Source organism: Heterocephalus glaber, unplaced genomic scaffold (genome assembly GCF_053883595.1).
Source record: "Heterocephalus glaber isolate CG9 unplaced genomic scaffold, H.glaber_assembly_v1.0 deba00001481, whole genome shotgun sequence".
Classification (NCBI taxonomy): Eukaryota; Metazoa; Chordata; class Mammalia; order Rodentia; family Bathyergidae; genus Heterocephalus; species Heterocephalus glaber.
The window spans coordinates 26515744-27092459 of NW_028258317.1; the positions used below are offsets into that span (position 1 = coordinate 26515744).

Genomic DNA, 576716 nt, shown 5'->3' on the forward strand with positions numbered 1-576716 from the left:
CAAACTTCTTTCCTTATCCTACTTAATATGTTGCCATTTTTGGCTAAATCAATATTTAGGGCTTACTTTACTATAACTACAGAAATCTTATGTACAGCAGAGCTACACTGTGTACTATGGTTATATGGTTTTCTTATACACCATTTTGTTTTGGCTGAAGTTATTTATTTTCTGCTCACACACATATAAATTTAGTGTTCTATATACTAGCCTCTGATAATTATGACTCTTCCCTATCTTTAAACACCCATCCTAAAGATTAAATATTAAGTAACTTGTTTCTGGACGGGTGATGTAGCTCAGTAGTAGAGACTTATCCAAAATGGGTCAAAGACTAACATTAATCCTCAGTACTGCAAAGAACAAAAACAAAATCAAAACTCTTTTCTTGATATAGTACCATGCAGGTACAAATGTTTTTAAAAAGTAATGTTGGAAGTTTAAAGACTATCTGGAAATATATCTTTGTATTTAATCGTGTTTCACTGTGTTGGCCTCAAATTCAGTCTTTGGGTGATGTGAGAGCTTTTGCTAAGTCGGACCAAATATTTTCTTTTTTTATTTGTACCAGGGATTGAACTCGGGAGCTTCCGCTTGCGAGGCAGGCAGTGGAACTACTGAGCTAAATCCCCCACCCTTTTTCTTATTGTTTGATATGGAAACTGATGAGATTTTTTTAAGTATTAATATAGGAGTCTATAGAAAATTATGCTCAATACTGTTTTCCAGTGATTCACTTTCTTAAACAATATGACTATATTTAAGTTCATACTATGCAGAAATTCTAGAACTCCCACTGATGATTTACTGTTTGAATGTTGCCAATTTCTTTTTACTGTCTTTGTCATTACTTACACTTGAGTATGAGATAGTAAGTTGAGTTCTGTGACAGTTTGAAGACAGGGAAAAGGCAAAGGACCCAGAACATTTTTCGAAGGAAGCCAAGGACCTTAGCCACAGTTGATATGGAAGGAATCAGAGGTCACAACAAGAAATGCTGTTTTTATCATCCAGATACATGGTCTTTTACCTGTGTCCTTATTGCTTCCATTCCTCATGATTTGGAAGCTTCAGCCTACTGGCCGGTTAAGATTTGCTGAACTTTGAGAAGCACTGTGCTGGATGGATGGTCATTCATGATAAACTTCGTAGAGAACTAAGTACTCTGTCAAGATTAGCTAAAGAAAGTGGTGAGGCTTGAATTGAGGAGAAAAAAAAAATAAAGGAAAGATAGTGGAGCAAAGTGGGAAATCTCCAGGCAAGGGGAAAGTAGATGTGTTTAACCTTGGATAATTTTGGAAAGGTAAGCAGTTCATTACCAGTTTAGAATGTAGGTTTAGGATAAACCTGCTCTGGAAGACATAACTTTCTTAGTATAAACCCTCTACCACCTCTGTAGTACTGGCGATTGGACACAGGGGCTCTACCACTGAGCCATACATCCTCAGGCCACCTTACTTTCTAGTTTTTATTTTTAGACGGGGTCTCACTAAATTCTATAGGCTGGCCTTGAACTTGGGATTCTCTTGCCTCAGCTTGCAGAGCAGCTGGCATTACAGGTGTGAGCCATTATGTCCTATGCCGAGCTAAGATAAATTTTGAAAGTATAAGCAGGGGAGAAATGATGGGTTTGTAGAGGACAACCTTCCTGCTGTGACCTCTGATGACCTTTCCTCTTCATAAGCATCCTTAGCTGCTTCCCCTTACTGGAATAGAGCTTTACCTCTGACCTCAATTAACTTTAATTATCTCTTTAAAGAGCTTATCTCCAAATACTGTTACAGTATGAAGTAATGGATGTTAGAACTTCAGCATATGGGACTGCACAGGGCAGGATCAATTCAATCATTTCCATTTTATAAATCCTTCCATGAAGAAGTTAAATGCCAATGCCAAGATAACAATCCTGAAAGCTAGCAGTCATAAAGTGTCAGGAACTCTCCCAAAGGCTTCACATACATTTCCTCATTTCATCCTCACATAAACCTTTAAAGTCTGGTTTTTGGTTTTTGCTTTGTTTTTTAGTCGCAATTTTATAATTGCTAAAATAGAGGGTTTATTACCTGCCTAACATCAAGGAGCTAGAAGGTGAGTTTTCAAACCCAAGCAGCCTGGCTGGGCCCTGTACTTCCTGATTTTGGTGTACTTCCTTATCTAAGCAGTGAAAGCTGATGGGCTTTGTATACTTCACAAGCAGTTTTGCTATGAATGTTCTCAGCACATGCTGAGCCGCTACTTCAAAGAGTGCTGTCTACAGATTTTCCCTTCATTTAAGTAGAAGTTTGTTTCTGAATGACCTTCAAGATAAACTTGGCTGAGAAGCCCAACTCACTGTGCAGGATATTTTATACCATGCAAAATAAGCGCACTTTGAAAAAAAAAAAAAACCAACTCACTTTGGAGTGGCAATGGGAGAAGATTTGGAGCCTTTTTTCTTCTTTTTTCATCATTAAAGAAAATGAAATATGTGCACGGGAAGATAAGCTCAGAAGCAGATCAAGGATGAATGCCTTTAGAAGGGAGATAACTAGCTACTTCCTCATTCTTGCAGCTCCTTTTGGTCTATGAGTTCGATAATACTCAGAAAAACCACACAGAGTTCATTGAGGTGTGATGTTCAGGTATGTGTCTTGGGAGAAAAGATCTTATAGAATTAATTTGTTGTTTAGAAGTAAAAAAAAAAAATCACTTCCTGTAGGTTAGCTGTTCTATTTCCAGCTTGAAGGGAGAAGCGATTAACATTTCTTTCTGTGCTAGCAAGCTGTGGAATAAGACTCAGGAAATAAACAGAAGAAAATATCAGGCTTCTTGCAGAGAGAAATCAAAATGAAATGGGAGCTAATCACAGTCCAGTAAAGACAATGTAGGCAGTGTTTTGGCCTGAATAAGCAGAAGGTAACTTCACTGAGTTATCCGTCACATTGCTAAAGAAAGCTTTCCATGAAATGCTAAGCTGTGTGAACTTTTTAAATGTATATTTTACATAGAAGCTTATGAATATAGTTTTTGCAACAGTTAATAAAAAAAAGTTTATAATGAAACTTATGAAAATTCCCTTGAACTGCCTTCCACTCTAACCCCAATTTTCTCCACAGAGGACTCTTCCATTACTAAGTTCGTGTACGTTTTTTCAATTATTTTTCCTACGCTTTTACATAAATATACAAATACACTTTTTAAATACTAATATGGCCATAGCTTGCATGTTGCTCCACTACTACTTTTATACTTGATAATTTCTTGTAAGATTTCTGAGAATCATTTTTCTAGCATCTCTTAATTTGGATCAGCTACCCTTTATTCAACATTACCCTATTGCTGAATATTGTGCCATTTCTTATTCAAAACTTATGTTTCTTATTCAAAACTGTACTTTCATGAATACCTAAGTAAAAAAAGTTCTAGAAATGGAATTATAGTGTCAACAATATAGGGCAATCTAAAGTTGGAAATAAGCTGTTTTTTCAAAAGGCTTTTTCTGTTGCCCTTCCTTCTACCATCCCAGCTAACACAGTAGGTAAGAGAATGTGGATATTAAGAACATTGTGGAATATTAGTTAATACAAGGAAAGTATGATCAAAACATACAATATAGTGGATGTATAAATTAAAACAAATTATTACAGTAAAAGACACATTGCCATTAATCACCCTCAAAATATCCCCCTTCATTTTGGACATACTTATCCCATCATTCTTGCTATTTTCTGAAGCAGACTGGAAGTACTCTTTTGTGAAAGTCTTTACAGGGTATAATAAAAAATACAGTAAATGCTGCTGCTGAGTGCCATCCAACAAAAAGCAGGCTTGTAAAAACATTATAGTGTGTCCTCATCTATGTAATTTACTGGATCTGGCACCATAAGACTTTGGCTCTTCCCCAAAGTCAAAATAACCATGAACAGTAAACATTTTAATCCATTCAGAACACTGATGCACCCAGGACAGCACAGCTAGGCACTGAGAAGTATTAATGGCAATGTGTCTTTTACTGTAATTTTTTTAAAGTTTAAATATTCATCATTTTTATCATATCTCCTACTATTGTTGATGTGAGGCAGCCACAACAGTGTTATAAGCACATTTCTATTGAAACTGAATAGATTACAATCCCAATTCACTCTTTGATAGTAATATGATCTTAAATGAGTTATTTAGTCTCTCAGTGACTTCATTTTATCATTTTCAAAATAGAACTAAAATAAACACCCATATTGTAAGGTTAAGAACGTATATGTTTTTAATTGCCTGGTACACCATTTTAATGTATTGTAATTCATGATACTACTATTAACCTATCATATCTTCCTACACACTGATTCACATTGGATATTTTGTCACTTAAAATGTTTTTTACATCTTTATATATAAAAAAAATTTTGTATTTTTTGGTTCGTAAGGTGATAACTTTTTATATATAGTAGTCATTTATAATTTCTTAAGCTGTTTATTGATATTCTTATGTTGTCATCATTATTATGTAAGAGTTTTAAATTATAAACATCAAACCTTTGCATATCTTATATATTGCAAAAAATGTGTTCCTTTTTTTCCATCTTATTTTTCAATTTTATTTGTAATTATTTTAGTTATTCAAAAGTCTATTGTTAGGGGATTTTTGTTTGTTGAGACAAGGTATGTTTATATAGTCCCAGATGCCCTTGAACTTGCTATGTAGGCCAAGGTGGTCTTGATCTTGTGTTTCTACTGCCTTGACCTCCCAAATGCTAAGATTACAGGCATGCATCACTATGTCCTGCTCAAAAGTCTTCAATTTTTTACAAACAAATCTATCATATCATCATTTTTTTATTGCTCTGGAAGATGTAACTTTCTTAGGTCTTTCACAGTTATTTGAGAATATATTTTGTTTTCTTCTAATGATTTTTTTCTTTCATTATTAAAATAACTTCTTAATCCATATAAAATGCAGTTTTACTTACATAATGAGACTTGCAATACAACTTTATTTTTTTCTAAATGTTTAGTTGCCAGAAATTCAATTATTGAATATTCAGCTTTCCTTATTAAATTTCATATGTACGGACTCAAATATACACATATTTCTGGACTTGCTTCTGTTATATTAAATCATTTTCTGTTCATATTGCAGTGCTGCACTGTTTTAATGTCAGTAATTTTGAGATTTTTTTGTAAGACAAAATTTCTGTCCCTAGTTTTTATTTAAAATTTGACATTGAAAACAGATTAATTTCCTAAATCCAAATACAAAGACTTTTGTAACAACCACAGGGTTCTAGTTTGAATAATTTCTGTTATTTTGTTACTATTGTTGAGGACTGTATAAAGTTAGAAGCTAACAGAGCTGTGAAGCACTAGCTATGTCCTACGTCTTTAATACCACAGGAGAGAAAATGAAGGCCCTCTAAAGGTTTAATTGGTTAGTGTTATGAAACAACAAAACATATTTGCTGAATATTTATTACCAACCAAGCGTTGTGGTTGTTATTTACCCCTCATAACAATATTATGAAATGAACATTTGTACCTATTATCTAGAAGAGAAACTTTTGTATAATTATTTACAAGCCAGTCATTTGCCTCAAATCTCATAGTCACAAACCCTGGAGCTCAGAATTCAAATTCAGAACTATATGAGTCTAATCTTTTAAAAGATGATTACTGTGTGTTTATTTTTTCCACTCATATCTAGCACCATGATCCCAGCTATGCCAATTTTCTAAGGACGCATGAGATCTATGATACAAACGAGGCTGCAATTGACAATGCTGGGACTGAGATGGTTTCCTAGTTGTCAGATCATGGCTGCTCTCCTCATCTCACAGTACAAATGATTGCCTATTTAGGCAGGAGTCAGTCTCATGAAAGACTGGAGAGTGAACAATTTATATTTTCTGAAGCACACCCAGTGTGATCAAAATATATTCTGAGTGTCTAAATTTTTTTTAAAAATACAATAAATGACACATTCCCATTAATCTCCCTCAAAATACTCATCCCTCACTTTGAACACACTTATCCCATCATTACTGCGACTTTTTGAAGTAGCTCTGTTACTCTTCCTTTATGAGATGTGATTAAAAATAAAGAGAATGCTTCTGCTGAGTGCCATCCAACAGAAAGGCAGGCTTGTAAAAACATGACAGTGTGCCCTCCTCCACCTTATTCACCAGATCTGGCATCCTGCAACTTGTGGCTCTTCCCTTGAAGTCCAAATATCCATAATAAGTAAACATTTTGAATTGCTTCAGTACATCAAGGAGCAGCACAATTCACAAAAGAAGATTTCCAGTACTGCTTCAGAAAGTGGCCAAAAAGATAGGATAAATGTATTACAAGCAAAGGGGATATATGTCGAAGAAGATTATTGGTAATGTTTCTCTCTCTGTAATAAATTTTTAAAAATTTAAATATTTTCCCTATTGTTCGATCACACCTTGCATATTCTTTGTGCAACTCTGTCCTTCTAATGTGAAAGTACTTAATTGAGTGCATGTATGTGTGCATTTGGGAGACAGAGGGAGAGAGAGGAGAGAGATGTAGCAAGCTAGACTGACTTATTCACTCTTATTTGTGGATTTCCATTAGAGGAGACTTACAACTGTTATTGTAGTGCCTACTTTCTTTTTCTATGATTTCCAGTTTAGTCCATCAGAGTTAAATCCTATCAAAATTTATTGAAGATATACTTTGTACTTTGTTTAACTAAAAGCATATATGAAAAATATAACCTTTTCTCTCAGAGAGTTCAAATTCATTTTTCTATTTTGTATTATTTTCATAGTAAATGTGATTTTTTTATTTTGCAGTTTAGATGTAAGACTTTATTTAGTTGCATTGTCTTGGTCTTTTATTATTGTTGATGTTTTAAATTTTTTTATTACTATGTGTTTGCAATACATGCAGTTTACAATCATCTTGGGAGTAGGTACATGTAGATAATACAATTTGTTTCTTTTTTTGATTCACTTCCCCATAGTTGTAGCTTTCATTCTTTGCATTTGGAATTTTTGTACACCCTTCATGTACACTAAATTATCAGTAAATGAAAATGTGTATCGAATGAATAAAATAACACACTATAATGTGGACACAGGAATTAACTTCTGAGATCACTTACCTTTGCTGTAGTTTTATTCAGGCCTTGTGAATGATGATAAAAAGACTGAATTCTTCTGGTTTCATCCACAATTGAACCTTGTGGTTTGCTTTGATCAAAGTCTTCTTAAAAGTCTTAGTTAATACATATGTATGATCTCTCCAAGGACAATTTTATTTGATTCATGCTGTGACCAGCTCCTATTGCATATGTAACTTCAATAAGTTTCAGAGGATGGCGGGATGGGATGATCTAATGGCTAGAGCAATTATTATGGGCTTCAAGAACTTGCTTACCCTTTCTGACATTCCAGAGAAGCTTTTCTGAGGTCTGTGGGCATAGGCGACAGTCTGTGCCATCCTCAAAGTAGTCAAGATTGGATTCCATGGTGATTCTTTCTGCATCCTGCCTCAAAATCTTAGTAGAGTCTGAAGACAGTTTACCCACAATGCCTTTTACAGATCTTTGCTTTTAATATATCTCTCAAACTAATTCCAAAAACAAATAAAAATAAAAATATATCCATTTCCATTTAGTACCTTAGCCCCTTTGCTTTTCTGATTCATACAAATAAATTAAAAATCACTAAGTTTTTTATTTTTCTTGAAAGTTTGTCTTTTGCAGGATTCACAACAAAATACATACATTACTGAAAGACTTCTATAGTCTTATAACTTGACAGGGACTCAGTCATGCAAGAAGGGGTTTCCACCACTAATCAATGGCAAATTAAATAATCGAGGACATTCTTTCTTTGAATATTGATAGATGGTTATTCAAACATGTGATTTTTTTAAATGGCTCAGAATAGATTAACATTAAAGAAAAGGGAAGAAGAAAGACAATTGATAGGTAACGGGGTATGTTGAAAGACATCCCATACCTGGTTCACAATAAGTGTTCAATTGTCACATCTAACTTGAGTACAAAAGTTGGATAGAAAGTAACTGGGTGATGGGATAAAGGAAGAAGTATCTTTTAGGGAAAATAATTATATATGCTGAGAGAATTTTGCTCATTCTAAAGAGGCATATATTTCACCTTGACCAAATAATGTCAAAAGAGTACTGACCCTAGCTGTCTCCTGAAGGGAGAGAAAGACATTGAGTTTCCTGATGTTAGGTCACAGAATTTAGCATTTGCCTTGAGAGAAAAGAATATTTCAACCAGAAGGACTCTCTACTATAAGATGGCCATTTTACCCATTTTACAATTGATAAAACTGAGTTTCAGAGATAATGCATAATATTAAAAATACTAAGAGAGGATTCTATTCTGCTACTTGCATCATGATTATGCCTGAACCAAAATGTATAATAGATATTGTGAAATAGGAAGAAAATGTTCAAAAGGGAAGGAGTACTGGCGGAGGGGATGAGGGAAAGGAAAGAAGGGAAAGAAAAAAATGAGAAAAGAAGGAAAAATGAAAACAAAGCTTTTTCAAATAGGGAGGAGTAGAGAGGTAGAAGGGAGGGACGCAGAATGGGAAAAAATAAGAACCAAGATATATCATGTATAGGTACAAATTTCCAATAATGAATGTAATCATAATAATAATCTAGACCAGAAATGGTGCATGTAAAATGAAGAAGTCAAAAACCTTTGCATGCAACCCTTTCACCACAGCCCATGAGATTCCAATTCTTCTGCTGTGAAGACAGTATAAAAAATTTTTGCTTACTATGTTTTCCAAATTGTTAGGATGTATTTTGGGTGTGTTTTGTTTTTCTTTTTTCTCTAGAGGAAGTTAAAGTGTCTAAAAATTCATAAATTTTTCTGGGAGTGTAAAACTTGGACCAAGCATATTCTACACTGAATACTGATTCTTCCTGACTATATATACAGAAAGAAGACAATCAAGTACCTACAGTGTTTACGAGTATTTGGTGTTTTATATTCATTTTTTATTTAAATGACTACTAACTTTGCCTTTTGAGAACTAGTCGTGAAAAAGGCATGATAAATCATGTTCTTTCAGGAGCATGTTTTGTGCCTCTTAATGATAAGAGGAAAATAGAGAAAACAAAGTTTTGGAGATTTGCTACTTTGATGATTTAGCTTGACTGTGTCAACTTGATTGGCTTGAGAGACACCAAGGGCATTGGTGGAACACACTTCTGGGTATATATGGGTGGATCATGGAGGCATGACCTTGGGGTCTATGTCTGATCACTTGTCTCTTTTTTTCTGGCACTATCCCCCTGCTGTGCTTCTAAGCTGCCATGAACTAAGCAGTTTTGCTCTGCCATGGCGTTCCATTACAGTTTTTCTGAATTAGAACTATCCTGGCATGGATTGAAAGATAGAACAACTGGATGTCTCCAAAGTACGTGGCTCTCTTGGGAAATACATGAAGGACAATTCCAGAAAGAATGGCTCTGGTGTGTAGGCAGGTGTATAGACATGAGTGTGTTCTACAAATAGAACATATTGCCACTTTACTATATGGAAGATCAAATAAATACTGTTAGGGCTTGTGAGCCTCAGAGATATACTCATGAGTATTCCACAAGAGTGTGTTTTAAACACAAAATTATCACTTATGGTAATTTGAAGAATTTTATTTTCCATTGATAGAGACTCCTCATAGAAGGAAAACAAAAGTGACTTTTCTTAAACTCATCTCAAAAGAGCATGCTTTGACCTATACTTATATAGATTACAGAAACCTCTATTACTTTCTGTTACTGTGAAAGTTTCGTTTTAGAAGTAATCAATCACCCTCTTTGGTGACTTTAAAAATCTCCTTGTATTTGGTCCTCTAAAGTTTCAGTAAGATATGTCATAATGTATCCATTGTATTCATTCCTTTTGGAATTTGCTATGCTAGTTGAGACTGAAGATTCATATGCTGTTAACTAGTTATTAAAAATCATCACTAGTCTCTTGCTTAATGTAGTCTTTCCTATGTTTCCCATTCTGCTTCAACTCCAGTTAGGTATATGCTAGTCTTCCTTATGCCATCTTCATGTTTCTTGTATTTTCCATCTCTTTGTCTTTTTCAGATGTATTTTGTAAATTTCTTCTAATCTATATTCCAGTTCAGTCTTTATGTCTTTTATTCAATCTCATATATCCATTCAGTTTTTATTGTATTTATCTTATATTATCTCTATAATTCCCATTTTTTTCATATTGGCCTGGTTTTCACTTCAATATTTTATTTCTCCAAATTTTGATAACTTACTATATTTACTTAAGGATTTTAAATATTTGAAGCTTTATGTGCTATATCTGGTGATTTTGTGAGATTTATTATATTCTGTTTTTCTGCTAATCTTACTTGTGTTGGTGTGGCTCCTTATGTGTCTGTTCTCTTGATTTATGTGAGTTCATACATGCTAGAGATGTATCTGTAGAAATCCAGCAAGATCTAAGAGAGTGGACCCACCAAAGATAATTCTCATTTAGTTTTGTCCATAATTTTCATTTATTTTTAGTTATCTGAGTACCAACTCAGAACTATCCTGGGTTACTTTTTAAATTTAGGAGTTTCTAAGCATATTTAAACCAAACCCATGTCAGGAAAGTTCTTACATTCAGTTCATATTGAGTTCTCAGATTTTTATTAGCAGATTTCAGGCTAAGATAAGCAAATTTTTACCTTTCAGTGAGTGCACGGTACTTCTCAGTTCCAGCCCTTTTGGAGCAATTACTATTCCCACATATCTTCCAGTTTAAGTTCAAGGTCATTTATATTGTTCTGGGAACAGCCACTAAAACCTAAAGTTCTTGTCAGGCTTGTGTGGTGTGCTGGGTGTGATGGCACACACCCGTAACCCCAGCACTCAGTAGGCTGAGGTAGGAGGATCACTGTAAGTTGTGAGTTCAAGACCAGACTGGCTACTTAGTGAGTTCAAGGTAACACATAGTGGGGCCCTGTGACAACACAAAAAGAAAAACAAAAACAAAAAAGCCTAAACTTCTGAATACTGAGATTGACAAGTTCCCCTAAGGCATTCATCACAATAGTCAGCCTACTGTTCTGATTCCTGTCACTCTTTTGAATTCTGGCCTCTGGAGATTATCCTTACTTTCTTGTGAGTTCTTTAGAATGATATTTGTTATATTTTGACAAACATTTCTAAGTGTTTTTCATTAAGAGATTTTTGGGAATCTAGTTTAAAACACTGCCAGAAACAAATTCAGAAAGCAAGGACTAGGGACTTTTAATGAACTTCCGTTCTAGAATCTTCATAACATCCATTATAAACAGTAGTTCTAGATATGTTCCAACCAACTCAGATATTGCAAAGTAGAACTTGCATCTGTCTATATAATGTTTCAGTTTATATGAATTTTACAGATCAGAGGGGCCACAGAAAGAATATCCAGCACTGGCAAGATGTGTTTGTTCTCAATTACCTAGTTAAACAAGGTTAACCAAACCTAGTAAAATAAAGTCTAGAAGCAGAAAGTCAAGAATTTAAATTTTTTAGCCTTAAGGTAATTATTTCCTTAGAGAATATAGGGAAGAAATTTAACATTTCTACTTGTCTCATATTTTATGACATTTAATTTTAATTTTATAATTTCATATTTATTAGTAGTGGGCATATTGATAAGAAATTTTTCATATAGACAGAGAAGGGAAAGAGGAAGAGGAATGGATGGCAAGGGTTACATGCAGTGAGAGTTTTGGTATTCATTGTCCTGTCAGGAATTTCAGTCAGGAATCACAGGCGGCAGTGGCAAGAATACGGAAGAATTAGCATGATTTCCCTCATCAGTCAGTATTGTTTTTTTTAGTAAGATAATAAGAACAAATGAAAATATTTAAATGCATATAAAAGAATAGATAGAAGCCTTATATAAGTGTGTATATATAATAAATATTATACATATTATATGTGTATGTAAGTATGAATTAGTTTGTAAAATAATAGTATATTCCCAGAGATCTTACTGGCCAGGTGGATGGGGACCTAACACACCAAGAACAATGCCAGCACAAGAATCTGAGTGGAACTGAATTTGGTCTGCATGATGGTAGTGAAGTGTAGTTACCAAGTCTCCACTCTATTTCAACATGATAAGTTGCCAGGCTCAAATTCAGGGCCCCCTCTTTTCTTAGTTATACTATGACAGAATATCAGATAGGCAAATAATTAAGCTGAGCTAAAATACATTCAGCCCCATTCATGCAATTATAGAACATTCACTGTTTTTTTTTCCTCTGTCTTCAGAAAAATGACTAGCTTCACCAGTGAGGGTTAGGCTAATACACTGCACGAATCAATGGGCACAGTTCACATTTGTAAAACCTGCGCAACCAGGTATGTGGTCTTGTCTGGGGAAAAAGATAAGGTTAGGTTTCTTATTCACAGTTTTGCAGGTTTAGTAAACTCAAAATTCTCTCTCCCATTATTATTCCAAAGCTGCTTCTTTCCTCTCTTCTGTCCCTCCTTCCCTTCCTTTTACAGAATCAGCCTGGACTGATTATTTCAACTACTGTCAAACTCAAGCCTGCACATTAGAGTCTTGGACACCCAACCATTGCTATCTGAGAGCTGATTACATAATGTTGGGCACCTACAGCCTGGAGCATCAGGAGGGATGCCTGCCCCACTAAAATTGTTGAGGCCCCTGCCCACTCATCCATGACTGCTGGCTCTCCCCTGCCTGTTCACACTCAGAAATGAATCCTCACTGTTCTATGTGGTTTGTTCTGAGTTACAGATGCATCTTCAGAGAACTTCAGCTTCCTCTGAGCTGAAGCTATGGCATTAACTGCTTAACACACACAAAGGGCAATCCTTTTGCTATTGCCTTATACACAGACACTGGTGTTTCTGCCCCTGCTGTTAATTTAACATTTCATTCCATGCCATGATTTTCTGAAGAAATTATCAGGGCACAGCAGTATTTTCAATCTATATCCAGAGCAACAGCGAGAGAAGCCTCTCAGTGTTATGTTAGTTATTGTTGTCTCTTACCTCATTTTAGTGGCATTCCATGTGTACAATTTCCTTTAACTTTCCAGCATATAGCCCACTTCTAGAGAACTCTCATGGTTCTACACCACTTGGTTGGGAAGAAAAGTCTCTTTTCTGCCACGTATTAAATTAGGAATATGTGTTCTTATGAGTATCATTCCGATGATATCAGCTGCTCTTAGTATCTTATTTCATTGGAATTATTCTCACTATGAAAGAAAACATTGACCTTTTCTCTCTTTTTCCCAAGATAATGAGGGCAAACTGATGCACTAACCCGAAATGCTCTGGTTCCTTATGTCTTTTACTCAGAGAACATTATTTTATACGGAGATCATTCAGACTAATTCCCACAAAAGTAGAGAAAATTTCCTCCAATGTGACTAGTAGACAGGACTGCTTGATATAGGTATAGCCTTTGAACAGGACTTTCTGTGAAAAAGAAAAAACAGTGAAAACAGGAAAAGAAAAGATGAAAGAATTGTACCTTACTAAATAATCTGTGGGAGGAAAATGTTACAGAAGCTAGCCTGCTGTCTGTTCATTCTCTTTCCCAGATAAATCCTTTCAGGAGAAAGAAGAGCAGGTGATCATGCCTTCACCTATGTGCTGCAAGGATGGGTTCTTTACAGAATAGCTTCAACAGGGTGCCCATAGTTAGATAATTACTTCTAGTAAATAAATCCACATTGTTGTGACATTGTTTCCCTTGAGGATGTCACTTAAACTGAGTAATTCTCTGAGTACTAAGTAAAAATTTTTCATAATGTAAATGCTCCCCATTATAGGAGAAATCTCACAAATCTCACTAGAAAAATTCAGCTTTTGTTCTGTGCCAGAGGATCCTATGTCTAATATCAAAAAGGAGGGCCTGAGGAACTACTCTTTATAACCTTAGAGCTCAGCCTGCTTTGTCTGTTCGTGGTGATTGCCAGTATCCTTGAATACATTACTGGAGTTTACATTTGGTAACTTAGCTGGTTTATGTGAGCCTGATTCGACAATTTGGATATTCATGTATATTAAATTCATTCCTTGGAAAAATGAAGAATAAATGAGAAAAAGAAATTTCATACTTATAGATAATATATAGTATATATGTTATACATCATACTATGAAAGACTGAGAGAGAACTATAATGGTCAAAGCAGAGTGATAATTTTTCTTTTATATATTCCTATATTCTGCCTTATTTTTTCATCATTCTAAATCTATACATATACTAAATGATGTAGAATTCCAGGATAATTTCGTAATGATAAAATTTTATTTTGATTAAAATCAAACACATCAGAGCATTAACTCCATTTTTTCTTTCTAGCACTGGAGATTAAACATATTGCTTCACAGGGTCGAAGCCAGTGCTGTACACATGAGCTACAACCCTACCTATTTTCAATTTTTTTTTGAGACAGGGTCTCACTGTTTCCCAGAATGGGCTTGAATTTCTGATCCTTCTGCCTCAGCTTCCCAGATTATTGGGATTACAGGTGTATGCCACCATGCTTTGGTTTGATTTTTTAAAAAGAATGTGATTTAAATATTCAGGCAAAGATATTTTGACTTTATTTAAAATGGTGTTCCATAGAACCTAGGCTTTTCAAAAAGTCAGTAATGATGCATGGTATAAAGTAATTCTAAAAATTATGTTGTCATTTTCATTTGATTAAGGTTTATGGGATGATTTTGGAAAAATTAGTTAAAGTGACAAAGCTAGAGAAGTTAAAATACCTTTTGTCCCTCATAACCTTCACTAAGTGACTTAATAAAGTTCTCTCTGAATTCCATTTCAGGACTGGGTTCAATATTTGTGTAAATTCAGAGGTAGGATGGAAATGTAGAGTAATTAAAAGCAATGACTTTGGGATTGAGAATTCTTGAATTCAAATCCAATTCTAGAGCTTATTGGCTGGGTACAATTTGAATAAAAATATTAACCTCTCTTCATATATATTTCTCTGTAAATTAGAGAGGATAAAACTATCTTTAAAAAAAGAAATGAGTGAGATAATACATGCAGATATTCAACCTATCATTAAATTAGTAAGAGAGTAAAAGATAGTAGAAAATGTTTGGCCTTAATCTCCTGAAAACTCTTCATGGCACTAATGGGCACTTTCAAAAATGAAACAACAAAAGCTTTAGTGTTGTATATAACCATCTGTCTCCCACAATAACCACCTTTAGGTATCAGCATTGTCTTAGTTACTTTTCTTGTTGTTGAGACAAAATACCCAACACCCAAAGTTAAAAAAGGAAAGGTTTATTTGACTCATAGTTTATAGAAGTTTCAGTTCAGAGTTGGTTGGCTCCAAGGCAGAGTGACTTGGCAAAGAGGCATTTCAGAGGAGAAATAATTCATGGCTGGAAGAAGACAGAAGGCAGCAAGCAGCAAGCTACAAGTGACAAGCTGCAACACATTTTCTGTCTCTTATATGTTATCCAACCTACCCACCCTTAGGGTGAATAGCACTCATACCCAGGGTGGAGCAGCCTTAATCCTAGCATGGCACCATGAATCAATCCCAGCATCACATCCTTGATCCTGGCATCACACACTCTAGATCCACTTACCTCTGAAAAGCCCCACCTATGACCACATGAGGCTTTGGGGGGACATCTAGATACAAACCGTAACAAGCATAGTATCTTTTTTGGTCAGAGTGACTTTTCAAGTAATATTCTTGGCCTCCTTGTGTTGTTAGTGCTGGCAGTGTTTCTGAGTACCATGTATAGGTTAGGTATATACCTAGTTTACAATATGAATGGTGTCTTCTAGAGTTAAGTACTGCTTTTTCTGCAGAACCTTGCCTGTAGCTCTTGTTGCTGGTTCCTAAACAAACCTATTTGTTTCAGAAAAATCCAGCACAAAGTTGTGTCTCATCATTTCCTGAACAAGCAAGATTCCAATGCTACACTGTCATCCTGTGATGAAGACTGTGTTCTAGCACTTTTCACTCTGTTCCTGCCACTCTAGACAAATAGACCTATTCCTTGCTGCTCTCATTCCATGGGTACACCAGAAGCTGGGCTCTCATGTAATTGACTCATTGTTGTTCCCTGAGATTTATTCAATAGATATAGGAACCTATTTTTATTGAATTTAAGAATTGTAAGTGTGAAGTTTGGTCATACTAGAACTAAAATAGTCATTCTTTAGTTCAATGTCTATTTATCAGGATTAGTTTGGTATTAAGGTTTGCTTATCGTAATTCTTAGGGCAGTGAATGAACATTATATTTGTTCTTACTCACTATATATTAATATGAAATAATCCCCAAACTTTTAGACATCCTATAGTGCCTGACATTTAGCATATAGTAGCATCATATTATTAATATTATGAATAGTCAGTGGTATATAACAGAGTAGGCACACTAGGACAAAGCTAAAGATGTAAGAAAGGGACAAAAGATATTCCTGAGGAAATTAAATGGTTTTTTTGGGGGGAGGGTGACTAGGAGTCTGTGGATGATAGGGATAGTGAGTATTAAATACCCTGAGCCAGTTTTGAGTATCTATACTCTGAAAATTTTCCTCATTCTGAACCCAAAGGAAATCCTATAGCACATGTTGGAAACAATCTCATAGGACAAAGTTAAATGGAATAAATATATTTGGACTCCTCTTTCTACATCAATTCTTCTAATAGCTTGCAAGTTATATGTGTAGTGGGACATGAAAAATTTTTTATGCAGTAAATTAATTATGAAAGTATATGATTGATGCAAATGGAAACTTTCCTAATTAGATGATGATGAGAACTGCATGAAGGATAATGTGTGACAAGTGTACTGTTATAAGATTGTATTTCTGTTGAGGGATTTAAGTAATTCATGCTTGTTATTTATAAGATATTAAAAAGCCCCAAGGTAGAAATATAACTGTACATTCATGAATTTCCCTTGAATTATCATGTATAGTGCTTTTGTGGAAATTTTAAGGTGGATAATATGTGTTAGGTTGAGTAGTAATGTTTGCCTGCATGAGATAATCACATTACCTAGTTAGCTGTCATAAATACATTTTTGTCAAAATGAGATAAGGTTAGGTTGTATAGATAACCAGAGATAAATGACCCATTTGTACCGAGCATGTTCATCTTACAAAAGTCATGGAATAAAATAACTTTACATTTCAGAAAACAGAGGAAGGTTCTGAATTTAAATCTTGTTAGGTATTACACATTTTAGCTTATGGAATACCTCAGACTTACTAAAATCTTCATTTTATATTTATAATGCTAACATGAGATGCCTATGACAGAGTAATATCTCATAGGCAAGATCAACTTGTCTCAAAATGAGAATATATTTTACTTCAGAAAATAGGTCTGTTTTTTCTAGTGAAAAATGGCATCTCAAACAAGAGCTGCATACACTGTTTCATGAAGTAAAGAAGTGAATTACTGCAAGATTTCAGGATTATCCCAAAGATGATATGTGAGTAATACACATGACCAGAGATTAGAGGACCTGTATACTAATCCTCCTTGTGCTTTGCTGAAGAATGATCGTTTTGTGCTGTGAAAGAAAGGATCGATATAAAAGTGAACAGTCTAACTCTAAACCTAACCCTAGAAAACAAGATTATTGCAAAACTATGAAGGGAAAATTTCTAAACACTTCAGAAAGGGAAAGAATAGTCAGATTTGCTCATATTTTGTTTTCTGATCATAAAAGGGAAAAAGGAATGCATCCTTGATAAATAAAAACCACTCAGTTCACAAATTATATTATTAATCATTGAGATAGGGCTAGTAATTTTTTAATTCCAGGGTCAAGGATAGAACAGGACAGTAGAGCAACAATCTATGAGTCAAAGCATATTGCAGAAGTGGCTATCCTAGAATATTTGTCTATCTGGAAGTCATCTTTGTATACTGTGACCTCTCAACGTCTCCTGCAGATCTATTATTTTAAGAATTTAATCTTCCTTTCCACTTTAATGCTATTCCTAGTACACTTTCTCTTCCGGTTTATTTCTTTCTGCTTTCTTAATTTTCTTAGATGAATTTTGAATTTTATCTCCACTTTCTTTGGGAACTCGATAACTTGTTAAAGAACATAGTGGGACCTGAAAGGGCAGGATGAATAGTTCTATCCAGAAAATTGTTGTGCTAACTAGGTTCATAAACTATATGTAGGCTCTCCTCTCCTTTCCTGTTCAGGAAGAGTTAAGGATCCAAAAGAATGATACAAAGAGAAATATTTTGGCTGATGGGGAAGAAAAAGTAAGGAATGGAGAAAATACAGCAGTTTTAAAAATTAAATTAATTAAAATTTAATTGTTACTGTTTTTATATTTTGAGATTACACAGTGAAATATCTTAAAGTGTTATTTAATGAAGAAATACAGTTAGTTAAAATGAACTTTGTCTAGATGGAATTTCTAGAAAAGAAAAGAAAGTTGCTAGAATGTTCGAGAAGTTGCTGAAATGCTTTCTTCCGAGCCCACTATATTTTTGAATGAATATCACTTTTAGAAACAAGGATATAAAGTTAAATGAGTTGAAAATAACAGTATTACAATTTTGTCTTATTATTAGTAAAATTGCAATAAAAAATTAAAGGAAGTAGTCAGATGGACAGAAGTATTTTTCTTCTCAGAGATGACTACTAGAGTATCATCTCAAATATTTCCTCCACATTAATTATAAACTAGATAAATTGATAAATGATGGTTATTTTGATTAACTAATCTATGTTTTTATTTTTCACCTAATATAAATGCATGTTCTTTTGTATTTTAAATATGACTTTATGATTGCTAATTGCTACAACCTTACCTGAGCTGCACCAACATTTACGTGCCTATTCCTACATGACTGCAAAAAGATGGAGAAGAACGTGGGGAGGAAATGAGAAATCAATGACAGAGAAAACAAGAGAGACTCAGGACAGGAAGAAGGCAGAGTGCAGAAGCAGAGAGAATAATGAGCAAGAAAACCCTACAGACTTGGAAGTTGGGTCTTGGCTCCTAGCTCTCTTGATGCAAGCCAACTCCAGTTTCTTATACGGGTTTAGAATATTCATTATCCACTTGTACCTCTCAATCTACAGATTAAGAAGCTGGCATATTTAAAATTTCTCTGGCTTTGGAACCAGAGAAGTTGTTGTTCAGTTCCTTAGCAGCTTTCTGTCTCTGGATGTGTCACCTGACCACTTTGGTTTCCTCTCTGCAGATTGGACACAGCTGAATTTATCTTGCAGAGAACTTGCAGGTTTTAATTTGCTTAAGTGATATATGTAAAGACCTTAGGAGATGATAGATCCTGGGAAAACCCTCAGCAAATATTCAGTTAAGCTGTAAAAAATTGTCATTTTCATAGATCAGAAAAGGTCAGACATTGGCAGTTTATGTGGTGCAATCTAACTTTATTTTTCTCATTTCCTTTTAGCCATCTGGAAAACCCTGGTCAAGTGCTGTCAATGTCACCACAGCAGTCCTGCCCACTGCTCAGTCCTGTTCCTATTCCATTGTCCGTGGGTAAGACCTCCCTTTGCCCTCCGTATCCACTATGTGAATCATTGCCTGCTAATCACTCTGGGGCCCACAAGGCACTACCTAGGTATATTTCCTTCCATTGCCAGGTAATTAGATTTGTTACTGGGCTCTGGGAAATCTATTGATCCCCTGTACCACAACTGGGGTTAGGTTAGGGCTATTTTTTTTTCAAGTTATGGCTTAGTAGATTTCATTTCATTTAGGCTCAGCTTAATTATTATGGGTTAGCAACACTGTCCTCTCAGGAAACAAATTGGCTAATCCCCCCACCATTATTTCCTTCTGATGATAAGCAGAAACTGACCACTGTCTAAATGGAGTTTGCACTTAAGTCCCAGCACACATCTTGCAGTTTCTTTAACTCAGCGGGCTGTTTGTATCCTTATGCCTGAGCATGGCCCTCTGCTGACAACACCTTTTATTTGAATCTACTTGACAAACTCCTGCTCCATCTGCCAGAGACAGCACATGTGTCCTGTATTCTTAAGCTTTTTGAATTCCCTGGGCTGCCACACCTGCACTGTCCCCAGGCTTCTGCTGTGCCCTCTCTGCATAGCCATCTTAGCAATTACCACATCGTCCTCGGGTTTGTCTTTCCTTTGAATTGTGAGCTGCTTGGGAACAAGAACACTATCTTTACATTGAAGTTATTACCAATTCTTGCCACAGTAGCAAATACAGCAGACATCCCCAAAATATTTCCTGAACAAATTAACAATTAAATGAACCAGCCCTTTTAAGGGTCCAAGAAAACTATCTGTATTTTCTCCCCTTTGGGTATATTAGCCATTTATTTCTTCTCCCCCTTATTTTCTCTTTCTCTCACTCCTACTATTCCTTATTCTCAATTCAGGGTTAAAAGAATTCCAATTTACCTGCTTGTTTGGAAGCTTATGGGAATTCTGAAGATCCTGATTTGCGTAGGTATATAGAATGGAAAAATAATCACACACATAAATGAATAGACTCCTTGGCATCTTTCAACTGACTGCTGTATTATCTCCCTTAATAAGATGCCTTAGAGTCTGCACATTTCCCTGATAAGAATAACTGCTGTCATATTTTTTCTTTCAATTTGAACATTTTAAAGGCATTTGCTATTAGCGCTAATTAGATGTATAAGAGTCTTCCTGAGCAGAGTAGATAGTCACAGCTAATTCATAAAGAATTAATGATAGCAGCTAAATTGCCTTATAGATTTGCCCTTTGGGTAGGGTTAAATTACCAAATGAAGTAAAAATGTTTAAAAATAAATTTAATATTTAATACGAATCATGGTTTTATTAAATTCAAAATAATTTAAAAATTTCCTCAGTGTTGTTTCAAATGAGCGTTTGTATAAAATCACTTTAAAGTAAATAAGCTAATGATATGATAACAGGAGTAGAGGGAATAATAACATTATCCATTTATAGAACACTTTTTATTACAGTCATCATTATGCTTTGTTTTCTTTTCTCATAAACACAGTCAAGCCAGTTTCCTCTAGTGCAGATTTTAGACAGTTGAGTCAATGTAACCTTTTAGTCATTAAAGTATTGATGTGACTGAAGCAATAATTTGTTAAATGCTTTCCTAGTAGCCTTGAAGTGTTTGCGTATGTTTATTTGTAATTATGTATGTTTCTCAAAAGTTATCCAGTAATTATTTGATTTTAACTTACTAGTTGGAAGATGTAATCTAATTTATTTAACAGCATATCCAATGAGTTGTTTTACAATGAGAGTGACACCTCAAGTTAAGCTGCCGAATGAAGCCAAATTAAAAAAGAAATGGATTCCTTTTGGTCAGAATTTATAGATTCCACTATAAATTTTGAATCTTCCCTGCAGATGATTTCTTGATTTGGAGAATACAAATATTTCAGTAAAGAAGTTTCAAAGTCACTTTTGCATTTGGATCTTATTCTTTGTTGTTGTATAAAAGCAGAAAGTGAAATGAAATGGACATGAATTCAAGTGTTTTACCTGCTGTTTAAGCCCAATTTTGTGCTAGTACTAACACAAAGTTATACATTTCTCAAAAATGAGTACCTGCTGGGGAAAAAGAGATATACATAAGAGTATTTGTATTACCTTCTTTTATTTTGACAGTTTTAGTAGAGAAACATCATATTCAAGCTGGTTGAAACTTTTCTTAAGATATGACTTTGGGTTCATAACATCCCTTAGACAGAAGAAAATTTTTAAAAATTCTAGAGGACAATTCAGCCGGCCCAAGGATCAGACTATCTCTTGTATTTTCTGTGTTCAGGCACAGAGTAGTTCCTGGATCATGATGAATGCTTAATAATTGTTAAATGAGAGAGTAATGAATAAATCACTTTGCAGATATTAACTTTTCATAGTTAAAATCTAAGGTCTGTTTCTTTTTGGTTTGCTATGTTCAGTTCTTGGTACATTGCCCTGGTTTGGCACATCTTCTCATAGATTTGGCCTTCTCCTGACACTCAGGAAAGCAACTTTCCAGACTCATGTCCTGCACATTTGGCTTTCTTCTAGAAAACTGATTTCTCAGTCCATCTGGCTGTTGTCTTGATTTCCTGGTTTTCAGATCACTAAATTTCATTCTCAGGACTATAATATCTCAGAGATATTTAAATCCCAAGAATCTCAAACTAAGATACTGTTCTCTCCTATCCTCTCCTCGTCTTCCAAAACACTCACTGGAAAATGTGGATGGGAATGGTCAATATCTTGTGTTCCAGTAATTTAATTTGTTTTGTTCTAGCTTACAGCATTCCCAGAGTATATGCCAACAGGATCAAGGAATTTAGGCATCTTTGGCTTCAATATGCACTAATGGTAAGTGTTAGGGAAAAGGATGAGGGCAGATATTTATATATGGCTTAAGGAATATTTAAGTAGTCCAAGGAAAGTCTGTCCCTGCTGCTTATCTATAATCTCAGGTCACACTTTCATGTCACTACCTGTATCCATTATTCTTTGAATAATATCTTTATGCTCTTTTTTTCCAAAAACTCAGTAAATCTCAGCTCACTTTAATTATGGGGGCACTTTTGAAAGGAAATATAATTTTCTATTTGTTTTAAAATTTAAATAATACTTTTCAAATCTATCTCAGTCGTGGAGAAACTACCTCAATTTATTAGGCAACATTGTCATGGAGAAAGAAAACTGCCTGATTACCCATGCACAAAATAGACAAGCAAAGAATTAAATGGAAAAGAAATGGATGCATTATTCATTTTTATGCTGTATATCATCTTCAGACACTCACTCTTCTTTTTAACATAGACTTTGGAAGCTATAACAGAAAAAAGAAGAGTTGAGACTGGCTTATAGTAAAATTTAGCACTATATTTAGCATAAGTGGTTTTATGCATTTTTACAGCTATCAGTTAACACATATTGATGACCTGTTGATCATCTTTTCTATAGAATTAGTGCTTTATCTGCCGTATACATGTGTAATCTATAATTTCAGGAATTTAAACCATATTTCCAATAAGAAACAATTGGTGGGAACAAAGTAGTAAGTCTTCCAGGTTGCCAAAATTTGTATCATTCCCTAGGACATTCCTAACATTGGAATAAAAAGACAGTTAACAGTTATCACTTAGAATAATATTAGAGAAAACTAATATATCTTATATACTCAAGTATTCATCAAAAGTGAGTGCGTGGGGCCAGAGATTTAGTTCAGTGGTTCTCCTGTCTGCCCTGCAAGTGCAAGGAATCAAGTTTGATCCTCAGTACCAAAAAAAAAAAAAAAGAAAAAAAAAAGTGAGTGCGTGTATAAGTTATCAGGTGTCTACTAGAGATCACCAGTATGACCCTCTGTGATCCCCCCTGCTACCATTCTGAGGCTTTGATTGTTGACAATGGTGTCCATGATCTCTGTTCCCCTCGGCCTTCCAATCATTTTGTAAGACTCTGATTCTCCTCTTTAAAAAACGTAATTATCCATACAATATATTCCAAGAATTTTGAGTAACGTATATATATATATATATATACTTGGAGAAATTATAGGTAATTGAAACATCAAGTATGAAAATTTGGGACTAGTTCAATGTTTTGAAGATAATAATTGTCATCGTTGCATTGCTAGTGAAAAATGAGATTCTGGTAGTCAATGACATGCAGTTGCAAAAACACTCATGCTTTCAAATGAAATCTTAAATTTGATACTGGCTGAATTACAACACAAGTTAAATTCATAGCCTTGCCCACTCTCATAAATATTTTTATAGCATTTAATAGGAAAAAGTGGAACTCTGAGAACTAGATGATATACGAGTAGATTTTAAAGAATAGGAGTATCTCAGAATCCCAAATACCACTTGATGTTCTTTGACAGCAAATAAAGATCATCATTACAGCAATGAGGAGGTGAAACAACTTTTGCCTATAAACATTGTGATGATCCCAATCCCACTTATCACTGCTAGAAGATGGTGATTTTGCGGAAGATCCACCATCACCTTCCAATTACTCCATGCACCTTGTAGCAGGGAAGTGGATAAAGAGACTGATCTAGAAGAGAAGTAGGGAAGTAGAAATGTTACATATATTACATATTGCATACACTATTCATGATATATAATATATATGTATGTATATGTGGAGATAGAGAGAGAAAGAGAGAAAGAGGGAGGGGGAGAGAGAGAGAGAGAAATCTATTCCAAAGGTATTAATCGTGGTTTGGGTTACTGCTAGTGCATTCAATACAGATTCTTGTCCTAGTGCTTTATCTTGTCTGCAAAGAATGCCTCTAATATCTTGACTGGCTGGTTGTGTAAAAGATGAACCTAATGGCATTTCATAAAATGCACTTGATATTGCATTTTGAGTGGCAATGCATCTTTTACGATAACTTTATAAAAATTTTAAAATTCATTGTATTTTTGATCATACCATATATACCTTATGGGCTCAGTAGAGATTCCTTATAACTTAATTTTAAAGAAAAAAAATGGCTGACTTACAGAATGCTATGAATGATGTGTTGACATATTAAAGTGAATGATTGCAGTATTAAAGTTTCATTCAAGGGCAGCCCTGAGGGCAGTGGAGAAGGGAATTATATCAAATGGGCAAAATTTGTGCTATGCATCTGATAATTCACTTTAGATAAAAGAGAATATGGTAAAAGATACAGATTGACATTAATTTGTGGTAAAATAAATTGCGGATGACACAAATAAATGAAAGATACTCTGTATTCATAGGTTGGAATAATTAATATATTGTTAAAATGTGCAAACTACCCAAAGTGATCTACATATTCAATGTAGTTTCTAACACAACGACAATGGCATATTTCACATAAATAGAAAAATCACAAAACTCACATAGAACAACAAAAGGCCCTGAATAGGTAAAGCAATCTTGAGCAAATACAGTATAACAAAGACTAGAAACATCACACTATTTGACTTCAGAGTATATTACAAATTTATAGTAATAAAGACAATATTATACTGGCATAAAAATAAATCCATGAACTAATAGGTGTGCATGGACAATGGAGTAGAATAAAAAGCCCAGAAATAAACCAACACATTTATAATAAGTTGATCTTTGACAAAAATATCAGGGGATATTTTTGGGAATATTTAAGGGAATGGGGAAAAAATAAGAACCAAGATACATCATGTAAAGGTACAAGATCGCAATGATGAATGTAACTGTGTTGTATACCTAAAATGTACCAATAAAATTAATATAAAAATATCAGGAACATACAATGAGGAAAGGACAGTCTCCTCAATAACTGGATTTAGTAAACTAGATATACTCATGAAAAATAATGAAATTATACCCTTTTCTTTATCGTATACAAAATCAGTTCAAAATGGATTAAGAACTTAAACAAAAATACCTTAAATACAATATGACTAGAAGAGAATATTTTTAAGAAGCTTATTTGCATGAGTCAGGTAAAACTTTTCTGAATATGACTTCAATAAATAAGCAATAAAATGAGCAATAAGCAATAAAAACAAAATTAGGCAAAGGGGATTTCATTAAACTAGAAAGCTTCTGCACAGAAGAGGATGCAATCAACAGAATGAAGAGAAAACATACAGAAAAGAGAAAATATTTTAAAATCATATATCTCATAAGTGGTGAATATCCAAAATATTTAAGGAAATATAAAAAAGCTCAATAACAAAAACAACACAAAAATAGGCAAAGATCTGAATAAACATTTTTGAAAAGAAGCTATGCAAATGCCCAAACCATGTATTTTTAAAATGCTCAATATCACTGATCAAGCAAATGCAAATCAAAACCACAAGAAAACTATTAGAATGGCTATTATAAAATGAGTGATGACAATTGTTGGAAAAAATGTGAAGAAAAGGGGAGCCTTTGCACACTATGGGTGGGAATGTAAAATAGTATATTTATTATGGAAAATAGTATGGGAATTACTAAAAAATAAAAAAATGAAACTAACATATGATCCAGAAATATTACTTCTGGAAATATAATCCCCCCAAAACAGTAACAAATGTACTGAAGAGATATTTTCACTCCCATTTTCCTTGCTAAATTAACAATGGCTATGCTGGAATCACTCTAAGTGTCTATGGCCAGACAAATGGATAAAGAAAATTTTAACCTGATGGATATTACTTTAAGTGAAATAAGCCAGACATAGAAAGACAAACACAACATAATTTCACTTATATGCAGAATGTAAAAATATTGAACTTATAGGAACAGAGATCCGAATTGTAGTTCCAAGGGGTTGGAAACAGTGGAGGAAATGGGGAAGATACTGATAAAAGGATAAAAGTTTCAGTTGGGATGAGTAGGTTCTGAAAGTCTGCTACATTGTGGTGACCATACTCATAAAAATGTATCATATACTTAAAAATTGCTAAGAGAGTAGATTATTTTTCTTTTGGCTATGCCTTGCTAGGCTTCCAGGGCTCAGCACCCATATCCATGGGGCTGAAATGCTGCCAAAGTCATTCCTTTTATTTGTAGGCTATACATCTTCTTGCTTCCCTAAAACTGAGGCAGTGCAACCAAACTCTTGGCTATCATATGGGATCAGGCACGACGGAATGAAAAGAAACTCCTGTAAAAATAATGACTGACATTTGTCATTTGGAGTTTTCATACACTGGCCCAGTTGGTCCTCATGCTAAAATGGAAGAGGAAAGGTTTATTATTATCACCCTGCTGTCATCAGTGGGGAAGCTCAAGCTCAGAAAGGCTGTGATGTGTTCAGATCACACAGCTCTGTAGTGGCAGAGTAAAGGGCTGTGACCCACTAAACTCAATGTAAATAGTCTCTTTGTCCTGGGGTAGCTTTTCTTCTCAACCCCATTTTATAATATAGGGAACTGTGGCACTTAAAGAGACATTAACTTGCCCAAGTTCACATGGCTCGGATTCAGCACAGATCGCTGACTCTAGAATATATGCTCTTAATTAACATGTGGGCTTGAAAATAAAGCAATCCTATTGAACAAGGCATTACGACGTGTGCTGACATCTTAAAAAACAGCAGAGAAATGAAGACTTCCATACCCCTAAGAAAGTAGATCTTAAGTGGTCTCACCACAGAGAAATGCTAAGTGTATCAGACATGTTAATGAACTACAACAAAACATCACATTGTACACTGTAAACATACAGTTTTCATTTTTCAATTATACCTTGATAAAGCTGGGCAATGTGATTAATTTTTGAAACAGAAAGAAAGGAAAAAAGGAAGGAAGGAATGAAGGAACGAAGGAAGGAAAAGAAAGAAAGAAGAAAGAAAGAGAAAGAAAAAGAAAGAAAGAAGAAAGAAAGAAAGAAAAGAAAGAGAGAAAGAAAGAAAAGAGGGGAGAGAGGGAGGGAGAGAAGGAGGAAAGGAAGTTTGCCTATTGAATGTTTGAATAAATAAGTTAATAAAATAAACAATAAAATAGGCAATAGTCCAAGTTCAGAAAAAAATATAATTAGAAAATCAGTAAAGACTTACAAAAACAGGTTTCGCAGACCAGAATAAAGATATCTATATCCTTTTTCAATTTGCATACCAAGCCATCCTCTCTGACTTTTGGAAAATGAACAGCTCTGTACAAAAAACCTCACAAACAAAGTACCATGGCAGTGGAGATAGAGGTTTATTCATAGAGTCCACAAATGTAACTTGATAAGGATTTCCCACCTACTCACTGCAGTTTATTGCTAACCTGCTAATAGCAGATGCCAATGCTGAAACCTGATTATTACTATTCCCCAAAAGAGGGGAGATCCAGCCACCTGGGGACAAGTTAGTTGCACTGGACCTCCTTCATCATGGAAATAGCTGCAATTTCTCCCAACTAGAATAGATTCCTACTCTATTTATAGATTTACCTTTACTGCTCCCCATGCCACCACCTGCTGAATACATTATTTTTTTTATTTTTTTTGTATTAAATTCTTTTATTAGTACATTGTAGGTATACAACACAATTACATTTCTCATTGGGAACTGTACCTTCACATAATGCATCTTGGTTATTATTTTTTCCCCATTCCTAGCCCTCCCTTCACCCCCTCCACCCTTCCCTATTTACAAAGACTTTATTTCCATTTTTTCCATTTCTCATCATTTTTCCTTTCCCTTCTTTCCTTTCCCCTGCCCCTCCCACTAACCCTACCCCTTTGGACCTTTTCTTCCTATTTTACATTATTGATTATTCATTCTAATCATTGGTACATTTTAGGTATACAATATAATGACATTCATCATTGGAAATTTGCACCTTTCCATATCCTCTCTTTGTTCTTATTTTTCACCCTTGCCCAGCCCTCCCTTCAACCCCTCCAGTCCTATTTACAAAGATTTTGTTCCTATTTTTCCATTTTCTCATATTAATCCCATTCCCTTCTATCCTTTCCCCTAGCCCTCCCACTTCCTTCCCCTTTGCCCCTTTTCTTCCTATTTCACATTACCTATTATACATTGAGTCCTTATTTACACTTTCAGTTTCTCACACCAGAGAAAATATTGGTATTTACACATGTGTGTCCTATTTATTTCACTTAAGAGTATCACCTCAATGTGCATCCACTTAGCTATAAATGTCTCTAATTTCTCATTTTTTATGGCTGAGTAGTACTCCATTTTATAAAAACTCCACATTATCTTTATCCCATCTCCAGTTGATGGGCATTTGGGCTGTTTCCAAGTTTTAGCTATTACAAACTGCGCTGCTATGGACATGGGTGCACATATATGACTGTGGTATGATTCTTTTAATTCTTTGGGGAAGATCCCCAGCAGTGGAATAGTGGGGTCAAATGGGAATTCCAGTCCTAGTTCTTTGAGGTATCTCCATACTGATTTCCACAGTGCTTGCACCAGTCTACACTCCTACCAGCAGTGGAGCAGGGTTCATCTTTCCCCACAGTCCTGCCAGCATTTGTTATTGGTGGATGTCATGATAGCAGCCATTCTTTCTGGAGTGAAGTGGAATCTCAGCATTGTTTTCATTTGCATCTCTCAAATGACCAGTGATGTTGAACATTTTTTCATGTATTTATTTGCTATTCCTACTTCTTTATCTGAGAAATGTCTGTTCATTTCAGATGCCAATTTTTTGATTGGGTCTTTAAATTTGGGAGGTCTGATCTTTATAAGTTCTTTACAGATTTGAGACAGTAGACCTTTGTCTGAGGAAGAGCAGGTGAAGATTTTTTTCCCACATTGTGGGTTGTCTCTTCACACTGCTGGTGGTTTCTCTTGCTGTGCAGAAGCCTTTTAATAAGAAGAGATCCCACTTGTTGATTGTTTGTGCTAGTTCACTGGCAACTGAGGTTTTGTTCATAAAATCTTTTCCTACACCGATGTCTTCAAGGGTTCTACCTAAGCTCTGTTCCAACTGGTTCAGAGTTTCTGTTTTAATATTGAGATCTTTAATCCATTTTGATTTTAGTTTAGTGCATGGTGAGAGATACAGGTCTAGTTTTAATCTTTGGCAAGTTGAAGCCCAATTTTTCCAGCACCATTTATTAAAGAGGCTATCTTTCCTCCAGTGAGGGTGTTTAGCTCCTTTGTCGAAGATGATATGGCTGAGTGTGTCTGGTGTTGTTTCTGCATCTTCTAATCTGTTCCACTGGTCCTCAACTCTGTTTCTTTGCCAGTACCATGCTGTTTTTATCACAGTAGCTTTGTAGTAGAGTTGCAGGTTGGGGCTTGTGATACCCCCTGCCATGTCTCTGTTACCTAGAATTGCTTTTGCTATTCTGGGTCTCTTCTTGTTCCAAATGAATTTTTGGATTGTTTTCTCAAGGTCCATCAAGTATGCTGCTGGGATCTCAACTGGAATTGCATTAAATGTATATAGCAGTTTTGGAAGTATGGCCATTTTCACTATATTAATCCTTCCTACCCAGGAGCAGGGGATTTCTGTTCATTTCTGATATCATCTTCAATCTCTCTTTTCAGAGTGCCATAGTTTTCAGAGAAGAGGTCTTTGATTTCTTTCATTAGGTTGATCCCTAGGTATTTCAGTTTTTTGGATGCTATTGTGAAAGGAATTATTTGCTCTATTTCTCTCTCAGTGAGTCTGTCATTGGTGTAGAGGAAAGCTATTGATTTTTGTGTGTTGACCTTATAACCAGCTACATTACTGAATTTGGTTATTAAGTCTAGAAGACTTTCGGTGGAGTTCTTGGGGTCTTCCATAGAGAGTATCATGTCATCTGCAAATAATGACAATTTGACTTCTTCATTACCTATCTTTATTCCTTTTATTTCTTTCTCTTGTCTAATTGCTGTGGCTAATGTTTCCAGAACTATATTGAACAAGAGTGGTGATAGTAGACATCCTTCTCTTGTTCCTGATTTCAGTGTGAAGGATTTCAGTTTTTGATCATTTAGTATGATATTGGCTGTTGGTTTTTCATAGTTGGCTTCTATCAGTTTGAGGTAGAGACCATCTATTCCAATTTTTTGTAGGGTTTTTATCATAAATGCATGTTGGATTTTCTCAAATGCTTCTCCTGCATCTATGGAGATATTCATATGGTTTTTGTCCTTGGCTCTATTGATATAGTGTATTACATTGATTGATTTGCCTATATTGAACCATCCCTGCATCCCTCAGATGAATCTCACTTGATCAGGGTGTATGATCTTCTTGATGATCTTCTGCATTGTGTTTGCCATTATCTTATTAACGATTTTTGCATCTATGTTCATTAGTGAGATTGGCCTATAGTTCTCTTTTTTGGTTGGGTCTTTCTCTGCTTTGGGGATCAAGGTGATGCTTGCTTCCAGGAATGAATTTGGGAGTATTGCTTCCCTTTCAATTTCATTGAAGAGTTTAAACAGTAGTGGCAGCAGTTCCTCTCTAAATGTCTTGTAGAATTCAGCAGTGAAGCCATCAGGGCCCAGGCTTTTCTTAGCTGATAAGTTTTTAATGACATTTTCAATTTCATTGGTTGATATTGGGTTGTTTAGAATTTTTAGGTCTTCTTTGTTCAACTTTGGTAATTCATATGTATCTAGGAATCTGTCCATTTCTTCTGTGTTGTCCGTCTTATTGGCATATAGGTTCTGGAAGTAGATATTGATGATCCTCTGGATTTCTGCTGGGTCTGTTGTAATTTCACCCTTTTCATTCCTAATTGCATGGATTTGGGCCTTTTCTTTCCTTTTTCTGACAAGGTTGGCTAAAGGTTTGTCAATTTTGTTGATTCTTTCAAAGTACTAACTCTTTGCTTCATTGATTTTTTTGTATCATTCTCTTAGTCTCCATTGCATTGATTTCTCCTCTGATCTTTATAATTTCCTCCCTTGTATGAGCTTTGGGGTTGTCCTGCTCTTCTTTTTCTAGAAGGTGAGGTTCAGCATCAGGTTGTTTAATTGGGCTTGTTCTGTTTTCCTAATATGTGTATTCACTGCTATGAATTTCCTTCGTAAGACAGCTTTCATTGTGTTCCATAGATTCTGATATGTTGTGTTGTCATTGTCATTTAATTGAAGGAGCTGTCTGATTTCTTCTTTAATTTCATCTGTGACCCATTGGTTATTCAGAAGTGTGTTGTTCAATTTCCACGTGTTTATGAAATTTTTTGAGTTTCTTTTGCTATGGATCTCCAATTTCATTGGTCTGATAATCTACAGGGGATAACTTCAATTCCTTTGCACTTACTTAAACATGTTCTATGTGTGAGTATGTGGTCTATTTTGGAGAATGACCCATGTGCAGCTGAGGAGAATGTGTATTCTGATTTTGTGGGGTGGAAGACTCTGTAAACATCTGTTAAGTTCATTTGTTCAAGAGTTCGATTGAGTTTTAGTATTTCAGTACTTATTTTTAGTCTAGTTGATCTATCTATTTGTGACAGTGGGGTGTTGAGGTCCCCCACTACAATTGTATTAGTGCATATATGACTTTTCATGTCTGTTAGTATTTGTTTTATATAGTTGGGTGCACTAGTGTTTGGTGCATAGATATTTATGATTGTCATCTCTTTATCTTGGATTCTTCCCTTTACAAGGATGTAGTGTCCTTCTTCATCTCTCTTCATCAGTGTTGGTTTGAAATCTACTCGATCTGCAAAGAGGTTAGCTACTCCTGCTTTTTTTGGGGTTTCTCTTGCCAGGAGTATTGTTTTCCACCCTTTAACTTTCAGTCTATGAGTTTCCTTTTGAATCAAATGTGTTCCTTGTATGTAGCATATTGTTGGATTTTGTTTCTTGACCCATTCTGCCAGTCTATTTCTTTTGATTGGTGAATTGAGACCATTAACATTGATGGTTTAAGTGAAACATATTGACTTGTCATTGCCATGACTTTTTCTTTTAGTTGGGTTCTCCCCTTTTACATTTAATTTCTTGTCATGCCAGATGGGTTCATTCTGCTTTGCTTCCTGGGGTTGTGATCCTCAATGTCTGTTCCTAGGATATTGTGTAAAATTCTTTGAAGTGCTTGTTTGGTATTCACAAAGTTCCTAAGGTGATCTTTGTCATGAAAGTATCTTATTTCTCCAACCACTTTGAAAGATAATTTTGCAGGGTACATCAATCTGGGTTGGAGGCTGTTTTCTTTTGGGGCTTGGAATATGTCACTCCAAGCTCTTCTTGCCTTGATGGTTTGTGTTGAGAAGTCTGCTCTCATTCTGATGGGCTTTCCTTTGTATGTGATTTGTTTCTTTTCTTTGACTGCTTGGAGAACTTTGTTCTTCTGTTGAGTTTCTGGAATCTTAACAATTATATGCCTATGTGTAGATTTTTTTTTAATCAAGGCTATTTGGGGTCCTATATGACTCACTTATTTGTATGTCAAGCTCTTTTTCCATGCTTGGGAAGTTTTCTGCCATTATTTCTGTGAAGAGATTTTGTATGTCATCTGCACTCTCTCCTGTTTCTTCATTGAGTCCAATCAGTCTTATGTTATTCTTCTTTGCATCATCTAGCAGCTGCTGGATTGATTTCTCATGTTCCCTTAGAATTTTGAAGCAATTTTTCTTTTCCTGGTCACTAATTGCAATCTTATCTTCTATATCTGAAATTCTGTCCTCACATTGGCTCATTCTGCTGTGTAGACTTTCAATGGAGTTTTTCATGTCCTGGAAATCTATTTGCATCTGTTTTATGGTTTCCATTTTTTTCCTATGTTGGGATTCCATCATGTTCCTTAGCTCCTCTCTAGATTTATTAATCATGTCTTGCACTAAGGGCATAATTTCTCCTGTTATCTGAAAAATTATTTCTGATTTCATTTTTTCCAGATCCCCTTTTGTTTCCAGTTCAGTGGGTCCAGGTGGTTGAGTATCAGAGTGTTCCATCTCATTTCCCTTTGGGGTTACTGTAGGTGATCTAGAAGTCTGGTTTTGAGACTCATTTATGTGTTTTCTCATTTCAACTGGGCCAGGGGGTTGTTAGCACCTGCAGGGATTACCTCCTCTGAGCTGGGTGAGGTGGGACAGGGGCCGGGAGCAGCGGTAGGGATCATGACCCAAAAGCCCTTTCCTATGGGCTGGGAGCAGCTGGAGGGATGGTGGCCGGGAAGCCCCTTTCTCTGGACCAGGAGCAGTTGGATGGTGGCTCAGAAGCCCCTCCCTCTGGGCTGGGAGTGTTGGGAGGGGTGGTGGCCTGGAAGCCCCTTCCTCTGGGCCAGGAGCAGTGGGACAGAAGTTGGCCCAAAAGCCCTTTCCTCTGGACTCGGAGCAGTGGGCGGGATGGTGACTGGGAAGCCCCGTCCTCTGGACCAGGAACTGTGGGATAGCGGCTCAGAAGCCCCTCCCTCTGGGCTGGGAGTGTTGGGAGGGATGGTGGCCTGGAAGCCCCTACTTCTGGGCCGGGAATAGCGGGACTCAGTACCTTGGTCTGATGTTCTGGTGTCCTCTGTGTCTTTGTAGTGTGGAACCAGGTGGCTCCTGAATACATTATTTACAATCAAAGAATCCCACACAACCCTGCTTTTGACCAATGTACTCATTTAACAACACAAGAAAGATAATGAGTCTAGACTTCTGAAATTAATTCAAGGATCCTGCAAGATCTCAAACAGTAGCCTACTGGAAGCAGATGAAATGGTGTCCTGAGTGCTCAGTTCTGGTGATACTTAAGGAACAACCCAACATGAAATATTGTTCTACAAGATGAGGTATACTCTCTGAACCTCTGACTAACATGGTGTGCCATTTCTCCCATAGTCAGAATATATAAGATCTGAGAACAAAGGTATAGAAGTGGGAGGGGCTTCTCTATTTCCCTATAAATATTGAGTTGAAAATGTCTGTGTTGCAGAAGAGAAGTTGGGACCAATGTTTCCCAAAATCCACTTTCCTATATAAACAGATTCTGGTCAGTTCATGAGATACATCAGCATCATATTTAGAAAGTCAAAGTGGAAATGCCCCAATTAAGAAGAGCATATAGATATTTATGCAGATTTTGATCAGGTGTGAGAGTCAAGGCAGCTTTATTATACTTGGGATGGATAGAATGACTCCTGTTTTCTTATCTGAAGTTTGACTAAATCAATAAGGAAACAAAAATTCCCCTTTCTCAGATAAGAATAAAGTGTTCTTCACTAAATGTCAAAACTCTGAAGGCATTTGAGTTTATAATACTGGAGTGCAAGATAGTTTTATGATTGGTGATAATAAATGGCTCTAAACCAGTCCCTTGCCCTCAGGAGCTTTGAAAATAGAACATAGATATTAATATAACATAAAATATAAAGTACCATGACCTGAGAGTCAAATGAAGTTATGGAGAAACTCTCCTCAAAAACTCAAAGACGCAGCACTTTTCTGTCTCTCACTTCAGACTCTTGCATGTGCCTTCCCCACTGCCTGGAAAATTTTCCAGCTGGCCAATACTTTTGCATTGTTCAAATCTAAGCTTAAATATAAATTCTTCCCAGATGACCATTCAGTTTAAATTTATTTCTTTTTTTTTCTTGTGCTGAGAATCAAACCCAGAGAGACTCATACATCCTAGCCATGTTAGGCAAGTGCACTGTCCCTACCTGCCACTGTCTTAACTTTAAAGTTTGCTCTTATTCTTTTCCAGGTCACCTAGTCTGTGTCTTCACTAAAATAACTGCTATCTTAAAGTATTCACATATTTCCATCTATCTCCCTTATCAAACTGCAAAATCCAAGATAGCTAGGTGAATCTCTTTTTCTAAACTAGCCAGTCTCTACTAAACAGTGCATATTTGATAATTATATGGTAAATGAATGATTTGCAAGCAGAGGCAGTAAGAGATAAATGAAAACAATCTGTAAAAGCATAAAAGAAAGACATTCTTAATTTTTCAATATACCAGTCAATCATGTGAGGCAACAAATGTTTGGTTCTTTTGTTCCTTAGGTGCTGAAAACGCAGAATGGTGGCATCCTAACATTCACTAGAAACAGTCTTGGCAGGAAGTGAGGAGATACAGAAGGAAAATGCCTACTTTTCCATGCACCACTCAGTTTCTGTTATGTTTAGTTTCCAATTGATTATAGTCATTTCCTTCATTTTTATACAATAACCATAAAATTAGAGAATTTGATATGGTATTTATAAATGAAAAGTTCTTAGGTACCATTAAAATAAGTATATCTGATAATGCAACATGTAGAATTATTTAATAATTACTGTTTTGTGGAAGATTTTTTAATTAGAAATTTTTGCTTAATGATTAGACTGAAGTAAAATTAACAATGTTTTGAAAATTTTGATGCACATTTTAAACATCATGAAAAAGATCTGCCTTCTTGTTTGAAGCTACACTGCTCAATGCATTGACCTCTCTCTGGAACTGTATTAACCTTTTCCTACAGTGAAGAAATTTGTGCACTCTATTATTTTTCTTCTTTACAAATCTACACTGATGTGCAAAGAAAGCGGTTTTTATGCAGGTTGCATTTCATTTCCAGCCTTACTAAGGAAAGAGAGCAATGTCTAAATTTGCATGTAACATAAAAAGCTAAATTTTGTGTAATCCCAGATATAATATTAGAGAATGACCATTTAAAATATTTAGAGCCAACACAAATTTGCATAGTCCTCACAAACAGGGCTTGTGAGTGAATGGATGTGCATCATTGCATTATTGTAATAAGTTGAATGAGTTCAATATTTAGAGAGGGAAACTTCTACTCTCTACTAATGCACACTCCCAAGAAAATGCATTTGCATTTCGATTGCATCAAAGTGAAGAATATGAATATGTAAGCTTTGAAGCTCTGCAATTACTGGATTCTGCTTTGCTTAAATCTGGACATTTCTCTTTAATGTATTGCTATAGTGTTTCTTTTACTTCCTGTTGAAGTCAGACATTCTTCAGTTCATATCAAGGCTTTCCACTTGGTGTGAGAATTGTAAGAATTCAACCACACATTCATCCTCAATTTCCTCATCTTTAAAAAGAGCATGACAATCTCCATGTTGTAGAGCGTAACTTTTGAAGTAGGAGATAATGCTTCAAACTGCTGTCTTCTTTGTAAGCAATTAAGAAATGATCCCATCTATAATTATCACTATGTTCAAAATAAAAGAGCAAGTAGAATTTGCATCCCATATTTCTGTCTTTCTTTCTAAGTCACTGTCCTGAATTCAGCTGCTATTAGATGCTCCTATGGCAGAGGGAGCTCCCATTTGAGGCTGAGACACTTTGCATCTGAAGTGAATGGAACACAAAGATTATCCTATTTATTTTTCCTAACTTGCTAAGGATTTTGGGACTGGTTGCGTATGGGTAAACTTAGTATCTTGATTAGCTCTCCTGAGGATGCCTCTGGAAACTGTTCTATGAAGTGGGAAGTAGGAGGCTGGCTAATACCTATGGTGGCTTCAAAATAGTCAACAGAGGTCTGTTTGCTTTGGAATTGTAAAATGTTTGTTACCTTGACAACCACAGGCAGAACAAGGCTGAGTTTTGAGTGACTTTAGATTCCTTTGCAATTCCTTATGGGGATGAATGATTTGTATGTCTAATCAATGAATGGCAAAGACACGTTATTTAATAACATTAATGAAGCTCCCATAAAGCATTTTGCATGCTAGGGCCAATGGTATGGTTTCCTTAGAAACGTAGTTAACATTACTTAAAATGTGGTTAACATTTCTGGAATGCAGGCCCCAGGGAAAACCAAAGCCTTTTTAATATTAGGTGAAATTCCAGGCTGGGGCATAACTATACCTTCACTTGCCTCTGATACATAGTCACAGAATTTGTCATAAGTGCCAAGAGAAAGAAAAATGTTTTTTTCTTTTTATTTCCTTTTAATTCTTGATGATCTAATAACACTAGGAGGCTTTCTAGACCTACCTCCCCATAATAAACCAACACTGATCCTGCAGTTTTACAACAGTCTAAGCAGTATGAAAACAAGTGCTTTGGTATCTTTTCTATGTTTAAAGAAATTCTGGAGTCACATTTTGCTTTACTTAAGGTTCTTCATTTTCTAATACCATGATCTGGTTTTATCTCCTATCCTCAGATCACATTTCTTCCTTTCAATCAAACTGTTCAGGCACAGATACTGGTTTGTAAGCTTAGAAATATATCTATTCATTTATGTACAATTCTCTAAAATGTTAGCCACTCAAAACTGCAAAAGTAATTATCTAAAACAATTTCCAAGGGTCAGGAATCTGGGTGTGTCTTAGTTGGGTGGTTTCATCTCAGGGCCTGTAAAGGTTGCAGTTAAGCCATGAGCGGGAGCTGCAGTGGAAGACTGCACCAGGACTGGAAGAGCCACTTCTGGGCTCACACATTGAAGCTGTTGGCAGGAGTCAGTTGTTCATTACATTCCCCATTCTACAGGATTTCTCTCTCAGCATGGCAGACAGCTTCCTCTGGAATGGGCAACTAGGAATACAAGGTTACTTTGCTTGTTTGTTTGAATAGTCTTTTATGTTTTTCTTTTATCTTTTATCTTTTAATGTAATACTAGTAGACATTAATAAAGAAAATATAAAAACAATATAAAATAAAAAATATACAAAATAAAGAATAACAATGATAAGTACACTGTGTATCATGATCTTAAAAGAACATGTTTTCAATTGCTGATCTATCTCTCAATTCATTTACTAGTAATAGTATAACTTTTGCATAAAACATTTTAATTATTAACACAGTATCTCATACTTGGTATAATTTAAAACAATTTCTTCCTATTTCACAATATCTATTATATATTTTGGTCCTCATTTAAACTTTCAATTTCTCACCCCAGAGAGACAATGCAATATTTACACATGTGTGTCCAATTTATTTCACTTCAGAGTGTGACCTCTAGGTGAATCCATTTACCTAGAAATGTCTCAAGTTTATCCAAGAATATCACATTTATGGCTGAATAGTACTCCATTATATACATATTAAAAAGCACATCTTTTTTATCCATTCATCAGTTGATGGGCATTTGAATTGTTTCCAAGATTAAGCTATTACAAACTGTGCAACTATAAACATAGCTGCACATATTTCACTGTGGTATGATGCTTTTAATTCTTTCAGGTAGATTCTCAGCAGGGGAATAGCTGAGTCAAATGGGACCTCTAATCCTTGCTTTTTGAGGAATCTCCATACTGATTTCCACAGCAGTTGCACCAGTCTGCACTCTCACCAACCTTGAAGGGTTCCTCTTTCCCCACAGCCCTGAGAGCATTTGTTTTTGGTTGATTTCTTGATAATAGTCATTCTTTCTGGAGTGAAATGGAATCTCAACGTTGTTTAAATTTGCATCTTTCAAATGATCAGAATGAACAGTAGGAAGAAACAACATAGCGAAAATGACCATACTCTAAAAATTATTATACAGATTTAATGCAATCCTAATCAAAATACCATTAGCATACCTCACAGAACTAGAGAAATCATTACTAAAATTCATAGCAAAATTCTGGGTAACAAAGGCAAGGTGGAGGCATCACAATCCCTGACTTGAAATTATACTACAGAGCTACAGGGATAAAAAGAGCATGGTACTGGCAAAAAAAAATAAAAATAAATTAAAAAAACAACTGAGGATCAGTGGAACAGATTAGAAGATGCAGAAACAACTCCAAACACACTCAGCCACCTTATCTTTGACAAAGGGGCCAAACACATTCACTGGAAGAAAGATAGCTTCTTTAATAAGTGGTGCTGGAAAAACTGGCTTTCTACATGCTGAAGACTGAAACTAGACCCAACCCTCACCATGCATTAAACTAAAATCAAAATGAATCAAACAGCTAAATATTAAAATAGAAATACTAAATCTGCTGAAAGAGAGAATAGGCAGAATGCTTGAAATCATAGGTATAGGCAAAAACTTCATGAACAAAACCCAGATTGCATGAGAAATACTACAAAGAATCAACAACTGGCATCTCATCTTGTTAAAAAACTTTTGCACAGCAAAAGAAATCACTAACAGAGTGAAGAGACAACCCACAGAATGGGAAAAATTTTAGCCCATGGTTTCTCAAACAAAGGACTAATATCTAGAACATATAAAGAATTGAAAAAATTCAGACCACCCAAATTTAAAGATGCAATCCAAAAATGGGCATCTGAGATGAATACATACTTCTCAGATGAAGTAGAAACAGCAAATAAATACATGAAAAAATGTTCAACAAGTTCACTTTTACAAGTTGATCTCAGAACTGATTTATGATTGCTTATCATTTATTGTCTATCAGCTACATAGGCCAAACCAAGTTCAATGTGGAAAAAGACTACACAATAGTATAAATCCCAAGAGACAGGTCATGAAGGGACACATATAATTATACTCTTCACTTAGAGTATGGAAATTTAGTTACAGTAAATGGAAGGCTCCCTCTAAGCCTCCTTCCTGAAGCTACGTGTGAATCCTTGCAGAGGAATAACTTTAGGTTTGAGAGGGCATGAGAGAGTGGATTTACGGGACTATGTACATCTGAATTTAGGCATTATTACATATCTACTTTGGAAACTGATGACAATATATCCATTAATGCTAGTACATCTATCCTTTAACATCCAAGAGGAATACTTTTTCATGACCCCAAAGTATTAGGACAAATTTTTTAGTTACTTTTTTTGCTCATAACTTAGTTACTTTTTTTAAACATTAATTTTATTGGTACATTTTAAGTACGCAATATAATGACATTCATCATTGGAAATTTGTACCTTTACATAATCTATTTTGGTTCTTATTTTTTCCCTTCTCCCGTCCTTCCTTCAACTCCTCCACCCCTTCCTATTTACAAAGACTTTGTTTCCATTTTATTCATATTAATTCCATTCCCTTCTTTCCTTTCCCCAATCCTTCCTCTTCCCCTTTGGATCCTTTCTTCCTATTTCACAATAAATATTAGGACACTTATATGTACCCTTCAGTCCACACAGAAGGATGGGAAGCCTTAGATCTTCTCTGTCCAATATGGTAGTTACTAGACACATAAGGCTGTTGAGTACTAGAAAAGCAATAATCTGAATAGTAATGTGCTGTAAATTAAAACACATATCTATTTCAGACTATATAAAATATAAAATATGTTATTAATATTTTATGTTGATTATATGTTGAAATACTATTTTATGTATATTAGATTAAATAAACTATGTTAACTTATTAATTTCACGTGTTTTGTAATAATTTTTAAAAAATAATAGCTACAGGAAAATATATCATTGCCTATGTGACTTGCATTTGCAGCTCACTTTATGTTCCTGTTGGGTGGTGCTACTTACTCTAAATGCTTGTATAGAAATGGCAATATGGAAGAAAAGCCTCCCTGTCCTGTATCAGAACCCAAAGTGTCTTTCCACAGGGAATACGGAGTCTCTGCCAGAATAATGGCACCCTTGTTGCCTGTAGCGGTAAGAAGCTCACTAACACAGCTTGTTCAAGCTTTCCTCTTTTCCTCTACTACTAGTAATTCCTAGGATCCCTTTCCAGATGAACTTCACTTCCTTGATCTTATTTTCAGAGCCTGGCGTTAGAGAAATTCAGTTGAGTGTGAGTGTGATAGCATGTGTTTACATACAAGATATACAGGCACAAGAGCCGGGAGGAGCCTTATATATTTCTGGTTAGAGTAAGTAATTGCGGGTCAGTTTAATATAATATTGCCTTGATGACTAGTGTTTTCCTAGTGTTTTTGCTCTTGGATCCTCTTTTTTTGTATTTGTGTCACCACATTCTGTCTCTGGTCATGCCCCATGTCTTCCCTCCAAAAAAGCATCCTCTGGATGGCTCTTCACAAAAACATGCACTTGCCAAATGGGACCAAGTTCTAGAAATAAGGGTCACACATGATGACCTAAAAGTTTTCCTTTCGACATTTGTTGAAAGGAAAATCAGTTTTCTTCCTTGGAGGATAGTACAAAAATGACACTTCACCTTCCAGCATCTTCATTTTGTGAAAGTTGATAAGCACTCTATTTTTTCCTTCCTATTTTCTGTATCATATACAGATCTCAGTTTCTAACCCACATATATGGTTTCACCCTGAAGAAGGTCAGGATGCACACTGCCCTATTTTAGCTTAGCAGGGCAAGAATATTGGAGATGACAAAGGGTCAGAGTTACATAGCACAGACAAGTCTGGATAGTGGTAACAACAAAATCAAAATGTGCTTTCCTGGACACCATGCCTCTGGGAGATAAACCCACACTGTTTCATGTCCAGGATGCATTAAAACAGTAATGACAACAAAAGCACTGCTTCTAATACATAAAATTCTTTCTAGTTTGTGAATGATATTTCACAAGTATCTTCTTCTTTGATTCTGTCAACAACACTGAGAGAAGCAACAGTTACCACGGAAGTGATATTGAATCCTTTGCCCCACAATTCTAGCCATCTGTACCCTTACAATACGTAATCTGTATAACACGGTTTTATGACTTTAGTGACACACCTAAACTTACTGGAGTGAATAAAATTATGTATAAAAAACATTCTGATGCAAGAATACTCAATATCTGTAGCGTTAATTTCAAATAGGTATGAACCAACTTATGTCTATTTATTATCTCATGTTACTTCACCCCAATCCCTAGTTTCTTTATCTTATTTCCATCTATAAATTACTCAAATATGAACAACTTAGTTAATCTTTACCCCTGGCCTGGAGTTTGATTTTGAAAGCATTCTAGATAATGGATCTCTTTGGTGTGGTTCAAGGACTGTCCCTGAGGTATTGTTAACAGTTGATATTCTTTATGGATGTGTCATAGATTTCCAGTACAAGCAGAAAACTGATATAAAATTATTTCATCACCATGTCATTGTTTTGCCTCTTTCTTAGGGAAAATCTATTGATGAGAAAAGAAGAGATGGATTGGGAAAGGAGCATTGTCAGTAGACTATGTCTTATGATAGCAAGTGCTCAATAAAAGGTTAATCAAAAGATTGAGTAATGAAATGTCAAATAAGACAAAAGTGCATCCTAAAATGATGGCATAATGATGACTAGCAAATAATGTAAATTTATAATATTTATCAGAGGATCAAGCCATTTATTGGTCAGCATTCTGACTAGAAGCTAACTGGTTTATACTTATACAATAGATACAGCATCATACTAGAATGGAATCTTCATAAGGACAAGATTTTGTTTATTGTTTCTCACTGTATCAACAGCTCCCACTACAATGTCTGGCACATAGAGAATATCATACTCTTTCTGAATAAATAAATATTTAAATAATTGCATCATTTGGTACCTATTCTATAAAAGTCTTATTCCTATTCTAAAACTGCTGGTATTCTACGATATCCTAGAAAGAAAAATATAGAAATTTTAAAAGGAAAGAATTTAAACAGTCTCTTCAAATTTTCTCAAGCTTCCAGTAATTAAGCAAAAAGAAAATTCAGTTACATTTTGTGTTTCTCAGTTAAGAATGGTCCGGCCACAGGGCAGAGTGATATTTTTCAAACATAAAGAAAATAATCCACCAGTTTAATCTGCACCATGTTTAACCCAAATATCTTCTCTATTAACAATATGGTGCAAGAGAGAGGCTGGGAGTCATTTGAGGACCTGAAAACACCCTGCAATGTGTTTGTACAAGATTACCCCTTCATCGAAAAGATGTATTCATTCTCAATATGGCCTTATGTCAGGGTTGCTGGCCTTAATATGTGGAACTTTTCCAGCTTATCAAGACAAACGTGCCCAGAGCTATTTTCAGGGTTTGAAATAAAAGAGCAAGCTGTGGTAAGCTTCAAAATCTTTGTTACTATTTCTATTCTTCACTTCTCTCTCCATTTCCTGTTCTCCCTTTTCACCCACCTGTTTGTGCCGTGCTTAGTAAACAGAACAAACCATATGGCAAGTAGTGATAATATTCCTCCCACATGAATCTGGCTTTAGCTTTAATACCAGGAAGTTTCAAATATCCTCAAAGAAGAAGCCATTCTTCTCTACTTATTATAGGCTAAACTCAGAGCCCTTTCCTCAAAGATTTGAGTGAACTCAGCCTCCACCTACTTCTCTGTGACTTATATACTGTTCTTCTCTTGCCCCATCTCCAGTGTTGGGGCTCAGAAAATAATACCCCAAAGAGGGATGTAGGTTAAACTGCAAATCTCTGGAAAGGCCTCAGACATCCTCTCTGATGCTCTGCCCTCCTCTCCCTGTGCTTCATTCTCCTCATGAAGTTATTCATAGAAATCAAACTTCCTCTTTTCCAAAGTGGGCCATAAACAATAGCTTGGGGTCAAGAATTGCTATTGATATGAACAGGATTAAGGCAACGTAAGCTAAATTTTCTGGACTGCCCCAAAATAGAAACTTGGATAAAGGCAGTGCAGTGATAAAGATTAAAGCAATAAAGGCACATAGGCTGTCATAATAAACACTACTTCATTTATTTAACATAGTGGTTAAGAAAACAGGCTCTTGAATCTCAAAGAAAGAGAACTGCCACTTCCTAGCTGGGTGGCTGAGGTTAAAGCATTACATTTTTTAAGTAGTATTTCTTCTTCCATAGAGTGGGTAGGATTTATTATCTACCAAAACAATATTACACTATTGTTCTCCCTAATACTGACTGAGGAAAAATGGAAAGCCCACAGGCTTTTGTATCATACAGGTTTTGAGGTAGCTAGTGACCAGCACGGCTGTATTTTTTTTTCCCCCATTAAGTTTATTGGTACAGTTTAGGTATACAATACAGTTACATTCCTCATTGGGATCTTGTACATTTACATGATGTATCTTGGTTCTTATTTTTTTCACCTTTCCCTGCCCTCCCTTCACCCCCTCCATCCTTTCCTATTTGCAAAGACTTTGTTTCCATTTTTTTCCTTTTCTCATATTTTTTCTTTTCCCTTCTTTCCTTTACTCTATCCCTCCCACTTCCCCTACTCCTTTAGACCTTTTCTTCCTATTACACAATATCAATTGTACATTTTTATAATTATAATATCAAAATTTAGAGGACATTACCACAGATTTTACAGAATTTAAAAGGATATAGAAAGCATATTACAAAAGTCTTTTTTGTAGTAAATTTGACAATTTCTAAGAAGTACCTTGGAAGACAAATTAATGAAACTGACTCTGGAGGAAATATAAAGTTTGAACAACGCTTATTAAAGAAAGTATATTCCTAGCTTGAAAACAGACCTATATGACAACAACAGGCTCATATACATTTTAACTGATGAATTATATCAAACATTTAAAGCAAAAAAAAGAAGGAACACTTCTCCCCTCATTTTAGGAAATCAACATTGTACTAATACTAAAACTTGATAAAGATAATAGAAGAAAAATGTATGAACATAGATAAAAATTTGTTTAACAAAAAAAACTATTAGAAGTCATATCTGGCAGGATATAGAAAGTGGTTTTGTTATAGGGATGGCAGTGTTGGTTCAGCATTGGAAGATCCACCCCCAAAAGTCATCATTTTAACAGGGGAAAGGAAAAAGCCATACAATCTTGTCACTAGTTGGAGAAGAAGGACTGGACTAAATTCTACAGCCGTTCATGGTAAAAGCTATCAGGAGACTAGAAGTAGAACAGAGCCTTCTCAACAGATAAGCCATGTAGTCCATACTTCCAGCAAAAACACCTTATATGAATGGAAAATATACAATGCTTTCTCCCTAAGGTGGGGAACAAGGGCAGATATGCCTACTCTTCAACTGTGCATTAAACTTTGAAACATAGGCCTAAACCAAAATAGTCTGACAATAAAAAGAAACAATTAGCATAGGATTGGCAAGGTAGAAGTAAAATCTTTATATGTAGATGAAATCATATATAGATCATTGGAATGAAACCGAGAATCTAGAAATAGAACCACACATATATAGTCCACTGAGTTTTGAAAGTTTATTTAACATTAACATTTTATAGAACATAAACTCAACTCAAAAGTAGTGGAAAAGATAGCAAATGGTACTAGAACACCTGGTATCCATATGTAAAAAATTAACCTCAACCCTTTATTTCCATACATAAAAATAACTTGAAAGGATCTATGAATCTAAATATGAAAGACTAAAACTACAAAACTTTAAGAAGAAATCATAAGGGAAAATGTTCATGAATTTATGGTAGGCAAGAATTTCCTAGGATACAAAAAAACATGATGTATAAAAGAAAAAAATTGATAAATGAGATTACATCAGAATTTAGAACTTTAAAAGACATTGTTAAGAAAATGAAAAGTAGTCCTTAAACCGGCCATATTTATAATACACATAACCTATGACCAGAATGTATAAAGTACTCTTACAGCTCATTAATAGACAACCCAATTAAAAAGTAGACACAAGAAGATGATAAATAGCCAGTACAGCACAAGAAAAGGTGTTCAACACTAGAATCAGAAAAATACCAATCAGTACAATTGCAAGATCATATTATACACTCATTAAGGAGATTAAGTTAAAAGTTTTAAAGAACAAATATCAGCTTAGGTGTGAACCAGATAGAACTTTCTAATACTGTTAATCTGAATGTAAAGTGATAAAATCATTTTGGAAACCAATATAGAAATTTCTTGTATTACCATTAAGAACTAACAGTTCTGTTCTTAAGTTTTTACTTAAGAGGAATAAAAACACATGTTCACAATAGATTCATACATACAAGTTGACTATCCCTTATATCAAATTCTTGGGACCAGAAGTGTTTCAGATTTTGGTTTGAAATCCACTTGATCTGCAAAGAGGATAGCTAATCCTGATTTTTTTCGGGTTCCTGTTGCATGGAGTATTGTTTCCCACCTTTTAACTTTCAGTCTATGTGTTTCTTTTCGAATTAAGTGTGTTTCTTGTATGCAGCATTTTGTTGGATCTTGCTTCTTGACCCATTCTGCCAGTCTATTTCTTTTGACTGGTGAACTGAGACCATTAACATTGATGGTTTATACCTGATACCTATTGACTTATCATAGTCATGACTTTTTCTTTTTGTTGGGTTCTCCCCCTTTGCATTTAATTTCTTGTCACATCCAATGGATTCATTCTGCTGGGCTTCCTGGGGTTGTGATCCTCATTGTCCTTTCCTAGGATATTGTCTAAAATTTTTTGGAGTGCTGGTTTGGTATTCACGAAGTTCCTAAGGTGCTCTTTGTCACGAAAGTATCTTATTTCTCCAACAATTTTGAAAGATAGTTTTGCAGGGTACATCAATCTGGGTTGGAGGCTGTTTTCCTTTGGGGCTTCAGATATGTCACTCCAAGCTCTTCTTGCATTTAGGGTTTGTGTTGAGAAGTCTGCTGTGATTCTGATGGGCTTTCCTTTGTATGTGATTTATGTCTTTTCTCTAACTCACAGCCGTAATTCTTGTCTCAGCTTGACTAAACTTCAGACAGGATTCTTCCTGACTTTTGGCTTCTGACCTTTCTTAAAGGCACCTCCTTGCCTTTGAAGACTTTGAATTGTAATTTTTTTTTCTGCTTTTTTTGAGATTTAAATCTTCTCCCAGGATAGTGCCAGTTTTACAACCCAGAAATATCTTACTCCAGGACCTGTGAGCCATCCCTCTGAAGTAAAGACAGTACTTCTGTCTCAGAGTCTTTGTGGAGAGGAGAAGCTAAGCTTCCTTAAACACCAATCAGCAATCACAGACAGACTAATCTCATTGATTTCCTCCCTTGTAGTCCGGTGGCTATCTTTTACTTGTTGACTCCAGAAGATTAAGAACTCTCTCACCTTTTATTTGATTGGGAGTTGAATTCAATCTCTTCCCATCTATTACATTAGTCTTGACCTCTATTTCTATAGTCTTGAACAAAGTCTCCTTTGTTTGACTCAGGTGCAATTTTTCATTACAATTATACTCTCCATAAGTCAGAGGCCATAGCCACATTCCCATAATTATCCTTGATTCTTTAGTCCCAATTGTAAATTAAAGTAATGAAAAACATGTTTAGAAGTTGAACATTTCTCATGGCCTACATAAGCATCAGGAAAATCACAATAACCACATTAGCTGGAGGTATTTTCTTTTTTACACCTTCTGTCTATAAATGTTAAACTGTTAGATTTGCCAGATTTGAATCAGAGAAACACTAGAACATCAGGTTATATTCCCTATGGATTACCTGTTTTCTCATTTATTATAAAAAAATCCCAAATTCTTAACTTATTTTTTAATAAGAATTAAATTTAATATTAGAAATATAAGGTAAAAATGAAATATAGATGTTAGTACATAAGCTCTTTATTTATTTTATACTATTATTTCTAAAACCAGGCAAGCATTAGTTGGTATTTATTACAATAACTCCAATATTAAGAAGAGTAACTTTAAACCAAAATTCATCTGTTCTCCTTTTTCATAAAAGTAAAATGTTTGTCAGAGGTTTAAAGCTTTTTTTATTATGCTTTAACATTCATTCAACCAAGACTCACAATTTAATGGACCCCTCTATGAACAAATGGATGGGAAAAGAAAATGTGAAATGTAAGAGTGACTTCCTTATATGCTTTGATAGTTAAACTTGACTGTCACCTTGATGGGATTGGGAGCACCAGGGCCTGGGGAGCACACCGGGTATGTCTGAGTGGGCCATGGAGGTGTGACCTTGGGTATGATATCTGCTCCCTGGCCCTCTCCTCCTGGCACTGTTCCCCTCTCTGTTTCCAGATACAGGAACTTAACAGCTTTGCTTTCCACATCCTTCTTGCATGAGGTTCTCGCCTTGGAGCCGGCCAACCATGTCCAGAATCCCTCAAACTGTGATTAAAATTAAAACTCTCCTCCTTTGAGTTGTGAATGTTAGGTCTGTGTCTCAATGATGGGAAAGCTGACTGACATAGATATTCTGTCCCCCTGGCTCTTCTACTTGTTTCTTTCTGCTACAGCCCCCACCCTGCCACCCAGAGAAGGTACGATTTTAAAAATAGTTTAAAAATCATCTTGAGTTTCAGCCAAGTTTAGTATTAGAATTAGTATTTTCATCAAAATCTTTTTACTAATTAGAAAATTTGTGAAACTGACATAATGGTTAATTTATTTTTCTTCTTTTATTTATTCACTAAATATTTATCAAAATATTATTATGTATTAGACATTAAATAATATATCAAGAAGCATACTTTCAATTCTAGCTATGATGGAGCAGCTCAGAAAAGCTATAGTTCAGTCAATACTTTCAGAACAGCTGGGTAAAAATTGTAAAAATCTGATTGAAAAGGTGAAGTTGATATGGAGGAAAATGTGAGTGGAGACTCAAGGAGAAAGGAACAAAGGTCATTTTCCCCTCCAAGACATTTGCCAGCTTTTGATTCTAAGAAAGCTAGAATCTGAGAAACAAGACATATGACCAGAACCAAAGCAGATAAGCCGAGGAGGTTTTGACACCACATGAGGCTCAACAATCAAGTAAGACTTGGGCACAAGGAATGCAAAGAGTTCAGAGTTGGGAAAAAAGGAAAGCTACACTCTCAATATTTACCTTTCAGAGGTATACTGGATCTTTTAGGTGAACAGAGCAATAGCTTAAGCAAAACAAAGCTGCTTTCAGAGAGAGCAGAGCTGTCAGCATACTCCAGTAGCTGAGGACACAGTAATTGTAGTTCAGATCTTACCAAAAATGGCATCCTAATAGACATTCTGGACTCATTTGGAAGTCCTTCAGAGCCACATCTTAGGCAAAGGGAAAACTAAAAGCATATAATCCTTATGTACACCATAGGTCAACCATATATCAGATTAGTCTTGATTGTATTAATGTGATCTTTCCCCTATTGAAGCTGCTTTCCAAAGGGCAGTTAATCATTGGTGGAAGAGTAGAATATGGCCAAGAGAGTCATTTTAAAATTATTATTTCTAATATTCAGGTGAAATCTTCTATGCACACTAAGGTACAAGAAAGGGAGTGGGTAGACAGACAATAGAAATTGCTATGATTGAATTGTACCCAAATTTGTATGCTGAAGCTCTGACTCCCCGGTGTAACTATTTTTTGGAGATAAACCCTGTAAGAAGGTAATTAAAGTTAAATTAGGTGAAAAAAAAAGTAGAGCCCTGCCCTTATTAAGAGGAGACATTAAAATTCTCCTACCCTGTGAGACACCTTCATGCACAAAGAAAAGATCATGTGCACACACTACATGAAAGTAGCTGTCTATAGAGTAGAAAGGAAGTGATCACACTGACCTTCCAGAACTGTGAGTAATAAGATTCTGTTGTTTAAGTGACTCAATCTGAGATATTTTGTTACTATGGTTTGAGAAGACTAATACATAAGCATATCCCCAAATTACTCTGTTGCACTTTTGATGGACAGCTTAGTATTCTACAACAGATTACAGGAGACAGCTCTTTGTGTGGTGTCTTCCTTTCTATTAGACATCCCACAAATTCCAGCTGATTCAGTCTAGACAGACCCTGATATTACATTCCAAATGTGAATGTGGTGGCTTTATTTTCTTTGAGTTTCTCCTCTTTGCGTTGCATTTTGAAAATTATCACCAGAAAAAAAGGTGGAAATTCCATAGAGACCAACTAATTTGTCTCCCTTTTCTTAGGAATCATAGCCAAGCACCACTTACTTGTCTTAATGTCTAAAAACAGTTGTTCTATATATTCTGGCCAGATTTTAAATTGTTTTACTGTGGGAGTGCAACTTCTCTAGTAGTAATTTATGGACAGAAGGTGAATTCTTCCTATTTATTCACGTTAGTGTTAAGGTGAATTCTCCCTATTCATGTTAAGAACTTCAGTTAAACCATAAATAGTAATTTTAAAAAATCTAATAAAATGTATATATGAAAATTTCCTCAAGCAAGAATCATGTTAACAGTAAAACATTGAATATCAGAGAATGAGAAAGAAAAAAGGACAAAGATTACTGCCATAATTGCTTCAATTCAATATCATTTAGCAGTTCAAGAAGGTAAAAAAAAATAAAGTCAAATGCCCAGGAATAATTCTAAGTAAAGAAATATAAAACACTAATATAAAAAATAAAAATAATTATGTCTAAAATTAAACAATTTAAGAGATGCATATTCTATTTTCATACATACGACAAAAGTTTTAAAATGCTAATACCTCCTAAATTAATCTGTAATAGGTGTGAAGTAATTCTAACAATTACATTTTTATCAATTTATTTACAAAAATGTTAGAAAAAATCTTAAAGGAAAAGATGCAATATTTACTATTCTTGATATTCAGATTTGTTATAAAGCTATAATCAAAAAGACAGTATAATATAAAAATAGTAAAAAAAAAAACCCAAATAAACAGAATGGAAATGTTGCAAAAAGATCCACATTATATGATTTGCCTTGTTATGTAGATGGAGAAAAAATAATTTTACACATTGTGAATCTGAGTACCTGTACATATGTATACAGAACTTCTCATAAATTCCTATATACTCAACAGACATGTATCTGATATGCCCCAATACAATGTAAAAGAATATTTATAACAATGTTATTCATAATAGCAAAATCCGGAAGTAAAACATGTTTATCAGCAAGCATTAAAATCATGTGTGTATAAATACATATAATAAAAACAAGTATGGTACATTCAGATAAAAAAAATACTATGCTCTTGAGGGGGAACAAACTACTGACATATGAGCAATGTAACTATATCTCAGAAAAACATCTTTAGCCAAAGATTGTAGACATGAATTAATACTTAATGAATGATAACATTTATATATCGTTCAAACACAGACTATTCTAGTGTGAGGAAAACAGAGTAGTGATTATCTTTGGCATGATGCAGAAAGTGGGAAAGGACATGAGTAGTGATTCTAGGTGCTGGTCAGGTTCTATTTCATCATTTAAGCAGCGATTATCTAAAAGTGTTCATTGTCCTAAAATATCCATCAAGTCCTATATTTGTGATTTTTTTATAATATACATATATTTTATATGTAGGTATATATAGAAATCTGTCTGTGCATATTACATTACAACAAAATTCATAAAAGCACAGATATTACCAGAAATGTATTATTGTAGCATAAAAAGGGCTTGCAATAGAACTTTAAAATATTCAGCAGCATATAAAGCTATTATAAAATTATAGATAAATTACTATGTCATTGTTTAAGATAGAAGAAGATTGGTTTCACCTTAGTGGAAGTAGATGAAATTGGGGAATGCAAAAAAAATAAATTCCAAAAAGCTAAAAATTAAGATGGAACTTGAAAGAAAAACAGGTGATTGATCACAAAAGGAATGAATGATTGGTCTTTCTAGCAAGGGAAACAGCACTCACTCTCCTAGAATTGGTTAAACGTACAAGAAAATTCACAGCAGTCCATTTTTTATTATAATCAAGAATGTAAAATTAGATTGGAAAGAAGTCCAATTATCCTTTGATATCCATGGAAGATTGGTTTCAGAAATCTCCAGTACACTAAAACCTGCATATGCTAAAGTCTCTTGGAGACAATATGGCAGGATTCACATATAACAGATGCAGATCCTCCTGTAAGCTTTAAACCAAATTGTTTAAGAAATAATGACAAGAAGAAAGTCTGTGTATGTTCAGTCAGCTGGATTTTTTTGTCATATTTTTGATCCATTCCTGGTTGAGTCCACGGATATGGCACCCATGAATAAGGAGGGCTGATTGCGTTAAGGCTACATTTTCCATAACTTCAAATAACAAATCAAAAAATTTGGATTTCTATAAATGCTGGGGAGCCATTTAGCATTTATGAACAGGAAAAAGTTGTGATCAAAATTATGCTCCAGAAAAATAAATCCATTGACCTCAAGGTTATTGGAAGGAGAAGAGAATTGATGTAGCAAGGAAACATAAATGGATATTATGAAAATCAAATTTACTGTCATTTCCCGAACAGTCATTAAAGGTCTACTGACTGCTTAGGCTAAAATTAGTGAACACCTACATTAGATCATTTGTATGAGATGGAGATAAGTAGCGTACATGCTATCATTATTAATGATCAATTTGAAAAAGTTATTCATTGAATACTACTATTAAAAATTTATGGTAATGTCTGAATTAACGATATATACACTGTCATGCGACAACGTCTCCACAAAGAGTAGCCTGACTGTACAAGAGTTTACTTTTCTTATGTAGTAAGACAGCCACACATAGATATTGCCAATGCTAGTTCAGCTTCTCAACATTGCCTTCCCACTCAGAATTATTTTTCAGGTTGACAAAAATTGTATATTCAAGGCATATTATATGATGTTTTGATATGTGTATATGTTTTGAAATGATTTCTACAGTCAAACTAATTAACGTATTCATCCCCTCACATACTTACCTTTTCTTTGTTTGTGGTGAGAATACTTAAAATTTAATTTATGAGCAAATTTTAAGTATGCAATTCATTATTACTAACTGGCTCATTATGATGTTCATTAGATCTTCAAAACTTACACATGTTATAACTGAAAGTTTGCACTCTTGAATTAACATCTCTCAATTTCTTCTATTCACCAATATTCAAGATTTTCAAATTTCCTCCAACACTCTGAATCTATAGGGTTTCATGCTGTTGTAAAATGCTTTATGGTCCCCAAAAGATCTGCTATATTTTCAACAAAACTCCTTGAAGGGAAGTAGAAGGGATGGCAGGGTCAGAAAATTTCATGAACTTATTATAAGAAATAAAAGGCTTTATTTAAAATTCTCTGTTATGGATTGGATCTAAAACATCCTCCAAAACTGTCCTATATAAGCAGGTGGGTTTTTTGGAAGGTAATTGTATCATGGGGATGCTATATTCATCAGAGGATTAATTCAATGATGAGTTCATGGCTGACTGTATTGTTAGGGGTTGGGACTTGAATATACTGTTGGAATTGGCTCACTGAGGGTGTGACCTGAAAGAGTGTATTCCTGTCCCTGACCAATCTCTTTTCTCTCTGCTTCTTGGCTGCCATGAGGTGAGCAGCTTTTCTCCTCCATGCCTTCCACCATGATGTTTCTGCCTTGAAGCCAGCCAACCATTGACTAAGTCTTCTGAAAATCATGAGCTAAATTAAACTTCTCCTCCTTTAAGTTGTGGGGATTGGGTTTGTTTGTCCCAGTCATGGGGAAGCTGACTCATACACCATTCCATCAGCTTTCCTCACTGGCAGTGACTGGACCACAAGTTTAACCCTAGGTGAAATAAAGGCAGAAAAAGTGGAGAATCAGAATTGAATGTGCATGATATACTCATAAGTGGCCTCAATACACTGTCACTCATAATCAATATCACAAAATCATGATCTTACGAAATGGAAAATGAAGATTGGTCATCCAGAACAATTTTTTTCCACAGATCACAACACATTGGATATATAGTTGATATGAAATGAGATTTTCTCTTAAAGGGGATGTACAATAGCTGTGGAAATGTTGTAGGTGCCTATAAGAAATAACTACACTTAACATGGAATTGAAAATTGACAGGTAATATGTGGGACATATTTTTCACTTCTTTGCATATTATAAATTAGGTTAGCCATTATTTTATTCTTCCAAAAGCTGTCTTCAACCATATACAATAAAATATTAAAATAAAAATAATCAGTGGAATCATTACAATAGAAAAGACAGTATAGAAATAGATGTTACCTGAAATTACATGGAATGAGTCCTGTATTTTATGACAACCTAGCCAAAAATAAGATTAGTAAAGTATTTTTCAACACTTGATGTTTTTAAGTAAATGTTTTATTTTGAGAAATAAAGTTCATAGTACTAAAAATGGGGATAAATGAATTTTTCAATTCTATATAAGAAGCATTAATAGCAGGAAGATAAAATAGGCTTAAATAGAATAGTTTCCTACAGGCTAAATTTTCAAGTGTAATTAATTTCAAATTCTTCCCTCAGGATTTCTTACCTGAACCTGATAGCTTTTAGTAGACTTAAAAATTTTGAAATGGTCATTTCTTCATTTGCAATCTTTTAAAAGTCTTTTTAATGAATTTTTCTTTGAAGTAAACTATGCCTGGTTTTGTACTATATTTCTATTATATATTGAGGTCAATGAATAAATATTTATGGAATCAATCAGTATTTGGTTGAAAAAAAAGCGATACTATGCTTTTTCTTCAACAGTTTCCTCTACATACAGGAATTTTTGTTACTACTCTTCCTTAAGAATTGCAGTCAGAACATTCAACCTGCAATGGCTTTTATCCTTTTTCCTTCTGATATTTCCAGCCACCCAGGATAGGAACATTCAGCAAATACTGTATATTCTTGTGAGCAAGAGGATTCCTAAGGACAGGTGAAATGATATTATATAGGTACATTACTCCTGATTATCTAAATAAGAAATAAGAGTTTATAATGCCTGTTAGGCTGTTCTTCTTAAGCATTAGATACTGTAAGAAGCCTTTGGGAAATGCTGGGTCAGAGCTAACTCATGATTCTATTCTGAAATTAGTCCCTGAGTGTTATGTTGTTGATATGAAAAGGAGTCACAGGCTTTAGAACCAAGCTGAAGAAGTTGCATTGAATATTCCATCGTCAAAGTTGAGGGGGCTGACTTTCATTCCTGCCAAACAGATGGCAGTCACCCTTCTTCACAGAGGCAGCTGACAAGGATATAATCAGGCCAAGGGTTTCTTCCAAACAGAGCTTTGAATCTGTTGATGTATTTGGAAAATAAATAAATTGAAATCCCAGATTTCTATACAGTTCTTTTAGGAAAAAAAGATCATTTTGGCTTGAAAAACTTTAATGGCAAGCTGTCATCACCAACTGTTTTTAATACCAGATGTGGGCATCTTTAGGGCCAGACATGGTAGAAACAAGACTGATACAAATACTGCAAGCACCAACAAACATCCTTGCACAGGAAAAACTTTACTGGGAAGGAGAAAGGGGGCTTCAGCTGAATTGGGATTTCAGCTGAAAGGAGGCAGCAGTTGGTTAGGGGAGTGACCAAGTTGCTACTTCCAGAACAAATAAAGCAGCAGGTTTTTATTAATTTTCTGTGATATAGTGAAGTCCAGTAATTTCCATTGGCCAGAGGCACAGTTTCAAAAGATGTTCTCCTTGTGTATAAATAACCTGTTTTGTACTTGGTACCCTAACATGCAGTCAATTTCTTTCAGGAACTGTTGAGTTAGTCCTACAGCTAGTGTCAATATGTTGCATAAATGTGCTGGTCTTATGACAGGGACTGAAAATTTTCTGAGCTTGTGTTTCTGGAAAAGCACAAGGGTGTGGTTAGAAGAAATGCACACTTGTTCCAACAGGCAATAGGCCAAATTAATCTTGTATTATAGTCTTGGACAAAACGCTTTTTAAATGATTAACCTGCTTATGTTCAGAGCTGAGCAGAATTTGGCCAAAGGGGTAAGAGAGCAAAGAATATCTACACAAATAAAAAGAGAAATGTGAAGCCTTTTATCCCATTTTAATTGCCTATCCGTATTTCCAAGGAAAGTGGCCTTCAAGTCACTGAGAAGTAACCTAGGCCATCATAACCTGCAGGTCAGAGGTTTTATTCTACACCAAACCTGGTAGAAGGCTAACAATGTAATGCCAAGATGTGTGACTTCCAAAAATGGGTGATTTTAAGTTGACTAAGAGCAAATGAAGCTACAGAGCTTATTTAGGGTGTTTTTTGGTTTTTGGTAACTATTTTTTATTTTATGCAAACATTCTGCTTCTGTGATTTTATCAAGGTCTCATCGTGAATCTACTAAGATATGTGTCATTTTCCAAAGTGTAATAATAGTTTAGAGCATCCAGCCTTCTGTCCCATCACTGTCCCTCCATGATGTCTCACTTTGATGATGGAAGAGTTTAAGTATGATCCCTGGACAATATAACTGTGCATCCATAAATTTGATGTGCTCTTCAGGTTATAGTAATACACTCTAAAGTGTAATTTATAACCAATTTTTAAAATGGGATGGGAAAAGGAAATATATCCAATGGAAAGAAAATTGATAAGTATTCTTCTGAAAGTTTAAACTGAAGTGTAAGTCGAACACCAATGCTTTTGACATAAATGGAAAAATAGGAAAGTTTAGTCCAAGATTGTCTGCAAACAGGAGGCTGTTTAAGCAGTGGAACAGAGTGTTCATCAGATCCTAAGTAAGTCATTTAGTGGAAAGCAATCATCAAGATGGAGTTCTGGGAAAGAAAGGGGAGAGGTCTAGGTCAGTTCACTTCATCCTGGGCTGCTCAGCATGGTCCTGCTTTACTTTTCACCTCCTACTCATTTCTTGCCTATATTTGCCTTCAGGTCTCTGGCTTCATACTCCATTTCCGATCCTGAACTTATACCCTTGTACCTGACAACCAATTTAACATTTCTGGCCTCCTAGACCTTGTCTCTGCATATGTTACCCTTATGAGTACCTGCTCTAGTTTGTCTATGGGGCATTTGGACAGGTAATAATCTATCTTTATAGGAAGTCCATATTTCTTCCAAAATAACATTTTATTGGGACTATAAACAATGCAATTAATCACGGTCTACTTTTTATGGTATACAAATGCATATATCTAAAAGGAAGAGATTACTTATAACACTAGCTATGAATCACACTGCTCCTGTGACACACTTCAAACCACACCAAGGAAGTGGAAAGAGCTTCAACAGTAATAAAAATTACATACGTCTACATGTACTGAATGCATACTGTGTTCCAGTCACTGTTCTAAACTCTTGCAGAAAATATTATACTTGTACCTGTAAAATTGCATTTCTGATTAGTTCCTGGTCTCAAAATTGTAACTATAGGATTACTAACTGGAAACTTACATAGTTCAACATTATAAAATATTTACCAAATTTGTGTTTTTTAAACATTGCTTTGGCTTTTAAAAGTACACCTCAGTTGAAACCTATGAGAGGAAAAGAAATTTTCACTGAATCTTCTGCTTAGAAAGTGGCACTCAAATGTGCTCAGAGTGTCTCTGTCAAGTATTAAAGAACATACAATAACGCTGAACACAGCAACTAGTAAAGGGATCATTTGAATGTCATTTAGACTCAATGCCTTTTCAAGTATTGGTTTTTTCAGAAGAAATGTGTTTTCAATATTCTCTGTCCGGAAATTTCTACCCACGGATCGCAATCTGGCAGCTAAGAATACAGTGGAGTGATCCTTAAGGTACTCTGCAGCATTTATTGACAAGGCAGGTTGTTCTGGAACTTGAACTGATCAGGTGGTTAGGACAGGTGGTTGGGCCCTCCCGAAGCACCCGATGGAGTGGGTCTGAGGCCACAAAGCCACAGACTTGTGTGATGAATAATTCTCAGGTCATGCTAATGCTGATCCAGAGCCACACTTTGAGAGTTACTGAACATGACAGAATGAAGAAATAAAAAAGGAAGAATGTCTTTTTTCAGCTAGGTCTATTGATTAGACTTTCAGTTAAATGGCACACTGTTAGATATGAATTAAATGGCTTATTTGCATCATTAAAATAAATAATTTATATTCTCATCATTAATCTCTTCCCTGAAACTAGGCTTACATATCCATCTACCTATTCTTCATCCCCATTCCTGTGTTTACTAATACCTTAAACTTAACAAGTCTGAAATTGAGCTTTGATTTCTGTCATTCTTCTGGCTCAAGACTAAATACTGGTCTGGTACTGTCTAATCAATCTAAAAAGCAAAGTCTGAAATGATCAGACAGTTTTAAAGTAACTTATCCAAAGTTCAGGTATTTCACATGTAGCTAACTAGAAAAACCAAAGCAAAAGACACAGTAAATATCAAAAAACAAAAATAGCCCACCCTGACAAAGTAAAATTTACAATGCTTAGCATCCAAACAAAATTAACAAGCATACAAATAAGCAAGGAAAAAAGTCATGATGGCAATAATCAAACCCAACTCCATTATATGACACAGGTATTAGAGTCAGTCGACAAAGTTTTAAAACTATAATGATAATTATATTCCATATGTTTAAAAATTTAAGTAGAGGCATAGAAAGTATTTTAAAACTCATTCATACTTTCAGAAGTAAAACTACATTGTGTGAGAAATACACAGTTTGGTAATAACAGAAGATTATACATGGCAGAAGAGTTGTTAACTTGAAGACATAGCATTGTAAATAATTGAAAATGAAATGCAAGGAGAAATAAGTGAAAATAAATTAGCAGGTAATCAGTGAGCTATAGAACAACTTCACCATTTTAGTTTAGGAATTCCCCTATGAACAAAGAAAAAGAAGACAGAAAATGCATTGCAATAATGGGGTTGATAGAATTCTAACAGGGCCCAAAGATTTCTCAGCCCCTGATACATTCCCTCTGCATAATCGCTAAGGCATGGATATGGTGGACTTTACTGTCTTGATTAGCTTATGTTATATAGAAAAGCTACCCTTAAAATAGAGGGGTTATTTAGGTGGTCTATTTACAGAAGATCTTTGAAAGAAGAAAATATTCTCCATTTCTTTGCAGAAGAGAAAGTCAATGCTCTGATGAACAGGATTTGGTGTGAAAATAGAAGGGGCTGTGTGGTATGAAATGCAGGCAACACAGAGAAGCTGAAAGTACCTCCTGCCTTATTTCCAGAAAGGAAATGGGAAGTAATTTCTAAAACCAAGAGGAATTTTGCTACCACAACAAAGCTTTTAGAAGGGGAAGATTTTGTCCCCAAAGCCTTAGAAAGGGGGGAGAGACAGAGAAAGACAAACAGTTAGACAAATAGTATAAGCAGACATGCTTTTCGGATTTCTGACCTATGGAAGTATGAATTAATAAATGGATACTGTTTTACATAATTATTAAAATATGTGATAATTTATGAATGTGGTACAAAAAATACAAAGTATAATGTCCAAAATAGAACTATATATCAAAACAATCAAAAAGCTAAACAAATCCTAAATACCAGGATTAAAATCAAAGCTGATCACAGCCTGTGATAATGCAAAAATAAAAATTTTAAAAGTCTACAAACAACTGTATAGGAAAGATATCCACCTCTATTGAGGAGGCAAATACAGCTCTCCCAAATAAAAACCATGAATTTATCAAATAAATATGAGATGTCAAATAAATACCAGGATCTGATTAGACTATTTTTTATTCACTAGACTTCACCTTTTCTCTGTGTGCAGGGGATAGTTTTACAAAGATTTTCATAATTTCTACATTTGAACATCTTATAAATGTATTGAAAGGAAGTGAAATTTTCCTCCCATACAAAATATATATTCTGAGATTTATTTGAACATACACACTAAAAAGAGTACTACCATGAGGGGAAATTATACTATATTGTATTTAAGATGAAATGCTTCCTCATCTTTCTTTTCCTCCTTCTTTCTTTTCCTAAATCTAAAGAAAATGTAATACTTAACCAAATAGAGTAAGAAACAAAGGAAGGAAGATTAAGAAACAAAGGGAAAAAACAAAGGAAACATAGTTATCAAAGCACTGACATATTAAGCAGACCAGGAACTTGCTGGGTCTTAACTGGCCTAGATCACTGGGTTAAGGGAAAGCATAAGAATGAGGCTACCCCAGGGATGTCCACCAATGTCAGGCTACCAGTGGTACCTTATGGACTTGAGGTCATAATGCCAATAGGTTCAAATTGCAGTAATGTTCCCTGTGTACTGACTTCATGTTTTGGTTGAATATTACAACAATCTCTAGCCTTTGAAGGGATGGAACATTGGTAAGAGGACCATCTAATCTTGTTGAAGTAGAGCTCTCACTGTGCAAAAAGAAGTATGGTACTGGCACAAGAATAGAAATGTAGATCATTAGAGACACAGAAACAAACCCAAGCACCTACAGACATCTGATTTTTGACAAAGGGGCCAAAAACATAATGGAGAAAGAGCAGTTGAACAAATAGTGTTAGGAAAAGTGGACATCAATATGCAGAAAAATTGAAAATTGATCCTTGTCTCTCAGCTTGTACTAAAATCAAAATAAAAGTAGACCAAAGACCTACATATAAAACCAGAAGCACTGACACTCCTGGAAGACAATATAGGGAAAACACGTGAAGCTATAGGCACAGGCAAAGATTTTTCTGAACAGAACTCCAAAAGCTTAGGAAATAACATCACGATTCAACAGAAGGGACTGCATCAAATTGAAAAGTTTCTGCCCAGCAAAGGAAATAACAGAGTGAAGAGACCGCTCATGGAATAGGCAAAAATCTTTGCTAAGTACACTTTTGACTGATAGAAGTATCGTATCTAGAATATAAACAGAAATTTAAAAAATTAATCCCTGTATAATACAGAACTCAATAAAAAAGTGGGCAAATGAAATGAATAGATGTTTCTCATGAGTTCAAATGCCCCCCCAAAAATGAAAAAAAGTACATCACTAATCATCAGAAACATACAAATTAAAACAACACTGTGATTCCATCTTACCCAAATCAGAATAACTGTCACCAAGAATACAAAAATCAATGAGTCCTGGTTAGAATATGGGGAAAAAGTAATTCTCTGACATTGTTAGCAAGAAGGTAAACTACCACTATCGCTATAGAAATTAGTATGGAGTTTCTCCAAAGAGTAAACATAGAACTATGATATGACCCAGCTTGGGCATATTCTTAAAAGATTTAAGGACTTCATACTGTGGTGATACATACATACCTATGCTTATAGCAGTGCAATTCACAATAGCTAAGCTTTAGGAACAGCCTAGAAGCCTGTTATCAGGTGAATGGATAAAGAAACTGTGGTATACATACACATAATGGAATACTATTCAGCCATAAAGAAGAATGAAATCATGTCGTTTACAGAAAAATTACTGGAACTAGAAACTATCATGTTGAGTGACATTAGCCACACTCAGAAAGTTAAACATTACATGATTGCTTTTGTATGAGAAACCTAAAAATATATATTAACTAATAAAGAATATGAACTAAAGGAAAAGAGGAAGTAGAAGAAAAAGAAGAAAGAGAAGGAGAGGAAGAAACTGACATTTGAGTCAATATAGGTAAACATTATGTTTTAGCACCCTCTGAATTTGCATGCTCCTATTCATACTGTAGGTACATTACAACAAAACAAATTGTTAACTCCACTTATTTGGGGGCTGAAGGTTTCTACATAGATGTGCATTTGCTAAGGAATTTAGTAATGAGAAAGGCTGATCCTGGCTCTGTGAATAAAATCACCATGATAAAGAATGTAATGCCCGTCATCAACAGGGAATTTGAAAAATAATAATACAGGCTATAATGGGTGCTTCTTGCTTAATCAATGTTTTTGTTTTGTGGTTTTTTTGTTGTTGTTTTCTCCAAATATCCTTTTCTTAGCTAAAAAGGGGTGAGCATATAGGGGAGGAAAGCATTGAAAAAGGCCATGGAGCACATATTTCTAGAATATCCATTTTTGTCTACTTTTATCACAATTCAAGTGAATTATGTGAATTATTTATCACATTTGTGAGAAAGAGAGGGCAAGAGGCTGTTAATAAAATTGAGAAGTAACGCTAAAGACTTTGTCGTGAATTAGCCACTAGATAGCCGCATGTTTAAATTGCAAATTATTTTTAAAGTCATTAACCACACCAAACTTAATAAAATGATATCTTCACACTGGTAAAGAGAGTAACAGATGTTGTTTTTAATGAAAAATATTTATCTGTTGCTATAAGTCAATTCTGTTTTCCTGACCTCCTTTTCCCCTTTAGTTAGTTAGGTTTATTAGGTTTCATTTTAAAGCTCTTTTACAAGACCATTTGTGCATTATTTTTTCCATTACTAAGGGTTAACCTTTAATAAAGATTATTTTTTGTGGAATTCTACATGAGGTATACTTGAAGAGTAAGAGTAAATCTACAGAAACCAGAGAGAACAAAATGAACAAAAGGCATTATTTTTGTCTCCAGCCAATATGGCAGATGAAAATTTGTAACCATGAAGAAGTATGTCTATTTAGAGTAGTTTCAAGCTATAAAGGGACTGAGTGACAACTATGTTTTTTCTTGGTTGATTTTTTCTATCTCTTGGATTACTTAAAAGGGGCTATTTTTTAAAAAATACAGGAAACGGTCACAAGCAGTAATCAAAACTTGTATCAAAAAAATAATATTATTTCAATCTTGGGTGAAATACCATCACAACCAGGAGGGAACAATAAGCACTTAAACTGTGCAGTGTGGAAGCTTCTCCTCAGGACCTGCTCACAACTGGTTCACTATTCTCTAAAGCAGCTAATGTGCCTGCCATGCAAGTAGTGGGTATAAGGTTATGTTATATTGTCTACAGGATTTAAATACCTCTAGAAGTGCAAGGGGCAAGCACAGAAGGAATTAACCCCCGCTAAAAAACCCTGAAAATATGGCAATCCCCTCAACCAGGGCTCTAGAGACTTTATCAACTGGGTTCTATACATATAAACCTGGAGTGGATAGTGGTGGCCAGTTCAGGTTGAGCTGCTTCTGTTGAAAATATATCACAACTTCCTGGATTTTATGTAATAAATACAAGGAATATATCCTTGATTTTACCTTCTGGTCTTATAATTAACTCCTAATCCTTTGTTATCCAGGTCCAAAAGAGAAAAATAACAATCATGGAAAAAAAGACAGAGAGACCAAGTTATCAAAGTCAACTTATCCCCATTGGAACATCCATTCTCATAATAAGGAACCCCTTTTCCTTCTTTTAAATACATCTTACAGAATGAAATATTAAACAATCAAAGTTTGCTCTTAGTTAAATGGTACTAAAGTAATTTTATCTTGACTATATAAGAAAAGATAACTACATTTCAAGGAACTACACATTAAACCTAAAATTAATGTAAATAACAATTTAATTCTACAAATATTTATCAAATATGGTTCCCATTAAAGGCCAGGCACTATGCTGAGTACTTCAGGATGCAAATGCAATAAAGGTATTGAAGAATAGTCCCCAATTCAAAGAAGTTTAAAGTTAAAAAAAAGTTTAAAACAAGCAAATTTTAATGGGCAGAAAAAAATTCTTTAGAGATTATCTTGGTTACTTTCTAAGTAACTGGAACAAAATACCTGACTCTCACAACTTAAAGGAGGAAAGGTTTATTTTCACTCATAGATTGTAAAGGTTTCAGTCCATAGTTGGGTGGCTCCAAGGCAGGGTAACATTGCAGGGTGGCAGGGCAGAGGGACATGGCAGAGGGGCATGGCAGAAGAGGCTTGCTCATGGAATGACTGCAGAAGCAATGAACATTCAAGGCAAGGCAGGAGGAGGGATACATATCCAGGCCTTGCCCACTGCAACCCATCTTCTCCCACTAGGCTTCACCTCCCAGCATCATGTCTAGATATAAACCCATCAGTGGACTAATTCAGTGTCACACACCGATGATCCAGTCACCTCTGGGGGAAAACTACATGTGAGCCAGAACAGTGATGATAAAAGATATTGATATCAGGAATGCCAACATTCATAGAGAAACCAAGGTGAGCTTTGTGATCTCAAAAGGGTTTCTCCTAGGAATAGTCAAGTTAGAGGATGCAAATGGAGAGAACAAAATTAACCAAATCAATAAGCACAAAATATTAGGATACTTGGAGATGGGAGATTATTCATAGAAGTGTGGAGCATGCAAGTGTGGAGTAAGTGTGGAGCAGGATCTTAAATGTAAGACTTATTGATGAGAAAATTGTCCTGCAACGTATTATTTAATGTAGTATGTTCATGAATAGTGTGTTTGTTTGTTCTGAGTTTGATCAAATTAAGGATGACATGTATAACAAAAGTGAATAAGTCATATTGTGTAGGTGGATGAAATTTCTGAGAGTGATTATATCTTTGTAAATGCACCTAGATCAAAACCTAATATTGCTATCATGAGGAACCTCTTGCCTCCACCTTCATAGCCTCTTATACCCACCCCCATAAAAATTGTCACCTTTATCTCTATCATTATATCACCGCATTTAATTTTTTCGTCTTTATAACAATATAAATGAAATAGTAGATACACTTGTGTTTGAATACTTTTACTAAAATTACTCTCTAACTATAGTTTCTGTTCATTGTTGGATAACATTCAATTTACAGAATTGTAAGGATGATCCATTGATAATGTACATTTGAGCTTTTTGTTTGTTTTTGTTGTAACTTTCCAATGAAATAAGTGAATTAGAACCAACTCAACTTCAAGTTAAGTAAAATAATGCAATCATTTATAAAATTAAATATATACATAATAACACATGCAAGTCTAAACACTGATAAGCCATTTTTTTCTATTAGAGATGATTACCAACTCCAGAATGAGTACTTCACAGGGTTTGAGCATACCTCAATGACAGTGCTTGCCTAGAGTGCATGAGGTCCTGACTTTTATCTCCAGAACCTCCCTCCACCCAAGAAAAAGATAAAATGAGAACTTATCTAGAATAGGTCCCTTGAATATTCTCTTTAATGTCTTCTAGTTTGTTTCAAAGATATTATGGCTTGTGTTTAGATGTCCCTCCTAAAGCCTCATGCAGTCATAAGTGGTTCTTTTGCAGAGGTGGCTGGATCTAGTGTGTGATGCTAGAATTGATTCATGGTGCAGTGCTAGGCTCAAGGGCACTAGGATTAAGGATGTGAGTGCTACCCACCCGAAAGTGTCTGGATAAGTTGAAGGGGGCAGAAAGATTCTGTTAAGGTCACTTGTTGCTTTTGCTACCTTGTGGGTACCATCAACTGTTTCTCTCCTGTGATGCCTCTCTGCCATGTGCCACTCTGCCTTGGAGCCAGCCAACTATGAACTGAAACCTCTATGAACTATAAGCCAAATAAACCTTTCCACCTTTAATTTGAGAGTGTCAGGTATTTTGACTCAGAAACAAGAAAAGTAACTGAGACAGAATTTGGTACCAAAGAAGTGGGGTTGCTGCTGTGAGTATAACTGACCTGTGGTTCAGATGCCTTTCGGAGTGGCATGTGGGAAGAGTTTGGAAAGTTTCAAAGATACTGGCTGAAAAAGTAGAGCCTGAATGCCTTAGACTGTACACAGTGGGAGATTCTGGTCAGATATCAGAAGACCAGAATGCTGATAGAAATTCTGCCACTAAAGACCAGACTCAGGAGTTTTCTGCTGGGAAGGACTACATTGGTTGTTGGACTCCAGAGGATGTGTATTATGGCTTGGCATAAAGTTTGTCTGCATTTTGCTCATGTCCAGTGACTCTACCTGAGTCTGAAATTAAGGGCAGCAGACTAATTAATCTGGCAGAAGAAATTTCAAGGCAGTCTAATGTTGAGGTGCTGGCATGGCTACCATTGGGGGATTTTAGCCAGATTTATGTTGAGAATCAAGAGCAAAGAGCCAAGCAGGACGATTTTTAAACAGTTTGAGTTTGGCCAGAAAGGAAGGTCCAGGAAAGCTGTGGACTGAAAAGATAGAGCAGAGGAGTTCTTGATTGCTGAGAAGGAATAGGAGAAGAGAAAAGATGGCCTGAGGGCCTCACAAGAAGCAAGACTCCATCCTTTGCAGTCTCAAAATTTCAAATATGAAAGACTTCACTTTGAGAAGAAAGCCCCAGACCATCATGTCTTAGAATGGTGGCAGCCTAGGGAAATTGTTCATTGGGATTTGGTTATAGACATGGGACCTTTAGAACAAAGAGAGAAGGAAGTCTGGCTATTGCTCCAGCTGGCAGTAGACTTGGCATTATCCATGTGGTACTGGTTTTAGGTGCATGCAGAATACAAGAGCTGTGGAGTCAAGAAAGCTTCCACCTAGATTTCAAGAGAAGGCCTTGGAGGCCAGGCAGTGTGCACCCGAGAGGGCAGTGTGTGAAGTTGTGACTGTGAAGGCAAAGGTGCAGTGGAGGCCCCAGATGGTTGGAGAAGCACGGACGTGGATTATCCAAGGAATGCTGCAAAGAGGGAGCAAATTTAGCCAAAGAAAGAAGTCATGGGAGCTACAACCACCAACAGTACCATAGGAGTGGAGGCACTCAAGCCCTTTGGAGTTCATGTTGCTACAGATTGCTGGGGATGCTTAAAGTAGAACTACAGGATCTAATATTTTCTCTACTGGACTTGCTTTGGTTCCATTTCTTTGTATCCCCTGTTTATAACTTTTGGAATGGAAATGTCTATCTTGTGCCATTGAATATTGGAAGTGTTTAACTTTATTTTCACTTGTACAAGGGCTTGCAGCTAAGAACTTAACTTGAATCTCAGAGGAGACTTTGGATCTAGACAATATTGAAACTGTTAGGACCTTGGCAACTCTTGGAGATGGTCTAAATGCCTTTGCATAAAAAGATGTTCAGGAGTCTTTGGGAAGCCAGGGGCAGAATGTTATGGCTAGTGTTTAGATGTCCCCCCAAATACTCGTGCAGTCATAGGTGGAGCTTTTGCAGAGGTGGCTGGATCTAGAGTGTGAGATGCAGGAATTGATTCATGGAGCAGTGCTATGCTCAAGAGCACTAGGATTAAGGCTGTGAGTGCTACCTACACTAAGTAGTCTGGATAAGTTGAAGAGGACAGAAAGATGCTGTCAAGGTCCCTTGTTGCTTTTGCTACCTTGTGAGTGCCAGGAACTGTTTCTCTGCTGTGACACCCCTTTGCCATGTGCCACTCTGCCTTGGAGCCAGCTGAGTATGGAAACCTCTATAAACTGTAAGCCAAATAAACCTTTCCCCCCTTGACTTGTGAGTGTCAGGTATTTTCTCTAAGCAACAAGAAAAGTAACTAAGAGAACTGATCTGTCTTGAGCTCTGTGCCTTGTCTGTGACTGGAATCTTCAGATATACTGTACATATCCTATGCTACTATAAGGAATTTTTCCCCAACTACAAAATATTGATCATCTCTACTATTATGTGTGACTGTGTATATAATATATATGAGTATATGTATATATACTTATAGTCACATATAAATTCCTTGGACATGTATTTTTAGTTGCAGTATAACTTTGTTGAAAACTCCTCTCATTTTCTCTCATGAAAGAAGTGTTATCTTCCTTTGGAGGAAGTTCTGCGTTGTGAACAGGAACAACTAACTAACTTTGAGGTCTTCCATCTGGAAGATTTCTTGCTCAGGAAACTTAAACAAATTCTCTCTCTCTATTGTCCTCAAAAGGATCATCCATCCATGGATCTGTGACTCTCACCATATCTTGTGCTATTAATGTTTGCCTGGAGGAAAGAGCATTTCTAAGGATCATAGACAGAGCTTCCCCCCTCAGTTTCCAATCCTGTTCATTACCTCCTTCAGTCCCTGAGATATACTTCTATATACTTTTGAGGGGACTAGAAAGAAAGGACCAAGAAAACAGAGAAAATGGAAGTTGGTGATTTCATAATGCATTGCATGTACATTCATAGCTTCAAAAAGAGGATTAAAGGTTCCTGGGCAAGCTGCTTCAGAGGAACTCCAAATACTATGCACTTGAATACTGAGGTCACTTAAGGTGTTTTTCAATTCCAGAGAGCAAAAAAGGTAACAATTATCAGAATGAGAAATCTTCTTACTAAGTCTTACAATGTGCATCTATGAAATTCTGGGAGTCTGTAAAGTTCATTTCATATCATCTATCTCAGCTACAATTACAGTATAGCTAAATATACTCAATGGATTCCCTGGCTACAATATTAGGAGACAGCATTAATCACTTGGGTGGGACTTGCTGTTGGTTTGCAACTTAAGTAGGACTAACAATATCTCTATAAGTATATAAGTATAGGACACATATATTAAGGAGAATAATGGTGTGAATTTCAGGATACAGCAGGGTTGTTCATTGACTTTTACTGCAACATTCAGTTTATTACTCAGAAAAACACTTTCTCTGAATAAAGTATCTCTCATTTTAATATTGAAGGTAATACCAAATGTTACAGGGAGTGCTTTTATCATTTCCATACAATAGAAGAAAGTAAAGTCTTAATATTATAGATAAAAATTAGAAAAATTTTATATATTTAGCATCAATTACTGAACTAGTTAGTTTAATTCCACAAATGTTTATTGAGTGCTAACTAACCAACATTTGTCAGATCTTGGAAATATAAAGCAAATAAGTCAATTGTACTGTGTTTATGATATAACCTAAGAGACAACAAAAAATCATGGTAAAATACATTTCATAATAGAGCTACACAGTTTCTATGGAAAACCAGAAGAGAAGGCTTTTTAAAAAAATGTTTAAATAAATTTCTTTATATGTAAAGCTACCAAAAGCTTGAGAAGGATGGATTTGGGATGCAGGATGAGCATTAAGAAGTGTAAGCTGAGAGAGAGAGGCGGTCCAGAGATAAACTTTATCTCATTGATCTTTAGAACAATCTGAAGAATTAGCCATTGTAAACTATATGTCATATTTGAAGCTCTGTACTTATTTCTGGCCCAGCACTGTGTACAAAAGCCTGTTCACTTTCCCATTCTACTGAGTTAGATCCCACTGAGATATTGGATTGTAGGTTACTTATTTTAATGCCACACTTTTTTATATAGTGCTACACAGTTTCAAAATATCTTCACATAATTACTTTATTTTAAATCCACAACAATCTCTGAAACAGAGGGTTCACATCTTTATCCCTATTTTATGTGGGGAAACAGGCATAAACAGGGTAATCAAAAGTTATGGTGGATGTTTAAATTAAAAAAAAATTTATTACAGCAAAAGAATAGTAGGATACAGCCAACAGATTTCCACATAGAATTTCATTCTTCTGAATAGGAAAGCAACCTTTTTCAAGCAGCTTTGTGAAGTATTCCCTATAAAACAAGATGAACAGAATACACTTACATGTCTTCGGGTGGCATCATGCTTGTTTGAGTCATTTTACAACACTGATACTATTTGATGTGTCTACCAGGTTAGGTAGGATTTGACTGGTTATTTCACACTGAATAAAAAAAAATCAATGACTATGAGCATCAAATGTAAAGGAGAAATTGCTTCAGAGAACATGCAGGTGACTAGACAAATTTAATATGCAGGACCACGTTAGACACATAAGAAATAATCCCACACATTTTTCTGTCCTGTCAGCTATAGCTGAGGAGTTATGCAGAATACTATAATGTCAACTCAGCCACCTATGTATTGAGATGAATAGTTATCAGAGAGGGCTAATGAGTTGATCCAAGTGATATTTAAAAACCATAGTTAAATTAGTTTAGATGAGGTTGTAATTCTCATTTTCATCATGGATTTTATTTTCTCCTGTCAAAGATGTAATAATACTGAATAGACTCTCAATGATTTAAAGGTCCATAATAGTTTCACTCTTCATATCTCATTAATTACTTAACATTATAATGATGACCAACCCCATAAATGAAAATAAGAAAATAGGTTGAAATGATGAACTATAAACCTTACTTTTTGCAGAGATAAATTTGAAGTGAGCACAAAGTTTAAAATTCTTCAATACTTCAGATCAAAGGAAAAGAAAATTTTGTAAAAATTATATTCAGTGGTTCTTATATGGATAATATAAAGATAATTTTGCAAAGCATCATAGAAGTTTTTTCTCTCAGGTCAACATTTTTTCTACTATATCTTCCAGTCATGTAAAAGAAAATACACTACATTCTATATTTTGTCATGTAGAATGTATTGTCCATTTCTTGTCATTGCTGTAAATATATAACAAAGGGGAAAGCTAAAGAAGAAAATGAGATAAATGCTTCTTTTCAACACCAAGGTTAATATAAGCTTAGTACTGGAACTGCTATAGAACTTTATTGCCAGTGTGGATTGTATATAAGAACAATCTTAGATGTGGCCAAAGTGGGGATTTGATGGCCCACTTTGTTCTACTAAATCAGATCGTCAGTGTTGCAGTGCCTATAAGTCCATATTTATAAAGCTAACCATTGTGATGCTGGTGGATAGCTAGATTTGAGAACCATTGTGATGAGATTTTCATACTGGACGTTAATTTGTGTATATATATACACTACTGTTTATATATTGTGCATATATGTACATAAATGTGTACATATATGTGCATATATGCGATGTCCTTTTGAAATTGTGAAGTACTTTTATAAGAATAGTTTAAAATAAGTAAAATAAGTCCTGTATCACTATGTTAAAAGCTAGAAAGAATTAAACATGCAGAACTGTGCCTTTCAAGCAGTATTTGGGCTAATTTGATTCACACTTGTAGTCAGCAAGACTACTGCTAAGGATGAACCTGATGAGATCTTCCACACTGAAAAGAAATACTGTGACATCCAAAGACCAAGGTCATGTAGCAACAGCTTAGAGCTTGCCCAAAGAACCCCTTCAGAGTCTTCCACATGCCTACCTATAATGACAGCAGCCACTAGCGATTACAAAGTGTTTTTCTAGGTAATTTTAAATATTTGCATAAATTATGTGATAGATTCCTCATAAAAACCATGAGGTACATTTTATGACATCCACCATACAGTCTAAGACACTGTGGTTACAATGTGCATGTCTTCATGTGTTGCCTATATTTTTAAATTACCAAGAAAATAAAAATTATACACAAATACAGTGACTCCACAGGTAACAATGATAGCAAGTGTTGTCTTCCTAAACAGAGATAACAAGACTAACAAGTAAGTATAGCAGACCCACTTTCCCCACTGCCAGAACAAGAATCCTAGCCCCATACTTATCCCTGGGCACCTGAAGGGCTTGATTCAGTGTAGGTAGTCTACTTAAGTTTGGGTCTACATCAATCAGGTACTATAGGGCCAGTGGGCACTAGAGACCTTCTATTAAGTTTCCTTATGAGTCTAGTGAAGTATAGTAGTTTTCTGCCTCTGGCACTCTAAAGAAATAAAAAAAAAGACAGGAACAAAAGAAAGCAGGCAATTTGCCCCTGTCATATAGATTAATCAAGAAAGGCATAACCTTTTTATCTTTGGCTGGTCTTGGATAAGGGGAAACAGGCACTATAATAGATACAGACAGGAATCACTTCAATCATCTCTAACAGTCCTGCAACATAAGGCAAAGGGCTTAAAGCTTTCATTTAAAACCTGTAGTTTTTTCTATTGAAGTTTCTGTAATTATTACCTGTTTTCCTTCTGTTGTGCCATATTGCAAACAGCTTCAGAGAAAAGAAGCAAGTTCTTTAGATCAAAGAAAAACATTGCCTGGAAAAAAAGGATTGTCTCTTTACTACCCATACACATATTCTATTGTTATGGAAACATAAGATCTAAGAATGACACACCAAATAATACAGTACCAAGACATTTTACCATCATCAAATACCACAATAAAGGTGGTTCAGCACCTGAAGACGACATACAATGTTACTTCCTGCTCTTCTCAGTATTTTTATTTGTAGCCAAAGTAACTCTAATGGTAACCAAATATCATTCTTTGTTCTTGGTGGGACTTCTTTGCATTAAGAGTTTCTACTGATTTCACTAAAATTACATGCAGTGGCATAAAAATTGAGGAATTATTTGCTGTGTTTCCTAAGATACAACTGTTTATGCCTCAAAACTTATTACACCATATCTATATAGCCACAGGAACAACCTAGGAAATTGACTAAAGGGGGGTAAAAAATGTGTAAAGTAAATCACATTGATTTAGGTAAAACAGACAGCGGTATTATATCCTCCCATATTCTTTTAATCCATAGAAATTCACAAAAATGGGTAACTGAGTTAAGATATGAGTAATAAGTTCTGATGTTCTACAGTGAAATAAGGTGACTATGCTTTTCAACAATTTATTACATATTTTATAAATAACTAAAAGACAGTTTCCTCAAACAAGGAAATGTTAATGTTTAGGAAATGCAAGTGTTAATTATCCAGATTTGACCAGTACTCATTATATGCATGTAACAAATTATCACACTGCATCCCATATGTATAGTTATTATGTGCAATTTGAAAATAAAAGATATATAAAAGAGAGTAGTAGAGGAAATTTTATCTTTTAAGGAGCTGCATATTTATGTTTGGCCTATTCATATTTTTCACAACATTTTGATATGCATATATATGCAGCTTAATATTTTTATCATTGATACTGATTATAACTGTATTATGTGAGTTTACCAATAGAGTAACAAAAATTGAATGAATAAATAAATAAATAAATAAATAAATAAATAGAGAAGGAGGGATGGTTTACAAGTCAAGAGCAATTTTTTTGTAGAAGAATATAGAGAGATCAAAACTGTGAAAATGTCAGGCACCTAGGAGATCTTAGAGATGATGAAAAAAGGTTACACATTATAAGAAACATTAAGTACTGAGCACTAACCTGGGAGACTGAAATTGGCTTCAGGGACTGTTTTCCCTTTCATATGGGATCAGAATAGAAATAAAAAGGGAAGGCTGAAGTGGAGCCTGAGGCTTCAAAGACCTGTCTTTGAGTGTATGTTATTCTCATGATCTATTACACTTCTACCTCTGATTTTCTACCTTGATTGTGTACCTAGGTAATTTCTTCCAAATCCAAAATTTGAGCACAAAGTGTGTCAAAAATAGATTTCTGAATCATGCCAGTATGTTCCTAGAGACTTTTACATTAATCCTTAAGAGCTCATTTAACCAGAAAAAAAATCCATAATATTACTATTCAGTTAGCATCAGCTAATTCCATTGCTCTGGTCTCTATTTATTTGAAAAATATGCCATGCTACAAAACAGTACATTTGTGATAGGATTGAATTAAGGGTGATAATACTGAACATACCCATATAAAATAATTCTAGGCTTTCTAGCTTAGTCAGACACATTTGTTTCTCTTCTCAATATTATTCTCACCAACAAATCATTTCAAGAAATAATTTAACAGTGAGTGTTAAGCTGTACACTGATAAAAGAGAGCTATCGTCCCCAAAGCATTTACTATCAGTTTACTTAGAGTACCTTAAAATGCCAAAGAAAATGAAATTCCAACTCAGTAATTTAGTCATTGTGCTAAATGTATTTTCTGATGAGATTGCTACGTATTACTAGAAGACCTAATTAAAAAGCCAGTGAAAATGGTTTGGAAAATAGAAGAATTGCATAAGACAGACAGCAGCATTAGCAGAATGACCACAGATCTCCGTGCATGTTGAAACAATACTCAGAATTTAAAGTTTATTTAGAAGTCCAGGCTGCTATGTAGCACTGAGAGTGTGTGGCCTGCTTAACATCTGAGGGGCATAAAACCATTTGAAAACAACTGCAAACGTTCCTAAAACATCCTTGATAATTCACCTATCTCTGATAAAAAACAAGTATGCAGGAAGGTTCCTAGCCAGGTGCCAGCTGGATAACTGGAATGAATGTTAAATTTGGAAACGTGTGTGTTTCTTGTGGATTTACTGTTCAGAAATCGTGAAGAACCCTAGATTTTAAAACCCTCTCCCTCATTAATCATCACAGTGAGGGAGGAACTAAAGTGAGTTCCCTCTAATGGAGCTGAGAGAGAGGGGAGGAGAGACACACAGAACAGAATACATTTTACCATTCCTTTTGCTCATTATTGGTCTATCCTCTGTGTTAAATAAATGATTATCATAAGAATTAATAATAAATATGTAATTATTTTGAAAAGTAATTGATGTGGCGATATCCTTGGTTTATTTTAACACATAAAAAACTGTAACTTCCAGTTAGAATAAGAATCCTAAAGATATTTATTTGCTTCCATAACAATTACTTGGAATTATCAGTCATATATATATGTATATATGTATATATCCAAATACCTCCTACTGTCTTTTTTTTACTCATCCACTTTCTTTCCATCTCCTTTCTTTCCTAAAAGATATGTAGATTCCTATCTATCTTTCTTCTAATCATCCTCTCTATTTCTATGGCATTCAAGTGTTTTTTTACCACTTGATTATCATTTCTCTATCACAATGATATCTATCCTATTCTCATTCAATTTTGTTATTCACATATTTTTCTTTATTCTAGGGAAAATCTATGTCTTTTATAATAGATATATTCCCTTTTCTCATATTCTGACATTTTCTTTTTGCCTTCTTCCCTTGATTAATCTTTGCATCTCCCATATTTTCCTCAGCTGTCATTTTTGTTTTTACTTTCTTTTTCTCTTCTTCCTTTTGCCTTTCTATTTTTTGTCTTCTATTTTCATGAGAGAAAATCTTTTTATTGTTTTTTTTGTCTTTCCCCATGTTTTGTAAGAATTATTTCCATTCATCAGTTACATACTTGAGATTTTTCAAGTGATGCTACTAATCACTCAGTCTTTAAAATGGGCACTTTCTTTAATAAAATGTCCTAGTCATGAATTTTTCTAGATATTTTTGCAAAAGTCATGTTACTGGTTTGCTCTCTATATGTTGATTAAATCATCAAATATGGCTCAACTGACACTATATGTAACTATATGTAAAAGCAGTTATAAAGCGATGATAATCATTTAAGCAGTAATATTCTTGGTTTATTTGAGTATATAACTACATGTTGCCTCCAGTAGGACAACAATCATTAGTATTGATTAAAAAGTAATCAAATGTATTATCTGCCTTGTGATACTTTAGGATAGATTTATATGATTGAATTCTTATATAGTTTCTTATCTTTGTTTAGAGGTTAATCAAATTGTATTATAATTTCTTCTTTATTATGCTGCCTTTATTTAGTCATTGATTAAATAATATGTGATAATTCAGAAATAAACTTGACAACACAATAAACAAAAAAGCATACTCAGGAACATTCATGTTTTAATAATCTATCTTTGTCTTTCTTTAATTATTTTTTCACTGCTGAACAAAACATCTCTGTAGAATGTTACCTGGGGTATTCATTGACTAATGCATTATTGTACTTATAAACTAATCTGGGGATGATTAATATCTATATGCTATTTCATCTCATCATTTATAAGTATTCATCACATATGCTGCAGACTAAACTCTGCAGAGGACTTGAAAAGAATTGAACAAAATGCGATGTTCTCATGTCATCTATTAGAGAAAGTAGAAACTAATGAAAAAACAAATTACTGTACATAAAGATATATTAACAATAAATAATAAAGGGAGGGATGTATGAAGCACCAATAACATATAAAGACCGAGTTCAATTTAGTGACATTTAAGAAAGTCTTTGATTAATGCTAAAGAGGTTGTTGTAAGAGTAGATAATTCTGAAATACAAAATGACACACACATTTTTAAAATCTGAAAGCAGTATTTTAAAAATTACCTTAAGTTTTTAGAATTATTTTATTGCTACCAAGAATTTGGCCTTTATGTAGCTTACTATTTTTCACATATATAAATATATATTTTCACATATATAGTTACTATAACTCACATTAGTTCAAATAATTTTCATCTGTTACCTTAGTTCACTTTGCGTTGCTATAGAAATATCTGAATCTAAGTACTTTGTAAGGAGAAAAGATTTCCAAGAGTCTGACACTGGTATCATTTGGTCTTGGTTAAGGTCTTTTGGCTACATTACCACATGGTAGTTGACATCATGGTAAAAGCATATGTGAGAGGGTGAAGTCACATAGCAAGACAAGAAGAAAGATTCAAGCCCAAGGCTTGCTCTATTTAAACAACTTACTCTCATAGGAACTAATCAGGATCCCAAGAGAACAACAGTAATTATTTCCAATAGTGATGTCACCAATGATCTCTCTTACTAGATCCTCCCTCTTCTTGTTTCTGGCACCTCAAACTGCCACCCTGGAAACCAAGCTTCCAGAATAAGCTTTGAGTCCCTTTGGGGCACACCTGAGCTGCATCTAATCAGAGCCATTGCTTATCACAGAATTTTTCTTACATAATATACAACCTTTCAATCTACTGCAATGCTGATATTGTGTAGTCTATTTTACTTTTCTATTTTTGAATAATAATTTACCACAAAATAGCAGCTTAAAGCAACAGATATTATCTTACAGTTATAGAAGGTCATAAATTCAATTGATCATTCTCACCAGCATAGTCCATCTTTTTATTAATCCAAGGTCAACTGATTAGTATCCTAATCACGAAAGTAATACCCCATCATATATTCACAAGTTAGCCTTATACAAGGTATATACACCAGAGAAATAAAATTTGGAGACTGTCTCAGAATTCCACTTAATGTAAATACTCAACTCATTCTAATTTAAATGGCAAGGCCAAATAAGTATGATATAAGGTTCTGGTTTAGGCTTAATAGCCTTCATTATATTATTAATAATCATATTCACTTTCACCTTTTTCATAAAGGTTTCGTTAAACCAAAACATATTTGCATTTTATAAGTGCATTTTGGGATACTGGAGATGGTGGCCTGCTTTTTCCTCATCTGATCTTTTCATTTTCATGTTAGATTGATTTTAAAAGTAAGTGAAATGACTATGTGTGGTCTCACCCAGTGATACAGTGGGAATCACCATCAGTTTACAATACAAAGGTTTTGGATTGGGCAAGCTTGAACCCTTGGTTACCTTTAATGCAATTAATCTTCCTCAGTATATAGAATTAATAAAAATAAAAGAAGTTCAACCTCAAACATGCAGTGGAACAGCCATGATAGACACCGTCTTTCATTTACTCAACTGCCTAATTCTTATTAGAACTTGAAGTGAATTTAGATAAAAGAATTCTTGAGATTTTACTCCTAGATACAAATTCTCATCTCACTTGTAGTAAAAGCAAAATCTTATTAAATGCCCCACATTTTTTATACTACCCTTTCCCTGCTGTGCATCTCACTTGCCTTTTACTTGTCTTCTTTACCCACATTCTGTTCTTATCAAAGTAATACTCTGTTTATTTTTAAAAATACAAAATGTAGTACCTTATTACTTTTGCATTGTCTACTAACTCTGTGGAACAGCCTTCTCTCACCATCATGTTCAATTTTTAATAAAATGCCAACTTCTTAGGAATATTTTCCAACATTACCTTTCATGTTTTTTTCTGCATAAATTTTATGATAATACAATGAGCCATGTATTTTCCTGGGGGGTGGTGGTCATATCTCTGCATTGCTACTATATAAACTTCACTAGAGAAAAGATTTCTCCCTTTTTTGTTCTCTGCTATGCAACTAAGATACACTTGACTACTGGTATATAGGTAACTTCAATATATTTTGAAATGAACAAATATGTCAAAAATAATGTAAATAAATCTGAGTTTTTTAAGACTTTGATACAAATTTTATAAAATTTCATATGTTCTTAGGCAGATAAGTAACCTCACCTCAAATACTGGCTTTTATTATCAAACAAAGCATAATTTTGAGCAATTTCAGAAGTAATACAAATGTTTTGCAAATTAACAATTCATATAAGGATCTCTAAGCATAGGGTATTTTACTAAATATAGTCTGTACTATGTCTTAATAGTATGCCTAAATAACTACAGATGCCAGATTTCTATTTCACAAATTTCCTCTTTTAAAATTATTGAATTGGCACTGTGAACCTCAATTATATGAAGTTATGAAGGTATTAAAACCTTCAAGAAATGGCAATTGAATTATATTCCAGGTGCTCTGCTAGGCAGCAGAAATTTTAAAGTGAACAAAGCATGTTTTCTACCCTTGGGTCTATATCATATTACAGATTTTTAAAGTAGTCTTATCTTGTATAAAAAACAAATGTATAAGAGCTCATTAAGATTATTATTCAGATATTATTTTACTCATTTAATCATATTTTCCATCTTCTATATTAATTATAGCTTGTTGGTTATTTTTATCTTTTATGTTCATTTCACTATCTTAATGAATTTTGCTTCTTTCTTTTCCAATTTACAACCATTCTTTTCCTTCTGTGTTGCTCATCTGTGGTTCATTGTCATCATACTCGGGTTTCATTTAAGTTGCAGGGTTGATTTAAACATTATTCTAGTGATTTATTACATTTTCTTCCACAGTGTTTCAAAATTATTCACCATTACTCTCTTTTATACTTTTTAAACCTTTACAAGTTGATTTCCAGTCACATGTGCTCATTTCTGCTTGCTCCCTCCCAAATGATCACTAAAAAGACTCTAAAGAATATAAAAAAGGTATAAACCCACAAGGACAAAGAATATGAGAGAGGAGACAATGGCGGATTGGCTGAAAAGTAAATGGAAAAGTGGTAACATATTCAGCTAGTTGAAAAGAACCAAAACCTTAAGTGCATGGTGAGAGAAATGCTGATAGAGAAGAAAACCATTTCATGGTCAGTAACTTCTAAATTGTTCAGGGTTTGGAAATACTCATTCCTGGTAAGCAAGAGGAGGGAATACAGTACAAAAAACAGGGTAATTACTTGTAAGTCTATATATGGAAGATCCAAACCCAGATCACTCCGTAAGCCCACATAGCAGATGAATGCTTCCAGGCAGAGCAAACTTTTACACTCTGGTGAAACTTAATAAGAAAAAAGTGGAAATCAAAAATACTGGAAAATGGACAATAATTAACTGAAATTAGAAGTCCTGAACATTTAGTTCCCTTTGCTCCTGGAATGGCTACATCTAGGTTAAATTCTGCAGCAGAACTCTAAAGATGCTTCTCTAAAGAAACTGATGAAGCACTACAGAAAAACCCTCTGGGTGCGAACCTGGGGTTGTCCTAGTGTTAAGTATGTGGCCCCCCCATCACTAGACCATGAAGTTGACTTATCAGCACTCTGATTGTACCTGCAGAACTAACAATCTTTCTTAAATATGAATAGGCACCAAGTGTAATAGATTGAATTATTGACAAAATATTCACTGGTCTTTCCCACCAAGCCCACTCCCAATGGGAGAATTATATATTTTATCTGAGTGACACAAAAATTTATTTAGGAGATTTGCTTTTGTAAATAAAATGTGAACATAGCAGAGCCGCTCCCCCCATGAACAAAGACTTGAATTCTTATTGGTTTCATCAATTTTATTTATCATCTTTAATTACACCAGTGATGTCTTACATAGGTAACTGAGAACATAAAGAGAGAAATTTGATAAAGGAATTTTGAGTAATTGGAGAATGTGAGATACTATATTAAAAATGCCTTTTCAACTCCCAGGTCAGTGGATAAAAGTGGAATCACACAAGAACACATCGTCTTGACATTTCAGAACATCACAACTTGAGAAATAACCCTATAAGATTCTACATAAAAACAAACCATTATCACTGGTACCACCACCACAGGTCACTTGTTTGATTAGGAATCAGGACAGAGTTTGATTTTACCATAGCAATATTCAAAGTTGGAAGATCATGACAAATCTAGTCTACTGTTCTGTATGCAGTCAAAATATAAATAAATTAACTGTGAAGGTAGAATAAACATTTCTCAGACCCATAGGTGTTCAATCTACTGGCATGTAATTGCTCTTTTATAATTGTCTTTTGTAATTGTCTTTTATAGTTTTTCTTTTTTGCTTTTCTTCAATATAAGTAGTATTTTCTCGTCATTCATTTAAACTTTCATTTATTTGAGACAATCGCTTTTTGCTACCTAGAAATTTGTCAGTTTCGTTTACCATTTTAAAAACCAACACTTAAGTAAATATTTTCCATTGTCTTTATCCTCTCTTTTGCTTATTTCTACTTTTACCTTTTCTGTTTTCTTTCCTATACTAACTTGGAGCTTAGTTTGTTCTTTTTCTAGTTTCACAAGGTTGCACTGGGGCCATCACGGCGACTCTTTTTACTGGGAGAATATTGTAGCGTGGATTTTGGGTAGTTCCATCAGCAGTTTTTAGCATGGTCAAGACTTCAAGGGGTCATTAGTGGCTGAAGCTTTAGGTGACCTCAGAAGTGAAGAGGATTTCTGAGATACCATGCTGTATTTTTCTTTTAGGGAGAAATCCCTTTTGAGGATATCTTCTTGGTCCCAAACTGCTCTGGACCAAGGCATGGGGTGATGTAATATATGCTTCCTAATCTTTCCTATGTGGCCATCCTTAGTTTTGCTTCTCTGTAGTCCAGAACTTCCCCAGGACTATTTTTTGCTATATTTTGCCAGAATGTAATTGTTTTTTTACTATCTTTGTTTCTTGTTTGTTTTAGTTTTTTCAGACCAATTTTTACATGTACCTTAGACTAGAGTCAAGCTCATAATTGTCTGCCTCAGTTTCCCTAGTGCCAGGATCAGCAGCATGTACTAGCATCTTTGGCTTTAGTCATTGTTTTTTGAACGTTGTTGAATAATGACAATGCCTAGTCTGCCCTCTTGCTGATATTGCTGCTGCTGAGATTGCACTGACTTAATACAATTTTTCTTTAAACGTTTGGTGTAATTCTCTGATGAAACCATCTGGGCCTATTTCTTTTTTTGGCAGGTTTTAAATTATGAATTTGATCTCTTTAATAGTTGTTAAGACTTCAAATTATTTTAGGTTGAATGAATTGTGGTAGTTTGTATGTATGCATGCTTCAGAAATTGGTCAATATTATCTACATTTAAAATTATCTACATTTAAAATTTATTTATGGGAAGTTGCTCATAGTATTTTCTTGTCATTTTGATTTTTGCAAGGTCTATAGATATAATTCTTATTTATATTGATATTTGTCACTTATGTCTTTTTTTTTTGTCTATTTCTCAGTCTTGTTATATACCATTAAATATTTTACTGATCTTTTCAAAGAAACAACATTGTTTCATAGTTTTTATGTTTTGTCTTTTTAATTTCATGGAACTGTATTGATATTTATTCTGTTCTTTTTTCCACAAGATTTGTATTTATTTTGCTCTTCTTTCAGCTTAAAGAAAGACATTAATTTTTAAAAAATCATTAATTTTGTCGGTACATTTTAGGTATATATAATGACATTCATTATTAGGAATTTGTACTTTTACATAGTATATCTTGGTTCTTATTTTTTCCCCATTCCCCTGCCCTCCCTTCAACCCCTCCAATGCCTCCCCATTTACAAAGACTTTGTTTCCATTTTTTCCTTTTCTCATATTTATTCCTTTCCCTTCTTTCCTTTCCTCTATGCCTCCCACTTCCCCTTGGTCTTTGCACCTTTTCTTCCTATTTCACATTATCTATTACACATTTTGATCCATATTTACACTTTCAGTTTCTCACACCAGTGAAACTATTTGATATTTACATGTCTGCCCTATTTATTTCACTTAAGAGTATGGCCTCAATGTTCATCCATTTAGCTATAAATGTCTCTAGTTTCTCATTCTTTATGGCTGAGTAGTACTCTATTTTATATTTTTTAAAAATCTTCTATATCCAGTCTCCAATTGATGGGCACTTGGGCTTTTTCCAAATTTTAGCTATTACAAACTGTGCCACTATAAACATGGGTGCACACATATTGCTGTGGTATGATTCTTTTAATTCTTTGGGGAAGATACCCAGCAGGGGAATAGCTTGGTCAAATGGGACCTCTAATCATAGTTTTTTGAGGTATCTCCATGCTGATTTCCACAGTGGCTGCACCAGTCTATACTCCCACCAAGAGTGGAGAAATGTTCCTTTTTCCCCACAGCCCCACCAGCATTTGTTGTTGGTTGATTTCTTGATAGCAGCCATTCTTTCTGGGGTGAGGTGGAATCTCAGCATTGTATTCATTTGCATCTCTTGAATGACCACAGATGTTGAACATTTTTTCATATGTTTATTTGGTGCTTTTACTTCTTTGTCTGAGAAATGTCTGTTCATTTTGGATACCACATTAAATGGTTGACCTGAGACTTCCTCTTTTCCATTGTAATCATCTAGGGCTATAAATTTTCTTTTCAATAGTGCTATAGCTGGGTCATATATTTTTGATATGTTATAGTATAGTGTATATTCAGCTCAATGTCTATTTATTTGTTCTTACTTGCCTATGGGTTCTTTTGGAGGCTCTTGTTTAATTTCCAAGGGTTTGGAAAATTTTCTTTTAGTTATTAATTTTTAGTTTGATTCTATTGTTATCAGAAAGCATACTCTGTATCATACCTAGCTAGGCCTTTAAATTTCTTGAAGCTAGTCTTATAACCATTATATGACCCATCTTAGGCTATATTAATGTTAGGTAAACTATATTAAGCAGGATTTCTTTACCTGGTGTATTTTATTAATGCTTGTGTGACATGTATTTTTCCAGTCATTTACTTTTAATTTATCAATACCAATATACTTTAGATAAGATGTTTATATTTGGATTATGTTTTTTAATTCACATCTGCTTTTTAAGTGGCATATTTGTACCATTTAAATTTAATGCAATTATTAATTATTAGGGATTACGTCTTCCACTGTATGTTAGTGTTTCTTGTTTGTTCTCTTTTTTTTTGTTTGTCTGTTTTGTTTTTCCTGTCTTAACTTGGATAAGAGGAGTATTTTCAGAACTGTGTTGTGACATATCCATAGCATTTTCAGTGTGTCATTGTATAAATTATTTTAAGTATTATATATAAATAAAATGGCAACATTTTAGAAGTTCAAGTAAAATATAGAAATTTGCTTCTTATTAAATGTCTTTATTTCCCCTGTATAATGATTATTTACGATACACTTTTACCATACTTCTAAAATCACATGTTTGTTTCAACTCTTATATAAACATGAGACAACTCAAGGAGAAGTAACATTTATTTGCCCAATTTTTTCTTTCTTTAATTTTTGCTGATTTTCTAAGAATTTTTTTTATTATTTTCTTTACGAATTTGAAATTCTTTTAATTTTTCTTTGAGACAATATTAATTTCTTCAAAATTTAAGGAAATTTTTACTGTATATGGTAATCTAGGTTGTCAATTCTTTTCTTTCAGTGCTTGAAACCTACTCTATATTTCCTTGATCCACTATGATTTCATATCACATATGCATTAAAGTTCAGATTGATTGCCTCAAAGTGTAATCACAAAATATAGTGAATGTTTAAATCAAAAATTAGTGTAACAGGGGCCGGGGATTTAGCTTAGTGGTTCTGTCGCCTGCCTTGCAAATGCAAGGACCAGAATTTGATCCCTGGTACCAAAAAAAAAAAAAAAAAAAAAAATAGTGTAGTAAAAGACACATTGCAGTTCAACTCCCTTGAAACTCTTTTCCTTGCTTGAAGCACACATATCCCATCATTCTAATCACTTTTTGAAGTTCTAGGGATATACTTTCTTTCTTTTTTAATTAATTCTATTGGTACATTTTAGGTATACAATATTATAACATTCATCATTGGAAATTTGCACCTTTACATAATCTCTCTTGATTCTTATTTTTTCCCCCTTCCCCTGCCCTAACTTCAACCCCACCATCCCTCCATGTTTACAAAGACTTTGTTTTCATTTTTTTATTTTCTCATATTAATTCCATTCCCTTCTTTCCTTTCCCCTACCACTCACATATCCCCTTCCTCTTTGTCCTTATTCTTCCTATTTCACATTATCTATTATAACTTTTACTCCTTATTTACACATTCAGTTTCACACGTTTGTCCTATTTATTTCACTTGAGTATCACCTCAATGTGCATCCATTGAGCTATAAATGTCTCTAATTTCTCATTTTTATGGCTGAGTAGTACTCCATTTTATAAAAAAAAAACACATCTTCTTTATAAAGTCTCCAGTAGATGGACAATAGGGCTGCTTCCACGTTTTATATACTACAAATTGTGCTGCTATGAGCATGAGTGCACATATATCACTGTGGTATGATTCTTTTAATTCTTTGAGGAAGATTCCCAGCAGGGGAATAGCTGGGCCCTAGTTCTCTGAGGTAGGTCCATACTGATTTCCACAGTGGTTGCACCAGTCTACACTCCTACCAGCAGTGGATCAATGTTCCTCTTTCCCAGCAGCCCCACCAGCATTTGTTATTGGCTGATTTCATGATAGCAGCCATTCTTTCTGGAGTGAAGTGGAATCTTAGCCTTGTTTTCATCTGCATCTCTTGAATGGCCAGTGATTTTGAACAGTTTTTCATATGTTTATTTGCTATTTCTACTTCATCTGAGAAATGTCCATTTCAGATGCCCATTTTTGGATTGGGTCTTTAAATTTGGGAGCTCTGATTTTTTTAAGTTCTTTATATATTCTAGATAGTAGACCTTTGTCTGAGGGACAGCAGGTGAAGATTTTTTCCCACATTATGGGTTGTCTCTTCACACTGTTGGTGGTCTCTCTTGCTGTGTAGAAGCTTTTATGTAAGAAGAGATCCCACTTGTTGATTGTTTGTGCTAGTTCACTGGCAACTGAGGTTTTGTTCATAAAATCTTTTCCTACACTAATGTCTTCAATAGTTCTACCTAACCTCTGTTCCAGCTGGTTCAGCGTTTCTGTTTTGATATTTAGATATTTAATCCATTTCAATTTTAGTTTAGTGCATGGCGAGAGATACAGATCTAGTTTTAATCTTTGGCAAGTTGAAACCCAATTTTTCCAGCACCATTTATTAAAGAGGCTATCTTTACTCAAGTGAGGGTGTTTAGCTCCTTTGTCAAAGATGAGGTGGCTGAGTGTGTCTGGAGTTGTTTCTGCATCTTCTCATCTGTTCCACTGGTCCTCAGGTCTGTTTCTTTGCCAATACCATGCTGTTTTTATCACAGTAGCTTTGCAGTATAGTTTCAAGTTGGGGATTATGATACCCCCTGCCATGTCTCTTTTGCCTAGGATTGCTTTTGCTGTGCTAGGTCTCTTCTTGTTCCAAATGAATTTTTGGATTGTTTTCTCAAGGTCCATGAAGTATGCTGCTGGGATTTCAATTGGGATTGCATTAACTCTATATAGCAGTTTTAGAAGTATAGCCATTTTCACTATGTTGATTCTTCCTACCCAGAAGCAAGGGATGACTTTTCATTTTCTTATATCTTCAATCTCTCTTTTCAGAGTGCTATGGTTTTAAGAGAAGAGGTCTTTGATTTCTTTTGTTAGGTTGATTCCTAGGTATTTCTGTTTTTCTGGATGGTTTGTGAAAAGAATTATTTGCTCTATTTTTCTCTCACTGGTCTGTTGTTCGTGTAGAGGAAATCTATTGATTTTTGTGTGTTGACCTTGTATCCAGCTACTCTACTGAATTTGGTTATTAAGTCTAGAAGACTTTTGGTGGCCTTCTTGGGGTCTTCTATATACAGTATCATGTCTTCTGCAAATAATGATAATTTGAACTCTTCATTTCCTATCTTTATTCCTTTTATTTCTTTCTCTTGTCTAATTGTTGTGGCTAATATCTCCAAAACTATTGGTGATAGTGGACACCCTTGTCTTGTTCCTGATTTTAGTATGAAGGATTTCAGTTTTTGGCCATTTAGTATGATATTGGCTGTTGGTTTTTCATAGATGGATTTTGTCAGATTGAGGTAGGGACCATCTACTCCAAATTTTTTCTAGGGTTTTTATCATAAATGTGTGTTGGATTTTGTCAAATGCCTTTTCTGCATCTATTGAGATGATCATATGGTTTTTGTCCTTGGCTCTATTGATATAGTGTATTGCATGTATTGATTTGCATGTGTTGAAACATCCCTGCATCCCTAGGATGAATCCCACTTGGTCAGGGTGTATGATATTCTTGATGATCTTCTATATTCTGTTTGCCAGTATCTTAAGGATTTTTGCATCTATATTCATTAGTGAGATTAGCCTATAGATCTCTTTTTCAGTTGAGTCTTTCTATGCTTTGGGAATCAAGGTGATGCTTACTTCCAGTAATGAATTTGGAAGTGTTGTTTCCCTCTCAATTTCATTGAAGAGTTTAAATAGTAGTGGCAATAGTTCCTCTCTAAATGTCTTGTAAAATTCAGGAGTGAAGCTCCTGAATCAGGACCCAGGCTTTTTTTAGTTGGTAAGTTTTAATTAAGTTTTCAATTTCATTGATTGATATTGGGTTATTTAGAATTTTTGGGTCTTAGTTCAACTTTGGTAATTCATACTTGTCTAGGAATCTGTCCATTTCTTCTGTGCTTTCCATCTTATTGGAATATAGATTCCCGAAGTAGATATTAATGATCTGCTGGATTTCTGCTGGGTCCTTTGTAATTTCATCCTTTTCATTTCTAATTGCATGGATTTGAGCCTTTTTTTCCTTTTTCTGATAAGGTTGGCTAAGGGTTTGTCAATTTTGTTTATTCTTTCAAAGAACCAACTCTTGGCCTCATTGGTTTTTTTAGTTGTTCTCTTAATCTCTATTGCATTGATTTCTTCCATGATCTTTATAATTTCCTCCCTTGTATGAGCTTTGGGGTTGTCCTGCTCTTCTTTTTCTAGAAGCTTGAGGTTCAGCATCAGGTTGTTTAATTGGTCTCATTCTGTTTTCCTAATATGCGTATTCACTGCTATGAATTTCCCTCATAAGACAGCTTTCATTACATCCCCTAGATTCTGATATGCTGTATTGTCATTGTCATTTAATTGTAGGAACTGTCTGATTTTTTCTTTAATTTCCTCTGTGACCCATTGGTTATTTAGAAGTGTATTGTTCAGTTTCCATGTTTTTATTAAATTCTTGGGGTTTCTTTTACTATTGATCTCCAATTTCATCACACTATGGTCTGATAATATATAGGGGATAACTTCAAGTCTTTGCACTTTGTTTGACATGTTCTATGGGAAAGTATGTGACCTATTTTGGAGAATGAACCAGCTGAAAAGAATATGTATTTTGATTGTTTGGTAGAACACTGTAAACATCCGTTAAGTTCATTTGTTCAAGAGTTTGTGTTCTAGAATTTCATTGCTTATTTTTTGTCTAGTTGATCTATTTGTGACAGTGGGGTATTGACATCCCCTACTACTATTGTATTAGAGCTTATATGATTTTTCATGTCCATTAGATTTGTTTTATATAGTTGGGCATACTAGTGTTTGGTGCATATATATTAATGATTGTCATCTCTTTCTCTTGGATTCTTCCCTTTACAAGGATGTAGTATCCTTCTTTATCTGTCTTAATCAGTGTGGGTTTGAAATCCATTTGGTCTGCAAAGAGGATAGCTACTCCTGCTTTTTTTCAGGTTCCTGTCACATGGAGTATTATTTTCTACCCTTTAACTTTCAGTCTATGAGTTTCTTTTTGAATTAAGTATGTTTCTTGAATTCAGCATATTGTTGGATCTTGCTTCTTGATCCCATTCTGCCAGTCTATTTCTTTTGATTGGTGAATTTTGACCATTAACATTGATGTTTATAACTGATATATATTGACGTATCATTGTTATGACTTTTTCTTTTTGTTGGATTCTCCTCTTTGTGTTTACTTTCTTGTCATGCCCAGTGAATTAATTCTGCTGGGCTTCCTAGAGTTTGTCAAAACCATTGTCGTTTCCTAGGAAATTGTTTAAAATTTTTTGGAGTGCTGGTTTGGTATTCATGAAGTTCCTAAGGTGCTCTTTGTCATGAAAGTATCTTGTTTCTCCATCAATTTTGAAAGATAGTTTTTCAGGGTACATCAATTTGTGTTGGAGGCTGTTTTCTTTTTGGGCTTGAAATACATTACTCCAAGCTTTTTCTGGCTTGAGGGTTTGTGTTGAGAAGTGTGCTGTGATTCTGATGGGCTTTCCTTTGTATGTGATTTGTTTCTTTTCTCTAACTGCTTGTAGAATTTTGTTCTTCTGTTGGGTTTCTGGAATCTTAACTATTATATGCCTATGTGTAGATTTTTTTTGATCAAGGCTAGTTGGAGTCCTATATGCCTCATTTATCTGTATGTCAAGTTCTTTCCCCCTGCTTGGGAAGTTTTCTGCCATCACTGCTGTGAACAGTTGTTGTTTTTTTTTATGTCATCTGCACACTCTCATTTCTTCATTGACTCTGATCAGTCTGATGTTATTCTTCTTTGCATCACCTAGCAACTGCTGGATTTATTTCTTGTGGTCCCTTACTATTTTAAGGAAATTTTTCTTTTCCTAGTCACTAGTTGCAATCTTATTTCCTATATCTGAAATTCTGTTCTCACATTGGCTCATTCTGCTGTGTAAACTTACAATGGAGTTTTTAGTCTCCTGGAAATCTGTTTGTATCTGTTTTATGGATTCCATTTGTTTCCTATGTTGGGATTCCATCATGTTCCTCAGCTCCTCTATTTTTTTTATCTGTGTCCTCTCTAGATTTATTAATCATGTCTTACACAATGGGCATAATCTCTGCTGTTATCTGAGAAATTATTTCTGATTTCATTTTTTCTAGATCCTCTTTTATTGCCAGTTCAGGGAGTCCAGGTGGTTGAGTATCAGATTGTTCCATCACATTTCCCTTTGGGGTTGCTTTAGGTGATCTGAAAGTCTGATTTTGAGACTTGTTTACGTGTCTTCTCATTTCAAGGGAGGCAGGTGGCATTGTGCTGCTGGTACCTGGCACTGCTCCTCAGAGTTGAGGGCGGTGGTATGGTGTTCCATAAGGCTCTTCCTCTAGAAGTGTTCTTTCTAGAGTTTCTTTAGTTGCATTGTCATGGTTGTTTTCATGTCCTGAATCAATTCAAAATGTTTTGCATGGTCATTTTGACTTTAAGAAGAGCCAGAATTCATAAGGTGCCAGTTCTGGTAAATAAAGGGCACTAATTTTCTTTAAACATTTGCAATATTTGTTTGCTTAAATTGGAAAATACTAATATTTTTTAATTGAATTAAATCTTGAGCTACCTTTAATTTTTTTATTTTATTTAATTGCTTTCATTAAGTTTATTGGTACATTTTAGGTATTCAATAAGATGACATGCATCATTGGGAATTTGTACCTTTATATGATATATCCTGGTTCTTATTTTTTCCCTATTCCCCTGCCCTGCCTTCAACTCCTCTGCCCCTCCCTATTTACAAAGTCTTTGTTTCCGTTTTTTCCTTTTCTCATATATTTTTCCTTTCCTTTCTTTTCTTTCCCCTACTCCTACCCCCATGGATGCACATTGAGGCAATACTCTTAAATGAAATACATAAGTCCCACATGTGTAAATACCAAATAGTTTCTCTGGTATGAGAAACTGAAAGTGTAAATGAGGACCAAAATGTATAATAGATCATGTGAAATAGGTCAAAAATGTTAATTTTAAAATTTTGAGACAGACTCTTTCTACATTGCCAAGGCTTGGCTTGAAATTGTGATTCTCCTTCCTCAGCCTCATGGAGCCCTAGGATTATGGGCATGTGTCATCAGGCCAGGATTAGATGGGTAAATTCTTAAGTTTATCTCATCTGGAGTTCACTTAGCTTCTTGAATTTGTAAATGCATCTCTCCCCAAATTTGGAAAGTTCTCTGCCATTTTTTTGTCTTTAAGCAATATTTTAAGCCTGCTCTTTTGCTTCTTCTAATGCTCTGTTGACATGAATGTTGAATATTTTTTATGATAGTTATTGTGGTCACTGAGGGACTGTTTTTGTCTGTATTTGTTTTTCTGTTTAACTTCACTCTGTTATTTAGATTAAATATTGGGTCATTCTCCTTTCAAATTCCCCAGTTGTTTCCTTTGTACCTGCTATTCTGCTTTTAGGCTTTTACATTGAGTTTATTTCTATTATATTTTCAATTCTAAAATATACATTTAATTTCTTCATATTTTCTACTTTTTTGCTGATACTTTTTATTAACTATATAATTGATCTTTGAATCACTCTTAAAATATCTATCACATAGCTCTAACCATCTCTAATTTTTAGAGTTGGTATCCATTTGTTGTCCTTTCATGTATATTGATATATTCCTTGTTCTTTTTTTTTTTTTTTTTTTGGTACTGGGGATTGAACTCGGGTCCTTGCACTTGCGCAGCAGGTTGCGAGACTACTGAGCTAAATCCCCGGCCCTTTTCTTGTTCTTTGTATGACTTTTTTGCTTAAAAATTAGCATTTTCATTCCATTTTAAAATATTTCAGACACTCCTCCAGCAAAGGAAAGAAAGATACTGCCTCATTCATATCAGGTAGAAGTAGAGGCTAATGTTCACATTTAGCCATTGTTGGTGCTGTACTTGATGAGAAAAGGGGCTTCTCCTTACTGCTGGGCAAGGATAGGAAAAACCCTGTGTTAGAATCACCTTGTTTAGAAAGGGTAGTACTTTGTTATTACTGCTGCCCATGTGACATTTACTGATAGCATAGTGGTGTGCCTTCCTGCTACTCACCGGTGGCAAGTAGCCTGTATCTCCACTCGCCTTCCTCCAACATGACCCTAACAGGGAAGGCTGTATATGTTCCGACATTGCTGGAAATGAATTCCCTGTCTCCCAACTCTGGCCTGTTATGTCCTGATGAAGATGGATGTCTTTGTTCCCACTCTGACTTTGTTGATGGGAGTGGGAGAGGAGCCACAGAATTTTTCTGTAATATTTGGCTGCATTAGAGAAGTTATCTAAAATTTTATGATTTTAGAAAGGACCCTGTCCCTTTCCTGATCTTTCAGTTAAATATAGATTTTTTGTTTGCTACAATTTATTTGTCTGTACCAATTGGCATTCTCAATTTGCCAACATCACCATATTGTTCCTTAGGTCCCAAGATCCATAGTCATTCTACCTTCTTCTCTTACCTGTCAAAATGCATTTTTATGCTAAGGATGTCATAACAAAATAACAAAGACCAGCTGACTTAAACAATGTGCATTTATGTCTTATAGTTTGGGAGACTAGAGTCCTAGATCAGGTTTCAGCAGGTTTGGTTTCTCCTGAAGTCTCTCTCTTTGGCTTTCAGAAGACCTTTTTTTAAAAACTAAAAGTGTAAATAAGGATCAAAATGTATAATTGATATTGTGCAATAGGAAGAAAAGGCCTAAAAGAGTAGGGGAAGTATGAGGGGTAGGGGAAAGGAAAGAAGGGAAAATAAAAAATATGAGAAAAGGAAAAAATGGAAACAAAGTCTTTGTAAATAGGAAAGGGTAGAAGGGGTGAAGGAAGGGCAGGGGAATGGGGAAAAAATAAGAACCAAGATACATAATGTAAAGGTACAGGATCCCAATGATGAATGTAACTGTATTGTATACCTAAAATGTACCAATAAATTTAATGGAAAAAAAAGTATCCTCACACAATGGCCTTTTCTCTGAAGGTATACATTTCTGATCTCTCTTCCTCTTCTTTAAATGACATCAATCATAGGTGCTCACTATAGCAATTTCATTACCTTAATTATATCTTTAAAAGCCCTATTACCAAGTGCTATCACATTGGGAGATAAGGTCTCAATATATGAATTAGAAGGACATAATTCAGTTCATTAAATTCTGCTCCCTGAAATCCCAAAATTTGTATCTTTCTCACATTCAAAATGCATTCATTACCATTTTAACATCCCAGTTCTACCTATCCCAGCATCAGCTTCAACTCCATCGTCTCATCTAAATATCATCTAAATCACATATGGTTTAGACTTGAAGATGATGCATCCTGAAAGAAAATTCCTCTCTATTTGTGAGCCAGGGAAATCAGGAAGGAAATGGGGAAGCTATTGTACTGTCTTCTCTTTTATGGAATAATGTACCATGTGTGTAAACTAAGCTATAACCTTGGTTCATATTCCAGCCTCAGAAAAGTTTTATTAATTCTACATGTCAACAAGATCTTTTCTGAATTCCTGGTGAAAAGTTGATAGCATTCAAAGAGTAAGGAAAGAGATTTGTGGTTTAAATTTTCATTTTTTTTTTCCAGCGCAGCTAGTGCTAGAACATGCTTGGAAAATACGTTGTTTTCTTTTGTGAGAGACAGTTTTGAAAGCTCAAATTTTCAATATGTTGACATATTTCTAAATCCTAGTTCTTAAGTGTAAGAAATTAAATACTCCTGGGTTGTAGATTTTCACAGTGCATTTGGATGAAGGATTTTCCCTCTAAAGTGAGCTCCAGCTATATAACTCCATTCAGCTTCCTGAAAATTATGTTTGCCTGATACCTCGTGACTCTCCACTTTTTATACAACTTATTTCTGTGGCTCTAGTGGCACATTTCCTCTTCACTACAAATAGTAAGTTTTCTTTCACAACTTTGAATCTGATATCTTATAAAAGACATAGGTTAAACCTTCTGCTGTGATATGAAAAATTTCCTTGTACAAAATAGGACATCTTATCTATTATGTCAGACATGACCGTATTTTCATTTGTTTCAAAACTGATGAGTATTGATTCCAAGGCACTATGACCTCAGAACCCTGGTATCATGTTCTCTTATTAAATTTTCATACCTTTTCTCTTAGACCATGTTACTTCTGGCTGTTATTGTAGAGATATCTGACTTCTTAAATGGTCTTAGAGCAATTGGCATGATGGAGCTCTCTAATTAACTGGGTCAGTCATTTCTATTATATCCCAAACCACCAATATACAGTGTTGACCTTTATCTTTGATTGAAGAGTAGGATGGGGAGACTAAAATTCTGCTGATTTTTGTACTTGGTAAGTAGCTATCACTTATATAACAATACACCTAGGAATTTATTTCTTGAGTTGTTATTTTGGTAAAATATCCCACTTTCAATTCAGTATTATAATCTCTTGGAGTCCAGAAACTCACTTTCATCATTGTCATTGTTTTGTTTATATTTTTTAGAGAATCATAATTCCTGGTGGCTATTTCAATACCCAGTATTTCTATTTTACTCATTTTTCTAGATGCTTGAAATAGATAAAATGCGTTGCATTTTGAAAGTATTATGCATGATTTATATGAGAATAGCACTCCCTCAGTTCTGACTCCCCTACAAGTAGTCCAATCTAGCTTTCAGCAAGGCAAGCAGAGACAATGCTATATGTTAAGAGCTGGGGTTCATCAGCATAAATTGCTTTTGGGATGCTCCTCAGTATGCTTGATACTGTATTTGATGTTATGATTTGTAGCAAACAACAGAGACACTCAACAATTTAGCTGTCTGTGCTTGCTTATTGCCACAAGGGAGCTGAGGGGTTTTTAGATAAACTATGTATGATTTCCTTACATCAGATGTTATTTAAGCACTACACATGACAGGCAAGAACATTGAAGGGAAACCAAACGTATCAGTTGATATTTGCAAACTCAAACTGAGTCAGATCCAGGTTGTGGCCTGCTAAGGCAGAACTGCAGTATATGCCACAGAATGAACCAGGGGGTGGAAGAGGGAAGAGAGACAAAAACAAATGTGTGGTGGGTTCACTTTCATAGTGATTTTGCTACTGGCAAAGGATGAGGCAAGAAAATCATTAAGATCTTATAGAAGAGAATGCAAACGTTGATGTTACAAAATGAGGTATAGATTCCAAACCACACTCAGGTATAGCCTAGAATTTAAGCATATGAAAATTAAAACAAAATTATGATTCATCACTGAAAAAAATTTGGTCGTGAAGATATTGATTCTATCAAGAAAAAAAACAGCACTAGTATTTGCATATGTATCTGAGTCATATATGTGGTAATTATCAAAAAGTGCATATAAATATAATATCTCATTAAAGGTCCTTAAAATGTAAATGCCTAAATGAAAATGGAAATATCAGTTGATTACCTTGGGTATTTCCATCTAAGTTAAAACTTTGCATTTCCATGATAAAACTGTCATACAATTACATATTTTTTTCACAATCTTTGTTGGGAGCAATGCTACATAATTCTAGGGAAAAATCATTTGGTTAGCCTAGTTCTCTTGCCTACAGCCCAGCGACAGAATAACTCCAGTTTGGCCTCCAGTCACAACTGAGACTTCAGTGATCCAGTGATGCTGTGATTCTCCAGGACAAGAAACATCCTGGGAGAACAAACATCTGCTCAGTTTCTTGTTCTTGGACTGTTAACATCTTGTTTACCCGAGATGTACTGAACTCTCTGCAAGCCTTTTGTTACACCTTGTTTATCCCAATGTGAACTATTGAACTCTCTGCAAGTCATTTGTTACATTTGTTTCTCCTGATGTACTGAATTCTCTGCAAGTCATTTGCTACAATGTACTGAATAAAAGGTGTGGTAAACTGGGGGCTTTTGTCTTTGCCGCCCAGAGCAACACTGATCAGACCCAAAGCTCAGCTTCTTCTCAGTCTCATTTTTCTACCTTTCCTGTAATTCGCCGTGTGCTGCCGTGGCTCGCAGGAGACCACGACTCACTGCAGAGGTTCTGGTAACGTCCCCTTCCCCTGTCCCCTACAAATCTTAATATATATTTAAGTTTTTGTTGGCTATAGGGTCCTTGTACTCTATGATTTTTTTCATGCTTCTTGACATAATGTTTTCACGTAAGAGACAAGGATGGGTAGAAATTCAGGGTTATTCGCTCAATCCACTTATTATGAAGTACTGCATCACTTTCTGTTCCCTATAAAATGTCTTCTTTTACTTTGTTTTGTAGTCATATAGCTCTTTCAATAAATAGATTTTTTCTTTCTTTTCAGATTTTTGAGACAGGCCCTCACTATGTAGTTCAAGCTGGCCTTGAACTCATGGAAATCCTCCTGCCTCAGCCTCCTGAGTACTGGGATTACAGGCATGTACCACCACACCCAACCTGCATATATCCTTTTGAGCATCCAATAAAGGGGTAGGGTTTCAAATTATAAAGCCATTTAATTTACACGTCTGCATTTTAGTACTTGATACTCTGCTTTGTAGATTTGTATCTTTCTCTTATCCCAGCAGAAAGTAAGTCCACTGAGTAACAGACCTTACCTTTGCACCCCTGGAATACTGCATATTGCCTGATGTATAACAGTTACTTAATATATACAGTACTTTGAAATTGTGGCTTTGTAAATGTCTTCATATTTATAATTAGTACTTTATTTTTTCACATTTAATTATTGAAACTTAGTTTTCAGATTTTGACTTTTTTAATCTTAAAAATGTTATTTACATTTTAATGAATAATCTCTAATATATATTAATAAATTCAAATTTTATTACACAAGATCTTTTTCATAAAATTAAGCAGAATATTATTACCTATAAGAAACTGGACCACAGTCTGCATCCCTGAGTCTCTCTTTGTCTGTATGGCAGAGCAGACTTTTTCCTTCCCTGTTTACTCTTCTCTTCCTGAGGCCTAGCATGTACCACTGGCAATGGGAAGAGCATGTGGCAATGTGACTGAACGCTAAAGCAGAGACTGAGATCCTTTACGACACTAACACATGAAAAAAACAGAATTTCAGTGTGAAAAGTGTGCTTGTACATATTCCACTGGTAGGAGCTGGTGCAGCCCCGATCTCATCTGGAGTAGGACACAGCCGAATAGCTCAGAACCTGTGCCACAGGTGCAGAAGTAGAGAAATGATCCCGAGGAAAGGGCACAGGTGTCTGTCATGGAGGGAAAAGAAAAGACAAAAGGGTCTGAAGGAGAAAGTATGTTTATTGGCAGAAAGAAGGTGATTCGCCTTTTATTGAAAGGGTGGCCATGTACTGCAACTTGGTGTGCCAGATGGAATCTTTTACCCCATTAAGGGATTGGAGGCACTTTAAAATCAGCGCTTCCATTCGACGTCTGCTATGTCAGGTGCTGCACTCCTTTGAACCTGAGCTATGGATACATACCATATATAAATTTAAATTTTGGATGGTGAAAGTGAAAGAAAGAAGAGTAACAATGCTTTGTGATACATATACATTATTTCTGGCCAGTGTGAATAACTCATAGGCAGCCTGGACATCATGAAAATAACTTCTATGAAAAAGAGTTTTCAACCCCTCCAGTAAAATTAATTGTAAAAAAAGTTTTCAATTTCTTTTACTCCTCCATAGCTTATTAGATGACACAAAATATTTAGAGATTATAGAATACACAGAAAGTAATAAGGTAGCAAAGCTCAGAATAGTAAAATATAAATAATTACATACAATAAATGCTATTGAGTAATAAGCAAAGCAGATATCAGTATATTTTTGAGACTACTGAAAAGAAAAATAATTCTATATCAATTTGTTAAGTAATGTTTTAAATGAACTTTGAGCAATTGCATTAACAATACAAAAATTAAGGTTTTCACTTAAAAGTGAAAAGTCACAAACCAATGAATTATTTAAACTTCATAGACACTCAAAATTGGATAAAGCAGTTAAATGATGCTAGAAAATAATGCTTAGATTGAATTGTAGAAGGTACTTCCTATTGTTAAGTAGAAATTACTTCCTTAAAAGAATGTAATTTTATACTAAATATAAATTTTTAAATATGTTTACCAAAATATATTTGCCTGATTCAAGAAATTCCTTGGTAATTAGTGGTTATCTTTATTTCAAAAAGTTTATTGGATATTCACTACGTGAACTATTTTGTCACTGTTATAAGAACCCTCCAGACCACAGAGTGAAGAAACAAGATAAGCATATGCTGAGTTTGAATGTGGTTTGTCCCTTCTGAAACTTACGTTTTAATTTAATTCTCATGATATATTAAAGGTGGAGCCAGATGGTAGTCACATGTAAGATGTGACTTGAGCTCTGCTCTCAAAAATAGATTAATCCATTCCTGTGACTAAGGGGTTGCTGGATCAATGGGTTAATGGGCTATTTCAAGAGTGGTTCTCCCAGAAAAGTCAGTTTGACTGGGTCCCTCTCAGACACTGTCTCTTGTCATGTGGTTATTTGTGGCACTTCAAAACTCCAACAGCAAGAAGGCCATAAGTGTGCCCTAGAACTTGGACCAAAACTATGAACTAAAACCGACCTTTTTTTCTTTACAGTTTACCCAATCTGTGGTATGGTGTTGTTATTAGCAACAGAAATTGAATCAAGAAAGCATCCTCATCCATGAAGAAAGTTGTTTTAACCCGACAAAATAAATGGGTGTTTAATGTGCTTCACATACATAACTGATCTCCCAGAGACGCTGCAAAACTCTACAGTCACACTTCCTTTCTTTCATGCTTAGCAGAGAAGTATCCTGCCCCCCACACACTTTATTGGCCAGTGAACTGCAGGATTAAAACAAAATACAACTCCTGCCAAGCTGCTGCGAACACAAGGCACTGTAGTTTAAGAGATCTCTTGAGGAAATACAAATCATTACACTTAATGGCCTGACTATACAAACACTCACAGAATGGTGTTTATTTCTGGATCCAAGGCCATAAAATTTGCTAGTGGTCCTCTATGCAGGAATAGCCTGCAAGGACATTTCATTTTGTGATCTAATGCCCTCAATTTCCATGGCTTCACATGAAAATGAGCCTAGTATTTTATAAATGTTTGAAAACAGCCTAAGTCTGACAGACAAAAGATTTTCTTTTCTGCATTTACATTTTTAAGAAGTAGCAAAAGCTCTGTGATATGCTCATTTTATGATAATCAGACACAAAACAGAGAAGGACAAAGTGGCAGAGGAAAAGAGAAGTGGAGGAGGAAAAAACACGTGGATTTAAGTTAGCAAATATGTTAAGATTTAGCAAATTGGCAAAGCAACTGGTATCACTCAACTGAGCATAAAACCAGGCCGCTTATCTGATTTGGCTCCCAATGAATATTTTTTTCTTTCTGAGATTTCAAAGGCAGTTTTATAGCCCAATATGTTTTCTAAATTCTAGAAATCAGGCAGCTTTGAATTTTTTTCTTTCTGAAATATTGTGATTAGATTTGGATTCACATGGATCAATTTATACTTGGCTTCTAAAGAGTATTGTGAAGCTACCACTATGGCATATTAAAAAACATTCAGTGGTGAATTGGTCAGCTATTTATACTGTTATGAAAAATCTAATCCATTCATTCTTCTGAGTCCAGCTAGACTTAAAATCTATGGCCATAGAATCATATAACTTGTCTACTAAAAATTCTAACTTGCTGTCCCTACATGAACAACTGTTGCCTTTTAAAATCCAATCAATATCACATATACTTCTTTTGCAATTAGTCTCACATTATTTGCCTCCTTTCCAACTGGTTTGTTTCTAAGTATATTGCTGTTGACTACCTATAATCACAGTTCCTCATGTATAAATAGTTATAACACCTACTTCAGAAACGGATTATGAAAACAAATTAGTACATAGCTCTGTATACAATAGAAACTCAATGAGCATTAGTTTCCTTTCCTTCTTGTTATACCATAAAAAGTCTCTTTTATTTTTAATGTATTTTCATAGCTCTTATGAATCCTTTTGTTTGAATGGAGAGACAGATGTATTGGTCTGGGCTAGAGTGAATTGATTGTGAAGTCCTGAGCAGACTGGAATCTACTTATGATTTGTTAATGAACTTTCACACCTTTTTGCATATATAAACACACAAATATTTGCTCTAGGGCATAGTTTAAAATCTTAATTATGAAATCAATTTTGTTTATATAATTTGTTCTGATTTATTAATAAACTAATCATGATATTTATATTAACATGCAGTCATCGATTTGTTGAAGAATTAGTTCACAATCATATATGAAGATTTGGTTTTGTAAAACAGTGAGAGCACAAAACTATGGTTCTTCTGCAGACAGGCAGGTCTGCGGATGCCCTATCGAGGTTGCGAGTCATGTGGAACACGTCGGGTTGGCCCGCTGCAGACAGGCAGGCCTGCAGACTTCCTACCCAGGTCGTGAGTTGCGCGGAACACACCAGGTCGGCCCACTGCAGACAGGCAGGTCTGTCTGCCCGCATCCTGGCAGCAATCCACTTGACAACCCCCCTGCTCCTATGTACAGCCACCTGGTTCCAAATGCAAAGATGCAGAGGACACCAGACCACCAGATTACGGTACTGGGTCCCACCGCTACCAGCCCAGAGGTAGGGGCTTCTGAGCCACCGTCCTACTGCTCCTGATCCAGAGGAAGGGGCTCCTCAGCCACCATCCCTCCCGCTTCTCCCAGCCCAGAGGAAGGGGCTTCTGGGCCACGATCCCTACTGCCGCTCCCGGCCCCTGTCTCACCTCTCCCAGCTCAGAGAAGGTGATCCTCACAGGCACCAACAGCACCCCCATCCCGAACCACAATCAAAATGAGAAAACATGTAAATAAGTCTAAACACCAGACTTCCAGATCACCTACAGCAACCCCAAAGGGAAATGAGATGGAACACTCTGATACTCAACCACCTGGACCCACTGAACTGGCAACAAAAGAGGATCTAGAAAAAATGAAATCAGAAATAATTTCTCAGATAAAAGGAGAGATTGTGCTACTAGTGCAAGACATGATTAATAAATCTAAAGAGGAGCTCAGGAACATGATGGAATCCCAACATAGGAAAAAAATGGAAACCATAAAACAGATGCAAATAGATTTCCAGGACATGAAAAACTCCATTGAAAGTCTACACAGCAGAATGAGCCAATGTGAGGACAGAATTTCAGATATAGAAGATAAGATTTCAATTAATTACCAGGAAAAGAAAAATTGCTTCAAAATTCTAAGGGAACATGAGAAATCAATCTAGCAGCTGCTAGGTGATGCAAAGAAGAATAACATAAGACTGATTGGAGTCAATGAAGAAACAGGAGAGAGTGCAGATGACATAAAAAAAACTGATCACAGAAGTGATGGCAGAAAACTTCCCAAGCAGGGGAAAAGAGCTTGACATACAGATAAGTGAGGCATATAGGACTCCAGCTAGCCTTAATCAAAAAAAATCTACACATAGGCATATAATAGTTAGGATTCCAGAAATCCAACAGAAGAATAAAATTCTACAAGCAGTTAGAGAAAAGAAACAAATCACATACAAAGGAAAGCCCATCAGAATCACAGCAGACTTCTTAACACAAACCATCAAGGCAAGAAGAGCTTGGAGTGACATATTCCAAGCCCTAAAAGAAAACAGCCTCCAACTCAGATTGATATACCCTGCAAAACTATCTTTCAAAATTGATAGAGAAATAAGATACTTTCATGACAAAGAGCACCTTAGGAACTTCATGAACACCAAACCAGCACTCAAAAAAATTTTACACAATATCCTAGGAACAGACATTGAGGATCACAACCCCAGGAAGCAATGCAGACTGAACCCATCTGGCATGACAAGAAATTAAATGTAGAGGGGGAGAACCCAACAAAAAGAAAAAGTCATGGCAATGACAAGTCAATAGGTTTCAGTTATAACCATCAATGTTAATGGTCTCAATTCACCAATCAAAAGAAATAGACTGGCAGAATGGGTCAAGAAGCAAAGTCCATCAATATGCTGCATACAAGAAACACACTTAATTCAAAAGGAAACTCATAGACTGAAAGTTAAAGGGTGGAAAATCATACTCCATGTGACAGGAACTTGAAAAAAAGCAGAAGTAGCTATCCTCTTTGCAGATCAAGTAGATTTCAAACCAACACTGATGAAGAGAGATGAAGAAGGACACTACATCCTTGTAAAGGGAAGAATCCAAGATAAAGAGATGACAATCATAAATATCTATGCACCAAACACTAGTGCACCCAACTATATAAAACAAATACTAACGGACATGAAAAGTCATATATGCACTAAGACAATTGTAGTGGGGGACCTCAACACCCCAGTGTCACAAATAGATAGATCAACTAGACAATGAATAAGTAATGAAATACTAGAACTCAATCGAACTCTTGAACAAATGAACTGAACAGATGCTTAGAGAGTCTTCCACCACAGAAAATCAGAATACCCATTCTTCTCAGCTGCACATGGGTCATTCTCCAAAATAAACCACATACTCACACATAGAACATGTTTAAGTAAGTGCAAAGGAATTGAAGTTATCCCCTGTATATTATCAGACCATAGTGTGATGAAATTGGAGATCCATAGCAAAAGAAACTCAAAAAATTCCATAAACATGTGGAACTTGAACAACACACTTCTGAATAACCAATAGGTCAAAGAAGAAATCAAAGAAGAAATCAGACAGTTCCTCCAATTAAATAACAATGACAATAAAACATATTGGAATCTATGAGACAAAATGAAAGCAGTTTCACGGGGGAAATTCATAGCAGTGAATACGCATATTAGGAAAACAGAATGAGCCCAATTAAACAACCTGATGCTGCACCTCAAGCTTGTAGAAAAAGAAAAACAGGACAACTTCAGAGCTCATACAAGGGAGGAAATTATAAAGATCAGAGGAGAAATCAATGCAATGGAGACTAAGAGAACGATACAAAAAAATCAATGAAGCCAAGAGTTGGTTCTTTGAAAGAATCAACAAAATTGACAAACCCTTAGCCAACCTTATCAGAAAAAGGAAAGAAAAGGCCCAAATCCATGCAATTAGGAATGAAAAGGGTGAAATTACAACAGACCCAGCAGAAATACAGAGGATCATCATTACCTACTTCAAGAACCTATACGCCAATAAGATGGACAACAGAGAAGAAATGGACAGATTCCTAGATACATATGAATTACCAAAGTTGAACGAAGAAGACCTAAAAATGCTGAACAACCCAATATCAACCAATGAAATTGAAAATGTCATTAAAAACTTATCAACTAAGAAAAGCCCGGGCCCTGATGGCTTCACTGCTGAATTCTACAAGACATTTAGAGAGGAACTGCTGCCACTACTGTTTAAACACTTCAATGAAATTGAAAGGGAAGCAACACTTCCAAATTCATTCCTGGAAGCAAGCATCACGTTGATCACCAAAGCAGAGAAAGACCCAACTGAAAAGGAGAAACATAGGCCAATCTCACTAATGAACATAGATGCAAAAATCCTTAATAAGATACTGGCAAATAGAATGCAGAAGATCATCAAGAAGATCATACACCCTGATCAAGTGGGATTCATCTGAGGGATGCAGGGATGGTTCAATATAGGCAAATCAATCAATGTAATACACTATATCAATAGAGCCAAGGACAAAAACCATATGATTATCTCCATAGACTCAGAAAAAGCATTTGAGAAAATCCAACATGCATTTATGATAAAAACCCTACAAAAATTTGGAATAGATGGTCTCTACCTCAAACTGATAGAAGTCATCTATGAAAAACCAACAGCCAATATCATATTAAATGGTCAAAAACTGAAATCCTTCCCACTAAAATCAGGAACAAGACAAGGATGTCCACTATTACCACTCTTGTTCAAGATAGTTCTAGAAACATTAGCCACGGCAATTAGACAAGAGAAAGAAATAAAAGGAATAAAGACAGGAAATGAAGAAGTGAAATTGTCATTATTTGCAGATGACATGACACTGTATATAGAAGACCCCAAGAACTACATCAAAAGTCTTCTAGACTTCATAATCAAATTCTGTCAAGTAGCTGGTTACAAGGTCAACACACAAAAATCAATAGTTTTCCTCTACACAAATGACAGACTCACTGAGAGAGAAATAGGGCAAATAATTCCTTTCACAATATCCAAAAAACTGAAATACCTAGGAATCAACCTAATGAAATAAATCAAAGACCTCTTCTCTGAAAACTATAGCACTCTGAAAAGAGAGATTGAAGATGATATCAGGAAATGGAAAGACATCCCCTGCTCCTTGGGAGGAAGGATTAATATAGTGAAAATCGTCATACTTCCAAAACTGCTATATAGATTTAACGCAATTCCATTTGAGATCCCAGCAGCATACTTCATGGACCTTGAGAAAACAATCCAAAAATTCATTTGGAACAAGAAGAGACCCAGAATAGCAAAAGCAATTCTAGGTAACAGAGACATGGCAGGGGGTATCACAATCCCCAACCTGCAACTATACTACAAAGCTACTGTAATAAAAACAGCATGGTACTGGCAAAGAAACAGACCTGAGGACCAGTGGAACAGATCAGAAGAAGCAGAAACAATGCCAGACACACTCAGCCATCTCATCTTTGATAAAGGAGCCAAACACCCTCACTGGAGGAAAGCCTCTTTAATAAATGGTGATGGAAAAATTGGGTTTCAACTTTCCAAAGATTAAAACTAGGCCTATATCTCTCGCCATGACCTAAACTAAAATCGAAATGAATTAAAGATCTAAATATTAAAATAGAAACTTTGAACCAGTTGGAACAGAGGTTAGGTAGAACTCTTGAAGACATCAGTGTAGGAAAAGATTTTATGAACAAAACCTCAGCTGCCTGTGAACTAGCACAAACAATCAACAAATGGGATCTCTTCTTATTAAAAAGCTTCTGCACAGCAAGAGAAACCACCAGCAGAGTGAAGAGACAACCCACAATGTAGGAAAAAATCTTCACCTGCTTTTCCTCAGACAAAGGTCTACTATCTCGAATTTATAAAGAACTTATAAAGATCAGACCTCCCAAATTTAAAGACCCAATCCGAAAATGGGCATCTGAAATGAACAGACATTTCTCAGACAAAGAAGTAGAAATAGCAAATAAATACATGAAAAGATGTTCAACGTCACTGGTCATTCGAGAGATGCAAATGAAAACAATGCTGAGATTCCACCTCACTCCAGAATGAATAGCTGCTACCATGAAATCAACCAATAACAAATGCTGGCAGCACTGTGGGGAAAGAGGAACCCTGCTCCACTGCTGGTAGGAGTGTAGACTGGTGCAAGCACTGTGGAAATCCGTATGGAGATACCTCAAAGAACTAGGACTGGAAGTCCCATTTGATCCCGCTATACCACTGCTGGGCATCTTCCCCAAAGAATTAAAAGAATCATACCACAGTGATATATGTGCACCCATGTTCATAGCAGCACAGTTTTTGATAGCTAAAACTTGGAAACAGCCCAAATGCCCATCAACTGGATATGGGATAAAGATAATGTGGATTTTTTATTAAATGGAGTACTACTCAGCCATAAAAAATGAGAAATTAGAGACATTTATAGCTAAGTGGATGCACATTGAGGTGATACTCTTAAGTGAAATAAATAGGACACACATGTATAAATACTGAATAATTTTTCTGGTGTGAGAAACTGAAAGTGTAAATAAGGACTAAATATATAATAGGTAATGTGAAATAGGAAGAAAAGGGGCAAAGGGGAAGGAAGTGGGAGGGCTAGGGGAAAGGATAGAAGGGAATGGGATTAATATGAGAAAATGGAAAAATAGGAACAAAATCTTTGTAAATAGGGAGGAATGGAGGGGTTGAAGGGAGGGCTGGGCAGGAGTGAAAAATAAGAACCAAGAGAGATTATGTAAAGGTGCAAATTTCCAATGATGAATGTCATTATATTGTATACCTAAAATGTACCAATGATTAGAATGAATAATCGATAATGTAAAATAGGAAGAAAAGGTCCAAAGGGGTAGGAGTAGTGAGAGGGACAGGGGAAAGGAAAGAAAGGAAAAGAAAAATGATGAGAAATGGAAAAAATGGAAATAAAGTTTTTGTAAATAGGGAAGGGTGGAGGGGGTGAAGGAAGGGCTAGGAATGGGGAAAAAATAAGAACCAAGATGCATTATGTAAAGGTACAATTCCCAATGAGAGATGTAATTGTGTTGTATACCTAAAATGTACCAATAAAAGAAATTAACAACAACAAAAAAACCTATGCTTCTTGAGAAAGATAGTAATGAAATTATTTATCCACAGAATTTTTTGTGCTGAGTATCTTTATATGTACCTAAAATCACACTTATCTTTTATTTTCCATATATGTGTGTGTGTGTATATATATATATATATACACACTTATATACAATATTTGAAAGCACTTCCATAAGCAATCTACAAACTTGCCCTCAATTTTCTTGCTTCATATAGTCATTTCTTCTACAGCAATCAATTACTACCTGGTTACCATGAACCCTACTTTCTATTATTTACATCAAGCATCCCAAGGTCCACTTCAGAGGTCTTTGAATCGGTTGAGATTCCAAAATTTTGCATAAAGTCCATATGTATAAAGAAATATTCTGTTTCCATTAAGTAGAGGTTTTATAACTTTCAATAGCTTGTTTAAGGAGTTCTATAACGAAGTAGGGCTAAGCACCATCCTATACCTATCACTTGGAAAAGTTGTTCAACTCAATTTAATACTTAATAGATGGCAAAAGATGGCTAAAGGCTTTCATGTTATTTTATTTTATTAATTAATTAATTTATTTTTTGGTACTGGGAATCAAACTTGCGACCTTGCGCTCATAAGGCAGGCGCTGGAGCCACTGATCTAAATCCCCGGCCCCTCATGTTATTTTATATTTAAATCTTTTAACGGTCATGTGATTCAGTGGTTATTAATATTTTAATTTGCATAGGTTGTGAATGGTCACTCTGAACTCAAGATTTTTTCTTGCCAAACTTGATCTGAACTCCTTACCTAGATTATTGATTATAATTATGTTTGCCATTGCTATGTCACCCAAAACGATAAATACAACCACAAAGTGAAAATGAGCATGATTCTGCTGATACTTATGAGACTGCAATTACAACAATGACAACATTTTAATATCAATAATCGAAGGGCCCAAACTCAAATCTCCGTGACACCAGGCCTTAGTGAGAATGAGTAGAATAAGATGAATAGAAACACAAAGGATATTTCAGGACACGGGAGAATTAGTAGGTGGGAAGTTTCTTTCAATCACTGTCTGAAAGGACTATAAAGCCACTACTTCCAAACTTTCAGGTTTTGTTTCTTTTCAAAAACACTATGTTGATGAAATAAAATGAATCCGCTCACTAGATCTTGCCCTTGTGCCTCCACTTGTTGGTTCTGTGCAAGAAGATTCCATCTCACATTTGTTATGTTCTATAATCACTGCCATTCTATTTTTTAAATGTATAATTAAATAGCTTAGTTAATCATTAAAGGAGTAAGTTGTTAGTTCTCTGTTCTGATACTTAACATACAGGCTAGTCTAATATCTTGTTTTTCATTTATAAAGTAAGAATGACTGATTATAAATTAATCATTAGAAGGGTTGAGAAAGAGGGTGATAGGATTTAATTTACCTTTCAAGAAAGAATCCGTGTGGTGTGAAGGTGGCATGGGTGGGTTGGTATTTTAAGATCCATTTGCATTCATGGTACGAGAAGATATAGTAATGCTATCAGGAAGGTATTACAATAGACCAGTCAGCAATCAAAGTTTGGCAAACTGTTGAGCTTGAACATGAAGAGAAAGTGAAAGAGAAGTGAAGATTTATAGGATGTGGGTTCTATTATCAGAATGTTTAAATTATAGGTCTGTTACTAAATAACTGTACAAAATTGGAAAGATATTTAACACCTCCATATTTTGGTTTTACATTAAATAAAATTGATACCTGACTTACTAGGTTGATAGGAGGATTAAATGAGCTATTGTAAAAAAAAAAATATGCTGAGCCCATAAGGTGAGAAGTTGCAATTATGACTCCCAACTTCTTACTTCAGAGGCACAATTCATGACAGTTCTTATAAGTGAAGTGGGTAATAGATAAAGAAGAAAGGTTTTTAGAGAAGGTTTTCAAGTGATTATAATTACTTCAGTTTGGAATGTATGATGTTTAAAGTACCTATGGAGATTCAGTTGTATGTACTTTGCTAATAACATACATTTAATATAGTTTTGTAAATTTAACACATTTGGACTATTTAATGATAGCTTTAAAGCTGAAAATATATTAGATGGAAAGAATAGCAAACCAGACCATAATGATTTTAAAAAATAGATTGTTTTTGTTTTGTTTTACAACAAACTATTTGGGAGCACTTAGATCCTATTTAAGGATTCACAGGTGTGATGTTCAATGGTTATGATAGCTGTTTTGACCTTTCTCTTAAGACAACAAAGATGGCTGCAGTAACTTCCTCCATCCATTACATGAATACTATATTAGAGTGAAGGGACAGTTCTTAATCCTTTTTTCAGGAAAGAAAATGTTTTCCCAAAATCTAGAAGATTTTTGCTCTTATAATTTTGCTGGGATGTTAAAGACTTATTTTGGCATAGTTGTAGCCTTGATGAGGGTCAAGATTTTGATAGTGAAGAAGAAGGAGTTTGAATAGTGGGCAGACAGCCATCAACTGAATAAAGAGCCATCTTAATAATGATTTAAAAGTAATTTTGCTTCCGAGAGACTTGGGAGTGACTAGCTGATCTCTCAAGTAATTCTTCAGTCATCGGATTCTGTGATTTAATCTAGTTAATTTTCAGAAGCATCATTAAATAGTTAATTCAACTTTATCATTGGGCAATAACATGTTATAAGAAAACAAATCAGCAAAATAATAAATAGAAAGTAATTGCATTTCAGACCTCTGCTGGTTAAATGATATGATGGCTTAGCACACACATAAGCACTTATTAGCTTGGGCCTTTTCTATTGTCTTGGCTCTTTCCCTCTCCCTCACTCCCACCTTCAAATAACATAAGTATCTATGGATGGTCATTTATGAAAATTTTTTGGGTTTATTTGCTTGCAAATTATTCAAACATCAATGGATTATTATTCATTTTCTAAGCAAATTGTAAGCGTAGCTGCTTCACAATACTATTTTACTCCACTATAATAACCATGCGTTAGGATTTTTTGTTAAGATGTCAGCCCATTTTGTAATGTGTACTATTGTTACTTGTACTATACCATATAATTTATGTGTTATGGAAATAATTATTATAAATTAAATTTGTATTACTGGATAGATTGCTGTGCAAAATAGGAATTAAGAGTCTTTACTTTTTATTGCATTTTAAATAATAATTAACATTTATCATTTAGTTAAAATTATAAACACTGCTCAAAATTCAGTATAATCTATTCCTTCCCCCACTCAGCATACTTGGGGGTGAATTTTTTTAAAAAAAGATAAAAACCTTTCTGTATAAATCCTTTTAGAAATGAATAGAAATCAATAGTTGAAGTCCAGCTGAGATCTTCCAGCAGGAGAATAATTTCTTCAAATTTTTGTTTGACAAAGAGTCAACATGTAAAATAAATTGATATTAACATGAATTGAAGCAAAGTATTTGGTCTGTATTTTACATAGGCTATGTAGGTAGCAAATACATTTCTGGTCATTGTTATAACTTTATATAAAACAAATCTGTTCATGGAATAAAGAGACTACATTTTTAATGTGGTGTAACAATTTATCCCTTTCTCTGTTTTTGAGTGAATTATCATCCTCAAGCACATGTGGAGACCATAATTTCTTTCTCCAACCTGCTTTATTCCAATGGAGACTTTCAAAATAGAAAAAGAAATTAGCTATGGTTTAGAGCTAAACTGTCACCTTGAAAGCTCACGTGTTCAGAGATGGATCCTTTGGAAGGTGATTGGATCAAGTGGGCTCTAAATTCACCAGAGGAAAAACCCACTGATGGATTCACAATTTGAGAGCATTATGGGAGGTGATAAAAAGTTAGAAAGCAGAACGTAATTGAAGGAGTGGATCATAGCGGAGGGTGAAGGTAGAGACTGTATCTTGTCCATAGTTCCCTCTCTTTTGACTCCCCACCATGAAATGAGCTGCTTCCTTCCACCATGCGCTGCTTGTGAAATTCTGCCTCAGTCCGAGCTCAGAAGCAAAGGAGCTAAATAACCATGGATGAAAATCTCTGAATCCATGAGCCAAAATAGCCCTCCTATTTCGCGTTGCTTTTTTTCTTTCAGTATTTTCTCACAGTGATGGAGAGCTGACTGTCACAAAAATTAAGCCTGAGTGGGAGTACAACAAGTAGCCTTGAAACAGAGGAACTAGAGTATGAATTTCTGTTTTCCTCAGCCAGAGAAGTGAAGGAGAAACCTGGTATCCTTTTGAGGCAAACATGGAGCTTTTACTTGATGAACTGGTGAAGGATCTTCTGAGGTACATGTAAGTTGGTAAAGCTATAGATACATAACCTGTAAATAATGCAGGCCAAAATAATGTCAGATTAATCTAAATGGCTGGAATGTGGAGGGTTTTCATTTATTATAAATTTTTAATAAAATGTGATGAATATTATCTGATAAGATGTATGAGGATATTTTAAGGAGAAGTGAGACAAAAGTCTTACACACAAAAAACCAAGAGAAATCAGAAGTATTATTAGAGTTTACAAGGTATTTCAACAGTATCATTGTATTTAACATGTAGAAAATAATTATATTCTCATGCCAGGAAGAATATATATTTATAAAAAAATAATCCTTAGTGGTAAACAAAAAAAAGCAACATACCTAAGAATAAATCAATGAAAAGCTACCCTAGATTTTTACAGAGGAAATGAGAAAACTTTATTAAATATTAAAGAATATCAAAATAAACTGAGGGGTATAAAGTATCATCAATATTGTAAAGATTTTATTCTCCTCAACCACAAGTTAAAATGCACTTTCATTTCATTTTTTGATCAATGCATTCAAATTTGATATGCATAAACAATGTGAAAAAGTAGCTCCAGAAGTATAATAGTAGGGGGAAAGATGTCACAATATAAGATGATGCAATGTTATAAAGATTAAAATACAATAAATTAGCACAATGTTTGGTAGATATATATTTCAGAAGTATATGGGTCAGGTGGATACATATATGTGAAAATGTATTATTTTACAGAAATAAAGTAACTCAATTGAGCAAAGAAAACCTTCATTACTTAATAAATGATTCAGGAGCAATCAACCACTTTTGGAAAATAAATATGGTAAATATATAAACAGATAAATTCCCCCTCTACTCTTTTGCTAGGATTTCTACAACAAAGCCTTACAAACTGAGGGACTTAAGGAAGAGCAAGTTGTTAGCTCACAGTTCTAGAAAGGGGACGTTCCAAGATAAAGGTGTGTGCACCATTGCTTCCTTCCAAGCCTGTGAAAGATGATTGTTCTGTGCCCTTGATTAAATTCCGGAGCTTTGCTGGCAATCTTTAGTAGTCCGGTCTATGGAACCACCACCTGGACCTCTGACTTCATCTTCACATGGGATTCTCCCTGTGTGCTGTACCTAGCCTCACATTTTCCTTTTTATAAGGAAATCATTCATGTTGTATTAAATCCCATTTTAATGGCCTTTTTAAAAACCTGACTACTTCTGTAGACTCTACCTCCAAATAAAGTCATATTCCGTGCTATTGAAAGTTAAAATTCATAGAAAAACTTGGAAGATACATACCTTAACCTATAAGATTCCCTCATTGCATTCATGATAATCATTTCATGATAAGTCAGAGAACTAAATTTGGAAAATAGTACCTTAAAACACTTAGAAGACAATACATTGTGAAATCTAAGGCTGTAGTTTAATATTTGAATATTTGTCTAGCATGTATAATGCCTTGGGTTCAATATTTAACACTGCCAATCAGAATATATATATATATATATATATATATATATATATATAACTTTGTTTAACAATTTTTCAAAGAACAGATCATAAAGAGAAATGCTTATAAATTTAATTACATTATAAAGTTTACACTTCAACCAACTGATAAGATGGACCACAGGGAATATATTTACAAACCATTTAACAACAAAAGATCTATATACCATATAAAGAATCCTTACAGATGAATAAGTAAATGACAAACAGTCCAGAAAATAAATGGACACAGTATCTATACAATTCATGTAAGAGGAAAACTAAATAGTCAACAGATACAAGTAAAGCTGCTCATCCTCATTGATACTTACAGAAATCCATATAGATACCACAAAAATGTAAGTTTTTTCACATATAAGTTGACAAAACTCTGGAAAATTGAGTCTAAAGTATTAGAAAGCATATGCAGTAATAGAGTCTCTCATTTCATGCTGGAAGGTATAACATTTGTTATATCCACTAGTGTTTACATGTCATAAGGTGTCCAGTGCATATCCCATATTACCAATCAACTCCTAAATATGCTCTTTAAAAAGATTTTCATATGTGCCCATGGAAATAACTCTCAATCTTTCTCCTCCCTCTCTCTCTCTCTCTCTGATGATGAGTATGAAAAGATTTCATTTATATAAGTGATACAAATATGTCCTTTGCTTGGGAAGGGGATGCAATTAAAGAAATGTGGCTTTAGCATCATTTAAATATTCTTAAATTGCAGTGCATACAAGGATGCCTTTTAAATTGTATTTTATATTTTTTTGTCTGCAATATTTCATATTGAAGACAGACATCCATATTGGAAAACTAAACCAAAAACAAGGATAAAATAGAAAATGAATCTACATGTGAAAAATAGGCACTGTATAAAATGAAAGAACAACAATATGAATAAAACTAGACAAAGATAAATGAGGGAAGACTATAAAATATATTAGAACCTATTTCAAAGTCTGTTCACAAAAAACAACTCAGTCATTATTAGAAATGAAGGCAACAAAGAAAAAACAGGGACAGAATGAAAAGGGCACTTTACCAAAGGGGAAAAGGTGGGGAATGTGGACAAAAAATATCCAAAATATCATGAATTTACTGCACTGTAAATCAAAGCCATCAGTCAAGCTGGTCATTTATCTTGAGTTATTGCTTTGATGGGAGGATATGAATGTATTTGAACTTTAGGATGACATTTGGCAATTTCCCTCTCTCCTTTCATAGAGTTTTGAACAACCATGAATTTTCCATTTTTTTTGCACTAAAAGTCTCGGTTCTTAGAAATCCCAAACATATTGGGATGATTGGCTATTTCATTAGGTAGACTTGGACAGCATAGTGATTTTTTCAGATATTAAAGTCCTATTCCTAGAATAATTTCACATTATTTGCAGATATATACATTTCAGTATCTTTCACTAATTTCCAATTTTAATGAATTTAATCAATTATTAATTTATTTCAGATAACTTTTGTGCTGAGTATAGGAACTCTCAGTCCAATAATTGCATTTGTACAGTGATGTTTAACATACTTCTTAACATTCTTTCATCCTTTCTTTCTTATAACCATTTTGCCTTTAAATTAGCTTACACCAAGTGTCTTTCAAATATGAGCATTGATGATGCTTTCTCCTAACTACAGAAATAACTTCCTACCAAAAAGGAAAGAAGTTGGGTTCCAGGCATTGGTATTATTTAAAAGAAGTTCTGGTAATTTTAATGTGGCAGGCTTTACAACTACAGGCTTAGTGGATAAAAGAACAATTTTAATGAATGATCATATCTTGAAGGATTCATATTTATCAGGTGAAAATAGCTTTTCATACCAGGTATGTCTTTGTATATTGGTTTTAGAATAACAATTACTGTTGTATGTGTATGTGTGTGTGTATGTATATATGTAGATTGCCATCAGAATTAGAATATCCATAAATTATTTAAATATTTAATATAGGAACTTTATATTTGATTTCTAGAATTAGAATTTTGTAATGTTGAATAACATTAATGATTAATTGGCAATGTTATTTGATTATAGGCCATTCTAAAGCAAAAGCAAGTTTTGATTAATGTATATTTATTACCTTTACTAGAATTATATCAAAGAGGGAAAATATATAAGAATTTATTATTTTCATTTCACAAAATCAATGATGTACAGAAAGCTCATCCTCATTCTATCTTGTATATTCTATAGTACCCAATAAAACTAGCTCTGCTAAATGATTAATTCCTAAATTTAAAATGAAATGTCTGCTACAAAACTAAATCATGGCCAGTAGACTGCATGGCATAAATCCTTCACGGGATGCTATAACCTTTATCGTTTTTTTGAAATGTGCCCCATCAAGGAGCCCTCAGGCAAATGTACAAGGGACCCATACGACATTTACATAGCCATTGTGTCAGATTAAACTTCGTGATCCTCCCAGATCATTAGGCAAAGCCTGAACAGAGCAGATGCATGACAGATTGCCCAATGCCTGATGCATAGCAAATAAATACAGAAACAATGGGGCTTTATTCACACTTGGGCCCTATGTCCAGCAGTTCCTTTGACAGGAGACAATCCTCAAGTTCAAGTCCTTCAAATCAGAGGCTCAGGACATACATTCAGTACCAATTCTTTTTAACAGCACATAATTACCCATTAACAGCATGATCTTCTACTACCCCGGATTAAATTGCAGGCAACAAATATTTTGTAGCTGGCATCTTACTGGGCAACTAAAAGAGGCTAGTGAGGTTTGTTAGTTTACTGATTGATTTCCTTCTGGTAAAAAAAAAATTATGTTGTTCCCGGTCTCCAGCAGCTGAGTTTTATTCAATCTTATTTAAAAAAGAAGGAAGATAGTTGTTAATGTAAAAGGAATAAGACACTAATACAGAAGTAAGTAAACTGAAAATGTTTTGGTTTCTGTCAAGTAGGAAATGAAGAGGTGATCAATATTATAAGAAAATTTTTCTGCTTTTTAAACTTTTTTGTGAGATATGACTTTTTCATCTATGTTTAAAATTATTTATGAATTGCAGTGACTAAGAAAGAAAGCAGCAAAAACCTGAAGCGCAGTAACTTGAAACCCAGGAAAAGTAAATGGGTTTGAATTTTGACACTAAAGGCAAAGCCTTGGTGTCTGTACAGTTGCCCTTCGACGCTCCATTTTTCCTTTAAGGTATCCCACATTCAAACCATGATCTTCATAACAGTTGCTACCTTCACACACACACACACACACACACACACACACACACACACACACACATACACACACACATCCCAGGATCAAGGAGTGGATAAAATAAGCAGAAAAAGTTTATCTTAATTTTAGATAGCAGTTCTAAGAGAAAGAAAAAAGTTCAGGAAACAACAGGAAGACATTCACACATTCAACGTTTAAGTCAAATGAATAAGAAGGAAGCTAATTTAAACACCTAAAGTATACATGTCCTAACTCTAGGTTTTCTCAATTTCCTAATAAAGAAGTTGTTGCCATTGGAATGAGCTTTGAAAAGCTGTACTTTAAGCCTCTGAAGGAATCAACTTTAGATAGAAAAATCTTGCTCTACAAAACTTACTGGCAAAATATGTAACCTTAAAGAAAACAGCTTTGCAGTTGGTAAATAAATCACATTAATTTTTATACTTCAGTTGTACTTTACAATTTATAAGGAAACATGCATACACATTATTTTACTATTAGCCTCAACAACTCTTTTAATATAATACTTATTATCCTCTTTATGTGTGAGGAAACTAAGACTGGGGAGGTTAAGTAATTTGACCAGCACATATGATGAATAAATGAAAACTCTATGTTTTGATATCAAATCACTTTACTCTGTACCAAAAATGGAATTCCTAGAGACCTTGAAAAAAATATAAGATATTGCTTAAGATAAGGACAATATTGTGTAAATTGAGGGCAACAGATGATTCAACAAAGTTACTAAAGAAGCTTAAAGTATTACATTTTTTATGATCATAATTTTCTGCTAGGCCAAATAATTTAATTCTGGATAGCAAGAGCTGAAATTTTACCAATAGGAAATAAAAAATGCCTAACTTTTAATTTAAGAGTGGAGAAATTAGTCTTTTCTAAATAGTAATTACTATAGCAAAAGATTGAAAGTACTCTACTCAGGTCTAAGAATATAGTTCCTTCCCTCTCTTTCAGTGCAACTAAGCCTTCCTGACCTTCTTAATTTGTATAATTGACTCAGCACAGTCTTTAATGAGGGGTTGATTTGCTGAGAGGACTCACAAATCTACACACCGTGAAATAGACCTACTATAGGAAGTGGAGACATCTGAAAAAAAATGCAAGTAATATAAAGTAGAACTAGAAACTAATTCAACTTCTACATTTAAAAGATCCACACTAGATTTATTATTTTTCTTTTAAAATATTATGATAAAACACTACTTAAAATGTTCATTATTCAGCTATATGCCTGAATCCTTTTTTTTTTTTTTTTGATACTGGGGATTGAACTCAGGACCTTCCACTTGCCAGGCAAGCACTGTGCCACTGAGCTAAATCCCCAGCCTAGTACCTTAATTCTTATAGAGATGTAGTTCTAAAATGTAATTCATCTAATTTTCTGCAAAAGAAAGTAGAGTAACTGAAAAATAATTGAATTTTTTCTTGATGATTACAGATGTTATAGTGTCTCAGGATCATCTTTCAGAACTGTTTATATTGTATGACTCTAAATTGTCCTCAGGACATATTCTGGAATTTTTCTTTTAGAATAGCAAGTCCACATGTTAAATTTTCAACTGTTTAGATTTCCTTTGTTTCTAAGCAATACTATAATTTGAATAACTCCAATTTCCTATTACTGGGATTTCATTGAGTCTTACTATTAGGATTTCTGAGACCACTTTTCTTGAAGAGATTTCCTGGGAGCAGGCATGGTGTCACACTCCTGTAATCCCAGCACTCGGGAGGCTGAGGCAGAAGGATCACTGTGAGTTTGAGGCCAGCCTGTGCTACATAGTGAGTTCATGAATACCCTGAAATACATAGTGAGACTCTGCCTAAAAAAAATCAGAAATAAATAAAGGAGAGAGAGAGAGAGAGAGAGAGAGAGAGAGAGAGAGAGAGAGAGAGAGAGAGAGAGAGAGATATTCCTTAAAGAAATCAGAGATCTGCTTGTGGGTTTTGTCACCCATTTCCTCAGTGTTTACTTTTTTAAAAGATCGTATCCCAACAATTTCTTACAGCACAAACTTATGAGAATTGTTGTAGGCTGACCACATGGCTTTAATATTTCTTTCCACTTGATGAATTTGAGAGAGCAAAGCTTCTTCCCGACTCACGGCCCTGATTTTCTTTTTCTCATTTACTTTAGAAAAATTGTAATTATAAATTATTTCTTTGTCTCTTTTGATGTTATTACAAAGCCTTTTGACAATTTTACAACTGAGCAATGTCTTTCTCAAGGACATGAGAGGCATCTCTTTGAAAGGAAAACATGCTATCCTCCAGTTTTTGTCAGCCTTAGATTCCTAACTTGACCAGGCGCCTTGCCCCAATGTAAGTGCCATATGTGAAAAAACTGTCATGAGAGTCCTGTTTATCTTGTGAACTACTTTTAATTTTTCCTACAATTTTTTTTAACAGACGTAGTTCAAGGCTATCCTGAAAAAGAATTTATAACTTATCTTAAATACAGTAACTAACAAAACTCAAAGATCTCTGAAAGGTTCTTAGGGAAATCAGTGCTTTTTAAAACTGACCTGTGAGGGTGAAAGATAACCAATGCATACATGTCATTATTTTAGTTTAAAACAACATCTCAGTACCAGGAGCTTCATTTCTATCCTCTAGTTGTACAATAAATGAATAGCTAAGTGGGTCTTTCTGTTTTATTTCATTGCTTTCTAAATGGTACAATGTAAGAGTTAAAAGGACAGATAGGAGAATGGAAGATTAAATTAAATGCTTTTAGCAGTATAGCTAGCCACTGTCATTACTTATTTCCTTAAGTTAAAGAGAACTAGAAAAATAATTTAAAAACAGGTGACATAGTAGTGTAAAGGGAACACAAAGGAATGAAGTTGCCTCTTCCTAAGGGAGGTCAGGCTAACCCATTCTTAACCCCACATCTGGCTCTACATAGCCTGAGAGAGTAATAAAAATACAAAAATATCTCCAAGTAGGCAAAAACAAGTACCAAAATTCATCATCCTCATGGAACATGCAGGTTATTAGAAGAAATTTAACTTGTACAATTTGAACCAAAAGTAGGTAATGGCTATTACCTGCTATTTTCAGGGGCATTTAATAAATTATATAGGAAACCATATGTATTTCTAAGCAGGAACTGGCTTACTCTGGTTTAGAATTGTTAAACACTTCTTCTTCACTACTATGAGCAAGAGAATGTTAATCCCCCAGGACGTACATGTCCCCTGGAGAAAATATAAGCACAGAAGACTCAGATTTACATAAATAGATGATTAGGTATTATCATCCTGCTACTACTTCTTAATAAAAATGTATTTTGAAAAGGGGTAATTAGAAAAAGCTAAACCTAACTATAATTAGAAATGTTAACTGTAAAAAGGACACTGATAGTGGTGGATAAGAAGCTAATAAAAAATTCAAATGGAACCTGAACTTCCTCTTTCCCTCCCTGGACAAATAGAAAGGTAGTATTTTCTAAAGCCAGGCTGTTTGTAGAAAATTCAGAAGGATTTTTTAAAATTTCTGCTCCACTCCAAACCTATGGAATATAATCTCTGGGCACTGCACTAATAAGTATTATACTGAAATGTAGATATACTAGGAATTTTGTCTCCCAGGTGCATAGTTCACATATATAGTTCTATCATAATTTTTATCTAACTTTCTTAGTAGACAGATGGAAAAAATATATTCTTTTTCCTTTCCTTCTTAATTTCTTTTCTTTCATTTTCCATCCTCTGCCTCTTTCTTTTCCTTCCTCCTTTCTCTGACTCCTGCATTTTCCTTTCTTACTTTTATCTTGTTTTAATAATTTATAAAAATTATCAACGTGTGTATGAATTTGCTTTGTACCTTATTCTATTTTTATTCTAACTTCCTTTAAATATTCAGCCAACTAACTGCATAAGGTATGGCAAGGAAGTCAGGGAAACAGGAGTTGTTTCCAATCCTAATATTTTAATTTCTAGCTACATATTTGGGGAAGGGGTATTTATTGTCAATTTATAATTGTGTTCAGTGGATAAAGCACTTTTAATATCATAATTCATAATTCATTTTCGTGATTTTAGTATGTGGTTAAATCTTGTGAGTGTTTCATATGTATTTTGGTTTTGGTTTGGGAGTTTTAGAAAAACTTTAGTAGTTATACTAAACATATAAACTACTGAAAATATATATTCACACACATGTATCCACACATGATGCATCTTGTTAACTTGTGGTTGAGATTTTCCAAAAAGAGTCTTTATCAGGTCCTTTCCTTCTAGAATGTACATTCCTTTACTTCCTTCAAAAGCCTGCCTGATATCCCTTTCTTTTAAATCTGAAATGGCTTGATGACTTGCTTTGACCAATAGAATGAAGCAGAAGGAGTATTATGACAAACCTAGGGCTAACCTTTGGCAGGTTTTTGTTTTCATTGTAAGATATATTTTTCATTATACCAAAATTAAATTCTAAGGAAAATTTCAACAATTGACCCAGAAATCTCCTCTATTCGGATTAATGTTTATTTTTCCTTCTCAATTTTTGCAGGTAAATATCACTTTCACCCTGTCAATCTATCTGATAGTTCATAAGGCAGTATTTTACTGATAACACCCAACATGTAGACTTTAGGTACTTACCAAGAAGTAAAATTTTGATGTTATTAACTCTTAATAACTTTCAAAAATTGGCTTACATAAGTAATGCTTCTGCAAAATTTTGTGGTATATATAGCATACCCATGCTGCTTAGTTCACCAAAACAGAATTTGCAAACTGCTAGCCAAATCTAGTTTTCATTTGTAAATCTTCTTTGTTGCATCTGTATAGTTTATTTTTAAAATTGTATCTTTTTGGTGTGGACATGGTTGCACAGATATTTTATTCCCGCTTGTCTTGCCCTAATTTTCCTTATTTTCCTGAGATGTGTGTAAAATTTATTTTATGGTCTTTATTTTAAAATCTATCACTTTGTGAAGTGAGTCATAGAAAGCTATCACATAGAGAGAGCACATTAATTTGATGCCTCTACTGAAGTGATTTTACTGATTTTAACTATGGAACGAGGCTATCAAACTATATTGAATAACATATTAAAACCAGTTCCATAATATGCAACACTGTATTTACTCAAGTATGTAGTTGATTATATAATGTGTTATTTATTCTCTCTAGAAAACCTTAAAGGAAAAATGGATTTCACTGTTTAATGAAGGAATTGTCTTTCCTTGTAAACTTTTGTCTGTACTAAGGATGCTGTAACTTGTGTTACAGGTTTCATTTTTTCTACCTGTCCTAAGAGAACTTAGAAACAATTTTTGTTTTCCTTGAGCAAGGACACAGGGTCTCATTGCCTAGAATTTGTATGTACAATACTTTCCTTCTTCTCTCTTGCTTTTCTATAGTTATTTACTCTTAGTCTCATTTTCCTTATTATAAATGTGTTTCCTTACTATAAATGCATTTTACTCATGCAGCTATGTAAGTCTTCATAAATCCTGTTTGCGTATAGTAAAATGCCTTCATAAATCAATAAGTATATATTATATTGCTCCCATAATATATTTTAGATTCAATCTTCCTATGGTTTTGAGTTAATGTCCTATTTTCACATATTCATACCTGGAAATATTGGACATCATTTTTCAATTAGGATTAAGAATCTTCTACCCAGTTTAGGAAAAACTGTAAACAGATTGCCTATCAAATTTAATATTTAAAAACTTCTTCATATTTGAATGAACTACATATAACAATAACAAAGGGACTTATGTAAAAACAAATAATTTCAGTTATTAATGTAGCCTGAAGTTTTTTAATGTCTTTTTCTGATCCCAGGTATCTAATTGTGACAGCCTAAAAGGAAATCTATGTGATTGTTTATATCTGTATATTCTTCATTCAAAAGTAAATTTTGTGTCATTCAAGGTTGCCAATAACTTTATAAAATATATATAATCTCATGAGGTCTGTGGACATAGATGATTTTTATTAAACTGATGAAATAAACGAGTTTATGGTCAATGAGTTAATTCAGTAAAAGTACAAACTCCAAGTGCTCTATGTTATTCTTTCCATGATTCACAGACTCACTTAATTGGCCAGACCCATCAGTTGATTTTCCAACTGACAACTTAGTATATGCACCAATAAGGTGAAGTTCTCTTTTGTATGTATTAAACCTTTGCTTTCTTTTCCTGTTATGAACATACATCACAGTAAAATTAATCAATACTTTTATATCCTAAAAAAATAAAATCTAAACTCAGGGCAACAAATTTCAGGGCCTAGAATAGTAGCATACTCCAAAAATATGTACAGCACTTTACAAAAGTACATCAAAATTGTAGACATAGTGTCACAGAATGCACCTGAGTGATTATGTGGGCCCAAGTTCTCATTTCCCGAAAAAGAAAAATCAATGTTTTTTTCTGAATTGCAGTGATATTACAATTACTCACTACATAAATCCAGATCTTAAGCACCAAGAAATTCTAGACATTGTGTCCAATGCATGAGATACAGAGGTTAGGCACATGCAATATTTAGGGAGTTACAGTTTAGCATCAGAGAAAATAAGTAAAGGATCACAGTAAAAGTAGGATAAACGCTAAAGTCATGAGAAATTTAAATGCTATTGACATAAAAAGCACCAGCACAAAGAAGGTGCACCTGTGTCATCATTGTGACATTAGAGGATGTTTTAGAAAAGAGTAGCCCTGGAGATGCATCCAGAAGGCGGTGAAGTGGATGTGAACTTGTGAATTGAATGTCCCAGCAGGAAAAAGGCCTTGCTCAACTTGCAGAAGTACAAGAGAAGAAAACATGGTGAAGACTTGCCAGCAGATCTGTATGGCTGCAAAGGTTACAGGTATCCTCTAAGGAGAACAAAAGGAGGAGCTCCTGATTGATTGTGTGATGCTGGGTAAGTTACCCAGTGACTCTGGGTCTTTGTTTCCTTATCATAAATTTGTAATAATACTTAATCTCTACCTTGCAGTATTATTTCCATAGCAAGAGAAGAAAATTAAAGAGAGGTAACATACAGAAAGAACCTATTCCAACCTGATGAAAAGATCAAAACTGAAATGAAGAAGCAATGGTGGATCTGTAAGCATAGTAAAATGTTTGTGTGTTTAAAATCATTCCTATGGTAGCGTGGAGAGAGGTATAGGGGAGAAAGTGAATAAAGGGAAATTCCATTGCAGTTATCAATTCCTACAGTAATAAACACCTCACTTAGGTAATAGAAGTGGGGAGTAAAGGGAATAAGCTTATTTGAGAGTCACCTGCATAATAAAAAACATTAGACATTGAAAACAGAATAGATGTGAGAGATGAAAAAATAAACTAAGGAAAACATGTCCACATCAATGACTTATAGGATAGGGCAGGCAGAAGTACAGTTAAGAAAGACAAGAAAAACCAAAGAAGGAACATCTTTGTGAGAATGAAATTAAGACTGAAAACCTGACTCACTCTCTCTCTCTCTCTCTCTCTCTCTCTCTCTCTCTCTCTCTCTCTATATATATATATATATATATATTTAAATTTTTATTCCAGTACTGGGGATCAAACTCAGGACCTTGAGCTTGCAAGTCAGGCACAGCACCACTGAGCTAAATCCCCAGCCTAACAAAACCTGGTTATATTATAGGAGGTATTTCATGAGTACAAAGTTTAGAAGAGAGGTCCTATGTTAGACAAAGAAACAATGAGGCTAAAATCATTTAGAAGTTTACATAAAGTGAGAATAGGAAAAGCCAAGGGCAACAAAATCTAAACAAGTTGACAGAAGTGGCAATTTAAAAAGGAGAAAAACAGGAAATGCATCATAGAAACAAAGGAAAAGGAGACTTTCATGAAAAAAGGTCATTGCCAGTATCCAATGATGGAGAGATGTCCAGAAAGACAGGGTTTGAAGTACACACTATGTAGTTTTTTAGAGATTCCTGACAGTATTCCTAGAGTCATTTCAGTGGGAGAGTAGATACAGAACCTGGTTTCAGAGCAAATTTAATCTGACTACACTGTGTCTACACCAGGTCACTAATATAACAAAATATGGTAGAGTATAATAATTTTAATTATCCCAGAATCTTGGCTGAGGAGGAAAAGAGACAAAAGTTAGAAGAAATCTCATAAGGCAATGAACAATTTTATATAATAAAGACTTGAGCTAATGTACATTATGATGACCAAGATAGAGATGTAGAAAAGTGGAAGGAAAATTAATGCACCATGAACCAATAGGAAATGTGATGATAAGATCCAGGGCACTGGCCAACAGATTAACTGTAGACAACAGTAATGACATCCTGCCAAACAGAAATGGAAACAGTAAGGATGGGATGTGTGCATATAAGCTTATAGGTGGGGTACCACAAGTTAAGGAAGTATATATTGTTAGATAATAAAGCTATATGATAATTATAGGAAAAAATAATGATGTTCATATGTCTTATTTTGCATTAAAACAGTCTTCATAAAATATTAAGCAGTTTCTCTCCTTTATAGCTACAACAGTTTTAAAAAACAGTGAGAAACTTATCATTTATCCATACTCTTCAAGACTTACTAACATAAAAACCTACTCTTTTAATTGGCTTTTGAGACATTTATTGAAAAATTCAAATGCAGTTCCTTACCTCCACATTTACTATGGTAATTAAAAAGATGCAATCTGTTATATTTCAAAATTAAAAGTAAATTTTATATTTCACACAAAATTGGAAGGCAATTTCATATGGCAAAATTATAGTGAGTTATATTCTTTGATTTTCCTGTTTTCGGGATATATTACATTCTGAGATATATTACAATTGTAACTTAGATAATTTGTAAAAAGTAGGGGCCAGGGACTTAGCTCAGTGGCACCATGCCTGCCTCACAAATGCAAGGTCCTGAGTTCGATCCCTGGTACCGGAAAAAAAAAAGTTGGTTATCAATTACAGAAAGATGAAAAGTTGTCTTAAAATAAACACACACACACAAACAAAGTTACTGCGATGGAAAGCCTTTGCATTTGTATAAATACTGTACCCAATGAGCTGATTTCTGTAGAGGGTCTATGGTATAAAAGCTCTAAAAAGTTTTAATCTTTCTTTATATTCAGTAGAATTGAAAGAGAAAAAGAAGAGGGATTGAATCACATTTGCACAATAGTGCTTACTGGTCAGTAGAGAGTATCTGGGAAAAACAAACTGCATCTCACATCTTCATGTCATATAGGGGTAGATGTTAAACATGCTTCTGGATTCAGGGAGGAAAAGTAGTTTTAAAACTACCTTTCTGATAGGATCTATTACTTATCTCCGTGTATTTCTCCGAAGGCTTTTCTAACCTTGGAAGAAGGGTATTCTCTTCAGAGAAGAGAACTCAGATTTGTACGCCAGGGACATGAATATGTAACCTTAACAAGTTACCTAATGATTCTAAGCTTTTATTTCATTATCTGTAATTGCAGATATTGCTTGCCTTGAACCATTATTGTTGAGATTGAAAATATAGAGGGTATAGTGGTGAACACAGATATGTCACATGATAAAAGCTCAATGAAAGATTCTTAATGATTACTAAGAGAAAGATTTCAAATCCATAAGAGTAGAGACAATTGTGGGAATATTAAAAAGAAGAAAAAATTTTGCTGATTAATTTCTATCGTATAAAGTGATTGCAGAGTTCCAGGGACTTCTGAGTAGGTCACAAAACTGCCACAATAACAACCCCTGACTGCAGTTACTAAGGAAGTTACATGTGATAAATATTTCTATTAACTGACTTCAACAAATCATTTTTGTCAATATATGAATTTTCAAATACGTATTTTTTGTGTGATATAGATTCTTTGATGATCACAAAATGCAAATGATATAAACTTTTTCAAATCATATGTATTTTGAATATCCAAATTCAGGTAGTTCTCACTTTCCTCAGTTTGACAAACATGCATTCAGTTATGATAGTTTAGTTAAATGATTTAAATCTCCAAAGAAAATCAATGAAGCAAAGAGTTGGTTCTTCAAAAGAATAAGCAAAATTGACAAACCCTTAGCCAACTTTATCAAAAAAAGGGGGAAAAAGGTCCAAATCCATGCAATTAGGAATGAAAAGGGTGAAATTGCAATGAACCCAGCAGAAATCCAGAGGATCATCAGCATCTACTTTGAGAAACTATACACCAATAAGATGGAAAACAAAGAAGAAATGGACAGATTTCTAGGTGCGTATGAATTACCAAAGTTGAATGAAGAAGACCTAAAAATTCTAAACAACCCAATCAATCAATAAAATTGAAAATGTAGTTAAAAACTTACCAACGAAGTACCGATGGCTTCACTGCTGAATTCTACAAGACATTTAGAGAAGAACTATTGCCACTACTGTTTAAACTCTTCAGTGAAATTGAAAGGGAAGCAATACCCAAATTCATTCTGGGAAGCAAGCAACACCTTGATCCCAAAAGCAGAAAATGACCCTGATTTTAATTACCATGACATCTAAACTATGATTAATTGCATAAAATGTTTTGTTGCTACCTATTCTGGTTACAAATGATTCCATAAATGATCAATGTTCCTCATGATTACTGACAAATTACATCATTTCCTTAAAAGTCTGTCAGTGATTGGTCCTGGCACATTTACTCAGCTCATGCTCAAGCACCAAAGAGTTTGTGTTGCCTCCTTATTGTTTAGTTATAAGCCTATATGATTGTTTATACTCGTCAATTTGTCCAAATATGTATTTTTTATTGGATTTTTAATTTGGGGGTCTAGTTATTTTGAGTTCGTTATATATTTTAGATATTAGTCCTCTGTTTGAGGAATATCTCACAAATGAATGAAAATATCATTGTTGTTGACATACTTGCTAAGAAAGAAGAGATGAGTAAAACTTATTTTCAGAGTTGGTTAAAGACCTGTAGCTCTTTTTCAGATAATTAAAACTATAAGTGAGACAGTTCTGTGTCAATTTTTTCTTCCAGATGTTTTAATTAAGTAAATGCCAAAATATTTGAGTAAGCTGTTCCTCACTTGTCTACCTTCTTTATCCAAGGTACTTCACATCTTCAAATTTAAAAATTTCTACCTTAAAAGCCATTTTTCCTTGGAACAATAGACATCTGTTACATAGTTCCATCACTGAATGACATTCTGTGTAAAGGACTTTTAAGTTAAATTTTACTGAGGGAAAAATATAGTTGCATATTCTCTTTAAGAGAGAGTAAAGAAGGAAAAGGAAAATTATGAAAAAACTCAGTAAGGGAAATGAAACTCCCAACTCAGTATGATGATACTAAGGATTTAATCATATTGAAAATACTTTTAAAAGATTATCTCTTTCCAAACTGACAATTAGATGAAAGACACTCAAACTAAGCTATAATTACTGTGGTAATATAAGGATACTGAAAATACTCATATGCCTTCCTCACCTCTAAAGTATTTATTCAAAGTTTATTGAATAAATAAAAGTTTATTTCAATGAATAAAGAATATAACGAATATATGACATTTGAATTTCTCTTCCTCTTTCCTTGATTTTCACTGTTTCTTAAATTCATTATTCAATTAAGATCTGCGAAGCTGAAATTATAGGAAAGACATGCATTCATATATGTAATGCACTTCGTGTTTCATCTGTAAAAGTGTCAAAGAATAACAAATCCAGGATTTTCTTTTTGAGAAAAAGCTAATGGGGCAAAATAGTGCTAAGTCCCAGCAGATTACACAATATCCTGAGGATTCTAGCTGTCACTGGTATAATGTCCTAATTAGTTTTGTTGTAGGAGGAGCAGCGTAAAACAGCTCGATCTTTATTGAAGGCTGTAGCTAACTTACTTGGAGTGTAAAATTTATATTGTCTTCAGTAATAGCATCAAGGAAAACCAATATGAACACTGGATATAATTTATGTTACCATTTAGAGGCTGTGTGTATTCTGCTTAAGTCATATGAACAACATTCCAACATTCCAGTCATTCTTACATGGCAGCTCTTGTATATATTAATAATAACATTCTAGACACATTATTTTTCCCTCTACATTTCTTCCCAGCTACATTTTACAGAAAGTCAGTAAATAAAGTTAAGTTTATGAGTTTAGGAATATACTGGCTTTCAGTACTAAATGATAGGAAAATCAAAGGATACAGAAATTGAGGTATCTACTAAAGCCATGAATTCATTCTTACAGCTGACTTTCCCTGCAACTCAGGAAAAGGACATAAAATATAAAGATACTTAAAATTACATATATATTTCCATATGCATATTGCTATAAAATATATATGACCATGTATATGCAAATTTTTAGATATCTCTGACAAAGCACTGCTAGCGTGTGTGTGTGTATGTGAGAGAGAGGACAACTTTAAATTTAATAAATTTTCAACAAAAGATCAATTTCTTTGAAATCCAATTGTTTTATTTTGTTTTATGTTAGCTCAACGGACTTCTTTTCAGTGCCCACCTGCTGTCTTAGGTATTAGGGATATCAAAAGGAGTGAGACAGAATCTTAATGCTTAAGGGATGTATATGTAATTAACAGAAGTGTTGTAAGATAGCATTAAGTAATTTCTTCAGAATATTGACAGTGGCATGTAAGACCATGGTAATTTTTTCTATGATATTTCACTTAGTTTTAAGAAATCTGTCATTATCTTTTTGTATCTAATAAAATCATCCATAGGGTGTTTTCCTATCCTAAATGCCTCTTTCCTATCCACTATTTTATTCAGTAGAAGTACTGATATGTTGGTAGACAGAATTCAGTGACAGAAAACAGAGTCAGGTATGTATATGATGATAGATAGGCGACATTAGGAGACTGAGTGGACAGACTAAAAGGGCTGGTGGCTGCCGTAAGTTGGAAGCTAAGAGAGGTTAAAAGATCAGCATAAAGGAGAGGGATTGGGCATTTCCTTCTCCATCCTTTCTTTCCAACAGGATTGTTTTATTCTCCCAATTGATAAAGCCAGATTCTATATAGCATTAACTTTGGTGATAAGTACATAGGTAGTACATTTCTTTAAGTAGTATATTTCTGTAGTATATTTCTGAATGAGATTCTGAGTTTCTCTTTAACTGTTGGCTAGTGATAGAGAATAACCAATAAAAATGACTTGAAACTTTCCTCTTTGTATTTAAAAGCATCACTGACCATCTGAGTAAAATTCTTTCAAAAGAATATCAGGGGCTGGGGATTTAGCTCAGTAGTTTCGCCACCTGCTGTGCAGGCACAAGGACCCAAGTTCGATCCCCGGTACCAAAAAAAAAAAAAGAATATCAGCTAGTAAGTCATCATCAAATCCAAAGGATCATCTTCCTTTTACTTCTATTATGCTCTGCTAAGGAAAAAAATAGAAGATAACAAAAGTAGGCCTAAATGGTGATACACATAACTAGAAAAGGAGCATTTATCATTCAAAATATTCTACATTGCATTGTAGTAACAAACAAAAAATCTTGGCTTATGATAACAAAAGATGCTTTCTTACTTGTATACATATTCATTTCAAGTTTCCTGACCTTTGGTTCTATATTACTTCTCTTCTGAGAACCAGGATGATCAAGCTGTTCATCATATATTTGAGATGTTAGTCCTCTGTTTGAGGAATAGCTCACAAATGGATGTACCCGGGGACCATAATGTTAAGAGAAATAAATTAGACACACAACCTCAAATACTATGTGGTTTCTCTTATATGAGAAACCCAAGATATAAATAAAGAGGAAAATAAAAGATGTATAATAAAAAGTAAGAAGATAGATTTTGTTCAAACGAGAGGAGGATCAAGAGGTAGAGGGAGAGGGGAGGGAAAGGTGATTTTAAAAAGAATTAAATTATATTATGTACATGTGCAAACTACCCACAAAAGTATCATCATTATGTAATACAAACTTGTACTAATAAAAAATAAAAACATCCAGGTTATGGCCCCAGTGATCCATCTCCAAACAGGACTCAACTTCTATTAGTACATTTAACTACTGAATCTATCAGTGGATGAAACCATTGATGATATAGTGTCCTCATGATTAAATCACCTTCTTAACACGTGAGATTTTGGGGAGGAATTTTAGACTTAAACAATCACATTCAGCCCTTGACCTCCAAAAGGCTCATATACATCTCATTATGCAAAATGCACTTAGTCCATTTCTAAGAATCACCAATGTCTTAATTGTTTAAGTATGGTTGAAAGGTTCAAGTCCAAAGCTGCCTCTGAAACTCAAGACAAATTCATAGTTGTGTAAAAAAATCAAAAAGAAAGTTAAATGCTTCCAGCAAATAATGACTCAGGGTAAATATTCCCATTTCAAAAGGGAGAAATAGTGGGAGAGAAAGGAATGGAACCAAAGCAATACTAAAATCCAGGAAGGGAAATATTAAATCTTATTACTCCATATCTAGCACCTAGGACAGGTTGAGTTGAGATGGGAGCTTCAAAACACTTCGGAAACCCTATCCCTATGTCTTTGAGGGTTGCAGCCCACATGACTTCTTTCCTGGGCTGGCTCCATTCACTGCCTGCAGTTTCACTCAATAGACATTCCACATTCCTGGCATCTCCAGTTTCCTGAGTTTTCCATCGCACTTTTCTTCACTCTCACACACTGCTGTCTCAGGGACATATCTCCTGGCCTCTGAGGCCTTCCTCTAAAATCTAGATGGAAGGTTCTGCATTTTGCCTTGATACCTGCATTCTGTATACTTGAAAACCCACGTGGCTAAAGTCAAATTCTGCTGCCAGTCGGTGCAGTAGCCAGCCCTTCTTAGACCATGGCTGTAGTTGTCTCCAAGTGCCTATATGGGTGAACTGTGGGAAACACTATTTTCTAGAAAGCTCTGAATGAGTTGGGCTTTCTAGCACTTTCTTTTCAAAACATAATTTTGCATTTTTGCACATTTGAGCCTGTGATGGTAGAGTCTTACTGATTCCTGAAATGCCTTAAAGCCATCTTTCCTGCTGTCGTGTTGCAAAGTACTTGACTTATTTTTAACGCTAATTATTTCTGTAACCATGCATTCTGTATGACCTATGGTGCAAGTGTTTCCTTTTTGATGAAACTGAAATTTTTTCACTTTTCTCCTTCTGCTATTTGCTATATATCTGGCTAAAAACAGCCAGTAGAACCCAAGCAACAGCCTGAACATTGGGCTGCTTGAAAATTTCCTTCACCAGATCAATTAGTCTAGTATCTTCAATCTCAATCTCCCCACAAAGTCTCAGAATATGGGTAAAAGAAAGACAAACTTTTCACAAGAATGTAACACATATGGCTGCTAATACAATACCAATGGAGCTCTGGTTCCCAACTGAAACTTCCTGAACATGGCCTTTATTGTCCACATTTCTATCAGCATTCTGGTATTCTGAGCTCTGAACAGAATCTCTCACCAATATTTTTACTTACAATAACCTAGTATTTCTCTGGACTATTCCTTCAAATCTTACCAAACTCCTCCATTAAACACTTCCAAACACTTCTAAACTACATTGTCTGATACAGTCATAACAACTCTACTTCTCTGCTACCAAAATCTGTTTTGGTTACTTTCCAGTCACTAGATACAATACCCAATGCTCATATTCAGCTCATGGTTTCAGTCCATGTTTGGCTGACTCCAAAGCAGAAAGAGCATGACAAAGGGCACAACAGAGGAAAGGCACTCAACCCATAGCAGCCAAGAAATAGAAAGAGAAGAGAAGAGATGAGCACAAGAATACATGCTTCTGTGTCATGTCCCTAGTGAGTAGGTACCAAACAGGCCCCACCTCCCAACACAAAAATCACAAAATTCATGTAGCTACTGAATGCCTCAGTGGATGAATCCACTGTTAAGTAGAGTACCTCCTTGATTAAATTACCTTACAGACACATGAGACATTAGAAAGACATTTTTGATCTAAAGCATAACACTGTGCTTCGTGATCTTGGGTTAGGATCTGTACTTCTCACTTTTGCTTTCCTGTTTACCTATTAGGTTATGCCAGCAACAAATAGTAGAAGGGGCTGGCTTCTTCCTGTCTAGTGACAGTTTTTATGCTTCCTACCTGCAGGGTTTCTTTACCCTGGCAGCAGGCTTTGAATTCTATTTGCATTTTTCAAAGATTTGTAGAACACACTTCATGCCACCTTTCTCTGCCACAGAAGCCAGTACTATTGCATCTTCCACCTTTGAGGTCTGGGTCCCAGCCCCACAGGATCCCAGCCCCACAGGATTCTTCTTCTGTATTCAGGCTCCAGCACCAGCCATACCACACTGCCTTCCTACAGGTCAAGTTTTAGCTCTATAGGCCCCTCCTCTAAACTCCTGAATTCTAAAAATTGCAACCTATTCCCTTTATCCACTTGTCCCTAAGAGTTAGTGGCTGTTGTATGATGTAGCTATCTTGTTGAAATCTTAGAGTTCTCCTTTTACTTTCAATAGCTATCAATTTTAAATCTCTATATAATTTCCTATTGTTTTTTTATCCTCTGACTGATGCTAATTCTTATACCACCTGTCTTGTCAAAGTCACAGAGTTATTGTGAGGATAAAATGAGATCATGTCTAGGAAAGCACTGTGTACAATTCAGGATTGTCTGAAAAATGAAGACAATGGCACAACTTATACCCTACAGGAGTCAGGATGGGTGAGGTCCAAAGTGGAGGACATGATATTTAGCAGAATATATTACTCATGGGAAATCTGTAACTAAATTTTGTGCTGGAGGTACAAGAAGCTGAATTGTGGAGTCAATTATTCTGGAGGTGCTGTTGGGGGAGGAGTGGGGAAGAAAAAATGGGAGGAAAGATAAAGACAAAGATGGTGGAATTGGACTGAGTCAGAAAAATTCACTGTCAAAGCAAAGTAGTATCATAGTGTAGTTTAAATGACTTGTGTTGTTGCTGCAAAACCATTTTATATCACTAGCTATAGTAAAGTATACTATGTGCATATACCTTGTGAAAATGGTTCTGGGCATTGTGTTAGTTTACAAATCAAAGATAGTAGCTGAAGACCAGTGTGGGAAGGCAGATAGAGCTACCCTTATGAGGAGAGAATGAAATTCCCACAAGGGGAGGACTTGTAGTTCTAAAAGAACCAATTAGAATTTAAGGTCTTTGAAAGGATAATAGCTTGCTACCACTTCAAAACTGAGAATGGGCCAAAGTTGCTACCAGGAAGAAGGCATTTAGAACCATGTGCCTATCTTATATTATACAACTAGTGGAAACCATGGAAAGTTTACTTAAAAACCTAAGGAGTATATAATAACCTATAGAGGGAGATTTGCAATTATAAAAGTGAATAATTATGAGATAAAAATTAAAACTTATAAAGATAAATGCTTTATAAATATCAGATGGATCACAAAATTCAGGAAAAAAGCAAAGAAATGTGTTTTGTTGTTTAACCACTTTTTCCCCTACACTTTTTGGCTCTACTTTCTTTGTCTCTACAGCAACAAATTTTACTTACCATTTTGTAGAGAAAGAATACAGAGATAATTCAGTCTTTCTTTACCATAGTTAATCAAAATATGTTTTTGTTATTGGTAGTCCACATAAAATGACTTGCACATAGACATGCTCAATATTTTTGGTACTGCTATATGTTTGTTCTGTAAAAAAAAATACTTATAAATTCTACTTCAATTCCCATAAAATATATTTCTTTTATAATTACATATTTTACCTTAGAAATTATGTTTCTGACAAGAGACAACTTCCATTTTGACTAGACAAGAAAAATAAATTGTCCAGTTAAAATTTTATACAATGAATGACTGGAAGCCTTTTCCATAGAATAGTTTGTGGTTGGGATATTTAGTCTGAATTTCTCTTCCACAGCATATTTCCAGTGCTGAGGATAATAGTATGCTAGCTTTTCTGTTGTTGGAACAAAATGCCTGACAGCCACAATTTAAAGGAGATGTTTATTTTGGTTGATAGGTTCAGAAGTTTCATTCCATGGTTGACTGGGTCCAAACCACAAATATCATGGCAGAGGGGTGAGGCAGAGGTAAGTTGCAAACTCTAGGTCCAGGAAGCAGAAACTGAGGGAAGAACACAGAGAGGAAAGAGCCAAGGGTCCAGATATAGTCTCCAATGTCACATCCCCAAGACCTACACGAGCACACCAAGAACTGTTTTTTACTATGAACATGACTGGAAATCAAGTAAATCTATCCCACTTGAAACAAACTAAATGTATCCAACTTTCTTTTTAGCCAGATTCTAACAATGCTGTCTGCCAGTCTAGTAACTCAGAGAATGAAGGGAAGTCATGGGCAAAAGACAGTGGAATACCACTGTGATGTGTGCATACCTGTGTTCATAGCTGCACAATTTCTAACAGCTAAATCTTGAAAACAGCCTCTATGCCCATCAGCAGATGAATGGGTAAAGAAAATGTGGTATTTGTTCAGAATGGAGTGCTATCTGCCATTAAAAGATAAACTTGAGTCATATGTAGGAAAATGAATGAACCTTGAGACCATAATGTTAATAAAGTAAATTGAAAACACAAGCTTGAACATCACATGGTTTCCTTATATGAAAAAGTTAATATATAAATAAAGTAGGAAATAAAGACAGATAATAAGAAAAAAGAGAGAACAAAAAAATTATCATATTCTAGGTATGTTTCTGTTGTCATTTTCTAGTTTCACTCCAATATGGTGTGAGAATTCACTTTGCAAGGTTTCCATTTCTTTGGATTTGTTCAAGTATTTATTGTTGATATGAGCATGGTCTATTTTGAATAAAAATAAATAAATTTCCAAAATAAAATCTTTGAAGAGAGTAGCTCATAGTTGCTTAGATTTAGGGGGGAAAGATTGGGAGATGATAGGTGGTAGGTGGAGTGTTTTGTTTTGGGACAGCAAAATGAACTAAATTTAATTTTAGTCATGGTCATACCACTCTATTGGCACACTAAAATCTACTGACTCATGCACTTTAAATTTGTAAATTGTATAGTATGCAAATTTTAGTTCAATAAAGCTGCTTTTTAAAAAATAAGAATAAATAAAATTAAACATTTACAATACGAAAAAGATCTTCCTTGCTATAGTTGAGTTCTTTCAAAGTTCACGTGTTGCCAATGTGATATTGTTAAGCAATGGGGCCTTTAAGATCTAGTTTGTGGGATTCTGTGGTAGCAGCACCAAAATGGACTATGACACTATTCAGATAAACTTTTCAAAAATATAAATGAAATTGGGCCTGGTGGCATGTGTCTGTAATCCCAGTACTCTAGGAAAACTGACAGGATTCCAAGTTTGAGCTGAGCATTGGAAACTTAGCAACTTCCCAAGACTATCTCTCAAAATAAAAACTAAAATAGGACTGGGAAAGTAACTCAGTGGAAAGGCCTGGGTTCATTCCCTAGCACCCCTCCACCCAATACATGTGTATAAGATCCTGTTTAAAGTCCTTCCTAGGTTCCTTCCAAGAGTAAATCCTACTTAAAATAATGATTTTTTTAATGTAAACTGCTTTGTTAAAGGGTAACTTTCTTTTCTCCCAATCACAAGTGTATGGCTTAAAATATTTATGTGAACATATCTATATTACTAACTCTTACAAAGATAGAATGTAATCAGTGCAACCTCTGGCAGAGGTAAGCATGATTCTGACTTTTAAAATCACAGATTGAGTTTTGAACTTTATGTAAATAGATTCATACAAAATATACTACTTGTGTTTTATTTGTTTAGCTTTATATCAAATTTGTGAGATTCACTTATATTGTTACTGTATACCCTTTCATTATATCAATTTACCATAATTTATATTCATTCTATGTTTGATGAGCATTTTGGTAATTATCAGTTGAGATTATTACTACTGGTAGTATTTGGACATTGTTTTATATGTCTTTGGATGGAGAATGCAGTTCCAACGCTTATGGATGTATTGTGATAAATGTTGGGTCATAAAGTTTAGCTGCTCAGCTTGAGTAGATACTGCCAGACACTTCCAAATTTTATCCTAATTTACACATATCTCAGCTGAAACTTTGGAATGTCTACCCTTTTTATTTTAGACATTCAGAGGGCTTATTTATAGTATATCAAATCATTTTTATAATTGCCATTTCGATGATGACCAATGAAGTTTACCACCTCTTTATATGGTGAGACTATTTGTATATCCTCTCTTGGAAGGCATATACAAGACTTTTGACCACTTTTCTATTGAGCTCTATCTTTTTTTCTTATAGTGGTTTATATTTTATGGATGCTTTTAGATTGATAGCATTTTTAAAACAAATATCTGAGATAAGCATGGTGGCACACATCTGTAATCCTAGTACTCAGTGGGCTGAACAGGAGGCTGCCATGAGTTCAAGGCCAGCCTGGGATACAGAGTTCATAGAAAGACCCTTCATAGGAAGAACCTGCCTCACAGAACAACAACAACAGAAAAAAAGTAAAAGAAGCAATTAAATGAAATAAGTAAAGAAAGTTAGATTCATTAGTAAAACATGGAATGATTAAATGAAAAGAAATGACTAAGTTCAGCTACATAATCTAGAGGAGTATTTGCATTCTTATATTTTTAAAGAATTTTTCATTTTTGTTTGTAGTCATTAAAAAATGTATAGTTCATAAAAGTTGTCTATATACTACTGGAGGACCTAACTTTGATTTGAATATTGGAGATGGTAGGTTTCTATTTTCCAAGTTCCCAGGTATGTTTTCAAAGGAGTTTGTTATGAATACACTGTTATTTTTTTACAATACCTGCAAATTCCCAATTTTTTTTAAATGAATCTTATTCTACCTGCATTTCTTAATGTCTTTATTTCATTTGGACAGAGCTAAAAGAAATTTTCTTATAATATTTGCCACGTATGTTATGTTTAAAAATTCAATAAAATTTCAAAATTAGAATATGCTTTAGGCTTATGCCTTTTACTATAACTTCAATAATTTCCATTGCATTGGATTATTTTTAGCACAGTATTAACAAAACAAATATTGACAGTGCTAATATGCTTTTTTCCTATATTTCTTATGTTTCTTCTTTCTTCTACATACTCTACACTGATCAAAAATATTCATTTAAGGGCCAGGAAATTAGCTCAGTGGTTCCATCACTTGCCTCACAAGAGCAAGGTCCTGAGTTCAATCCCGATATCAAAAAAAAAATTCATTCCATCAATTATCTCACTAGATTTAATCAAAAATGAAAGGAAATATATCAAATGTACTTCTCTTAGATTAGAGAAATTTAAACAAGCTTTCATAAAAATTAGGGAGAGAAGATGCATTTATTTATAGCCCTGATCTCATAAAAATTATGAAGAGAAAAATTCCTCAAAATTTTGCCCTAAATGATGATTCATCACCAATTTTTTTATTACACAAATTTAAAATTCAGTCATTTGTTGTGGATATAATGGAACCCATGCTGACAATAATAATGAAATTAAAGCTAGGATTTGGGGAATTACTATTTTCTTTTATGCAGGAAGTTGCATCATTAGTTTTTTTCATCTTGTAACTTTATATAAAACAAGAATAAAAAGAATCAGAACACAGGCTACAGAAGATGTAATGATATGATTATTATAGTTAATTTTTGTTTCACATATGAGTACTGGAACAAAAACATGTTCTCAAATTGTAAACTGTTAAAACTTAAATTCTGTATTCCTTCTTTTTAAGCACATATGTAAAAAGGTAAAAAGCAAAAGCTTTTGTTGACTGTACAAGTTAAATTGTCCTAAACTTTAAAAACGTGTTTTAAATAGAGAATGAATCATTATAGATGAGCATATTGAATTTGCAAGAATTTGACAGCTTGGGTACGTTATGCCTGAATGTTTTCCAACTCTCTGTACCATAGATGCGTCCCACACATTGAAATATCTTACAGTTGTATTCAGAGTAAAGGAAACTAGGCAAGACCATCTATCTTGCAAAAAGAGTCTTTCTATATATAACATTCATTTAGCTGTCAAAACAGCAAAAGGCTGTCTGACAAATGTCTAAATATCACAGTGTTCATGTAAGCTCATTGTCTGAGGTTTGTGTTTCACATTTACATTTAAACATGTTTATTATATTTATTGTTCACATACTGAGCTCTCATTTTAATTTTAAATGATGTGTACACTATTTTTGCAGTTATGAAAAGTCACATTTTATGCAGTAAAGATAAATTAGTTGTCATTAGTGGAGTTTTATATATTCATAATACAGAAAGAATGCATTTAAAAGTTTTACATTATTTGGATTGTAGCATTTAGTAAGACTTGATGGAAATACAAAACTACAAAACACTCTTTTTCAGATCATTATCACAAACAAAGCCATTATAAGTCTGTCTTTTTCTGCTCCAAGTAAAATTAAATATTGTGCTTTTAATCTGTAAACTTTGTTTAGGATAGAATTAGAGGCTAAAAGATACGTTGGAATATTCTAAAAGCTACAAGTACATTCAAATCCTGCACATATACAAGTTCAGAGAAAAATGTGTAAGATAAGCAACAGTTTTGGAGTCTTCTTATCTCACTTTGCACTTGTTATTTCTTTCTGGGAACCCTTATATATTCTTATATTAGTTCTTTTCTTGCTTGAATAAAAGTTATATGATTGACCAATTCTTTCAATTTAAAAAAATGACCTTCAAGATTCTTAGTATTATTTTTTATTTAAACAAATTTCTGGGAGATTGTGCTACTTCCTCAAAAGAAGTGAATGTCGATGTTCTCACCTTCTTCGTTCTCCCTTTCTTCCTTCCCTTCTTCCATACCTCTTTTCTTTCCTCTATCTTCCTTTCTCCTTCCTTTCTTCCTTTCTCCCTTCTCCCTCCCATCCTCCTTCCTTTCCTTTTCCCCTGCCTAAAGTCAGAGCAAACGGTAACCCTAACCCAATCTTTAAAAGATCCTGACTAGAAATGGCACTTGTTTGGGCACAGGAGAACTTTGAAGAGATTCTATAAATTCCTGATACTTTATTGTTAATATCTGCCAGTGATGATAAGAATTCTAATTAAAATGTCTTTGAAAAATTTCAGATACCTTTTAATTTAAATAAAGTATCCACTTCTAAGTAGAAAAATTTTCCTGGCGTGACTTATATATTCATTTACTTCTTATCTTGATCATTCATTCATACATTGAACTAATATTTATTTCACTTGTACCTCAGGTGTTGGAATGAAGTGTTAGATAACACCAATAAGGTCCCTGTTCTCAAAGAGGAATCAGTACAAGGAACAAGTACAATTATACTTCTGAGTCCTAATTTTTAGCAAAAAGTCTTCATTTTCAACAGGCTTGGTTTTTGATAACTAAGATCTGATCTTTGTAAGAGAGCATATTTAAGAATAATCTATTCATAAATGTTTAATGATATTTTATAATTTCCAATACTATGTACAACAAAAGTCATACAGATAGCAAAATAAATGCCTGCAAATTTCAAAAGGATCAAAGGCAATTATCATTATATTAAACAGACTTTGTTTAATGTAACCAGATATAATTATTGGAAATTTATAACTGTACTTAGGTACCTAAGTTAAAAATTCAATTTGAAAGAAGATATTTTGACTTTTTAAAAAGTTTGCATTTTTAAAATGATTGTCAAATATGTAGAAATTTCATCTTTTCATCTGGTTATATATACAAATAAAAATTTTCATAAAATCTGGCATTATAAAGCATGTATCAAAATATCTTTTTAAAAGCTCCTTTACTTCTGAGGTAAAATAGATCTTTCATAAGTATTGTGTCATTTTGTGGCAACATTGAATTTTAATGCAGGTTACTTTCATATCTTATCAAAAGATGATATTCTTTAAGAAAAGTATATTCTAAATGCCAGCATTTGACACATTTTGCAGTAAGTGCTTAGACTTTAATATTTTTAAACTTTTTTTTTACAAGTGTCCTGAACAGAATGCCTTCTCTATTCTGTTTATTTATGGACTTCAAGACCCAGCTCAAATTTCATTTTTTAATTGCAATAGTTTGAATTATGTGAGTTCTTTGGAAAAGTTTGAAAGCTTCACTAGATAGTCTGAAGACAAAACTGTGAAAATTTACTAATGATATTAGGAAATTATCAACTTATCTTTTTTCTACTTCTTGTGTATTGCTCTGATTTGAATGGATGTGTCCCCCTAGAATCATATGTTGGAATTAAATCCCAGGATGGTTGTATTAAGAGGTGGGATTCTGGGGGAGGTAATTAAATTGTGAGGGTTTCTGCCCTCATGAGTGAGATTAGTATCCATCCAAAAAGTTTGCAGAGAGTTGCCTGACCTTTTATCCTATTCTGCCATATAAAGATACAGCATGTGTCCCCTTTGGAAAATATTGTCACAAGGCACTGTCTTAGAATAAAAGCATGAGCCCTTAACAGACATCAAAACTCTAGGAAACTTAGTCCTAGGCTGTCCAACCTGCAGAACTAGAAATAAATTTTTGCTATTTAAATCTTACTCAGTCTCAGCACAAGGGGATTAAGACATAGATGATGTAGTCTTACTGATAGGCATATAGATTCATAAGTGTTATAACTTATTATAGATTTTTTTCATTTTATCATTAAGTAAAATGATACACTGGAACATTTATTTACTTATTTATTTAACTTAAATACATTTTGTATGGCAGTAGTCCTATCCCAGAGTTCCTTACCTAAGCATTTTACTGAGATTGTATGTGTGTGTGTGTGCATATGCACATTCACACATTCCTATAGATTTAATCCCTTCATTTTAACTCTTCTGTATTAATAGATGTATTTTATTATAACTCTTTTTCTTTTTTGTGGTACCAGGGATCAAACTCAGGATCTTGCCCTTGCCAGGCAGGCACAGTACCACTGAGCTACATCCCAGCCCTATTATAATTCTTTATAAAAGAATTAGCTGGGTTGCTTTTTCTAACTCACTTGAAAATCTTTGTCTTTGAGGCCAGTTAACCAGTCTCCACACATGGTAACTATTGATATACACTTTCTTTTCTAATGTTTTCTGGTTGAAATTCATTGGCTGGGTTTTTTCCTTCATTTTAAAAAAAATTTAAGGAATGTATTGAATGTACTTCACTCCTTGATTGTTTTTTTCTTTTCAGCTTTGAAATTTATAGGATAGAATGTATAGATTCTGCTCTTATATTTTTATCATGCAAAGTAGATCCCCCTTCATCCACAGGCATTACATTCTAAGACTCCTCGTGAATTCCTAATACCAAAGATAGTACCTAATCCTATATACACCATGGTTTTTTTTATATGAAGATATACAAATGATAAAGTTTGACACCTAAATCAGGTATAGCAAGATAATAAACATAGTAAATAATAATAGAACATTGATTAACAGTATACTATAATCAAAGTTATCTGAACTTATAAATTGTTTACTTAAGCCTCCATTTCATATTTTCAGACTGCAGTTAACTGAGCTGGATGAAACCATTGAAAGGAAAACCACGGATAAAGGAACTACTGAATACATTAGTTGTCACAGTTTAAAGCTGTGGTAATTCTTCCTGAACTATAAATGTCATTAGAACAGTTTCAACTTTAATTTGCTCCTTTCCATCTTCTATGGTGCTGTACTTTGAGTCAGAACCGTCCCCCAGATCCAGCCCATGGTACTGTTGAGAAGTGGTGGAGCCAGAGGTTATGCATAGTGGGAGGACTTCAGGTCATCAGGAATGTGCCCTTAAAGGGGAGAGTAGGGCCCCAACTCAGTCTATTTTGTCCCCATCTGCATCTGTTCCTGAGGTGAGAGGTTTTCTTTTGCCACGTGCTTCTGTCATGCTGTTCTTACGCGCCACAAGCTCAGCACATAGGGGTCAACTGACTATGTATTGAAACCTCTGGAACCATGAATCAAAATAAACCTTTTTTTAATAAGTTGATTATCTCAGGAGTTTGTTGTGTAATGGAAGGCTGACAAACACACAATATTTGGTGTTTTCAGAGTGTTTTTTAAATGATTGCAGAAGTAGGGATTCCTATCAGTGTTTATTTGGTCTGACATGTAGCCAGAATTCCTAAACTTTATTTCAAAACTTTATCACTTATGATCTGGTAACATTGTTCCTTTTCCTAGGCATATTACTTAAACCATGCCCTAAGTGTAAAGATATTTGTTGAGTACACACTACAGTCAGTGTGTGGCAATGGAATACAGAGATGGGCCAGATATGCATAATATACCAGAGAAAACTGTAAGAAGTGTATATTGGCCTCTTTTCATTTCAGACAAATTGGCAAAAGTATTTCTGTCTCTTCTAATACCTATTGCAATGTCTCGTAACCTGCTCAACCAGTGTTTTTGACTGAGTGGTAGTAGGTGGGAGGACTGATTACATAATCATAATTTAATAAGAGTATTCTTCCTTAGCAGGGAGATGTTAATACATGTTCTTTGAGACAGATGAAAATGATAGACTATGCCCTCAAACACTCTGCAATTCTAGCCAGGTTTTTATCCCTGAAGGAAGAATTCTGGGACAAACATACAACCTGAACGGTCTCACTACAGGTAGCTGGAGCAAGTCCTTGTGGTCTCTTCAAAGTGTCTCTAACAAATTTCCTGCCAAGGTTCCTCCACTGCATCACTGCCAGATGGAAAGTTCACTGGTGGCTCCTCTCCAGATTGAACCAGGCCATGCTTCCTCTGAGGGCTATACAGTTAGGCTAGTTGGTTAATTAACAAGCATTTAATAAATGCCTACTGTGTGTGGAGCACTTGAGCAATTCTGCTCTCTACTTATGCAAAGCTTACTCATACAGTAAAGTTTGACTCAAACGCCACGTCTTTGCCTTTGCTACTCACTATAAATCATGTTGTTTTTCCTATGGAATGGCATTTTGATACTTTGTCATTGTCTCTTATTGATGTCTAAGTGTAAATTTAACTTTCTCAGCAAAAATCTGAGCAAAAAGACTATTTTTCTACTTTTGTTTATTACAATTGAAGATTACTTGGTGATTGATTTATTGTTACTTAATATATATTTCCCAAAATGTATTCCAAAGAACACTATTCCTTAAGATATTCTAAGAAGTGTTAATGATTGATGTGATCAAATCAGTAAAGAAAAATTTTAATTAGCTGTTCCCGAAACTTAACCAATTGTTTGTTTTATGCTATAAAATAGAATCTCTGGAAATTATATCTGAATTTAGTTATATGAAATAATTCTGTTTGGTTTTCATATTTTATAAGAATGGTCAAATGCCTCACTATTTTATGTACAAATAAAAGCTCTCTCTCGCTCCCTCTCTCTCTATTGAACACCATTTAATATCCCTTAAAACCATCATTATATGGAATAATTCACATTTCTGCATTCTATCAATAGTTACCGCCAATAACATAATTATGGTAGTCACTATATCAGGGGACATAATATTTGTGCAGCTCAGGGCTGTTGTGTTTGGAATACCTTGGAAGATGGACAGCAACGTGTAGTGAGTTCAATTTTTTTACATGGCCTTTATCTTTTATCGAAAAATACAAGAAAAATAGATGCAACATTTATCAACCTGATGATGGTCAGGGTCCATTTAGTTGATCAGATTAGCTATGTCAATAGCTTCCTAAATAGAAAGGGATTGCCATTTGGTCAAACCGTCTAAATAAAAGATCACATGCCTGATACTTACCATACACTTCGAAGACATCAAGCTAGAAAGTCCTCTTGTCACCAGACTGAAACTGCAAGCAAGTCCACAACATTATTTAGTCCCCAAATACATTCTGTGGAATATTGTACCTGCAAAGTCAAAGAGAAAAATTATTCTAATCCAAGTTTTGTTTCCATGTTAGTAAAATTGTTAGATTCGTGATTATACGGTATGGGAAAATGTCCAGTAAGCTAAAGATTTTGCTAAATTAAGTTTCTGATATGATGAGTGACTCATGAGTGGGAAAGTTTGATTTAGTACTACATTTAATACAAGTAGTTTTCTCCTTTACTACTCAAGCTGCATTTTTTTTAATATCCAGGATTTTTGTCTCTTATTTTAAAATAATCTTAGCCAGTAAAATATTGTAACAATAACACAGATTGCCTGGGTACTCTTTACGTAGCTTTAGCTAGTGAAAATATTTTGCATTAAAATAGCATAATTATATAAATCAATAAGTTAATATTAAAATTTTTTTTCCTGAACTGCATACCTAATTTTTCAATCCCCCCCCCCATATACTGTTTGTGATCCTAGAATCCAACTCCAGACTTGTGCTACATTTAATGTTCAGATTTTTCATTATCTTATAATAGGGGATAATTTCCCCATTTGTTCTTGTCTTGTATGACCCTAACAAATTTGTAGGGAGCTTCTTATTTAGGTAGAGGTCCATCTCTATGAGAATACGTTCTCTCAGGTTGAGGTTATGCATGAATGACAATGATTCTCACAAATTACTGTATGGCCTTCTAAATGTGTCATGTCCAGAGGTAGATAATGACAATATGTCTGATAATGTTAACTTGTTGATTCATACAGGATTTCTCATTGTAAAATTTCTATGTTTCCCTTTGAAAATTATTAAATATTTTGTGGGGAGATGCATGGCAATTGTTCAAATATTTCATTCTTATCATAAATTTGACAGTTAATTTTAACATGAACTGAGGACTCTTTTCTCCAATACATATTTACCAAATTGATTCTCAAATATTGAAGCACTATCATTTTTCATATAATTATTAATTGGAATTCTAACATAAGGAAGAGATGTTTCTTTTCCTTAATTTGTTAATACATTCAATTATTTCTTTGAACTCTTACAGATACACACATTCTGTTTGATGTATGAGAAACCATTACTATCATTTTTTAGGACTCTTTTCTCATATTAACCTAGTTCTGTCTACTAGGAGATTCTTTAAATTATTTCCTAGGACTCTTGTCCTTTTAAAGTTTTTTTTTTCTCACTTCCTTCCTTTCTGACAATCTAAAATATTCCTGTACTCCCTAGAAATTTTCTCACCCTGGAATCACCCATTTGTTCAAGGATATTTTTGTTTTGGAAAATTGCAATTAGGAGTCAAGGTTAGGCATTTAGAGTATTTATTGCTACTGAGATTTTATTATTGTTATCCCTTCTCAGGAAATGGAACCAGAAAATACCTATGTGTATGTACAGTAACACACGTACATGCACACATCTATATATGTTTCTTATTTATAATAAAAGTCATAAATTTTAAAGAATACTTATAGTTCCAGTCCAGCCTTACAGAAGGATAAGCCATTCTACTCTAGTCATAGTTTCTTATTTATTCTTCCATTTTCTATGAATGATATTGAATACGTGATATAAGTATTCCGTTACACTTTGCTTTTCCCCTGAAAATCACTCATACCAATTAATATTTTTATTCACTTTTGTAGCTGCAAACAGTATGCAATATTAACTGTCTATACATACAAACTGACAATAAGTACTTTCATTTATGGATTGTAATGATTACATTTCAATGAAAATAAAATGCCATGTGACTTTCTGCCTGGGGTTTTATTGCCCTCTAGGCCTCAAGAATAAAGCAAACGTACATGTTTCCAACTTAGACTTACATGTGTGTTCTGGATGGTACTTCTGACCCCTTTCTTATTACTTCTTGCTTGAGTTGGCTTCTGCCTCACTTTGTGATCTCATGTTTGAATCTCAATCAAGAGGTCTTGGTTGCCCCATCTTCTGTCTTGTTCCCAATATCTTTCTTCAATATTAGTCTCACCTTGGCAGCCAAATAACTGCCAGTCATTGTGGTAGTTTCACAGCAAACTCTTCTACTTATTGGGGTTTTACTTTACTCTAGCTGTAGTCTACATGGGATTAATCCAGCTGATTACACACCACAGTGTCTTTGAAGTCTCAACAGCACTCACATGGTGCTAAACAAGATAACCGGGAAAAGTTCCAATTTATAAAATAAAGTTGGCCTTTAAAATGTAGTACTTTTTGCATGTTTTTTGCAAGCGTTACTTCCTTTGACTATATACTCTGTTAAAGTAGCTCTCCAATGAAGTTTACCTATTTATAGTAAATATTTCATTTTATGGAACTCTGCTGAAATAGAAAGTGTTTTGAAAATAAATGAAACATAGTCTATTTTTGAAAACTAAGCATGATAAGATCCAGCAAATGTTAATAGGTTGAAAGTTCTTGATACTTTAAAGGGAAGAGGGGAGTTCTACCAAGAAAGTTTTTAGTTTCCAAAATCTTATCTCATTTTTATTGATGCAGTGATTAAAACCTTGAGCAGCTTTCCCAGGGAGTCTAATTTATCTGAGAATAAAACCTTACAATTAAACAAAGAACACTGCACATCACAAGTCAAAATGCACAAATAGTATCTCTACATTTAACTCTCTTCTCACTAACATATTACAGGGTCCTCTCCATTTCCTTTTTATGTCAACACACTTAGCAGTTTAGACATTAGAATTTGAGCTATGTGGGGAGCAGAAGACACTCATTAAAGGAAATAAGTGAAAACTATATGCAGCAAATATTTATGGTAAAATAAGCCATTTAATTTCCACATACAATTTGGGCCTTTTTACTACTTTCTCATCTGTAGCAGAAATCAACTTGACTCTCTCTCACATCAATAGAAGATCTCCAAATGAACCCCTGAGGTGAGTACATAAAAGGTATTTGATTGTTTTGTTAATACAAAGCTAGCAAAGTATAAGTAGGAATTAACAACATTCATCATTCATTGCAGAAGGACTTCTCTAACAAATAGTATACAGAAAAAAGGACAAATTTCCATTAAGACTGGCATTTAAAGGTGGAAGGTGAAATGAAATTTACAACATGGAAATGTAGGTTCTAAAGATGAAAACGGCATAGTACTGGATAGGAGTGAGGATCAGATTTAATTTCACTTGTACATAAATGCATACACACATATTTCCTACTCTAAAAGTACACTATGCATATTTACTTGCCACAGATGTCTGATGAGTTGCTGCACAGTATGTTTGGGATAGATGAAAATAATTTGACTATCTAATTGAATTGCAACAAAAATAAATATCATATTTTAAAATAAATTACAAAAGTTAAATATCTTGAGGAATTTTAAGGTTACTTTTGCCTTTTTTGATAAACAGGCTATTTGACCATCTGGTTTTTTTCTTTTCTTTTCTTATTTGAGATATTTACTTGTTCTAACAAATACTTTTGAAGACAAATCATCTTTTCAGTTAGCAACCATAAAGTGGCTGAGGATTTTATCTACTACTAGTAGATAATTCTCTACATGATACTTGGTGATCAGAAATTTCATTATCAAAGATGAGATTCTGAATTGGGAGGGAAAGAATGTAAATTGTAGAATTTAATTACATATACTAATATTAGTAGTTGTCCAACTCAAAAGCACGCAACTCAAAAGCCCCCAACTCAAGAGCAGAAACCTCACCTCTGACGAATATATAATCAATTGTGGTTCCAACTTTCACTCACTTTCAAATCAATGTATTCAACAATTCATTGCTGTACATTCTGAATTGTTAAAAAGTTCTTTAATTTTAGTCAGTGGGGGGCTTCCTTATGATTCATATGTTAGTCTTGTATTTGCCCTTTAGAGCTACTACATTAAATCCAGTACATGTTTTTATAGGACAGATTATAGCTATAGCTATGTTTTTAAAATAGCCAATCTTATTCATCACATTATATAATGTCAATATAATACTCCTTCCTTTTCCAAGGTCTCACAGTGTGAAGATAACCAGACAGTTTAATATCCTTAACAGTTCCCATTTAAAATACTGGGCCTCCCAGCCCTTTTGTCAAAGAAATCCTCTATAATCTGCTTTATGGAGGCTCTCCTGCCTCACATCTTGATGCTTTACTACCAGTTTAGTTCTTGATTTCTTCCTGTCATTTAATGATGTCCTTCCCAAGGTCGCCTCTCCTGGGGCACTAGGTTCACTTTATCACACAAAAACCAGCTTTAACAAATCTTATATTTAATTCTGCCCTCAAGAAGTACAGTTTTGGGCAGAATTCTAATCCTGGGAGTGGTGGTTAGGTAGAAAAACTAAATTAACATTCAGTTCTTATAATTCCATATGTCAAGCCCAACCAACTTGATCAAGTTGAATTTTTCTTGCTGGCTAAGAATAATAAATATCCAATGTACAAATTTGCCTCAAAAGAAATATATATTGAAAAAATAAAATAATGTCTGCTACTAGAGTCATTATGAGCACTATCACTATTCAAAAACATTGAGGCCTACAATTATAAAGGCCAAGAATCTAACTCAAATTTTAAAACCCTAAATTAAAATGTAAACCTTAATTTGCTTCCATTCTATTGGGGGATAGGATAATTTTCTATTTTCTGGGCCCAAGGAATTTATAATCTTACAGAATGAGTAAAATGACAATTACAGTGAAGTTTGATCAATACTTTGACAGAGATAAATGATCTCTTATAAAAGTAATTGAAAGAAGACCCAACTAAGAACGTTGTGGGCATTTATCTTGGAGAATATTAAACATGAGCTGAGCTGTGAGTCAGAGGTAGGAATTAGCCCAAGTGGGAGAAAGGATGGACCAGGCAAAGCAAACAATGAACCTCACTGCAGAGTTGACAAGGGGACTGCTATCTTCATATATGTTCTAGGACCCTGAGGAGAGCGATACTTAGAAAGTACGTGGGTACTAAACAACAAAAACACCTGACAAAACTGTGCAAATACATCTGCATTATTCTTTAAAGCAATAGAAAAATCACTCAGAACTTAAACCAGAGGAGATATGTTATGAAATTTAGCACACTAATGTGAAGATTGAACTTCAGGCATGAAACTAATGGCAAGGAGACCAGTGAAATCCCATAGTGAGTGAATACTGGATAATTGTAGTGAGAAATAAAGAGAAATTTAAATATAGAGAGTGCCAGCTTCTTAAAGTCAGGGATTTCTATCTTTTGCAAATTGCTTAGTCCTAAGAATCCGGAATTGTGCCAAGCACATAGGGACCATTTTACTTTTTTTCTTATTAATAGCTTTAAATATATGTTTAAATGTTACATGTTCAAGCATGGAGGGCGTGAAGGGAGGGCTAGGAATGGGGAAAAAAGAAGAACCGAGATGCATTATATAAAAGTACAATTCCCAATGAGAAATGTAATTGTGTTGTATACCTACAATGTACCAATAAAAGAATTTAATACAAAAAAAAAAAGTTATATGTTCACATGCTTACATTTGGGTATTGAAATTTAAGCAATTCTTGAAATGTATGAATGTCTCTTTAATATACAGATTACAGGCTGGGCGTGGTGGCACATGCCTATAGTTCCAGCACTCAGGAGGCTGAAGCAGGAAGATTGCCATCAGTTCAAGGCCAGCCTGGGATACATAGTGAGTTCAAGGCCAGCCTGAACTATATAGTGAGACCTTGTCTCAAAAAAGAAAAAAAAACACCAAAAAACAGGTTGCAAAGCAGAAAAAAAACCCACTTTCTTTAAATTTTGAGATAAGATCTTGATCAATTACCCAGACTGGCTTTGTTTTGCTATATTTTTTAAAAAAGGAGGCTGAGGCAGGAAGATCTTGAGTTAAAGGCCAGCATGGGTGAAAGGGAGCATTTTATAAATATAGGAAGGGAGGGAAGAAGGAAGGAAGGAAAGAAGGGCAAAAGGAAGGAAGGAAGGAAGGAAAATTCAAAAATAATCAAAAGGAAAAAGCACTCAGGTGAAATGAGCATTCTTAAACACAACTTGTGTTTAGTAAAATAATAGTCCTATATTTAATTGAAGATACAAGCAACAAAATATATAATTTTTAACAATAACACTTTCTATTAAAATATGTTCTCTGTCTTAGATTTCAGAATTATATTTGCCACTAGTTATATAATACTGTATAACTTTTTAATGTACATATTAGAGTGAACTTGCAGGTTGCAAAGGATTAGTGGGTCACAACTAGAAACATTTTTCTGATTAAATGGGAAGACAAAAAAGAACAAAAGATACCATATGTAGAAAGTTAAGCATTGTTTTATAAAACTTTTGTTTCAATTATATATTCCTCTTTATACATTTTTGCATGTATTCTAAGATTCATATAAAATGACTTTCTTACATGGTCAGACTATACTCTATAATACACATTACTTACTGTTGTACTATAAGTAACACTAGTTTAGGATATTAAAGAAATCCTGTGAATACTGTGCATAAAAGTATGAAAAAAAATGAATTTAGCTTCGGTCCAGTGAAATATGAAAGAGCTCTAAATAATACAGTCTCTGACCACCCAGTCCATGTAGTTTGTGTTCTGCATCCAGGTATCTAGAAAGAACTGCTAGGATTGATGTCTGGCTCCAGAATGTAAGTGAACCACATACACTAATGTGACAAGAGAAGATTAACCCTGTTCAAAACCATACTCAGTGGTATGTTTACTATCGAGGTGTCATACCCTGATTTGAAATGTCAGTCTTCCTTGTTTACTGTAAACATCATGAAGACAGAGCCTATAAGTTTTAGTTTAAAGTAAAATGAATTTAATTGTTATGGGAAAAACCTAGGTATTTCAGTTGGATTTACTAATTTTCTTTCCATAAGTAGTGACTTTAAAAAAGAAGAGCTAACTAGAACTTATTGAATTTGACATATATGAGTATTTATAAACTTGAAATAAAACATTTAGTTGAAAAGACTTAGTTTCTTTGTCCTGTTTTTTTCCTTAAACCTGACACACACAGCCATATGTCACATTCAGAACACAGGACAAAATGCAACTTGATGAGTCTCTAGTGACAACATGGAATTTGAAGTTCTGAGAACTAGATGTTAGTTCTAAGAATTAGAAGTTCACTGAAAACCTGAACTGTAACTTGGCAAGATCATAGACTGACATTTTCATAAATTAATGCTGTAAAAGTCTGCTTGAATTTTCACAATTGTCTTATTTGAAACCAGCAGAAATTCCAATAGAGGTCATATTGATTATGTTCAGAGCAAATCTGAAGATTTTTCTATGCACGTAAGAATTTTCTTTGAATAAACAGCGATAAAACTCAGACTTTTTTCATGTACTAAAAGGAAACAGAACAATTGTTTTGTATATTTAGTGTCTCTTCAGTTGCTCTAAAATATGTTTTTCTTTTTAGATATTTAAGCTTACATATCTTTTTTGTAATTTTTATCATGAAGTTACAGAAATCTTAGAAGTCTTAGTGTAATAGAAATAGATTTGAATTAAATCCAGGCAAATAAATGATAAAAAAGACAATGAGGAAGTGAGAGGAGCTAAAGGAAAGAGAAGAATTAATTTGCTACTTTGAATATATACATAGTTTCTGAAAAGTTCATACCTAGGCAAGCCCTACACACACAATGTGATTGGACATTACTGAATATTTATTTGGCTTTTAATCTTTGCCATTAGATCATACATAAGAAATATTCTGAACTATAATAATGATTATGATTTTAGATATTAATGAAAATAGCTCATTATGTTAAAATAATGGGGATGGAGAGGGAAAATGATGACAAGCCCTGTGAGGCACAAGGCACATAACTGGGAAATAAGAACAAGGAATTCTAATTTGGCTTTAATTTTCCTAATCATATCTTTCTCTACAATAATTCCTATCATCTCACTTCATTCACTTCCTTTCCCTTTAATCCTCTGCAAGATGGGCTTCACAGGAAATGGTCAGTCATTGATGCCTAGAGAGCTTCCTCAGCAAGGGAGATGAAGGTCAGGAGTCTGTATCCATTTTAGTAGCAAATCCTCTGCGCACTTCCTTAAAATGCAAAGTGATATTGGAAACAAGAAACTGGAGTTGTATTTAGTGATAGTGTAAGACTCGGTGTGAGCAGGGGCCATAGCTTTCAGACAGGCAGAGGAGACACTGCCTACAGGCAGCTCCCAGCCCTGCCCCACCCAAGGCCAAGCCAGGCCCACAAGCTCAGAGCAGACTCACAAGGGCCTTGAGGCCTGCTGCAGATCAGGAACTTGCCTGTCACACTTTGGGGCAGCAGGACTCTGTGTGCACTAAAACAGGAAACTACAGACTGAAATGATAACTGTGAAGCTGTCACAAAATAAAGTACATTTAAACATAAGCAAACAAACCAAACAGTGCATTTCATGTAAAAGGAATGTGAAATGCATTTGCACTTGCAAACACTCCCCCATTGAGTCTTGTTATTCCTGTTAGCATATACAATGTCTGTCCTGACTTCCATTCTACAGACTTCAATGATTTTATTTTTCTCAATATGAATAGTCTTTTCCCTTAAGTCATATTCTGATAGATAGCTCTGTTCTTATACCCCTTTGTCTCATCTCCAGACAGATGCTTCTGGCTTGTGAGGTGGCTGAAAAAATATTTTTTTTCCCAGAGTCAAAGCTGCTAAATCAGACAGTGTTCCTTCTTTTGGATTCTCCCCTGAAACCTCTAAATCTCTAAGCAACAATAGACTCAGCTGACTGTCCTAATCTGAGACATTTAAGAGGATTTGAGAAAAGATTTGGCTTTTGTTTGTTGTTTGTTGATATCTGGAATAAGGAAAGAGTATTATTTCTAGCCTTTCAAAAGAAGGTTTCAGAGATTGCTTTGAGAATAGGGCTGGTGATTGGGATGCTTCCACCTCATTCCTCTTATTGGAACATCACTAATGTTACACTACAGAGCTTGCTAAATTGAAGTCTAGCTCTCAGTTCCAAGCAAATAAATGAAAGAAAATGACTAGCAATTTATTCTGTGTTTGTTATAACTAACTCAAATTATGTTAAAAAAAAATATATTTCTATTATTACCACTGGCTATAAAAAGATAAAGGTATACGGGGATGATCAGTTTAAATCCATCAATCAATGCCTTTATACATTTCATACATGTACATTTCATTCATTGAGTAAACAGTCTAGAACTTACTCATATGTCTCCTGTGAGAATAGACATAGTTCATGAGATTATGGATCTGAGGCAGTATATTCAATGATTTTTCTGAAAAAAGAGAAAGAGAAAAGAGATTTTTAAGCAAAGAGAAAGTATCGTCTCTTTCCCTTGGTCACAGCTCAGATGTTGGGTAATAGCACTCAAGTACCACAGTTTAGGAGCATGCAAATAGTGCTGCTCTTGAAGGCCAGGATCACCCTCAACTCTGATTTCTCAATTGCTTGTGGAAGATACTGAAATTAAATCTCACATCTACTAGTACAGGTAGTAGGAGGTGCTTACTGTACTGTGTTGAGGAAGTTTTCCAGTTAGTCCAAGTCTAACTTTAGCAGGAAAAAATAGAGTGAGAGTTTAATTATATTTGCATAGGCACTAGAGTGTAGGAGAGAGACCACTAGACCTTATACTACATATTTGCCATCCCTGAACACCCACTGCTCATTCATTTTACCATTTAGATGCTTATTCATCCATCTGCTCTAAAGTGGCTTATTGAACATCACCATAAGAACTTCTGTATTATATCATGGGAAATCATAACATATATATCTAGCCAGAAACATTAAAACTTAGTATTATATAGTGCCAGCCTCTAATTCCTTCTCTGCACTGTGTGACCTCTGTTTCAGATGAGTATTTGTATATCCTATATATCCTCTTTCAACTCTACTACTTTCTTTTGAGAAAAAATGCCTATCACTTCTTACATTGCTTTTCTACACAATCTTTTGCAAATACCTATCTCTTAAAGTGTAAGCCATCATGTGTGAACTCTTCCACGTGGTTTCTGTTTAACAGCAATGTGGGTACTGGATTCCTGCATCTGCACAGTATCCTCAGGAACACTTTAGTAATTAACTCAACTTACTACATTTGCCAGTTTGAGGGCTCAGAAAATTATACTGCAATACTGACATTTTGACACTCTGATAGGCCATAGAAACCACCTCAGCTTCAAGGTTCTTCTAACTTTCTCTTGTTTCTCCTTCTCCCTGCCTAAAACACTTGTTTGTTTGTTTGTTCTTTAATACTATTCCTTTTCTACCTTATTCAGTCTACCAAAGGAGGAGCATAACTACCTCTTGTCTTAGTAAAATCTCAGTAGCCCAGGAAGACTAAGCTCAAGTCATAGAAAGGAAGACAGAAGTCCGTCAACACACCTGAACAGAATTTGGCCACACACCACTGTCCTCTTTTTCCAATTATCATGTATAATCCACTGTCTGTCCTATGGATTCTATAGACTTTGTCCTAGGCTATCGTACCTTGTCCTAGCTCATTGAGTTCCTCAAAAATTCATCTACTATTCTGAAATTCTTCATTCTCCCTCTCCCCCATAGAAAAGGAGGTATATAAGTTTCTAAATCAGGTAGAACTGAGGAGTAACCATAATCACATTCCTATGTGTTCCCTCTTTCAAACGTTAATAAAGTTATATATTTTTTTCTCCTATTCCAACCTACCTTTGTCAGTTTGTTTCCATGAAACTTGAGAGGGCGAAGGAAAAATTTCCCTTTGCCATAACAACACTGTTTTTTGTTCGTTTTTCAGTTCTCAAGTTTTGTTTTTAAACTGTATTCTAACCACTTCCTCATCATCTGCCTACTTACTGTGTTCCTTCTGAAATAGTGTCTCAGATTTCATCATGGGGAGAACCCATTGATACAGAAATATTATAGGATAGGACTACAACGTGCACAAGGTTTTCCTCTGTTTTGCTTATAAGTGCTGTTGCTTTGGAACTAGAAAAATAGAATTCAAGCATTTTAAAAATGCTTATTCAACTTCATAGTATTTTCTCCAAAGCTTTGTCATTCATTTTAATCTAGATTCTATTAATAAGGTGGATTGTTGTCTATCTTTCTCTAAATCTGGATATGTCTTACAAGTATCATTAAACTAAGCCACTGTGTATGAGCATTTGATTTCCAAAGTCCTCTTGTTGTCTTGTTCAAAAAAGTTAAGCTTAGCAAAGATTAGTTCAGTAAGAACTTCATTTTTTAATGATTAGGGAATTTTATACATTAATAGTTGAAAAAATAATTATTGATCATCCTAGGATTCATTTATTCAACAAATAATTTGAGTACTTACATTATCCTAGATGGTGAGATAAACAAGTCAAATATAGTCTGTGTTTCATCTAACTTACAAACCAACGGAACAAATAAAATGACACGTTCCAATCTAACTTAAAAATTAATTGAAAAGGTAATAAACAAAATATAAAAAATAGCATTATAAAATTAGTAAACAGAGCAAAGGGAGAGATAATGAAATGGTTATATCCTCTAGGAAGGCAACAATGGAAAAAAATTTAAGTTGAGGTCTGAAGAGTAGGAAAAAAATGATAAATGACACAGAGTAGAGAAAGAATACTTTGCGATTAGATGGAAAAGGATGCTAAAAATCTCTAAGTGGGAAGTTGTTTGACAAGCTATAGGAATACCAACAGAAACACCAGTTTATATATTATCATCTGAGCATGTACTAAGCTCATGCACTGTGCCATCATGAGGCTCAAAGATACAATTCTAGAATATCTAAATCAAGCAACCCTACTGATTATACTGAGGCCCATCCCATGAACAAGCTTCAGAGATTTTCAGATCCAGTCATAGCTTTAACCCATTGTATTTAACTGCATTCCTCTGAAACAGCTTGAAAATTTATCACTTGTGTGTTATAATTTCATTGTAAAGCTAAATAGCTTTAACTTTTAAAGTTAAAGTGTAAAAGCTTTAATCTTTCCACAATAAATTGCCACCAGATATACCATCATGATTAATTACAATTGTTTTAATAATTCTAGTGTTGCTTATTCTATTTTGATTAAAAACTTTAAAATACATTTACTGCTTGTCCCCCTAGCCAAAATCAACATAAAATGCTGAAATATTAAAACATGAAGCCTTAAGAAAAAATTGAGTGAAAATTTATTTGCATTTCATTGTCCCTGTAGTAGTAGGATTATTATTATCCTAATTGTCTCTCCCCCAAATTCTATATTTTGTACTCTAATCATCAAATTAACAATCAATTAATCTCTATTCAGCAATAATTAGTCCCACTCAGACTTAAGAAAGTGATAATAATACATAATATCAAAGGATAAACCTGATCTCTTAAATTAATCTCACTTATTCTATTTACTAGCACAAGGTCATTACTCCCTCAATTATCAGTGAACTTAGGAGTAGCTGTCACATAAGGAGAGGAGCAGTAATTACTTGATTTTGTCATAAAACAAAAGCATCATTAGCTCACTTTCTTCCACAAAGAACACCCATCTCATTTATTCCTATAAGTTATTATTGACACTATTAACCTCCTTATTCAATTTCTTTGTTCAAAAATCCAGCCTTACTAAATTACAATAGACAAAAAGGCAACAAAATAGTTGAGTCTTAAGAAGCAGGAAAAAGTCAGATGTTATAAAGGAATTTGTAGGCCAGGATAATACCACACAAAGGGATTTTGAATTTTATTAGAAATATAATAGCAAATCCTTGAAAAGTTTTATACAAATGAGTAGCATGTTCATATTTATGCTCTCAAAATGTCACACTGGCTACTCTGTGCATCATGGATTTAAGAGTGTATAGATGCAGAGCAATAAAGCAGTAACTGCATAAAGTGGGTGAAAAATGATAGGAATTTGAATTCACCTATGTTAGCAGAGATGTTGAAAAAAGTCAAGATAGCCTTAAAGGAAGAGATGAATGACTTGAGATGGATTATGTAATAAGGTTGAAAAGAACATGGAAGAAGGAAGAATCAAAGACAACAGACTTAAACAAGTGCATGGTGGGACTAGTTGTGGAGATGGGGAAGGAAGTAAAATTACTGAAAGTAATTTTAGGGCCAGGGATTTAGCTCAGTGGCACAGAGCCTGCCTGCCAAGTTCAAGGTCCTGAGTTTGATCCCCAGTACCAAAAAAAAAAAAAAAAAAAAAAAAAAAATGAAAGAAAGAAAGAAAAGAAATTTTAAAATATTTTTGGAAATACCTGTGAGATAGTCACAAAGACATATTAAATGAGAGTTGATATATGAAGCTGGAATTCAGAGTAGCATTTTTGGACTGAATTATAAATTTGAAAATCATTAGCAGAGAAAAACTATTGAAAGTCACTCAGATGCTGAATGAAATATTTATTTAAAATACGAAGAAGAGGATTTAGGGATCCACTACATACCATGAGTTTGTAATTTTACAATATGTAAGTTTGTAAATTTAGAGTTGTGAATGTGATAACGTTTCATCCAGATTCACACAGATGCTGGCACTTGATATGCTTCAAGTTTTTTAATATTATGCAGATGGCCATGGAAAGTGAAAGAAGCTTGTCTTTATTAAATAGATGAAGCCCAACACTTCACAAGAATAAGGTGGAGATAAAAAATTGTTTGATAATATCCTGATTTGAAAGACCACAGGTTTACAATATCTGTCAGAAAAAAAAATTACCATTCCATGAGGTCAGTGCCCATATTTATTTTACTCACCATTTTATACCTAGGCTGTCATCAGTACCTGGCTCATAGTTGAATTTCCATAAATACTACTTGAATATATGAATGAGCAGCCTTCACTAGGGCAAATATTTTATATTTGAACTGTGGTCACTCTTTTTGTCATCTGTTTAAGTGCCAAAATAAAAGACATGGGGCATACATGCCTACAGAAACCGGTTGTGAGGAGAGTTTAATATCAAAGCTAGAGTCGGGGTGAGAAACATTAGAGACAAAGAAAATGCAATGTTCCATGGCTGAAGACATGTGGGATGGTAAAGAACCACACAGATACCTTATGGGAATAAAGGCTAGCATGTGGGTATCCACCATTCAGGACACAATGCCAGAAAATGGCAGCACTAGCTACCTGTGATTTCTTCCCTTTTCTTTTAATTTTGCTTTCACTTTATCCCTGTGCCTGCCTCTAGGAGCTAGAAATACCAGCGAGCAAAGAATAAGGAGGTGAAGCATGGCAGAAAACAAACATCAGTTCCACCCTCCTTTCATATTAGAGCTGGTTAATCTAAGGTATGAGAGTGATATTGCCCTGGGGAGAGGAGAAGGATGAACTGGATGAAAATTTAAAATTTTGATTTATATTGTAGTAGCCCTTTAATACCTGAGAATAAGAATTGTTTATTAAAGCCCAGAACTAAAAGTTACTGGTTCTTCTTGAATGGAAGAAAAAGCTGGTAAATGGGTTTAAATTGTATCAGTCAGTGCTTACTAGAGAAACATATTTAATGTGAGATATACAAATATACAATCATTTACAACTGGCTTACAATGGCTGTCCCCAGAGTCAGGTGTGGAAAAGTGCAAAAGGTCTGTCTGTCTCCTGGAGATACAAAGGTTCCAGTTGAAGGCCTGGAGCTCACTGTAGTATCCCCTCTAAATCCATATCAGGAAGCCAAAGGGTCTGCAATGGAAGGCTGAAAAGTCTCTGTTGGAAGTCAGGAGACAACATCCAAGGTGAGGGTGAAGAATGGAGCTCTTCCCAAGAAACAGAAATGAGCCTTCCTTCTTCATTTTCCTTTTATTTCATTCAGGCAGCAAGCCTGCCAGTTGCTATCACTCACATCCAGTAAATTCCAGGAAATTTTCAGTCCCTTCAGCCACACCCAGAACTATGCTGATCCAATTATTTGGGCATTTCTTACTGAAGTTGATACTATCAATTAACTATCGCAAAGGGTAATAGTAGGAGAAAAAATAAGTGACTTATTTTTACATTCTTCATAAATATATTAATTCTAATTTAAAAGTTCTTCCAAAATCTCTGTATTTTCAATGATGTGATGATAACTTTAGAGCTCGAACTGAGACAGTTACTAGTTACACATATTTAACAATAAGATGGCCCCATATGCACAAGGTTGCTGAGAGATGTTTACTGGCATGAAATCATATTTACTGAAAATACATATACCCTTTCCAACACCTTACTGCTAAGCTATATGTGACTACTGCGCATTTGAATTGTGCCTAATGTTAACTGAGGAACCGATTTTAAAAATTTTTTTCATTTTAATTAATTTAAAATCAAATATAAACAGTTATATGTAGCTAATAAATAAGACAGGTTCAAATTCCTTAAGAAAAAGTGAAACATGATTGTAGAACTAACAGAGGTATTTGCCATTTTAAAAAGTCTATTTGAGTGTTATTATTTTGGCCAAGTATCTTGTGTGGACAACTTTTTGTTCTCAAGTACACTTTTTGTGCTAATCTATAATGTACTTAGTTCCTTTTATAAGTCTGACTAATGTTTTTATAATGTTTGAAAGAAAGAGGGTATATCTGCTAGTGTACAAAGTGTCCTAATTAAGATAGATAAGTCATGCTGCTTTTGTTTATGTCACAATTTTCCCTGTAGCTAGAATTAAATGGTGCTGTCAAAGGGCAATGCTAGTGTTTGATGGCTTTTAATATTTTTTCCATATCAAGAGACTAAATAAATGCAATCAATATTTTCAATTCCTAACTCTCTAGTAATTATTCCAATAAAGAGATATTCATGCTACCAAGCATCAATACATTCTCTTCATAGTCCTAATAAATCTACTCCCAGAAAATAAACCATGTTCAGCTAGGCCTTTAGAGAGAATATTAGTGAACATGAAGCTCAGAATGTGATTAGCCAAACTCTTCAGCACATGGGGCTTACAAAATACGGATTTAAAAACCTAAACACTTAATGAGAACTATCAAGAAATAAGAATTATATCCCCAAAGGGACAGGATATTATATTTGGTACAGCTTCTTAGTCAAATAACTCAAAAATTTTAAATAGCATTGGCTATTCACAAGAACTTATTGTATAAATGTCTACCTCATAAAATAAAATCAACTACAAAGTAATAATTCCTAACAGTTATTGAGTACTCCTGTTGGCTGACTATTTTTACAATATTTATAAATCCTCACAAGAAACATATGTGGTAGATATTGTTTTTATTTTCACTTGTCAAATAAGGAAACTTATTTGGCTTCAGGAGGGTGTCCAAGGTCATATATCCAAGGTGAGAATGGTGTGGTTTTTCTTAAATTTAGGTAAGTCTGAGACCAGATTCATACTTCTTATTCATTATCTTTTTAAACATACATAAAATATCCCCTTTGTATTAAGATTAGTCATTAACAAAGCTTGTTACTAACAAGGTAGTGCCAACCTTCTTCCTGTTTCAATTTGAATACTGTTTACATCTTCCAAACCTTTCTTTGAAACTTTTGATGAGTTTTAATTATCTCAGTCTATTGACTAGGCTAACTTTGCCTCTTAAATGGTTAGGAGTTTTACCTGGTAAAATAAAATCTTCTTAAAGATTATGCAAGAAAATATAAAATAAGTGTTTTCAATATTCTATCATTCAGAAAACTCCCCCCCCCCAACACACAGCCAACTTGTTAGGCTGAGTTTAATTCCTATTTGAAAATTCATATGAGTAAGAAATATTTTCAAGACAGGGAAGAACTTCAGCATCAAGTTACCAAATTACTGCTATAGGTATTACATTATCAATATTTATTTTCCTCAGCTTTGTTGAGGTATGATTCACAAATAAATAGAAATTGCACCTATTTAACATTATAAGATGTCTCGGTATGTGCATACATTGAAATGATACTATAATTAAACCAACTATCATGATTATATTTTAGATCTAAAATGTGCAACAAAAGTCTCACATATGGAGGGGAGGTCCGGTTGGAAAGGCAGATCACTGGGGCATGACTTGGAAGGGTGCATTGTGGCCCTGGATCCTCCCTTTTCTCTCTGCTTCTTGGCCATCATTCAGTGAGCAGCTTTCCTCAGCTATGTCATTTCTGCCTTGGAGCCATCTCACCATGGACATTGAATCCACTCAAACTATGAGGCAAAATAAACCTCTCTTTCTTTAAATTATGGTTGTTAAGTATTTTGTTCATAAAAGAGGAAAGCTAACTAATACAAAAAATTGACACCATGAGTGTGGTTATTGCTATGACTGTACTTGGCATGTGGGTTACAAGTTTTTGAAATTTATTTGCAGAAAGAATTTGGAAATATTTGGAGATGCTGGCTAGAAAAGTACTAGAATGTTTTGAGCAGCACTTTATTTATCATACTCATCAGAGTTCGAAAGACAAGAATTCAGACAGGCAAATCTCAGAAGATTTCATTTGGGAGCAAGAACTCCACTGGCAGTTGAATTAGAGGCTATGTGTGTTATACTCTGGCAAAATGTTTCCCTACCATTTTCCTATATAGAGATTTTGTGGGAGACTGAGATTAAGGGTGCAGAGTGATTAATCTGGTAGAGGAAATTCAATGTAGTTCAATGTTCAGGCTGTGGCATGGGTATTGCTTACTGCTTCTAGCCAGAAATCTTGAACATCAGGAGCAATTAGCAGACGTGAATAATTTGAAAATCTGTTGCATTGCTAGAAAGGAAGTGCCTAAAAAGTTGAGGAAAAGAGCATAGGTCTTGAAAACATTAGCATTAAAAAGAGCTAAATGCTTTGCACAGTGACAAGAAGAAAGAAGCCTGAAGGGATGTGAAAAATCAACAAAACTCCAATTATTGCAGGATTAAGGGTACAAAACTATACACATTTCATTTGAAAAGTGAGTCCCTGGCATGCTCATTTATGACACCTAGGAAAGCATATCCCTAAATTTAGTCATCCAGGCACTCAGAGTATGCCATAGTAATGGTCCAAGGATGGCTAGCTCAAACTGGTTGCTAGCCTTGGTGTCTTCCATGTAGTGCTGGTATTTCAGGCATTCAGAATGTGAGAGTCATGGTGCCATTGAGGCTTCCATTGAGTTTTAGGAAAGCCTTTTCCAATGCAAAAATGTGTGACAGGATCACGGTCCATGCCAGAAGCTCATGAGAGGGCGATGTGTGAAGCTGTAAGAGTGTAGCTGAAGGTACTGTGGAGATTGCTGGAGACTGGAGATACCAGGAAAATGAAATGTGTTTTGAGGAATGTTGCAGGTAGTGAGTAGAAGCAGCCCAAGACAGAGGCCAAGTGAGTTGCAACCAGCAATGGCATAGGAGTATGACTGTCCAATCCCTTTTGAGCTCACATCTCAGAACAATCTGTCCTGGGTTGGACATGCAACTATAGGATTTAATATTTGCCCTGTTCAGTTTCAGTTTAAATTGTTCCCATTTCAATCTAATTCTCCTTTCCCTCTTTTTTAGAATTTGCAGGTTTACCCTGTGCTGTTTTATGCTGGAAATGTTTAACTTTTTTGTGATTTTACAGGAACTCATAGCTAAGAGTTTGACTTGAGTCCCAAAATACACTTTGGACTTGGACTTTTCCACACTTCTGAAACTTTTAAGACTTCAGTGACTCTTAGGGACTGGAAATTTTGCATAATGAGATAGGCATGAGCCTTTTGAGGATCAGGATATTATGGTTTAGATCTAAAATGTCCCCCCAAAATTTCACACTTGGAAGTGGGGCCTAGTTGGAAGGAATGGGTGACTGGGAGTATGACTTTGAAGGATATATTCTTGTTCCAGAATCCTTATTTCTCTCTTGGCTCCCTGGATGCCATGCAGTGAACAACTTTCTTCTGCCATCATGTTCTGTCATGCTGTTTCTCCCTTGCAACCACCTAAACATGGACTGAATCTCCTTAATATGTAAGCCAAAATGAACCTCTCCTCCTTTAAATTGCCAATTTTAAGTATTTTGTCCCAGAAATGAGAAAATAACTAATAGAATAACCATCATATCAATACTTAAAAAGAGCAAAAGAAACACATTGAATTGAAGAGAGTACAGACAGATTTATGAAATGATAGGATATAAATTTTGACTTGGTGGACTTTTACAATCAAGATAGGTAAAGCAAAAAGAATACAAATTAGTTTGCTAGTCAGCTCAGACTGTGATAACAAAATACCACACTGAGTGGCTTAAATAACAGAAATTTACTTTTCACAGTTCTGGAGGGTGAGAAATCTAAAATCAAGGTACTGATTAATTCAGTTCCAAGGTAAAGCCCCTCTTCCTGAATCACATATTCTCTTCTCTTTATGTCCTCACATGGCAGAGTCATTGAATGGAAAATGGAAGCGAGTCTACTGGTGTCCCTGGAAAGCACTAATCTTATTATGAGGTCAATAATCCAACAGCTGTCAATCAAGATGTTTCTGAGAAATACATCACCACGTAAGTGTAGGGCAAAAGAAAAATCCCATCCCAATTTGCCAGAATAAATACAATATTTATACAAAATATTATTCTGAGGCATTATATTAAAAAGTACAATGATTATAACATCATTTATTTATCTTTTTTAAGATAGACAATTTTGAAAAATGAGACTTAAGTTGTTGAGTAATTGGAGACCTGGCATTGGGAATGTGGTTGTAGAGGATGGAACTAAATATTTATAAAAAGTCCTCTTAATAGGAGGAATTGGAGTTGAAATTGTTCTTTCAGGGAACCAGAAACACAGGTATGATTATTATTGCATTTTTCTGCTCTTTATTTCAATCTTAATTTAAGAAACTCTAAGACCAGAAATGATTTTTTTTCTTTCAAAAAATAATTTTTGGATTCAGGGTTTCTTAAACACAAAGTACAATTACTCCCCTAAAATTTTTAAATTTGGGGAGCTTTTAATTTTTTACTTATAAATTCAGTATTATGAGGGAATTCTTTTTTCCTTTCTTGAGGAAGAATACCTAAAGGGACAATGATGAATATGATGTCAGGAAAAGAATGAGCCATGTCCTTTGACACTTCCATGCAACAAGCAAGAATTTTACTGTTTGGAACCTCTGATTTCTTTCTTCTCTCTTGAGACATGGTCTCCCTATGTTGCCCAGGACGGCCTCAAGCTTTTGATCCCACTACCTCAGTCTCCCAAGTAGCCATCAGACCTATATGGCACCATACCTATGACACCCATTCTTAACAGGAAGTACAAGAGAAATAAGACAAATACCCTGAGAGGGACAGGAGATGGGGGAATTCTCAGACCCTAATGGATGACCTGTTACCCACTGAAGGTGAAGATGAGTCTTTTTCCTTTTCCTAGCTTGCTAAAAATGTATGGAATGCACCTTTCCTTTATCATTGCAAGGACCAGGTACAGGGGAGGATGTCTCCAAGGATAAAAATAGCCACTAATCCATACATTAGGCTAGGAGATTCCCTAAAATATGAGAAAAAAATCTCCCAAAACTGCCAATAAAGTTTCCTGCCCCTAGTCCACCTCAATGGAGATGTGTTAGTCTGATTCTTTTGTAAATGGACCAGTTTGATCCAGTTTGATCTCTGCCTGACCTGTGCCTTTAGCTTTTCTTCCCCTCAAGCTGAAATTCTTTCCCCATTTTTTCTTCTCTATTAAAGTTTTACCTGCTGATTCATAATTGCTTCAGTTTTATCCATTATCTCTAAAGCAAGTTCCTGTATCATATCCTATATTATATTCTGTATCACAAGTATCTTATTTTTTCTAATTAAAACTTAATATATTTTTCCGTTTTTCTATTCTTAAAAGGAAGCACAAATGTCTAACTTACTTTTTTACTAATTAAGACCTCATTTTTTTGTACTTTCTTCTTTTTCTTTTTGGTACCAGGGATTGAACTCGGGACCTTGCACTTGCGAGGCAGGCGCTGGAACCACTGAGCTAAATCCCCAGCCCTGTACTTTCTTCTTTTAAGGTCCTATTATAGATCACACTTTTACATATTATTCCATAATTTTTGCTTGAGATTTTTAAAAATTTTCATATACATGTTATATTATTTGCCCGATGATATTTTTATACATTGGTCACTAACAAATTATCATCGTAAGGAGACACATTTTGTGCTATGATCTTTAGAAATACATATGTTCATTTACATGTCTTGAGATGTATTCTAAGTAAATGTAAGTAAATACAAGACTATGAACATTGATCATTTTAGTCACTGTTGTCTCAAATCCTTTCAATTTAGAAATTAAATTGTATGTTCTGTTTATGAAGATTAGTGGAATTTCCCTAACCACAGGTGATTATTCCCTGCTGTCTAAGCATTCATGTTCATGAGTTACTGATAGCATTTTGTTGGATTCTTTTTTTTTTCTCCTTTCCCCTTGTTTTTAATTCCCTTTTCTTTCTTTAATAAATAGTTATATATGCTAGCTGCCTGACTCAAAGTAGTAATATGAATGTATTCTGCCTTTATTAATCACTGTTAGAATTTATCAAATGGACTCACAATTTTACTAAATCTTCTTCAGCTCAGTCAGGTATTGTCATAACAATTTTCATTTTTTCATTGATTTATCAAGACAGAGTATATTTAACATTGAGCAGTGTTGCACATTTTCTTCTCCCTCTGGGCTCTCTTTCTGAAGATGACCATGAATAAATGTCCATGGATGTGGCAGTGAGGTACAAAAAGAGTAGTTTATTAAAAAGAACGAAGAAAAGCTTTCCAGAGTGGCTCCAAAGGAAGATGGCCTGGAGACCCCTAAATCCAGTTGTTTATATGCAGACTTTGTCCCCCAAATGAAACAATGAAACAAAGAAATGTGGTTGCTTTTTTTTTTTCCTAGCAAGCCCTCTGACGTCAGAGTGGGGGAGACTTCCCTTGCACTCCAACTTCCGAGTTTATCTCAGTTTACTCCAGCCCTTGCCTGAACTGCCTATTGTTTTTCTATCTCCTGGTCTCAGTAGGGTGGACAGAGGACAACATGGAAGATTTCCCATTCAACCAGGGTTAATAGAAAACTCATTAGGATTCATTACAGCACTTAGAAAACTTTAGAAGATATTCTACAAAGGGAAGAGAACAACTTTAATCCAGGAAGCAGTAAAAAGAAAATGCACAACTAGTAGACCTAGAAATGTGGAGTTAGACAGTGGAGCAAACAAAAAATAACACATTAGTACTGACTGCATGATATTCAGGGGGTGACTTACTCTTCTACAATGCCACATTTTTTTTAGTTAATGAGGAGTATCTATTCAGTTATTTCACAAATCTCTAAAATTCGACAGTCTAAATCAGAGAGCTAAACACCTTTTCTTCCTCATCACTGTTTTCTTCACTGTCTATATGCACCTTGATTCAGTAGTTTATAAAAAAGTCTGCACCAAAGTTTCCAGTCTAATTTTAATGAAAACTAAGGATGTGTTTCATAAAGCTGAATGTACATTTCTTGAAACTCCGAAATTACATCTTTGCTACTAATTTCATGAAATGATTTTAACAGTTGAGGTAGATTTTGTGTTTGTGGTATCTTACAATTTTACCTGGCAAAATATAAGTACACAAAATTGAATAACTTTTTTCTACTTTATTATTTGTATTGTTCAATGAAACCCCAAATCTTTGAACTAGGATTCTCATATGCTTTTCTTGTACATTTATTTGCTTTGGTGGCTTGGAGAGTTCATAAACCTAAGAATTACCTAGGACCTTGCTTAAAAATGTAGATTCTTTTATTTTTTCAGGTATGGGTGATTGAACTCAGGACCTTGCACTTGCCAGACAGGCATGGCGTGGCCACTGAGCTACATTCCCTGCCCCCGTATCCCCCACCCCCTGAAAATGTAATTCTTGACCTCTCTCCACCAAGAGACTCTGATATTAATATCTAATCCACAATTTATTTTGCAATAACCAATGTACTCTGTAAATTGAAATCCTCAGCAATGAGAAATATATTTGATTCCATGAGTTATAGTTACTTGTCCACAGAAATTCTGGAACACACTGAAATTCAGTTTCTTGACGAACGGGGTCACATCTTGTTCCTTAGGTTTGGGGGACTTGACTGAGCCAATCAACTGATTACAACCAACTAATTTCCAGACTTCAAAACAATCTTCAAAGTAGATTCCTGTCTATCCACAAATTGGGAATTGCATATATTATTGCCATTGCTACCTGTTCTCCCTTGAGCATCTTACAACAGGTAATCATTCCACTTCTGGTAAATGTTTTATTAAGCATAGGGGTAGGTTAAACTGCTGGGGTTTAAATGAAATAATTACAGCTTTGGAATTTGCCCCACAGCTTTGTTCCAGAAGTTACCATATTATTAGTGAGACCAGGAGATGGACAATGGGCAGTGCCTAGCAAAAGCTGAGTAAATCATGAAGCAGTAGTGAAAATGAGTCCTGGCCTCTAGACATCAAGAGGTCTAAAAAATGACAACCACCTAGCTTCAAAGGACAAGGGCTAGGGTAAACTGTGATAAGCCTTGGGAAGTTGGGGTGCAAGGAGAGTCCGTCCTCCCCATGTCAGCGGCCTAGCTAAAAAGCTGCAACCGCACTGTTTCACTTTCACAGCCAAGTCTACATACAAACTCTTGAATTTAGACGGCTCTTAAGCATTATCTCTTGAAATTCTCTCCAAAAGCGAGAGCTTTTAATAAAACTCCATTTTGTGCGTTCCCCACTTCTGTGTCCCTGGACCTTTCTTCTTCCTCATCTTCTGGGCAAGTGCCCAGAGGGAGGAGAAAATGGGTGACAGCAGTAGCAGCAGTAGTAGTAGTTCGGAGGATGTCATGTGCGGAGCAAAGTAACCATGCGATGGAGCCAGGCGAGGCCAGCTTGATGTCGCAGTGCCCAGGCTAGCACTGAAGCGCCTGAGTCACCTCAGCTGGGGACGGCAGCGTTGCGCTCCCCCGGGATACTGAGTGTGAGCCAGGCCCAGAGAGGAGAGGCCCAGGGGCAGCTCCACCACTGGAGACAGGACACGCCTCAGCCCGGGCAAACTCCCAGCCTCTTCTGGCCTCAAGCCATCAGCCGCCGCCCGCCACCTCTTTCACTCCGCCGCCGCCCGGCCGCTCGCAGGCCCAACACTCGCCCGCGCGCGGCCCCTCTGTCCTCGGCGCCGGGGCGCGGCGGGGCCAGGACCGATGTGGCGCATGCGTGGTGGCGCCGCCGGGCGCGGGAGCTGCTGCGGCGTGGACAGCCGCGGGCTAGGCCGCCCGGGCCGCGTGAGCGAGGGCGGCGGCGTGGGCTGGCAAGGCCGCGCGGGCGGCGCCCGACAGCAGTTGGAGGAGCGGTTCGCCGACTTGGCCGCGAGCCACCTGGAGGCCCTGCGCGCGCGGGAGGAGCGGGACCGGCAGAACGCGCGGCTGCGCTCAGAGAACGCGCGACTGCGGCTCGAGAACCGGCGGCTGAAGCGCGAGAACCGCAGCCTCTTCCGCCAGGCTCTGCGGCTCCCGGGGGACGCCGGCGACCAGGCGACCGCGGAGGCGGCGCTGAGCCTGGAGGAGGCCGCCCCGAACCGGAGGGCGAGAGGCGGAGGCCGGGAGGACGATCCTGGCAGCCCCAGCGCCCTGAGAGCCCGGCTGGAGAAGCTGGAGGCCATGTATCGCAGGGCCCTGCTGCAGCTGCGCCTCGAGCAGCAAAGCACGCGCCCGCGGACGGAGAAGGAGGAGCCGCCTCTGCGCGACCCGAAGACCCCCGGACCCTGGCTGTAGCCCGAGGCCACGATAGGGGGCGGGGCTACCTCGAGCCCCGCCCCTTTCCTGGAACCCGGATCGCCCCTGGCTGGGTGGCGGTACAGAGAGCGCAGGCTCCATGTACCCAGTGCGCCTGTCTCGGCCTGCTGGCTGGCTCCTCTCTGAGTCCCAGGTATGGGCGGACTGGTGTTAAAGCCCGAGAATCCGATCAGCGCTTCCTGATACTTGAACGTTGCTGATTGTTGTCAGGACCTGTGGTATCCCCCCCCCCCCGCTCAATTTTGATTCTTTGAGGGCTGAATAATACATTTTGAGTTTGTTGTTCATTCTTCAGTTCTCTAAAGTCTCCTTTATCTGTTCTGTTGTCAGCATTAAAAGTATTTGTTTTTATAACTCGGTATTATTTGGCTATTCAATGAAGTATCAACCTTTTTAATAAAAAAGATATTTATAACTTAGCAACTCGTTTGTCCTTGGGTCCAGTCCGCTTACATCTAATATATACTGATTTGTTTGCCCATAGACAGTTTTTAAAGTGTCTGCCCACAGGTGATTCTCTGAATTGGCAAATAAATCTAGTACATTGAAGGAATCTAAAAGCTTCCCATGACTATTATTTGAAGTGTTAAATTTTTATGTTTCTGGTTACATAGACTTAGGCTGTCCTCTGTAAGATGTAATTTTTTTCTGCTCTTAACAGCGATCTTTTGAAATAACCTAAAAATTATATAGTACAAACCTCGTTTTATTACATTTTAGGTTAACATTAGAGCATAATCAGTGCACAGCTGATTTGCCCTATTTTAAGAACTTTTAAGGAATTATAACTTACTTGTATTTCAAATTCTCCAGAGTTTTTAAAGTTTGAAGTATGATTTTAGTGGCAGAAAAAATGACTAATTTTAACAAATGTTTTAAGATAACTTTTATTGCATGTTGTTACTAACAATTTTGCCTACTAAATAGTGAAGAGTATACTTTTGTGTCTGAAAAAAATTGTGGAGACAGAAAGGTATGATATTTTTCCCCACCCATCATAAAGGTCATAGCCAACACTCCTATAACAAAAGACAAGTTAACAAGGGAAAAGCATAATGGATTTATTTGATGAAAATTTTGCACAACAGCCTTTAGAAATTGACCAAAATACTCAGGAAAAACTTTATGTGTAGGTTGATTCAGTGGACAGCAATGTAGAAATGTGATTGGACAAAAATAGTATCACTTAATGGTAACACTGCAAATACCCAGTAAGATCTTTTGGTTTGATGTCTCTGGTCTTCTGTGTGAAATTCCTTCTGGCCCTAGGGCCAGATCCCTTCTTGGAATAAGGATCTTATGACAAACTATATAGGCAAAATATATATCAGGCAAAATAGGCCAAATTTCTTTTTGACCAGTCCTTAAAAAGACATGAGAGGGTCAGAACAATAATTCTATGTTTCATGGCTGCCTTTAAGGAGAAGGAGCTCTAGTTTCTATGGCCAGCCTTGAGGGGAAAGAGAATTGTAGTTTCTGTAGCCTGTGTGGCGGAAAGAGGCAAGCAGTTAGATACTTGTACAAAAAAAGATGCTAGGCAAACTTTTGTGATTCTTCTAGTTTGGAATTTTAAAATAACTTTTGTTTTGCTTATAGGTGATTGATAATCAGCAGTGAGTATTAAAATCTTTCCCTATAGCTAAATGGTATGAGAAGAAACTTGGTGAAATTAATATTAGAAAAGTTTATCTAGGATCTAGTTTGACCTAAAATGAACTAAATCTATTTTGTACCACATCTTACTGCATGACATTTTTTCATAATTTTATATCAGTTTTACAATAAAACGATTTACCATTATAAAAATAAGCAACAAAAATGTCTTCTTAGCAGATGAATTCAAAAATTGGGATTTTAATAGCATTTTTATAGCAGCTACTAAAAAATTGACTATCCTTTTCTCTACAAAAAGCAATATAAAATAAGTACTTATGTAAATCATAGAACAATTTGTCCTTGCTGAACTTAATGTATAAATGTTTGAAGAATACTTGAAAACATTTTGTCATGTTTATATATTCTTAGGCAAGTTTTTCCAATTTGTAGGAATTACCATGATGAAACAAACACCAAATTATTTAATAAGTTGAAATTAATATTATATGAATTAATAATATATACAAAAATGTTATCAACATGATATTTATTCCAGTGTCAGAAGACAATTTTCTACTATGTTATAAGGAAAATATTTTTACTGAAAAATTGTCACAAAATCTTTATGAATGGAAAAATATCTTTATATTTCATTTAGTGATGAATTATAAATTCCATATTTTGTATTATAATCTTACTTTTCATATATCAGTCTCATCTTTCAGTTAAAGACTATGCAAATATATTTATGCAATGGAAATATTAAAGATCAAGGAAAACATTGATTATATCCTCATCTGACTATAAGGATTTATCATTCTTAAGTTGTAAATTTTAAAGCCTAGGCTATGATTAGCAAATCCCAACATTCGTAATTAAATTACATTTTGTTTAGTCAGTAGCATATATTGCTTATTGTGAAACATATTAGAATCTACTTCACCTGAGAGTATAGTTTCTCTAGTTTGGATGTGGTTTGTCCCCCATAAGTCATATGCATAGAGAGTCTGCTCCTCAGTGTGATGGTATTATGAAGTGGTGGAAACTTTCAAAGGTGAGTCCTAGTGGAACATAGAGGACACATTAACCAGGGACTTTATGATCTTTTCTATTTTTTTCCTTAAAATGTCAAAAAGATACTCAGAACTAAAAACAAAAGATATATGCATATGTACATATACATGTGCATACAAAAGCATATGAATTTTAAAACCACAGTGCCCATTTTTACTGGTGTTAAAGTAAAATTGCAGGTATTAAAATAGCTGAAAAAGCATTAAATTATGAGAACAAACACTTTTGAAATTGTACAATTTTAGGGCCAGGGATGTAGCTCAGGGGCACAGCACCTGCCTGGCAAGCATGAGGCCCTGAATTTAATTCCCAGTACCATAAAAGTGAAAAAAAAAGAAACTATACAACTTTGAAATATAGAAATACAATTTAATTGCTCAATAGATTGAAAACATTTTGACCTTTTTGGTTACATAAGCACTATTCTTGTTAGCATAAAATACAAGTTACTATTAAAGCAAGAAAATACAGCTATATTTTGTATAGGACATTCCTCCATGCATGAACTGTCTCTGAAAATTATGTGACATTAAGAATTTGTCTTTTAAGATCCTATTCTTACTATAGTAATACTATACTTAGTATAGTAATTCATATGGAAATTTAAATATATAACTGAAGGGGGAATGGTTTCTGTTCATTTTGTTTCTTTTATGCTAGAATTCTGCAATTTTAAAAATATTATTAATATACTACAAAAAAGGCTTTGATGTCTACACTTATCCTTTTAAATATGTAAATGTGTAGGGATTTTTGAATTCCTCAGGATGTACAACAAAAAAGTCTTAACTATACTGAATAATGAAGCTATAGTTTTTATCTGTTTACTTGTGATATCCTCAGAATTATGCTGTTAATTACAATTTCTCTAAATATACCCGATTTATTAGTGTTAACTTTATTTATTTTTTTTCTTTTTTGATACTGGGGATCGAACTCGGGTCCTTGAGTTTGCACAGCAGGCGATGAAACCACTGAGCTAAATCCCCGGCCAAAGAAGTGAACCTCCTTTTTCCTTTTTTGTTTTTGGGTACTGGGCATCGAACTTGGGTCCTTCCGCTTGTGAGGCAGGCGGCGGAACCACTGGGCTAAATCCCCGGCCCCCCTTAGTGTTAACTTTCACTGTGTTCCAAGATTAAATTTTCAGTTTCAAGAGCTTCATTGGCTGACAGCAGAATACAACCTTAATCTTATTATATTTATAATTTTTAAAATATTATTTTAAATAAATTATTAATTTTAATACTAGTTTCTATTCATATAATCTGCTATTTCTTCACATTTCTATGTATGTTCTTCAAAATCACATAGTTAGAAAAAAGACATGCTTAGAAAAAAGAATGAACATAATGCAGGAGAGTATAATACCTATTTTTTCCTTGTATTCTCCTATCTCCAAAAGAAAGAGCTCTGATCACTTTATTCCCTGTCATAGTTACTTGTCTCATTGTTGAGACAAAATACCTGACACCCAAATTTAAAGAAGGAAGGTTTATTTGGCTCACAGTTGGTAGAGGTTTGAGTTCATAATCCTGGGTCTAAGGCAGGGGAGCATGGCAGAAAGGCATCAAAGGAGAGAAACAGTTCATAGTGGCCAGAAGTTAGCAAACTAAGCAAGGGACAAGCCACAGGTAACAATAGCAGCTTCTTTCTGCTCTTTTTATATTCTGTCTAGGCTACCCAGTTTAGGCCCGGTGCCAAACCAATCAGTGGCCTGATTTAGTAATCACACAACCTTAATCCCAGCATCACACACTCTAGATCCAGCCACCTCTGAAAAAGCCCAATTTATGACTACATGAGGCTTTGGGGGAACATCTAGACACAAACCATAACATCCCCTGATATAGTCACAAATCTCATTCATGACGTTTCTACTCTCATGAACTAATTACCTCCCAAAAGCCTCACCTCCTCATACCATCATATTGAGATTAGGACTTGAATAAATGAGTTTTGAGAGCACCACAAAGAGTACATCACATAGGGAGATATTGAGAGATTAAATCTTCTTATTTCTCCAAAATATATTCGGTGAAGTGGTCTGTTTTTCCAGTCAGATACCAACATATATGCAATGTTTTTGCATTCTTTTTTTTTGGTACTGGGGATTGAACTCAGGTCCTTGTGCTTGCACAGCAGGCCCTTCATTCTTTTGCTTATATGGCTAAGCTAAGAAAATGTTAGAAGTTTTCTCATCAACTATCCATGAAAATCTATATCTCTTTGTCTTTAAACTTGCGTTATAAAATAACATTTGATAGTGTCCAGAACCACTATTTCTGTAAGCCATACTTGTTGTGCACACACAGTGTGTTACAGTTTGGATCACAGATGTTCCCCAAAGTCTGCATACATTCACAGGCAGGGCCTTTGGAAGGTGATTTGCATCACAAAGGTGATATAGCTGCCTCGCTGTTAGGAGACAGACTCTGGCAGGAAGAGGTGGGTCACTGGGAGTGTGACCTGAAGGGTTTATCTTCCTCCTGGCCTCTTCCTTTTCTGTTTCCTAGGCTCCATGACTTGAGCAGCTTTCCTCCAACCAGTCCTTGCCCCATGCTGTTTCTGTGTTTCAGCTTGCTGAATATGGACTGAAACTTATGAAACTGTGAGCCAAAATTAACCTCTCGTCCTTTAGGTTGAGAATGTTGGTTATGTTCTAGAGAGGAGAAAAGTACTAAGACATATTCATTTCTACACACTGAATAGTTCCTCTCCACTGGCTGAAGATATAACATGGATATTGTTCTAGACCAGAACCACGCTAGGTGCCTCACTCCTTTCATTGACATATATTAGTTTTTGTTTATAGTACCGATATCCTAAAATTTTTATAGGTATCTTATTTTGTATTTCTATAAATATTTCCCTTTTGATAAATTCATGTAACTGTGTTTTGGGGTAAAGAAACTTGGGTAATTTTAATTGAAATAGACACTACCAAATTGCTCTATTTAGCTTGTACCAACTACTTGTCATCAGAAATCGTTGAACCTGCCTGCTTTCTGATATTCTTGACATGTAATATACCAGATGTGTATTTCTGCCTATATAATGGGTGGAAGACTTAATCATACTTGTAAGTTTTAAGTTCCATGTCTCTTAACTACGACTAACATGTAGACAGGATAACCATGTAGCACTATGTTAGAAGTTAGAAATTGACATTCACACTTAAGAGCCCTTTAAATTTCCTTTAGTATGAAGTTTTTGGTGGGGGGAAAGGTGATATATTATACAAATATTTCTTTTTTTTTCTAAAAATCTTCTGATATCATGCTGTTTTCCATCTGTAAATTTTCATGTGGTCAAATTTTCAGCCTTCTATGACTTGTAGATTATATGTAGCTATGTCAAATTTTTTTTGTGTGCGTGTCAAATTTTTAAATAGCTGATTCATCTAAAATTGTTTTGGTGTCAGTTTTTAAATGGCAACCACATTCATTTTTAACTAAAAAAAGCTATCTAGTTTTCTAACTTTCTGTTGATTAATTCATCACAAAATGTACTCTTGCCTTAATCTTATTCTAATTTCTTCAGTGTAATTGTTTTTTATTTCTTGCCTTTTTATTCTGTTCCATGAATCTTTATGTTCATGTAGCAATATATTTCAATATGTAGTATTAACTCCCATCGGTGCAATTTATAAAATTTTTCCTAATTTTGCATATTTTTAGACAAAAACTTTATAAATAGCTTGTGAATTCTAAGATAAAATATTCTATTATCTTTTTAATCTGGCTCCAATTAAGCTTAAACTTCAGAGAAAATAGTATATTTATTATTGATAACAGTGAATATATTAGTCAGCATTTTAATTGATTGGAAAAATTACTCAACACTCACAATTTAAGGGAGAGAGATGTATTTGGTTCACGATATTAGCGGATTAAGTCCATAATCTGGCTCTAAAGCTGAAATATTATGTTGTCTGGGTGTGACCTAACAAAGCTGCATAGTTCATCCTGGCCAGGAAGAAGCTCAGGGAGGCAGTGCCAGAGAGGAAGGGGCAAGACACTACTAGTTGAACCAGAGTTCATGCATAGTTGAAAATAAGTTGAACCCAATTTCAAATTCTGTATTCCCAGACACGTACAGAAGTGTCATTTACTAATGACCTTAATGGCTCTCAAATCTCAGGTTGAACATTTTCCTTGACAGTCACATTTGTCCATTGAAAAACAAATTTTTCTTCTTATTTCTATTTTCTTTCTATTTCTTAGAGGCTTGTGAAATTTTCTTTATAAGAACTTGGACATTTGGAGGTCCTGGGTCGCGAGGAACACACTCCGAATCAGCCCGCTGCAGACAGGCAGGTCTGTGCACGCCCTACCGAAGTCCTGAGTCACGCGGAGGACGCCCAGGCAGCCCAATGCAGATAGGCAGGTCTGTGCACGCCCTGCCGAGGTCCTGAGTCACGCGGAAGACACCGAATCACCCCACTGCAGACAGGCAGCCACCTGATTCCACATTACCAAGGTGCAGAGGACACCAGAACACCAGACCAAGGTACGGAGTCCCACTGTTCCTGGCCCAGAGGTAGGGGCTTCTGAGCCGTCGACCCACTGCTCCTGGTCCAGAGGGAGGGGCTTCCCGGTCACCATCCCTCCCGCTGCTCCCATCCCAGAGGAAAGGGCTTTTGGGCCACCTACTGTCCCGCTGCTCCTAGCCCAGAGGAAGGGGCTTCCGGGCCACCATCCCTCCCACAGCTCCCAGCACAGAGGGAGGGGCTTTTGGGTCACCATCCCTACCCCTGCTCCCGGCCCCTGTCCCACCTCACCCAGCTCAGAGGAGGTAATCCGTGCAGGCGCTAACAGCCACCCACCCCAGGTGAAATGAGAAAACACATAAATAAGTCTCAAAACCAGACTTCCGGATCACCTACAGCAACCCCAAAGGGAAATGAGATGGAACACTCTGATACTCAACCACCTGGACCCACTGAACTGGCAACAAAAGGGGATCTGGAAAAAATGAAATCAGAAATAATTTCTCAGATAACAGGAGAAATTGTGCCCTTAGTGCAAGACATGATTAATAAATCTAGAGAGGAGCTGAGGAACATGATGGAATCCCAACATAAGAAACAAATGGAATCCATAAAACAGATGCAAATAGATTTCCAGGACATGAAAAACTCCACTGAAAGTCTACACAGCAGAATGAGCCAGTGTGAGGACAGAATTTCAGATCTAGAAGATAAGATTGCAATTAATGACCAGGAAAAGAAAAATTGCTTCAAAATTCTAAGAGAACATGAGAAATCAATCCAGCAGCTGCTAGATGATGCAAAAAAGAATAACATAAGACTGATTGGGCTCAATGAAGAAAGAGGAGAGAGTGCAGATGACATAAAAAAAACTCTTCACAGAAATAATGGCAGAAAACTTCCCAAGCAGGGGAAAAGAGCTTGACATACAGATAAGTGAGGCATATAGGACTCCAAATAGCCTTGATCAAAAAAAATCTACACATAGGCATATAATTGTTAAGATTCCAGAAACACAACAGAAGAACAAAGTTCTCCAAGCAGTCAGAGAAAAGAAACAAATCACATACAAAGGAAAGCCCATCAGAATGAGAGCAGACTTCTCAACACAAACCATCAAGGCAAGAAGAGCTTGGAGTGACATATTCCAAGCCCTAAAAGAAAACAGCCTCCAACCCAGATTGATGTACCCTGCAAAACTATCTTTCAAAATTGATGGAGAAATAAGATACTTTCATGACAAAGAGCACCTTAGGAACTTCGTGAATACCAAACCAGCACTCCAAAGAATTTTACACCATAGCCTAGGAACAGACATTGAGGATCACAACCCCAGGAAGCAAAGCAGAATGAATCCATCTGGCATGACAAGAAATTAAATGTAAAGGGGGAGAAGCCAACAAAAAGAAAAAGTCATGGCAATGACAAGTCAATACGTTTCAGTTATAACCATCAATGTTAATGGTCTCAATTCACCAATCAAAAGAAATAGACTGGCGGAATGGGTCAAGAAGCAAAATCCAACAATATGCTGCATACAAGAAACACACTTAATTCAAAAGGAAACTCATAGACTGAAAGTTAAAGGGTGGAAAACAATACTGCATGTGACAGGAACCCGAAAAAAAGCAGGAGTAGCTATCCTCTTGGCAGATCAGGTAGATTTCAAACCAACTCTAATTAAGAGAGATGAAGAAGGACACTACATCCTTGTAAAGGGAAGAATCCAAGAGGAAGAGATGACAATCATAAATATCTATTCAGCAAACACTAGTGCACCCAACTATATAAAACAAATACTAACGGACATGAAAAGCCATATATGCACTAATACAATTGTAGTGGGGGACCTCAACACCCCACTGTCACAAATAGAAAGATCAACTAGACAAAAAATAAGTACTGAAATACTAGAACTCAATCGAACTCTCGAACAATTGAACTTAACAGATGTTTACAGAGTCTTCCACCCCACAAAATCAGAATACACATTCTTCTCAGCTGCACATGGGTCATTCTCCAAAATAGACCACATACTCACACATAGAACATGTTTAAGTAAGTGCAAAGGAATTGAAGTTATCCCCTGTATATTATCAGACCATAGTGTGATGAAATTGGAGATCCATAGCAAAAGAAACTCAAAAGATTTCATAAGCACGTGGAAATTGAACAACACACTTCTGAATAACCAATGGGTCACAGAGGAAATTCAAAAAGAAATCAGACAGTTCCTTCAATTAAATGACAACGACAATATAACATATTGGAATCTATGGGACACAGTGAAAGCAGTCTTATGAGGGAAATTCATAGCAGTGAATTCGCATATTAGGAAAACAGAACGAGCCCAATTAAACAACCTGATGCTGAACCTCAAGCTTCTAGAAAAAGAAGAGCAAGACAACCCCAAAGCTCATACAAGGGAAGAAATTATAAAGATCAGAGGAGAAATCAATGCAATGGAGACTAAGAGAACGATACAAAAAATCAATGAAACCAAGAGTTGGTTCTTTGAAAGAATCAACAAAATTGATAAACCTTTAGTCAACCTTGTCAGAAAAAGGAAAGAAAAGGTCCAAATCCATGCAATTAGGAATGAAAAGGGTGAAACTACAACAGACCCAGCAGAAATCCAGATGATCATCAATACCTACTTCCAAAATCTATACGCCAATAAGATGGACAACACAGAAGAAATGGACAGATTCCTAGATACATATGAATTACCAAAATTGAATGAAGAAGTCCTAAAAATTCTGAACAACCCAATATCAACCAATGAAATTGAAAACGTAATTAAAAACTTATCACCTAAGAAAATCCTGGGCCCTGATGGCTTCACTGCTGAATTCTACAAGACATTTAGAGAGGAACTGCTGCCGCTACTGTTTAAACTCTTCATGAAATTGAAAGGGAAACAATACTCCCAAATTCATTCCTGGAAGCAAGCATCACCTTGATCGCCAAAGCAGAGAAAGACCCAACTGAAAAAGAGAACTATAGGCCAATCTCACTAATGAACATAGATGCAAAAATCCTTCATAAGATACTGGCAAACAGAATGCAGAAGATCATCAAGAAGATCATACACCCTGATCAAGTGGGATTCATCCCAGGGATGCAGGGATGGTTCAATATACAAAAATCAATTAATGTAATACACTATATCAATAGAGCCAAGGACAAAAACCATATGATTATCTCCATAGATGTAGAAAAAGCATTTGAGAAAATCCAACATGCATTTATGATAAAAACCCTACAAAAAATTGGAATAGATGGTCTCTACCTCAAACTGATAGAAGTCATCTATGAAAAACCAACAGCCAATATCATACTAAATGGTCAAAAACTGAAATCCTTCACACTGAAATCAGGAACAAGACAAGGATGTCCACTATCACCACTCTTGTTCAATATAGTTCTGGAAACATTAGCCACGGCAATTAGACAAGAGAAAGAAATAAAAGGAATAAAGATAGGAAATGAAGAAGTCAAATTGTCATTATTTGCAGATGACATGGTACTCTATATAGAAGACCCCAAGAACTACATCAAAAGTCTTCTAGACTTAATAACCAAATTCAGTCAAGTAGCTGCTTACAAGGTCAACACACAAAAATCAGTAGCTTTCCTCTACACAAATGACAGACTCAGTGAGAGAGAAATAGGGCAAATAATTCCTTTCACAATAGCATCCAAAAAACTGAAATACCTAGGAATCATCCTAATGAAAGAAATCAAAGACCTCTTTTCTGAAAACTATGGCACTCTGAAAAGAGAGATTGAAGATGATATCAGAAAATGGACAGACATCCCCTGCTCCTGGGTAGGAAGGATTAATATAATGAAAATGGCCATACTTCCAAAACTGCTGTATAGATTTAATGTAATTCCAATTGAGATCCCAGCAGCATACTTCATGGACCTTGAGAAAACAATCCAAAAATTCATTTGGAATAAGAAGAGACCCAGAATAGCAAAAGCAATTCTAGGTAACAGAGACATGGCAGGGGGTATCACAATTCCCAACCTGCAACTCTACTACACAGCTACTGTGATAAAAACAGCATGGTACTGGCAAAGAAACAGGCTTAAGGACCAGTGGAACAGATTAGAAGATGCAGAAACAACGGCAGACACACTCAGCCATCTCATCTTCGATAAAGGAGCCAAACACCCTCACTGGAGGAAAGATAGCCTCTTTAATAAATGGTGCTGGAAAAATTGGGCTTCAACTTGCCAAAGATTAAAACTAGACCTGTATCTCTCACCATGCACTAAACTAAAATCAAAATGGATTAAAGATCTAAATATTAAAATAGAAACTCTGAACCAGTTGGAACAGAGATTAGGTAGAACACTTGAAGACATTGGTGTAGGAAAAGATTTTATGAACAAAACCCCAGTTGCCCATGAACTAGCACAAACAATCAACAAATGGGATCTCTTCTTATTAAAAAGCTTCTGCACAGCAAGAGAAACCACCAGCAGTGTGAAGAGACAATCCACAATGTGGGAAAAAATCTTCACCTGCTTTTCCTCAGACAAAGGTCTACTATCTCGAATTTATAAAGAACTTAAAAAGATCAGACCTCCCAAAGTTAAAGACCCAATCGAAAAATGGGCATCTGAAATGAACAGACATTTCTCAGACAAAGAAGTAGAAATAGCAAATAAATACATGAAAAAATGTTCAACATCACTGGTCATTCAAGAGATGCAAGTGAAAACAACGCTGAGATTCCACTTCACTCCAGAAAGAATGGCTTCTATCATGAAATCAACCAATAACAAATGCTGGCAGGGCTTTGGGGAAAGAGGAACCCTGCTCCACTGCTGGTGGGAGTGTAGACTGGTGCAAGCACTGTGGAAATCAGTATGGAGATACCTCAAAGATCTAGGACTGGAAATCCCATTTGACTCCGCTATTCCACTGCTGGGGATCTTCCCCAAAGAATTAAAAGAATCATACCGCAGTGATATATGTGCACCCATGTTCATAGCAGCGCAGTTTGTAATAGCTAAAACTTGGAACCAGCCCAAATGCCCATCAACTGGAGACTGGATAAAGAAAATGTGGTTTTTTTAATAAAATGGAGTACTACTCAGCCATAAAAAATGATAAATTAGAGCCATTTATAGCTAAGCGGATGCACATTGAGGCAATACTCTTAAGTGAAATAAATAGGACACAGATGTGTAAATACCGAATAGTTTCTCTGGTGTGAGAAACTGAAAGTGTAAATAAGGACTAAATGTGTAATAGGTCCTGTGAAATAGGAAGAAAAGGGGCAAAGGGGAAGGAAGTAGGAGGGCTAGGGGAAAGGATAGAAGGGAATGGGATTAATATGAGAAAATGGAAAAATAGGAACAAAATCTTTGTAAATAGGGAGGACTGGAGGGGTTGAAGGGAGGGCTGGGCAAGGGTGAAAAACAAGAACCAAGAGAGACTATGTAAAGGTGCAAATTTCCAATGATGAATGTCATTATATTGTATACCTAAAATGTACCAATGGTTAGAATGAATAATCGATAATGTAAAATAGGAAGAAAAGGTCCAAATGGGTAGGGGTAGTGTGAGGCGCAGGGGAAAGGAAAGAAGGGAAAGGAAAAAATGACGAGAAATAGAAAAAATGGAAATAAAGTCTTTGTAAATAGGGAAGGGTGGAGGGCATGAAGGGAGGGCTAGGAATGGGGAAAAAATAAGAACCAAGATGCATTATATAAAGGTACAGTTCCGAATGAGAAATGTAATTGTGTTGTATACCTACAATGTACCAATAAAAGAATTTAATACAAAAAAAAAAGAACTTGGACATTTGAGTTTATTAAATAATTAAATATTCTGCAGTTTTGTTGCTAATACAAATAGTGTCTCTTCTTTTGGAGCTTCAGACTAATTGACTATAGGCATAGAGGAATACATTCTGTTAAGTTTTATATATGCCAAAAATTTGTATTGTTTAAGGTATTTTTTTAGTTTATTCTATACTTTTCAGGTCTACATTCCTATCTTTTGCCCATAATAAAAGTTTTACTTTCTTTTTTCAGTTTTTAAACTTTTTCTTCAAGGTGTTTATTTTTTTTAATTTGATAGGCTATTCTTTCTTTAAAAATTACATCATTAATAGTGATGAATAACAAGTAATTGGTTTCTGATTTTAGCATAGAGTTTTCTTTGTTAAACATGTTATGATTAATGCTTGAACTTGGTGACAATTATATTTATTTTGGAAGAAGATTGTGTTTTCACTCTTCATGTGCCAGGACAGTTTAAATGGCAGTGAAATTAGTGTTTCTTTAAATTTTGGTAAAGTTTGCATGAGATATTTTGGAGATAGAAAAAATGTGTTTAGAGGGATAAAGTGCTTATTTGATGGGAATGTATCTCTTTTATAAAGAGAGGTTTATATTCCTAGGGTGGGGAGAGGTTCACCTTGTATTTTGGTGAAAACAGATGAAGAATATCTTGCTATTGACCCAGGCAATTTTATGTGCTCATAAGAAAGAGATGATAGAGAAATGGAAGAAAAGTTACTGCTTCTAAACATCATCATTCGATTCAGTTATCATACCTGGAGTTTTTCTTACTTTTAGATGTTGAGTTCAGAGAGAAATTACATTCCTTATGGTTTAACCCCGTTTTAGAAAATTTTCTTAAAGGATATCAAAATAGAGTATTACGCAAGCGCAAAGACCTGAGTTCGATCCCCGGTATCAAAAAAAAAAAAAAAGAGTATTATAAAACAGTGATAATTAACACTACACTGATACATCAAAATATGGGTGTTTCACAAACACAATGATTGAACAAATCAAACCAAACAAAAAATACTGTATGATTCAATTTACATAAAGTACATAAAGAGATAAAAGTTCAAACTTATCTATTTTATAAAGACTTCAGATAATAGATGTTCTTTGATAGGCAGAGGGATGAATGAGAAAGAAGCACAACAATAGTTTTGAAAAAAAATTAGAACCAATAGAAGAAAAACTGAACCGTGTCGTATTGTAACATTTTAGTAAACATATAGTGCCCTTTGGTGCAGGGCTAGATGAGAAGACCAAAGGAATAGAATGGACCAATCTATATAAAGATCTATAGAAAGATTTGTAGAATATTGTTTCTTTTTTCCTGAGGTTTAGTGGAAAAAAAGAGGGACCTCTGAATAGAAATTCAGGACAAACAGCTTATACATGTGGGAAAGTTATAAAATTGTTTTTGTCCTTTACCTCATATCACATGTGATTATATACTTATAAATTAAAGATATACTTGAAAGACAGGTTTTTTTCATAAAATTCAAAGAAAGAGTATTAGAGAATGCATTTGGGACTGTGATGGTAAAGCATTCCTCAAGAAGCACATATCAAAAATCAAGAGGTTATTGATTTAACTAATTAAGAAACTATTTTCTTAAAAAACAGCACAAATTGAGTGATACCTACTAAGTAGAAGATAATTAGAAAAAAGTTAATATTAACATATATTGAAAATGTTTTATGTCAATAAGAAAAAAATCTCAGTATAGAAAAAAGCAAAGCACTTCAAAAATCTTTTAAATAAGAGAAAAACTGAATAGCCATTAGGGGCCGGGGATTTAGCTCTGTGGTTCCGCCGCCTGCCTCGCAAGCGCAAGGACCCGAGTTCCATCCCTGGTACCAAAAAAAAAAAAAAAAAAAAAAAAAAAAAATTAAAAAAAAAATGAATAGCCAATAAACAAATGGAAAAATTTTCAAATTAATAATATGGTTCATAGGACCGGGAATTTAACTCAGTGGTTTTGGCGCCTGCCTGGCAAGCTCAAGGTCCTGAGTTTGATCCCAGGTACAAAAAAAAAAAAAAAAAAGAATTATAAAACAGGGCCAGGGATTTAGCTCAGTGGTTATGCTGCCTGTCTCGAAAGTGCAAGGACCTGAGTTCGATCCCCGGTACCAAAAAACAAAGCAAAACGAAAATATAGTTCATTATCTATTGTATTCCATAATTTAATCAGCATTTGCATAGTGGCTGAAGCAAAATTCAATCAATAAATCCAGAAATCATTTTGAACATCATTTCTCATAGTCTTTATATCTCAGTGGTTATCAAATTCTACTCTTTTTGCCTCAAAAATCTTTTTGTAGAAACTTTTTTCTTTTTTCCTCATCATTTTGAATCTAGATATTTTTGTGAAACTTTGAGTTTCATTCCCTATATAGTAAACATAGAGAAAGCACATTTATTTTAGTTCAGAAGATAAACAGAAGAATATCCTGTGGACCCATAATCTTCAAAGTAGAGCATACCAGGTACATTGGGGAGCAGATAGAAAATGTCAGATCTTTTATTTACGTTTTATCTCATCCTTTTAAAAACTTGTATTTGGGGGTATATGTTCTAAATTGTCTGTGGTATAGCTAAAACAGTTTACATCTAAATTGTCCCCTAAAAGTCTCGTGTGTTCGGAGGTGGCCCTTGTGGAAGGTAATTGGAGTATAAGGACTCTAACTTCATCAGTGGATTAATCCATTCATAAGATTAAAGTTGTATCATTTCATAGGAATTTGGGGCTCTTTGAAGTGAGTGGGTCACCTAGCCATGATCTTGGGGAACATATCGTGTCCCCCGACCCTTCTATTCTGGCGCTCTCTCTGCTTTCTCTGCTTTCTGGATACAATGAGGTGAGAAGCTGTCCTCCTTCACGCCCTTTCTCCATGACGTTTCTGCCTTGGAGCTAGCCAACTGTGAACCGAAACCTCTGAATCCATGAGTCAAAAAAATTGTTTCTAATTTAAATTGTGTATGTCATGTACTTTTTCCCAGTGACAGAAAGGTGACTAATAAAATAGTAAATTATATACAAAATATTAGTATGTACTTTAAAATATTTTATAGATCCCAATAGAAGCTAAACCCTAGGAGTCAGAAAATTCAATTTTAGGGTTTGTCATTTAGAGTTTTGAACCTTAAGAATACTATTTAAACTCTTTAATACATATTTTTGCAAATATAAAATTTGGATAGCAATATATCCCAAATATACTACACTTTGTTATGAGAAAAATTGCATATTATATTTGAACTGACATTTTATACTTTAAAATACAATCATAAGGTAAAAAATTGTTACTGAGAAATATTCATGTTCCTTGATTTTTAGTATAACAGCATTAATCATTAAAATTATTCTATACTTTTTATATGTTTTAATTTATGGACTGTTGCTTGAATTTGAGAATTAACTTTTCTGAATTTTTTTGTGTATATCTCTTTGGTTTTCCTTTTATATATTTCAAGTGAAAACCTAAGACATGCTTGTATCTATCACTGTTAAGAGGACTACCAACTTAACTTGCAAATTCCAAATGTTATATTACTCAATTTTACATGCTTCAAAATATTTTTCTGAGAATAAAAATACTGTTGTGCCTTTAATAAGTTTCATCAGTAATACTAATCATTCTAAGTTTTGAAAAGATCTGACTGTGCAGTTGATTATGTACTCAAGCAGAAAGCTATAATTAAATGTTTTCTAAATCCATTCTCTTTCATATTTTTTATATTTTCAACACAGATGTTTAATTTTTTCAAAAATGCAAAATAATTCTACCAACTCCCTTTACCTAAAAAGAAATTTTAATATTTTTCCTAAACAAATATCTGTCTTGAGTTATTGTTCTAAAACTGAGGTTCCTGGGATAAAGAGTCAAGTGAGAAAAAATTTTCTGAGACATAACAACTAGATATCAAAATTTTGCCTCCTATATTATTATGGTTTAGATAAAAAATGTTCCCCTAAGGTCTCATGTATCCAGAGGCATGGGCTTTGAAAGGTGATAGCATCATGGGGATACTATGGTTCATAGATGAATGAGTTGCTAGGAGGGAAAGCCTGGGAGAGGAGGGTCACTGGGGCTGTGGCCCAGAAGGGTCTATTCTTGTCCCCCACTACTCCCTTCTCTCTCTCTGTTTCCTGACTTCAGGGTGTGAGCCCTTTTCCTACACCATGCACTCTGGCATGCCATTTCTGCCAACCAATGATGGACTGAATCCTCTAAAAAATGTGTGTCAAAATAAACCTCTCTTCCTTTAAGCTTTGGATATTGGTTATTTTGTCTCAGCAATTGAATCCATTTTCCATCCTCCTCGTTCTCTCTGTATTTATTATATTATTGCCTTCCTGTTTCTTGGGTTCTAGTGCATGGTTGTTGTTATGGTTTGTATCTAGATGTACCCCCCAAAGCTTCATGTACTCATAGTGGAGCTTTTGGAAGGTGTCTGGAACATGGGTGTGTACTAGGATTAAGGGTGTGTGATAACTGAATTATTTTGCATAGTTCTAGGTGTAGATAATGGGAAGGTCCACCCTGAGTGTGGGAGGCACTAACCTTTAGGCTTGTAGCCTGAATGAAGTAAAAGAGAAAGATGGAAGGCTGCTTTCTGCTTTCTGCCTATCCTTCCATGGACTGTTTTTCCTTTGCCATGCCCCTCCACCATATCACCCTGCCTCGGAGCCAGTTGACTATGGATGGAAACCTCTACAAACTGTGAGCTATAATAAACCTTTCCTCCTTTTACTTGGAGTGTCAAGTATTTTTTCCCAGCGATGAGAAATTAAGACAGCTGTGTAAGGTCTTGGTTTGCCCTGGGCTTGCTATATCTTTCTACAAAAAAGGTCACAGATCCTATAAATCTGCTATATCTTTAGAGTCTTCTGTCTCTAAATTCTGTAAAGGTTCTAGCCCCATATCACTTCCAGCCAAGAAGTTGTAAAATTATCAACTATAGATTATTGGTTTCGGGATACACTTCTGGTGTTCCTAACTCTACTCTTTTTTTTTTTTGTCTTTTTAGAAATAGCTCTTTATTAAACTAATTTAAAATTAATCACTTTGAAAGAAAAAACTTTCTTGTGATAATCTTGACTGATTCAACATATAGGCAATGACTACTGAAATTAACGTTTATTCGTGTTAATTTTTTAAAATTTTATTTTATTGGTACATTTTAGGTATACAATATAATGACATTCATCATTGGAAATTTGCACCGTTACATAATCTCTCTTGGTTCTTATTTTTCCCCCTTCCCCTGCCCTCCCTTCAACCCCTCCATCCCTCCCTATTTACAAAGACTTTATTTCCATTTTCATTTTCTCATATTAATTCCATTCCCTTCTTTCCTTTCCCCTACCTCTCCCACTTCCCCTTCCCCTTTGCCCCTTTTCTCCCTATTTCACATTATCTAACATACCTTTTAGTCGTTATTTACAATTTCAGTTTCTCACACTAGACAACTATTCAGTATTTATACATGTGTATCCTATTTATTTCACTTAAGAGTATCACTTCCATGTGCACCCACTGAGCTATAAATGTCTCTAACTTTCATTTTTTATGGGCTGAGTAGTACTCTATTTTATTTTTAGAAAACACATTTTCTTTATCTAGTCTCCAGTTGATGGGCATTTGGGCTGTTTCCACGTTTTAGCTGTTACAAACTGTGCTGTTATGAACATGGGTGCACATATATCACTGTGGTATGATTCTTTTGATTCTTTGGGGAAGATACCCAGCAGGGGAATAGCTGGGTCAAATGGGATTTCCAGTCCTAGTTCTTTGAGGTATCTCCATACTGATTTCCACAATGGTTGCACCAGTCTACACTCCCACCAGCAGAGGAGCAGGGTTCCTCTTTCCCCACATCCCTGCCAGCATTTGTTATTGATTTATTTCAGAGAGCAGCCATTCTTTCTGGGGTGAAGTGGAATCTCAACATGTTTTCATTTGCATCTCTCGAATGACCAGTGATGTGGAACATTTTTTCATATTTTATTTGCTATTTCTACTTTTTTGTCTGAGCAATGCCTGTTCATTTTAGATGCCCATTTTTGGATTGGGTCTTCAAATTTGGGAAGTCTGATTTTTTTAAGTTTGTTATAGATTCTACATAGTAGACTTTTGTCTGAGGAATGGCAGGTGAAAATTTTTGTGGGCTGTCTCTTCACTCTGTTTCTCTTGCTGTGCAGAAGCTTTTTAGTAAGAAGAGATCCCACTTGTTGATTGTGCTAGTTCACAGACAACTGAGGTTTTGTTCAAAAAATCATGTTAATTTTTATTGGATTTTACTTAAATCATTTTAAAGATTCCATTGAACAAAAAGATTTATCTCAAAATTTGTTCTTCAATTCAGATAGTTCTATGTTTTCTTGATATAGCTAATTATAAATACAGTAATACCTTGGCTCATGAAAGGTTCTGTTTGAAAACAATTTGGTTGGTGAACAAAAGCATTTGGGAAAATTTTGCTTCTATTTGAATACTCCACATCAGGTGACAGACAGAACTAGGCCATTTTCCACACGCAAACACAAGTGCAGCCATTGCCTCCAAAATCATAAAACAAATTAAGACTCTGAGATATTACTTCTTAAGTTATAAAAATTTATATCTAAAGTGTTTCAGTACCATTCAAAAGATATTTGCTTTAGTAACTCATGTATGAAATGCCTGAACATTGGTAATGCTATTTATTACACCATTTATTTATTTAGAGTATTTAGCATTCAGTGTAGAGATGCAGACATATAATACTCGTACAATACAGGAAGTCAGTGAGAAAATACTAATTCTCCAAAACAGAAAGAACAGGATTTCTATGATGTGGAATTTGAGCTGATTATTAAAAGATAGGAAGAAAATCAAATAGATGGAGTCCATGAGATAGTTACTCAAGCCCAGGAGAACATGAGCAATAGTTATGACTAATGATACATAGGGTACACTATAGGAATAAAAAGAGTAATATATTTTAAGTGAAAGGTGTATAGGATTTTATGTAAGTGGATAAGATGGACTGGAGGATCAAACTGTAGAAGGGCTTAAATTCCAACAATGAGAATTTAATTTTTTAATGAAGAAAATTCAAAGTTCTTTGAGTAGATGATTGATTTAGAATTAGAGCAGATGTAGAATCAGATCAGAATAGTTTTAAGATTGCACAGAAAACAGATTACTGCAGGAAAATGAAAAAGAAGCTGAAGATAAGAATGCCCAGAAAGAAATTAGAGTAATGGTTCAGTTAAAAGTTGATAGGGTCTAGACATTCAAAGCTGTTGGAGAAAAATGTGTTTCTCAGTTCACTTTCTTTGAAATCAGGGCCTGAAGCAAAACAGTAGATAAGAATTACATAATCATTGGAGAAATATGAAGTTTTATAAAAGATAAAAGCCAAAAAGTGAATTAGAGAAAAAAAATATATGTAAAATCGACACTTTTTTCCCACAGACTAAAAGCCAGCTAGGGAGATTGAAGAGTAGGCTAAAACTGTAAGGTGAAATATAAAATACTATAATTCCTGAAGACCCTATGAAATTGATTTCACAAAAGAACGGACTGTTTCATACTACAAAGAAGGTAAGCAGAACATGTGGCAGAATTTAAATTTTAAAATACCAATTCTTCCTTCATTCCTATATAAGCATGACCTTTGTAAAATAATTTTGCAACTCCACTTATAAAGAAGTAGAGTATATTTTCTAGTTCTTGTTGTTAATTGCACTGGCCAATGCAACATGTCAGAAATCTTTATATACCCTTTTGTGACTAGGACTCAAAAAATTAACTCTTTCTTTCTTCCGCTTCCTCTTCTTCTTCTTTAATTCAGCTGAACCAGTAGGAACAAGTTTAGGTGGTTAGCATGCTGGATGAAGTAAGGGTAAATTGATCGCTCCTGCTGCCCCAGTCAACAGTAATCAGCTATTCTCAACAAGTTAGTCCCCAGAAAGCCAGTCAGCTGACCATACAGATATAAACAAGCTCTGTAGAGGTCAGCTTAGCCAGGCACTCATGAGCAGAACCAACTCCTGACAATTAAACTTGGCAAATGCCAGGTAATGGTAACTGACAAAGGAAGAAATCTTGACTGGAATAAGTTTAATGAAGTGATGCTAAGAGGCAAGCTATTAGATTTTTATTAATATTAAGGCATTACCACAAATTGGATAAGGAATATTTAAAGATACAGTATATATCTCCTTCATGAGAAGACTATAGTTGAAAAGCATGCTGAAAGTATTGTTATTTTATTGCATATGCAAGTGGATTTTTATTTTCTATATAGATGTGTTCACTTTATTTAAAGAGATAAAATCATCTCAATGGAAAGTGAGAATGGAACAGGCTAATGGAAGAGTAGGTGATTAGAACAGTCTAGTAATGAAATAAATTATTAAGAGAAGAGAAAGTGGCAGGTGATGATATAGAGGGAAAATGAGATTGAAGAAATGTAAATTGAATAAGTTTATATTTTTTCAATAAAGCAGGAGAAATCATATATTGATTTAAGTTGGCTCACTGCTGTTCAAAAGGAAGAGAAAAATTTCTGACTTGATGAAAGTAATTTAAAAATAGTTGACTGGGAAGATGAATAAAAGGCAGGTTGAGTGATTCTGAGAACACAGATTAATCATGAAACAAAATACCAGCCAGACATGGTGGTGCATACCCATAATAGTACCATCACTTTGGGAGGATGAGGCAGGAGGATCAAACCTACCCTGAGCAATTTAGTGACTATCAAGAACCTATCTCAAATTTAAAATAAAATAAAATTTTAAAAATGTTGGGAGAGCCAGGCATGATGACACACACCTATAATCCTAGCACTTGGGAGGCTGAGGCAGGAGGATTGCTGAGAGTTTTGAGGCTAGCTTGGGCTACTAAGTGAGTTCAGGGGCAGCCTGATACCTTGTCTCAAAAAAAAAAGGCTGGATTTAATCCCCGTAAAAATTATAATACTAAGAAGGTAAATCACATTGGGCAGACACAATGCTGAAAGATAAACTTGTACAATAGGGTTTTTACTTCTAAAGCAGGATTTAATTAAGTAGTCTTATTTGTAAGTCAGTACTGATGGTTTCTTTATACTTGTTATAAATCTTGAATTTTTTAAGAAAATGTAGAATTAATAGAGATGATATAGGTATAGAGTTTAAAATTTCATAATTCTGAGATTGTAGTGGTGCATCTATAAGGTGGAAAGGAGGTATAAATTTGAAACTTTGCTACCAGAACTTGTGTGTAATAGAGAAGTATGAGATATCAGTAAGAAACATTAAGAAGACCATTCCTTCTTATTTCATATCAGGTTTAACGTCAGTATTGTGACACTGATCAGAAAAAAGTGTCTTGGGTTTGGCCTATAGATGACTAGCTATTGCTGTGTCCGCAAGATGCTAATCAGAGAGATGTTGGTAAAGGCAGGGGTTGAGGTGAAGGTATATTTATTCAAGAAAGAAAGATTGGACTTTTATGCCAGTCTCTTAGGATTTCCTCTCTTTAACCTGGAGTCAGAAAAATCGATTGGACTTAATGTCTTTACTTATAGGATAGTAATATCAACTCATAAGCTTGTTCAGAAAATCAAACGAGATGAATATACCTGAAAGTGCACTGAAAATCTAAAATTTGATACAAAATGAATGGGATTTGCTAAAGCTGAAGGGAACAATATTTAAGATAACTTATTTAAATTGATTTTTAAGTGATACAAGGAATAAGCCTTATCATATTGCTTAAAATAACTGTTCTGTCTCAAAATGATCAAAGCAATTAATCTAAAATGTTTGTCAAAGGAGATTAAAATAATCCCTGGAGGAGTGCATGTTCTAAAATGTATGGATATACTTTTTCATTGTGTATGTTCAACATTCGCCAAAGAAAAAGAAATTCAATTACTTCTAACTTCACTAGCCCAACATATCTCACCAATTTTATCAGGCAAAGTTTATAAGAACTATTTTTCTTATCATTTTTTGTGCCACTTGAAAGTAAGTCCTTTATGATGAGGATTATTTGCTCGATTGGTCTACATAGACATTGATGAAGCAGACAGTCTGTTCATGCAATGTTTGAGATTTGTTATGTTTTTCCTGCTGTTTTAAGTAGGGAAAAAAACCAGCAAAATTTACCCTAATGGCTCAAATTCTGGCATTATAGAGATCAGATCTAAATGAACAAGAGATGGGGAATTTTTTGAAAATCTATTGTTTTATTAATAAAACTAGCAAGCATTACATTACAAAGTATATATTGAGTACCTGCTCTGCCAGGGAATGTGCTAAGTGCTAGTCAACATCCCAAATATATCTTTTCACTACACTGCAAACTTACAAAGCAGCAAAAGAAGATGCTATGGTTTAAATGTAAATATCCCTCTAAAAGTCATATCAGAATGTAAATGCGTTCATATAAAGAGGGTGATTGGGACATAAATAGGCCATGAGGACTCTGTTCTCATGTATGAAATTAATGCTTTTATAAAAGCAGCTTCAGAGAGATGCCTGGACTTTCCATTCTTTCTCTCTTCTACTTCTTGATAACACAGTATTCATCCCTTCCACCTTTTCCTCTATGTGAAGGTTGAAATGAGGAAACAACTAAGAAATAGGTCCTCTCCAGACACTACATCTGCTAATGATTTGGTCTTGAACTTCCTACCATCAGCAATGTGAAAAATAAATTTGTATTATTTACATTCACCCAGTCTGTAGTATTTTATTGTAGCAGCAGAAATGAACTAAGAAAAAAGATAAATAATACATATCTTTGTAAAAACCCAGCATAGAGCCAGTCACAGTAATGCATACCTGTAATGCTAGCATTCTGGGAGGATGAGGCTGGCGAATCACAAGTTCAAGCCTAGCCTGGACAACTTAGCAATTTACTGAGACCCCATCTCTAAATAAAATAATTTTGAAAGGGCTGGAGTTTTAGCCCAGTGGGAAGGCCACGGGTTCAACTCCTGATAGTATCTCAAAAATAGAAACAGTAACAGAAAAGCACAATTTAGGTTTTTATTGTTGTTTTTAAAATATTTTTAATTTCTGGTTTAGGTTTTGTTGTTGTTGTTTTGTTTTGTGCTGGGGATCTGAACTCAGGACCTTGCACTTGTGAGGCAGGCAGTGGCACCACTGAGCTAAATCCTTGGACCCTGGTTTAGGTTTTTTAAAGAGGACAAGAATAAATAAAGTTACTGAGAAAGAGGTAATGAAAAAAACATAAAGACATACAGTTGTGAGTCACGGTGCTGCGGGGCTTTCAAGCTACATCCTGAAAGCTTTCTTGCCTCATTTGTTCTACTTATCTTGTCCAACTCCGCACCGAGTCTTAATTTTAGAGACAATGTAAACTGGAATATTCCAAACTAAATGAAAGCCGATTACTTTTCTCTTCTTCCAAAAGTGTATTTTGAAGGGAAAGAGATGAGTTTTCCCAGAGATGTGGCTAATTGTTTGCAATAATCTTCGTCCTTCAAAAATAGGACTAATTATCATCATGAAGGCAGGGAAGCTTAGGTGGCAATTTGTAATTTTTAACAGCTTTTTACTTGAAGCTGTTTAAATTTGTTGCCACAGGAGGTAAAATACAAAATCATGTTTATTTGAATAGAAATATTTTAAATGCTATATTATGGAACTACTGAAGTAGAGGCCAAAGTAAAGGAATGTATCTGTTCCCTGTTTATATTATTTAAACTTCCCATGTATTTTACATAATAGTAATTAGGGTTTGGCTTTGTTTAATACCTTCTTAAATTGTTTCAGGTCTTAAATTGGTATTCACTTTCAGTCTAGTACTGTGCTGGTCAATATTGTGGCCGTCAGCTAAATGTGACTCAGGTATTTTTTTTTTTTTTTGGTAACGGGGATTGAAGTGGGGTCCTTGAGCTTGCCCAGCAGGTGGCAAAACCACTGAGCTAAATCCCCGGCCCTGACTCAGGTATTTTCAAAGTAGATAATCTGAATTGAGATTTACTCTAAAGGTAAAATACATTCTGGTTTTAAAATTCTTAGAAAAAGGTAAAATACCACGTATTACTTTAATATTAATTACATTTAAAATAATCTTTTCAGCTATTAAAATAAATAAAATACATTTATAGAATAATTTTTCATTTCTTTTACTGTTTTAATGTGGCTACAGAATATTTAAAAGCATATATGTGGCTTGCCCTGCATTCCTGTTGAACAGTGTTGTTTAACAAATACAGGATGCAGTGGAATTATTTTTCTCTCCTTTAGAGGACTATTTTTTATTAGTAGAACTTTAGATTCAGTGATTTTTAGGAAACATATCACACAGTTTACAAATGTATTGAACGCCTCATCTACTAAAACTGAAATGCATTTAGGAGAACTGCTGATAAGCAGTCCAAGACTATACTGCAGCTTAATTTATACCTTAAAAATGTATATATTCCAATTACTTGCAAAAGATGTTTCACAAATTACTGTAAATATAATTAAATTCAGTCATTGAAGTAAAGTCAAAGAGAAACAAAACAAGATAGAAAAGTAGTAGATACCACTCTGAAATGTTACTGCAATTGCTTAGTCATTTAGTTTAAATTTCCTTATAAGGGGAAAAAGAAGACATAACTATCATCTTATTCTTAAGGTAGAGTAAAACTAAAATTTGAAGTAACTCACTATTAGAAACTCCACTTTTTAAAGATTGCCCCTACATCTTTGTGGTGAAAAAAAGTGGCAGAGAAAACCTTATGAAGTGTTGAAAATCAGAACACCTGCAAAATACACTGCTTCTGTATTGGATTAACTCAGTAAAGACCTTGCATGGTTTTGGTTGCATATTTTCATTTTTGATCTGAAACAAGAATGATGTAAATAGCATCATTAAGAGTACTCTTTATTAAACTTCATAAAGTATTCAAAAATCAATGATGGTAATTTTCAACAATATTAAGGGTGATCAAAAAATAAAATGCAAGGATTGAGTTAATCAAAATCATAACTTGAGGCCTATTACAAAGGACAAATTAAGAATAATATTTAGTAGTTTTAAGGGAAACCTACAGGATCCACTGAAATGAGAAATTTTATTTGTGTGTGTATTTAATGATATTATTAGCCAAGTCAGAAAAATATATACAAGTGAAGTGGTCAGAGGAAAGTAAGAAAAATGTCGTTAGAAATGATGTAGGAAAAGTAGCTGAGAGTCAGATCTACCTTCTAAATTCTGAAAAGATTTTTGTATTTTACTCTAAATTTTATTTCAAGTCATTGTTTGGAGCACTGAAAACACATAATTTTACTTTATATTCTAAACTAATCTAAATGCTCTTGTTCAAACAGATAGTAAAGGACTAAGGAAAATCAATGTGATACCTTTCGGATATACACATCAATATTTGTCAGAAGTATTTGGATTCAGGCATTTGAAACAGGAAGTAGATCAGAAATTGATATATAAATGTGTGCTGTAGCATATAGAGGGTAGAAGATATCTTCTGTGCTGTAAAAACAAATAGAAATGAGGAGGGAACCTGAACTCCTAAATATGTGGATTTCCACTATAGATGCTAAAGCCAGATAAGAAAATTTAGAAGCAGCAGAGCTTGTGAGATAGAACAAAAACCATGACAATGATACTCCATGGATGTCAAGAGCTTATGACAAGAATGGGAATTATCAAGGAAGGCAAATACTATGAAGGGGCTGAGACAGAGAAAAGCACAGAACTGACCATGATGTGTCATCACTGAGGCCACGGGTGACATTGACAAGAAAGGTTTCAGCAGTTAATGTAAAAAGAGATTGGGAAGTAAGAAAGTAGATCCTGGATACTACAATTGTGAATGACTTTTTGAAGATTTTTCTCATCAAAAGAGCAATAACAGCAATATAAAGAAACTTGCTTTGTTTTTATTTTGTTTTTACATAGTGGGAATTATGCAATGGGGAAGGATGGATTAATACTCCTAGATGAAATACAGATGAATAGAGGACTAAAATTATCTAGAAAAGGGAGATAGAGAAATGAGAATGGAAGCCAAAGCACAGATAGAAGGACCTGCCTTGGAAGGGAGCAAGGACACTTCACTTTCATTTTAAGAGAGAAAATTTTATGTGAGAGATGTGAGGAGGCTGGCAGATTTATTGTAGGGATTGAAGGTTTTCTTTTTTCTATTTTCTCTACAAAGTTTGAAGCAAGGTTATTAACTGAGTTGGATGGATGGGGTTTGTCTCATTTAAAAAACAATAAAGAACAGAGGTCTGAACCTGTTTTCAAGGTGGGACACTACATCCTCCTTTAAGTAAACAGTGGCTATGTGCATAATTTCAAATGCTTGGAGGATTATGTACAAAATAGTTGTCTGAAATTCTATGTCACTTCTTACTGTGGGAATTAGGGCTGGTTTATAGGGACTGGAAAATGCACAAAACAGTCTCTTTATTCATACTTCCTTTGTTTTTCCAGTCATCAGTATTCATAACAAATCTGGAGGATACCTAAAACATGGTGTATGTAAAAGGCTGAAGTTTTAAAAAAGAGTTTAACATTTATGTTTCCCTGAGACTATTTTTATGGAGAAATTGAACAAATAAACTTTTTATTCATAGAATTTAAAGATACTGAGACATGCCACAACTAAAGCAGGCTGGATTAATAGCATTTTCTATTTTGGAGCTACAGAAAGTGTCCAAACATAAACACTGGTACTCAAATTGTGATTATTATATCCTACTGCAATTTGGTTTTAAGGATAGTCCCACTTTGGTAGGACAATTTCAGGCTGAAGTGTAATCAATGTACTATAATAGTCATTCTTTACCTTTCAGAATTTAAGATAGTGTTGAAGTACCTTATGGGACATTGTTAAATCTTTAAAGATCAGTGCATATGAGGATCATCTACAAATAGTATTCTAAATAAACAAAAGCTTAAATTTTATTCCCTTCTGCTCAATCTGGTGAATTGATATTATGAATTTATTCTTTATCATTTCTTAATTACATAAAATTTTAAATGTCAAATTAAATGTGTTTTTAGAACAATACTTTTGCAATTTACTCTCTTTAATAATGAACGTTTTCTTAAACAGTATTTCTATTACTAATTTATAATATGTTTAACTTGGTTTGTACATTTAAGGCAACATTGAATTCCAGCTCTACCATCTCTGCCTACTTGTTTTGTGACTTTAGGTATGTCACTTAACTTTTTTTTAACTAAACTAAGTTTTTTTAAGTGCAGAATGGGAAAACAAATTATGACTATTAATTGTGATAAGTTATCTTGACTGAAGAAAGAAATTCTTAGAGTACTGATCACATACAGTTCTGGGTGTGTCTGTGGAATATTTCCAGAAATAACTAATATATAGGCCAGCAATCTGAGCAGAGAATACCCACCCCAGTTGTGGGTAGTACCAACCAATAGGCTTGTAGCCTCAATGCAAAAATGAAGGGAAAAAGGAAGTGTGCCTGTTTGAAGAGCTCCAGTCTTCTTGAGCAAGAGTGTCTTTTCCTGCCATCATCAATCTCTAGGTCTCCAATTGTTGCCACTTTTTATCACAGAGGCCCACTGATAACACTCCAAAGAGCTTCTAGGCCTTTGACTATGAACTGCTCCTGTGTCCATGACCCCTCTTCTGTAGCGTCCATCTTCTTGGGCTGAGCAATCACTAAATCCTCTGGCTCTCCATTGTGCAAAAGCCCATCCTGGACACTCCCATCTCTGATTCTGTAATTTTCCTTGAATAATTATACAGATTTTTCTATTGAATCTATGTCTGTAGATAATCCTAACTAATACAGATTTTGGTACCTGAGAAGTGGGATCATTGTTGTGACTCTACCTGACCATATGGTCTAGAAGCCTTTGAAACAGATTTTTTCCTAGGAGTTTGGAAGGGTTTGGAGGCACCATCTAAAGAAGCCCTAGAATGCTGTAAGCTAAGCTTAATGGGTGATTCTGGTTGGCACTCAGATGACCAGGATGCTGATAGAAAAGGAGATAGTAAAGGCCAGGCTTATGAGGTTTCAAATGAAAATGAGGACTGTATGAGAAACTGGACTGGAAACTGTGCATGTCACACTCTGGCAAAAAGTTTGTCTACATTTTGCCCATGTCCTGAAACTTTATGGGAAACTGAAATTAAGAGTGATGGACTAATTAATCTGGAGGAGGAAATTTCTAGGCAGCCCAATGTTCAGCCTATGGTGTGGATGCTGCTGTCTGCTTTCAGCCAGATTTATGGTAAAAATTAGGGGCATAAAGTAGAGTCAAAATTTGTACATCTTGGACAGAAAGGAAGCGCCTTCAAAGTTAGGGCCAATGAAAGCTTGGTTACTGAAAAGATTAGCATTAAAAAGAAGCCAAGCATTTTGCATTAGCACAATGGGAAATATGCCTTGAGGGCATCTCAGGAAGTAGCCAGACCCTACACACTCAAGCTCAAGGATATAAAAAAGTAAATTTCTTTGAAAAACTTTGCTTTGGGAAAATTGCTCCAGGGAACCCTGTTTATTCAGTCACCAAGGGAAGTATTTTCTGAGTTCAGCCATCTGCACACAGAAACCACTGTAGTTACATATATATGTAGTCTAAGGGGACAAGCTATTGTTCTAGCTGGTTGTAGACCTTGGCATCAGCCATGTTGTGCTGGTTTTTCAGACATAGGATGCTTGGGTTTTGGCATCATGGAGGCTTCCAACAGATTTCAAAGGAAGACCTGGAGACCAGGCAAGAAATCCCTGAGAGAGCAGTGTTTGAAACTGTGAAAATGAAGCCAAAGGTGTAGTGGTAACCGCAGCAAACTAGAGATGCCAAGAATATGGAACATGTTCCAAGTAAAACTTCTGGCTGTGATTGTAGCCAGCCCACTACTCAAACCCTCTGGAAATGTCTCACCAGAGTATGCCTCAGATAATGGATATGGAGCTATAGGACTGAATATTTCCCTGCTGAGTTTCAGTCTTATTTGGTCCTATCCTTTCCAATTCCCTTTTGGAATGGGAATGTTTAATCTGTGCCATTGTATATTGGAAGTATTTAACTGTATTATTATTATTTTTAAATAAGGACTCATAGCTAAGAGTTTGCCTTTAGTCTGAGAAGACGCTTTGGACTTGGACTTTTCAGCAGTGCTGGAATTGTTAAGAATTTGGCAACGCTTAGAGAAGAACTAAATGTATTTTGCCTAATGAGATGGACATGACCCTTTTGAGGGGCAGAGGCAGAATGTTTGGTGTAAGTGTAAAATATCTCCTAAAAGTCACATTATGTTCAGAGGTAGGGATTTTGGAAGGGGATTGGATCATGGGGTCACTGTCATCATCAGTGGATTCATCTGCTACTGAGTTCTGTAGCCAAATGCATTGTTGGGAGGTGGGACCTGGTTGGAGGCAGGTCATTGTGGGAGGCACCTGGCAGGATGTATGCTTGTTCCCAACTCCTGCCTTCTAGCTCTGCTTCATGGCTGCCAAGGGGTATGCACCTTTCTTTTGCCATGTCCTTTCCCCATGCTGTTTCTGCCTTGGAGCAAGTTGATCATAGATTGATTCCACTGAAAACTGTGGGACAAAATAAGCCTCTCTACCTTTAAGTTGCAGTTGTCAGGTGTTTTGTCCCAGTGGCAGGAAAGCAGCTAATACAGAAGGAGAATAATAGTACCTCTAGAGTTGTGGAGATATAACTAGGAAGTGAATATTAAACACATCTGCAAAATATGAACATGTTTTGCACTGGCAGTGATACCCGAAGCTTATGTGGAAAACAAGAAATTTCTCCACAGGGCAGGGAGAGTGGTTCCTAGATATTTAATTTCCTTGCCTCTCCTGTTGCACTTTTTCTTTTTGATTATTAAAATATAAATTTACTGTAAGGAGATGTGATTTCCATTTTATTTCCTCATATTTGTTACATAAGGTAATGCAGTTAATATTTATGTAAGATATGAACTATAATAATAAAATTGACAGTTGTAAACACCTCACCCAGTTTAAGAACTGGAATATAACAAACATGGCTTCATCATCTAGTTGCTCTTTTTTATATCCTTCTGCCTTATGGACAGGGAAACTGTTTAGAAATTTAAATTTATCATTTCTCCTTTTGTAAAAATATACTTTTATCATATACAAAAATGGTTCTGAGCCTAGCATGGCAGTGCATGCCTGTAATTCCAGCACTCAGAAGGCTGAGACAAGAGGATCACTGAGAGTTTGAGTCCAACCTGGGCTATATAACAAGATCCTGTCTCAAAACAACAACGACAAAAAACAAAAACAAAAAACAAAAATGTCCATGAGATATATTATTTAGCATTCTACCCTAATATAATCTCTGTTCATATAATTTTTGCTCAATATATTTCAAAAATTTACTGTGTTACATAGTTTGCTTTCATTTTTACCATTCTAAAATATTCCATTATATAAATATGCAAATATAACAAAATTTATTTGTTTCATCTTTTCTGAGGTAATTTAAACTTTTTCAAATTGTCTCACTATTAAGACCTATTCTGTTCTTTGTAACATTCTGAACAATTAACTCAAGTATATTTCTAAAAGAAGATGAAATTGCTGTGTCGGTGGTTTCAATTTTACAAGATTGTGCTATTTTGTATTTCAAAGTGGTTATACCTGTTCTTCCTGACTAGGAATTACATTATTTTCTACTTATTCATAAACTTATTATCATTTAAAATATATGTGCTTTATCACAGATCTCTCTATTCTATTTCTCTTTCAATTTGTCTTATTTTTGATGTATCAGATTAAGTTGCTACACCAAATATTTCAGCATACACCTTGAACTAAAATTTGTTTTGTTTCCATGTACGATTTTACAGTCTGTACAAAACTGAGAACAAATTCTTGTCTTTTTAATTATTTCAACCTCCATCAAAAATTATATATGTGGCTTATATTAGGGATTATGAAGTATGTACTCAATATATTATGTTTCTCTGATTAATCTACATACTATGAAAGTTAAATTTGGTAATCAGTCAAATGTAATCACTTAGACAATGTGCTAGGCACTGTATTAGATATTAAGAGTGTCACTACAAATAAGTTAACCAGGTATACCTAGTAAGAAATATGTGGAATGTATCTGCTGGTTTCTCTTTGCTACTATAATAAATTTTTGCAGACTAGTGACTTAAAACAACACAGATTTACTACTTTATAATACTTGATATTAGAATCATGAAATGGGTCTCAGTGAGCCAGGGGTTAGAATCTAGAAGGTGTCAGGGATGTATTCTTTTGGTAGCTCTAAGGAATAATCTGTTTCCTTGATTTATTCAGCCTCTAGAAGCAGCTCAATTAATCTGTTCAAGATGCTTTTCCATCTTCTAAGCCAACAAAGGTCCATTGATCTATAGAGTCCTTCTTACATTACATTATTCTGACTTGGGCCCTCATGCTTCCCTCTTTCATGTAGAGGGAGCTTGATATTATATAAAGACAAGCCAAATTCCTTATTTATTGTCCACTATAATCTCCTTATTTTAAGGTCATCTGATTAGTTATCTTAATTCCAACTGCAACCCTAATTCCCCTTGCTATGGAGCATAATGAATGGACAGATTCAACGGATTAAAATGTGAACTTCTTGCTGAGGGGTGGGTATTATATTTCCTATTGCAGTATTCCTTAAATCTAAATGCCATGCTGAAATGTAAACCACTAAAATCAAGAAATGAAAGTATAATATGTAAAATTTTTTGTTTAAAATATATTTTAATTTATTCACTCCATGTGATTGCTGCAGAACTTTGCTTTTGGTTGATTTATTTGGATAATTATCTTTAGTTCTCCAGTTGATTTTGTATAAGTAAAAATAACATAGATTTAAGCTCTTAACCAAATAAAGAGTTCCAGTTTTAGAATTGTATTAATTTTAGAAACAAAGGACAGTAAGGAAAACCTATGAATATTAATTAAGTTAGTTCTGAAATAAATTATAAGAAAATATAATTTCAGAACCTAATGATTCAGCTTCTGTGCAAGATATATTGAACATGACAACACCATTTGACAGTATTGTTTTCTTAAATTCTTTTTCATCTTATTTATTTAACTTTTCAAGATCAAAAATATTACATATTTGATTTGAGTGTATACATTTTTAACTTAAGGGTTTCTAACTCCAACTCTGTCAAGACCTCCTGACCTTCTGGCTTGTAGTGATTTGATTTAGTTAGCAGACATGATTGTCATTTTTTCATGTATAAACAAAAGCCATGTTTTGTCTTTCAAACTACGTTTAAAATTCACTGACATGGTAGAAATAGAGTTTAGACTGGTTTTGGTAGTATAATTAACATTACTTTATGTTGTGATAAAAATTACCATTTTCACTGATGCTGAGCCAAGATACATTGATGCATGACTTCCCAAACATCTCAGTAGTCCTGTCATGTTTATCTTCAAGATCTCCAGGCATATGTTTGCTAACTCAACGATTGGGAGGATGTCTTTCAGGAGGCTTGAATGATTGAAGACATAGGTCAGTGAATCATGATTAATTAAGAACTCTTTATTTTATTTATTAGACATCAATTTGGAAGCAGTGTTTATCAGAGGAAAGGGGTTTGGTTGTTTACATCAAGGATGTATTTGTGGTCCTTTCTGCTATTTCTTATATAATACCAAAATGGCGTATCTAATCCCCACTTCTTCCTAATGAGACTTTTAGATATTATCTTTCAATTCAGATTGTGTGAGTAGCTACTGAACCCCAAGTATCTGTAATTATATAGATTTTGTGTACTCAATAGCATTAGTTTACTGAGAAACAACTTTGTACCACTGCTTTGGGAGCCATGTGTTTTGTCATCAAATCTAACATCCCATCTTACCTGTTAACTAATCAAAATTTTGTAAAGAGTATTAAAAATCCAAGGCCTCTTTATAGTCTTCATAAATGAACTTTATATGTATCTTAATCAGTTACTTTCAACTTTATTTTGGTTAAAATTTAGTTTCATTGGTCACTGATGCTTTAGAGAGGTTTAAAAGCTACACTTGGTGGTTTCAGTGCTGAGTTCTACAAAACATTTAAAGAAGAACTATCCCCAGTACTCTTTAAACTCATGAAATTGAAAGGGAAGCAATACTTCCAAATTCATACCTCTAAGCAAGTGTTACTTTGATTCTAAAACCAGGGAAAGACCCAACCCAAAAAGAGAGCTACAGGCCAATCTCCCTAATGAACATAGATGCAAAAATCCTCAACAAGATACTGGCAAAGAGAATACTTAGGGTCATCAAGAAAATCATATCCCCTGACCAAGTGGGATTTATCCCAGGGATGCAAGGATGGTTCAACATATGTAAATCAATAAATGTAATACACTATATTAACAGACTCAAGGAAAAAAACCATGTGATCATCTCAAAAGATGCAGAAAAAGCATTCAACAAAATCCAACAACCATTCATGATAAAAACTCTACAGAAAGTTGGAATAGAAACTCTTTATCTTAACCTGATTAAGGCTATCTATGAAAAACCAACAGCCAACATCATACTAAATGGTCAAAAACTGAAAACCTTCACACTAAAATCAGGAACAAGAAAAGGGTTTCCACTATCACCACTCCTATTCAATATAGGTTGGGAAACATTAGCCACAGCAATTGGACAAGAGAAAGAAATAAAAGGAATAAAGGTAGGAAAGAGAGAAGTTAAACTGTCATTATTTGCTGATGATATGATACTTTACATAGAAGACTGAAAAAACTCTGCCAAAAGACTTCTAGACTTAATTGACAGTTTCAGTAGAGTAGATGGATACAAGCTCAACACTCAAAAAACAATAGCCTTCTTGTACACAAATAACAGACTAACTGAGAGAGAAATTAGGGAAACACTTCCTTTTACAATAGCATCCAAAAAAATGAAACATCTAGGAATCAATCTAACAAAGGAAACAAAAGACCTCTACCCTGAAAACTACAGCACTCTGAAAAAGGAGATCAAGGAGGATATAAGGAAATGGAAAGACATCTCTTGTTCCTGAGTAGGAAGAACCAATATAGTGAAAATGCCCAGACTTCCAAAACTGCTATATAGATTCATGCAATCCTAATTGAAATTCCAACAATATATTTCACAGAATTATAGAAAACAATCCAAAAATTCATTTGGAACCAGAAGAGACCTAGAATAGCAGAAGCAATTCTAGGCGACAGAGACATGGCAGGGGGTATCACAATCCCAAACTTGAAACTATACTACAAAGCTACTGTGATAAAAACAGCATGGTACTGGCAAAGAAACAGACCCAAGGATCAGTGGAATAGATTAGAAGATGCAGAAAAAACTACAGATATACGCAGTCACTTCATCTTTGACAAAGGCCAACCACCCTCATTGGAGGAAAGATAGTCTATTTAATAAATGGTGTTGGAAAAACTGGATTTCAGCCTGCCAAAGATTAAAACTAGACCCATCCATATCACCATGCACTAAACTAAGATCCAAGTGGATTAAAGATCTAAATATTAAAATAGAAACACTAAACTTGCTGGAAGATAAGTTAGGTAGAACTCTTGAAGACATTGGCATAGGAAAAGACTTTATGAACAAAACCTCAGTAGCACGCGAACTAGCACAAAGAATCAACAACTGGGATCTCATCTTATTAAAAAGCTTCTGCACTGCAAGAGAAACCACCAGCAGAGCTAAGAGACAACCTACTATGTGGGAAAAAAATTTTAGCAGCTGTTCCTCAGACAAAGGACTACTAGCTAGAATACATAAAGAACTGAAAAAAATCAGACCCCCCCTAATTCAAAGACCCAATTCAAAAATGGGCATCTGAAATGAACAGACATTTCTCAGACAAAGAAGTAAAAGCAGCAAATAAATATATGAAAAAATGTTCAACATCACTGGTCATTTGAGAGGTGCAGATGAAAACAACACTGAGATTCCACCTCACCCCAGAAAGAATGGCTGCTATCAAGAAATCAACCAATAACAAATGCTGGCGGGAGTGTGGGCAGAAAGGAACCCTTCTCCATTGTTGGTGGGAATGCAGACTGGTGCAACCACTGTGGAAATCAGTATGGAGATACCTCAAAGAACTAGGGCTAGAGTTCCCATTTGACCCAGCTATTCCCCTGCTGTTTATCTTCCCAAAAGAATTAAATGAATCATATCACAGTGATACATGTGCACCCATATTTATAGTGGCACATTCTGTAATAGCTAACACTTGGAAATAGCCCAGATGTCCATCAACTGGAACCTGGATAAAGTAGATGTGTTTTTTTAAAAAAATAAAATGGAGTACTACTTAGCCATAAAGAATGAGAAACTAGAGACATTTATAGCTAAATGAATGCATATTGAGGCCATCCTCTTAAGTGAAATAAATAGGACACACATGTGTAAATACCGAATAGTTTCTCCAGTGTGAGAAAATGAAAGTGTAAATAAGGATTAAAATGATTAAAACCAATAATTGAAAATTTGAAATAGGAAGAAAAAGTCCAAAGGGGTAGAGGAAGTGGGAGGGGTAGGGAAAAGGAAAGAAGGGAAAGGAAAAATTATGAGAAAAGGAAAAAATGGAAAGTCTGTGTAAATAGGGAAGGGAGGAGGGGGTGAAGGGAGCACAGGCAATGGGGAAAAAATAAGAACCAAGATACATCATGTACAGGTACAGCACCCAATGATAAATGTGAAAGTATTATATACCTAAAATGTACCAACAAATAATTTGAGAAAACAACAACAACAACAACCAAAAAACTACACTTGGAATTGAATCTCTGACACAATATTTTTAAATTGCTGGTTTTTATTTCCTTGAACATAAATAGAAATAATAACATCTACCTTTCTAAATTATAAAGACTAAAATAAATACATATTTAATATATGGACTTGTTCATAAAAGGCATTCAAGTGCTCTCATTTGTAGTTTTATGTTCTGTTTGGTTTGTTTTACCTTTCTTATCTCTTTATTAACTAAGGTAGTAAATCTAGGTTACTTTTTTCAAATTGTCTTGTTGCTTTCTGCTTAGTCCTTATGGTTGCGTAGGTGAAAAATTGGTCACTGATATTTATTGTGAAAAGTTTAAAAAAATGTTTTGAGGCTTTGAATATATAATATACTTCAAGAGAAGGCGGAATTAGATGTCATCAGTTCTAATAGCCTGGTGGATAAATGTTCAGGAGGGAAAACCTAGAATATTATTAAGAGAAATACATAAAACAATTTCTCAAACCATGAAGTGTTTACTTCAGAAAGAGGACTTCAAAGTTTAAAATAACATTCAAAGCAGAGGCTTTTGATGAAAAAAATTACAGTTTTAGTGATTGAGTGTAAGAAGGATGAGAAATTAAATAAGTAATCTTGGAAGACTAGTGTATTTGTCCATAAATATACATAAGAAAATCAAGAGGAAATTTTAGTAACAGAAAAATAGCTGTAATACAATCTTGTTTTGAGTGAAGAAGAGATTATATTTCTGCTCCAAAGTTACTATTAGATGCCTATGTTAGGTACTTTTCTTGTTGCTGAGATAAAATACCCAACACTCAAAGTTAAAGGAAAAAGGATTTATTTCAGCTCATAGTTTATAGAGGTTTCAGTTCATAGTTTGGTGGCTCTAAAGCAGTGTGGCATGCCAGAGGGTCATCGCAAAGGAGAAACAGTTCACGGCCGGTGGAAGACAGCAAAAGCAAACAAGCCACAAACTACAAGTAACTAGCAGCAAGTCTCTTTCTGTCCCTTATATTGTATCCGGGCTACCTGCCCGTAGTGGGGATAGCACTCACACTCTTAATCCTGGTATCCTTAATCCTAGCATTGCACCAAAACTCAGTCACACACTCTAGATCCAGCCACCTCTAAAAAAACCCCACCTATGACTTCATGAGGCTTTTGGGATACATCTAAACACAAGCCATAACAACATCCAAGTAGGAGCAACAAACCAGAGTCTCTGAGGCAGGGTGATAGGTTGGCGTAGGGAGAACAAGTAATAGGTATGAGAAGAGAGTAAGGAACTCAGGGAAAGACTTTACCTAAGTTTGCCTAATGTGTACTAAGTACAGGTAGAGTTATTAAAAGGTTTGAGTGAGAGGGAAGTGAAATTACTACTTAATGTGTGGGAGAAGATGCATATCTGGAAATACAGGATTCTGAGCCATCTGAGAAGAGATGATAATAGAAGCTTTATGAAAAGATATAATGGATTGTGAATAGAAAAATAAGGAATAAGAGTAGGGCTACGGAGGTTTAGGGAAAACGTACAATGAACAGTTGAGAGGAGGGGGAAGGAAGTAGTGCAAACAGGGTAAGAGAAATCAGAGAAGTATAGACAACCTGGAAACAGACCCATGAGAGTGGAGAGAATTTAAGTGTGGTCAACATTGTAATGTTAAAGGGAATTGGGACATATTTCTTGAACAAATGAGTGAATGAATGAATGAATGAGGTTGGACTGAGAGTTGAGAATAGCTGTGAGCACATATCATCTCTTCTACTTTTGGTCTCAATAGTGGTGAATAGTAAAATTAATGTCTAAATATCCTTTCGTAGTTTGTATACTTTTGTCTTTGTCATTTGTGGTTATTTTAGAAGAGAATCCATTGCATATATGCTCCTTTTAAATTTTATGCATCTTTGCAAACACTTTCTCAAATGTCTTGTATACAATCTTACATTCTGGTTTAACCACAATTGTTCTTTGCACAAAAGATTTGCTAACAAGAGTTCTGATTTCTCAAGTGAATTCGAACATTTCTAATTAACTGTGTTCAGCATCTTTCAGAGAAAACTTCCTAATGCTTACATTAAAATTAGTAGGCAGTACATATCTACAGTAATAATAATAATTTGGTTAATTTAATATTTGAGGAGAAAGCTCCTTTTTGGTAATTAAGAAAAGTCTTGAAGAATCTTGTGCTTTAATGTCTATGATAACAGTTTTGATAAAGAGAACAATGAAAACATTTTTTTACACCTATGAAGAAAAAGTCAGGAAGAAAGTTTGAAAGGTGAAACTGTTTGGTTTTTGCTATTTTTAAAAAATATATTTAGCTGATTCTTTAGTTGTTTCAGTGTGTATCCCTTCTTTATCCAATTTAACTATAAGATTGTTACAATCAGAGGCCATTTTCTTTTATTTTTAAATTGGCCGTCTAGCAGCCCAAAACCCAATACAGGAAATAATAATAAATTGAGTATCTGTTTAATTGATTCAAAACAATTTCTATAGGTATACATACATCCCTCTGTTTCTCTTAATTGTATAATTTATGCATAATTTGAAATCTATCAATACTCATAAGGCTTTTTGTAAGAGGAAAAAAAACTCAGAAATTGCTGTATTAAATACATACTTAAAAGAAACTTAAAACTAAGGAATCAGATGAAAATAAAGTCATATAAGTTAAAGCAAAACTTTGCATCCTAAAGAAGAAAAAGTATAAGGTCAATGCATTCCAAAATAGGAATGAGATATGGGAGCACTCTTTTTTATTTTTCATAACTAGTAAATAACATTCTTTATACTTCTGACAGTAACATTTGTGCATAAAGGTCATTTTCATTAACCTTAGGTTTGTAATTTCCAGCCTCCTTGCCCAAAGGCATTGCTGTTATTTACAATTTTTCTTAGTCCTATGCAAAACCTAACAACCATCAGTGTAGGCTAATATATGTTAAATGCCCTAGGCACATTTCAGTTAAGTATTAACATAGATTGGAAAAGTTCCAAAACATTTAGTGAATATTACTTTCAATCATTTTCACTGAAATTAATAGCAAGTGTTAAAAAGTAGTATACCAGGAAGGCGAGGGAATTTAATTTTTACCTTCTTTTTAGAGGGTTACTTGTGTTAATGTGGAGAAACTCGTAGTACAACTCAGCCAGATATTACCTAGTCCCATTAAATCTTGCATTTTGTGTTGGTAGAATGGTGGGAGTTAATTAATTTTATTTTAATACTTTACATACTGACCTCAGAATTTAATAAGTATTTACTAGATACCAAAAATAAAGAAGTGGCATATAAGCAAGCTTAAAACCTCAAACTAGATGTATTTATCATTAACTACATACTCTAGAAATATTTAAAGATACGCTTTGAGAAACTGGTTTTAGATGTAAGAAAAAGAATGATCCAAAATAAAGATTATTACACCAACAGAGAAATAAGAAAATCATTATAAGAGGAAGCAATGACAATTGTCTATAATTTTTAAAAGTAGAAATAAGGAATAGAATGAAATTATATATGTCATTAAAATATGGAAATAAATCAATAAATTATAATGGCCAAAATTTATCTCTCAATGTAGTATTGTGTAGAATGTGATCTTTAAAACAAAACAAAAATCATTGACCTCCCCTTAATGATTTTATTTCCTTAAAGATAAAAAGTTTGCTAGTTTTATCCCAGTTTAAAAGATTACTTGTATTCTGGATAGCACTTTTAAAAAGTGATATTGTATCAGCTTCACTCTGTGATATAATTTCATGTAAAGAGTTTTCAGTCTTTAAAAGATATTATACATGAACACTGATATCTGTATATTTCAAATCAATGCTAGTTTAGAACCACGCAGTGGAACATGGACAAGTGAATTGTGTAGTTTTCCTTCTGGACCTGCAACAGTTTTTGGGATGTTAATATTTCAAAAAAAAGCTTGATTACTTTGTCTTAAGTTTTCTTCAAATGTTAGAGAAAGAAAAGTCTATTATACAATATCTCTATATAGAAGAGTATAAACATAAAATTCTTTCCTTTGCAGTGGGGATGGCCTTTCTGTGGTCAATTTTCTTGATGCTCACCTTTGCTAAAAAGCCATTGAATATAATTAAACTGCTATTTCAAAAAGGGCAGAGTATCATGATGAGAAGAATAATTAGCTCAGAATAAAATGAAGGAGGTAATTGTGATACAGCACTTGAGTGAGGTGTAATGGGCAAAGTGAGGCACCATTGACCATTAGTACAAGAGTGGAGGGTGTGACACCTGCTGTGTGCAATCAGGAAGGTCAGCAAGAGGAGGACTCAGTACCTTGGGTAGTCAGTGAAGGTCTGAGAGTGAGGATTTCAGACAGTTGCCTAGGAGAACATGGGTAGTGAAAACAACCTTGGGAAAAGTCTGGAAAAAATGGCATAAAGAAGAGATTGAGATTCATGTTTTACACTGCATGAGAACCCTAAGGCTAGTCAGGTGGTACAAAAAAGGTGAACTCAGACTGAAAATGTCATTTTTCCTGTCTGAAATGACTTTTCTCATCCTCCTTATTCACTCTGAAAACCTTACAATATGCTTCAAACCTAGGAGAAAATATTGTTTTGCTTTCACTTTTTATTTCCCTGATTTTCAAGCCCAGTCCTTTCCTCTTTTGGCTTTAATAGCACTCCACACATACATACAAATCTCTGTGTGTCTCTGTCTGTCTCTGTCTCTGCTCTCTACTTTCCCCTCCAAAGATTAAGCGTTTAACTTTGCATCTTTGCTCCCTAAATCATTGACTCACAGGTTCTCAAATATATTTAATGCATAAATTAATAATGTAAGCCTATAGACAGAATATGATGAAAGGATAACAAATTCAGAATAGTATCAAGAATTTTTAAGGCAAAATGCCTCCCATATTTGAAAGTGATTCTAAGTAAATTCCAACAGAATTTGAAAACCTTTCGGATTCACTAGGCTTCAGAGTAAAGCTACTACAAACAGAAAAAAATGACTGATTCATGTGAAGTTAACTGAAGAACAGTTGGAATTGGCATTTTGCTATGTTTGCTAGTATTTTACTTGTCTTTTATCAGGAAGTTTTGGCAAAGGGTTTAAAATTGTATTTACACTAAATAAAATGCAATTATTTATGAAAGCATGTAAGATATTGTTTGGTAGATCATTATAAATTCTTCTATAATAGTTTAGTCATTCTCAGTTAAGTTGTTTCCATAGGTCCAAAATGAAGAGTGATGTTTTTGGAACCATTTGTCTAGCTAAAATCTTACCTCTTGATAAACTCCAAAGCAACTGAATCCCATAGATGTCTGAATAGAGGCAGTTTTCAAGTAGATTGCTTCCAAAAAGTCACATTTTGTGGAATATTATATGATTTCTAATTACTTGAAGTGAAGAAATTATTTATCTTTGATATATTAGATGGTTATTCACAAGTTAAAATTCTAAGGTTGGGATATGGTTGATTCCCCAAAGGTTTATGTGCTGGAGGCATAGTAACCAAAGTAATGGAATGAAAGGTGGTAAAAAAGAGGTGTTGGGGTCTGAGGAGAGATGACTAGATCATTGCAAGTGCCACCCTCAGAAGAGAGGTCCAGCTAGTGGGACAGGATTGGTCACTGTTAGTGCATCATGTTATAAAGTGAGTTTGACATGTTTTATAGCTTCTTCCATATGTATTTCTTGCCAGTCTCACTTAGGCTTTTACTATATGATACCATTTGTAACATTGTGATGTAATATGGGGCCCTCACCAGATATATTTCTCAATTTTAGACTTCCTGACTTCCAGAACTATAAGACAAAATAAACCTCTTTTCCTTACAATGTACTCAGCCTCATATATTTTTTTTTAGCAATACTAAACAGACTAAGATATCGTCCATGTAATGTTGCATCATGAAAACAGATTAAATAAATTACTTTTATATAAGTAGAGAAAGCTGGAATTATTTGTTGATATTTTCTTTTTGTCTCTAATTTGATCTCTAAAGAGAGGTTTGATCAGTATTCAAATAAAAGCTTTTCCTATGTTATATGATATTAAATTTGTACTAATTAAACAGTGGCCAGACTTTCCACAGATACTTTTACTGGTAAAGAGAAACCTCTGTAATTTTTTTTCTTCACACAAGCATCAAATTGTTGGCTGCAGTGACTTTCAAAGTACAATGTTAATACGTCATTACTAATTCATTTTGAACTGTGTTGGAATTAGACTAAGAGTTATATATTGGAAATGTATATTCATGATTCATATATTTTACTTACCTCTTGGGTTTTCAGTGAACAGATAAAGGGAATTCTTATAAACAAAGTTGTAGGTAATTAAATTTTAAGGATGAAAATCATACTCAATTCAGTTATTTTAAAATTAATGATGCCTATAAGAAAATATGAAACACATATTTGCACAAGAGTAGTCTACAGCTTTTTGACTAATTATGGCATTTTGCTACAGAGGTAACTCTTCAGATAAAATTTCAATTTTAACTTTGATTCTTAGTAACTTAGATCAACTAGGTGAATATCCATGGTCCTTGTAGAAAAGATGATCTATGGTCTATTTAGCAATAAATTTTGATTAAGTTTACTTAAAGATTTGAAAGTATAGATCTGGTAACTTAACCTTTATTTGTAGGTTACTTTGTAGGTATTTATAGGTTGTGTATACCCTTATGAAGGAAACTTAGCTAGTATATGGCTGTGTAGCTGTTGAAGTACATAGAACCTCCACGGTGAAATTGGTTATCCTGCTCAGTCTGGTTGCTGTCTTAGCAAAGATCTGACAGCCACACTCATAGATTTTGATTGGAGAAGATCTATCATTTCACGGAAACTGAGGACTTTATTCTGAGTCAGGCAGACTTCATCACCGATTCTTTTATCCCCATCCTTGAGTAGATGAGCAAGGAAAATTCTTTTTTACCTAAATCCTTTCAAAAAGCTACTATTGTATCTCCAGTTCTTAGTAGGATGACCTGACTCATTGACTTTAAATAAAGGCTTAAAACAAACATGAGAGACACTTAGCCAAATAAATACACTCAAGAGGTTCATTAGAATATCCTTGGTTAAGATCTTCAGAAATGAAAGCTTTAAGAATGGATACTGTTAGTAATGTGGTAAGCATATAAGTGGTCTAGACAACATTTCTTTTTATATCTACAAATAATACTTTTTCTTTGGGAAAATGTAGTCTCTCTGCTTCAAAAATGCATTGAAAACTGCCCATTGTAGCATTCAGTTCCCTTAACATATATAAGTAAAGCCATTCACAATCTTTTTTAGAATATTTGAAAATTGGAAATCAAGAAATAATCTCTAAATTTACAATCAGAACATTAATTTTCTCCAGTATTAAGATCAGCAGTCTAAAACTAAAGGACAGAAGGAAGGAAGGAGGGACAAGAAGTGATATATGAGTGAGTCTTTGAGTCTCTGGTTCTAGTGTTTCTGTGGCTTCTTAAGGTTGAAAATATTTCCTGTTATCTAATCTAGTTGTTGTTGGGTCTCAGTTACTTCCTACTAAGCAGTCCTGAAAAAGTAGAGATGTTTAATTGCTTGCAGAAATATCTCTGAGAGGAAATTGTTCTTTCTTTGAAATCAAATGCAGCAGTAGGTTTTATTCTTGAAATTTATTTTGAGAGAGTGATTTGCTGCCCTAAACATGCCAATGGAAGAGCTGTAAGGCTAATTTTAACTTCATTCACAAATATAGAAAGGCATATTGGCAATCATATTGTGAAAAAATGTATATTGCAAGGATCAGTGTTGGAGAAAGTGCAGGGAATGAACATATCTTCATAGGAATGGTATATTTTTACAAACTTCTGAACATATCTTGATAGTCTAATGCAAAATACATAAAAATATCTATGCCTTTTGATCAAATAATTCTAATTCTCATGAATTTATACTAATGAACAAATGCTAGTATATAAAAATCTTTTTAAAAGCCTGTCTTTCATATCATTACTTATAATAGCAATAATATAAAAACACTGTAGAAGTCAGCTGTGGTACAGGTGATGTAAGTTGTGGTTCATCCATAAGTGGAACAAAGTGCACCATTAAAAATAGTGTTCTAGAGTTAAGATTTCTCTTGGGAAAGCATGATCTCTGACTTAGGCTTTGAGCTTGTGTTACAGGCTTTAGAGCATTTGTTAGACATCTTTACAGTAGAGTATTACACATAAGCCTAGACAGAAATAAAGTGTAACTTGTTTCTCACTTTTCATTTGTATTTATTGATGTGTCATTCATCTTCCTTGGGAACTCTACGGGGAGAGATAAATGATGTTAGTAGTTGAATTAGTTAGTGTTAGGTATCCCAACAAAAGTAACAAATAAAACCTCATCTATACTTATTATAGAAATATAGGAAACAAGTCCAAGAGTTAAAGAAATTATGAAAAATAATTTTAATTTTCTGATTTCTTAACCTCTCTCTAAAGTATTATTTATTGTATTACAGGTATGTAGAATACTTCCTGGAATTTAGTAAGCATTGCATAAATATATTGATTAAATTGCGTAAAAGTACAAAAAATCCATTAAATTTGATGGTAACAGGCCATTAGTGATCATTAGTAGAAAATTTTATTATGAAGTTAGAAATGTAGGATTGCTCTGGGATAATGATTATATGCAAAATAAAAAGCAAAAGGTTTTGGTATCTATCCCCATAATGTTTCCATAGCCTTTGACTACTCCTGAATCCTATATAAATCATTTTAGTAGTCTCTCCTGCTCTGATAAATGACAGGACTTCTCTCTCAGGGTCTCCCAGAGAAGGAGACAGCTATTCTCAGGTAATACTTCACAGATCACTTAACCATTTATTTCTTTGGTCCTCACTCCTCTTTCTAACCAGTAGGTTAATGGGTTTCTATCATGGTATTCAGCTCTTTTGAAAGGTGGGTACTGCATTAGTTCAGTGATTCTGATCATGCAGGTCTTTAAATTGTATCACATTCTTCTCTTTTCCTGGGACTTCCAGATGCTCCCTGGAGACCAAGTTGTAGTGGTTTAAAAACTGGCTTCACATGTCATCTATATTCCACTCTTTCTTGAAATCTTTAAGGTTGTGCTGTTAAGAGTTTCCCGCTGTCTTACTCCATTTTGTGCTGCTATAACAAAATACCTGCAAGTGTGTACTTTATTAGGAAAAGATGTTTGGTTAGCTCACAGATTTGGGGGCTGAAAATCCAAGATTGGGTGGCCACATCTGGCAAGGGTCTCATGTTGTGACGTGGTGAATGGCATCACAACAACAGGAGCAGAGAGAGAGGAGCAGTACACGTGGAACAGAGACTCAAGGAAGGCACCAGTCTGGCTTTGCAACAGCCCACCCTTGGTAATCAATCTAGTCCTGGGAGAGAGAGAACTCACTCTCCTAGAATTGTAATTCTTTGTAAAAGTCTCACCATCTCTTCATACCATTACATTGGGTGCCAAGCTGTCATGACAGTCATGAACCTTTGGGGTATAATCGATATCCCAACTTACCCACCAACATAAGTCTCTTTTCCAACCCAGCTCGTCTACCTCAGGGACACAGTACTCTTTCCCATGAACTGGCATATTTTATGAGACAAAACACACTTGTACATCAAATATGTAAATGCCTCATCATGCTTATAGTATACCAAGTTTCCTCACAGGACTCAGTTCACTAGATACAATCCCTTTCCTCCTTTAAGTATCCTTGAGATTCTACACCAGCTATACAATCATCTGTCTGAATCATGAGAGCCATTAGAACTGTCACATAACTTGCTTCAATCAATCATATGTTCCAGTTTTGATCCATACAAGGCTCCCCTTGAACTTAAAAAAAAATCAATATTTTTGCATGAAACTTGCCTCTTCTGCAAATAATTTAAGCTAGCTTGTAATAAAAGGTATATATAATAGTAAAGTATGTAACATCAAAACCAAGTAAAGGGATTTTAAAACAGGTCAGCATAGTTAATATGATTCTTATGTCTAAATTTTCAAGAACCTAGTATCAAAAGGGAAACATACATAATTAAAATTTTTAGAAAGAAGCAAAAACTATGCTTTCTGGAAAATAAATAAATAATTATAAATTCAATTGCAATAAAATGTCTTGAATGACATAAAATATTGTCAATAAAATTCTAACACAAACACCATAATTAATTAAGATGCTTAAGGAGCATGTTGAGCCTGTCAAAGTCCTTTCCCCCCTAGAAATGTTTAGCATTATAATAAACTCACAAAATACTACATTGCTGAAATTAACTAGTCTGCAAAGATTTTGCTTCTCCCCATCATGTTGTGATAAATTGGCTAATTTAAATTCATCAAATATTGTCTGTATGCTTACTATTCATTCAGCACCCTGTTGTATACTATGAAGGATAGCAAACAGGAAAGTCAGAGGTTCATCATATATGAAGGTTTCAGTTTTACTTCATATTATGTTCTCAGTAAGAAATGGAAATTTTTTTTGTTCTTTCATTGACTAGGGATTTAGACTGTAGGTGATGAAAATGTTCAAGATATTTTTGTATTTCAAAGAATTTGACCACTGTGAGATTGAAAGGAATAAGCAATAAGAAGAATAAAATAATCAAGAATGGTGCCTGTGGTTTTGACTTTTTCCTGTAGATGAATAGCAGTGCCAGCCACTGAGACTGGGAAAATAGTTGGAAAAATCCTGTCTTCTTCAGATGACTGTTAAATGTCCATTTTAACCTCCACAGTATTTGATGGTGTCTAGCACTTAATCACTTCAAAACTTTCCTTTCTTGGACTTTTCTTCCTCACTCTCTAATTATTGTTTGTTAGCATTTTAGTCTCCTAACAACTTAAATGTTGCCCTTCTCTTATTTTCCTATGTTACTCCAATCACAAAGGAATTTAACAATTGTCTACATGCTAATGACTTCAAAATCTTTTTTTGTAGCAACTTACTCCTGTACTTTGATTGATCCAACTGAACCTGATGATATATATGTCCAAACTACTCACTAATTTTTCTCAAATTCCTGTTTCACTCTTATACTTACCAAAAGGTAACTTTTTATCAGGCACTCTAACTTTGTATCAAGCACTTTAAATACATTTAAATATTTATCCCTTACAATATCTCACTAAGGTGTTACCCCACTTTACCATGCAGATATTAGCTCTTAGGCACATAGATAAGTGGCAGAGCTGGAGTTCAAAGTCAGATAATTCTATCCAGAACCTGGGTGCTAGACATCTGTGTTGTACATCACCCTTATTCTCACCTTCTGTTCAGTCAGATAAGTCAGAAATCTGAGAGTCATTCTGTCCTCCTCCCTGACATATATCCAATGTGTTACCACATGTTTTTAAACAGACTTTGGATCTGTCTCCTTTGTTCCGTCTGTACTACTACTATCTAACTTCACATCTTCATTATTTCCAGACAGGACTATTTTCAAAGCTCACTAAATGGTTAGTTATCTTTCATTTACAGATGTAAAACACTCAAAATGTTCATTAGAATATACTTCTTCTCTAATCTCTTCAGAGTGCTGCAAATAACTAATTTTATAAAATCCAAATCTGATCATATTCTTTCCCTACTAAGCCTATCATTTTGCCTCTTTATTGAAAGGCAATATAAACCCAGTGATTATGGATTTAGGTTGACTGATATAGCACTGACTCCTACTTTACTCATTTATATTTGAGTTATTTAACATCTCTATCATATTTAGTAACTATACCCATATATATAATTAGATATATATATAATAATTAACAGTCAAACTCAGGCAGGGCCTTTGCACTGAGCTCACTCATAATTTTTTTTTTTTTTGAAGATGGCTCTTGTTAAGTTGCTAAATTTCCCAGTGGTGCTCAAACTTGATATGCTCCTGTCTGAGCCTACCGGAGTGTGGGGATTGCAGGTGTGCTTCACCATGTCTAGCTAAGAAACATTTTTAAATGGTAATAATAGCATATCCATGTTATAAAGAAATAATCCATTTATGAGAGTACCTAACCCATAGTGAAAACATAAGTACTGGTGATAATTCATCATCATCGTCATTATTATGTAATGTCTAAGGTAGAATCCAAATTCAGCCTGGCACACACAGCCTCCCAAACCAACGACTCACATCTGTCTCTATAGTCTTGTCTATACTGGCATTCATACCAAACACTCACTGCACCCAGGAAAATGCTGCTGCATGTTTCACAGTTGCCCTTTCTGCTTGGAATCTTGTTTCCTGAATTAGAGACTCAGAGAAATGTTTCTCACACTTTGAGATGATTTAAGAAATATCTTTTACAAAGTCCACCTGGATTCTCCCCTCTTTACTCTTCTCAGGATCAGGTATTTCCTCTCTGATATCCTGTCCAACACAATCTTCAGTCTTAATGCCCATGGTATTCAAATATAGTATTTGTTTATATATCTAGTTCCCTCTTTTAGTCTCATACTTTTGAAAGCCTAAGAGTTGTATTGATCTTTGTACTCCTGGCACAGAGTTTGAAGCCAAAAATAGTTACTAAGCCATGAGAAATGCATGAAGGGCAAGCTCTGCCAGGTGAGGCCACCTTAGATCAGCCTTCAAGCTGTTAGCTCCCCAGACATAGGAGCAAGCCTGCTCCACAAAGACTCACAGGAACTAGTAAATGGCTACCTACACTTTCAAGTTCTAAATTTGGAGTGTTTGTTCCATGAAAATACCTAATTGGTACAGATACATAAATAAAACACCCTGAAAAGAAAACAATTTAATTTCCATTCCTGATTTTTATATAAAAGAGGACCTTGAAAGAGTTTGTCTTAGTAAATGAATAAAAATACCTCATGATGGGAGTAAAACCCCACAAGGTTAAAGAACTTTTTCATTCCAATTACAGAAGTTCTATCTCCGGGTCATCATCCCTCCTCCTTTCTTTTCTTAGCAGGCTATTGATGAGAGTCATCAGAGACTCTAAGGCATCCAGTTATTTTGTAATAGTGGAGAGCAACTGTGCGTGATGAGTGTCTCGGGCACAATGGAAGTCAGTAGAGCTACATGTACAATGTCAGGATTTTTCACAAGGCTTCCCAATTAACTTCCAGAGAGCCTGACTACAATATCACCAGCTGCTCACTCAATCAATTTCTACACATTTTCCTATGCTAAATGGGGCTTGCATGACTGAATTTGCATAGGAGTTTTCTCCAGTTGCAGTGTTATAACTAGCAAGTGAAGTAGTGGAAAATGCCTTTTTTGTGTGGGGCATTCTTTTTAATTTTATATCTTCCCTGCATCATTCTCTAATGTTGCTTTGCATCTGTAAAATATGTATATTTTGAATGAAAGTAAAAAACTGGTCATGAGAATAAGATTTCCATGATTTATTCAGTTGTTGATACATTTTTATCAGTACCAATTGAGACAACAGGATTTGAAGGTGCTATGCAGTTGGCTTTAAGATGAAGAGAAAAGCAGGCAGTCTCTAAAAGTGGAAAAAGGCAAGGAAAAAGATTCTACCTATATCCTCCAGGAAGAAGGCAGCCTGGCTAACCCATTTGGACGTCTGTCCTCCAGAACAGTAAGAATATACAAATTTTATTATTTTAAAATGATTAAGTTTGTGATAATTTGCTATAGCAGCAATAGAAATAATAATAAAATAAAAATAAAATAAAAAATAATAACAAAATAATGAAAATACTATTATCTAAGTGGAGACATGATTTATATAAAACTATCAATAGGGGTTGAAATGTTATTTAAAACAATATGGAAAAAATTTTTAAATGACACTATATGAAAGCATTGTGGATTCTAGGCAATGTAGTAATTCAACAAGAAATGTAAAATATTCAAGGAAAATGTACAATGTAAAATAAAGAACAAATCACCCACAATTAATGAAAAGCATTTAACTGAAGCATTTGAAAGTTCATACTTAGATGTTAGACAAGAATTATTATTAAATGGTAAATTATTTAAAAATACTATTTTTAGCAATACATCCATAATGTTTTTACTTTGTTATCCACATCATTTATAATCGTGATCCAAAGAAATTCAGTCCATGGTCAATAATAACCATTAATTGAAAAGGCATACATAGTCAAGTCAGAAGACTGAGATGAAGATACAAGGCCAGGTAATGTATAAGGCAGCAGGAAGTACAAAAGAATGTTACTAAAACAGGGCAATTGAAACTAAACTTGTGGAATCATGAAACCCCTAGGAAAGTGTGATACTTGTGAGAATTACAGCTGTTGTGCTGCTCTTTATACTGAGAGTTATCCCAAGCAGTGTGTTCACATTTTCTTCTGACTACACCATGATTTTCAACACATAGCATTCGAATAATACAGAGATTAAAATAGGACACTAAATCATGCTTCACTATATCCAAATGAAATGTAATAATCAAAAGATAAACTAAGTAGGAACTCACAGACAGCATGGAGCAGTGATGTCAGTACCCTCAGTCTATTGGCTATCAGTTTGATTTTCCTGACTAGTAACTTCACACTTAAAGGAATTGACTAAATATTCCAGGAAATTCCACATAAGGTTTCTGATGCCTCAGAAGGCATTTAAAAATGGATTAGATTAGGTGTAGCTCAGTGTCACCACACCTGCCTGGCAAGCACAAGGTCCTGAGTTTAATTCCTGGAAAAAATAAAATACTAGCTTAATACAGATTTAATGGTCAGTCTATGAACATTGAAACTGGAAAATAAAAAGAGAAACAGAAAGCATGAGAGCAAAGTGCTGATTAGTGAAACAAGTAAAGGTATTGCAAAAACTGGGCACAAATCAGTGGATGATACTAAAATATAAAAGGAGGACACATAGATGCTGGATGGGACAAATAATTACATTTTCAAGTCAAAACTTTAAGATCTTAAAAAAACCATCTCAGATATATTTGCAATAGGTAATGAAGGAAGCACAGGAAGGATATTGCATTTATCTGTGGCTCATGCATGTAGATCTGGCAAAAGGAAGAATTAAGAGCATGAGAACTATCATCTCTAATACACTTTATTCCTGAAAGGAGGAGCATGAATTACAAGAATGTGTATGACAGTGAAAAAAATCAGTGAACATTTGTACCAGTCCTTATGAATTCAGAAGAAACAATGAATCAGGCTCAAACAAGGATGCTATGAATGGTCATAGAAGCTGAGTATAGTTTTGTCAAACAAGGGATATATGAAGTTTTTTTTAAATGCACTGGACAGAGTAAAGAATAATATGAATGGTGTTATATTTGCTAGATTAGACTAAATGCTGAGGACTCTATGAGATCCCTTGAATGTTTTGTCTGAGTGGTCACAATGAAATATTGCTGGTATATTTAAAGAATGGACCTTGTTCTTATTGATTATGATTGTATTTATGTGGATGTGTTATAAAGTACTAAAATAAGAGTGAATTAAAATATGCATTGTATAGTATGTATACATGCATATGAATTATGACTATAATTTCTCATTTTGTGACAACATTTTGTTAGTTCCAACAAGTCAGAGATGTCCATGCCCAGTGTAGGGCAGCACATCTTATCAAGACCAACATATAAAACTGCAACCGCCATCATAGAGGTGAAAGTTTTAGAAGCAAATGTGGACATAGCTAAGTTCCATATATTAGGGCTGCCTAATTTATAGTGCATAAAACACACATGCAGATGGGTGGCAGTAATAGAACCAGAGATTAAACTAATTATGTCTAGAAGCAATATATGTACTCATTAAGTACAAAAATGTCTCAGCTTTCACTGCACAAAAACACATTTTTCTGTTTCAGGGGAATATGTTCCCTCTGTTCCCCTAACATGGGAAATTTAGGTCTATGGCCATATGCTCTTGATTTCATCATAAAATGTGCAACAGAGGACCTGGAATCCCACTTTTCTAGGACACTTTTTTTTTTTTTTTTGGTGCCAGGGATCACACTCAGGACCTTGCAGTTGCAAGGCAGGTGCCCTGCCACTGAGCTAAATCCCCGGTTCTCTGGGACACTTGAAGAGACTTTTGTGCTTTCTTTCATTCAGTTCTCACAGCAGCCTTGCAGGTACATATATGGAGCCTATTTTGCAGATAGCAAAACTGATCTTTACATGAATTTATTTATTCTTGTATTAATTTATTTATTATGTTTGTAATACATAGTAATTACATTCAATTGGGGAATTGGTACATATACATACCACATATTATTTGATAAAAGTTCACATGATTATTCATTGGAGAATGGAATCATGATAAAAATCTCAAAATTCTATCATTTTCTCTTAGGAATTTTATATAAATTACCAAATAGTAATTCACTATTTCTTTCTTTTGTTTCACAGAAATAATACACAGAATAATAACCAAGTGGGGAGCAACAATTTCCTTTACCATTTCTTTTCCCATTCCCCAAACACCTAAGGCAGGATGTCTGGTAAAAAATATACACTACTTGATTTCAGATCAAAATTAACCATATAAGATTTTTTGCGTGTTCTTCTCTGACTTTACTCTGCCAAGAATTGCAGGGGAGACCTAATATAATTAAATCTTATAAGTTAAAGTAGTGGAAAGCTTGGAACAGAAATAGAAATAGTGCATGGATCGATATCATTGTTATAAAATGTGGCTTGTGTATTGCTTGGGCCATGAACTATTATATATAATATATAGTAGTTCATGAATCTATATTTGATACATATACATAATCTTTAGCATGTCTTAAATATATTTTAAAGAGGGATTTTTCTTAATATGCAAAGAAACACTAAAATCCATCACTGTACTAATATAGTTTGATTATCTGTGTGTTGTCCAGTTTTACTTTTAGAATAATGTGCAATGGTTCATGGGTTGTCATCGTGATCATGAATTTAAGAGTAGCCTGGAATCTATGAAGATGAAATTTCTAGTGGAAATTTTCAGGCAGATCTTTTATAGGTCACATTTTTCCCACTGCATCTGTAGCTTGCACAGCCAACAGTGTGAAATAAGTCTTTTGAAGGCAATTACAAGATTTCCTGGTTTTGCTACTTCTGTCTAATTTCAGCCCTCCTCAAATAAAAAGCTGGTAATATACCTGCATATTTTCTAAGAAGCAGAGTGAAAAAGTAGACTCTTCGTCAATAGCTACCAACAAAGGCAATACAGATATCCCAAATGCTGGGGTTATGATCTGATTAATAAAATTGAATCACTTGTAAATCAGTGGTGAAGTGTCAGGTCCTTGAATAGGTTGGAGGATTTATTCTAATGAAAGAATGGCAATAAAGAAGCATTTACAACTGAAATGGGGATGGAAGCAATTAAGAGCTCCTTTGAAAACAGAAGGATAAATGAGGGAGTTAGGTGAGGCTACAGTGTTAATAAGAGGGGAAAAACAGCGGCAGACCATTTGTCTTCTTGATTGGCCAACTTTATGGATATTTTTTAAGGCGGTGTTCTGCTGAAAACACTATGATAAGCATAAATATTTCTCCAAATGGCATGATAATGACTTCTGGAATCAGATGTCAAATACAAAAGTAATACCACATTTAAAAGTCAATGGAATACAATTTTTTCATAGTACTAGATTGAATATAATCTTTGAAGTTGTTAAATGCTACTATACAGAAAGAATGCCACATTGCTCAGGTATGAGAGAGAAAAGTTACAAAATTGAAATGTTTGAGGGCAAATGATTTTCATTGACTCCAGTTTACCGTTTAGTTATTCACTAGCCTTTGTGGGCCAGATAAAATCCTTGTGTTAAAAGCTTTGCCACTGTTGTTCCAACTCTTTATTTGGAAATGTATATTGAATTGAGCACTTAGTTCACTTAGCTCATATTCCAAAATAAATGCAAAACTTTTCTTAGGAAGACATACATGTTAAAATCTCCAGACTTTTTTTTAAACCATGAGAGAATTATCAATAAGGAATCTTTAAATGACCAAAACCAGATCTGGGCTTGCCTATGAAGAAAGGGAAAAAAATGAAAGAAATGTATTGACTCACATAAATAAAATTTGAAAGGTGGATTTTTAGCTATGTCTGTCAGGGGCATGGACAGATTTATTAGGCAGAATGTATATACTCAGAGAAAATAGAATGTGGGCACTCAAGAGAGGCATGCTATAGTCTGGAGCTGGGAATATTTATGTTCTTGGGGAAATCTGTGACATTTGTGAATCTATAGAAAGCCCAGTCTCAATTTACAGGTGAAGGGCACAGGCCCAATGTGAAGGCATCCTGCCAGACTATGCCAATTGTAAGGGCCCAAGTTAGGGGGACATATTTTAGTCCCTATATTCCTTCATGAGTGAGTTAATTAATTCTGCAATAAAGAACAACATGCACAGAGCCAATCATCAGCATCAGGGGAGCATTAGAGGACAAGTTGGAGCTGCGTGTTTTTATTCCTTCAGCAGAAACAGGTACTCAAAGGTTACAGTGTTCTGTATTTTACAGAAGTTATAGTCTTATCTGCTTATTGAGACAAGGCGAGACTAAACATCAGCTGGATGAGCTAGTCCATGCTACACATGCCTGGCTGAGCATGTTAAGTCTTTCTTAGATAACTCTGGCCCATTATGTGCATGCCCCAGAGAGAAGAGTTGTGTCCTTAAGTGTCCTCAGATGTCTGGGCTTTGAGTATAGGCAGAAGTGGTACCCCACACAAATCTATTGTATTTTTAAAGATGGGTGGTCTATTTTTCCCCAAAATGTTCTTTATAATCTTTGAATATGTTTCTGGATATTAAGGTCAGGCTTTTGCCCCTTCACTTTATCAACTAAGCTAATTTATGGATTTATAGTACCTCTAAGGGACTTTGGATATGATGGATCTGAAAGAAAAAGCACAAACAAGCATAGGAAACACAAACAAGCCTAGAGAGTAAAGACACGGAGTTTTAAAAATTTTTTTAAATTAATTTTTTATAGCTACAATTTAGGTATACATGATTACATTCATCATAGGGAGTTTGTACCTGCACATGATATATCTTGCTTCTTCTTTTTTTCCTCATTCCTCTCCCCTCCCTTCAACTCCTCCTCCCCTTTTATTCACAAACCTTTGTTTCCATTTTTTTCTTCTATTCTCTTTTTCTCCCTTGATCCTTCTTTCCTTTCCCCTTTCCCCTCCCTTGTTAAAATACAATTTTAGAGTTATAATTTTCCTTGGCTCTTTTTTACTTACCTTTCTTTTATCCTACCTTATTCCTATCTCTGGAGTAATTATTTTGGCCAGAAGTATATAATATGATTGAGGACCACTATTTCATATCTACAACACCTGATGACTCCTGAAATCAAACATCAAAGATAAGCACTGAGATAATTCACACTAAACACATGTGCTGAGAATGGTGATACTAGGTGGATCCATGGAGAAAGATGTTTGACTCATTTATCAGAAAAAGAGTATAGGGGTTTTGTATGCATAAACAAATTGAAACTTGTCTTCTTCAGTAAAAATCATATATATATCTATATATATGATATATATTTGATTTATATCTCTCTCTATATATTTATAGATGTGTATATTTAACAAGGGCATCTTGGGGGAGAATTCCAAATTGTCATGCTAGAATCCCACCCCTGGCTGATATCAAGCCTAGGCCACCCTATGGAAAATCTGCTGAGTTCTTGCAGAAGTCCACGACAGGGCTCTGGGAACTGTGCTGCACATGTGTTGCAGGATTCTGTAATTAACAGGTCACATCTACTTCCCCACCTAGCTTTGCCACACCCTATCTCCTATCCCACAATTGCTTTATTTTATAATTATGTGTTCATAATACTGTTGTATTATATTTATTGTACCTATTAAATACTTTACTTTCTTATTTAATTGGAATTTTTAATTGTTAGGAGATTTTTGTTGCATGAATTTTTTTTTACATTAAGTTTATTGGTACATTTTAGGTATCCAATACAGTTACATTCATCATTGGGAACTTGTACCTTTACATGATGTATCTTGGTTCTTATTTTTTCTTCATTTCCCTGCCATTCCGTCAACTCCTCCACCCCGCCCTATTTACAAAGACTGTTTCCTTTCCTTTTCTCATATTTTTTTCTTCCCCTTCTTTACTTTCTCCTACATCTACCTACCCCTACCACTTCCCCTTCCACTTTGTCCCTTTCCTTCCTAGTTCACATTATCTATTGTACCTTTTAGTCTTAATTTACAATTTTAGTTTCTTATACCAGAGAAACTATTCTGTTTTTACACATATGTGTCCTATTTATTTCACATAAGAGTATGCCCTCAATGTACACCCAATTAGCTGTAAATGTCTCCAGTTTCTCATTTTTTATGTCTGAGTAGTGCTCCTTTTATATAAAAAAATCACATCTTCTTTATCCAGTCTCCAGTTGATGGGCAATTGGGCTGTTTCCAAGCTTTAGCTATTACAAATGGTGCCGCTTTAAACATTAATGCACATATATCACTGTGGTATGATACTTTTAATTCTTTTGAGAAGATACCCAGCAGGGGAATAGCTGGGTCAAATGGGACTTCTAATCCTAGTTTTTTTTAGGTATCTCCACATTGATTTTCACAGTGGTTGCACCAGTCTGCACTCCCACCAACAATAGAGAAGGGTTCCCTTCTCCCAACAACCCTGCCACTATTTGTTGTTGGTTGATTTCTTGATACCAGTGATTCTTTCTGGGGTGAGGTGGAATCTCAGTGTTGTTTCATCTGCATTTCTCGAATGACCAGTGATGTTGAACATTTTTTGATATGTTTATTTGCTACTTTTACTTCTTTGAGAAATGTCTGTTCATTTCAGATGCCCATTTTTGAATTGGGTCTTTATATTTGGGGGGTCTGATTTTTTTAAGCTCTTTATATATTCTAGATAGTAGTCCTTTGTCTGAGGAACAGCTGATAAAATTATTTTTCCCACATTGTATGTTGTCTCTTAGTTCTGTTGATGGTTTCTCTTGCAGTGCAAAAACTTTTTAATAACGTGAGATCTCAGTTGTTGATTATTTGTGCTAGTTCCCGTGCTACTGAGGTTTTGTTCACAAAGTCTTTTCCTATGGCAATGTCTTCAAGAGTTCTACTTAACTTATCTTTCAGCAAGTTTAGTGTTTCTGTTTTAATATTTGGATCTTTAATCCACTGTGGTTTTAGTTTAGTGCATGGTGAAAGACAGGGGTCTAGTTTTAATCTTTGGCAGGTTGAAATCCAGTTTTTCCAACACCATTTATTAAAGAGACTATCCCTCCTCCAGTAAGGATGATTGGCCTCTTTGTCAAAGATGAGGTGACTGAGTGTGTCTGGAGTTGTTTCTGCATCTTCTAATCTATTCCACTGATTCTCGGGCTGTTTCTTTGCCAGTACCATGGTGTTTTTATCACAGGGGCTTTGTAGTATAGTTTCAAGTTGGGGATTTTGATATTTCCTGTCATGTCTCTGTTGCCTAGAATTGCTTTTGCTATTCTAGGTCTCTTCTGGTTCCACATGAATTTTTGTATTGTTTTCTCTAGTTCTGTGAAATATACTGTTGGGATTTCAACTGGAATTGCATTGAGTCTATACAGTAGTTTTGGAAGTATGGCCATTTTCACTATATTGGTTCTTCTTGCCTTGGAACAAGGGATGTCTTTCCATTATTGGCTACAATTTCTGTTTTCAGAATGTTGTAGTTTTCAATGTAGAGGTCTTTTGCTTCCTTCATTAGATTGATTCCTAGATATTTCATTTTTTTTCGATGCTTCTGTGAAAGGAATTGTTTCCCTAATTTCTCTCTCAGTGAGTCTGTTATTTGTGTACAAGAAGGCTATTGATTTTTGAGTGTTGAGCTTGTATCCATCTACTCTACTTAATCTGTCAATTAAGTCTAGAAGTCTTTTGGTGCAGTATTTTGGGTCTTCTATGAAGAGTATCATGTCCTCAGCAAATAATGACAGTTTAACTTCTTCCTTTCCTATCTTTATTGCTTTTATTTCTTTCTTTTGTCCAATTTCTGTGGCTAATGTTTCCAGAACTATATTGAGCAGGAGTGGTATAGTGGACATCCTCGTCTTTTTCCTGATTTTAGTGTGAAAGTGTTCAGTCTTTGGCCATTTAGTATGATGTTGGCTGTTGGTTTTTCACAGATAGCCTTTATCAGGTTGATATAAAGACCATCTATTCTAATTTTTTGTAGGGTTTTTTCATGAATGCCTGCTGGATTTTATTGAACACTTTTCTGCATCTTTTGAGATGATCATATGGTTTTTGTCCTTGGCTCAGTTAATGCAGTGTATTACATTTCTTGATATACACATGTTGCACCATCCTTGTATCCCTGGGATAAATCTAACTTGGTCAGGGTATATGATCTTCTTGATGACCCTCTGTATTCTGTTTGCCAGTGTCTTATTGGGGATTTTTGCGTCTATATTCTTTAGGGAGATTGGTCTGTAGTTTTCTTTTTTCGTTGGGACTTTCTCTGCTTTTGAGACCAAGATGATGCCTGCTTCCAGGAATGAATTTGGGAGTATTGCTTCCCTTTCAATTTCATTGAAGAATTTAAACAGTAGTGGTAATAGTTCTTCTTTAAATGTCTTGTAGAATTCAGCAGTGAACCCATCAGGACCTGGACTTTTCTTTGTTGGTAAATTTTTAATTACATTTTTAATTTTACTGATTGTAATTGGTGTGTTTAGAATTTTTATATTTTTTCATTGAACTTTGGTAATTGATATGTATGTAGAAATCTGTCCATTTTATCTGTGTTTTCCACTTTATTAGTGTACAGTTTCTTGAAGTAAGTATTAATGATCCTCTGGATTTCTGTTGGAATTGGTGTGACTTCAACTTTTTCATTCCTAATTGCATGGATTTAGGCCTTTTCTTCCCTTTTTTTTTTGAATAAGTTTGGCTGTTTTCTCAATTTTGTTTATCCTTTTGAAAAACCAACTCTTGATTCATTGATTTTTTTGTGATATTCTCTTAGTCTCCATTGCATTTATTTTTGCTCTGATCTTTATAATTTCCTCCCCTGTATGAGCTTTGGGTTTGTCTTGCTCTTCTTTTTCTAGGAGCTTGTGGTTTAGCACTAGGTTGTTTATTTGAGCTTTCTCTGTTTTTCTAGTATAAGCATTCGCTGCTATGAATTTTCCTCATAGAACTGCTTTCGTTGTGTCCCATAGATTCTTGTATGTTATATTGGCATTATCATTTAATTGTAGAAACTATCTAATTACTTCTTTAATTTCCTCTGTGACCCATTGGTCGTTCAGGAGAGTATTATTCAATTTCTTTGTGTTTGTAGAGTTCTTGAAGTTTCTTATGCTATTGATCTCAAATTTAATTATACTATGGTCTGATAATATACAGGGTATAACTTCAATGTTTTTGTATTTACTTAAAAATGTTCTATGAGCTAGCATGTGGTCTACTTTGGAGAATGACTCGTGCAGCTGAAAAGAATGTGCATTCTGATTTTGGGGGTGGAACACTCTGTAGACATCTAGTAAGTCCATTTGTTCAAAAGCTTAGTTCACTTCTAGAATTTTGTTCTTGTTTTTTTGTTTAGGTGATCTGTCTATTTGTGATGTGGGGTATTGAGGTCCCTCACTACAATTGTATTAGTGCTTATTTGCTCTTTCATGTCCATTAATATTTTTTTTGTATAATTGGGAACATTAGTATTTGGTGCATATGTATTTATGATTGTCATCTCTTCCTCTTGGATTGTTTCCTTTACAAGAATGTAGTGACCTTCTTTGTCTCTCTTAATTAGGTTTGGTTTGAAATCTACTTGGTCTGCAAATAAGATAGCTACCCCTGCTCTTTTCCAGGTTTCTGTCACATGGAGAACTGTTTTCCATCCTTTTACTTTTAGTCTATGATTTTCTTTTTTGAATTAAGTATGTTTCTTGTACACAGCATATTGTTGAATTTTGCTTCTTAATCCATTCTGCCAGTCTATTTATTTTTATTGGTGAATTGAGTCCATTAACATTGATGGTTATAACTGATATGTATTGGCTTATCATTACCATGTCATTTTCTTCTGGTTGGCTCTTTTATTTTTTATTTTGCCCCCCTCTCCCTTTAATTTCTTGCCTTGCCTCATGACTTTGCTCTGTTGGGTCTCATGGAGTTGTCACTTTCATTGTGTTTTTCTAGGATATTGTTTAGAATTGTTTGGATTGCTGTTTGGATTTGTGAAGTTTCTCAGGTATTCTTTGTAGTGGAAGTATCTTATTTCCCCATCAATTTTGGAAGATAGTTTTGGAGGACATATCAATCTAGGTTGGAGGTTGTTTTCTTTTAGGGCTTAAAATACCTCACTCCAGGCTCTCCTTGACTTGAGAGTTTGTGTTGAAAAATCTGCTATGATTCTGATGGGCTTTCTTTGTATGTGATTTGTTTCTTTTCTCTAACTGCCTTAGTAATTTGTTCTTCTGTTGGGTTTCTGGGACCTTAACTGTCATCTGTCTAAATTAATTTTTTTTTTGATCATGGCTAGTTGGATTCCTATATGCCTCAATTATCTGTATGTCAAATTTTTTTTATTTTTTGGGGAAGTTTTCTGTCATTAATTCTGTGAACAGTTGTTTTATGTCATTTGTACTTTCTCCTGCTTTTTTGTGGATTTCTATCAGTCTTATGTTATTCTTCTTTGTGTCACCTAGGAGCTGCTGGATTGATTTCTCATGTCCCCTTACTATTTTTAAGAGACCTCTCTTTTCATGGTCATTAACTGAAATCCTGTCTTCTATATGTGATATTCTATCATCACATTGGCTCATTTTGCTGAGAAAACTTTCAATAGAATTTTTAATATCCTGGATATCTGTTTCATGGATTCCATTTCTTTCCTATGTTGCCTTTTCATGATTTCCATTTCTTTCTATGCTGGGCATTCATGGCTTTCATCATGGTTCTGAGCTCATCTATTTTTTTTTTTTTTAATCTGTTTCTGTTCTAGAGTCTCTAATCATGTCTTTCACTCTGCTCACCATCTCTGTAGTTATCTGGGAAATTATTTCTGTTTTGAAATTTTTCTAGAGTCTCATTCATCTGTTTTGTTACTTCCTGTGCTATCAATTCAGGGTTTCCAGGTGGTTGATTATCAGACTTCCACCTTGATTCCCCCAGAATTTGCCTTTGGTGAGCTGGATGTCTGGGTTTGCACCTTGTTTAGGTGTCTTCTCATGTTTATTTTTGTTGTTGGTGCTGTTTTTGGTTTAATTCCTGGGTTGATACTTCAATATTGCTTATTGTAAGTATCTTTGTTGCTTGTATTTAGAACGCTTAAGGAATGATTGAAGTGTCTTCCAGATATAGCTGGTCTTTAGGCTTTGAGTCTCTAATAACTCTTAGGCAATCTCATTTTTGGTATACCAGGAAGGATAACTGATCAGATCAATCACAACACCTTAGCCCAAGTGATATAATCAGCAACAACAATAGCATCAAGCACAGCTTAGAAAATGACAATTTGTGCTAGCTATTGATCTATCACCTTTAACCATATGAATTAAATCAAAATTTAGGACAGGCCCCAAATATGTTTGTAGTGAATAAACTCTTCAATATAGCAACTTTACCCTTTTGGATGAGAACTTTGAAGGAGTAGGGAGGGATAAGGTAGATAGATAGGTAGAGATTGAAAGGTTAGAAGTGAGGCCAGAGGACACAAGATCACACAAACTTTGGAAAACTGTTGAAAGCAAGAGAAAAGACTTCCACTGAGGGGCTGGGCCCCACCGGAGGTGGCGCAGAGGCAAGGAGGGGCTCTTCACTGGGTCTGGCACCTGAGGCTCCGTGCTCGGGTTACCCCTGCTGCGACACCCCAGGGTCCCCACCTCTACCACTTCTGCTCCCACCCTTTCACTCTTTGGCTGTACCATGGGCAACCACAACAATGAGTAGGACTACATCTTCAAAGTTGTCCCTATTGGAGATTCTGGTGTTGAAAAGAGTAATCTCCTGTCTTGATTTACTCAAAATGAGTTTAATCTGGAGAGCAAAAGTTCTATTGGAGTAGAGTTTCCAACAAGAAGCATCCAGGTTGATGGGAAAACAATAAAGGCACAGATATGGGACATAGCAGGACAAGAGCAATACCAAGCTATAACATTAGCATACTATCATGGAGCTGTAGGTACCTTACTGGTTTATGACATTGCTAAACATCTCACATATGAAAATGTATAGCGATGGCTGAAAGAACTGACAGATCATGCTGATAGTAACATTGTTATCATTCTTGTGGGCAATATGAGTGATTTACATCATCTCAGGGCAGTTCCTACAGATGAAGCCAGAGCTTTTGCAGAAAAGAATGGTTTGTCATTCATTGAGACATCTGTTCTAGACTAGACAAATGTAGAAGCTGGTTGCCAGACAGTTCTAACAGAGATATACCAGATTGTCTCTCAGAAGCAAGTGTCAGACAGATGTGAAAATGACATGTCTCCAAGCAACAACGTGGTTCCTATTCATGTCCCATTAACCACTGAAAACAGGCCAAAAGTGCAGTGCTGTCAGAACATCTAAGGCATTTCTCTTCTCCCCTAGAAGGCTGTGTATAGTCCATTTCCCAGGTCTGAGATTTAAATACATTTTTAATTCCTGTGGTTACTTTTGTGTTTTATTACTTTCTCATACTTATGAATTCTTCCATGTCTAAGTCTTTTGATTTTAGCTTTATAATATCATCCACTTTGTCCAAAATATCTGCAATTTTTCTTTCTCTATGCTATGGCTTTACTGGCCTTAGTTTAATAAACTGAATGTTCAAATTCCTCAATTATTGTTTACTTTTCATCATGGAAGCCTGTCTCTGTAGTTCATAGTTGAACTTGATTCCTTGAAGCTCAGACCCATTGGTCTTGATCAAATCAAATGAAGAAGACCTTAGAAATAAGCTATTATTTTGCCAGCTTAGCAGCAGTAAATTATTATTTTAGTAATTAATATTTTAGTAATTATTATTTTAGCAGCTTAAATGTAGTAAACTCTTCTCTCAGTGCAATGTATATTTTGACAAATCTAAGAGTTTCCCTATAAACATAGCAGGATTTTGTGAAAATTTTCCATTCTGGGAGTCAATTTCTAAAATGCCTTAATAGGTTTATGTAGTTTAGTATATTTTGGTTTAATTTTTTTAAGCATCAAAATTGATTAGAAAGGAGAGCACATTTCTGGACATTATCTTAATAAACACAAAAGACTTATGGTTTGGTTAGAGTTATGTTTACGGGGTCATAAGTTAAACAGTGGTGCCTGGAAGGCTAGGAACTAGAGAGACTAGTGGAATTCCTTCTGAAGTACCTCTGTTGCAATGATCAGGTAGCCCAAGTCATTTTAATTGATCTCATTTCCCAGCAGTAGATTATGTGGCATTTTATTGCTCAGGCAATAACTGGTGTACTGCTGGTAATATCAAATTTTGAAATGTTAGTTTTGTTTTAAAACCTTTCAGTAAATGAAATGCAACCTAGTTTTATCACCATATCCACCACCAGGCATGGGTGATTATTTTAGCAATGCTTATATTTGAGTTTTTCAGTGTATGATGGAATATAGTCCAGTTAAATCTTTGGTTTTAGTATGTCTAAAGGATACAGTGAGAGGTTAATTTATGCTCAAGGGGTACCATTTAAAGGCATGTATTTTTTTAGTATGTAAAAAGAAATAGTACCTTGAGTTTATATAGAATGCATTTAAGCATTATAGAGACCTGAAGTAATTTTTTTCCACTACATCATTGAAATCATTGGAGCAACTAGTTTCTCATTCAGAAATGTACACACTAATATTTAGTTTTACTTCCTTGTGTGGGTAATAGTAAGTACTTCTCTGAAGTTTTCTGAAAGTTGTCAACTGCAGTGATAACTAGAAGATGATGGGATATTTGAAAAAGATATATATGTGTGGGCTTGTATAGATTACTGTGTTTCATAGTTAATCTGTGTTTTGCAGGCTCGTGATGTGTGGGATGCATGGAAGGCATTGCTGTAGTCAATCATTTTCTGTGTAGCCATTTTATTGTTTCAGTATATTGGTTATAAAGATACTATTATCTGTTTGTAAATTGCTACTTTGTATTTTATGCATGCTCTGTAACTTGATTTTTTTTGTTTTATAGTTGTTGATTTGGAATATATTCTCATTCTAATAAACAGTCATAAGTTGTCTGTTAAAAAAAGAAAAAGAAAACAAGAGGAAAAGACAGAATGAAAGAACAAAAAGAAGAATAGAAAAAACTAGCACCAATAGGGAAGCTAGAAACTGTATTCATTTTCCTATAAAATGAATTTCCTAATGACAATCAAGAGAAGGAAAAAGAGGGAAGAAAAGAAAAAGAAAGAAAAAAGTAATCCACATTAGCACAGGAACAGGAACAAAAAGAGAGTGAGATGAAAACAAGGTGGAAGGGAGGGAGGGAGTGTGCAGGAAGAGAGAGAAAGAGAGGAGAAAAAATAAATTTGAAAAAAAATTAGAAATAAGAGAAAGAAATATAACTTTGAAAAAAATAAAAAATAAAGGGCCTCCTTCAGGGTATGTCTCTGCTGTCACAATAGACAACATGGGCAGCAGTGTGCAGATAGATCTAAGTCAATTAGTCTCAGCAAGCCAGCCAGCCACAGCCCGCTGAGATTCAGGCTGATTTCTGGCTGCAAGGCCCAAATTGAGCTCCCTGACCTCCTGCTAGATTGAACTCTGGAAGGTTCTACTGCAGGTTCCATCTGCCCTTCCCCTGAAGATAGTCCAGGTTCTGATGGGAGGTGCTGATCCCTCCAACTTACCAACTATGGTGGTCTTGTGCACTGATATTGCAGAGATTTTTTCGTTTGCCCAGTGGGCTTCAGCTTTCATAAAGGAGCCTCAGAGAGGCTCCGTTGTTCACTTCTGCTCTATCTTCTGGAGTTCAGAACCATGGCCTTTATGACCACCCCCCCACACACCCCCGCCCCGCACCTCTGCAGTGTGGATCCAGGTACTGGCATGGCCCAGCACTGGGAAACAGCGCTGCTAGTGGCCCACCTGTTGCATGAATGTTTGAAAGAAATATTTATATAAAGCTTTAGTTAACTTTTACTTTGTTTTTGACATGGAATTGGAGGCTAGTTAAATAGATAATTTTGTACAAACCCAAGCTCATTGTCTTATGAAGTCAAAGAATGAAATCATAGACAAAAAGAAGAAATTAGGAGAATGTTCACTGGAAGTACATAATGAAAAGAAAAATAGCTCTTGGTGGATAGCCACTAGGAGGGGATACCAACAGTGGAAGTTTCCAGCATATTGTCTTAGTTTTCGCCTTACATAAATAAGCACAGTATTGGAACTTGTTTTAAACAAGTGTTTCTGTGGGTTTAAAGTCTAAATAAAATTAGTCATTTAGCTGTCCTTGTTCAAAGGAAACCTAGTTCAAAGGCAACTGGTCACTCTGTGTTTCTAAATTTCTCAGTCCAGCCCAGGGGTAGGGAAGAACTCTCAGCCAACTTAGCATATTTTCTATGACCCTTCTACCTGGGAGGAAGAGCTATGTATCCATTTTTATTTTAACTTCTATCCTTCTTCCAATGTTTTTACATTCCTATGCTTTTCTACCTTGATTGTTTAACTAACTTGGTGTGTGTGCTATTTGCTTATATCGAGCCATCTCTACCTTAGGCTGCTCCTTTATTGGCTGCTTATAGGCTAATTAAACTGTCTATTATACTGTATTACAATATTTAACCAAAATTTTGCCAAGACTTCAATACAGATATATATCCTTAATTACGTAGAGTAATTTTGTAAATCTGATTTTCAGTTGGAGTTTTACTTCCTCTTGTTTTCCTTTTTTAGAGTTCATTTGGGTTAACCTTAATTTTCATTTAAATTGCATATTTTAGATTTCTTTGGCCTAATAGAGTTATTGAGGAGCTACTTATTTCTTTGCTTTTAAATTGTGGGAACCACACCTAGTTGATGTAAATTTTTCAGCACAGAAAAATATTGAGGTTGAAGATACATTTTTGCTAATGAAGCATCAATTTTCAAAAAATCTAAAATAAGAATAAAAATAGTATTTTATTATAGGTTTGCATTGTGTTTGTTTGTTTGTTTTTGTGTGTATGGTACTGTGGATGAAACCCAGGGGCTTTCACACTGAGCTACAACAACAGACTGTTTTACTATCTTTTAAAAAAATTTTTACACAAAGATTCCTTGTTTTGCAAAGGTTGGGCTGGAACTTGTGATCCTCATATCTCATCTTCCCAGAGTGCTGAGATTTTAAGATAATTTATTTTTAGCACTTTAGATTTGGCATATACGAGATACTACTTATGTGGGACATACTAGATTATAGTACTGAAAAATGTTAAAGAAGGGGGCTGGGGATGTAGCTAATATTTTAGCAGGATTAGACTTATTTTTGTAAGACAAACCAATTGCATGGGAGTTGCTCATTTTAAATGAAATACAAAAAGTTAACATATTACTTTGTAAAGTTATTGTAGGTACTGAAGATTTGGTGAAAAAGACAAATAATCAAGTTTCTGTTATAATGCTAGATGGATGGCAACTGTGTAAGAAAAAGAAACTTAAAGTGTTTCCTTTTCAGTATGAAATAGTTAACTCTGAGTAGAAAATTACTGGCACTTAAAGTTGTCTAAACGCCTGGCAATTCTCATAAATTTAAAGGCTCTCAAAACAAATTGGACTTTGGGAAGGAATAAACTAGAAAGAAAGCCTTTGTTAAGAAAAAATATTGTAGGAATGATAGTTAAGGCTAAGTAGAAACAGTAATCACCAAGTCCAAGATCTCTTAAATAGGAACATCTACTTCTCAGAAAGTCCCACAGTAAAGAGTATACAATATTACCAAGAAATCCACACTCAAATTAAGAGGGTGACCAGCAAACTCATATGCAGTGTGAGAAGATTGTGCCTCCCACCCCCAGTACTCAGTAAGTGAGGAAGAGGATGAAGGGATCTATGTGCTAGAGTTTTATTTGCTGGTTTTGACCTCCCTGAGTGTGGCTGTCCATCAGACATCCAGCTTTGGAAGACTGACTGAATTAAACAGAAGCTCATTTTTACTCTCTTCTTTCTTCCAAAGTGCATTCTTTGGGTCTGGACAAGTGAACGCATTTCTCACAACTATTACCTAAGTATAAGCAAAGAAATGAACAATATGCTTTCATATATTGATATGAGTAGGGAAAAGGGGATAGCCATATGATGCTTTATCAGAAAGTACCCCTGTGAGAAGAGCAAAGAGTTACCCCTGGAAAGAATGTGTTCATTTACCTGGAAGAGTACTCAGAATTACTGATATACTGAGCCCCTAATGCAGGATGAGCCTGCAGTACTGGGTGGAAAGGGGCAGAAAATGGCTAAGTTAATATCAAAGGTGTAAGGAAGAACTAACAGGCATGATAAGTATAATGGAAAGCTGTAGGAAGGACTTGAAACAGAAGACTATGATATGGTTCATAAAATGAACCCAGCAGTTATAAAGAAAGTAAAAAAGAAAGAAATAAGAGCAGGTACTCAATCACCATTTAGAATGTTCTTGGAGTGATCCAAAGAAAGAAGGTGTCATGGTGTGAGTAGAACAGAGAGATGTGGACAGAATTGGTCTCTGAAGTATAGCTGAGAGGCATTGTTGATGAAATGGATAAAATGAGGGAAAGAACAAAATCAAGCATCACTACAAGAATTTTGGTTTCAGTGATCAGATGGGCAGCAGTCCATTTTTTAAGAAGCAGTAAACTTGATAAAATATACTAGTATCTATCAGTTTGTGTTATCAACAAATCAAAATAACTGCTTTAGATAAGGTTTATACAATGAATTGAATCTAATTTTTTTAAGTTCCTGCCATAGCAATATGTTTGTTGGATTACTGCTGTGTATTATTGAAATCACCAAAGATTACCATGCACTTACTGCTTGCCTAAACATTTCAGTCCACTTTTTATTATTATTATTATTATTATTTTTTTGGTACCGGGGATCGAACTTGGGTCTTTGCGCTTGCACAGCAGGCTGCGAAACCACTGAGCTAAATCCCCAGCCTGCAGTCCACTTTTCATTCAACCTTTATATCCCCTTTCATTGGACTTATATTTGAAACTCTTTAAATTCTTCAGTTACATTCATTCATCTGAGTATTTACTGAGGACCTATACTGTGCCAGGCATTGTACATGCTGGAAAGGTAAATATGTCACCAAAAATTATTATATTCCTGGAGCTTTTAGTCTAATATGAAGAGAAAATCACAAAATTAACTCAATAAATATGCATTTATATATTATCTTAGAAAGTGATAATCATAATACAGTGATATAAACAGGATAAGGGAGAAAAATTACGCTGTTCTGAAACTGTTGAACAGTTTAAGTTTACTCTTTACCAGAGTTTTAGAATGATCAAGATAATTTGAAATTTTGTTTCCTTTGTCCTAAATGGGATTGCTTGTATTTTGAAATGCAAAGTTTGGGTATCCTATCTTTGCTTGCGCCCCTCACCCCCCATTTCTGGTACTGGTAATTGAACCTGGGCCCTCTGCACTGGGCTGTATCTGCAGTCCTTTCTTATTATTAATTTTTCATTTTGAGACAGACTGTCCTAAATTTGCTAACTTGTCCAGGTTGTACTGAAACTTATGATCCTCCTGCCTCAGCCTATCATAGTGCAAGGATTACAGGTATGTGCCACCACACCTGGTTCCTTTTGCCGTTCTTGAGGATTCTGGCTTACACTAAAGCAGTCTGGGTAGAGCAGAGAAAAATGCTCACTCTGTTTTTGTTTGGTGAACACAGTGGCTTTTCAAGATGCTAAAGAAGGTACAAGCCTCAGCTGTACCATGTCCCTGGAAGTAGCCTTCTTAAGAGCTAAGGAAACTAACAAGGACTGAACAGCTGGGCCTGCAGATGTCCAGTGGGTAACTAAAAAAAAAAAGGTAAAGCTTGACATCTGTGTCTTCACTTTATGTCCATCTCTTTTATTACTTTAAAACTTTGAGTCATCTCTGTGCTTATCTCTGCACATAGGCATGTTAATCACATTAAGAATGTATGTCTAACAACCTGTAATACAAAGTTTATTAACTCTAAATTTACCTAACCTATCTCATCCTCCTCTAAGACAAAGAATATCAAAATAAGAGTAACCAAGATATTCTAAAAATTTTCAGAGATATTCATTTACCAACTTTTAAAACATCCTTTTCCAGAATGCCTGGGGTGGCACCTACAAGTCTCTAATCACTATCTTAAACCTGCACTCACCTCAGACACTAAACAGATCACTCCACGATGAAATGAGCCCCTAGGTCAGAACAATTATTCCATGTCAGAACTGTGCATGCCCTCTATCAGCGGGAGCAAACATCACATAAGAACTGGACTGCCCCTGCAAACCATAAGGACTTCTCCAGAGTCCTCTCAAAACGATCCCTGAGATAGCAATCAAGCAGACCAGTAAGTCCAGGATTTCCTACCCTGCCAGTTCTGCAAACACCCAGCTATGCAAACCCCCAACCTTTGCCTTTATTCTCTTTTGTTCTAAAACCTCAGAGTTCCTGTCAGCCCCTTGAAGACAGAGCTTAAATGTCTATATCTGCTCCTCCCACTGAGACCAAGAAATAGAGATAAGGGACATTTAACCCATTTATGCAAAGGTTGCAATTTCTTGAAGTTTTGCATGAAATTTGTATATGTTATCTAGAAAAATTCAAAGAACAAGAATCTGTAGAGAATTTTTATTATGTTTCATTGTTATGGCCATTCCAAAATTGGAACACTAGGCTAAAAAGATTGAGGGCAAGGGCCTGAGTAAACTGAGACCAGCTCCAAGAAGGTGGAGTGCAAAGAAGCCAGCTTCTTGCCCTTCTGACCTCAGAACCCTAGCTGAAAATAGCAATGACATTGTTTCAAAGGATAAGGTCCTGGGTAAAAATGAGATAAGCTCTGGGAAGTTGGAGTGCAAGGAAAACCTCCCTCCTGAAGTAAGAGACTGAACGAAAGTGGCAACTGCATTGTTTCATTTCTGTGTACCTATAATTTCCCACCAAAGTCTTCATATAAACCCCAGAATTTAGGGGCATCCTTGGCATCCTTTCTTGTAGCCCCTTTCAGCTAGCTAGCAAGAGATTTTCTTTGTTCTTTATAATAAACTATATGGGATTTGTTACCCACTGTTGTTTGTGGACTTCATTGTTCATTGTCTTCAGAACAAGAATCAGGTGGGAGAAGAAAATTATAACATCATCATGGCCATACTAATTAAATATCTTCTTTCTGTCCTTCATCACTTGTTTATCTCCTTGATTGATATATGGGGATAGGTGACCAAAGTTGTTCTGTTGAAAGCCCTAGAGTTAGGCCTTTTGCTCTAAAACTTCACTAACAAATCAGCTATCCAGAATTTATTGAGCCTTTTCCTTTACATCAACTATTTTCTATGTGATTTATAAATCCACTTCAATATAAATGAAACCATATCTTTTATAATTATGATCTAACAGATGCTGAGACATAGATACACAGAATTAAAAGATGCCCAAGATAATATACCTAGCAAACAGGCCCAGTTAGAACTGGAACCTAAGAATTCTGATTCCAGAATCCACTCAGAATACAATGAGTTATTTTTTTTTATTAAATTCTTTTATTGGTACATTTTAGGTACACAACACAATTACATTTCTCATTGGGAATTGTACCTTTACATGATGCATCTTGGTTCTTATTTTTTCCCCATTCCTAGCCCTCCCTTCACTCCCTCCACCCTTCCCTATTTACAAAGACTTTATTTCCATTTTTTCCATTTCTCAGCATTTTTTCCTTTCCCTTCTTTCCTTTCCCCTGCCCCTCTCACTACCCCTACCCCTTTGAACCTTTTCTTCCTATTTTGCATTATCAATTATTCATTCTAATAATTGGTACATTTTAGGTATACAATATAATGACATTCATCATTGGAAATTTGCACCTTTACATAATCTCTCTTGGTTCTTATTTTTCACCCTTGCCCAGTCCTCCTATCAACCCCTCCATTCCTCCCTATTTACAAAGATTTTGTTCCTATTTTTCCATTTTCTCATATTAATCCCATTCCCTTCTATCCTTTCCCCTAGCCCTCCTACTTCCTTCCCCTTTGCCCCTTTTCTTTCTATTTCACATTACCTATTATATATTTTAGTCCTTATTTACACTTTCAGTTTCTCACACCAGAGAAACTATTTGGTATTTATACATGTGTGTCCTATTTATTTCTCTTAAGAGTATGGCCTCAATGTGCATCCACTTAGCTATAAATGTCTCTAATTTCTCATTTTTATGACTGAGTAGTACTCCATATTATTATAAAACCACATTTTCTTGATCCAGTCTCCAGTTGATGGGCATTTGGGCTGTTTCCAAGTTTTAGATATCACAAACTGTGCTGCTATGAACATGGGTGCACATATATCACTGTGGTATGATTCTTTTAATTCTTTGGGGAAGATCCCCAGCAGTGGAATAGCAGGGTCAAATGGGACTTCCAGTCCTAGTTTTTTGAGGTATCTCCATACTGATTTCCACAGTGGTTGCACCAGTCTGCACTCCCATCAGCAGTGGAGCAGGGTTCCTCTTTCCCCACAGCCCCACCAGCATTTGTTATTGGTTGATTTCATGATAGCAGCCATTCTTTCTGGAGTGAGGTGGAATCTCAGCCATCTCATCTTCGATAAAGGAGCCAAACACCCTCACTGGAGGAAAGATAGCCTCTTTAATAAATGGTGCTGGAAAAATTGGGCTTCAACTTGCCAAAGATTAAAAGTAGACCTATATCTCTTGCCATGCACTAAACTAAAATCAAAATGGATTAAAGATCTAAATATTAAAATAGAAACTCTGAATCAGTTGGAACAGAGGTTAGGTAGAACCCTTGAAGACATCGGTGTAGGAAAAGAGTTTATGAACAGAACCTCAGTTGCCCTTGAACTAGCACAAACAATCAACAAGTGGGATCCCTTCTTTTTAAGAGGCTTCTGCACAGCAGGAGAAACCACCAGCAGTGTGAAGAGACAACCCACAATGTGGGAAAAAATCTTCACCTGTTCTTCTTAGACAAAGGTCTACTATCTCGAATCTATAAAGAACTTAAAAAGATCAGACCTCCCAAATTTAAAGACCCAATCCGAAAATGGGCATCTGAAATGAACAGACATTTCTCAGACAAAGAAGTAGAAATAGCAAATAAATACATGAAAAAATGTTCAACATCACTGGTCGTTCAAGAGATGCAAATGAATACAATGAGTTATTTATCAGACCTCCTTAAAAGTACAGATTAGGATAGGCTCCTTAGTGTAACCAATCACAATCCATAATGGGAGGGTCCCCCCAAATTTAATATTGTACTTACATGTCCCTAGTTATAGTGTGTACTGAGGAAGAGTCAACATTTCAGGAATACTATCTCTTTTAGAAAATGCCTCCAAGGTTTTAAGGATAGCTCTTACAGTTGCTTTCCTTTTATGTCACTAAGAGGGACTTTTTCTATCACAAGTTGCAGTATGAGTATTCAGAAATGACCTTCTCATTCCATTTGCAGAAGCAGGGAGCAGGGATTTGCCTCTGTAGTTAAGCTATTCTTCCTGGTGAATTTTCTAAATTAATGAGTTTTTTAAAATGCTAAGTCAAGTTCTTTTGCTAAAAAGAGGAAACAAGCAAGCAAAAATAAATATTATACTTAATAGTCAACCACATATATTTGTATCTAAATACACACACATAGGAAAATAAAAAGATTTTCAACCTCAGATAATACTGTACTTAGATCACAAAATAGTAACATCTTAAAATATGAGGAAAGCCTCATCAAAATAAATATTCTTTTAAAAGTTAAAGTAAGGCAAATAATGGACTAGAATAATAAAAAAATAAATTAAGCTCAGTACAATTGAAGTACAATGAAAGAAGTTATACTTAAAAACTAAAAGTATAAGCTAAGAAAAAATTAGTAAAGCAATTGAAACATAATATAATAGAACCCCAAATCTAAAAGATTATAATGATGTAAAGTGAAGTATTATGTTTGGTGACTTTAAAATTTTAAAGTAATAAAAACTTGGTAGGTTAACATTGTTGTACAATAAAGCGATTTAAAAATTATTTCAAAAGATATGATTGGATGAAATATTAAAGTAAGCTACTGCTACAAAGGGCAGGGGATCAAGAGATGGAAGAAGAGGGAAGAAATGGAGGGGAAGGTGATGAAAAAAGAATTGACATGTGAGAGTACATATACCAGCTCCCCATGAAAGTAATCACTATGTACTGAAAACATGGACTAATAAAAATAAAAATATACAAAAGAAGCAAAGCAAAGAATAAACAACAAATGAACAACAGATGATAGAAGACCCAAATAGCCTCAAAGAGAAATGAAAAAGAAAAAAAAAAAATCACATCCAGTATATTAAATGAAATTGAAAGCCATCAAAGACAAAAATAAAATTCCAAAAGGTTCCAATAGGAGCAGATCACAAAAAAGAATTAGAAATTAAAGAAAGTCCAAAAGATAATAATTATTCAAAGTCATAGGTTTTTCTTATTAATATAGAGACATAATATAGAAGAAACACCAGCCTGTTTCTCCTTTAGTTCATTGTATCTCACCTGTCAAAAGTTGTCCAGAATGACAGAACTCGAGGGCCTAGAAAAGTGCTCTACTCCTGAATTTTTCACCTAGGCAGTGTGCTTATAATATACAGTGAATGTTTAAATTTTTGTTAAAAAGTATTATGGTATAGGATACTATTTGTGTTTAGATGTCCCTCCAAAGCCTCATGCAGTCTTGGGCGCGCGTATTTTTAGGGGTAGCTGAATCTAGAGTGTGTGATTGATACATAGAGCAATGCTGGGCCTGAGGGCGCTGGGATTAAGGGTGTGAGTGCTATCTGCTCTAAGTATTTTGAATAGGATAAAAGGGGGAGAAAGACAGTTAAGGTCGCTTGTTGCGTCTGTCTTTGGCAGCCATAAACTGTTGGCCCTCTGCTACGTGCCATTCTGCCTTTGAGCCAGCTGATTATGGACTGAAACCATTACAAACTGGAAGCTAAATAAACCCTTTCCTATTTAACTTTGAGGGTCGGGTATTTTGTCTCAGCAATCAGAAAAGTAACTAAGACAGATATATTGCCATTCATCCCACTCAAAACACTCTTCTGAGTTCAAACACACTTATCCCATTGTTCTTGTCTTATTCTGAAGCATTTTTGGAAGTCCTCTTTTTCACAAGTCTCTAGGAGGTGTGATCAAAACTACAGTAAATCCTGCTGCTGAGTGTCATCCAAGGGAAAGGCAAGCTCATAAAAACATTACATTGTGTCCTAATCTGTTTTACTCACAGTACAACTTCTGGGTCTTTGCTAAAGTCAAAAATACCATGAAAGGTAAATGTTTTAGTTGATTCAGGGCAATGAGGCAGCCATGAGAGCCCAACTAAAAATGCATTCCAGAAAGTGGACTGAACTGTTTCCGATGAACTGGCAAGAATGATGGGATAAGTATGTTCAAAATAAGGGGGAGTATTTAGAAAGGAATTAATGATAATGTGTTTTTTACTTTAAAATAAATTTTTAAATGTAAAAATTCACTTTATTTTTCAATCACACCTTGTATGTTGTTAAATCTGTTTTTTCTAGAGCTCTAGATTTCAGACACATTGTTCTCATGATATTATGCAACCTCCACAACAAGAGATATTGTTGAAAACTAAAGGAACCATTAGAGCCAATTCTAAAATAATTATTAATCTGATTTTATATAGAACATACAAAACATTGTTTAAAAAAACATTTATCAAGTAAAGGAATAAAATAGAGAAGTCAAATACCTTAATGACATTCAGTTTAGGAAGTTAAAATTGAGTTTAAGTCCACTGTTTTCTAATTCAATGTTTACTATTCTAATAAAACTCTTATTTTCAGAATGAAGCACCTAATTTTCGAGATATTTTTCTGAAAACCTTGCGTAATAGAAACTAACAAGTCTCTAATGTAAGGGAGAATTACATAGGGGAACAGAAAGAACAGAAACATCTTTATGCTTTCATACTTAAAAATATTTTGGAGGGCCGGGGATTTAGCTCAGTGGTTCCATCACCTGCCTCGCAAGTGCAAGGTCCTGAGTTTGATCCCCAGTACCAAAAAAATAAAAATAAAAATTTGGAAAATGAGATAAACTTCAAACCTAACCAAAAGTGAATTTCCAAAGCTTATATTTGAATATGACTACAATTTAGTAATTATCTTTGACTCACTGAAAATTTATAATTAACTATCATGTCCTGAGAATTCCATTTTTGCCTTAAATTTTAAAAATTATGAGCTCTCTAGGACACATTTCCTGTATGAGGTCAATCTGCAAAAAAGTTAATGGACAGGTATTTTGCATTGTGCCAATTTAACAACAGGTGAAATAATCAGATAATGAGAATCTTCAAGTAGTGAAAGTGAAAGAAAGTGTGACATGAACTATCAACAAGATAACTGCTGTCACTCTTGACATTTCCAATTCTTAGACTCAAGGGGGCACCAATTAATACCTGAAAATAAAATTTAAAACCCCACTTAAAGGATATTATATGGTAATGAAAAGACTTGTTACATAGCCCAGAGAACCAGTAGCCTTGTGACCCAAAACAAGATGATTGCCATTATCCTGATATTACACCTCATGCAATTAATGAAAGTGCCAATTAGTAGCTAGAAATGGCAAACCAGGTATACTTTCTGCTGTTAAATAGCTGAATGAATTGGAAAAGACAGATAAAGAGGTGACAAATTGTAGCATAAAGCTGCATAAAGGAGATTTAGACATAAAACAGATTCTTATTATAATTAAAAAAGAAGCAATTCAAAATGAACTGTTTCAACAAGTTTATTTTGTTTTTACAAACTCTTGTAACTTATTCTATAATCCTACAGTTCTGTGATTTACTTTTTCCTGTACTTTTGTGGGCTCATTTTATAAAATGACAATTAACTTCTGCTTTGTGAGTTTGGTTTGTGTTTGCAAATTGCAATACAACTTTATTGTGGAGCAATTATATCTTGAAACTTAAAAAAGGCTGAAGCATGGTAAAATATTATCATCCCATATTATAATCTTACAGATTATAATTTTGTGCAGGCATATAAATCAAGATAGGTCAACTGCTTTGAAAAAAATCACTAATTTAAGTGATTATTATATTAAAATTCTATTTTTTACTTCACAGTCCAATGTAAGGATAAATCAAGATGTTTTTTAAACAGAATAAAAAAGTATTTCCAATTAATTTAGACATAAGGAAAAGGAGTCAAGAATAGCTACAACTTTTTTATTTTCTAACTTGGGTGCAGGTAATGTCAATTAGTGAGATGACAAAAATTTTATCACCCCAAGAATTCCAACTTACCCATCCTGGAATCGGAATAATATATTTACAGATTAACAAAAGATTTCATCAGGAGACCTCAAATGGATACTGGCCATAATTACTAATATGCTCAATGGCAGGGAGGTTTATAGGGTGATTTCTCCTTAATACTGCACTTAATCTTGTAATCACAATAAGGAACACATTTTAAAGGAAATTCTTAGGGGAACTTCATGATACTTGGTACAGTAGGAAGTAAGCTGTCTATATCTCTGGTGCCTGGAGGGAAAGTTCTACTTCATGATCAAAGTTTGCAATCGCCTTTCTATCTTAGAGAGAACTCCAATGTAGCAAAGGAGATTTAGATGCTATTAACCAACTATTTACACAGAAACAAAACTGAAGAGAGCCATAAATTCAAAACATGTTTGGCATTAATCACAAAAATGTCATTTGACTTAGGGATTCAGTAATTGATTTAGGAGGGAAAAGGTAGGCAAAATTAACATGCTAATAAAACTCTTTTACAAATAAGCATTGTAGAACTTTTAAGATCACTTTATCTTGTTATTAATGTGTGTTACTTTTCTTTGAGGACTTTCTGTTTACCTCACTGTTTTAAATAAAATAAAAATCAAAAATTTTAAATCTTACTGTTTCACTTTGTAGTGTGAGTTCTCCATATATGTAAATAGATTAACAGTATTTTATTTGTAAAAATTTGCTCTTAGATTTTGTCATGGTGTAACACAGCTTTTAAAATGTCCTCATGTATAGTAATGTTAGAACTGTATGTTATATTTTATAGTAAATTAACATTTATTATGTTGTATATGTTTTGGAAAGTGGTTTACAGAGAAGACCTAAGTATCAACAGAGGAAGTAGGGTACTCTTGAACAAACATTTTAAAATGTGCATCCAATATTATGAAGTAATTTTTTAAGAAAAATGACTAAAGAAAGAATTTAATATGAAATTCAGAAGTGAAAATGAAGCCATTTAATAAGATATTGAGTGCAGTTTGATATACAGTAGTAAAATATGCTATTTAAGCCCTAGCCCATAAAATTCTTGCAAACAATCTTCCTTTTTCTCTTTCTCTATCCCTACAAAATCAAGGTGATGCTGAGGATCTGAAGAAGAAGAGCATGAATTCTGGATAACTTCATAGAGTCATCCTCTTATCTCTTAATCTAGTTTCAACTATAAGTAATAAACAAGATTGATCTCAGGACCTCGCACTTGCAAGGCAGGCGGCAGAACCACTGAGCTAAATCCCCAGCCCAGTAATAAACTTTTATTATATTAAATCCTTCAAATTAGGAATTGTTTCAGAGCTGATGACCCTCCTTGATTTATATGCCCTCACAAAGTTATAATCTAATGGGTTTATAGTACAGTGTGATAATATTCTACCATGCCTTGGCATTTAAAAAATTTCCAAATATAATTTCTACACCACAGAATGCTACATGAGAACTTCTAAACCAAAGCCAAACTCTCATAATAGAAATTAAGTTCCAGTCTAACATGGAATTATTAAGGGAGAAATACAAATAAGAGCCAAAACATTTCTGTACTTAACATAAGGCACTTTGGAAGACAGTTTTTCAAATAATTTTTGTATTTAAGAGGTTTTTCTTTCAAACCAAGAGAGTAGTTTCTTATTCTCATGTTTTATGTTTAAAAACAAAATCTACAAGTTCATGTTTTCTTTCTTTGGGGGGAATAATGTTCATGAAGAATTCTAATAAAAGTCTCCATTCTATAAATATGATAGTCATAGAATTTTTCGGGAGAAAAAACAAGGAATTTTCTTGGTTAAATGATTTACTGAGTCATCATGCCACTTATAACTAAGAAATGAGTTGGTTCTAAATTTGGAATAGAAGAAATTTCTTTTGCTTAAAGTAGAATTGTTTTAGTTTGCAACTTCTAGCTATTAATCTTATTTCTAAAATGTGCAGCTACATGGAATGTACCTGACAATCATGTGCATACCAACTATGGAAGCATAACATATCAATGTGTGAAAAATTATTGTGCAACTTATTCTAAAGTGCTTCATATATAATCACAGTTTCTTAAATTTTTAAATATGGAGTTTCTGCACAATTTAAAATATTGGATATAGATTACTTAATAAATGTTTTCTTATTTTAAAATCATTGCAATTTTTAACTTAGTTTTTTGTAAAAATTGTACTGGTTTACAACTGAACCAAATAATTTTTACTCCCAAATTTGTCAGTTTTTTAGTTTCTCTAAGAACCAATTTATGTCTGTGAATTCTTTTTATTGTACACTTCCTTTGTATTTCATATAATTTTGCTCCTATTTTTATTTTGTTATCTTTGTATTTTACTCATGTTTTGGTATTGTTGGTCTTTACCTAACATCTTAAGTTAGATAGATCTCATATTATATATTTCCTAGTAGCTTTAAACTTTGTAAAGTTCACTTTGGCTACTTGCTCATTAGGGTTCTACAAATTTTGATGTCATATCTGTTTCATGTATTAAAAATTTTCCATTATGTTTTCTTCCTTGAGTTGTGAATTATTTTAGTCAGAGAATGTGTTCTGTATTTATGTTAGTTTCTGAAATTTGTTGACAACTTCTCTATGGTCCAGCATGTGGCCAGTTCTCATAAATATTTTGTATGTTCTTCAAATGAAATTGTGGTATCTCTATATAATGTTTTACTCTTGTTTATTGTACTAAGCTTGTTAATTAATAACACTGTTCAAATGATGTATTTACTGATTTTTTTTCTTCCTGATCTTTCAATTTCTAGGCAGGTGTTAAATCTCTGGTTAATGTGATAATCCAAATTTTTTCTTTGGAATTCTACCACACATTACTTCATATTTTGAAGTTATGTTATTAAGAACACATAAATTTAAAATTATCTTCCTGGTGCCTTAAAATATCTTCATTTTTTATGGATGGCTTTTGTAAAAATCATACACACTGATTTTTAAAATTCTATCTTCCTAATTTCTTTTGTACCTGGGAATTTATTTCATTCACAAATTGTAGTAACTGATGGAGTTGAATTTAATTGCACCATCAAATTTTGCACTTTTTCTTTTCTTAGCCACTTTTGGATTATTTCTTCTATCCTTCTTTACTTTTATATGTTAGAAAGTTGTATACACAACATCTGTCATTTTATTATTTTGGAAATTGCATCACAGTTTCTTAATCTAAATCAAAGTTTAAAGAATACATTTGTCTGCCTTAAGAATCACAAAATTGAGCACCCAGAAGGAAACTCCCCCACTGCCATCCCAAGCTCCTAGAGCAGAGAAGCTGAGCCAGTCCCAGCACCTGGAAGGGAGCTCCCCCGCCCCCATTCCAAGCTCCTTGGGCAGAAAAGGTGAGCCCGCAGGTGCCAGAAGTGCCCCCCCGCCGCCACCCCCGTGGAAATGAGAAGACACATAAACAAGCCTCAAAAACAGACTTCTGGATCATCTACAGCAACCCCAAAGGGAAATGAGATGGAACAATCTGATACTCAACCACCTGGACTCTCTGAACTGGCAACAAAAGAGGATCTGGGAAAAATGAAATCAGAAATAATTACTCAGATAACAGCAAATATTTTGCTTATGGTGCAAGACATGATTAATAAATCTAGATAGGACACAGATAAAAAAATAGAGGATCTGAGGAACATGATGGAATCCCAACATGGGAAACAAATGGAATCCATAAAACAGATGCAAACAGATTTCCAGGAGATTAAAAACTTCATCAAAAGTCTGCACAGCAGAATGAACCAATGTGAGGACAGAATTTCAGATACAGAAGAAAAGATTGCAATTAGTGACCAGGAAAAGAAAAATTTCTTTAAAATATTAATGGACCATGAGAAATCAATCCAGTAGCTGCCAGACAATGCAAAGAAGAATAACATAAGATTGATAGGAGTCAATGAAGAAAGAGGAGAGAGTGCAGATGACATAAAAAAACTGTTCACAAAAGTGATGGCAGAAAACTTCCCAAGGAGGGGAAAAGAACTTGACATACAGATAAGTGAGGTATATAGGACTTCAGCTAGCTTTGATCAAAAACTATCTACACATAGGCATATAATAGTTAGGATTCCAGAAATCCAACAGAAGAACAAAATTCTACAAGCAGTGAGAGAAAAGAAACAAATCACATACAAAGGAAAGCCCATCAGAATCACAGAAGACTTCTCAATGCAAACCCTCAAGGCAAGAAGAGCTTGGAGTGATGTATTTCAACCCGTAAAGGAAAACAGCCTCCATCCCAGATTGATGTACCCTGCAAAACTATCTTTCAAAATTGATGGAGAAATAAGATACTTTCATGATAAAGAGCACTTCAGGAACTTCGTGAATATCAAACCAGCACTCCAAAAAATTTTAGACGTTACCCTAGGAAAAGACAATGAGGATCACAACCCCAGGAATCCAGCAGACTGAATCCACTGGTCATGACAAATTAAATGCAAAGGGGGAGAATCCAACAAAAAGAAAAAGTCATGACAAGGTTTTTAAAACTTTTAACTTCATCTCCCTATTGAGTGTATAATTCAATCTTGTTATTGTACTGATGAGTATTTTTCTGATTCTAGAGTTGCACACATTTCTTTGTGCTATACTGGCTATTTATCAGCTTCTTATGTCTACTTTTTAATTGGGTTGTCTATTAATGAGCTCTAAGAATTCTTTATATATTCTGGTCATAGGTTGTATGCATTGTAAATATGGTCTGTTTAAGGACTACTTTTCATTTTAATGATGTCATTTAAAGTTCTAAATTTTGATGGAATCTCATTTATCAATTATTTTCTTTCATATATCATGTCTTTTGTATCCTAGGTAGTTCTTGCTTACCCTGAATTCATAATCATTTTCCCTTATAATTTCTTCTTAAAGTTTTATACTTTTAGGCTTTCATATTTAAGTTCATAAATCCCTTCAAGTTATTTTCATGTATGGAAATAAAGTGTTAAGGTTAATTTTTTATATACAGATACAAGGTGTTCTAGTGTCATTTGCTGAAAACACTGTCTTTTCTTCTGGTCTTGAATTGAGTTTATGTTCCATAAAGTGTGAATGTTAACTAATCTTTCAAAAGTCAGTGGACCATATATGTGTGGTTCTATTTTAGATTCTCTGTTTTATTCCAATGATCTATATATCTTTCCTTACACTAACACTGCCTTGATTACTGTAGCTTTGGAGGAAGTCTTAAAATTAGGTACTAAACGTCTTCCAACAGTGTTTTTCTTTCTTTCTCTTTTTACTTTTCTAGGTCCTTTGTACTCCTACATAACTTTTAAATTTCAATATCCAATTCTTCATTTATAGCAAGTATGCACAGATCTGAATTTTTATATATAGCTTGTGTTTTCTAATCCTGCTAAGTTCAAATACAGCTGTAGACTTTAGTCCAATACCTTTTCTCCAACTAGTGACAGGATCATATGGCTTTTTCCTTTCCTCTGTCAAAATGATGACTTCTGAGGGTGGATCTTCCAATGCTGAACCAACACTGCCATCCCTATAACAAAACCACTTTCTACATACTGCCAGATCTGACTTCTAATAGTCTGTTTTGTTAAACAAATTTCTATCTATGTTCATACTTTTTCCTTCTATTATCTTTACCCAGATTTAGGATTAGCACAATGTTGACTTCCTAAAATGAGGGTAGAAGTGTTCCTTCTTTTTTCTGCTTTAATTGTTTGATATAATTTATCAGTTAAAATGTATATGAGCCTGCTGTTGTCATATAGGTAGGTTTTCAAGCTAGGAGTATACTTTCTTTAATAGGTGCTATTCAAATTTTATATTTCCTCCAAAGTTAGTTTCATTAATTTGTCTTCCAAGGTACTTCTTAGAAGTTGTCAAATTTATTTCAAAAAAGATTTTTTGTAATATGCTTTCTATATCCTTTTAAATTCTGTAAAATCTGTGGTGTCTCCTAGATCTTGATATTGTAATTTAAAAAATGTATAATTGATATTGTGTAACAGGAAGAAAAGTTCTAAAGGAGCAGGAGAAGTGGGAGGGGTAGGGGAAAGGAAAAAAGGTAAAAGAAAAAATATGAGAAGAGGAAAAAAATGAAAACAAATACTTTGCAAATAGGGAAGGGTGGAAGGGGTGAAGGGAAGGCAAGGAAAGGGGGAAAAAAAAGAACCAAGATACTCATGTAATGGTACAAGATCCCAATGGTGAATGTAACTGTATTTCATACCTAAAATGTACCGATAAACTTAATGGGAAAAAAAAATCACAAAATTTGTCTAAAACACTTTAAAATCAAATATTTTCATCAAATTAGCACCATTCCTTAATAATTTCATACATTTTTAAAGAAAAACAATAAAATTTTATTTTTTATTAATATAATTGACATGTGTTTAGGCTTATGTAATATTTTATCATATTACTTATTTGTTTAATTTTACATCTTAGAACTCCAATTTATGTTTCATTTCCTTCTAAGAAAATTAGTTCTTTTAGAAGTTCCCTCTCCCGAGGACAAAAGCAAACTCTCTCAATTTTTATATATCTTAAAATAACATTGAAAGATATTTTTGCTTTATTTTGGATACTTGGTTGATGGTTATTTTCTGTCAGGACTTTAAAAATATTGCTGCTACCTTCTGAGTTCTTCGAACTAGCTGACAAACTACTTTTTAGGTAGTTTGATTTTCATATTTTATATATTTTCTTCCTCTTGCTGAATTCTTGATATTTTAAAAGATCTATCTTCAGGTTATTACTTCTCTTGTAGATAATTTTTGATAAAGTCTATCTATCTATTATTATGATATGTTTATAATTTTATAATATTTTTCATATTTTGAAGAAGATACAGGTATTTTTCATATTTGATCGAACATTATTTGGCATCTTTCTAAGTTATCCAATTTTGTTTTCCATTTTTATTTCTTTAAATAATTACATATTATTTAAAAATTATAAATCTCTCTGAGCGTGGTGGCATATGCCTATAATTCTAGTACTCAGAGGCTGAGGTAGGAGGATAACCTCAAGTTCTTGGCTAGCTTGGGCTACATAGTAAGTTCAAGGCCAGCCTGGACTACATAGTGAGACCCTGTCTCAAAAAACCAAAAACCAACCAACAAAACAAATAAAATTATAAATCTGACAATTGCATTATCTGAAGTTGTTGAGAAATTAAAATTAAGCAGATAAAGGCAAAATACTAAGCCATGATGACATGGCAGACCCAGCTTTAGACACATCTGCCTCTAAATGAACTTTGGATCCTCTGCAAGCTATGGATCCTTTTGGAATGCATATTGAAAGCCCAACAGTCTAGAACCTGTTACATGCTATAGTTTATGGATTGAGAACTATTGTTTTATTAGAGCAGAACTCTACTGTTCCACTGATAGCCACTGGGTTTGTTGTGCCCCTAATTGCCTTCCTTTCCCATAATTTCCCATAATTTTTTTCTGAGAAATACTTTATGTATATTTTAAAATTACTGAGCCCTTTTCTTAGTATTCATCTTGCTATCCTGCCTACCCCATCTCTAAATTTATTAAAAACAACTGATGTAACGCTTCTGCTTTTGTGATTTTTTCTTTTTAAAGCAGAGTCTCCTTATGTAGTTCAGGCTGGCCTTGAACTCACTATATAGCCCAGGCTGTCCTCAAACTGACTTAAGATCCTCCTGCCTCAGCCTCCAAAGTGCTGGGATTATAGGCATGCTCCACCACATCTACCTTTGTTTTTCACCTTGAAAACTTGTTCAAAATCTGTAAGACCCCAGAGCACATGATCAATCTTTTTGAAATTTGTGTCTTGTGAACAGTCCAATAAAATCTTGTTTCTTAATCAATATGTGCAAAGAGCAATATTATATATGGCTCCCTTAGTGATATTTTATGTTCATATCTTCTGTTATTCACCCCTTATGGGATAAATTTTAGCTTTTCTCCTATTTTCCATGGAGTTTGCAAATCAAATTCAGTTACAGGGCATTGGGAAATTTTCTTAAGATGAAATTCAGCCATCCTCTTATGTCTCTTGGTTCTTTGCTTCATTTTCGTTTTGACTACAAAGATTTCTAAGTATATTGCATGCACACAATTAACTTTAAAAAGTTAATTTTTATATATTTCACCAGAATTTTTGGACTGTTTATTCAGGAAGATTAGTTGAAATACTGTATATAAAGTATATAATTTGATACACTACCAGAAAGAAAATGGGAACGACAAGAACTTCACAGTTAATATGAATTTATTTTTTCAACCAAGAGGTTTAAAATATAGAAACTATTTCTATTTGGAAGAAACTATTCCTCTTTGTGAAAATAATTGAACTAAATATATAGTGATGTGATGAAAATGGCAATGGATTCATGTAGCTAAAAATAAAACTTTAACTGAGATTCATAGGAGCATGCTAAAATAAAACAGCAGATCTTCTTTTGCTTTTGTTTTTTTTTGTTATTTTTGTTGTTGTTGATGCTATTGTTATTATTTAACCAAAGAAAAAAATTCAGGACCAGCCAGCAGCTTAAAGCATTATCAATTAAATTCTTCTCATTAGCTATATTTGGGTCCCTAATTGGCCTTTTTGACTGTGTAATTTCAAGTGATAATTATTTGTGGCACTAGCCCATTCCTATATCAATGTTATCTCTTAATTAATTTGAGAAATTGACTTAACATTTTTTTCCATCTTCAGACACAGAAGTAATTTGTGAGTTATGATTCCTTAGACAGCATAGTCAGCAACATTTTGAAAAATGACAGTGAAAAAGCTCAGTCTTATGGATTTAAACCACAACAGCATTGATAATAATCTTAGAGAAGCCCTGCTAAGGAAATATTGTACGTATTTGGTGGGAAGCTGAGAAAGAAAGTATACACCAGATAGTGAGGGAAACATGAAAAAGCAGAGAAGATTAATTCATCTTCAAGAGAGAACTCTCCAAGTTCAAGAAATACATAGTTGTTACTGGCTAAAACAGTGTGCTTGTGAGGGATATTTTTGTTTCAACAGAAAGATAATAAAGATTTCTTGGTACATCAGTAATTCCTATTGAATTGCTCAGGAAAAAGGAAGGAAGGAATGATTCAGTGCTCTGCAATTTTCTAAACCTGAGTAGAATTTCCACTCCTCAAAGTCAGAATGAACTATGAGGAGAAAAAGTATAGTTAGCCAGGAAAAGAAGGTAGGAAATTACAATTCAATCACATAACTTTGAGTCCTAATTTCAAAGCTAGCTGGTTCTTTATTTATTTAAACTAAAAGGAAACACCTCTCTAAGGCCATCATGCTGTTTTCCAAATCATGACTAATTCTTCTTTTCTTATGCCTACTCTGAGTAGCTTTGCAAGAAACCCAATACTACAAGGGACAGAAAAGTTTAGGCCATTGATAAATTGGAAATGAGGGCCAGGCACGTAGCTCAGTGATGCCATGCCTGCCTGGCAAGCACAAGGGGGAAATAAGAAGCCTAGAAATTTCCTCATAGCAATGTCTTGGAGATTGCTCTTTCAGAGTTGTACTTACTAAGGCAAAAGAAGCAGCCCAGGCTGCTGCAGATTATCTAGAAATATACTTCACAGGGCGTAAAGAGTCAAGAAGAACTTGAATTCCCTTTTCAGAATAGCAAACCTACAAAATAAAATAACAAATAAAAAATTTTATAGTAAACTTATAATACAAGCCTTAAATCAAATTCTAATGTACTGTGAGAAGGTGATAGTCTAGACAAATTTTCATTAACTAGGAATACAATAAACCTGAAAATCAAAGAAGAAAAGGTTTAATATATAAAAGAAAATAATGTATTCTTACTAGAAATCAAAGCCAGAACTTATCATGATTAACACAGGAAATAATTTTATATAAAATAATATAACAGAATCAGTGAAAATATTATTTTTTAAATATAGAGGTTAGCAAGGGGTACTATGAGCAAAGAAAAAATAAAATATAAATAGTTGTCATACATGTTCATCATAGCCACTCAAATTGTTTAATTCTTATGATTAATTTTTTGTAAGAAATGTGAAGAACCAGTATAAAGACTTAACCAAATGGAAACAAATGCCATGCTTTTGTTCTGATATTGAATTATGTCATCATGTCAATTCCCCACATATTATTTTATAAGTTGAGTTCAATTTTAATCAATAGATTTTTTAATTCATTTTTTGAACCTGAACATAATGATCATTTTTAGCTAAATTATACATAGTCTATACTAGTCAAATATATTTTGAAAAATATAAGCATTTTTAAATTAAATCTAAACATACACTTGTCAATGAGTTATCTGTGTGGAAAAAATGACAAAAGAACAGATAAACTCATTAAGCAAATAAATAAAAAACATTACATACATACTTATATGTATATACATATGCATTCATATGAGTTACATACGTTTCATACAATATGTTACATATTCAATAGAACCAAAGCAGTACAGGACAAAAACAATTTAAAAAGTAAACAGATCATTGTTTTTAGTACCCAAATACCATTTATTTTACAAATGTATACTCAATGACTAAATCCCACTTTTGATAGCTAAACTGATAAAATATTAAGAAATAGAGTCCATATCCAAAAGCCTGCCCAGACAATAGCAGCTCAGATGCACAGGCCCAGCCAGGTCCCTGCCCAGACACCAGCAGCTTGGGTGTGCAGGCCCCAGCCAACAGTTCACATGGAAAACAGCCAGGCAAGTGCACAGACCCCAGCGAGAGGCCTGCCCTGATACCACTGGTAAGTGTATGCAGACACCAGCCAGAAGCCTGCCTGGACAACAGCCCAGTGCAGGGGTCAAGAACCCCATCATTCTAAACCCAGGTATTGGACCAGAGGTGAGCAGCAGAGAGGAGGCCTCTCTGAGGCTTGCTGAGAATTGAAGCCTACTGGAAGAGCACAGTCACCTCAATAAAAGCACAGCAGACTTCATTGGTTGAAATTAGAAGACACCTAAACAAGTCTTAAAACCAGACTTCTAGATCATCAAAGGCAACTCCAAGTGGAAATGAGAAGGAACAATCTGAAATTCAACCACCTGGACTTCCTGGACTGGCAATGAAAGAGGATCTGGAATAAATAAAATTGGAAATAATTTCTCAGATAACAGCAGAGATTGTGTCCATAGTGAAAGACATGATTAATAATTCTAGAGCAGACACATAAAAAAATAGAGGAGCTGAGGAACATGATGGAATCCCAGCATAGGAAACAAATGGAATCCATAAAACAGATACAAACAGATTTCCAATAGATTAAAAACTCTATTGAAAGTTTAAGCAGCAGAATGAGCCAATGTGAGGAAAGAGTATCAGATATAGAATACAGGATTGAGATTAGTAACCAGCAAAAGAAACATTTCTTAAAAATAGCAAGGGTCCATGAAAAATCAATCCAGCAGCTGCTAGATGATGCAAAGAAGAATAACATAGGACTGATTAGAGTCAATGAAGAAATAGGAGAAAGTGCAAATGACATTAAAAAAAACTGTTCATGGAACTAATGGCAGAAAACTTCCCAAGCAAGGGAAAAGAATTTGACATACAGATAAGTGAGGCATATAGGACTACAACTAGCTATGATAAAAAAAAAAAAAAATCAACACCTAGGCATATAGTAGTCAAGATTCCAGAAACCCAACAGAAGAACAAAATCCTACAAGCAGTTAGAGAAAAGAAACAAATCACATACAATGGGAAGATCATAAGAATCACAGCAGGCTTCTCAACACAAACCCTCAAGGCAAGAACCTGGAGTGAAGTATTTCAAGCCTTAAAAGAAAACAACCTTCAAATCACATTGATGTACCCTGAAAAACTATCTTTCAAAAGTGATGGAGAAATAAGATACTTTCATGACAAAGAACACCTGAGGAACTTCATGAATACCAAACTAGCACTCTAAAAATTTTTAAACAATATTCTAGGAAATGACAATGAAGGGCACAACTCCACGAAGCCCAGAAGAATGAATCTGTCGGGCAAGGCAAGAAATTAAATGCAAAGGGAGAGAATCCAACAATAGGAATAGGTCATGAAAAAGGATAAGTCAACATGTATCATTTATAACCATTAATTTTAATGGTCTCAACTCACCAATTAAAAGAAACAGACTACCAGAATGGGTCAAGAAGCAAGATCCAACAATATGCTGCATATAAGAACAAAAAGAATTAATTAATTAATTCAAAAAGAAACTCATAGACTGAAAGTTAAAGGGTGGAAAACAATAATCCATGTGACAAGTACCTGAAAAAAACCAGGAGTAGCTATCCTATTTGCAGACATAATCATTTCAAACCAACACTAATGAAGAGATACAAAGAAGGCAACTACATCCACGAAAAGGGAACAATCAAGAAGAAGAGATGATGATTATAAATATATATGTACTGAATACTAGTGCACCCAACTATATAAAACAAATACAAATGGACATGAAAAATCAAATAAGCAATAATACAATAGAAGTGGGGGAACTCAATACCCCACTGTCACAGATAGATAGATCAACTAGACAAAAAAAATTACAAGAACTCAACCACACTCTTGAACAAATGGACTTAACAGATATTTACAGTGTTCCACCCCATAAAATCAGAGTACACATTCTTTTCAGCTGCACACACTTCATTCTACAAAACAGACCACATGCTTGATCATAGAACATGTTTAAGTACATGCAGAGAAATTGAAGTTGTCCCCTTTATATTATCAGATCATAGTGTGATGAAATTCGAAATAGTAAAAGAAACCACAAAAATTTCATAAACACATGGAAATTGAACAATATACTCCTGAAAAACCAATGGGTCACAGAGGAAATTCAGAAAGAAATTAGATAGTTTCTACAATGAAATGACAATGCCAATACAACATATTGGAATTTATGGGACACAACGGAAGCAGTCTTATGAGGAAAATTCATAGCAGTGAATAGTCATATTGGGAAAACAGAGCAAGCTCAAATAAACAATGTAATGCTAAGCCTCAAGCATCTAGAAAAAGAAGAGCAAGACAAACCCAAGCTCATACAAGGAAGAAAATTATAAAGATCAGAGAAAAAATCAATGCAATAGAGACTAAGAGAACAATATAAAAAATCAAAGAAGCAAAGAGTTTTCTTTGAAAGAATAAACAAAATGGACAAACCCTTAGCCAACCTTATCAAAAAAAGGAAACAAAAAGCCCAAATCCTTGCAATTAGGAAAAAAAAGGGTGAAATTAAAATGGACCCAGCAGAAATCCAGTGGATCTCAAAAACCTACTTTGAGAATCTATAGTCCAATCAGATGGAAAACACAGAAGAAATGGATAGATTTCTAGACACATACGAACTACCAAAGTTGAACGAAGAATACCTAAAAATTCTAAACAACCCAATATAAATCAATGAAATTGAAAACATAATTCAGAACTTACCAACAAATAAAACCCTGGGTTCTGATGGCTTCACTGCTGAATTCTACATTTAGAGAAGAATTATTGTGATTACTGTTTAAACTCTTCAATGAAATTGAAAGGGGAGCAATACTCCCAAATTCATCCGGGAAGCAAGCATTACCATGGTCCAAAAAGCAGAGAAAAAGAACCAACCAATAAAGGGAACTACAGGCCAATCTCGCTAATGAACATAGATGCGAATAACCTTAATAAGATACTGGCAAATAGAATGCAGAAGATCATCAAGAAGGTCACACACTCTGACCAAGTGGGATTCATCCTAGGGATGCAGGGATGGCTCAACATACTCAAATCAATAAATGTAATATGCTATATCAATAGAGGAGAAAAACCCCATACAATCATCTCAATAAATGCAGAAAAAGTGTTCAACAAAACCCAACATGTATTCATGATAAAAAGTGGATTAGATGGTCTCTACCACAATCTGATAAAAGGCATTTATGAAAAACCAATGGCCAATATCATACTAAATGGTCAAAAACTAGAATCCTTCACACTAAAATTAGGAACAAGACAAGGATGTCCACTTTCACCACTCTTGTTCAATATAGTTCTGGAAACATTAGCCACAGCAATTAGACAAGAGAAAGAAATAAAAGAAATAAAGATAGGAATTGAAGAAGTCAAAGTGTCATTATTTGCAGATGACATGATACTCTATATAGAAGACCCCAAGAACTCCACCAAGAGCCTTCTAGACTTAATAACCAAATTCAGTAAAGTAGCTGGATACAAGGTCAACACACAAAAATTAATAGCTTTCCTCTACATAAACAACAGACTCACTGAGAGAGAAATTGGACAAATAATTCCTTTCACAATAGCATCCAAAAAAACTGAAATCCCTAGGAATCAGTCTAACAAAAGAAATCAAAGACCTCTTCTCTGAAAACTATAGCACTCTGAAAGAGAGTTTGAAGAAAATATCAGAAAATGGAAAGACGTCCCTTGCTCCTGGGTAGGAAGGATCAACATAGTGAAAATGGCCATACTTCCAAAACTGCTATATAGTATTCAATTCAATCCCAATTGAAATCAGAGCAGCATACTACAGGGACCTTGAGACAACAATCCCAAAATTCATTTGGAATAAGAAAAGACCTAGAATAGCAAAAGCAATTCTAAGTAACAGAGACATGGCTGGGGGTATCACAATCCCCAACTTGAAACTATAGTACAAAGCTACTGTGATAAAAAACAGCATGGTACCGGCAAAGAAACAGACCTAAGGATCAGTGGAACAGATAAGAAGATGCAGAAACAACTCCAGACACACTCAGCCACCTCATCTTTGACAAAGGAGCCAAAAACCCTCACTGGAGGAAAGATAGCCTCTTTAATAAATGATGCTGGAAAAACTGGGTTTCAACTTGCCAAAGATGAGAACTAGAACTATATCTCTCACCATACACTAAACTAAAATCAAAATGGATCAAAAATCTAAATATTAAAACAGAAACTCTAAACTCGCTGGAAGAGAATTTAGGTAGAACTCTTGAAGACTTTGGTACAGGAAAAGATTTCATGAACAAAACCTCAGTCGCATATGAATTAGCACAAAGAATCAACAACTGAGATCTCATCTTATTGAAAATTCTTCTGCACAGCATGAGAAACCAACAATAGCATGAAGAGATGACACACAATGTGGGAAACATTTTTTACCAGTTGTTCCTCAGACAAAGTTCTACAATTGAGAATATAAAAAGAACTTACAAAAATCACACCTCCCAAATTTAAAGACCCAATCCAAAAATGGGCATTTGAAATGATCAGACATTTCTCACAAAAAGAAATAGAAACAGCAAATAAACATATGAAAAAATGTTCCAAATCACTGTTCATTTGAGAGATGCAGATGAAAACAATGCTGAGATTTCATCTCATTCCAGAAAGAATGGCTGCTTTCAAGAAATCAACCAGTAACAAATGCTGGCCAGGTTGTGGAGAAAAAGGAACTCTTCTCCACTGTTGGTGGGAGTGTAGACTGGTGCAATCACTGTGGATATCAGAATAGAGATACCTCAAAGAACTAGGATTAGAGGTCCCATTTGAACCAGCTATTCCCCTGCAGGGTATCTTCCCAAAAGAATTAAAAGAATCCTACCACAGTGACATATTTGCACCCATGATTATAGCGGCACAGTTTGTAATAGCTGAAACTTGGAAACAACCCAATTGCCCATCAACACGAGACTGGATAAAGAAGGTGTGTGTGTGTGTGTGTGTGTGTGTGTGTGTGTGTGTTTATAAAATGGAGTACTAATCAGCCATAAAGGATGAGAAACTAAAGACATTTATAGGTAAATGAATGCACACTGAGGTGCTCCTCTTCAGGGAAATAAATAGGACACATGTGTAAATAACAAAGAGTTTCTCTGTTGTGAGAAACTGAAAGTGCAAATAGGGCCTAAAAGGTATAATAGATGATGTGAAATAGGAAGAAAAGGGGTAAAAATGAAGGGTAAGTGGGATGGGGTCAGGAAAGTAAAGAAGGGAAAGGAATAAATATGAAAAAAGGAAAAAAATTGAAAAATTTTGAAAATAGTGATGGAGGGGTTGACAGGAAGGCAGGGGAATGGGAAAAAAAAACAAAAACAAGGTAATATTATGTAAAGGTACAAATTCACAATGATGAATGTCATCATATTGTATACCTAAAATGTACCAATAAACTTAATGAATAAAAAAGGAGAAATAACTCTGCTGTTTATGGAAAAGCAATATGTTTCATACATTGCTACTGAAATTAAAAATAGATAAGATATACTTAAATGGGTGTTTGGCACCAGGAAAAGGACTGCAATGTATAGCATTTCCTAGTTTCGAATATTCATTTTATTGTTGGCAAGTTGTGTGACTAAGCAAGTTACTTAATCTTACTGTGCGCTTTTCCTGTTATGTAAGATGGTGAAAATGAGTATTAAATGAGTTAACGCAAGCAACATTCCTAGAACACTACCTAAGATCATCACTGATATGTGCAATTCTACTATATTTTCTGCAATAATTTGGCTTTTCTGTTAAGCATTTTTGATAGACTTAAAATTTTATGTTATTTGTGTTTGCTTCTTTAATTATAAACATTAATTCTTGAGAGGAGGTGAGCCAATCCTAGCATCCAGGAGGAGGCTCCTGGGCCACCATTCCACCTCTCCCAGGGGAGAGGAGGAGAGCCCTGTAGGTGCCACTGACAACTGCCTCCATCGTAGAAATGAGAAGACATGTTAACAAGCCTCCAAAACAGACTTCCAGATCACCTACAGCAACCCTAAAGGGAAACGAGATGGAATAATCTGATACTCAACCATTTGGACTCTCTGAACTGGCAACAAAAGAGGATCTGGAAGAAAATGAAATCAAAAATAATTTCTCAGATAACAGCAGAGATTGTTCCCATAGTGCAAGACACGATTAATAAATGTAAAGAGGACACAGATAAAAAAATAGAGGAGCTGAGGAACATGATGGAATCCCAACATAAGAAACAAATGGAATCCATAAAACAGATACAAACAGATTTCCAGGAGATTAAAAACTCCATTGAAAGTCTACACAGCAGAATGAACCAATGTGAGGACAGAATTTCAGATATAGAAGAGAAGATTGCAATTAGTGACCAGGAAAAGAAAAATTGCTTTAAAATTGTAAGGAACCAAGAGTAATCAATCCAGCAGCTGCTAGATGATTCAAAGAAGAATAACAAAAGACTGATTGGAGTCAATGAAGAAACAGGAGAGAGTGCAGATGACATAAAAAAACTCTTCACAGAAGTGATGGCAGAAAACTGCCCAAGGAGGGGAAAAGAACTTGACATACAGATAAGTGAGGCACATAGGACTCCAACTAGCCTTGATCAAAAAACCCCCCAAAACTACACATAGGCATATAATAGTTAGGATTCCAGAAATCCAACAGAAGAACAAAATTCTACAAGCAGTGAGAGAAAAGAAACAAATCACATACAAAGGAAAGCCCATCAGAATCACAGCAGACTTCTCAGTGCAAACCCTCAAGGGAAGAAGAGGTTGGAGTGACCTATTTCAAGCCCTTAATGAAAACAGCCTCCAACCCAGATTGATGTACCCTGCAAAACTATCTTTCAAAATTGATGGAGAACTAAGGTACTTTCATGATAAAGAGCACCTCAGGAACTTCATGAATACCAAACCAGCACTCCAAAAAATTTTAGACAATATCCTAGGAAAAGACAATGAGGATCACAACCCCAAGAAGCCCAGCAGAATGAATCCACTGGGTGTGACAAATTAAATGCAAAGGGGGAGAATCCAACAAAAAGAAGAAGTCATGACAAGGCTTTTAAAACTTTTTAGAAGAGAATGGGATTAATATGAGAAAATGGAAAAATAGGAACAAAATCTTTGTAAATAGGGAGGACTGGAGGGGTTGAAGGGAGGGCTGGGCAAGGGTGAATGATAAGAACCAAGAGAGACTATGGAAAGGTGCAAATTTTCAATGATGAATGTCATTATATTGTATACCTAAAATGTACCAATGATTAGAATGAATAATCAATAATGTAAAATAGGAAGAAAAAGTCCAAAGGGATAGGGGTAGTGGGAGGGGCAGGGGAAAGGAAAGAAGGGAAAGGAAAAATGATGAGAAATGGAAAAAATGGAAATAAAATCTTTGTAAATAGGGAAGGGTGGAGGAGGTGAAGGGAGGGCTAGGAATGGGGAAAAAATAAGAACCAAGATGCATTATGTAAAGGTACAATTCCCAATGAGAAATGTAATTGTGTTGTATACCTACAATGTACCAATAAAAGAATTCAATACAAAAAAAACCTTTTAACTTCATCCCCCTAATGAGTGTATAATTCAATCTTGTTATTGTACTGATTACTATTTTTCTGATTCTAGTGTTGCACACCTTTCCTTGTGCTATACTGGCTATTTATCATCTTCTTGTGTCTACTTTTTAATTGGGTTGTCTATTAATGAGCTGTAAGAGTTCTTTATATACTCTGGTCATAGGTTATATGGATTGTAAATATGGTCTGTTTAAGGGCCACTTTTCATTTTCTTAACGATGTCTTTTAAAATTCTAAATTTTGATGGAATCTCATTTATCAATATTTTTCTTTTATACATCATGTCTTTTGTATCCTAGGTAGTTCTTGCCTACCTGAAATTCATAAACATTTTTACTTAAAATGTCTTCTTTTATAGTTTTAGTCTTTCATATTTAGATTCATAGATCCTTTCAAGTTGTTTTTATGTATGGAAGTAAAGGGTTGAGGTTAATTTTTTATATACAGATACCAGGGGTTCTAGTGTCATTTGCTGAAAATACTGTCTTTTCTTCTGGTCTTGAATTGAGTTTATGTTCCATAAATTGTGAATGTTAACTAATCTTTCAAAAGTCAGTGGACCATATATGTGTGGTTCTATTTTAGATTCTCTTTTTTATTCCACTGATCTATATGCTTTTCCTTACACCAACACTGCCTTGATTACTGTAGCTTTAGAGGAAGTCTTAAAATTAGGTACTAAATGTCTTCCAACACTGTTTTTTTTTCTTTTTCTTTTTCTTTTCCTAGGTCCTTTGTACTCCTACATAACTTTTACATTTCAATATCCAATTCTTCATTTATAGCAAGTATGCACAGACTTGAATTTTTATGTATACCTTGTGTTTTCTAATCCTGCTAAATTCAAATACAAGTTCTACGGGCTCCTAGAGATTTCTTAGTATTTTCTATGTAGATGATCATTTCATCTACATATAAAGATTTTGCTTCTACCTTGCCAATCCTATCCTAATTATGTTATTTTATTGCCAGACTATTTTGGTTTAGACCTATGTTTCAAAGTTTAAGGGACAGATGAAGAGTAGGCATATCTGCCCTTGTTCCCCACCTTAGGGAGAAAGCATTGTAGCTTCTCCATTCATATAAAGCATTCTCACTGGAAGTATGGAGTACATGTCGTTGATCTGTTGAAAAGGTTCTGTTCTACTTTTAGGCTCCTGATAGTTTTTACCATGAACAGCTGTAGAATTTAGCCTAATACTTCTCCAACTAGTGACAGGATCATATGGCTTTTTCCTTTCCTCTGTCAAAATGATGACTTCTGAGGGTGGATCTTCCAATGCTGAACCAACACTGCCATCCCTATAACAAAACCACTTTCTACATACTGCCAGATGTGACTTCAAATAGTTTGTATTGTTAAACAAATTTCTATCTATATTCATACTTTTTTCTTCTATTCTCTTTATCTGGTTTTAGTATTAGCATAATGTTGATTTCTTAAAATGAGGGGAGAAGTGTTCCTTCTTTTTTCTGCTTTAAATATTTGATATAATTTATCAGTTAAAATGTATATGAACTTGTTGTCATATAGGTAGTTTTTCCAGCTAGGAATATACTTTCTTTAATAGGTGCTATTCAATTTTTGTATTTCCTCCAAAGTTAGTTTCATTAATTTGTCTTCCAAGGTACTTCTTAGAAGTTGTCAAATTTATTTCAAAAATAAATTTTTGTAATATGCACTCTGTATCCTTTTAAATTGTGTAAAATCTGTGGTAATGTCTCCTAGATCTTGATATTGTAGTTTTAAAAATGTATAATTGATATTGTGTAATAGGAAGAAAAGTCTAAAGGAGCAGGGGAAGTGGGAGGGGTAGGGGAAAGAAAAGAAGGGAAAAGAAAAAGTATGAAAAAAGGGAAAAAATGGAAACAAAATGTTTGCAAATAGGAAAGGGTGGAGGGGGTGAAGAGAAGGCAAGGGAAGCTGAAAAAAAAAAAGAACCAAGATACTCATGTAACGGTACAAGATCCCAATGATGAATGTAACTGTATTTTATACCTAAAATGTACCAATAAATTTAATGAGAGGGGAAAAGAACTGTATAAACATTACTTCTTTAAGAGTAGGATGTTACCAATGTGATCAAATCTCAGAACCACAGAAGCCCTTATTCTGAAACTGTAATTCACAGACTTTCTAAAAGCATATTTGCCTGGATTAAGCTGTTCTCTTTCCTGAAAGGGTTCACGATGAAATGGTTATACCTTGGTTCATTTCTTTGTCACCAAACAGAGAGAAATTTCTGAATGACTAAGAGGGAAGCTGATACAAAGCTTCCCCTAAGTATTTTCATTTATTTGAATGCCTGATGTTTGCTGCCATCGGTAGTCCCAAGTATAAGGGTCATACTGATATTACACATGGGGAACAATGGTGACTTTTGGACAAAAGGCACTGTTAAAGATCTGGCTAATATAAGCAGATTTTTCCAAGTAGATAAAATTTCACGAGTGATGCATGTTTAATAAATGTAGGAAGATAATGACTATAGCTTCAAGGTCATGGTTTTAAATAGCTATTGGTAGAATATAGGAATCTCTTTTGAGGCATTAGGTCCCCCGAGGCTATTTTGATATCCTGAGGAAGAGGTCAGGCATATATTAGATTGTAATGAACTTTAGTAAATAACAAGTTTGCAGAAGTCTGTTGAGACTTAGGGTGAAGCACCTGAGGGTTTTTGTGTTCATTGGGTACATGAGTGTGCAGAAGAAGACTTACCTTGTTCTTATTTGGCTTACTCTGGGATTGTAGAGAATGATCCAATTGCCAAAGTTTCTTTGATGACATGAGGCTCCTAATTTAAATTGAAAACAGGTTCAATATCTCTAATTACAAATATTTCTGTAGAGACCACAAATGTAGAATTGTAGAAAATAATTCCTGCCAGAAACCTGAGACAATCACCAAGGCCAAATCTTTCCAAGACTTTCATTTGATAGAAGTGATAATAAGATCAAACAAAGAAAGTAACTTTAATGTTTTAGTCTCATAGTTACTTAGCAGAGACATGCTAAACTCAGATTAGGAGTGCTTCCCATACAGAACTACAGTACTTCCACCAGAGGTATCTATGTTTACTGAAAGTTATATATCAGATTTCAATACGAACAAGATTAAGGTAAAAACAAGCATTTCACTGATAGTACTTTCTGGTTTATAAAATTACTGTTTGAGTAGAAGTAGAAAGTCTTTGTATTTTTGCATTTAAAGACATCCCTTCTCCTCTTACAAAGTATTGATCAAGCTGGTCTTTGTGTTCCTCTCAACGTGACTAAACTTTAGACTGGCTTCATTTTGAAATCTCAGCCCCTGACCCTCCTGTTTTAAGTATTTATTTTAGCAAATTTGTACTTATAAATCCTTTTCTCTGCTATCCAATTTTCAAAGGCTTTAAAAATATCTGTTATAGGGCTTGGGATTCAGCTCAGTGGTTTCACTGCCTGCTGCACAAGCACAAGGACCTGAGTTTGATCCCTGGTACCAAAAAAGAAAACCTTTTATACTTGTATTAGTCAGCTTTCCCATTCCTATGGCTAAATACTTGACACCTTCAAGTAAGTGAAGGAAATAGATTTTTTTGGCTCATGGTTTCATGAGATTCAGTCCATGGTTAGCTGGTTCCAAAGCAGAAATATCATAATGAAAGGACATGGCAGAGCAACGCTGCTTAATTCATGGAGGCTAGGAAGGAGAACAGGGGAACAGAGCCACACAGAAAGAGACCAGGGACTATGTATAGTAGGACCCACCTAAATGTGGGCTTTACTAATCTGCTAGGCATTTCTTAATCCAGTCAACTTCATATGTCATAATTAATGGTGACACCAGCTTTATACACAGGACTGTCTTTCTAAAAGACCCAGATGCCATTCCTTTGAATTCTTATCTTTCAGTTTTCATGGAACAGTAGGAACTTAAACTTACTTCAAGTTGTAAAACTATCTCTGCTCACGAAGATAGAAGACTTTACTTATTCTTTGGGTGAAACCAATTAGGAAAGCTAGATGGCCTCAAATCCTCCATCTTGTCTTTTGTTTCAACACAGCTGAGAGCACAGGGAATCTTCTATTTGAAAAGTCTCAAATAAAATCTTTCCTACTTTAAAATTTTCCATTCCAACTTGCTTTTATAGTAGCATATCATCTCTTGTTTACAAAATGTCCTCATTTTACATAAATTATTAAATCTACTTCATTTGTTTTTAATCCTGATTTTTAAAATAAAAAAATAGTTGTTATTTCTTTGTTTCTAACATCATTAATTTTCCTTTTGCGTCTTATAAAAATTCTTTAAATCCTGCTGGAGTTGCTAATTGCAAAGACTAAATAAAATCTGATTTGCAAAATTTTGTATCTAAGAAACCACTGTAAAATTGTCAAATTTTTTAACAGGCTATTTTATTCTTTTCCTTGTCCTTTATTATCCATATGCACAATCGCAGGCCTCTCAAAACCTTAATTTTCTTTTCTGACTGGGACGTGAAGATGAGCAGTATGAAATTAGTGGGCCAACATCCTGAAATATTAGTCCAACTACTCTATACACATAATTAGAGCTAATTGAATTAGTCTCACTCCTAGCAAAGAAGTAAAATCAATATTATAATTAAAACTACTTTTCTGTATAATTGGATTTTCAAATGAAACCAGAGAAAGGAGGAGTAGAAAGTGATTCTTATGTGTAGATGTAATTCATATTTGTATTAAGTTTATATCTTTAATCCTGCAGGAATGTGTGGCAATATCCTTGACTTAATTAGCCTGACCTGATTGCAGGATTCCTGGCTCTAATCCTTAAAGAAACCATTCTTATACCAAAAGCCCGTCTTCCTATTGTCATTGAGCTGTCTGACCAACTGGCTTACTATGTACTTCAAATATTTCACTCAGATAAAGCTTTATGGGTTTCAGGGACCATTTCATTGAATATGTTTGTTAAAAAGTTTCACTTAAGATTTGTTTTCCTCTGGATCAATAGATATCAATCAGAACAGGACTGGGTAGTTGATGTCCTGGTTCTTTCCCTAGGATTCACTAACTTGCCTTCAAATACTTTTTGCCACAATATCATAGTTAGATGAAGTTCCTTTGTGCATTCTGATGCTGGAAGAAGCTAACAATTTATTCAAAAATAGTGACATGACTCAGATCACACCAAGAGTACCATTTGACATGCCTTTTCTCAAAATTTAGTGAATTAAGAAGCTAAATAAACTAACATTTAGAGAGTGAATTTCTCATGTCAAGAAGAGGGCTATGTTCTGGATGAGGAGGTAAGAGAATACATAGATTAGATGTATTCTCTAAAAATTCTCTTTATTTGGAAACAGTGTTTATTATATACACAAAAAGTAAAAAAAAACTGGACCATGTAGGTTATATGTCAAATGATTGTTATAGACCTGTAAATATGCAAATGTGATAACATGGAAATAGTCTTGAAAAAATTAGAAGACCTAGTTCACACACACACACATACACACATACATACGCAGACTAATAGCTATGTTCCCTGGGCACATAAGATCTCTCTAGGCCATAATTTTCTCCTTTGTAAGATGAAAATATTGAAGTAGATTAGCATATTCCTTCCAACTTTGATATTTAATGGAGTCAGAAAGGGAGATCATACTTTAGATGATGCGTTCATGAATGATTGTATGAGGCATGTGTTATGTGACCTAGACACTGACAGAATAAGAGGATCTTTATGTTAGATTAGAGATAAAAAGAGAGACAAAATATGAGCAAAGGGAGAGTTACCATGATGTTTGTTCACTTTTGCATCCTCAGAGCTGTCCATATAACCTGACACACACCAAACAGTGCATAACACTCTTTATTGAATAAGCCAGTGCACTGGGAGATGCTCCCATTGCTTGCCAATGTAGTGACATCTGAAAGGTCTTATTCTGTATTCAATTAAAAACCCTTAAGAGTAGAAACTAAACAATCAAAGAAATAAGAGACATTTGCATGTTTACAAGTCTTAACAGGACTTTCTTCAGTGACTTATAATTGATTAAACTAAGAATTGGCCATCTTTTTCAAATTTCTCTATTTCATATACTAAGGAAAGTAGATTGAAATTCCCAAGGTTATATAATTAATAAATGACAATATCCAGGAGGAACATATGATATTTCTCAATGAGCCTAGTTTCTAGCTGATACAGATGTTCCTAAAGTGCTTTTGAACTTGACCAGTAATATACACTCAATTTTCCCTTTCTTTCTACACTGTTGCTCCCCCATGCTCTTGAGTTCTATGTCTCCATTGCAGTTTTCCAGATCTTCATCCTTCAGACCAGATCCTCATTTAAATTGTAGATGAGTTCTGAAATGCACCCAATAGCTGAGCACTTCTGCCCACCTATTGTCACTATAAAACTCTAGTGCTCATTGTATCTTCTTTCTCCTCTGATTACACCCTTGGGTGTGTTCTTAACTAGTTATCTACAAGATCAATTTTGGATGCTAGAGAAAGCAATAATTTGTTTTGATTTCCTCAGAGCTTGCTAAAGTTCTAATGCCTACAATAAAAAAATACCCTGCAAGGACATCTTTCTTGCATATCACTTCTTGGCAACAGAAAAAATTGTTTCTATATAGTTTTCCCTTTGAATTTTATGTTGGATCAGTTTTTAACTTGGAGAACATTCTCTTTTGAGTAATACTTTTTCAATGTGTCACACCTTGAGATTTATTGCACTAATACATCATCAGAGTGGCAGCTGGCCCTGATGATGTATAGCTTAATACATCATCAAAGCAATTTCTCACTCAGGTTACATATTACAGAGGGATGTTAGTGGTTGTATTTTAAAAATATATATTTTTGTGCTTATAATAAATAAAAGCAGATTTCTGACAATTTGCAAATTTCTTAGATCTGTCCCAAATTCAGATGACCATTAAAATTAGCATTGGTTTCCAATAAGAATACTGTCTCTGAATAGCTACATTTTAAAATAATTTTAAAACATTTTTAAATATTAGGAAATTTGTGCCCTTGATAAAGAATCAAAAAATACAAAAGAACCTACAACAAGGAATTCCTCTTCTCCTTATCTGGCAACTATCTATATCCTTCTTTAGAAGGGAACATTTACCATTTTAAAGATAGTATAAAATATAAAGATATTTATGCATATGTCATTTCCCCTTTAAATGTAACAGAGACTTGTACAATGTTTTCCCCGTTAACAGTTTAAAATTGAAACTTTACATGTAGCTACATGGTTACCATATTATTTTTGGTGACAACATACTATTGTATTCTAGGATGTTTAATTCTATTTAAAGAATACTTAAATATTATTTTGGTTCCGGTATTTACCTCTAATGAGCTTTGTTATAATAAAGATTCTCATACATACTTTACATTATGCATATATTTTTCCTCAGATATGGACTTGGTAGGATAAAGGTTTTGTGCATATTATTTTTATACTTATTGCTGAAATGAATCCAGCAATACTTTAAAGTGTTTACACTCCCATAAGGTACAAGAGTTTTTAGTGTGTAATTAAACATCTTTACCTTAGTGTTATGATAAAAAGTCATATTCATAAAATATTCCACATGAATTTGATAGTTTTTGAAATTTCTATTCCTGTTTCTAGCTATTTCCTTGATTTTTAAAAATCTTGCACTAGTATGATATATTTTTAATTATTATGAATTACAAAATGCTTTCATATCTAGTAAGTTGTTCCTTTCACCTAACATAATTTTATTTCCAGAACTTTTCTGCTGAGATTTCTTTCAGTACTTTTTTCATGTAAATATTAAAACTACCTTGTACATCTATAATAAAAAATATGTTTTGATTTGGACCGCTTATAAATTTATAAAATTTGTAGAAAGGTTGATAAATTTTTAATAACTATTTTTTCTAAGATGTGGCTATATTTTAAGATCAATTTTGTATTCTCAGAAGCTTTTAGAAATGTTTTAAATGTAGATCATACATAATTTTAAAGTTTATCCCTTGGAGGGGCTGGGGATTTAGCTCAGTGGTTCCGCCGCCTGCCTTGCAAGCGCAAGGACCTTCCCCCGTACCAAAAAAAGAAAAAAAAAAGAAATAAAGCTTATCCCTTGGAAATAAACTTATTGAACTTATAAGTTTCATGGTATGAAAGAAATTACAAGTGAACCCAATATGTAGATTAGTTTGAAAGGATTAATTCTCTTCAGAAGCATTTTATTTTTATTGTAGTTTTCATTTTTGTTATAAGCAAGTCACCTCGGTCAATCTTTCCTTTAATTTTGACTTGAAATTATTCTATACTGCCCATTGTGGGTTTTTTTGTATTAAATTCTTTTATTGGTACAATGTAGGTATACAACACAATTACATTTCTCATTGGGAATTGTACCTTTACATAATGCATCTTGGTTCTTATTTTTTCCCCATTCCTAGCCCTCCCTTCACCCCCTCCACCCTTCCCTATTTACAAAGACTTTATTTCCATTTTTTCCATTTCTCATCATTTTTCCTTTCCCTTCTTTCCTTTCCCCTGCCCCTCCCACTACCCCTATCCCTTTGGACCTTTTCTTCCTATTTTACATTATCGATTATTCATTCTAATAATTGGTACATTTTAGGTATACAATATAATGACATTCATCATTGTGTTTTTATTAGTTTACTCCTTTAACATTTGCCAAATTGCTTCCTTTAACACTTACCTTTAACACTTAAGTCCTCAAAAAAGCAGCTATTTTAAAATTGTGTAGCAGAATATCTCATTTTTTGATAAAAACTAATAGATTTTATTTTCTCTTTCTTTAAGCTTCTTGGTCTAGCCGGTTTATGAGTGTGAGACTGCATAGATATTTGACAAGAGGGACTTTGCATAAATCTCTTAAAGAGATGAAATCTATTATCAAGCAGTGCTACTGGAAAAATCTACATACATGTATGTGCGTGTACATTTATCTCCTAGAAAAACTAAAGAGTCAATGGGAATAACCCTCTGAGAGAGAAAACATTTCATCTAAAGAATGGCATTCTTGAGAGTAGAAAGTGTTTCAGTTTTGAAGAGTAAAAGAAAGGAACCTGACAAGTCCCTGAAAGAAAGGAAGAAAGAGACAAACTGAAAATGAGACAGAAATAGAAGTGACTGGCCATTTGACAAAAAATTGTAATCCTCATTTTAAAAATAACATTGATTAAAATTTACTTAACGCTTTTAGAGTTAAATCTATTTGAATGCTTCTGATTGGGAAGTAGAATGAGTTTAATATCAAAAGTGGCCAACTAGACAGCATTACTGTTGAAAATAAATATTTTTCAAGGCAGCACATTGGTGTTTTTAAGATGCTAAGATTTATTTCTTCATAATCAAATAATCCTCAAGAGTATCTGAGACCTTAGTGACTACATCTTCCCACCAGTACTAATTTTGTAAAGTCACACAATTCTTGGCCAAGCTGGAGTACTCTAGAAAAGAATGGTTAATAACTGAGGCTCTGGGGCCCAAACTCCAGGACCAGCTCTTAATACCTTTGGTAAATTATCTAATCCTGATTAATCCCAATTTTCTTCTATAATCTTCACCTTAGTTCCTAGTGTTTTTAAAAGAATTAAATGAAGAATTATCTCAGTAATAAATAGGATTTTGAAATTCACTTAACTAGTTAATAAATCTTACAGTTATCTTTGGATTTTGGAAATCAATATGCAGGTGAGAAGAAGAAAGTGGATAGAAGACTTCAATTTAAATGTAGTTAACAAAATACTAGGAGGCAGTAACACATAGAGAGTGAAAAAGTATTTAACCAGATTTGACAGGCTGAGAAACAATTTTTTTCCTTAATATACCTGCCTATAATGTTGATGTTTAATGCAGTAGAGTTATTGACAGAATGTGGACTCAGATATTACGTCAACTGGCTTTAGAAGGAACACTGGAATAAGACTATCATTGTTGTAACATTTCTCCTGTACTCCATACTTCAATTATTTGTGAAAATAATAGATTTATCAGGTAGTATAGCTTGACTATTTGTTAGGAAAAGATAACCAAAAATTCAGGTAGCACAGAAGCAATTCTTTATATAATTTTTGACTAGGAAAACCCAAACAGTGCAATTAAAATTGTTCTCTAGGATTTCTCTGATTCACTGATCAGACATTATTGATATCCAGGTATAAGTTAAAACTTATTTAAAATGTACAATTTAAATTAATCCATAGTTTGAATTTAGGCATTGAAATGTTTATAAAATTTGACAATTTAAAAATATAACATACTTTCAATATTTAACACAATTAAAAATAGAAGCATATTTAATTGTAAGAAAAAGATAAAATACTAATTTTCTCTATTTTGACTGAATGAGAAAATATTTCTAAATGCTAACGGAAATAGAGTTAAGTGCTCTTTTTGGAGGCAGAAGATATTTTATTTTATTCATTTTATTTGCTTCATTCATCCTTTGCATTTTTCTAGGTGTTACCTAATGTTGTACCTTTAAAAATGTGCTTATTACAGGGAATATAGCTTACTGACAGAGCGTTTGCCTAGTATGCCTGAGATCCTATGTTCAACCTTTAGCACAGAAAAAAGAAATCCAAAATAAAAAATACAAAGTAAAAATGTTCCTATTAATATCTGGCAAGCCGTACACACTGACTTAGCACTCATTTAATTAACTGTGTTCATTCATCAGTTTGCCTTTATGAAACCTTATTCATTATAAAAATTATAAGGCAAATTTTGCATGAAGAAAGTATGATTGCCCATATTTTTAAATCAGAAAAAGAGAAATTAATGCCTCACCCAAATTTAGGAATTTAGTAGGTGACATTGTCACAATTCATAATGACACAATCTGTCTCATGGAGTGTGGCAATTAACCACCAAACTCTACTATTTTAGTATACATTATAGATGTTAGATATATTATAGAATGTATTTTGATATATAAGATACTGTAATTAATATTATTTGTGACTTTTTTATCTTTCAAGATTATATATTTGAAAATTAAGAATACTATAATATATAAAATATACCAAATATTTATAAAAATGTATTGCTTGAATTATGTTAAACATCTTTTACTCATTAAAAGAAGACAAATGTTTCAGTTTGTATGTTTCAGTTTTATTCTTGTCTAAAGAATTAGAATGGATGAGAATTGTTTTTAACCACAATCTCTACACATTCTGCATACATTTGAAATGTCACTGCACACTACTTACTAACTTGGTAATATCAAGTGAAGTCAGAATTATTAATGAGAGACCTTTGCCAACAAATGCTAAGGATAGGAACAATACTTTTCCCTAAGTACAAATGAATGCATATTGCTGGTGTCTCATATACAATGACAAATGTCCTACCATGTTGGTAGAAAAGATAAAAATAAAAGTCTGCAGTGGTAAAAAGAACTCACCACTTAATTACATTTGAAAGAATTCTAGGAAAGAAGTAAAAAGGATGAAAAGAATATGAAGAGAGAATATTGTGAGATTAGGGAGAAAAAAGGACAATCAGAAATTAAAAGGAAAAGTAGAGAAAATACAAAAGAATAGAGAGTAGTCAGAAAAATCTAAGATTTAAAAAAAACTGTTTTTAAAATTCCCAGTTGTCCAGTTTTTTGCTTCTGCCATGTGGAAAAACATCCCTAGCATCACTGTTTGGTTCTTTTTCCACATATCTGTAAATTTGACATTAGAATTTCAGCATAAAGTGCTGATATAAACTTTTCAGTATATTATAGGTTCTTTTATTTTTGCTCTCAAGGTCACAACTATTAGAATTTAAAAAATTATTAGATAACTTCACTGTCCGGAAGAAACAGCTGAACAATGATTGCTGAGAACTCAGAAGCAAACATTTTTACTCAAAGTTAACTCATATCAAAGCATAAATAGCAAACATGGAAAATATGGACAAAACATTGATTTGAAAAAGCAATATAAAATTTAGTATTTTCAAAATGCTACAGTTTCCTTAATGAACAAAATCCTCTAAATATCAATGTAAATTCTAGGAGAATATGTCCTCATCTTATTGTAGGTAACCATCTGACTCTTGCCAGGACTCTGTCCTCCTTGTAGCCTTATTAGGCAACATTTTTTTCCCCTCCCGCACTCTTTACTGTGGGCTTAGAGTTGCATAGGTGTCATATTTATAATTGCTACTTTCAGACCATTTCCCATTTCTCTTCTCTGTAATACCTGAAAAGTGACTCATTTTTCAGACTATCCCAGCCGGCAACCCTTCTGTGTTGCAATCATTCCTGCTTTCTCTTCTCACACAAATCAGTGCTGCACTTGTTCTCAATAGTAATTTTTTAAAAAATTAAAAGTTGGTATATATTTGGAGTACATGAAATTTATGTTTATTCTGGGATACCTTAATCATTTTTTATCTCCTTTACCCTTTCTCTACCTTCTCTCCTCGCCCCCTTCCTGATCTCTCTCCTTACTTCAAAAATTCCTCCATTATTTTGCTCTTTAACTTATTTATAATTGGGTTTCTTGTATGGAAGAAACTATGTGATTTTTAATTTTCCATGTCTGACTTATTTTCAACAATATGGTCTCAAGATCTATTCATTTTCCTGTAAATACATTCATACTTCTTTATAGCTGAATAAAATTACATTGTGTATAATACTACATTTTCTTTATTCATCTATTGACAAGCATTTAGTTATTTACAGAGCTTAGCTATTGTAAGTTGTGCTGCTGTAAATATGGATATGCATGTATCATTGTAGTATCGTGTCTTCAGTTTTGGGGAATATACCCAGGCAAGGTATAGCTGAATCAAATGCAATTTCAACGTTTAGTTTTTTGAAAAATCTCCATACTAATTTCCATAGAATTTGTAATAGTTTACATTCCCACCACAGTGTGGAAGAGGTGACCCCGCACCCCCATGCCAGCCTTTGTTAGCTTTTGCATTTTTGATGACAGCCATTCTGGCTGTAGTAAGATAGAGCCTCAGAGTTGTTTAGATATTCATCAGTTGCTCTGGCCCAAACATCCTGCAGGCCTGCAGGGATTTTGTTTGTTTTCATTTTGTGTCTCCTACTTTGCTTCAGAATACTCTGTTGGTCATGTCTTGAAATGTGTCGAGAATCTGCTCATTTCTCATTACTTCTCCTACAATCACCTTGGATCTAATCCATAAATGCCTTGCTTTGGATTTTTGGAATTAACCTCCTACAAATGGTCTCCCTGCTTCCATCTCATCTTTCTCTGTTCCCCAAAGTCTATTTTCGCAAAGCATTCTGAGTAGTTTTAATTATGCATTTCTTAGCAGAAGTCACTCTTTTGCTCACAATGCTCCAGTAAATCCAGATCTTTCTTAGAATGTCTTTAAAATAGTCAATGCCTTTAAATAGCCTAAAATCCCAGTAAGATTCATTTCCCACTTTTGATTGCCTTCATGATTTCCTTTCCCCCTACTTCCTAGAGCTCTCACTTCAGTCATGCTGCTCGTTAGAGCTGTTCAGCAGATTCCCACCTGTGCAATTTTGCAGTTGTTTATGCCCTATGTCTATGATGCTGTTCCCCTAATCTATCCACATGGTGAATTTCCTCACTTCCTTCAAAGTCTTTGCTTAATGTGTATCATTCTTATAGTTCTTTTCTAACCACCACTTAACTTTACTCCATTCCCAAGTTTGGTTTTCGAGGCTTCCTTTCTTACTTTTTTTTTCACCTTGTAGTCTATTATGTAGATTTATCAACTTTACATTGTCTTTTTCCACAGAATCTTTTGAAGGCATGGATTTCTTTTATTTTTCAACGTATCTTTTCTATATCTGGTCTATCATAGACATTAAATATATACTTGTAGTTATTGAGAACATAAGTAGATGGTTGAATAAATGAATTACATTTTTCAGAATTCCAATTGAAACCTTTCTCTCAAATTGGAAATATGGGAATCTAAAATAAGAAATAGCACACAAGAAAAACAGTGAAACATGGTGGTGCATACCTGTAATCTTAAGCTACTCGGGATGCTGAGGCAGAAGAATTTAAGTATGAGGTCAGCTGGAAAACTTAGTGAGATCCTACTTTAAAACAAAAAAAAAACAGTTGGGAAAGTTGCTCAGTGGTGGATTACTCTCCTAGCATGGATGAGGCCCTGGGTTTAACAGTCAGCATCAGGGGGAAATGAAGAAAATTAAGGCTTGACTGGTCAGTCTGAACGTGGGCAACTGATTCAGAAAACGTGATGCATGCACACAAGGCCTAGTCTATGTCTTATTGATGGCTGTGTCTGGGAAGGAAAGAGCTTTCTGAGGAGTTTCATTTTGGACAAGGTTATTTCTGACGCCATTGAAACTTCAGTGACAGGGAGAAAATACTACTTTGTTTGAAGAAAGTTTCCTGGACTCAATCTGTTCAAGATTTGACTGTCAGAAGCCCAGTTACAGGTATTTCTGGGTTTTTGATCATAATTTTAATTTTCTTAATATATTAGCTGGATTCTTTAACCATTTTTTCCTTGTCACCTATTCTGGGAAGAGTCCTCAACTCCTTTGCACTGGCTTATATACCACAGTTTCATCTAATTTTCAGTAATGTGAACATTTTACTAAATATTTATGAAAATCTTTAATTTAATTTTATTTATTTATTTATTTTTGCTTTGATAGACATTTTTATTTATACTTGGACTTACAGCAGTATCAAATGTAAGTGTCTCTTGCCTTGAAATCAATTAATTTCTTAAATCTCATTTTCTTTTCCTAATACAGAACTGTGAACCAGTGTGATAATAAAGTAGCAACCAACTTCATTAGTAATACTGAGAATTGGAATAGAATTTCATACTCTTGCTTTGGGGACTTTGACTTCAACATGCAACAATTCCTTAATGATATATGGATTCTCTTCAAGGGACAGGAGTGCAGTGACTGATCATATAGTATTTTATTGTCCAATATTAATTGTTAACAGTCTGTCAAACCTGAGATATCTTTCTCCTGCTTCTCCATGTACTTTGTTTAAGGCTTCCAGCCCAAACACCTGTATTTGAATGTGTTTGTCTTATTTAATGGCCAACTTAATATTTGAAGACATTGGGATGTTTTATTACTTTCAATAATAATAAGTGTATTAATAATGAAGTCTTTAATTTAAAATCTTTAATTTTAAGTGACTCAACTGTACTTAACTATTATTTGAAAATACAGTGCTCATACAAAGGACTACTATGTTTGGCTTATGATTTAGTAATTGAATGTGTCTTTCCAATGGGGGTGGTGGTTAAGGTTTATTTTGGTTTAAAGTCTTGTGTTAATATATATTAGAAATTAAATATAATTGTTAACAGAAATTTGTATTTACCTTTGCTCAGACCAAAAGAATGTTGTAAGAAAAAGTGTCACAATAAGACAAAATGCATATAAATTAATTTCTTAAATTCAGGGAGAGTACTTTTTAACTTCTCTTGTAATATTTTCAGCCAAAACACTAGGCCATTATATCCCTTGATAGAATATAATGATGAAAAAAGCAGTATTTTTAAATTATTAGAGCTAAACTGTCTATATGATTTTTCCAAACTGATCTTAACTTATTGCATGTCTAACAACAGACAAATACAAAAATAAATACAAGAAAAATGACCATTTATTTACATAAACAATGGAATGCAAAAATAAATAAATATAATAATAAATACATTAAACTACTTCTACTTCTATTTTTAATGTTACTGAGTTTTTGGACAATTAGTACTAAATAAATGCAAAATGCTATTTCAATTTCTGCTAATAAACCTGAAAATAGTGTACAGTTATGAGGAATAAGGATTGGCCAGGAAAAAAAATTGATGTTAGCTTTATTTCTGAAGAAATGTGCTTTAGAAGTATGTAAATTTTTGCACTCTTAGTTTTCCTCCTCATAATTCAGAACTCATTCTTCTTTGTTCATTCACAAAGTAAAATAGTTATTTCTAGTACTTACTAGGATCTTGATCTCAGGCTCACCAAAATGCATTAGGTCTCTGTGTAGATGGAAAGAGCCATTTGATAAATGGAGCATTTGAGTTATCACAATCATATGTGATCTCACCACAATGCTGCACACTCCTTATCTGATTCCAATAGCTTAGGAACAACTTAACACATTACATTTATCTTTATTGTGATTTAATTTTGAGCGGTCATGGTCCTGAGTAGAAGAAACTGCTAGAATTCCAAAATGAGGTTGTCCTGTTTGCAAATTGCTGTCCCTGTTAAATACTTGGTAAGACATCCACCATGACCTTTCCACACCTCATCCATTAAAGTGTCTCTTCAGCATTCCTCAGGGGTAGATGCTGATTTCTTTGCAGTGCTTCTTCTTATAAGTACTGGCAGCCCTTAGAACAAAAAAGCCATCTCTGTATCACAGCCCTGTAAAATGACTATGGGAATAAGTCCTCTTGATTCTTCATGATCCTTTGTGTGCTTCTTTCTATAGGCTCTTGCCATAAAACTTCTATTTCTTATGCACCTGAGGTAAAGAAGAGTAAGGAGTTTTGTAAATAGCTATTGAAGGCACTTCTCAGGCTGAAAGATGGTTTTATACAAGATAAAGCTAATCATGGAGAAGAACAAAGAGGCCATTTATTAGAAAGGAATTATACTTTTGTGAAAAGCTGTAGAAAGTTGAAACTTGAGCTGATTTCCAATGAAGATACCACCCACCATTGGAGTTGTGTAACATTTTGTAACTATTTATTTTTCTGTTGTTCAGGGGTTTTGGTATAGTGCAGAGGTGTACTAGATAATTTCCCAAGTTGCCTCTGTATTTGATGCATTTTGGAGATAAAAAATGGTGCTTGTTGCAAGAAATTGTAAACTATATGGAAGTTTAATGCTAAAAATAAAGCATTTTATTTTAATTCACTCAGTGACAAATGGATTTGCATCTTATTTTGGTTTACATTTTGAAATCTTAAATTTAAAATTAACTTTGATAATGCCCTTAAATTTTTCATTCCCAAATAGTACATAGCATATGATTTTATGTAAGTAGAAGTTTGAATTTTGTTTAGAAACTCTAATGATAAAAATAGGAAGTAATTTAAAATAGAGTCAAATTCAACTTAACAAAGTACACAATTATGAAAGGTGTATGAGAACCAAGAAAATCAGGATTAATTTTTCCCATTTCATCATAACTCAGAAATATATGAGTTCAATTATATAAAATTGCTGATATATTTGAAGTATAAAAATGATAATTTAATGCAGTTCAACTTAATAGCTAAGTTGCCCCAATTCTTATTTCTGACTGTATGTAGTTAAAACACATAAAATAAGTGTAGATATCATGAAATTTCTTTGCAATGACTATTAACTGATGGCCTCTTCATATTTTAACATGATATTTATATACTTCCTTATTACAAAATTTTTGCATATTAAGACTTTTTAAAGTTTCTTTTTCCATATTGAGTGTCTTTACAATTCTTATGGAAAATATTTGACCTTTCAAAAGCAAATGCATTTGTAGAAATGATCTTATTTTGATTATTATGTAAGAGAATTTTGTTGAAAGTAGGAGTTTTTCACACGTGCATGCACACCAATTAAATGGGATGCAACGTTCCTATTGGGCTCACTGTCAGTCTCAATATTCTAATTTTTGCACTGCCAAGATGATAGTAGGGTAGGATTTTTGAGGTCTCTAAAGTAACTGAGAGATGAACAAGTTCATGATTTTATAGAAAAAGCCTAAGAACTAAATTTCAGATATAAATCTATTGGTATCTCCTTGTATGACATTGAGAAAATCTCTTCAACTTTCTGAGTTTCATTTTCCCTTTTATAAGCTATGAGAGTGGGATTTTGTGATTACATATTTTGCATAGCTCCAAAGTCCTATGACTATATGAGACTTTGAGCTATACATGAATTCTCTATCACTAATAGCTGTGTAGTTAAATTTCTTAGGAAAACTGTGTCTATTTTCTTTTGCCTCTAACATTTGTTGTTCTGTCAAGAAAGAGACTAATATTAAGGCCTAAAGAATGAGCTGATTTCTGCTTCCAGAAAAAGCCCTTATATTAAAATGAAAATAAAATTCCAATTTTATGCCATATATTCATATTTTGCTCTTAATAACCATTCAATCTCCTCTTATCTAATAGTGTGACCATGCACAATTACATAACACAATGGATCAGTTAGTTAAAAGATTTTGAACAAAGTGACTTACTTAAAACTTAAGTTGTTAAGAATCACTTGTGAATACGTTTCTTTGGGAAGAGATGTTGCCCTTTTGTGGGTCTCTATTCACCAGAGATTCCATCCTATACAATTCTAGAAGATGCTGTATTTAGCTTAACCTAGATATATTATGCTCTTTCTGCATCTCTTTTGTATTTTACAAGGGCCCCTTAGTGTGATTATAGTCATTGCTTGGTGAGATGAAGCTGAATTTTGGAAAGTTAAGATTATCATATAAACTTACCTGTGCCAATAGTGGAATTCACTTGAAAATATGCTAACTCACTCTTGTAAAGGAATTTTTTAACACACACACTATGTTAGAGTTCTCTAGAGGAAGAGAATCAATTAAAATATATGTATAATTAGTAAAGGGGTCTTACTAGATATCTTTACAAGACCCCAGGTGGGAGAGTCCATATGACCATCTGCACCCTGGAGATCTGGAGGAGCTAATAGCTGCTCAATGCAAATGGCTGGAAGCCTCAGAACAAAATAAGAATGTAGTGCAAATTAAGGCTGAAGGCATGGAAGCACCCTGAAAAGGCACTTTTGTGAGTCCATGTTTAAAGACTAAAGAAGCTGGAGTCTGATGATTACAGGCTATGGCAGAAGCAAATGATGCATCCACTCAAAAATGGGAGTTTTAAGCACAGAACAACTTCTTCCTTTTCTTTTTCATGCCATCCAGGCTGCAAGCCTATAAGATCATGCAGCCCATAATCAGGAAGAGCCTTGCCCCTCAGTTTGCTGATCTACAAGCCAATCATCTCCAGAAACACCCCACAGACATATCCAAAAGTGTATTTTTCTAATATACTAGGTGTCTCTTAATCCAGGCAAACTCGCAATAAAGATCAACCCACCACCACACACCGCAATCTATAATATGTGTTCCATGGTTGAGCCAAGAGATTTAGTATTATTTTTCTGTTTTATTATGTTCTAAAAAGAGTAAGATAACATACAGACTATTCACAGGAGATGTCCAATAATAAGTCTCATGACCTTTGAACCCTCTGATTTAAGTAGAGAATATCAAGTAAGGGGAGAGAGAGAGAGAATAAATGTAACTTTCATGAGAGCTGTTATTGTGTTGACTCTTGCCTTGTTAAAGTTCCCATGCTATACAATTCCAGACTGTACTGTACTTTCTTAGAATAACACCCTCATTTCGGCCCTCAGGTCATTCTTGTAGGTCACTTCTAGCAGTTAAAGAATACAGTACCTCCCCTACCTTAAGCTCATCACTGGATAGCAGTGGGGTGCTGCCTGCTTAACTGCAAAGCTGATGAAGAGGCAATGAATAGTAACAGCTTTTACAAAACTTCATTGATAATCCTTATAATTTTAAAGATGAATTTTTATTTTTGTTCATGGAGAAGCAAACATTTCTGCCATATACTCCATATTTTTTGAGGGAGAGGTTCTAGAATGACCTAGGTATAATAAAGGCAGAAATTTTAAATAAATGAAAGTGCAACTACATTAAAAGTATTATAGATATTACAATATACAAAAGAAATTACTGGTCATTGAAAGATTACAAAAATTGAGAAATCTTTCTACTAGTAACTGGACCAAGAAAACAGAAACCATTTAATCAATTATAGTAAGTGCATTAATAATTATAATAATAATAATAAAAAACCTATTATGTTAAAAGAGAGACATTAATTAGAAAATCCCAGCAACAAAAGGAAGCTCACAAGAAAAAATAGCCAAAGAATCAGATGAATACACCATTACAAACTGAATTAAGAAATCATTTTCCAATATACATCTAGCTATGAAAAAATTAAAAAACTGAAAAGTCCAAGAAAACAGTGGTCAAGATACCAAAGCTAACAAAAGTGGATATGAATTAGAAAGAGTAGTAGAAGTAAAACACAAAATTAATTGTGAAATAATGACTAATTTATAAAAGGCTAAGAACTAACAATCAAAAATCATAGTAAAACACAGAGAGTATCTAAATTCAAAGAGGCCAGAAAATAAACAAATAAAAGAAGATATAAAGGGACCATAGGATAAGGTGGTAAATATTAAAAATATGCAAAGCTGACCCAATAAACATGTAATTGCAAGCCAAAAAGAAAAAAGTGAAACAGAAAATATTTAAAATTTTAATTCTGAAAATGTACTTGAGATAAATAAAGGCCTAAATCCACATATTTGCAGCACATATGCTGCACCAATGAGAATTGACCCAGAATCGTCAGAATCAAGCTATTTCCAATACAATTGTTGAAACCAGAGGAAAAGAAAATACTGCCAGGGAAAAGTGAACAATCTATTTATTCAGGATGTGTTAAATTATGTTATGATGACAAAGGAACTCAAAATATAACCCCAGTCACTTTAATTAGCAGAAAAGAGGGACTGGGTTGTAAGAGTGGGAGGAAAATGATATAATTGAATTGATTGCTAACCAGTTTGCAGAAAAAAAAATCCTATCTGAAATAAAAGGAGATAAGACCATTATATAATAGTATTAGAATAAAGTTTAACAATATGATACACTGATAGAATATACTAAATATTAGTATGTCAGAGGAAAAATGAGAATAAGAAAACCATCTCATTCTGAAAGATATCATATGCAGTGAAGATAAAATAACATGGAAGAACTGACAAAATTGTTATATCAAAAAATTGAAATGAGATTAAGTCGCTTATGAAAAAATCTTTATATTGCTCACAAAACAAAACCCCGGTCTCTGCTGTTTACAAGAGACATGCGTGCAAGGTCATTCAGAAAAGCTGAAAATCAAGAATATGATAGGCAGGTGAAAACAAAGGGAGGATACAGCATTGATAACAAGGTAGAATGCAGGTGCAGAAGTGTTAAACAAACAAAAGGAGGAAGTTTATACCCCTAAAGCCTGTGACTTACAACCATAACATGACAGTTATGAATATTTATCCACCACACAGCAAAGCAGAAGCTGTCATGCAGCAGAAAGAATGAGAGATATGAGGCAAACTGGGCAGAAACAGAAATAATAGGAGAATACTCACTCTGCCAAAGATAGATCAAATAGTCACAAAAGCCAGAATGTTCAAAAACTAAACAACGTAAGTAATAAAGTAGTAGATCTTTACATGTATATAACAAGCTTCGTACTCTAAAAGATAAAAATAGTAAATGTTTTGAAAATATACATGTAGAACTCAAACTGAAAAACACAAAACCTACTAAAAGTAGTTTCATTAAAAAAGACAAAATAGGGTAACTAGGAATAATTTAATCAAATAAACAATGTAGAATACACAAATGCACAAAATAATCAGTAACTGAGGAAATATCTATTGAAAACATTATATGAATTACAAACTCGGTTCAATTAGTTGGATAATTTTTGTCAAGGAATCATAGTTTACCAAAACTGATTCCAGAATAAATGGGAAATTTCATTACAATAGCACAATAAAGAAAATTACCCGAGATATTCTCTCAAGAAGCACCAACTCTAGCTGGTTTTCCAAATATATGCTACAAATGCTAAAAAGTAAATACTTCTAATGTCACTTACTGTCTCAGATTATATGCAACAAATGTTATGTGCATTGTATTAAAGCAATAACATGGTCGAGTTTTATTTTAAAACAAGATGAGACTAGCTTCTGCTGAGATACAAAACACATGTATTCATCATCACTATAAGCATACAGAAATTAATGCATTGTAAAAGTGGGAGACAAGAAATGGTGCTAATCTAATATTTTAAAATAAGAGGTTATAGAAGAGAGATTATCAATAATCTCATTTGTAGTTTTATAAAAGATTTATAAACATTAATGCCTATTGTGTTATTACAGAATCAACAAATACGTAATTTTGAAAGTTAATCCAAGAATCAGATATCATATTCCCACTAACATTCAATAAGATTGCTGCTATATATATTTTATGTATATATTTCCAAATATCCAATGGCATATGTGTTTCTGTGTGTGTGGATGTGTATGTTTATGTGTTGCAGATCGACCCAAATCTCTCAACTATTTTATTTGAAACTAAAACATAGCGCTACTTCATGTGAAATGCTTCTTGATGGTGCTGTGTCTCTAGAGCTCCAATAAATAATACCACACTGAATGAAATCAAGTTTTTCAATAGTCATATAACATGTTAATATATATGGATTTATGTCTGTTCTGTACTAGTCACAGTATAATTAAATATTAATTAGCAACCATAAGACTTAGTAAAAATAATGTCAGAAGAAAAGCAATACCAGAAGTTGTATAATATTTTCCCAATTAATTGAAAATAATACATAAAAGATCATTTAATTTATTAATGTGCATATTTTTAATAAGAAAGAAAATTGTAATTTGCATCTGAACCTAACCAAGCCCAGGGTCATGCTATTTCTACCACAGATTTCATCCTCATATATTCTTTTTCCAATTTTTTTGTTATTTCGTAGATAAAATATGAGATAGTGTCTTGAACATGTGCGAAGAACATTTATCATAAACAAATTGTCACTTTGTAGGATATGTCAGATTTCTGGTATACCTGTTGTCTCTAATGTGAATACTTCTACAACTGATTGCAAATCTTACTATCAGTACTGACATTCACATATTGAACTCTTCTCAAAAACTCCATATGGAAAAAGAAACCTCTGGATCTCTTATTTGTGAAATGAATTCACATTAAATAAAACAATCTGGCTAGTCAAGTCAAAAACTTTCTATGTTCCTCCTGTTCTATTTAGCCAGTTAGTACCAACACCTCAACCCCCAGTAATCACAATATATATGTGTGAATTGTTATGCTCTTGGATCCCTTAACACACAGGTCTTTGATTCAGGAAGAAAATAATTGATATAGGTGATTTTGTTTGTTTCTGTGTTTTTTTCATTTTTCTTTACTGACCATATCTTGAATGCCTGTGTGCCAAGTGAATAAAGGTTATGACTTCCTTGAAAGTCCTTTGGAATTTATTTGAAAGGCTTGCATTGGCCAAACATGCATCTTGACCCATTCTTTGCATTATTTCCTGTTTTAATTGAGTGCCAAAGGTTACACATTGCTATTAGACTAAGACATGACTGGCAGCAGAGGTCAGGGACTCACTGGCATTCTATTAAAACCATAAAAACAAAATAGAATGATAATTTCACCTGCTCTAACCTCAATTTTTCCAGGATGGGACAGACATTGACCTTATTGTTTGTCAGCCATTGACTCTATAAACTTCAACTACCCTAATCCTGCTTACTAAACAATAAGCATCCTTTCACAAGGATATGAAATAAAACAAAGGAAAATACTTAGAGATGACTCAAAGGAAAGACATACACAGGTGACAGAAAAGATAAAATAGCATCTTTATTCCTGGGTCACATACCTTGTTTAGCTAGTTTACAACAATAACGGTTTGTACCAACAATCTTCAATTTTCTTTTGTAGAATACCTTATAACTTCTTTTATGTGAACAAGCACAAACAATAAATTGAATAAATTGCTCATTCTCCTTAAAACTTATTTGTGGTGCTTGAAGGGTTTATGGATTTCTATGAAAATTTTCCCATTTCCCTTCCTTTGACATTTTTTGACTGACAGGCATATATATTTAAGAAGATAATTAATATCTTTTCTCACTTTTTTTCCAAAGAAGGCAAAAGTAGCAGCAGTGGATAAAGCATGTATTAATGTGTTTTAAAAACATATTTGGAAAGTAACTTCTTAAAAATATTTTAATAAAAAAATAAAGACTCTGAAGATGACTTTTTTCCAATTTCAGATTTTGATAACAATAGTTTTTTGTTGCTGTTTTTCACAATTTAATGAAAGTAATTTAAAGTGCAATATTATGAAATATTTAATAATTTAAATTATTAAAGAAATAATTTAAAGTAGAAATAATATAAATATTCAGTTACATTTTTTCATGAAAATTGCTGAGCATTATCCAAAAGCCATCTGGAAATCTTCTAAATTATACTCTTGTCTTCAGTTTAAGACATATATTTTATTTTCCTCTTAATCTGCTCATTATTTTAAATTATGATTTGAGAATTAACATTAAGCCCTGAGTATCAGAATAATAGTAGGTATTCTTTAACATAAAGTTGTATTTCTTAACTTTTCATTGCCAAGGTAGAAAGCACAACAAACAAACAGACAGAAACCATACATTTCTTTTGGAAGCTATTGAGGTTTATGTTAGGCTAATTGATACTAATTAAAAATGAGATGTGGTAGTATTCCTGAGTCACTTCTTAGCAGTTAGACATACATTTGCAGGGATATACTTTTTATACAGACACATACATGCTCAAAGGAAAATAAGTGATATTTTAATTCTTTGAATTTTTTAAAACATTAAATAAAATACAGTGATTTAACATCTTAAATTTAAAAATTAGATTGCCAGAAAAACTTTATTTCACAAACTGACTTCAAATTTTCCATAAATGAATTATTCCCACTGATTAATAAACTAAAATTTTATAATTTCATGACAAAAATGTGTTTTATTATATATTTTTCTGACCAGAAGCCAATGTAAGGGGATGAATAACCCATTAACTAATTATACATTAAAGTTCTTTAAAATCTAGTGAACTTAGCTGAATTTCTGACAAACTTAATCTACAATGTCCTAAAGACAAAGCTGACTTTTTTCCTCATCTTTTGAAGGGTTATTAAATTGTTGATTCTCCTAACCTGAATTTGGAAAATTTGTCCGTGTTGATCAGTTGTTCCTATTTGAAAAAGCTCAATTGATTATTTGCCAATTCTGTCTTTATTTGGGGGATTCTTTCCCCTCCTCCCAGGGGAGGGGTAGCACATTGATTTATGACAAATGTCTCAGATATTTAGTAACTTCTTTTTTCAAGAATGGGGACATTTTCTGGCAGGATCTTGTACCTCCCTGAAGAAGTGGTAACATGATTCTCTCATGAATTCTCCAAAGAAAGTTGATATCCTCTTCTTTACAGAAGTTCTAGTGAAAAATATTACCACTTAGTAAACTCAACAGATGAATTAATTTAGGTTTTAAAAAAGATAACTTTAGGTATTTTAATCATAACATCCCAAAAGTATATAATTATGTGGCATTATGCATACTTAGATGTAACTCACCCACAAAACAAAAGAGAAAGGGAGAAAGGAGGACTTTTAGTGCTGTTTTGATATAACCTCAGATTCACATTATTTAAAGAAGGTTCTAAATTTGACAAATTTTGTATTACTTTTATTAATGTGTGTTTTCTAGAGTCGTATATGAATGAGGCACAACAAAATTCATACTCAATGAACTCTAGGTAATGAACTGACCATTTTTCCACATACATGTTATAATATCTCTTACAATTACCTTGGCACTTGAACCTACACATTTAGAAAGGTATGAATTATTTACCACTGACAATGCTTCATAAATAAGAAGCAAGTCATAAGAAAGGTGAATAAAAGGAGACATGATCTAGATTTTAGGAATATTTGGAGCAACAATGAGTCTGAAAAGAGGACAATCCTGTTTCATTCCCACTGAGGTCCGTATCCATGGAAACTCTCTTTTAATAGCATCCACATCACACTGGAAAAACAGGTATGCTACCTTTTGAAAGTGAGTGCATTAAAAGAATCCAGCCCTTTGCTAAGAAGGTCACCCCTTGAAAGCCTTCAAGAGCTTTGGTAGCTGAGAAAGCTGGAGGGCTGTAAATCCTTCCTTTGGTTGCTAAGAAGCTTTGCTCCTGAGAATCACATCAGTGCTCTCTAACAGAGAGTGGAATGTGAATCCTTTGTTCCCTGCCTATGATGTTATACTCTTGAGTACCTGTTTCCTTAGCTAAGAGAACATGCAGGAGAGGCCTGTTACATGAACCTAGAGATTAATTATGAATAGATACAAACTGAGAAAGACAGGCAAGGAGATGTACAGTGTGTGAAAGAAGAAGAGTTATTTGCAAGAATGCCAGATGGCAAATGCCATTACTCTAGAAGTATATGCACTGAAATAATATTCACGGAGTAACATTTTAAAACATTTTGTAATCTCAGCTTTTTAAAAAACTGTAATAAGTATTTGTCATGGAAAATGCTTTCCCCATTGGATCATTCAACACATTCATTGGAAACAAAGGGAAAATACTAAAAGTCACTGTATCTTTAAATCAAAATTGTGCATACCAAACTATTCACTCTCTTTTTTTAATATGTAGTCAAAGAAACACTTTAAACAATTGGATAGTATATATTCAACAAAAAATGAATACAATATGTTTTATATACACATATAAAGCAAATTATCACTTTTCTATTTGCACAATTACAAACAATACAAATATCTTAAGTATGTGACATTGTTTTATTCAGGGGATGATCATTAATATATTTTAATATTATAATACTTGGCTAAAATTGAGGCACTAATTTTTCAAAACTAACATGTGACAAATGCAAATATGCCACATGGTACAATAGAGTTAGAATTTGGCAGATCTGATTGTATCCAAACCCTGTCTTTTACTAGTTCTGTGACCCTGAGACTTGATTTTTTTTTTCTTGCCTGTGAATTGGGTTAATATTGTGAGTATTACATTTATACAAAGTACTAAATAAATGTTATTTTTCCCCTTTCCTCAATTGTATTATTTCATACTGAAACAAGGTAGATCATTCAAAAGCATTAAATTATTACTAATTTCTGTATATATTAAGTTAGAGAAATTCATATGGCCATAAGGATCATAATAACATCATTAAATGGCTGAATAGTAGAAGCTATTGAGTTAATAATAATAGTATTATTAATAATGATGACATTTATTGACTTATTATGTGGCTTATTTGTTACTAAGGGGGATGCACTTTTATAAACATTTTACCTTTATTTATTGCATCATAATCTTCAACACAATCTTATGAATTGGATACTACTGTAGATTACATTTTTCACAGCAAGTTTAAATAATTTGTTCTAGATGAAACATAAAGTAAGTGGTGGAGCTGAGATATAAACCCATGCTATTATCAAGAGTATTATTTAGAGATAGTAGAACCAGGATGTTTTCATTCTGTGAGTAGTTTCCTACACATAGAAATAATGATAATCATTCTATTTTCTATCTCTCTATGTGAGTTATTTTGATCTTTGTAGCCCTTCTGTGAAGTGAAGATAGCATGAAACATAGCTGAAAAGATGGATGTTCAGGGCTGAAGAATGATATTTTTCCAGTGTTGTATGAGTTTTTAATCCTCTTTCCATTCTAACAACTTCTGTTCTTTCTAAAATGAATACAATACTGCCAAAAACTTCCTATCAACTCAAGTGATGATACAGCAACAAAATAATAGCTCATAAATGTAAATATTCATCACCACTTCATTTATTTCTCAGAGACTTTACACCTTGAAGCTGTCACTGGCAACAGTAAGAGCCTTTTGCACTACTCAGAGCTTGTGGCCATTTTCATTGCTTAGAACCAGTTGGCAAATTATGTTCATTCTTTATTTTAGTTTGTAATTTAAATCAGCTCTTTTGCTTTCAATTTCTACACTTGTGAGAACTGTTATTTATAACCACAAGCCTAAGTTAAAAAACCTTAACTATTTTCAGTGGATCTTCCTATTTTAATCAACCTTGATATTGTGATTACTTTTAAATTCAGGGCAAAGAACAAAATCTGAAGCATCTTGCTGCCCAATTGTCAAAAGCCTGGATATAGAATAGTAGCACTGTGTGAAGAGTAGACAGTTTATGACTTAAAACACTTGCTCTGCATTTAACAGCTATGTGACATTAACACTAAATGAGATAATAGATGTGTAGTAATTAGCATTGGATGAGATAAACATCAAGAGTTGTTAACTACTTCATTATTTTTATTGACACTATTTTGGAAAGTTTGTTATAAGACACAACAACCAGAAATGTGCTATGAAATCACTGCTGAGAAAAATTTTCAGGACATTTTGGTGTCTAATGGATTAAAATTCACCAGAGCTTTTTTCCTATTATATAATGCAACATCAAGACAACAAGCACTTCTATTTTTTAAATTAATCTTTGGACCACCAATTTAGTTAGGTAACCATATTTCTCACTTGAATTTGCTTGCTATAACTTAAACAAAAAGCCAAACAAATTCAAATCCAAATTCATCAAATGAACAATATTTCATAAATTACATTTATTTTCTAAACTTACTGTAAGATTATTGGCTTCTTTCCACCCTTCTGCCTTAATATTATTTTTTTGCAAACTTATTTTTCTATTGACAAATTGGGGGTACAAAATTTTGCTTCTATTTTTCCCCTATGTTATCATTAGATCAAATACAATTTCTATTTCCAAATAGATTTGACTTTAAATGTTCCTTAATGCTGGCTGTTGTGGAACACACTTTTAATGCCATTATTAGGGAGGCTGAGGCAGGGGGATAAGTTTAAGGTCAGCCAAAGCTACATAGCTAGTCCGAAACCAGCCTGACTACATAACCTTGTCTCAAAAAATTCTCTAATAATTCAAAATAAAATTTTGCATGTATTCAACTGGAAATCATAACACTTTTCCAGCTCTGGAAATGTATCAGATGCTGATTTCTGTTCCCCCCCTTTAGCAAGTTTAAAAAGATTCACCTGGCATACACTGTACAAATGTGATCTATGATGCATTTACAAAAGAAATTTTGGAAACCAGTATGGAGGCAGTTCCAATGCTGATGAAGTAAAAAATAAGTGCCAAGGTATAGGTCATTTTCATTGGTTCTCTTGATGCCACTGTCTCCAATAACTCTTAGAAAAACCTGTTTTCCCTAAAGATGGTTCATCGTAGAGATGTACCAAGTTCTGGGATGCCAATGTGAATGACAAAGCTTTGTAAAGTGATTTGACAAATATATGCTATCATAATAAGGACACCTGCATTCTTTATTTTGGATGTAAAATAATCTACAGTGAAAAGCTCAGAAAGCATCCCTAAGAAAAAGTCTGTTTTCTTTTTTGTGGTGAGTTTATTTAAAGATAAAATTTGATTTTATCTTGTGATTAACTTGATAGTTACTTTCAACATGGCCATCAACAGCCTTTTCTTTTTCATGACTTCATTCAGATCTAGAGGGAAAGGATTGCTGTTTGTTATTACTTTTTTCCCCCATTGCAATCTGATTTGTCCCTTATTAAAAGTCAAATATTTTCATTGACTGGAATGAGAACTATTATTGCTGATAGTTTCTTTTGTTTGTGATCTTTATCATTAAATGAAAACTTCAATTTGCCCATTCTATAGAAAAAATATTAAGTACCTAGATGGTTATTGCAGAGTTGGCTTTCATTTAATGGAATGGATAAATTCCAGGAAGGCCAGCTGAAATATATCTCACTGATTCTAAATATAAATCAGAATCTTATTCCCATGTCATGGTAAAAATGTACCAAATTGAACTCAGTTGAAATCAGCATATATTTAGTGAGCACTTACCTTATCTAAAGTATTATGCTGAACACTGCATGGTATACATAGAAGAAAAAGACATCAAAACTGCTCTTAAATAATTAATGATCACCCTAAAGGGAATGCTTACTATATAAATAAATCTACTAGAGGAGTAGACAGTTCTTACAGAGATATAAAATATGCGATGGAATTTTATTTAAAAGTGATATTAGCCCTATTTTAGGAAAGTAAAAAGGCCTTGTTATTTTTTGATTGTTGAGAAGGGGAGAAGGTATTCCAGGCATAACAAAACTCCTAGGCAAAGACAGAGGGTGGAATGTGTAAGCCTTTTTGCTGGAATGACTTCACTTTGAACAATGTGTGGGATATGTGCAAGAAGTTACAGACTTCACAGCCCTAAATGATCAGTTAAGATAATTTTATCTAATCAAATGAGTATTGGGGAAGAAATGAAGGCCTTTGAACACAACAATAAAATACCTGGAGCTGTTGAAAATATACAGAATGGTTCAGAAAAGAGGCCACTTAAACATAGTTTTAGTATTACATGTTTCCAGTTTCCTCTTTTTTGGTACAGCTCAAGCTCTGAAGTTCTTTCCTGACAACTGTGTCTCCACTTAGCAGCCAATGAGGTTTGGTTCCAGTACACTTAAAGATATGAAAGTTCCTGTAGATAATCCAAGTCACATATAAAAGTCATAGTATTTGCATATGATCAAGGCATATCTTCTTATATACTTTAAATCATCTCCTTCCATAACACTTGTAATAATTGATGTATGGTGAACGCTGTTTGAATTGTTGTTGTACTGTATTGTATAAGAACAAAGACAAGAAAAAATTCTGTACATGTTTAGTATAGACACAATTTATTTTTTGTAATGTTTTTGATATGTAGTTGGTTAAATCTTTGCATGTGTAACTCACAGATACAAAGGAGCATCTGTACCTTATTATAAGATGTTAGCAGATGTTTCTCTGAATGTTATAATGGGAATAAAGATAAAGTAGAATGCAATATGTTTGAGTGAGGAAAAATAAAGTAAAAATAATAAAAATGTCATAATATATACATACTGGATCTCTGAGCCATATTGTTAAATGAAAAAGAATGTGGCATAGAATACAGTGCGATGAGAATACAGTGAATGTATTCTCTCATTTATAGAAAAACAAATAACTTTTCTCCTTCAAAACTAAAAACTTGAAAGGTAAAGCTTATATAGATATAGAACATTTGGGAAAAGTTTCACAAGAAATTGTTCTAGTTATCATACATCAAGAAAAGAAGACTGAGGTTTTCATGTAGAAGGTACTATCACATATCATCAACTCTATAAAAATAAAGACTTTTTTTGTTGAATTCTTTTATTGGTACACTGTAGGTATACAACACAATTACAATTCTCATAGGGAATTGTAACTTTTCATAATGCATCATGGTTCTTATTTTTTCCCCATTCCTAGCCCTCCCTTCACCCCCTCCACCCTTCCCTATTTACAAAGACTTTATTTCCATTTTTTCCATTCTCATCATTTTTCCTTTCCCTTCTTTCCTTTCCCCTGCCCCTCCCACTACCCCTACCCCTTTGGACCTTTTCTTCCTATTTTGCATTATCGATAATTCATTCTAATCATTGGCACATTTTAGGTATACAATATAATGACACTCATCATGGGAAATTTGCACCTTTACATAATCTCCCTTGGTTCTTATTTTTCACCCTTGTCCAGCCCTCCCTGCAACCCCTCCATTCCTCCCTATTTACAAAGATTTTGTTCCTATTTTTCCATTTTCTCATATTGATCCCATTGCCTTCTATCCTTTCCCCTAGCCCTCCTACTTCCTTCCCCTTTGCCCCTTTTCTTCCTATTTCACATTACCTATTATATATTTTAGTCCTTATTTACACTTTCAGTTTCTCACACCAGAGAAACTATTTGGTATTTATACATGTGTGTCCTATTTATTTCACTTAAGAGTATGGCCTCAATGTGCATCCACTTAGCTATAAATGCCTCTAATTTCTCATTTTTTATGGCTGAGTATACTCCATTTTATAAAAAAAACACATTTTCTTTATCCAGTCTCCAGTTGATGGGCATATGGGCTGTTTCCAAGTTTTAGCTATCACAAACTGTGCTGCTATGAACATGGGTGCACATATATCGTTGTGGTATGATTCTTTTAATTCTTTGGGGAAGATCCCCAGCAATGGAATAGCAGGGTCAAATGGGACTTCCAGTCCTAGTTCTTTGAGGTATCTCCATACTGATTTCCACAGTGCTTGCACCAGTCTGCACTCCCACCAGCAGTGGAGCAGGGTTCCTCTTTCCCCACAGCCACACCACCATTTGTTATTGGTTGATTTCATGATAGCAGTCATTCTTTCTGGAGTGAAGTGGAATCTCAGCATTATTTTCATTTGCATCTCTCAAATGACCAGTGATGTTGAACATTTTTTCATGTATTTATTTGCTATTTCTACTTCTTTGTCTGAGAAATGTCTGTTCATTTCAGATGCCCATTTTCAGACTGGGTCTTTAAATTTGGGAGGTCTAATCTTTTTAAGTTCTTTATAGATTCGAGATAGTAGACCTTTGTCTGAGGAAAAGCAGGTGAAGATTTTTTCCCACATTGTGGGTTGTCTCTTCACACTGCTGGTGGTTTCTCTTGCTGTGCAGAAGCTTTTCAATAAGAAGAGATCCCACTTGATGATTGTTTGTGCTAGTTCACTGGCAACTGAGGTTTTGTTCATAAAGTCTTTTCCTACACTGATGTCTGCAAGAGTTCTACTTGGCCTCTGTTCCAACTGGTTCAAAGTTTCTATTTTAATATTGAGATCTTTAATCCATTTTGATTTTAGTTAAGTGCATGGCAAGAGATATAGGTTTAATTTTAATCTTTGGCAAGTTGAAACCCAATTTTTCCAGCACCATTTATTAAAGAGGCTATTTTTCCTCCTGTGAGGGTTTTTGGGTCCTTTCTCAAAGATAAGATGACTGAGTGTGTCTGGCATTGTTTCTGCATCTTCTAATCTGTTCCACTGGTCCTCAGGTCTGTTTCTTTGCCAGTACCATACTGTTTTTATCACAGTAGCTTTGTAGTATAGTTGCAAGTTGGGGATTGTGATACACTCTGCCAGGTCTCTGTTACCTAGATTTGCTTTTGGTATTCTTGGTCTCTTCTTTTTCCAAATGAATTTTTGGATTGTTTTCTCAAGGTCCATGAAGTATGCTGCTGGGATCTCAATTGGAATTGCATTGAATCTATATAGAAGTTTTGGAAGTATGACCATTTTCACTATATTATTCCTTCCTACCCAGGAGCAGGGGATGTCTGTCCATTTTCTGATATCATCTTCAATCTCTCTTTTTGGAATGCTACAGTTTTCAGAGAAGAGGTCTTTGATTTCTTTCATTAGGTTGATTCCTAGATATTTCAGTTTTTTGGATGCTATTTTGAAAGGAATTATTTGCCCTATTTCTCTCTCAGTGAGTCTGTCATTTGTGTAAAGGAAAGCTATTGATTTTTGTGTATTGACCTTGTAACCAGCTACTTGACTGAATTTGGTTATTAAGTCTAGAAGACTTTTGGTGGAGTTCTTAGGGTCTTCTATATACAGTATCATGTCATCTGCTAATAATGGCAATTTGACTTCTTCATTTCCTATCTTTATTCCTTTTATTTCTTTCCCTTGTTTAATTGCTGTGGCTAATGTTTCCACAACTATATTGAACAAGAGTGGTGATAGTGAACATCCTTGCCTTGTTCCTGATTTTAGTGTGAAGGATTTCATTTTTTGACCATTTAGTAGGTTATTGGCTGTTGGTTTTTCATAGATGACTTTTATCAGTTTGAGGTAGAGACCATCTATTCCAATTTTCTGTAGGTTTTTTATCATAAATGCATGTTGGATTTTGTCAAATACTTTTTCTGCATCTATGGAGATAATCGTAGGTTTTTTTGTCCTTGGCTCTATTGATATAGTGTATTACATTGATTGATTTGCATATATTGAACCATCCCTGCATCCCTGGGATGAATCCCACTTGATCAGGGTGTATGATCTTCTTGATGATCTTCTGCATTCTCTTTGCAAGTATCTTAGTAAGGAGTTTTGCATCTATGTTCTTTATTGAGATGGGCCTATAGTTCCCCTTTTTGGTTGGGTCTTTCTTTGCTTTGGGGATCAAGGTGATGCTTGCTTCCAGGAATGAATTTGGGAGTATTGCTTCCCTTTCAATTTCATTGAAGAGTTGAAACAGCAGTGGCAGTAATTCCTCTCTAAATGTCTTGCAGAATTCAGCAGTGAAGCCATCAGGGCCCGGGATTTTCTTAGTTGATAAGTTTTTAATAATATTTTCAATTTCATTGTTTGATATTGGGTTGTTTAGAATTTTTAGGTCTTCTTCGTTCAACTTTGGTAATTCATATGTATCTAGGTATGTGTCCATTTTTTCTGTGTTGTCCATCTTATTGGCATACAGGTTCTTGAAATAGGTATTGATGATCCTCTGGATTTCTGCTGGGTCTGTTGTAGTTTCACCCTTTTCACTCCTAATTACATGGATTTGGGCCTTTTCTTTCCTTTTTCTGATTAGGTTGGCTAAAGGTTTCTCAATTTTGTTAATTCTTTTGAAGAACCAACTCTTGGCTTCATTCATCTTTTGTATCATTCTCTTTGTCTCCGATGCATTGATTTCTGCTCTGATCTTTATAATTTCCTCCCTTGTATGAGCTTTGGGGTTGTCCTGCTCTTCCTTTTCTAGAAGCTTGAGTTTCAGTATCAGGTTGTTTAATTGGGCTCCTTCTGTTTTCCTCATATGCATATTCACTGCTATGAATTTCCCTCATAAGACTATTTTCATTGTGTCCCATAGATTCTGATATGTTGTATTGTCATTGTCATTTAATTGAATGAACTGTCTGATTTCTTTAATTTCCTCTGTGACCCATTGGTTATTCAGAAGTGTGTTGTTCAATTTTCATGTGTTTATGAAATTTTTCAAGTTTCTTTTGCTATGGATCTCCAATTTCATCGCACTATGGTCTGATAATATACAGGTGCTAACTTCAGTTCCTTTGCACTTACTTAAATATGTTCTATGTGTGAGTATATGGTCTATTTTGGAGAATGACCCATGTGCAGCTGAGAAGAATGTGTATTCTGATTTTGTGGGGTGGAAGACTCTGTAAACATCTGTTAAGTTCATTTGTTCAAGAGTTCGATTGAGTTCTAGTATTTCATTCCTTATTTTGAGTCTAGTTGATCTATCTATTTGTGACAGTGGGGTGTTGAGGTTCCCCACTACAATTGTATTAGTGCATATATGACTTTTCATGTCCGTTAGTATTTGTTTTATATAGTTGGGCACCCTAGTGTTTGCTGCATAGATATTTATGCTTGTCATTTCTTCCTCTTGGATTCTTCCCTTTACAAGGATGTAGTGTCCTTCTTCATCTCTCTTAATCAATGTTGGTTTGAAATCTACTTAATCTGCAAAGAGGATAGCTACTCCTGTTTTTTTTTGTGTTCCCGTCACACGGAGTATTGTTTTCCACCCTTTAACTTTCAGTCTATGAGTTTCATTTTGGATTAAGTGTGTTTCTTGTAGGCAGCGTATTGTTGGATTTTGCTTCTTGACCCATTCTGCCAGTCTATTTCTTTTGATTGGTGAATTGAGACCATTAACGTTGATGGTTATAACTGAAATGTATTGACTTGTCATTGCCATGACTTTTTGTTTTCGTTGTGTTCTCCCCCTTTCCATTGAATTTCTTGTCATGCCAGATGGGTTCATTCTGCTTTGCTTCCTGGGGTTGTGATCCTCAATGTCTGTTCCTAGGATATTGTGTCAAATTCTTTGGAGTGCTGGTTTGGTATTCACGAAGTTCCTAAGGTGCTCTTTGTCATTTAAGTATCTTATTTCTCCATCCATTTTGAAAGATAATTTTACAGGGTACATCAATCTGGGTTGGAGGTTGTTTTCTTTTAGGGCTTGGAATATGTCACTCCAAGCTCTTTTTCCCTTGATCGTTTGTGTTGAGAAATCTGCAGTGATTCTGATGGGCTTTCCTTTGTATGTGATTTGTTTCTTTTCTTTGACTGCTTGGAGAACTTTGTTCTTCTGTTGAGTTTCTGGAATCTTAACAATTATATGTCTATGTGTAGATTTTTTTTGATCAAGGCTATTTGGAGTCCTATATACCTCACTTATCTGAATGTCAAGTTCTTTTCCCCTGCTTGGGAAGTTTTCTGCCATTACTTCTGTGAAGAGTTTTTTTTATGTCATCTACACTCTCTCCTGTTTCTTAATTGACTCCAATCAGTCTTATGTTATTCTTCTTTGCATGATCTAGCAGCTGCTAGATTGATTTCTCATGTTCCCTTATAATTTTGAAGCAATTTTTTTTCCTGGTCATTAATTGCAATCTTATCTTCTTTATCTCAAATTCTGTCCTCACATTGGCTCATTCTGCTGTGTAGACTTTCAATGTTGTTTTTCATGTCCTGGAAATCTATTTGTATCTGTTTTATGGATTCCATTTGTTTCCTATGTTGGGATTTCATCATGTTCCTCAGCTCCTCTCTAGATTTATTGATCATGTCTTGCACTAGGAGCACAATTTCTCCTGTTATCTGAGAAATTATTTCTGATTTCATTTTTTCCATATCCTCTTTTGTTGCCAGTTCAGGGAGTCCAGGTGGTTGAGTATCAGAGTATTCCATCTTGTTTCCCTTTGGAGTTGCTGTAGGTGATCCGGAAGTCTGGTTTTGAGACTTATTTACATGTTTTCTCATTTTGACTGGGAGAGCAGTTGGGTGCTCTTGGCACCCATGTGGCTCACCTGGTCTGAGCTGGGAGAGGTGGGACAGGGGCCAGGAGTGGCAGTAGGGATGGTGGCCTGGAAGCCCCTTCCTCTGGGTAGAGAGTGGTGGGACAGAAGGTGGCCCAAAAGCCCCTTCCTCTGAGCAGGGAGCAGTGGGACACTGGCTCAGAAGCCCCTACCTCTGGGCCAGGCAAAAACATTTTGATTTAATGAAAGATGTGGGGCTTTAGTAGTTCTCTGAGGACTCATTTTTTAGTAGAGCAAAAAAAATCTAGCTAATAAATTAAGGGACTATTATAAGTTTTGGTCATGATCCAAGATTGATAAGATGAATTCTTTAGAAATTAACTAATTAACTAGTGATCAATATTTAGGAAAGTTCGATTTTTTTATTCATTTGAAATATCTCCTGATACCTGGAGTTTATCAGATATCAAGGCACTAGCACTTTATTTCTCTGTCACCATTAAGCACAAATTAAAATTAATCATGCATCATGGCAAGTAAGAAGAGGAGAACAAGGTAGAGAAGAGGTACTAAAGAAATATACTAGCAGTCTGACTGCTAGTGAACTTTCAGAGCGTGGGCCTTGAAGGCAATGACCGAAAGTTCACATAATGGCTCACAGAACTTTGCTCCTGTAGATACTATAATTCTTTAAGTATGAAAGAGGGTGATTCACTTTTGATTATTTTAGAGTACATTGGCAAACACAATATTCAACATGTTCAGTATGCAAGAGAGTAGTTCTTGATACATAAATACCATATTAATTTGGTATGCAAAATGTTTAGGATCTTAGGTAAAATTACTTAAACTATGTAATTTCTTTTACTTTGTTTTGAACTCATAATAACACTTTTATAGCAAGGCTGTTATCCTTTCTGACTAACAAGAAAAATAAATTTGAGAGGTGCTTTCAGGGTTCCAGCCTGGACTGGCTTCAAACACATTAAGCTCTAAGCAGACAGAGAGAATAGTTAGGTTTCAATTTGCAAGAAATGAAAGTGGAAATGTGAATTCCTGTAGCTCTGAATAGGTAAGGCTCTTTCAGGTGCTTCACGGTGCACTAATGGACAGGATACAGGAAACAGCTTTTTGGTAGCAGTAACAGAAGGGAAGAAGCAAAATGCACAGTATTTTGGCATTTTTAGGAATAGAAGATCCACCCTTTTAATGTACAAAATATTATCTCACCCAGTCAGGATTAAGTGGGTTATACAACTTTTTCCTATGCAATACGTGAATTAGATTAATTTACAGCATTAAAGAATTAGGTTATATTGTTAGATGTCCTATATTTTTAGGTGGGAGTAACTGGAAGCCGTGTCCTTTTAAGTTATTCCAGTTCCTGGCACTTTCAAGTGTCTGGCTCCAAGTTAGAAGAAAAGAATCTGTTAATACTACCAAGCCAGAGAATCTCTGGAAGCAGTAATGGCAGTTGTCCGGGGTTTCCTTTCAGAATCCCCAGAGTTAATTTTAGCTACATTTTGGGAGTGTCATTGGACATAAAAATAATGAGGCAATTGGGATAATAATGTGGATCACTCTCTGAAACTTTACTTGCCTTCTGCTGAAATTCCTTGTTCCACAGATAATCCTTGTATTATTACCCACTAGCTTCTCGTTTCTGGGAATGTGGATATTATAAAGAAATAGGGAAGAGGATATGCAGGTCTAATAATCTATATTCTGGAACAGAGATTTTTTTTTTATGCCTCCTACAGTTCTTCAGATAGGCTGAATTTCACTCAAGAGAAGTCTAGGTGAAATTGTCCTCAATATGAATACATGAGGTGATCAAAACATACAGTGAATGTTTAAATGAATGTAATCTGTTGCAGTAAAACATACATTACCATCAATTCCCCTAAAAATACTCCTCCTCACTTTAAACACAACTCATTGTTCATGCTACTTTCGGAAATGGTTCTGGGAGTCTGCTTTCTTGTCTTTAGGAGGTGTAATAAAAAATACAGTGAATGCTGCTGTTGAGTGCCATCCAATGGAAAGACAGGCTCATAAAAACATTACTGTGTGTCCTCACACAGATATGAGCTTTTGTAACTTCTGACTATTGCCTAAAGTAAAAATGAACATGAAAGGTAATTGTTTTGAATTAATTCAAAACGTCAAGTGGCTGTGACAGTGCATTAAGGACACACCAAAGAGGACTTAGAGAATTGCTTCAGAAAGTGGCAATAACAGGCAAAAAAGTGTGCTTGAAGCAATGGGAGTATTTTGAAGGGGACTAACGACAATGTATCTTTCACAGTAATAATTTTTTTTTTTATCACACTGAGTCTTAATTACTTTTCCCGTTGCTGAGACAAAATGCCCCAAACCCAAAGTAAACGAAGGAAAGGTTTATTTAGCTCACACTTTATAGAGGTTTTAATCCATAATTGGCTGGCTCCAAGGCAGGTTGGCATGGTAGACAGGCACCACAAAGGAGAAACAGTTGATAGTGGACAGAAGGTAGCAAAACAAACAAGGAACAGAGAACCACAGCTCTATCACTTATACCTTATAAAGTCTACTTAGGGTGAGTAGCATTCACACCTTTAATCCTAGTGGCCTTGATCCTAGCATTGCACCGTGAATCTCTACATCCAGCCACCTCTGAAAAAGCACTGCCTATGACCACATGAGGTTTTGAGGGGATGTCTAAACACAAGACATAACACAATGCATACATTTCTTAAGGAAAGTGTAAGCTTTTTACATGCGAATGTCCAGGACATTCACTTCTACCAGTGAAATAACAGGGATTGCATATACTTCTTTTCATGAAGCAACCAAAGTCAAACAAATAAAATATTTGAAACAATAGTTTTCAGGAAGCTGTATACAAAGTCATTGTAGGACAGTGGTCTCTGTATGATGTCAAAGAGTGGAGGAGAGCTCTGTGATTGCTTGACCTTATTGCTTTGAGACAATGTGCAGATTGCAGCACAGGAAAGGAGAACCCAGGCAAAGCTTGAAGTGCTCCCTGTCTGAGGAGGTGCAACTAAAGGCTGTGGGAGACCAAGGTGGTAGAGTATGGAGGACAGAAAACTTGAGAGAGAAAAGCTGTAAAGCTGTATAAAAGGAGAATCTACTCTACTTTGTTGAACACTGGATGACAACTGTAGTTCTATAGAACTAACCAGTATGTAGGTGTAAGGATGCTATATGAGGCCAGGGAAAACATCCAAGATGATTAGAGGGAATGTTCAGAGCCCACACAAACAAGGAGTAGTACCATTCTTGCCAGCCGAACTGGATAGCCTCATTATTCACTGGACATTGGGCTAATTACAAGATGAGGCTTGCCTTAGCAGAGAGGAATAATTATTTTTGATGACACCTATTTAATTTTAACACCATGACCCAAAGGAATCAATTGTTTTATTATTTAACTGAGTTCCAGAAGAAAAGCTTAAGAAGATTAGAGGGATACAAAATTTCCAGCACTCCCTGGAGACATAATCTTAAGTGAAACACAAGTTTAAATATCTCATTGCTTCTTTTGTGTGAGAAACCCAAAGGGTAAACAAGGAGCATAATGGAGGATAGATATTGGGAAGTAGCAAGAACATGTTCAAATGGGAAGGGGAACAAGGAAGGGGGAGGAAGAGGAAAGGAAAGGAAAACAAAAAGAGAGAATACAAGAAAAAAATGGAAACAAAGCTGTTGTAAATAGGGACAGGAGGAAAGGTTAAAAGGAGGGCAGGGGAATGGGAAATAAAGAAGAATCAAGATATGTTATGTACAGGCACAAATTCTCTATGATGAATGTGATGAATATGTATGACAAATATGTATTAATAAAATTATAAAGTTTAAAAATAATGAAAGACATAAACAGAAAAAAAAATCCAGCATTCAAAAGACTAAAATTTATATTAAAATAGCCAATTATGGTGCAAAGATTGAAATTATAGTTTAAAATTTTAAATATTTACCTATGTAGTTACCATCTCTTTACCATGATGTTAGTTTTTGAAGTTTTTTATTAAGAATTCTCATATTCTACATGTAATGTCATCTTTGACTATTACATTTTATTGGAAATATTTTATTGAATAATGATTAATATTTAAAAAGTTTAACATAGTTAACATATATGGCTTGATGAGTTTGAAGATTAGCACATACACACTCATAAAAGTCTCGGCACCATCTCTGTGCCATAAAATTTTCATCTGACCTCCAAACTTTCTTACTACTCGCTTTGTTTAATATTATTGTTTATTGATGAATGTCATTACATTGTATACCTAAAATATACCAATGATTAGAATGAATAATCGATAATGTAAAATAGGAAGAAAAGGTCCAAAAGGGTAGGGGTAGTGGGAGGGGCAGGGGAAAGGAAAGAAGGGAAAGGAAAAATGCTGAGAAATGGAAAAAATGGAAATAAAGTCTTTGTAAATAGGGAAGGGTGGCAGGCGTGAAGGGAGGGCTAGGAATGGGGAAAAAATAAGAACCAAGATGCATTATGTAAAGGTACAATTCCCAATGAGAAATGTAATTGTGTTGTATACCTACAATGTACCAATAAAATAATTTAATATAAAAAATATTATTGTTTACGATAACCCTTAATATTATTGTTAAAATTATTGTTTATGATAACACTTTTTGTTCTTGTGTAACTGAGACTATGCATCTTTTACTAATATCTCTCTATTTTTCCCTCTCCTGTCACTGGAAAACCATCATTTTCACCAGTACTTCTATGAGTGTGACTATTCAAGATTCCTCCAACAAATGGGATCATACAGTGTCTATTCTTCTGTGACTAGCTTATTTCACTTAGTATAATGTCATAAAGGGAAAGATTTCCTTCTTCTTTAAAGAAGAGTTTTTCATTGCACGTAAGAGTTTTTCATTCCATTGTTTGTTTTCTCATTCATTCATTAATGGAAATTTAGGTTGTTTGGACTGTTGTGAATAATGCTGCAGAGAACATGAAGGGCAAATGTATCTTCAAGATAGACTCTTTAATTGCTTTTTGCATATGTTCAGAAATGGGATTGCTGGATTACATGATAGCCCTAGTTTTAACTGTGGATTCTTCTGTAATTGCTTTTTTGTAGTGGCTGCCCTAAATTACCATCTCTGTTGTTCTGTAAGAGCTTATTAATTTAAAGCAGCTCTAATTTACTATTTTTACTTTGTCTTCTCTCCTATTTTATTGGTACCGGGTATTAAACCCAGGACCTTTACAGCGAGCTAGATTTTCCGCCCTGTTTTTTATTTTTATTTTGATACGGGGTCCAGGACACTAATTTTCCCAGGCTGGCCTCCAACTTGTGATCTTTCTGCCTCAGCCTCCCAGACAGCTGGAATTATAGGCATGTACCACCATATTCTGCTATTTCTTTTGTTTTGGGGGTCATATCCAGGAAATCATTGCTAAGGCCAACATCAAAGCTTTTCCCTATGTTTTCTTCTAGGAGCTTTACAGTTTCAGGTGTTGCATTTAAATTTAATCCATTTTGAGTGATTTTTGGGTATGGTATAAGATGAGCATTCAGTTCCATTTTTTTTTTTTCCTCATAGGTATTCAATTTCCACTACGCAATTTGCTGAATAAACTATCTTTTCCTCATTTTCTATTCTTGGCATCATCATTAAAGATAAATTGACCATATATGCCTGGACTTATAAATCTAAGCATTTTAATATTCCATTGGTCTATCTGGAAGCATTTATTATCTTACCATAATATATATAGTTTTTCCTTTATCAGTGATTGAACTCAGGACCTTGCGCGTGGCAGGCAGGCGAGCACTGCTGAGCTACATCCTCGGCCCATTACCATAATATTTTTATTACTGTAGTTTTGTAACATGTTTTGAACTCAGAAAGTGAATGTCTTCAGCTTTGTTCTTGTTCAAAATTATTTCAATTATTCAGGATCTTTTATGATTTCAAATCAATTTTAGGACTATTTTCTATAATAATTGCATTAGGATTTTGAAAGGGACTGCCTTGAATCTATAGACACTTTAGAAAGTATAGATATTTAAGAATATTAATTCATCCAATATACGAACACATGGTACTTTTTAATTTTAATTGCATCTGCTATAATTTCTTCCATAAATGTTCTATAGTTTTCACTGTACAAGTCTTTTATCTCCTTGGGTATGTTTATTTCTAAGCACTTTACTATTTTTCTGCTACTGCAGAGAAAATTGTTTTCTAAATTTCTATTTCAGACTGTTTATTGTTACTGTATAAGAATGTTGTTGCTTCTAGTTTTTCCTCCAAAATAAGACCTAGATGGAAAACAATCAGCTTTGAAATCTAGAGATCAAAAATGCCAGCCTTAATTAGCGTATCCTTGCCTTACCTGCCCTACAGAGTAGCCACTCAGCAACAGTGATGGCAAGGCAGTTAAGGCAAGGATAGGCTGACTGGGGCTGGTATTTTTTAATCTCTAGTATTCAAGGCTGATTATTTAGCAACTGGGTAAGTCTTAATTTGGGAGAAATAGGGTTTTTGTATATAAATTTTGTACTCTGCAATTTTATTGAATGTATTCTAAAAATTTTTTATGCAGTCTTAATGATTTTCTGAATTTATTGGTTCTAGGAGTTTTACTTTGTGAAGCTTTTACGGTTTTCTGTAAATAAAATCACACCATCGGCAAACAGATACTTTTACTTTTTCCTTTCTTATTTAGATGTCTTTATTTTCATTTCTTGCCTAATTGTTTTGGCTATGATTTCATTAACAGAATGGAAAATTAAAAATTATATGATCATGTCAATAGATGCAGAATAAGCATTTGACAAAAATAAACACCATTTCATGATAAAAATTCTTGGAAAATAAAATGTAGAGGAATTAATCAATTTTGCATATAATGAAATATTTGAGGCAAATTACTTATAAAGAGAAAATGTTTATCTTGGTTCATGGTTCTAGAAATTCCAGTCCAAGATTTGGAGGCCCTAAGGCTTTGGGTTTCTATTAAGGGTGGAATATTATAACAAGAGCTCAGAAAGAGCAAACTGCTTCCATTTAAAGCCAGATGGGGGTCTCACAGTTCTTTTATGGCCTATCTCCTAGTGATCTAAAAACTTCCCAGGAGGTCCTACCTCCTATACTTCTATAGCACTTCCCAATAACACTACCTTGGAGACCAAGCCTTTAGCGCCCAGGCCTTTAAATATCCATATTTAAAACACAGCAAGAGGGAACTTTCAAAACACAACGTGGTAATATATATGAAAAGTCCACAGGAACATCGTACTCAGTGGTGAAAAAATAAACTCTTTTTCCCTAGGATCTGGAAGGAACAAGGCAAGGGTACCCAGTCTTGTTACTTCAAGGCAGTGTTCATTTCATTCCATGTTTAATTGCATCAATCTCTTCCATGATATTTTTCAAGCCAGACAATGGAGTTTTCATGTCTAGAACTTCTATTTGTACCTTTTGATGTCATTCTTGTTGCCACCTTACTTTTTTTTATTCATTAACTTTATTGGTACATTTTTAGTAATACATTATGATCACATTCATCATTGGGAATTCATACCTGTACACGGTATATCTTGATTCTTGTTTTTTTTCCCCTCTCCCCTTCCCTCCCTTCCACCCTTTCACTCCTCCTTATTTACAAAAAAACTTTGTTTCCGTATTTTCATTTTTCATATATTTTCCCTTCTTTCCTTTCTTCTACCCCCCACTTCCCCTTCTTTGGTGTGAGAAAGTGAAAATGTAAATGAGTACCACAATGCATAACAGATAATATGAAATAGGAAAAAAAAAGGTCAGCTTACTTTTTGAAACTGCAAAATGCCCTGACACTCACAGTGCCATTTATAAAATCGACTGGGGATACTTAAAAGTAAATTTGACAGAGCTAGGCTTTTCTGCGTTTTTGTGCCTATTTAAAAATTCACTTATAACCAAATAACCTACTAAAATTTTAGCAGAATATTTTAACAGACTTTTAAACAAAGAATGTAAATCTATTGAAAGTAACCAAATAAAATAATTTACATAATTTGTCATCAGGGAAATTCAAGTTAGAAAACACAATAAAATACCAGTGCATTCCTTTTGGATGAATAAAATTAAACAAACGGACAATAACAAATGTTGGTGAGTATGTGAAACAACAAATATTTTATGTAGTTCTTTTGGAAATACAAAATGATACAATCACTTTGAGAAATAAAGTAGCAATTTAAAAATTATAAGTCAAATACCTACCATTTAAACCAGCCATCCTAGTCCTAATTACTTACCCAAAGAAAAATAAAGCATATGTCCATAAAATAATTTATACATGAATGTTCATAGCTTTATTTTGAGTAGTCAGTGATAGAAAAAACCAAATGTCCATCAATAGATGAATGAGTAAAAAATGTGATACAGTCATGCAATAAAATAAAATACTGCTGACCAATTTCATTTACATAAATCTCTAGAAAATATAAACTAAGTGGTAGTGACAGAAGACAGATAACCAGTTTCTTTTGGTGAGGGATAGATAAGAAAACTTTCAGGAATTATAGGTACAATAACAATTATGAGTGTAATGTTCATTTCAGTTTTTTCCCCATATGAACAATTACTACATTACAAACTTTAAATATGTGCAACTTAATTAAGTCAATTATACCACAAAAACATTAAACAAAGTAAATATAATTATAAAATAAAGTGTTTGGGTTTCAAATCCAGGGGATGGGGGATGAATCTTTCAGTGATTTTGTCATGGTCTACTATACATTTGTGGAGATAGAAAAGATAATTCTTGTTCATACTGTGTCTGCATGATTTTGTTCCTATTCTTCCTGCATTTGTCATACTTTGTTTTATTCTTTGCTCCATGAATGAAAATCACAAGCCTTCTACAGGTCCATTTCAAAGGCTACTCTCTTCTTACATGAATGCTTCATTGTTCTTCAACCCATGAACTTGTTCTAAATCTCCGCAAGCCTCTCTGACTGTATTTATTTTCTCTTTCTGTTCTTAGTGTTAAAAATAATTTGTTTCCTTTTTAAATCATAGTCAGGTCCCTTTGATTCATGAGAAAATCTGAAATACGTCAATTCAACTTACAGAAACTGAGTATATGTTTTTGATGTCTTGATGCTGAGATCACTGGGGAGTGAAGGTTGTGAAACCCCTTTCAAAGCAAGTCTTTTGACCTCTATAGGCATTAATTTCCTCTGTGACCCATTGGTTGTTCAGAAAAGTGTTATTCAATTTCCAAGTGTTTGTGAAGTTCTTGTGGTTTCTTATGCTATTGATCTCCAGTTTAATTGCACTATGGTCTGATAATACATACGGGATAACTTCAATTCCTTTGCATTTACTTAAACATGTTCTTTGAGCTAGTATGTGGTCTACTTTGGAGAATGACCCGTGTGCAGCTGAAAAGAATGTATATTCTAATTTTGTGGGGTGGATCACTCTGTAGATGTCTATTAAGTCCATTTGTTCAAAAGCTTGGTTCAGTTCTAGAATTTTGTTGTAGATTTTTTGTCTAGATGATCTATTTGTGACAGTGGGGTATTGAGGTCCCCCACTACAATTGCATTAGTGCTTATTTGGTTTTTCATGTCCCTTAATATTTGTTTTGTATAGTGAGGGGCATTAGTATTTGGTGCATATATATTTATTATTGTCATCTCTTCCTCTTGGATTGTTTCTTTTATAAGGATGTAGTGACATTCTTTATCTCTCTTAATTAGTTTTGGTTTGAAATTTACTTTGTCTGCAAATAAGATAGCAACCTCTGATTTTTTTTCTGGGTTCCTGTCACATGGAGAACTGTTTTCCACCCTTTTACTTTCAATCTATGAGTTTCTTTTTGAACTAGGTGTGTTTTTGTATACAGCATATTGTTGAATTTTGCTTCTTAATCCATTCTGCCAGTCTATTTATTTTGACTGGTGAACTGAGGCCATTAACATTGATGGTTATAGCTGATATGTATTGACATATCATTTCATGTTATTTTCCTGTTCTTGGCTCTTTTTTATTTTTCCCCCCTCTCCTTTTAATTTCTTGTCTTGCCTGATGGATTTTCTGTTAGGCCTCATGGTGTTGTGACCTTCATTGTCTTTTTCTAGGATATTATTTAGAATTGTTTGGAGTGCTGGTTTGGTATTAATGAAGTTTCTCAGGTGTTCTTTGTCATGGAAGTATCTTATTTCTCCATCAATTTTGAAAGATCGTTTTGCAGGATACATCAGTCTGGGTTAGAAGTTGTTTTCTTTTAGGGCTTAAAAAACCCTCACTCTAGGCTCTCCTTGACTTGAGAGTTTGTATTATTTAAAAGTATGCTGTGATGCTGATGGGCTTTCCTTTGCATGTGATTTGTTTCTTTAACTGCTTGTAGTATTTTGCTCTTCTGTTGGATTTCTGGGATCTTGATTATTATATGTCTAGTTGTAGATTTTTTTTTTGATCATGGCTATTTGGCAGCCTATATATCTCACCTATCTATGTCAAATTCTTTTGCTCTGTTTGGGAAATTTTCTGTCATTAGTTCTGTGAACAGTATTTTTTATGTGACTTGTATTTTCTCCTGTTTTTCGTGGACTCCTATCAGTCTTATATTATTCTTCTTTGCATCATCTAAGAACTGTTGGATTGATTTCTCATGGTCCCTTACTATTTTTAAGAGGTCTCTCTTTTCATGGTCACCGAATGCCATCCTGTCTTCTATATCTGCTATTCTGTCTTCAGATTGGCTCAGTCTGCTGTATATACTTTCAATAGAGATTTTAATCTCTGGGATATCTGTTTGAATCTGTTTCATGGATTCCACTTCTTTCTTATGTTGGGCATTCATGGTTTCCATTTCTTTCCTATGCTGTGCATTCATGGCTTCCATCATGGTCCTGAACTCATCTATTTTTTTTTTAATCTGTGTCTGTTCTAGAGTCTCTAATCATGTCTTTCATTCTGATCACCATCTCTGTAGTTATCTGGGAAATTATTTCTGTTTTGAAATTTTTCTAGAGTCTCATTCATCTGTTTTGTTACTTCCTGTGCTATCAGTTCATGGAGTCCAGGTGGTTGATAATCAGACTTCCATCTCATTTCCCTCAGAATTTGCATTTGGTGAGCTGGAAGTCTGGGTTTGCACCTTGCTTAGGTGTCTTCTCATCTTTATTTTTGTTGTTGGTGCTGTGTTTGGTTTAATTCCTGGGTTGATACTTCAATATTTCTTGTTGTGAGTATCTTTGTTGCCTGTATTTAGAACCCTTATGGAATGGTTGCTTCTCAGAGGTGTCTTCCATATAGCTGGTGTTTAGGTTTTGAGTCTCTAATGATTCTTAGGCTATCTCATTTTTGATAAACCAGGAAGAACAACTGATTACATTAATCACAAAACCTTAGTCCAAGTGATACAATCAGCAACAACAATAGCATCAAGCACAGCTTAGAAAATGCTAATTTGTGGGAGCTATTAATCTATCACCTTTAACCATGTGAATTAAATCAAAATTGAGGACCAGCCCAAAATATGTTTGTAGTGAATACATTTTTCAATATAGCAACTTTACTCTTCAGGATGGGGACTTAGAAGGAGTTGGGAAGGGAGGGATAGTTAGGTAGAAGGATAGAAAAAGGTTAGAAGTGAGGCCAGGAAGATCACACAAACTCTAGGAAACTGTTGAAGAGAAGAGGAAAAGATAGAACAAAAGAACAAAGACAAGAACAGAACAACCCATCAGCAATAGGGAAGCTAGAAATTGTATTCACTTTCCTTTGAAACTAATGACACTTGAGAGAAGGAAAAAGAGAGGAAAGAAAAAGAAGGAAGAAATCCTAATTAGGGCAGGGACAGGAACAAAAAGGGAAATGAAGAACAATGTGGGAATGTGAGAACAAGAGAGTGAGAGAGAGAGAAAGAAAAGAAAAAAAATAAAAGAAGAAAGAAAAAAAGAAAAATTTGAAAAGAGTAGAAGAAAATAAAAATAAAAATTAAAAATAAGAGAAAAAGTAATTTTGAAAATAAAAATGAAGGGCTTCCTTCAGGGTATGTCTCTGCTGTCACAATGGACAATGTGGGCAGCAGTGTGCAGACAGATCTAAGTCAATTAGTCTCAGCAAGCCAGCAGCAAACCCCTGAGATTCAGGCTGATTTCTGGCTGCAGAGCCCATGTTGAGCTCCCTGACCTCCTACTAGATTGCATTCTACAAGTTTCTAGTGCAGGTTCCAGCTGCCCTTTCCCTGAAGATAGTACAGGTTCCGATGGGAGGTGCTGGTCCCTCCAACTTACCAACTATGGTGGTCTGGTGTGCCTTTGTTTCAGAGATTCTCTTCATTTTTCCAGTGGACTTCAATTTTCATCAAGGAGCCTGAGAGAGGCTTTCTTTCTGTTCATTTCTGCTCCAATTTCTGGAACTCAGGACAATGGCCTTTATGACCCCCTGTGCCTCAGTGGTGTGGATGCAGGTACTGGGGTAGCCAGCGGGCCAGAGGTGGGGGTGAGGTGGGGGGACTGGAGTGGTGCTGCATGTGCCCGCATGGCTCTGCTCTTTGCTCAGAGGCCAGTCCAGGGTTCCGATGGGGCAGTGCCAGTGGTCATGCATGCAAGTCAGCTCCATGTGCCTCAGCTCCTCACAGGTCTGCTTTTTGCTAGGAGGCACAGGGTTTGGGTCTCTTTTGATCTCCATACTTTTCACAGTACATTCCTCTTCTAAATATCACATGACCGGAAGTAAAAAGCACATATAATGGAAAGCTTACACTACTTTAACCATTGCTCTGGATTCTAAGATATTTATTTTCTTATGATTATTCTCATTTGTCTCTTCTAAGATGTTTGTATTGCATAACATTTTCATTAAATCCTTTTCACAATTGCAGTGGTGGTTATTAATATAATTTTCAATTAACAAGTGAAGTAAAGGAAGAATGTAAGCTTATGGTCACAGTATAAAATATGGAGTCCAGAGCCCATGCTTTCAATCAGAAATTATATCACCTTTCCAATGTCATAAAATGGAAGAGAAAAGGCTCAATAGTCTAAGTCTAAAGGAATTAAAGAATATGTTTATGGGGAAGGAGTGAAAGCATAATCTGTTATAATGGACAACAAACTGTACCAGAGACCCCTGCAGTTAGCTTCCAGTATCCTGCCCAGTATATGACACAGGTCTGAGAAACAAACACACCAAGAGACAGAACTAAGAGAGAGAAAGCAGGATGCCAGGATGCCCAATACCAGTGCAACCGACAAAGACACTGGCCTGTCCCAGGCACTGACTTTTATTGGCAATCAATTGGGGTAAAAGTAAGTTATGCGTGGTTTCTATGGAAAGTAATGTAAACAAGGCTCATAAAGGACAAGACAAAGCATTCTTTTGATTTAGGAACAGAACAGACAAAATATATGATTGTAATTAGAACATTGTCCTTTAGTCAGAAGGTTTTAGTTGTGAGAACAGAATTTGGGCATGAGTTACTCTGACCTTGGCATGTAGGCTTCAGCCAGACTGACTTCTATAAACAAGCCAATTGTGAGGTTAGCTCTTTACAGCCTGCTTTGGGCATAATCAATATTCCAATCCTCTGCAAAAATGAATGTTGATATTTGTAACATTATATCATTTTTTGACAGATCATTAGTTACTTTAAGGGGACATCCATACCAGCCCTGCCAATTCAAGTTAATTATTTTCTTTTCCAAATAAAAGTATACTATGGAATTTTTCTCTACAATATTATCAAATATCCAGATTCCCTTCATTTTTTTCTAGATTGTTTTAAAATATCTTCTTATATATTTTTTCAAATTAGAATCAACAAATTTCTCAAATTTTTTTCTGTTAAGTATCTCCTAATGATAATAACTGTTCTTTCATCTTTATTATTATTATTATTTTATTATTTTTTTTGGTACCGGGGATCAAACTCAGGTCCTTGCGCTTGCGAGGCAGGCAGCAGAACCACTGAGCTAAATCCCTGGCCCTCATCTTTATTATTTTAAATAATATTTATTTTTGATAAAAAATCTTAGATTGGGCCAGGGATTTAGCTCAGTGGTTCTGCCACCTGCCTTGCAGGCGCAAGGTCTGGAGTTTGATTTCTGGTACCAATAAAAAAAAAAAGAGAGAGAAACCAGACCTTGTCAAATAAAAAATAAATCTTAGATTGTTGCCATTTTGAAGTCTCCTTAGCACTTGTTAATACATAACTGGACTTTTACATTATATATGAATTATCGGTAAAGGTTATCTTATGAAATTTAGAACCTATCATGTAACTCAGCTAAGAGTTTTTCATTTAATAGAACCTCAATTATGTGTATCGGGGGGTTGCTGTGGATTGAACCTAGGACCTTGTGCATGTTACAAGAACTCCATCACTGAGCTGCATCTTTGGTCCTAAAACTCAATTCTTGAAGTGAATCAACTTCAAATCTAGCTGATTATAACCTGTCTTTATAAAACAAAAAGCAAAACAAAGCAGAACAAAAAATCAGCTCCTTCCGACACTCCCCGAACTTGGGGCCATGGTCACTTCTGTTCTAGTGCATGGTTAATATAATTTTTGCTAAACCTTATGACTGTTGTTCACTCAATGCTGGCCTTTCTGGAGATCCGAATGGTTTCAGTGTTCCTAATATGTTCTCACACATAAGATACACAAGCAAAGATAAAATCCTGAACTACTGAAAATTTCACTTTTACCTCACCAAAGTTCATAATGAATTAACTCTGTTCATCTGTTAGAGAGTGTTTAATTTCCTTTTAATTAATTTTTTTCCTTTGGTCAGTACTTTTCAATTTCAGCACATGTGATGGCAAATGCTGTTATTGACTGAGTGAGAAACTAAGAATTAGATGTGGTCTGTGATACATAAACCAATTTCTTTTGTCCCAAAGGAAAATGAAAGCATTAATGTTTCTCAGCCAGTTGGTAGAGACCATTATTTAAATTCAAATGAGAGAAAAACAAGTTTGCTGTATATTACAAACAATTCAGCTGAGAAGATATTATAGCAGATTTCTGACTGTAACCTCTATTGGTATGTTTTTTCAATGAGCAAGATGTAGTTAATGTGATAGTCTAGATTTTTTAATAATATAGCATATCAGTTTTGTCTGGAGACTGACTTGCTAATTATTCAGGTCCTAAATAATGCAAACCATGTTCTTCTTTATTAGCTAATATTTTTCAGAGGTTGGGAAGATTGTTATAAAGACCAATTAAAGATATAGTTTCCTGGCATGATGGCCCAGTTCATAATCTGCACAATATGAAATATTATATGAGAAAACCATTATCAGAATATTCTCCACTAGTTTATATTAGTTTTTAAATATTTGTTTCTTCTGCTTGTATCAAATCCAACACAAAGCCTTTGATGGTGTTGTTATAACTCTAGTTTGGTAATAAAAAATTCTAATTCCATAAGTTTCTTGTTATCACATTAACCTTGCATCAGATAAACAAGAACATTGTGAACTGTGGCTAATACAGCTGAATATGAATATGATGCATTGTATCTGAATGCACATAGAAGAAAATGAGTAGAGAAATAGCATTGTTAATAGATTACATTGTTACATGAAAATGTTATTCTTTTAATGCATCTATTCAATTAACAAGTATTTGTTGGAGAAAAATCTGCTGTTTTGTGTACAGAAAAATGTTGTATGTTAAACAATGCTGCTTTATTTTAGTTTTTTATATTATTCAATACTTGGGAAGGTATTTTTCTAATTTAGGAGGTAAGAGTAAATTAAATAATTCTATTGTGTTTCAAAGTCTATAAGTGATTTAGAAGACCATATTTAATTGCATTATGTGTTTTAAAAGGAATTTTTAACACATAAAATTTTATTTTTTTATTACTTTGATTTATTAGTGCCTATGTGTAGTACATAATATTTACATTTCTTGTGGGAAATTGGTACATGTACATAACCCACCTTTATCCCTTTTTCCATCTTCTTTCCCTTCCCTCCCTCCACACTGTACCCATCCCTTGATCCCCTTACTTTTTTTGTACATATGTACAGGACCTAATATTTACATTCCTTGTATGGAGTTGGTACATATATGTAACTCATCCCATTCCTTTTGTTTATCCTTTATCCATTTCCTCCCTCCTTCTTCATTCCATCTCTTGATCCTCTTCTTGAGAATGATCTGTTTCCCTACTTCCCATTATCTATCATTTATTTTGCTCTTTAAATTTACTCTGGGTTTCTTATATAAGAGAAACAATGTGATATGTAAGTTTGTGTGTCAGATTTACTTCATTTAACATTATAGTTTCAAGATGTACACTTTTTCCTAAAAATGACTCGTTTCTTTCTTTATGGTAGAGTACTACTACATGATGTTTAAATACAACATTTTCTTTATCCATTCATCTGTTGATAGAGATATAGGCTGCTTCCAAGATCGAGCTATTATAAATTGTGCTGCTATAAACATGGGTATGCATGTACCTCTGTAATATGATGTCTTCAACTCTTTAGGGAAGATTCCTACAAGGGGAATAGCTGCGTCAAATGGAATTTCTAGTTTTAGTCTTTTGAGGAATCTCCATTCTGATTTCCTTAGTGGTTGTACTAGTTTGCATTTCCATCAGCAGTGTAGAAGTGTCCCTGCTGCCTCTCCAAAGTTTGTTATTATTTGATTTCTTAATGATGGCCATTTTTTCTGGGAGAAGATGAAATCTCAGTGTTGCTTTAAAATGCATTTCTCTAATGACCAGAAATATTGAGTATTCCTTTATGTATTTATTGGCTAATTGTACTTCTCTTGTGAAGTACCTTTACATTTGGTTTGCCCATTTTTGATTGGTTCTTTTATTTTGGGGGGTAGGTGTCTAAATTTTTAGTTCTTTATATATTCTAGATATGAATCCTCTGAGGAATTTCTGGCAAAATATTATTTCTGATTCTGTAGGTTGTCTTTTCACTCTTTTGGTTGTTCCTTTTGACGTGCAGAAGCTTTTTGACTGAATATGATCCTACTTGTTGATTCTTAGAACTATTTCCTGTGCAATTGAGGTTCTGTTCAGAAATTCTTGCCTATGCCTATGACTTCAAGAGTTTTACCTACTTTGTCTTCCAACAGGTAACCCATATAATTTTGGAGAGTTAATGTGAATATAAGTAAAATATTTATAGTAGGCTGATAATGTCTCTCCCAATATTGCCATACCTTAAATCTTGAAACCTGTGTATGTTACTTTATATTGCAGAAAGAACCATGAAAATGTTATTAAGTTAAGAATTTTAGGGCCGGGGATTTAGCTCAGTGGTTCCGGCACCTGCCTCGCAAGCGCAAGTTCCCGAGTTCAATCCCTGGTACCAAAAAATAAATAAATAAATAAATAAATAAATAAATAAGAATTTTAGATGAGATTATTTCCTTGATTATCCAGGTAACCAATGTAATCATAATGGTCCTTAAAGGAAAGAAGCAACAGGGGTCAGAGTCAGAGGAGAAGGTGATATGAAAGCACAAATACAGACTGGTATGATGATGCACTTTGAAGAATGTTGAGTGCAGTCAACCACTTGAAGATAAATCAAGACCAAGAAATAGACTTTCTCTTCAAAGCCTCAAGAAGGAACTAGCCTTGCTGACACTCTTGCCTCTATTACTGTTAAAATGATTTTGGACTGCTGATTTCAAAACTGTATGACAATGACATATGTTGTTTTAATACAACAAAATAAGTGGAAAATTGTTATAGCAGGAATAGGAATCTAATACAATGCAATTTAAAACTTGTGATCCAAACTGAACCATGTGAGCCCTTTGGGAGTTATCAGAATTATATCATGTGACTGGCAGAGCAAAGGTTCTGGAGTCAGGTGTATCTATTTTAGAATCAGGTGCTCACTTATGATACCTGCAATTTAAGGGACATCACAAAGATCTCTGAATTTTATAATCTTTTTATATAAAATAGAAAAAATATAATAGCTCCTAGTTCAAGTATTTATAAGGACAAAATAAAAAATACATGTAAAAGCACTCGATATTAATTAAAGTAATTAAAGTCATAGTTAGCAACTAATTTTTTCTGTTTTATTTTATGCACAACTTTATCCCTTTTGATCCCATGTAATGTAAGTGCCATTGCAGACAAATCAGCGAGGAACCAGTTAATTAAGAGTTTACTCCTATCACAAGGAAAGTAGCAAGGAAAGTAGTCAAAAAACAGGATGATATCAGATACCAGGAAGTCACTGGAATTGGAGAGATAAAGAAAACCAGAATGAAATATTAGTTTAAAACAGAAAGCTCATATTTATGGAGTACTATATTTATGGAGTGCTACCTTGGCCTCTTTACACATGCATAATCATCACAATGTTTCTATAGGAAAGATAGTATTAGTTCCATTTTATAAATGAAAAAACTGATGCAACAGAATCTTAGGGCCACAAACATACTAAATGGCAGTTTAACTTTTGAACTAAAATATGACTAACTTTAAAGCCCATTGTCTTAGTTACTTTTTCTCTCCTTGCAGAGACAAAATACTCAATCCCTAAAGTTAAAGGAGAAAAAGATTATTTAGCTCATAATTTGTAGAGGTTTCAGTTCATGGTTGGTTGGCTCCAAGGCAGGGTAGGATGGCATAGGAGCATCACAGAGGTGAAACAGCTCATGATGGGCAGAAGGCATTAAAGCAACAGAATAATAAAAAAAACAAGTGACAAGCAGCAAGCAGGGATGATCCTTCTGTCCACTATATCCTATCTAGGCTGGTGGGTAGCACTCAGACCAAGACTGGGATAGCCCTAATTCTAGATCACACCAGGAATAAATTCTAGCATCATACACTTAATCCCAGTATCACACAGCCTAGATCTAGCCACCTCCAAAGAGCCCCACCTATGACCACATGAGACTTTGGGGAGACATCTAGATATAAGCCATAACACCCATGCACTTCAACACAATAAAACCAAGGAAACTCCAGCATCTTCAAGTGAACAAAATCTGTAGTTAAGGGCAGGAATCTATTCCAGGCTGACCACCTTGTATGATTAGTTGGAATTGGGTCCTAGGATACTCAGCTGTACCATCTAAGACGCAGGGTTTATGTCTTATATAATAGCCCCACATTTGCTAACTCAGTAAACACCATCAGGGAAGTACTTTTAGTAAAAGAACAAGGAAGACATTGCTTTCTATAGAGACACTCATTAATTAAAATATTAAAACAGTTCTCTGGAAAATCCTTTTATAAAACAAACTATCTATCCCTAAAATCCCTCTTTGGTAAATCAAATTTTATTTTTTAGGAATATTCCAGAAAAGGTTTGATTATATTGTTTGCTAGAATACAAGTGTGATAAAAATATAGTGAATATTTCACTTAAAAATTATAGTAAATAGATACTGTTATTAATTCCCCTGAAAATACTTCAAACTCATTTACACCATTGTTCTTGAGTATGTGTTATTGTAGTTTTAAAATATAAATATCTACTGCATTTTTTGATCACTGTTTATGATCCATGTGGTAAATATGCAACATCGAAGTGGAAGAAAGAATTTAGTTCACCTCTTGGTGCTGGACTTTACCTGTCAGAAGAGCTCTTCTGAAGAAAATGAATTCTAAAATTAGTTAGCTACTGTATTAAAAATGGCTAGACTCTCCCAGTAGTCCATCCCTATGCATGGACCATTTCAAACTCTCAAGTTTGATTCTGTTGTTGGTCATGCTAGATTTTTACTATTTTATGGCCTTGATAGGCATGTTCAAAGAAAAATTGAATATTTTTGAATCATAGAATTGAAAGGCATATGATTTGTAATCTAGTTTTAAAATCATTTTATGGGAGGAAAAAAAATCAACAAAAAAGTGACAACTTTTCATCTACTTATATATATCAAATGTATTTCCAGGAAATTTTAAATATGTCATTGTTACCATGTTATACTCATCTTGAAGAATCAATATTACCTACCTGATGCATCCTGCATCAATTTCTATCATTATCCTATCTTTATAGTTCTTAGTCATTGCTTCAGTTTATACTACCCCTCCTTCAGTGTTTTAGTCTTTATTTTCTCTTTCATATTTCCACAAACAAAGCTTCCTAGTCCTTTAGTCAGAATCCTTGGTGTCTGAGTCAAACAGTATTCTGAAATTTGGATATTGGAAATATACTAATGGAGACATACTCCTATGCCATTTAACAACCCTAGTCTGATTTTATGAAGGATTTCTAAATAATCATATTATCATTTTTTCAGCTGAATACATGAACACAATAATTAGTATACATAGAGACCATTAAAAATCTTCACATCAATTTAGTTCCTGTTTTACTAATAAATGAGCTTAAAACTTTCTCTTTTCAGAACTTTGTGGGTTTCCCATCTGAATATTAGGGATTATGGAGTTGTATCTCATTCATTTTCTCAGTCATCATTGTTGTCTAAAATTAAACCCTATTCCCACACTTACACATATGATTTTACTCTTACTTTAAATGCATAGCTTAAGCTATTTCTTGTATCTATCTCTCCCTATAAATACTATGTAAAAACACAACTCAATTCTTTTTTTTTCACATTTAAAAGCAGATATACCATCTAACATTGGATGAGTCTGTAAATATCAATAGACATTTAATTTTTTCTACTAGAATTTAAGCAGATAGAGACTAAGAATTGTTATTATTTGTATTACTTCATAACAAAGTATAGTCACATTAGTATTTAACTTATTATGTAAACATTATTCTAAGAGATTTATAAAATTACTGGTCTGACTGTGTTTAAAATGGTGACTAGTGCATATGGAATATTGATAAAGATATGAAAGTTACTTAAATGATTAGTTATGATGTCTTTCCTCTTAATGTGCTAGAACTTTTCTCATTTTCTTTATTAAATATAGACATTCTAAATTAATTATTTGCATATTTTGGGATGGCTACTATACTGTTTACAAAGAACTTGGCTTTGAAATTGAGTAGTCTACCATTTGACTATTGATAATTAAACTAGCTTTCTTGTGCCTATATTTCTCCATCTGTAGAAATGATAACTGAAAATATCCATGTAGAATAATTATTCTGAAAGACACATATTACATGCTCCCATCCCAACTTCTCTTGTTTATCAAAAAAGGAGTCAGGATTGCAACTTTTCTACCTGCCAACATTTCTCAGTAACCCCACAGAAGCCTTTTATTTCTCTACATATCTATTAATTCATCTATAAACAGGAAAGATAACTATTTTTCCTAGTTTAAATTACAAGGATAAATCTCTTGAAGCCATTTAAGAATGAACATAATATCAATAAATCTATTGCATTAGTCAGCTTTCTTATCACTGGGACAAAACACTCACAAGTTAAACATTAAAAATATTTATTTTGATTCACAGTTTCACTAGGTTCAGTATAGGGTAAGCTGGTTCCAAGGCACAAATGCATGGTTGAAGGCCCCAGCAGAGAAAACCTTTTCACATAATGGTCACTGGAAGTTAAAAGAGGAAAGGAGGAGCTTTGGGCAAAAATATACCTTTTAAGGTCACATGCCCAGTGACCCACTTCTGACCCGGTCCCAACTCCTAATAGCACATTCATCCATAAACTCATCAATGGATTAACCCACTGTTAAGTAAAGTGCCCCATGATTCAATTGCTGTCCAAGTACATGAGAATTTTGGGAGCTATTTTAGATCTAAACAATGACACATATGAATTCACCTTCTTATATGGTGTGTTTGTCAATTTATTATTAAAACTTGACATGATGTTTGGCTTTCAATATAATTCAAATAAGCAAGCAATGGTAAATTTTTCCAAAGTATATTTATCTTCAAAAAGATACATTTTATGCAAAAAAAAATCATAGGACTTGCAGTATATAAATCTGTTTCACATCTCTGCTTTTTGAAAAATAGAAATAAATTTTAAAAATTACAGTGTAACCAAAACTTCATAGATCCTGAGATAATGGAGGTGTTATAGTATTGTTTTTAGAGTAAAAATCAAGAAGTATGTTGGATGACATATGAGAGACAAAGAGATCTTGTGGCAAGAAGTCAATGAGCATACAATAGCACTAAAAACTCTTGCATAATTAAAGTAGACTGTGGTATATGCCTTGTGTTTATGTGATTCAGAGTGTGAAAGGCCAAATTGGAAGAGTACCATAGGTAACCACTGAACATACTTCATAATGCTTTATCAGTTGTTAATTTCCTAATCAAGAAGAACTATGCTGTTTTGTCTGCTTGTGATCTTGGTGTGTTTTGTGTGAAAAGAATTGATGAAAACCATCTGACTGAAGAGGGTCCAATTCTTTTATGAATCTATTGCTGTGACTTTTCTCTGAGCTATGAAATGGTTCTTTTTCTTCTTAAATGTGAATGTTAAGCTATTCCTAGATAGCAAAGAAAATTTCACAAAATGATCAAAGAGGCTCCATTCTTCCAGTAATAAGAATGAAAGTGATCTGCTACCACTGATATTTGAGGAGCAGCAGGAAACCTTGATTTGTGAATATTTTGACAAACTTTTAACTAGAACAGAAAACTTTTAGCAGTCAGAATTGTACATATAATGAACTAACCCGTGCACTGAACTATGATGTTGATTTCTACTAATTTACAAGCATTTAAAATTATATCCATAGCCTCTTTTTTATACTATCTAGCATGAAAAATATTGTTCAGATTAAATGAGCAGCATTTTTCTAGTTCTGTTCAAACCACAGATGCTGTTTGATTTTATTTCTAACAGTGAGATTGGAATTCCATTTTAATATGCAGAACTGCAGCCCAGGGAGTCATAAAATACAGAGTGTTTTCATTAGATGATGGCCCTGCACCTCTAGTTAACAGGAAAGCTGATTCATCAAACAGCAGCCATCAAGACAGCATTAACTGAGACCTGGAATGAAAACACAAGATTGGGGAGAAAATTACCTGTTTTGCATCACATAATTGTAACTTTGGAGAAATTCCTAGGTTGTGCCATAAAATTGTTTCCAGGGATGCAGAAGTGTTTGCTGTAAATTTACTGCAGATGGTCTAGAGATTGAACATTTTCTCTATTTCAAAGGGATCTTAAATTGTACATCAGTTACCACTAATTTAAAGAAATGAGCATTTACCTTTATGCTCTCTGTTCCCCATCAGAAAAAGAAATTATCAGAATGAATTCTGCTTTTGAATTTGCCTCTCAAATATTTACATACACAAAATAAAGAGCTGGAAATTTAGACCATTTTATTCTAGTGGAATTCACAGAGAATGGATTCTGTCTGCCAATCCAAGTATTCTCCATAGACTCTAGGCAACGAATTGACATGGTCCTTTCTGATTATAGAAGAGGGATAGTTTCCTTTCTCCTAGGGAATTCTAATGCATTTTACCCTACAAACAAAACAATAATAAAGAAAACAAAAGAAAGTTCCAGTTTTGTTATCGATGTAGTTAGAATAGTTTATCACAAAATGTTAAAATTGAAAGAATACTTAAAAGATCTTCTATTCCCCTGGCTTAATTGCATAGAGTTGCCCCCGAGCTTCTTTAGGTAGAAAAGTGGTATCTGTGAGAGAAGTAGATGAGCATACTTCTTTGGAGGCCTCCTGGCCATCAGCTTTCCTCTTTTAGCTTCATCCAGATCACTTTCACTTTACATATTTCATCTAATAGGTTCTACTAAAGGATTTCTTTGGAAAAATGATTCAACAGTTTAAGAATTTCTGAAAACTATTATAATCTGGACATATTACCAACTTTCTAATATGTTGCCATCAAATGAGTGAGTCCAGACCCAGTTACCTGATACCTAATGCCCTGTTTAGACTATACCATGAAGTTGAGATATTACAGTAAGACCAGTTTTTGTGTTGCCCTAATATGCATTCTTTCTATACAGTAATCAATTTATGTTACACTCAAAAGTCAACACCGAAGGAACCTTTACATGATATTTCTGTCATGTTCCCTTAACATGATGCCTTATTTCAAAGACTCTAATCTTTTAAAATAAAAGCAGTTATTACCAAAAGTAACCAAATACATTTTAGTGTATGTGCTGCCAAAGAGAACACAAGCAGTCAAAATTTTATACCATGGATAAAGCTTAAAATAACTCCCCATTGGATGATGAAAAAATCACATATGGAAATTTAAGGTAACATAGAAAAACACAAAAAAATGATAATGATAAGGTTTATTTTTTAATTAGCCATTTAATTTCAAAAATATATATCAAAATATTATCAAGCACAAGTGATTTGACTTAGTGGTGAATGTGATACAGAAAAAAGTTATAAAAATAAATTAATTAATTAAAAATATTTAAAAATAAAAAAATTATACCTATACAAATGTCACATATATGCAATTGTAGAAATCTGTGAAAGGATCAGGAAACAACAATTAATTACTAGAATAACCAGTATCTCTCTATTAGATTCAATAGAAAATAAGGTTTGTGTATTTTGACCCATGCAAGAATAGGAAAATTGTTCAGAGTAAGCACTGAAAGGAATGGAAAGAGAACGAGTGGCATGCAAAGAAGTAGGATATAATAATTATATGTTAAATATACAATATTTAACACACAATTTTATATATATATATATATATATATGTTACTCACTTGTCACTGTAACAAAATACCAGACACAGGACATTTATGAAAAGACAAATTTTATTTAGCTCAAGGTTCTGGAGTCTCCAGTTGAAGATTACATGGCTTTTTGCTTCAGGTTGTTGGCAAACTTAGCACAACATGGAGGAAAAATGTAGAAGGGCAAAATGCTAGTTCTCTAGCCAGGAAGCAGGAAAAAAGAGGGGGAAACTCGGGTTCACAATACTCTTTGAGGGCATGACTCTAATGACCTAAGAATCTCTCTGGTCCCAATTGCCCCACATACACAGTCCTTTGGGGGATAGTATCCATACACAAACCATAGTACAATCTATTGGGATCTTTCTGGAAAAAGATTTTGTAGTCTAAGTTGCCAACATGAATAGGTAAATCAGTAATCCAATAAAAATGTAGACCTGCAGAGAGAGATGGATATCTCAATCAAAGTAAGATTGTTTCAAAGAATTATCTAGTATCATACATTAATAACATGTACCTTGTATCATTTTTGCTGTTATTGTTGTTACTTGTACATTATTGAAGTAGGGAGCAGCATCTTTTGAAGAGCAGATAGAAGACTCCCAGCTTTTAAGATTTAGGCTTCCAGTTTTAATTGCGATTTTAAAAAGGAAAAGGAATAGTGAACTGATAAAGATCATAAATGCAAACCGTTAAACAGAAATAGGATGAAATGGAGTACTACACAGCCATAAAGAATGAGAAACTAGAGAAAATTATAGCTAAATGGGTGCACATTGAGGCCGTACTTTTAAGTGAAATAAATAGGACATACATGTGTAAATACCAAATAGTTTCTCTGGTGTGAGAAACCAAAAGTGTAAATAAAAATCAGAATATATAATAGATAATTTAAAATAGGAAAAAAAGGTCCAAAGGGGAAAGGGAAAAGGGAAGAGTAGGGGAAAGGAAAGAAGGGAAAGGAATAAATATGAGAAAAGAAAATATGGAAAAAAGAGAAATAAGGATGGAAGTAGATGTACCGGGGGAAAGATAAACATAGGCTAGAAGACAAGATGGAATTTGACAAACTGGTAGGGACTAGTCTTTGTGGAGCTCTTTATTTTGCTTAAATGTAGCACTCAACAATGCTAGGATTTTTACTGTTGAATGGCTGGGTAGATTCCCTTGGAAGCTGTACCCTTGGTTCCTTGGCTTTAGAGGCTTAGGGAAAAATTTCTGAAGTCAGAACTATGATGTGTTGAGTATTCTGTTTGGATATTCCCATGGCCTGCCCACGGTAATATTTATTACTGGTGGAAATTTATGTCAGACAGTGGCTTATGTAATGGAAAGAACAGTGTGATACAGAGGATTACAGACCAGTTCCATTTTTATATTTCTAATCAAAAGAAGATCTTGACTAATTTTAATTATACAAGGGATGGAGGACAATCTGAACATTCATATATATCAGATTTTCACCTATTGGGATAATAGGATTATTTTATTGAGAAACAATAATGAAATATAGCATTTCTTACACATAAGAATCATAAAATCTAGGCCTGGTTACATATACCTATAATTTTACCTGCTTAGGAGGCTGAGGCAGGAGTGTCACAAGTTTGAGTCCAGCCTGCGAAACTTAAGAAGCCTCTGGCTCGAAATTAAAAACAGGACTGTGGGTACAGGTCAGTTTACCTGGGCTCAGTCCCCAAAACCACACACACACACACACACACACACACACACACGAAAGAAAACAGAAAAAAAAAATTTTTTAAAAGAAAAAGTTAAACAACAATCTATCTCTGTTACAAATGTATTATGTCTTGTTCCTCTTCTACAAAATAGAATTTGGTATTGGACTATGAACACATTTTCATGCTTTTATACATAAATACTTTTACTTGTATATTTGACATTATATTGAAAAATTATTGAGTGGACTTGCCACTTTCTTTTAAAAAGTGTTGTATTTTTTCTAGATTAGTCAGTTAGCTTACAGATCAGATCAGCGTGATTATTTTGGATCTTCTTTTAGGCTTTGTTAGGGCAACCAGGGGTAGGTGTAATTCTAGGGTTAGTTTCATCAAATTCTCTCTGTGGGCTAGACTAAGCAGTGCCATCCTTTAACATCAGCCGTGTAGAATTCAAGCATGTCCAAAATCTATGTGAGATCCCCTACTTGTATAGTGAACAGTACTCTTGTAGCTCATCTGGGAAGTTGTTCCATGCCTAGATTTACAGTATGTCATGCTACATATGTACATGTAAGTATTCAAGCAAAGACTCTGTGGAACACTTTTGCAGAAAATGGGGGCTCTTTTATTTCTGTAGAATTCCATGTTATATCTTATTATGTTCAGCAGATTCTCAGTGTCTCAGACTCCCTGACCTGTGCTACCTTCCTTGTTGATTTAGTGAAACTGCTCTGCTTTGCTTGACCTTTCCCTCACATACACCAAGATCTAGAAGATACCTCCAAAAGAGAACCATTTTAATCACAAAAATTACCTCTACTATTTTTCTCCAATCAGAGATCAGAATTGTGTGTCTTTAATCCAATATATAAATAGATTTTTCAAAGGTTTAATCTAGTTTTCTATTTTTTTAACAGTAGAAGTGCTAGTCTGGTACTACTTACTCTGTCATGGCCAACTATGTAAGTCTGTTTATTTTTGAACTTATATTGCCATATATTTTAAATGTTTTTAGATAACAGAAAAACATGAACTTTTAAAACTAGATGTAATATTGATTGTTTATAGACTAACATCCATTGTGTACAATACTAGGTCAAGATTTATAAAGTTTATCTGTTTTTTTTTACATCAGTATACCAAAGACATCTATTTCACCTATCCAGTTTTATGATTGATACCACTACTTTTCTTTTTTTCTTTTCTTTATTATGGGAACTGTAGTTTTGGTAAAGTGGAAAACTTTACCACAAATGTTTAGGAGGTAATACATTAATTTTCAGTGAAACTTAAATTTATTGATAGTGTTTCTTAAAATATAATTATTATATTATACAATTATACATTTGATCTTCCATTCCATTTTTTTGATATTCAACTCCTGAGAATTTTAGAATTTCTGGACTGACCAGTGTCTTTTGTATGTTAATGAAATTTCTGGTGTCTGGTAGGTCACTGAAGGAACAGGGCATGCTTATAGGTTTGGGACTTCCAGTCCCATCCAGCAATCTCTAGGAGTGAAAAAGGGCTGAAAGGTTGTAATTAAGTAATGAAGTTTCCATTAAAATTGCAAAGACTGTGTTAGGGGAACTTTGGGACAGTTGAACTCATAGAGGTTCCTGTAAGGTATGCCTAGAAAGGGAATGGAGGCCTTGCACACTTTCTTCCCTACTTGATCCTTTGTATTTCTTCTAATTGGCTTTTCATCTGTATCCTTCGTAATATTCTTTCCAATAACCTGGTAAATGTAAGCAAGTGTGTCTCTGAGTTTTGTGAGTAGCTCTAGGAAATTAATCCAACCCAAGGAAAACTTCATGGAAATCCCGATTTATAACTGTTAGATCAGAAGCACAGGTCAAACAACCTAGGTCTTGAGATTGGTATTGGACATGAGGAGTTGAGTCCACAACTGTAGATCTTACTCTGTATCTGGGTAGACAGCGTCAGAGTTGAACTGAGTTAGAGGATACCAAGAGCTGCTGCAGGGTCATCTGCACAGCTGATGGCTGTTTCAGAGTGTGGGGAAAACTCCCCACATGTCTAGTCACAGAAGTGTTGAGGGAGTATAGTTGGAGAAACTGAGTTTGTTTTTTCTTATATTCAAAATAATTCACTCTGGTATTAGAAACTACTAAATTTGGCAAGATGTGATTGATCTGACCACATTTATGTGGCTTTTTGAAAATTTTAGACCACATTATCTTTCTATTGGGGCCAAAAAGATACAATCTTGCCCTATATAGCAATTCTGAATCAAATATGTATATATGTTCTTACATAGAAAACTTAGCCTTTATATATTCCATGTATTTTCATGCATTCTGCAAAAATAAAAGAGCTATTTTAACTATGATCATATTTTCAATTATTTTCTTTAGGAGTTACAGAGTGAAGAGTCCAGCTTCAGCATTTTCTTGCAGCCATTATAAGTGATTATTGCATAATTTTTCCCACAGCATAAGCCAATTTAGGAGGATATCTGCCAAGTAACGCCATTTCAAGAGCCTTTGAAAGAAACAAGGACTTCTGTCTTTTATTTTTTGATGAATTTGCTTAGAATGTTGAATGGTTATTATTATTATTTTCAGTTTCAAAGTAGTATAACCATTACAGTCAGACAAATTCAGATTCACTCCTCCATAACAGAAATGTGACTTTGGACCTCTTACTCCCTCCTGAGATTCTCATTTCCACTTTTATAAAATAAATATAATTACTATACTTAGTATAGTTCTTTGTTGCTATGAAGGCTAAGAATAAAAAACTTGCATATAGTTGTATCATAATGAATAGAATTATTCATCTATCTTGAAAAGGCAAAGACTATTAATCCAATGAAAGAGTAAAAGATCTAGTGATTAGATGGGTTGGGCTGTGGTTTGAGGAAAAATAATGTAAAAACAATCAGGGATTCAGTAGAATGTTTTATGTTTTGGTTGTTTTTGGACCAGATGAGTATTGTATGACATAGGTTAAATAGATAAGGGTGAGAAAGTGAGAAAGCCAGAGTTGTCTAAGGGACAGTCTTTTATTTTCAAAAGTGAAATTATTTCAGTAGAGGGCTCATTTTCCAGAAGGTTTTAATCATCTTCCACTGCCAGAATTAACATATACTTCCATACTTTTCCTCTGTTTTTGTATATGGCTGAAGAAAAAAATGAAGAGAGAACATGTATTAAACATTTACCAGGTGATACTTAGGATACATTATTTAACCTTCGCAACAATCGTGTGAACAGTTGTCATTCTACCAATGTGGTGCTGGAAATTAAAGAAATTATGCCATTTTCAAGGTCACACAGCTAATTTGTAGTAGGTCACAGTTTCAAATTCAAGTTGCAGCTACTTGTGGAATAACTTTTGTCTGACATATTCAAAATCATCTCTATGTGCTCCCATGCTGACTGCCTTATACTCTCTCAGATTAAATATCGTGGCCCATTATCAAGTACATAAATGTGGGGGTTTGCTGAATGAATGAATGAAAGGCCATTTATCAAGCCCTCAAAACTTTTGCAACAAAATATATAAACTCTTAATGTTTTTTGTGCTGGGCAAGTAGGAAAATAAGACTATTAGAGTTCTTCTGCAAAGGAGATAAGTCACAAATTTTCTCACAAACCTCAAAGTTCCTAAGCCACTGTGTGGAATATACAAAGTATTCCAATTATTGTTGATTAAATAAGTGTATCATCTTCAATACTCAATATTTAAAGTCCAGCTATATTTTAACTTATAGTTGTCTTTAATAAAAATTATATGAGGGGCTGGGGATTTAGCTCAGCGGTGCCGCTGTCTGCCTTGCAAGTGCAAAGTCCTGAGTTAGATGCCTGGTACAAAAAAATATATATATACATGAAATAAATTCCTCCTGAAAAAATTGCAATTGAACACCATGTGGTAAAAAATATGTGTATCAAAGGAAATTAATTAACCAAAGGATAAATATCTGAAGGCAGTAGTATTTTGAGATTAAATTTTAGCAAGTGAAAAACATGATTGATAAGTACTTGAAACTTCAGTATCACAGCAAAAAAGACCTCTTAACTCCTTTCCAGAGTGTATATCTCCCTTCTTGATGTAAAATGAATGCTTCAAAATGTCAGTACTTTGATCCTTAACAGGGAGGAAAAGATCAGTGACACACTGACCACTACAGTGAGTTTGGTTATAGCATATTGCAAGTTCTTAGCAATTTTGCCCTTACCAGCAACTTTTTCATACTGCGTACTTGTCCGACAGATGATCATTACCTGCATGTGTGCACACAAGATGACTTTTCTGGAATACAGGAGAGAAAGGGGCTCACTACCATTTTAGTTAACAACATCTGCCAAAACTTCAGGGCAGAAAGGACACAAGTGTTAAATGGAGTTACATCAAATGACATATACCAAATGTTGCTTTCTTTTTCCTACTCAAAAAAAGTAAAAGGAATTCAACAAAGAAAACCTCATCTGTTTATCAAATATATTAAATTCACTAAATAAAATTTTATCTTTTGTCATCATTTTTCTATTTGGTAAAATTATATGAAAGAATATCCTTGGGCTTTGCACTCTGACCAAGTAGACTCAGTTCCTACTCCTCTGTTTTTGTTTTGACCTTGTGCAAATTCTTTAATATTTATATATGTTATATATACTGTATAGACATAAAGCTTCTTAAATATTATTGTCAAGATTAAATGAAATATATATAGAACTCTTAATAGCACCTAATATTAGGTAAATGTTTAATAATTAGATGTTATTTCATACCTGAGATGCTAATTTCCAAAACTAGAGTTTTGAGGAACTCTGAATAAATTACTTTTGCTCCATAGTTTAGAGACAAATGGGAACTGTGGACTGCCCTTTCCACTACTGTTTCTTTTTAAAGGGAAATTTTTCCTCTGGCATCCCATCCCTCTTTCTGCCCAATAAAAAGAAATAGCATTAGTGGAAGAATCTTCTCACTGAGGACAATTTTGGAGAAAATAATGATGATTATAGTTACTTGGCTACATCTTGCTAGTAAATAAAGCAACTTCATTTGAAAAAATTAAACCTTGATTTATATGTCCTTTCCAAATGTGTTACTCTGGAACAGTATTCATTCCAGGACTTCCTTCCTCTTTATACTAAGCACAGCTAGGATCTTTAATGCTTGGTGAAATTCTCAGTTCTCTTTGTTCTAGTTTCTTCACGTGGACCTGATATTCTCCATTGTCAACCCAAGTTTGTTTGTCTGTGAGTTAGTAAAACTAGGAGCGAATTGAATAGTATTTGGTGATCACAGGCCTAAGATTATAGCTCACTACAAGTAAGAAAATTTAGGAGATTTTTAAGGTGCTTTTTCATCTCATAATAAAGACATACATTCCATTTTGGCTTACAAGCCTTATATATAGAATAATAGTAATATTGGAAAATGATATGGTTAGTTTGGAGGATAAGGGGTAATTTTGTCTAAAAATTATGGTGTCATGAAGATTAGAAGGAAATAGGTTTGGCCTTCTAAAAACATACTATATATTATTATTGCTAACTCACTTTTGAAGCTAGAACTGGATAAGGCTTTTACTTGTGTTTCCAAATTTCAATAGAAGATTAACTTACTCCTACAAAACTCTTGTGAGCCTTCCTATATTTTAGAACTCTTGTGGTTACAACATATCCATCTGTTTTTAATTGCTACCTCAATATTTTTGCCACATTTTTGTATGGATTTTTCCCTCATATACATGTACTAAGTATTTGGAAGATTGCATTATGATGAGATAGAATCTACTGAAATAAATGAGAAAACACATATTTCCTAACATCAACTTGCTGGGTCTTTGAGAGAATTTGAAGAAAATCCTGTTTATTAAAAGTCTCTAAGGTTTCACACATAATGAGTATGTTTTAAAGGGTAGGGCTATAGGAGAATTTTCATTGCTTCCTCACTTCATTTGCTTCTTTGTGATAGGCCATTGGCCACTCTTGCCAGCCCAAATTATCTATGAATCACACACCTGCTAGTCTTGGATACTATACCAGCAAGTATTTGAAACAGCTGATGAGTGGAGACAGTGCAATATAATGGCTAAGAGTTTTGAATTATTTTTGGTACCAGGGATCGAACTCCAGACCTTGTGCTTGTGAGGCAGGCAGCAGAATCACTGAGCTAAATCCCTGGCCCTTGAATTCTTAATGTAGACATCCCTAAGGTCAAGTTCAGTCTCTGCCAATTACTTTCCAGTGGAGTGACCTTGGGAAAATTATTTAGTACTAGCTTATTTTTTCCTCTTTTGGAAAATTATGGTAAATAATGTTTAACACACATAAAAATATTACAAGAGTTGAGATAGAAGCCTGATTTCTTTGTTTATATCAGTCCACTATTAAACTCTTGCACTTATTACAGAGATCTTTATTTCTTCCTCTAACCATTCTGCATTGATCCTCACATACTTTTTACTGATGTCTGAGTGTCTTTCTTCTCTCTCTCTCCCATTATCTCACACACAAGAACACAAACACAATTTGATTTTACCCACGTTGCCAGCTTGGAATCTTTCAGGTGCTAACTCAGTATTCAGTATTAAGGAGCTCAAAAATCTGTTTCCAATGTTCATTTATTAAATTTCTACTGTGGTGTTTTAAAATTTATTATTTATTTTTGTATTTATATTACTGAACACAATAACCTACTCAGAACATTAAAGAAAAGCAAAAAACTTACATGTACATATTATCTCTATTTTCCTTTAGCAATTTGAATAGCTAGCTACATCAAGCTGAAAAGACCAAAGCAATCACCTGCTTACTACAATAACAGAGAATATTCATAAAAGAGACTTCTTTCACATTCCTTCATTGATCATGAATATTTAAAATATGGCTATTATTTTGAAATACGAAACAAAATTTGAGCATACATAATTTTGAATAATTTTAGTCCTGAAATTTCTTCACTTTTAACACATGTTCAATAATTCAGCAGATAAACTATAGGCTATATTTCTTAAAATTTTTACAGAAAGTAGGTAGAAGATAAATTAATATCAAAGGTTTCTTTATCCTGATTTCCAAGATAAGGCCTACATGGCATAATAAATTTAAAGGAGAACTGCTGAATGAAAGGTTGGGATTTAGACTTTAGCCCAAGTTTATCTCTAAATTGCTGATGACTCTGGGTTCATCTTTTGTATAACAAAGTTAGGTAAATTATTTTATGCAGGATTTCCAAGTTGTCTATCTAATGAATCATGATATTCATGTGTTTGTGAATCTTATGTGGTAATATTTGTATGGACAATCTATAGCTAATGTGTTTATATGTCTGTATACAGTGGTACCTCAGTTTGCAAACACTGTTGTTTGTGTAAGACCGTGGGCCTTACCAACTGCTCTGAAGAGCTGACTACAGTGAGGATCACCCGGGAGGGAACACACCGGACAAATTGAGAAAGTAAAACAGACCTTTATTAGCCTGGCCAGACGGCACCCTCCAAGCACCAAGTTTAGAGAGGCACCCGGCTCAGAGTCTAAGGTCCTTTTATAGGGGTCACAAGAGGGAACTTGGTAAGCAGCTGTACAGAAGCGAGGCGTTCTGCTGTTAGAACATTTGTAAAACAATAGTTGATTAATTGTTGTTTCTAAGAGACTCTGTAAGGGGAGGAGGTTTCGAAGCTTCCTCCTTCTGAGTTCATCTAAAGGACAGGCAGGTGGGTCAAGCAGCAATATGGAGTCTGTCTTGCTAACAAGGGTCCTTCAGTTTGCAAACAATTTGGTTCACAAACAGAAACATTTGGCAAAATTTTGTTTTTGTGGAAAACTCTGCATCAAGTGACAAAGACAACTATGGCTGTCTTTCCCACACAAACACAAACATGACCATCTTTTCCAAAATTGTGAACAAATTAAGCTTGTGAACTAAGGTATCACTGTATTTTGATTTAGAATGTGAAAGTGGAAATAGTATTGTTCTTTACTTCCTTTCATGTTTCTGCATAAACAACAATGGCAACCCAATCACAAATCTCATATCACCATAGGGTAAATGATACTTTAATTCACATTGATCTTTCACTATTAATTAAAATGTCTCCATAGATCACTGCCATAAACTTTTGACAAAACATCAAAAACTGAGCAGATATTAAGAGAATCTTCTTTTAAAAAATAGTCCTAAAGCTACTAAAATATTTATTAGTATTTAACATTTTTGAGATATTGGAATGGTTTGTCAAGTGATTCTAAGCTCTCTTGCAAATAGATAAAAGGGCATGCTTTTTAAAAGAATAATTCATTTTCTATCTATTGGAGCAAATGGAGAAAACCATATTCATACAAATATAACCTTCTGGTCTTCATTAAAGTTGAAACATTGGCTGCAAGTTATCCTGACTTTTGCAAAGATTAGAGATAGGAAGCAACCTCAAAAGATTTAAATGATAAAGAATGATCAGAAGCATACATGTGTTTCTTGGCTCTTATGATCTCAAACTTATAAACCACTCATAAGAATACAAACTCCATTTAAACAAAAAGAAATAAACTATACATAAAGTTTTCCTCAAGGGAAAACAACAACCAAACCAGAAAGGGAGGGAGGGAGGGAGAGAGAGAGAGAGAATGTAAAAGGAAAAAAGGAAAAAGAGATTACAACTAATTTACTGCTTAAACCACGTAGGACTTGGAAGGAGCAAAAGAAGCAGCTAAATCAAACACTTAGCAGGAAAGGAGAAACAGAAAGTAAACAAAAAAGAATCCAATTACTTTATGTTTGTTTTTGTAAATGGTTTTTCCATAAGAGGAACAAAAACTATTTTGACTTGTTTTCCTCTGTCCTATACTGCTGAGAGCTGCCAGTACCTTCTGAGTAAGTCCAAGCAACTGCTGATACTTCTGCTAATGCTAATTAACCTCCTGCTACAAGTATCAACAAATCCACATCTGAGCTTTGTCTGCACAACATTCAACCCTTCCCCTTATAATGTCAATTGCTATAGTCACCACTGGTTGCTATTTATTGGGCAGAATCGCATCAGCAGTTGAAAAACAAGATGACAACTAGGGTCACAATGTCTGTTATTTTCCAGACAAAAAAGAAACAAGGGCTTAAAATAGCTACAGGAAGTCAAAATATAATTTCTATAAGAAAAGACAGATGTGGGATTGATGATTAAGGTAAGGGAGTTGAGAGTTTTCTGGAGATATTTGGACTTGTTTAGAAAGGACAATGGAAATTCATACATCTGTATTATTTCAAATGCAATATACATAATTTTCAAAAGTGCAGTGAGCTTTATCAATCACCAATATTTTTGCAAAAGTACTCTGTAATTCTTTGTTCAGTTCAGATAAATTTGAATGTGTAGGCCAAAGATAAAAGGAAGATTTTAGTTCTCCTTCCTCTTAGGCTATTCTTCCAAGGTTGAAAGAAAATGAGCAGTCATTTAAAACCAAGGGCTCATGTTGGAAATGATCCTGACATTAAACTATTTCTCTGCCTGACTTGGATCTTCTCTCAGTTTCTTGCCCTTGCAATTCTTCCATTTTCTTTTAAATTTTTTGTCTCTTCTCAGGACGTAGGGACTTCATCCTAAGAATGTGGAAACCATTTCTAGAGCCAACAAATAACAGACTTTCAACTGGGGAGAGTACTCCATTCCTCTGTGTTTAATATTATCCTGTCCTAAACATTCAATAATATTTTGGCTGCTTCATCTGCCCAGGATATCCTTTCAGCTGGTAGAGATTTACCTGTAGAAGCCTCTTTCTGAGATAGCTGTGTAACATACATCATGTTATTCTCATGACAAATTCTCATCTAATAATCCAGTATTCTCCCTTTCCATAGTTCCTTTTTCTTGGTACCAGGGATCGAACTCAGGACCTTGCATTTGCGAGGCAGATGCAGAGCAACTGAGGTAAATTCTGGCCCCAGATAACCTAGTTCTTAGTCATAAGAATGTGCTTTCATCATTTAAAACATGATAATATTATAATGTGATTGATGGTAATTATGAAAGTGTATTTGTTTTTATTAGTACGTGTTTACAGTGTATAATCTTTAATTCCTTGTGTGCAGTTTGTACGTGTACATAACATATTGTATTGCTTAAAGCACATAATATAGACCATCTCTTAAGAAGACCTCACTCTGCTTTCAGAGTGACAATTCTTCATAATTACCATGACAAAGGAATGTAGCAATATTAAAAGCATTGGTTTTTCAAAGGTAAGAGATAGTTTACCTTGCTTAATCATTAATTATCTCTGCAACTTTGGGAATCTGTGAGCCTAGTTTTATTTTCTAAAAAACAGATATAATCATGTCCATGTTGGCTGACATCTGGGCAGATAGGAGATACCAACAATAGAAATTTACTTAATGTCTGCAAATTATAAATACACTAAAGAGAACTTGGACCACTGTTTATATTTTTAAACCTGTAAAAGAGTCACAATCAAAGTTTTAGAGTAAGGAAGTTAAAGTACAAATAAAATCAGAACCTTCTTTCCTCTGGTCTTTGTCCAAACTTCAACCCCTCTTTAAAACCTAGTTTTAGTATTTAAACTTTTTATTATTAATACGTTTGCAGTACATAATGCTTACATCTTGAATATTTTCTTCTGAAAAGGTTTTTAACTCTTCAAATATATATGTGATCTTTCTCAACTATGCTCCCATGATACTTTCATTTATGTTTCTACTTTTTTAAGCTCTTTTCTGTCCATATAGCCAACTTCTTCTGCTTGGCTCATTGGAACATTTATTCTATATTGTGGAATGAAGTGTTGCTCAGTTCTAGAATTGAAAATAAAGCTAAGTAAAACCTTTAAATTGTAATTTTGTCTTTGACAGCTCAGAAAACAGTAGTTTGATAATTTAAAGGTTAATATGAATTGAAGGTGCAAAATGAACTGGTGTTATTCATTCACTGACATACTCATTTGCTTAATAAAGTTTCAGTAAATCTTTCTTATATGAAGGGAATGTTTTAGAATGTTTATCTACTATAAAATTCCCCAAAGTACTTTTAGAAAGTAAAGAAAGCATATGATATTCTAATTACAAAATTGGAAAGAAATATGGGGCTTGACACTAGTTATGCTTGGAAATTTTCTTCTGTCTTACATCCTGAGTAATGTCCCTGAAACAACTGTTCAAATGACACAAGGCCAAAAAGTCAGACCTGTTGCCAACTTGCAGAAGAGTTAGTCCAGCTCTTCCATGACCCAAAAGCAGCGGATCTCAGCTTACTGCCTAGTGTAGAATGGCCATAGTGTGTAGTAGGGACTGATCTCCCCTGTACTCAGAAGTTATGTAATTATGGGGAACAGTTATTGCACATGATTGGCTAAGAAATGATACCTTGTAAAGAATATAGCAACTTTCTGGTGTTTGACTGTGTTTCTTAGAAATCTATAGCTTATTCAAAAGCAGTGTAATGCAGCAAGTAATATGAGGTTCATCAGAAAGAAACAGAATGAATTGAAATGGAATTTTATGCAAGAACATTGGACATAGTAATGGTTCAATTTAATTAGGTACAGTTATTTTTAATTATCTATTTCAAACTAAGAGAACATTAACTTAAGCCTCAAAGGGAAAGATTAAAACAAATAGCCACTTCAAAATTCCTTATGATTTTCCTCTACCTGCACTATCATAAAAACAATATTATATTATTTTAGATTTTTCAGGATAGCATATAAGTTAACAATTAAACTATATCGGCATCTGATTTCATTCTATCATTGTGTCCACAAAAAATAAATCATATTATTAACGGAAGCCTATACCAAGATTTTAGGGGTCAAAATTTAAAAGTGTGGGCTATATTTTCTGTGATTTCATTGGATTTGTTCTTCTGAGCCATGATGAAAAACTCAAATAATATAAAAATTGAGATAAAAATTCATGTAATTATTTCAGAAGCTTTGGTAACTTGTATTGTTATAATTCTTAACATGAAAGAAAGAAGCCTGGAGGCTCATTTTACCCTCCTAATGCCACTTGCTCAGAGTCCCTGTGGTCTAATGCTAATTATTTGGGGGTTGTTAGTATCATTGTGCCTATAAACGGCAGATCTTTACAGGGAGTAGATTTGCAGCAATTAAGAACTAGATTTTTGAAAGCACACTCATGCCTTGGCTGTTTGCTTTTCTACCTCCCTTGGTAGGATGAAGACGAGAGTGTGTGTAATTATGGACTCTCCCTCTAACACCAGCCAGGACTGCTTTGGAGTGAGTGTCTCTACTTGAGGTGAACTTTAGTTTCCTTATCTGTAAAATTAAGATGGTTATACCTACTTTCCAATTGTGGTATGGGGACTGAATGCAATAGTAAATCTAAAAAAGGAATTCAGTGATTATCACATGGCAAGGACTTAATTGGTGGTAAATCCTTTGTTTTATTTCTCGACCTTTCCACTAGTTTTCAGAGAATAAAGGCAGAACTATGAAAACAAACAGAATGTAGCCTATGGAATCCAGAGGATATTTACTCTAAGGTATTCAGGTAACCAGTTAAGTACTGTGCTCCAGAACCTGGACAAATCCTGCATTGAATGCTCTTTTTGGAATCTTACAAATGGGCACCATAAGGAACACTGAATCACTACACATTATAGTTGAATTTTTAAAAGCATTTTTATAGGATCAGGTCAAGGCTATTCAAGGAATAGTGTCATGTGCAGATGAGTAAAGGAGTCCTTGTTTTCATAGGAATTAGAGAGATCCACAACTACATTGTTTTCTATGTCTTTAAAATGTGAATTGAAGCTTTAGTGTATATAGGGTGGCGAATAGAAGGTGAAAGTAGAATCTGCAGGCTTTAGGCAAAGAGAAGCTGAAGCTGCCTAAGGAGACCAAGTGGGCTTGCCGTTAGGTCTGCTACAAACTTATTAAAATTTATCCTTTCTGTCTAGCATGTCCTTTCCTGACCTCAAATTTTCAGCAACAGACAAACAAACTGGTGGCAAGGGACAAAAGCCTTAGTTTTTGTTGTTCTGAATGAACCTTCATTAACAGATATTCTGTCACCCAAGTTCATCCTTAAATTCTCTCTGCAACTGTATGGCAAGATTGCTGTGGATTGTGTTCTTGATAACTCACTGCTTTCTGAGATGGCTGATCTGGATAGTTAAAAACAATGTTTTTTGCTAATTAAAATTTGTCTTCCTGTGGTTTTCATCCTTTCCCCTACTTTTCTGCTTGGAAGAACTGAATAACTATCCTTTTCAACAAAGTCTTTTAAACACTTAAGTTCAAACACACTTATATTTCCTTTCTAAGCTAATCATTTATACTTTGTTCCATTGTTCTCAAATCGTACATCTTTATTCACCAAAATGCTTTCTCCCAACAATGGTGTTTACATTCTTGTTCAAGTGCAATTAGGGGTTAGCATTAAAAATATGCTTCAACAAAGACAGAATAGAGTGAAGTCATCCTTCGTTAGAGATACTATCCTAGTTTCTTTCTCCCACTTGTGCTAGGATTGTTTTTTGTGGTGGCCATGGCAGACAAGATTCCCACAGAACTGATTGCTGAAGTAAGGTAACTAAAGCATTCATTCTCAGATGCTGCTGCTTTTTCATACCTATGAGGTGGGGAATCAAAGGAAAATTTGGAGTTCTGGTTTCTTTGCTTTGTTTTTTCAAGGTTATCTTTTGAAATTGACTATTGGAATGCACTTTCCAGAACTCTATGAATATACTTTTGGTTCAGGCCGTCAAAGCCCTTCCTGTCTCCTACCAGTTTTGTCTTACCTGTAATCTGATGATTGTGGTTCACATTTGCAAATATAAGTCATTAATAAATATGCTTAACTTAAGAATATTGAGAGTAGCCTCATGTCCTTACTGTGCATTTCCCTCTAGGTTAGCATGGATCCTTTAATCCTGAAATGAGAAATGACTACCTGATTAAATGAGTATTAAATACATACTTCTCCATCTCCTGACTTCTCTTATCAAATGTTTTATAGAGATCTAGATTTAGACTACAGTACCATATTGCCTGAATTACTTGGTTGGTAACCGTACTGAAAGCATCATTTAAAAGCAAATTAAATGCAGTGGTCAAGAGCTTAGACTCAGAACTCAGCTTGCTTAGATTTGAATTCCAACCCTGCCATGACACCTTTGAGGACATCACTGAACACTCTGTGTCTTAGTGTCCTATTTAATCAAAAAGAATGGCTGCAGTGACCTCAGAATGGTTGTTGTACAATCAATAACAGACAGAGTCAGAAACAGAGGGGGTTGGTGAGGTAGAATAAATACAGTTGTTAATCATAATATTAATGCATTGACATTAATTGAGATGCTTAAAGATATTCCATAACTCAGAACTTGTTTGCTTGTTACAGATTTGTTTTATAAACAATATATAAATTATCAAGGAATGATAAGATTCTTAACAGGAAGAAAATGATTCATGGAGTGCCTGGACATCACTAGTGACTTTGGTAATTGGAAATCTAGTGCAAGAAACTAACTAGGAAAATCATAGGCCTCAGCCAAAAGTCACTATGGATGTGGATAATGGTGAATTCCCAGTTAAGAGGCTGCAGTACAAATAAAACACTTCAATGTTTCAAATATGTGAATGATAAGAAAAGACAACTTATACACTAATATTTCCAAATATTTCTTAGACTAATGGTCATCACAGTCTATATACGGATTGGCTCTCCAGGTAACTGCTAATATTCACAGTATTTTTTAATTTTAATTTTTTATTAGCATACATTTATAGCACATAATGAACACATTCCTCATGGGGAACTGTGACACATACATAACACATCTTCATTATTGTCCATCCCCTTTCCTTGCCGATGTACATGACACATTTTAGTTCTTTTTTGTCCCCTTTTTTCACCTTTCTCCCCCTCTCTCCATCTATTGGCCCCCTTCTGATTTGCAAAATATCTATGAGCCTATTTTCTATTACCTATCTTTTACTTTTATTTTGTTTTTTTATAATTTGAGTTTTTCATATAACAGAAGCCATGTAATACTTTGGCTTTTGCATGTGATTTACTTCATTTAATGTTATGGTTTCAAAGTGCATCCATTTCCCTCCAAATGACTCCAGTTTATCTTTCTTTATGGCAGAGTAAGGCTCCATTGTATACAAATACCACAATTTTTTAATCCACTTATCTTTTGATGCATAAATAGCCACTTCTAAGATTTAGCTATTGTGAATTCTGCTGCTACAAACATGGCTATGCATGTACCAATATAATATGATCTCTTTAATTCTCTCAAGAAGATACCTTGAATGGGGTATAGCTGGGTAGAATGGAATTTTTAGTTTTAGTTTTTTGAGGAACCTCCATACCAATTTCCATAATATTTGTACTAGTTTACATTCTGACCAACAATGTAAAAGTGTTCCCTTCCTCTCAGGCTTATTATTATTTGATTTCATGATGATAGCCATTCTTTCTAGAGTAAGGTGAAATTTCAGTGCTGCTTTAATTTGTATATTTTCAGTGGCCAGAAATGTTGACATTTTTTTCATATATCTATTGGCCATTACATTTCTTCTTCTGAGAAGTGACTGTTCATTATAGTTGCCATTTTTCTCATGGGTATTTTATTTAGGGGGATGATTTGAGTTCTTTATATATTCTTGATATTAGTCCCCTATCCAAATGTTTTTTTTTTTCATTCTGTAGGTTGTCTTTTTACTCTTTTGGTTGTTTCCTTTGCTTTGCAGGTGATTCATAATTTGGTAAGATCCCGTTTGTTGATTTATGGTTTATTTCTTGTGTAATGTTTTTGGAGTTTTGTTCAGAAAATACTTGCACGTACTTATGTCTTCACAAATTTTACCTATTTTATCTTCTAATAGATAAAATGTTTGGGTTATAACATTTAGATCTTTGATCCATTATGATTTTAGTTTAGTATGTGGAGAGAGATGCAGGTTTAGATTTAGTCTTTGGCATGAGGATAGCCAGTTTTCCAGCATCATTTATTAAAGAAGCCATCCTCCCTCCTAGGTAAGGTTTTGGCCTCTTTGTGAAAGATCAGGAGGTTGAATGAGCCTGGTGTTGTTTCTGCACCCTTTTATCTGTGCCATTATCAATTCACATGTCTGATTTTTGTAAATATCATGCTGTTTTTATCACCATAGCCTTATGTTGATGCTTCTGTCTTGCTCTTGTTGTCTAGAATTACTTTAGCTATTCTTGGTCTCGTCTGGTTTCATATTAATTTTACAATAGTTTTCTCTAGTTCTGTGAGAAATGGTGCTGGAATTTTGATTGGGATTGCATTTAATCTGTGTATGAGTTTTGGAAGTATGGTCATTTTGACTGTATTCAATCTGCCTATCTAGGAACAAGGGATTTCTCTCCATTTTCTGGTATCCTCTTCAATCTCCTTTTTCAGTGTACTGTATTTTTCCTTGCGCAAGTCTTTCACTCTCTTGGCTAGGTTAATTCGTAGGTATTTGATTTTTCTTGATGTTATTCTGAATGGTATTGTTTTCATATTTTTTTCTCTCAATGAGCTTATTGGCATAGAGGAATAGTGTTGATTTTCATGCAATGACTTTGTACCCTGCCTCAATATTGAATTTAATTTTAAATTCTAGGAGTCTTTTAGCCAAAATTTTTGGCTCTATCATCTGCAAATAATGATAATTTTGCTTCTTTCAAATATATATAATATATATATATATATATATATATATATATATATATATATATCCTTTTTATTTCTTTCTCTTGCCTGATTACTATGGCTAATGTTTCAAGAACTATGTTGAATAGGAATGGTGGTGGGAGACAACCATGTCTTGTTCTTGATTTTAGAGGGAAAGCTTTCATCTCCTACTCATTTAATACCATGTTGACCATTGGTTTGTCATAAATGGCCTTTATCAGATTGGGATAAAGTCCTTCCATCCCTATGTTCTTCAGGATTTTTATCATGAATAGATATTGGAGTTTGTCAAAGGCTTTTTATGTGTCAATTGAGATTATGGTGTGATTTTTGTCCTAGCTTTTGTTTATGTAATATACTACATTTATTGATTGGTACATGTTGAACCATCCCTGCATCCCTGGGATAAACTTGGTCATGATATATGATCTTTTTGAGGATTTGTTGCATTCTATTTGCCAGGATCTTTTTGAAGATTTTTGTGTCTAAGTTTATGAAAGAGATTGTCTTTTAATTTACTTTTTTGTTTTGGTTGGGTTCTTTTCTGGTTTTGAAGTCAGAGTAATGTTACCTTCCAAAAATGATCTTGGAATCATTTCTTCCCTTTCAATTTCATTAAAGAGTTTGAGGAATATTGGTGTTAGAGCTTCTCTAAAGTTCTTGTAGAACTCAGCAGTGAAATCATCTGATCTTGGAATTTTCTTATTTGGTAGCTTTTGAAAAATTACTTCTTCAATTTCATTGCTTGTTATTAGTTTGGTCAGTTTTTTTATATCTTCTTGGTTCACTTTTGACAATTCAAAGCTATGCATTTCTTTGTGAATTATTTAATTTATTAGAGTACATTCTCAAAGTACTGTAGTTACCAATAATCATCTGCATTTCAGCTGTGTCTGTTATGATTTTTCCTTTCTCATTTCTAATTGCAGTTGTGTGTGTGTATGTGTGTATGATTAGCTAGTGTTTGTCTATTTTCTTTATTCTTTCAAAGAATCAACTCTTCAATGCATTGATTCTTTGTATTGATATTTTATTTTCAATTTCATTAATTTTTGCTTTCATCTTTATAATTTCTCTCTTCATACTACCTTTTAGATTTGGATTATTCTTGTTTTTCTAGGACCTTGAGGTGCATCATTAGTTTATTTATTTGAACTTTCTCTGTTCTTCTAATGTGAGCCTTCACAGTTACAAACTTCCCTCTTAGAATTTTTTTCACTGTGCCCCTTATGTTAAAATGGCATTGTCATTTGATTCTAGGGTCTATCTAAATTTTTTCTGTTGATTTCATTTGTGACCTATTGATTATTCAAGGAGCATTGTTTAATTTCCATAATTTTGTGGGGCTTTTTTCCATTGACTTCTAGTTTTACAGCACTATGGTCTACTAATACGCAATGGATAATTTTTCCTTTTTTGCATTTACTTAAGTATACATTATGGGCAAGTGCATTGTCTATTTTGAAGAAGTACTGTATGCTGCTGAGACGAATGTACATTCTGTTGTTGTTGGGTGGAATACTAGATACCTATTATGTCCATTTGTTTGAAGGTTTACTTCAACTCTGATATTTCTTTATTGATTTTTTTTTTCCAGTTGTTCTGTCTAGTCATCTGGTTCTATCTAGTTTGTCTCGTTGTTTGTGACAGCATGGTACTGAGTTTCCCAATTATAATTATGTTGGTGTTTATATGATATTTTTAGTCCAATAGTGTTTTATGAAGTTGTGCATACCAGTGTTTGCTGCATATATATTTATAATTATTATCTCTTCCTGATGAATTTTTCCCTTAACCAGTATATGGTGATAATCTTTGCCTCTTCTGATAAGTTTTAGCTTGAAGTACACTTTGTCTGAAATTAAGATAGCTACTCCTAGTTTTTTTATGGGTTCCCATTGGACAAAATATTGTTTTTCATCTTTTGATTTTTAATCTGTAAAATTCTTTTTTACTTCAGTGTGTTTAATATATATAGCATATTTGGGGGTCTTATTTCTTGATCCATTCTGCCAATCTGTGTATTTTGACTGAGGAACAGAGACCACTAACACTGAAAGTTACTGATGAAAGGTATTTACTTATTCCTGCCATTGAATTATTTTCCTTTATTTTCCCCTTCTGTGTAACTGTTCATTCTGCTTGGTGTATTCATTCAGACTTTTTGATGCTCTTGGCTTCTTTGTCTTTTTCTGGTATATCACTGAGAATTTTTTGGAGTTCTGGATTGGAGGTCATGAATTTCTTGAGGTGCTCTTTGTTAAGGAAATACCTTATTTCTCCATCTATTTTGAAAGAGCTTTGCTGGATAAATAAGGTTAAAAGTTGTTTTCTTTCAGGGCTTGAAACACTTCACTTCAAGTTGTCTTGGCTTTTAAGGTTTTTGTTAAGAAGTCAGCTATAATTTGATGGGTTTACCTTTATAAATAAGTGATTTGTTGTTTTTCTATAATAACTTTTAAGATTCTGTCCTTGAGTTAGCCTGGCATTTGGACTGTGATGTCATGAAGAGCCTCTCTTTGCTTCATAGATATCTGAGGTTTTATATGCCTCACTTATCTGTTTAATTATTTCCCTATATTTGGAAAGTTTTTTTTTCTTTTTGCTACTCTTTTCTTTAAAGTGGTTTTTATGCCATTTGTGCTCTTTTTTGGTTTTTTACTTACTTCAATTAACCTTAGATTAGTCTTTGTATCATTTAGCAATTTGGATCCATTTTCACGTTCTCTTGTTTTGAAGGTATATCAGTTAATTCTGACACTTTGTCCACACATTTGTCTCTTCTGCTGCCCATACTTTCAGTATAATTTTTAACCTCTAGTGCTTATGTTTAGAACCATTTCATGCACTCTAATTCTGTGCTAAACTGGTAATTCATGTTTTGTATCATTTTATTTAGTTCAACTCACTATTAGTGTCTTCTGTAAGATCCCTGATCATTTTGTTTATTACATTCATTATCCATTTAATTATATCTTCTGTGAGCCAGTTGGGCACCATATTGATCTATTTTTAATCTCTATTATCCTATTGAATAATTCAGCTATGCCCTCTGTATCTCCTGTATCATTTTGAGGGAGTTGGGAATTTTGGGAGACACTTTGTTGCCTTCTCTTCTTATGTTTCTAGTGTTTTTTTGTTTTTTGGTTGGTTTTGTTTTCTGGTGAGGTGCTTATAATAAAAAGGCTTTTTTTGATAGTATAGAGATCTCTTTAGTTATGGTCTGCCTTTCAGTGATGTAGTGTGAGCATGGCTAATTATAGTCTTTTGCTCCAAGATCTGACCACTTCTGTTAATTTGGGAGGACAGAATGCAGTGTGATTAGCCCAGTACCCAGTTTTCCAGGAATGCATTGCAGTATCATTAATGATATCAATGTAATCTGGATATTGGCATATATTAAAAACCTATTAACAATAACAGTTTTGTGACCCTGGCAATAGGAAGTAATTTACAATAATAATGTCATCCAAGACAACCTTGATATTGACATATTATAAAGATAAATAATTATAGTATAGATACTAAGACAAACCAAATACTAATATACAGTAACTATTTACTAAATGTAACAACTATATCTCCACCAAAACTAGAAAATTCTTCAACAATATTAACATATAGTTAGCCAATTATCTAAAAAGTAATAATGCTTAATGTTTATACTAGTAAAGATCTAGGGTGTTGGGGCTGGGAGAATGAAAGAAGAAAAATTTGAAAAATTAGACAATGAGAGATGAGAATGAAAAGAGAGTGAGACTGAGGATTGAAGTAGAAAGATATTTATAGAATTATATAAAGACACAAGAAAAAGAAGATAAAAGATATATATATTTTTGTATATCCTTTTATTAGTACATTTTAGGTTTACAATATAATGACATTCATCATTGGAGATATGCATATATATATATATAAATACATTAAGTGTAAAAACAGAAAAAAAAAACAGGAAAAGATTTTAAAAAATTGAAGAAGGGAGAAAAGGGAGAAAGAAAATCTTCTCACACCCCAACAAACCATTAAAGAAAAAGGAGGGGAAAAAAAAGAAAAAGAAAATGTGTTCAAAATTTTTTCTGTATTTTTGAATGAATTCCTGCCCCCCCCGCCACCAGGATTTGGAGTTTTGGAATCCAGGTAATTAAAGTTTCTTTGCCTATCTTTATAGCATGTAGGTTTGTAAGGTACCTCCTTTTCCAGAGGCCCCTCTTTTTACCACACGCTCTGGCAACCATAGCAGGTCAAGTGTGATCTTGCTTAAGTGCTAGATGAGGAAAGCAACCAGACCTCTGTTCAGTGTTGGAAGCAGGTGTCAAGGGAAGGGTTCAAATACTATATGCCAGCACTTTCATTCCCATCCATTTCTAAATGCAAAGTAAGTCTGTCTTGGCTTCTCATCCTGAAAGTCAAGGCCTTCTGGACCTGAGCTTAAATTTCCCAGGGGTTCCCTATCCTCAACTGTCTCCTATGGATGTCTCTCACCCAGTAACTGTGGGAGGATTACCCTGGGAACCCAGAAGCAAAGTTCCTTTTTAGTTCTTCTGAGCCCCCAACTTAAATAATCGACCACTTCCTGAAATTATACCTGATTAAGCACTCTCCAGAAATACGGCAGGCACCACACTGGATTCCCTCTCCAGCTGTTTCCCACCATGAGGAAGGAGTAACCTCAAGCACAGTTCTGCACTGCTTTTGCAGTTCACAATAGCCATGGGTTGTTCCTTTGCCTGCAACACTAGCCCAGTCTGCCATTTCTCCCTAAGTCTGCTGTCCCTGGGTTTTCACTCTAGTTCTGCTGTAATAGGATCCTCTTTGTGGGACCCAGGATAAGCTTCCAGCATCATTCGCTTTTTTCTCTCTCTCTTGCATTGTGGTCCATTTCTCTAACTTCTTTTTACCTTTTAATTTTGCTGTCAATTCCTTCCTGATTCCTTCTGTTCTATTTTTTTTTTTTTTTTTTTTTGGTTGTTATTTTCTAGGTGTCTGGTTTCCAGGCCTAGGAGAGGCTAGAATTTACTGCTGATCACTGCTCTGCCATTTTCTTCTCTTTCTAGATTCTGTACTATATATTATGAACAATGAATCTATAGCAGACTGAAACTTCATGGAAACGTTGTATCTTACTTATTCACACAGTCCTATTACTCAGTGTTTGAGGAGAACTAGACAAAGAATACTCAAGACAAGAAACGATGATATAAAACTTTTTAATATTATGGTTATCTGTTATTTACTGTAATAAATAAAATTTCACATTTTTCTTACATTTTGGATGATTTTTCTTCTTGCTCAAATATTTTTCTTTGATTTATAGTTTTTATTTAATAACCAATATACAAACTTAATCTCTATATTAATGTATTTATTTTTTAAAGTCACATTTATAGAAAGATCAAAATTTCCTAACCTTTGTTCTAACTACTTCATTGAATACATTTCAAATTTTTAAGATAAGATCAAGACTGACCTTTTCCAGGTGAAAATAAAAATTTCTTGACATTTATTTACTTGAAGATATTATTACATATTATCATTACCTGTGACCTCAAATCAAATGCATACATGTTGATTTCAATATTTTATGTCAAGAAACACCAATCATTGCTGATTCAAATATGAAACAACTAATGACATCTATGAATTTCTCCATCTTTTTTTAAAGAAGTTTCCTTTACAATTTTTAAGGCTACAGAGGTTTCTCCTAATAGTATTTTCCAAGAAACTGTTTAGCATTTTGTTTGTGTTTAGAAGCCAAAAAACAAAAAACCTAGTATTAAATGGAAACATTTGTTTGTGTCCTCTTCTCCTTTTTTAGAGGGATTAATGCTTTCAAATACTGAAATAAAGTAGTCACATTGTTCTTTGAACAGTTTTCTCTCCTTAATTTAGATAACATAGATTTGTAATGGAAAACTTTGACCTGGAAGTTTCAATCTCCCTTGAGCATCTTCTAGCAGTCTACATCAAGCACAATAGCATGTAAACCAATAGCATGTAAAGTCAATGTCTTAAATCAGTCCACACTATTTATCCACAACAATATTTTCTTCTTTAAAATTTTTCTTTATCTTAAATGTATAATTTTATTATCAAAAACACACATATACAAAAATTAAAATTATTCAAAGAGAAACAATGCAAGGGGGAAAAAACAATAATAATATTCAAATATAATAGAACTCAACCAAAGCAAAACTGAAAAGTACTTAAACATTTTTCCATATAATTAAAAAAAATCTCAACTATTAACAAGACATCAGAGGATGTGATTTGTTATAGAAAGATTTTTCAAAACTAATATTGAACTAATAGTGGTCTGGAAAAAAATTCTAATTAGCTAGTAGACTCCACATAGGCCAATTTTTTTAAATTTAAATTTCAATACAGTCATATGACACGGGATGGAAATATAATCTGAGAAATATGTTATTAGACAATTTCATCCATGTGTATCACAAAGTACCATACAGAGGTGCCAACTTCTAAGTGCAAACTGAAAAGGTGTACATCAATCATCTGTGATGGGCCCTTGATATTATCCAAATACCCAGATAAACACAAGATACATGAGGCTACCACTGGCATAGCAGCACACTGTTTTACAGTAAACTCTTTTATATAAGTGGATTATGCTTTAAAGGATGAAAAGCACAGCATGTTATGATAAGTACCTGAAAGTAACAGTTATTTATCACACTATTGAGTACTGTGTACTGCACATAGTCATATGTACTTCTTCTGGAAACATACCCTTCACTCCTTTGATCTCAGTGACTCTTCCTTCCCAACCCATGGATGAGCTCAGGCCTAGTCTCTATCTACATCTCTTCCTGTAGTTTTAAACACAATCGACATATGGATTCTTTCCAGATTCCAGCCTGTAACTGTAATCTCTCCCCTTCCCCTCCTGCCACCCCTACCCTTTTGAGTCTTCTCTTCCTATTTCAAATTATCAATTATTCATTTTAATCCTTACGTACGCTTTTAGTTTCTCACACTAGAGAAACTATTCGATATTTACACGTGTGTCCTATTTATTTCACTTAAGAGGATGATCTCAATATGCATCCATTTAGCTATAAATGTATTTAGTTTCTCATTCTTTATGGCTGAGTTGTACTCCATTTTATTAAAAAAACACATCTTCTTTATCTATTCTACAGTTGATGCGCACTTGGGCTGTTTCCAAGCTTTAGCTATTACAAACTGTGCCGCTATAAACATGGATGCACATATATTGCTGTGGTATGATTCTTTTAATTCTTTTGGGAATATACGCAGCAGGGGGAGAGTTGGGTCGAGTGGGACCTCTAAGCCTAGTTCTTTGAGGTATCTCCATGCTGATTTCCACAGTGGTTACACCAGCCTGCACTCCCACCAACAATGGAGAAGGGTTCCTTTCACCCCACACTCCCGCTAGCGTTTGTTATTGGATGGATTCTTCATAATAGTCATTCTTTCTGGGGTGAGCTGGAATCTCAGAGCTGTTTTCATCAACCAGTGATGTTGAACATTTTTTTTGGGCAGTTTATTAAATTCTTTTATTGGTACATTGTAGGTATACAACACAATTACATTTCTCATTGGGAACTGTACCTTTACATAATGCATCATGGTTCTTATTTTTTCCCCATTCCTAACCCTCCCTTCATCCCCTCCACCCTTCCCTATTTACAAAGACTTTATTTCCATTTTTTCTATTTCTCAGCATTTTTCCTTTCCCGTCTTTCCTTTCCCCTGTGCCTCCCACTACCCCTACCCCTTTGGACCTTTTCTTCCTATTTTACATTATCGATTATTCATTCTAATCATTGCTACATTTTAGTTATACAATATAATGACAATCATCATTGGAAATTTGCAACTTTACATAATCTCTCTTGGTTCTTATTTTTCACCCTTGCCCAACCCTCCCTTCAACCCCTCCAGTCCTCCCTATTTACAAAGATTTTGTTCCTATTTTTCCATTTTCTCATATTAATCCCATTCCTTCTACCCTTTCCCCTAGCCCTCCCACTTCCTTCCCCTTTGCCCCTTTTTTTTTCCTATTTCACATTACCTATTATACATTGAGTCCTTATTTACACTTTCAGTTTCTCACACCAGAGAAACTATTCGGTATTTATACATGTGTGTCCTATTTATTTCACTTAAGAGTATCACCGCAATGTGCATCCACTTAGCTATAAATGGCTCTAATTTATCATTTTTATGGCTGAGTAGTACTCCATTTTATTAAAAAACCACATTTTCTTTATCCAGTCTCCAGTTGATGGGCATTGGGCCTGTTTCCAAGTTTTAGTTATCACAAACTGTGCTGCTATGAACATGGGCGCACATATATCACTGTGGTATGATTCTTTTAATTCTTTGGGGAAGATCCCCAGCAGTGGAATAGTGAGATCAAATGGGACTTCCAGTCCTAGCTCTTTGAGGTATATCCATACTGATTTCCACAGTGGTTGGACCACTCTACACTCCCACCAGCAGTGGAGCAGGGTTCCTCTTTCCCCACAGCCCCACCACCATTTGTTATTGGTTGATTTCATGATAGCAGCCATTTTTTCTGGGGTGAGGTGGAATCTCAGCATTATTTTCATTTGCATCTCTCGAATGATCAGTGATGTTGAACATTTTTTCATGTATTTATTTGCTATTTCTACTTCTTTGTCTGAGAAATGTCTGTTCATTCAGATGCCCATTTTTGGATTGGGTCTTTAAATTTGGGAAGTCTGATGTTTTTAAGTTCTTTATAGATTCGAGATAGTAGACGTTTGTCTGAGGAAGAGCAGGTGAAGATTTTTTCCCACATTGTGGGTTGTCTCTTCACACTGCTGGTGGTTTCTCTTGCTGTGCAGAAGCCTTTTAATAAGAAGAGATCCCACTTGTTGATTGTTTGTGCTAGTTCATGGGCAGCTAAGGTTTTGTCCATAAAATCTTTTCCTACACTGATGTCTTCAATGGTTCTACCAAACCTCTGTTCCAACTGGTTCAGAGTTTCTATTTTAATATTTAGATCTTTAATCCATTTTGATTTTAGTTTAGTGCATGGCAAGAGATATAGGTCTAGTTTTAATCTTTGGCAAGTTGAAGCCCAATTTTTCCAGCAACATTTATTAAAGATGCTATCTTTCCTCCAGTGAGGATGTTTGGCTCCTTTATTGAAGATGAGATGGTTGAGTGTGTCTGGTGTTGTTTCTGCATCTTCTAATCTGTTCCACTGGTCCTCAGGTCTGTTTCTTTGCCAGTACCATGCTGTTTTTATCACAGTAGCTTTGTAGTAGAGTTGCAGGTTGGGGATTGTGATACCCCCTGCCATGTCTCTGTTACCTAGAATTGCTTTTGCTATTCTGGGTCTCTTCTCGTTCCAAATGAATTTTTGGATTGTTTACTCAAGGTCCATGAAGTATGCTGCTGGAATCTCAATTGGAATTTCATTAAATGTATATAGCAGTTTTGGAAGTATGGCCATGTTCACTATATTAATCCTTCCTACCCAGGAGCAGGGGATGTCTGTCCATTTTGTGATATAATCTTCAATCTCTCTTTTCAGAGTGCCATAGTTTCCAGAGAAGAGGTCTTTGATTTCTTTCATTAGGATGATTCCTAGGTATTTCAGTTTTTTGGATGCTATTGTGAAAGGAATTATTTGCCCTATTTCTCTCTCACTGAGTCTGTCATTCGTGTAGAGGAAAGCTATTGATTTTTGTGTGTTGACCTTGTAACCAGCTGCTTGACTGAATTTGGTTATTAAGTCTAGAAGACTTTTGGTGGAGTTCTTGGGGTCTTCTAGATAGAATATCATGTCATCTGCAAATAATGACAATTTGACTTCTTCATTTCCTATCTTTATTCCTTTGATTTCTTTCTCTTGTCTAATTGCCATAGCTAATGTTCCCAGAACTGTATTGAACAAGAGTGGTGATAGTGGATATCCTTGTCTTGTTCCTGATTTGAGTGTGAAGGATTTCAGTTTTTGACCATTTAGTATGATATTGGCTGTTGGTTTTTCCTAGATGGCTTCTATCAGTTTGAGGTAGAGACTATCCATTCCAATTTTTTGTAGGGATTTTATCATAAATGCATGTTGGATTTTGTCAAATGCTTTTTCTGCACCTATGGAGATAATCATATGGTTTTTGTCCTTGGCTCTATTGATATAGTGTATTACATTGATTGATTTGCATATATTGAACCATCCCTGCATCCCTGAGAAGAATCCCACTTGATCAGGGTGTATGATCTTCTTGATGATCTTCTGCATTGTTTGCCATTATCACCTTAAGGATTTTTGCATCTATGTTCATTAGTGAAATTGGCCTATAGTTCTCCTTTTCGGTTGGGTCTTTCTCTGCTTTGGGGATCAAGGTGATGCTTGCTTCCAGGAATGAATGTGGGAGTATTGCTTCCCTTTAAATTTCATTGAAGAATTTAAACAGTAGTGGCAGCAGTTCCTCTCTAAATGTCTTGTAGAATTCAGCAGTGAAGCCATCAGGGCCTGGGCTTTTCTTAGTTGATAAGTTTTTAATTACATTTTCAATTTCATTTTTTGATATTGGGCTGTTCAGAATTTTTAGGTCTTCTTTGTTCAACTTTGGTAATTCATATGTATCTCTGAATCTGTCCATTTCTTCTGTGTTGTCCATCTTATTGGTGTATAGGTTCTGGAAGTAGGTTTTGATGATCCTCTGGATTTCTGCTGGGTCTGTTGTAATTTCACCCTTTTCATTCCTGATTGAATGGATTTGGGCCTTTTCTTTCCTTTTTCTGACAAGGTTGGCTAAGGGTTTGTCAATTTTGTTGATTCTTTTGAAGAACCAACTCTTGGTTTCATTGATCTTTTGTATCGTTCTCTTAGTCTCCATTGCATTGATTTCTCCTCTGATCTTTATAATTTCCTCCCTTGTATGAGCTCTGGGGTTGTCCTGTTCTTCTTTATCTAGAAGCTTGAGGTTCAACATCAGGTTGTTTTATTGGGCTCCTTCTGTTTTCCTAAAATGCGTATTCACTGCTATGAATTTCCCTCATAAGACTGCTTTCATTGTGTCCCATAGATTCCGATATGTTGTACTGCATTGTCATTTAACTGAAGGAACTGTCTGATTTCTTCTTTAATTTCCTCTGTGACTCATTGGTTATTCAGAAGTGTGTTGTTCAATTTCCATGTGCTTATGAAATATTTTGAGTTTCTTTTGCTATGGATCTCCAATTTCATCGCACTATGGTCTGATAATATACAGGGGATAACTTCAAATCCTTTGCACTTACTTAAACATGTTCTATGTGTGAGTATGTGGTCTATTTTGGAGAATGACCCAGTGCAGCTGAGAAGAATGTGTATTCTGATTTTGTGGGGTGGAAGACTCTGTAAACATCTGTTAAGTTCATTTGTTCAAGAGTTCGATTGAGTTCTAGTATTTCATTATTTATTTTTTGTCTAGTTGATCTATCTATCTGTGACAGTGGGGTGTTGAAGTCCCCCAGTACAGTTGTATTACTGCATATATGACTTTTCATGTCCATCAGTATTTGGTTTTTATAGTTGGGTGCACTAGTGTTTACTGCATAGATATTTATGATTGTCATCTCTTCCTCTTGGATTCTTCCCTTTACAAGGATGCAGTGTCCTTCTTTGTCTGTCTTAATCAGTGTTGGTTTGAAATCTACTTGATCTGCCAAGAGGATAGCTACTCCTGCTTTTTTTTGGGTTCCCATCACATGGAGTATAGTTTTCCACCCTTTATCTTTCAGTCTGTGATTTTCCTTTTGAATGAAGTGTGTTTCTTGTATGCAGCATGTTGTTGGATTTTACTTCTTGACCCATTCTGCCAGTCTATTTCTTTTGATTGATGAATTGAAACCATTAGCATTGATGGTTATAACTGAAATGTATTGACTTGTCATTGCCATGACTTCTTCTTTTTGTTGAGTTCTCCCTCTTTACATTTAATTTCTTGTCATGCCAGATGGGTTCATTCTGCTTTGCTTCCTGGGGTTGTGATCCTCAATGTCTGTTCCTAGGATATTGTTTAAAATTCTTTGGAGTGCTAGTTTGGTATTCTCGAAGTTTCTAAGGTGCTGTTTGTCATGAAAGTATCTTATTTCTCCATCAGTTTTGAAAGATAGTTTTTCAGGGTACATCCATCTGAGTTGGAGGCTCTTTCCTTTCAGGGGTTGGAATATGTCACTCCAAGCTCTTCTTGCTTGATGGTTTGTGTTGAGAAGTCTGCTGTGATTCTGATGGGCTTTTCTTTGTATGTGATTTGTTTCTTTTCTCCAACTGCTTGTTGAACTTTGTTCTGTTGGGTTTCTGGAATCTTAACAATTATATGCCTATGTGTAGATTTTTTTTGATCAAGGCTATTTGGAGTCCTATATGGCTCACTTATCTGTATGTCAAGTTCTTTTCCCCTGCTTGGGAAGTTTTCTGCCATCAATTCTGTGAACAATTTTCAAATTTCATCTGCACTCTCTCCTGTTTCTTAATTGACTCCAATCAGTCTTATGTTATTCTTCTTTGCATGATCTAGCAGCTGCTGGATTGATTTCTCATGTTCCCTTAAAATTTTGAAGCAAATTTTCTTTTCCTGGTCATTAATTGCAATCTTATCTTCTATATCTGAAATTCTGTCCTCACAATGGCATTTAGAACTTTAAATGACATCATTAAAATGAAAAGTAGTCCTTAAATAGACCATATTTACAATACATATAACCTATGGCCAGAATATATAAAGAATTTTTAGAGCTCATTAATAGACAACCCAATTAAAATGCAGACATAAGAAGATGATAAACAGCCAGTATAGCACAAGGAATGGTGTGCAACTCTAGAATCAGAAAAATACTAATCAGTACAATAATGAGATTGAATTATACACTCATTTGGGAGATGAAGTTAAAAGTTTTAAAAGACTTGTCATGATTTTTTCTTTTTGTTGGATTCTCCCCCTTTGGGTTTAATTTGTCACACCCAATGGATTCAGTCTGCTGTGTTTCCTGGGGTTGTGAACATCATTGTCTTTTCCTAGGGTACTGTCTAAAATTTTTTGAAGTGCCGGTTTGATATTCATGAAGTTCCTGAGGTGCTCTTTATCATGAAAGTATCTTATTTCTCCACCAATTTTGAAAGATAATTTTGCAGTGTACATCAATCTGGGTTGGAGGCTGTTTTCCTTTAGGGCTTGAAATACATCACTCCAAGCTCTTCTTGCCTTGAGGGTTTGCATTGAGATGTCTGCTGTGACTCTGATGGGCTTTCCTTTGTATGTGATTTGTTTCTTTTCTCTCACTGCTTGTAGAATTTTGTTCTTCTGTTGGATTTCTGGAATCCTAACTATTATATGCCTATGTGTAGATTTTTTTTGATTAAGGCTAGCTGGATTCCTATATGCCTCACTTATCTGTATGTCAAGTTCTTTTCCCCTCCTTGGGAAGTTTTCTGCCATCACTTCTGTGAAGAGTTTTTTTTATGTCATCTGCACTCTCTCCTCTTTCTTCATTGTCTCCAATCAGTTTTATGTTATTCTTCTTTGCATTGTCTAGCAGCTGCTGGATTGATTTCTTGTGTTCCCTTACAATTTTAAAGTAATTTTTCTTTTCCTGGTCACTAATTGCAGTCTTATCTTCTATATGTGAAATTCTATCCTCACATTGGTTCCTTCTGTTGTGCAGACTTTTGATGGAGTTTTTAATCTCGTGGAAATCTGTTTGCATCTGTTTTATGGATTCCATTTGTTTCCTATGTTGGGATTCCATCATGTTCCTCAGATCCTCTATTTTTTTAATCTGTGTCCTCTCTAGATTTATTAATCATGCCTTGCACCATGAACAAAATCTTTGCTGTTATCTGAGTAATTATTTCTGATTTCATTTTTCCCAGATCCTCTTTTGTTGCCAGTTCAGAGAGTCCAGGTGGTTGAGTATCAGATTTTTCCTTCTCGTTTCCCTTTGGGGTTGCTGTAGGTGATCTGGAACTCTGTTTTTGAGGCTTCCTTATGTGTTTTCTTATTTCCACAGTGTGTGTGTGCCGGTGCTTCTGGTGCCCAGGGGACTCACCTTCCTTCCCTAAGGAGCTTCCTTCCAGGTGTTGGGACTGGCTGAGCTTCTCTGTCCTAGGAGCCTCGGATGGCATCAGGGGAGCTTCCTTCCAGGTGGTGGGAATGGCTAAGCTTCTCTGCTCTAGGAGCCTGGGATGGAGGCAGGTAGCCTCCTTCTGGGCGCTGGGACCGGCTCACTTTCTCTGCCCTAGGAGCCTGGGATGGCAGTGGGGGAACTTCCTTCCAGGTGCTGGGACAGTCTCACCTTCTCTGCCCTAGGAGCCTGGGATGGAGACAGCGACCTTCCTTCCGGGTTCTGGGACAGGCTGAGCTTCTCTGCCCTCTGGGCCGGGGGCAGCAGGACTCAGTACTGTGGTCTGGTGGTCTGGTGTCCTCTGCATCTTTGTAATATGGAACCAGGTGGTTCCCTGTCTGCAGCGGGCTGATTTGGCGTGTTCTGTGTGACTCGTGACCTCAGTAGGGCATGCGCAGACCTGCCTATCTGCCGATGTTGAACATTTTTCCATATACTTATTTGCTCCTTTTACTTCTTTGAGAAATGTCTGTTCATTTCAGGTGCCCATTTTTGAATTGGGTCTTTGAATTTGGGGGGGTGTCTAATTTTATTCAGTTCTTTATATATTCTAGATAGTAGTCCTTTGTCTAAGGTACAGCTGCTGAATATTTTTTCCCACATTGTAGGCTTTCTCATAGCTCTGTTGGTGGTTTCTCTTGCAGTGCAGAAGCTTTTTAATATAATGAGATCACGGTTGTTGATTCTTTGTGCTAGAACCCATACTACTGAGGTTTTGTTCATAAAGTCTTTTCCTAAGCCAATGTCTTCAAGAGTTCTACCTAACTTATCTTCCAGCAAATTTAGTGTTTCTATCTTAATACTTAGATCTTTAATCCACTTTGGTCTTAGTTTAGTGCATGGTGACAGGTATGGGTCGAATTTTGATCTTTGGCAGGTTGAAATCCAGTTTTTCCAACACCATTTATTAAATAGGCTACCTTTCCTCCAGTGAGGATGGTTGGCTCCTTTGTCAAAGATGTGGTGGCTGAGTATATCTGTAGTTGTTTCTGCATCTTTTATTCTATTCCATTGATCCTTGGGTCTGTTTTTTCCTTTTTTTTGCCAGTACCATGCTGTTTTTTATCACAGTAGCTTTGTAGTAGCTTCAAGTTGGGGATTGTAATACCCCTAGCCATATCTCTGTTGCCTAGAATTTCTTTTGTTTTTCTATGTCCTTTAGGGTTCCAAATTAATTTTTGGATTGTTTTCTCTAGTTCTGTGAAGTATATTGTTGGAATTTCAGTTGGCATTGCATTAAACCTGTATAATAGTTTTGGAAGTTTGGTCACTTTCACTATATTGGTTCTTCCTACCCAGGAACAAGGAATGTCTTTCCATTTTCTTAAATCCTCCTCAATCTCCTTTTTCAGAGTGGTATAGTTTTCAGTGTAGTTTTTGCTTCCTTTGTTAGATTGATTCCTAGATATTTCATTTTTTGAGATGCTATTGTAAAAGGAATTGTGTCCCTAATTTCTTTCTCAGTGAGTCTATTATTTGTATATAAAAAGGCTATTGTTTTTTAAGTGTTGACCTTATATCCAGCTACTCTACTGAATCTGTCAATTAAGTCTGGAAGTCTTTTGGCAGAACATTTTGGTTCTTCTATGTAAAGTTTCATATCATCAGCAAATAATGACAGTTTAACTTCTTCCTTTCCTGTCTTTATGCCTTTTATTTCTTTCTCTTTTCCAATTGCTCTGGCTAATGTCTCCTGAACAATATTAAACAGGAGTTGTGATAGTGGGCATCCTTGTCTTCTTCCTGATTTTAGCATGAAAGTTTTCAGTTTTTGACCATTTAGTATGATGTTGGCTGTTGGTTTTTCATAGACAGCCTTAATCAAGTTGAGAGAAACACCTTCTATTCTAATTTTCTGAAGGTTTTTTATCAAGAATGGTTGTTGGATTTTGTCGAATGTCTTTTCTGCATCTACTGAGATGACTCAACAATATTTTCAGTGATATTGTCTATATCACACAAGAATGAAAACAAGTGAATTACTACTGAAGGAGGTTCAACATTTCTAAAAAGGGCTAAAGTTTATAAAATGTATATCTGCTTGAAAGGCCTTCATTGTGAGATATTGAAGGAAATTTAAATAGAGATTGGGTGACTTCTGGATTAATTTTCCTAGTTTTCTCCCAATGGAGCATGGAGGTCAAACCAAATTGTAGTAAAATGAAAATTTAAGGAGGTAATGCCAGTTTATCACACTGCAGTTGAGGTTATAAATTTGAGTTTGAGACACAGATACATTCCCAGAAATGACCTGTTCATATAGACATTGGTGTTTTAAGGTTTGTGTAATATATTATGTTTGAATAGACAGAAACAGAATAACACCTTATTCTGTCTGGATAGATCAGATAGTCAGATGAGCTGAGATCCCAAGAAGTAAGCACATTCAGGGATTATTAGTTTAGTGTACACATCGACAAGCTTGTCTTTTCTGTGCTTGTCCCTGGCTAACATTTTATGGATGGTCATGTTATATAACCCCTCTCTGGCCCTGTTTTCTTATCTATAAAGGGATATTTGTGCTGGAATATAGAAAACACTCAGTTAATATTTGTTAAATAAAAAGATCTTTGGAATCATTTATTTTCTCTAATTTGTTCAATTGAATACGACCCTACAAAAGTTGGAAAGTATGAAACAGATAACGTGGCCTCTCCTATCAGTTTAATCCTTTTTCTCCTGGACTCAAGAAAAAGATTATAAGGTTTATCTCCTATTCCATATATTTTTCTAAAAATATAACTCACATTGTTTTTCATGGTTGATTGAATTAGGAAGATGGAAATTTAAAGTATCACCAACTCAAAATTTAAAGTATCACCAACTCAAAATTTCCATTTTTCCATAAAGAACAAGAAATTAGAGTCATTTATAGCTAAATGGATGCATATTGAGGCCATACTCTCAACTGATATAAATAGGACACACGTGTAAATACCGAATAGTTTCTCTAGTATGAGAAACTGAAAGTGTAAATAAGGATTAAAAGGATTAATAATGGATAATTGATACTTTGAAATAGGAAAGGTTCCAAAGGGGTAGGGGTGGTGGGAGGGGATGGGGAAAGGAAAGAACGTAAAGGAAAAATTATGAGAAAATAAAAAAAATGGAAACGAAGTCTATGTAAATGGGGAAGTGCAAAGGGGGTGAACGGCACACAGGTAATGGGGAAAAAATGAAAACCAAGATACATCATGTACAAGTACAAGCACCCAATGATAAATATAAATGTATTGTATACCTAAAATGTACCAGTAAAAGAATTTAAGGAAAAAAATTTTCATTGCTATAAGCATTTTATCTTTTGATACATAAGCATAGTTTCAAAGAGTCAGGTATGAATTTTCCTATGATACTATGTTTTATGTCTCTGGTAATATCTGACAGTAGCCTGTTTTAAAAAAGCAAAACCATTTCTCTACATGTCTAGGTGATTATATATGACTACCTAATCTAGAAAATAAAGATAAATATTTGGATGGAAACAAGTGTACTGAAAATGAAAAGTACAGAAAAGCAAGTAGAATTATCTATGCATATTATAGAAAATAGCAATTTCAGTAATTTGGTGAGCCCCAAACTGCAAAATACTGTGACACAAAGAAATCATAATAGTTAATAAACTAAAATGGTTTATCACGTGCAATGACTGAAGCCATGGTCATTTAAATAACTTCCTTTAATATTTATGATTAAAATATTAACAAACTATGTGCTAGACTTTATAGAAAGAGGAATGGAATATTTCAAAATAGCAAAATTATATTTTGATCTGACACGAAAAAATGCAAGGTGAAATTTTTAAGTCTTTATGAGATTTGCTTCCTAAATAACAGGGATAAAAAGTGTGTGCCAAGCAGTAGCATCATCTGACCTTACCACATGAGAGCACACTGTAGAGCTCATTTGTTAGTTCATCCCTCCCTTATTCTTACTATCAGTCAGTCACTTTTTCATGAAATGAGTTACTGTTTTGTCAAAATACAACTGTTGACTTAGTTTAATTTTTTAAAACAGGTAAATAAGCATCTTTTCAGTTTCACTTTTCTAACCCAGATGAGGTATCTTTTGCTTTCCTGACAGTTTCTTTGCACCTGAAATCAATGTAGTTGATAAGGCTTTCATTCATTGCTTTGTGTATTTTCCAATATACAATACCTGTCAGTAGTTGCCAAGCAACTCCAACAATAGTGTGGCTCATATACACTGGCATTCATTGCCATCATGCTGTATTGTACAGTGTTTGTGTATTTAAATAATACTACAACTGTAGACAGGAGTGAGACTCATACTATAAACAAGGATAAGTGGAAACAAATGAACACTCTACAAAGCATCTGATACTGTCATTAGGTAATTCACAGGTCTTTGTACTCTGATTCTTTGTGAGTGAAGATTCCAAGAAAATTGATCTTTCTTTGAAATTTAGAAAACTATTTGAGATCCATATTCAAATTTGTGAGTATATGTAAACTTATATTTGTGAGGCTTACAGAAGAAGGATTTTCAAGGATAGGGAAAATGTAGGTAGGTGCAGTGAAAGAAAGCTTTGAAAGTGTAGGAACAGAGAAAGACTCTCATTCTAGGCACTCATCTTGTTTCCAGGTTGCGTGGTAGCTTTTCAGTAATCATCTTCATTGTAAGTTTAAGAACATAGTCACAGAATGAGGGTGCTGAATGTCTATTCATGTGCAATGAACAGTGTGGACTGTGTATCATCATAAAAGGAATACTTTTAAATATAGATAAAAACATCTCTGAGAAGTAGTGTCATTTTGTTTATTTATGAGAATAGTCTTTTGACTAGCTTTCTATAAAAAACAATAAAATGGTTTTCTCACTGAGCATAGTGTCAAATTATTTAGCCATTCTTGACAAAATTTGTGGCAATATGTGATCACTTCTGTTATTACTGCTTGATTTTAGTAATCTTGTGCTTAGCAGGTACTTTTACATGCTCATTTTTCTTCCTGAGTATATGAATATATATATAAAATTTATTTTTGCATTTACTTATCTTTTTTAAGTAGTGAGGATTAACATCAGAAGTACTGTACAAGTGAGCTACATTCTCAGAACTTTTTAATTTTTATGAGATAGGTTCACAAGCTAGCCTCAAATTTGTGAGTCTCCTACCTCAGCTAAAATATAACATTCTGTGCTTCTCTGAATGGCATATAAGTATCATCTCAAATAGGCCTTCAAACAGAAATTGTAATGTTATCAGAAACTTAAGGAGGATTATGATGTTTTTAAAAACTTAGTACTTATTATACGCATGCTATTCGTTTTAAGATATGTTCCATAAAGGATATATTTCACCCACTATCAATCTGAACCTTTAAGAACTTGACAGATGTCTAGAAATGCATGAGTAGTTAACACATTTTCTTTACTCCAAATTAACAAATGGAAACATGAAATATCTATATTGAATATTCTAAAAGAGAAACATTTCTTCAAATAAATGGTTAGTTCCCTTGTTTTATTATTGGTGAATATAAAATAAAGCCATGATACTATTATGTCATTGTAATTACTGGGAATTTTAGCGTGTATTTATGAATCTGGATACATTTTCACAAATAAAGTATTAGTTGGTATTTAATTAATGCAAAACATTGTCCACTGAATGTCTACTTCTTTTGTAATTTATTTTAACAATTACACTAAGTTCCACAAAATGCCCAAACACATTAGGAAAACATATTGTGCTGAGGAAGAATAAGTGGATATTTTAATAACAATACACTTAATCTTCCATCTTTTCTAAGACTGTAGGTAGATTTTGTTGCTATAAAATATTAAACTTTAGTGCCTAAAAAAGAAAATAGAAATGTGCAGTTATTTGAAATATGCCCTCAAACTTTTTTTCTGTTTTATAATGCAAGGATCTAAATTTTTTATAAGACCCAAGATTTAACTAACTAGAACTATTTTAAAATAGGTATGGAGACCAGGGTGATGTGGCACATGTCTTTAATCCCTGAACTTGGGAGGCTGAAGCACAAAGACTGCTGAAGGTTAGAGGCCAGCCTTGGCTACATAGAGTTCAAGGTCAGCATGAAATACATGGCAAGACCCTGTCTCAAACAAACAACAAACAAACTAATTAACTAACAAATAAATAATAAATGTTGATCTGGTTAAAAATAAAATAATCTTCAAAATATGACATTTTTATATCCACCAACTACTGCCTGAAAGTGAAAGATGAGACTATAGGCATGGTAATAATGAATCTTAGAAAAAATTTAAAAAATAGTAAATCTCTCCCTCTCCACTTCTGGAAAATTGAAAATCAAAGGAGTTACACATGTAAAAATCATACTTTGCCTTAATTTATTTCTAGTAGTAGTACAGTTAGATTGTGTGACTTTAGATGTGCTAAATGGAGGATGAGGCAGTACAGAGAGGACAAAGATGTGAGCTTATAGCTGTTCCTCCAGGGTGAGCAAAGCAACCATGGATTGTGAGTCACATACTGCATAGCACTTCCCTTTGATAAAAATACATTCACAGGTTAATCTCACATTATCACCAAGATAACTTTTAAAAATACCCAGATCAATGATATTATCCAAACATGTATCAAAAAAAAGAAAAACACTTTAAAGTTTAAGAATGTAAATCACAAATACACGTAGCTCATTAGTAGCAGAAGCAGGACTACAGTTTCAAGCTGGAATGAGATGACTATGTAGTCATACCTAGCATAGATATAAAATAGCTGTATGATTTCTAGTGGTTTCTTTCCATCACCTTTGAATCCTTTTTATTTCTTTCTAAGAGCATAGCAACTACATTTGTCCCTAGTTTATTGAGAGGATTAAATTAAATTAGAAAATATTTTTATGGAGCTTGAATTATTTATCTATGTATTTATTTATTTAAATATTTATTAGAACATGTTTTCAATACATAATTATTGCATTCATTGTGGGGACTTGATGATGCACATATCTTAATTCTGTTATTTTCCATTTCTATTTCCTTCCATCTCTAGAAACGATTCCTATTTGCAAAAGATCTATCTCTCTGATTCCTATTACCCATTCTTTTTTTTGCTCTTTATATAACTTATGCTTTTGGTTTCTCATATAAGAGAAACCACATATTATTTAAGCTTGTATATTTAAATTACTTCAGTTAACATTATTATCTCAAGATCTCAAGGTGCATCCATTTTTCTACAGATGACTCACATTTATCCTTCTTTACCCAAAAGTAGTACTACTTTGTATTTAAATACATTTTCTTTATTCATTCATATGTTGGTGGACACATTTCTTCCAAGATTTAGCTCTTATTAATTTTATTACTATAAACATGGGTATTCATGTGTCACTGTGATATAAAATCTTTAACTCTTTCAGGAGGACACCTGGAAGGGAAATAACTGTGTTGAATAGAATTTCTAGTTTTACTTTTTTGAGGAATCTCATATTGATTTCAATAGTGAGTGTACTGGTTTGCATTCCCACCAACAATGCAGAAGGGTTCCTTTTCCCCCTCAGCCTTGCCTGCATTCAGCATTTGTTATTATTTGATTTCCTGATAATTGTCTTTTATTCTAGAGTAAGATGGAACCTTAATTTTTTTTTAACTTTAATTTCTCTAGTGGTCAGAGATGGTGAATATTTTTTCATATGTTTATTGGCCACTTGTACTTCTGAGAATTGTCTATGTATTTCAATTGCTCATTTGTTGATTGGGTCTTTTATTTGGGGTGCCCAATTTTTGGAGTTATTTTTACATATTTTGGATGTTAGTCCTTTGTTCAATGTGTGTCTGGCATTTTTTTCCCATTCTGTACATTGTCTCTTCATTCTCGTGGTTGTTTCCTTTGCTGTGTGAAAGCTTTTTAATGTGGTATGATACCATGTGTTGATTCTTGTAGTTATTTTTGGACAATTGTGTTTTTGTTCAGAAAGTCTTTTCCTATGCCTATGACTTCCAATGTTTTATCTATTTTAGCTTCCACTAGATAGTTTATGTTTTAATATTTAGATTTTTGATCTGTTCTTATTTCATTTTAGTACATAATGTTAGAAGTGGATCTAGTTTGAACCTTCTGTACGTGTAAAACTAGTTTTCATAGCAACATTTATTAAAGAGATTGTCATTCCTTCTGAATAATTTTTTTTGCTACTTTGTCAAAGATCAGATGACTGAATGTGTGTGGGGTTGTTTCTGCACTATCTATTTTTTTTTTTTTTTTTTGATACCAAGGATCGAACTCGGGACCTTGCGCTTGTGGGGCAGGTGGCAGAACCACTGAGCTAAATCCCCGGCTGCACTATCTATTCTGTTCCAGTGATCCACGTGTCTGTTTCTGTGACAATCTCATGCTGGTTTTTTTTTTTTTTTTTTTAATACCTGTGATTGAACTCGAGCCCTTGTGCTTGTGAGGCAGGCAGTGGAACCACTGAGCTAAATCCCTGGCCCTTGTGTTGTTTTGTTTTTAAATTACTGGACTTTTTAATATAACTTGAAACCTAGGATCATGATACCTCCTTCTTTGCTCTTGATGCCCAGGATTACTTTTGCTATTTTCGATATCTTCTGGTTTCATATAAATTTTAGAATTTTTTTTCTAGCCTGTAAAAATGGAATTTTCAGTGGGATTGCATTAAATCGATATATCAGTTTTGGTAAAAGGTCATTTTGATGATATTGGTGCTGCTTATCCAGCAATATGGGATATCTTTCTATTTTCTGATGTGCTCTTCATTATTCTTTACTAGAGTATTGTAGTTTTTCTTACAGAGGAATTTCACTTTCTTGATTAGTCCTAAGGAATTAATCTTAATGCTATTGTGAATAGTATTGTTTAAGTTTTTTCATTGTCAATTCATTATTGGTATATAGAAACTGTATTAAATTTGGGGTGTTGATTTTCTATCCTGCTACACTGATGAATTTTGTTATTAGTTTTAGGAGTCTCTGGTGGAACTTTTTGGGCTTTCTACGTAAAGCATCATGTTATTTGAAAATAATGTGTTTGACTTCTTCTGTTCATATACATATTTCTTCTATTTCTTTCTCTTCCTTAATTAATGTGGCTAATTTTTGAGTGCTATATTGAAGAGGAGTAATGATAATAGACATCTGTTTCTGGTTCCTGAATTTAGAAGGAAAACCTTCAGCTTTTCCCGTGTAATATGATGCTGGCTTCTATCACGTTGAGATAAGGTCTTCCTATGCCTAATTTCTTCAGGGCTTTTTTAAAAATCATGAACATATGTTGTATTTTGTCAAACACTTTTTCCTGCATGCATTGAGATGATCATGTGATTTTTATCCTTACTTCTTTTTATGTTGTGTATTATATCTCTTGATTTGTGTATGTTGAACTATTCTTGCATCCCTGGGATAAAGCCTATTTGGTCATATATGAACTTTTTAATGATTTGGTGTATTCTGCTTGCCAAAGTATTATTCAGGATTTTTGCCTTATGTTCATTAAAATGATTGGCCTACAGTTTCTTTTCTTTTCTTTTCCTTTTTTTTTTTCTTTTTAATTGGGTCCTTGTCTGGTTTTTGAATCAAAGTAATTCTCCTTCCAGGAATGAGTTTGAGGTACTCTTTTCCTTTCAGTTTCATTAAACCATTTGAGGAGCATTGTCTTTAGAGCTTCTGTGAAGTTCTTGTAGAATTCAATGGTGAATAGATTGCGCACTTGGGGGGATTTGGTAGGGTTTTTATTACTGCCTTAATTCCATTGACTATTATTAAACTGTTAAGAGTTTTCATATGTTCTTGGTCCCATTGTGCTAATTTGCATGTGTCCAGAAATTCATCCATTTCTTCTAGATCTTCCAATTTATTGGAGTTTCATAACAATTACTAGTAATGTTTTGGATTTTGGTAGTATCCATACATTGTGATTTCACTTTTTTCATTTCAAGTTGCATCTAAATGGTTTTTTCTTTCCTTCTTTTGGTAAGTTTTACTAAGTGCTTGTCTATTTTTTTTACGTTTTCAAGAAAATAGCTCTTCATTTCATTGATTCTTGTATTGTTTTCTTTTAGTTTCAATTTTATTAATATCCAATTTGATATGTTTTCTTTGCTGTGATATCTTTGGATTTTGACTGTTTTTGTTTTTCTAGGACCTTGTGGTGTATAATTAGGTTATTTATTTGAGATTGCTCTATTTGTTCTAATGTGGACATTCACAGCAATAAATTTAAGGTGTATTGTACTAGCATTATTTGATTCTAGGAATTATTTAATTTCTTCTGTGACTCATTGATTATTTAAATTGTGTTATTTAGTCTCTAGACATTTGCAAACTTTCTGTATTTTTTCCCATTGAATCCCAGTTTCAGTGCAATATGATCTGATAATATACACAGGATAATTTTGATTCTTTTGTATATATATAAGCAAGCTTATGGGCCAATATGTGGTCTAATTCAGAGAAAGTACTGTGTGCTGCTGATAATAATGTATATTCAGTTGTAGTAAAGGGAACACTCTGTAGATATCTATTAAATCCATTTATTGAAAGGTAGGGTTCATCTTTGTTGGTTCAAAGGTGAGTTTCATTTATGTTGGTATTTTTGTCTAGCTGGTCTATGTATTTTTGAAAGTGGAGTTTGGAGATATCCCATTATGATTGTATTGATATTTATCTGCTCCTTTATGTCCAGTAGTGTTTCTTTTATATGAAGTGGGTATGCCAGTATTTGGTACATATATATTTACAATTGTTATGACATCTTTTCTTGGAATAAATAGGTTTCTTGTATACTGTTAGGTTTTGTTTTTTGATCTAGTCTACCAATCTGTGTCTTTTTATTAGGGAGTTGAGGGCATTTACATTGAGAGTTATCAATGAATAGTACTGACTTATTCCTGTCATTGTATTACTTTTCTGTTGTTGATTCCTTTATTTTACTTTTCTGTTTAACTGTTTACTCTGCTTGGCTTATTCATTTCATTAGATTTTTTACATTAATGGCTTCATTATCTCTGTCTACAATATATGTGAGACATTTTTGGAGTGGTGATTCGGTGAGCATGGATTTCTAAAAGTTTTCTTTGTCATAGAATATCCGTATTTCTCCTGCATCTTCAGGATATATTAGTCTAGGCTAAGAATTCTCTTAAGGTTTAAATACTTCACTCCAAGTTCTCCTGGCCTTCAAGGTTTTTGTTAGGAGTCTTCTGTAATTTTGATGAATTTACCTTTATAAGTAATTTGTTGCTCTTCTGTCCTGAGACTTTTAGGATTTTTCCTATGATGTGTTCTGGAGAATTTCTCTGCCCATGGCTATTTGGGCCTTTATATTCCTCATGCATCTGTACATTCAATTGTTTCCCCATACTTGGGAATTTTTTTGCTATGATTTTTGTGAAGAGATTTTTTTTATTCCAGTTGTACTGTCTTCTGATTTTTCTATCTTCTATTCTTTCTATCTTCTGTCTTTTCTATCTTCTATTTCTGACATTCTCTCCTCACATTGGTTATTTCTGCTGGCAGGCTTTCAATAGAATTCTTTATCTCCTGGATTTATATTTTGGCAATTTTCATGGACTCTTTCATTACTTAAGTTGTTTTCCTTAGCTCTGCTAATTGTTTATTTGTACCTTTCCTAGAACTCACTGATAAATTTGTTTATTATGTACATTATCTATTTAGTTATATCATCTTTGATCTCACTGATTTTCTTGGTTTCTTCTTGGATCATTTTTTACAATTCACCTGTTTGATGTTTTATTTCCTTTTAATTGATAATACTTGGATCTGATTTGGGGGAGCTGGGAGTTTTGGGATGCATTTGGTTGTCTTCTTTTCCCATACTCTAGTTTGTAAGTTTGTGTGTGTGTGTGTGTGTGTGTGTGTGTGCACGCATACACATGTGCTGAGAGTTGACAATCAAGTGAAATGGATAGATTCTGTGGCTAGTGTGGAGAGCTCTTTAACTAGTGTCTGCTTTACAGTAATGTGATTTTTACTTACTTTTATTTGGTATTATTCACCTTCTGAACCTCAGTTAATAGGATTGGACCTAGTCACTATGTTGCAAGGGGAGAATTCCTACACTTTACAATAATGTCCCCAAATCCAACCATACATTAATCATGTACATTAATACTTATTTTAACAATTTTACTCTTTTATCAGTGCCCCTTACAGATGGAATGCAATAAATGGGTATTCTGGGACATACAAATAGGGGAAGGAAAAAGGAAGAGAAAAGTGAAAGGGGGAAGTCTGTAAAACAAGAGCAAGAGAACAGAAATACCAATAGGTAAAAAACAGACAGGAGATTAGAACCTATTGGAATTATTTTTATACCTGGAGTAAAGGGCTAGTGTAGTGAAGTTTTACGAGGAGACTTGTAGGGACAGGAAGAAAGGTACAGAGGTAGGGAACTGTAATTAGACAGTGAGGAAAACAGAGAAATTTTTAGAACTCTTTTGGGAGTTAGTGTTTGAATCCCCTATGCAAAATTTGGAAAGGGTTACTTAGACACACAGGTGAAAGGTATTATTTAAGTTAAAGTGCTGGTTAGTTCCTTTTCTGTATGGCACTTACACAGGCACCTGCAACATATATGCCAGATAAAATATGTAAAGGAGGAGAGGGAAGATAGAAGAAGAAAGGTGAGAAGAGAAGCAAGGATAGACAAAAGGAAAAAGGAAAATGACAAAGAACAAAGAAAATAAAGTGTAAAATATAATGATACAAAAAATACAAAAGGAAGCAAAAACAGACACCCCCCCCCCAAACAAACCTCCCTTAGAATTACAAGAGCAGACAATTGAAGATTCTCCTAGTTCCATTTACACTGTAATTGGAATTCAAATGCAGGTCCTTGATACCCTCCACCCGCCAGGTTCACTTAATGCTAGCCTCTGTACAGCTGAACAGGAGGGCCTGCAGATCAGCTGTCTGTCTGTGCTGGGTGTGACTAACTACAGGCCTTTATCTCTGTCCCCGTATTCAATTATTTCACCTTATTTGGAGAGGTGGGTAAATTGGTCCAGCACCACGTTCTCTGGCAACTTCCACCAGGGACTTCTCACTCTAGCTTCTTTCTCTGCAGGGCAAATCCAAACATTGCCTCTGTGTTTTTTCCACAAGCTTTCTGTGCAGCACATCGCCAGATGCCCTCTGACCTAATCTGTCTCCTCCACTTGCAGTCTTCTTTAAAGGCTCTCTCACAAGAGTGGCATTCTATAGTCCATGACTTTGATGCCATCCCACGGTTCCCTGCTTTCAGTACTCCCCAGAAGTGGGTGTTGGGGTCTCCCCTGTGCCATTGGGCATGGGCAGCACAATGATGTGTCATAAGTACAGCACTCTCAGCATATAGGGAAGGAATGAATGACTAATGATTTCTGGTTCATTCTAGCTTCTCTCTTCCCCAGGGTTATAGCACTCCCAGACACTGCTCACTTGTGGTTGAACCTCCAGGCCTCAGTCCTATCAATGCTCAGCTTCAGGTCTTCCATTAGAGTGGCATGTGTGTTTTCAAATTCACAAATGTCTGAGGGTGTTGTCCCACACACTGGTTTTTGTTTTGTTTTCTTTGCATTTTTTTTTGCTTTCTTTTCTCTGAAGCCCTAGCTCGAGCATATTCCGCTCACAGTGATCCTCTTCCCAGTGTGTGGGGTTTAGAGTGATTGTGAGCTGTGTCCATCATCAAGCTGCTTCAGATGTGCCACTTCATACCATCAAGTAGCCTGGTCCTCTAACAAGCTGGTGTGTACACTGAACCTATGGTAATGGTGCCATGATCCAGGAGTGGGACAGCCTCCCCTTCCAAACTCCCCTTACACTGAATTTCATTCCCATTAGTTTCTCTTTCTTTTTACACTCCCATATCTGGCTTTCTTTATGACCCTAGACTCAGGGTACCTGATTTTCTCCAGTGCATAGTTCAGAGTCTCAACACTTGCTATTGCTCCCAACCAGTAATGATGATCTCAAAGAAAATATTTATAAAAGCACTTGACATGAGGAACATTATTGAACAAATGTTAGTTCCTAATTCGTTCTAACTCTTTCTACCTCTAAATCTTTGTCCTAATCCCGACCTTTTCCATTATTCTACAGTCTCTCTATATCAAAAGCTATTCCTAACTGAGGATAGGTTAAAATAATGATATATAATAGATTTGATGGATGAGGAATTTAATACTGGTTGAGGTAAGGAATTTGGCTTTGTGATTAATGGGAGCAGGCATGGAACAGCTTTCTAGAAATGATTTCTCATCCTTCCCTGCATGCCTGAGGGAGGCTTCATTTGCCTATCATGTTTGTTTTGCTTCTATTGTGAGACAAAGCACATTTCAACATCTGGTTCTTTGTGAAACTTTAAACAAAAAATGACATTTCATAAAATTTTTTTATTTAAAAAATTTTAAATATATTATTTTAAAATTAATTTTATTGGTACATTTTAGGTATACAATATAATGACAGTCATCATTGGAAATTTGCACCTTTACATAATCTCTCCTGGTTCTTATATTTTCCCTATTCCCATGCCCTCCCTTCAACCCCTCCATCCCTCCTTATTTACAAAGACTTTGTTTCCATTTTTTCATTTTCTTATATTAATTGCATTCTCTTCTTTCCTTTCCACTACCCCTCCCACTTCCCCTTCCCCTTTGCCCTTTTCTTCCTATTTCACATTATTTATTATATCTTTTAGTCCTTATTTACAGTTTCAGTTTCTCACACTAGAGAAACTATTTGATAGTTACACATGTGTGTCCTAATTATTTCACTTAAGAGTATCACTTCAATGTGCATCCATTTAGCTATAAATGTCTCTAATTTCTCATTTTTTACGGCTGAGTAATACTGCATTTTATAAAAAAAAAACACATTTTCTTTATCCAGTCTCCAGTTGATGGGCAATTGGGCTGCTTCCAAGTTTTAGCTATTACAAATTGTGCTGCTATGAACATGGGTGCGCATATATCACTGTAGTATGATTCTTTTAATTCTTTGGGGAAGATACCCAGCAGGGGAGTAGCTGGGTCAAATGGGACTTCCAGTCCTAGTTCTTTGAGGTATCTCCATACTGATTTCCATGGTGGTTGCAACAGTCTACACTCCCACCAGCAGTGGAGCAGTGTTCCTTTTTCCCCACAGCCCCACCAGCATTTGTTATTGGTTGATTTCATGATAGCAGCCATCCTTTCTGGAGTGAAGTGGAATCTTAGCCTTGTTTTCATCTGCATCTCTTGAATGGCCAGTGATGTTGAACAGTTTTTCATATGTTTATTTGCTATTTCTACTTCTTTGTCTGAAATGAACAGATGCCCATTTTTGGATTGGGTCTTTTTTTTTTTTTTTTTTTTTTTTTGGTACCAGGGATCGAACTCGGGTTCTTGTGCTTGCAAGGCAAGCGGCGCAACCACTGAGCTAAATCCCTGGTCCTGGATTGGGTCTTTAAATTTGGGAGGTTTGATTTTTCTTTAAGTTCTTTATAGATTCTAGATAGTAGACCTTTGTCCGAGGAACAGCAGGTGAAAATTTTTTCCCACATTGTAGGTTGTCTCTTCACACTGTTGCTGGTTTCTCTTGCTGTGCAGAAGCTCTTTAATAAAATGAGATCCCTCTTGTTGATTGTTTGTGCTAGTTCACAGGCAACTGAAGTTTTGTTCATAAAATCTTTTCCTACATCAATGTCTTCAAAAGTTCTACCTAACCTCCGTTCTAGCCAGTTCAGTGTTTTGGTTTTAATATCTAGATCTTTAATCCATTTCGATTTTAGTTTAGTGCATGGTGAAAAATATAGGTCTAGTTTTAATCTTTGACAAGTTGAAACCCAATAAAACAAATTTTTTTCAAATGATATTCTTCAAGTGATATTCCCTTTCTTGGAAACAACAAATGCCTAAGATAAATAATAAATGATAAAATAAAATAAAAATAAATAATAAATATCTTAATTTTTAAAAGAATGGCAAAAACATTTCTACACTCATATGTGTGTTCCTTATATGAAATAGGAAAGATGATTAAACTTTAGTCTTAAGTCCGTCAACTCAATTGCTCAATGTTTTCCCTAAGTATCTCCTCTGTTCTATACATATAGCTTTATATATTGGCTTATTAAAAAAACAAAAAAGAAATAACTTCTGTTGAGATAAGGCTTATAGCCTAAAAGAACTGACAGGTAGGTTTAAAAAAGAATTTATGTTGTTGACCAATTCTTAACAAATTAGTAATTATTATCTTTGGGAAAGTATTAGTTTTGGAAAAACTCATGTATATTATACAGTTCCTACAATGATTAAAAAGACACATATCCTATCACTAGGTTTATAAAAGTGTCATGAAATGTCAGGTACTAGTCTTTGAGCTTCTTTCTTTCCATAATTTTGCAACTGGAATGATCATTGTTCAAACAATACAAGAATAAAGATTTTAAGGATTATCACCTTTATTTTCAGTAATTTCTCAACATTGACCTAAATCAGCAGGCTTTATTCACAAAATTTTCACACTCAATATTGTTCATACAGTATCTCAGCATGTTTCCAATGTCTATTGATTTTCTTACTTGCAACTCATTTTAACAATTTGCAATTTACTTTAAAAATGTTATTGTTGCCTCCTAGAATACCATACTTGATTACTTTTCCTCAATCTTTTTAGAAAATTAGTCCCATTCTGATACTTTACTCTTCCTATGAGTGTTAAATAAGAGATCATTAGTTCTAAAATACTGGACTTGATATCTGAGTTTTGTCCTGAGTACTCAAGAACCTCAGAGAAGACTTAGCCAACGTTTATCCATCAGGATACATTGCCATGTATTACTTAGGAAATATAAGAAATATTAGTGAAGGTTGATGGTTCCCTACTGAAGCTTATAATCTGAAAAAATGTTAAAGCTCAGTAAAGAATGATGGATTAAGACAGATGTCAGGGATAAAATGTTATTAACTATTTCTACTAAAAATGCCTCTAACCTCAGATATGTGAGCTTTTCTTCATATCAATTCTCTAACTCTCCAGACACCAAACTGAGTGTCCAACAATTTAATTCAATTGAGACACTACCCAGAGTTAGCTTCAGATCCCATAGTTTCAGGGCTTGGCTCCACCAGACTTCCCTACTTCTCATGCCAGTTGCAACTCTTGGCATCCAATAGTTTTCCCCAACTGGCAATAAGATGGTGAACTTGGAAGCTCTAGGCCTTTTCCCCCCCCAAAAGACACTGAGAAAATAATAATATATAGACCAGAATATCTGTGAAAACTCTAGTGACCAGTTGAAAAGCTACAGCATTCTCACCAATGTAAAGCCAAAATGAGATTCCAGGGGGAAAAGGTAGAAAGATTTCTGATATTTTATATCTTCATATCCTTACCCTTCTGCAGCATAGCATGTGTAACTGGAAAGAAATGAATCATATTAGAAATCCTTTGATAGAACAGAAATAGAATAGTGGTTTTTGCACCCAACATTCTCATTTTTTCAGTGGCCATCTAAGGGACTTCTGCTATGAACATGGGTGCGCATATATCACTGTAGTATGATTCTTTTAATTCTTTGGGGAAGATACCCAGCAGGGGAATAGCTGGGTCAAATGGGACTTCCAGTCCTAGTTCTCTGAGGTGTCTCCATACTGATTTCCATGGTGGTTGCAACAGTCTACACTCCCACCAGCAGTGGAGCAGTTTTCCTCTTTCCCCACAGCCCCACCAGCATTTGTTATTGGTTGATTTCATGGTAGCAGCCATTCTTTCTGGAGTGAGGTAGAATCTTAGCCTTGTTTTCATCTGCATCTCTTGAATGGCCAGTGATGTTGAACAGTTTTTCATATGTTTATTTGGTATTTCTACTTCTTTGTCTGAAATTCTGTCTCACCTGACTCAGAGCGCTGACAGATCAATGGCAGAATTTGATTTCTTCATCTATATCTCTATACTCATTGATGTAAGTAATAATGCCATTCTCTGTTGATTAAAGTTCTGATTTCCCCTATACATTGCACAATGGCACTCTAGATATTTCTAAGTGTGTGACATTTCTAAAGCACAAATGAAAGAAAGGTCTTTAAGTAATAATTTTTACTTTTTTATTATCTGTCAAAATATTTATGTTGAAATAATGTATTACATCAAATCTCATTGGCTTAATACAAGTTTATATCCACTAAAAATTATTATAGATTATCAGAGTGCCAGGAAATCATGGTCACTCAGAAGACTCAGTTGCCATGTATGTTTTTATTAATGCTAAATGAGAAAAAAACAGCATAGCAGATTCCACACTGGCTAATAAAATTTAATCTTTGGGATAAAACATATCATTTCTGCTGCAGATTATTGCCCAAAGCAAGACATATAATTGTCTGATTCAAAGGATGCAGGTAAATACAATCCTACTCCAAAGGAAAATACAATTTTAAAACGTCTTATGACTTCATAATTCTTAATATTCATTTTAATAACTGGTGACTTATAATTAATGAAATATAGAAATTTAAATATTCCTTATCTGAAAAACATAAAATATCTGTTATAATACTTGATATCTATTTAGATTACATGTTATCTGCATTTCTTTTATTTTCTTAGTGGTTCTTCTGGATATTACAATAAACTTAATTTATAAGAATCTAATTTAGATCATTGCAACCTTACTTAGAATATCACACCATTTTCCTCTTGTACAACTTGTACTATTCTTCAACTCATTGTTATTATGACACAAATTGCATGTTTGAGAACTATAAATTCATCAACAGGTTTAATAATTATTGCTCTATGCAGATTTATAGGAGTAAACATTTGGAAAAAAGAATTATTACAAACAAAAAATGCATGCATAATTTCACCAGTTATTTCTTCATGGGGAATGAAATTATTGTCTAGTTGACTTTCACGTCAGCCTAAAGAATTCTTTCTACTGTCATATAGGCCAGGTCTGCTAGTGACAAACTCAGTCTTTGTTTACCTGGATATATCTTAATTTTTCTTTCACTTTTGAAGGATGAGTTTGCTAAATATAACATTTGGGGTTAAAATCCTTTTTTTCTTTCAGGATTTTGAATATATAATCCTACTGCCTTCAGACTATCAGTTTATGGTAAAAAATAAATCTTATTGAGGATCACGTGTGTCACGAGTGTATAAAGTTTTTCTTCTTTGTTGCTGCTTTAAAGATTTCCCTATATTTCTACAATTTGATTATGATGTGGCTAGGTATATATCTGACTTTTTCTTTCTTAGAACTGAGGTTTAATTCAATGTAGATCAATATTTTTCATATTACTTCAAACATTATTTCTGCCTCTTCCATCATTTTTCTCTCTTATGAGTATTTGGTATGTGATTGATGGTTTACAATGAGTCTCTGAGCCTTGGTTCATTTTTTAAATTCTCTTTTCTTTCTATCCCTCAGACTGGCTAGTCTCTATTGATATTTCCTCAAGATGTCTGGTTCTTTTTTCTGCTAGATCAAACATATTTTTGTCTCCTTTAATGAATTTTTCATTTCTGTTATTGTACATTTCTACACAGAATTTCTATTTGTTTCCCCTTATTTTACTCTCTTTTTATTGATAGTCTCTATTTGGTGAAAAATCTCTCTTTATTTCTTTATGTATTATTTCCTTTACTTCTTTGAATCTTTGTCTAGTAAACCTAGTGTCTGGGTTTTTTTGGCAACAGTTTTTATTGATGGATTTTTTTTTGCTTTTCTGATCCATACTTCTTTTTCTCTTTGCATATCCTAGTTTTTATGGAAACAGGATATTTTAAATAATATAATGTGGTAGTTCTGGAAACTTGGCCTCCCTTTTTTAGGGTTTAAGTAGAACCACTGTACCCCAAACATTCATATATTGAAACTTGACTAGCAATGCAATAAATTTAAGAGAAAGCACCTAAAGAGGAACCTGAAGAGCACAAATTGTATTAATGGATTAATCTATTGATAAGTTTATACCTGAGTGGGCAATTAGGAGGTGGGGCACAGTTGCAGTACATCACTGAAAATGTTCCTTTGAAGGATTTATTTTGTCCACAGCCCCCTCCTTCTCTTTTCCACTTCTCACTGCCATGAAGTGAGCAGCATTACTTTCTCATGCCCTTGCACCATGATGCTTCTGCCTTGCTACAGGTCTACTCAAAGAAGGTGGCTGACAGAGTAAAACATCTGAAATTGTGAGCCACAATAAACCTTTCCTCCTCAAAGTCTATTTATGTCAGGTATTTTGTCATAAGGGAAACATTATAACAAGATGGAAAGCTAGTACACCTTCCCTCTCATTCTCTAGTGTTTGTTGTTACTAATATTCTGGAACTGTTTATCAAGTGTCTTTCCTGAACTAATTTTGTGAAATCTCCATTGTTTGTCATGGATGACCACTGGAGTCTTCTCACCGTTAGTTTACTGGTCAGCTAAAAATTGAACAAATTTATTCAAATCCCTTGATCCAATATGTTTCCTAGCCTTTACTGAGGGAATCTATACCTGTTGGGCTCTGCATTGAATGGACCATCATTTACAATTTTCCCTTAGCCTTCTCTTTTTTAATGTATACTGCCTTAAAAAGTCAGTTAAAGATATGAAATGATAGTATTCTAGAGACTTTTTCCAGAAATACATATAGGCTTGTACATCCACATGACCTTATGAATTACCAGAAATTTGTCAGAGGTTTTCAAAACTCTCTATTTCTAAATTCATCTATTTTTTTCAATTATTATATTTTTCTCAAGAAGCTCTGATACTAAGACAATACTAATGATGTAGCAGACCTACAGGAAAGGCTATTTGCACAAAGTAAGGTTTGAGTTAGGTCAAATAAGAGAAATCCCATGAGAGAGACTTTTCATAGAGCTGCCAACCAAGTCAAGTAATGATAAATATCTAGGAATGGATATTTTCAGAATTATATTCTATTTTTTATTTTGTGAATGGAGTTCAGTAAAATTCTTACTACACAATAGAAATCTTTATATCCAATGCTAAATCTCCAGTACTTGTAGGAGTGAAAGTTCCATAATTTCCAATATTTCTGGCAAGATATAATGCACAAATAAATGTTTGCAAAGTGCTTTGTGAATTTATTCTAGCTTCATCTATAGCCTATGTTTTCTCTTTTATTCCTAAAATCCTGAACCTGAAAATATAATATGTGATGAATCATTCCAGAGATGAAACAAGAGGGGAATTATTAAGAAGAGAAAACTTTGCTGATCACACAGCCTCAGTTCTGGTCCTAAATCTTCCCTACTGTGTCTCATGACTCCAGCAAGTCACTTTCAGGTCTCCAAGTCACTTTCTCCTTTATAGAAAATAAACTAGTAAGACATTCTTATGTCCAAGAACTGCAATAATGCCAAATGTGATGCAAGTGAGAACTAAGTAAAGCACAAAATAGGCACAACTGAAGTGTTTTACTGAGCCTGGTAATACTAATTTTGTGCTTTCTGATGAATATTTGATAATTCACAGCAAGAATAAACTGTTAGGATACTTTTGTGGACAGAAAATTAACATACTTTCATTTTGTGCAAATGGTAAATTGATTTCTATGCATATAATGCTGATATTCACGAAGAATTTAGACTTGCTAAGTGTGTTGCTAAAGTGTTTTTATGTAAAATAAAATTATATTAATGAAATTATTTCTATACTTTAATCTTCAAAAGCAGCTTCTAAGGGTCCTACTTTGTACTGTGCAATTGGAAGAAAATTTCACTATGATAGTTCATCAAAACCACAAAAGCAGGTCATATGTGATAAAATAAAAATGCTTTCTGTGTGCAAACTAAAGAAGACAGCTTCTTTCACAATATAACTCACATCAAATTTTATATGGACTAGTACTATATAGGCACTATTAAGAAATTCGAAATATGCCCATATTCACATTGATTTTAAAAAACAAATATTCTAATTGAAAGGTTAATCCAGACAAATTAATGAACTATTTCATAAATTTGTTTCTAAAACCATGATTTATTTTGAGATTTTTCAGTGCTTTGTCCTTACATTGTTCCTTCTCCTACTTGACAGTTCTTACTGAATTGTCACCTCCTTTGACTGTTAGCTCTATCATTAATATAAGGACAGCAACAGTTCATTGTGTATCTGACACTTGCAAAGTATTTATAATGGGCTAGATGCTGAGAATGCTTAAATGAACAGGATATTGTCTCCAATCTCTCAGTGCTTTGGAATTAATAGGAATTCGGAAAAGTATTACAATGGCTAGGAGAGTTGCTAGCATGATATAATAGAAACTGGTTTAAATTGGTGGTGGAACCCAGAAAATAGGGTGACTAACTTGGTCTGTGATCATTGAGAAGTCATCAGAGGGGAAGAAATAATAAGTTGGTCTTAAAGGTTGCATGGCATTTCATCAAGAAAAAGAAATTGAGGCTCTTTCCATGCACAGACTAGCATTTTGCAATGATAAAAGGTGCACCAATATATGAGAGAGAAAGGGAGAGACATTTTGGATAGACAGATGAAAATGTTCATGGGAGAACAATGACACTTTTACTTAAAAGAGTTGGTGACATGATGTATTTAAAAGCTTTTTATGCCATGTGATAGAACTTGGTGACTCTCCAAGGAGATATTTAATGGAAAAATTTTACCTGAATTATGTAAAAGTCATAGTAATAAGAATAAAATGTTTACTAAGTCAAACGTATTTTTATTTTTTTCCTCTGACAATTTCCAAAGTATGTGGCAACCATGTGACATGTATTATGATGATAGTTTTTCTTCTGGATTCATTTTATGTTCATTGTCTTTTTCTCACTTTTTATTTTTTATTAGTACATGTTTCCAGTACATAATGATTACATTCCTGACGGGGAGTTAGTTCATGTATGTGACACTTCTCAATTCTCTTTCATCTCCTCTTCTTCTCCACCCTCCCTCCTCCTTCCCTCTCTTGGTCCCCTTCACATTTGCAAAAGATCTGTCTCCATATTTCCTATTAGTTAGCTTTTATTTGGGACTTTTTTTGTATTTTGAGTTTCTCATATAAGAGAAACCATGTGATATTTGACCTACTGCATATTAGTTATTCCACATAATATTGTATCAAGGTGCATTGATTTTCCCACAAATGACTCAAGTTTATATTTCCTTATGGTGGAGGAGTACTCTATTGTGTGTAAATACCACATTTTCTTCATCCATTTGTCTGTTGATGGATATTTGGGCCACTTCCAAGATTTAGCTATTGTGAATTGTGGTGCTATAAACATGGGTATACCTGTGTTACCATGATATAAATGTTTTTAACTGTGCTCATTTCAGCAGCACATATGCTAAATGTTTTTAACTCTCAGAGGAATGTACCTAGAAGGGGAATAGCTTGGATTGGATGGAATTTCTAGTTTTAGTTATTTGAGGAATCTCTGTAATGATTTACACAATGGTTTACATTCTCATCAACAATGTAGAAAGAGTTCTTTTTTTCCTGAAGCATCACCAGAAATTGTTATTTGATATCTTGATGACAGTCATTCTTTCTGGAATAAGATGGAATCTCAGTGTTTTTTTTAACTTGTATTTCTCTAATGGCCAGAGATATTGAATGTTTTGTTCATATATTTATTGGCCATTTGTACTTCTTCTTCTTGGAAGTGTATGTTCACTTCATTTATTTTTTTCTGGGGTTTTTTGGGGAGGGAGTCCAATTCTTTGAGTTCTTTATACATTCTAGGTATTAATCTTCTTTCTGATGAGTAGCTGGCAAACTATTTTTCCCACTTATGTAGGTTGTCTCTTCAGTCTGTTGGTTGTTTCTTTTGCTTTGTAGAAGGTTTTTTTTTTTACTTGATATAATCCCATTTGTTGATTCTTGATGTTATTTCTTGTACAGCTGGGTTCTGTTCAGAAATTCCTTATCTCCACCTATGACTTCAATAATTTTGCCTCTTTTATCCTCTAGCAGATTGCTTCTGTTTTATTATTTAGGTATTTGATCTATTTGGTTTTAGTTTAGTACATGGCAAGATATGTGGGTCTAAATTCAATCTTCTGCATGTGGATATACAGTTTTTATAGTACCAATTATTAAAGAGGTTATCTTTATTCAGTGTATTTTTTGGCCCCTTTGTCAAAGATCAGATAGCTGAATGTGCCACTTCACTATCTTTATATTTATGCTTTCCTTGTCTTATACTTATTTTGATATTTATAATGTTGAACACATTCAACATTTTTGAGGTGACTCAATTGCTATTTGGAAGGAACCTTGATATGAATATACATACAAATGGAATATATGTTAGAATAAAAAGGTAAAACTGTAGCCTAATTGATTTTATATGAAAGAAAATAAAGCTATAACAAGTAGACCTTACTTATATCTCCATGTATCTCACAAATTTAGTTGATTGCCTGAACCAAAGGAGAAATATAAAGTGTTCAGTGAAACCTATTTTTACTATAAGATTCATTGCCATCAATAAATCTCTTTTTTATGTCTTTTTTCATGATCTATAAGAAAATATACTGTATTTTACATACATTACTCTTTGACATTACTTTAAGGTCTCTTATCTATATCAATGGTAGTCTTATAAAGTATTATAGATACAAACACACATGTACAGTTTTTTTAAAACTCTGATTTTGTAAAAATCACCCTCTAGTGTAATTTGCACTGTGGCCACAATCTGTCAGATACTTGCATGAACAATGGATGACTGTACTTTGAAAATACATGCTCATCTGGGCAACCTATTCTTTAGTAGTGCATTTTCTTCATACTTCTTAGGGTATTTGAAACAGTTAAAATTCTCACAATTAATCTGTAACAAATTTTCTAAATAAGTTAAAAATCATATTAACTAGGTCCTCATACAAAATTATAACTCTTTCGACCTTAAACTAGCTTGAATATTTGGAAGAAATTCAATCTCAGCCTTCAAAGAGATTTATTAAAAATTCATATTAATTAACAGATTAAAAATTTTAAGGTAAATACCAAGGAATATTCTCTCTCATATAGACCAAATAAATGTGCTCACGGTGGTGATGTGTAAATTTAATGTGTATTTGTCATATGCTTATTTATTATAGATTTACTGTGTAGTTTTATGTATATATGAAATTTATTGCAATCTCTCTAAGTTTTTCTAAGTATCTATTGTTAGAAAAATTTGTCTCATCAGTTAGATAACATTTTAGAAATTATTTTTCTATTACTGTGGTCTTTATTCATAGCATAGATTCCTTTGTGCTCAAGCTTTTCAGTTTAGTTAAGCAAGAACTAATCTTGGGGCAGTGGAAAATCTTGATCAATGTATTGTACAAAAATTATGTAAATGGATCATTAGAGTCTTCATTAATAAAGCAAGCTCCCGAAAACTACTTTTTTCATTTATCATTTTAAAGCTGAACCCCAATTTCACTTATTCATTGTCAGTCATGAAACGCTCTCTTTTCTTCCTGAAACTTTTCCCTCATTACTTTCACATCTTAATTATCTTTATCCTTCTTTTGAGAATTTTTTATATGACATTTGCAATTCTTACACTTTTAATGATACTTAATGTGAATTTACCTCTTAGCATCAGGTACCTCAGGCTTACTAAGTTGAAAGTTAATCAATTCAATAAAGTAATCATTTGGAAACAGCTAGAAAGAATGGTAAGGCTTTCCTTTCCAAAAGAAAATAAAATACATATAAAAACAATTTTTTTTTTTGGGTACTGGGGATTGAACTCTGGTCCTTGTGCTTGTGCAGCAGGCAGCGAAACCACTGAGCTAAATCCCTGGCCCCAAACAATTTTTTAAAAACAGGAAAACACATTATTTAATCACTGATCCATTTATAATAAACATATAAAAGAGCTTTACTGCTGAAAGTTGTCATCCTACTTGAAACATATTTAGGTTCCAACCACTGGGGACCAGCAGAGAGAAGATTTACTTCCCACTTTGTAAGACAGAAAATCAGGCAATATATAAGAAACATTGATTTTCAGATATTGGATAACAAACAGAGCAACATATTTATCTCTGAGAAAAGGAACTAAAACAAGATGAGCCCTATTATTGCCCTAGTTTACTGCCTGGTGGAAGTTCCCAAGGGATGGTAGGGTGGAGAAACATAAAATCCAGAATTCTCATGAAGTGTGATTCACAGGAAGGGTGATCTTGAGATCTTGAGCTTGAGGGACAGTCTCTTCAAGCCTTTGGTTGAGTTCAGTTCCTAGGTGATACAGAACTATTTGAGGCCATGAGGAAATATACAAAAAGTAGAGGGGCAGATAATTCCCCAAGCTCACAGAGGGCTTGGAAAAATTTCTGCTCCCACCTGACAGTTACTTGGCATGAGTTAGATCCTCATGAAGTTTGTTTTGAAAATTTTTTTCAGATTAGGTTTAGATCAGGCTTTAGTAGAAGTATTTTAGTCCTATTCCAAAGGTAATAACCTTCTGAAAGGGCTACTTGGTACCTGTGTTGTGAGGTCTTTCTATTTTCTAAACTGATAATTTAAAATTAAAATGAACATTAACCATTGTGTCACAGAATAAATAAAAACTGACATGAAATAGAATATTGATTTAAACATGAGATAAAACTCTAAAGCTATTCTAAAAAATAAGAGAAAAAATATTTGTGACCTTAGATTAAAGGTTTCTTAAAGCACACACAAGAATACAAAAATAAAATATATTTATTATGCTTAATTTGTGTAAAAATATTTGTACTTCATGATCTTCTATTAACAAAAAGAAAAATCACAACCCAAATGAGATGAAAGTACTCGCAAACACATACCCAATATAGAATTAGAGCAAAGAATTCTAATAATAGTAAGTCATGTGACTTGATTTAAAAATGAGATAATAGAAATATAAGGAAGTGCTTAAAAACACAAAATTTTGACTATATCAGAAGGACACAAGAGCCCACCAAAAAAGTTCTCATTAGCCAAACCTGGACAATTTTTTACTAACAAAATGAGTAAAGTAGTATTTAATTGCAGCTCAAAGTGTAAAAAAATCTCCATGAAAAGATATTATCAAATAAATAAACATGGAGAAAAGAACTTCTGTTTCTTAAAGAATAATTCCCAATCATACCTGAAGATAGTTCTTCCACAAGGAAGCAGGTCTCAAATTCCACACTATATTTACTTTTTTGTAAGGAGAGGATGAGGTGGTAGTAAGATTATACTAAGATTTTTATTATTTAGATTAGAATTTTGCATTCTTAACTTACTATGAGAGCCTAAAGATATGGTTTAGAAAAATACAATACTGTAACATCTTCTAAATAATCTGAAATGATGAAAACAACCAATCACTGAAACAACAAAGATCATCAAGAAATGTAAGAACTAAAAATATTAACAAGAGTGAAATTAACATTGTTTCTCAAATACACATTAGAAAACATAAAGCGATAATGTTGAGCAAAGTAAAATTTGAGGATAAGAGAAAATAATTTTCTATAAAGGGATAATTTAAAATAAACATATGAGAATCATAAATGTAAATGCCTAATACTGAAGCAAAATATTTGGAGAAAATGAATAAAAACACCAGGAAAATAATTGAACATAAATGAAATCTGAGTTAATTTGTACATTATATTTTATAATGTACATTATATTTTAGACAGAACAAATAAACAGCAAAGAATATACGATGTGACTAGTATAATTAAACTGATTAATTGGATAGGAGATGATCAATAAACACAACTTTTTATGTTTTCCTAGGATGAAAAATTTAATAGCATGTTTGTAAGTTACACACAAGCACAGAATATAGATACAGGTAGTCAATTTATATGCCACACTATTTGATCATATATAATTGTTATCAAAACCTGACTTTTTAAAACAAAATATCTTCTGAATTAATTCTCTCTAAAGCCCCAAATGAAAATTTAAAATTATTCTTTTACAATCAAAGTATACTTCATCAAACCTTGCGAGACACAAGCAAAGTAATGCAAAAGAAAGTATGTATGATCATTGCAGGAGGAAAAATAATTTCTTTCTTTTCTATGTGTAAGGCCAGGGCTGAGGCACCTGTAATAAAAGATAGATTAACAAGAGAAAAGCATAGCAATTTTAAAAATATATCTCATGTGACAAATGTGCCTTTAGAAATGAAAACCTAAAGAAATAGAGAAAGCTGATTATTTTTATACTCAAGTTTCAAGAAGAACAGACAGTCATGAGGAAGTAAAACTGGACAAAATGGGATGTGATTGATACTGCAAATGAACCAGAGAGAACTTACCAAGGCCCGATGTTCGGATTCTTCTCAATGTCCCTTATGAACAATGATAAGGACATTCTCTACACCCAGTGAGTATTTTGTGGTCACATGAACAGAAAAAGAGAGTAACTTTCCTACTTCTGCTGTTTTATGCAAGTGAGGTAGTAAGTCTTAAACTCTATCAATGTAGAAATATCTTCCTCAAAAAAAAGGGGGAAGGGACAGAAAGAAAGCACAGAAAATATTATAGAAAATGGCAGAATTTAGGTCAGTCATCTTAATTATAATAAATGTTAAGCACTTATTAAAAACTCAGTTTAGGTTTAAAAAATTCAACTGTTTTATTTGATATGTTCACAATATATAATAATTTCATTCATCTTGGTGAATTGGTACTTATATAAGTAACACCTTGATCATTTTTAAAATAATAGACTATTACATATAATTATATATATTATATTTATAATTTCATTGTTCATAAAATATTTCCTAGATGTAACCCAATGCTAGAAAATGCTTCAGAGGCGATATCTGTTGAAAATTCATTGAAAGATTTTCACAAGTACTCAGTTATTTTGTAAAATAATTGAAGAGACAAGGATCTTATCTATGGACAGTGATTATCTGGTTTATCATCATTCTTTTATGTTATTCTTTTTTATAGTTTTAGGTTCTTTCAAACTTTGTAAGAGACATGGATGCCCTTTCATGATAGTAGAGATTGCTTTTCTTTCTTTTTAATTTTGGATTACTCACAGAGGCTTTCCCTACTATTACTGCCTGAAACAAATTCTTTATCTGGTCTAGAAACATGTGACCTTGGATAAGTTGTATTTGTTAAGTGAATGTAATGATACTTGTTTAAAACAACTTGATAGGTCAAATTATGAGAATCTGAGAATTTTAGTCATTGAAAAAGTGCTGTTCAAGCCTGAGTCTGCGATTGGAATTGTTTCTATTTCAACAGGTATCTTACTCATCATTTCCTTATATACACTGAAAAGGATTCTTTACTTTCTTTCTTGATTTACCTATAAGATTGTACATTTTTAATCAGTATGTTCCATTTCATCTGCTTAGCCTAAAGTTGAAGTCTTATCTAATTTTAAAATTTGAGTCTCCATTCTGCAAATATTTCACTAGCCTCGATACTCTTCTCAGTGTTATTTTTCCATTGTATCTTGCTTTAGATTTTGGAAATTAAGTATTACAAAGAGGTACTTTTGTTTCCAAAGGCCTCCTGGTTGAAAAACTGGGATATTTTGAGTAGTTCAAAGTGAGAATCCACATTTTTTTTTGGCTGTGGTTAGTTTCATCTGTGCCACAAATTATGCCTCTTGAAAATAGAAACAATAAGAAGACTTTGTTGACTGCTGAGATGACTCCAGTAATGGTCTAGAGTTCACAAACTCATGGGGAAAGTTCACTTAAGACTGAATGATGTGATTTCTTTTGAGTAATACTCCTAGGCTCCTTGCAATTGTTCTTATTGCTTTCTCAAAGTTCATCTTGGCAAACTAAATGATACCAAGAAGGATAACACTCTGTAATACACAGCAAAGGTTTTGTGACATATTGACTTTTGGGAAACCAGTGTGAATTTACCTTGAAGTTGTACAAATAATGATTTCACAAAGGTTTTCTCCTTCAAACAAAGATGCTGGTCTGATATCTTGTAGCTTTCTTCCCTGAAAGTTCAATTTTTATTTAACTACACACTTTTCAAATTCTGTGTAACTGTACATTGCTCTAACTTCCTTTGAAAGACACCTCAATTACCTGGTTCCACTATCTTTCTGAACAAAACAGCAAAACCATTCATGAATATATGGCTTAATCAACTAATGAAGAATCTCTTGCATTAAGAGAAGTAGATTACTTTCATTAATCACAGAAGAATGTATATAATAGTGCTCAAAATTTAAATTGATTTATAATCTGTAATTCTTCTGGTTGATTTTATATATATATATATATATATATATATATATAATCATTACTTTCAAATATCTATTTAAGGGTTGGTAAAAATAAGAATTAAGTACCCAGCACCTAAAATAGTCTGAAACTTCAGAATGATTCTTTGTGTTACATAGTGTTGTTCTCACTTACAAGATGTGAAATTAGATACAGGAAGTTGGATTACTGTCTCAAAGATGAAAAGCTAATAAGTAGTCTTTGAACTAAGATCTCTTAACTCTGGCTTTGTCCCATGGTTGCCCACCAAAATATGACAGAAAATGGTGAGATATAGGGCTCTATCTGGTATATGGTAGCAAAGAAAATCAAAATAACAAGTAAACATCACGATGATTAAACACTTGAGAATAAATATCAGTAAATGTCACCACTCTATAAAGATTTTTGGAACCTCTGCTTCTGACCTATATCATAAATAACCTTTTATTCAAAATGCTAGACTAGACACAAAAGAGAATATGTAGAGGAGTAAAATAAGAACCTTTGACCTCAAGTCACTTGTTTGAGGCTGTAGGGTTTCCAAATGCATTTAAGGTGCTCCTGCATGATCATATTTAATCCTCAAAACTGTATAACCAGTTTGGTGGGTCCATGGGCCTAATTTTACAAGAATAATTAAGAATAATTAATATTATGCTAAAATTTGAGAAGGATCATTACTTGTGTGGGGTCATTGTGAATAGAGGGAATAAGAGGATAATATGTGACATAATGTATAGTAAGTTTATTATTGCAAAATATTCAACTTACCCAACTTCCTCCAAAGAATCTCCCTCATTTGCTTTTTCTCCTCTCACTCTTCCATTATACTTCAAAGAACCCCATATCTCCCTTTCAAAATAAAGCATTTTTCTTAAAAATGGGAAAAAAGGAAAATTTATTTGTGCTCAGACAGAAAAGTCTATAAAGAAGTACAGGAATTCAGAACACGGCATTTCAAAATATGGTACCTTGGGGCTGGGGATTTAGCTCACTGGCACCATGCCTGCCTTGCAAGTGCAAGGTCCTGAGTTCAATCCCTGGTACCAAAAGAAAAAGAAAAAAAGGTATCTTGGTATAGCAGAAAGTTTACTCTCTGATTTTTCTTCCACCTCTGTCCTCTGAGACCATAAAAGATTTCCCTCTTTCTTTGCCCCTGCAACAATCACATGACAGGTGTCTTTCCCTATACCAAAAGAAAGAAGTGAAGGCACAGAGACATAGAGAACAATCTGAACACAGAGGTCTTGCTAAGTTCCCTCCAGTTTATTACTATTAGATCATACCCTTTTTGTCTGATCATACTTATATATGACTATTCTTCATTGAACATAAACATAAAACACTGTACACATTTTTCACTGAATATCTGTATCTTCATTTCTAATATTTCCAGTGCCACATAAATCTTTGGTCAAATAAATTTGATATTGTTTTCTGTCACCAATATTTTTTTTGTTATAGTGATATCAACCATGAACATTGTTATAGATGAAGAAAAAGTATTCCATCCCCCCCACACACATAAGACTCACTATTTTTGTTAGAAGGATCAGGAGTGGGAATAGGCTAGATCATAAGTGACACTTCTTATAATAGCTAGTCCAACCTCTACTTACAATTTCATTTCTCTTTGACTATGACTGTCCTTTTTTTCTTTCATTTTAAAGAATCCCTGTGATTATGTTAGTCCTAGCAGGACAATATTCCCAACTCAAGTTCATCTGATTAGCAAATTTAATTCTATCTCTGCAACCTTAACTCCCCATTGTCATGTTAGTAGCATACCCACAGTTTAACAAAGTCATTTTTGAGGAGCCTGTATATTGCCTAACACATCTGAATTAATTTCCCTACTGTTTAAGCTAGGTAATATCTTTCTAATATGTGCACTTAAGTTATCTAGATACATTACTTTCAGTTGCTTGTAGCTGCTATTACTTATTGCTGTCACTTACTGAGTCCTTACTTTGTGGAAATAAGCACTTTAATTCACTTACATTTTCAAGGTTCTCCAGAAAGAATAAACTGACAGGAGATCGATGATAGATAGGTAAGTAGGTAGATAGATAGAAAGATAGATAGAAGATAGACAAGTTAGATAAGAGGGAATTTGTTAGAGAAATCACCCCATGCAATTACAGAGGTTGAGAAGTCCCAACACAGGCTGTGTGTAGGCTGGATGAACTGGAATGCCAGTATCCTGGTTCAGTCCAAGTTCAAAGGTGCCAAAACCGCACAGTGTAATTCTCAGTCCATAGCTGAAGGCCTAAAAACCAGGAGGCTTCCAATTACGTGTACTACATGGTTCTTCGTATGTTTGAAAAAAAATATAAAGTTGAGAAATCTAAAATTGAAAAAACTAATCTTTAAACAAATACAACCTCAGTGGTATAAATCACTCTTATTTTAATAATTTGGCCTGAAATGATTATCACAGTAATCAATGCCTACACACTGCACTTATGTTTTTTGGTTTGTTTTTGTTTTTGTATTGTCAAACTAGATTTTTTTAATGGTCAGTAAACTTGTTGAGAAGAGTTCTTGTTTGAAGACACTGTTGAATTGCATTTTCAGTGTGGCCTTCTGCTTGTCTGGCTATCCTGACTGATGTGTAACATTTTGCATTTAGTCAACAGTATGTTTCATTGCTAGTTGTCAACTTTAGTCCCTTAGAAAATCCTTTTTTTTTTTTTCAATTTGCACTTGCTTTTCAATCTCTTTGACTATTCCTTCATTTTGGCTTTTAAAATCTATTTATTCTTAGGCATTAGTTACTTAATGTATTATGCAGGGTAGAAATTTATAACTATCTCTTCATTATTAACTGAAAACTATTATGAGTCAAGAAAAAATTATAAATAATAACTAAGCACTAGAACAAGTAGCTAAATATACCAGAATTTTCATTTTTATAATAAAATGTCATCAGACCTCATTTTATAATAAACAATATGCTAATACATTTTGTAAATTTAGAAACAGTAAACAAATGAAGTTTCCCTACCGTTATCCAAAACTTAACTTGTAACAAAGGTCCAATTCATCCATCTCTTTGCATGTGGAAAGATGAATGTGCAAAGCACATGCAATGACTGAACTCAACAAAGGATCTAATATTCTTTACTGCAGTGCAAACAAAAATCAGTCAAGTTTCTTTCTTTCTTTTTTTTTTTGAGACAGCTTTGCTATAAATTTCAGGCAGGCCTTGAACTCACTATATAGCCTAGGCTGGGCTCAAACTTCCTCTGGTCCTCCTGCTTCAGCCTCCCTAGTGCTGGGAGCATAAGTATGCATCTCCATGCCTGGCAAAGTTTCTAACTCTTAAGGATGTACAGTATCATGGTGGAGGTGGAGTTTACATGCAAAAAATGTAAAGTAGAGCATTTAAAACACTCTGAAGACTTAAAAAAAAAGCTATTGGAAAGAATGTTTCTCCTTAGAGTTTATAGTGTTTTTTTAAACTTTTCCCAAGTGTCTGATCATAAAACGTGGAGTACTAGTTGAAAATACAACATCCTGCACGTTTTTCTGTGTTCTGATTTGGTACATTCAAGAGGATCTGAAGATGGGTTTTTTTTTTCCCAACAGAAATTATTATTATTGTTATACCATGTCTTGTTAGAAATTACTAATATATAAGAAAACCTTTGCATTAATCTAATAGATGAGCAATTATTCAAGGAGTTTATTGAAAAGAAAAGTATTTCCAGCACAAAAACTTTTGAACACATGAGAAAAAAATGAGAGGATGACCATAGATAATATTCATTCATCCATCCATCCAATCAGTCATCAAGCCATGCAGTCCTAAAGAAAATGCAAATATCAATAAGACATAGAAATTGCCCTGAAAGGATCTTTTGGGAAAATTGAAAAACAATAGTTATGCATATATTCATTCCAGTTAATAGACATCTCTGAATAAGCTAAATGATTCCTTAGCTCTGGAGAATGAAGGACCGAGTAATCAATAAAGTTATCTTCATAACTTAAAAAATATTTATACCTTTCACAGTATCAGATTTTAAAGAAACTCTGCCATTACTAGTGAGAAGTCCAGGTCAAAAAGACAGATTTCTGAACATAAGGTCAAAAAGGCAGAATTCTAGGTATAATGATAGCGCAGGGCACAATACCAATTTTGTCACAAAGGTACAGAAACATGGGTGTATAATACCCACGTTTATTCTTTAGAATATTTCTATTGATAAATTATTAATTTTAATTTGAGTTTTATTATATTAAACAGGAAAAATATAAAAATGTAAAGATTTTCATTTTGATATTTATTGTGTCTATAAAAAAACTATCAAAATTTTCAACATTGACTGCTTTGTGGTGTAGAAAGCCTAAAAAGAACAACAGAAATAAATTCCAATATGAATTACAATGAAAATACCAATAGAATTCCATGAAAATAATCTTTTCTTCAATTATCACACCTAAAGCAGTCTTCGCCCATGACAACAGTATGTTCCATACACATGTGTCACTTACAGTGACAGCACATGTTTTGCTTTTCTGGACTTTTTTATAGGACATAGTTGACATCTCACAGATCTTGCTGTTTTGTCAGGTTGTTCTTATTATATTATGCAATGTGTATTTAATAGAAACATAAAATATCAATAAAATAAAGTATTAAATTTTAATAGGTATTGCTCATTTAAAATAAGTATCAACATTTTCACATCAGCTGTTCAGCTGTGTACTTGCTTAAAAAACCTACAAGATATCAAAAATAAATTTCTATATGAACTATAATGAAAACAACAGAACTCTGCAATAAAAACAATCTTTGCTTCAACTGTCACACCCAAGACTCTTCACACCTGATAACTGCATGTTCCATGCACATGTCTCACTTACACTGACAGCACATGTGTTTAACTTTCTTTTCTTATGTGGCAGGCCATTTTTGTCACCTTACTTGTCTTCCTGTTTTGTCAGGAGCTTTCTACTCTATTATACAATGTGCACTTAGCAGGAAAGTAAGATATCAATAATATAAAATATGAAATGAGTGTTTAGAATAAACATTAACATTTTCACATCATCTGTTTACTTGCTTATAAAACCTAGAAGATAACATTAGAAATAAAAACCTTTGCTAACTACAATGTAAATACAAACAAAAGTCTACCATAGAAATAAACTTTGCTTCAACTGTCAAAACCCAAGGCAATCTTCACATGCAAGTATACATAAGTATCACTTACACTGATATAACATATATTTTGCTTTCCTGTCCTTTCTTGTAGGGCACAGTTGACATCTTTTTAGTTTTCCTGTTGTCACAGTAGGTCTTTGTGACACTGCATCTTCCTGTTCACCTGTCAGCTCACCAGTATGCCCCACAATTATTTTGTGTAGTTCCCTGGGCAGAAATATTTTGTTTTTCCTCTGCTGTAAGTGATCTCTTATAAGTTTCAGTCCCAATCTTCTAAGAAAATTTTTCCATGGTATTTTGCACTTGCTATTTTCTGTTTGACCTATCAAACTATTATGTCATACATGCTTAGGATCAAGTAAAACACAACCATTTGGTGACACTCTGTGTTTCAAGTGACATCATAGTTGCTGCATAAGTCATCAACAACATCTACTCCATCTTTGGTTTTGTTGTAAAAAGTTACTATCTCAGGCTTCTTCTTTGTCAAGTTTTCCTTATCGATATTTCTATCATTGTGTAACATTGTCATCAGCAATACTAGTTTGTTTTTCTTTGCAAAATAAATGGCTGATGTAAATCTTTCTGAAATCCAAAGATTGTACTATACAATTCTCACTTTTGAAATTGCAATATTTCATTTGGAAATTTTGCTGTTTCTTCATACAGTTCCTATGCTGGGAAACTTGTGCTTTGTTAGCAAATGTAACATCAATTGGAAACTGGTAAAACAATTGTCAACTGTCACATTCTGATTAGTTTTGGAGATGGGAGCAGCAGGTCTGTTGACATCATTCAGTTTATTACTATACAAATAAGGACCTGGTGACTGAGCTCCAGGATAAATGTCTAAATTGAAAGCAGAATAATTCTTCCCATCTACAAGGGCATATATTTTTATGCCATATTTTGAAGGGTGTTTTTTGGGCATATACTGCCTGAAGCTACATCAACCATTAAATGCTGCAAGATATTCATCAATAATTATGTATTCAGATGGTGTGTAAATTGTTTGAAAACTACAAATCTCCCAAACAGTGAGTGGATAGCAGCAAGATTATTAGTTCTTTTTCTTTCTTGGTGGGTGGTTTTGTCATCAAACCTCAGGCAACTTTCAAGGAAACCAAATCTCCTCAGTGTCATTGTTATTCTACAAACCTTAAACCCATATCTGTCCCTTTTCCATAAGTCTTTTACATTCCTACAATTACCATGAGAAAGCCCTGCTAAGCATAGCAGACCTATGAATGCTTTCAGTTCAGCTACTGAGGTTTAGCTACTCAGTTCAATAAATACATTTTTGACTATGGCTACTGATGCACATGGAACGTTTTACTTGTATTTCAGCATTTGTGTATTTCACAACATCTTGTAGCATTTTGTCTGTTACAAACAATTTCCAACATTAATGGTAGTGCTGGCATTCTGTCCAATAGGTTTCACCCCTGCAAAGATTCTCAGACCTAGTTCTAACATTGAATCATTCCATTTGGTTGCATGACCATTTTGTACCATTTTGATTATTCAAATATGTACTCATATTGCTGTTTTCTTTGTCATCTGAATCAAGAAGGTCTGCATTCCCTGTGTCTGTGTAAGTCAATTCTTGCTCCATTTCACTGTCACAGGAACTTTGGTTCACAAGGCCAACGTCAAAATCATTTTCATATTCATCATCCATGCATGAGTAATCTGATGATTCACTTTTGACCTCTTCCAAAACTTGCAAATCTGGTTTTTCATGTACCATTGTACTGAATTAGGCTATTTTGACCAGAAAAATAAAACCATAACTTTACCTAAAAACAAATCCTAAATGCACAGAAATTTGGCAATGAGCATTTCATGGGTAAAACTCACCTGTTGTTGCTTTGGAGCTCCTGTACACACCTTGTCATTCATCTGCCAAATAAGTGAATGCACAGAAAGATTTTTGCTTTCCCCAGGCACAGTCACTTTGAGTCATAATCACATTCTGATATGGTAAAATAAATGTTTACATAATAGAAGAGTGTTGTGGTTATATTTTACCCCCATGAAGTTCAGGTAAATATACACAAAACCTGTTAGAGCATTACGTGTGTAAAAATCCTGGCTTGACACTTCTGTACACGTGCATGCACTTTGCTGTTCATACTACTGAGTGGATAAACACTAAGATTGTATTCCCCAGCTGCAGCTACTGAGATGCACATCTGGCTACTATTATGCTAAAGTACAAATTTATGGTAGAAAAGTATGGGATGGGTTCTTGTAATCCAATGTTATGCCCTAATTGTCACATACACACTTCACCACCCATGTTGCAAACCTCGCAGAAATGATCTGGAATATAATGATAGCTGTGGAAGTGAAAAGGGGAAAAAGAAAAAGTGAAAATGCATGAGGTTACTTTTGGACTCTTGATGGTTGTAGTTGGCATTGGGTTCTCTGGGGTTAAGTGAGAAACAGACTAATATGAAAATTGAGTATTGGAGTGGAAACAAGTCTTCCTTTTTTTAGAGAACTGCTTTAAGGAGTATTTTGCTTATAAAAAGTAATCAAAGCCTGACTCTGAAATGAGAAGATTAAGACAAAGACAATAGTTCTATAAACGGTACAGACAGATAGTTGTGATGTTGATATGGAAAAGTTTTAGATGACTTAATAGATTAAATATTAAGGTATTTTATTATTTTATCCAAATTCTGTGTCTCTCTGTATTTCTTTCCAAGATTTCTGCAACAATGTGATATTAAATTTCACATAATGAAGGTAGTTTTCAAAAAGTATGTTATCATTAGGAATTCTGAAGTAGGAAGAGACAATTTTATTGTTCTGGAATGCTTTTCATTTTGTTTCCCTCTTCTACAGAATTCAAAAGAATAAAATTGGTAATTTGCCTTTTTATCCCTAGAACTTCCAAGGAAATGTCAGTATATCAATGAAGAACCAAAATACCTAGTTAATACTCATTTGCCTGCAGCCAAATCTCTTCTTTAATGTGGTTTCAATATGTGAATCTTTAATAAATTGCAGAATAATTTGTACATAATTTCTTCATTTAATATAAAAGGAGAATAACCATTGCACCACACAGTTTATAAAGTTATTTAAAAGATTAAATGAGTGTTCTGTGTAATGTATTTAGAAAGTTGATTATTACTTTTAGAAATAAAATGAAGGGATACATAAAAACTCCACCCAAGCTAAATAGAGGTAAAGAAGATGCATGAAATACACTGTTTCCCCTCTATTAGAGATAGTTAACAGAGAAAATTAAGGTGAGAATTATATATCCATTCTGCAACCTGAAATAGGCATATGATCACAGTAGTGCAAGAGCTAAATGAAGAAAGCATCTTTGAATGAAAAGCTTTACTATAGAAAAGAGAAATAAACTTTAGGCATTATTCTTAGAATTCTGAGAAAAAAGTTAAAACAAAAAGAAAATAAGTAATGATGAGTAAGAAAAAGAATGATATGACAACCAAATGATATATCGACCATTTGGTTGATACGACAACCAAATGAAGTAAACAAAGCTAAAGGAGGAATGTAACAGAATAAGAGCAGAGCAGTAACAAAAACTTCTGTAGCTGACAAAAAGACCAGAAATGATGGCACACAGTATGAGCTCAAAAGCCTAAATAGAAGCCATAAGAACTAGAAGAAAATACAATCAATACACTGTTAGGCTGCTTATGGACTTCAAAGATGTATAGCTAAGGCAAAAACTTTACAAAAAAATAATGATAGATTTAGCTGGATAACATCAAAAGGTGTATATAACAAAATCAAATTAAAAGAAAAAAATACTGAAGGAAATGATCTTACATTGTATGAGGTCAAAGTGTGTCAGTATGTTATGAAAAATCATAAACCAGTTTAGAGTCACATCGATCAAATTACAGTATAATTTGCTTACAAAGATTCAGATTCACTTTGTAATCTTTATGCAGTGGATAATATGAAAAGGCAAAATATTTGGCAACTGTATTTATTACTTAGGACTGCTATACCAATTTACCACAAATTTTCGGCTTATAAATAAATAAATGTATTTTCTTATGATTCTGGAGGCCAAAAGTCTGAAATCAGAGCGTCAGCAAGGACACACTGCTTATTGAAGTTCTAAGGGAGAATTCTTCCTTAATTTGTTCAGCTCAGATGGCTGCAAACATTCCTTGGCTTGTGGGTGTTTTCTTCCCATGTTCTGCTCCCTTGTCTTCACCTGGCCTCCTCCAATATGTGGATTCCACTTCTTGGCTACTGTTCAACCCAGAATGAAAGGCTTCATTACCTTAAACACTAGGGAAAATGTTCCAGCCCAAACTATTTTTTACTCAACTAAACGTCATTTTCCATTTGATGGTTTATTCTAGTAAAGGTAACATGTATTTTTAAACCTTAAGCATAGGGCACTCTATTTTCTTTCTTTCTTCTCTATGTAATTGAATTCTGTCCAGACTATGTGTGTGTGTATGTGTACATATATGTATTTTTTGAGGGAGGGGTAAGTAGTATCAATTCTAAATATTACATCTTATGATCCAAACTTGTTCCAGGAGAGCAAAGTTGTTTAAAATGTGTTTTGACATTTATATAACTTTATGAGTCTTCTTGGGCACTAGCATTTTTAATAAATTAAAATGATCACTTTATACATAGCAGAAAATTTGACAAAATATTGTACTAGTCAAAATTTTCTTTTATGAATGTTATCTCCAAAATATATTTATTTCACTGTGTAAATCTCATTATTTCTCAGAGGATCACATTGTTCATATCCTATTTTATATCCCACATCTTATATCTATATCTTTTCATTAGACTCTGATATCAAAAGCAATATAATCTGACTGCAACTGTGCCAGAAACATCATGAATATTCATTATATATTTCTTGAATGTATGGCAAATGATTACATGAATGCTTTGTTACCGGTTTAGGTAAAAATAAAAAAAAAAATCAAAGTAAAGACTGCTTCTAAAAGGCCCTGTTTTCCCACTCCCAGGGGGGAAATGAAGCGGGTGGTAGTGTAGACCTTTGAGAACTTGAAAATTCTAATATTATTGTATTAGAAAATATCAGTGGTGAGTGAGACCAACACCATTGCAAGAGTGCTGTGGTGAGCTTCTAAGTTATTTTAGAAACTTCTAGGAATTGCCATGCACATTGTACACTCAGGTATTGTGAACAATTTTTCCATATTAGCCCTCTTAAAATTTGTACCTCTAGCTTCTTCACATTCAACAGTCTTTAATCATGAACACATACAAAAAGTTTATTTTATCACATATCTTCAATAAAGAATCCGTCTTATTTAGAAGAAAGCTAAGCACAGATAAATAAGTGATTTAATCAAAACCATACAGCATACATGTACTAAACTAGGACTCAAAACTATCTTTCAGTTTCTCAATAACTTCTATGGAAAATAATAGTGAAACCAGCTGCAAATTCAATGTGAAATGGTGCCTAATGACAACTGCTTCTTTATTGAAAATTCTCTTTCTCTCATAATGTTCAGAATTGGTGAATGCAGAGTCAGACCACAGAATACATTACAGCCAGTGATTCATTAAATGATGCAGTAGATTCAAGGAAAGATCATGTTAAAGTTTACAAGAGGCTCAGGTCCAAGAAATGCACACATCTAAATTCTGATGGTGCTCAGTTGTTTCAGTGCCTTATTAATCTGCTCAGTCTTCACTGCCTTTGAGTCTGCAGCAGAGGAAAAAAATATGATTGATTGTGCTGCAGGATATGTGCTGTTTGCATTTCCTTTAACTATAAAACAAGCACCATTTTAATTAAGCTGCTTCCAAGCAATTCAGGTGCTCCATAAAAATATAATGAAGCAATTAAGATGTGTTACAAGTGACTGAGATATCCTTTTTCATTTGAAAATGTAAAAGTTGAAGACAGTGTTTGTTGTTTGAGGGTTTTTGTTGTTGTTGTTTGTTTTTTGTTTTCCTTTTCTCCACACTCTAAGCAGGGAGACCATTTAATCCCACAAAAGAACATTTGATTTTAGTGAAAAGTAGTTTGTTTTATCATCAAACCTTCCTAAATTTAGTGCAAAACTAAAGATAAGGGAATTATTTTTATTAATATTTAAGGTTTAAAAATGTGTGTAGGTGTTGGAAACTACATCAGGGATATAAAAATCTTTATTTTTTTCCCAAGGAAAAAAATCAAAGCAAAGAACCCTGAGATTTTCTAAATTGTGCATAAGGGTAAAATTGGAACAATGATCAAAAGATCATATGAACTTGAAAACTTTTAAATTTTGAAATACACAGGAGGGGGAGGATATGGGTTACCTGCTATATAAATTTACTTTAGGTAAAACATTGTGATCCTCATGCACAATGAAGCACTCTCTGCTTCCACAGAACAAAAGGAATTTTTGTTTTCCTTGTGGAATTATCATTTGTCAGGTTTTGTCATTCTGTCACTCAGTAAACCAATATTCATTGGTTTAATATTTATAGTAAAAGGCATAAAATTAGGTTATAGGAATATAAAGGTGATGATTACACACTTATATTTCCTATGAAGAACTTATATTCTGGTTTGCAAAAACTACCAGAAGTAAAGAAAAGTAAAACACTAAATTAAAATAATAACAAATAATGATAAGTGCTGAAGGATAATATACTAAAAATGTCATTTTTTCCTATGAAGCTGGTCAGGGTAGTTTATTCTGGACCTGATAAGACATAGTCCAAGAGAAAATATTTTTGGAGATCATGTTGGAGAAAGGGCAAAAAAAGTTGATATTGAAATAGCATGTAATAAAAATGCATAATATATAAAAGGAAAATAATCCTTAATTTATTTTGAAAAAAACACTATTATCAAATACACCTGTTTACCTAGCCTAAATAAATGTCTTATGTTGCATGTTTAGGCTATTTCCATCTCAATGGAAACAGATAATTGTTCATGATTTTCAAGGTATGTCATTTTTTTATTATAAGTCAGAGGAAATGAAAACTGAAACAAACACTGGGAACAATATAATGCAGGAAATTAGCAACACTACCACTGGTACAACAGATACTGTCCTTGCAGATGGACAATGGAGAGTTTCAGTGAATTTAGTAAGATTTCAGATATAAAAAGTGGCAGAATCAGGATAGAAAGGTCCTTGTGATCAGAGCATAGATCTTAGGTAAGAAGATAGGTAGTTAGATAGTTAAATGATGGACATATTGGATATTTAGTAGTGATACTGGCTTCTTCCATTCCCTATTTCTTTCTTTGTTAGCATCCCAGCATGAATGATGGCTCTAAAAACTAATTTGAACTGTTAATCGCTGTTGTTCTGTAATGCTTTACTTATAACTAATGTGCTAATTCTTTGGTTTATTCCCTGGGCATTTTCATGATGGGTGCAATTTTATAAAGCAACTGAAAAACTAAATAAATGTTACAGCTGCCTTCTAGCTTTCAGGCTGGTCCTAATTGAATTGAATATCATGTCCCTGAGTAACATCTATGTTCTACCCAATGGCAAGAATCTAAGAAAAGCCAAACTGTGATTTTAGTAGTTCCATTTCAAAGGTACCCCAAAGAAGGATTAGTTTCAAAATCATCAAGGGCAAGGTAACCATCAATAGTGAGCAACATGGTACATAGGATCCTAGAAAGGAAAAATGTTTGAATTTATGTGACCTGGGCTCCCTAGCCTGGATAAACAAAAGCACTGTAGAATGGATTGTTAAAGGGGGCACTGTGGAGGAGTAAGGACTGCTCTATTTTTCAAATTCCACTACAATAGGTTTTCTCTTCCTAGTAAAGTAACATTAGGCTCTTGTGGAAAAACAAGGGCATCAAGGAAAGGGGAAAAGCAATGACAAAAAATGACTGAGAGAGAGAGAGAGAGAGGCAATGAAGGAGAAATAACTTGCTTTATTATTAGTATTCCAAGAAATCTGAAAAATTGAGATGTTTCTTATTTAGCTTTTTTCCTTCCTACCATTCTATCCTGTAGTCCTTCATGTTGACCTCCTTTGATGTTTAACTGTGTACAGAGAACCATGCCAGTGTGTAAACGTGCATATATGAGATACCTTCTAAAACTATTGAGTTGTTAAAAACAATAAATAGTTTTGCAATGTGTATGTTAAAGTGTTGGTAGCTTGAAATTTGGTCAGAAAGGCGTATTTATACCACCAAAATAGGCAAAAGAAAGAATCATTTTCTTTTCTTCCTTTATAGAGAGCCAGTTTACTAGCACACTTGCTTTAATATGTATACTATACACTACATACACATGCCTAGAGAGAAACACAGACACACTGTGTGTGTGTGTGTGTGTATATGTGTGTGTGTGTGCGTGTGTGTGTGTGTGTGGTGAGAGTTCAGGGCAAATGTATTCCCTTGCCCCTTGGAGACTCATAACCTAGAAAGTTAGCAAAGTTGCTAAATGGATGCACATTGAGGGCATACTCTTAAGTGAAATAAATAGGACACACGTGTAAATATCGAATAGTTTTTCTGGTGTGAAAAACTAAAAGTGTAAATAAGGTTCAAATGGTATCATTGATAATGTGAAATAGGAAGAAAAGATCTAAAGGAGTAGGGGAAGTGGGAAGGGTAGGGAAAAGGAAAGAAGGGGAAAGAAAAAATATGAGAAAAGGAAAAAATGGAAACAAAGTCTCTGTAAATAGGGAAGGGTGGAGGGGGTGAAGGGAGGGCAGGGAAATGGGGAAAAAAATAAGAACTAAGATACACCATGTAAAGCTACAAGATCCCAATGGGGAATGGAACTGTAGTTTATACCTAAAATGTACCAATAAACTTAATGAAAATTTAAAAATATATATTATTAAAATAAAAAAAGGAAAATGGAAAACTGCTATGTAAGACACTATAACATAATTTTTGCGTTACAGATTACCTGTGGTTATAGGTTGGCAGTGAATGGAAAATTCACATTTAGCTAGAAACAAGATATTAGAATATAGTTAATACTTGAACTTGACCCTCAAAGGCTATTAGGATTTTAATCTGTGCAACTTCCTAAAGGAAGAGGTGGAGGTAATCACTTTCAGAGGAAGAACAAAGGAACATTTTATAGTCTTGGCTAAATCATTCATCTTAAAAGAAGCAAAGTGGAAATCTGTGTCAGATGGCTGGCAGTGGTCATGAGTTTTAAAATTTGTAAGTATTCCTTGAACTGCTAAATATTGATTATATTTCCTGTTTCAAAATACTTTTAAAGAATTATAAAGAAAATGTTACCTTTAGCTTGGATAATTGGTTGCAAGTTTTAAACACCACAGTGTAGAAATAATTGTGATATTTACAGGCTTTTCTAACTCTCAAGAAAGAAACATAGGGAAACGTTAACAGTGTAGTGCAGAAATGTTTTTTATACTCAAAGAATGAAAAGACCTCCACAATGTTTATTCTCATATTCATAGGTGAAGAGATGAAAGAGGAGGGAGGGAGAAAGAGAGAGAGAGAGGGAAAGAGAGAGAGAGGGAGAGAGAGAGGGCACTTCAGCAGAGGGGTTGAAGGTAATCCATAGAAATGATGTTATTCAACAACTTAGTGGGGAAAATTGTTATTTTGGTAAAGTCTCCATGACTTCATATAAGTGATGTATTCCTTCTGAAGTAACATTTGGATGTATACAGACACAGCCCGATTAGATTAAGAGCTGCATGAGATAGTAAATACTGATAAATGATGGAAAGTTTAATACAGGAAATTAGCTTTAATCTTGGAGTTAAAGCTATAAGTGAAGTAGTTTGAGGATATAATGTGAGAGAAATTAAATGTTGATAAAATCAGTGATGTGAGAATAATATTCCTTGAAGTGAACTTATTAGTTCTCATTGACTGAAATTGTCCTTTTTTTTTTAAGGGCAAAATTTTCTCAAAATTTATATTGTGCTATAATGGGTCTATATGATAAGAGTATGAATATAATCTGAGTAATAGTATAAGTGCAAGATCTCCTTATAAGTGTGCAAAAATAATCCACTAAGCTTAATTTTGGATGTGTTTATTGCAGTTTATATATGTGTGTGAGCTTTCTGAGGGCACAGGCAAGTACTAAGATGATTGCTTGAAGAACAGGATTAAGATCCAGTCTGTCTGTCTTTTTTTTTTTTAAATAACTTTATTATCAAACACACACACACATATAGAAATTTAAACCATTCAAAGAAGAACAATGCAAGGGGAAAAAAACCTGCAATAATATTCAAATACAGTAGAACTCAACCAAAAGAAAACTGAAAAGCACTTAAACATTTTTCCATATAACTTCAAAAAGCATCTCAAGCACCAATAAGACACCAGAAGAAGTGATTTGTTTCAGAAAGATCCCCAAAACCAACATTGAACAAATAGTGGTCTGGAAAAAAACTCCAGTTAGCTAGCAGACTCCACATAAGCCTTTTTTTTTCTTCACATATGTCTTTTTAAAAAAAATTCATTCATTCATTCATTCATTCATTGAGACAGGGTCTCACTTTGTAGTGCAAGCCGGCCTTGAACACTCTATGTAACCCAGGCTGTCCTCAAACTCTCAGAGATCCTCCTGTCTCAACCTCCAGAGTGTTGGGATAACAGGCGTGCACCACCACGCCTGGCTCAGTCTATCTTTGATACATGATTGGCTATTTATTAGCCTCATGTGATTTCCTGTATTTGTGCCTAGGTTTCTTATCTGGAAGAAGAAAAAGGAGAAGAAAGAGGAATAGGAGGAGGAGGAGGAGCAAGAGGAGAAGGGGGAGGAGGGGAAAATATAAGCATCTTCCAAGTAGGGACATTTTAATAGTTCAATGAGAATATACATGTGGAGACACAGTGCTATTCCACAAATGTCTATTGAGTGCCTAATATGTTTTAGGCACATTTTAGGCACATGGAACATGTACGTGAATTAATTAGACCTCTGCACTAGTAGATATTTTATTATATCAACTTTGAGTTAACATTATCTATATTTCTGTGTTGCTATTTTTGTTTATTTGATGCCTAGCCACAGTGCCTGATTAGTAGGTACTCAAAAAGAATTGCTTGAATGTATGTTAAACTAAAGCTGTGCTGATTGTAAGTAAATAGCACTGGTGAGTGAACAGAATAAAAGTAGGCACTTTAGAAAGTTAGAAAATTCTAGAAAGAAGATTACACACTGCAGAGTGAAGTTCTTTACTATGAAATTTGCCTGAGGAATTTCTTTGTTAGAAGAGAAATTCTACTTGTTCTACCAGCAAATTGTACATTTGAGTCCTTTTTTATGGCAAAAAAAAAAATCTGACTAAGGGAAATTTTATATTATACATAAATAGTTGTAGAAAATATGTTGTTCTTTTATTGGTCTTTGAAATTTATGCAAGCTATTAAGGAAGCATGGATAATAATTCTAATGTCTGGTAGAATAACAAATGAGACATTGGTTTACTTTTTAATAAATCATAACTGCAAGAAGGAGCTAAATAGATGAAACCCCAAATTTTAAAATATATTTATGTTGGATGTCTCATGGAAGATATTTCGGGATGAATTAAGGAATTGTTTCTCATTGCATTAAGTATGCCTAATACTGTGAGACAAAAGAGAGAGGTGCAGCCTAGTGGATTAATTCCATTAGGGGAAAAAACCCCCCAAATTGTACACTTTAGAAAGATAACTATAAAAGTCAGTTACCTGCTCACTGAAGTTCTTTTCCCTTCCACAAATGCTGTTTCTGTTCTGTCAGCATTGTCAGTATATGCAGCTTCTGTACTGTGAAGAGTAATTCTATTATATGGCAGATAAAACAAGGGGGTATGCATCAGATTATAAATAAACTAATTTTGCAAAGGAATTTTATATCTTAATCTGCTGGACTATCACTTTCACTTAGGCTCTGAAACCAAATTATGTTATTGTGTTCGGTGATATAATTTAATAACTCACCCATAAGGAAATGTCAGGTCACATTTGCAACAATCCAGGGGCCATTAAGCCAGATGGAAGGTCATTCTGTTTGAGGATTGTAAATGAACCTGTCCAACAAAGTTTTGGTTAGGGACAGCCAAGGACTCATTATGTAGTCAATTTACCCAACTGCTTGCAAGAACCATGCCAATGCCAAGGCTATTCTGTCCTTTGAAGTTTGAAATGAATTTGAACACACAGGGATTTTTTTACTTTAATCAGGCCAAAAAGGAAATTGGCTTTGCAAAAAGCAGTGATTTCCATATATTGCTTGGAACATTAGAATAAAAATTAAATGCATTGTTGCAATGCTATTTGTTGACATTTTGGTTTTACTTCTTATTCATTTTCCTTTTCCTTTTTCCTTTCTAAATTCTGCCTTTACTTGATAGGGAAAGACACACACGCACCTACACACACATTCTAAACTATTGAAACAAATATGTACAAAGCAATCTATGCTTTTGAAAATTTAAAATGTTGTTAAAATAAATATTTTTATTTTTTTTGAGTACTTTATTTACTTTGACTACCCACACTATATAATTTAAGGTGACTGGTATATATAATTCAATACTAGCTTTTATTTAAATTTTAAAATATGCATTTTTAAAATCTGAAAGTTTCTAATGATATTGAGATTTTCTCTGTAGCAAAGAACACAGAATTAGTTATTCTATGGAGGGAACAGGAGGGATGGGAAGGGAAGGGGATATAAGAATTAAAATGTTTTATATATGAAGCTGCAGCGACCGGCCTGCTGAGACAATACAAGCAGTTTGAAGATCCTGCGGCCATCCCGGGCCACGCCCACGGCACAGTGAGGTCCGCTTAGCCACGCGGGCGCCTCCAGCGCTCACTCTCCCGTGCCCCGCCCCCTCCCGTGCGCCGCCTACCTTCTGGCTTTTCTGCTACCTGGTCCTGGTCTCACACTACAGAGGCACAGGAGATTATAAAGCGCCACAAGATGGAGCATAAATTAGTAACAGAAGGAGGGCTTCTCAGGCTCCTCGAAGAAAACTGAAACTCAGAGAAAAGTAAAGAGAACCTCTACGATAAAGGCACATCAGACCACCGTACTTGGTCTGCTGCTGGCCTGCTGACACTGACTTGTATATGCACAGGGATTCCTACATTGCCTACTGTGACAGCAGAGATATACCCTGAAGCAGGCCCATAATTTCTATTGCTATTTGCAAAAAAGAAAAAAAAAATTTTTTATTTTTAATTCTTAATTTTTACTTTCTTTCTACTCTTCAAAGTTTTACTTTTCTTTCTTTTCTTTCTTTTTATCTTTTCTTTCTCTCTCTCACTCATTCTCTCACTGTCCCACATTGCTCCTCATCTCCCCATTTGTTCTTTTCTGCACTGAATTCGGATTTCTCCCTTACTGTTCTTTTCTTCTCTTTTTCCTTCTCTTGATTACCATTAGGTTTAAAGGAAAGTAAATTTGGTATCTAGCCTCCCTGTTGCTGTTAGGTGAGTCTATTGATATCTTTGTTCTTTCATTCTGCCATTTTCTCATCCCTTTAACAACTTCTTAGAGTTTGTGTGATCTTTCTGGCCTCACTGCTAATCTTACCTGTTCTTTCTACCTGTCCCTCCCTCCCCAACTCCTTTTAACTCCCCACCCTGAAGGGGAAAGATGCTACATTGAAGAGTTTATTCATTATAAACTTTTGTTGGGTTGGTCCTCGGTTTTAATTTAACCGACATAGATAAAAGTGATAGATTAATAACTACCACAAACTCTCATTTTCTAAGCTGTGCTTGATGCTATGGTATTGCTGACTATGTCATTTGGGCTAAAATGTTGTGATTGATCTAATTAGTTTTCCTTCATAGTATAAGAAAAATATAATAGCTTCAGAGTCATTAGAGTCTCAAAACCGAAACACAAGCAATATCTGGAAGACACCTCTGAAAAGCAATCATTCCACAAGGGTTTTAAACACAAACAGCAACCATACCTGCATTAATCAATCTTGAAATATCAACCCAGGAATTAAATCAAGGCCAGTACCAAAAACGAAAATGAGAAGACACTTAAGCAAGGCAAAAACACAGGCTTCCATGCCACAAAAAGAAAATTCTAGGGGAAATGAGTTGGAAAATTCTGATAAGCAACCACTTGGACACCCTGAACTGATAGCACAGGAAGTAACAAAGCAAATGCATGAGGCTCTAGAAAATTTCAAAACAGAAATAATCTCCCAGATAAATACAGACATGGTGAGCAGAGGGAAAGACATAATTAGAAGCTCTAGAGCAGAAACAGATAAGAAAATAGATAAGATCAGAAACATGCTGGAAGCCATGAATGCCCAGCATAAGAAAGAAATGGAAACCATGATTGTCCAACATAAGAAAGAAATGGAATCCATGAAACAGATTCAAACAGATATTCAGGAGATTAAAAACTCCTTTGAAAGCATGCAGAGCAGACTAAGAGAATCTGAAGACAGAATATCAGATATAGAAGACAGGATTGCAGTTAAGGACCATGAAAACAGAGATTTCTTAAAGACAGTAAGGGACCATGAGACATCAATCCAACAGCTGCTAGATGATGCAAAGAAAAATAACATAAGACTCATAGGAGTCCATGAAAAAACAGAAGAATGTACAACAGACATAAAAAAACTCTTCACAGAAGTAATAGTAGATAACTTCCCAGACAGAGGTAGAGAATTGGACATACAGATAAGTGAGGCATATAGAGCTCCATCCAGCCATGACCAAAAAAAATCTACACCTAGACATATAATAGTCAAGATCACAGAAACCCAACAGAAGAACAAAATTCTACAGGCCGTTAGAGAAAAAAAACAAATCACCTACAAAGGAAAGCCCATCAGAATCACAGCAGACTGCACAACACAAACCCTCAAATCAAGGAGAGCCTGGAGTGAAGTATTTCAAGCCATAAAAGAAAATAGCTTCCAACCTACACTGTTGTATCCAGCAAAATTATCTTTTAAAATTGATGGGGAAATTAGATACTTCCATGAGAAAGAACACCTGAGAAATTTTGTGAACACCAAACCAGCACTCCAAACAATTTTAAGCAATTTCCTAGAAAAAGACAATGAAGGTCACAACTCCATGAGGCCCAACAAAGAGAAGACACCACGCAAGGTAAGACTCTAAAGGGAAAGGGAGGAAAATAAGAAGTAAAAGAGCCAACCACAGTTAAACATCATGACTAGGATGAGTCAATATCTGTCAATTATAACTATCAATGTTAATGGCCTCAATTCACCAATCAAAAGAAATAGACTGGTAGAATGGATTAAGAAGCAAAACTCAGCAATATACTGTATACAAGAAACACACCTAACTCAAAAGGAAATCCATAGACTGAAAGTAAAAGGATGGAAAGCAGTTCTCCATGCCACAGGAACCCAGAAAAAAGCAGGGATAGCAATCTTATTTGCAGACAAAGTAGATTTCAAACCAAAACTAATTAAGAGAGACAAAGATGGTCACTACATTCTTGTGAAAGGAACAATCCAAGAGGAAGAGATGGCAATCCTAAATATTTATGCACCAAATATGAATGCCCACAACTATACAAAACAAATATTAATAGACATGAAAAACCAAATAAACACTAATACAATTGTAGCGGGAGACCTCAACACCACTCTATCACAAATAGACAGATCAACTAGAAAAAAAATTAACAATGAAATACTAGAACTAAACAAAGCTATTGAACAAATGGACTTAATAGATGTTTAGAGAGTGTTCCACCCCACAAAATCAGAATACACATTCTTTTCAGCTGCACACAGGTCATTCTCCAAAATAGATCACATGCTAGCTCATAGGACATATCTAAGAAATGTAAAAGAATTGAAGTTATCCCCTGTATATTATCAGACCATAGTGCAATACAATTGGAGATCAATAACATAAGAAACCACAAAATCCCCACAAACACATGGAAATTGAACACCCTCCTGAACAACCAATGGGTCACAGAGGAAATTAAAGAAGAAATTAGGCAGTTTCTACAAGTAAATGATAATTCCAGTACAACATACAGGAATCTGTGGGACAAAATGAAAGCAGTTCTATTTGGGAAATTCATAGGAGTGAATGCCCATATTAGGAAAACAGAGAGAACTCAGTTAAATTACTTAATGCAGAACCTCAAGCTCCTAGAAAAAGAAGAGCATAACAAACCCAAAGCTTGCACAAGAAAGGAATTTATAATGATCTGAGCAGAAATCAATGAAATGGAGACTAAGAGCACAATACAAAAAATCAATGAATCAAAGAGTTGGTTTTTTGAAAGAATAAATAAAATCGATAAACCTTTAGCCAACCTTATCAAAAAAAGGAAAGAAAAGGCTCAAATTCATGCCATTAAGAATGAAAAAGGTGAAGCCACCACAAATCCAGCAGAAATCCAGAGAATCATCAATACCTACTTTGAGAACCTGTACTCTAATAAAATGGAAAACACAGAAGAAATGGACAGATTCCTAGATACATACGAATTGCCAAAATTAAAGGAAGAAGATATAGAAATTCTAAACACCCCAATTACAATGAGTGAAATTGAAAATGTAATAAAAAACTTACAAACAAAGAAAAGCTCAGGTCCTGATGGCTTCACTGCTGAATTCTACAAGACATTTAAAGAAGAACTATCACCATTACTCTTTAAACTCATCAAGGAAATTGAAATTGAAGCAATGCTTCCAAAATCATTCCTGGAACCAAGTGTTACTTTGATTCCAAAACCAGGGAAAGACCCAACCCAAAAAGAGAACTACAGACCAATCTCCCTAATGAACATAGATGCAAAAATCCTCAACAAGATACTGGCAAACAGAATACAGAGTGTCATCAAGAAGATCATATACCCTGACCAAGTCGGGTTTATCCCAGAGATGCAAGGATGGTTCAACATCCATAAATCAATAAATGTAATACACTATATTAACAGAGTCAAGGACAAAAAGCACATGATCATCTCCATAGATGCAGAAAATCATTTGACAAACTCCAACACCCATTCCTGACAAAAAAACTACAGAAAATTGGAATAGAAGGTCTTTATCTCAAACTGATTAAGGCTATCTATGAAAAACCAACAGCCAACATCATACTAAATGGTCAAAAACTGAAAACTTTCATGCTAAAATCAGGAAAAAGACAAAGATGCCCACTATCACCACTCCTGTTCAATATCATTCTGGAAACATTAGCCACAGCAATTAGAAAAGAGAAAGAAATAAAAAGAATAAAGATAGGAAAGGAGAAGTTAAACTGTCATCATTTGCTGATGATATGATACTTTACATAGAAGGCCCAAAAAACTCAGTCAAAAGTCTTCTAGACCTAATTGACAGATTCAGTAGAGTAGCTGGATACAAGGTCAACACTCAAAAAACAATAGCCTTCTTATATGCAAATAGCTGAGCCATTGAGAGAGAAATTCAGGAAATAATTACTTTTACAATAGCATCTAAAAAAATGAAATATCTAGGAATCAACCTAACAAAGGAAGCAAAAGACCTCTATACTGAAAACTACAGCACTCTGAAGAAGGAGATTGAAGAGGATATAAGAAAATGGAAAGATATCCCTTGTTCCTGGGTAGGAAGATCCAATATATTGAAAATGGCCATACTTCCAAAACTACAATATAGATTTAATGCAATGCTGATTGAAATTACAACAATATACTTCACAGAACTAGAGAAAACAATCCAAAAATTCATTTGGAAACAAAAGAAACTTAGAATAGCAAAAGCAATTCTAGGCAACAGAGACATGGCTGGGAGCATCACAGTGTCCAACTTGAAACTATACTACAAAGCTACTGTGATAAAAACAGCATGGTACTGGCAAAGAAACAGACCTGAGGATCAGTGGGATAGATTAGAAGATGCACAAACAACTCCAGACATACTCAGTCACCTCATCTTTGACCAAGGAGCCAACCACCATCATTGGAGGAAAGATAGTCTATTTAATAAATGGTGTTGAAAAAACTGGATTTTAACCTGTCAGAGATTAAAACTAGACCCATACCTATCACCATGCACTAAACTAAGATCAAAATGGATTAAAGATCTAAATATTAAGTCAGAAACACTAAACTTGCTGGAAGATAAGCTAGGTAGAACTCTTGAAGACATTGGCATAGGAAAAGACTTTATGAACAAATCTTTAGTAGCATGGGAGCTAGCACAAAGAATCAACAACTGGGATCTCATTGTATTAAAAACTTCTGCCCTGCAAGAGAAACTATCAACAGAGCTAAGAGACAACCTACAATGTGGAAGAACTATTTAGCAGCTGTACCTCAGACAAAGGTCTACTATCAAGGATATATAATGGACTGAAAAAAATCAGACCTCCCCAAATCAAAGACCCAATTCAAAAATGAGTATCCAAAATGAACAGACATTTCTCAGACAAAGAAGTAAAAACAGCAAATAAATATATGAAAAAATGTTCAACATCACTGGTCATTCGAGAGATGCAGATGAAAACAACACTGAGATTTCACCTCACCCCACAAAGAGTGGCTGCTATCAAGAAATCAACCAATAACAAATGCTGGGAGGGGTATGGAGAGAAAGGAACACTTCTCCATTGTTGGTGGGAATGTAGATTGGTGCAAGCACTGTGGAAATTAGTATGGAGATACCTCAAAGAACTAGGACTACAGGTCCCATTTGACCCAGCTATTCCCCTACTGGGAATCTTCCCCAAAGAATTAAAAGAATCATACCATGGAGCTATATGTGCACCTATGTTTACAGCAGCACAGTTTGTAATAGCTAAAGCTTGGAAACAGCCCAAGTGCCCATAGACTGGAAACTGGATAAAGAAGATGTGTTTTTTTTTTATAAAATGGAGTACTACTCAGCCATAAAGAACTAGAAACTAGAGTCATTTATAGCTAAATGGATGCATATTGAGGCCATGCTCTTAAGTGAAATAAATGGGACACACATATGTAAATACCGCATAGTTTCTCTAGTGTGAGAAATTGAAAGTGTAAATAAGGATGAAAATGATTAAAATGAATAATTGATAATTTGAAATAAGAAAAGGTTCAAGGATTTGGCAATAGTGGAAGGGAAAGGAGAAAGGGAAGAAGGGAAAGAAAAAATTATGAAAAAAAATGGAATCAAATTCTGTGTAAATAGGAAAGGGTGGAGAGGGTGAAGGGTGCACAGGTAATGGGAGAAAAAATAAAAACTAAGATAACGTCATGTTCTGGTACAAACAACCAACGAGAAATGTAAATGTATTTTATAGCTAAAATGTACCAATAAATATATATATCAAAGAAAAAAATAAAAATAAAAAAGTAAAATGTTTTATATATATGTAGAAACGCTCCCATTATAAATGTAACCATTATGTATTGCAAACAGGTACAAATAAAAATAATAATAAAAAATTTCTGTAATAAATATATTTTTATTTTAGAATATGAAAGATAAATGTTAATAATTTATCCATAATCCAATATCTATGATGAATTTTGGAATTTTTAAATGTTTACATCATTCAAATCATGCCACTGTACTTCCTTAAGTGTACTGATCATATATATATGGCTAATCTTCACTATTTGTGAATTCCATTTTTTGAACTTACCTGCTTACTAAAATTTATGTATAACCTCAAGATCAATGCTGTCAATGTTTTTGTAGTTATTTGCCAGATATGTGCAGAGCAGTGAAACAAATGAGTTAGCTATCACAGAAGTTCCCAGCTCAGGTGGAAACAGGGTCTCTTGTCTCATTTCTTCCCCTAAAGATGACCAGAGGTTAGAGAAGGCTGGGGACAATGCAGGGTAGGGTTTGAAGCTCCAGCTCTGGGACCCGGTGGTCAGGGTTTGAGTTGCAACTACTTAGGGGGTTTCATGCTTCTGGAGCTCATTTTATCATTTGTAAAATAAAGAATACAGAATCTTCTAGAATGCTTTGTTTTCATAATTTGAAATTATAGTCTATGTGAGATATTTCCCTGGGAAAAAGTTTACTAATTGCTAATTCATCATTTCCAGTTACTTTATAAAACATGACTACCACAAATAGGGAGAATCAGCTGTACATGTACACCTTTATGTCTATTACAGTGATACCTTGGTTCATGAATTTAATTTGTTCTACAATTTTGGAAAAGATGGCCACTTTTGTGTTTGTGTGGAAAAAATGGCTTTAGTTATGTTTGTCACCCAATGCAGAGTTTGCAAACAAAAACAAAATTTTGCCAAATGCTTCTGTTTGTGAACCAATTTGTTTGCAAATGAAAGCTTTCCTGAACCAAAGAACTACTGTACTATGAACTTTATGGTATACCATGAAATGAGAACAATCTGAATATATATTTTATAGAACATCTGTATTTTCATATATGTAAAGAAGTACATTTCAAAATATCTTTAAAATTGATTTCAATATTATTGTATAAATGTATAGGTGTTTTACTCTGAATTCTTCATATATAAAAGGTGATCAGTGATCAAAACCTATAGTGAATGCTTAAATTTAAAAAATCATTATAGTAAAAGACACATTGAATTAATCCCCTTCAAAATACCCTCCTTTGCTGCCACACACTTATCTCACCGTTCTTACCACTTTCAGAAGTGGTTCTAGATCTCTTATGTGAGGGTCTTTATATGGGATGTTCAAAAAACATGGTGAATGTTGATGCCAAGTGCCATCCAATGGAAAGGCAGGCTTGTAAAAAAAATACATTGTATCCACATCCACAATATTCACTATATTTTACACCTTGAGACTTACACCATATGACTTTCTAGCCATGACAGCACAACTAAGACACTTCAGAAAGAAAACTTTCACAACTGCTTCAGAAAGAGGCAAAAATGATGGAATAATTGTGTTCAAAATGAAGAATTTTGAGGGAAATTAATGGCAATGTAGTTTTATTGAATTAATAATCTTTAAAAATTTAAACATATACCATATTTTCTGATCACCCCCCCATAATTGTTTATTTGGACTTGTCAGTTTTTTGGACTTTAATTGCAATAAATATCCATATGCATAAATCACTAGATTTGTGAATTTATCTGAAAAGACAAAATATTTTATTCTTTTAGAAATATGATAATTAGTAGTAGTATATAGTCATAGTGTTTCTCTGTTCCCCAAAATAAAATCAGTTTAGCTATATCTTTCCTACAGAGCAAGAAGAAGGCAATATGCCTTCTTTTGGAATGTCACAGGAGTTGAACTGGGGTCTAGTGAGACTGCAAAAAGAATCTTGGGATCTTGTGAATGTGCCTTGTACCAGAGAGAAGAAAGAGAATAAAATGCATTTCAATTTGTTCTAAGCAAAGTAGCAAGGAAAAAAGAGAAAGAAATCTTTGTATTTGGGGATTTTAGAGCTCTGCTGCAAATTACCCTGTGGATATCTCTCCTATGACATACTTATTCACACAACCCTTATCTACACCACCAGAGTACTGTTTTTAATAATTGAGAACTTAAGAGTTAGGTCCTAGAAAATCAAGCAAAGGTAATGCTTGCACAGCATATGCTCCAGGCAAGTCACATCACCAGATGTAGAATAATACCTAGGAAACAGAGGCACTTCAACTGGATATCCTATAAAATGGGAAGAGAATGATGTACTGGGGCCGGACTCCTAACCCTTTGTCCCAAATTCTGTTCCTAACTCTGAAAATACATGACTAGTTGAACTTGAAAAAAATTCTTGAATACTCAGATTAAATGTTATTGTTAAAGATTCCCTTCATTTTATTTTGTAAACGTATATTCTTCATAAAGCATGGTTTAATGTAGGAAACCATGTACTGCTTTTGACAAAAAATGCTTAAAACAAAATGTCTATTTCAGTGTGAGTTAGTTGACTATTTCATCTTGTCTCCCTGTTTCATTAGTTCTTTATATTATGGGATGATTAAAAAAATGATGCAAAATCAGTAAAAGTTAGCCTGTCCTCTCACTATTAAGATTGCTATTTTTTTTCCTCATTCCCATCTCAGTAAATTGAGAGAGGTCACTAAATCATTCTGGATAAAATACCTTTTTCAGCATCTGTAAAGTGGAATAAAATGGTATAAGATGATTAATATATTGATAATGTCATGAGGACCTTGATATTGATAGCATGGTTGTAGATATCATGCCTGCAGAAAATGAATATATAGATGTATAAGCAAATCGTTATTTTGATCAATTATATGTTTTTCATTAGAGTACTAAATATATAAATGGACAAACTCCCTCCTAAATTACAAAATGAAGCAATATGTCTACACTACCAGCAATAAATAATTGAAAATAATTATCTTTCTGTTTAATGCTAGATATTGTTTTGTAACAGAAACAAACAATGGGTAAAACCTATGCTGGAGCTTAGATGAATTCCACCTAGAACCTATGAGATTAAAAGAATGAAACTGAAAGATACATCTATTAAAAATCAGCACATGGGCTAATAGACTTTATGTTTTTATAAATGCCATTGCTTTTGGTAATCTATGTAATGACAAACATGCTTCATGGGTTTAACTAGTGAAGCCAAATCTTTAGAATCTCTCTCTCTCTCTCTCTCTCTCTCTCTCTCTCTCTCTCTCTCTCTCTCTATATATATATATATATATATATAATTAAATCTTAAGGGAAAGCAATTAATACAAATGTTTACAAGTTGGGTAAAATTGTAAAGCTGAAGTCTTCTTTTAAAGACCTTGCAACTGATTATATCAGACTCACCTGAAATAATCTTTTTGATCAATTTAGAGCTAATTGATTGCAGGGCTTAATTATATCTGCTAAATCCTTTCAAAGCAGCAGCTAGATATAGTTTGAGTAGGAGAAAGTGTATAGATGCTTTATAATGACTGCTTCCTTCCAACTTATGACTCTTCCAAGAGAAAATGCCTTGTAGCTCAAACTAACTGGATGTAATAGTCTGCTTTCTTGTAGCTGGGATCAAATGCCTGATATCTGAAATTGGAAGAAGTTTAATTTGCCTCACAGTTTTAGAGGTAACAATCCACAGTCAGCTGGCTCCAAGGGAGAAAATTATGGTGGTGGAGTAAAGATGTTCACTTCATAATATTCCAGAAATAGAGCCAGGGGAAGTGTAGCCACAAAAGATATACATTGAAAAATCATATACATGGATTCACTTCCTCCAGCTAGGCCCCACCTCCTAACTGCACACTCAGGGAGATACATTGGTGGTCCACTAGTGAGTAGAGCACCCTCATGATCCAGCCACCTCTTAATCCAGTCAAGTTGACAATTAAGATTAACTGGCATACTTGAAAAATCCCAGAAAGGGAACTCTGGGAACTGTAATACAGACTAGCAAATTTGTCACATTTAAAACTGTCATAAGTGAATCCGTTGTCAACTTGGCATCCATATACATTTTGTAAAACCATACTGAATCTCCAAATAAAGGCTGTAATAGAGTCATACATCTACCCAATATTATGTAATACTTCATGTTCAATCAAAAATAGGTTCACCTGTTCCTCAGAAAACTATGTAAAGTCTTTGAGTGAGCTTATTTTTCTTCTATCACTAAAATTCTGAAGCAATAACAGGCTAAGAGAAGAGGGAAAATAATATTTGATTAAATACATACAAGCGTATTCATATCAAAAGGACATAACAATTATAATTATTATAGTCCTCTTTTCTGAAACTGGTTACATGGTTGCATAAGGTAAATAATGACAGCTTTCCAATCCATTTCACACAAGTTTATCCTTCAGTAAACCCTTCAAAAGGATTTCATTGCCTGAACATCATTTCTGAGGATCTCAGGATCTCAGTCACTAGTGTTGCTAAACATGTAATGAAATAAAAAGCAAAGAGCTTCCTTACTTGGAGGATACTTTTCCCTCATGAACACTCCACTAGTTGCTATGTTCATGTAGTGATAATCTGTGTATTTTTTGCTTTTATGTAAGTAGGCACTGAGATGATGTCCATACCACTGTAGGTCAATAAGTACTATTTCTTATTATTGAGAATGTAAAAATATGACTAGCTATAAAATGATAATAGAAGTCAACTTTAATTCTATAATCTAGTGATAACCACTATAATCTTGGAGTATATATCCTCCTAATATTTATACAAATTCATATATTTCCATTGATTGTCTTGATTGTCTTGCTGATCTCTATTAAGTTCAATGAGGGTGATACATACGGTAGAGTACAATGACCAACAAAAACACAATCATTAGTCCTATGAGGCCTTTGGCTTCAAAAGCCTATGAATTCAAGCCATCTTAGAGTTCCTTTGCCATTGTCATGACAATCCCCAGGCTAGAACAGTAGTCACATAGTACAAATTTTAAAAATTATGACACAGTATATTGTCTTAAGTACTTTCTTGTTTCTGTGACAAAATACATGATCTCACAAGTTAAAGGAGGAAAGGTTTATTTTAGCTCACAGTTTTTGGAGGTTTCAGGCCCTTGACTGACTCCAACATAGGGTGGCATGGCAGAAGGGTATGGCAAAAACAGTTCATTGCATGGAAGGTAGAAGAAGAGAGCATTCCTGCATCTTTCTCTTTCATTACAGAAAAGTTACAAAATTTGGCACACTGTAAAAAAAGAATGTATACTTAATACTTAAGGAACTTTTAGAAAGATCTTTGCTCTGGGATAACCTTCAGATATTTCTCCATGTGGCATAATATTCATAATTACCCTGTATATTGTAAGTTTTATTTTAAATTTTTACTGCTTTTAAAGTACTTTGTTTACTCAAATTACTTTCCTTAATTACATTCTGCAGCACTGTGTTTCTGGTTGCAAGTCCCCGGTTGCAAAAGTTTGCCTAGAAGTGATACAAGTAGACACAGGAGGTGAGCTGCTCCGAGAACACAAGAGGAGGCTTCCAGAGCCACTGTACCACCCCCACCAGCACACAGGAGGTGAGTTGCATGGGCCCCAGCAGCATTCCCCCCCCATTGAAATGAGAAGACAGGTAAAAAAGTCTCAAAACCAGACTTCCAGATCACCTACAGCAACCTGAAAGGGAAACGAGATGGAACACTCTGATACTCAACCACCTGGACTCCCTGAACTGGCAACAAAAGAAGATCTGGAAAAAATGAAATGAGAAATAATTTCTCAGGTAACAGTAGAGATTGTGCTCATAGTGCAAGACATGATTAATAAATCTAGAGAGGATCTCAGGAACATGATGGAATCCCAACATAGGAAACAAATGGAATTCTTAAAACAGATGCAAACAGATTTCCAGGAGACTAGGAAAAGAAAAATTGCTTTAAAATTGTAAGGGACCATGAGAAATCAATCAAGCAGCTGCTAGATGATACAAAGAAGAATAACATCAGACTGATTAGAGTCAATGAAGAAAGAGGAGAGAGTGCAGATGACATAAAAAAAGTGTTCACAGAAGTGATGGCAGAAAACTTCCCAAGCAGGGGAAAAGAACTTGACATACAGATAAGTGAGGCATATAAGACTCCAATTAGCCTTGATTAAAAAGAATCTACACATAGGCATATAATTGTTAAGATTCCAGAAACCCAGCAGAATAGTAAAATTCTACAAGCAGTGAGAGAAAAGAAACAAATCACACACAAAGGAAAGCCCATCAGAATCACAGCAGACTACTCAATGCAAACCCTCAAGGCAAGAAGAGCTTGGAGTGTTGTATTTCAAGGGCTAAAAGAAAACAGCCTCCAACCCATATTGATGTACCCTGAAAAATTATCTTTCAAAATTGATGGAGAAATAAGATACTTTCATGACAAAGAGCACCTTAGGAACTTCATGAATACCAAACCAGTGCTCCAAAAAATTTTAGAAAATAACCTAGGAAAAGAAAACAAAGATCACAACCCCAGGAAGCCCAGCAGAATGAATCCATTGGGCACGACAAGAAATTAAATGCAAAGGGGGAGAATCCAACAAATAGAAAAAGTCATCACAATGATAAGTCAATATGTATGAGTTATAACCATCAATGTTAATAGTCTCAATTCACCAATCAAAAGAAATAGATGGGCAGAATGGGTCAAGAAGCAAGATCCAACAATATGCTGCATACAAGAAACACATTTCATTAAAAAAGAAACTGATAGTCTGAAAGTTAAAGGGGGGAAAACAATACTCCATGTGACAGGACCCGCCCCCCCCAAAAAAGCAGGAGTAGCTATCTTTTTACAGATCAAGTGGATTTCAAATGAAAATGTTAAACACTCTGATCCCAAGAATTTCAGATAAGGGAAATTCAACTTGTATGTACAAATCTATTGTGAACATATGTTTTCATTCCTCTCAAGTAAAAACTTAAGAACAGGACTGTTGGTTCTTAACAGTAATGCAAGTAATTTCTATACTGTTTTCCAAAATGGTTTTATCAATTTACATTCACATTAGCGGTATTAGAAAGTTCTAACTGGTTCACACCTAAGCTGACATTTGTTCTTTTAAAACTTTTAACTTCATCTCCCTAATGATTGTATAATTCAATCTTGTTACTGTACTGATTAGTATTTTTCTGATTCTAGTGTTGCACACCTTTCCTTGCACTGTACTGGCTATTTATCATCTTCTTTTGTCTACTTTTTAATTGGGTTGTCTATTAAGAGTAAGAGTTCTTTATATATTCTGGTCATAGGTTATACGCATTGTAAATATGGTCTGTTTAAGGACTACTTTTCATTTTAATGATATCATTTAAAGCTCTAAATTTTGATGGAATCTCATTTAACAATTTTTCTCTTTTATATATCATTTTTTTTATATCCTAGGAAATTCTTGCCTGCCCTAAATTCATAAACATTTTCCCTTATAATTTCTTCTTATAGTTTTATAGTTTTAGTCTTTCATATTTAGGTTCATAGATCCTTTCAAGTTGTTTTTATGTATGGAAGAAAAGGTTGAGGTTATCTTTTTATATATCGATACCAGGTGTTCTAGTGCCATTTGCTGAAAACACTATCTTTTCCTCAGCTCTCAAATTGAGTTTATGTTCTATAAAATGTTAATGTTAAATAATCTTTCAAAACTCAGTGGACCATATATGTGTGACTCTATTTCTAGATTCTCTGTTTTATTCCAGTGATCTATATATCTTTCCTTACACCAACATGGCCTTGATTACTGTAGCTTTAGAGGAAGTCTTAAAATTAGGTACCAAATGTCTTCCAACACCGTTTATTTTCCTTTCTTTTTCTTTATACTTTTCTAGTTCCTTTGTACTCCTATATAACTTTTAAATTTCTTTTTTTGTTTTTGGTACCGGGGATCGAACTCCAGTCCTTGCGCTTGTGCAGCAGGCGGTGAAACCACTGAGCTAAATCCGCGGCCCATAACTTTTAAATTTCAATATCCAATTCTTCATTTACAGCAAGTATACGTAGACCTGGATTTGTATATATACCTTGTGTTTTCTAATCCTGCTAAATTCAAATACAAGTTCTAGGGGCTCCTAGAGATTTCTTAGTATTTTCTCTATAGATGATCATTTCATCTACATATAAAGATTTTACTTCTACCTTGCCAATCCTATCTTAATTGTGTCATTTTATTGCCAGACTATTTTGGTTTGGGCCTATGTTTCAAAATTTAATGGACAGATGAAGAGTAGGCATATCTGCCCTTGATCTCCACCTTAGGGAGAAAGCATTGTATCTTCTCCATTATATAAGGTATTTTTGCTGGAAGTATGGAGGACATGCCTATGATCTGTTGAGAGGTTTCTGTTCTACTTCTAGTCTCCTGATAGCTTTTACCATGAACAGCTGAAGAATTTAGTCCAATACTTCTTCTCCAACTAGTGACAGGATCATATGGCTTTTTCCTTTCCTCTGTTAAAATGATGACTTTTGGGAGTGGATCTTCCAATGCTGAACCAACACTGCCATCTCTATAATAAAACCACCTTCTACATACTGCCAGATCTGACTTCTAACAGTTTGTTTTGTTAAACAAATTTCTATCTATGTTCATACTTTTTTCTTCTATTATCCTTATCCAGTTTTAGTATTAGCATAATGTTGATTTCCTAAAATGAGGGGAGAAGTGTTCCCTCTTTTTTCTGCTTAAATGTTTGATATAATTCATCAGTTAAAATGTATATGAGCCTGTTTTGTCATATAGGTAGGTTTTCAAGCTAGGAATACACTTTCTTTAATAAGTGCTATTCAAATTTTATATTTCTGCCAGAATCAATTTCATTAATTTGTCTTCCTAGGTACTTCTTAAAAGTTGTCAAATTTATTTCAAAAAATATTTTTGTAATATGCTTTTGATATCCTTTTAAAATCTGTAAAATCTGTTGTAATGTCTCCTAGATCTTGATATTGTAATTTAAAAAGTGTATAATTGATATTGTGTAACAGGAAGTAAAGGTCTAAAGGAGCAGGGGATGTAGGAGGGGCAGGGGAAAGGAAAGAAGGGAAAAGAAAAAATATGAGAAAAGGATAAAAATAGAAACAAAGTTTTGCAAATAGGGAAGGGTTGAGGGACTTAAGGGAGGGCAGGGGAAGGGGAAAAAAATAAGAATCAAAATACTCATGTACAAGATCCTAATGATGAATGTAACTGTATTTTATGTCTAAAATGTACCAATAAACTTAATGGGAAAAAATGATACAAATAAAGTGTCAAGTCTGGAGCATAATACATTTGTTTTATTCGTGTTTTTAATCAGGTAAAACTAGTTTCTGCATTTACCAGAACTGCTTTTTGTTAAATGAATTATTTTCTGATGAAATTTTTTTTTTGATACACTCAAGGAGTCACTCATGTATGTTATAATTAAAAGAATAGAGGAAAGCTAGTTTAAACTCAGACATGGAAAAAAACCCCAAAAACTCAGACACGGAAAAGCTGCTCCTGTGTAACAAAGCTCTCCCCTTACATAATTTTTCTTTAAAGATTCAGCAATGATGTTTCTCCATCATCTAACACTATTTATTGACAAAGAACACATTTCAGTTCTTTGGTGTATGTTTTCCATTTATATTTTCGCCATTTTGAACCACATGGCATGTGGCTTATAACTTTTCTCACATGACATAAAGCTTATATCTTCTATGAAATCCTCAATAAAGGTTTTAATATTTATTTTGATTTGATTTCATTTATAAAGTATTGAATTAAATTTCAAATTAATTAAAACATAAATGAAAAATGGAGAGATTTACCTTCAAGTATGTGTGACAAGACCATCTAATACAGTAGTCACTGATTTACAATGTTAATGTATTTTCCCCCTTTTAGATAAGTTATTGCTATAATATTTATTAGTAGTACACAACATTTTTCTAATATTGGTTAACTAAGAATGGAAAATAATACTTTTTAAGTGTCACTTTTGATGAGAAGGCAATATTCATTTTTATTAATATGTCATTATTTATGTTGCCAGTCTAATATTTTTAAAAAATAGCATTTTTCTCTTTAAAAAAAAATGAAAAAGGGTAAAATGAAAACAAAATAAATCCCTTCATAAATATGTCAGTGCTATTTTCTTACAATTTCTTTAGGGTTAAGGTAAGATTTCTGAAGAGTTATGGATAACATTATCAATTTATATTTTTGATGGTTTGTTCCAATTTCTATTTCACCAGTAGTGAACTAAATGGAGTGTTTGTGTCAAATATTTTTAATATTACTTATTTAAATGCATTTGTAGATTAGTATTAAAAATTAATTAGATTAATATTTTTTAATCTCGTATTTAAAATTCCCTTTCCTTCAGTTATAACAAATTTGGTTTGTTGGTGTGCTAGTTTTGATGCTTATTTAAAAGCTACTCAGTAAATGTTTGCAGTGCATAATGCTTACATTCATGGTGAGGGGTTGGTGCATGGACATAAAATATCCTAATCTTTTTTTCATCTCCTCTCTTTTCCCACTCCACATCTCTTTTTTTTAAAAATTTTATTGGTACATTTTATTGGTACATTTTAGGTATACAATTCATTTACACTTATCATTGGGTGTTTATACCGGTACATGATGTATCTTGGTTCTTATTTTTTCCCCATTACCTGTGCACTCTTCACCCCCTCCACCCTTACCTATTTACATAGATTTCATTTCCTTTTTTTTTTCTTTTCTCATAGTTTTTCCTTTCCCTCTTTTCCTTTCCCCTTCCCCACCCTTCACTCCTTTGTCTTTTGGCCTTTTTTCCTATTTCAAATTGTTATTTATTCATTTTAAACATTTTAACCCTTGTTTACACTATCAGTTTCTCACACTAGTGAAACTATTTGGTATTTACACATGTGTGTCCTATTTATTTCACTTAAGAGTATGGCCTCAATATGCATCCATTTAGCTATAAATGACTCTAGTTTTTTGTTCTTTATGGCTGTTGTACTTCATTTTATTAAGAAAAAAACACATTTTCTTTATCCAGTTTCCAGTTGATGGGCACTTGGGCTGCTTCCAAGCTTTAGCTATTACAAACTGTGCTGCTATGAACATGAGTGCACATATATCACTGTGGTATGATTCTTTTAATTCTTTTGGGAAGATACTCTGCAGGGGAACAGCTGGGTCATATGGGACCTCTAGTCCTAGTTCTTTGAGGTATCTCCATACTGATTTCCACAGTGGTTGCATCAGTCTGCATTCCCACCAACAATGGAGAAGGATTCCTTTCTCCCTACAACCCCGCCAGCATTTGTTATTTGTTGATTTGATAGCAGCCATTCTTTCTGGGGTGAGGTGAAATCTCAGGGTTGTTTTCATCTGCATCTCTCGAATGACGAGTGATGTTGAACATTTTTTCATATATTTGTTTGCTGCTTTAACTTCTTTGTCTGAGAAATGTCTGTTCATTTCAGATGCCCATTTTTGAATTGGGTCTTTGAATTTGGGGGGTCTGAATTTTTTCAATTCTTTATATATTCTAGATAGCAGTCCTTTGTCTGAGGTACAGCTGCTAAAGTATTTTCCCATATCGTACGTTGTCTGATAGCTCAGTTGGTGGTTTCTTATGCAGTGTAGAAGCTTTTTAATAAGATGAGATCCCAGCTGCTGATTCTTTCTGCTAGCTCCCATGCTGCTGAGGTTTTGTTCATGAAGTCTTTTCCTATGCCAACGTCTTCAAGACAGTATCTTATCTTCCAGCAAGCTAAGTGTTTCTGTCTTAATGTTTATATCTTTAATCCACTTTGATCTTAGTTTAGTGCATGGTGATAGGTATGGGTCTAGTTTTAATCTTTGAGAGGTTGAGATCCAGTTTTCCCAACACCATTTATTAAATAGGCTATGTTTCCTCCAATGATGGTGGTTGGCTCCTTTGTCAAAGATGAAGTGGCTGAGCATGTCTGGAGTTGTTTCTGGATCTTCTAATCTATTCCATTAATCCTTAGGTGTGTTCCTTTGCCAGTACCATGCTTTTATCACAGTGGCTTTGTAGTGTAGTTTCAAGTTGGGGATTGTGATACTCCCAGCCATTTTTCTGTTGCTTAGAATTGATTTAGCTATTCTAGTCTCTTATAGTTCCAAATGAATTTTTGGATTGTTTTCTCTAGTTCTGTGAAGTATATTGGTATTTCAATTGGCATTGCATTGAATCTATATGGTATACTATATTGGTTGTTCCTACCCAGGTGCAATGGATGTCTTTCCATTTTCTTGTATCCTCTTCATTCTCTTTTTTCAGAGTGCTGTAGTTTTCAGTGTAGAGGTCTTTTGCTTCCTTTGTTAGATTGATTCCTAGATATTTAATTTTTTTGATGTTATCATATACGGAATTGTTCCCCTAATTTTGCTCTCAGTGAGTCTGTTATTTGTATACAAGAAGGCTGTTGTTTTTCGAGTGTTGGCCTTGTATCCAGCTACTCTACTGAATCTATCAATTAACTCTAGAAGTCTTTTGGCAGAGTTTTTTGGGTCTTCTATGTAAAGTATCATATCATCAGCAAATAATGACAGTTTAACTTCTTCTTTTCCTATGTTTATTCCTTTCATTTCTTTCTCTTTTCTAATTGCTGTGGCTAATGTTTCCAGAACTGTTTTGAACAGGAGTGGTGATAGTGGAAATCCTTGTCTTGTTCCTGATTTTAGCATGAGAGTTTTCAGTTTTTGACCATTTAGAATGATGTTGGCTGTTGGTTTTTCATAGATAGCATTAATCAGGTTGAGATAAAGACCTTCTATTCCAATTTTCTGTAGGGTTTTTTTTTTTATCATGAATGGGTGCTGGATTTTGTCAAATGCTTTTTCTGCATCTATTGAGATGATCATAAGTTTTTTGTCCTTGACTCTGCTAATATGGTGTATTACATTTATTGATCTACTAATGTTGAACCATCCTTGCATCTCTGGGATAAATCTGACTTGCTCAGGGTGTATGATCTTCTTGATGACACTCTGTATTCTGTTTGCCAGTATCTTGTTGAGGATTTTTGCATATATGTTCATTAGGGATATTGACCTGTAGTTCTCTTTCTGGGTTGGGTCTTTCCCTGGTTTTGGAATCAAAGTAACACTTGGTTCCAGGAATGATTTTGGAAGCATTGCTTCAATTTCAATTTCCTTGATGAGTTTAAAGAGTAATGGTGATAGTTCTTCTTTAAATGTCTTGTAGAATTCTGCAGTGAAGCCATCAGGACCTGGGCTTTTCTTTGTTGGTAAATATTACATTTTCAATTTCACTCATTGGAATTGGGGTGTTTAGAATTTCTATATCTTCTTCATTTAACTTTGGCAATTAGTATGTATCTAGGAATCTGCCCATTTCTTCTGTGTTTTCCAATTTATTAGAGTACAGGTTCTCAAAGTAGGTATTGATGATCCTCTGGATTTCTGTTGGATCTGTTATGACTTCACCTTTTTCATTCTTAATTTCATTTATTTGTGCTTTTTCTTTCCTTTTTTGATAAGATTGGCTAAAGGTTTATCAGTTTTATTTATTCTTTCAAAAAACCAACACTTTGATTTATTGATTTTTTTTTGTATTGTTCTATTAATCTCCATTTCATTGATTTCTGCCCTGCTCTTTATAATTTACTGTCTTGTACGAGCTTTGGATTCATTATGCTCTTTTTCTAGGAGCTTGAGGTTCTGCATTAGGTTATTTATCTGAGTTTTCTCTGTTTTCTGAATATGGGCATTCACTACTATGGATTTTCCACATAGAACTGCTTTCATTGTGTCCTATAGATTCTGAATGTTGTACAGGCATTTTCATTTACTTGTAGAAACTGTTTAATTTCTTCTTTAATTAATTCTGTGACCCATTGATTGTTCAAGAGGGTGTTATTCAGTTTCCATGTGTTTGTTGGTGTTTTGCAGTTTCTTATGTTATTGATCTCCAATTTTATTGCACTATTTTCTATTAATATACAGGGGGTAACTTCAATTCTTTTACATTTACTTAGACATGTCCTATGAGCTAGCATGTGGTCTATTCTAGAGAATGACCTGTGTACAGGTGAAAAGAATGTGTATTCTAATTTTGTGGGGTGGAACACTCTGTAAACATCTATTAACTCCATTTGTTCAATAACTTGGTTCAGTTCTAGAATTTCCTTGTTAACTTTCTGTCTAGATGATCAGTCTATTTGTGATAAAGGGAAATTGAGGTCCCCCACTACCATTGTGTTAGTGTTTATTTGATTTTTCATGTCTATTAATATTTGTTTTGTATAGCTGTGGGCATTTGTATTTGCTGCATATATATTTAGAATTATCATCTCTTCCTCCTGGATTGTTCCCTTCACAAGGATGTAGTGACCATCTTTGTCTCTCTTAATTAGTTTTGGTTTGAAATCTACTTTGTCTGCAAATAAGATTGCTACCCTTGCTTTCTTCTGGGTTTCTGTGGCATGGAGAACTGTTTTCCATCCTTTTACTTTCAGCCTATGAGTTTCTTTTTGAGTTAGGTGTGTTTCTTGTATACAGCATATTGTTGCATTTTCCTTTTTAATCCATTCTGCCAGTCTATTTCTTTTGATTGGTGAATTGAGGTCATTAACATTGAGGGTTATAATTGACAGATAATGATTTATCCTTGTCATGCTGTTTTACTTTTGTTGGCTCTTTTATTTCCTATTTTTCCCCCTTTCCCTTTAGTGTCTTACCTTGCCCGGTGGCTTCCATCTGTTGGGCCTCATGGAGTTGTGACCTTCATTGTCTTTTTCTAGGATATTGCTTAAAATTGCTTGTAGTGCTAGTTTGGTGTTCATGAAATTTCTCAGGTGTTCTTTGTCGTGGAAGTATCTAATTTCCCCATCAATTTTGAAAGATAATTTTGCAGAATGCAACAGTCTAGATTGGAAGTTATTTTCTTTTAGGGCTTGAAATACTTTACTCCAGGCTCTCCTTGATTTGAGGGTTTGTGTTGTGCAGTCTGCTGTGATTCTGATGGGCTTTCCTTTGTAGGTGATTTGTTTCTTTTCTCTAACTGCTTGTAGGATTTTATTTTTCTGTTGGCTTTCTGGGATCTTGATTATTATATGTCTAGATGTAGATTTTTTTTTTGATCAGGGCTAGTGGGAGTTCTATATGCTTCACTTATCTGTATGTCCAATTCTCTACCTCTGTCTTGGAAGTTTTCCACTATTACTTCTGTGAACAATTTTTTTTATGTCAATTGTGCTTTCTCATGTTTTTTCATGGACTCCTATCAGTCTCATGTTATTCTCCTTTGCATCATCTAGCAGGTGTTGGATTGATTTCTTGTGGTCCCTTAAACTATTCTTAAGAAATCTCTCTTTTCATGGTCTCTAACCACAATCCTGTCTTCTATATCTGATATTCTATCTTCAGATTCCCTTAATCGTCTGTGGATACTTTCAATGGAGTTTTTGATCTCCTGAATATCTGTTTGAATCTGTTTCATGGATTCCATTTCTTTCTTATATTGGGCGATCATAGTTTCCATTTCTTTCTTTTGCCGGGTATTTATGGCTTCCAGCATGTTTCTGAACTCATCTATTTTTTTAATCTGTTTCTGTTCTAGATCCTGTAATCATGTCTTTCACTCTGCTCACCATCTCTGTATTTATCTGGGAGATTATTTCTGCTTTGAATTTTTCTAGCCCCTCATTCATCTGTTTTGTTCCTTCCTGTGTTATCAGTTCAGGGTATCCAGGTGGTTGGTTATAGGACGTTTCCATCTTATTTCCCCCAGGATTTACCCTTGGTGGGGTGGAAGTCTGAGTTTGTGCCTTGCTTAAATCTCTTCTCATTTTTGTTTTTGGTACTGTCCTTGGTTTAACTCCTGGTTTAATAGTTTGAAATTGCTTATTGTAGGTATCTTTGTTGCTTGTAATTAGAACCCTTATAGATTGATTGCTTCTCAGAGGTATCTTCCAGATATAGCTGGTCTTTAAATTTTGAGTCTCTAATGACTCTAAGGCTATCTCATCTTCCTTATACTAGGAAGGTTCATTGACTAGATCAATACCAACACCTTAGCCCAAGTGATACAATCAGCAACACCATTGCATCAAGTACATCTTTGAAAATGACATTTTGTGGTAGTTATTAATCTATCACCTTTAGCTGTGTGAATTAAATCAAGATCAAGGAACAACCCAACATATAGTAAATTAACTCTTCAATATAACAACTTTACCTTTTGGGATGGGGAGTTAGAAGGGGTTGGGGAGGGAGGGACAGATGGGAAGAAGGATAGGGGAAGGTTAGCAGTGTGGCCAGAGGACACAGGTGAGAAGGAAAAAGAGAATAATAGGAAAATAAAGAAGAACTCTGAATGAGGACCAAAACAGGGGCAAAAAGGAAAGATGAACAATGTGGGAGAGCAAGAGAGTGAGTGTAAGAGAGAAAGGAAAGAGAAAAGAAAGAAGAAAAGAAAAGAAGGAGAGAAAAACAAATATTTGCAAAGAGTAAGAAAAAAATTCAAGATAAGAGGAGCAAAAGAAAAGAAAAGAGAAAAAAACAAACTAATAATACTAATTTTGGTAATTAAAAAAACATGAAGATGTAGGACCTATTTCAGGGTATGTCTCTACTGTCACAGTAGAAAACATGGATAGCAGTGTGCACATATAAGTCAGTGAGTCTCAGCAAGCTAGTCACAGACCCATGAGATTCAGGCAGATTTTTGGCTGCAAGTCCCAAGTTGAGCTCCCTGTCCTCCTGTAGGGTTGAACTCTGCAGAGTTGTATTGCAGGTTCCAGCTGCCCTTCCCCTGAAGATGGACCCAGTCCTGATGGGAGGTGAAGATGACTCCAACTTACCCAGTACCGTGGTCTGGTGGTCCAGTGTCCTCTGCATCTTTGTAGTGAAGAACCAGGTGGCTGTACAGAGAAGAGGCCAGAGGAACCAGGGTGTGTGGGGGGTGTCCAGTGGATTGCTGCTAGGGTGTGGGCTGATTCAGCATGTTCCATACGACTTGGGACCTTGGTAGGGTGTCCGCAGACCTGCCTGTCTGCAGCAGGCTCACCCTACATCTCTTGATCTTGTTCTCTTTTGAGAAAGATTTAGCTCCCTAATTCCCATTATCTGTCTTTTCTTTTATAATTTGTGTTTCTCATATAAATGAAATCATGTGATATTTGAACTTATGGATCTGATTTATTTCACTTAACATTGGGTCCCAAAGCACATTTATTTTTCTCAAAATGACCGGAAATTATTTTTTCTTATGCTGAGTAGTACTTCACAGTGTTTAAATATAGAGTTTTCTTTTTCCATTCATCTGTTGATGGACATATAGGATGCTTTTAATATTTAGCTACTATGAATTGTGCTGCTATAAATATGTATATTCATGTATCACTGTAATATGATATCTTAGTAACAAAAGTTTTAAAATTTAATGAATTTAAAATGAACATTTTATTTTTTCTTATAAGGTTAGATGGCTAAAACAAAAATTACTTGATTTTGTAAATGTTGAAAAAAAATAAAAAATAAAAAATTAATCACTTAAAGACAACTATTACTAACAATTTGACACATATCATTGAGCATTTACATGTAATGTTTATGTCTGAAACCACTATGCATCTATAATTTTGTGCCCTGTCTGTCAAAATCTATCACAATCATATCCCCTGTCTTTAACAATTATTTAAACCTCTTTTTTTCTATTATGAGGAAACAATATAATTTATAAAACAGATCATCTTAAAAAGATGTGAATTTTTAAAAAAAATCTACATATGTGAAAAGTGTTTTTGGATATACATGTTTATTTAGAAAGATATTCATAAGTTAAATGTTTTTGTCTTAAGGCACAAACATATTTTAATGCTGAAAATTGGAAAATGGATTTTTTTCCACTGTTAAGCTTCATTGTCATGATAAATTATCCTGTTGATTCTGTTAAGAATTAACAATATCCACAAATCAAACTGTTCTGGACTTAGATTTTGTTTGTATTCAAATATTCACCCATCTGATGTCAAGTTCAAGAAAGGAATTTTCTCAGCTTCACCTTTATATTCAAATATATATGGTACTTAGAAAGTAACCAGAAAATTTAATTCAATTCAGTTCTAATTTTAATCCTGTTATTACTGAGTTGCAAATTCAATGACATGAATTATTTTCTGCAGCTCAGCCTGATTGCTTCTTTATGTCATCTTCATAAATCTTTGTTTAAAATGTAAAGCAAGTAATCTACTAAATATTAAAACTGACTTTCCATCCACAAGTACTGTATACCCATACCCTGCCTCTGGAATACTGAAAATATGAATTACTGCCATTCCAAACACTTTCTAATGATTTGTCAGAATTATAGTTGTCTTCTCTTCAGAAAAATACCAGATTTTCAATTGTGATTACATTACAATTCTAGATTTGTGCTTTCCAATATGGTAGCTGCTTTGCACATGTAACTATTAAGGACTTGAAATTATACTATTGTACCCTGAGATGTCTGTTAAGTCTAAAATCCATATCTGACTCTCTTTACTTTTTTGAACATGGCTACCAGGAAATTTTAAATCACATATGTGGTTCATATTCTGTTTCAATCAGGCGACACGGCTTTGATTTGAAAACTCAAAAGCATCATTTATATATATATTTTAACTAGACAAGCTAATAAATATATTAGATTTTTTTGTCTATATACACAATCAGAAGCAGTACATTGGAAGTCAGGTGTTAAGTCATGGTATTGCTGCAAAAATTCAAAGTAAAGCCTATCATAGAAATCCTCAAGGCAGTTGATGATGTTGACAGTGTGCACTTATTTCTCAGAGCAACAATAAAGTCCTGGTTGACAATTTTCCCTGGAACTTTCTGACAAATAGCATACATTGCTGTTTACATTTTTGTGATTTAACATTTCACTTAAATTGCACAGGTGCACATAAACATGCTCATTTGATCACAGTAATTCCATTGCCACTAACATTAGTAAGTAATTCAGTGCAAGAAACAGGCTGGTACTAAATTTATTACCCTCCTCCCTGGCTAATGTACTTGACTGACATTGTGGTGATTGGTAGTTACAGTTAATATCACATTTCAGTCTTAGAAGGAACAACTGTTGAACAATGCTTCTTTAAATAATTTTCTTGTATTTTTTGTTTTATTAATTTCATTTAGTTCTTTTTCTCTACATGGCTTTACTATTTTTATATATCACTAAATAGCTGCATTGAGTATATAATTTTTTTTTCCTTTTTTAGCAGAATATTGTAGCAATCATGTAATTTATTTGTGTTTTAAAAGTATGGACAGTGATTTCTGGCAGCACTCTGCTGTAGGTCACTGTGGCCAGTCCTAACTCTCCTCTCATGGATGAGGCTGGGCCCTGCTAGGAATGAAGAACATGCATCTTGTTTGCTTCCACCCGCCGATGAGGCAGGGCCACACAGGAGGAGAACAGGTGACAAGAGAACAGGTGACAACAGGAGAACAGGTGACAACGTGCTCCTCCAATGGTGGAGCAAGGCTTGGCCAAGAAGAGGACTGTCTTCCTCCCCATCCATTCCCCATAAAACCATCAAACCATGTTCAGCAGACCTTAGCTATTCTCCTGGCTCCAGTTACAGACCAGCACCTTTTACCTCCTCCTCCACTTCCCTTATCTCTACCACTATCAATAACATGCTGCAGTTGCCTGATGGTCTTTTTCTCCCATCAGGAGGAAGAGCCCCACCTGGCTCCAGCTTTGTTTCTCTTTGTTCTTTTGTATCTCTTTGTTTTTTCTTAATCTTCCACTGTTATTTTTCACTTCGTGGACCCTTCAGCAACACAGGCCATGGCAGTTGGCTCCTAAAAGAGGCAAAGCATAAGAACAAGAGAAGAAACTGGCCAGAATAAAAAAGAAGTTAAAGATACAGGTGAGGAGATGCCTCAAGGTGTGTGCGTGTGTGTGTGTGTGCTCGTGCATCCACATGTGAAAATAAATAAGCAACTAAGTTAGGGACACGGTGGATTGGAGATTCACCCAGTGTAAAACATGGCGCAATCAGGATCCTGTGAATGACAGTTGTATACTAAAATGCTTGAGGCACTTTTAAAAGCTAGAGGGTCAGATATTAAGATATCCCAAATAGCAAAAGTTTTTAATTTCTTTCAACAAATGTATGCTTGGGGTTTAGCTCAGTGGTGCTGTGCTTGCCTCACAGGTGCAGAATCCTGAGCTCATTCCCTGGTTTGCAAAAAAAAAAAAGGAGATGTGTCTTTGGCTTCCCTATCCCAAAACTGGGGGACTGGAAAAAATCCCTATATATACCTTTTCCTTATGGAGTCTAATCTGTGAGTGCTTTCACCATCAAGGCTCCATGGAGTCCACTCCTAAAAATCTGACAAAAAATAATGTTCATAGATTGCCGGAGATTTCCCAGGAATGTGGGGCTGTGGGGAGGTCCTTGCCCAGTCCAGAGCCACCAGCTTCACCTAGGGAGCTTGCTGCCTCTTGCTGTGGTGGCTCTGGTGGGGAGGTGGTCAGTGGAGAGGGTGGTGGCAGAACTTTTGAGAAAAGTATTGCTGTGGTTTCATTGTCAGCACAGCCGAAAGTTAAATCCACAACTTTTTCTGCACAACCCCTGACTCAAACTTCTGCCTTGTGAGAACAAAGAAATTCCAAGGTGCCATATGCCATGACTTCCTCATTACTTGAAGACAGGCAAAAGAGACTTTTAAGGTACCTACACTCACCCACTGCCTGAGAAGCGGGACTTTGCAAAACAAAGGAATGTATAATTCTCCCCTGGCCCATCTATTTACTTATCAACAACTTGCTTGGTATGCTGCACTAACAAGAAATTCTATTGGGCCCTATTGTTTTCTACACAAATATCAGAAAACAAAATATAAGGGTTTAAAACAATTAAAACAAAATATAATGGTTAAGATTGGAGCTCAAAGACCAAATGTTAAGTTACTGCCCAGTGCCTGCTATATTATGCTTGCTCTGTATTAAAATCAGCTGTGATGTCCTGCTAGGCAGGGGAAACTTAAAAAACAAGACAAAAAATCAAATTTTAAACAATACCTAATTGACAAATGTACCTTGCATCTCCAACTTAAAGTAATGTTTAATTGGTGTTTGGTTTCCAGATTATTTAATTAATGTATTTAAAGCATTTCTTTTACATTGGAAATTCTTGAATTGTAATTATAGGATTAACTTGCTTTTCTCTCTACTTTCTGCTTACAGACTTCTAGCCATAACTATAAGACAAAATTATGCTACTATTCTATTACTAGCTTGTTATAAAAGTTTACACTTATAGGTATAAAGTGGTTTTATTCCTTCTGATTCTAATTACAAGAGATCTCTGTTGATTGACACAAAAGTTTTGACTAGTCTTGATTACCATTATAACCAAAAAATTATAAAAGGAATGTAAGAATTCAAATTAGCCAAATATATTTGAGTGCACTCCAGTTTCATAAAGTGTCTTATATGTTTATTTGTGTTTGTCCAATTGTTTGAGCCCAACAACATTTTTTTTTCTTTTTGCCCTTAAAATTTTTTCTTAAAAGATATTTGCAAATAATTTAAATTAGCTTATAGATAAATATTATTAAAGTTAAAGGCATGCCTTCCTTTTCCCCCAGTTTACTAGCTGATCAAAATTAAGTCAAAGATTAATTTTGACTGTAATGCACATTACTGTCTACATTCAATAACTCAAAAAGTATATATATATATATACACATATATATATATATGTTACAAATAATGTGTTAATTGTTACAATCTGGTTTTTACAGGTGAAATTAATAAAAGGAATTGTCAAGGTAATTAACTGGAGACTTTAAGGTTTGGAGAGATGGATAAATGGGACTCCACTTGATGAATAAAGAAGCAGCTGCCCAGAAAACAGTTATTCTGGTCTTTGTTCACTAATGGGAGCCCCAGTAATTTTCATAGCCTTATGGGAGAATACCCCCCTGATAAATATTGCTTGAGTATGTTATTATTTAAATGTTTGCAATGGTTATTATAAAAGGGTTAAGTTCTAAATATGTTATTGTGATATTTTTATATTGGTCATCTTCAAAACATAAAACTTTTGGTGGGAAGAACAAGGTGTTATTAAAAAGATGTTTTGGTACCAACTTACGTTATAGGACATAAGGTTTCATGTAACTGTCATAATTATTATTGCTACTTTTCTGGTGTACAAAATGTATTCATGTCTTCTGTCTGTGTAGGTCTTCCATCATATTGTTTATGGTAATAACTACCTTTTGTCCAGGTATTTGCCCTTCTCTTATTCTCCAGCTACTCTTGATAACACGTACATTTACAGGGCCGTATATTTTTCTTAGATGGAATCCTATCAAAAGGTAATAACTTAAGTAAGAGTTTCATGTTTTTTTTGTTTTTTGGAAGGGAGTGAGTGTGTTTAACAATAGCTATTTTACACTAAGATACACATCTAAATGTGTTACAAAGATAATGTCATCATGATTGTCATGCTAAAGGATTATGTGTGGCTCCTAATTTAAAGGTTTTATTTGTTACCATTCTATAGGAATTCAACTACTAGAACAACCACGATTGATGAAAAATAATAGTCCTCTAAATATATTTTAAATTCCAAAATGCTGGCTATCCAGATAAAAGTATAATAGTTAAGTTCATTACTCCTATTGCAATGCTAATATTATTGACCTTCTCTTCTGGGTATTCAACAATTAATGTGCAGAGACTAGCACTAGAAAGGTAACTGGGCTAAGGAGACAGCCAATATTTTGGCCCTGATCCTCCAAGGTCAACAAAGATCCAGGAAATGAAGGAAGCTTTTCTATATTTTTGGTAAGTCACTCAACCTCCTGAGCAGGGAGATTGTTGGGCACCAAAGCAACATCTAAAGCTTGCCAAAGGACTGTCACCTGGAGGGAAAAATCTCCCATGCTTTCACAGAAAGCAACATAGTCAAGCAAAGCCATGACACATCCTGATTGCTGACACTGACAGGAACTGAGAGGCTCTATACATGGTTCCAAGATATTGCCTGAGGAGACCTAATTCACCTTGATAGATGGCAAGAAGTTAATTTTATTTAATATAGGTCTCACTAAAACTTAGTCTTAAATACATGGTAGAAAAGTGTAACTAAAGATATGTAAAGTCAAGACCTAATAATATAGTTAGATTTAAAAAGAAGTTCCAGTTGCTGACCCCTTCTGACAGTTTCCAGATACACTGGTAGCTAACCACTGTTATTGGTCATTGGATAAAGCCATGGTGATATTTATACGAACACAACAACAATTTTAAAAATATTTTGGCTCAAATCAGTTTTTGAAATTATTAAATTTTTAGTCCCTTTACAGCTACAATTAAAATTATGACAAAATATCAGACTTATAGATAATCTCCATTAGTGGAGGGTCTACAGGTCGACAAGTTACATTCAATATTTTAGTCTCCAAAACAGTTTCTAGACATAGCTCTTTCCCAAAAACCACCTTTTTATTTTAGTGCTTATACCTTGACTATACATGCTTTAATTTCTTTAAAAATTTTGTTTATTCTTGCCTATAGGCTGCCAAACTCAAAGTTATCATAGAGATAATATGGAGATAATAGAGACAATATCAATAGCAAATGCGCTAGGTATTTTTCTTTACCAAAATCCACCAGATTTACCTTATAAAGAGAGTTTATAATTACTACATTTTAGTATTTTTATTTAAGGTCTGTTAAGGCCTATTAATTTAGCTTCCTAGAAGGGGCCCCTGACTGCGGTCTTCCCTTCTTTGACCCTTTGCAGCTTGAAGCAGTTAGATGAAACCTGTGCTCCTTCTCCCCTAATTGCAGTTGGGGATAACCCTTTCAAAAAGAGCTTATTGTAGACAACTAGGGGAGTTAAATATATTATAGGTCCTTATAACCTATAGAGAAAAGCCATTATTGGGTATACTCACTTTTCCCTAAAAATACACTTACATAAATAGGAAAGGGGTATACAGATACCTCTAAAACTGAATTAGATTTTCTCACCTTCTCTAGTTGCCTTCATTTAAAACTTTTTTAAATACATTCATGGAAAATAAATATCTTCCATCAAAACTCCATTGATACTAAGATAAATCTACAGACATGTCCGAGATATAAATGTTGTCTAATGATGTCCTACCTATTAGGTTATATGGCTTAATGCAATTAATAATATAGGAGCCAGAGCATGATTGTGTTCCTACAGAGGACAAACTCAGACCTGCCTTTGGCTCATTTCTTTCCTTGGGAAACACTTGCTTCAGTGCCTGTTTTTACCAATCAGTCTGACATCTTCAGGGAACCATTCTGATGGTCATATCTCTCCTATATCTACCACCTATAATTATGGTAGCAGAACAGTGGGTGCCTCTCTCTGTCTTGGCCCATCTTTCCTCTGTCTATTATGTTGGCTAATTGAAAAAAAAGTCATTGTTGGTAATGCATCAGGCATGGATTTAGATGAGTTGGTGGTAATTAATAGTTTCAATCTTACCTCAACAGATAATCCTCATAACCTTTATGCCCCCTCTCCTCTTGGCATAATGTCACTTGTTATGTTCCTCTCTCAAAGTATGCTCCTTGGGAAGTCTGTAGCACCCATGAAGTAAATGAAACTGTTGTACAATGTTATTGGCCACCTTCCAGCATTAGTACTACATATACTAACAAAATACTTCCAAAGAGATCTTTGGCGATTGGCTGCCAGTTTACTAGTGATCACTCTCTCTAGTCATAGTTTAAAGGACAGGAGTCACACACGGGCCCATAAGATCTGGGCATGCACTTATGTGTAAAATCCTTATGTGCTCCTAGTTGTACAGCTCAATATTACTCCAGAAGAAGACTCTTTTAATGTCGGTTGCAAAAATTGTAATCTGCCTGCCTTACTAACATTAATAAGGATAAAGATGTGCTAATATTATATAGGCTGTCATTTGTCATGATACCCACTAATATTTCTGGCCCTTGGTATCATGATCATGAACTGCAAGTACTAGAAGAAATACATGGACAGCTCATTCACCCTCATTGGATGGTAGGACTTACTATTCTAGGAATTATGTCTATAGTTACTCTGCTTGCCACCACTGTGGTTGCATCCACAGGCTTGGCACAAAACATATAGAATGTGCAAAAAATTACCTCTTATGCCCTTGAGACCCAGGGAGATGTTGATGTTAAATTGGAAGTACAGGTTAATGCCTTAGTGCACAGGAGTGTGTTATCGATTGTGCCCAAGGCAGGCTGTAATGAGTTAACTCCACTATTGGCTTGTTATAGAAGTGAATCTTGATGAACCCTATGTGCCAAGGTCAGAGTAAATCACACCCAAATTCCTTTCCTACAACTAAAACCTTCAGGCTAGAAGGACAATGTTCTAATTACAATAATATATTTTGTCTATTCTGTTGTGAATTTGTCTTGTTATTTATGAGCCTTGTTTACATTAATTTCCATAGAAACCACATGTTACCTTTACCTCAATTGGCTGCCAATAAAAGTCAGTGCCTGAGACTGGTCAGCATCTTTGCCGGTTACACCAGCATTGGTTGTCCTGGCACTCCACTTTCTCTCTCTTAGTTCTGTCTTTTAGTATATATTTTTTCTCAGGCCTGCATTGCACACTGGGCAGGTGGAAACTAGAGACTTACTGCAGGAGTCTCTAGCACTTCTAAACTACAATGTTAGAGATTCGTAATCAAGTTAAGTCCCTACAATACTGTCAAGGATTGCAGTGCTGTGCTAGTTACTTTTCTCTAACTGCTGAGATAAAATACCAAATACCCAAAGTTGAAGGGAAAGGAGTTTATTTGGCTTACAGTTTATAGAGGTTTTACTCCATAATCAGCTTGCTCCAAGGCTGTGATCAAAACTAGCATCACAGAGGAAAAGCAAAATGGCACACACAAGGTAGTAAAGGTAACAAAGGGGTTAATAGCTTCTCCCTCCCTTTTTTATCTTATTCAGACTACTTAGGGTGGGTAGTACTCACACCCTTAATCCTAGTGCCCTTGAGCCTAGCATTGCATCATGAATCAATTCCAGCTTCACACACTCTAGATCAAGCCTATGACCACATAAGGGTTGGGGAGACATCTAGACACAAACCATAACAAGTGCCATGCTGAATACCCTGTTTGCATCACTGCTCTTCCTTACAACGAGTCACAGTGGGATTGGGAAAAGATTGTTGCACATTTAATGGGTATCTTTCATCATACCAATCTCAGCCTAGATCTCCAAAAGCTTCATCAACAGATCTTGTCCATTCAACATGCTTATGTTAGTTTCCTCACCCCTGAGGATGTGGCAAAATCAGTTCTTGATTTGTTAAATGGATTCAATCCTTTCAATCTGGCCAAACATAGCCAGATTGCTATGTTCCTGGCAATTCTGATATTCCTGTTGCTATTAATGGTTTGTTTGCTAGTCCTCTGCAGAGTCTTCTGAGGACAACTCACTGAACTAGCTTGAGACAACATCATCACAAGCTGCAGCTACAAAATGGAACAGGGGAAGTTGCTGGGAGCACTGGACTGTAGATCATTATGGCCAGTCCTAACTCGCCTCCTTCTGTGAATGAGGCTGGGCCCTGCTTGGACTGAGGAACACCCATCTTGTTTGCTTCCATCTGCAGATGAGGCAGGGCCCCACAGGAGGAGAACAGGCAACAAGAGGGCATGGGGGAGCAAGGCCTGGCCAAGGAAAGGACAGTCTTCCTCCCATCCATACCCTATAAAACCATCAAAGCATGATGTTCTGCAGACCTTAGCTATTCTCCTGGCTCTGGTTACAGACCAGCACCTTTTACCTACCCCTACACTTCCCTTATCTCTACCACTATCAAAAAACATGCTGCAGTTGCCTGGTGGTCTTTTTCTCCCATCAGGAGGAAGAGCCCCACCTGTCCCTAGTTTCGGTTTCTCTTTGTTCTTTTGTATCTCTTTGTCTTTGGTTTTTCTTAATCTCCCACTGTCATTTCTCACTTTGTGAACCCTTCAGCCATGCAGGCCATGGCAAGTGATATCCTCTCTTGTGGACATCAAACATTCACTAATGCAAAAAAGAGTTATAATACTGAATTTTTAAAATCTTCTGTGGGAAAAATACATGAAAACAGTAATTAGAAACTCCATACTTTGAATTTTTGCTCATATCTATATATTAATATGTAAAAATACTAGCACCATGTTGAAGCACTTTGGCATTAAAAAAAAATAACATCATGGACAGGTGTTTCTAAGCTATAAAACTTAGTTACTGATGTAGTAAAATCAAATAAAATATGATAATTTGTACCTACAACAACTGGCACTCAAGACATAATGGAATATTAAAATGAAAGGCATGAAGGAAAGAAGAAAAGATAAAGAGAATAAGCAAGGAAGTAGGGAAGGAAGGCCATTAGAATGTTATGATTACTGCATATATTTATTGGGCTCAATGTTGTCCAGTTAGATCTTCACTATATGTCATTTTTCTCATTTCATTTACAGGAAGAACAAAGCAAAGAAGTAAAGTAATTGAACTATGTTTCCCTCATTAGCAGTATAAACACTTGGTTATCACACATTCAGATAGTGTTTTTTGTCCTCTGTTGCCAAGGTGGCACTTAGTGAAATGACCCTAAACAAATAAGTATACATAAGCAAAATGACTTGGAGAAACATAAAGAACCATAATAGTGAAGTTATGGCATGGCAATTGGTTATAATCATCATTGAGGAGAGTATCAGAACAGCTAAAGCATCCAATAATATTAATTATAAATTAGCTAGTCTTTAATTACTTCCAAACATCATTTTTATTTATCCTATAAATTTTGTGGCATTGATATTATTATTACAAATTTACCCATTAGTGCTTCTAAAACTCAAACAGTATGCTCAAATGCAAACAAGGGGTAGATGTCAAATGAAAGAATTTCTGACTTCAAAATTTGACCTAAAATGTATTATGCAATGTTGTTTCCAAATTAACTTGTTGTTATCATAAAAGATGATCAGAATAAGCCCAAATAATTAATAATATAAAGAATTTTCTGACTGTTTTGTTCTAGAAAATTTGAAGATGAGACTCTTTGGGTGATAGTAGGAATTATAAAATTTAATATGTCCTGTTTTGTGAAAAATAATGAAGCAGGGATTAATTATCACTGATGTTATTTTGGCAAAGTTCCATTCCAGGGCAATAAAAATGAAGGAGAGGAGGAAAGGTCAGGAAAGAAAGCAAAGAATGGAATTCTGAAACAATGGGAGCCACAGTTTCACAATGAGTCACAAAGAGACAGACACAATAACCATTTCTTGAGCAGGAAGTGTATCAGTAGGAAGCACAAGGAATTTATCTACCGAGATCCCATCTATTCTTCCCTGCTTGCTGAAAACCTACCTGTTTTTAAAGTTTGTGTCACAGAGATGAAACTGTTCTGTACTTCCAGGTTGTATCATCCAGTGTAGAATTTTCCTGGAGTGAAGAATTTACAGAAGAAGGGGCTAGAGACTATAAGAGTGATTGGTTGAGCTCAGAGCATACATGTAGTTTACCGGCTGGAGTCAGAACAAGTAGTTGAAGATCTAAGTAGAAGTTGAACTTGAGAAAAACTGTGGAGTACAACAGATGGTCTCACAAACGATGCATCTAAGATCACCTATCAGGAAGATACACGGGGAAAGAAGGTAAAATTTAAAATAAGAGAAAAGCATTGAAAGAATATTTTCTTTCCATAGTAACATTCCCTTTCTTTCCCTCTCAATTCTCTTCTTAATGTCTTATTAGCCACTAACAAATCTGTTCTCCATTTCATAGTTTTGTCATTTCAAGACTACTATATTAATGAGATCATGCAGTATGTATCCTTTCAGAATTGGATTATTTTACTCAGTATTGATTCTCTTGCATGTATCATTAGTTTATTCCTTATTGTTGCTGAGTTTCCTCCTTTCTTATTGCAGAGTAGTAATATATAGTATGTATGTACCAAAGTTGGTTTAATTGTTCATTAATCCACAGAAAAACTTCTGGGTAGTTTTCAAATTTTGGCCATTATAAATAAATAAAATCCTATAAACATTTTTGTATAGGTTTCATGTGAACATGAGTTCATTTCCTTGAGATAAATGCTCAAGAATATAACTGACTCAGAGCAGTTGCATATTTAGTTTTCTCTTTTCTCATATTGTATGAGTTATGGTAGTGTTTTCTTTTTACCTGTAGTGGTTGGTTTTATCTGACTTTCCAAATTTATATAGGTAAAGCTATTCATGGTGTTCTATTTTTGTCCTTTAGATATCTCTAAGGTCTGCAGCAATATCCACCATTTCTTTCTGTTACTAAAATTTTGTATATTCTATTTTTCTTTCTCTGTCAGTCTTCTTAGAGATTAGCCAATTTCATGGATTTTTTTTTCAAAAGACCAGCTTCTTCTCTCATTGATTTTTCTCTGACATTGTTCTGTTTTCAGCTTCAAATAGTCCTTCTCTTATCTTTAGTAATCCATTCTGGTTTATTTATGTTTAATTTGAGCTTCTATTTCTAGGTTCTTGAAGCAGGAATTTAGATTACTGACTTGAGACTTTTCTTTCTTTTTTTTTCCCTAGCATGTGTCTTAACACTAGACCACAAATTTTGATATATCATACTTTCATATTCAATTCAATATAATTTTTCCCTTGAGATTATCTTTGATCTATGAATTATTTAGAACTGTTCTTACTGTTTGAATATTGTGCTGTTATCTTTTTGTTGTTGCCTTTTAGTTTGATTCTATTGTGTTCAGAGAGCAAACTGTGAAAGATTGTAATTTTTTTTTTTAGACAGGGTCTTGCTATGCAGTTCAGGCTGGTCTTGAACTCACTGTGTAGCTCAGGCTATCCTTGAACTCACAGTGATCCCCCTACCTCAGCCTCCCAAGTGCTGGGATTATAAGCATGCACCGCTATGTCTGGCTTTTTTTTTCTTTTTAATTTGTTGAGGTGGGTTATGTGCTAAGGATATCATCACTCTTGGTACATATTCACATAGACACTTAAAAAGCATGTCTTGTCTGTAGCTGTTGAGAAGACTAATATATTGTTGATTAAATATTATTCTTTGATAATATTGTTGAGTTGTCTACATCCTTGCTGATTTCCGTATCATTAGGTCTGTTGTTGCAAAAGGATGTTTAACTCTCCACATTTAATTGTATGCTTGTCTGTCTCTTTTTTCAGTTGTATCATTGCCTCCTTCACATAATTTGTAGCTCTGCTGTTTGGTACATAAACATTTATGACTGCTATGTCTTCTAAGTAGATGGCACTTTTTAATCAATGTACACTGTGTTTTCTAGTAATTTTTTCTTCTAAAGTCTATTTTACCTGATAATTATTTATAAATTTCACCATTTTTTAAAAAATGATTGCACAATGTACTTTTTCCATCATTTTAATTTCAACTTGCTTGTATATTATTTTGCAGTGAAATTTTAGCAGATAGAATATATTTGGCTCATTGTTTTTATATCTACTCTGACAATCTGTCTTTTAATTGATGTATGTAGACAATATCCATGTCATTTATTTATTGATATGTTATAGCTTCATCTTGCTTTTTCATTTGCTGTTTTCATTTTGCTCTCTCTTCCCCATATTTTCCTTTGTTTTCTTTTCTCTCTGTTTTCATAATATACATTTGAGAATTCTATTTTGATTTAACTGGCATTGGTTTCTTTTCTTTCTTTTTAATTGTTAAACAAAAGTTTAATGCTATGGGATTCTAGATCTTGTATAAATATTCTATTTAAACTATTTCCTCTGACACTGCTCCAACAAGACAAATGGGTAGGGTAAAAGTACAGGTTCCCCAGCTGGCCCCCGCTGACATCTGATACAGAAGGGTTTCTTGTTACAGATGGATGGAGATAGACGTTCCAGTCCTTCCTCCTTAAGTCTCCACTGTTTGTGAGGGGTCAAGTACTTAATTACTGTTTGCATTTGGCTCCATTGACAGAAGGGGGTAAGGAGTGAGAGGAAAGTGGCTTCATTGCCACTAGGCAGTGGTGAAAGTTCTGCCTCTCCCTCAGACCTCCTTCAATGCCTCTGTCATGTAGAAGAGGGGTGCTTCATTACTTCTGGGTGGCAGTTAAAAGAGAATCTTACTGTATGTTCTCTCTATCGCTGCAGGGATGAGCGCCTTGCAACTGCTCCATGCATCTGAAAGTTTCAGATTCTACTAGTCCTTCTGCGACCTCAATTTAGGGGCATGGTAGGGTGGGCCAAGGGAAGGTAGAGATTAGTGTATTCTGTTAGATCTTGTTCAAAGTGAAAAGCTAGGATTCCCTTTTATTTCTTCCTGATTGTCAGTGTGTGTGTGTGTGTGTGTGTGTGTGTATGCATTATGTTTAGCCAGAAGCAGCCATTTGCTATGGACTGAATGTTTTTGTCTTCCCTAAATTCATATGTTGAAGTCCTGAACTCCAGTGATGGCATATGTAGATGAGGCCTTTGAGATATAATTAGCATTATATTATGTTGTGAGGTTGGACCATTATGATAGAATTAGTGGTCTCCAAGGAGAAGAGAGAACACCCCCTAGACTGTTGATGGAACCCAGGAACTTCTGAACTACATCCATCGTTCTTTTTAATTTTGTTATTTTGAGACGGATTCTCACTGGGTTCCGCAGACTACCTCAAACTTGTGATTGTCCTTTCTCGTACTCTTTTTTTGTGGATCTACCAAGAAAGGCCATATGAGGATACAGCAAGAAGGTAGCCATACACAAGCTAGGAAGAGTCCTCTCCAGAATACAAACCAGCCAGTGCGTCAGTCTAAGATGTGCCAGCTTCCAAAACCATGGGCAAGTAAGTTCTATTGTTGAAGCCACCCATTCTATGGTTAGGGAAGCTCAAACAGTCGAATACATAGCTAATATTTTGTATTTTTCTGTCTTGTTAGGCTTTTACATTCCTCTCATGACCAGAAAGAGGAGGCATATGCTTGGGCTTTTTTGTTTGTTTTCCTTCTCATGTATTCCTGAATCTTGCTGGCTTCTTCATCTGTATGTCTAGGTATATAAGGCAAAAGGTAAACTAGGTGAAAACCCATCATTCAGTAGTTTTGTTAAGTCACAAGATTTCTAGCTGTCTGATATCTTTCTATATTTTAGAATTCTTATGTTTGTTTGAGATATTTTCCAGGGCTTTTAGTTTTATATGGGAGAAGGAATAGGGAAAAAGTACATGAATTCAGGCTTCCTTGAGGTCATCTTTTATATTATGATGTTTAGAAAATTGTGAAATCACAAATAAAATATAACTATTAGCTAGAATATATAATTGGCCAAAATATTCTATTTACTATATTACATAATGAATTTATTAAATGATGAAAGCATACTGAATTACAAGGTATTATTAACTAATATATTTAACGCATACTCTCTTCTTAGGTAATCTGAAACATTTTACATTGTTCAGTAGAGTTTGTCCAGCAACTTTATATGATAAGAACTTTTGTATTTTTGTTTTAATGATAAGGAAAGTGAGGCTTAAGGAAGATAATTAAAATTTTAAAATTCTTTTATGTAATCTAGAGATACTCTTTGAATCCAGACAGTCCAACTTCAGAGCTGATGCTTCAAACCATTGTTTATGCACATTTGAATCCTCTGCCAAGAAGGGTCAGTCTGCCTTTCTCCACATTAAAAGCTCATTCTTAAATGAGCACCTTTTAAAGCTCATTTTAAAGTTCAACCTAAATAGAATATTCTTTTAATGAAATCTTCCTTAAAGCCACAATTGGTCCTTTCATATTCTGCTTCCTATAATTCTTTATTCATACCATTTCTATGCTCAGATATTTTCACTTTCTGTTTTGTTAGTTTGGTTGTCTCTTCTTTTTTACTGTTGATTCTTTATTGGGAGGCCCTTAGCTCATTCATCTTTATACTGTCATTACCTGACACTTGATGGGTGGGTTCTCAATGACTATTGACTGGAACTGGTAAAATGAACAGAGAAGTCAGATTTATCAATCAAAATCTAACAAAGTACATGATAGGGCTATGTTATGGGAAAGGGATCTATAATCAGTAAATTCAGACATAACTATAGAACATAACAGCATAAGTATATAATGACAATTTTTATTGTAAATTAAATATGGCTTTGGGAATTGTAGAGTATAAAGCATATTCACTTTAGTGAAAGTGAGATCCATTTAAAAAATATTATGGTATAGTAGGAAACACAGGGAAACTTTCAAGTCAAATATTCTTTTGCTCAAATCCCTTTTTTTCCCTCATTCTAACTCTCTGGACTTGGGATAATCATTTACAATCTAGGAGCCTCAGGTTCTTCATCTGGAAAATGAGAGTGATTTCTACCTCATTTTAAATATTAGGATTAAATGAGTTCACTATGTAGAAAATGATTCATGCAAAATAACTTCTCATTTGTTTCCCCACTGATTATCTCCCAACCCTGAATTTTTAGGCCAAAAGTCATTCACTGTAGATGTATTTTCTCTAAAAACTGACAACATTCAGTAGTAGTACTTGTAGTAAGTGTAGTGTTACATTCTTCAGTGAGGAACTCTAAAGAGATTAAAAATTAATCTCAATATTCATCTTAAACTTGGTAATGGCTTTCTAATTTTTAAGGATTTTGATTTGGATCATACATTTGCATTTTTCATTAAAATTGTCTATTGGAGCCATACCTTTTAAATAGATTTTTAAAATGACAACTAAATATTATATATATTTATGGTATGAAACATGATGTTTTCATATATATATATATATATATGTATACACATTATGAAGTGATTGAATCAAACTAACATATTAATTACCTCTCATATTTATCAATTGTTTTGTGGTTAGACTATTGTGTAAGCACTTTTCAAGTATGGAATATATTGTTAACTACAATCACCTCATCATACAACAGATTGCTTCACTTACTTCCTCACATTCCTCGCATCTAAATGAAATTTTCTAACCTTTGACTGGCATCTCCCAACTCCTTTCCCCCACCCATAGCTCCCAGTATTTCTACTTTCTACTTCTATGAGTTTGACTTCTTGTATTCCACATGTAAGTGAGAGCTCATGTTATTTGTCTCACTGCCTGGCTTATTTCAGTTAATGCCATTTTTGTATTTTTCTCTGTTTCTGTCATGAAATTTTCCAGGGTTACAGGATGAGATCTCTGGAAAACAGCCTGCAAAGGCTAACAGGCAGTGGAAGGGCAGAGTGTTACACTAATCACTGTAATCCCAATTGGAATTTATGGTTCAAGCATCTTTATTGACTGAAAATGGTAGAAATGTTATTACACAACTGCTTGGTGTTGCTTTTGTGTTAATTTCTACAAGACTTTTCTTTTTAAAAGTGGTCTCTTTAAATAGATAATTACCACAGTAGATAGGAAAGAAGAGAGGCCAGAAATTTCATTATTCTTTAAAATAACATAAAACTGGTTTGAATGGTGAGTAACCTATACTTATATCTAGTAAGTAGCAAAGGGTCAGGAATAAAATAATAGGTAGGAGTTAAATAAATAGAAATGTATTTCCTAGAGTGATTTACAGGCTTGAAGGACAAATGAATTCAACCACTCAAATAGTACTTTTATAGTTTAAAAAATGTATGTCTTACAGTTTACAATCCTTTTTATAAACATATAAATATATGATAAAAATAAGAATTTCTTTCCAATACCAATGTCCACAAAGCATTTCAAATACAACCTGTATGAAGCTAAGCATAATTTGTACATGTCTGTTTCTTTTCTAGGAATGTCTTCATGCTGTGCATAGAATATTCGGGTCCCTCCAGAACTCTTACATTGATATCTTTACATCACAACAATGGAGCCCTCATGAATAGGCTTAGTGCTTTTCTACTTCTATGAGTTTGTCCCCATTCTACCACATAAGTTTACAGCAAGAAGAAAGTCATCAGAGAGAAAACTCATCTTCAACAGACATCAAATTTTCTATTTTAGTCCTAGTCTCCAAAACTGTGAGAAATGAATTTCTGTTGTTTATAAGCCCTTCGGTTTATGATATTTTGTCATAGTACACCTTAGGGGCAAAAACATTATCTAATTTAGTCACATAAAATCAGTTTCCAAGTCAGAAATACCAGATCAGGTGTGACTATTTATCATACCACAGATCCAACTGTTCACCAAGTCTAGCTGATTTCCTTTTAAAGCATCTTTGTACTTCTGCTACCACCTCTGTTGAGATGGGGCATGTAGTATCTCTCGACCAGCAGCACTTTTTTTTCTTCTTCAGCAATAGATACCTATTTATTTGAGATTGTTATGTGGTTGTATTTTACTGATTGCTTAGCTTCTCATGAAAACCTGTGTGTATGTCCTAGCCTCTTTGACAAGTAAGTAAAATCAAATTCTTGAAGCTAAATTATTGACTAGTAAGATACAACTAGAAATGATATGAGTAATTTGGGAATGTGTTCTTAAGAAGGACATGATGTGCTTTTCTCATATTATTTCTTTTTTTTTGACCATTTAGAGTATAGATGTGAAGGATGGAAATAGAATAATCATTTTGAATCATAACTTCATTGCCCAAAGTTGAGAATGATAAAGCAATGATATAGAAAAAACATTTACACCCTTGTCAACTGAGAAACTATTTTGATAACCCTAAATTGATAATATCCATATTTCCTTTTATTTAAAATATGTTATGTTGAGTCTTATCATTTGCAGTTGAGTAAAATCATAAAAATCATAACCTGTTAACTGCTTTCTTTCCTGACTTTATTTCTCTGTAGAAGAAATGGTGCTGTAGACCATCCTTTCCGAAACATAAGCATCATCATGATGTTCTTGTATTTAACACCTACCACTTACAGAAAAGTCAGAATTATTACCAAAGTTGTAAAGGTCCATCATATTTTAATATTCAGGTCCTTTGACATTCTAGCACACACTACAGCATGCCTATACCCTATCTTTTAGCTACCCCGAAATACTTGTTTCCTAAACATACTATGCTGCTCATTTCCACCACATCTTAAACTGTAGCAAGATGATCCTATGAAGATCTAAGTTAGAGTCTGTCATTCTTCAGTTTAGAAATCTCCAGTGATCCCTTCTCTCACTAAGAGTAAAAATCAAAGTACTCACAAAAGCCTTTACCTGAAGCCTTACTGATTTATGACTCCTTTATATCTCCTTCAGCTCTCCTGATTAGTCTGTTCTAGGTCTTCATTGCCATCTTTGGAATCTGTCATATGCTTCAACTTCAAGGACTTTTTAAGTTTTAAAGTTTTTTTTTTCACCTGGAATGCTGTTTCTTAGTTGTTTTTTTTTCTCAAATCAGTTTTTCAATGAGATTTTCTTTGGCCGTCCCATCTATAATTATGATCTCTTTTTCCTTGAACCAATTCAAACACTCTTTTTTTTAAATGCATAACTTTATTATCAAACACACATATACAAAAATTAAAATTATTCAAAGAAAACCAATGCAAGGGAAAAATCTATAACAATATTCAAATATAGTAGAGCTCATTCAAAACAAAACTGAAAAGTACTTAAACATTTTTCCATATAATTAAAAAAAATCATCTCAAGCATTAAGACATCAGAGGATGTGATTTGTTTTAGAAAGATTTTCAAAACTAATATTGAACAAATAGTGGTCTGGAAAAAAATTCTAATTGTCTAGTAGACTCCACATGGCCAGATTTTTCAAATTTAAATTTCAAAATCCATGTGACATGTGATAGAAATGTAATTTGAGAAATATGTTATTAGGCAATATCATCTGTGTGTATCACAAAGTACCACACAGAGTGCCAACTTCTAAGTGCAAACTGAAAAGGTATACATCAATCATCTGTGATGGCCCCTTGATATTATCCAAATACACTGTTAAACACGAGATACATGAGGCTACCACTGGCATAGCAGCACACTGTTTTACAGTAAACTCTTTTATATAAGTAGGATTATGCTCTAAACGATGAAAAGCACAGCATGTTATGATGAGTACCTAAAGCAGTAACAATCATTTACCACACTATCGTGTACTGTGTACTGTACATAGTCATATGTGCTTCTTCTGGAAACATACCCTTCTCTTTCTCCTTTGATCTCAGTGACTCTATCCTCCCAACCCACTTATGAGCTCCAGCCTAGTCTCTATCTACATCTTTTCCTAGAGTTTAAAACACAATCTATATATGGATTCTTTCCAAATTCCAGCCTGCAACTCTGATCTCTCACTTCCCCTCCTGCCACCCCTACCCCTTTGAGCCTTTTCTTCATATTTCAAAATTTCAATTCTTCATTTTAATCCTTAATTACACTTTCATTTTCTCACACTAAAGAAACTATTTAGTATTTATACGTGTGTCCTATTTATTTCACTTAAGAGGATGGCCTCAATATGCAACCATTCAGCTATAAATGTCTTTAGTTTCTCATTCTTTATGGCTGAGTAGTACTCCATTTTATAAAAAAAAACAAAACACACCTTCTTTATCCAGTCTCCAGCTGATGGGCACTTGGGCTGTTTCTAAGCTTTAGCTATTACAAACTGTGCTACTATAAACATGGGTGCACATATATCACTGTGGTTTGATTCTTTTAATTCTTTGGGGAAGATCCCCAGCAGGGAGATAGCTGGGTCAAATGGGGCCTCTAAGCCTTGTTCTTTGAGGTATCTCTGTACTGATTTCCACAGTGGTTGCACCAGTCTGCACTCCCACCAACAATGGAGAAGGGTTCCTTTTTCCCCACATCCCTGCCAGCATTTGTTATTGGATGAATTCTTTATAATATCCATTCTTTCTGGGGTGAGGTAGAATCTCAGTGTTGTTGTCATCTGCATCTCTCAAATAACCAGTGATGTTGAACATTTTTTCATATATTTATTTACTGCTTTCACTTCTTTGTCTGAGAAATGTCTGTTTATTTCTGATGCTCAAGTTTGAATTGGGTCTTTGAATTTGGGGGGTCTGATTTTTTTCAATTCTTTATATATTCTTGATAGTAGACCTTTATCTGAGGTACAGCTGCTAAAAATTTCTTCCCACATTGTAGGTTGGCTCTTAGCTCTGTTGGTAGTTTCTCTTACAGTGCAGAAGCTTTTTAATATGATGAGAGCTCAGTTGTTGATTCTTTGTGCTAGCTCCTGTGCTACTGAGGATTTGTTCATAAAGTCTTTTCCTATGCCAATGTCATCAAGAGCTCTAACTAACTTATCTTCCAGCAAATTTAGTGTTTCTGGCTTAATATTTAGATCTTTAATCCACTTCAACCTTAGTTTAGTGCATGGTGATAAGTATGGGTCTAGTTTTGATCTTTGGCAGGTTGAAATCCAGTTTTTCCAACACTATTTATTAAATAGGTTATGTTTCCTCCAATGAGGGTGGTTGGCTCCTTTGTCAAAGATGAGGTTTCTGAGTATGTCTGGAGTTGTTTCTACATCTTCTAATCTATTCCATTGATCCTCAGGTGTGTTTCTTTGCCAGTACCATGCTGGTTTTTTTCACAGTAGCTTTGTAGTATAGTTTCAAGTTGGGAATTATGATACCCCCAGCCATGTCTCTGTTGCCTAGAATTCCTTTTGCTATTCTAGGTTTCTTCTGCTTCCAAATGAATTTTTGGATTGTTTTCTCTAGTTCTGTGAAGTATATTGTTGGAATTTCAATCAGCATTGCATTAAATCTATACTGTAGTTTTGGAAGTATGGCCATTTTCACTATATTGGTTCTTCCTACCCAGGAACAAGGGATGTCTTTCCATTTGCTTACATCCTCCTCGATCTCCTTCTTCAGAGTGCTGTAGTTTCAGTATAGAGGTCTTTTGCTTCCTTTGTTAGGTTGATTCCTAGATATTTCATTTTTTTAGATGCTATTGTAAAAGGAATTATTTTCTGAATTTCTCTCTCAATTGTCTCTGCTATTTGCCTATAAGAAGGCTATTGTTCTTTGAGTGTTAACCTTGTATCCAGCTACTCTACTGAATCTGTCAATTAGGTCTAGAAGACTTTTGACCGAAATTTTTTGGGTCTTCTACATAAAGTATCATATCATCAGCAAATAATGACAGTTCACTTTCTTCCTTTCTTATCTTTATTCCTTTTATTTCTTTCTCTTTTCTAATTGCTATGTCTAATCTTTCCAGAACAATATTCAACAGGAGTGATGATGGTGGGAATCCTTGTCTTGTTCCTGATTTTAGCATGAAAGTTTTCAGGTTTTGACTATTTAGTATGATGTTGGCTGTTGGTTTTTCATAGATAGCCTTAATCAGGTTGAGATAAAGACCTTCTATTCCAATTTTCTGTAGTGTTTTTATCATGAATGGCTTTTGTCAAATGCCTTTTCTGTATCTCTTGAGATTATCATATGGTTTTTGTCCTTGGCTTTGTAATTATAGTGTATTGCATTCATTAATTTACAGATGTTGAAACATTCTTGCATCCCTGGGATAAATCTGACATGGTCAGGGTGTATAATCTTCTTGATGACACTCTGTATTCTGTTTGTCAGTATCTTGTTGAGGATTTTTGCATCTATGTTCATTAGGGAGATTGGTCTGTAGTTCTCTTTTTGGGTTGGGTCTTTCTCTGGTTTTGGAATCAAAGTAACACTTGCTTCCGGGAATGAATTTGGAAGCCTTGTTTCCCTTTCAATTTCCTTGATGAGATTAAAGAGTAATGGCATTAGTTCTTCTCTAAATGTCTTGTAGAATTCTGCAGTGAAGCCATCAGGACCTGGGCTTTTCTTTGTTGGTAAAATTTTTATTACATTTTCAATTTCACTCATTGTTATTGGGGCATTTAGAATTTCTATATCTTCTTCATTTAACTTTGTCAATTTGTATGTATCTAGGAATCTGTCCATTTCTTTTGTGTTTTCTAATTTATCAGAGTACAGGTTCTCAAAGTATTTTTGATGATCCTCTGGATTTCTGTTAGATCTGTTGTGGCTTCACCTTTTTCTTTCTTAATTGCATGTATTTGAGCCTTTTTGTTCCTTTTTTTGATAAGATTGGCTAAAGGTTATTGATTTTATTTTTTTTTTTCAAAAACCCAACTCTTTGATTCATTGATTTTTTGTATCACTCTCTTAGTCTCCATTTCATTGATTTCTGCTTGGATCTTTATAATTTTCTTTCTTGTACGAGCTTTGGGTTTGTTATGCTCTTCTTTTTCTAGGAGCTTGAGGTTCTGCATTAGGTTATTTAACTGAGTTCTCTCTGTTTTCCTAATATGGGCACTCACTGTTATGAATTTCCTGCATAGAACTTCTTTCATTATGTCCCATAGTTTCCTGTATGTTGTACTAGCATTATCATTTACTAGTAGAAACTGACTAATTTCTTCTTTAATTTACTCTGTAACCCATTGTTTTTTGAGGTCAATGTTATTCAATTTCCATGTGTTTGGGGGTGTTTTGCAATTTCTTATGTTATTGGTCTCGAATTGTATTGCACTATGGCCTGATAATATATAGGGGATAACTTCAGTTCTTTTACATTTACTTAGATATGTCCTATGAACTAGCATGTGACCTATTTTGGAGAATGACCCACGTGCAGCTGAAAAGAATGTGTATTCTGATTTTGTGGGGTGGAACACTCTCTAAACATCTATTAAGTCCATTTGTTCAATAGCTTGGTTCAGTTTTAGAATTTCATTGTTAATTTTTTTTCTAGATGATCCATCTATTTGTGATAGAGTGGTGTTGAGGTCTCCTGCTACAATTGTGTTGTGTTTATTTGGTTTTTCATGTCTATTAATATTTGTTTTGTATAGTTAGGGACATTCATATTTGGTGCATATATATTTAGGATTGTCATCTTTTCCTCTTGGATTGTTCCCTTCACATGGATGTAGTGACCATCATTGTCTCTCTTAATTAGTTTTGGTTTGAAATCTACTTTGTCTGCAAATAAGATTGCTACGTTTTTTTTTGTATGGGTTCCTGTGGCATGGAGAACTGTTTTCCATCCTTTTACTTTCAGTCTATGGATTTCCTTTTGAGTTAGGTGTGTTTCTTGTATACAGCATATTGCTGGGTCTTGCTTCTTAATCCATTCTGTTATTCTACTTCTTTTGATTGGTGAATTGAGGCCATTAACATTGATAGTTATAATTGACAGATATTGACTCATCCTAGTCATGATGTTTTACTGTGGTTGGCTCTTTTATTTCTTATTTTCCTCCCTTTCCCTTTAGAGTCTTACCTTTTCTGGTGGCTTCCCTCTGTTGGGCCTCATGGAGTTGTGACCTTCATTGTCTTTTTCTAGGATATTGTTTAGAATTGTTTGGAGTGCTGGTTTGGTGTTCATGACATTTCTCAGGTGTTCTTTGTTGTGAAAGTATCTAATTTTCTCATGGATTTTGAAAGATAATTTTGCAGGATACAACAGTCTAGGTTGGAAGTTTTTTTCCTTTTAGGGCTTGAAATACTTCACTCCAGGCTCTCTTTGATTTGAGGGTTTGTGTTGAGCAATCTGCCATGATTCTGATGGGCTTTCCTTTGTAGGTGATTTGTTTCTTTTCTCTAACTGCCTGTAGAATTTTGTTCTACTGTTGAGTTTCTGGGATCTTGACCATTATGTGTCCAGGTGTAGATTTTTTTTTGGTCATGACTAGTTGAAGTTCTATATGCCTCACTTATCTGTATGTCCAATTCTCTACCTCTGTCTGGGAAGTTTTCTACTATTACTTCTGTGAACAGTTTTTTACATCAATTGTACTTCCTTCTGTTTTTTTATGGACTCCTATCAGTCTTATGTTATTCTTCTTTGCATCATCTAGCAGCTGTTGGATTGATTTCTCATGGTCCCTTACTATCTTTAAGAAATTTCTGTTTTCATGGTCCTTAACTGCAGTCCTGTCTTCTATATCTGATTTTCTGTCTTCAGATTCTTTTAGTCTGCTCTGCATGCTTTCAATGGAGTTTTTAATCTCCTGAATATCTGTTTTATGAATTCCATTTCTTTCTTATGTTGGACAATCTTGGTTTCCATTTCTTTCTTATACTGGGCATTCATGGCTTCCAGCGTGTTTCTGATCTCATCTATTTTCTTATCTGTTTCTGCTCTGGAGCTTCTAATCATGTCTTTTACTCTGCTCACCATCTCTGTGTTTATCTGGGAGATTATTTCTTCTTTGAATTTTTCTAGAGCCTCATGCATTTGCTTTGTTACTACCTGTGCTATCAGTTCAGGGTGTCCAGGTGGTTGATTCGCAGACTTTTCCAACTCATTTCCCCCAGAATTTCCCTTTTGTTGTGTGGAAGCCTGCATTTGTGCCTTACTTAAATGTCTTCTCATTTTTGTTTTTGGTACTGTCCTTGGTTTAATTCCTGGGTTGATATTTCAAAATTGCTTAATGTAATTATATTTGTTGCTTGTGTTTAAAACCCTTGTGGAATGATTGCTTTTCAGAGATGTCTTCCAGATATAGCTTGTGTTTAGGTTTTGAGACTCTAATGACTCTGAGGCTATTTTATTTTCCTTATACCAGGAAGGAAAACTAAGTAGATAAATCACAACATGTTAGCCCAAGTGATACAATCAGCAATACTACAGCATCAAGTGTAGCTTAGAAAATGACAATTTGTAGTAGTTATTAATCTATCACATTTAACTATGTGAATTAAATCAAAACTGAGGACCAACCCAACATGTGTTTATAGTGAATAAACTCTTCAATATAGCATCTTTCCCCTTTGGGTGGGGAGTTAGAAAGAGTTGGGGAGGGAGAGGCAGGTAGAAAGATCAGGAAAGATTAGTGGTGAGGCCGGAAGATACAGGAAGATCACACAAACTCTAAGAAATTTTTAAAGGCAAGAGGAAAAGGCAGAATGAAAGTACAAAGGTGTGAACAGAATCACCTAACAGCAACAGGGAGGCTAGATACTGTATTTACTTTCCTTTAAAACTAATGATAATCAAGAGAAGGAAAAAGAGAAGAAAAATAAAGGAGAAATCCAAATTCAGTGCAGAAAGGAACAAATAGGGAGATGAAGAGCAATGTGGGACAGTGAGAGAATGAGAGTGAGAGAGAGAGAGAGAGAGAGAGAGAGAGAGAGAGAGAGAAAAGGTAAAAGAAAGAAAAGAATGAAAAGTGAAAATTTGAAAAGAGTAGAAATAGGTAAAAATTAAGAATTAAAAATAAGAGAAAATTTTTTTTTTCTTTTTTGCAAATAGCAAAAAATAAAAATGTTGGGCCTCCTTCAGGGTATGTCTCTGCTGTCACAGTCGGCAACATAGGCATCCGTGTGTATATACAAGTCAATGAGTCTCAGCAAGCCAGCAGCAGACCTGTGAGATTCAGGCAGATTTCTGGCTGCTAGTCCCAAGTTGAGCTCCCTGTCCTCCTGTAGGGTTGAACTCTGCTAAGTTCTACTGCAGGTTCCAGTTGCCCTGCCCCTGAAGATAGTTCAGGTTTCAATGGAAGGTGATGATCCCAGGTGATGATCCCTCCAACTTACCAAGTACAGTGGTCTGGTGTGCCTTTATTGTAGAGATTCTCTTTACTTTTCCTCTGAGCTTCAGTTTTCATAGAGAAGCCTAAGAAGCCCTCTTTCTGTTACTAACTTCTGCTCTATCTTGTGGCACTCAGGACAAGGACCTTTATGAGCCCCTGTGCCTCTGCACTGTGGAACCAGATAGCAGAAGAGCTGGGAGGCCAGAGGTGGTGGTGGGAGAGTGGGACTGGGCCTTGCAGGTGTCCGCACAGCTAACTGGAGCGCTGGATGGGGCGGGGCTCCAAGCTGGGCCCAGGACCTCACTGTGGCGTGGGCGGGGCCCGGGACGGCACGGGGGGGGGGGGGGCTTCCCGCTGCTTGGCTCCCCCGCTTGGGCTGGCTCTAATATTTGCTTTGTATAGTTGAGTGCATTCATATTTGGTGCATATATATTTAGGATTTTCATCTCTTCCTCTTGGATTGTTTCCTTCACAAGGATGTAGTGACCATCTTTGTCTCTCTTAATTAGTTTTGGTTTGAAATCTACTTTGTCTGCAAATAAAATTGCTACCCCTGCTTTTTTCTGGGTTCCTGTCCTGTGAGAACTGTTTTCCATCCTTTTACTTTCAGTCTATAGATTTCTTTTTGAGTTAGGTGTGTTTTTTGTATACAGCATATTGTTGTATTTTGCTTCTTAATCCATTCTGTCAGTCTATTTCTTTTGATTGGTTAATTGAGACCATTAACGTTTACAGTTATAATTGATAGATATTGATTTATACTTGTCATGATGTTTTAGTGTTGTTGGCTCTTTTATTTCTTATTTTTTTCTCCCTTTCCCTTTAGTTTCTTACTTTTTCTGGTGGCTTCCCTCTGTTGGGCCTCATGGAGTTGTGACCTTCATTGTCTTTTTCTAGGATATTGTTTAGAATTGTTTGGAGTGCTGGTTTGGTGTTCATGACATTTCTCAGGTGTTCTTTGTTGTGAAAGTATCTAATTTTCTCATGGATTTTGAAAGATAATTTTGTAGGATACAACAGTAGATTGGAAGTTATTTTCTTTTATGGCTTGAAATACTTCACTCCAGGCTCTCTTTGATTTGAGGGTTTGTGTTGAGCAATCTGCCATGATTCTGATGGGCTTTCCTTTGTAGGTGATTCTTTTCTCTAACTGCCTGTAGGACTTTGTTCTTCTGTTGGGTTTCTGGGATCTTGACTATTATATGTCTAGGCGTAACATTCTTTATTTCACTTTTTTATTTTTCTCAGCATGTGCCACTTTATTATACCATGTAATTTATTTTACTTGTTTTATGCTTAACGCTACTGAATGTAATATTTATTATGAAAAGTTTTTGTCTCTTTTCAGTGTTTCTTTGTCAGAGCCTAGAAAAATATTTGCCACATGGAAAGTACTCAACAAATATGTATTAATATTGGCTAACTTTTCTCATATTTATGATAAATTCTTGCCATGAATACCAAATGATAACTCTATGAAGATTTACATGACAATATCTTTCCCAATAAAAATATATGCTTCCATAACAAATGATATATATTTTTTTGCAAAAGTTTTATTATTCTTATTTTGCAAGTAAAATTCAAAATAATATACAGTAGAATTTGTAATGAGGTTCTTAATATATTCCCCAGTAGAACTCTAAGAGGATAATAATCATTTTTTCATGATGACCTCATATTCTGGCTCTGTATATGTTGGAGGTAATATTCATGGAGAGTCTTTTTTGTTAGTTCACTGTTGCTACTGCTTCTCTAAGCCATTAAATGTGCATTCCACATTTGAAATTGTGCATGAAATGGTACAAATTCATATTGTCTAGTGTTTTTTTAATGTTCTGTCTGATGTGAGAACAATATGATAGAATTTTGATGATTTGAAGGTACTAAACATCTTCATTAACATCTATCTCAATGTTTTGTCTCTCTTTATCTCATTATTTTTATATAATATCTTATATCCATTATACCTACATATAATAATGTGTGTTCCTGTTTGTGCCCTTATAGCATAAACTCTTTGAGATCAAAATGTTTATTTTCTGAGTATCTATACTAAATATCAGCAAATGTTAGGTTATTTAGGACCTTGTTAGCTATAAGTGACAGAGCATAGGTGCAAATTGACTTAGCCAAGAAAAGGTGTTGGACTCCATAGGTATAATGTTCTCTACCTAAGTGAGACAACCCAATATCTGTAACTGCTATAGTAGTTGTAGTATAACAGCCAGGAGCGGTTAATATGATTCTTTGTCCTTGATCTCTATGAAAGTGAGCTAGATATGTTCTTAAATGGAGAAATGAACATATAAGTAGTAAATAAAACCTCCCTTTCCCAGAAAGCAAAATAAATCCATACCTTCATTCTGGTAAACTTAAATCACACTATTATCCATGGAAAAGAGGGATGCCATACACTGCTAGATCAGGGTATTTCTACAGGTGGGAATGACATAAAAACCTGAAAGGATTGATGTTCATGAAAGGAACAATGATGAATGTTGGAACAATAAAGACTAATTAAGCAATCAACAGTGTTCAATAAGCATATAAAGGAATTCAGTTCTATTTGTTGGATGAATGCTCACTGAACACTATTTGCTCTCAAAAGCTTGTAAATATTCAATTTAAGAGCTTGTAGAAATTTAGCAAACAAATAATACTGGTATTGTATACCAGCACCTTTCAAAATGATATTTAATTTTCTTACAAATATGTCCAGTTATTATCCTTCTGAAATTAACATATATTATTTAAATATTATGCTAAATTTATGTGATTATTTTTACTTAGAACCTAACACATTCCATCTCCAAATTAACACTTAACCTAAAACATTTATAATTTACCTTATCCTTTTGTAGAAAAGCAAACAATAAAATCTATTTGAAAGTACTGTCTGTCCCTAACCCTTTTATGCATTCTAAACAGTGCCCCTCAGGACAAGGAATGCCTCATATTTGAGTCATCATAAAGAATATAATACCACTGTTGTTTGTTTCTAGTAGCAAATCTTTGGTCCTCTCACAAAAAATCTATTTGGTCCTTGCAATGCCTCAACCATAAAATAGCATTGAAGATTCCACTCCCTGCTCTAGCTAACTTCCTTTTTTAAAAGCTATCTTTAAATAAACTCAGGCATAGTCTACCATCTGACTTCTATCCAGAACCTTTAATATGTTTCAACTTCTCCAAGTCTACATCATTACATGGTTGTTGCTGCCTTACCTCATCCATGTGAACATCTCAAGTTAATCTTAAATTCTACATAATCTCATGCTCTATGGACTTCTTGAGGATCCCTTGTCTTTATTCACCTGAAGAATATATCTTTGAGCTTAATTTTTTTGGCATTGAATCCATTGTTTTCTGTCACATTTAGCATTTTAAAAACTTGAGGTTCTTAAATAAAATAATCTTGTAAATACAAAGGAGATTAAAAACAAAGATTTTTCTTTACATGAATATAAAAATAACTCCAAGTTACCTATTAAAAAGAGTACTTAAGGAATATTATACCCAAAAAATCATTATTTCTAAGACTCCATATCATTCAATATTAGAACCTAGATCAGAACAATAAAAAAAGTATTTGAGACAAAAATGCTTAGGTTTTGTGACTCCTATCCTATAGATGACCTCATGAGTTATTTAACTTCAGGATTTCTTTTATTCTTACGTGAATTGCAAATACCTCTATTTATTGAATTTCTAATGATTAGAAACAAGTCTTTTGGAATACAAAAACAGTGCCTGAACTGGGCACAGTGCCACAGGCTTATAATCCCAGCACTGGGGAGACAGAGGCAAGATGATTGCTTTGAATTTAAAGCCAACCCCAGTTATGTAATGAGTTCAAGGCCAGCCTGAACTATATAGTGAAACCCTGTCTGAAAAACACCAAAATACCAAGCAAACAAAAAAAGACAGTGATCAACCATTACAAAGGAGCCTAGGATTTCAGCCTAAAGCTGTGAATACAATAGCTTTAATAATTAAATAGCTCCATCCACTTGGAAATAGTGATGTAAATATCAACTATTTATTGCTTTTGCTCTATATGCTAGGTAGACATTGTGCTGTGATTTTTTTGTACACAGTACCTTGTCTAGGAATCCCTGAGTCAACTCTCATCATCATTTCATAAAGAAGAAAGAGAGATTTCAGAAGCCAAGTGACTACTGAGCTCCAGCAAGTAGCTGATGTTTGGTTGGGAAACAGGAAAGTGCAGTTTCTTAATTACTGTACCTTAGTGTCACAATTCAGAAAAGAGAAAGTAAAATCTCCCAAACAATAACTAAGTGGGTTAAGATGTTTGGACAAGCAACCAAACCAGGTGAAATTTCCTATGTTATTTATTTTGTGTAACCTGTGGTTATTCCTTTTTTCTTTGAAATTCCTATATGTTCTCCAAAGATAAATTTTATAATTGAAAGTAAGCTCTTTTATCTCAGGGAAAATATAAAGATAAAATGAAAATTATTTGCTCCCCTAACCAAATTTTCTAAATTGAATGTTTTTGTTCAGCTTGCCTGTTAGTTCTGTGTGTGCATGTGTGCACACACACACGTGTTTTGATTTGATACAAAAACATGTGTGTTAGGAAGGGTAGGATGGCATGTCAGGAATAATCCAGGGTGCTTGTTTCTAGTGGAGCTAGGCTTGTTCAAAAGAAGTTATGGACAAATAAAGGAGGCAAAAAGGAAACTAAGTAAAATTATATAAGATGCACAAAGGAATATAGCTAGACAAAAACAGTACCAAACAAATACTATGTATTCATAGGTGGAATAAAGATCTTCTTTTCTCTTTCTTCCCTCTCCTAACACTGCTAATATGCAATGAATTTCTGTTCAAATTCGACATTGTTGGAAGAAACAAATGGTATCTTCATATTTGCTGTTTATTCTTATTTTTGCATTAAAATAGCACATATTCCTTGAATGTCTTTTATTTTAAACTTCCTGGAATTAAGACTAAAGGTTGACATTTACAGCTATAAGTGATCCAAGTGCTACATTAGCATCTATTTATTAAAGATGATCTTTCATGTACAGTACAGCTAGGACATTTAGCCTAATTTACTATACTAACATTTCCAATTTGGCTCTGAGTAGGGAGTTGTGCCAACAATAATCTGTCCTATGGTGAAATAGTGCCTAATCAGTATTTATGAATAGGGTTTTAGAAGTCACTAAAGAGTACAGGAAGAGATTTTACCTTCTTAAAGCACAAATATTGCTGAGCTCTGGGAATCTGTACAGCACATTAGGATGGAATAGTTTTCCTTTTTTAAAAAACTGCGTTAAAAATGTGTAATGTAATCCTGTCAGTAATTTAAATGGAGTGTACCTCTTTCTTTCAGACATTAATGCTATTTGTTAAACTTTATAATTACTATGCAAATGAAGTGCTGTACTTAAAAAATGGCAGTGCCAAGAGTACAACAGAGAAAAACAGTTTGAAATTCAAACTAATATAAAATAACCTTCAAGCTTTGTGGAACTCAAACATTGTATTTTTTTCTTCCTTTGAATGCAGCATTTGGGTGAAAGCAATGAGGACTTGCCTTTGTTCTTAATACATTGATAGCATAAAGCTTAGAGCCAGAGATTTGAAAGCTTCTAAGACACATTGGCTCCCTGATCTTCACAACAGGTGGCTGGTATTTTTATCCCTCTTTTAGAGATGAAGAAATTGAGTCCCAGAGATGCTTAACTCATTTGCTAGGGGTCAGTTAAACAAGTCAGTGCCAGCTAGGCAAGGAGCTGAGGGTTCCTGAACTCAAGTCTGCTGTGAGAATCCCCAGACAGCAATCACTTGAAGGGAACTGAATTCATGGCTCAAATTATGATTTTAGAATATTAAACACTGACTGAACCAGCACAGTCTAGTTTTATTTCATGACAGGTAGACATTTTGGAAGGAAATGAATAAGTTTGATTTCCTGAGAATTATTCGCCTGACAGGCAAGTGTCTGTGAACTGTTAAGCACTTCATATGTGAAGATAACAAGCATAATGAAAAAACCAGCAATTGTACACTTTCCTGTATGCCAAGGACCTAGTGCTGTGCCTCACAGCAGAGACACTCAAAAATATTTGTTGAACCAAGGATTGAGTGAATACATGGCAATTTTTCCTTTAAGGAACTTTCCGCACACAGAGCCTCTTTCTTCTTTAGTCACTTTTCTTACCTTTACTTCTCAGGTCTGTAAAATACACAATTGAGCAACAAGAAGAGTTTTTCCTTCTTTGAATTCTTATTGTTCTAGGCACTCTTCTTACACTTGAACTTGTCAACATGATTATTTTCTAGATCTTATGTTTACAAGTTTGATTTCCATTTAAAATAATATTATAATGTTGAAGGATCTCTTAAGTTGGTCTTTTGATAGGATGTATTATCCTCTTTGTATCACACAATTTGCATTGTAAAAGAAAACCTAAAAATTCTTAAGTCAAAAGAAAAATACCAAACAAGCTCACATGTTTATCTGATATTTATCAGGGACAGTGGAGAGCTGGTAATGACCAGATGTTTTGAGTTTTGGGGAAAGATAATGATAGTCTATATGATAGAACTTGAGTTGTCAGAGTCTTGATATCCCAGTACCACTTGAGACCAGAATGTGAATATGTTATGTGGGCTTACCCAATCAGCCTCCCTACTCCACCTCAGCTTTGAGTTAGAAAGCTGCAGGGAAAGAAACAGAGGCACTGAAGAATCCATATTGGTGGAAGGCTTTAGTCAGAGGCAGTTCCCTGAGTTTCTAGGGCAGCAATGGCCATGGACAAAGGGCATGTCTCATGCCAGTGGAGATGGTGGGTGGGGATGCAAGTTGTGTCCTCAAGTGTTATTGGTGGCAGCAACAACAGTTGATAGTGATATACTTATAAACATAGTTCTGTGACATAATTGCAACTATGGTTTTTGGGAACTGTTCCTGTTCCTGTTGTTTTTCTATGTTTTAATCTGCAGTCTTCTGAATGATGCTTAGAATTATGTATTATTCTTTCATTTTTGAGAGTCAGTTGCAGTGTCTTGCAATTATGAATCTGTGCACCATATTAAGGCCACTAGGGCAGAGAGGTCAAGGCAGGATTATTATGTTTTGATTACTCTTCGGAAAATATGACATATTAGTACATTTGCAAAAGACTTTGAAGCCTGTTTCAGAATCTTGGCTTCTCTAATTCATCAGTAGTATGATCTTATGAGGAAAATTAATAATTCTAGTCTTTTCACAAGTACATACTGAAATAACATTATCTATCTTGTTGTTGTGTTGTAAAGACTGAGGAAAACGTGTAACGTGGTTTAGCTGATAAAGAATTCTTTTTATCCTTAACCACTTACCAGTCCAAGTATTTAAATGCAAGATGACCGAAAATTCCATATTTCTGGTTAACTTTTATAAGATAATATAACAGTAAATACAAAATGACAACTTTATCAAATTTATTCGCCACAAGAATCTACTGGTTGAAATGACAGCTGCCCCAGCAATGCTGGGTAAGTAAACAAATGCATTACCTGAGTGAGGCTCAGGGTAAACTGTCAAGTGATTAATAGTGACCTGTACCCTCTCATTTACTATGGTGTAGACTGTAAGAGAAGGTAAGACAAAATGAGTACCTAGAAATGGAAATAAAAACTAACTGCATGTGCTTTTACTGAGGCAAGAAGAAACCAAGTTTATACAAATGGGACATGGGGTTACCAGAGGTTTATTGCTCTAAGGCATGTCCAACCCGGGTCTCTCAGGCTGGGGAGCCCTGGAAACAGAAATGCAACCCCACAAGGTTGAAAACTTTTAACATTTTTAAGCAATTTTAATGATATTTTCATTAATCCTTTGTGCACTTTCAAGTCTAGACTGTGTAGGCAACATCAGAATGATGCATAGGGGAAGGTGTAGTGCAACACTAACTCCAACCTTGTCCCTGCCACACTATCATATGGAAACCTGCTTCTATCAGTGGTCACTTTCTCATTGCTGGGGCTCAATACCCAACCCCAAAAAAATAAAGAAAGAAAAGTTTATTTTGGCTCACAATTTTTTATAGGTTTCAGTCCATAGCCAGCTGGCTCCAGAGCAGAAGCTGCATGACAGAAGGGCCTGCTGTGGGGGAAAGCTGCTCACATCATGGCAGCCAGGAAGCAGAGAGCAAGGGGAAAAGCCAGAGGAAAATTGACCCTTCCAGGCCACATCCCAGTGACCCACCACCTCTGATGATCTGACCCCATCTCCTAATTGCAGGTTCGCTCCGTCCACTCCCGTGATTCAGTCACCTTCCTCAAGTCCTGCCTTTGCACATTTAGATATAAACCATAACAAGTAGACAATTCTGCGTTACTCAGTGGGGCCCAAGCAAGCCAAAACCTTGGTCACCCATGCTCTAGACATACTATTGAACAACAAAATATCCAGAGGAGGTCTTACTTGCGATATGCTTTAGTTCAACTCAGGAATATTCTTTTAGTTGTTTAAAGAAACAAATTAGAAAAAAAAAGTGAAAAAAAGGGCAGTGAATTTAGCTCAGTGGTTCCACCGGCTGCCTCACAAGTTCCTGAGTTCGATCCCCAGTACCAAAAAAACAAACAAAGAAACAAATTAGAATGCCAATATTTGCTGGTTTGATTAGGGAACTTTGAATTCTTAAAGGATACCTAATTAAAAAACAGTAACAGGTAAATGACCCTCGGCTGTTGGTTCATTTCTATTGTTGTTTTAATGGCATGACTGTGGCTCTCCTGAGGTGGGATAGAAAGTTGTTTTGTTGTTTTCTTTGTGGTCCCAGCTATATTGTCTTCCCATAGTACAAGGAATTGTGGACATCTTAGGAATTGTCTAGTGTCTAAGGTTGTACATCAGTAGGAAAATCATTAACTCTTCAGGGCCTTACTCTTTCCACAGCTAAAAAGGGCACTGGGCTTTCCCTCCAGACTTCTTTGGAGAATTAAATGAGAATATGGTTGCAAAGTTCTGAGTACACTTGGTTCTCTCTTTAAAATAGCTGCACTCACAGGGTAAAATGCCCCTCTACATTCAGTCCAATAAAATGCATATTCATAGAGATCGGGTCACATTATTTCTGCACGACAAGTTTCTGCAGGGACGTGGTTTTGCCAAATCTACCAGCTGTCTTCACATCTATCAGTTCCCATGAGGTTTCTGCATATTTTCCCTGCCCTTTTAGTGGGTCCCCAGAGGCAGACCCCCTCAGGGAGGTATCAGGATGTAGGTGGATGCTCCATTAATTTTCTTGTTGGCATTTTACAGCCAGTGGTGTGGATGACCCAGGGGCAGTCAGGAAGGGAGACAGCTAGAAAGAGCCTGAAGGCCTCTGTAGAATAGTTTCGATAACAGAACACAGTGAATGACAAATCTTAAACATTCTTGTGAGGTACAGAAAAAGTTTTCAGTGAAAATAGCAGTATTGGCTGAGTCCAGGAAATGGAAAAAAGTAAACACAAAAGAGCAAAAGAAAAAACACCAGACAACATCATGTTCCTTCTTTTCTTTTCATCATAAAATCCTAACTTAACATTTTGAAATTTTAAAACTATATTACATTATAGGGTGCTTAAGAAGTATAATAAATAAATATAAGTGCTCTACTCCAACACATTGTTCATTTTAATTTTGTGTCTCTGTAGTATCATTAATGGAAAATATAGTTTGTATATTGTTAAATAGGGCTCATTTTTGCTTCTTAAAACACTGTGTGAGTTTTACTAGTACCACATACATTTCATTAGTATTACTATTTATAAATGAAGTAGATTTATATTATTTAAATAACCAAATACCAATAATTGGAAAATTTGATTGCTTTCATCTCTTTTATTATAAACAATTCTTCAAAGAATATCTTTTCAATGACTGTGGTATATTCTATCTTTTGGAAATCCAAAGGTCAGACTATTTTAATTTATAGTGAATATAACACGAATAGATTATATTTTTTCTATGTTCAGTTTGAACGTAAGATTTTTTAAAAACAAAAAAACTTACAAGTTTCCCAAATGCTCTTAGAAGGTAAAGAGATAGCAAATATATAATATGTCTTGTACAAATGAGAGTGTACAATAGAGAATATTTAAATGATTTGCTTGAAGTGACCATGCAGGGTAATGTTCCAAGGACTACACTAAGTGTCCATTAGTTTCAGATCATATCACTTGCCTTGACCCAAATGACAGTTTTGCAAATAGCTTAATTTCACTGTTCACAAGTCATTCACTGGATGCTCCTTGTGATCCCATCATGCACTGAAAAATCTAAAACTTAATGTGATGCTTATTCTAGAAATACTCTTATAGGATCATTGGGACAGAAAAATTCAACACTTTATCCTTGGATCCATAAAGTATGAACTAATAAACAAAAAGTCTAGAAAAATTAGTTCCAAAATGATTATTTAGCAGCTCATATTTGATTAGCCAGCTCATGCTTGTTTTGACTACAAAGTAACATTTGTCTTCTTGTCAATGCATTAATTTAAATTTACAAAAATGAGAAAAGCCATTTGGAAATTGATAAGAAAGTGTTTTCATTTGGAATGCTTTCAATTTGATCAATATCACTGAGATCATTTAAAAACTGTAACTGCTTCAGTCAACATCTTATTTTTTATTATCTGATAGAGACAGGCACATTATTACAGATTTTAGTCCTTTGTGACCTGCAGGAAATTCTCTTCCTGTTTATGATTCAGTTTCCTCCAAAAACTTGCTGCTGAAGATATTTAAGCATGAGAAAAACATTCCTTGTTAAGATATGGGGCTTCTCTTTACAGAACTTTCTCTGACTTATACAAACACATTTCTTGTCTCAGAAAGGTAGAATCTTTCAACTGGACATGATTTGTTCCTGTGAACCCTTGCTAAGTAATTTATTGTCATTTCAAATTGTGGGTGATTTTTTTATTAATTTATAGATACAATTTTAATGAGCCCTTCTGGAATACGTAATTTTATTCTATTTAGGCTTATAATATTGAGTACTCAATTCTTGAAGAGTTTTTACTTCAGGATAATATGGAATTTACTAGGTAAATGATGATTAAGAAAATTGGGTGTAATATTCTTTCTGGTGGTTTAAAGGAATGATATCTTAATCAAATCATTACCTGTTCTTTTATTTTCCCAAATATCACTGGTAGCAAAAATATTTAAACATATTTTATCAAATTTTCTCCCTTTTATTGACATAAAAAATGCCCAGGAATGTTTAGTGGTAGGTAAAGTATCTTTTGTGGCAGGCTCTTCTGTTGCTCTTGATATGGTGGCCTGGGAAATGGTCACCAAAGAAATTGACATCCCAGAACCTAAAAACATGTCATCTTCCATGGGAAAAGGGATCTTTAAAGGTAACTTTTAAGAATTTAAAATAATGTTAAGGTTTCCTGAATTCTATAGTAGATCTTCATTGGTTACTGTTCTCTAGAGGGACAGAATTAATAGAAATTTATTATGCAGATGTACAGGAACAAAGATAGGAGACTCCACCTCTAGGCACTAGACAGCCAAAGTGTCCAATAGCTGCTTCATCCTAAAACATAGAAGCTACAGGAAAAAAAAAATAAGGATCAAGGATGAGAGTCTGAGAGGCCTGCAAGCTGCATGCAGAGTTGCTGGTATAAGACTGCACTGAAAGGCTGGAGAAACTGGATTGTGATATCCATAGGTGATAGCAGTAGTAAAGGACACCTGCTGAAGCAGAATGGAGTTTTGAAAACACAGGTTTACATCCTCTTTTCCCTTTCATTATATCTAAGCTACAAGCCTGTTAGATGGGGCCAACCACAATCAGGGTGGATCTTTCCTATTTCAATTTGCTAGGCTATATGCCAATCATCTTTGAAACTATGCCACAGACACACACAGAAGTATGCCTTATTAATTTTCTAGGCATTTGTTAATCAAATCTCTTCGACAATCATGATTAATGGACAAAGGGCCCAATGTTCATGTGTCCCTAAAAGAGAGAGGAAGGAGGATCAAAAGAAGAGAAACAATTCAACAAAGGAAGCACAGGTTAAAGTTTGTTATAACTGTAATTACAATTTCTATACTTTAGATCATTGTTTACCAAATTTTCATAGTGGTATGTTACTGTGTAGGACTGCTTGCTGCAAATACAGATTTCTTAGTAATATCATAAGCTGAAAAATTAAGAGTCTTCAAAAGAAAGGCCAGGGAAGCTGTATATTTAATATGTCCAATTAATTCCCATAATCAAGGAATTTTAGGACGAAATGTTCTCATGCTGAGTTTATCCTTTCCTGCACACACACACACACACACACACACACACACACACATTTTTGCTAGGTAAAAATGTAAATAATGTTATGTTGCTTGTTAAATATTACTTATTGTCATGTTAGTAACATACCTGTAAAATAAATATCAATTCTCAATTTATAGATTTGGAAACCAAGATTGAGATTAGAGACTTGTCAAAATTTATATAGAGAATCAAGTGCTAAGAAATGATACAGGAAACACATTCTAATTTCCAAAGCTTTTTTATTAGATAATGATCCTTTCCAAATACTTATTTTTTTAGGAAATGTGATTAGCCTTTTAATGTTATGATGAGGCACAGTGGTTTCTCTCTTAATTCAGAATTTATTTATTTTAGAAAGGGGTCTCAAATTATAATATGCTGTTTATTTTTGGGTTTTGGTCACCAGCACATGGTTTTGCATAAGAACAACACATGCCACAAGAATGAATGGAACAGATAAATGTTCATTCACCAATTCAAAAATTTTTATTGTTCATCTATCTTGTATTAGGTGTTGGTAATAAAAAACACTATGCCCTTTTGAATTTATTGATATAGAGTAGAAGAAAACTTCATATGGTCTTAAACTCTACCTGTTGTACTTGAGTTAACACTGGACTAATAGAGGTTAATATTAAAGATAAAAGATTTACGTCAAATACAGCCTAATTCTGTCTGACTTCCACAAAGTTTTGAGCTACTATTCATCATATTTTTACTTTCAATTTTTAGCCCCTGTTTTAGCATGATTATAAAATTAAGCTTAAATGTCAATGACTTGCTTAAGTTCTTGCTCTCTTTTCAAGACTGTCAAAGATGACAGTTCATCAAACATGAAAACCCATCTTCCTTTGTCTCCTCTAGATTAGTCAGGGTGTTACTTTGATCCCTAGCTAGGCACCATCAATGCCCTCCTTTGCCTGAAGTGGTTATCAGAAAATAAACTCTCAGACTTTCAGCATCCCTTAAGAATAAGAGATCACAGTCTCAAAGGAAGAAATGAAGTAGGATAGAAGAGAAAAAGATTGATTAACTTCAGAAAAAATTGTACTTTTAAAAAGACTGCAAGTTCAGCACACAGTCAAATTTACCCAAGGGTATCAATATCAGTATTCCCTAGGTTTGCTTCTTCTAGACCCATCATGCCCAAAAACTCTTAAAAGATACTTTAAATTGATAAAGTAATGGGTAGAAACCTGATATTAAAATAAGGGAGTAGAGAGTTCAAAGAATATTTTTAACCAAAGCATCTTAAAATATCCATCTAAACCCTAAATTGGTGGAGCTCAAGTCTTTTACCTGGAACACAAGCTCTTATCTTTCTGTGGGTGGGTCAGTCTTTTACCTGTAGAACTAAAATGAGGAAGAACTTCCTATAGGTTCACAAATTCCATACGTTTTCACTGCCAAAAGCACATAGATATTTCCAGCTCCAAACTGTAGCCTGCCTCACTTTCTTGAGAGCCCATCTACATTTTTTTTACTCCTGTACTTTTAAATTTCTGTCTTGTACATCCTCTTGAAAAAAAAATTAAATATCAAGTTTTCTCTGATCAGCTTCAGTAAAAGAGAATATTGCTCTGATTATGTCTGTAAGAGGTAAGTCAATTGGGAAACTTACAGGGTTTTAGGAAATAAGCCAGATGATATTAAGGTATATCTTGCCAAAGAGGAATTAGTTGAGATCAGAAAAAGGTTATGATATAATACCTTTGGATTGGTAGATAAAACAAAGGGAGGATCTTGAAGCCAATATTCTTAGTATGCTAGTAGTTTTGAAAAATAAGTCATTTTATTAGCAATCACCTCTCTTAAGGACAAATATTTTCTTTAACAAGTAACAAAATGATGCTTTGCTTGTTTGACTTAGGAATTGGAAAAGAAGTTAAGTGTATTTCATTTCTTAGAACGCACTTCAAACTCACAATATTGGGCCTGCATTTGCCAATGTAATGGGAGTCACAGTGACCTGTTTCAATTCTAGGTAGAAGCTTTAAGAGACAGTGTACACTTCACCATATTCTCTTTATATCCTACCACCTTGTTTGGCCTGCTGTAGCAGTAGTTACTGATGTACCAACTTGGTTCCCAGAGGAATGGTGGCATAACACTGAACAGAGAGGCCCTGGTCATCTTGTCACCAACATATAAATTGTGTAGGAAATATGTCTTTTTTGTTGTTTTAAGTCAATTGGATTAGGGTAATTTTGATATGCAGCAAGATCTATTCTATTCAGAACAAAATAGATGCTAGGTGTATGTCTGATAAGTATATAATAGATAAATGGATGAACAAATGAATAAATGACAATTAGGTTATGCATTAAACATGAACTCTTCACAATTATTTTATCTAGCCCTCATACAGATGTGCCCCATTTTAATAAAGCCTGACACATAAAACATTGAACTTAAAAATTTAATAAGGAAATTATTGTTAACACTGTGAATTCATTTAAAGTAATAAATCCTTGACCTTCCATTTACATGTTTATGACATATAGTGAAGCACAATTATACCCAAATTTATCTCTTCTTCTGCTTCATCAACAATAGGCTTCAAATCTCTTGGATAACTCCCCTTCTTTTATTTTTAACAAATAACTTTATGTAATAACTTTTAGGGCCACACAGGACATAGTATTTTGGTATTTCTACATAAATTATAGAGGCAGTCTTTTGGGAGGGTAATTGAGGTAACTAATTCATTGATGATTTAAACTTATAATGAGGAAAATTTCTATCTTATGGAATAGCAATCTTAACATTTATATGACATGCTGATATTACAGAAAATTATTACCATAATTATGTACCTTGCTAATGTCTGTATAATTCTAGAATAAATTAATAGTAATACTGAAAGATTCCAAGTTTTTGAGTGTTATTCATGTCTCTGCCAGCATATTCTTTAGTTATTCATGACATGACTAGTACAATAGTTTGTCATCTATAATTGTTTGCTGAGTAGCTAGGTACACTTTGTAATGAAAAAGAAAAGGTAGAGAAATGAAAAAGTATAACAAGAGTAAAGGAAAGACTTTAGTATGATTTGTTATTCTGAATACTGTTTAGTCTTGTGTGGCCTTGTTACTTGGTTTTGCAGTGCTGACGTCTTCTTCTAGAAGTGGTTTCTAGGTTCATTCTTCCTGAACAAAGAATTGCTCAAGACAAATGTAAAAGATAGCAAGGTTTTACATTTCTTAAAGGTAGGAAAAGAAACATGCCCTCAGAATGAGTTTAGGCCAGCTAAAAGTAGGAAGGGTGAGATTGGACCACTGTGGAAGAGAGAGAACAGTAGCAGAGATCTCAGGGGTGGCCATCTTTTGTATCTTCCACTACTCTGCCTAACATCAGGTCTTGGTTATCCTATCAAAAGCCTGTTCAAGTTCTTGTGAGAAAAACTGAAGATAGCACTTTCTGATCAGTTACAAGTGAAGTGTTTGGGAACTGGTCTGTGCAGGTGTCCTGGAACTCTGTGATCAACAGGTCACACCCACTTCCCTAGCAAGTTGGCCATGCTCTAATCTCTTATCTCAGGCTGATATGAAAGAGTCATAACTTATTTCTCTATAGTATTTATGTATTTCAAAATTTATGACTCCTTCATGACCTTAATTCTTGAGAAATGTTTATCAAGTAAATACAAAAATGCATCTGTTATGCAACACAAAAATATGTTATGCAGTAAATTATGCAACCCTGTCCTTTACTTCATCTCCATATTGAGAAACACAAAATCATGTATTTTCATTGAAACATTTGCTACAAAGATCTTTAAAGACCTCCAAAGAACTGGAAAATGTATCTTATATAAAATGTGAGTTGGGGATTTTAGTGTAGTCAAAATAAATAAATTAAACAAACATAAAGACTTCTTGAAATATTCACAGATATGCATGACATGTAGCCTTCCTGCTTTAAAAACTTAAATATCCATATGAAATTTGGCATATGCCAAGGGTGGACTTGATAAATTTACCATGACAGGTTACATTTGTAGCTTCACATCCATATTTAAGCACATCACATTAACTGTGTAAGATGTAGTTAAACTCTTTCCCAATTGTTTTCTTTGAATTAGAAATAAGACAAAAATCTGTTTTGAGACATAAGAAGTCATATTATCATGTTCATATCCATTCCCTCTTTTCCCTATGTATTTTTTAGACCTTGAAGAAAATACATTTTACAACAGAAAAGAAAAATTAACTTGATTCATTTAGCATCGGTTTTAAAAGTAAGGAAATGGATCTTGTGAAAAAGAATAATTTAAAGTTACAAAGTGAAGGTCCATGTTTTTAGCATTATAGTTTATTGTTTCCAATTAAAAATGTTTTTGAGAAACATTAGCTTGCTTCACATTCCTGACAGGGCAAGTTTCTCAAAGATAAGGATGGTCTACATGACATATATCATGTTAATATTGAGACAAACGTGTTATTATTTGTTAAGTGCTCAGGTGCTTTGCATAAAGCCTTCACCTGGAAAACTCACCATGCTGTCACTGCTTCTGGTTCTCTGTGCTGTAGCCAATATATGTTCTGAAACTGGCCAAGTAGTGTCTTATGATAGGAAAGATGTCCATGTTTTTGGAATATCATGTTCCAACATGTTTTTTCTTTACCTAGTGATTCCAAACAAAGAGTTCAGCTGCTCCGGGTGCCAGATACTACAATAAGTTAGCCCTGAAATAAAAAGGAGAGATGCTGTCTCCATAGGATTTAAGCAATTACTGAAAAGTGAGAAGATTGTCCATGAAAGTGGAAGCCTGGATCTTTGCACTGCATCTGATGAATGCATTCCTTTGTGTGCCATTATGTGATGGTGATGGTGATAGTGGTGATGATGAAGGTCATGTAAAGCCTCCAATGTGTGTCGCAAGCGAACGGATCAATCTTCATAACAAATTTTCATGAATTATTTGACATCTCTTCTTGAACTCACTTTTAAAATAACAGACAAAGTAATGAGAAGCAAACATTTTTGACAGTTGAAAGGTCTCACTATATCTGATAGTAGAAAGACTGGGAAAGAGAAATAGCTGAATTCTTGTTTGGAGTTTGCTCATTTATTAAAATCACATTATGAAATCCTCAAATAGCTCATGCTGTTGAACAAAGGTGAATATCATGATGCTATCCCAGGATTCATTAATGATTCATGTTACAATAAAAAATACTCGGGGCATGATTCTGCAAAATCAGGATTTTAAACCCAAGAGAGTAGATAAAAGGCAAAGATCTTTCTTTTATTTGTTTAACAAAACAAATAGTTTGAATTCCAAAAAGTAAAACCTAGAAAAGATAATTGATTGGCCAAATTTTCAAAAGCATGAACATGATATGTCTTATTGGTCATGATATCTTAGCCTGTAGGATTTGTTCTATCTATCATCTATCTATCTATCTATCCATCTATCTATCTATCTATCTATCTATCTCTCCTAACTTAGCTATTGAATTCTTTCTCTTTTCACAGATAACACATGTGCTTTATTATTTTTTTTTTTATGGACTTCAGGTATAGGGTCTTCTTACTGCCCTTGAACAGCCCAGGCTGCCTTCAAACTTGTAGCAATTCTCCTTCCACACCTTCTTGATTGTTGGGGTTACAGGCATGTGCTACCATACCTGGCTCACAAATGTGGTTTAGCATGAGTTTTATTTTAAACCTAGTACTGAAGAATTAAGTGATACCAATGTGGGGTCAAAGGAGAAAGACAGAAACAAAAAGAAAAAAATTGGTCTATATAAAAATTTAAAACTACTGTGCACCAAAGGATGGAACAGAATGAGAAAGCAACCTGTAGAGTGGTGAACATTTCACAAATCATATATTTAAAAAATTAGAAATTAGAGACATTTATAGCTAAGTGGATGCACATTGAGGCAATATTCTTAAGTGAAATAAATAGGACACACATGTGTAAATACTGAATAGTTTCTCTGGTGTGAGAAACTGAAAGTGTCAATAAGGACTAAATGTATAATAGGTAATGTGAAATAGGAAGAAAAGGGGCAAAGGGGAAGGAAGTGGGAGGGCTAGGGGAAAGGATAGAAGGGAATGGGATTAATATGAGAAAATGGAAAAATAGGAACAAAATCTTTGTAAATAGGGAGGAATGGAGGGGTTGAAGGGAGGGCTGGGCAAGGGTGAAAAATAAGAACCAAGAGAGACTATGTAAAGGTGCAAATTTCCAATGATGAATGTCATTACATTGTATACCTAAAATGTACCAATGATTAGGATGAATAATCGATAATGTAAAATAGGAAGAAAAGGTCCAAAGGGGTAGGGGTAGTGGGAGGGGCAGGGGAAAGGAAAGAAGGGAAAGGAAAAAATGCTGAGAAATGGAAAAAATGGAAATAAAGTCTTTGTAAATAGGGAAGGGTGGAGGGGGTGAAGGGAGGGCTAGGAATGGGGAAAAAATAAGAACCAAGATGCATTATGTAAAGGTACAATTCCCAATGAGAAATGTAATTGTGTTGTATACCTAAAATGTACCAATAAAAGAATTTAACAAAAAAAAACCTAATAAGTGTTAATATCTAGAACAGATGTAGAACAGCAAAAACAAATAATCTTACTTAAAAATTAACAAAGAACTTCAATAGATATTTCTCCTCAGAAAATACACAGTTGACTAATAAGCACATTAAAATTGGCTCCACATCATTAATAATTAGGGAAGCAGAAGTCAATAACACAGTGAGATAAAATTTCACCCCCATTAAGTTTCACATTTCCCCAAATCAGGAAATAAAAAATGTTGAAAAAAATGTGGAGAAATTGGAAATCTTCTGCATTTTTGAAGGCAATGTAAAATGGTGAAGTGATTATAAAAAATCATTACAATAGTTCCTCAAAAATTAAAATAGAATTTATAATCCACCAGTTCCACTTCTGAGATTTTACTCAGAGGAATTAAAAATAGGATCTCAGAGATATTTTCACATTGAAGTCATAGCAGCATTATTCTCAATAGCTAAAATATGGAAGCAACACATCTGTCCTTTAACAGAAAAATAGATAAGAGATGAATAGATATGTTATATATACATACATTGGAATAGTGGCCTTAGAAAGGGAGGAAATCTTGTCAAACACTACAGCATGATGAAGACTGAGGACATTATAAGACAACTGAAAAAGACAAATAATGTGATTCCACTTACAAGATGTACCAAGGGTAGTCAGATTGAGAGACAGAAAGTATTGGATGTTTAGATTTGGAGGAAAGGAGAAACAGAGAATTCTTCTTTACTGATACTCAGGTTTTGCAAGATAGAAAGAGGCCTGGATGTACTTAACACTATGTAACTATACATTTAAAAAGAGTTAATATGACTAATTTCATTTTACCACAACTCAAAATAAAAATGTTTTAAAGTGTAAAAGAAAATGAATTGATGAAATAATATGTTTTTGGATGACCAATTTTACAAGTTTTTTTCCCTATATCATCCTCTTGTGTTTTTTTTTTTTTTTTAACTTGGAGCTTGAGTCTAACTTCACATAATTCATTGGCATATAATGAGGCCAAACAGAATAATGAGTACCCCAGTTAATCAGGCACTTGAAAAGGACATAGTGATCCTTATACCGAAAAATATCCCAAAGATATCCCTACCTTTACCAACGTATTCTTTTTAGATGAAGTCTGCTGAATCTTCTTGTATGTATTTGTTTTCCATGCTGTGTAACAAATCATCACAGACTTGATGACTTAGTCACATATTCTCCAGATCAGAAATCTCAGCACAGCAAATTTACTTTTTCTGCAAGTCTGCAATTGAGGTATCAGCCAGGAATGCGCTCTCATCTGGATGACTGACTTGGAAGGATGAATTTCTAAGATCAAGAAGTTGTGGGTAGAATTCATTTTCTTATTGTCATACAACTCATGTCAGTTTTCCTTTTCAAAGTCAGCAAGGAGACCAAGTAGGCACACATAGTCTTGGGTGGAATGATTTAATCAGAGAAGTGCTATCTTATCACCTTTACCATATTCTATTGTTAGAAGTATGCCACAAGTCTCACTCTGAATCAAGGAGAAAGAACAGTGCAAGGCCAAGAACATTAGAAGTTGAAGATCTGGTAAAGACTGTTTATCACACTCTTCTATGCTCAATTATACCTTATTCATACTGTTGAGGTAACATTGAGATTCCTATGAATAACACCTGACTAGCTTGAAATAATTGATCATTGGTGTCCTTATAGATTTAAGTTTGTCCATTTCATTGTTTCCACTTCTAGCATTTAACTTTATAAAACTCTCCTTTCCCACTTGTGAGCCTTCAACTGACTCACAAGGTCCTTGCATATTTTATTGCTGTTTATAATAAATCTGGGACACTAGTTGTGGGAAAATGAGTAGTACTTTGTCCTCACTTTCAGCTCTATGTCAAATCTTTCATACTATATTATATTAATTAATAGGCTCAACTCAATTCTTTGAAACAACTGATGACTTAAAAAATCTTAGCTTAAAAAAATTTCTTGTTGCAATATATCCTGGGTACTTCATTTGCTTTTTTAGATTGGCATGCAAAATTCTAGAAGGTTTTACTTTGTTTTCTTTTAAATGCTGCCAGCCCAGTCCTTCTGAAAGACATTTTTAGAAGAACCCCTCTAGCAATGTTACAACCAGATCTGCATCGTGTTAGGGATTCTTCCTAGTTCTTCGATTTTTCATCTATTGCTGACATCTCCCAAATTTTTCAGAACTCAGCAATAGAACCTTTGATTTAATTTTTCTTCGAAGTTCTCTAAGCAAATAAAATCCATGTTATCACTGAAGACAGTGTGTAAATTTTAAAACTTTTGTAAAGTCTGCCATTGTTTTCACTAAATATTCTCAATTTTCTGGGAAAAATTTTCATGTGTACATTTTTTCTCTTTTGTGTATTCTCTACAAGTTTCTACTTGTCATACAGTTTTGGACCATTTCAAATATAGTGGTTAAAGTAATTTCCTTTTCATTTTTTTCTTTCTTCTTTTCTTGCCATAGTGTTTTGCTAGGTAGTTCAGGCTGGCTTTCTACTCACTATGTAGGCCAGGCTGGCCTCAAACTTATGGAGATCCTCCTACCTGAGGGCTGGGATTACAGGGTTGTGGCATCACACCCAGCCTTTATTTTCTACATATGTTCTTGCAGTTCTCACTCAAAAAATTGTTTCTGACGTATTTGCTTTCTAATTCAGAATACCTTTTTATAAAAGGGTTATATCTTTTTCTAGTTAAGAGTTCACTAGAAACAATTTCCTTTTAAGAGCTTCAAATCACACGTGCTAGCATTTTAAAGCAAACTTATAGATGGAAACTCATGATTTTATATCCAGAAAACCAGTACTGAAGACCTCCCCTCAGTAGTAAATCTCCTTCATTCAGAAATTAATCTCATTCTATTCCCATGCAATAATCAGATGGTAATTTTGTCATTTTCTGATTCCTCTTTCTTATTTCCAAAGGATATCAGAAAAATTTTCTACATGGAGCTTCAATGTAATGTTTGCCTCAGGTTTTAATATGACATTTAAAAAAATAGGTAAGCCTATAAAAGCTAATGTTAGCTATTTTGTATTGAGTGACTACTAAAGGTCGCTCCTGCTATATGCCACAGACATTTGTTGTTTTATTTTATCGGTGAGGATGTGTAGATTTCATAAGAAATATTTATATATTTCTTTAATAAGTAAGGAAAGGAAGCTCTGAGATTTTAGAGAAATTATACAAACTAATGTGACTATTTAGATAGTGGAGCTGATATTTGAATCCAAATATATCCAATCTCATACACCAAGGCTTTGTTGTGAGAAATCACAATGTTCCTTCAAAATGACTTTTTCTTTTAATAATATGCAAATACTAAGCATTAAAATGATATTTCACTCTTCAAAAAATGTACATATGGAGTGAAATTTAAAGTCATTCTCATATCTGAACAGCTGTAATGATTACCTTTTTAAGCACATTCATTAATAAATTGAATTAAAAATAAAACTTGTAAATTATCTTTTAATGTTTGGAAGACATGGCAGAATACTAATTCCTTCAGTGACATAAAGTCTAGTTTTAAACTGTTTTCTTTTCTTAAATTTTAAATTATAATAGGAAAATTCCCTCATCCATTTAATTTATTTGTCCTATTAATAAATGTAAGATTTTTAAAACATGATAAACTTTTAGATGTTGCAGCCATTTGATTTTTCTCCCATTTCTAAGAAGCCTGGTATTAGTTCCACTGTTTAATGGCTTCTGTTAAGTTTGGCCTAAAGCTACACCAGGGATTATTTTAAGTTTGGCATAAAGGATTTTCTGTACATTGGGAACTGTAAGCTACTTATATGTGGGAAGAGATATTAATCTGTTTGTGTGATAAGCACACTGCTCTTCAAATCTGGTTCAAATAAGACAGACTTGATTTGTAGCCAATTAAGTTTTCTGCTCATTTTTCCTTACATCACTTCTTTTTCTTTGGCTATAAATATAAACTGCTCACGTGATGGAGTGGGGCATTCTGATTTTTTTTTGTCTGGGCTATCGATCAACTCTAGAATTTTAAATAAAGCCATTTAAGATATGAAAAACTAAATTTGTTATAAATTTGACTTTTGACACATTAAAAACAGGTTAGATAAATACAAACTTGCTTTGAAAAGTATGGTGGATTTTCTTTTACTCAAATTTGTTTCCAGTTACACAAAATTTCACTTAATATTATTAGTTTTATCTCCAGTTTTGTAAATTTGAAGAAAAGTTCACTAGTAACAGGAAATTGCAGAGACTAAGAACATTAAATCTTTAAGTAGACATCTGCATAGAAGGCTTGGTATAGCTAAAATTTCAGGAAGAAAAAAATGCACATCCAGTGTCTACATAACAGATTTTACCATTAATAACTAGTGATCAATATTATATTAGTCACTTTCCTTTCACCAGGACAAAATACCCAACATTTGCACCTTAAAAAAAGAGACATTTTTGGGGACTTCTGGGAAGATGGTGTAGAGGTAAGCAGGAAAAAAATCAGCCTGTCCATGATTCAGAATCCAAACTCTAGAAAATAACAACTTAGGGAAGAAAAGAAAGAGAGAGAGGGGATCCCTGGGAACCAGGAAGGATCTGAAGGAAAAATTCAAGCCTACAGAGAAATTGAAGACAGACCTCTACACAGAAAAGGGAAGAGGCAATCTCCATTTTTCTCCCCAGCTCAAAAATAGAGGCATAGTAATGGAATTAATAAGAGAAAATGGAAAAAAGGAAACAAAGTCTTTGTATCTAGGGAGGGATGGAGGGGTTGAAGGGAGGGCAGGGGAAGGGGGAAAAGATAAAAACCCAGAGAGTATGTAAAGGTGCAAATTTCCAATGATGAATGTCATTATACTGTACACCTAAAATGTACCAATAAAAGGATATACAAAAAAAGAGAGAGAGACATAATGAGAACTGGTGACTTCCAAGGTCTTCAGGGAGACTCCAGTCCAAGTGTCTGCCATATTCCCTGGAGAGAGTTCCTGGTAAAATGCCATTTTAGGGAGAGGGCCAATTGAACCTGGGACTCAGAGCAGACGTGGGGTTGGTTCATATCAGGGCACCCAATGTTAACTCCCACAGTGACTGATGGAAAACCACAGGAGACGCCCATTACAAGGGAGCTCTTGTCAGGTTGGCAAGAGACACCCAGAGTGTCTCTTAAGCTAAATGACTCAGGTCCCACCTCCATGACCAGAGGCCAGGTTGAACCTGAATTTTTGTGTATTTGAAAGTCCCAAACTAGCCTACTGCCCTAATCCTACTGCTGGTTGCTAGGATTATAGAGCATGGATCTGTGCTCTGACTGCCTCCTTTGTCTACCAGCAAGAGCAGTAATACCTTGAATAGGAAACCACTACTAAACTGTAAACACCAGAAGATAACCATAGAATCTAAATCACAGAGAAAATTTCTTTTTTCTTGGCTTTTGGTGTTTAAAACTTTTTTTCATTATTTTGTTTTATTTGTGAGAGTAAACATAGTTTTTAGGTTTTTATTTTGTTTTGTTTTGCTCTTATTTTTGTTTTCTCCTTCTTTCTTCCCTCCTGTCTTTGTCACCAGTTTTCTGAGGCATGGGTAATCTTCCTTTGTCCTTCAACCTTGCTTCTAATCTCCTTTTTTTTCCATTTCTCTATTATTTGCTATTCTCCCTTTTAAATTTTCTCTCCTAAGAGTACAATCATTCAATTGAGTGGATATTTACTCTATATAATCTGATTTGACTTAAAGTTTGTTATAAACAATAATACCTTGGTTCATAAGTGCTTATGTTTGCAAATAATTCAGTTCACAAACAAAAGTGTTCAGCAAAATTTTGCTTCCACTCACAAACTCCACATCAGGTGGCAAACATGACCATGGCCATCTTTCCCATACCAACAAGAACACAGCCATCTTCTCCAAAATCATAAACCAAATTGTTTGTAATCTAAGGTACCATTGTAACTATAAATCTTGTGCCTAGGGTTAAGTGTAGCAAATTATTAGTTGTCATGATTTGTCATTTTCCAGTCTGTGTTTGATGGTATTGTTATTACTGATTCTAATACTTAGCCAAGGTAACATAGTTGTTGAGATCAATTGATCTTCCTTATATTCAAATAACTAGATTGTCTGGGGGTCATAAACAATATTACACCCTAGTACCAAAGAACTGGGTGCTAGGCCAAACAGGCTGCAACCTTTCATCTCTAATAAACAGAAGAGACAGGATCCTGGGACAGACTCAATGGCCCAAAGTCAGCTTTGCCTAGAAGACATCTCTGAAAAGTAGTCGTTTCCTTAAGAGATCTCAGTACTAGTAATAAAACTACCTACCATAAGTAATTTACAAGTTCCAATGCAGAAAACAAATTAAAAAATAGAAAATGAGAAAACACAGAAGATGCAAATAAATACCCTCAACTCTCCCAAGGCATATCCAGGAGACACTGAGGTGGAAGAAATCAAAAGCCATCCAGCTAATCTTTCCATTATAATAGTAGTGAAAGTAACAAAACAAATGAATAAGTCTCTTGACAAAATCAAACAGTAATAATTATACAGATAATGAAAGAGATGATGACCATAATGAAGGAAATCATTAGTGAATGTAGAGTAGATACAGTGGGACTTTGGTTCCAAAACTTAATTCATTTCAGGATTCTAGTTGTGAATCAAATTTCACTATACAGCTCAATGTAAATAAGATTAATCCATTCTGAACCATATTTTTAACCATAAAAATATGAAACAAAATATAGTACAGTATGAAGAGAGAGAACACTAACCTTGTTTGAGGTGACTTCTGGCATGGAGGAGAGGAAAGTGAATAGGGAGGAAGTTATAGTTTTGAGGGAGAATTCCTCTCCATAAGGACATTGGGAGATCAGGAAGGGTTTTCTCTCTTCTTTATATATTAGGTTCAGGGTCAAGTTTCGATGAAATATCTGCCTAATGTCACTTGTTTTCTCCCTGAACTTAATAAACCTCTGAAAATGAGAGACCATGTTATTATTCATCAAATTCAATGCTCTGTTTATTACACTTATGTAAAGTATTTCTTTCTCAAAGAAATACTGGCACTCATTCCATTTTTTCATAATAAATTTTATCATATTACTGCTAACTTTCCTGTTTTCCTTTTCCTTGGTGGAATACTCCTCAACAAGCTGCTGCTCACTCTGGAGATCAACAAGTTCTCCCGTTGTCAGCTCCTCCTTATGATCCTCAACAAGTTCTTCTATGTCTGCATCATCAACATCCAGACTCATACTCTTACTCATGGATACAATCTCTTCCACTACCTGTACATCAGACTCTTCCAAGTCATATTCAGTGATGCATTCTGGTCACAGTTTCCTCCACATTGAGTTTAAGGTCTGGTACATCATCCCAGGCTTCCTCAATGAGGTTGATGCAGTGAGGAACATGGAAGTGTTTCTTCCAAAACTCTTTCAGAGTCAAGGATGTCTCTTCAGTGACATTAAAACACCCAGTGAAGAGTGCCTTTGTATACAGCTTCTTGAAGTTGCAGATCATTTTCTTGTCCATAGGCTGCAGAAGAGGTGTTGTGACAGGGGTGGACTTGACCTTTATAAAGTCATACTCAGCATTCACATTATCCACCAAGGCTGGATGATCAGCCAGGGAATTGTTCTTCAGAAGAAGACATTTTTCAGGTAGTTTGTTGTCAGAAAGATATTACCAATGGTGGGTGTGAATACCTTGTGCAGCCATTCCATGAACAGTAGCCCCATGTCACAAAATTTTGCACTGGTCCTCCACATGACAGGAAGCCTGGAATTGTTTACATTCTGTTCTTTGAAAGCACAGAGGCTCTAAGAATGTTACACCAATAGTGGCTTAATCTTCAGATTTATACTCATGTTGCACACAGTCAAAGGGTCTATCTGTCCTTCATGAGCTTGTGCCCCAGCAGTGCCTTTTTCTCTTACATAATATAGGGCTTTTTCAGAAGAGCCCCTTTTCATTGCAGTTGAATACTTTTTGAGTGATATATCTTTGTGTGTTCATGAATTCTACAAATTCTTTCTGGTAGGCTTCTATAGTGGACTTTTCAGAAATGGAAGACTCTCTATGTCCTTATCACACTGTGTGTACCACTACACTTGTGGAATTTATCAAATCACCCTTTAATGACTTTAAGCTCAACACTTGTTGAACTTGTAGAAGGATTTTCTTGCCAGAAATTACTGTGTTGTTTCCTGGTTTCTTCACAGTTCATAGCTTCACTAGCACTATCAATGGACAGTTATTTCTCATTCAGCAACACTAATAAAAGTTTTTTGACCTCTTCCAGCTCTTGTGTCCTCTGCTTGGTTAACACTGTTACTCCTTTTGCCATCTCAACTTCTTTGATGTAATATTTATTCTTCAAAAGAGTCCAAATTATCACCATATTATACTCAGAGGCTAGATAAGTCACATGAATACCATGGTCATGCTTTTCTACAATTTCCTTCTTCATTTCAATGGTTATTTTCTTCCAAACCTTCTCACCATTCTTGCTCTGAAGTTTCTTGTTTTCTTCACAATCAGTCTGCACATTCTTCTTACCTTCATCACCACTCTACAAGTTCTTGTCACCTTCATTACCCCTGAGCCTTTCTTTTTACCACCATGCTTGCTCTGCATTTTCTTTGGAGCCATGCTGGATTGAATGATTCTGCACAGAACTTTACTTGCTAAAAAGCACACATAAAAGCTTCACAGCAAATGTGAACAGGTCTGTCTGCAAGTGTAATCTTGACTAGAGGAGGCCACAACCATGTGTCAGAGTGTGGAGGATGGCCATGTTCATGTTCATACAGGAAAGATGGCTGTGGTGGCATTCATCACTTGATGATGGGTTTATAAATGGAAGCAAAATTTTGCTAAATGCTTCTGTTCACAAGCTAAATTGTTCACAAATAGAAGTGTTTGTGAACTGAGGTATTAATGCACAGATAGAAGAGTTTAAGAAAGAAATGGAAACCATAAATCCCCAGTGTAAGAAAGAACTGGAATCCATAAAATAGTTGCAAAGGGATATCCAGGAGATTAAAAATAATATTGAAGTCCTATGCAGCTGAAACAACCAATGTCAAGATAGAATATCAGCTCTCAAAGACAGCATTGTGGTTGGCAATCATCGAATGAAAGATTTCTTAAAAATAGCAGAGGACCACAAAAAAAAATCAATCCAATAGCTGCTAGATAATGAAAAAAAGAATAATATAATATTAACCGGAATCCATGAAAAATTAGAACAAAGAACAAAGGATATAAAAAAACTTGGTCCCAGATGTAACAGCAGGAAACTTTCCAAGCATGGAAAAAGAGTTTTTTCTTTTTTGTGCTGAGGATTGAACTCAGGACCTTGTGCTTGCAAGGCAGGCAGTGGAACCACTGAGCTAAATCCTCAGCCCAAAAAGAATTTGACATATAGGTGGTGGGGATTTATCAAGGTCCTGAGTTCAATCCCCGATACAAAAAAAAAAAGAATTTGACATACAGATAACTGAGGCATATGGAACCACAAGTAGCCATAATCAGAAAAAAATTACACCAAGGCATATACTAGTCAAGATTCCAGAAATTTAACACAAAAATAAAATACTAAAGCTATTCGAGAAAAGAAATGACTCACTTATAATGGAAAACCCATCAGACTAACAGCAGACTTCTCACCACAAATCCTTAAATCCAGGAGAGCTTGGAGCAAAGTATTTCAAACCTTAAGAGAAAAGAACCTCCAACCCAAATTGATGTACCCTAAAAAGTTATCTTTCAAAATTAATTGTGAAATATGATACTTCCATAATAGAGAACATCTGAAGAATTCAATGTCCACTAAATCAGCACTCCAAAAAATCCTAAAGGATATCCTAGAAAAAGTAAAGGAGACAAATGAAGACAACAACTTCATGAATATCAATAAAACAAATATATCAGGCAAGGCACACAAAGGAGAAAGAAAGGAAACTAACAAAAGAAAAACAATATAATGACAAGGATAAGTCAATACCTTTTGGTTATAACCCTCAATGTGATTGGTCTCAATTCTCCAATCAAAAGAAACAGATTGGCAGAATAATCATGAAACAATATCCAGCAAGAACATTTAATTCAAAAAGAAATCCACAGATGGCTAGTCAAAGGATATAAAACAATACTCCATGCAATAAGAACCTGGAAAAAGGTAGGAGTAGTTATTCCGTACTTGTCAAAGGAACAATCCAAAAAGAAGAGATAAAAATCATAAATATATATGCACCAAATATAGCCACCCCCTATGTAAAATAAACACTAATGAACATGAAAAGTCAGATAAGCATTAATACAGTTGTAATGGGAGAAATGCTATACTCCACTGTCACAAATAGACACATTGACTAGACAAAGATTCAGAAGATTTGACTAGACAAAGATAAAGAAACTTTAAAGCTGAAATAAACCTTGGACCAAATGGACTTAGTAGATGTCTACAGAGTGTGCCATTCAAGAAGAAGAATACACATTCTTTTCAACAGCACATGGGGCTTTCACCAATACAGACAAAGTTCTATATCTTATAGAACATGCTTAAGCAAATGCAAAGGAATTGAAATTATTCCATGCATATTATTAGATCATAGTGCAATGAAATTGGAAACAAATGATAAAAGAAACCCCAAAAACTAAATAAACACATGAAAATTAGACAATACCCTCTTGAACAACCAATGGGTCACAGATAAAATTAAAGAAGAAATTAGACACTTCCTGCAATTGAAGGATAATTCCAATATGACATATTGGAACTTATGGAACATAATGAAAGCAGTCCTATGAGGAAAAATAGAAAATCAGAGCAAGCCCAAATAAATGACCAGATATTGAGGGTCAAGTTTCTAGAAAAAAAAAAAACAAGTGAAATCCAAGCCTATACAAGGTTACAAAGATCACAACAGAAATTAATGCAATGGATACTAAAAATTAATGAATTGAAGAGTTGGATCTTTGGAATATCAAATAATATAGACAATCCTTTAGCCAGCTTCATTAAAATAAGGAAAGTAAAGACCCAAATCTATGCAATTAGGAATGCAAAGGTTAAAATCACCACAGATCCTGCAGAAATAAGAAGACTATCAGTACCTACTATGACAGTCTGTACTCTAATGAGAGGGAAAAGTCAGAGAAGAAATTGATAGATTCCTAGACACATATGAATCATCAAACCTGAATCAAGAAATTTTACAAATTCTAAAAACTTCAAAAACAGTCAATGAAATTGAAGAAGTAGTAAATTTCCAACAAAGAAAAACTCAGGTCCTGATGAATTCACTAGTGAATTCTCCAAGTACTTTAGAGAAGATCTAATGCCAATACTCCTCAAAATCTTTAATGAAATTGAAAGGGAATGAATTCTCTGAAAGTAATTCCTGGAGGCATTATTCTGATACCAAAACTAGAGAAAGATTCCACTAAAAAGTGAACTACAGGCCAATTTCTTTAATGAACATAGATACAAAAATCCTCAATGAGATATTGTCAAATAGAATGCAGCAAATCATTAAAAAGACTATACAACATGAGCAAGTAGGATTCATCCCAGGGATTCAGGGAGGGTTCAACATATGAAAATAAATAAGTGCAATGCACTGCATTAACAGAACCAAAGACAAATCCACATGATCATCTCAATAGATGTAACAAAAACATTTGACAAAGTCCAACATCAATTCATAATTAAAACTCTAAAGAAAATTGGAATAGAAAGTCCCTATCTCAATCTGATAAAACCCATCTATGACAAACTAACAGCCAACATCATATTAAATGATCAAAGATTAAAAGCTTTCACTATAAAATAAGGAATAAGACAAGGATACTCACTGTCACCACTCCTATTCAATATATTTTTGGAAACACAGAAGAATTAGACAAGAGAAAGAAATAGAAGGGATATGGATGGAAAAGGAATAATTTAAATTATGATTATTTGTGGATGACATGTTACTCTACATAGAAGATCCCCAAAACTCCACCAAAATACTTCTAGATTTAATAATCAATTTCAGTAGCATAGCAGGATACAAAGTCAACACTCAAAAATCAATAACATTTCCGTTCATCAATAACAAACTCACTGAGAGAAAATTTAAGAAAACAATGCCTTTCACAATAGCATCAAGAATAATGAAATACTTAATCGATCAAAAGAAGGAAGTAAAAGACCTTTAAATTGAAAATCACAGGACTCTGATAAAAGAGATCAAAGAGGATATCAGAAAATGGAAAGATATCTATCCTCTGTTCATGGATTAGCAGAAGCAACATAGTAAAAATGGCCATAGTTCCAAAACTGTTATGCAAATTTAATGCAATCCTGATAAAAATATCAATACCATACCTAACAGAACTAAAGAAGAAAATCCTAAAATTCATATGGGACTAGAAGAGACCTAGAATAGCAAAAACAATTCTGGACAACAATGGCAAGGCAGGGAGCATCACAATTCCCAATTTGAAGTTGTCCTTCATATCTACCATGGTTTTTTAAAAAAACAACAGTATGGTACTGACAAAGAAACTGACCCTTTGATCAATGGAACACAGTAGAATAGAACATTCAGAAACAACTCTAAGTGCATTCTCAGGTCCTTCTCTTTGACAAGGGGCCCAAACACCTTCATTGGAAGAAAGATACCTCTTTAATAAATGGTCCTGGGAAATCTTGCTTTCCACATGCCAAAGACAGAATATAGACCCACATCTCTCACTATGGACTAAACTAAAATCACAATCCATCAAAGATCTAAATATAAAACCAGTAACAATTCCACATCTGAACATGAGACTTTCAGGGCTATTGTAGATCTATACCATAACTAGTATCATTTTACATCATTCATACAAGGAACAGAATTAGAATGTTTACAAAACATAATTTCATTTAATTTAATTCTAAAAACAGCTGTTCCTCTTTTGAAAGTAAGAACAAATGAAAAGTAAGGTTAAATGATTTATCAAACTTCAGAGAAAACAGTGGTAAATTTCAGATTAAAATCCAATGTTACGTCTAGAAGTCAGTTGTCCTCTATTTAACTATGCTTAAGACAAAGACAGCCCTTACTACTACTGTGACCAAAATAGTCTCAAAACGCAGGCTATTCTCATAGCCTTAATGCTTAATCTATTCTTGGGCATCAAGAAAAAAAATTACATTACCTACACAGGGTTTACCTTGATCCAAAAATTGATTTTTGTGTGTTGCTTTTAGGGAAATGAATTATAGGGAGCTAGAGAAGAAAACAAAATCATTTTGCAAAGAATGTTGCTTTTCACCACTGCTTTTGCATTGGCCTATGGCTGAGGAAAAAAATACATATAACACAAAGAACTAAACAAGTAGATCCTCTTTATAAGTGTAAATGACAGGTAGATAAGAATTTACTCAGCAGTTCTCAGGAATGTTTTGGCGCTGCTATATATATAGGAGGTATAGCATCTGAGATGTGCTTGGATACTGTGAGTGGACTGAAGGGGCAGGACAACAGAGCAGACCTTGTGGGAGAAGAAGAATGTGGAAGTGGTAATACTAAAGATCCCTAAGCCCCCTCAACAAAAGCAATGTCACCTGGAGGTCATCAACCCATTGCACACAGATCATGAGTCATCTTATAGGCATCACTGCATTAGCTCAGCATAACATCTGTATCCCATCTACCACTTATGTGACAACCAGCCACACAAAATTCAAGGGAGGCAGTCTAGAAACAAACCCATTAGATAACATTTCTCATAAGTTGAGATCAGCTTCCACTCTCATCCTCTATGTCTTCAGTTTACCTGAATTTAAGCCCTGATTCTTTTAAAATAACTTGCTGTCTTAAACTAATTTGATTTCCTTATATTTTACTCCAATGGCTAATTACCACCTTACCACTACAGTGGATGAAAGAAGCAGCCATCAAATAGAACAACTAGTTCTAATAATGACTAGCACTGTGTAAAGGACTACCTGGAAAATAATGTGAATGGAGAAGAGAATTTTCTATTCTAAGCTCTCAAATTCATTTAAAAATTTCAACTTTGCATTTCTTGTCAGATAAACAATTCTTCATGCATTAAGGAAAAATGTATGTGAGTGTTCACAGGGAGAAAGATGTGAAATTAAATTTTTGAAAATTTACTGCTCAAAAGAAACTTTACATATACCAAGGCAATTAATTTCACACTAGCTCTATGAAATATTTGATATCAGCTCCATTTTATAGAAAATGATTGTGATATTTAGGGAAGTTAAAGATGTGTTCCAGGCCACAGAGGTAAGAAATGGCATGTATGATTCCAAAATGTATACATACTCTTTATTTATATGTATTAACCAGTTGTGGTGATCAAATTTGCAATATCCTCTCAAGTATTTTCATAACTCAGATTTTAACACAAATGTCTTCAAACATGCCAGAGGAAGAATCTAAAACACTATAAAATTAAATGCATATTTTCAAGGAGACTATTTAGATCTACAAATCAATATGCAACTTAACCTAGTTAAAATATGTTGTCATGCAAGTAGAATAAAATTTTAAATAACTCATTAATAATTGATATTTAAATATTTACTTTCTCATGGGGATTCTGTTGCTTAGTGAATATTAATTAAAATGTTTAAAATTAGGATGCTTATAAGAGATGTGTATATAAAATTAAAGCACCCTAAGTATCCTGAGCTCTTGCAATGGGACTAGATATTATCCAAGATTATCAACCCATTTCAGATCATTTCTGATCATTTCATAGGCACAAATGCATATATTTAGCATCACATTTACCCTTTCATCAGGAAATAGGTATGGAACATTTTTATAGCTGCGACAGCTATGGCTTTCCTTTTGGTCACAAATATTCACTCTATGTCTCCATGTAAAAAATTGTTTTCAAAACATACCTAAAATTTATATTATCATGGCATCAAGCTTGATCATGGCTGAATGCAGTGCCTTTGCAGCTAAAGAGCTATGCTATCTGCTTCCCTCCCCTCGCATCCATGCAACATACAGTGGTGTACCAAGGACAGGATAGCCACAGTTAACACTTCTATTGCAAATGAAAAACATTGAAAGGCTAATAGCAGTTACTAGTCTATAACAATTCTGGGCTCCTATTGAGAAAGTATTGCTTAATTCACGCATTCTGTACATAGGCAGTGTTGTTTGATTAAGGCTGGTTTTAGGTCAGTTCATTGTTCTCTACCACTCTCTATGAATGTCTCTTTCCAGTCACTCTGCTTGGCCATTTTTTGCAAAAGTCATTGTGCATATTCCTTGGTCAGTTTCCTGGTGAAGGCCTTTTTATATCTCAAAAATCTTATTTAATTTTTAGTGAAGCAGGTAGCATCTTTGCCACTATAACTCTTGAAATATTGTTTCCTGTATATTTGATTCCAGCCAAATCCATGTGTCAAAATTTACCTTCACTTTTTTTTCTCAAAAATATGTTCAGATACCCCTGGGTTCACATTCCTAAATTTCCTATTATCTTTTTTATTTGGCTTAAAAGATCTACTAGATGTACATTAAACCTCCTGAAATTATCACCAGAGACTTTGGTCTTTTCTCTGAGGTTACATATTACTATAGGACTCAGAGTATTTTTCTTCATTTAAAGCTGTTTCTCAGTGTATTATCAAAGAAAAATTACATCAAAATTAAACAGAGCAAGAAAACTTTGTTCAAGAATATTGCAAGAGAGAAGTGATTGAAATCAACTCCACTGAAACAAAAAGCAGAATGTTTTTAAGCACTATAGTGAGGTAGTCAAAAATTTGGGTGGATATTACACATGTTCTTACCCATGCTCTTTTGGCTACTTGATTAGCTCAATGGGTGCAGTTGAAAGGTGTTAAGATGCTAGAGGAATTTTTCTCATGTCAATGGCAGAAGTACAAGTAGACTCAAATGCTAAATACTGTACATGCTAAGTCTTTGCTGTGATTCTCCAGTAGTATCTGCCAAAGTAAGTCATAAAGACAAGCCTAATGCCAAAGAAAAGGAGAGTACACACTATCCACTATAAATAAAGGGAAAAGGAGGTAAGTAATGAATGTGGATATGACCAATGACTTAATCTACCACAGCTATTTTGTTGTGTCTTGTTTTTAAACTCAATGTTTAAATGAAAGAAAAAATGTCTATCATAGGGCTTCTGTAGGAATTATATAAAATAGCATATATAAAATGTGTAGTAAAGACATTGGCATATGTAAAACTCCATCAATGTTAGCTTTTTGTATCAAGTTAAATATCCTTTGGAGAAAAATGAAGATTTTTACATCTGAAATTTATACATATAAAACTATATTTTTCTTAGCATGTCCTTCTTTTCCCTTTCATATTGTAGTTCACATTAGTAAATTTAACAAAGAAATATCAGATTTGAACCAAAACTTCAAGTACACAGACTTAATAGTATCTAGAATTCCACACAACAAAATAGAATACATATTCTTCTAAGCAGCTCATGTAACTTTCTTCAAAATAATAGCCCATAAAGCATACTTAAGTAAATACAAAAGAAAATGTCCCATACATATTGTCAGATCATAGTGCAATAAAACTACAAATCAATGGTAAAACAAACTACAGACAGTATGCAGACACATGTATATTAAACAGTATACTATTTAATAATCAAAGGGTCATAGATGATAGCAAAGATGAAACCAATTCCTATAATCAAACAATGATGCCAGTACAATATGCCATAACTTCTGGATCACAATGAAAGCAGGCCTAAGATGGAATTTCATAGTTGTGAATGTTCACATTAAGAAAACAGAGTGATATTTTTTCTTTGAGCCCAAATAAATGATCTATTGATGGACTTCAATATCCTGGTAAAAGAAAAACAATCTAAATCCAAAGCTAGTAGAGGGAAGGACATTATAAAGATCAGAGGAATAATGAATGAAATTGAGAATAAAAAAATACAAGGAATCAATTAAACAAAGAATTGCCACTGTGAGAGAATAAACAAAACAAACAAACTGTTAGGCATTCTTACCGTAAAACTGAAAACAAACCCTCAAATCAATGAAATTAGAAATAAAAATTAAAATCACAATAGATCTTGCTGAAATCTAGATTATTGGTGACCACTTTGAAAACCTGTACTCTAATAAATGGAGGATCTGAAATAAGTGGACAGATTCCTAGATACATATGAATTGCCAGAACTGAACCAACAAGATATAAAAACACTAAATAATCTAATATCAGGAAATGAAATTGAAACAGAAATAAAGAACTTACCAATTAAGAAAAGGCCAGGACCTGATGAATTACTATTGAAGTCTACAAGAATTTCTGAAAAGACCTAATGACAGTACTCCTCAAATACATTAATAAAATTGTAATGGAAGAAATATTTCAAAAGTCCTTCCTGGAAGCTAGAACTACCCTGATTCCAAAACCTGACTAGAACTCAACTAAACAAAAAAAGTACAGGCCAATCTCTTCTTAATGAGCATAAATTAAAACATCCTCAACAAGATTCTGGCAAAGAGAATGCAGCAAATCTTCAAAAAGGTCATACATGTTGACCAAGTAGGATCATCCCAGGAATTCAAGGATGGTTTAACATCCAAAAATCAATAGATGATATAAACTACAAAAATAGAAGGAAGGACAATAATGATATGATCATCTCAATAGATACAGAAAATGCTTTTAACAAAACTAAGTATCTGATCATAATAAAAATCCATGAAGAAAATAGGTTTAGAAGGATCTTATCACAATCTGATAAAATCTATTTATGATAAACCTATAACTAAGATTATATTAAATGGGGGAAAGCTAAAAGTCTTCCCATTAATATCATAGACAAGAATGTTTAGTGTCACCACTCCTGTTCAATATAGTACTTGAAACATTAGCCAAAAAATTAAGCAAGGGAAAGAAACAAAAGGAATATGTATAGGAAAGAAAGAAGTCAAATTATCACTATTTGCATGTAGTGCAAGTAGAAGACCCAAAAATATCCCACCAAAATAGTTCTAGAATTAATAGCCAAATTCAGTAACATGGATACAAAATCAACATACAAAGGTCAATAGCATTTCTGTATAGAAAGAACTACTGAGAAAAAAATTAAGAAAAACAATATCATTCACAATGACATCAAGTATGATTAAATAATTAAGAATTAACTTAACCATAAATGTCTCTAGTTTCTCATTCTTTATGGCTCAGTAGTACTCTATTTTATAAAAATACCACATCTTCTTTATCCAGTCTCCAGATGACGGGTGATAGGGCTGTTTCCAAGTTTTAGCTATTACAAACTGTGCCACTATAAACATGGGTGAGCATATATCACTGTGGTAGAATTCTTTTAATTCTTTTGGGAAGATACCGAGCAGGGGGATAGCTGGGTCAAATGGGACTTCTGGCTTTTTGAGGTATCTCCATATTGATTTCCATAGTGGTTGCACCAGTCTGCACTCCCACCAAGAATGGAGAATGGTTCCTTTCTCCCCACAACCCCGCCAACATTTGCTATTGGTTGATTTCTTCATAGCAGCCATTCTTTCTGGAGTGAGGCAGAATCTCAGCGTTGCTTTCATTTGCATCTCTCAAATGACCAGTGATGTTGAACATTTGTTGATATGTTTGTTTGCAGCTTTTACTTCTTTGTCTGAGAAATGTCTGTTCATTTCAGATGTCCATTTTTGAATTAGGTCTTTATATTTGGGGGGGTCTGATTTTTTTGAGTTCTTTATATATTCTAGATAGTAGACCTTTGTTTGAGGAACAACTGATCAAAATTTTTTCCCATATAGTAGGTTGTCTCTTAGCTCTGTTGGTGGTTTCTCTTGCAGTGCAGAAGCTTTTAGTAAGTGGATGCAAGTTGAGGCCATACAATTAAGTGAAATAAATAGAACACACATGTGTAAATACTGAATAGTTTCTCTGGTGTGAAAAACTAAAAGTGTAAATAAGTATCAAAATGTATATTTGATATTGTGAAATAGGCAGAAAAGGTCTAAAGGAACAGGAGTAGTAGGAGGGGTAGGAGTAAGGAAAAAGAAAAAATATGAGAAAAGGAAAAAATGGAAACAAAGTCTTTGTACATAGGGAAGTGTGGGGTGGTGAACAGAGGGCAGGGGAGAGGGGATAAAATAAGAACCATGATACATTATGTAAAGGTACAAGATCCCAATGATGAATGTAACTGTATTGTATACCTAAAATGTACCAATAAACTGAATGGAAAAAAAAAGAATTAACCTAACCAAAGAAACAAAATACTCTTAGAATGAAAGCTACAGTAGTCTGAAAAATAAAATCAAAGAGGTCATCAGTAGAGGAATAGATATCGCTGGTTTTGGATAGAAAGAATCAATATTGTCAAAATGGTCATACCTTCCCAAGTGAAATATAGAATTAATTTATAGACAATAAAAATACCAAAAACATTCCTCACAGAACTAGAAAAAAATACTAAAATTCATATGGAACCAGGAGAGACCAAGAACAAGCATAATAAATCCTTAAATACAAGAACAAAGAAAGAAGCATTTTAATCTCAGATTTCAGTTATATTACAAATCAACAATTATAAAAGTAGCATGGCACTGGCACAAAAACGAACCTCCAGATCCACAGAACAGAATAGAAGAGGTAGGAGCCCATCCCCAGCACATTCACCCATCTGATTTTTGACAGAGGTGGAAAAAACATACCACGGAAAATAATAAACTCCTTAGCCAATGCTGGTGGGAAATCTGGCTATGTGCATGCAGAAGAGTGAATCTAGATCCATATCTTTTAAATATACTAAATAGAAGTCAAAATGGATCAATGATCAACACAACCTTATGGAAGTAAAAATAGGTAAAACTTGTGAAGACCTAGGTGTAGACAAGAACATTCTGAACAAAACCCTCATTGATAAGAAATAACATCAAGAATGAAAACATTAGATCATATCAAAGTAAAAACCTTCTGCACAGTAAAAGAAATAACCAACAGAGTGAAGAGAAAACACAGGATGAGAAAAAATGTTTTACTAACTAAACCTTGAATAGAAGAATAATATTTAGAATGTATAAAGTACTCAAAAAATTAGAACCCCAAAATGAAAGACCAAATCAAAAAGTTGACAACTGAAAAGAATAGACACTACTCAGAAGAACAAATGGCCAATAAACATGAAAAAATGTTCAGCATCTCTGGCCATTAGAGAAATGCAAATTAAATGACATTGAGATTGTATCTTACTTTAGAAAAAAATGGCTATCATTAAGAACTCATAATAAATTCTGGAGGAAAAAAAAAATGCTAGAGGGCCAGGAATTTAGCTCAGTGTTGCTTCCACCTGTCTCACAAGCACAAGTTCCTTAGTTCGATCTCTGGTACCAAAAAATAAATAAAATAAAATAAAATATAATAAAATAAAATAAAATAAAATAAAATAAATGCTGGAGAGGCTGTAGGGAAAAAGAAACCCTCTACATTATTAGTAGTAATTCAACTAATGCAACCACTATGGAAATCAGTATGGAGATTCCTCAAAAAACTAAAACTAGAAACTCCATTTCCCAGCTATTTTATCTTCCTGAAGGATTTACATATATCCCATTACAGTGATCCATGCACACCCTTGCTTATAGTTTATAGTTACTTATAATTATGCTAACTCATAATAGCCAAATTTTGGGAGTGGAAGTGACATGTCTATCGACAAGGGAATGGATAAAGAAAATGTGCTATTTAGGCACAAAAGAGTACTACTCTCCTACAAATAAGCATAAATTTGAGTTGTTTATAGGAACACAGATGCACCTTGAGAACACAATATTAAATGAAATATATCAGACACAAAAGTTTAAGTGTTGCAATTATTCTCTTATATGAGAAATCCAAAGTATAAGCAAATTAAAGAGTCAAAAATAAATAAGAGGAAACAGGTAAATAGATACATTTCAAATGGAAGAAGACCAAGAGCTAGAGGAGAGGTGGGAGGTGGAGAGAGTAAGGGACAATGGGAAGAATTAAGATGTGTTATATACACGTGCCAACTTCTCATGATGAATGTAATCATGTAGTGCAAATATGTACTAATAAAATGAAAATTAAAACAATAATATGGTTGGTAGATGCCACATTTTCTCATAGGCGTACTTTTTTTGCAATCCAAGCAAAATGGGCTTAACCCAGTCATTTTTTTTTTTACAGATTTAGAAAATTATATATTTTTAAAAATCAGTGTATGTTTGTAGTGCTTAAAGTTTATATCCTTTGTGGGGAATGTACAGAGTGCATTTTAATTCTTGTTTTTAATCCCTCTTCCCTGTCTTCCCTACTCCCTCTATCTGTCTCTTGATCCCCTTTCTTTAGGGGCTTTATGTTAAGAACAAGAATTATAAAGAGAATTAGGCACTTGAATAACTTTGTTAGGTGCAAGATATGTAGTTCCTTCCATTATGTTTACATTTGCAAACATTTGTAACTCCTATATTTGCTTCAAATGAGAAAGTTTTTCAACCAATGCTCATGTTACTTGACTAGGTGTAGGTACTATGCTTTAGATCAGTTTCCCAAATTAACGTTTTGACATTTGTGTTTGTGATTGCCACGAAGTTAAAAATTTGTATTTCACGATTTCAAATATTGGAAAGTCAAATTATGTCTTTAAAAATATTTTTTACATGGTTAAATCTGTGGCATATATATAAATGGTACAGACTGTTATGGTTTGGGTCTAGATATCCCCACAAAGCCTCATCTGGTCATAGGTGACGTTTTTAGAGGTGGCTGAATCTAGAGTGTGTGATGCTGGGGTTAAGAACATGTGAATACTAAATCAGTACACTGGTTGCTTTGGCACTGCCCTAATCCCAGTAGTCTGAATAAGATGAAAGGGGCAGAAAGTCATTGTTAAAGTTCTCTTATTGCTTTTGCTATCTCTCTGTGCCATGAATTGTTGCCCCTCTGCCATGTGCCACCCTGTCTTGGAGACAGCCAATAATGGACTGAAACCTCTACAAACTGTGAGCCTTTAACTTTAACCTTTAACTTTTTAATCTTTAACTTTGGGTGTAAGGTATTTTGTCTCAGCAATGAGAAAAGTATCTAAGTCATGAGTTTCCTCAGGGGTGGTTAAGTTGCACGCAAGAAAGTTTTGCCCAATGCTTATGGGTCATTTGCATGTGTAATCCAGGCATTTGACAGAGGTGGGAGACTCGGTGAGAGAGGGAGAGAGCTGGGAACCAAGATAGTCAATAAAGGCAACAATTATAATGAAATCGTAGATTGGATATGCTACAAAAAGAAAACTAGAAGATTAATTATAATCAAGATTGTTGTTTATTTCACCTTTTTGCTTATTTATAAATTGTCATATTTTTTTAATCTCGTTCGGGAAAATTGTTGTAATACATTGGACTTTTGAATTAAGCCAGGACTGACAGAAAAAGAGTGAGGATCTGATTAAATTTCATCAAGGTGAAAGGAAGATGATAACATTTAGAGCTTGTTTTATCTTGTCCAGAGAGGATAGAAAATGTAGGAATGTTTTAGCACTTTTTGCCAACATCAAGTGAAAATCAGAGGTGTCAAATGCTGGAGTTCCTGCAAACGCTGGCCTAAGACTTGTACTTCTTTTCTACCTCATTTCCTAGGGGAGCTTGTTCAGAACCGTGGTTCTCAATACTGTTCATAAACCTTAAACTCTAAGTCATGATCCTCCGGTGTGAACACGAGGCTGGCTGAGCAAGTTTGGAATCCTCAAATCATCTGTTAACTCTTTAAGTGGGCAAGTACTTTCCTTATAAAGTTATTATAAATTTGAATAAGATAATTATGTAAAGCTGGAATATATTACATGTTCAATAAGAACCGTTTCATATTTAGTAGGAACTACACTTTTCTTACAAATATTATATATAAGTGGCTCACAAAATCTGAAAAATAAGCAGTAAACACTCAGAAAAACAAGAGAGAAATGTTCAATATCAGGACAATGTAACTGAAACCTGTTTTCTTTGAAAATACATTATGTAAAGATATCCGTTTGTAACATGAATTGAAAGTTCAGGGACATGGACAACTTTGAGGGTGCATTAAAAATGATTAAGTCTGTAACTATAAATGATTGATTAGGGGGAACATTTTAAATAAATTAGAAAAGACTGTAATAATAGTGCAAACTAAATAAATTTTTTTCATGTATGTATTTAATTACAGGTGATAAATAACCCCGAGGTTCAGCGGCTGATCTCAAATTGGCCCCCTGTGCTTTCAGTGAAGAACAATGGGCTTTTCCTTGCTTCTCCTGACTTGAGGTCAGCCAGATACCATTCTATTGATTTCTTTCTTCTTCGTCTCATATAGATGGCATCACTGTTAAGGTTTGTTGGCTGTTGGCACTTTTTTTTCCAATCGCTTGTATTTTGGAGTTTGTGGATGTGTTTGTTTTATTTTTTATGAATGTTGTCATGTAGTTTGTTGTTGTTCACTTAGGAAGAAAACATATCTTAGAAATGTTTCAACAGAAGAATAACCACAAGGGAGTTGCTGAGCAATCTTTTGGCTATGAAATCTAATTAGCCCTTATGATGTATTTTTTTGAACATTCTGACTCAGTTGAGAAAAAATTTCATTTGATGTCTACATATTTTTTGTTTTACTTGCTCTGTTGGATTTTATGTTGATATTCAAAGAGATTGGAATAATATACTATTGCTGCCTTCAGTGAGAATCTTGAGAATAATATTTAGAAACCAAGATCTGAACATAAGGTATATTCATTGCTATTGGGATATCCTTACCTCTAGGTCCATCCTAAGTTGAGGTACAGAAACGCATGCATAGATACACATACACATAGTTTTATTTTTCTTTTCCCACATTGGGAAGCCTAGTTCCTAGCACTATATGTATCCCTAAATATTTTCAACAATATGTGCATATTAATATTTGCATATATAAATTAGTATCAGAATTGTTAAACCCACTATATTCCAACCTCTCTGATATTGTGGAAACTAATTTTCATACATTCTAAAAAATGATTGAAAACTATGTGCCAGGAAGCACCATTTATCTTTTAAATGTTTTTTATGTCTCCTCTAAAATATATACACATCTTGTAGAGTCCACATTATTAACTTTAATTTTCAGATGAACTAATTGAGTCTCAAGGAAGTCTAAAAACCACTGAAGTGTGTGTCACTGAACAGCTGTCATAAAAGAGTCAAATTTAAGTTTTGTTAATTCAAAATTCTATAACCATTAATTACTACTATACATCTTTAATTAAAGGTATCATTGGTCATAATTTTTTTAAAATGTACAAAATCACAAAAGCCTGGAGATTGACATCTGTAATGGAAGATGTAAGTGGGAACTAACCCCATTTTTTTGATAGGAAAATTATGTCACTGAAGGGTGTTGTTACATAAGTTACAATAATACATCCCCACCTGAAAACATACTCTAAATGTTCAGAATATGTAGCACATAAAAGAATAAATATTAAACAAAAATAAATTCTTATCTTTCAATTTCTAATTTTCTTTTTGTATCTTTTTCAAATTTTAGTTAAAAATATGCTTTAAAAAATTTGGCAACTACAGTGTGACTGGAACACACTTAAAACAGATTATCATGGGGTTTAAAGATGAGACAAGTGTAAATATTTAGTCTTTGAATAGCTTTTATGTCACAGTTCTCATCTAAGAATGTACATAATAAAAAATTAAGACATTTTGTAGAGATACAATAAACAAAATATGTGTTAATAAAGACTTAATATAGCAGACTATCAACAAGTTAAAGACAAATACATTGAGTTCCAAAATGATTGTGAAGGTCAGTGAGTTTGGAACTGTCACTTCTTTCTTTCCATTATTTTTGTAATGTGAGTGTCATCATTTATTTGTCTTCAGTATTACTTAGTGAGTAGTTTTTGGCTGTGCCTTTATTTTCCTGGTACAGATTACAAAGTGACTATTCTAATAATACTCAAATAGTAATAACAGTGTTTCATAGATGTGTGGCACTTAACATTAGGGGATTGGATGAAGGAGAAAGGAAGAAAATAAGAGTTATAATATGCATTATTTAATTTTTTTTTCAACAAAACCTGAAAGAACTGCTACATCATTACTAATCTTGTTCCCTTTTCATTCTAGACATTTAACTTGTAGCTTCTGTTGCTGTTTGGATTAGTCATGTAACCTACTAATGAGAAAAGGGAATATAAGTTTACCAAACCTAATGAGACCCACGGATGCTGACTCTTGTGTTCCTTTTCTTAGGCCTAATTGATGAAGTTAATGAAAACTACATTGGCTGTTATGTATAAAATTTGGTGAATATATTGACTTCAGGGTGGAGTCAATATTGCTCAAGTCTAGAAGAGGGCCATCCCTCCCCCATTTGGATAGTAATACTGTATGAGAAATCCATTCTATTCTACTAAGCCCTTGAAATTTGTGGACTTAATTATTACAGCAGTTAGTGTTACCCTAACAATATTTTCTGTACCAATTAACAGCTGTGGACATTGGTAATTAAGTTATAGATAATTTCCTTACCCTGACAGATTCTACCAATTTTTCTCCTTGGATTAAAGAGTAGTAAATACCCTACTTTTTCTTCCATTCACTATTTTATATAAGGTGATACATTAACTTATAAATGATCTCTGTTAGCTTATCTATCACTTAAAGCTTTGGGGAGGGAGAGAGAGTGAGAGAGTTTATATATTATGTGGTTATTTATTTATTTTGGTCACTGTGTATTTATATAAATAATATAAATCATTATTAGCTGTATCCCAATATTGGTAGTTTTGTACTTTCACCTTTGATTCTATTATTACAAATTTACTTTATGTGTTTTTCCCTTTCATGTTTATGAACAGATTTGGATTATGTACAGTTTTATTTTATTCTACACCCTAATTCTTCGTCTATCATTTTCAATTTTCTTTAGTAATCTCTATTAGCTGTTGTAAAGAAATTATGACACTTTTAGGAGTGAAAAGAATTTAAATTATGAAATCATTCTTGAGATAGGTTTTTACAGTGGACTTTCTGATAATGGAACAAAGAACACATAAAGAAATAATGCAATTGTCTACAAAGATTGAAGGTTTTATTTTTCATTGATAGACTGTTAGATTGAAGGCCATGGTAGTGAGTGTATAGAACAAAATTCCTTCATAAAAATATTTAACTAGACAATAATAGAATTGGAATTTAAAAATCACTTTCCATCCTCAATATGTTTATTTATAAAATTTGCTTCATCAGCATCTTTCTCTATTCTCTATTCCATTAGTGGCACAGCTACTTCCCGAGTTTGAAAACTAATGGATCTCTATATCATAAAGACTTTGGAGGACTTATTCATTTTTTCCTGCAAAAGTTAAATAAAGTGCAAAACTTTCAGCCCATCAATCCTTTAGCAAGCTGTCCAAGGTGACATTTCATTAGCACATTTTGTCAGTGGATAAATCGTACAGCATGCTCTGAAGGGAAGGTGGAAAACATCTAGTCCTTTTTCATTAGATTCATCTGAACTTGAACCATTGGAGATTACATACAAATAGCACATGAGACAGAAGAAGCACTATCTTGTCTATAAACTGCATTAATCATTCATTCCCTTCAGAGTGTCTTAAGTCAGTGCCATGTCTCTGGTTAAACCCTAAACTGGTTATTCAATTTTGAGTTGCATGACAGATACATTTCAAGGAAAATCTGAGACATAATGACTCCTGCCAGGCTTGATAAAGTCCTCATTCATCAATTAAGAGTTTCCAGTAAGGTAAGGTGGATAAAGAAAAATAAGGGAAATTGCATAATAACACTGGCTGATTTTTTTCCTCATTTCTAGTTTTGCTAAATTCCTGGATGAGATATTGCAAAGACTTACCAAAAAAAATCCTGGATTCAGAAGGAAGCTATAGCATCTGAAGAAAAAAGTTCTTTCCTAACTATGCCTAGATCATGCTATCTCTGGAATCAATTGGTATATTAAGGTGTTGTGGTAGCTTCCTAATTCTCAAATGAAGAATTTATTTCACTTAATGAAGTTCTCTCCCTTCCCCTTCTTTTCTCTCTCATTTGACCATGAAGGTCTGTGGATATAGAGTTTTCCTAATAGTATCATGTTTTACAATTTCTTTGTTCAAGTCCAAGTGCTAGGTACAGTTTCCAGTTTTAAACATTCACGTTGTCAGGATTTTTGTGCAAGATACACTCAAATACATAAAACATAATGCTTTTTTCCTATAACACTATTCATTGTACACTTCAAGACTTTTTCACATGTGTAAAATGGACAGGATATATATTTGTAGAAATAGAGCATCTTCATCAGACAAATTAGCAGAATGAATGAAAATTGACTGTAAATAGAAGCTGCGATTAAACAATTGTATATGCGAGTGCAAAAAAAATGTCAGGATCATTAAAGAATACCTGACATCACTGAGGTCAGAATTTTTAAAAGATAATACTAAATCTATGCAAATTTAAAGAAAAGAAAATATAATTTTTATTGTTTATTTATATATAAGCATAAAGCTAATCAATCAACAAATACATTTAAGATCTCATTGTGCCAAAGGCAACATTTGGCAATGTTTTGAAATTGCATAATAATTCAATTTTATTTCAAATTACCTCAAAGTATTTTGCTTTCAATAAACTAATGGTTTTCAAACTGTGTTCCAAACAGCGTAATGTGGCTGCCTCTCAGGTGTTTCTGGAGCAAGATAGTCAAATGGGAACACGAGTGGATGCTTTGGGGGAGCCCTTCAAAATGAACTGATGCAAGTGTACTTTTGTGTGTTTTACATACAAGACTTAACAGTAAAACACTCTTTTGCCAAAAAAAATCTGTAATTAAGAAGCAGTAGAAACACATGATAATAATTAAAATTGAGGGCATCATTTTTTTAAAATCACTGTCACAAAACACAATTTATATTAAAAAATACAACCTCAAATTTCCATATCTGAATCTAAGCCAACCACTGGCTCAGAAAATTTGAATGAAATATCTTTATTGTATTGATAAAATTATTGAAATTATTTTGATGATCAGCAGCATAGCCAACACCAACCCATTTATTAAAGTGATTACTCATGGGCTGCTATTAAGAACACTCTATGAACACATTTTTTCCACATTGGCTGTTTGTCTTATTGAATATAACTTTTAAAAGAAGAGTAAGCCATTATTTGTTTATTTATTAAATTGTTAGAGTAAGTAAACACACATCTTGCGTTCAATAAGGTTTCTTGGGACCTATACGTTTCTTCAGTGATTTTATGTTTGTTAAAAAGAGCATTAATGGAAATTTTATTTAATTCTCACAACTGTGAACTAGGCGTATGTTTATTAATCTATAAAGACTTATTGTCAATTTAATCTGATCAGTAAAATGACAGAGTCAGAACTTGATCTCCACCATCTGGCTTTTGGATCTTAGACTGTCTCACATCCTCTTCTTCCTGAGTCTAGCTCTTGAAGACATACATGTCTATGTAATGCAAACTGTGATATTCCATAGCTCCATAGCGATGGGCAAAAGAGACTTCAGTACTCATTTCCAAACTCTTTTTACCTTACTTCACAATCCTACTTAATAATTATAATATTATTTGATATGGACAGCTTAGTTTTCTTCATGTCTTGTCAGGTGAAAATAAAAGCATCTTTACTTAACATTTTAGGCAAAAGTAGAGCGAAAACAAAAGTACTCATTGGATGTTATAGGTAGACTTGACATGTAAATGTTTTAGAATATTTTTGTGCTTTTAGTTAGACTACTGCTTTTATTTATTTATTCAAAATAAGTAGAATTAATTTGATGGGATTTATCAATTTATTTACAAAAATTCTACTGCAGGTCATATACACAGGAAAGAGAGTTTAGTATTGTTAATGTTATTTTGAGTTGATTTGACTAGTGCGAGAGTGTGGGGAGTTTTGTTCAAGTTGTGTGACTCAAGATGACTTGGGTCAGGGCTCATGCTCTACCTGCTGCTTTAAGTGCTTAGCTCACTTAAAGGTTGGTTTAGGAAGGATATCTTACATTTATCACAAGATATTTCCAACTAATAGATTTTTGTACATAGATGATATACTTAACATAACCACAATGGAGTGTGAAGATTATCAAACAAAAAAGCAGAACATCTATTCCTTATCAGTGGTATAGTTTAACAAACTTTTCCTTCTTTTTGGTACCGGGGATTGAACTCGGGTCCTTGTGCTTGCACAGCAGGTGGCGAAACCACTGAGCTAAATCCCTGGCCCCAGTTTGACAAACTTTTGATCTGAGTTTGATTATTTCACATTTTTGTGCTTCATTTCCCTCATCTATAATGTGAGTTGGTTCACTCAATGGCATCTAACGTCATTAAAACTTTAGATATTCTGCATACATAAATTGTAAATTCATGCCAGAAACAATCTTATATTTCTTCTTTTACTATCAATTCATCAATTTTTCTTTGACTTGAATGTTCCTGCCTGTTAATGTGTAAAATTATTTAAAAAACCATATATATCCTTTCTCTTGCCACATTGTCAAGATTGTCTCAAAGCATGAACACTAAGATGAGCAGTGTCTTACATTCTCGTTGCTGTGACAAAATGCCTAACACCCATAAGTTAAAGGAGTAAAGGGTTTTTTTAGCTCACAGTTTTTAAAGGTTTCGTTCTATAGTCAGCTGGCTCTAAGGCAGGGTACCATGGCGGCAGGGAATGGCAGAGGTGAAACAGACCATAGCATAGCAGCCAGGAAGCAGCAGCAACAGCAGTGAGACTTTTCCCCCTTTCATCTCATCCAGGACACTATCAGCCTATTGCTTGGTGCCACCCACACCCAGGTGGGCCTTCTTGTTATCCACACCCAGAACTATGCTAAACCAATCAGTGGACTAATTTATTTATCACACACCCTTAATCCATATTCACATACCCTAGATCCAGCTATCTCCAAAAACTCCACTTATGAGCACATGAGCCTTTTGGGAGTCATCTAGATATAAGCTATAACAAGCAATAAATTAATACTAAGGAACATCCTGAGTAAGGGGGCTAAGAATCTGTAGGAGTTGGTCAGGGGTAAAGGCTCTATGTATGAAAATTTCAGTTTATTTAAAAAATGTTTGATAAACCATTTCCTTCTTTTTATTAGTGATTTCCCAAAGTTCCCACATATCAGCAATAAAAAGATTCCCTAATATGTGGTTTTAGAGAATACCATCTTTAAAACAGGTAACACTATAAAGTTCTTCTTTAAGAAAGTTTTGCTTTACCAGACTTGATGCCAAGTCTAGCTATTTAAGCCAATGATTTGATTTCTATTTAATAAAAGTATTAAAAATGTAATAAATGAACACCCTCCCCATTTTGACAGATTTAGATTTAAATCATGCTCTAATAGTGTATGTGATAAACTCATACGCCGTGACTTGGTGTTGGCATACACTAATGAGGAAAAATCATTTGGTTGAAAAATAAAGCTCTTTAATTGCTGACACTGCAACCTGAAGTATTAAATTATGGCATGTTAGTTAAAATATTTCTTTACTAGTAACAAAATCAATCTTGATTTAGCCAAACAGCCAAATCATGATAAAGAATATTACATTAAATCCAAAAGTAGGGATACACTGTATCTCAAGGTGGGACTAAAATCAGAAACTGAGATTCCTGAAGAATCTAAGGAAATAATCCCTTTTTTTTCCTCCTGACTTCTTTCTGCCATCTCACCTTCCTTACCCTGGACACTTGATTTTCCTGCTCTCTATATTCTCAGTATTCTCTTTATGATGGCATACTCCTCCTGTGCATTTGCAAGTATCTTCATTAAAATTCCACATATATTCCTATACACTCTACTTAGCTCTAATTCTCAATTCCAAACTCCCAGAAAAGTATGACTGTCTCACTTTGAGTCATATGTCCAGATGGAAACACCTAGTCAGTGAAGCCAGGGGGATTATTTTTGGATTTTGATAACACCATGGCTATCAGGGATTTAATTCTTCAGCTATGCATTTAGGGTTGACTGGAGGACAGAGGAAAAGAGACATGGTCCCTGGCTAGGTAAAGCACCTTGATGATTTACCTAGGAGAACAACATACAAATATACACTTGCTCCATTGGCATAAGCTTACTATACATTTTTTGTCATCCACATTCCCTCTTGTGCCACCACCATGGTGGTTATTCAGAAAAGGGTCTGGGAGATTTGAACTCAGGCTGGCGGAGGAGTCAGACTTTTAATGAGGAAATCACAACAAGACGAGATAAACCTTGTGATCAAGTTACCACAGGGTTCTAGTGAGGCCTGAGGTGGACACCCATTGCAACTGGAGAGTTGACCCATGGCTTTCAGAGCATTCACCTGGAGACTACTGACCTCCAAATACAGAAATTAACAAGATTGGCTCAGTTGTTGTATATTAAATAATTAGTCTAGCATTCATTTTAACTAGAAAAGGTTTAACAAGCGCTGAATGTTTGGGCTTTAGATAAATCCGTTGTAACCATTTCTTTAACACAGTTGTTACTGTGAAGTTGAAGAATGGCTTAGGTATCTAAAACTACTACTGACTGCTCATATATTGCCAGAATTAATGTCTTAATCATGTAAATTTGTCTCATAATTCTGTAAGTTTATTTTTACTGCATAATTAAACTTTGCTTATACATGTCACAATAAAATTGTAGCTATTCTGTAGATGCCATTCTTCTGAAATCCTTTTTTGTTTCAATCAAATTATTAGGGCTCGGTTTTGAAAAGATTTATTATAATTGTAAATATGAGTAAACTACAGGGAAGTTTTATGGAAATATCCTTATTTTCACAATCATTTATTATAAGAACTATACATCTCACTAAAATACAATAATAAAAGTATAGTAAAACATAGCTTCATTGTTCTGTTGCTAAATAGTAGATATACTGAAAGTTATATACATAATATAAAGAGAGGCTTCATTGTTAAATGTTTTTTAGAGTCACTACATTAAAAGGCTGTGTTATAGCTAAGGTTTAACAAAATATTGATGAACTACTGAGACAAATGTTAGTAGAAAAAGTCTGCTAAAAGAGGAAAGAGTTATTCATCTTTCAATTAACAAAGGGATATGGCGAGATCCTCTGACCTATGCACAATAGTTGTCATTCCATTATTGTATCCCTCTCATTTATATTGCTTGCCCTTTATTCTACTGTCTTAAAACATCTTTACATTGTTTAAGCTATACCTTAGTATCTTCCTCCTGCTATAACAAAATACCACAAAGTGGATGAATTATAAAAACTAGAAATTTATTGCCCAAATTTTGAGGGTAGGAAGTACAAGATCATGAAATTGGGGAAGGCATCATATCATGACATTCTCACACGGTGGAAAAAATATAAGGGCTTATGAACGTTTTTCATAAGAGCACTAATTTCATTCATGAGGTTAGAGTGGTTATGGCTGAATCATTTCCCAAAGACCTCATCTCCTTACATTATCACTTTGGGTATAAGTTGGGTTTAAGTTCCAGTATACAAATTTTGGAAGAACATGTACATTCAATTCATAATAAGATGTTTCTTAATATATGAACAGTGCTAGAAGTGTGTAACAGAGTAGCAGAAGGTGTTCTAAATATCAAAGATCTAAAATAATATTTAATCATAAAACTTGCATTTTATTTCAAAACTTGGTGAGAAGAATTACATAAATGAAGTAGTAACTAAAAATCAAAACATTACTCTTTGTATGATAATATTATATTAAAAATTCACCTAGAATAGAACCAGAGATTTTAAAGAAATATAACCTAACATAGATTTAAAAATTCCTGAGAAGATTTACTTTCTTTGGATTTTTACATAAGTTTCACAAGAATACTTTGAAAAAATTCTGTATGTCTTTTTCTTACATTTCTTTGCATATTCATATTCCTGAAATTCATACTATGAGAAAGTTCAAATAAATCATTAATGTTTGTCATGTCTGGCTCCTGGTCAGGGAACCAAAGATACCACATCTGGGAGATGAGCACTTCTGTGCTGTTGTCCAAGCTGCCCTCCAGGATGGTAAACTCAACCTCAGTAAAAAAATGAGGGAGACAAAGTTTATTGAAAGAAGACACTTTATTTGTAAAGAGGAAAAATGAAGGGAGAGGAAAGGAGCAGATAGTTATCCTAATAAGAAGTAGGGCAGGGTCCAGAAGATGGAGGACTTGTGGGGTCTTTGTTCCTTCTATAGAGGGGTGAGTACCCCCCTACTTGGAACTTGCCATAACTGGATTGGCTTCTGGGGACTTCTGTCTAACATTTCTTTTGGTGGTCTATGTGCAGCATCTTTCTGTTTGTTTATTTATCTACTTCACCTGTCTTTTTTTTTTTTCACCTGTCTTTTAAGGCTTTATCTTTGGGGTGGGCAGCTACTTGGTAAGGGGAGGGGACCTTATTCATGGTTAGCTTAGAGTTAGTAAAGGGGGAGATGTGGATATCTATTGTACTCTATAATGACCCTGGAGTGAATAATATAGTGACTCTAGAGTGAATACATATGTATATATATGTATACATTAATGCATAGGTGTGAGTACACATTGCCTTAAAGTTATTTAGGCCCACCCCCTATTTTATTGGAGATGGAAGTGGCCTATTGTTTGTGCACTCACCTTTATCTCTGTGTCCTGCCTGGCAGCTCCTTTTTCGGTCTCTTGGTGCAAGTCCTAAGACCATTTTGTGCCTTTTTTTTTTTTAATCTAGTTTTTTCTCTTTCTCTAACCCATCCTTGACCTATTTACTGGGGAAATCTCTCTAGTAAAGTTTGTTTTTAACTTCTTGCAGTCAGTATTAGCTAGAAGACATAGTGAGCCCCCTATTGTATTTTTTTCTCCATAGACTCTTGCCCTTACAATGTCCATCAAAGTCCTTCTATTTACTAAGTGTTTATTTCATAGCTTATTTTATGCCAATCTGTGCTCAGGAAAATTATATATATATATATCTTATATAATGGAAAGTTTCAGAATTAGCTTCCTGAATGCTTGACTTCAGGAAAGCTGGTTTTAAATCATGATAGATATTAACAAACCTGAACATTTAAAGTGGTAAGAGCAAATTATTAAACAGTAATTGATTCCTGGTACCAAAAAAACCAAAAACCAAAAAACAAAAAAACAGTAATGTACTATTCCTACTGGGAAAAGAGTCCACATGAATGGAACTCAACTTTGATTTGTACAGAGGGGATTGAACGTGTTCATTGGTGAGTGATAGGGCAACAGATGAATTAGGGTTCAATAGAGTCAGGGAAGTGAAAAATTAAAATATGCAAGAAGGTTTGAACATGTAAAACCCATCCAGGTGTGCTAAATGCATTTGTTGAAGTTATACTTCTACCTTCCCACAGACAAGGGCCCTAGCTTCAGAAGTTAGCTGGAACAAAGAATAAATTATCTGACATCCTTAGATTATTTTGGGCTGACACTTTAAGGAGAATTAAGGTTATCTTAGATATGTGATCTTGGGCTTATTAGTTAGTGTTTGCATAATCTTTATAGTCCAGAGCTGAGGCCCAGTTGAAAATGTGCTCAGAAGAACCTGGCTAGAGATTGGTTAAGGGGAGAATCTTTGTTACTCATCAGCCTTTATGTTATCTCTGCTATCCTTTCCTGCAGAAACTCAAATTTTCTGGAAAGGCACCTACAGCTTCCCATGTTGAAATGCCTCCTGTTAAAAATATCCAATGTTTCATTTTTCACAATCACCATTTTAATAGCCTGTGGAATTCCATCAACTTTTCTACCATAGATGCTCTTCACAAACCTTGGACCTATGGAAAGAGAAGAGGACAATAGAGTTATGTTTGTTCTTATTTTTGGTTTCTGGTTTTATTTTTACTTTTGCATACTTTGGGTTTTCCTTTTTTCTAACTTTTACTGTGAAACTTTAAGACGTAGACTGCTCTCTTGTTTTCATACAAAGAACATTACAAATTTCTTGCTAAGTAATTTTTTAGCATGATCCTATAATTTTTGTATGTTGGATTTTCATTTTCAGTCAAGTTCAAACATTTTTTTCATTAAGTTTATTGGTACATAAAGTTCAAACATTTTAAAAAATTATTTTGTGAATTATTCTTTGACCCATGGATTATTTGTAAGTATATAGCTTGATTTTAAAATATTCAGAGATTTATACATATATTATTATTATTACTGACTTTAAATTTAATAATATCTTTGTTCAAAGACATACTCTAATTTCAATTCACTATAGATGTATATAATAAGGTTTAAAGCCACCATCAGGTTATATTTTGTTTGCCTTATGTATTCTATACTCCCACTTTCAATTTTCTTTCTTTTTTTCTGTTAGCTACTTTTTTATATTATCTGTTCTTTTTAATCATTTATTTTGGTGGTCCTGAGGATTAAGCCCAGGGCCTTATACATGGTAGGGAAATTCTCTACCACTGAGCTTCATCTCCAACCCATTCATACTTTCTCATTGACTTATTAACTACAATTCTGATTTATTTTGGTGATTGCTTTAGGGTTTCTAATATATTCTTCGGCCTGTCATAGTCTATCTTCAAGTGATATACAATTTTACATATGAGAAACTAACAAAACTGTATTTTCATTTGTACCTTTCTGTCTTTATGCTATTGCTATATGTTGTACTATTTATTTTATACATGATACAATGTTATCATTACTTTTGTTTAAACAAGCACATATTTTAATGATGTTCATTACTTTGTGTAAATACATTATTTCTATATTATGCTATTTTCTTCTGCATGATAGAAGAAAGCCATTCAGTTCATGCCAGCCAAGAAGCATGGCCAGAGGACGGGTCCTACTGCAGGACAACTCATCCAAAGGCTGACCCCCAGTGATCACCTCCAACTGGACCCTGCCTCCTAACAGCACACTCAGCTATAAACTGGCATCCAGCTGATGAATATAGCAACCTCATAGTGCAACTATCTCTCCAAAAGTCTCTTATTTCAGTGAAATTGACAATTAAGATTAACTGACATGTCAATATTTTTTGAGAACTGTGTACTTTTATATTTCCATGAATAGTCTTGATATTTGTTCTGAGAGACAGTTAAATCACTTGAAAATATTTTGGTCTTTTTGGATCTTGTTTTTAAGATTTATTAGGAATGAAGAACAATGTTTAGTAAAGGATAATTATTTTTGTTTTTGAGACAAGACCTTTTAAAATATTCTGTCCAATATCACGTATATTATGAAAAACTTCAGTCTCACCATCGGCAATAGGTTTTATTCTCCCCTTCGTGGTTTCTAAGTACTGCTCTCTCTAATTATCTTTAGATTTTCTTCTCATGGTCTGTAGTGATTTCCTCATACACATCCACACACAGTATTCTTTAGAATACCTAAAGTGGACCTTCTGCAAATCTCTAGACTTCTCTTTTATTTCTAATCCCCCGCCCTGAAAACTTGTTGCCTTTGTTTTCTAAGACACTACCAGGGAATGGTATCTCTTTTTAGATTGGACTGCCATGTGCCATGTCCTGATGAGATTGCAAATTTTGTGTGGCAACTTGACAGGTAACCAGAAATATGATGAAATGTTTATCTGGGTAAACCTATAGTCTCTTTCAAGTCTAGATTAGGTATTTGATTCAGATAAAGTAGTAAAGAAGATCCACTCTCACCAATTTGGGTGGATATTATCCAATCTCTTCAATGGTTAGATAGAATAAAACCATGTAACAGGTTTAACCTCTCTGTATTTGGGATAGACTCTTTTATTCCTTCCTTAGATATTTAAGTTCAGATTCATAGGGCTTGGGAGTCTCGAAATTATATCATTCTACCTCAGTCTCTCCCCCAGATTCTCAGCCTTTGGCCTTGACTTAAGAATTACCATTGGCACTCCTATTTCTCAGGAAACAGACTCAATCTGAATTTCATTACCAACTTTCCTGGTCCTTTTAAATTTACACAGAATTGTTTTGTGACAAAATATATTCATCTTTGGGAATATACATGTGGGCTATGAAAAAATATGTATTGTAAAGTTATTGGATGTAATGCTCTACAAAATATCAATTATTTCAGGGTGATTGACAATGTTATTAGATTATCTATTCCTTTGTATCTATCAAATTTCCTTCAAGCATTTTGAAATTATTCACTTAGGGAGAATTTTGTTGTCCTGACTTTGTGATGAATTGGTCTTTTAATTATTATGCAGCATCATCTTTTGCTTTTATAATACAAAATAATTTGTTTTGAAGTTTGTTTTATTTGATATTAATATAGCCCTTCCAGTCTTGTTATGCTTGCTGTTTTATGCTTTTTCTCCTATTTATTTTCAATCTTTGTCTTTATGTTGAAAGTACATTTTTTAGACAACGTACAGTTGGAACTTGTATTTTATCCTGTGTCTTGATTTCCATTTTGAATTAGTGTGTTCATTCCATTAGTGTTTAATGTAATATTTATATAGTTTGATTCACTTCTGTAATTTTTATTTTTTTGTTTTTCTTCTCTGTTTTTGTTTTCTTTTCTACTTTCTTATTATTTGAATATATTTTAAATTGTAATTTATCTATTGGCTTTGTAGCTACATTTATTTTCATTAATGTTTTAGTGCTTGCTCTAGGAAATGTACTGTGCATTGTTAATTCTTCACAGTCATTTAGAGTCAATATAGTAGAACCTCACATAAAATGTGGAAATCTTGCAATTCTGTAGCTCCATTTGCTTCCACTCATCACTTCATGCTGTAGTTCTATATGTATCACATTTGCATAAATTCTGTTTCTCACTTGATCTTAGCCAAAAGGCTGAGAAGCGATAAAATTCTGTTTCTCAAGTGAACACTTTAGGTTTTGATTAAACTAGTTACATATATTTTTTAAAAATCAAGATATATTCTTAACATTTCCTAAATACTTCTCATTTCCAGTGATGTTTATTCCTTCAAATAATCGGAATCTTCATCTGGTATTTCTCTTCAGTCTGAAAAAGTTATTGTTGAAATTCACATATAATGGCAGCCTATTTTTGGTGTTTTTAATTTGAAAATATCTTTAATTCCTTTTTGAGGATTACTTCTAATTTATATGTAATTCCATATTGATTGCTCATTGGCCTCTGTTGTTTCAGATGAGAACTAAGTGATGTATGAACAACATATTCAGTGGTTAATTTGGTGTTAAGAACCATATTCAGGCAATTCAGTTTAAGTCAAAAAATCCGATGAGGAGACAGTGATTTAAAATAGTAATGAGAAACTTCTAAGAATAGCAGAGTAAAGAGCTATTACAGATACTCGTCATAGCAAATCTTCAACTTAACTGGAGAAAATTATAAATACAGAAAAAACATTCACTCAAAATCTCTAGAAATTGTTTTAATGGAATACAGATAATTGAGCAACATTTATTTTAAAGAACCACTAAGTTCTGTAAATCATGTTAAGCAAAGAGAGAGTAAATAGTATTTGGAACACTCTGTGCCTTGATCCCAGTGTGTTACAGAAACTCTACTTTGAACATGTGTGGCCAAGAATTCAGGTGCTCCCTCGCCTGGGGCTATGATTTCACCTGGAAGGGACTGAATGCTGGCATTTCTCTTTAGCTGCCAACCTCATCTTGTAGCAGCAGTGTTTCAGACAATTACAGCAGGCTCAGAGAAAAGACTGGGTTTCTCTTTCTGCACTCATCCCCCACTTATAGTGCTAAAACTGGTTTAGCTGCCAAGAACACTGAAGAAATTGGGCCTTCATACACTATTGGTGGGATTTTTAAATGGAGCCATCTTTCTAGAAACCAGTCTCTTTTTTTGTACTTTGAATAATACTTCTACGAACATTGATGCACTAGTTTTTGTAGATATCCTTTTTTTTGTTTCTCTTGGGTTTATATTTAAGACCCCACAATTGTTCCTCTAAATATACCCAAGGGAAATGAAAACATAGATCCCTACAAAAATTTGTACATCAGTGCTCATAACAGCATTATTTATAATAGCCAAAAAGTGGAAAGGTCAGAAATGTATATCACCCAATGAATATGAAATGTGGTATATGTATACAATGGAATACTATTTGGCAATACAAGTAATGATATATATTATAATATAGACAAAAAACTTTAAAAATATGCCAAAAAAGAAGACATCCCTAAGGCCACATATTTTACAATTTCCTTTGTATGACGCTTCTCAAATAAGCAAATATGTATTGACAGAAAGTAGATTAGAGTCTGGTTACGACTGGCAGGAGCAAAAAATGGAAGCAATAGGGAGTGACTACTATCAGTATGGGTTTTTTATTTTTAAGAAACCAAAGCTTTGAAAATTAGATTGTGATATCTTTGTGAATAGAATAAGAAAAGCACATTGAATCATGTACTTAATATGGCTGAATTGTGTTATATATGAATTACATGTAAATAATACTTTAACAATTGATGAAAGTGTTACATTTTTTAAGCATGAAAAAGCAATCAAAAGAAAGCTCACTGACATTTTATGTCATAATTTTCAACACAAATTGACTTTCAAATAGGTCCTGTGCTTGATAGTAGAAGATTCCAAATATTAGTAAGTGCTACCTAGTGTCCAATCCTGTCTAACTACTATAGAGAATACAGGGCAATCTAGATAAAAACCAAAATACTCATCCAACTATATGTTTTATTTAAATGATTGAAAATATCCAGATGGTAAAAGCTAGTTCTGAAAATATAAATGCTAAGATAAAATTATTTTCTCCTTAAGTCTCTCCCTCCATTCTGTTCTTGTCTGTCAACATTTCACAGTGACATCTAATTAACTGTGCTGCAAAGTCTCATTTGGTAAGCAAGAATGTTGACTTCATTATGTCTTCATTACATTTCCAATAGTTTCTTCAGCAGTGGAAATTTAGTTTATAGTATGATCAAAGATTTTAACACACCACCTGTTCTATGTCATAATACTTACCCTGTTTGATGAGATAAAGGCTATGGTGGGAATTCCTTTAAACAACCAAGGGGAGATATATATATTATACTGCAGATTTTGATACACCTTTCTTGTATGTCTAGCTCTTTGTTCCTTCTTTCTCTGTTTGCTCGTACCTAGTTAGCACACTGATTTTTTTTCACTAATATATATATTACTTAACCAATATTCTAGTGAAAATATTTTACCTGAAATTTCTCCTTAAAAATTTCTTAGGGAGTACTGTCAAGTGCTTCAGAATATGTTTAAGTCATGAAAATCCTAAATCCTCCAATTTAGGTTGGATTTTTCAAATATTTTGAAAACCCTATAAACAAATTTGATAAGCTTTTTGAGACTTGGGGCAGTTTTTAAATATATATTTTAAAGTCAATTAATTTTTAAAGAAGATTCTTAGTTTTTATTTATTTCTTTTATATAATAAATGACTTTCAAGGCAAATGATTGCTACATTTGCTATTTTAAGAGCAATTAATTTTCCTTGAGGAAAAACTACAGGTGAATAATATTGAATACGTTTGTATTAATGACACAAACTGTTTTTTAATTCCTTAGCACAGTGCCAGGCACAAATGTTAGTTGTTGATAAGTTAAAATTAATATTCATATTTTAGCAAGAGTTGCTAACATTTATAGTCATACAGTCATCTTGCTTTCTGGAGTCACAGATATTTGTGGAGCTGCCAGTGTCTGCTGTTGTGGCACCCATCTGCCTTCTTAGACCTGTAACAGGCATTACTAGTGGGTCAGAGTAAGCCTGCCTTGAGTGTGTGTCCCAGAATCAGGACATTGTGTCAAAATCTTTCTCAACATTATGGCTACTACCAATGGATTTCATTTGACAGAAGGGATGAAAATTACTTGACATTTTCATTTTAAGATGAAAATGGATTTTCAAGCAACGTGGCAAGCTGAGGTGGAAGGGTTTTGGTGTTAAAAGTAGTTTCATGGCACCACTAACGTTTTCCCATTGGGAACTATTTCCACAGTTTTAGGATATGTTCTATTTAATAACATTTTCACAATGATCACTTTGGACTGCTGAAAAAGTGAGCATATTGCCTTTTTATCCTTAACCTAAAGGACACAGAGCCAACCCACTCATAGCTGAAGTGAGAAGCTTTAGGTTGTAGAAGAGTAAAATGGACTGTAGGAGTCTTCCAGTCTACTGAAAACTTACCAAGACTCCATCTTTCTCGAGAAGAAGAAATGAAAATAAGTGCAAATTTGTTAAAGTGGACATAGCTTCTGGAAAATTTCGAGCTTCCAACCCTATTTCTTGGCCTATTAAAGACTGATAAATGGTGAACAAGATACAACAAGAAATTATGATTAGGGGATAGTATCAAAATTGCAATTAGATGTCTCAAATCCATCTATGATAAAACATCTTTTTCCTTTCCCATATGTATTCTTTTTATTTCATTTTTAAATTAAAAAAAATTTGGTACATTTTAGGTATACAATATAATGACATTCATCACTGGAAATTTGCACCTTTACATAATCTCTCTTGGTTCTTATTTTATCTCCGTCCCCTGGCCTCCCTTCAACCCCTACCCCTCCATCCCTCCCTATTTACCCAGACTTTGTTTCCATTATTTCATTTTCTCATATTAATTCAGTTCCCTGTTTTCCTTTCACCTACTCCTCCCACTTCCCCTTCCCCTTTACCCCTTTTCTTCCTATTTCACATTATCTTTCATACCTTTTAGTGCTTATCTACAATTTCAGTTTCTCACACTAGAGAAACTATTCAGTATTTACATGTGTATCCTATTTATTTAACTTAAGAGTACTGCCTCAGTGTGCATCCATTTAGCTATGAATGTCTCTAACTTCTCATTTATTATGGTTGAGTAGTACTCCATTTTATTAAAAAAAAAATCCACATTTTCTTTATCCAGTCTCCAGTTGATGGGCATTTGGGGTGTTTCCAAGTTTTAGCTATTACATATTGTGCTGCTATGAACATGGGTGCACATATATCACTATGGTATGATTCTTTTAATTCTTTTGGGAATTATTCCCAGCAGGGGAATAGCTGGGTCAAGTGGGACTTCTAGTCCTAGTTTTTTGCAATAACTCGATAATGATTTCCACAGTGGTTGCACCAGTCTGCACTCCCACCAGCAGTGGATTAGTGTTCCTCTTTCCCCACAGCCCTGCGAGCATTTGTTATTGGTTGATTTCATGATAGTAGCCATTCTTTCTGAGGTGAGGTGAAATCTCAGCCTTGGAATCTGCATCTCTCGAATGACCAGTGATGTTGAACATTTTTTCATGTATTTATTTGCTATTTCTACTTATTTGCCTGAGATATGTCTGTTCATTTCAGATGTCCATTTTTGGAATAGATCTTTAAATTTGGGAGGTCTAATTTTTTTAAGTTCTTTATAGATTCTAGATAGTAGACTTTTGTCTGAGGAACAGCAGGTAAAATTTTTTTCCCACATTGTTGGTTGTCTCTTCACACTGTTAGTGGATTCTCTTGCTGTGCAGAAGCTTTTTACTAAGAAGAGATCCTACTTGTTGATTGTTTGTGATAGTTCATGGGCAGCTGAGGAATTGCTTTTGATATTCTAGATCTCTTCTTGTTCCAAATGAATTTTTGGATTGTTTTCTCAAGGTCTGTGAATTATACTGCTGGAATTTCAATTGGGATTTCATTGAATCTATATAGCAGTTTTGGAATTATGGCCATTTTCACTATGTTGATTCTTCCTACCCAGGAGCAAGGGATGTCTTTTGATTTTCTGATATCCTCTTCAATCTCTCTTTTCAGAGCACTATGGTTTTCAGAGAAGAGTTCTTTGATTTCTTTTGTTAGATAGATTCCTAGGTATTTCAGTGTTTTGGATTCTATTGAAAGGGATTGTTTGCCCTATTTCTCTCTTAGTGAGTCTGTTGTTCATTTAGAGGAAAGCTATTGATTTTTGTGTGTTGACCTTGTATCTAGATACTTTACTGAATTTGCTTATGAAGTCTAGAAGGCTTTTGGTGGAGTTCTTGGGGTCTCCTATATAGAGTATCATGTCATTTGAAAATAATGACAATTTGACTTCTTCATTTCCTATCTTTATTCCTTTTATTTCTTTCTCTTGTCTAATTGCCCTGGCTAATGTTTCCAAAAGTATATTGAACAGGAGTGGTGATAGTGGGCATCCTTGTCTTGTTCCTGATTTTAGTGTGAAGGATTTCAGTTTTTGACCATTTAGTGTGATATTGGCTGTTGGTTTTTCATAGATGACCTTTATCAGATTGAGGTAGAGACCATCTATTCTAATTTTTGTAGGGTTTTTATCATAAATCCATGTTGGATTTTGTCAAATGTTTTTTCTGCCTCTATTGAGATGATCATATGGTTTTTATCCATGGCTCTCTTGTTATAGTGTATTAGATTTATTGATTTGCATACGTTGAAACATCTTTGCATCCCTGGGATAAATCCCACTTGGTCAGGCTATATGATCTTGTTGATGATCTTCTGCATTCTATTTGCAAGTATTTTTGCATCTATATTCATTAGTGAGATTAGCCTATAGTTCTCCTTTTTGGTTGGGTCTTTCTCTGCTTTGGGGATCTAGGTGATGCTTGCTTCCGTGAATGAATTCAGGAGTATTGCTTCCCTTTCAATTTCATTGAAGAGTTAAAGAGCAGTAACAGTAGTTTCTCTCTAAATGTCTTGTAGAATTCACACTGAAGCCATTAGGACCCAAGCTTTTCTTTGTTGGTAAATTTTTAATTATGTTTTCAATTGCATTGATTGATATTGAGTTGTTCAGAATCTTTAGGTCTTCTTCGTTCAACTTTGGTACTTCATATGTCTCTAGGAATCTGTCCATTTCTTCTGTGTTTTTCATCTTATTACTGAATAGGTTCTTGAAGTAGGTATGGATGGTCCTCTGGGTTTCTGCTCGGTCTACTGTAGTTTCACCCTTTTCATTCTTAATTGAATGGATTTAGGCCTTTTCTTTCTTTTTATTTATAAGGTTGGCTAAGGGTTTGTCAATTTTGTTTATTCTTTCAAAGAGCCAACTCTTTGCTTCATTGATTTTTTTTGTATCATTCTCTTAGTCACCATTGCATTGTTTTCTGCTCTGATCTTTATAATTTCCTCCCTTGTAGGAGCTTTGCGTTTGTCCTGTTCTTTTCTAGAAGCTTGAGGTTCAGTATCGGTTTGTTTCATCGGGCTCACCCTGTTTTCCTAATATGCGTATTCACTGCTATGAATTTCCCTCATAAGACTGCTTTCATTGTGTTCCATAGATTTCAATATGTTGTACTGACATTGTCATTTAATTGTAGAAACTGTCTGATTTCTTCTTTAACTTCCTCTTTAACTTCCTCCATTGGTTATTCAGAAGTGTATTCTTCACTTTCCATGTGTTTATGAAATTCTTCAGGTTCCTTTTGCTCTTTTTATCCAATTTCACCACACTAAGGTCTGATAATATATAGGGGGTAACTTTAATTCCTTTGCATTTACTTAAACATATTCTATGAGCAAGTATGTGGTCTTGTTGGAGAACGACCCATGTACAGCTGTAAAGAATGTGCATTCTGATTTTGTGGGGTGAAAACTCTATAAATATCTGTTAATTCCATTTCTTCAAGAGTTTGATTTCTACTATTTTGTTGTTTATTTTTTGTCTAGTTGATGTATCTATTTGTGATAGTGAGATATTGAGGTCCCCCACTACTATTTTTTTCACGTCCATTTGTTTTTGTTTTATATAGTTGGCTGCACTAGTGTTGTAGAATTTTGTCCTTCTGTTGGGTTTCTGCCATCTTAACTATTATTTCCCTGTATGTAGAATTTTTGATCAAGGCTATTTGGAGTCCTATGTGCCTCACTTATCTGTATGTCAATTTCTTTCCCCCTGCTTGCGAAGTTTTTGGCCATCAGTTTTGTGAACAGTTTTTTGTGGTTTTTTTTGGTACTGGGGATCAAACTCAGGACCTTGTGCTTAGCAGCTGTTGGATTGAGTTCTCATCTTCCCTTACTATTTTAAAGAAATTTTTATTTTCCTGGTCATTAATTGCAATCTTATCTTCTATATCTGAAATTCTGTCCTCACATTGGCTCATTCTACTCCATAAATGTTCAATGGAATTTTTAATCTCCTGGAAATCTGTTTGGATGTGTTTTATGGATTCCATTTGTTTCCTATGTTGGGATTCCATCATGTTCCTCAGTTACTTTTTTTTTTAATCTGTTTCTGCTCTAGATTCATTAATCATGTCTTCCACCATGGGCATGATCTCTGTTGTTATGTGAGAAATTATTTCTGATTTCATTTTTTCCAGATCCTCATTTGTTGCCAGTTCAGGGAGACCAGGTGGTTGAGTATCAGATTGTTCCATCTTGTTTCCTGTTGGGGTTTCTTTAGGTGATCTTGAAGTCTGGTTTTGAGACTTCTTTATGTGTCTTCTCATTTCAAAGGGGGAGGGCTGGTGGGACATTGTGCTGGTGGCAACTGTGTGGCTCGGGGCCTTGATGCTGGGGGGGGCAGTTCTCTTCTCCTTGGTGCTGGTGGCAGTGGTATGGTTGCTCAAAAGGCTCAGCTCCTTAGCATTGAGGGGGCTCTCTATGATAAAACTTTAAGAGTATGCCTCTATCACTAAAAACTAAATTATTCAGATAAATACACTTCATTTTGTGTTGCAGATTCAAGCCTGACCAGACAGATACTGAAAGAAAAGTATCAAAGGTGTAAGATGATAAGGAATTTCTAAAAACCTCATAATCCATAGGCTTTCATTGCATTAACTTTAAAAGCCAAAGTTAGCTGGCCCAAAGTTTATAAATAAAAGTTATAAAATGTGTCTGGGGAAGATTTCTTGTATATATCTGTGTAAAGAATATATCATAGCATTCCAAGTAGAGGTTTTATTTAAAATTGTGTATATTGAATGGTGTAATTTCTACACTGCCATTAGCCATTGATCATGATATCTCTCTCATCATCTACTTTTAATATTTTCTTGTGTTTTGGCCTAGATTCTCCAGAGAGTCAGATCTGATAAGATCTGTCTGTCTCTATCTATTTATCTATCTATCTATCTATCATCTATCTATTAGCTATCTATCTGGAGAAAGAGAGAGATAGGAGGGGAATTAGCTTACTTGATTATAGAACCTGAGAAGTCCCATGATAGGTCCTCTGCAAGCCGAAGATCCGGGGAAACTAGGAGTCTGGCTCACTTCAATCCAAAGGCCCCAGAACTAGGAAAGCCCCAGCATAATTCCTCAGGCTTAGGGAAAAGTCTAAAGACTCCATTGGCCACTGATACAAGTCTGAGTGTCTAATATCAGAAAGCCTGGAAGTCTGACACCTAAGATCAAGAGCAAAAGGTTACTATTTCTGGAAGAGAGAGACTGAATTTAACTTTCTTCCACCTTTTTGTTTTATCTGGCAACCCCGCCTGATTGAATAGTGCCTGCCACATTGAGTGGATCTGCTCACACAGTCCACTAACTCAAAAGCCAATTTCCTTCAAAAACATCCTCACAGACACACTGTGGCAGCATCACAAACACATCAGAGGCCCTAAAATTTGTGTCTCCCTTTCAGTAGAAGAGAAAAGAATTCAGGGCCTACTAAAACATTGAGAGTAGTTAATGCTTTTATCAGCAGTCTGATATCCATCATCCAATCAAGTCAATAGTTGATACCCAAAACAATCATAACAAATATCTTTTCAAACTTTGATGCTAATTCAACTAGGAAAACTATCCACCAGTATCTCTTATGAATACAGATGTAAAAATCTCTCATATGTTATTAGTAAATTGAATTTAACAATGTACAAAAAGAATTATACACTACAAAAAAGTGGGTTGTATTCAATTAATATAATTTAGTACGTCAAGAACCTCAATAAGGAAAATCATATAATCACAATAACTAATGGAGAAAAGATTTGGCAAAAGTCAATATCCGTTCATCATAAAAATTCTAGCAAAAGTATATTTGAAACTATGACTACCCAGGTAAATAAATAAAATTAACATTTTCCTTCACTCTTCGGTGTTATCACCTTATTAACCAGTCTGCCAGGGAAAAATATGATTTTTTATGTAAAATAAATATTAAAGTTTTATTAATTCTTCTTTTACCTTATATTGTTTGAATAGAAACAAGCTACAGGCTATACTGTGGGAAATCATTATTGCCCCCTGCTAATGATTTTGTTCCAATGTATACAATTTAAGAGAGTTCAGCAGAATGATAGGTTAAATAATGAGGTGACTAACTATAGTGGGTATACAAGACGAATGAGATCTGAGCAGTCTTTGCTTGATCTTAGCCAAAATGCTGAGAAGCCATTAAACAGTCCTCATTTTTGTTAAATTTTGTAGCACTGTGATTTGATACTACAATTTCAGTTACTTGCCTGCTATCCTTCCATACTGAAAAAAAGAAACATTTTTATTCCTCTTTATAAGATATAATTTTATTATTTCCACAAGTGTGCTTTGTCTAATTACTACCAGAAAAAGGACTATAGACCACTGATTATAAAACTAATCATGATTTTGGGGGGCTGTCCCCTCAGTTTTGACTGCTTTATAGTTCATAATCTTTGTATTTGTAAACCATAGAGAAGAAAAAATAAGCATCATAGGTTGGGATAAAAGCCACATGTATTTGATTCACCTTTGAGGATGTAAATCTAAGGTAGTATAACACATAAGTCTTATATTAATAATAGTCATAGAATGTACGATTAAAAATAGGAAGGTATCTAAGAAGCACTGACAAACAAACAAGTTGGATCTCCATTTGTACAGTGCTGAATAAAATTTTGAGGCCTCATCTCAGCAGAAAGGAGCTCTGTACTACATCAGCTACTTCTGCTAGAGGTTCTGGAAGGAACATCAGAGCTACAAATTTCTATCATGATCTCCTTAATATCACTTAATATCTCATTTTACTAATTGGGTAATTGAAGTGATTGTTTGAATTGTTTATGCCAGAGAGCTAGTAGAATCCCTTTGTATGGAGGTTACTGGTTGTTGTTTTAGATTCACCCTACAAATACAGAGAGCTAAGGTCTCTAACGCTTTTGAATAAATTGCCTCATATTAAAGTTCAGAATCCATCTCATATATAAAATAATCTAGGTAAAAACTGAACAATAAGCCCCATATTGACTGGACGAGATTGTGCTTTGATTTTTCCAGATGTCCCTATTCACCAAATACATGTCATATATCTTTCACAAAGCATGTAAAAGGGTTGGGGTGTAGCTCCATAATTCAGTGATAAAGTTCTTGCCTTGTATGCATGAGGCCCTGGATTCAATGCATACCTGAAAGAAAAAATCTCTTGAGAAGGTAATGATATTATTTCCTCTTGTAAGATTAAAAAGTTTTTAAAACCTGAGGCCTGGTAAGTTTTAATGATTTGCACAAAGCCTTATCTATTAAAAATTATATTAACACTCAAGTGAGTTAAATTTAAAGATTGTATTCTTTTTGCTCACTCCAGTGCCTCCTAGACAATGGGCGTAGAAATTTTCCTGATTATTATCTATAGGACAAGAGAAAATGAAAGTTAAGTACTTAGACTGCTACTTTAAGCATTTTAATAAATGGGCATAATTATGTGGGAAGTGATAGAAGTAGAGACTAATGAGAAGAGCCAGTAGTTATGAGAAACCTAGAATCATGTAGTTCTATAAAACTATATATGAAAAGCATTATTCTTATTCATAAGAGATTTCAGTTTAGAAATAACAAAGAAAGAGTTCATACTGTCTATTATCATTTTAGATCAATTTCTGTATTAATACTGACTTTCAAATGAATATTTAATTAATCTTTAATCTAAAATCTCTAGACAGTGCATAGAATTATGAAACATTAAATTTGGAAGATTTATATCTAAAAAGGATAAATGTTTTTAAGATAACCCCATCAACAAAGTAGTTGTGGTAGAAACTGAGTAAATGACTTAACAAGTTTTTTGTCTTATTAGTTGTGAAATAAGTGGACTTCTTTTGGCAAAATATGCATCAATTAACCCTACACAAAATAAAGGGAGCTACTCTTTGGCTATTTATTTATATGGTGTGATATATTGCCTAAAGATCAGGATAAACATATCAGAAATATCTGTTGCTCCATCTCACAACTTTGGAACTGATGTGTACATTGTAGTTCTGGGTCAAATAGACCTATATGCTAAAGTTCTTGCTTGGTAGGTTCATGAGTTAGTCCGAAAAGCTTTGTATCAGCTTACTTACTACCTGAACAGCATGTTAGGTAGAACAAGACCTCATTTTTTCTCTTTATTTTCTTTGGAATTTTGTTGTCTATTTGTCATACTTTCTGAGTTCACTTTCTCCTTCTTTCCATATTTGGTGGGTTTTTAAAAATATGTCTTTATAAGCATCCTATTTTATCATTCTGGGTTTTCCTCCAGAGATAAACTCTTGATTGGAATTCTCTTTGATTCTGATTTCTATATATACAAAATGGGATAACATATTTTTTCTTAAAGTTAATGTTTAAATGAAAAAACAAAAATATCCCTGGCACTTAGTAAGTTCATCAAATGGCTTATCATTATGAGATCCTAGAGAGACAGTATCATGTTTAATTTAACTTATAGTTCAGTGTTTGGAATGCAGAACTTGCTAAATCAATATTTATCTAATGAGTAGGAAAACAGGAAGAAAATTTAAGACAGAAACAAAAATATTTCTTGTCCTCCTGGGCTTTAAGAAGGTGAAAGAGATACAGGTACTCAAATAACAGCAAAGATAAGAACAATGTAATAGAAATATGTGTTAAAGTACTAGAGTGACACAGACACAACAAGGATTATAATAAATCGCATTTGGTGTATTCTTTTACTTGGAGTCTCCTATGTAGCAGGGCACACACAGTGCTGAAGATCCTTGGGGATACATGTGTACTTACACATCTTTGATGTTCTCACAAGGGTAAGCTATTAGTAAGCCATGTGTCTGTAGGTGTTTATGGTGAGTCGGGGCGAATATGGAAATCTCACCCCGGTTTCCTCTGATATTTGTGTTCTCCAGACCTCAGCATGATCTTTCAGATCAGCTACGATGAAAAGGTTGTGTGCATCAATCTTATTCTTCCAAAAATGAAATTCAGGAACTGATTAAGGAAGCAAAGAGAGGAAGAATTAATTTCTTTCTTCTTGGGTTAGTCTTTTTCAAAATACAGGCAGAGAAGTCAGCTGAGTGGAAGCCTAAATCTTTGTTATTAACATCTTCCTTAATTTTCATAGCTCTTGTTTTAGAAGAAAAACAATGGATCTGGGTGTTGGACCCTTAGTTTCAGGGGTGAAGGACTTTAGAAGCATTTATCTCCATATTTGAAAATATATTTCCATTTCTGAAGTAATTATCACAATATGGTAAGACTTGGAATTTGGCAAGAATTCAGTTTCTATGTGCTTAAGTTCTTGAAGCCACCGAAAGAAAGACATGACCTGGGGGAAACCAAAAAAAAAAAAAAAAGCAATATTAAAAGGCTAATTATAATTTGAGCCTTTGAACAAGGAAAACTAGGACAGCAAAAACAGGTTCAGGATTGTAACTCTGTTAGGAATATGGGATGTATCAAATGTCCCTTGTGCTGTATCTACTGTCTTTAATCTCAGAAATCAAAATTTGGACATTGGGTTTGATGGGAAAACTCTTTGGCAGAGGTTGAGAAAATAATAGTATTTTTTTTACCACTACTTTCCAGTTCATTTCCACAGATTCCCAAGGCAGCAAAAGACCACTGTCCATTAGGACTTTGTTTCCCTATATTCACATACTCCAAAAAGAAACAAGTGGGTAGATGCAGACGCTCCCAGGAATTAGATGTTTTTCACCAAAACAAAGTCAGATTGATGAAACATTTATAGGAGCAGTTTGAAGAAAGAACACCTCTGAGCTAGTTTCCAATGCTAATTACCCGTCGCCTTTAAATGAATGAATAAATAAAGAAAAGACCTTTATTTTTAAGACGTTTTATGTTCATGACAAAATTTAGTTGAAAACAATCAGCTCACATTTGATGCCTACTCCCTGCCTTTTCTATGCAGTCTTCACTACTAAAAGGAGGAAATGTTTTAATATAATTCACTATTGGGATAGAAGGCTTTTTGTCTCTGCTTATATTGTACTCATTTTCCATAGAATCAATCAGATAAGGGAGCAGAGAGAGAGAGAAGAAGATATAGAGAAAATTAATAAGTATTTGTTTTGTGCAAAAAATAATCCATGTACAAGAGGTGATGGGAATCTGTGGTGAATATTTAAATTTTTAAAAAATTCTACAGTAAATGACATGTTGTCAAGAATAATAGTATAAATGTGTTGTAAGTGGGGAATTTGGAATATTACAAGGAGGATTAATGGGAATGTATCTTCTTCTATACTACATTTCAAAAATGTAAATATTCACAATATTTTCATGATCACAGCTCATTGATCAACCATTTGCAGCAATTTCTATCAAATAAAAGCATTATGATATGTCTACATTCACCTTATTTATTAGATTTGGCATTGTGCAACTTCTAGCTCTTCCCTACTACAAAAGGCAAATGTTTGGAATTGATTGAGAACATTCTGGCATCCCTGACAATAGCACAACTAGACACTCATAAAAGAGGACTTTCAAAACTGTTTTAGAAGTTGTCAAGAGCAACAGGATAAATGTATTTAAAGTGAGGGGAATAATGGCAGTGTGTTTTACTGTAATATATTTTTAAAATTTTTTACATTCACGGTATTGTTTGATCACACACATTCTTTAATCATGCAAGTTGGAGAAAATCATTCTAATTTTACAAAGTAGAAAACTGAGATGCAGATCTAAGAAGTGACTGAGCTTATTTTGACACAGCCAAATTCCAAACTTGGATTCTGATTGCAAATACTGTAAACTAATTTCTCCATTCACTGAGGTACTTAAGGAACTTTAGCATTTCAAAGAAAGATATACAAGATACAAGCTTTATAGAAGTAAAACGAGATACAGAGTCTTACAGGAGTTAGATTATCCTACATTAATGCCTCGTTTTTATTAGTATTTTTATTTCATCTCTAACTTAAATACCTCTATTTGGGCCAGCTCAAACTTGAGTATTATTATTATGTCTTTTCTTTGGTTGGCATGCCTCTTTTTAATTCATACATTCCATAGCTAGTCTATTTTTCTAAGTTCCTCAGGATGTTATCACAAATGGAAACTCCTGGTCAATATCTTTTTCTATCTCTACTGCAAAAGTGTCTTTATTCTTTTCTATCTATGTAGATTCTTTAAAATCCCAGTCATAGAATGGCAGCTTCTTTTCTTAAGTGATCAACCAAAATGGTAATTCATGACTTAAATAGCTGTATAAGATTGCCTTTTTCATTGATTGAAGGTGTAAGCTCCTTTGGGGTATCTTCAAACTCTCAATGCATGCCTTCTCACCTATATATTCTTACCAAGTTAAAAGTTCTCAAGGGCCCATGTGCAGAGTCAGGTTAAGAGGATTCACATGCTTCATGTATCCTATATTGCCTCTTATCTTTATTGTCTGAGCTGTTTAGTGTTATCTCTCCATCAGTCTTTCTCATGCTCCAACTTCAGTGGGAAAGGCAACTTTAAAAATAAAGGTTTTAATACAACCCAACCAGTAATGTCATAGGGACTTGGAATATTGTTCTGTTACCTGATATTGATTTTAATCCATCCAAATATGTACCACTTTAAGCGCAAACACCATGTGTGATTTGTGTTTTGTATGACTGTGCTTTTCTCTCCATATAAGATGGTTTTTACAACAAGCTGTTGCCCTCGGGGTATTTGTCTTTTGTAACATATGTTAACAGCAGAGGATGTAGATAATATGCATAAATGAATGTAGATGAAATAAAACAAGAGTATATTGTGAAACAGAGTCCAGACATGATTTTCTCTTTTTCTATTGCCATTCCTAGCTCAATAAATAATGATAATTTGACCCAATTTTTGCCTTCATGTTAAATAGTATTTGCCTCTACATTGTGAAAGAGAGGATTTGGGAACCTGGGTGCACATGGAATTACCATGGAAACTGCAGCCACCCTCAGCCAATAAAGTGCTTTCAAACAGCTCCTTCAACTTCACTTCACTTCCAAATTTAGTGATTTTAAACACCTGTTCTCTAGCACATGATTACTGTGATTTAATGGGGGCCTATTAGAGCTGTAAGTAGGGTAGATTATTTTATGAAAATGTGGAATATTGGTGTACATATCTATTTTTGAAAAGGATAAAAATACTCACAAACTGGTATTTCCATACCCACCTTGATTTCATCCTTTGATATATAAAGAAATACATCTTATTTCATTACTAGTCCATAAAAGGGTACATTTAGCCTGAATGGCAGGGACATCTAGTGCTTTAGCTGTCTAGAGGATACACAAAACATTCATAGATGAGCATTTCTAGAGTCTGCTGTGACTTCATCCATTTTCTATTTTTCATATTTACCTTTGCTAAAGTGGCTAAAAGTGTATTTTTTTGTTTTTTTATATGCATTTAAAATCAAAACTTATAGCATACATTTGCTTGGTTAAATGCAAGGAATACTTCAATATTGGTTATTTTCATATATTAATTTGAATAATAAAGTTTTTCTAAATCCTAGCTAATTGTTTATAACATTGTTTTACTTTATATAACTTAACAGTGCATATATATGTATATCAAAAATTATACCTGCAATTTGTTTTATATTTTGTTTCTTATGTATTTTTGCAAAATATTTTAATGACAAACATTCTGTATAAAAAAGTCATAAAAGATCTACATATTTGGGAACATTCTGAAAAGAATAGCTTTTATTACACTAGCAGATATTAGAAATCTGCCAAATATAGCCTATGTGATTTTCATAGATACTAAAGCAGTTTTTTTGCTTTAACATTATTAGGAAATACATAAGTATTGTTAATTTCCCAAAATATAAAAAAATTACAAACTTAAAATAGTCACAGAAAATTGGAAAATAACATTTATGTATTATATTATGCAATAAGATTATTTTATATGCAACTGCACTGCTAGAACTGAGAAAAAAATGATATTTATCTGTATATAATGATTTATCCACATATATAAAATGAGGCTGTCCTTTGATATGCTTCATAGATACATTATAGTATAGAACTAGTTTATTTTTACCTTTGTAAATGACTAAAATTACAAATTTATAAAAATTAATAATTGTAAGCAATAAATTGCATTTATAAGGTCTATGAGATGTGAGACCGACATATTATATTCAGATTTTCTGGAAACTAAGCTAACCATGCAGGTATCATGAGCAAGAACATTATCCAAAGTATTATTTCTGTAGTTTTTTCTTAAAGTATGTGAAGAATATAAGAAGTCCAACTGGCCATTGCAAACTCATTCATTGAAACTGTTTCTACAGTCTAATTCTTGATGGGAAGGTGCGTGCATATAACTAAGATTTTCTATTACAACTTGTTTCTTCTTAAATAAAACAGGCTATTTAATTCTTCAAGAATGACATTCTTTATTAATAAATTTAATATTTTTTCATGACATATTCTGGAAGCTCATTCTTAAGTTATTTTACTATCTTTTTATTAAGATAGTATACTTTTAACACCTTGCTGAATATTCAACTAGCATCTCAATAATCCAAAAAATATGTTTGAATGGGTGCTATGCTCCAAAATAACATTCTTATTACTCTATGGATATAAGGATGAATAAGTTAAAAAAAACCAGCTTACAACTGTTTAGGAGAAATTGCTTTCAATGTAATTCAAATGAAGAAGAGTAAGAAAACTGTTGGTATTATTCTCTGAGAGACTATCTGCATTTTGCAGTACAATCTTGTCCTTATAGAGATATTTCTGATAATTAAATAAAACAGTTCAGCCAGTATAATAGTAACTTCAACAGTTCATTCTCAGCAATGGATAGGTCATCCAGACAAAAAAATCAACAGAGAAACATCGAAGTTAAACTATGCTATAGATTAAATGTACTTAACAGTTGCTCTGGAGCATTTCATACACCAACTACAGAAGAAAATGAACATTTTCCAAAATAAGTCATATTTTAAGTCATAAAGAAAACCTTACCAAATTAAAAAAATTACATAGTTTGTTCCATCTTATTAGATCACAATGGAATTAAATTAGAAAATAAAGCAAGGGAAACCACATAAAATATGCAAACACATGGAGATTAAACAATTCACTTTGAGTACTCACTGAGCCATTGAAAAAATCAGAGGAAATTTAAAATTTTTGAGAATCAAATATAATGGAAATTCAACATACCAGAATCTCAGAGATATAACAAAGAGAGTTCTAGAAGGAACTTTCCTAGCTATGTGTACCTATATCAAAAAATCAGAGTCTAAAAAAAATAACCTAATGATGCATCTTATGTGCATCCAAAACTGAACCAAGAGAACATAAAAAAAACTAGTATAGGTCAATAACAAATAATAAGATTGAAGAAATAAGAAAAAGCCTCACAACAAGGACTGGGTGGGTTTGTTGCTGAATTTTATTAAAACTTTAATGAACTAATGTGAATACTCCTCACTCTATTCTATGAGATAGAAAGGGATGAAATTCTTCCAGACTCATTCTAGAGGCCAAAATTACCCTGATATCAAAATTGGGTAATGATACAACAACAATAACAACAACAACAACAACAAAAATATAAGTCAGTTTCTTGATTAATATAAATGCAAAAATCCTTAATAAAATACTTACAAACCAAATTCAACAACACATTAAAAAATTATTCACCATGATTAAGGTGGTTTAATTCCAAGGATGCAGAATGATTCAACATAAACAAATCAATAAACATAATACAAGACATACATAGAATCGAGGATAAAATATGCATGATAATCTCAATCACTGTAGAAAGAGCTTTCAAAAAAATTCAACATTTTTCAGGGTAAAAGGCCTGAAGAAACTAAGTACTGAAGATCATTCCTCAATACAGTAAAGATGATATAAGACAAACCCACAATAGACATCATTCTGAGCAAGGAAAATAGAAAGGATTTCTGGTAAAATCAAGAATGAGAGAAGAATATCCACATGCACCACCATCTTAATCAATATCATTCTTGAAAATTTAGAGTAATTAAACGAGAAGCAACAAAAGGGATGTAAATAGGAAAGGAATAATTCAAATTATCCTTGTTTGCAAATAATATGATCCTATAACCAGAAGACCCTAGATTTCACCAAAAGCCTTTCAGAGCTGTCAAAGAAACTTAGCAAAGTAACATAACAGAAAATCAACACTAAAATGTTAATAGCTTTTCTGTATGCCAATAATGAACTAGATGAGAAAGAAATGAGAAAAATTATTCCATCACAGTATCTTAAAAAATAAAATGAAATACCGAGGGATCAATCTAACCAAAGCAGTGAAATGAAAATTTCAGAACACAGAAGAAAGAAATTGAAGATACCAGAACACAGAAAGTCCTCCTATATTCATGGATTGGTAGAATTAAAATTGTTATAATAGTCATACTACTACAAATAACCTTCAAATTCAATGCAATCCCCATCAAAACACCAATGATATTCTTTATAGAATTATAAAAAACAACCCTAAAATTCATATGGAAGCACAAAAGACTGCGAATAGACAAAGTAATTCTCAATAACAAGAGCAAATCTGGAGGTATCACAATTTCGCAAAGTCAGCATGATACTGGCACAAAAAGGCAAATTTAGGCCATTGTAACAGAATAGAAACATTAACAAACCCACACAACTAAAATCATTTGATTTTGTTAGAGACATTTATTGCTAAATGGATGCACATTGAGGTGATACTCTTAAGTGAAATAAATAGGACACACATGTAAATACCGAATAGTTTCTCTAGTGTGAGAAACTAAAAGTGTAAATAAGGACTAAAAGATATAATAGATAATGTGAAATAGAAAAAAAAAAGCGGCAAAGGGGAAGAGGATGTGGGAAGGGTAGGGGAAAGGAAAGAAGGGAATGGTATTAATATGAGAAAATGGAAAAAAGGAAACAAAGTTTTTGTAAATAGGGAGGGATGGAGGAGTTGAAGGGAGGGCAGGGTAAGGGGGAAAAATAAGAACCAAAGGAGTATGTAAAGGTGCATATTTCCAATGATGAATGTCATTATATTGTACACCTAAAATGTACCAATAAAAGGATATACAAAAGTAAATAAATAAAATCATTTGATTTTGGATAAAAGAGCCAAAAACATACACTGGAGAAAAGATAGGCTTTTAAACAAATAGTACTGGTAAAACTGGATATCCACTAGTAAATGATTGAAACTAAATTCTTACTCTTCATCCTGTACAGAAATCAATTCAAAATTGATCAAATACCTAGTTGTAAGACCTAAAACTTTGAAACTGCTAAGAGAAAACATAAGGGAAACCAGAAACCATAGCTATTAGCAAAGACTTCATGAATAGAACTCCAATACTTGCTTTTATTCAGCAAGAATCAACAAAAGGGATTTTATCTAATTAAAAATTTCCACACAGAAAGTGAAACTATGGAAGAGACAACAGACAGAATGGGAGAAATATCTTTGCCAGCTACCATTCCAACAAAAGATTAATATATAGAACATATAAAGAACTCAAAAAATTTAACACAAAATAATCAAGTAGCCCGATCTATAAATGGGCAAAAGAGATGAATAGACACTTCTTTAAAAAAGTCCAAATGGCAATAAGTATATGAAAATGTTCAACACTTTTTGCTATTGGGGAAATGCAAGTCAAAACTTCATTGATATTCTTCTATCTTACTCCAGTCAGAATAGCTATCATCATGAATATAAGTAAATTAAATAAAAATACTGGTTAGGATGCAATGATAAAGGAGCTCTTCTGCACTGCTTGTGAGAATATAATTTGGCACAGGTGAAAATCAATGCGAAGTTTTCTCAAATTAAAAATAGAAATAACATTTGATTCAGCTATACTGCTCCTTGATCTATGCCTGAAGGAAATGAAGTCATCATACTACAGGGATACTTATCTACCCAAGTTTGTTGCTTCATAATATATCATAGCCAAGATAAGGAACCAGCCTAGGTGCCAATCAAAAGATTAATGGATAAAAACATGTGACATATATATTTATACACCCACAGGAATATTATTCAGGTATAAAAAGAATGAAATTTTGTCATTTGTAGAAAAATGGTTGGGTCTGAATAAATAAGAGAGATCCAGAAGGACAAATGTTGCATGTTCTCCCTAATCTAAAAATGATGCCAAGAAAGTATAAAGGAGACTACTATTAGATAAAAGTAAGAAAGAAGGGGAGTGTAAGGGTGGATAATAGGGAGCATGAATATGATCAAAATACATTGAAACTCTTCAAAAATGTGTAGTAGGAGGATAGGTGGGGCAGATGTGTGATGGGAATGAAATAACTAAAGCATGCATTTACAAATCTGCCATAGCAAAATATTGGCATAACCAAGATGCAATAATAGAAGTCTCCAAAAATGTGGCTGTGTACACTGATGACCTACATCAGAATGAAGTGTCTATGCATCTTACGTTATATTCATGTACTCCATAGTTCTTTGGTTCTTGGGCTCCTGGTTGAGAAAAGAGAGGTTTGGCTCACTGCTGATGGTAGATTATCAAATGACAGGATACCTTCTCTCCTTCTGTGGTTTCATAATATATTATTGCTTTTTAATTTTCTTTAACTTTACTAGAAGATGGTCTTACTAGAAGAAAATTATATTAAAATTTAGAGAAGGGCCAGAGATTTAGCTCAGTGGTTCTGGCACCTGCCTCAAAAGCTCAAGGTCCTGAGTTCGATCCCCGGTACCAAAAAAAATAAAAATAAATAAATAAATAATTAAAAAATAAAATTTAGGGAAGTGTATTTTGTAACCTTTGAGGTATAAGCTGCCTTCAGCAGGCATAAACAAATCTGATGACTCTAATAGGACTATAGGAGGCCGTGTGGTATAGTGGGAATAGGCATGCCTTGTCTGTGTAGGGCAGTTCCTTAGTAACTTGTTTTACCTACCTTTCCCTCCTCACCTCAGGGCATCATATTTTTTCTTTTGGTAGTGAGAATGTCTCCTGGATTTTATAGTTTTTTCCATGGGTTTTCAATATTTTTTCCCTTTTAGGCTTCTATGAGTAGCACAGTTGGGCAGACAAATTAGTCATTATCAGCCATGACAATAACAATGACAAAACACCCAGCAAAAATAGACATATGCAGGAGTTGTTTAAATATCATGCAACATAAAATCAGATGACTTTGTATTACAACGTTTGGTTCAAATTACTCAGAAGTTTGTAAATCTTGACCTGTACTTCACCTAAATTTTTTTATTTTCTTGCCATTAGGATCACCTTTAAAAAATTCCCCACGTAGACTAGTTCTTCAGGAATAGGACTCTGATAAACCTTTTTCTGAATTAACACCAAGATGAGTTCATTCTAAATCTTAGTTTTTCAGCACTGAAAATATAAAAAGGAATATAAATAAAATGTATTTTGTAAGAGAATCTATCTGTAATAAAAACTGAAAATTAGTCTGTATTCTATTACTTATGAAGGTTATGTAGGTTCTAGGTATTATATAAACTAAGAAATATATTTCATAGCATACTCTAATACACAAAATATGCTCATGTATGTGTATATACAAATACAAATATGTATAGATGAGGTTTGATTGAAAACTACAGTGAATATATAAATTAAAATTTATTACAGTTAAAGACACATTACCATTAATCCCTTCAAAATACTCCCTCCCCCCACTTTGAACAGACTTATCCCACTGTTCTCACCACTTTCTTAAACAGTTCTGAAAGTTCTTTTACATGAGTGTCTTTAGTTGCATTGTCATGACTGCCTGTATGTCCCGAATCTATTCAAAATATTTACTAGTCATGGTCATTTTATCTTTGGGGAAGAGTAGAAGTTGCCTGGTTCCAGATCTGATAAATAAGGTAAAAAGGAACCCACCACAATGTTTTTTATTTGACAGAAATTGCCAGAAGTATAAATGGTAAATTGCTTCAGAAAGTGGAAAGAGTGATGGGATAAATGTGTTCGAAGTAAAGGGGACTATTTTGAGGTGGGTTCATTGCAATGTATCTTTTACTGAAATATATTTTTAAAAATTTAAACATTCACCATTGTTATCATACCACATAAATATAAACAGAGCAATTAACAAATTTCCAAAATTGGACTTTCTTTGATAAACCAAATGTTTTCCAGATTATTATAATTGTTAAGATATACTTACCAAGACTCCCTAAAGTAAACTAATGACCCAATAAAGAACTATAGTTTGAAAGACAGTGGCCTATAGTATGATTACTCATAATCTCTCAATATAAATTCCAGGGACAAGAGACATGAGTCTTTCTCCATTATTAAAGATAAACTATCACCCTGGAGTAATTGGACTATGTTGCCAGATGATATTTAGACAATTGACTTTTAGATTCTCCTCTTTCTTTCTAATTTTAATTTTCTGATTTTCTGCATAATAGCCCTCCGTTCTTTTTTAAAATATTCTTTTCTCCATTTCAAAGTAAAGGTAATATCTTTCATAGACTCTGAATCTTACTATTATTCATTGCTACAGTTGAAGATCTTTTTGCCTACACACACACACACACACACACACACACACACACACACACACACACTGGTTTCAGTGAGGTTTCCCTTAATGACTTCACTTTAGAATTGTTGTAAACAGGGTGGTGAGATCTGTTATTATCAAAAAATGACTTGCTCTTCAGAGAAGATTTACAAAAGTGAAACAGTTTCACATCTAAACAGGATTTCTTCCTTATGTATTTGCTAGAAATACAGACACTCAATTGATAAACTCCATTAAAGCTATGACACAAAATCTATTATCCAATCCTAATTCTCAGAGGACACATTGTTTACATTTATTTTAAAATTTCATATGAGGCAAGGCAACATAGAAATGAAATTCTTGTAGTTTAAATTATGATTTCTTTTGCTACGTGTAACCAATGAATCTAAATAATACATATGTATTTTAATACTTTATTATTAAACATAAAAAAGTAATTTAGAGGAAATGTCTTTTAATAAGATATAGTGAATCTTGTGTATTTTTCCCCTCATATTTTTGGAGGGGTAGGAGGAGAAATAACAAAGTTTTCTGTCTCTTTATAAGGGCCCTAATCCCACCAGAGTGTCTCCTCTTCCATTACCTCAGCTAAACCTAATCACTGCTCACAGACTTCGCTTCCAAATAAACCGCATTGGAAAAAGAATTCAATATATAAATTTTAGGGAGGCACAGATCAGTACAGGGCACCTACTATTTTATGCTTTTAGGGAAATGTGTTTACATTTTGTACAGGTTTCCTAGTTGCCACGCTTTATGGAGCTTAAAAGTTGGTCCAAACAACCAGATCTATTATTTCTATGAAAAGAAGTTTCACAGAAATAAGGGACTTAATTTCATTTCTGCAGAGCTTCACCTAAATCACTACTTAGAAAATGTTTATTATAATTGTGTGTGTACTGTTTTCTAACAATTCATATTGATTTCTCTATTTAAAGAGTTGTTTTTTTCTCAAATTCCTCTTTGAAAGTATAGCTAGTTGAGTCTTAATTTTCTTATCTTTTCTTTTTTTTTTTTTGGTACGAGTCTTAATTTTCTATTGACTTATATATTACAATTATGAGTTTCAAAAAACAAAAGGAGTCAGTTCTTGGTTGAATAAGTATAATAAATGAAGATATACACCATGGAGTTTTCACACTCTTAAGTAGACCAGGTCTTACTAACCTGAATTTTCAGCTTCATTTATTTTATGAATATTTTAAAATAGGAGATATAATAAGTTTTTCTCTTTCTATGGTCAAATGAATATACTACACAAATAGAGTTTTGATGAGCCACATAATCTGTCCATTATGGTCATTTTTAAACATGGGATTTATTTAGTTCAGCCTAAGAAAAAGGCTTATTTAAAGTTCTTTTGACTATAAAAAGATATCCTGATCACCACCACCACCATGTTTCAAATCAATAAGTTCAGAGATGCAAATAGAAGTTATTAAAAATTAATCTCTACATTAGAATGTCTGTGTGACTAATAGCAAATAAAAATACATAGTGTCATAAATCTCTTACTGACACTAAACTCTTCTTCTTATAAAAACATTGTGATTTGCATGCACTGGTTAGGTCTTGGAATTTATGAACAACAAATAGCATGACAGGAAAAAATATCACACTATGAAAGAAAAATGGAGAAAGCAGAAGGAATTTAAATAGCAGAATTGGTTGAAGGAAGAGATGGACTGAAGATTGACCTTTGATGCTCACAGTCTTGGTATTTTTCATGGGAGGTTTAATGAAAAGATTATCCAGTTGCTAAGTAATTTCATTAATAGTGTGTCTCATAGATGTTATACACTCTTTCTTTTTCAGTTCCTGTGCATTTACAGGGTGTGTTGATGCAAAATATTGGTTAATTTAGGACCAAAAGATTAGTATTGTTAAAGAGAAAAATTAAACCTGCTAAGGATGTGTGACTGCTTAATCCATAAGAGCAGAAGAGAATGGAACAATTAAATAGAGGGGATTCAGTCTAACTATATTGATTTAAGTTTACAGAAGAATCTTTCTAAATTATTCAGCGGATCAGCTAGGAATTTTTTTCACTAACAATGAATTAAATTAAACTCAGAGTGGTCCATACAGTAAGGATAAAAAATGAATTTATTTGCTATCCAACTAAGATACCCAGGAATCGAGTTTAGTTTCGTAGGTATCAGCTAAGACCTTATGAAACTCACTGAAGAATTTATTTATCTCTCAGTTCTCCCTGCATTTTACCTTTACACATGGTCTCTCCAACAGTTCTAGTCTCACATTCCTCACTGTTAAAAAGTGCCTGGGTTATTTCCCAACATTTCAAGGGAAAAGCTCTTTGTCTTTTACTGATTCTGAATGTATGCATGTGCGTGTGCTTGTGTGTGTGTGCCTGCTTGGGTGTGTGTACTTATTGTGATATGTGTATGTCCTGTAATTAATCTTAGAAAAATCTTTATTTGGAATTAGTTCAAGTAAATAGTCTGAGTCACATATTTACTCCTTAAGTTGGAGTTCACATCAACTTTGGTAATATGTGAGGGAGGAAGAATAAAGATAGTGATTGCACAAAGGAAAATAATAATAATAGTAAATGCATAGCGTATGTTTTTTAAAGGCCATTTTATCCATCCTGATGGCTCCCCAGTATTCTCACACAACTTTTAGAAAATATACAAACACTTTTGAAAGCTCCCATCCATATGAAACAACCCACATGCAAATAATCATGTCTTTTCCCAATGAAGAAAAACAGCAGATAAAAATCTGTTACTGGATGAAGTTTAAAAGTACCCTTTAAAGAGTTGGATACAGTGCCTCATTGTTTAAATAAAACAATTATCAATCCCATTACACCCAGTAGATAGAAAGGAAAAAAATGGAATAAATGCTGAACAAATAAATAAAAACAAACAGTAAGAAGATCAACTATCCTTGGATGTGTGATAAGATTTATTTTCAATTACAAGTTTACTTGATAAGAGAAAATATGTATGTTTATCTTCTATCTATGAATGTATGTATTCCCTTGTTAATGCAGATATAAATTCACTGACGGTTTAGTTTCAATTTTTCCCTTCCTTTTTCAAAGCAATAGCTGCACATCACTTGAAATTAACTGAGGAACTCTTCATTAAAACTCTTCAGATAAGACTTACAAGGTTCTAACTTTAATTTATGAGATGAAGAGATATGTTCTATTGAACATATAAACTTGTGTGTCACTAAATGATCACTTTTATGCCTCCAAATAAACTACATAACACTTCTTTTCTGCTTAAAATTCTTTAATTGCATTTAATTTGTTGTTAGTAAACACAACACCTGTATGATTACCTAAAAGCCCTACCCAAACTAGATCATTTTAATTTTTCTGAACTTTTCTTTCTTCTCCAGCTGCAATGGTACCCAGGACAGTCCTCAGTTTGCCTCTCATTTTGACATTTGCCTGAAATGCTTTCCTCTAGTGATCTACATGGTTCTCTGCCCCTCTTGTCTATTCAAATCCCATCCACTCAATAAAGGTTTTCTTGAAAATAGCCCCTCTTCTGCAAAATCTTTGGCCCTCTTTAGTTTCTTCAGCACTTTTATCACTGTGAATATACTTTGTGTTTTGCTTAAATCACTATCTTTCTGCTTCTATTAAATTAAAGGCCTTCTAGGGCAGACAATTTTGTCTTTTTGAAAACGTCTATATTTACAGTATTCAGATCAGTCCTTAAAAAGTATGATGAATAACAATATTTATCCAATAAAATTATATTAGTGCTGTTTTATTGCAATCTCTGGAATAATCTAAGAAATTTTCCACAAGCTCTTGGAAGGGAGCAAGTTACTCAATTTTTATAAGCCTTGATTTTAATATTTAACAATAGGAATTATGTCTATTTCATTATATTGGTGGGCAACTTACTTCAGTGCATTTGAAACTTGTTAGTGCAAAGGATACAAATATTAATTTGTTTTCTTCCTTTTTGCTGAGTGTTGTTTATTCATACATCATTATTTACTATATGACCGATTTAGTATTCTAGGAATTCCATAACATAGTACCACAAAGTGCATGCCTTAAAACAACAACAAAAATATTTTTCATAGTTTTGACATTGGAAGTTCTAAATCAAGTTTTCTTTGGGTTAATTCCACTGAACACTCCGAGAGAACATGTTCTGTGCCTTTCTCTTTCCTTTTAGTAGTTATCAGCAATCTTGGTGTTTCTTGGCTGTGGTTTCCTACCACCACTCTCTGACTCCATGTCACACAGCTTCTTCCCTGTGTCTCAGTGTATCTGGGTCTGAATTGTTTCCTCCTTCCTCTTATAAAGAAAGCTGTCCTTGAATACAGAGTGCACAACAGTCCAATATAATATAATGTAATATAATATAATATAATATAATATAATATAATCTTAAATGGATTTTATCTCCAAAGACTTATTTAAAAATAGAAACTGAGAGAAAGGACTTCTACATATTTTTTTGAGAAAGAGATTGAGACTACTCCACTGACATTCTCTTGCTTATCTCTGCTTCTGACTTAACAACATCACTCCCTTGGGATTACCTCTCTGAGAATGACTGTTCATACAAGGATGGTGAAACTAGAAAGTTAAAGCAGTCCAGGAACAAAAATTCTATCAGATGTCATCGACAATATTTTATATTCAAAGGAGGTTCTACTTGCTTTTGACTACTTTTTAGAATTTCTCTAACACTGATATGTTAAATAAATAAATTACATTTTTCTTATAACTTGAAATGTCCAATTCAAACAAATAAAATACTATTCAGCTAAGTATCAAAGATTATTTTATTTCTCTCTTCTACAGAAGACTTGCTGTTTAAAGTAGAACAAACGTTTTGAAAAGAAATTTGACAATATACCTTGAGAGTTTTTAAACTACGAATCTATTTACACTGAGACCCAAAATATACACAAAGGCATAGAATATTGCAGTTTGATTATATACATGAAAATGTAGAAACAAATTAAATATTAAAAATAAGAGATTGGTTATATAACGTAATTTAGGACAATATCTTAGGCTATTATACAGACAGGTATTTTGCTTTTGAATGCTTTCTTTCAAAAAGGAAATAGCTTCTTGATTTTCTGATAATATATATAATATTCTAATTTAAAAGTATAGATACAGTGCCTGTGTCTAATACAGAGGAAGAAAAAAATATTCATATTCTCATGTTAAGAGGTTAACTCATAGTTAACAAAGGAGAGAATTGAAATGTTAATGATGACAAACTCCTTTGTTTTGGCATAGAGGTGGATCGCTTTGATCTATAAGCACACAGAACAGTGGACATGAACTATCTCATTATCTATGTATTTTCTTTTACCTTCTAAAAACACTATCTTTTAAAATGAATCTTGGAGATTTTAGGTTCATAACTCTTTCTTTTAGAAGCCAAAGTCACATGTACCTCTGTCAATCTGAGCATGGCCATCAAGGTAGGTTTTATTTTGTTTACATGCTTGTTTCCTCTGTTTTGAATATAAGTGTTGAACAAGATCATGTTAGGAAATCTGGCAAGCTCATAAATTTATAAGGAAATAGGAAAAAAGATTTAAATCCTAACAATTCAGAGACAGGCAATGTTATAATTTTGTATATGTTTTGTTGTTGTTGTTGTTCTTATGGTTCTTGTGTTACCATAATTATCTGTTTAAACTGTTAATGTGTTGTTATTTATACCTAATATCATGGACTAGGAATTTTGATGGCTTTCAAATTTTTTCATACGCCATGGCCTAAAATGATTTCCAAATTGATTAAAATTTTAAATTAAAAACAAACATGGTCATATGCATTTTGGCACACACATTTATTAAATATTCTGAAGTAGATTGAACTGTCACAATTGCAACTTGGTAATAGTGTATTTAGATGTAAATGAGGCTAAAATTCTCTCTTTCTTGCCTGTCTCTCTTTTTACACTCCTCTGTCTCTCTCATTCTGATGGTTTTCTTGCTGTACAAAAATGTTTGTATGCAAAAACTTCCATAGTTACTAAAACAACTACTGAATGGTTGAATGAGAATTACAATTAACTGATCAGACTAACAATATCCAAATTACTGATCAGTCTGAGGTTCAAAACATTCAGGAAAACCAACATTTTCTATGCCTCCTAATATGGTAATAGAAAATATACAACATCATTATGTACTTTTCTTGAAAAGATTGGATTTGAATTTAATCCAGATATCTTTGTTCATTTTTTTTCTGAATAGAATCTCTATAATCATTAAATTCACCATTTTGGTACACATTCTCATTCATTATTTGGGAAATTATTAGATTCTTTTGTGCTAAATCTTGTCTTAGAATGAAAGTTATGATTCACTATGTCATCATGTGTTTAACCTGAGAGTCTACATTTGAAGACATCCCAAGATACTTCTGATGCATTCGTGTAATGGACTTTATTTTGAAAATACAGCCTTAAACTTTGTTTATTGTATTAATTATACTTGACTAAATTGCTTTTCATTTTCTTTATTACATTCCCCCCCTTGAATTTGTCCATCTTGTTTTATACTCATCTGAGCATGCTCTCATCTTTCTCGTGCCCATGTACTAGAAGCCCAGTACTTACTTCAACTGGTCCCTCTCTAGTCATTTAGAGTTCAACCATCATCAGTCTAATCTTTAATCTAATGCTTTTGGATACATGGTATAATCTTTGTCCCAAAAATCAAACCATAGATTGAGATTTTATTTGATTTTGGCTATTACTTTTAAATTTCATCCGAAATGATTATTATTTGTGTTTCACTTTCTTTAAGATGTATATTTCACATTATTGGTCTCTTGGTTTATGAGGCTGCAATTTTCCAAGCTAGTTAATCTTTTAGTTAGGACACTGAGAATCTGTAGAGAAAGAACTGATTCATACAAATAGTGACACTGATTGCATACATATAAACTCTATATAAGGAGTCTCCCTATACATTTAAAATGTTTTTTTCTTGTGTTTTTGTTATAAGTTGAAATACCAATATTTAGGAGCTTGATTAATCAAAATCCCATAACAATAGGTGATGCTCTTAAGTACTTTACTGATTATATTCTAAAATTCTTTTCCATCTCTTTTTCCTTTAATATTTGAAGCTCAATGAATGAGTCAAACACAAAGTCATTTAGAGGATTTCATTTTAAATAACATAAGTACATCTTTAAAATATTTAAACAAAATTTCTACATATTTACTATCAACATTTTATTAGATTAAGAAGTTTTATTTTAACTGGAGTTAAATACCTTTCAAACAAAATATTTTTACTCAAAGTGATAAGTTGCATTTGGAGTATTCAAATGCAATGGCTAGTTAGGTCACTGTCAAGGGAACATTTAGAAATTTTTGATTTATGGAATAATAAATGAACATTTGAACATATGAAAATGAACAGTTTTCTTATAATGGTTGATATCAATGAGACTATACTGGCTTTAGAAAGACTTCTTAAGCAATCAGTATTTTAGGATCTCATTATCCAGGTTGCAGACTTTTTTTTCCCCCCAGGGATCAAATTCGGGACCTTGTGCTTGTGAGGCAGGTGCTGGAACTACTGAGCTAAATCCCTGGCCCAGGTTGCAGACATTTTTAAAATATAAAAGTAATTATTACTTGATGTGATTTAATAAGCTTGATCTACTTCCATGTCATGTACACTTCTGCTATAAGGAAATTCTTTCCTTAATTAACTATGTTTTTGATATTTTTTTGTTGTTGTTTTTTGGGGTTTTTTTGGGTATGGGGGATCAAACTCTGGACCTTGTGCTTTCGAGGCAGGCGCCAGAACCACTGAGTTAAATCCCCGGCTGTTTTTGATATTTAAACCTATATTGTCAGTCATTTGTTTCTAAATTTCAGCTTATTAATTTTGTTTTCAAAATTGTGTTTCAATGAAACTGAAATCATGATATTAATCACACACCACAATACTCTGTTAAAATCTTTCCTTTCTGTCCTTACAAGTAGCATATAAAATTTATGTACAAGGTGTGACAAAACTACCTTGGATTGTTTCATTTATGATTATAAATTTTGCTACATAGCATTTTTATTATAAGAAACATGTATTTGAAATTTTATTATTTCAGGTTTTCTCCATATGTATCCATGAAGCAATAAAAAGTAGGGAGCAAAAACGTACCTATATGTATATCCAACACACAATTGGTGCTCAGTAAATACATGTTGAATAAATTGTCTTCAGAAATGTTATCAAGTTTAAATGTAGCTTTAGCACATTTACTACTTGCCTACCATTAGTTCATGCATTTATTCATCCAAGGTGGGCTCATTGACACAACATACACTAAGGCACTATGCAGAGTGTTGGTGAGCCAAATAGATAATCTTTCTACTCTCTAGGCATTTTAGCACGTCAGCATTGGTTAACCATTGGATTTATTTACTTGCTACCCATGTGTAAGCTAGGTTCTAAGCACATTTGGAAACATGTACCAAGATGTTTCCTTAGGCACATAATTCACATCTTAATAAAGTTATTTATAATAACTAATAGACTAACTCTATAGTAGCAATTGGGATGTTAATTTACCATGTGCCCCATTATACAGATAATTTTGGCCTAATAAAATATTCCATGTAAACATCAACTTGATGATAGTGAACTTGTATTTCTTATACAATTGTTAAGATAAATAATTCTGTTTTGATGAGATGATTTCAAGGGTTTTTGATTTTTAACCTGGAAAGTATGGTGCAATTATCTGGTTGTCTGTGGGTTTCCTCTACATGGCTCATGGACTAATTTCAACTAATCCTCTCCATAGAATGTAAACACTGAAGATCATGTATATACATTTTTTATTTATTACAAATAAGGTGTCATAGAGTGGTTTATTTGGTCAATATATTTTTGTTATATTTTCCTCGCCTTAAAATGGCTGCTATGTAAAATGGCTGTCTTCTCGTTCCCATAATACCCTGCTTCCCACTTAAAAATACGGCTTCACCCACCAAAAGACGACCTTCTTCTTCCCAACATGACCCTCTTCTCTCCAAAAGAATAACCTGATACTTGCTACCTCCTAGCATCTAGTGATGTCACAGGGTCCTCCAATCCCTAGCCCCTACATCACTCAACCCCACCCCAGCTCCTACAAGCCCCGTCTCAGCTCCTATCAGAAGCGCTCCCTGTTCTGGCCATATTGCTCTCTCTCCTTTGTTTGAAGACAGCCCATCAGATCGTCCCTACAATAAAAACTTGTTGTGGTTCTGGTCTGGGCTTGGTTTTCAGCTCTTTTACCTGACAATTTTGTGTTTCACTTAGGTGAAAACTAGATTCTATTAAATTTTTAAAAATGGCTTCTCAACAAATATATCCATGATTACAATCAGTGTCTTGGCTCCAATTGTCTCCAGCAGTGGGTTTAATCCAAATCAGCACATCAGAAGGACTTTGGTTCTGTGGACAATTTGTTCTTCACTATAGTCCTATTTATGTTTCAATACATTATCTTTTCCTTCTTTCTTTAAATGAAACATGGCTCAAAGTATAATGGGTAAAATGAAAATTGCTTCATTGTTTTTTTTTTCACTGTTTCTCTCCCTTTCACAGTCAGTTCTTTTGTTCATGTTATATATTATTTCCTTTACTTCATTCCACTTATGCTTTGAACATTGCCTTTGAATTCTGAAGTTTTTCAAGTAATTTCAGTTCACTAGTTCATTCTCTGAATTCCTTGTGCTACTAAGTTCTTATTCCAACTCTCACTGTATTCAATATAGTTCTACTTTTAAAAGTTAATAATTCTATTTCGGTGATACTCATTCAAACTATTTTAAACCTGTGATCTGTTTCTGTAAATAATTCTGCTATATTTGGTATACACTGTTCAGAAGTTTTTGCTTGTTTATTGAGAATCATTAAGTAGGACTTGTCCCTTTCTTATCCACAAACTCATGTTTGCCTGGGAAGACTCAGCTTTCACTTCACAGTGTATATTAAGGAAAGGCTGAAGTTAAGCTCTGGTTCCCTCCCCTCTAGGACAATGTAATCAGAGAAGGCAAGGGAGGATTCTCAGGAGGAAGAATCTTGGTCAACCATGAAGCATTTTCCTTTACCTTGCATATTGACTATTTTCTGGGGTTCACTTTTAGAATGTTTATTTGTCTGAATTCTTTTTCAAATATTTCTAAAGCAGTACAATTAAGCAAAGACAGTCTCTGCAAGATGTAAACAACAGGCCATGGAGATTTAAGAGCAAAAGGTGGAGCAAAAAATAAATGCTCAGGGAGGCTGGAAAGACTTCAGCAACATTAATCAGTTTGATCAGAAAGACTGTTATACTTAAAGACTGTTACCTACTATACTGTTGTGCCAGGGACAAGCTTCTTCTCTGCTGCAGAGACAAGCTTCATTCATTCCCATGTAATGAAGCAGAAAGATAAAGACAGAAATTAAAGGCTCTTCCCTGCTATGGAGTGAAAGTTTGTGTCTTACCAAAATTCTTATAGCAAGGCCAAAAACACCAATGTAACTCTATTTGGATATAAGTTCTTTACAGAAGTAATGAAGATTAAATGAAGTCATAAAGATAGAGTTGTGAGCACCTAAGATTTCAGCTAAAATTTGCATCCTAATAACACCAGAGAGCTAGTGGGTGGATTGTGTAGCCATTCTCTCCCTCTCTCTCTCCCTCTCCCTGCACCCCCCTCCATGTATACAAAATGAAAGATCATAGGAGCATATAGCAGAAGAGATCCATGTATCAATCAGGAAGAAAGTTTATGGCAGGAAATGAATCAGCTGACCTATTTATATTGGATTTTCCAGTCTCCAGAACCACGTAAAATGAACTTCAGTTTCTCAAACCATCCAGTTGGTGGTATTTTGTTATGGCAGCATGAGTTGACTAATACATTTCCCTTTTTCTTTGCTGACCAGACTGTTTCTAACAACAGCTCCCAATAGTTTTTCATCTTCCCAGTGGCTTTTTATTTTCTACATTTCTTCCTTAAATTCACGCTTTATCCTTGCATTTATAGCTTCTCTAGGTTCTATTTGCAGGAAGGGAGCCAACTCCCAAGGCTAGTTCTCCATCTTGTCAATGCCCTTTGCCTTTTTCACATGCATAATGTGCAGATCATGTGGCCTTAATACATTATTGAGTGTAGTGATTAAATATGCTTCAGTTCCTGTCAGAAGCAAACATTTCAGCAAACCACAGACTTCAGGGTGCTCTTAAAAGCCCTGGCCAGCATGAAATTTGTACTTGCTGTTATGCTGATTAGGAGGCTGGTTGGTTTTTTTCTTCTTCAGAAATACCAATCTATTTAAGAAACATCTATAAAAAAAACTCTGAAAACTATCAGCTATTCCTGAATAGTGATATATACAAATAGCTATAAATTTCATAACATAATATCTACATATAAAATTTTGAAATGAAAAGTTGTGATTTTAAAAGTAAATTTCATTTGTCTCATTTTGGAGTCAATATCACCACAATACTTTGTCATTTATGTGGGGCATAATGCTACTCCTCTTGAGTTCTCATTCAAAATGGATTTTATTATGGTCAATTGGTGAAAAATATTCTTTTTTATGTTTCAGGCCACATTCCGATATTCAAATATCCTTAATCATGCATCAGTATAATCCTTGTTTTCTTTGCATTGCAAATATGAGTCCCTCTGTGGAGTTAGGTGATATGAATATTTAGAAAGATTTTTCAAGTGAAAATGTTGTGTGTACATTTAACTAACCTCTGAAATTTGTGAACTCAAAATATAAATTAAATATTTTTAAATAAATTTGGACAATCAAGGAAAATTATTATAAATCAAGAACAAACTTTCATTCATCAGGTAAGTTGAACACACACACAATGAAAATTGCTATTTAATTTAAAGCATTAATATCAATCTTATCTTCCTCACCTTGTTTTTCACTGAGTTTTGTTCCTGAATCTGACTACAGACAAATCATTTTACCTCCTTATCTTCAGTATCATCCTTTATAAAATGTGGTACTACCTACCTTTATGGTGATCATAAGGCTTACATGAATTGATATGAAGGAATTCAAATATTGCTTGAATTGTAACTCCTCTATTTTACATTTAAAATTTTAAAAGCTGGCATTATTTGTCATCCTTTGCTAAACTTTTTCTTAGGAACAGATTTTTACTCCCCAAGAGCAGAGAAATTTGTACATGTTTCAGAAACTGATTCTTGTACCTGATGTCTCAGTGTCCTGCCTTTGCCCTCATCTAAATTGAAGAGTTCAGACTCCAACTGGAGGTAGGCCTTATTTTCAGATCTGAAACTTATCTTCTTGCTAGACATGATCTTCGCTTTTTTCTAACAAGACACATTTTCATGTTTAAACCAATGGCTAGATGTATCTGAAAGTCTCCTTTGTTCCTTAAACAATATATTTGCTTCTCAAAGTTTAAAATTCCAGAACTGACATTTATCTCCTATTCCAGGGGACAAAGAGATTCAATTTTCCATACACCTGTGCTATGTGTTGTAGGTGCCACCTACCGACTGTTGTGCATTTCCTCCTGCTGGGCAGAATGGTCAGGCACAGGCTCAGAGTCCTTGTAATGTGTTTGTAAGTACTCTTGTCCTCCACCATCTGGGTCATCACTAAACAGTGTGTATGGATACAATTATTTCTGTCACCTGGTTCCTACCCTTTATTATCCTGGTCAATCACAATTTCAAAAACTGCAGTGTTATTTACTTTTTCCTCCTCTGTTCTTTCATCAAAGTCTGTATTGTCTGAGGGCTTTCAGTTTTCTGTTTGTGTGTGTGTGTGTGTGTGTGTGTGTGTGTGTGTGTGTGTGTGGTGTCTAAATTGCATATCTCTAATTTCACTTCCATAAATGAAAGGTTCTATTTTTCACTCCTTCATGCCTATCAGACCTAATAACTTCCAACAACTACTCCCAATCCCTGCACATTCACTAAAATTCTATTTATAGATAAGAACATAGCTACTTAACATCAATTTACTGTGACCATAATCTACATGCTTTCATTGTGACAATACCTCTTAATCTTCCCATGTAAATAAATATAGATCTGCATTGCTATTTTCCCTACTAAGTAATATTTATTATTGATATGATTATGTTTGCAGATCACTTGATGTTATTGGAAGATAGTTGACTCTCAATATTATACCATCAAACAGCAAAACCAGAAGAATTTTGTCCGTATTTTTATATATTTCAAATAATCTGCAAAGTAAAAAGTAAACATATAATAGTATGATTTGAACTGTCAAATTATCTTCAAAAAGCATGAATCCAGTTAGATTTCGAAAAATAGTAGGTTATCAATCTTTTAAGTTCTTGACACATTTAGAATAGGTTGAAATTTAATGAAGGTGTTTTACTAGGCAATTAAAAATTAGTAGAATATAGATACATATTTACACATATAGTGTATATTTATACTAAAGATATAGTACATATAAATTATAACTATATATCTTAGAAATTCAAAATTTCTGTATACAAACATTTGATATATCTATAAAATGGATAATTATTTAACAATAAAAGGAATGCACTGTTGATAAATGCTTGACAATAAAAGGAATGCACTGTTGATAAATGCTTTAAAAACATTTGGATAACCTTTGAAAATATGATGAATGATAAGTTCCATTCACAAAAGATCACATATTGTATGATTGCATTCATGAGTGTATATAATAAAGTATCTATTGAAATAGAAGATTACTTAGGATGAGAAAAGAGGCTCAATAAATGGATTTTAAAATATCCTAAATTAGATTATGATTATGATTACACAACTATGTAAAACTAATAAACACCACTAAATTGCATAGTTAACATGGGTGAAATTTATGGTATATGTTTTACATCTAATAAAGAAATATCTTGCTTTGGATGGATTATTTATTACTCTGGGGTTTGAGAATTTTTCTCTCTTTTTAGAATGTAATGTTTTTGAAAGAAGAGACCATTTTAATAAAGTTTATTTTTGTATATCCAACATCCATTATAATCTTAGCATGCACATGAATTTCATGAATTAGTTGGATTGAATTTATTGAATAAACGTCTAACAAACAAATAGAAAGTCATGTCAGTAGCCAATAAGAAAGTAAGGGGCAAGTGTTGTTTTAGTGGGAAGTTAAGTTTTAAACATAATAAAGTTGCATTGTCTATTGTACACCAAGGTGAATTTTTCAATGGAAGTTGTAATTAGGAATTCAGATATCAAGAAAGACAAAATACAGTATTTTCTTAATATAGTAACTTTTATTTTTGGTACTCACGATTGAACCCAAAGCCTTTACACTGAACTACAGTCCCAAGACTGTTTTATTTTTATTTAGATATATAATTTTAACATATAATTATTTATATAAATATATATATTTTTTTCATTTTGAGGTGTGGAGGGTCTCACTAAGTCCTCTAAATTACCCAGGATGGGCTTCAACTTGTGATCCTCCTGCCTCATCATCCTAGAGTGCTGAGATTACAGGCATGCAGCACCATGCTTGGCTTATATGACTGAATTTTTAAAACTAATGCTTGGCTAGCAGAGAAGGAAAAAATCTTATTATGAATGTACACAATATTATTTTAAGAGAAAATATAATTATTTTAAATATGTAGTCACAATTGTAACTAGTATCATTTGATGAAACATAAACTTTGAAACTATAAGGATTGAGATAAAAAACCACTGATATTATATTCTATTAGTCATTAATGAAGGCCTAACCTAAGTATTTCATTGTTGGGCTTCATATATGAAGAAATTCAGTCCTAGAAATTTGACTGACATGGAGCAAATCGACATTTGTAAGTTACCTTAATCTGCTTTGAAGTGACTACCACATTTGTGAAATGCAATTATAGTTACATATAGTCCTTTCCTCAATTTGTCTGGGATTATTTTAGAAGTGTCATACAATGTATTTATTACTTGAATCAATAGTTATAAAATGAAAAGTTCAGTGATACCTCAGTTCAAGAAGTTAATTTGTTTTATGACTGCGAAGATGGCTGCATTTGTGTATGTGTGGGAAAGAAGGACATTGTCTTGTTTGTTTGCTAAGCAAAATTTTGCCAAACATTTGTGTTTGTGAGCTGAATTGTTTGCAAACAGAAGCATTTTTGAACTGAGAAATTACTGTAAGTGCAAATATAAATAATTATGAGCATCTTTTCTATTAGTATATATTAGTCTTACCAGCATTTTTTTACATTTCTATATTTAATCTCATTTACACTCTTTAAAGTGTGCACCCTTCAATTAAAGAAGGTTTGGGTCTGAGTGATTTGGAGCAAAGACTTAAAAGTACTATTTTCTCAATGAGATTCTTCACATGTTCTAAAGGCAAAAGAATTTAGAGGTAGAATAAATAAGAGCATATCTTCTTTAAATATATGTATCAAGTTAATGTAGTGTTTTAAGTGAATAAAACATACCAAAGCAGACTCTTAGTCAAAGTCATTTGTCAGTTCAACACATGCCTTGAATAATGCTAAGCATTTCACATACATTGTTTTTTTTAATCCCACAAGATCTCAATAAGTTATAAATTTTAGATAAGAAAACAAAGACATAGAAAGACTAATTTGCCCAAACTTGGCTCCTAACTTGTTATCCTCAAGCCTCAGCTTCCCAGAGTGCTGGAAATACAGACCTGTGTCACCATGCCCAGCTCCAAAGAGTTTCTTGAATTTGACATGGATTGAAGGATTCAGAATCTAAACAAATTATAGCCCACTGAGTGAAACTCAATTCATGACATTACATTATGGCAGGCCTAATTTGAGTGAAAAACATACAATGATTTGGGCAAAACAAAACAAACTCTGTTTGCTTCTATGTGTATTTTCTTGAGAAACTAATTCTTGTTTAACTTCTACATCCTCAAAAGAATATTAATGGGCAAAATTTCGCATTATATTCCATATTTGGTAGGAAACAGATAGTTGATGTTTTAACAAATTCCCAATGCCCAGAAAAAGCTCATTTCATTACCTGTACTCTCCCTAAATAAGACTAACAAAGTAGGACTGCAGGGGCAGGGCCCAGAGCACCTTGGCAGTTTTGCACAGATATTTAAAAAGCCAGTAAGTTCCTTTCGGCCTTTCTAAAAGACAAACACTTTGCAGAAAAGCTGTGCAGTAAGGGAAACTATCAAAAATCATTCTTGTAGAACAGTGAGGCAGTGAGGCAAACACTATCTCCCTCGTGGTTTTACAATCTGTAATAGAAATTAACAGTGCCATCTGCAGCTCGATTATGCACTTTAAGATCCCTGCATGGTTTATAGCATGCATTATGGTATACAGCAGCAATTTTTGCTAAGCTAGTCACAGTTATATTCATTTCCAGAAAATTAAAAGATCTTAAGGACATAAAAAATACCAACACAGAGGTGAAAAGAGAGGCCATGTGAGCATTAAAGAAAATCCTTTATATAGGTTTATCTAACATTCTCCAAAGCACTAGTATCAATTCTTTCTAGACTTCCTGCTTTTTCACACTCCTTTAGAAATAAATTTTGTGCTACTAGACTTAATTATATTATCTGCTCCAATGGTCTAAGTTAGTAATTTATTCCATATGTTCACTGTCTTTGTGTGAGATAATATTCCTAGAATTTTCTATTTGCTCTTAAGTTTACTAATGATTGAAGATGGTCAAATACTTCAGCTAACTGGAATGGGGGAAAGAGCTTGGTAGTTCCATCAATGATTCATATTATGATCCACCGATAAGAAAATTATAAGAAATTGTCTTTGGAACTTTGTTTGAAATTAATTAGTTTGTTTAATTTATAAATTGTGCCAGGTTTCTTCTCAGCAATGTTCACTTATGATATGCAGTAATATATGTATTTAGGAATTAAGATAGAACTGACTGTGTCTGAATAAACTGCTACCTATCTTCTATCGAGGTATAATAAAATATATCCTATAAAATATGTGTTTCTCAATAGATCAAGCTCAAAAAGTAAAATATATATTGTAGAGGAGATAATATATATAGAATACATATTATAAAGGAATGTAGAAAAGGAAATCCTAGAACTTTTGTAATATTTTTCTATACCATTCATTACCACATTGATAACCAGTATGATTTCCATTCCTTTAATTTAAGTGCTCCTGTTTAGTCTTCATATCGCAACTTTCCTGAAGTTTCAAACCCAGTGAATGAGGATCATCTTCTCTGATGTATATGGTTCTTTGGATGAAGGTATGTAAATACTGGTATGTGCTACAAATAAATGCTTCCCAGTCATTAATCTAAGATTACATAGTAGCTAGGACTGGTGAAAATTCGCAAGCAAGTCAGTAACTACAATAATTAGAATAATTTTAAAGTCATAGACTAATAGAAACAGTTTTTCTCCATAACTTCAAAGGAGATATAAAAATTACTGCAGAGTTTGCTACCCTCTGTACACCTCAAACTCATCGCTATCTCCTCTTAACTTTATGGCTTGTGGAAGTACCCGCCTTGCTCCAGAGCCCTCTTTGTCCCTATAACCCGGCTGTGACAACCATCCAAGCTGCAACATATCCTTGATCATATTGGCAAAAGAGGAAAACAAAGAGGCCACTGAATTCTGTGTTGCAAGTAGGCAACAGGGGGCGCAGACCAAGCCTTCTCAGAGAACCACATGGGACCAAACTATCTTCTCACCACAGAGGGTAGAGACATTATCTCCTTCCCAGTCTGAGTTTCTGCTGCTTAAATTTCTCAGGGGGTCTACAATAGCCCATGACCTCTCTGTGACTATCTCTTGTGTCCAGCTTTCAACTAGTCATTGTGATAAGGTGACCCCAGAAACCCTGAAGTGTAGCTGCCTGTGACTTCTGCTTTGTGGAGTACCTCATTCTCAAGAAGAAATGGCTTCTGATTAGTCATTTCGAAATATGGCAGGGATTCCAATGGATTTCTTTTCCAACTCTAACTTGACATTTGGAAAGACACATTTTTAAAGGCAAGTCAATAATTTCTACTTTTAACTTTTCAAATCCGAGATGTACATCACTAATATTTGTGTGCAAATATCCACCCTTAGTAATTATATGCGGTCATGAAAACAGTCTGGTTTACAAAAATGTGTTACAAAAATATTTTATTTCAAAATAAACCTGTGTGATTGATATTGATACTATTTCTTTTTAATCTGGAAACAGATTCAGATGTAGTACATGATTTATTCACGGTGATGAGAGTAAACATAAATCTTGGGTTTGAATATAAGTAGTTTTGCTTTAACAACAGCTGTTCATCTGATTTTGGTGTGCATACCCATATTGTTAGCCACTGAAGAAGTTGAGTTGGTTAATTGCAATTCTGAGGCTCGTCCGGAGGACTTAGAAAGACTTTATTGTAAAAATTTAAAAAAATGTCTGGGGATGCAGTTTAGTGGTAGAGTACTTGCCAAGTATGCAGGAGGCCCTAGGTGCAATCTTCAGTACTACACTAATAAATAAAAATAAATAAACAATAAAAATTAAAAACACCCCCAAGCTCCACCAATAGATTTTCTTTCAATTATATATTTACCTCCTCCATTTATTACTGAATGTCATCTTAATAACTTTTTATTAACTTTACTAATTTTCCTTTCATTTGCTCTGAATAATGAGCATTAAATATTCTGGAACTATGAGAATTACCTCTCATGTTTTTCAAGGATCCAATATTACTTTGTTGAAATATGAATTCATAACTATTGCTCTTTTGTAGTTTTATTTTTTGTCTTTTGGTGTTATAATAAAATCTCCAGTTCCAGCTCTGACACATGTATGCAATTCTCCGATGTTTTTAATTTATTAATTCAGGAAAAAACTATGCCAATTAGAACAAACTGTTAATTATTCATCTTCTACTGTATATGCTTTGTTTCAACATCTGTATTTTTTTCCATTAAGGTATATTTTGGATTCAGTGCAATCTAAAAATATTGAGTCTAGTTTGGTTAGTTACTAAAATTTTGTACACATAAAAAAGTTCAAAACTCAAATAGTCTCCCTTATTCTATTTTTCTAAGGAATTTCAGTAATTTACTCTCCTCTTCCATGTAATGAACAACTTTCTGATTTCTAGCAAATTAGTTTAGCCTATTCACGTACATGAGAATCCTACACTATGTAGCTTTTTACATTCTTCTTCTTTTGCTTAACTCCATTTGAGAAACTCCATGTGTCAATAATTTGTTGTTTTATATTGTTGAATAGTTTTTTAGTACATGAATGCAACACAATTTTATTTACTATCTTGTGGCTGCTTCTAGGTCTCAAGTGTTACAGATACATATTCTACAGACAAACCTATACAAGGCATTTTACAGACATAGATTTAAATTTCTCAGAGAATGAAATTTCTGTGTTTGGTATGGAATGTGCAGATGTGTAGCTTTAATAGAAACCTTCAAATACTTCCTTAGAGTAGTTTTACTGGTTTACTTTCTGACTAGTAATATATGAGAGTACTGTTAAACATATATCTGTCAGCATTTTTAAATTTTCCAGTCTAATCTTTTAGAATAGAGTCAATCTAAGTGATATTTATAGAAATTTTGTAATTTAAATTTACATATTCTTCATGATTAATAATGAATTTCAGGTGCTTCTTTGTCAACTTTATGTCTCATCTTTCTATCGGATGGTTATCTTTCATTAGAGACTTGCAGGTGCATTTTCTATAAACAGAAGCATTGACAAATACAGTATTTTTTTCTCACAGTATGTGGCTTAGTTCACTTTATTGAGGCATTTTTTATCTTGAGCAGAAACTTTTCACTTTAGTGTACTCCAATAGATTTTTTTTTTTTATTGTAAGTATTTTCTGGACTCCAGAAGTCATCTGTACTTTCTGTTATATGGTAGCTATTTCTACTTTTAGATTTAGATGTGTGATGCATTTAAAATTAATTTCAATTTATAGAGTAAAATAGACAAAAAGGTTTATCCCCCCACAAGTATATCAAATTGATTCAAAACCTTTCATACAATAGATTTTTCCCCACTATTAAAATCCTTGTGAAATATGTTGAAAACAAATTGACTATATTTAGGATACGTATTATATTTTTTCAATTTATTCCATATATATCAATCAATTTCAGGATTCTCTATCAGGTACATTAATTTATTGATGTGTATTTAACATTATATCACATTTTGAATACTTCAACTTTATAGAAAATCTTGAAATCAGATGATGGAACCTACCACTTTTGTCTTCTTAATCCAACTTGTCTTGTTTTCTTTTAACTTTGCAGTTTTATACACATTTTAAATGAGTGCATTAGTATCTTCAAAAAAACCTGTGAGGACTGTGTTAAATCCATATTTTTTTCTAAGATGGGTATATTAAATACATTAAATCTTCTAGTCTATCAATGCCTTTTATCATTTCACTATTACATTCATTTTGATATTTTGAACATATTTTCTCAGCTATTTCAGAATTTTTGAAGTAAATTTAGATTCATCAGATTTTTCATGAGATTTACTCCAGGAATACCAAAACTTAGACAGTATTTTAAGTGGGTTTATACTGTTTATAGACTTTTAAAAATGTATAAATCATGTATATTAACATCATGTCCTTCAATTTTGCTATAAATTCTTGTTATATCTAGTATTTCCTTTTATATTACACAGGTCCTTTTATGCACTACATCAGGTCATCTGTGAGTAGTAGTAATTTTATTCAGTTCCCTCTTCTATTTATTGTTTTTCTTTCACTACAGTGGAAGTTGTTTGATTTTACATCTTTCTTTTTATCTATAAACATTTAGAACCACGTGTTCCTTTGAAATACTGCTTTAGTTGCAAATGACACATTTTGATATATTTCTATATTAATTCTCTTAACATATTTAAACTTTTTTTTTTTGGTACCAGGAATCTAACTCAGGACCTTGCATTTGCCAGCCAGATATGGCACCACTGAGCTACATCCCTGGGCCCTTAAATTATTTTTGTAGGTTTTATGTTTCTTTGACTCAGAGTTCATTAAAAGTATGTTTCTTAATTTCCTAATATTTTTGAATTCTGTATCTTATATCTTATTTAATATCCTGTTCAGAGACTATCCTCCATGTTTTAATCATTTGATATTTGCAGATGTTCATCATCCTCTATGTGGCTTATCTTGGCAAATGTTTCATAGGTATAGTATGTGATAAGGATGTTTTTTGCTTTTGTTGATTATCATGTACTACAAACATCTACCAAGTCAAGATATTTATAGTTTTTTAAAATTCTTTCTATATTCCTAAAAACTTTGTGTGTATATTTTTACTTTCATATCTTCAACCATGATTATAGGTTTATTTAATCTCCTTTCAGTTCTGGCATCTTCGCTTCAAGTATTTTGAAGGTTTGTTTTTAGTATACATAAACATGTAGAACTTTTATGCTTTTTCACAAATTGGATCTTTCATCATCAGAAGTGTCCATTTTTATCTTTTACTTAACAGTTATCCCTATTTCTATTGATACAGGCACACACATTTTTTATGATCTTGTGGGAAATAATTTAAAACTATTTTATTTTCAATATTTTTCCTTTTATATTTAAAGATTGTTTCTTCTACAAAGAATACAGATGCACCTTATTTTTCTGAGATGTATAGAGCCTCTTCCGGTGAAATGTAATGCTTAATACAATCTTACTTCATGCAATCATCAACATTGCTGTTTTTAATTTTATCTTCCACTTACTTATTTTCTATTTGATAAATTTCTCTGTTTTCATGGTAAACATTTATTTTCCACTATCTTTTGTTTAACATGAGTATGCTTTTCATTTAATCATTTGTAAAGATAGGGTCTAGATATTTTGTATTATTTTTAAAATTGTTCCAAAATTTATTATGTATCTTTAAGTCATTACTGTGTATCTACAATTAATATTATAATACATAATGTAATAAAAATATTGAAGTCTATGATTTTGTTAACTTCTTATCTGCCATAGTATATTCTTTCCTTTCAAAAATACTATGGAATTCTTCAATATGTTATTAATATATATGGTTTAAATAGCCAATATTTTTTAAATAAATAGATGTGAAAATCTTAAGTGGTAATTTTTTTCCTTCAAAAATTTTTTTCTATTTGTTAAGTTTCCTGCTACATTTTATGTATACAATATGATGACATTCATCATTGGAAGTTTGTACCTTTAGATGATATATTTTAGGGGTTTTTTCTCCATTCCCCCACCCTCCTTTCAACCCCTCCACCCCTACCTATTGACAAAGACTTTGTTTCTCTTTTTTCCCTTTCTCATATTTATTCCTTTCTCTTCCTTCTTTTCCCCTAACCCTCCCACTTTGCCTTCCCTTTTGTACCTTTTCTTCTTATTTCAGATTATCTATAATACCTTTTGATCCTTATTTACGAATTTGGTTTCTCACACCAGAGAAACTATTTGGTATTTACACATATGTGTCCTATTTATTTCACTTAAGAGTATGTCCTTAATGTGTATTCATTTAGCTATAAATGTCTTTAGTTTCTCATTCTTTTTGGCTGAGTAGTACTGGATTTTATTAAAAAGTACCCAGCATCTTATTTATCCAGTCTCCAGTTGATGGGCAATTGGGCTGTTTCCAAGTTCTGGCTATAATGAACTGTGGCACTGTAAACATGGGTGAACATATATCACTGTGGTATGATTCTTTTAATTCTTTTGGGAAGATATCCAGCAAGGGAATAGCTGGGTCAAATGGGACCTCTAATCTTAGTTCTTTGACATATCTCCATACTGATTTTCATAGTGGCTGCACCAGTCTACACTCCCACCAATAGTGGAGAAGAGTTCCTTTTTCCCCACAACCCCACTGGCATTTGTTATTGGTTGATTTCTTGATAGCTGTCATTCTTTCAGTGGTGAGATGGAATCTCAGCATTGTTTTCATTTGCATCTCTCAAATGACCAGTGATGTTGAACATTTTTTTATATGTTTATTTTCTCTTTCTACTTTTTTTTGTCTGAGAAGTGTCTGTTCATTTTGGGTGCCCATTTTTGGATTAGATCTGTAAATTTGGGAAGTCTGAATTTTTTTTTTTTATGTTCTTTGTATATTCTAGATAGTAGACCTTTGTCTGAGGAGCAGCTGATAAAATTTTTTCCCACAGTTTGGGTTGTCTCTTCATGCTCTTGTGGTTTCTCTTGCTCTGCAGAAGCTTTTTAATAGGATCAGATATGATCCCAGTTGTCAGTTCTTTGCGGTAGTTCACAAGTGACTGAGATTTTGTTCATGAAATCTTTTCCTAAACCAATGTCCTCAAGAGTTGTACTTAACCTCTATTCCAGTCAGTTTAGTTTCTTCTTTAATATTTAGATCTTTAATCTATTTTGATTTTAGTTTAGTACATGGTGAGAGATATAGGTCTAGTTTTAAACGTTGGCAGTTTTTCCAGCGCCATTTACTAAAGAGGCTATCTTTCCTCCAGTGAGGGTTTTTGGCTCCTTTGTCAGATATGAGGTGGCTGAGTATGTCTGAAGTCCTTTCTGCATCTTCTAATTGGTTCCACTGATCCTCGGGTCTGTTTCTTTCCAGTACCATGTTGTTTTTATCACAGTAGCTTTGTAGTATAGTTTCAAGTTGGGAATTGTGATACCCCCTATCTTATCTTTGTTGCCTAGAACTGTTTTTGCTATTATAGGTCTCTTGTTCCAAATGAATTTTTGCATTGTTTTCTCAAAGTCTGTTAGATATGCTGTTGGAATTTCATTTGGGTTTGTGCTGAATCTATACAGCAGTTTTGAAAGTATGGACATTTTTACTACACTTGTTCTTCCCACCCAGGAGCAATAAATGTCCTCCAATTTTGTGATATCTCTTTGATCTATTTTTTCAGAATGCCATAGTTTTTGGAATAGAGGTCTTTGTTTTCTTTCACTTGGTTGATTCTGAGGTATTTCATTTTTTTGGTTGGTATTGTGAAAGGAGTTGTTTCTCTAGTTCTTCTTCAGTGAGCCTGTTGTTTGTGTACATGAAGGCTATTGATTTTTTTGTGTTGACCTTGTATCCAGCTACTCTATTGAATTTGGTTATATATGCTAGAAGACTTTGGAGGAGTTCTTGTGGTCTTCTATATAGAGTATCATGACATCTGCAAATAATGACAGCTAAACTTCTTTGTTGCTGGTCTTTACTCCATTTATTTCTTTCTCTTGTCTACTTGCTGTGCATAACTATACTGAACAGGAGTGGTAATAGTGGACATCCTTATCTTGTTCCTGATTTTAATGTGAAGAATTTCAGTTTTTGACCATTTAGTATGATGCTGGCTGTTGGTTTTTCATAGATGGCTTTTATCAGGTTGAGATAAAGACCATCTATTCCAATTTGTTATAGGGTTTTTATCATGAATGTGTGTTGGATTTTGTCGAATGCTTTTTCTGCACCTATTGAGATGATCATATGGTTTTTTCCTTGGCTCTGTTAATACAGTGTATTACATTTATTGATTTGCCTATGTTGAACTATCCTTACAACCCTGGGATGAATCCCACTTGGTCAGGGTGTATGATCTTCTTGATGATCTTCTGCATTCTGTTTGCCAGTATCTTACTGAGGATTTTTGCCTCTATGTTATTTAGGGAGATTGGTCTATAGTTCTCTTTTTCGGTTGGTTCTTTCTCTGCTTTTGGAATTAAGGTGATGCTTCTAGGAATGAATTTGGGGGTATTGCTTCCCTTTCAATTTCACTGAAGAGTGTAAACAGTAGTGACAATAGTTCTTCTCTAAATGTATTGTAGAATTCATCAGTGAACCCATCAGGACCTGGGCTTTTATTTGTTGCCAAGTTTTTAATTATGTTTTCAATTTCATTGATTGATATTTGGTTGTTTACAATTTTTAGATCTTCTTTGTTCAACTTTGATAATTCATATGTATCTAGAAATCTATTTATTTCTTCCATGTTCTTTATCTTATTGGCATATAGCTTCTCAATGTAGGTATTGATGATCCTCTGGATTTCTGCTGGGTCTGTTGTAATTTCACCCTTTTCTTTCCTAATTTCATGGATTTGGGCCTTTTCTTTCCTTTTTTTTTGATACATTTGGCTGTTTGTCAATGTTGTTTCTTCTTTTGAAGAACCAACTCTGCTTCATTGATTTCTTTGTATCCTTCTGTTAATCTCCATTGTATTGCTTTCTGCTCTAATCTTTATAATTTCCTCCCTTGTATGAGCTTTGGGTTTGTCCTCCTCTTTTTTTTCTAGAAACTTGAGATTCACCATTTGGTTGTTTATTTGACCTCACTCTGCTTTTCTAATATGAGTATTTACTGCTATTTATTTCCCTCATAAGACTGCTTTCATTATGTCCCATAAATTCCTATATGTTTTATTGGGATTGTCATTTAATTGTAGAAACTGTCTGATTTCTTCTTTCATTTCCTCTGTGACTCATTGATTGTTCAGGAGCGTGTGTTCAATTTCCAGGTTTTTATGAAATATTTATGTTTTCTTTTGCTATTGATCTCCAATTTCATCACACTATGATCTAATGACATACAGGGGACTACTTCACTTCCTTTCCATTGACTTAAACATATTCTATGAATAAGTATATGGTTTATTTTGGAAAGCAACCAGTGTGCAGCTGAAAAGAATGTGTATTCTGTCTTTGTGGGCAGACACACTGTAAATATCTGTTAAATCCATTTGTTCAAGAGTTTTGTTGAGTTCTAGTATTTTGTTGTTGATTGTCTAGTTTATCTATGTATTTGTGACAATGGTATATTGAATTTCTCCACTACTATTGTATTTGCCTGGGTTGCTGTTGTCTGGATGGGTTTCTGGCTAGGGTCTGCCCACACTTACTGATGGTATCTTGGCAGGCCTCTGGCCTGGGCCTGTGCACCTGTGTAGCTGTTTTCCAGGTGGGCCTTTGGCTGGGGCCTATACACCCAAGAAGCTGGTGTCTGGGTGGGGCCCTGGCTGGGATCTGTGCACCCGCTGTGCTGTTGTCCAGGCAGCCTTCTTCCCGGGTTCTCCTTCCAATATTTATATATATTTTTTTGGTACCAGGGATCAAATTCGGGACCTTGTGCTTGCAAGGCAGGTGGCAGAACTACTGAGCTAAATGCCGGGGCCTCCTTTCAATATTTTTGATGGAATTCTTAAGGAGCTATTTTTCCATTGGTAGCTTATTATTCCCCAATGAACACACACACACACACAAACACACACACACACGTATACATATATTTCACTAGTTTTTTATTTTAATGTAAGATTGACGTTCTCTTATGACTTTCTGTAAGTCATACTAAAAACAGAAGTCCTCATTTATCCAATTTTTATCCTAATTACCTTGCATTAAATAAGCATATGTTAAATGTATATTAAACAAATTGTATAAGTTTTCTGACTGGTTTGACTTCCTTCCCCTCCTCCACAAAAAAGAAAAACAGTCTTCTGGAATTTTATTTATTTTTAATTCACATAATTTTCATTGCATTGATTTTGAGAAATTAATTGTATTAGTACAAAGAAACTAGGCTTTAGGTTATAAAATAAAAACAACAAACTTTCAACACATCAGATTTGCTGCTTAACCCAGCTAAAAACAATATTTTTTCCCAAACTACTGTCCACTTTGAATATCCATCTTCCTACCTCTCAGACATAAAAAATAGAAATGATTTTTGTATTTTTTTTCCTGGGTGGTCCATTGCTACTCTCTTCCATATATGCCTTTACATGGACCCAAATTCAGTCATATTCTACATTGGAAAAAGAGAGAGAAATAAAAATATGTTACATTATGAGCTCGCACTTTAAGCACATTTAGTATATGTAAAGTGGTCTCAGATTTCATAATTAGAGCAAGTTAGATATTCAAGCCTAATGCTTAATTGGCAGAGAAATATTATATTTCTTGAGAAAGGCAGCAAATAATTTTAATTCTGTCACTGAGTATCCTGCTGTAGACCAAGTTCAATCTCATAATTTGAAAGTATTTCATAGTAGTGTAGATAGAAGTGTTTGGGTTAGTACGCTGAGTATGGCAAAAACAAACTGAGTAGAAGTCAGTTGCCTGTCAAATTCCCACAATGTGTTTTTAGTCTCACAATTATTCTTTGTAATATTCCATTCTAATAGAAATTAAATTTCAGATATCAGTGAATATCACACTTATTTCTATGACATGATTTATCGAATCTTACTTGGAAATGTAATTTTTATTTCTTTTGAATCATATTTGAGGTAAAGATAACAAACCAGTTCCAACTTTAGAATTCTGTTTGTGCATTGTGGTTTCCATTTCTTATATAAATTGCTTAAATTCAGATATCAAGTAATCATTTGGGATTTTCATGTAATTTATACCCATTCTTTTACAAAAATTCCATGTAAAAACTCAGAATAATCAACTTCTTTGAAAAGTTCCGTTTAAGAGGTAATGAAAACACAAATATCTCTGAGTTTTCTAAAAATTAGTCAAACACATTCTTTTAAAAATATAATAATATATATCTTTTAAAAACCTTTGACCAAAAATTTGATCATTTAAGCAGTGCTGCCTTTCTTATATTTCAGTCTAGTTTTCCAGCAAATCATTTCCAATACTACTATCCTCCTTTGTCCATTCTAATTACCCAGAAAGCTAATATCCCTAGGTTGCCTTGCATTTGTTTTTCCAATTGTGTTTTGTTGTTGTTGTTTTGTTTTATTTTTCTTAGAGCCTCTACTGCTTCTTTCCTGCAAGAACATATTTTGATCACTTTTGTTTTCAAGAAAGTGTTGATTAAATTATATTCCCACTTCGCAAAATACCCTTTACTTCACCTTGAGAAAACATTTCCTATAGCAATATAGAAAAACTCACTATAATTTGTTCATTTTAATTACAAACGAATAAAGGTGGGATTATTATATTAACTCACTAAGTTATGTTAGCCTTTTTTAAAGGAAGTTTAAAACTGAGTCTCCCGAGGTTTTTCCTTGTTATAGTTCTAGGAAATGAGGTTAATCCAATAATGCTTAATTTAAGTCATGTGGGCTACAATGTGGGCCGACCCTGATCAGACTTTATCCACAAAAACAGATTTCCTTAAACCTCAATCAGAAAAGAAGCAATCTAGGGAGAACTTAAACCGTAAGAACTTTTAAATTCTTAACTGGAAGATATTAGCTAATCTGTTCAATTTCAGTAATACAGCTGCTTATCTGACTCACTTACTTTTTGTAGGTTTCAACAATGTTTTATTTGTTTCCTAAATCCTTATTAAACCTTTTAAAACACAGCCAGATTAATAAAATTCCTTAAGTAATATTTTTCTTCTTTTCTTATTAGTTGCTTGATAAATTCTTCCTATTTTGTTTTCTCTTTTGATTGATTTTGCAAATGTTACATTTCTGATAAGCATTGTCTAAATCACTTTGTCCTCTCAGTTGGCATTTTTTAAGTAATTAATAATAATTTTGTATTGCTTCCTTTAGAACTTAGCCTTATGAACATTTTAAATCTAATGATGTTATGATCACTCTATCTTAGATTCTCCCAATGTGAAGCTTGTTTAACATCCTTGGCACTTTTTCAGGGATGACTTCCAGCATTCACGGGAGTCATGTTGGCTTCTCAGCAAACTATAGAGTAAAGCAATCCTTCACACAGGCCCTGAGGAAGTGTGGAGCCCCTGCTTTCCCTAGTGCTGCCAAAGCTAGTTTCTGTAATAATATACCAGCAATGGAAATTTATATGCAAGCCCTATTTTTAGTGTGAATCTTGGAATGTAACCCAGTTATCTTGTTCTAAAATTTTGGGTGGAATTCCAATGAGGAAGTCAGTATTTTGCATCTGTCTCTCTATAACTATCTGTAGTTCTGGCTGGTTCTGTGTCTTTGATCTTCTTTTCATTCCTCTTCACTTTTCAGAATCAATAGTCCTGGGCTTGAAACTTCTTCTGATGTCCCTTGAAATACTAAATGGCCAAGGGCATGGATTTTCAAAAGTGGGTTTAAGGGAAATATATACACAGTAGCTATATTGACTTAATTTTTCTCTCTTCACAAATTACAGTAAAGAGATAGCCTCAGGAAAAATTGTATCTTGTACATGTAATTCTTCTAAAATAATATATCTTTATAAAGAAAAGTAATCAACACTTGAAAAGTAACAGGTATCCCCTGTCATAAATGATTAATAAGTCTTCAAATTTCCCAATAAAGAATGATGATAGTCTACATACAATAGCTTCTTGACTTTTCTCTCACATCTACTAATATTATAGTATAATATTTTGTATATTATATTATGATGTTATGATAATATTATTTTACAATTATTATCATTTAAAAACTGTCTTCACTATTATTTTGTAACCCAGTTAATTTGGATTCTCAGCTACAATCTTTTACATATCATAGAATCATCTTGATTAAATAACATTCATTAACAATGAAGGCACAAGAACTCTGGAAATAGAAAATTTTGCCCTTTTGGATATAAGAATCAGAAAGTTCTAGCTTTGTTACTTAAACAAATGAGAGCTAACTTTTATTAAGGAGAGAATAAAAAATTCTAATCAATATTCTAAACAAAAGTTTCAGAATATTATTAATTATTTAAAGCATAATTGCTGAATGAGGTCTCATTGAAACTCACTGGTAGTTTATATATGCTGGATCATTCATATGTGCTGACATATTCTAAGAATATATATATGTAAAAGTTGGTGCTAGATGATTAAAATACTTCAAAATTTTACTATGTTGATATAATAAAGTTGATTTCTATTCTTAAAGAAGTGTGCATGTTCACATCTAAGAAAGTTAGAATATGAAGGAATAGATTCCTATTACCTTCTAAAATAAACAGTACCCTAGAAAAACATATGAAACACTGCTTGCTTACATATTGGATACAAAGGAATTCAAGGCAATAATCTTTGAAAGTAGGAAAATCTGATAAGCAAAAATAAAACCCAGGGGAGGGGGAGGGAAAGCCCAGAGCTTCTTAGGTTACCCATCAAGTTGACATAGAGCTAAGAATTTGAGGAGATCAAGGTAATAGGTAGGGGCAAAGTATTAGAGAAGAACATGAAGCTTAGAGTGGCAGCCATAGAAATTTTAGAGCATTCTTTGAGTCATCCACCAAATACAGGTAAGTATGTACACATAGACAAATCATTGAAAGTAGAAAAGAAATGCCATTAATTGAGCAGGATTAATAATATAGGTAGCCCCCACATGACTGGATAGTGTTCACTTTTCTAAGAACTAAGGACACCTCTTAATAATAAGCTACTTCAAAACCTCAGAACTGTACTGCCTCAGTTGTAGAGTAAGAAGCTTTTGACTAAGACATTATACTAACCTCACATAAAATAACTTGAAATGATAAAATTTGAAATAAAACTTTGAAACAGTTTACGATTAACTGTTCCCCAAGGCAAAGCTTAAAACTATTGATAATAATAAAAAGACACGGATAAAAAATTAAATTCACAATGTCTGGCATCTAAGAAAAAAATCAGGCATGCATAGAAGCAGAAAAATACAACTAATGAGGAAGATAAAAATTAATAAAGCTAAACTGACATAGATGATAAAATTAATACATGAAAATATGAAAAGATCTATAACAGATATGTTATTTCAATAAACCAGAGAAAAGCATTAGTCAACTAAGGAGAGACGTGGCAAATAAGAAAAGAAAGCAATAGAAATTCTAGACATAAAGTTATAAAAGATATATAAAATGCAATGGATATGGTAAACAACATAAGAAACATTACATAGAAATTATAAAATTGAAGACATAATAATATTATATTTAGGATTTAAACTGAAAGAAGATGGAGAAAAACACCAAAGCATTAGAAAACTGTAAGATATCTCAAAACACTATAAAATATCTGTACCTTTCAGAGAAAGATAGGGGCAGTAAATATTACTGGAAGAAAGAATAACAACAATTTCTCACATTTGTTGGAAATATATATGAAAGAAATATGTAGGTTCAAGAAGGTCAATCAACCCAAGTGGAAGAAAGAAAAAAACACACACAAATGAACATCTTAATTAAATTAAGTGTATTTAAAAAGTAATTTTTAAAAAAAAATATGGAACGCTTCACGAATTTGTGTGTCATCCTTGCGCAGGGGCCATGCTAATCTTCTCCGTATCATTCCAATTTTAGTATATGCGCTGCTGAAGCAAGCACTTAAAAAGCAAATTTTAAAGAACTCAAGAGAAAACTTTTACGTTTTCCCAGAACAGAGACAAAAATAACAATTAATTTCTTTTTTGAAATAATGAAAACCAGGGAACAGCACAGGAGCATCATCAAAGTACTGAAATAATTATTTCAAAAAATGTATTGACTTAGAATTCTATTTTCAGTAACATTATTATTCAAAAGAAAAGGCAAAAGTGTGATAATTTGAGAAACAAGATTTCTGAGAAAGGTCACTCCTAGAAGACCAACAGCATGGCAGTCATTTAAGTAGAAAAATGCTACCTGATAACAACGTGGACTTAAAAAATAATAAAGAACACTGGAAATAGTAATATGGAATATTAAAATTGTAATAAATATGAATTTTTATTTCTAAAATTTAACTTTAAAGATAATTAACATTTTAAAGGAAATAATTTTCTGAAGAGTATATTTTTTTGAAAAATTAAATGAGTGAAAAAACATATTCTCTAGGAGAAAAATATGAATATATGATTTGAAAGTATTATTCATTATATACAATACTGTAATATCATTTGAGGCTGTTGAGATACTTTAATTATATACTTAATAAATTATAAAACAAACATTTAAAAAGGAAGTTCAGCTAGTAACTCAATGGAAGAGTCATAGAAAAACTTTATACTCAATCCAAAAAGTAATAGAAAAATATAAAGAGAACAAAAACCAGACAGGACAAATATGAATTAAGTAGAAAAATGGTTAACATAGCAATCACATGAAGTATATGTTGTTCATTTTAAATATAAAGATCCAAATAGCTTAAAGTTAATAGGATGAAAGAAGATTCTGTGCTAACTGTATTAAAAAGAAATATTGTATTAGCTCTTTTAGTTTTACATAATACTGCGGCAGTTTCTGAGCAAAGAACATTATCAGAAACAAAGAAGTACATTTCATAATATCATAAGGGTAATACTCCAGAAGACATAATAATAATCTTCAGTGTTAATTTTCCTAGTAGAAGAGTTTCCAAACTTGTAAGATCAAAGCATATAAAATCTAAAAAAGAAATAGTCAAATCCACATGTATAGGCATATTTCAACACAAGCACCTTTAATACTACTGTGTCTCTAAAGGAGATAAGAGTCAGAAACCAAATTAAAAGCTTAAACAACACTAAATAACAGCCTATTGACATTCATAGAATACTTAAAGAAACAATAGAAGAACACATATTTCTTTCAAGTGTACATGGAACATTTATTTACCAAGATAAACCACATTTTCCTCAAGTAAACAAGAATCAATTGGTTTAAAATTGTTTAAATCATAAAAAAAGATATCCTCTGATTACAATTATTTTAAACAACAAAGTAATTACTGAATTATATGTGAAAATTTGAAAATACTTGGAAACTAAAGAATACATTTCTAAGTGACTCAAAGCTCAAAGGCAAAACTTCAATTTGAATTAGAAAGTGCTTTCAACATAATAACAATACAAGTAATGATTAGAGAAAACATAGAGTATTTCATTTTATATTTTAAGAATTCTCAAGTCAGTACAATATTCTTATATACAAATTTGATAAGTTGTAGATGGATAGACAGATACATGTAATGTATAAAATCATTATATATTATAACATTATTTATAATGAGATTACCTCATTAACAAAAACTAATGAGTTAACAACACTAGGAATCTCAAAGGGATAAAGTTCCATTTTCATCAGGTGGATGAGGGATAAATACTGTGTTATCACAATGTAAATTAATCTTAGTCACCTGCCTGGCTGAGCTACTGTTTAATGTTGTTTTACGCAATAATATTATATTTTCTCTTTCAAAATGTGCTCTTTGGGAGAAAGCCTCTCTGTACTGTCTAGATTTAAAGAAATGGAAGTTACGATATATCTTCTCTAGGGTTAAATGTCTACATTATTTATGTCTCTGCTGCTCAGAAGATTGAAAGTTTCTCTTGTGGGTCTTCTAATTCAATAATTTATATCAATGTAGACTCATGGGTATATAGTTTATATTTTGGACTATAATCCAATACTGCTTTATTTTATTGATGAAATTGTTTCAACTGCAGTCCTTGGAAGCACTTTTGGTTGTCTTTTGTGTCCCTTTGACGTACCACCACCTTTCAGGGTTTATGTATTAAATGGATTGTTCTTTCTTTTAGCACTTCTTTAGTTTTAGACACCAAAACACATCAGATCATTTTATATTTTCCTCTCCCAATCATAAAATGATCATTTTCTCCAAGGAGTTCTGATCCACTTACTAAAGAATAATATTAGAAACCAAGATCTGTGCATTAGGTGTGTTTGTTACCAGTGGCTTTAGGGTCTTTCAGCTAATGGAGCAAGACATACCATATATGTGTATATATTAACCTACATTTTTATACACGAATACAATCATATATGTTTGTGTGCTTCTGCACACATATAAAAACACCTTATATACATAAACATGCATATTCATTATACACAAAGCTTGTGTTCACAATAATGTCTCTAACTCTGTTGCTACATGGATCATTTTAGCTTTAGCATTTGGTTATGTTTGCCCTTTACCTTTTACCCTTTATTTATTTAAAATTGAGAAACATGGCTCCCATCATCTAATATTCATTTAATTAAAAGTTTCATACCAGTATTCATGTATAGCTTCCTTGAAATTGTCAACCTTACTCCTATAGAAAGCAACACTATCAATTTCACCTAGTGCTTATATGAAGCTCCTTTTCCCTTTGGTCTAATCTACTTGACTCACTGTCAAAGTACTTAAGTCAACAGCTTTATCCCATTATCCTCTTTATTCAGGTTGTTTCATAAATTTGGAGCACAGTCAGTGGTGTCACATTCTACCCTCCATTCTGTGATCTCCCGAGGTCCCAAATAACGTCATTTTTAATTTACAAACATTAAGGTTGACATAAGTTATGGACTTGGCAAGTAAATGGTATTATGAATTTTTCATTACAGTATTATAAAAATTACACATTCTGCAGTCTAAAGTGTTTCAGTATATGTTCATTTATACTAACAGTTTATCTTAGTTCATTGAAAAGAAAGTTTATGTTTTTATGTTTCTTTTTTGTAAGCATCTTTTTGGTTACGTCCTGTATGTACTGAGTAACTACTTCGAAGATAACGATACACAGTGTAATAACTACTGTTATTCTCTTATGATTTGATTATGAATTTTTTATTTTTTCATAAAATAAAAATAATCAAAAAAGAATTTGAGAATCTCATCTTTCACCTATTTCTTCACTCCCACCACTCCCTGCAAATCACTAATCTGTGTTCCATTTTTATAGTTTGTCTTTTCTCCAATGTTATATAAATATAAATTTTCTAACTGGCTTATTTCCCTAGTGATATGCATTTAAGAGCACTTTATATTAAGCTATCACTTGATAGCTACAGTTTAATCATGGAATGAAAAAATCATAATATGGATATACCACAATTTGTTTATCCATTACCTATTGGTTGCTTCCACTATTGGATAATTACAACTAAGTCTGCTACACACATTCACATGTATGCATATTTATGCACTTAAATTTTCAAATCATTTGGGAAAATATTTAAAGTTGCTATTACTGGACTGTAATATATTATATGATGAACTGTCTCCCAAAGAAGTTATAGCATTTTCCTTTCCCATCAGTAATGAATGAGTTATTCTGCAACCTTGGAAACAATTGGTACTACCAAGTTTTATTGTTTTCTGATATTGTAATAAGTGTAACATATATTTTATTTTTTAAAATTTGAAATTCTCTAAGAAATTAAGTTTAATACTGTTCATGTGTTTATTTTTGATATGTATATTTATTTGATGAGGTAACTATTAATAACTTTGACTCATTTTTAGTAGGTGTTTTTAATGCTGATGTTTAAGAATTCTTTGTGTATTTTAGAAATGAGCCCCTTATTGGGCATATAATTTTCAAATATTTTGTAAGGCTCATAGTTTAATCTTTTGATTCCTTAATAGTGTCTATCATAGAGCAGAAGTCTTTAGATTTAATAAAGTTCAAATCATCATTTTATTCTTTCATCCAGTCTATGTTTTTTATCAAAAATTTCATTGCAAAATCCTGAGAAGCTTTATCATTTTGTATTTTACATTGGATTATGTTATCCATTTTGAGTCAATTCTTATGAAAGATGTAGGTTCTTTGTCTATGTTCACTTTTTTTCATATCTATTTTCAATCTTTCCAGTACCTTTTGGTAAAAACACTTTCTCTTCTGCTGCTCTGTCAAAGATCCACTGCCTAAAAAAGACACATAACAAAACTTTCCTTATTAGAGTTTTTCATCCCTTGTCACTGCATTTAAAAATAGTAATAGCTAGGTAAAAAGCTATATATAATCATTAATATGCACAGACTCTCTGGACTCTAAAATTATATGGGTAATGAGGGTTGCCTTAAAATTTAGGAAATAAGAGCATTTGGCTAATATATTTTTTTCACTGACTCCCTATTATCAAAATTGAAACTTTTGATTCTTTCAAGTAAAAGTTATATCAATGTGTTACTCTAGCTGCATATTTTTTCCAGCACATAATATGTACAAAAGTTTCAACAGGTTCTAGATATTGCTTGTATACAATTAGTTGATATCTATAAAGTGTGGCTGTCTCTTTGTGTATTGTTATATTTATATAAAAAGAAATATAGATATCCAGTACTAGGTAGGAAATCATAGTAGGTGTAAATGATTTTTATAAACAACAAAATATTATTATTTATTGAAATTTATAAGGACTATATGAAATTACTTTCTAAAGCAATCTCAAATACATAAACTAAAGTAAGGATTGCTCTACTCTTTCCTCATTATAATTGGTTCAAACAACCTACAACAACAATAACATGATCCATTTAGTGAACACAGATAGAAAGTGATATTGACTGTTTTTCCAATAGGAATCGATGGAACAATAGCTGTTTCAGAGTTACTTGGCAATTAAATAATATAAATGCTAAAGATAAACTGCTTGGAAGCCAAAACTGTCATTTTAAGACATGTGAATTGAGGAAAGATGTTTTAAAAATTATAAATATGATGTAAAAATTTCACATTCACCTAAAAAATGAAGCTGAAATAGGATGTAAAGAACTTTATCAGATTTGACATTCATTTCTGATAGTCAACATTTTGGAAACATTTTCCAAGCTACTTTTGAATAAGCATTTAGTATAAATAAAACTTGTATATATAAAATATACAACTACATGTTATATATATATGTTGTAATATGTAGTTTATATATGTTATAATTATATATATGTATACTGTAAATGAAAACCAAAATTTCAAATACTCCATAATACACATTTTTTCCAGGTAAAGAAACAGCATGTTCACCCTCTTAGTGTTAATGTATTTATTAATCAAGTACTGCATTCATTTCTCAAGCTATAAAAAGGATTTAGATCTGATTTCTAACACTTCTAAATTAGAAATTTCCTCTTCATGCATCTATTTAAATTATTTTTTCTCCAATGTGAACTCTTCAGCTTTCTCCCTTCCTTAAAAATTTTCAGTGTCTACTTCATGCTAACATGGAGCATGATCTAATATAACCCAAAGGGCCTTCATTGAAGACTAAACTCTGCTCACTTCAATTACAATTGCATGTACTCTAGAGTATACCATAAATTATTTACTTCTCTGGATATGTGACACACTCTCAAAATCAAGGGTTCTTGATTACACACTCAAAAATGTAACATTATATTTCAAACAACACTAATCACAGAAGTGATTAAGTATAGTCTAATAATGCCTAAAGTATTTGATAAAAATTTTCTACTGTTATTACCTACTGTTTTGTCATCTTACAGATATGAGATGTCTCACTGACCTATTTAAAATTCTTGAAATAAAATTTGTCTTACTAACATATGTTACATTATCAAGAGGAGAGTCAATGATTCTTATAGATTCACAGCTCTTATTGCTAGAAAAATTTATCTTTCTCTTTAGTGAAACAAAATATAGATACACAGCAGCCTCATGACACATTCATAACAACTATTCTAGACAAATTGGACTGCTCACATTTGCTTAAAAATACAGGATGTCCTTTCTCTGCCCTAAATATTCCTTGAACCATTTTCAGTCATTTATACCTCATCCAATTAACACAGATTTGTGCTTTGAGTGACTGGATGATGGATGAATGACTGATGATAATCTTTTAAGTGGAAATTATTTTTTGGAGAATTTGGAAAAGAAAATTTGAATCATTGAAATAGGAAGGAGACCAGAACAGTTATCCTGAAAGCTAAGAAGTAGATAATTTAAAATAGACATTGGGTGACTGTGTCACTGCATTATCAGATTGAATAATATAATATTGTGTAGAATACTTATGGTTTTTTCATAAAAAGTTATTAGTCCTGCCAGAAGAAAAGTTTTTGTTGAGTTGGGAAAGTAAAATGAAGTTACAAGAGGTTCAAAATGAGTGGGCTTCCTTGCCAAACAATTCTCCATCATTGTGGTTCACAATACTGAATTCCATTGGGAATATTTAGAATTGTCTTAATTGATCCACTCTAGAGTTAAACTCTCTTACTAGTGTTTTTAAATTAAGAATTCATTTTGATTTTTTAAAAATTCTGTCAAACATCATCCATTCTTTCTACACATTATATTTCCTTGTACTACCAATGATTTTGTGGAGCATAATGATTAAATAATAGGATTTAGTAAAAGTTTTGAAAGATAGCATATTTTTTCAAATTGTCTTTTTAAATCCCACCATAAAATATTTCAAATCTGAGTTTATTAAGTGATAACCTAAATTCCAAATCTTTTTTCCACTTTTCTGTTAATTTTTATGCTCTAGCATCACCCATATTGCTTTGATCTTTCTTTTTGGCTAAACCTCCACATTAACTTTGACATTTTCTCAAGGCTCAGTCTTGGGCTCCCCACTATATTCTCTGGGAGCTTCTTTCATGTTCAAATTATTTCCAAGACAAGAGCAAAGATTCATTCTTTTTCTCAAAGATTAAAGACAATGAATTACCTACTAACAGATATTTTTGGGATTAAAAATACAGTTGCATCATTTGAGGGGTAACCTTTTAAGTGAGTAAAATAGATTGCAGATAAAAAATATCTGCAATAAAATATACCCTGAAATCCCTTAGATAGAACATGAAATATGGACACTCATTTGCATAGTTGCATAGGCAACTTTGTTAAGGGGATGTTTTGTAAAACCTATCAAGTGTGATGTTTGTGATCTTGAGGAAATAAGAAAATACCCTATTCCTCAGTTTTTCCATATACATAATAGTAATAGTAATCTCTGTCCTTAAAACTGTTATGGATATGAATGAGTTAAAGTGTATTAATACAGAGTAATGGTTGGAACATAGCTTCATCTTTAATCTATTATTTAAAAATATATGATGAAGAGAATTTAATATAAAAACAATTTTGCACAGTATTTTTATCACATGTAAATGAGATGATAAATGCAGCATATTGAAAGTTTTATACTTAATGCAAACATAATGTGTTATCACAATAGTGCTTCCTTCATATGTTTAATATATTCTTTTTTGTAAGAGGGATTCTCCAGATTAAGAATTGAAATTGATCACCTTAGAAATTTCTTCAGGCCAGTAATTTCCTCATTGTTAGCTACATGCATTTAGTACTTAAAAATCCAAAATATTGCTCACGCAAGGGGAACACTAAGATATCTATGTCTTGATGCTCTTTTAAACTATATTAAACCACATATTTAATATATTTATTTCTTTATAATGTGTTTTTTTTTCTCTTGAGTCTCATGAGTTTACATATGCATATTCCCAGTACCCTATGGCTTCATCATGTATCTTTTGTTTAGTGTTTTGAGTACACAAAGACAGAACTTATATGAGGTCTCTGATATAGACAACTTTACTTAAAGGAAGATAATTCAATTATCTATTTAGCATTTAGGGATAAGGGAAAGCAGAGTATTTCCCATACCTCTTTCAGGGGCATCATTGGCAAAGAAGATAAAACATTTTCATATCCGAGGACGTAGCTCTCAATCCTTAGGAATGTTTCTACTTTAATATATATAGTTTAGAAATTCTAAGGGAAATACTGGTTAATACCCTATTTATTCTTGCTTGCTGTTTGCAGCATTAGATTTATTATGTACACTAGGGGGCAAACTTTCTTCCTATTTTTCACATTTAGAGTTCTAGCTACCAATAGATGTTGTACAAAAATTAGGATAAATTGAAGAGTGTACCACATATAATAAGGGAAAATTAATACAGTTTTAAACCTTGTGCATTTTCCTGGGTATAGCAGCACATGTCAGTAACCCCAGCACTCTGGGAGACTAAGGCTTGAGGATGGCAACTTTGACCCCAGTCTGGGAAACTTAGTGACTTAACAAGACCTTGTCTCAAAAATTAAAAAATAAATAAATAAATAAAACGAAGGTTCTTGATTCAATCTGCAATATCTCAAACACAAAAAAAGACGTGAGTTTTAAAAGAAGGACATAGAAAAAGCACTAAGGATAGTGCATTTCCAAAAACTAGCACAAAATGGGCCTGTGTTATCAAACTTAGCATGAAGAGAAAGAAAAAGGAGACTCATTTCCAGAACATACACACATGGAAGTATGAGTAAACAGAGACACCACATAGGAGCAAACTCTCCAGCAAAGGACTCAGTCCACCCCTAATCAGTTGACCAGAGCTGAACTGGCAACATAATTTGTAGGATCCAGTGCAGAATGAATGTGATTGGTCCCTTGTTCAGAAATTATGGAGAATTATAAAATGAAATAGCAAAGCATCAAACCAAAGATGGGGCCTTCTTTCCCAGTGTGGGCTCTGGGTAACTCAAAGCTAGCCTTGGCCAGGACAGAAAGAATACTCCAAAGCAACACTAGTCTGCTCTACTCAGAACATTTTTTATTCCGTGCTTGCTGAACTGAGTGAGAAACTGGAAGACCATCCTGCTGAGATACAGACATAGTGAGAAGAAGAGATCTCAAGGGACAGAGCTACTATATCTAGCATACTCAGTCTTTCTCATAAACTGAAGTTGTTTTTCATACACCATTTTAAAGAATTCCCACACCCATTGAATGTGGTGCATATTTAACTTCTATGGGTCCGCTTGAAATAAGTAAAAAAGACAAAACACAACTGATACTAAATGCAAATAGAATGTTGACAAAAGAAATAAATAGAAGTTCTTCCTTCTATAAATACATTATAAATGTTCAGAAATTTCAAGAGGGCTCATAACTTCATGTTGTATAACCACCTGTTTGCACACAATCGAATCTTTGCTAACCTTTTCTTGCATGGAATAATAAATAATCCTTTAATATAAGCACATTTATTTTGTGATCCCTTCTAACAAAGTATGGATTAGTGGATTAAATAGTGAGCCATATTTTTAAAAATCATGAAGTGAGAGAAAATCAAACTTGTATAGGATAAAATATAATCCATATGAGAATTATTATTATGTACTGATTTATCTTTGAACATTTCAGTTCTTAATTTTTTCCTCATGCATAAATTGTATAGGAAATAAAAATTTCTGTTTTATAGAAGTTTATATTTGTTCTGGAATTATGTGTTTGGACACACATTCAGTAGCACTAACATTAATGTAAAATCAAAATAAAGAAAAACCTCCAAAGTTAAGAAAGTTTAACAAAAATAAATATTAATTTGGTATTTGTTGGATGTATCTACCGCTGTAATATAAGATTCCTGAGGCCAAAGCTTTTTCCATCTAATTCACTGTTGAATCTTCTGTGAATCACATGGCATCCGGTACATTGAAGGATACCAATAAATATGTTGAGTCTTAAGAAGTGAATGAATAAATATAAAATGAAGGAGATAATTGTAGGTAATGGTCAACTATGGATGAGAAAAGAATCAATAATAATAATGAGAAAAATAGATAAGTCAGATTATAGCAAGCATTTTAAATGTAGTTATTGATTAATCCATGAGTATTTCATGAGGTAATTGGTTTGTACTTCTACTTTATAAGTAAAGGAAAGGAACAAAAGAGGGCACTCAATCTTCTCAAGGACACATATAAGGGCCAGAGTCTTCTTCCAAGTAGACACCACATTTTTTGATGTTTAGATACCTTGCCACATATAAAATCCCTGGAGCAAATGAGAATCGGTAAAGGATGAACAGTAGTAGATTGATATATCAGGAAATGTATAACTAACTCAGGGAATCACAAATATATTGTGATGGAGATATGTTTGTATTCTCCACCTAGTAATGTACCTATTATGAAAGGTGTGATGATAAGCCTGGAAAGATATCTTAGCCAGACTATGAAACGTGAAGATTATGCGAAAGAGCTTTTGTGTGTGTGTTTGTGTGTGATCACAAGGGAGATTCAGAGATATCAAAACATAAGTTAAGTAAATAACATTAGGAATATTGTACATTTTAAAATTATTTATTCTTTTAAAATTTCTGCAAATATTATATTTTGAGTACCATGTAAAATGTATAAGAATGGAATGTAAATCATTTCAAAGCAAATTTATTTTCCTTATATTAAATATGAGATTTGTTTCTCTCTCTTACTTTGCCAATTTATTTATTTTTATTTATTTTTCTTTTGTATATTCTTTTATTGGTACATTTTAGGTGTACAATACAATGACATTCATCACTGCAGATATACACCTTTACATACTTTCTTGGTTCTTATTATTTTTCCCCCTTCCTCTGCCCTCCCTTCAACCCTTCCATCCCTCCTTATTTACAAAGACTTTGTTTCCATTTTTTCATTTTCTCATATTAATTCCATTTCTTTCTTTCCTTTCCCCTACCCCTCCCACTTTCCCCTCACCCTTGCCCCTTTTCTTCCTATTTCACATTATCTGTTATACCTTTTAGTCCTTATTTACACTTTCAATTTCTCACACTAGAGAAACTATTTGGTATTTGCACATGTGTGTCCTGTTTCATTCACTTAAGAGTATTGCCTCAATGTGAATCCATTTAGCAATAAATGTCCCTAGTTTCTCATTTTTGATGGCTGAGTAGTACTCCATTTTATTTAAAAAAGCCCACATTTTCTTGATCCAGTCTCCAGTTGATGGGCATTTGGGCCGTTTCCAGATTTATCTATTACAAACTGTGCTCCTATGAACCTGTGTGCACATATATCACTGTGGTATGATTCTTTTAATTCCTTGGGGAAGATCCCCAGCAGGGGAAGAGCTAGGTCAAATGGGACTTCCAGTCCTAGTTCTTTGAGGTATCTCCATACTGATTTCCACAGTGTTTGCACCAGTCTAAACTCCCTCCAGCAGTGGAGCAGTGTTCCTCTTTCCCCACAGCCCCACCAGCATCTGTTGTTGTTTGATTTCATAATAGCAGCTATTCTTTCTGGAGTGAGGTGGAATCTCAGCATTGTTGTCATTTGCATCACTTGAATGACCAGTGATGTTGAACATTTTTTTATAGTTTATTTGCCATGTCTACTTCTTTGTGTGAGAAATGTCTGTTCATTTCAAATGCCCATTTTTGAATTGCGTCTTTAAATTTTGGAGATGTGATTTCTGTAAGTTCTTTATATATTCTCAATTGTAGAACTTTGTCTGAGGAACAGCTGATAAAAAATGTTTCCCACATTTTGTGTTGTCTCTTCATGCTATTGTTGGTTTGTCATGCTGTGCAGAAGAATTTTCAATAAGATCAGATCTCAGTTGTTGATTCTTTGTGCTAATTCATGTGTGACTGAGGTTTCGTTAATGAAATCTCTTCCTATAACAATGTCTTCAAAAGTTCAACTGAAATTCTTTTCCAGCCAGTTTACTATTTCTGTTTTAATATTTAGAATTTTTGATCCATTTTGATTTTAGTTTAGTGTATGGTGAGAGATACAGTTCTAGGTCTCATCTTTGGCAAGTTGAAACCCAGTTTTTCCAGCATCATTTATTAAAGAGGCTATCTTTCCTCCAGTGAGGGTTTTTGGCTCCTTTGTCAAAGATGAGGTGGCTGAGTGTGTCTGGCATTGTTTCTGCATCTTCTAACCTGTTCCACCGATCTTCAGGTCTGTTTCTTTGCCAGTACCAAGCTGGTTTTATCACAGTAGCTTTGAACTATAGTTTCAAGTTGGATATTGTGATACCCCCAGCCATGTCTCTGTTACTTAGAATTGCTTTTGCTATTCTGAGTTTTTTCTTATTCCAAATGAACTTTTGGATTGTTGTCTCAAGGTCCCTGAAGTATGCTGCTGGGATTTCAATTGGGATTGCACTGAATCTATATAGCAGTTTTGGAACTTTGGCCATTTTCACTATGTTGATCCTTCCTACCCAGGAGCAAGGGATGTCTTTCCATTTTCTGACATCATCTTCAATATCTTTTTTCAAAGTGCTATAGTTTTCAAAGAAGAGGTCTTTGATTTCTTTTGTTAGGTTAATTCCTAGGTATTTCAGTTTTTTGGATGCTATTATGAAAGGAATTGTTTGCTGAATTTCTCAGTGACTCTGTTGTTCATGTAGAGGAAAGCTACTGATTTTTGTGTGTTGACCTTGTATCCAGCTACTTGACTGAATTTGGTTATTAAGTCTAGAAGACTTTTGGTGGAGTTCTTGGAGTCTTCTATGTAGAGTATCATGTCATCTGCAAATAATGACAATTTGACTCCTTCATTTCCTATCTTTATTCCCTTAATTTCTTTCTCTTGTTTAATTTCTGTGGCTAATGTTTGCAAGACCATATTGAACAGGAGTGGTGATAGTGAACATAATTGTCTTGTTCCTGATTTTAATGTGAAGGTTTACAGATTTTGACCATTTAGTATGATATTGGCTGTTGTTTTTTCATAGATGGCTTCTATCAGTTTGAGGTAGAGACCATCTATTCCAATTTTTTGTAGGGTTTTTGTCATAAATTCATGTTGGATTTTGTCAAATGCTTTTTCTGCATCTATTGAGGTGATCATATGGTTTTTGTCCCTGGCTCTATTGATATAGTGTATTACATTGATTGATTTACATATGTTGAACCACCCCCACATCCCTGG

The 576716-nt window shown here is 34.2% G+C and overlaps 2 protein-coding genes, 1 non-coding gene and 1 pseudogene across 8 annotated transcripts; 3 read left to right on the forward strand and 1 right to left on the reverse strand.

Annotated features, from left to right (window-relative positions):
- Positions 1 to 2386: 2386 nt before the first annotated feature.
- Positions 2387 to 94641, forward strand: LOC110347761 (uncharacterized). Its single transcript, XM_087183535.1, has 4 exons — positions 2387 to 2621; positions 19419 to 19507; positions 22256 to 22329; positions 94480 to 94641. The coding sequence occupies exons 1-4, from the start codon at positions 2614 to 2616 to the stop codon at positions 94627 to 94629; spliced, it is 321 nt and encodes a 106-aa protein (XP_087039661.1). The 5' UTR covers positions 2387 to 2613; the 3' UTR covers positions 94630 to 94641.
- A 69009-nt stretch (positions 94642 to 163650) lies between these two features.
- On the forward strand, positions 163651 to 453178 carry Tusc1 (tumor suppressor candidate 1). 5 transcript variants are annotated; one of them, XM_087183823.1, is made up of 7 exons: positions 163651 to 165948; positions 172709 to 172994; positions 414792 to 414930; positions 429069 to 429267; positions 437830 to 438067; positions 441111 to 441231; positions 444170 to 453178. In XM_087183823.1, exon 1 carries the CDS (start codon positions 165225 to 165227, stop codon positions 165792 to 165794), a length of 570 nt encoding a protein of 189 aa, XP_087039949.1. In that variant the 5' UTR covers positions 163651 to 165224; the 3' UTR covers positions 165795 to 165948; positions 172709 to 172994; positions 414792 to 414930; positions 429069 to 429267; positions 437830 to 438067; positions 441111 to 441231; positions 444170 to 453178. The 5 variants fall into 5 exon arrangements, 4 of the variants coding, with proteins under 4 accessions (XP_087039949.1, XP_087039948.1, XP_087039950.1 ...); XR_015440047.1 differs by lacking the exons at positions 163651 to 165948; positions 172709 to 172994 and adding an exon at positions 332516 to 336135 and having other exon boundaries at positions 414792 to 429267; XM_087183822.1 differs by lacking the exons at positions 429069 to 429267; positions 437830 to 438067; positions 441111 to 441231; positions 444170 to 453178 and adding an exon at positions 426135 to 426758.
- Positions 182138 to 243985, forward strand: LOC147825874 (ras-related protein Rab-11A pseudogene; annotated as a pseudogene). Its single transcript, XR_015440046.1, has one exon. The product of XR_015440046.1 is annotated as a ras-related protein Rab-11A pseudogene (transcript).
- A 110352-nt stretch (positions 453179 to 563530) lies between the features above and the next one.
- On the reverse strand, positions 563531 to 563637 carry LOC147825875 (U6 spliceosomal RNA). Its single transcript, XR_015440160.1, has one exon. It is a non-coding gene; the product is annotated as a U6 spliceosomal RNA (small nuclear RNA).
- Between the last annotated feature and the right edge of the window lie 13079 nt (positions 563638 to 576716).

Excerpts from the sequence above, each read along its gene's own strand:
- LOC110347761 (XM_087183535.1), top strand. Across the intron at positions 19,508-22,255 it reads TCCTATTCCATTGTCCGTGG|CTTACAGCATTCCCAGAGTA; the intron begins GTAAGACCTCCC and ends GTTTTGTTCTAG. Across the intron at positions 22,330-94,479 it reads GGCTTCAATATGCACTAATG|ATTTTTGAGACAGGCCCTCA; the intron begins GTAAGTGTTAGG and ends CTTTCTTTTCAG.
- Tusc1 (XM_087183823.1), top strand. The coding sequence starts at position 165,225 with ATGTGGCGCATGCGTGGTGGCGCCGCCGGGCGCGGGAGCTGCTGCGGC.